This window comes from Acinonyx jubatus, chromosome A3 (genome assembly GCF_027475565.1).
Source record: "Acinonyx jubatus isolate Ajub_Pintada_27869175 chromosome A3, VMU_Ajub_asm_v1.0, whole genome shotgun sequence".
NCBI lineage: Eukaryota > Metazoa > Chordata > Mammalia > Carnivora > Felidae > Acinonyx > Acinonyx jubatus.
Genome location: NC_069388.1, coordinates 23530890 through 24030444, shown reverse-complemented (window position 1 = coordinate 24030444; position 499555 = coordinate 23530890). Strand labels below are relative to the sequence as shown.

At 42.7% G+C, this 499555-nt stretch overlaps 10 protein-coding genes, 1 long non-coding RNA gene and 4 pseudogenes across 33 annotated transcripts; 9 read left to right on the top strand and 6 right to left on the bottom strand.

Annotated features, from left to right (window-relative positions):
- Positions 1 to 17536: 17536 nt before the first annotated feature.
- PIGU (phosphatidylinositol glycan anchor biosynthesis class U) lies at positions 17537 to 101535 on the bottom strand. Of its 3 annotated transcripts, XM_027069906.2 has the most exons (12): positions 101362 to 101532; positions 90432 to 90496; positions 79061 to 79120; positions 78160 to 78222; positions 71282 to 71391; positions 68979 to 69079; positions 52130 to 52227; positions 45282 to 45436; positions 43507 to 43650; positions 40697 to 40821; positions 33496 to 33638; positions 19433 to 19868 (listed from the first exon to the last, which is right to left on the bottom strand). In XM_027069906.2, exons 1-12 carry the CDS (start codon positions 101489 to 101491, stop codon positions 19755 to 19757), a joined length of 1308 nt encoding a protein of 435 aa, XP_026925707.1. In that variant the 5' UTR covers positions 101492 to 101532; the 3' UTR covers positions 19433 to 19754. The 3 variants fall into 3 exon arrangements, with proteins under 3 accessions (XP_053056022.1, XP_053056023.1, XP_026925707.1); XM_053200047.1 differs by lacking the exon at positions 33496 to 33638 and having other exon boundaries at positions 17537 to 19868; positions 101362 to 101535; XM_053200048.1 differs by lacking the exons at positions 33496 to 33638; positions 90432 to 90496 and having other exon boundaries at positions 17537 to 19868; positions 101362 to 101494.
- Positions 17654 to 19212, top strand: MAP1LC3A (microtubule associated protein 1 light chain 3 alpha). Its single transcript, XM_027069908.2, has 5 exons — positions 17654 to 17796; positions 18095 to 18150; positions 18227 to 18333; positions 18597 to 18766; positions 19052 to 19212. Exons 1-4 carry the CDS (start codon positions 17757 to 17759, stop codon positions 18757 to 18759), a joined length of 366 nt encoding a protein of 121 aa, XP_026925709.1. The 5' UTR covers positions 17654 to 17756; the 3' UTR covers positions 18760 to 18766; positions 19052 to 19212.
- Positions 84855 to 85372, top strand: LOC128311127 (ATP synthase subunit d, mitochondrial-like; annotated as a pseudogene).
- Positions 101536 to 119136: 17601 nt separating the features above from the next.
- LOC106974335 (PRELI domain-containing protein 1, mitochondrial-like) lies at positions 119137 to 120097 on the top strand (annotated as a pseudogene).
- A 6610-nt stretch (positions 120098 to 126707) lies between these two features.
- Positions 126708 to 135472, top strand: TP53INP2 (tumor protein p53 inducible nuclear protein 2). Of its 4 annotated transcripts, none has more exons than XM_015071218.3 (5): positions 126708 to 126939; positions 127760 to 127867; positions 130659 to 130833; positions 131357 to 131525; positions 132111 to 135472. In XM_015071218.3, exons 3-5 carry the CDS (start codon positions 130710 to 130712, stop codon positions 132361 to 132363), a joined length of 546 nt encoding a protein of 181 aa, XP_014926704.2. In that variant the 5' UTR covers positions 126708 to 126939; positions 127760 to 127867; positions 130659 to 130709; the 3' UTR covers positions 132364 to 135472. The 4 variants fall into 4 exon arrangements, with proteins under 4 accessions (XP_014926704.2, XP_014926686.2, XP_014926696.2 ...); XM_015071200.3 differs by having other exon boundaries at positions 126710 to 126939; positions 131237 to 131525; XM_027069909.2 differs by lacking the exon at positions 126708 to 126939 and adding an exon at positions 126987 to 127165 and having other exon boundaries at positions 131237 to 131525.
- A 1129-nt stretch (positions 135473 to 136601) lies between these two features.
- Positions 136602 to 243621, bottom strand: NCOA6 (nuclear receptor coactivator 6). 8 transcript variants are annotated; one of them, XM_053200042.1, is made up of 17 exons: positions 243394 to 243620; positions 224696 to 224772; positions 200849 to 200954; positions 199766 to 199837; positions 193637 to 193918; positions 186607 to 186762; positions 180220 to 180342; positions 171202 to 171330; positions 169594 to 170499; positions 167401 to 167547; positions 163692 to 164808; positions 160907 to 161028; positions 154249 to 157245; positions 151407 to 151475; positions 148596 to 148632; positions 145015 to 145163; positions 136602 to 137342 (listed from the first exon to the last, which is right to left on the bottom strand). In XM_053200042.1, exons 5-17 carry the CDS (start codon positions 193869 to 193871, stop codon positions 137299 to 137301), a joined length of 6231 nt encoding a protein of 2076 aa, XP_053056017.1. In that variant the 5' UTR covers positions 193872 to 193918; positions 199766 to 199837; positions 200849 to 200954; positions 224696 to 224772; positions 243394 to 243620; the 3' UTR covers positions 136602 to 137298. The 8 variants fall into 8 exon arrangements, with proteins under 8 accessions (XP_053056017.1, XP_053056020.1, XP_026925712.2 ...); XM_053200045.1 differs by lacking the exon at positions 199766 to 199837 and having other exon boundaries at positions 169594 to 169726; positions 170027 to 170499; XM_027069911.2 differs by lacking the exon at positions 199766 to 199837.
- LOC113602417 (proline-rich protein HaeIII subfamily 1-like) lies at positions 226525 to 249420 on the top strand. Its single transcript, XM_027069278.2, has 4 exons — positions 226525 to 226532; positions 241945 to 242056; positions 242929 to 243540; positions 249403 to 249420. The coding sequence occupies exons 1-4, from the start codon at positions 226525 to 226527 to the stop codon at positions 249418 to 249420; spliced, it is 750 nt and encodes a 249-aa protein (XP_026925079.2).
- Positions 249421 to 250425: 1005 nt separating this feature from the next.
- On the bottom strand, positions 250426 to 273973 carry GGT7 (gamma-glutamyltransferase 7). Of its 5 annotated transcripts, none has more exons than XM_027069920.2 (15): positions 273747 to 273970; positions 267268 to 267503; positions 266751 to 266902; positions 264713 to 264830; positions 263795 to 263862; positions 263465 to 263538; positions 262957 to 263153; positions 260863 to 260950; positions 259243 to 259370; positions 258982 to 259070; positions 257169 to 257318; positions 256934 to 257051; positions 256103 to 256240; positions 254855 to 254954; positions 250426 to 251172 (listed from the first exon to the last, which is right to left on the bottom strand). In XM_027069920.2, the coding sequence occupies exons 1-15, from the start codon at positions 273913 to 273915 to the stop codon at positions 251009 to 251011; spliced, it is 1989 nt and encodes a 662-aa protein (XP_026925721.1). In that variant the 5' UTR covers positions 273916 to 273970; the 3' UTR covers positions 250426 to 251008. The 5 variants fall into 5 exon arrangements, 4 of the variants coding, with proteins under 4 accessions (XP_026925721.1, XP_026925720.1, XP_026925722.1 ...); XM_027069919.2 differs by having other exon boundaries at positions 250495 to 251172; positions 264701 to 264830; positions 273747 to 273971; XM_027069923.2 differs by having other exon boundaries at positions 251110 to 251172; positions 254862 to 254954; positions 273747 to 273972.
- Positions 273974 to 276829: 2856 nt separating this feature from the next.
- On the top strand, positions 276830 to 327259 carry ACSS2 (acyl-CoA synthetase short chain family member 2). 2 transcript variants are annotated; one of them, XM_015071158.3, is made up of 19 exons: positions 276830 to 277101; positions 282742 to 282937; positions 311644 to 311735; positions 311939 to 312042; positions 312287 to 312359; positions 312641 to 312716; positions 312871 to 312985; positions 313900 to 313938; positions 318829 to 318966; positions 320388 to 320558; positions 320868 to 321001; positions 321195 to 321327; positions 321409 to 321465; positions 321661 to 321741; positions 323122 to 323230; positions 324794 to 324862; positions 325199 to 325375; positions 326116 to 326190; positions 326334 to 327259. In XM_015071158.3, exons 1-19 carry the CDS (start codon positions 276918 to 276920, stop codon positions 326459 to 326461), a joined length of 2151 nt encoding a protein of 716 aa, XP_014926644.1. In that variant the 5' UTR covers positions 276830 to 276917; the 3' UTR covers positions 326462 to 327259. The 2 variants fall into 2 exon arrangements, with proteins under 2 accessions (XP_014926644.1, XP_014926652.1); XM_015071166.3 differs by lacking the exon at positions 313900 to 313938 and having other exon boundaries at positions 276832 to 277101.
- Positions 277289 to 280981, top strand: LOC113602570 (40S ribosomal protein S29-like; annotated as a pseudogene).
- A 410-nt stretch (positions 327260 to 327669) lies between the features above and the next one.
- On the bottom strand, positions 327670 to 355007 carry GSS (glutathione synthetase). 2 transcript variants are annotated; one of them, XM_027069925.2, is made up of 13 exons: positions 354885 to 355007; positions 352035 to 352169; positions 346315 to 346460; positions 343142 to 343217; positions 342712 to 342851; positions 341915 to 342031; positions 337282 to 337362; positions 337102 to 337179; positions 334714 to 334780; positions 331324 to 331518; positions 330838 to 330919; positions 329197 to 329386; positions 327670 to 328628 (listed from the first exon to the last, which is right to left on the bottom strand). In XM_027069925.2, the coding sequence occupies exons 2-13, from the start codon at positions 352161 to 352163 to the stop codon at positions 328529 to 328531; spliced, it is 1401 nt and encodes a 466-aa protein (XP_026925726.1). In that variant the 5' UTR covers positions 352164 to 352169; positions 354885 to 355007; the 3' UTR covers positions 327670 to 328528. The 2 variants fall into 2 exon arrangements, with proteins under 2 accessions (XP_026925726.1, XP_026925725.1); XM_027069924.2 differs by having other exon boundaries at positions 327670 to 328219.
- A 1207-nt stretch (positions 355008 to 356214) lies between these two features.
- Positions 356215 to 398552, top strand: MYH7B (myosin heavy chain 7B). Of its 4 annotated transcripts, XM_027069927.2 has the most exons (43): positions 356221 to 356962; positions 373608 to 373702; positions 374592 to 374692; positions 376194 to 376300; positions 376487 to 376630; positions 377063 to 377219; positions 377530 to 377557; positions 378637 to 378733; positions 380975 to 380998; positions 381174 to 381266; positions 381352 to 381415; positions 382614 to 382712; positions 383217 to 383320; positions 383474 to 383612; positions 383919 to 384037; positions 384129 to 384278; positions 384453 to 384623; positions 385835 to 386014; positions 386106 to 386238; positions 386325 to 386401; positions 386843 to 386930; positions 387131 to 387248; positions 389050 to 389173; positions 389281 to 389417; positions 390164 to 390419; positions 391354 to 391596; positions 392233 to 392409; positions 392512 to 392657; positions 393000 to 393090; positions 393175 to 393564; positions 394395 to 394521; positions 394609 to 394727; positions 394819 to 395015; positions 395160 to 395509; positions 395596 to 395720; positions 395823 to 395938; positions 396418 to 396814; positions 396889 to 397014; positions 397110 to 397280; positions 397372 to 397476; positions 397570 to 397665; positions 398122 to 398259; positions 398351 to 398552. In XM_027069927.2, exons 2-43 carry the CDS (start codon positions 373629 to 373631, stop codon positions 398360 to 398362), a joined length of 5910 nt encoding a protein of 1969 aa, XP_026925728.1. In that variant the 5' UTR covers positions 356221 to 356962; positions 373608 to 373628; the 3' UTR covers positions 398363 to 398552. The 4 variants fall into 4 exon arrangements, with proteins under 4 accessions (XP_026925729.1, XP_026925728.1, XP_026925730.1 ...); XM_027069928.2 differs by lacking the exon at positions 398351 to 398552 and having other exon boundaries at positions 356215 to 356962; positions 397995 to 398259; XM_027069929.2 differs by lacking the exons at positions 356221 to 356962; positions 373608 to 373702; positions 376194 to 376300 and having other exon boundaries at positions 374265 to 374692.
- Positions 398524 to 467930, bottom strand: TRPC4AP (transient receptor potential cation channel subfamily C member 4 associated protein). Of its 2 annotated transcripts, none has more exons than XM_027069932.2 (19): positions 467707 to 467930; positions 453702 to 453830; positions 450786 to 450902; positions 444530 to 444587; positions 442099 to 442154; positions 439469 to 439597; positions 433288 to 433495; positions 425113 to 425298; positions 414461 to 414603; positions 409714 to 409845; positions 407973 to 408031; positions 405616 to 405717; positions 404418 to 404501; positions 403250 to 403340; positions 402079 to 402219; positions 401372 to 401480; positions 400650 to 400762; positions 399617 to 399823; positions 398524 to 399436 (listed from the first exon to the last, which is right to left on the bottom strand). In XM_027069932.2, the coding sequence occupies exons 1-19, from the start codon at positions 467872 to 467874 to the stop codon at positions 399299 to 399301; spliced, it is 2370 nt and encodes a 789-aa protein (XP_026925733.1). In that variant the 5' UTR covers positions 467875 to 467930; the 3' UTR covers positions 398524 to 399298. The 2 variants fall into 2 exon arrangements, with proteins under 2 accessions (XP_026925733.1, XP_026925732.1); XM_027069931.2 differs by having other exon boundaries at positions 414461 to 414627; positions 467707 to 467929.
- On the bottom strand, positions 422200 to 424406 carry LOC128311129 (uncharacterized). Its single transcript, XR_008289130.1, has 2 exons — positions 422603 to 424406; positions 422200 to 422371 (listed from the first exon to the last, which is right to left on the bottom strand). It is a non-coding gene; the product is annotated as an uncharacterized LOC128311129 (long non-coding RNA).
- On the top strand, positions 443432 to 443828 carry LOC128311128 (40S ribosomal protein S29-like; annotated as a pseudogene).
- Positions 467931 to 499555: the final 31625 nt, after the last annotated feature.

The window sequence follows — 499555 nt, the reverse complement described above, 5'->3', positions numbered from 1 at the left end:
TCCCTCTCAACATTTCCCACTGCCACCAATGTTTTAAAAGGTTATTTTTTTCTACTACACTGGGGATAGGAAAGGAGTGATATTTGTTGAGTACCCAGAATGCACCAGGTATGTTACATACCTTGGCTTATATCATCCTCACAAAACGCTACAGACAGTGTGAAAGCCATATTAAAGATGAGGAAATTGGGGTCTAGAGAATGACTTGCCTTAGGTCTCACAACTGTGACAGAGTCTCAGACTCCAGAAACTGTTTTTTCTGCACCTTCTTCCGAGAAATCCCCGCTGGTCCTGTTTACCTGAGTGACCACATCCTGGGTAAATGTGTGCCTTCCCTCAGACTCGTGTGTGGGTCCCAGAACATGCCTGCTACTCTGTGAGGCTCTGGGCCCCATCACCCGGTAGCACTCTGGGATTTTTCCCCCCAGAAACCACATGTATTTATTTTTTATTAGGTTTTTCTTTTTGTCTTTTTTGTTACCTTGGAAACAAGAGGGAAAAGATTGATAACTGTGTAGTATAAACTTTGAAATCCCCCTTCATTGTCCTTCATTCGCCAAAAGTAACCTTTGTCTACAGTGGGTTCTTCCATCTAGCAAAAATATCTCTCTGAATTTTCCAGTGAAGTTTCCTTAATGGTGTCAGGGGAGTAAAAGATGTACCCTTGGGAGCCCAGGGGTGTAGTTCATAAGGGTTCAGCAAAATTTCTTCAAACACTCCCTTTTTAGTGAAAGATGATAGGGATTTTCCACTGCATAATATATCCATGTTTGTCTTAATATGGCAGTAATCCTTTCAGATAGTTTTCCCCAAATCTCCAAGGAAAACCGATTTTCTAGGAAACCACAGCATGTTTGCCCTGTCCCTGTGGACTCAGGAAGAACACCTGAGGAGAGGGTGATTATAGGACCAGAGCAAAATGACCTTGGATCAGTATTGATTGATTTAAAGAAAGTGATGTATAGTCACTGGTATCTTCTCTTTGTTCTCAGGCTTTTTTAGGCTGGAATCTAAGTCTAAGTTTCCTGTGTCCTGGCTTGAGTTTCTCCAAAAAGGATAATGGGGAAGACGGTCTGGTCAACTTAGATTATCCGGTGGCACAGTCTGATTTCTAGAAGAGGGAAGGGGCCCTGTCCCTGGGGAAGGAGGTGGTCTGGCTCCAGAGCAGGTCTTGAAGACCTCCCCCTCCTTTCTTCCCTTAGTCCTTCTCACACACCCTCTTGTTTGCCTTAAAGGATCCCCCAAGATCCTAAGGAAGGTTTAGGCTCAGTCTGGCTTTAGGGAAAACAAGACGACTCATGAACATCTGCCTCTGAGTCTCCTCAGCAATGGGATTTCTTTACACATGGGAAGCCTGCATTGGATGCACTCCAGTTTGTGATAACAATGTGTAGAACTCCCTGAACTCATCTTAAGATGTAAAAACTCTGATTTTTAATTAAAAATTTAAATGATGGTGGGGGCACCTGGGTGGCTCAGTCGGTTAAGCATCTGACTCGGTTTCAGCTCAGGTCATGATCTCATGGTTCATGGTTTTGAGCCCCTCGTCAGGCTCTGCACTGATGGTATGGAGCCTGCTTGGGATTCTCTCTCCCTCTCTCCCTCCCCCTCCCCCACCCATGCTAAATAAATAAACTTAAGAAAAAAAGATTTTTTTTAAGTTTAAATGATGATAGAACATATGTAAATAGCCTGGAGTTTCTGTACTTAAAGTAGCAAGTGTATGGGAATATAATACCTACTAAGGTTGGAAACTGACAACTACCCTGGGTGTGAAGGGAAGAACATCACTTCTGGGTTTCAGAAGTACATTTGCCGGTATAATATATGGATGTGCCCACTGCTAGCATTATGATTTTCAAAGATACAGAGAAGTTGAAATAATTATATACCTCCATTTAATTCTACAATTAACATTCTGCTACATTTCTATTATAACTACCCATTCCTTTATCCATCCTGTTTTTTGATGCATTTCAAAGGACAGCGGCAGACAGTGCACACTCCTAAACACTTCAACATGTGTGCCAGTAACCAGTTTACCTTTTCTGGAGGGCGGGTAAGATTTACTTACAGTAAATGGCATATGACAAGGGCTTACACCAGCCAGCTGAGCCCCCTATTCAAGATCACCTCACCCTGAATGCTGTCCTGCTTCCCAGCCAGTCTCCACCCCTACTCCCCAGAGGCAACCCCTGTTCAGACTCCTTCAGGTATGATCTTCACGCTCCAAGGTGCAGCTCCATCCATCATTCAACCATCCACCTCAGCACTTGGCACTGTGCCTGGAAATTCTGATGTTCCTCTGTGAGCCGGTATTGCCTTTCTCCAAAAATGTGTTTTTAAAGCACTGCAGGAATTACAGGCTTTCTCCTGTTAACATATGTTGGACTCAAACCAACTACTTCTGTACATTTTTTCACTGAGAATCCCAAACCATCTTTCCACACCAAATTCAGCTTCTGGTGAATTACCAGGGGGTGAAAAGAGAAATGCAGATCTCCTAAATTCAATCATTACGGCAGGTAGAAATCATGAAGTTGCCAAACATGTCAGATCAGTAGAGCTACAATCCAGTGTCCATGAACTTAAACTGATCAATCATATTCAACTGAGAAGGAAAGTAACACCAAACACAAAGTGCTAGTTTGTTCAACTGTTGTGTTAAACAAGCTCAGTTGGATCAAAAGGCAACTTTATTATGGTCGCCCACTGTCTTTACATTGATTCTCTGGGGCTCGTGCTTCCCTTGCCCCTGGATGGGATGTCAGGCAAGTCTCGAGGCTTCTCTCCTCATTCCCAGGGCCTTGAAGGCCCACTGGAGATGATGTGCCCAGTCCAGTGTGACGACAGAATTTTGAACCAAATATGGAGATGGAGATTGCCCCTCACCTACCAGGTGCTTGACCCTGTTTCCCCACTTGGTGCTGTCCCCTCTTTGGCTCCATGTTGCCATAAGGAGAATGAGATGGAAAGTGTGTACTTTACCAGGACTGTTGTGAACGAGTTCTGGCTCTCTAAGCCTGGCGTGTGTTTAAAGCTGAAATTCGTCCTTCTGGCTCATCTGTCGTGAGTTTTCAAGACCTGTCTTGTCCTACCTGCCACTCCCTTAACTTTGGACGATGCGCTCTCCCTGGCTGGCCCCTCATAACTGTGCTTTTGGCCTCTGGTTCTCAGGGTCCCCTCTACACACTTTCCGTCTGTCGACTCAAGGTGAAACAGAAGCTTCCACCTCTTTTACAGGCAGAAGTCTGGACTCACTTTGGGGCCCCTTGTTTTGCAGTCCTGCACTGGTCCTGCTCCTCTCCTCAGCATAGGCCACTATTGCCTTGGGGCTTCAGCAGAAACAGATGAAAATTATTAGACTTTAACTTCCTAGTTCACAAGAAGTATGTTATTAAAAACTTGTCTAAAAGGCAAGAAGAAATAGGAATTTCATGATTTTTTAAAACCTCTGGATTTCAAATACTTTTTTTGTCCTACAAGACTTGTTTGGTTTTCATGTATTATTAGGTTTTCAAATATATTTAGAGAAAACATTATAGACAAAGTAGCATATTGCCTGGAATTTGTTCTTATTTTACAATCTTCCTTTACAAAGCAGTGCTTTGTTCATTCATTCAGCAGTTATTTAGTGGTGCCTACTATGCGCCAGGCCCGTCTAGACGTAAAGGAATAGTAACAGCTTATGTCTAGTGGAGATGAGACAACAGTTAAAAAAAAACAAAACAAAATTGTGTTTGGGATCCATCTTTGGATCAATTAAAGCATAATCCCTGAACATCATTAGTTTGTAAAAGCTTCCCAGGTTTTTTGACATGCACCTAGAGTGGAAAAACACTGACCTATACAGCCTTACACACACATACCAGGGTTGTGAGTTCAAGAGGCTATAACAATATCCAGAGACAAGGAAAAACTCTTGAAAGATTAAAAATATGAGGGGAATAATTTCAACAGAAGAGTTGCAAGATAAAGTTGAGAAAATCTCCCTAAAAGTGGAAAAAAGGAAGAAAAAATGGAAAAGTTAAGAAAATTAAGGGATTGGTCTGGGATATTCAACATCTGATTAACAGAAGTTCCAGAAAGAGAAAACAGAAGGTTGAAAATACCAGCAAGAGACTGTAAGAAAAGTTTCCAAGACTAAGGACCTAAGTTTCCAGATCAAAAGATCTGAATGTCCAGAGTAGTTAATTTTATTTTTTTTAATTAATTTATTTTTTTATAGTGATTTTATTTTTAAAATTTTTTTTAACGTTTATTTATTTTTGAGACAGAGAGAGACAGAGCATGAACGGGGGAGGGGCAGAGAGAGGGAGACACAGAATCGGAAGCAGGCTTCAGGCTCTGAGCCATCAGCACAGAGCCCGACGCGGGGCTCCAACTCACGGACCGTGAGATCGTGACCTGAGCTGAAGTTGGACGCTTAACCGACTGAGCCACCCAGGCGCCCCCAGAGTAATTACTTTTAAAAAGACCCACGCCAGGCCCCATCATCATGAGATCTCAGAACATTTTGGACAGACACAATCCAGAGAGAGAAGAAACCATGTACGAAGGATTAGAAATTACAACAGCATTGGACCCATAGCATCACTAGAAACAAAGAGAGTGCAGCAATGCCTTTAAAATTCTGCTTAAAAAAATTGTTTACAACCTAAAGTCCTATTCCAGCCAAACTATTAGTTAAGTGTGAGAGTAAGGTAAATATTTTCAGACATATAAGGTCACATATTTTTCCACCATGCAAGCTCAGGTGGCTATGGAAGCTATGGAAGAATATACATCAAAGCAAGGGCATGGAGCAAAGAAAGTAAGACATGGGGTTCGGGCAACTTGAGACTCCAACACAAGAAAGACAAAAGGGATATCTCAGGATAATGGTGAAGGGCCTGGGGCAGTAAACCTAGAGAGAAGTCCTAAACAGGAGAAGGATGTTTCCAAAAGGAAAAAAACTGCTAGAGTATTATATGTATTTGAATGGATTCAGAGAGATTTTTAGTTGTGCAAAAAATTTAGGGATAATTTAATATTGGGGCACGAAAAACAAAATGAAAACTTAAGCCCAAACCCCAGAAAATAAAAAAATTGTACAATAAAAAGCAAATCTAGGACATATCGTGTGGCTCAGCTGTGCATAGTTTTGTAGGTAAAATACAATACACCCTAAATGGTGCTATAGCTGCTGGACGATGGGAAGGGTGAGGGAGGCAAGAGTCAAATCCCCTTCTGTGGTAAGAACTACAGAAATAACAGGACAACTATAGTGTTTAGAAACATGAAGGCAGGGGCACCCGGGTGGCTCAGTCGGCCCAACATCCAACTTTGGCTCAGATCATGATTTCATGGTTCATGAGTTCATGTGGTCCAGGGATGGAATGGTGGCTCCACAAAGTCATCAGGGACCCAGGCTCTTTAAACTTTCTGCCCCACCATTCCCAGGGTGTAGCCCTTGTCCTTATGATCCAAGATTAGCTACTAGAGCCCCAGCCGTCACAAGTTTCAGGCACCTGATGGAGGGCGGGGCTGCAGAAGGATGTCCTCTTTCCCTTTAAGGAGATTTCCCACAAGTCCCATCGAGCACTTTCCACTTTTTTTTCCCCCCTCAGAGCAGCCTGTGCCTTTATAACAGCTAAGCAGGCTACCTGAGGGGGATGAACGCGCCCAGGTGGTGACTGAGCATCTCAGACTTGATTTCCACCCAGTTGAAGGTCTTGCTGTTTTAGACACCCACCGTGTCCTGTAGGATGATCTTGTCCCATAACACTTATGTTTTACTGACAAAAGTTTCGTCGTCTTGCCACTTTTAACTGGAGTGGAAGCTGGGAAATCAAGCTGGGTGCATGGCTGCCCTAAGAGACATTCAGGGTTCTGTTCCAAGGGGGGAGAGCACAATTGTTGCTGGAAGTAACAATTGGTTACCACCACAGAAGCCAAGAGAAGAAAGAATTTCAAGGAGAAAGTGGTCATGGCAGGTGGGCTGTGAACGGAGAAGTTGGGTGGGAGATGGAGGGGGGTGCGAGTTATCAGAATGTGACTGTTTGCTGGTGAGAGACAAGGGGCCTCCTGGTGGAGCAAACGAGGGGAAGGGTGGCCCGGGGCACAGAGTTGAAGGGCTGGCTGAGGCTAGAGCAGGGCCGGCTGGTCCACTGCACCTGAGGGGAGGCAGGGTGAGGGCCCAGAGGACGACGAGGGAAGGCGAGCCGGAGCTGCCCGGAGAGGAGGACTGGAGCTTGCCAGGTAAGTGACTCGGGATGGGTGGGCAGGGCCCAGCTGAGCTGTGTTGCAATCAGCAATGTTGCATCATATTTGCAGCCAGGGGCGCAGCTGCGTAACAAGCTGTCAGCTGGCTTTAACCAGGACTGGGATGTTCCCAGGTTAATTCAGCAGAATGAGGGAGTTCTGCACTTTGGGAAGAATTGTGGTGGGCTGTGGAATGTGTGCTGGGCAAAAGGAAGTGGAGGCAGGTAGGGACTGTCAACCGAAGAGGGTGAAGCAGAAACCTTGTCTTGTTAGAAGGGTGGTGGTGAAGTGTGGTCTAAGCTGAGACCTGGGAAGTGGGAGGCAAAGCTGGCCTGGTGGAGTGACAGAGGGAGGGTTGGGAGAGGACAGATGGGTCTGAGAGCGACTTGGGGTGGACCTGAGAGGACTCAGACAGTGACTGGATCGGTAGCAAAGGGGAGAGCCCAGCTGAAGCCTGGGTCAGGCTGGAGTGATGCGACGTGAGGGGAGAAGCTGGAGCTGCAGGTATTAGGGAAGATGGGGCTTCGCTTGCACGTGTTGAGTTTGAGAAGCCTAAACATTCTGAGGCAAACTGTTCAGGAGACAGGACTCAGACCTGAGGCTTATGTTGAAGGCACTGATGGATGTGAACGGGCTGAGCAGGCTGAAGAGAGCTGGGGCCCATGGCAGGATGAGATCTTTTAGGCACAGCCAGAGGCTGGAAAGGCCAAGGGGAGGCAGCCTCACCAGGTGACTGGCCAGCTCTGAGGGCCAGGGTCTAGGAGGGCAGGGACTGTGAGGACATAGGAGGGAGGGTAAGAGGGTAGCAACCTGGGCCTTATCATTCAGGGAGGCGGGTGAGCATGCCCCTGGTTAGAGGGAAAGGAGGGAACAGAGGGAGTGAGGCCCCATATGGGCAGTGGGTTTGATGGTCATGGCCTATACTTCCCAGTGAAGCCAGAGAGACTTTGAAGAGTGAGGGTGGGGTGCCCCAGCCAGAGGCTAGGGGACCCCTGGGAAGATTTCAGTCCTTCCAGTCTTTGGGAAAATTCCAATTGGAGTCTATAAACAGGAACAACCAATCCTTACTCAGAGATAATGACCCTGACTCAGACCGCATTCCTCCTGGGTCCTCCCAAAGTGAGGCCCATTTTACAAGTGAGCTCATTGCCTTAAATAAGATGGGTGCTGAATGAAGTTCCAGGCCCTGTTCCCCCAGAACTCCATGCCCTCCTGGTCATTCACTGGTGCTGATCCTTGACCTCAGAGGTAGGTTCTGTTACTGGCTCCAGGGGGAAAGAATTTGTTCAAAGTTATCCAGTAAGTAGTAAAGCTACTTTAAAATTTTTTATAATATTTACTTATTTTTGAGAGAGAGACAGACTGCGAGCCAGGGGAGGGGCAGAGAGAGAGGAAGACACAGAATCCGAAGCAGCCCCAGGCTCTGAGCTGTCAGCACAGAGCCCGATGCGGGGCTCGAACTTGGGATCAGCGGGATCATGACCTGAGCCGAAGTCGGACATTTAACCAACTGAGCCACCCAGGAACCCCATTAGTAAAGCTACTTTAGACCCAACATCTGTCTGCCACTGTGTAAGGGAGCAGACAGAGGCTCCGAGAAGGAACCTGCCATGGTCACACAGTAATTGGTGGCCATTCAGGCAGGGTTGCTCCACTTTGATGTGATGGGCCAGTCAAGGCCAGTTCTCTGCCTTTTCTGAGGCCTATGAATCCTAGTCAGAAGAGGGGAGACAGACCCTCAGATGGGCAGTCCACACATTCCAGAGAAATGACACTGTGAAGGTCCAGAGGACAGGTCCTCATCCAGCAAATATTTACTGAGCACCTGCCATGTGCTACACTCTATCTAGGTGCTGGGATAGAGAAATAAAATAATTTTTATAACAATTATATATCATATTAAATTTAAACCCACAATTAGATCCCACTGCATACCCACCAGAGTGGCTAAAATTAAAATTTGGCATCACCAAATACTGGCAAGGATACAGAGCTACAGGAGCTCCCACACACAGATGTGTGTACAGCATTGACAGGAATCTAAAATGGAACCACTACTTTAGAAAAAGATCCAGGGTGTCTGGGTGGCTCAGTCAGTTAAGCACCTGACCTAATTTCAGCTCCAGTCATGATCTCACAGTTTGTGTGTTCAAGCCCCACATCAGGCTCCTCACACTGACAGTGCGGAGCCTGCTTGGGATTCTTGCTCTCTGCCTCTCTCTTTGCCCCTCCTGCACACACACTCTCTCTCAAAATAACTAAACTTAAAGGAGAAAAAAAATTAGTAATTTCTTCTAAAACCAAACACACATCTACTCTATAAGCCAGCAATTCCACTCCTAGGTATTTGTCCAAGTGAAATAAAATGAGTGTGTCCACACAAAGACCGTTACAGGAATGTTCATGGCATCTTTATTTACAATCGCCAAAACCTGGACCACCCAGGTGTCCATCAGTAGAAGAATGGATAACCAAACTGTGGTTCACCCATCCAATGGAAGCTCTCTGCAATATAAAGAAATGGTCTACTGATATCTGCAAGAACATGAACTTCAAAATGCTTATATTGAAGTAAAGACGCCAGAAACAAAAGCACGTACTGTGTGTGGTTCTATTTATATGACGTTCTAGATGAGCTCATATTAATCTACAGTGAAAATCTCAGAATGGTGGTTGCCTCTGGAGGTGAGGGTGGATATGGACTGAGAAGGGGCAAGAGGGAACTTTCTAAAGAGGTGATGGTAGTGTTCTGTATCTTGGTAGGAGTTTGGATTACACAGGTGTGTGTACTTGTGAAAATTCATCAGACACACGCTTAACATCTATGCTTAGTTATATGTAAATTTTATCCCTGTAAAAAAATTAAAAACAAATATTGATATGGATATAAAGGGTTTGAGGATAAAGTGAATTGATGTCTGCAACTTACTGGTTTTTTTCCTCTTTTTATTGAGACATAATTGACATATAACATGTTAGTTTTGGGTGTACAACATAATGATTCAATATTTGTATATATTGTGAAATGATCGCCGCAATAAGTCTGATTAAAAACCATCAGCATACATAGTTACAAAATTTTTTTTCTTTTAAGATCCACTCTTTAGCAACATTTAAATATACACTACAGCATTACTAATCGTAGTCACCATGCTGTACATTACATCCCCTGGACTTATTTATAACTGAAACTTTGTGATTTTTAACCCCTTTCACTCATTTTGCCCCACCCCACTCTCTAGCCTATGGCAACCATCAATCTGTTCTCTGTATCTCTGAGCTTGTTTGTTTTTTAGATTCCACATATCAGTGAGATCATGGCCCATCCATGTTGTCACAAATGGCAAGATTCCATTCTTTATGGATTAATAATATTCCATATCGTGTGTGTGTGCATGCACATGTGTGTGTGTGACATTTTCTTTATCCATTCATCTACCAGTGGTCACTTAGATTGTTTCCATATCTTGGCTATTGTAAATAATGCTGCAATAAACATAGGGGTACATATATCTTTTCTAGAGATTTCGTTTCCTTCAGATAAATATTCAGAGGTGGAATTGCTAGATTTCTATCTTTAATTTTTGGAGGAACCTCCATACTGTTTTCCACAGCAGCAGAACAAATTCACATTACCACTGTTAGTGGGTTCCCTTTTCTCCACATCCTTGTCAATACTTGTTATTTCTTGTCATGCTGGTGATAGATAGCCAGGTGTGAGGTGATATCTCATTGTGGTTTTGATTTATATTTCCCTGATGATTAGTAATGTCGAGCATCTTTTCATTTGTCTGTTGGCCATCTGTACATCTTCTATGGAAAAATGTCTGTTCAGGTCTTCTAACGATTTTTTAACCAGATTGGTTGGGTTTTTTTGTTTGTTTTGTTTGCTATTGAGTTGTAGGAGTTCTTTATATACTTTGGATATTAACCCCTTATCAAATATATGACTTGCAAATATTTTAATTCATTGTCTTTTCATCGTGCCAGTGGTTTCCTTTGCTGTGCAGAAGCTTTTTAGTTCAATGTGGTCCCACTTGTTTGTTTTTACTGTTGTTGCCTTTGCTTTTGGTATCAAATCCCCAAATCATTACCAACACCAATGTCAAGGAGCTTACCACATATGCTTTCTTGTAGGAGTATTATGGTTTTGGGTCTTGCATTCAGTCTTCAATCCATTTTGAATTAGTTTTCATTATGGTATAAGTCATGGTCCAGTTTCCCCAAAATCATTTACTGGAGAGACTGTCCTTTCTGCCACTGTGTATTCTTGGCTTCTTGGTTATAAATTAATTGATCATATATGCATGGGTTTATTTCTGGGATCTCTATTCTCCACTGATTTTTTTTTAAGTTTATTTATTCTGAGAGAGCAAGCACGTGCATGGGAGGGCAGAGAGAGAGAGTGGGAGAGAGAGTCTCAAGTAGGCTCCACACTGGCAGTGCGGAGCCCAATGCAGGGCTTGAGCTCACTGAGCCACCCAGGCACCCATGATCTATGTGTTTTTATGCTAATGCCATACTATTCTGATTACTATAACTTTGTGATATAGTTTGCCTCCAGCTTTGTTCTTTCTCAAGGCTGCTTTGGCTTTTCCAGATAATTTGTGGTTCCATACAAATTTTAGGATCATTTGTTCTATTTCTGTGAAAAATGCCATCGGAATTTTAATAGGGATTGCATTGAATCTGTAGATTGCTTTGGGTATAGAGACATTTTAACAATATTAATTCTTCCAGTTCATGAGTACAGAATATCCATTTATTCATGTCTTCGATTTCTTTCATCAATGTCTTACGGTTTTAGTATACAAGACTTTCCCCTCCTTTGTTAAATGTATTCCTAGGTATCTTATTCATTTTGATGCAATTTTTTTTTCTTTTAGACAGTAGGGCAGGGGCAGAGGGAGAGAGAGAATCTCAAGCAGGCTCCATGATATCAGGGCACAGCCTAATTTGGGGCTCGATCCCATGACCTCGATCATGACCTGAGCCGAAATCAAGAGTCAGATTCAACCAACTAAGCCACACAGGTGCCCCTTATTTTTTATTTATTTTTATTTATTTTTTTAGAGAGTGCAGGGGAGTGATGCAATTTTAAATGGTATTTTAATTGCTTTTTTAAAATAATTTTTTAAGCTCATTTATTTATTTTTGAGAGAGACAGAGACAGAGTGAGTGGGGGAGCAGCAGAGAGAGAGAATCCCCATTGTCAGCACAGAGCCCAATGTGGGGCTCAAGCCCACAAAACTGAGATCATGACCTGAGCTGAAACCGAGTGAGACACTTAACCAACTGAGCCACCCAGGCGTCCCTTAATTTCTCTTTCTGATAGTTCATTATTAGCATATAGAAACACAACAGATTTGGGGCACCTGGGTGCCTCAGTCAGTTTAGTGTGCCACTATCTTGATCTCAGTTCAGGTCTTAATCTCAGCTCAGGTCTTGATCTCAAGGTCATGAATTCAAGCCCTGTGTTGGGCCCCACACTGAGCATGGAGCCTACTTAAAAAAAAAAAACAAAAAACAAAAAACAGGGTGCTCAGGTGGCTCAGTCAGTTAAGCATCAGACCCTTGACTTTGGCTCACGTCATGATCTCAAAGTTCGTGAGATTGAGCCCTGCATCAGAATCTGCGCTGTGTGTGGAGCCTGCTTGGGATTCTCCCTCTCTCTGTCCCTCCCCTGCTTGCTCGCTCACTCTCAAAAATAAATTAATTGAAAAAAAAAAAAACCCAGACTTTTGTATATTGATTTTGTATCTTGCAACTTTACCGAATTTATGAGTTCTAACAGTTTTTTGGTGGAGTCTTTACGGTTTTCTATATATAACATCCTGTCGTCTGCAAACAGCGACAGTTTTACTTCTTCCTTTCCAATTAAAAATTTTTTTAACGTTTATTTATTATTGAGAGACAGAAACAGAGATGAGCATGGGAGGGGCAGAGAGAGGAGGAGACACAGAATCTGAAGGAGGCTCCAGGCTCTGAGCTGTTAGCACAGAGCCCAATGCGGGGCTCGAACTCACAAACCCAGCGAGATCCTGACCTGAGTGGAAGTCGGACGCTTAACCGACTGAGCCACCTTCATCTTCCTTTCCAATTTAGATGCCTTTTATTTCTTGCCTAATTGCTCTGGCTAGAATTTCCAAGATGGTGTTGAATAAAAATGGCAAGAGGGGGCATCTTTGTCTTGTTCCTGATCTTAAAGGAAAAGCTTTCAACTTTTTATTATTGAGTATGTTAGCTGTCGGCTTGTCATACATGTGGCCTTTATTATGTTGGGATAGGTTTCCTCTATACCCACTTTGTTGAGAGTTTTTATCACAAATGGATATTGGAGGGGCTACTGGGTGGCTCAGTTGGTTGAGCATCTCTGACTTCTCCTCACATCATGATCTTGTGGTTTGTGAGTTCAAGCCCCACATGGGGGCTCACTGCTGTCAGCCTGTCAGCGCAAAGCCTACTTCAGATCTTCTGTTCCCCTCTCTCTGCCCAAACCCTGCTTGCACTCTCCCAAAATAAATATTTTTTAAGTTAATAAAAATAAATGCATATTGGATTGCAATTGAAATGTATAAAAAAGATTGGGTGGGTGGATGTACAGATGATAAAGCAAATAGGGCAAGCATTAAGTATAGAATGTAACTGGTGTGTATATTGGTGATTGCTGAACAATCATTTCAAGTGTTCTGTATGCCTGAAGATTTTTGTAATGCTTAGAAAAATTATATAGTATATTAGAAGTTGCTAACTATTCTGTCAAAAAAATAAGGCATTGGAGGGAGGATAGGGAGTAACCGGGGTGGGGACTGCAACATTAAATAAGATCATTCAGGAAAGCCTCCCTGAGGAGACCTGAGAGCCAGAGATCTTGAGGAAGAACGCTCCAGGCAAAAGGAAGAGTAAGTACTGAAAGGCCCTGGGGCACAAGAGTGTCTGATTCTGGAAGAGTGAGAAGATCAGTGTAGCTGAAGCCTAGGGGGCAAGGAGTAGATGAGGCCAGGAGAGAGTAGGAGAGAGTAAGAAGCAAGATCTCACAAGCCTCTTGGGCCACTGTTCAGCCTTTGACTTTTGCTCTAAACGTGTGGGGTACAGAATCAGCTGACCCGACTTCCGTGCACAGGAAAGCTGCTGTCAGCGTAGTGGTACCCAAATGAGGCGGGCAAAGCCAAAGCGAGGAGACCAGATGGGAGATGCTGACAGTAGTCAGGCAAGAGATGATGGCAGCTCTGGCCCGAGGGCAGTGGTGGAAGTGGTAAGAATTGGTTAGATTGTCGAGATATTTTGAAATGTGAACCAGCAGGATTTGGGCATGGACTGGATATGTGGGTGGTGAAGGAAAGAAAGGGGTCCAAGATGACACGGATGGAGACAGGGAAGATTACAACTGGTGCACATTTTAGGGGAAGAGCATGGGTTGATTTGGGGGAAGCTAAATTTCAAATGTCTGCTAGGCTTTCAAGTGGAGACACGGAGTAGACCGGGCCTTGGATTCTGTGGAGATGAGGGAGAGGAGGAACAGTGGGAGAGAAACCAGAGCTGGAGGTGGAGTGTCAGTCCTGCTGACTGGTCAGGTGAGAGCAAGAGTGAGCACAGACCTTGGGATTTGGGGGATGGGCCCTCCCCCACTATAGCCTCAGCCTAGGGCTTAGTGGAGCAAGGAGAGGTGTAACAACTTCCCCCAAGGCCTTGGTGGACCTAGTTCTTTCAGCTGCACTTAATGGCTCTGATTATACTCTGCTGCAACTTTGTGAGATTTGTCCATTTTGACACAGCTCTAGATCAAGAGTCAGCAAATTAAAGCCTCAGGCCAAATCTGTTTTAGCAAATAAAGTTTTATTGGGATACAACCATGCCCTTTCGGGGTAAAGGCTGCTTCCACAAGCCAACAGCAACAAAGGAGTAGTTGCAGAGGGCCATATGGCCTGGAAAGCCAAACCTATTTACTGTCTGGCCTTTTAAAGGGAAAGTTTGCTGAGAGCCCTTCTCTCACCATGTGTTGCTATGTTATAGGAATACCCAACATCTTCAGTAGGACATATAGGTGGTCCCAATTTTTTGCTGTTAGGAAAATGCTCCAATGAACATACTTAACTGTGTTCCCTTGAGCTCACATGGGACACAGCAAGTGGGATTCCTGGTTTGTAGGATATGGGCATCTTCAGTTTGGGTAGATTCTGCCAAATCACTCTTCAGTATGGCTGAAAGGCTTTACACTCCCTTCAGCAGTGTAGAGAGTTCCCATTTCCCATCTTCCTCTAAAACATGGTATGCTGTGTTGTCAGACTTCATGTTAGTTAGCAGTCTTCTATTGTTTGTGGATTCCTCTGCATCTTCTTGCTGTGAGTGGTAGTTATGCTCCTGCTGCTTCTTGGCCTGGTGTTCTGGCTGGGACCTCAGTACAATGTTGCATTATATTCAGTGAATTCATTTCACTGAAATGAATATACCATAGAATTCACCATACCATAGAGTATGGTGTTTTACCATTAAGTACGATGTTTGTCGCAGGTTTGTTTTCATTTGTTTGGTTGGTCTTGGGGTGGCAGGGAGAACTCCCCTCAAAAACCATCTGGATCAGTTTTTTGAGGTATATTGCTACTCACTTTGTCTATTTCTTTTTGAAATAGTTTTGGCAAATTTCTTTTTCTAGAAAATTGTCCATCTTATCTAAGTTTTAAATTTACTGGCATAAAGTTTATAACATTCTTATTTTTATCATGTCTGCTAGAAATGATAGCAGTTCTATTTGGCACATTAATGTTTATTCTGTGTGTCTTTTCAAAGATCCAGCTTTGCTTTGTGGTCTTAGTATTTTTGTTTTCTATTTCATCAATTTCTGCTCTTCTTTCCACTTTCTTTGGGTTGACACTGTTACTTTTTTATAATTCTTTAATACTCTGCTTGTAGATTTTCTGTACTTCTTACCTACTATAATTAATAAGGCTATAAATCTTCTACAGGCTGCTTTAGTTGTATTCCCCCAACCCTGAGTTTTTAAGTGTATTCTCATTTTTTTGATCTAAAGTTTTCATTTCAATAGGATTTCATCTTTGAGTAAAATGTTTTTTAGATGTTTATGTGTCCAAACATTTAGAATTCATTTGGGTCTGGTCTGTGGTCACAGAATATGGTCTTTATGAAACTGTTCGATACCTGTTGAGATTCAAGTTGGGGCCATTTTTTATGTCATTTTTTGGTAAATGTTTCTTGTGTGCTTGAAAGTAGCAATACTGGGTTCAGGGTTCCATCAGGGTTCATTGATCAGGATTATTAATATCTTTCTGTATCTTTTTTTGGCTGTTGGGTCTATCAGTTACTGAAAGAAGTCTTAAATCTCTCACTATGATGGAAGATCTGGCAATTTCTCCTTGTATCCTATCACTTTTGTTTTATACATTCAGCCTTTTAGACCTCTAACTTGTATGTTTTATAAGAATTGTTGTCTTCCTACAAGTTGTACTTTTCATCATTTATTGGTCATCCTCTGGATCTCTAATAATGTTTTTTACCTTAAGGACTTTTCTGTCTGATTTTGCTATAGCTATACCTTCTGGTTAGCTTTTCTCTAGTATACCTTTTCCCATCATTTTACTTTTGGTGCCCTTAAGTTTTAAATGTCCTCTTGTAAACAACATATAGAGCTGCATTTATTTTTCTTGGCCACTCTGATCATGTTTTATTTATTTATTTTTAATTTTTTTAATGTTATTTATTTTTTAAATGTTTTTATTTATTTTTGAGACAGAGACAGAGCATGAGCAGGGGAGCGGCAGAGAGAGAGGGAGACACAGAATCCAAAGCAGGCTCCAGGTTCTGAGCTGTCAGCACAGAGCCTGACGCAGGGCTCAAACTCACGGACTGAGATCATGACCTGAGCTGAAGCTGGACACTTAACCAACTGAGCCTGCCACCCAGGCGCCCCAATGTTATTTATTTTTGAGACAGAGCATGAGCCAGGAGACAGGCAGAGAGAGGGGAAGACACAGAATCTGAAGCGGGCTCCAGGCTCTGAGCTGTCAGCACAGAGCCCAAGGTGGGGCTCGAACTCAGGGAGTATGAGATCATGACCTGAGCTAAAGTCAGACGCTCAACCGACTGAGCCACCCAGGCGCCCCTGATCATGTTTTTAATAAGTGAATGTAAAACATTTACTCATGTTTTACATTTACTCTGGTTTTGCATCATTCATATACCATTCTTTTTACTTTTTTTTCTCCTTTTCTCTATTGGCAGTTACACTTGCTATTCTTTTAGTGATTCCCTTGTAAGTGTCTGAAATACACACTTCCTGAATTCACAAAGCTTTGTAAATTATCAGTATCTTTATCCTGCCCCCCTCAAATATATCAAGCCTCTTAGAACACTTGAACTGATTACTCTCTCCAGTCTTCCGGTTGTGTCCTGTGCTCCTTTTGTAACTCCCCAGATTAATCATCACTGTTCATGTTCCACTGTTTATTTACCTACATGTTTACCAGCTTAGTTGCTCACCATTTTTCTTCTTCTCTTTAGAGTTCTGCAAACTCATTACAAAGTGCCACGATGCTACTTTTATTTATCCTGCTCTGGATTTTATGTAAGGATCCTGGTCTTTAATCAAGTCTGGAAGCTCTTCAAGAACTGCCTCTCCCACTTCTTTTCTCTCCTTTTGGAATTCTGATTGGACCTGCGGGTCTTCTCACTTCCCTATTCCTATCACTTCCCCTTTTAGAAGGTCTATCACCTTGTTTCTCTGGTTGCTTCCTTTCAATCCTCCAGTTGCATGACTTATCTTCTGCTGTGTCCCATCTACTTTCTTGCCTGATCCTTTCAGACTTGAATTTCAAATAGCTTTTTCAATTCTGGAAATTCCTTTGAAAAGCTGTGTGTTCCTTTTTAGCATCTTGTTTTCAAGTTGTAATCCCCCCGACCCTAGCTTTCTTTCCCTAACCATGAGCTCCATGGAGGCGAGGTTTTTGGGTTTACTGCCATCGTCACCTCCAGCGCCTCACACCATCGCTTGAAGGGAACGGCCTCCCAGTGTGCTGTGGGATGACTTAGCCCCAGGGGGAACGGAAAATGCTGAGCCCCGGACTGGCCCGCGCGCTTTCCCGCTGTCGGAGCTGCGAGTCAGCTCTCTCAACTCCCGGCAGGCTTGCCAGTCTCTCAGCCCCAGCCTCAGGGAGATGGGCCGGCAGCTCATGACGTCACAGGACTGTGACGCGACCTGGGAGCCCCGCCCCACCCCTCCGCGGTGCTGGCTTGGAGTCCAGCTCTCTGCGCCATGACGTCACAGGCCCAGGCGGGCGGGTTTTGCGTCGGCCCAATGGGAGCAGTGCGCCGGCCTCCCCTTTAAGGAATGTTGTGACCTGACGTCACCCGGGCGAGTTACCTCCCCGAGCCACCGCCGCCAGGCTCAGCTCGAGAACCCGAGCCCTTGAGCGCGAGGCGCGGAGCCCCCGAATCTCAGCCAGAGCCCCCAAGCCACGCGTCCCGGAGCCCCGGCCTGCGCGCCCCGCCGGGCCCGCGCGATGCCCTCAGACCGGCCTTTCAAGCAGCGGCGGACCTTCGGTGAGGCCCGGCGGGCAGTCTGCGGGTGCGGAGCGGGGACACGGGGTGGGGGGGGAGGTGGGAACCACGACTGACCCTGACTGCCGCAGGCGACGTCAGCCCCGTGACGTCAGACTCAGGTTGGACCCCCCCGGGGCCGGGAGGCAGGTTCTGGCCTGGGCCGGGCCTCGCCTCCCAGTCCAGCCGGTGCCAGGCCCTGGGGCCTGACGGCCCCGGGGGCGGGAGCCCGGGGGGCGGGGCCGGCGACGGGCGGGGCAAGCGGGACCTCTTGGCCTTACTGCCTGTCTCCTGTCCGCAGCCGACCGCTGTAAGGAGGTGCAGCAGATCCGCGACCAGCACCCCAGCAAGATCCCGGTGAGTCTCACCGCCCCCTCCCATCCCTGTGGCTCCAGGCCCCGCCCATCTCACGCATCCCCTGCCCCACCCCTAGGTGATCATCGAGCGCTACAAGGGTGAGAAGCAGCTGCCAGTCCTGGACAAGACCAAGTTCCTGGTGCCAGACCATGTCAACATGAGCGAGTTGGTCAAGATCATCCGGTGCGTGGGCAGCAGCAGTCAGAAGGGGCTTGGGGCCTTCTGGGGGAGGGTGGGACTTGGGCCCGGGCTTTGGATCCCAGTCCTAGGTAGGTTGGGAAAGGTCAGGGCTGGGGTCTGTGTCAGGTCAGAGGTGAGTGCCTCCAGAAAGGGCTGGGATGGGGGTGGTCTCAGAATCATTGGGGATGGGGCGGGGGGTGTGGTCAGGGCACCACCCACCCAGGAGCCTGGCCCCTCACAGTTGACATGCCCTTCTGCCACCCCAGGCGCCGCCTGCAGCTGAACCCCACGCAGGCCTTCTTCCTGCTGGTGAACCAGCACAGCATGGTGAGCGTGTCTACGCCCATCGCCGACATCTACGAGCAGGAGAAGGATGACGATGGCTTCCTCTACATGGTCTACGCCTCCCAAGAAACCTTCGGCTTCTGAAGCAGCAGTAGGGGGGGGAGGGGTTGGCCTGGGAATGGGGGGGGGGGGTGCCCTGTCAGGCTCTACCCAGGGAGCTCCTGGCTCCTGAACTTAACGGTCTCTGCCCTGGGTGGGCTGGGCAGGGATGCCGCCTCCTAGCCAGGGCACACCAACCACACCTACTCTGCCCCTGGGTGGGTCCTGGGCCAGTCATTGTTAGGGTTACCCCTCTGGGTGCTGGCTGGGATGCGGGAGGATAAGGAAGAGCTCCCAGCACCCCTGCTCCGTGTGGTTTGTCTTTTTCTTTTTTTAGGCCCCTGCCCATCTGCCCCTCCCTCACCTGAGGCGCTGCCCCCCTGCCTGGACCTGCCCACCCCTGAAAGACTGGCCCCTGGCTCACCTGGTCTTGACAAGGTGTACGGATCTGTGGTCATTGTCCCTCTGCAGAATAAAGATTGCTCAGGCCCGCCTGGCCCTTTGCCTCCAGCTGCTTGGGGAATGGGGGGGGTGGGAGCTGCTGGGGGGTGGGGTGGGAGTAGGCTGCCCTACACCAGTCTCAGCTGGCCAGGGCACAAACTTGCGTGTTGTGGACTTGGGGCTCATTCTAGAAACCCACACCAGTGTGTAGTATACCACGGTGGTGGTAGCGGCCAAGCCCACCCCTTCCAGGAGTGCAGTGTGGGCCCAGGATCGATTTCTTTGTAACAAAAAACCATTTATTAAGTAGTCACAACCTAACAAACCCTGCTCACCTGCTTCTTCCCCTTTCAAGCCTCGGAGGGGGCTCCCCGGTGTGCAGAACCACAAAGTGGGGGTCCAAGTGGAGGAGCTCCTGGCTATTCCCCATTGGCCTTGCTGCCAGCCATGGCTCCTCTCTGGTGCCAGAGATTTGTAACCCTGGACTCGAACCTCATCTGCCGGAGGCCTCCTCTGCTGGCAACTCTGGCTAGGGGGCTTGGCCCAGCTTCTGGCCCTTCCACCCCCTGAGGTCCATGCAGCCCTGTGCCCAGCCAGGCCTACTTGAGCACAAGCATGGCCTCCGTGCCGTCCTTGGCAGTCAAGTAGAGACCATGTGTGAGGTAGTACTCCCGCCGCAGGAAGGCATAGAAGTAATCGGAGATGAGCAGGATCTGGGGGGAGAGAGAAGGTGTGAGAAGCTCTGAGGAACCTACCCCTGAACCTTGGGTCTCTGAGAGGGTAGGCGGGTGTTGGGGTGACCCTGCCCAGGGACTCCTACCTCAGGGCCTACAACTGACCCCACAAGGTCTTGCATTGCCCCTCTCCACCCCTGTGCCCCTGTATTGCCCCTCTCCACCCCTGTGGGGTTCACGCCACCTTCCCAGGCCCTGGCCTCTGCACTCCAGAATGTACCTCTGCAGCCAGTGGCCCTTCCAACCTCACCTCTTGGGTGCCCACAGGCTCCTCCATGGTACAGCTGAGCCCCCGGTCAAAGCTGCTGCTCCCATGGTGAACCCATGCCCCCATCTTCCCTCCAGGTTCTTAGGCCACAGAATAACCTGATACTTCTCCTGGACACAAGGCCACTAAGTCCTGGCAGTTTTATCTCCCAAACTCAGATCCACCCATTTCTACCTGTTCTTACAGCTAACACCCTGGACAAAGCCACTGTCATCGAAACAACATCAATCTCTGCTCTGGGCTCCTTGGTCTCAGGCCTCCCGCACCCCTGACCCCACCAGTCCATTCTCTCTCGCAGCCAGAGGTTGCTTCTCAAAATAAATCTAGGCCTATTACTTCCCAGCTAAAAGTCCTCCAAAGGCTTCCTAGGGCTCCTAGGATGAAGATCAGACTCTTTTGGGGCTCTGAGGCCTTGTACCTGGTCCCTGCCCCATGTGCATGCCTCACCCTCTCACCTGCTCCACCTCACTCAGCTCCAGCCACACTGGCTTCTTTCCTTTTGCTGCAGGATCTCTGCTGTTTCCTCTGCCTGCAATGTTCTCTTCCCTTTCATCCAGCCAACATCTGCTTACCCTTCAGGTCTCAGGAAAGGTCACTTCCTTAGAGAAGCCCTCCCACACTCCCAGATTGGGTCTTGGCCCCATTAACCTCTACTTGGTAACACAAACTCATCCAAATTGCAGTTTTTCTTTCATCTGTTTGACTTCCTGATGATTGTGCCTCCTCCCCTGGACTGGGCAGGGTCCCCGAGGCGTTCTGCCACCATGGTATCCGTGACCAGCTCAGTCGGCCTTTCCTGGATAGGCCACAGAATCCAAAGGGCCCCAGAAGCTCAGTACTATCCCCCTCACAGAAGCCCAGAGAGGAATAAGGACTTGTGCTGTTTTACAATCCCATTCATCCCAAGACTCCCAGTGCCTGGGGCAGGAGGGGCAGAGCCCTGCTGCATGGCAGGATGTGGGGAGAGGGGCTCACAGCCCAATTTCTCAGCCACGTAGAGGCCTCTTAGACCATTAGTATCAACCACCTTGTTGGCATAGATGGGAAGATGGAAGCCCAGTGGAGGAGTGGAGGGGGAACACCCAGCTAGGGTCTTAGAGCAGGTCAGAGGTTGAGCTGAGCCTGGGATCTTGGCCTCTGACCTCCGGAGACACCTGTCCTGGACAGCTTCATACTGTGGGCAGGAAGGAGAACACAGAGGGGCCTGAAGGAAAAGCTGAGGACCTACACCAGAGGAAACTGAGGCACAAAAGGTTCAATAGTTGGCCTGAGACTACACATGAGAGCTGGCCTAGTGGCCGTGACCCTGCAGCAAGGTGATATACCTGGGGCCCAGTCTGCCACAGGGCAGAGAACTAGCAGCTGAGGGTATCCGTGGAGCTGACAGTCCAGGGAGCCCCCAAGGCTTTGCCCCACAGCTGCCCGTGCCGGGCAGTTACCACAGCAAAGGCTGACCTCACATCCTGCAGCCCCTTTCTCACCTAGGCCCAAGGTGTCTGGTCTGGAGCTGTGGCTAAGCTGGGAGCCAGATGTGATGAGGATCATATGCAAAGTCACAATTCACAATAAAACAAATGAACCAACTCCAGTGTCACACACAATCAGCAGCACGAGGATTAGAAAGTCAAAATACAAGGTATTAGGTTGAACCATATGAAATGGCCATTTTGCAGATCAAAAATGGTTGCATATTGGAAAGTTCATATAGTTCAATTTAATATAAAATGGAAAAAACCACAGTATGTATGTTATTTACAAGTAACAAAACAAATAACTAAGCCCTTAGGGAACCATTCTTTTTCCTTATAATCCTTAACATTGTAAATTATGTATATGTATTATATTGATTAAAGAAATAAATTAAAAGCAACCAGCTCATACATGACTGAATAAATAAATGAGAGAGAATTGCTTTTGGAACCGTTACAGAAGAATTCCAAATAACATACCTCACCCAGGAGGTGGAGCTTAGTTCTTCCTACTCCCCACCCTCTGCCCCCAAGGGTGGGCTAGGAGAGGTAACTTACTTCCAAAGAACAGAGCAGGGAAAGAGAAAATAGTAATTCTATCCTGAAGAAGCCCCGCAAACACTGTCTTGAACAAATGAAGGGTAACATCATCATGAAATCAGGTGGCTAGCATGTACCGACTGAGCATTCCAAAAATCCAAACCCCCAACTTACAAAAAGAAAAGCGCAAGAAGTCCAAAATGGGGACACTGTATAAGATACTTGGCCAGTGCTCCTCAAGACTGTCCAGGTCATGAGAAATTAGGAAAGACTGAGAAAGCAGGCAGAGGACATGGGGGAGACAGGACACTTAAATGTAATGTAGTTCCCTGGCTTAGATCATGGGTGTGGAGCATATGGGAACTTTCTATATCTAAAGTTATTCTGGAATTTAAAAGTTTATTTTAAAAAAGCAATGTGTTATTATCTGCAGCTATATAAATGAATCTCAAAAATATTTTGCTGCTGGGGTACCTGGGTGGCTGAATCAGTTAAGTGTCCAACTCTTGATTTCAGCTCAGGTCATGATCTCACAGTTCATGGGACTGAGCCCCACGTTGGGCTCTGAGCTGACAGCATGGAACCTGCTTAGGATTTTCTCTCTCCCTCTCTCTCTTTCCTTTCCCTAATCACGCTTGTGTGTGCATGTTCTCTCTCAAAATAAATAAATTTAAAATTTTTGCTGAATGAAAGGCAGCTTCAGAAAATGTACATGTTATGGGTATTGAGGAGGGCACCTTTTGGGATGAGCACTGGGTGTTGTATGGAAACCAATTTGACAATAAACTTCATATATTGAAAAAATAAAAAAATGATAAAAAAAGAAAAAAAAGAAAATGTACATGTTAAGATTTGTGTTTTTCACCTTATATAAATTTCATATAAGAAAAATGTAAGTAAGTATTGAGCTCTGGTTAATAATATACATGCTAAGATATTTAGCAGGCAATATAGTGATATCTATACTTTGTGGGTTTTTTTTAAATTTTATTTAAATCCAAATTAGTTAACATATAGTGTAATAATGATTAAAATAAGGGATTGAGGGATGGATAATTTGTGATCACAAAAGTATAGTAAAATGTTAACGGTAGAGTCTAGGTGGTAGGTATATGGGCGTTTAATGTTAAATCTTTCAACTTTGCTGTGTCTGTGAAAATTTTCATGATAAAGTGTAAGGGGAGGGTGGTATGGAGGGAAGAGTCCTGTGTGCCAGCTTGATCTGTCTGGAACCAAAGGTCAGTGTTCCCGATTGGGTGACCTGACCCTGGCCTATGGGGAAGGCATCTTGGGGACACCAGGCTGGCCTGGAGGCTTGGCTCTTTGAGACACCCCTAGCTAGTAACAGGCTGGCCAAGACAACCTCCCTCTTCTGACCTTGGGGCTTTCCATTTGGGCTAAGGAGCAGGGATTTCAGGCCCTGGGATTCAAGCAACACAGCAGCTACAGATCCAGAGCCCCTCTGCCCAGTCTAGGTGGGGGAAGTTGGGCAAGGAGCAATGGAAAGAGCATGGACAAGTTAGTGGTTGTGTGACCCTATGTAAGTCACTTTCCCAAATCTAAGCTGCATTTTCCTCATCTGTAAAGTGAGTGATAAAACTAGTTTACTCACAATGGTGGCTCCCCCAGTCTTTGCTCTGTCCCTGTGTGTTTTCAGAGACCCGAAGAACAGCCCATTCTTTATTTTTATTTATTTTTTATTTTAAGAAGACTCCATGCCCAATGTGGGGCTCGAACACATGACCCTGAGATCTAGGGTCACATGCTGTACTGACTAAGCTGGCCAGGCACCTGAGAAGCCCATTCTTTAAAGTGGCCCTTAAGAGCTGTGGCTGGACTCCTTAGCTTCTCTCTTGCCATCAACCAAGTCCTGCCAATCCCCTTCCTCAGACTTCCAACTCAGCCTCCTTTTATCCCTCCCACTGCCACCTCTTTCTGGAAGGCCTCCTGCATCCTCCTGGCCCCTGAGGGATCTCTCTCAGGTTCTCAGTGTCTGTCTGTCTGTCTCTCTCCCTCTCACTCACACACACACACACACACACACACACACACACACGAAACCTTCACTTGTCTGCTCAGAAGCCCCCAGTGCCCCACTCTGCCCCGCACCACACCCACATGGCCAAGGAGCCCTGAACACAGCCTGGTCCTGAAAACACTTTGTGGCCACACCTCACTGCCTCAGCTGGAATGGCTCTTCCCACAAAGGGCTCCTGCTTATCCCTAGAAAGGAATCATCTGCATCTCCTGCCCCAGATTCTTCCCTAACCCCATGCTCAGTTATGTGATCCCTGGGATGAAGTCACTTCCTGTTGGCCTCCCAACCAGATGGGATGGCATCTGCTCCAGCTCTGTGACCCCAGACCCAGGAAAGGGCTGGCACTCTGGGAGTGCTTTGCTGGTCCCCTCCCCCTTGTGAGGGCTCAGTCAGACCACATTTCTCTCACTGGCAGCCATGACGGTTCCAGCACTATCTTTTGGGCCACGATGAAGATTTAATGAGGTAGCTGATAAAAGGATGGCCAGTGACAGGGAGAGGCACTTCACAAGTGGAATAAAATGGTTAGAACATGCTCTATTACAGGGTGGGGAAGTGGAGAGACAGGGAAACCAACAACTTCTGGGTAGCTGCTCCAGACCAGGCTCTTTAATTAAAAAAATCATTAGAGGGTTGGGGGATGGGCAAAATGGGTGAAGGGGAGTGGGAAGTACAGGCTTCCCATCATGGAATGAAAAGTCACAGGAATGAAAGGTACAGCACAGGGACCAGTCAATAGCACTGTAATAGCGCTGTATGGGGACAGATGGCAGTTACACTTCTAGGCACAGCATAAGTGAGCTGTCCAATCACTAGGCTGTACACCTGAAACCAATGTAACATTGTGTGTCAACTGGACTTGAATTTAAAAAAAGCACATCACTGAATTTTCACAACATTCCGGGGTAGGGTTTATAAGCCCCACTCAGAGATGAGCAAACTCCAAGCTCAAGGGTCTTGCCCAGGGTCACATGGGAGTAAGGGAAGCATTTGGGCTGCAATGCCAGTCCTGCCTGAGGCCCAAGCCCTACTTCTTCCCATCCTCCCCACAGCCCCTCCCAGTTAAGGATTCTGGGGAGCAAAAGGTCTGTACCTGGGTCCTGTTATGGGCTCATGCTGGCCCTTGGTCTACACTAACACCCCTGATGAGGCTGTGCTCCCAGGCCCCAGTCCTGACACTTAGCCAGGAAGAGAGTTTTTTGGGAAAAGGCAAAATAAGTATCAGAGACATCCGAGGCAGTGAAGGCTGTTACCTCGGTGCGTCTAGAAGCTGTGGGGCTCACAAGAGCAGCCTCGGCCAACACTGGCACCTAGGCTGCCACTTCCCAGAGAAGCAGCTGCTGTCACCCCAGGCATGTCGCAGTTCCCCAGGTCTACTGCTTGGGCTGGAGATGCTGACACTGGACAGCTAACCTGCACCTGCGGGAGCTCACGTGGTTGTTTCCATCAACAATCAAAGCACAGCATCCTCTGCCCACACTGCCTGGGGTCCAGGAACGTGGGAGCCAGAGGGGCCGACGGCTGACTCGTGGAGCTGGACGGGGCTTTGGCGTGACCCAACCCAGGCCTGAGTGGACACATGTGGGAGATGATGGCGGAGAACCGAGCTCCACCCTCTATCTCTAAAGATGCAAAGTAACAGGAAAGTCACTATACCTCCGTCTTGGGGTCTGGAAGGCCACAGTGTAAGACCAAAGCCGGTATGATGGCAATTATCATCCAGGTGGCTCTTTTCAATTCACAAAAGCTTTCCCCACCCAACTCTGTACTGAGTCCTCACAGCCACCCTTCTTGTAGGCAGAGAAACAGAGGCCGCTATCACCTCTCACCAGATTTAAACAGCCTCCCTGGGCTCCAGATTCCAGCTCACACCCCTCACCTCTCCCCCTCCTGGCATGGTGAGGTTTTCCAAGCAAAGATGGGATCACAGTTATCCTCAGCCTAAAACCACAGACTCAGCCCAGTACTCAGCATGCTAGGGCTCCCACCCTCTGGCAGGGCATGCCAGCCCCGCAGAACTGCCTTCCACACTCCCTCACTCATGCTCTCTTCCTCCCAGGTCTCACCACCCAGAGCCAGGTTTGCATCTACCTGCCCCGGGGATGCCACGTACAGGCTGCCTCCCCACAGAAGCTTCCTTACCCGCCTCAGCTCTGAGCTCCCCAGCCTCTTTAACCCATCCACAGCACCACCCAGCTGCCCTGACCCTGACCGGTTCCTTTTCTTTCTCTCCCACAGACCTTGGGCTCCGAGGAGGCAGGGCTGTGTGTCATTCACACTGTGCTAGCAGAGTGCCTGGCACATAACAAATGCCCAATATATACAAATAAATTAATTAGGCCCAAGAACTTATGTGACTTGCCTAAGGCCAGCAAGCCATGACAGAGGGGCTGGGAGTCACCATCAAGGCTAGACCTCCAAACCCAGGCTTTCTGCTGGCCTTGCCCCCCTATATTTAGCTCAGGCTTTTCCTGTCACTCTGGCTGTAGGAGGAGAGAAGGCAGGGAAGGGCCTGTGAGAGCCACGCTTGGGATGCTGAGCACAGAGTTTGAAGACAGGAGGGATGAAGGAATGAATGAAGACCTGGCAAAATGCCACCTGGAAGGAAAGCAAAGTAAACACACACACTGAGCTGGACGACAGCAAGGGCTCCAGCCTGGGCCACAGGCCCCTCGTGTCAGGAGGAAGACCTCTTCCCCCACCGCCCCACACACATACCCTGGATCTTGCAGTCAGGACCACACACAAAGCACGGATTAAATCTGAAATGGGCCCTGGCTGTCCACAAATGGGGGCTATGCACCACCCAAACACCGATGATCTGCCCAACATGTCCCCAGACATTTATTTCCTCATTGTCCCATTACCCAGAATGACACACCAGACCAACTGAAAGGTAATTCCAGGAGACAGGACTGTGGTTTCATTTGTGCTGGAGCAAATAAGCCAGTCCTGAGCAGGACCCAACATGTCAGAAGGCTTGTGGCAGGACCCCAGGGCTCCAGGCTTCCTTGAAGACAGCAGAATGGCCAAGGCAGGGCCAGCCTAGGATCTACAGGTTCTGTACTACAAGGAGAAGGGATCAGAGCTGGCAGCCTATGGTGAGGAGGCAGCAGTTCATGGACCTGCTGGGACACTCTCTGGACACTGGGGATCCATTTTGGACGCGGACACAGAACAGGAGCGGGGCTTTCAGGGTCAGCCACGTGGGGTCTGGCTCTGACCCCCTAGGAATCCAGCAGGACCTGCCACAGGCCCAGCTTTGTCCTAAACAGATACTAGGACTGGGAGGTTAGGGTACACAGGATTATACGGGATCACTGGTCATAAAATGTGGTTTCGGATTCCAGCTCATTCCATTTATTTATCAATAAACAGTCACTGAATAGTCCTGGTGCTGGTGATACACTTGTGAAGAAGACAGACCTAGAGCTGCCCTCATGGAACCTCCAGTGTAACAAGAGGACACGACAAATGAACATAAATAAACACACCCCTCAGAGCTTGGGGACTTCCAGGCCTCCATTTGGTCATTTGTACTGGTGCCTCCCTCAAAAGGCAGTTATAAGGGGACTAAGTGTATTCCTTATTATACAAGAACAAAGAAAAACAGCTTAAGAAGCTATCAGGAGGGGAGCAGCTCCATCAACTGTGGTGAGGCACTTCCCTCTTATACAAACAAGAAAAGATCACCAAGATGTTTTATTGAAAGGAAAAGAGTCATACTTCATCATGTTGCCAATAATAAAACACACACACACAAATAAAGCTCTTCTCCAGGAGCACACAAGTACATGGGAACGTACAGGGAAAGGTCCAGAAGGCCACACAAGCACATGATCCAGAAGATTAAAGGGATCATACGGGCCTGGCTCCTAGTAGGCACTCTTTAAACATGAGCCACTATTAATTATAATTTTAGGGGGAGATTTCCTTATGTTTCCTGTTTTTAAGATGAATTAGGGTGAGTCGGATGTTTTATCTTACTCCTTTAAAAAAGCTAAATTTAAACACGTTACTTTTTGTTTATATATAATCTTTGATGACTATTTTTCTTCTGCTGGTTGCTGACCTGCAGAAGAAAAGAGTTTTGTTTTTTTGTTTAAAAAAAAAAAGGGAAGAAGTTTGTTTTGTTCGAATGTTTCCCTGGGAATTTGCTCTGGGTATCTGAATAGCAGGTCACTGGTGCTACTTCTCATGTTAACATATGATAATAGCAACAGGACCTACACATGCCCAAATCCAGGGAGGCTGGGTTGTCATCCCTGGTTTTAAGAACACTACAACCCAATAAGTCAGTCAGAGAAAGACAAATATCATAATTATGACTTCACTCATATGTGGAATTTAAGACACAAAACAGATGAACATAAGGGAAGGGAAGCAAAAATAATATAAAAACAGAGAGGGAGACAAATCCTAAGAGATTCTTAAATACAGAGAACAAACTGAGGGTTGCTGGCGGGGTGGGGGGGATAGGCTAAATGGGCGAGGGGCATTAAGGAGGGCACTTGTTGGGATAAGCACTGGGTGTTACATGTAAGTGATGAATCACTAAATTCTACTCCTGAGACCATTACTACACTATATATTAACTAACTTGGATTTAAATTTAAAAAATAGTAAGTTTAAAAAAATTTTTTTTTAAATCAAAAAGTTTTCTGCCCATAAAAAAAAAGAACACTGCAAATCAAAGAAGTCAAGTTACTTGCTGAAGGTCACACAGTGAGGAAGTAGAAGAGGACCTCAACCAACCAATCTACCTCAATCTCTCCTCCTCCCCCACCTTTCTTACACATGTGCATGAGCGTGCATGCACTCACACCCTATGGATGTTTTACTGTTGTCATTTCCTGGTTACTGACTCTGAGGCACAATTATAATTAACAAATGATCCATGCCACATGCTGAAAAATACTTAATGGCCCCAAGGGGAAAGGATGGAGCCTAAGTCACTGGTTTATCTGCCAGTGTAACTAAGAATTTACCAACACAGATTGTTTTTAACAAAGTGTGGCACTGACCAACTCAAACAGAGCAGGACTTAAAATCTGTGAGTCAAGGTGGTCTCTGCATTCAGCAATGATGGACTGGGCTCCTGATGCCTGCTGAAAATCCAGCTCTTCCCAGGACAGCTTGATCAGTCTTGCCCAGGGAGGGGAGAGGGAGGACCAAGAACTCTAAGACATCATTCCAGCTAGAAGAGCTGAAAACAGCCAGCTGTGGGATTGAAGGTATGTCCCCAAATGCCATACATCTCAATGGCAGCACTGACTATAGGTCAGATGGAAGTGGACCTGGCTTGAGCTGTGGAGGACATGTAGGGGCTTCATCAGCCACAGAGACCAGGTTCTGGCAGAAGCTGGAGAAGGGTTAAGGACAGAGCTGCTAGCCACTAGCCTCTGCCAGAAGGGTGCCCTGGCCCCCAACCTGCCCACTTCCCAGACCTTTCACTCTCCAAGTGTAAAAGGCCCAGCTGCTACTCCTTGCTCCCCAGGGCATTCCCTGACCACTCACAACAGGAAAGGTTCCCTCTAGATTCCTCCAGCGGTTACTCTCCCCACTTGGCCATTAATCACACAATGTTCTCCCTGGCTATCTTTGTTTCATTCATTCATTCAACAAGTGTTTGCTAAACACCTGCCCTCTGCCAAACCCAAAGCTGCCTGCAGTGGGAAGGACAGGCAGATCTCTGCTGGCAAGAAGCTTACAAGCAGGTCTGGTCTGGGAGGCAGAGAGAGAAGCAAGTAATGTAAAGTTACAAACTGGGATAAGTGCTTGGAAGAAACAAGCAGGGGGCTAAGAAGAGACAGTGAGGCAGGGGAACCTTGTGGAAGGTCTTTTTAAGGAGCAGATACTCAACAGTTTACTAAAATTCTAAATGTCTCATATTTGTCCTCTGTTGCTCCCAAACAGCCTGAAGGCAGGTGTGTATAACCCTCATGAGGGGCACTCTTCTACCTCAGTCAATCCTCCAGGACAGGGACAGGACTTGAGTGACTGCCTTGGTGAATAAGTGCCCCATGTGATATGTCCCTTTAGTGATCTGGCAGCAGCAGCCACAAAGCCCAAACAAAGCCAGCAGTCCCAGAAAACACTCGACCTGACAAAGTTGTCTGACTCAGAGCCACAGAGTCCAGACCCAAGGTGGCCAATGACAAAGGTGTGCCAATGTCTGCACAAACTGCCAGTTTATAAGCACTACAGACCACAGCTAAGAGCCAAAGAGGTTGGTATGACCTGTCTGAAGGGCAACATGGCAATATCTGCCAAAAATGCACAATGCACATGTCCTCTGACCCAGTAAATCCCACCACCTGGAGTTTATCTTAAGAAAATGGTATATGAGGGGCACCTGGGTGGGTCTGTTGGTTAAGCATCCGACTTTGGCTGAGGCCATGATCTCACGGTTCATGAGTTTGAGTCCCACATCGGGCTCTGTGGAGACAGTGCCGAGCCTGTTTGGGATTTTTGCTCATGCCTCTCTCTCTGCCCCTCCCCTGCTGGAGCTTTCTCACTCTCTCTCAAAATAAATAAATAAAAATCTTAGAAAAGAAAAAGGAAAAGAGGAGAGGAGAGGAAACGAGGAGAGGAGAGGAAACGAGGAGAGGAGAGGAAACGAGGAGAGGAGAGGAAACGAGGAGAGGAGAGGAAACGAGGAGAGGAGAGGAAACGAGGAGAGGAGAGGAAACGAGGAGAGGAGAGGAAACGAGGAGAGGAGAGGAAACGAGGAGAGGAGAGGAAACGAGGAGAGGAGAGGAAACGAGGAGAGGAGAGGAAACGAGGAGAGGAGAGGAAACGAGGAGAGGAGAGGAAACGAGGAGAGGAGAGGAAACGAGGAGAGGAGAGGAAACGAGGAGAGGAGAGGAAACGAGGAGAGGAGAGGAAACGAGGAGAGGAGAGGAAACGAGGAGAGGAGAGGAGAGGAAACGAGGAGAGGAGAGGAGAGGAAACGAGGAGAGGAGAGGAGAGGAAACGAGGAGAGGAGAGGAAATGAGGAGAGGAGAGGAGAGGAAACGAAGAAAAGAAAAAAGAAAGAAAAAGAAAACACTATATGAGATTCAATGGAGGGATGCCCAAGGCATTTATAGCATTTATTCTGTTTATAGCAGAACTACCAGAAGCAACCTCAATGTCCATCAGTAGGGGCCTACCTAGTCAAATAAATCAAGCTCCTCCTACCCACAGGCTCTGAGAACCATTATCAAGAGGAGATCACCAAGTGAAAAACTGCAAGCCAACTAGCAGCACCTAGAGTAGGAGGCCATTTCTTTATATAAACAAGAAAGCTCTGTATGTGTGCATATGTACTGAGAGCTGTCTGTAAAAGCACAGAGAATGTCTGCAAAGATGCATCAAACTGATCCTGATCATGATATATGCCCTGGGGTGGGAAGACATGGACCTTTACTTTTTGTTCCATATGCTTCTATTTTGTTTGCTTTCTCATCCCAGCAGTGAATTCATGTATTACTTGTGTGACTAAAAGTACATTTTAAAAAGAGATTAAAAGAAAAAGGTAAAAGACAATGCCAAGAGCTCAGCCTGAATTTTCTCCATAGCTCAGCCACTAGCACACTCCTTTTGTTCCCAACCCCAGCCCTATTTTCCAACAATTCAGTCTCTCCTGCCTTAGAAGTCACCTGAGCACTTGCAAACACCTCCCATGCCATTTACAGAGACCCTCCTCCTAATGGCAACCACAGGGGGAAAAAGCTGTTATCTGGCAAGTTCCACAAATACTTCATAATCACTGCAACTGTATTTCTGACCCACACCTGACACTTATGACCTGATGACAAGCTGTGGACTATTTCAGTGGCGATTGCCAAGCCCCACAGAGGCCCAGGGCAGGTCCAATGCCCTCACATGCCAGCCATCACTTTCAAAGGATAATTAAGGGATTTCAGCAAGACACAAGGGCCAGAACAACCTTTTGGATTTTCTTGAGGTGTTAAGTTGAATCCTGCAGATTTCTGTCGGCACAGGACACAGGAGGTGCCAAGCATCTACCATGAACAGCCTGTGTGCGACAGGCCGAGCAGACCCTCCGGCACAGTCCCACCCGGGCTACAGGGCCCTCTGTCTCTCTTCCTGCTGTTCACAAACCAAGATAAATAGCTGGGCTGGACGTTAATTGTCCAGAAATGTCCGTGCAGGAAATACCAGACCTATCACTCACTGCAAAAGCCCAAACTCCTCCCTCCTTCTTTCCCAGCAGCTAACCTTGGAGGGAAGGATCTCCTCCGGGGACTCTTCACTGGCATCATTAGTCTCTCCAGCTAGCCTGGCTTCCCATCCAGCCCATAATGCACAGGAAATGCCTGGCTGCACCAACAGCCATTGAAATGGTAAATGGTACAACTGATTCTCATAAGACCGCACAAGGAGGACAGAGCTGACCTAAGGGAACTTCAGAAAAGTTTGCTAGACCACCTGCAACAGAGTCTCTGAGAAAGCTTATTAAAAATACAAACTCCTGACGCTGTTTTCCACATCTATTGACTCAACATTCTTGGGAGTAGGGTCAGAGAATGTTTTGTGTTTGTTTTTTTAACAATCAAAGCCATGTAATTGTGACAGTCATAACGTAACCATAGGATTTAAAACACTAACAGGGAATCTGCATTCTTAACAACCACCCTCTCGCTCTAAGAACCACTGCTCTATGGCACCAAGGGAGGGGCTTCCCCTGGGTCAGGGGGAGATCAGAGTTCCTAGCTGGTACCTCTGACCCCTACAGCCTCCTCACCCACTATTCCCAGCCCCACCATCTGTGCTCCAGACTTACCCAACAGCTAGACCGAACTATTTTCTCATCTTGCTGCCTTTGCCCCTGCTCTCCCAGAGTCTGAAAAGTCTCTCCTCCTCCTGCCTCTGCCCTCCGCCCACCACACACACTGCACTCAGTACAGTGACACACAGCCCAGGCACTGTTATAGAAAGAGGGTGGCCTCAGAAATGGAGCCTTCCCTGAATTTGGTTCTTGGCTCCTCCAATGACCTTGGGCAAGAGACAACCTATGTGAGGCTCCGTTACTATTTGTAAACTAGTGATAACACTATCTCACAGACTTGCTGTGAGAATCAATGGGGTGATAGCTCAGCATGGTGCCCAGTAAATGCTGGCTGAATTCACCTTTCCTTTGCTCTCTTTAATCCTCTCTACTGGACCATGAGCTACTTCAGGCAAACTGTCCCTTCACTCACACCCAAACCCCTAGTTTGCAGAACCCAGGGCCTCTGCTGAATGTCTGAGGCTACAAAATGAATCCCCGTGCAGTGCTCTTACCTGACCAACGTTGAAGGTCAATGTGATGGCATAAAAGAAATTAGAGTTGGCACTTCCTGCATAAATCCAGAGGTGCCACAGGACAGGGAAGAGCAGGGAGCAGACGATAATGATGCAGGCGAGGACAAAGATGTTTCTCAGGACTGCAAAGACAGACACTCACAGTTAACCAAATGCTGATTCTCCTTGGAACCCTTTCTTATGGGCATGGCTCCACAGGACGAAGAAGCCCAGGGAGAGCCTGGGTAGCTCAAAGGCAGAAACCCTCCCCCAGATTCAGAGACTCTGGGGTGCCAAGAGGCAAGCCTCAAACCCTTGAGTCAATGGCTCCCCATGCCCAAAGCTGGTGTGAAGTCCTACGTTTGGACTCTGCACCTCCCACTGTGGGCCTGGCTAGTTACAGGTGGCAATGCTGTGAATGCCTCTGGGCACCACAAAGGGGGCGTTTTAGCAAGACAATGCCCTCTGCCCCACAATCTAGGGGTGTCCAAGGGTAATTTCTCCCATCCCCAAGCAGGGTGCTGTCTGTCCACATGGGATCATGGACAGGAAGGGCAGTGTGAACCTATGGAGATTAGAGCCCCACGGTGAGTCTCTGTGGTGCCACAGCCCTGGGTCTTAGGAAATGCTTTCCATTTTCCTTAACTCACGTCTTAGGTTGTCTGCCTTGCTCTTCAAATGTCCTTCACTCTTCCTTGGAGGATTTGAAGAGCTCTTCTGACACCCTCCCTCTAACATCACCGCCCCACACTCCCAGAAGGATTGAAGAATCCCACCAGGGAGAGGCTCTCCCCAAAGCCCCAGGGAGGACCTGCTACACACGGTGGTATGGGTAGGCAGGCAGGCAGAGTGCAGCTGGAGGGAAGGAGCAGGACAGTGCAGCCCAAACTTGGCCTCAGAAAGACAAAGACCTTGGTTAAAATCCCTGCTCTGCCAGCAAGTTTCTCTGTCTCAGCTCTCCTATCTCTAAAACAGGGCTAGAATAGGGTCTACTTCATAGGAGGGTTACATGAATTAAACAAGATATGTGAAAAACCCGGCACAGATATATTACTATTTTCTAAGGCTGCTGTAACAAATCACCACAAACTTGGTGGTTTAAACAATACAGTTTACATTACAGTTCTGGGTCTCACAGGCTAAAATCAAGGTACCTGCGTGCCCGCTGGAAACTCTAGGGCAGAAGCCATCCGTTTGCCTTTGCAGCGAGGCAGCCTGAGTTCACCTCACAACCCCCTTCCTACTCCACCCAGCAACGCCAAATAAGTCCTTGCTACCCTGCATCACTCAGACCTCCTCTTTTGCTTCCCTCTTCCACTTTTTTTTTTAGAAAAATAGACTTTAGTTTTTAGAGCAGCTTCAGGTTCACAGCAAAACCATATGGAAGAGATTTCCCTCCTCCAGCTCTTCCACTTTCTAAGGGCCCTTGCAGATTACACTGGGCTCACCTGGATAATCCAGGCTAATTTCCCCATCTGAAAAGCCTTAACTTTAAGTCCTTTTGCCACATAAAGTAATATATTCACAGGTTCTAGGGATTATGTGGACATCTTTGTGGGAGGGAGCATTTTCTGCCTATCACACTGTGCTCCTCCTACCTTTTAACTCAATTAGGGGTATGTGACAGTAGGATTATGTGCTATTTTTATTTCTTTCTTTACACTTTATTGTATTTTAAAGAAAGTAATAAGTATTACTTAAAATAAACTAAGAGAGCACCTTTAAAAAATTTTTTTTAACGTTTATTTATTTTTGAGACACAGAGAGACAGAGCATGAACGGGGGAGGGGCAGAGAGAGAGGGAGACACAGAATCGGAAGCAGGCTCCAGGCTCTGAGCCATCAGCCCAGAGCCTGACACGGGGCTCGAACTCACGGGCTGTGAGATCGTGACCTGAGCCGAAGTCGGACGCTTAGCCAACTGAGCCACCCAGGCGCCCCAAGAGCACCTTTAAAAAAAAACAACTTACCACTGGGTCTGGGTCCCAGCAGGCACTTAATGAACAGAAGTTCCCTTCCCCTCTCTGATCCTGACCTTTAGGAAATCCCTTCCTCCAAATCAGAGTCTGGGGAGACTTAAGAGATGGGAGCCTCCCAAACATTGAGGTTGTTTGTCCTGGCTGTACGGACACTTGGTAGAACTGCTATACCAGGGTTTCATGCATCAGAAGGGGGACTGGATTACACATGTGATTCTCAATTCTGGCTGCAAAATAAAATCACCGGGGGAGCCCTACCTGGACTAAGTATATCAGAGTGTCTCGGGGTGGGGCCTAGATACACGTATTAGTTTGTAACTGCTTCTCTGGTGAGTCCAATATGCAGCCAGCACTTCCAACCAAAGGATGACAGCTACAGACCCCTGGCGAATAAGACATCCAGACCAGTCTGCGACAGATTTCACTGGTCTGTGTCACAGTCACAATAATCAGAACAAGGTAGTTCAGAGTTCTTGTTAAAGGCGAATGTTTTGAATTTAAGATTCATGAGAAGTGACAGGTGTCTCTTTGTTCCTGATTGTTGTTAAAAAGTCCTTTCTCAGGGTGCTTGGGTGGCTCAGTCCGTTAAGCATCTGACTTTGGATTTCGGCTCAGGTCATAATTTCATTGTTCGTGAGATCAAGCCTGGAGCCTGTTTGAGATTCTCTCTCTCTCTCTCTCTCTCTCTCTCTCTCTCTCTCTCTCTCTCTCTCTCTCCCTCCCTCCCTCCCTCCCTCCTCTCTCTCTCTGCCCCTTCCCCACTCTCACTCTATGTCTCTCTCTCTCAAAATAAACATTTTTTTAAAAAGTCCTTTTATGGGGGCACCTGGGTGGCTCAGTCAGTTAGGCGTCCGACTTCGGCTCAGGTCATGATCTCACGTTCTGTGAGTTCGATCCCCGCATCGGGCTCTGTGCTGACAGCTCAGAACCTGGAGCCTACTTTGGATTCTGTGTCTCCCTCTCTCTCTGCCTCTCCCCCACTCATGCTCTTTCTCATTCTTAAAAAATAAATAAACATTAAAAAAATTTTTTTAAAAAGTCCTTTTATGAAATGGTGATGAATGGCTGGCAGTTGACTGTTTTAATGTTGTCAGCAAAATAAGTTGGCAACTCTGTCACCAGAGTTTAAAAAAAAATGTTAGTGGTCTGTGAACTCCCATACTTTAGAAACACTGGCACGGAGAGCTTGCGGGGTCCTTTTTTCCTGACCTGAAAGTTCCATGATTCTGGATTTTCAAAGCTGGGAGGGTAAAGCCCTGACTCAAGCCTTCCCGAGACTGTAGGGAAAGCCTCCTCCTTGCTCCCAGAACAAGAAGTATGGGAAAGGGTTATGTGCAGGGAGAATTACTATTATTAAACAATGTTACAACCTCAAGAAAGGAGAACAAACCTTTTCCATTCCTCCACTCCCACATCACTATTTACATTTCTCAGTGGTTCTTTCTGATCCCCTGGGCTGAAAAAAATCTATGCTATTCCTAAAACAAATCCTGTGGCCTGAGAGCCCAGGTAGGCCTTTGTTCCCTGCCTCTAGCCACTCTGGATTTCAGACAGGGTGACAAGAAGGTAACAAAGTGCACAGAGACTGGGAAGGCTCCCATGAGGCTCCTGGCTGCAATTACAAACAGCTGCAAAGATACATTCCCATGTGCCTGGAGGAACTGTCACCAGCATCCAATTGGCTTCTGGCCTGTGGTGACCTTTGCAAGAACCGGGAGCTGCTACTCTCTTGCTGGCTAACAGGCCAGAGGATTAAAGCTATACGCCAGAACACACAGAGCTGGGACCTGGGGCACAGGACAGCTTGTTCCAGGCACCAGGTGTCAGAGATGACCAGGACCTAATGAGACGAAAGGCTCACCCTTCCTTAGACTTACTGGGTCAGATGGAATCAGATTCCCTACTACACCCACGGTGGCTTATCCAGTCTCTGCCTCGGTTGCTGACAAGCTGAAACTTCAGGCAAGTCACCTTCCCTCTCTGAGCCTCAGTCACTCAGAAATAAAATTACACTTGAAGAATCCAGTCCAACTGGCAGGAGTGCGGGGGGGGGGGGGGGGGGGGGGCGGAGACTGGGAGCTTCAAAGGTGCTTATTATGTTATTATTCTCTTTAATTTGTCTGGTTTTTTAATCCATAGTCTCTTATATTTATACAATAGTTAATAAAAACAACACACACACACACACACACACACACACACACACACACACACACACACAAATACAGCCTTTGGTAACTGGATCTTTCAGCTGGACCACTGTAGGCTAGCACCAGCTCTGCCAGCAGGCTGTTCCCTAACACCACAATTGTGTGTCTGTATGACTCATCCTGATCCCAAGCACCACAGAGTCCCAGCGTCTGGGGCCTATACTTGGGGCAGGGCCGACATACCTCGTCTCCTCCCCACTGGCCAGGACAGGAAAACAAAAAGGTGAATGTGTGAGCAGGCATGTTAGCACTGGCAACTAATGTTTAAACTGAATTCTTAGCCACATTACAAGTCTGAGTACCTTCACCCTAGACTCACAGACTTCTCAGTCTCTACTCATGGGTCCAAAGGACTAGGCTGGAGATGCTCTTGGCTGAATGTAATGACTCACAGCTGTCATGACCCAAACAGATACCCTGAGCATGAATATTCTCTGCCACAGTTGCTGGCCACTGGGGGCAGGGGGCTGTGGGGGGGCGGGGGTGGTGGCAGAGGGCAGCCCACATTCTGTGCAGAGTCTTCAGTCAAGCTCAACTGTAAACTATTCGCCCAGACAGCCAGCAACAGCATCTATTAGATCATCTAGGTTTCTGGGAACCCCATCCTTAATTTCTCTGCGTCAACCCTGGAGGGCATAAAATAGCTTATTTCAAGCTTTGAAAAGTATGTTCATTCCAATGACCCTGAATGACTCTACCAATCCTGAAGCTTTGATCACGGAATTATGTAGGAAACCCCCCCTGCATGATTCTTACTAATGGTAACTGCAGTGCTATTTATATACATTATTTCTCAAACTTAAAACACCCCTGGAAGATATTCTCCCCATTTTACAGATTAAAAACCGAGTGACTCAGAAAGGTTAGATGAATTTCCTAAAAAGAGAGAGCTGGTAATGGGAAAGCCAGGATCCAGATTCAAGTCTTTCTGGCTCCAGACTGTGTTCAGCAATATGGGATGAAATATTTTTTTTTAATTTTTTTTGAATGTTTATTTTTGAGAGAGAGAGAGAGAGAGCATGAGCAGGGGAGGGGCAGAGAGAGAGGGAGACACAGAATCCAAACCACGCTCCAGGCTCTGAGCTGTCAGCACAGAGCCCGATGTGGGGCTCGAACTCACGAGCCTTGAGAACATGACCTGAACCAAAGTCGGACGGATGCTCAACCAACTGAGCCACACAGGCACCCCGGGATGAAAGATTATTAAGGGCAAGAGACAGCTAAGAAAAAAATGACTCTACTTCTGAGGAAAGAGGATCAATGTCCCCAAGACCCACACTGTCACAAACTGGGGCATGTCCACATGTTTGGTGGCCTCATGATTTGTCACTGGCTACTCTGCTGGGGGGCGGGGGCACCAGACTGACTCTGAGCCTGCTGGACTGGGTGATTCTTATCTGTGCAATGAGGATGTCATAGGCAGAAAACGCCACTTACTCCTCCCAATCAGGCAGGACTGGTCACTGCCCCACAGGCCACCACCTGCAAGAGCAGTGTGCCTTGCCCGCCCACTCTGCTGTTTACCTTAGCTCAGAGGCCCAGTCTTACAGGTAGGTTTCCTTCTGGCAGCTGGTCAGTTTCACTTCCTGGTTGACACCCAGGCATCCCCAAACAATAACAAAGATTTCCTTCCTCTGAAGCCTGTCCTCCCCAAGTTCACTCTTGATACCTGGCTGTGCACTCACTGCAGGCAAGGAAAATTCCATAGCTCCCTTCCCATTTTAGATTAGAGAATCGAGTATTGGGCACTGACACTGCCTGTTTATTACAGGGCTTAAAAACTCATCCAAAAACATGTGCTGAGTTGTGTGGGTCAGGTCTGATCCTGGGTGCTGGGGACACAGAGGTGAGTGAATCATAAGTCTGCCCCCAGGGAGCCCACAAACACTGAAGAGAACCCATGCAGAGGGCTAAAAGCCCAACTGAGGAAAATACTGGCAGCCTCGGAAGCATAACTAGCCCACTGTATGCCATCTTCTGAGGGGGGACATGGTTAGAGCTGCAGGGGTCTTCAGAGCAGACAGATGTCCAGTGTTCTATAAACATTTAGGTGCAATGCTGGGAAATGGTTCAAAGACCAAGGTCTAGTGTTCCACTGTCCAATGCAGTAGCTACCAGCCATGTGTGACTTTTTAAATGTAAATACATTTCAGTTAAAAATTCAGTTTCTCTACAAGCTCCTGGCTGGCTCAGTCATTAGAGCTTGAAACTCTTGATCTCAGAGCTGTGAGTTTGAGCTCTACACACTGAGATTATTTAAAAAATAATAATAAAATAAAATCTTCAGGGGCACCTGGGTAGCTCAGTTCGTTAAGCGTCTGACTTTGGCTCAGGTCATGATCTCATGGTTCGTGAGTTTGAGCCCCACGTCAGGCTCTGTGCTGACACCTCAGAGCCTGGAGCATTCTTCAGATTCTGTGTCTCCCTCTCTCTCTGCTCCTCCCTTGCTCACACTTGCTCTCTCTCTCCCTCTCTCTCAAAAATGAACATTAATTTTTTTTAAATAAAGTCTTCAAAAAAATTCAGTTTCTTAGTCATACTAGTGGCTATCCTATTGTACTGTGCAGATATAGAACATTTCCATCACCACAGAAAATCCTACTGGATAGCACTAGCTACAGGCTCACAGCAAGCCCTTCCACTTACCTGTCATATAATCTTGAACAAGTGGCTCTACCTTTCTGTACCTCAGTTTTTTAATCTGCAAAATGGTGTTATTTTTCCCTCCAAGACTGGTGTGAAGATAAAATGACCTAATGCATGTAACACTCCTAAAACCACAGTGGCCAGGTAGGTACTAAGTGACCAAAATATGGTAGTTATTTTTATTACCATCACTAGTCTGTAGTACCCAGCAGGCAGACACTGCCTCGTGTCATTCCCTCTCTCCCGGTGCTGCCAGCACACCAGATGCCAGGCAAATGCCTATCAATCTCTTTTTCCGTGTCTGTCTTATCCAGGGACCAGGCTGACACAAATCTGCCACCACAGGGTTAGAGGTGGGAGTACTCACATCTGTAGAGATGGTTCCACACAGGGAAGAAGGCCATGTAGAGGGCCACGTCCCCCACTGTTGGGTAGGACTTGAAGATGGAGATGATGGCAATCTGAATGAACATGAAGAAGACAGGGTGCTCCCTGGGGTGGGGTGGGGCAGGCAGAGAGGGAGAGATCAGTCAGGGACCAGGCACACCCAAGACTCCTGACCCCATCCCTCAAACCCCAAAATACTCTCAAGTGGACTTCAGGTAGGGGCTGGCTCTGCTACCCAGAAGACATGGGACCAGACCAAGCAGCAAAGCAGAAAATTGCAAGGACACAGAGTTGCCCAGAGGTGGTGAGGAGGGCCCAGCAAACACTAGAGCAACAGCCCATTGCCCCCCACACCCCAGTTCTGAGCCTTCCCCGGCAAGAGTCACTGAGGAAGAAAACAAATGAAGTCAGCTTCATTACTGGGCTTTCATAGCTGCTGTCAGAGTAATCAGGCAGCCTCCCTTGCCAGAGGCCCCTCTGACACCCAGACCCCAGGGCAGGAAGTGCCTCCTTGCTGATGCTCTTTTTCTCTGACAGTAAGGCCAGTGGAGTCTACACACACTTAGCTATGATGAGCTCCTTTCCAGAAAGAGAAGTGAGAGCTGCAGGCAGGTTTTCAGCGCTTTTGGGCTGGAACTGGAGTTTTGTTACCTTAAACAACAATAACAGCTAGCATTTCCTAAACCCTCATGCTGTGACAAGTTCCGTCCTAGGCCCTCTCCTTGTGCTGTCACATGGGATCCTCACTATACCTCCCCTACTCCTTGAGGTAGGCAATATCATCACCCATACTTTGCAGATGAGGAAAGAGGTTCAGATAAGGTAGGTGAGTTAGTAAGCGGTGGAACTGTTTATCTCCAGAACTCCTGAGCAGCACCAAGACTGTTCTCCTGAGTGCCTAGCGTGATCACAGCTCTGGTCAGGAAGGGTGGGGACAGAGCTCAATCTCCAGTGGTCCTCCGAGGGCTGACCAAGTGCTACAAGGAAGCCAACAGAGAGGCCAGATTTACACCCTCCCCAGCTGTACCTAAACAACATGCATGTGGCCTACTTCTGCACACTACCTGGATGCCCAGCTCATAAAGGCTTTCTTCAGAGATTAATGGCAGTTATGTCTTGCAGGTCAAAGGTCAGGGTGACTCAATGGGTGTAAGTCTGAGATGTGGAGACAAACATGTACACGCCCCAAACACTCCAGCAGTTTTACACAACAAATGCTTCAGACTCGGCCTGGCAAGTTTCAGTGCTATAGGCTCTCGAAGGGTCCAGCTAGCCCAGTGAGCATCTTCCTAAAAACAATCCAAATCACTGGCTGTGGGCGTTTTAGGTAGCTGGTAAGAGCTGCATGAAGAGCTTAATGGCCTATGAAAAGGCCAGTGAAAATCCAGTGACAAGAAACATGGAGACTAGAATCCCCTGCAATACTGTCTGGGGAGAGTTGGTCAGAAGGGCCCTGTTCCCACAAAGCTAGCACTGGAAGCAAACACTGCAGGGGCTGGAGAGTCAGTGGAGCTTCAGATCCAGCCACAGGAAGGCAGCAGTGGAGAAAGTCACTTCATATAGTCTGTCCCCACAACCCTGAGGCCCTGGCCTGGGGTGGGTGGAGGTAGGGGTGGGGGGGTCACGTGACGGTGCTGCTGTAGTCTACCCAGAAGCACCTGTGGACTTTCACATGCAGACAATGAAAGGTGCTACAGAGTGAGGAAAGGTGTTCCAGGCTCCCAGCTTCTCTCAGCCCAGTGGCTAGGCCTGACCAGATCAAGGGCAGAGACTGGGTGTGACAGATAGCTGGAGAGCTTGGCTGGGCAAGGCTGCCAGAGTTCCAGAGACTGCCAGGCCAAGGAAAGCTTTCTGTCAGATGCCAGGCCAAGGCTGTCATGGGAAGGAGGCATGAGCTCTGAGCTTTTACAGAATGGGAACCATGTGCATTGGTACACTGGCCATGAAGACTGGCAGGAAGGTTAGAACAGAGAACTCAGGCTCTTGAAATTTAAACCAAACTCTCTTCTAGGTTCCCTGGACTATCAATGCATATCTGTATGCTTCAGTGCCTCTTTTCCCTGCTCTGGTAATAGAACATTTTCCAGGGACTACTACAAGTGATCTCTCTCAGGAGTTTGGCATGGTGCCAGGGGATGAGTATAGATGTTGGAGACAAACTTTGGTCTGAATCTCAGCTCCACTACTTACTAGCTGTGTGACTCTGGGAAAATCACTCCACTTCTCTGAATGTCCATTTCCTCAACTATAAAATGGGCGTAATGATAATAAAATGATGCCTACTTCCAAGAGATGCCAGAAGGGTTAGGTATAAATACATTTCAGAAAACCTAAAAAGGGCTGGGATGGAGCCAGGCTCAATACATGTTAGTTTTCTTATGCTGCAGAAGAGACAAGTCTTAAAGGAAATTGATCAGAAGATTAAACAGAGCTGCAGGTGGCCAACCTCCCAACTAACACATCCTGAGTATCCATTGTCACTGGGCTAGATGCACTTTTTCTAAAGACCCTTTATAACTCCAAACCCTTCCTCTATCCAAAATAGCAAGTGGGCTCAGTAGCACTGTGGGCTCAAAGTGAAGCTAGGGGAAATATCAGGGTGCTCCCTGCAGCCTGCACTCATGTGTGACTCAATTGCTGGCTATGGCTACTGGCACCTGAGGCCATTAAAGGTAGGGTTCCCTGGAGAAAGATGGCATAAACGTGAGAGAGGATACTCCTAGTTTGAAAGGTGCCTGTAAGACTACAAATGGCTCTGCAGACAAAGAAACAGCAGGTCCAACCACTTACTTTAGCTTTATGGCTAAGGGAATGGTGTAGAAGAAGACGTTGATCTGAAACACACATACAAAGAAGAGGCTGAAGTGCTCAAACATCTCTGCGAAGAAGTACCAAAAAAGACCGATGTTTGGAGTGAGATCTGGAACAGAAAGTCTGGAATGAAGAAAACAAAGAGGGAGAAAAAAAGAGAGCCAAATTTTAAATGGTCTGCCTTGACCTGGTTTTCTCCTAAAGAATTTGGTCACTACTGGGCAGCCAAAGATGACTTTGTCCCCACAGTTATCAGGATGTGAGGGGCCCTACAGGCACCCTGGATATAGGTAATTAATAAAAACAAGAGGCAGAGAAACAGAGAATGATAACCCATAACAAATATCAACTAAACCAAATTCTGGCATGCATCAAAGATCTGAAATGAGGCAGGATTTGGGCTAGAAGTCAAAAGACCAGCCCCTCTTTTACTGCCTAAAATATATATATTTAAATTTAGGAGATACCCAGGATATACAAGAGAGGAATGGGTTTTAAACAGACAGTATCTATTTGGGGCATTCCAAAGACTTGCCCAGAGGAGCGAGCTCAAAGATCCTGCTGCTCCCCATTCTTGCTCCACATCCTGACAACAGGAGCCAGAGACTGAGTGCCTGACACTGCAGTGACTTCTGGAGTCTTGAGGAAGCACTGGCAGGTTCCAGCTAGGATCCCAGATCTCATTTGAGAAATAAGGGTTTCACTGGAAAACTTTTATGTAGTTCTATTAGATAAAGATTGGTTGCAAATCTGGCTCTTCTAAAAATTTACATTATATGTCTTATTTTCAAAAACACAGAATTGGAACTGATGTCAATTCACGATTTTAAAAGGGCAGTAAGTGGAGCATGAAGAAGGAAGAAATAGGCAATGGCTCATGGTCAGAGTGCACTGACCAAGGCCTCCACCCAGAGCAATTCTTTGCCTCCTGCTGTGACTACATTTCCTTTTCTGTGAAATGAGGTAAAGAACACAATCCTGTGGGCCAGCAAAAACCAGGAAAAGCTTTTCACTGGCATTACAAACTCTTACTTAAAGCTCAGCATGAAGAGCTACAAGTTATGCATAGCCAGGATTTAACACAAATTAGCAGTCCAGAATTCCAAAGGGGAGTCTGCCCCTCCAGATCCCCTCCCCACCCTGACAGATTTAACTGTCTATCACCTCAACGGGCTGTGAGGTCCCTGAGGCTTGAGCAGCGACCTTCCTGTCCTCCTCAGCATACCACACAAAGAGTACTGGGAAACATCTGCAGAATTCATACTCCATTTTTATTTTCTCTAAAAGTTTGACACGTGGGAGGTGGCTTTATTTTAAAACTGTCAGAGACCCTCTTGCAGTAGAGGAATGTATCCATTCCTGTTTAGGACTGAGCCAAACCCTTCCAGGCAGAGGCTGGTAGTTGCTTCAGATGTTCCTAGAGAGTGCTCTTTAATCTCACAGGATCAAAGGTACGCACTAGACCTGTGGTTCTCAAAGTCTGCTCTTCCCTGGACCAGCAGCATCAGCATCACCTGAAAACTTTTTAGAAATGTAAATTCTTGGTTCCTATCCCAAATTTACTTAATCAAAACCTCTAGGGTTGGGGCCCAGAAATCTGGGTGTTAATAAGCCCTGCAGGTGTTTCTGGTGCACACTGAAGTTTAAGGACCCCTGTATCTTGATGCTCCCTGTGGTTGCGCACCCTCTGATTCCGCCTGGAGTTGTGAAAAACAAATTAGCTTCCAGAGTTTTCTAATGAAGTCATTACTTACATGAAGCCATATACTGCAGGGATGAAGTCCCAGGAGCTGAGAAGGAAGAAGGAGAGGCAAATGATTACCACTAGGCTTCCCACGTACATCATGGCATACTCCCAAGAGAAGATCCAGAAAGCTTTGCTCTTCACTTTCACAGGTATATACTGCCGCTAGGAGAGAGGGCAAAATGGTACATTTAGGGATGTCAAGGACAGAAAGAAGTTATCAGCTTAAACTTCAAGATCCCTTCTGCAAAGCACAGGACACAGAAAAATGGAAAATCAAAGGACTGAAAAGGATTTCCTTGTGTTAAACCCTAACCAAAAGAAAACAAGTTTAATTATACTATTACCAGATAAAATAAACTTTGATGTAAAAAGTATTACAGAAATTAAGATGTTTCATAATGATAAAAGGTGCAATTCATCAGAAAGATGTAACAGCTTTAAACCTGTATGTACCTAATAACACAGTCTCAAATATATAAAACAAACATGGACAGGGCTACAAAGGAAAAATGGACATAACCATCATCAGTAGATAACTGATAGATCACACAGACAACAATCAGGAACCAAGTAGGAAATATGAATAACACATTTTCTTTTTAAAGGTTTAAAAAAGTTTATTTATTTATTGGGCTGGGGGGGGGGAGGGAAGGTGCAGAGAGAAAGAGAATCCCAAGTAGGCTTCACTGCAGCACTGAGCCTGACACAGGGCTCAATCCCACAAACCATGAGATCATGACCTGAGCCAATTCAAGGGTTGGACACTTAACCAACTGAGCCACCCAGGTGCCCCTGAAGAGCACAATTTTAATAAATTTGTAACTTCTTTGAGAATGAGTCAGGGAAAAAAAAAAAATCTGTATATCCAGATAGATACAGAAAATGTGGCAAAATGGTAACTGGGTAATCTAAATAAAAGGTACTTATTATACTAGTCTTTCAACTTTTCTAAAGCATGAAAAAATTAGGGAAAAACTAATTCAAGAAGAAACAAAATTTGAATGGTCCTATAAGCATTTAAGAAACTGAATTAGTAATGAAAAATTTTCCCATAAAGAGTAGGCCCTAAGCAAAATAAGTCAGGCAGAGAAAGACAAATACCATATGATTTTACTCATATGTGGAATTTAAGAAACAAAACAGATGAACACAGGGAAAGGGAAGGAAAAATAAAACAAGGTAAAAACAGAGGGAGGCAAACCATGAGAGACCCTCAACTATAGAGAACAAACTGAGGGTTGCTGGAGGGAAACTGGGTGAGGTGATGGGCTAAATGGGTGATGGGCATTAAGGAGGGCACTTGTGATGAACACTGAGTGTTATATGTAAGTGATGAATCACTAAATTCTACTCCTGAAACCAATACTGCACTATATGATAATTAACTTGAATTTAAATAAAAACTTGGAAGGAAAAAAAAAAAAAAAAGAGCAGGCCCAGCCAGTTTTACAGGAAAGTTCTACCAACATTCAAAGTGATTCTAATCTTACATTAATTCTTTCACAGCAAATATCATAAACTTGATACCAAAACCATTTACCAACACGAATACAAAAATACTAAATGAAGTATTACCTAATATATTCAGCAATATATGATAAAATTGGGTTATAACTAGGTTGGACATATTCAAAAATCAAGGTTAATGCAACGTAAGAAAAGCTATTAATATATGTATCACAAACAGTTTAAAAGTAAATCATATTACTCAGCCATCAAAAAGAATGAAGTCTTGCCATATGCAATGACGTGAATGGATCTAGAGTGTATTATGCTAAGCAAAATAAGTGAGTCAGAGAAAGACAAATACCATATGATTTCACTCATGTGTGGAATTTAAGAAATAAAACAAGATGAACATAGGGGAAGGAAGAAAAAAGAGGCGGGAGGCAAACCATAAGAGACTCCTTTTTTTTTTTTAATGTTTATTTATTTTTGAGAGAGAGAGACAGAGCATGAGCGAGGGAGAGGCAGAGAGAGGAGACAGAATCTGAAGCAGGCTCCAGATGTCAGCACAGAGCCCGATATGAGGCTCTAACTCACGAGCCATGAGATCATGACCTGAGCCAAAGTTGGATGCTTAAATGAGCCACCGAGGCGCCCCAAGAGACTCTTAACTACAGAGAACAAACTAAGGGTTGCTGGAGGAGAGGTGGGTGGGGGATAGGCTAAATGGATGATGGCTATTAAGGAGGGTACTTGTTGTGATGAGCACTGGTGTTTCATGTATGTGATGAATCACTAAATTCTACTCCTGAAATCAGTATTATACTATATGTTAACTAACTAGATTTAAATAAAAATTTGAAACATAAAAAATTCATTAATTCAATCCAATAATGCAATCCCAGTAAAAATGCCAACAAGCTATTTTATGGAATTATACAAGATTAAAGTTTATATGGAAATATAAACATGCAAGGAATGAAGTACTAATACATGCCACAACAGAGATGAACCTTGAAAACATCATGCTAAGTGAAATAAATCAGTCACAAAAGACCACATATTGTATGATTCTATTTATATGAAATGTCCAGGACAGCATATAAAGGCAAAAAGCGGAATACTGGTTGCTTAGAGCTAGAGGGGAAAGGGGAACTGGGGAAAAACAGAGAGTGACTTAATGGGCATAGGGTTTTTTTCTGGGTTATAAAAATGTTGTAGAATTGATTGTGGTAATGGCTGCACAACTCCGTGAATACACTAAAAATCACTGAATTGTATACTTTAAATAGGTCAATTGTTTGCTATGTAAACTATATCTTGATAAACAATAAAAGCTGTTAAAACACCATAAATAAGTCAAAAGACAAATGAAAAACTAGAAGAAAATATTTGCAGACAAAGGGTTAATAATACTTCTAATATATAAAGGATTCTTCAAAATGGAGAGAAAATAGATCAAAATGCAACAGAAAAATGAGCAGAAAAAATGAATAGACAATCCACAAATATGAAAAAATGTTCAAACTCACTCATATTTTAAAAAATGCAAATTAAAACAACACTGAGATACCATTTCTCAGAATCAGACTGGCAAAGATTTTTTAATGTGACAACACATTCTATTAGCAAGGCTGTGGAAAAATAGGCAATGTCATACATTCTTATGTCATACATAAGAATAAAAAATTATACAATCCTTATGGAGGGAAATTTAAAAAGACCTAAAAAAAAAAAACTACATATATACTTACCTTTGGATCCAGTAATTCTATTTCTAGAAATCTACCTTGAAGATATCCCTTCAACAACACGAAAATACATATATGCAAGGTTACTCATTAAAGCATTAACTATGATAGCAAAATACTGGAAACGATCTAAATTCCCATACAAAGGAGAAAAGTTGAAGAAACTATGGTACGTCCATACAATGAAGTCCTATGCTGCTGTAAAAAAGATCTCTATGTATCAATATACAGTGACTTCCAGGAAATAATAGTAAAAAAAGCAAAGCACAAAAGAGTACCTAGAGTATGCTATCCTTCATATGCAAAAGAAGGAAATACACGTGTCTGCTCATTTGTGCAAAAGAAATACAAGAAGGATAAACCAGAAACTAAAACCAGTTACTTGGGGTGACAGAGGAAGAAGGAAAAAGAAAAGAACAAGATAGCAGGGATGAGGGCAGGGTAATACTTCTCTGAATATGTTTTTTGTATAGCTGATTCTTAGAACCACAGCAATATTTTTTAGTCTCTTCACATAACCCCCCAAAAACCAAAAAACTAAAATCGACCAAGGTGTAGGGGAAATCCAAAATTAATTCAAGCAGTAATAAATGAGCCTAACTATATGTCAAATTAATAAGATACCTACATTGAAGGGTTACATGGGAGAAGAAAACTAACCTGAGTGACTTTGAGAAATAGTAACCTGACAGAATTCTGTAATGCTAAAGACAAAAAGAACTACATATACGTGTTATAATCAAGTCAGTAGATATATTTCTTTTTTTAAAAAAGATTTATTTATTTATTTAAGTAATCTCTACATCCAAAGTGGGGCTCGAACTCATCACTCCAAGATCAAGAGTCACATGCTCCACCGACAGAGCCAGCCAGGTGACCCAGTACATATATTTCTGACCTGGGTATTTCTCACAGAAATTATAGAACCACTTTATGTTGATTTTAGAACTGAACATATTAGCAAATATACTGCAGATAATGAAAGTTGGGCTTCCAACCATTAGAGAAAAATTATACACAAGGAAAAGGGACAGACTAAAGTGAACCCTTTGGTGTCAGACTGGACTCACTGGTATCAGTGTAAACAGGTATCAGTATGAAGAGATAAGGAGAAAAAGAATTACAGACGTAGGGGCGGGGTTAGTATACATACATGTATTTCACAGCTGTCTGTTAGAAGCAATGCTGCCCAGATAACAATAAGCAGACCTATAATCCTCGGTTTCTCAATAACTTTCACCAATAAAAGCAACCAAGAATCCTTGAAGAATTGATTCCAGGGCTGGAGCAGGGAAAATACAAGATGAACCCGGAACATCTTGTGGCACCAGAAAGAAAGGAAAGAAAGGCTCAAGAAGACAGGGCTAGTCAAAAAAACACAAAAGCCAATCTAAAAGAGCCCCCAATGGTCAAAGCTAGAAAAATTGTAGCAAAAAGCTAGTATTAGTATTAGATTTTTCTTTTTTGAGGTGAAATTCACACACCACATGTTTAACTATTTTAAAGTACGCAATTCAGGTTCTTCAACAGTTGCCTTGAAAGAAGTCTGAGGTGGATGAAGGCTAGCTCCCACTCTACAATCTTGCTGCAAAGAAAACAAGTTCCAGACCAGATTCTGGCATACTTAACATTTATTAAACAAATATTCACTAGCAAGCAAGCACAGAGCAGTTCACACAAATCATTCTAGAAGGTCCATTAGTTGTTTCAATCACAGATTGTAAAAAAAGATTCACTGGGGCACCTAGGTGGCTCAGTTGGTTGAGTATCCAACTTTTGATTTTGGCTCCAGTCATGATCCCAGGGCTGTGGAATTGAGCCCACATGGTTGTATCCATTTCTCCTAATGCTCAGACTTCCTAAAGAATGAACTGTAAGTATGAAGTAATAAAGGAAACGCAAACAGCATACTATTATGTGGAAAAATTCTTGGATTCAACAAGAATCTAGAAAGAGAATCAAAGCAAAATAACTTCACAGTGCAATGATACATCTATTAGACTAGCAACCATAACTCAAATTTGAAAAGCCAGTGCTGGCAGCCTGGGAGGAAATGTTTCACTACACTTTATTTTATTTTATTGTTTTTAAAGATTTTATTTTAAAGTAATCTCTACATGCAACATGGGGCTCAAACTTCCAACCTCAAGATCAAGAGTTGAATGCTCTACCAACTGAGCCAGCCAGGCGCCCGTGGTTCACTCTAGACACTTTTGGTGGTACTACAAATGGGCTCAAGCTTTTTGGTGAACACTCTGGTCTTGCATAATAAGGACTAAGAAAATTCTCACACCTTTGGGTCCAATGAGTCACCTGGAGTTACATACTTTAAGGAAATAACTTAAAGAAAACTAACTTTCTATACTATTTATATCAATGACAACCAGGGCATATCTCAAATTCCCTAAACAGGATGAAGACCAAGCTAATCGTGAATCACTGTGTACATCAAGACAAAGACATATTATGAAGTCACTTAAAATGACAAGCATATAGCCTATTCCAATAAATGGAGGTATACACTCAGTTTTAGCAACAGTGCTTTTTTTTTTTTAAGTTGACTTATTTATTTTGAGAGAGAGAGGGTGTGGAGCAGAAAGAGAGGAGGAGAGAGAATCCCAAGCAGGCTTTGCACCATCAGCACAGAGCCCAATATGGGGCTCAAACTCATGAACCATAAGATCATCATGACTTGAGCTGAAATCAAGAATAGGACACTTAACTGATTGAGCCACCTAGGCACCCCAGAAACAGTGTTTATAATTGAGAACAAAAGCTCTGAAATCATATATTTCTTGGCTTGAATTGTGGCACTGTCCTCTGTACACTTTCAAGAAATGTTTCTCTTCTAAAAATGGATTTGGACCATGCAGGACCTGAAAATGATTACTTGCTCTTGAGGAAATATGTGTATTCTCATTGGTGTGGAAAAGGCAGACAGTCAGAGGGCAAGTTCTTGCATCAGGATGCTTGAGTTCATATCTCAGCACTGTCACTTGCTGGCCATGTCACCTTAGGCAAGTAACTATGCCGGCCAATATTCCAGCTGCAATTCATGGATGTATTATGGCTAATAATAGACTAATACATGGCTAACACTATGACCTACATCAAAAGTTCTTATGAGGTTGAAATGAAATGATGCCTGCAGAGTGCTCAGTATAGTGTCAGACATAGTAAGTTCTCAGTAAATGTCAGCAATCTGTATTCTTCAATTAATATTTATTGATCACTCACCATGGTCCCAGGATTGCATTACGTACACCCACAACGCTTAATTCCTACAGGAACCTTACATGATGAGTGCTGTTATACAGAAAAGTTTTTTAAAAATGAGCTTAGAGAGGGGTCTATGAATATTAGATGAGAGAAGGAAAATGCAAGATGGTTGGTAGATTCCAACTACACACACATAAAATGAAATACACTTAAACATTTGCAATGTTATGCATAATTAGAACTTAATGGTCACTACGCCCATTTTGTTTAAAGTTAGTCAAGTTTCTTTGTTTGTGTTTTCAACTAGAAGCAAGTACATGTGAGACAGGGACCCGGTCCCATTGCCTTTATTGAGCCATGCCCTTCATTGCCCCAGGCAGTGACTGGGCCATGTATTAAATGTCACTTGAGTGTTGGCTTCTGACCAGCAAGTGCTTACCTGGAGGAGATAGAGGAGTCCTGGAACAAATAAGGTGAGTGGGTACAGAGACTGGTATGTTGCTAAGGCAAGAAAAATAGCACTGAGGAAGGCACTACCTGTAAAAGGAAAAAAAAAAAAAAGAAAGAAATAATCCAGCTTTATCAATCAGGATTAGACTCAGCAAGTCCCAAAAGCAAGAAACTTTCTTAACTGGTCAAATAAGCTCTTGTCAAATATCTCCTGGTGTACAAGGTGCTATGCAAACTCACAGATTGATTTCCCATGAAAGGAAACCTAAGAACTCAAAACCATTTACCTTTAGCAACCTGAGACCCCTCAAGTATGATTCCTGTAAAATTTTCAGACTGAATAAAGGGATCAAGTCTATTAATATCTATGTCCAATTTAACTTATCAACTAAGTCCACAATTATTGCTTAAGCAATTCAGAGCTATGAAACCTATCCCTATTTTACAATACCCTTTCCTTATGGACTATCTTCAGGTCATGTGTTTATCATTAAAGTATATTAATTTTTATTAATAATTTCCCCATTTCCTACATAAAATGGCCCACTATGGAATTATTAAACATGATGTTACAACAAATTTGCAATGACATGGAAAGATATTTATAACATCCTATTAATTGAAAGTTATAAAAGAGATACACACTATGATCTCATTTAAAAGAAAACATGCAGGGTATGCCTGAGTGGCTCAGTCAGTTACATGCCTGACCCTTGATTTTGGCTCAGGTCTGATCTCTCAATTCATGGGTTCAAGCCCTGTGTCAGGCTCTGCATGAATAGCACGGGGCCTGCTTGGAATTCTCTCTCTCCCTCTCTCTCTGCCCCTCCCTTGTATGCACTCTCTCTCTCAAAATAAATAAATAAACTTAAAAAAAAAAAAACACACATGCATAAGTAAATTAAAAAAAAAAAAAAGACTAAAAGACGAGGCCCAAAGTTCACAGTGGTTTTTTTTCTCAGTGGTTGGATTACTAATTTCTTTTTAATTTTTGCTTCTCTGTATTTTCTAAGTGTTCTTTTTTTGAAATTTTTTTAATGTTTCATTTATTTTTGAGAGATAGAGACAGAACATGAGTGGGGGAGGGGCAGAGAGAGAGGGAGACACAGAATCTGTCAGCACAGAGGCCAACGTGGGGCTCAAACCCGTGAACTGTGAGATCATGAGCTGAGCCGTAGTTGGACACTTAACTGACTGAACCACCCAGGCATCCCTCTAAGTTTTCTATAATGAACATTCTTTGTTTATGTCATAAGAAAAAACTGATTTCTTTTTTAAAAAACCAAATAGCTATTCTCTTTCAGATGTTTTAGACAACAGAGTACCCTAAAACCAAAGCTAGAGAACACAAATTAGCAACAGAGGTTTCAGAGTGGCCCAGAAATCAGTAGAGTGATTGACAGTTCAAGGCTGTTATCTTGTGATGATAATGTTTCATAACTGACAGGTCTTGTGGTCACTCTCATTAGTGTGGGTCAACTGTTTACCGGAAATAAGATATCCTCTCAATGGTGTTTCATTAAAGGAGTAACCAGTAACTCCACTCAGGAGTTTTACCCTCTCCCAACCCAGCTCCAGAAACAAACAGAAGGACATGATCCATAGGATTTTTTGCCCACCAAAGTAGTCTATTTCCTTGATCTAAGAGCCACCTTGGAAGAGGAGGGTTACAAATGTGACTACTTTACAGGAGAGTGAGTGGAGAGAAGAGAACTCTGAGGGCTTCATACCTCAAACCAAAGAAACTCATCAGCTAGGAACAATTCCTGGTTGAAAGAAAGTGGAAGGAAGGCAGAAAAAGGAGGAAGCTGGAAATAAAAGACCAAGGACAGAATTCTAAGGGCTGGGCTGTTTTGCATTGCTGATCAGTGCCAGGCATGATGTCCTGTGTCCAGGGTGCTTGTAAACATGACTGAGCAGGGACAGGATCATGCCCAGCCAAGCTGTGCCACCAGCAGAGGCCCCCACATTCCCGCTGAGCCACAGACACCTAGAACCAGAACCAGGTCAATTCTGAGATAGGGAGATGGCAGTGGTGGAGAAGGGGCTGTTCTGGAGTCTGACAGCTAAGCTGGGCTCAAGATTCCCTGACTTGGCCAAAATCTGAATGACATTGTGTGGAAAACCAGCTAAGGGAGGGAAAAAAAATGGAAAGAACTTTTAAATTTAACATGACTTTCTATAGAGACTGGGGTGCAAGAGAAACAGGCTCTTACCAGAGGAGGGAGGCTAATGCTCCAACTCCATCCATTCTTATAAAAGCGGTGAAAACAAACATGTGACTTTCACCCCTCTCTCTCCCAGAAGACACCAGGGAGTGAAATAAACACAGTCACCTCCTGTCCTAATTGCCTGAGCTCAGTAATTACTTGTCTGGAGCAGCTGACTATCTATAAGGGCCAATAGAGAAGAAAGCGCTCATAGCATTATAGAATGGACTCATGAGTTTCAGAGACTTGCTCCCTGGATTGGGAAGAAGCACTCTTCCTTCCTTAGACGAAATCAATAGTCAGGAAAAATCTGTTCCTTCTGCTATTCTCTACCAGTGAGTGGCAGCAACATCTCCTTGCTTACTGCAGTGACCCTTCACCCCTCCACGCCCACACTCCTTCTACCAGTCATGTCCTGTTGATCGACCCCTGGAACATCCACCACTGCAGTTCCTGCTCTCATCATCTGTTGCCACACGTTTTCAGCAGCCTCTTCCTTCTCCCCAGTGGTCTCCCCAATCTCCTCCCATGTAATCCTCCAGAGAAGTACCAGAAGGATCCTTCTAAAACAGATTAGATTGTGACAGGCCTCTCTTTAAACATTTCTGATGATTCTGTTTCATCTACTGGATTAAGTCCAAACTCCAACGGCAAACAAGGCCCTTCACTATCTGGGTCTTATTTTATTTCTCCAGCTTTACCACCTCTCACTGTTCTCCTACACCCACCCCATCCTCCAGCTACTCTGGACCATTCCCTAATTTCTGAAACACCATGCCTTTTCATTCCTGTGTCTGTTCTCAGCCTATTCCTTCTGCCCAAGCTATCCTTCCCTGCCCTCCTTCTAGTGCAGACCCATTCCCAGTGGACAATTAAAATGTCACTTTCTCTAATGAGGCCTAAGCAGAGATGATAACAATAGTGATTACAGCTAACAGTGGTCACTTACTAGGTGTCAGGCACCTCTCCTCTGTATTCAGAACAGTGCTGAACTCAAACAACAACAACAACAACAACAACAACAACATAAAAGCCTTCAGTAAACATCACAATAACCTTGTGAAAGCTCTGTTTTCACAGGTAAAGAAATCAAGATACAGAAACAGAAGGTTAAGTAACATTATCATTTTAAGTAACAAAACCACTCAGATGATTCCAGTGTCCATTCTCTAAATTCATTCAATACCCTCATTCAATACTGATACCGTCTTTATAATAATTTGCTAATGTTGTTCTCTCTCCTCATTTGTCTATGAGTTTCTCAAGGGCAATAAACCCCTCTTCACTTTGAATCTCCAACACCTAGCACAGTGCCTGGCACACCTGATGAATGAATGAATGAGTATCATTCAGTGACACATATGAATCCCTTTGAAAATCCAAGCACATTAAAGAAAACCAATGTTTCTTTTTTATTGAGATATAACTGACATATAACATTGTATAAGTTTCAGGTGTACAGCATAATGATTTGATACTTGTATATATTGCTAAACGGAGCACCCCTATAAGTCTAGTTGAAACCAATGTTCTTGAGGAAGGAGAACTTAGGAAGTGTAAAACACAGGTAATGAAACGTGGGCAAAGCACAAAAGAAATCTGACACTTGAAAACAACAGAGCCTACTGAATAGAAGTTGAGGACTTGGGGAAGGAGGCTGGGCACAGAGAATGCTCTCTGTGGAGTAAACTATTGGATGGTGGAGGCCTGTGGTCCGGGGGCAGAAACATGGCATTACAACAGTCAGGAGCCTGATGTGTGGGATGCTGGGGCAGGTGTGGATGGGGCAAATACATAGTCTGAGCAAAAGTGAGGGGGAGTATGAAGACACACAAGAGACTCAGGGCTGATGTGTTTTGAAAAAAGCTAGAAGGGGCATGGTGGGTGGATTAAGAAAGCAGAAGGATGATGATATGTACTTGGGGCAAGGTCAGGAAAGATAAAGAAAAGTAAAAGGTGGGGTGCCTGGCTGGCTCAGTCAGTAGAGCATACATTTTTTTTTTTAAGCTCATTTATTTATTTTGAGAGAGAGGGAGAGAATGAGCAGGGGAGGGGAAGAAAGAAAAAATCCCAAGCAGGCTCTGAGCTGTCAGCACAGAGCCCAACGTGGGGCTTGGTCCCATGAACCATGAGATCATGACCTGAGTTGAAATCAAAATGGGACGCTTAATGGACTGAACCACCCAGGTGCTCCAGAGCATGCAATTCTTAATCTCAGGGTAGTGAGTTCAAGCTCCATGCTGAGTGTTGAACCTACTAAAAGAGGAAAGAAAGAAAAGAAAAAAATAAAGAAAAGAAGGAAGGAAGGAAGGAAGGAAGGAAGGAAGGAAGGAAGGAAGGAGAAAGAGAAAGAAGAAAGAAAGAAAGAAAGAAAGAAAGAAAGAAAGAAAGAAAGAAAGAAAGAAAGAAAGAAAGAGGTGACTTCAAGTATTTTAGACAAACTATTCAATATGCAAACATTTTGGAGTGCCTGCTCTATGCCAAGCCTGTGCTGGGTGCCAGGGAAACTGGCGACTGAGACAGTCTCTGTCCTTGTGGAGATCCCAGTAACCAGTGGCAAAATATGGAGGGAGAAAAGTATGAAGCTAGCCCATCAGGGGAATGACACCTAAGTTTTGAACAATGTTTAGGTAAGGCCCAGCAGTCCAAGGGAACAGCATGTGCACAGGCAGGAGGGCGACAGATGACAGAAGGGTGCACTGAGCATGGATGGGACTGTCATTAGCCTGATGGGCAAAAACAGGGTGAGAGTTGGGAGGAATGTCTGGAAGAGGGCACAAAAGGGGCTCTTATGGATGTTGGTAATATTGTTTCTTTTTTTTTTTAATGTTTATTTATTTATGAGAGAGAGAGAGAGAGTGACAGAGAAAATTTCAAGGAGGCTCCACCCTGTCAGCGCAGAGCCCAATGTGGAGCTGGAACCCATGAAACCACAAGATCATGACCTGAGCCAAAATCAAGAGTTGGATATTCAACCGACTGAACCAGCCAGGCGCCCCAACATTCTATTTCTTTCTTTTTTCTTTTAATGTTTATTTATTTTTGAGAGAGAGAGACAGACAGAGTGTGAGCGGGGGAGGGGCAGAGAGAGAGGGAGACACAGAATTGGGAGCAGGCTCCAGGCTCTGAGCTGTCAGTACAGAGCCCAATGCAGGGCTCGAACCCATGAACTGCGAGATCATGACCTAAGCCTAAGTTGAATGCTTAACTGAGCCACCCAGGCCCCCCGCAACACTGTTTCTTAAAAAAAAATTTTTTTAATGTTTATTTATTTTTAAGAGTGAGAGAGACAGAGCATGAGTGGGGGAGGGGCAGAGAGAGAGAGAGAGAGAGAGAGAGAGAGAGAGAGAGAGAGAATCTGAAGCAGGCTCCAGGCTCTGAGCTGAAAGCAACAAGCCCAACATGGGGCTCGAACTCACAAACTGTGAGATCATGACCTGAGCCAAAGTCAGACACTTAACCGACTGAGCCACCCAGGCGCCCCCAACATTCTGTTTCTTAATTTGAGTGTGGATTATTCATCATTTTGTGAGAATTCATGGAACTGCACACTAATGATTTATGCACTTTCTGTATTTATGTTATACTTCAATAAACAGTTAATCTACAAAGTCTCAGCAAGCAGGTAGGTAGGGGTCAGATGACAGCAGACTTAGATTGCACAATCACCCCAAAGCATCCAGCTACAGGCCTAGACATGACATTTCACATAACGTCTGAAACTGCAGCCTTATCTGAACAAGACCTAGGGTATCTTGTTCATCTAACCAGGAGGAACTATTCCAAGAAGACTATGAATTTTGCCAAAAAAAAAGATAATCTACTGTTTTTCTGCTGGTACAGCTCAGATACTAGGTTTTCTGTCCCAGCCCTAGTCTCTGGGCTTAGGATGGGAGTATTAAAGTAAATCAGTCAAATGTTCATGTACACTGGCTATAGTATTCAGGGAATTTCATTACCTACCCATCTAGCTTTGAGTATGTTTTCCAACTCTCTACCTGTGTCAGGGTGGGGGACAAGACAAGCCTTGGCAAGACGTGGGGTAACAATGCCTCCAGGGACTGCATCTTGAAGCAATCTGGGCCTGGATAGGTAGCAGAGCTACAGGATAGCACAGGAATGTAGACAGGGTGGGGCTCTGGGGGCTGGTTCAAGATACAGACTACAAGTGGAATGAGCAGAGAGGGGTCATGGACAGTGACCTATACCAGGACAGGCAGTTGGACAGACTGAAATGTGGTGAAAAGGTCCCATGGGACATCTTCCCTCAGAAGAGGAAATTGCACTAGGGCCTAACCAACAAGCAAGATTACTGGGAAGGAGGAGCCAATGCTGGGGCCTGGTCTGCTATACCAAATTCGTTGCCAAGCACTCTTTTAATGGGGCAGGCTGTCTCGGAGTAGTCCATCCACATCAGTGATGATAATAATTTATTGAGCACATTCTCCTGCTATAACTGCAAGCAGTTTACACATATTAAGTTATTTAGTCCCTCCAATAACTCTATGAAGTGGGTGCTACTACTATTCCCATTTTATAGAAAAGGATACTGAAGGACAGAAAGGTTGTTTGCCCAGGGTCACAAAACAAGTGAATAATAATAACAGGATTTGAAACCAGACAGTCTCATTCCAAACCCTACTCGCTTTAACTGCATCACTAGGTTACTTTCTTGATCTCAATCCACACCCGTATCATAAAAATCATAATAAGACAAGCAACTATTTGTTGAATGGGCTCTGCTAAGGCAGTATGCTAAGTGTTTTATATTTCTTGCTTATTCTTCCGCTTATCTATGAGGCAGACATTATCTATATGATCAAACTGAAGCTCTTGAAGCTTTGTGATTTGCCCAAGGCTACAGAACTGGTAACTAGAAACTAGCAGTTTTTGAAACTGGGTTGATCTGACACAAACAAAACAAAACGAAACAAACAAAAAACCCAGACTGCTTTATCCTAGGGTCCTGTCCTCTAGGACTTTCTTCATGGGCAGAGCTTTACCCTAGAGGGACCCCATATGGATGGGTTCAGGACTAAGGATCATCACTCTCCAACTGTTCTTCCAGGGCTGAGCTCCAGGAAGAGAATCTCTCATTTAAACCTCCAAGTTCTCCCCAGAAGGCTCAGGGAGCCCCTGTCAATCCCGAGGGATCTTTTAAAAAAGAGGATATTATAAAGAGTAGCAACCAGCATCATCATTCACTGAGCTCTTAGTACATCCCCCATCCCATGCTATATTTGACATGCACCATTTCATTCATTCTTTACATTTGCTCTACGCCATAGGAACTGTTTCAATTCCCATGCTACAGATAAGAAAATTGAGGCCCAGAACAGTTCACTTGACTTGACTTGGTCAAGGTGGCACAGCCAGGAAGTGGAGGAGCTGGAATTAGCTACCAGATCGGTCTGCCATCAGATCAGCCTGAGCTCTTAATCACCAAGCACTACCTCTGATAGTATTGATCCTTCTTTTTCCTCCAGAAGCGAGTCCTGTCACACACACCTCTTTTGGTGGGACAAGGAGAGCTGGAAGGGTTCTTGGGCTGCAAACCTCAGGAATTCCTATGTTTGAAACATCTCAGGACTACCTATTAACATCTGTTTTTTTTCCTTTTTAAAGCCCAATAAAGACTACTTCACAGGGATGGAATATTTTAATTAGCTCACTGAAACGCAGGGTAGCCCTTGACCAAAAGCCCCAACCTTTGAAATGAAACCCAGACTGCTCCACTAAAATAACATCAACCCTGCCCTTAGGCCTGCTTGCTAGCCAACACCCCAAAAAGGACGTTGTAATACAATGGCTGGGCCCTGTCCTGGCCTGTAGCTCTCGATGTGTCCCAGCTAACCCTGGACTGTCACAAAGGAGGCCAGAGGAGAGCAAGTAGGAGAAGGGGACAGAGCCAATGAGGCCACTCTGTTCTGTGGGACACTAGCTCCATGGAAGTCTGGGAAGAGAGTTGCCAAGTTTTCTTCCACTGTCCCTAACTTCTTTTTTTTTTTTTTAATTCTATTTTTTACAATTTACATCCAAATTAGTTAGCATATAGTGCAACAATGATTTCAGGAGTAGATTCCCTAATGCCCCTTACCCATGTAGCCCATCCCCCCTCCCACACCCCCTCCAGCAACCCTCTGTTCGTTCTCCACATTTATGAGTCTCTTATGCTTTGTCCCCCTCCCTGATTTTATATTATTTTTGTTTCCCTTCACTTATGTTCATCTGTTTTGTCTCTTAAAGTCCTCATATGAGTAAAGTCATATGATTTTTGTTTTTCTCTGACTAATTTCACTTAGCATAATACCCTCCAGTTCCATCCACGTAGTTGCAAATGGCAAGATTTCATTCTTTTTGATTATGTAATTTCATTCTTTTTGATTGCCGAATAATCCTCCATTGTATATATATATATACCATATCTTCTTTATCCATTCATCCATCGATGGACATTTGGGCTCTTTCCATACTTTGGCTATTGTGGATAGTGCTGCTATAAACATGGGGTTGCATGTGTCCCTCGAAACAGCACACCTGTGTCCCTTGGATAAATACCTAGTAGTGCAACTGCTGGGTTGTAGGGTAGTTCTATTTTTAGTCTTTTGAGGAACCTCCATACTGTTTTCCAGAGTGGCTGCATCAGCTTGCATTCCCACACTGTCCCTAACTTCTTATCAGTCAGGTAAAATTAATTTTAATTATGTGCTCACTGAAGAAACTTTGGGGAAAAAAAACAGGTATGAAAAGGAAATAGAAACATGAGCTTACTCTCCAGAAACAAGCATCACTCTTTTGGAAACTATTTTTGTTGTTGTTTTAACATAGTTGAGGTTATATTTTATTAAAATATACAATCTTGTGGGGCGCCTGGGTGGCTCAGTTGGTTAAGCATCCGACTTCGGCTCAGGTCATGATCTCACAGTTTGTGAGCTGGAGCCCCGCATCAGGCTTTGTGCTGACAGCTCACAGCCTGGAGCCTGGTTCAGATTCTGTGTCTCCCTCTCTCTCTCTGCCCCTCCCCAGCTCGCACTCTCTCTCAAAAATAATAAATATTAAAAATTTTTTAAATATACAATTTTGTATTCTGCCTTAAAAAATAAGTATTCTCACACAATCTACAATTATTTTTAAGCACCATGTGCATGGCCAAACTGTATGGGATTGAACTACATGGGTAAACCATGCTTTACGTAGCCATTTCTCTATTTTGAAGTATTTTCCATTTTTTCCAGTCATTATAAATCATCCTGCATTAATGACTTTGTATCATAAAGCTTTACCTGTATTTCTGCATTGCTTTCAGATAGGTTCTCATAAGCAGAATAAATCAAAAGTACAAAAATTTTAAGACTACTGCCAAACTGTTTCCCAAGAGGCCTGTACTAATTTCTAAGTCAACTTGCCATGTGGGAGAATGTCTATTTGATAGCACCTTTGTCAGCACTGAGAATTATCTTCTAAAATCTTTTCCAGTTTGAAAGGGGGAAAAAAAATAAGCCTGTGTTATTTCAATTTGCTTTTATTAATTATCTATGGACTTCAGTATTTTTCCATATTTTTTAGTCATTTATATTCCTTTTTTGTGAATTCTCCTGTTTTCTTCTCTAAATGAAATTCCTTTCCTAATTTCATTAAAATTTAATTACGTGGTGCAAATGTGCAATGTAGAAAAGTGACTTACAGATTTTACAAGTGAACCAACTTTACTGTATATTCTGTTAGTAGATTATTAATACACTCAAAGAGTTAGGATGGGTCAGAGACCCAACTAAAATAGAATTCTTTGAATATTTTAACAGATTTTAACAGACTATTATTTGTGATGGCCTCTGTGTATAGCTGCCAACAATGGAAGAGGTCTGGTACTCCATGACGAACATACTAAGAAATGGAAGAGGAGGTGGGGTGGGCTGATGAAAGACTTTTACATCTCATTTTATACATTTGAATTTCTTTTATTCTTTTTTAAAATCTTTTTAATGTTTATTTATTTTTTAAGGACAGAGAGAAAGAGCATGAGCAGGGGAGGGGCAGAGAGAGAGGGAGACACAGAATCCTAAATGGGCTCCAGGCTCTGAGCTGTCACCACAGAGCCCAACACGGGGCTTGAACTCACAAATCATGAGATCATGACCTGAGCTGAAGTCAGACGCTTAACTGACTGAGCCACCCAGGCACCTCCAATGAATTTCTTTTATTCTTACCAAGTACTTCAACTACTTAGGTGAACTACTAAAATTAAAACAAAACAAAACAAAAAAACCCAAAAACAAACAAACAAACACTAAATTTAGATTTAAAGAAACTGACAAATATGTGACCAACACTACAAAATTCACATGAAATAAGTGATAAAAGTAAAACAAAATTGTGTGTATAACATTATAAAAATGTCTATGAATTCATACAACAGAAATATGGATATAATATAAAGATTTTTGTTCTGTGGAACCAAAAACAATGTGGCTATAAGAGATACATATAACTTTTTCACATGTTTTTCTCCCAAAACCTTTCCATTGATTTAAAAAAACATACAAAAGACATTTTTTAAAACAGCATATTTCACATTTTTGTGTGAGATTCCTATTACATGTAACTTCAGAGGCTATGTCTTCAGTCTTTCCATCGTTGTACTTGGCTATTTTAAAGGTGGCATTTCCAAAGGCTGGTGCTCAGTCCCTTCTGCCAGGCTGCAGCACAGTCTTTATTTATTTATTGGGGGGGGGGGGAGCAGTAGGGGCAGAGGAAGAGGGAGAGAGAGAATCCTAAGCAAGCTCCATGCCCAGCGTGGAGCCTGACACAGGGCTCAATCCCACGACTCTGGGACCGTGACCTGAGCCAAAATCAAGAGTCGGACGTTTAACTGATTGAGCCACCCAGGCGCCCCTAGAGTCCTTATTTTAATGGACACCAGACACCTTGATCAATGAATCTACCTGAGCCCAACACTCTGGAAACAGGGACTGAGGCAGGCAGTATTCACAGATAGCAAAGAGTCTTCACTATTTCAGAGTTATTTCTGACAAAATGACCACAATTTTCATAACAAGAAAATATCTAGTCATGGATAATAAGTTAAACTAAACAGCCTACAGAAAGACTACCCACAACCACTGCAAAGAGAAACAATGTCTTATGACGACCTAAGTCATTCTCATGCCACCCTAGAAAGGGTATGTAAACTCTAAGTAAAAAGTTCTATGTACACCTTTTGATTCTTCATTTCCTGAGTGTGCAAACTAGTCAGCAACAAGGTGGTGAAATAAGGACTCTCATATACTTAAGAGAGTATAAATTGGTGAAACTCTTTGAAGGCACTTTAGCAATAAATTTAAGAAATCCTAAAGAAGATATACATTCAGTGACACAATAATTCTATTTCCAAGACTTCATTATAAGAAAATAACTGTGCATGGTGTGGAAATTACTATACAATAGAAAACCAATTGCAGTGTTATTTAAACAGCTGAAAAGTAAAAAATTACCTACTTAATAGAAGTTGGTTAAAGAATTTCTACACATTGCATCCATAAAATGGAATAGTATGCAGCCATTAAAAATGACAGATGGGGCGGGGTGGCCTGGGTGGCTCAGTCAGTTAAATGTCTGACTTCAGCTGAGGTCATGGGCTCAGGTCGTGATCTCATGATTCATGAGTTCCAGCCCCATATCAGGCTCTGTGCTGATAGCTCAGAACCTGGAGCCTATTTCAAATTATGTCTCCCTCTCTCTCTGCCCCTCCCCAGCTCACACTCTCTTTCTCAAAAATAAATAGTAAAAAAAAAAAAAGTAAAAAAAAAAAAAAGACAGACTAGATGTTTACCGCCATACATAGTAGATTACACTATTGACCTCAATTCTCCACCCCTCTGTGTTCAGGCTCTTTGTCATAGAACTCTGCAGCGCCCTTCCATTGTGGACAAGATGGAAGTCTCCACTCCTAAGCTCAGCCAGGTGTTGTTTTGATCAATGGGATGTTAGCACATGTGGTATAACCAGAAACTTAAAACTGCATGCCTGATTGGGCTTGCTCACAGTTGTGCCTCTGCTCTCACTATGAAAAGAACATGCCTAATTCAGTTCCCTGGTCCAGCAGGATGACAGACATGTGGAGAAGGGTCCGGCCTAGATTAGCAAACTATAGCCAGCCACTGGTACATGAATGAGTCCCAATGAAACCAACAAACTGCCTAGCCAAGTGTAACCTAGATCAACTGACCCCTGACTGACTTACAGATATATGAGTCAAGTAAAAGTTTATTGTTGTTCTAAGCCACTGAGTTTTGGAGTAATTTGTTAAACAACAATTTTTGTAGCAACAGTTGATTGATAACAGTAATATTTAAAAGTCTGAAAGAAAAATGAGGGGAAAAGTCTGGAAATATATACCCTAAATGCTAAAAGAATTCCAATTAAAAGTGGTAGAATGATCACATGCATATCCTCCCTCCAAAAACCTCACTAAAATGACAATAAAGGAATAAAACTAGTCTTAAACAACAAAAGAGAGAGGATTAGAGCAAAATGAAGTTTAATACAATAGCGGAAACAGGTGAAAGAGGGATAAATGACTGAGCCACATGGAAGAAATTATAGTTTAATGGCCTAGGGACAGGAACAGCAATAAAAATCAGGCTAACTCACCCCCTAGAACTTCCAAGAAACTCAGCACCTTGAAGGCATCAGGTACTATGGAAAGTGGGGGTACAGAGATGAAAATCAAGCTGAAACAGACGTCAGAACCCCAGGTCACATCTCATCTATGTGCGGTCCGATAACTACCCCTACATACCCCATCTTTCTACCTTCTACTCCACCCCCAGAAACTACAGTTTCAGAGAACACTAAAGAGACATAGGTCTAGAGGATACTATTCATAGTAATGGGCTGAGAGGAAGTGTGGGCTGAAAAGGAATGAGATTACATAAAGTCTCTATATTGCAGTCAGTTGTGGCCCCTGTTCCTGCTCTTTCAACTCTAGCAATTGGTCACATAAGCCCCCCACCCCACCAAAACTTCATCTTGGTTACCCTTAGGCAGAAAATTGGAAGATTCTTCTTTGGAAAAATTAAAGTATTCCAGAGGAAAAGAAAACCTATTATAAATGAAGACATTTAGGGATACCTCTAAGAAAAAAGGTCAGCCCACTGCCAGATCTCCTTACAGTGAGCCTGATTCCTGCCCATTCACAGAGTCTTGAATGAACGTGTTAGTGCCTCAGTTTTAAATAATAGACAAACAGCCAAGGATCAACAAAAATAAGAGAAAATCCTCCCATGTGAAAGACAAAGACCAAAACAAAAAGGAAAAGAAAAAGGGCAGGTGGGGAGTGGGGGTCCAGGAAGACAAAGCGACTGTGCTTAGAACTGATGTAAACTAAAAAACAAACAAACAAACAAAAAAAAACAACCAAAACTCAAAGGGAGAAGAGAGGATACTGTGGTGATAAAATAATAATAGGATGCTTCAAAGAAACAACTGGAGACAAAGAAAGAACTTTAAAATAAAAAAATAGGGGCATCTGGCTGGCTTAGTCGGTAGAGCATGTGAGTCTTGATCTCAGGGTAATGAGTTTGAGCCCCACATTGGGCATAGAGTTTAACTTAAAAATAGGCATAAAAAAATAAAAACAGATTAAAAAAAATATATATATATGCAATTTAAAAATTCAGGGGCACCTGGGTGGCGCAGTCGGTTAAGCGTCCGACTTCAGCCAGGTCACAATCTCGCGGTTCGTGAGTTCGAGCCCCGCGTCGGGCTCTGAGCTGATGGCTCAGAGCCTGGAGCCTGTTTCCGATTCTGTGTCTCCCTCCCTCTCTGCCCCTCCCCCATTCATGCTCTGTCTCTCTCTGTCCCAAAAATAAATAAACGTTGAAAAAAAAAAATTTAAAAATTCAGACACCTGGGTGGCTCAGTTAGTTAAGCATTCAATTTCTGCTTAGGTCATGACCTCACAATTCATGGGTTCAAGCCCTGCATCTGGCTCTATGCTGACAGTGCAGAGCCTACTTGGGATTCTCTCTCTCTCTCTGCCTCTCTCTCATTCATGCTCTCTCTCTCAAAATAAATAAACTTTAAAAAAATTAAAAATTCAATAGTAGAGTTAGAAGATAAAAACACAGAAGTGGGGTACTTGGGTAGCTCAGTCAGTTGAGCATATGACTCTTGATTTCAGCTCAGGTCATAATCCCAGGATCATGGGATTGAGCCTCACATCAGGCTCTGTGCTGAGCGTGGAGCCTGATTAAGAGTCAGTCTCTGTCTCTCTTTCTCAAATAAAAAATAAAAATAAAAAATAAACAGAAACACAGTAGTATCCCAGCAAAAGTAAGAGGAAGTAAATAAGCAAAAAAAGATGGAAAAGTCCACTGAAAATAATATATGCAAATTAGACCAATCAAGAAAGGCCAATATCCAATACATGTCCCAAACAAGAGGACAGAGAAAACAGAGAGGAAAGAATTTGAAAAATAGTCCAAGAACACCTTCTAGAACTAAAGGACACTGGTGTCCATACTGAAAGAGTCTCCCAAGTACCAAGCATAATAAATTAAAAAAGACCCATGTCAAGACATAGCATCACAAAATTTCAAAACACTGAGGACAAAAAGGAGATCCTAAATCTTTCAGAAAAAAATAGGTTACATATAATGGCATCAAACTGCTGAATAGCAACCAGGATGCAAGAAGACAGTGAAGCAATACCTCCAAATTCTGAAGGAAAAGTTTTTCTGGTCTAGAATTCTATACTTTGCCCCAACTATTAATTTGGTGCTAAACTAGAATAAAGACTGTGTTCAGACGAAGAATGACTCAAAATATGTACCTCTTACACCTTTTCTTAGGAAACTACTAGAGGAAACACTTTAGCAAAACAGAGGGAAAAAATCAATGAAGGTGAGAAGGAATCCAGGAAAGAAGGGAAATGACACAGGAGAATTGTAAAGGGGAGTCCCAGTATGACAGCTTTGCACCAAGCCCAGAAAAAAACAGGGAAGATTGGGGCAGGATGCAGGATGTGTGAGAGAAGTCTTCAGATAAAAAATGGAACTGACAGAATATTTGATGCATTTAAACATTTTTTAGGGGTGCCTAGGTGACTCAGTCCGTTAGGCATCCCATTCTTGATTTCAGCTCAGGTCATGGTCTCACCGTTTGTGAGATCAAGCCCCACATTGGGCTCTGTGCTGACAACAAGGGAGCCTGCTTGGGATTCTCTTTCTCCTCTCTCTCTGCCTGTCCCCCACTCACACACTCTGTCTCTCTCTCAAGCAAATTTTAAAACCCTAAACATAAATAAATAAGCATTTTTTAAAAACTATTGTTAGGCACTTGATAGATCTAGCAGAACAACTGGGGGAAAATAGGGATTGGGACAAAAAGACTAAGCAAAAAAAAATTATTATTATTATTTTTTAATTTTTATTTATTTTGAGAGAGAGAGAGAGAGGGAGACCCTACACATAAGTGGGGGAGGGGCAGAGAGAAAGGGAGAGAGAGGGAATCCCAAGCAGGCTCTGCACTGTCAGCACAGAGCCCAATGTGGGACTTGATCTCATGAACTGAGCCAAAACCAAGAGTTGGATGCTTAACCTTTTGAGCCACCCAGGTGCCCCCCCAAAAGATAATTATTAACCCCAGGAAGAAGAAAAGGTTATACAAGAAAGAAAAAGTAATCATAGTTACTACTTTGCCCAACAATGAATAATACATACTGTGTCATAAAATATAGGTACCAACTACTGATTTAATCAAGACTGTGATATAACTTCTCTTAGGTAAAAGGGAAGTGAAGACATGATACAAAAGAGCTGGATCTTTATCTCCCATACGGGAATGCCATAGATAATGTCTAAAATATATAATTCATGAAATAGCAATATGAGATCTTAGAAATATGGAAGTAGGGCACCTGGGTGGTTCAGTTGGTTAGGCCTCCGACTCTTGGTTTCAGCTCAGGTCATGATCTCACAGTTCGTGGGTTCGAGCCCTGCATCAGGCTCTGTGCTGGCAGCATGGGGCCTGCTTAGTATTCTCTATTTCTCCCTTTCTCTGCCCTTTCCCTGCTTTCTCTTTCTCTCTCAAAATAAATAAGTAAACATTAAAAATTTTTTGAAAAAAAGAAAAGAAAAGAAATATGGAAGTAAATACCAGCAAAAGCCAGAAAGTAGTTCTTTTGAAGTTGAACTAGGGATGGGAAGAGAGGCAAAGGACTGCTCTTCTCATTATAAGCTTTTTCTCAGTTTTTTGTTTGTTTTTTAAAGTTTAATTGCTTATTTTTTAAAGTAATCTCTACGTAGACCCAACATGGGGCTCAAACTCAGGACCCCAAGATCAAGAGTCTCATGCTCTTCCAACTGACCCAGGCAGGTGCCCCATTGTTTGTTTTTTTCCAACTCTATTAACAGTAACTCTCTTGAGTAGTAGAATTTCAGCATCTTCTAATTTTTTTTTCTCTTAGCTTACCTAAATTTCCTATAATAATCCTGTATTATTTGTGTAATTAAAAAATATGTTCTTAAGTGTTGGATTTTTTTTTTTTTAATCCACAGAAGAAGTATTACAAAACCCTACACAAATCAAGTCAGGGACCAAGCTTTGGGCTTTCCTTTGGGGCCTTACCTTTTATCGTGGTCAAAATGAAGAAGGCAATGAGGGTGTTATTGATGGCACAGGTAGACTTGGCAACACAAGACAAGACCGTGTAGGGATTTAAGAGATAGCTGGGGGAAAAAACATACAAAATTGGCATCAGTAATCCCAGTCAAAGGACCAGGGAGTCCTGGCCACCACAGGTAGGCAAGTCAAGGGATTTACTAAAACCATACTCAAGGGAAGGCAATTCTTAGAAATGAGTTCTCTTAAGTAAAGAGAATGAAATGGTGTTGGCACCAATTAATATAAGACACTGAACATTCACTGCCTAGTCTGTGCTGTGTGGTATATCATCACAGAGATCCAGTAAACTAGCGATACCATTATTCCTCTGATGAGGAAACCGAGACTCAGTGGTTAAGTAATTTGCCCAAGGCTTCACAAGTTAATAAATACATTCAAAATCAGTACCTCCTGGCTCTAAAGCCTATGTTCTTTCTAGTACTTCAGATCTCATAAGTGATAAAATTTTACCAACTCCCACAGAGCCATATATTTTAGGAATGGCTACAGTTGTCTTTGAAAACCAGGAGGTAATTTTTCCTCAATTGGGCTCCTAAGCTCTGACACAGGATACCCCCCCCCCCCCACCGCCGTTCCTCTGAGAGGTCAGAGTAGCTTTGGTTTAGCCCTCTTGGTAGTCAAGCTGTATCCACCAAGCTAGATCCCAAGTACAGGGTAAGTATCTACTGAATTCATTGAGCTGGTTGTCATGGAACTTCACAGGACATCTTGAACTTCTACTGGAAGGAATTAAGCTCAAAAACCTAGTCTTGTCTTGAGATGGGAAGGAATGGACTGAGCAATGAATTTAAAATGCTGATTAGGGAAATCTTGTGTAGTCAAAATAGATTATTATTTTATTTCTATCCTCTTCTTCAGAAGATTTGAGGCAGCTCAAATGAGAACAGGTAATAAAAAATAATAGGAAAATAAAAATAGAAACAAAAAAAATCAAGACCAGGAAAAACATAAAAAAAAAAAAAAAAAAAGGCCAGGGAAAAAAGACCAAATGGGTTTTCTACAGCACTGTAATAATCAGCTTCAAATCTGGCTCTGAGTTTCCTGGCAGACAAAGTGAAAAGGGAAACCAGTTACATAATTCTGATTATTAGATAGGAAGAAACATACCAGTGTCTCAGGGAGAGATTATAATTATTATTCACCAGTAAAGACCTTAAATCTAATACCTCCCAAGGCTGTAAGAGTAGCAGTTCTAAAAACCAAAGGCCCAGAAATTGTTGGTGTTTTTTTTCAAGAATTACAGACAGGCTTGTTATACAACCTTTAAAGAAATGGCTGCTGCTATTATAAAAGTATCCCCAGGAGATAAATGAGTCCATAAGGGATTCATAATGTTGCTAAACCTCTGGTTCTAATTAGGTAGTTCTTGCTAGTATTTCTGAAATACATAGAAATGAAAGCTGTTTGGTGGGAGAGGGGAAGAAAGCCATTTCTAAATAGCAGGTGATGTTCAAAAAGCAGCTGCACACCACCTAATACTGAACAGGAGATACACATACAAAGCAGAGGGTTGAATAAGCTGTCCTCACAAGCCCCTTCTAATTCTGAAGTTCTAAGGTCATGTTTTTCCATGAGGAAATTTGCCCATCTTGTTTACAGTATATCCCTAGAAGCTAGTATATTATTCATATTCAATGACTATGAGCTGACTGAATAATTATTCACATTTGCCTATCTCTATATAAACAAGAATAACCTGAAAGAATTAAACTTACAGGCAGCACTGAGTACTCCTAGAGAATTCTTTTAAAGAGCTTCAATAAGTTCCACTCTCCCATACTGGTCACCCAGCTGGGATGGGTCTATATAGCTATAGTTTTCTAAACTACAAATGGGGGACTAACTGTATATGAAACATAGGAGATGCTCAAAATAATGGCCATATAAAGATTGGAATTTTATTCAATCCATATATACAATTAAAGAACTTTCTTTTTTTGTTTTTTTGTTTTTTTTTTAAAGAAACATGGGTTACAAGTAGGCTGGAGCCCAGATCAGCGTGGAGTGAAAAAGCATTTGTGAAGGGCTGATTGTGCATGTCCCTGTGTGAAGCTTTGTCCCAAAAGAGACAGAATGGCTCTGTCTCTTTTGCTGGCCAGAACCCCAGTTGTGCAACAGAACCACAGCAAGTACTTGATGACTAAGACCGCAGATCTCCAAAAATACAACAAACAACATGAGAAAGTCTCATCAGATTTTCCTCGCATTCACTGGCACCGAGCCCTGTTTTGTCAAATAATACTTACAACAGGGCCACTTTCAGAGGGATGTAACGCATTTCCATAGGGGTTCGGATGAGTTCGGCCACATCTGGGGCATACTGGTCTAGTTCTAGGAGGAGTTTCTGCTTTTTAAACTGGAAAAAAAAAATGACAAAACACATTACTTCCCATTGCTTTTAGAATGAAGACAGTAGTCCTTCCATGGCCCACATGGCCCCACCTGGTCTGGCCCTACCTCTCCAGGTTCATCTCATACCCACCTCTCGCCTCACCTCTCATTTTCTGGGTTCTGGCACCATGAACATGCCATACCCCTCCTGCTCCCAGGCCTTTGCATTTGAATTGGAACAACCTCTTCTTCTCTTTCCTTATTAGCTCCCACATAGTCTTTAGATCTGTTAAATCATTTCTTCCTCAGGAAGGCACACTAACCCCCTTCAAGTAGGTAAAATGTCCCTATTAATACACATTCTGTCATAGCGCTGTTCACAGTTATGACTTTTTTATTTATGTGACTAATATCTGTCTCCCTCACTAGACTATGAGTTCCATGAGGACAGGGACCATGTTTTTGCCAATAATTTCCAATACCTGGCACAGTGAGCAAACAATAAATATCTGTTGAATGACAGAATGAATAAATGGCAAAGCAATGTTCCCAGCCCTGTTGAAGAGTTACCATGAGTGGCCTAAGAACTCCAAAGTTCCATCAGCAAAGTGAAATATTTTCATGCAAAGTAAAATGATCCCCTGAATGTCACAGTATCTCAGGTTTTCTTCCATGTTCTCCTGTTTCAAGTTTTTGACTCCCACAGAGGAAGTGGGGAATGGCCATGATGAAGAAAAGGAGGAGGGCTGGGTGTGGCTGGGCAGCTGGAGAGTCAGGAGGGAGTGAGATGGGGGTGGAAAGCTCTTGCCTTCCCCTGGTATGTCCCAACAAGTTCATGGGTGTGCTCCAGAATGAAAAAAAGTTAGACAACCCTATAAGCAAACATGGGTCAGACTATAGATGGGAAAAGCCTCTGAACCCCAAATGGGTAGCCTTGCTGATTTAATAGCCCAAGAATCTTATTTCGACAGGATAAATTCAAGGCTGCAACCAATTATAAAAGAGAGTAGTGCAGAGATGTCAGAGTAGCAAGTGTGCAGGATTAAAGATTTAATGATAAAAAAATGCATGTACAGAACATTGCACTATACCATTTACACAAAGTTAAAAGCATGCAAAATAATACTACGTGTTATTTAGGTATATATGCAAAAGTAGTAGAAGTTAAGGCCCTGTGTGGGGACAATAAACACTAAATTCACAACAGTGGTAACTGGTGAGAGGAAGAATAAGGAGATGAAAGTCTCAGAGGCAACTTTATGTGTAATGTTTTATTTTTTAAGTTGAAGTAAGTTCACAGTACATATTATTCTTTACATATTTTTGTATGTCTTAGGTATTTCAGAATTTTTTTAAATGGAAAATTAAAAAAAAATTTAAAGATCCATTTTTCAATTCAAAAGAAAGTAGAGAAGTTATCACAGGAACACAGGTAAGCCCAGATTTCTTGCACAAATTTAGTAGTAAAGGGTTAATCAGAAAACCAGAACAACCTTCAAAAACCTCCTGTGATCATCTCTGAGAGTTCAGGTTAAACAGTGGGAATTATCATCGGTAAAAGTTAAGCTACCATGCACATCTGGGATTGTTTAATTAAAAAGACAATATATAAACTACAGTGTTTTTATCAGAGAGGAGGGGGCTGGCTCAGCAGACAGAGCACTTAGTGAGGACAGCTGCAGCAGTGGTAGAGGAAGGAGGCCCTGCTAGCTAAGGGTCCCTGAGTTCCTGCAAAAAGAAGGCCACCTGGCTGGGGGGAGATCCTCAAAGAAGCCTGTTGAAGGGAAGCAGGGAGTCAATCCAGGAGCAGCCAGAGATACAGGTGGGAATGCAGACCCAGTCCCCAGGCTGGAAGCCTGCCATCAGGACTATAGGAAGGGATGGGGACAGCTAAACAGGTATGTGCAGATCCTGGGCAGAGGTGACCCTATGGCAACAACTAAAGAAAAGTACTTCCTAATAACTCCAATCTTCCAAAATACTTTGAAACAGAAAGATTTATAAAAGGAGAGCCTGCAGGAGAGAAAGGCAATCAGGTCAGCAGTCCCCAGATTCTCTGCTATCTCTTTTTGTCTCCCCCCAAGTTCACCAGCAAAGCCCCCATGATGCCTGGCCTCATGGTCCCAATTATTGACTCAGCTCCCCCGAAGAACAGCCAAACTCCCTTTTAAAAATCCCCACTGGATCCAGTCAGAGACAGGAAAATGGCTAAAAGTCAAAGGAAAAGCGAATACACACACACTAAGAAAATGTTAAAGTATAAAAATAAGTGAGGTTAAGGAGTACAAGTTAAAATCCAAAGATAAATATTTCTATATATTCAGCAGCCTTGACAATGATGAGATTTAAAACTATCATAAGAGAGATTAAAAGTGGCCTAAAAGGAAATTACCTGAGTGATCATTACCTCTGTGATCATTAATCACCTCATACACAGATGCCTGTGCACTTTTCCATATGTGTGTTGTATTTCAATAGACATTTTTAATTAAAAAATAAATCTCCAGGGTGGAGTTTTCTTTCCCTTCTATCCACTTCTCTATGCAGCCTTTCCTTGTCCTTACAAGATTTGGTTTTACAAGGACATTATTCCCCTGCTTCAAATAAACAGCTTTTTCTAATAATTGAATCTGTGTCTATACCACTTTGCAACCCCCAAAACTAGGGTGTCCAGAGGTGGAGTAGTGAATACTCCTCCCCCACATCTCTGTTAGCCTCACCACATTCCAAGTTCAGGAGTCTATGCTCCAAATTTACAACCCTCTAATCACATTAAGGGAAGACACATTTTTATCACTCTCTCTCAAACTACAAGCAACTTTCTAACACGAATTCTGAGTCCCAAATAGAAAGTACAATCTCAGCAAAGGACAGACTAGATTAACAACAATGCTTTTGTCAAGTAAGGTAGATGTAAAATGTGAGAATCCACTGGTCACAATCAATCAGCATTCATATTCCATAGGCTAACAGCTGGAGAAGGGCTAGGAATGGAACCCACCTTTGCACCATAGTTTTCCAGAACACGTTTGAGTACAGACACAGCTTTGTTACCAGGGATCTGGTCTTAAATCCCAGCAAGACTAAAATTCTTCCATATGCTATGGGCCCATTCTGACAAAGTGGGGAAGATTTGGTGGAAGATATGTGCTGATACTCTATCCACATCATCAAAAATCTGCCATTCAGAATAAGTTAATTTTTGACACAGTGTAAATAAAACTCTTGTTCTGACCAAGAAACCTAATGTTCCAATAGGCTGAATTCTGAGGATGGAGAAACAAAACTACTCCAAGTTTCAATTCAGTCTTGGTGACAACAGAATGTTTTGGTGTGTTAAAAAACAGGGTATCTCACCAGAAAGTCTTCATTCAATGTTCCCAACACTGGTCAAGTTTCCAAGTTTAATTAATACACACCTAAACCAAATGCTCCCCCATAGAAAGTGACCTTAGATGGCCAAGTATCTTTTTGCTTAATATAGAGGGGAAGGAATTTAGAGGTTTCAGAAATGCTTGATGAGAGCATTTATACACATCTTGCCCATTCTCCTCTGGGCCACAACCCAGAATAGGTCCCTGTCATTTCTCCCTTTATCCTTGGTACCAGACAAGAGTTGGTAAATCTCTAAAGAAATCGGTAAGAGTTTTAATTATTAGCTATGACTGTCTTAAAAGCATACAGCTTTTGGATTTAGAAGTCAAAGATTCATATGACTAATTGTAAGCATCTCAATTTGTTGGTCATTCATAGTAACTATAGTAAACATGTGTGTAATTCTCAAAGATTACTTTATCCTCTGTTTGACAGATCTGACAATCAAAAGAAAGAGGACAAAAATAATTGTCTGTGGTTATTTTATGTGACCTTTGTTACTAAGGGAAAGTAATAAATGGGTACAATCACTAAAAAAAAAAAAACAGGGTATCAACAACAGCTCATTTGGTTTTCTCTCAACCTCTTTAAATCACACAAAGAAAAAAATTCTCTGTATGTTTCCATATAAACTCAAATAATAAACAAATGAATTAAAATTATCACTGCTCTGAATTAAAGGGATCTCTTCTACTGACACTGACGTCTAACTTTGTTAGGAAATTAAATGAAACCTAGCTTCATTACTTACCCTTAAGCTTCTCTCACCATTAAAAAATGGTTTTAATTAGGGTGTATGCGTGGTATGTTTATGACAGTTGAACAGCAAAAAAAGGAGTACATATAATGTTGGCATCTCTAATCAACTTTCACTAAAACACATTTCAGTTTTACATTTTGGTTGAAAAGATCTAGCCGTGTTCTTAAATGAAAGCTACCAACCCTCCCTTGGATATTCACATATATCACATCTATACTGTGTATATGTATGTGTATGTGTGTGTGTGTGTGTGTGTGTGCACATGCACGTGTATACACATACACTGGTGGGTACAGACACAGATCTACTTTTTCCCCAGTGTTTTTTATTGAAAATTTATAAACTATAGAAAAGTTTATAAATAAAACACCTAGATCCACTAACTGTTAACATTTTGCCACATTTCCTTTATCTCTACACATACATACGCAAACATGCAAATTCTTTTTCTGAACTATTTGAAAGTAAGCTGTGGATATCATGACATTTCACCCCTAAATATTTTAGCATATAACTTCAAAGAACAAAGACTATGGTCTACATACACAATCTATCTTGGGGAAGAAAATAACCACTGCTAATTTATCTCTGCATTCCTCAGCTTATGAATTTCACACCCAATTATTTCATCTCTAGCCCTCAAAGGAATCCTGTTGAAGCATTTCACCTCAGTCCCTAAAATTTTCTTTTCTTTTCCAATCCTACTGAAATACAACTGACGTATGATATTGTGTAAGTTTAAATGTACAATAAGATTTAATACATGTATATATTGTAAAATGATTACCGCAATAAGGTTAGTTAACACACCCATCACCTCACATAATTCCTGTGTGTGTGTGTGTGTGTGTGTGTGTGTGTGTGTGGTAAGAGCATTTAAGATATACTCCTTTAGCAACTTTCAAGTATATAATATTGTTAACTATAGTCACCATGCTATACATTAGATCTCCAGAACTTACTCATCTTACAACCAAAGTTTGTACCCTTTGACCAATACCCTCCCATTTCCCCTATCTCCAAACCCACCCCCTGTCAACCACCAATCTACTCTGTTTCTAGGAGTTTGACTTTTTATTTATTTGTTTATTTAAAGTAAGCTCTATGCCCAATGTGGAGCTTGAACTCACGACTTTGAGATCAAGAGTCACATGTTCTACTGCCTAAGCCAATCAGGCTTCCCAGTTTTACTTTTTTAGATTCCACATATAAATAAGATCATACAAGATTTGTCTTTGTCGACTTATTTTACTTAGCATAATGCCCTCAGGTTTGTTTATGTCCCAAATGCTCCAGTGGTTTAAGATGTACACTCTCTGGTCTTATAGGACTATTAAGCCTATAAACGGACCCCAATTTAAGAACTCCCAATCCAGATATTTTGTAAATCTCTTTGAGGTCCATAATTGTAGAATTCACTAGCTTTGTTACTAATGACCAGTGCCACAGAAAGGCAGACTGCTACTTCTGGTTCTATTACTTGGTAACAGACATGAAAATAAACCACAGACAACACCAGTGGGATGCAGCCTTCTCTCTCCCCAGTTAATCTCAGTGGCTCCCAGCCAGTCAAGGAGGACTGCAGCCAATTTTTAAAATAACTACATGGATAGTACACATGGTTAATCTGTTAACTCTCTCAGAACCCAGGAAAATGAAAATGGTCACGATATATCACTCCCTTTGGCTATTACATACGGATTAAGACTAAAGTTTACATCAATACTTCATCAATACTTTCTACAGGCGGGACGCCGGGTGGCTCAGTGGGTTAAGTGCCTGGCTCCGGCCCAGGTCATGATCTCACAGTTCATGAATTCAAGCCTCCACATCGGGCTCTCTGCTGTCAGCACAGAGCCCACTTCGGATCCTCTCTCCCTCTCTCTCTCTTTCCCTCCCCCTTCCCTGTTCACGTGCTTTCTCTCTTTCTCTCTCGAAAATAATTTTAAAAAAGGGGGCACCTGGGTGGCTCAGTCAGTTAAATGTCTGACTCTTGATTTCAGCTCAGGTTATGATCTCACAGTTTGTAGATTCGAGCCCCATGTCGGGCTCCGCACCGGCAGCATGGAGCCTGCTTGGAATTCTCTCTCTCTCTCCTTCTCTCTCTGCCACTCCCCTGCTTGCTCACTATCTCTCAAAATAAATAAATAAACTTAAAAAAAAAAAAAGAAAAGATTACACCTGATTTAAAAAAAAAAAAAAAAAAACTTTCTACAGGCATTTACTACATGCCAAATTTTCCAAGTAAGATTGTTCTCTGTAGAGAAACAGAAACTACATTGGGAATCCAATTTTACCTCAGATAGGCATAACACAGTGAGTTAAAAGCTATACTCATGAAAGGAAGATTATTAAGGGTCCTCATTACTATAATTGTAGTTCAACTCTGCTCCAGAAAGTCTAAAGTTGCACAGGTGAATGGATATTAAGCTACAGAGATTAAACTGACCTTTCTGTATCTATTAGTGAAGCTGTCTTGTTGGTTTAAGTTTGGCCATTGCAGAGCTGGCTTAACAGGCCAGAAGCTTCATTCCTATTTCTTAGTATTTTTAAACAGTTGGATCCTTAAGTACATGACCTTTGATTTTTTTGTAATAACAGAGACCAGAAGGCTACCAAAAAATTCCACCAGTTTTGTCTCACCCACTGACTACTTACCACAACTTTATTGAAGTCTTGGATTGCAAAATACAGGGCAATGGCAGTGAGTGCATCAGTTACCTGTCAAAAGAAAGAGAAACAATAGTATAAGAGTGAGGAAATGCTGCCAGGGCCTAGAGGTTTTGGATGGTGGTGGGCTATTTGGTAATGAATTTGTCCAGTCAGGCAGAACCTCAAGCCTCACTTTGACTACCCAAAGATAAAGCCTTTCAGGGAGATTTGACTGGAAAACCTTGAGGATAAGGACCCATCAAGGCTTATGTTAGCCTGGTGTACCACATCTGTTCTTTAATTGCAAGTTACTTAAGTTTTCTATAAAGTAGGAATAATACCCAATACTTTGCAGGCCTGATGTATGTCAAGTGCCCAGCACTAACTAAATAAGTCCTCAATAAACAGCAGCCATTATAATTATTAAGGAAGACCTCAGTGGATCTCCTATTTGACCCAGATTTTCAACTCTACATTAGGCAAGTGTTTCAAATTACTATCTCTCAAAACAGCCCTGTCATCTCAACTTTGAAGGTTATTGCTCCTAAGAGTTTCATCAGGCCTATGTCCACTGCACGGAACCTTTTGGCAGAATGCTTAGGAACTTCAGGATGCCCTCTACACTGGCACTACAATTAAAGCCAATCATAGAATTTTGGCACTAGAAAGTTTGAGACTACATAGTCCAGAAACCAAATTTTAAAAGTATAAGGAATTAGAACTGGTCAGATGTCAGAGACTACTCCCCATACTTCCATAATATATCACAGTTCCTTGAATTCAATTAAGGATAGGTTTTTGCTTTCACACTCTGTGTGCTTTCACACTCTGAGCAACTCCTAAGTTCCTAAAAGATAAAAGACTATAAAGATAGATACGTGTTGATTTCATGTGGAAGGTTACTTACCATAAATACCAATTCAGCATAGTCAATCAGAAAATGAAAGAGGTATATTATTAATGGAGTCTGTAGGAGAAAAACAAACAAATTAACTTAAATCTTACTATTATCAGTTTCAAGAGTAGTAAAGGTATGAGGTAAACTTTAATTCTAAGGCATACAGAATAGCCAAGGGGAACTCCATAGTGGACCAAGATTGCTGAACTCATAAAATAAGCTGGGAAATGTTTTCCCTTCTTCTGTCTTCTGAGATGTTTTATATCTCATAGATCTCTCTTTTTTTTTTCTGTTTTCTATCCTTTTCTCTCCAAGCTTTAGCCTAGATATTTTCTACAGACCTATCTTCCAGATCATGAGTCCTCTCTCTTTTTTTCTCAAAGATTTATTTTTTTATTTTTTTGTTTATTTATTTTTGAGAGAGCAAGAGTAAGCATGCATGCATGGGGGAAGGGCAGAGAGAGAGGGAGACAGAGAATCCCAAGCAGGCCTCGAACTCATGAACAGTGAGATCATGACGTGAGCCGAAATCAAGAGTCGGACACCTAACCGACTGAGCCACCCAAATGTCCCAAGATTTTATTTATTTTTCAAGTAAACTCTACACCCAATGTGGGGCTGGAACACACAACCCTAAGATCAAGAGTCACATGCTTTACTGACTGAGCCAGTCAGGTGCCCCATGAGTCTTCTCTTTAGCTTTGTGTAATTGGCTGTTAACTATGCCTATTGCATTCTTAATTTGCTATTATGTTTTCCAGTTCTAGAATTTCCATTTGATTCATTATTATATATTCCAGTTCCCTGGAGAAATTCTCTGCCTCGTCACTTATTTTTTGTGCATATTAATCACTGACCACAGTTATCTTACAGTCTAAGTTTGACAGCTCCAATATCTGAATCACCTGTGAATCCGTAGTGTCTATTTTTTTTTCTCTTTTATTATGCTTGGTAACTTTTGGTTGAATGATGGACATTATAGATATGAAAAATTTTAGAGGTTCTGGACAAGGCTATTTTCTTCCAGAAAAGATTTCTTTAAATTTCTGGCAAGCAATTAGAATAGCATCACCTTAATCTAATTAGTTTAGCTAATTAAGCTAGATGTGTGTGTGTGTGTGTGTGTGTGTGTGTGTGTGTGTGTCTGTCTGTCTGTGTGAGAGAGTGAGAGAGAGAGAGAAAGAGTGCACAACTGGGAAAAAGGGGCAGAGGGAGGCTCCACTCTCAGCGTGGAACCCTATGCAGGGCTCAATCCCACAACCCTGGGATCATAGCCCAAGCCAAAAACAGGAGTCGGACGCTTAATGGACTGAGCCACCCAGGTGCCCCTTTGATTTATTTTTTTGTAATATCTATATGTCATTTACCCTTATTCCTTCCTTCAGTGTAGTGCTTCGGAGGACCCAATTGGAAGCGAAGATGTTTACCAGAGCCCTGCCACCTTGGTTGGCCATGCATTTGATTTTGTTATTTCTCCAGCACTGTGAGACTTCCAATAGCTCTACTTAGCTCCTTAGCCTCTTAACAGCCAATTTCTGTTCTCTTTCTCTAACCTCAGCCTATGCCACTTACAAATTGATAAATACATCAAAGAGAAAGCAGCTCAGACTGTCAGTCTCACATTTTGTATTTTCCTCTCTGGGATCTCAGCCCCTCAATAATCCTGGCTATCTTGATACTTTCCAATACCATCAAATAGATATTTTTTTTCTATTCATCCTCCTTTCCTAGTTTTTCTTGGCAGGAGGGTTGATCTGCTACTATAAGCCAGTTCACCAATCCGCCAGAACCAGAAAGATAGTGCATGACTTGGTTTTAGTGAGTTTTTGCTGGTGACTCAGGAGCACCTCTTTCCAACTCCCAATCACTTGCAAAAATATATCCTGTAATATTGCAAAGGTCACTAACATGCTTTTTAGCTAGTGTAGTAGAAAGAACAAGGCTTTGGGGTCAAACTCAGGTTTAAATCCAGGTTCCACCTGTGTACTTTTCCCTTCCAAGCCTTAGTTTCCTTAGCTATAAAATAAGAATAGCCACCTATTTTCGGGGTGCCTGGGTGGCTCAGACGGTTAAGTGTCCAACTTTGGCTCAGGTCATGATCTTGCGGTTTGTGGGTTTGGGGCCCACGTCGGGCTCTGTGCTAACAGCTCAGAGCCTGGAGCCTGCTTTGGATTCTGTGTCTCTCTCCCTGCTCACACTCGGTCTTTCTCTCTCAAAAATAAACATAAAAAAAAAAGAAGAAGAATAGTGACCTTTCACAGGGTTCTTGGGAGGAGTAAGTGGTAATGGGCACAAGTGCTTACTTAGCACAGTGCCTAACATACAGTAAACCTCAATATGTTAGCTACCTGAGATCAACTTTTTACCTCCTTTTGAAAACAAGGGCATCAACTTTGCCTTCCAAAGTTCTAAAAGAACTAAATGTTTTACAACTATCTACTAATGGATTCTTTTTTGCATTTATCTTTGTCAGTAAGAAGTAGTAACTTGATATTTATATTACCAATAGCCTGCTTTCAAAGTGCTTTGATGCTTTAGATAGTTTAGAGTGGCACTAAGTAGGTCTCAGAAATGACAGAACAAATAGTTCTCAAAAAGCCTATCAGCAAATGGGCTGGTTTCCATAATGAACTAACATGTCCATGGTAGTTTAACTGTATATCATATTATTATAGAGAAGTATACACTGAATATAATTTGTCTTCATGCTACATTTCCATGTGAGTAACCATTCCCGGTCAGGGTAGGGTAAATTTTGAATGAACTCACAATTTTATGATCATTACTTGGCTAAACACAAAATAAAAACATTTGTTGAAGGTAGTCATAAAATCTAATGTGGTTGCCACAATTCTCTTTTTTCTCTCCTGTGCAGATTTTTCTTCTCCCCTTTAACATATTCTTACTTTTCCCTAAGAACTAGATGGTAAAATCAGCTGAAGATTAAAAAAAATAAAAGGCAAAGGAATGATGAACTTTCTCTTCCTAAGTACTCTTTTCACTTGGCTTGATATAATTTTTTTCTTTTTCTTTTATTTCGGAGAGAGAGAGAGCACAAGTGGGGGAGAAGGGCAGAGGGGCAGAGAGAGAGAGAGAGAGAGAGAGAGAGAGAGAGAGAATCTTAAACAGGCTCCACACTCAGCACAGAGCCCAATGCAGGCTCAACCCCATGACCCTGGGATCATGACCTGAGCCAAAATCAAGTTGGATGCTCAACCAACTAAGCTACCCAGGCACCCTTAATTTTATTTCTTTATGCTTTATTATTTAAAGAAACTATATTGAAACACAGGTAGCTCTTGATTTAAGAACACTGAGCTTACAAGCAAATTAACCCATATTCAGGAAAGAGGAGCAAGGGACTCCAAGTTTGAGGTCATCCCCACTACGTTTGGGGGAAGCAACTGTTCAGTCCCCAAGAAGTTATCTTACACAAGTATAGTGAGTTAACATGGCTTCTAATAGCAGGAAATTACTATCTCATACCATTATCCCCTTTTACTTACACACACACACACACACACACACACACACACACACACTAGTAAGGAGTAAGAATATGTTCTAGACTCCCTCACTGCAGCTAAGAACGCATTTTCCCAGAGAAACATTTTAAATAATGGTTAAATGGCTAGATACAGCTCTTCCATTAATTCATTTGACACATTCTTTCTGACAGGACTATTTCACATCTTCCCCTGTCCTCAACCTCCAACTTCCCTCCCCACTCCTCACTGTCATCTGACAACTTCATTTCTTATTTCACTGAGAAAAGAAACAATTAAATGAGAACCACCTTATTTTCCCACTACCCACTGACCAACATCCTTTATCTATACCTATATTCTCTCTTATTAACAACAGATGAACTTACTTTCTTCTTACCTAAAGTCAAATTCTCCCCTTATGAACTGCATCTCATTCCTTCCTGCCTCCTCAAAGACAATGCTCATTCAATTATTCTCTTCCCTACATCACCAACTTCTCTATCCACAGGATTATTCCCATCAGCAACTATATACACAGATTCTCAATTTTTTTTGCTATTTTATTATTTTATTTTAGTAAGTTTTGAGAGTTTTTACATGTTTTTTTAAAACAGATTCTACACCCAATGTGGGGCTTGAACTCCCAACCCTGCGATTAAGAGTCACATGCTCTACTGACTGAGCCACATGTTCTTTTTTTTTTTTCACTGAAGTATAGTTGACACACAGTGCTACATTAGTTTCAGGTGTACAACATGGTGATTCAACAATTTTATATATTATGTTATGCACCCCACAAGTGTGGCTATCATCTGTCACCATACAATGCTATTATGATACCTCTGACTACATTCCCTATGCTGTCCCTTTTATTCCATAATTGAAAGCCTATATCACTCCTCTTCACCCATTTTGCCCATCTCCCCCACCCCACTCCACTCTACTCCACTCTGGCAACCATCAGTTTGTTCTCTATATTTATGGGTCTGTTTCTGCTTTTTGTTAGTTTATTCATTTGTTTGGGTTTTTTAGACTCCACATGTAAGTGAAATCATATGGTATTTGTCTTTGTCTGACTTATTTCACTTAGCACAATACCCTCTAGGTCCATCATGTTGCTGCAAATGCCAAGATCCCATTCTTTTTTATGGCTAAATAATATTCCAATGTGTGTGTATGTGTGTGTGTGTGTGTGTGTGTGTGTGTGCGCGTGCGTGCGCGCGCGCATGCATGCACGCGTGCTTCCACATCTTGGCCATTGTAAACAGTGCCACAATAAATATAGGGCAGATTCTCATATTTAAAACTTCATGAGATATCTGCCTTCAGCAGATATCTGCCATACCATTTCTCTGCCCTCCTTTAGAGCAAATTCCTTAACAAGATTGCCTATTGTCTATCTTTTCAAGAGAAAGTCCAAGATGTAAGCAACAGTGTCTTTTATAACCTAATTTATGAAGTGACATACCATTATTTCTGCATATTTTTTTTTCAGTCATACAAGCCAACTCTGGTATGATATGGGAGAGGACCACAAGTGTGAATACCAGAGGTAGAAATCTTTGGGGGCCATCATGGAGGCTGGCTATCACACTAGGTGATTACATCAAGTCCCATGTTTGTTTTTTCAGTTGTTAGTTTCTTTTGTAATATGAAATTTATTGTCAAATTGGTTTCCAAGTCCCATGTTTTCAAATATCATCTATAGGCTGACAGATCCCAATTTTAAACCTCCAGTCAGAACCTCTCTTCTTGAGTTTCACATTTGTATAGTCTGTTGCCTTACCATTGTCATTTGGATGTCTTCAAACTTAATATGGTGAAATCTGAACTCTTACTTCTTACCCTCCTAAAAACTGCTCCTCCCTCAGTATGCCTCATCTCATTAAATAACCTCAGTTATTCAGTTGCTCAGGACAAAAAACCTGCTCTTCTTGAATCATATCCTTGAATCTTCTCTTGCCTTCATATCTCATATCTAATCTATTAACAAGTCTACTTCTAAAAGTATAACCAGAATTTAATTACTTTTTTAAAGAATCTAATCACTTTTCACCATCTTCATTGTTACTACACTAGTCCCAAGCCACCATCATCCTGCTTAGACTAATGCATAGGCATCCTTCCTAATCATTTTCCTGCTTCACCTCTTGTCCCTAGAGTCAATTCCCCTTACAGTATCTACAGCAATATTTATCAAATGTAAAATAAATATGATCACTCCTCTCCTGGCTTAAAAGTCTCCATGTCTTCCCAGCATAGTAAAAACAAAATCTAGTGGTGGTGGGCCACCAAGATTAGTGAAGGATCTCAAGATGGCTGGGCAAAAACTTTCTCTAATAGGCATTTACTCAGTAGCCCTTGGAAAGATCATACCCTGAGACCAAAAGACCACTGTTAATTCCCTAAAGTCTTGGAATGAGACCCTTATAACCACACTGGCTACTCTACCTAAGAATCTACCCGCTATCAACTGGGCTTATACAAGGCCAATGTGGTAAAGGCTGACTTGGCAAATGACTTTGAGAAGTTTAATGCCCTGAAGGCTCGTATGCCAGGATGCTATGAAAAAAGATGTAAAAAGTTGTGCTGAGTTTTTACCTCTCTCCAAGGCCAGGATTGAGGAATACAAGAGAGCTAGAGAAGATGAAGAACATAATTCCATTTGAGCAAATGACCACTGAGGACTTGAATGAATTCTTCCTAGAAACCACATTAGATAAGAAGTATCTCAATTTATAAGAATTTATAAATTTGAGTCTAGGAGGAAGCTCTGGTCTTCATATTATAAATTTTGGACATTAAAATAATTACACTAAAAAAAATAATAACACTAAAGATAGATAGGTAGGTAGGTAGAGAGAGAGAGAGAGAGAGAGAGGGAGAGACAGAGAGAGAGAAGAACCAAACTCCTAACCATGTGTATAAAAAGTGCTACATAATCTGACTCCTAACTTTGCATAATTTGTCTTTATTATTCTCCTCTTTGTTCACTCTGCCTTAACACTTGCCTTCTTTTTCCATCACAAATGCCAAGTGCATTCCCAAATCAGGGCCATCATAGATGCTATGATATGCTGGCTTCATTTAGATCTCTTACTCAAATTTCACTTTTTCAGAGTGCCTTCCCTGAACACACTATCTAAAACAGTGACACATACATAACTTTCACTCTCTTTTTTTTAACATTTATTTTTGAGAGACAGAAAGAGACTGAGTGTGAACAGGGGAGGGGCAGAGAGAGAGAGGGAGACACAAAATCCGAAGTAGGCTCCAGGTTCTGAGCTGTCAGCAAAGAGCCCAACGCAGGGCTTGAACCCACAAACCACAAGATGATGACCTAAGCCCAAGTCAGACACTTGACTGACTTAGCCACCCAGGCACCCCAACTGTCACTCTTTTTTTTATTAAGTTTATTTTGAAGGAGTGAGTGAGTGCAGGGGAGGGGCAGAGAGAGAGGGAGAGAGAGAATCCCAAAGAGTTTCTATTGTGTCAGCATGGAGCCTGATGTGGAGCTTGAGCTCATGAACCATGACATCATGAACTGAGCTGAAACCAAGAGTCAGACACTTAACCAACTGAGCCACCCAGGCAGCCCTGACTGTCACTCTTTATCCCTGTACCCAGTTTTATTTTTCTACACGTACTTACTTACCATTTAACTGAAATCTCACTTTTTTTTTAACTTTAGTTTTATGGAAATATAATTAGTATAAAATAAACTATATATATTTAAAGTATACTTTTTTAATGTTTATTTATGTTTTGAGAGACAGAGAATGTGAGCAGGGGAGGAGCAGAGAGAGAGGGAGACAGAGGACATGAAGTGGGCTCTGTGCTGACAGTGCAGAGCCCGACATGGGGCTCAAACTCACAAACCATGAGATCATGACCTGAGCTGAAGTCAGACATTTAACCAACTGAGCCACCCAGGAGCCCCTAAAGTATACAATTTGATAAGTTTTGGCCTAAGTATACACCCATGAAACCATTACCACAACCAAGATATTGAATATATCCCAATTCCCAAAAGTTTATCAATTTGACTGTTCATCCCAAAGAACCAACTTTGTTTCAGTGATTTTCAATATTGTTTTCCTGTTTCATTTGTTTTCACTTAGATCTTATTTCTTTTATTCTGCTTACTTTGAGGTTAATTTATCTTCTTTCCTAATTTATTTTTTTAAGGAACAAGGCAATTTTATTTTTTTATTTTAATGTCATTTTTAAAATTTATATCCAAATTAGTTAGCATATAATGTAACAATGATTTCAGGAGTAGACTCCTTAATGCCCCTTACCCATTTAGTCCATCCCCCCTCCCACACCCCCTCCAGTAACCCTGTTTGTTCTCCATATTTATGAGTCTCTTATGTTTTGTCCCCCTCCCTGTTTTTATATTATTTTTGCTTCCCTTCCCTTGTGTTCATCTGTTCTGTGTCTTAAAGTCATCATATGTGAAGTCATATGATATTTGTCTTTCTCTGACTGACTAATTTCACTTAGCATAATACCCTCTAGTTCCATCCACGCAGTTGTAAATGGCAAGATTTCATTCTGTTTGATTGCTGAGTAATACTCCATTGTATATATACACCACATCTTCTTTATCCATTCATCCATCGATGGACATTTGGGCTCTTTCCATACTTTGGCTATTGTTGATAGTGCTGCTATAAACATCGGGGTGCATGTGCCCCTTCGAAACAGCATACCTATATCCTTTGGATACATACCTAGTAGTGCAATTGCTGGGTCGTAGGGGAGTTCTATTTTTATTCTTTTGAGGAACCTCCATACTATTTTCCAGAGTGGCTGCACCAGTTTGCAGTCCCACCAACAATGCAAAAGAGATCCTCTTTCTCCGCATCCTCGCCAACATCTGTTGTTGCCTGAGTTGTTAATGTTAGCCATTCTAACAGGTGTGAGGTGGTATCTCATGGTGGTTTTGATTTGTATTTCCCTGATGATGAGTGATGTGGAGCATTTTTCCATGTGTCGGTTGGCCATTTGGATGTCTTCTTTGGAGAAGTGTCTATTCATGTCTTTTGCCCATTTCTTCACTGGATTATTTGTTTTTTGGGTGTTGAATTTGATAAGTTCTTTCTAGGTTTTGGATACTAACCTTTTATCTGATATGTCATTTGCAAATATCTTCTCCCATTCCGTCAGTTGCCTTTTAGTTTTGCTGATTGTTTCCTGAGCTGTGCAGAAGCTTTTTATTTTGATGAGGTCCCAGTAGTTCATTTTTGCTTTTGTTTCCCTTGACTCCAGAGACACGTTGAGTAAGAAGTTGCTGTGGCCAAGGTCAAAGAGGTTGTTGCCTGCTTTCTCCTGGAGGATTTTGACGGTTTCTTGTCTTACATTTAGGTCTTTCATCCATTTTGAGTTTATTTTTGTGTATGGTGTAAGAAAGTAGTCCAGGTTCATTCTTCTGCATGTCGCTGTCCAGTTTTCCCAGCACCACTTGCTGAAGAGACTGTCTTTATTCCATTGGATATTCTTTCCTGCTTTGTCAGAGATTAGTTGGCCATACGTTTGTGGGTCCATTTCTGGGTTCTCTATTCTGTTCCATTGATCTGTCTGTTTTTGTGCCCATCTTTTCCTAGTTTCTTAAGGTAAAAACAGAGGTCATCAGTTTGAGACCTTTCTTCTTTTCCAATATAGGCATTTAGCACTATATATTTCCCCCGAGTACTGCTTACTGACATCCCACATATTTCAATAGGTTGTGCTTTCATTTTCATTCAGTTCAAATACTTTCTAATTTCCCTTCTGATTTCTTCTTTGATCCATGGGTTATTGAGGAGAATACTTAGTTTCCAAATATTTGGGGACTTTCCAGACATCTTTCTGGTATTAGTTTTTTATTTAATTCTATTGTGGTCAAAGAATATACTTTCTATGACTTCAATCCTTTTAAATTCATTAAGCCTTGTTTTATGACCCAGAATATGGTCTATCTTGCAGATGTTCCATGTACACTTGAAAAGATTATGTGTTTTGCTGTTGCTGGACAGAATGTTCTACAAATGTCAATGAGGTCAAGTTGGTTGACATGCTATTCAAGGCTTCTACAGCCTTGTTGATTTTGTCTGCTTGTCCTATGAATCCCTGAGAGAAGGATATTGAAACCTCTGACTATAATTGTGGATTTGTCTATTTCTCCTTGCAGTTCTGTCAGTTTCCATGTATTTTGAAACTCTGTTATTAGGTGCATACACATTAGGATTGTTATGGTCTCTTAAGAATTGACCCCCTTATCATTATGCAACAAACTTCTTTACTTCTGGTAATATTCTTTGCTCTGAAATCTGTTTTCTTTTTACTAACTTTTTTTTTCTTTGTGCTCTCAGAAATAAGTACCATGAGGCCAAGGACCGTGTCTTATTTTGTATCCCTAACACCTACCAGGGTAGCTGGCATTTGGTATGTACTTAACAAATCTTTATTAAAAGACAGAAGGAAGGGAGGGATTGGAATACATCTGTAGATACAGGACTAGGGACTAGGAATACTTAATGAAAAGGTGCCAGTACCTGTTCTGAGGAACATATAGCATACTAGGTAAAACAAGTACAGAGGCAATTTCAAGAGTATGATATGAGCCATTAAAAGTATAAGCACAAGATGCTTTGGAAGATGTTCAGGAAGAACGGTTTCTAGAAGGAGGTAAACTCTAAGCTAATACCTAAATAGTAAAGCTAATCACAAAAAGAGGGAAGAATAGCCTTCCATAAGGAGACAAGAGCATGAGCAAAGAAACACAGGTAAGAGAGAATACAGTGCTGGAGCATTATGAATGTATGTGAGAACTCTCTCAGGGAGTTCCTACTCTGTCTAGAAAACATACTGCCCAAGGCCTCCTCCACACTGGGCCCTTGTGGCTAGTGGGCTATGCTTTTATATGCCCACACATATCTGTTCCCAATAACTGAATTGTGTGCTTATTAAGAGTCTTAAATTGTCCCTGTTTCTGCTAGCTGCTCTTATTATTGTGGCTCAATTAGACAGTAATACAAGCTAACTAATATGAATGCAAAAGCCTGTTGTTATTTCCATGAGAACCAAGCTGAATGCTTTCAAAATACTAGACAGAAAAAACAAACAAACAAACAAACAAACAAATTTGTTCTCAAAGTATGTATGAAGGATACAACTGTAAAACTGAGGGGTTAAAATTTCAAATTAGAAGACTTGTACTTTAAAACGATGTAACCAATAATAATGGGGAGGTGAGAGTGGAAAGAAATGTGGTTAATGTGGTAAGCAGGGCCCACAGGGCTTTGTATACTCCCTAAGGTGTTTGGATTTTATCCTGAGTTCAGTGGTGAGCTGACAAAATCAGATTCACATTTCAGAAAGATGACTCTGACTGCAGAATTAAAAGTAAAAGAGCAAGACCGAATGGAGCAAGACTCGTCAGGAAGCTGTTGCAGGAGCCCACGCAAGAGATGATGGTGACCCAACAATGACTTTAGCATTCTTAAGAACTAATTTTATGGGTTAAACAGGCTTTTGTGACTTTCTAAGAAACCAGCATTGCTAACACAGTTTTCATGGAAAAGCATGTTCCAAAGAACCAATTACAGGCCAATTAGCATACAACTTATTTGTGCACTGGGAACTGTTTACGATTTATTTGCCAATAAAAATGGTAACTTCTACAGAAGTCTCATCTGCTTCCGCAAATCACAATCTTGATCTGGATCATTTCCACTGCAATTGTGAAACCTCCTTCTTATGCAGAGGACATCTAAAAAAGGTCTGTTTCTAAATATGATTTTCAAAAATAGATGTTTTCAAATGTTTGTACAAAATGGAGGTTAGGCTTTGGTATTTGTGACTATAAACTACTCTTAATACCCAGAAAAGAAAACAAGAACACTTACTTCATGAAATACTGCTCCAGAATACGGAGACACTCCCAAGTCCAACAGTGAAAGGCCTTCAACCACTGAAAAGTAAGACATCCAAGTTCACTTCACTTCATCCAAGTTCAGAGACATATGCAGATGGCCAGAGAACAATGTATTAGATACTCCCAGGAACAAGGGCCTCACAGTTTGTCCAACCCCCTTTACCTCAATCCCAGCAAGTGGCTTTAAATCTTGATCTGAACATTTCAGATGACATGAAACTTTTTTCCACACAGAGCATCTATTTTCACTGTGGGGCAGCTCTCAGGAGAAAATTTTGTTAAACTATGAGCTTTCTTTGATCTCACTGTAATTTCCACCCACTCTAAAAAGTGTTTCCTTTATGTATATTTTGCCACATTCCCCAAAATAATAAGACAACATATTAGAAGTTGAGAAATGTTGTCCCTAGTGTGGGGAAATGGGCACTTTCATATGTTGCTTGAGTGACATTTGTATTAAATTTTCTACAGGGAAATATGTACTTTTTAAGTACTTTTGACACTGAAATGATTGTTCTTAGGGCAATTTATCTTAGGGAAATAACCGTATGTTCATTATGGTGCTCAGAAAATTAAAAAAATAAAAATAATTCCTTGGGACGCCTGGGTAGCTCAGTCAGTTAAGCGTCCAACTTTGGCTCAGGTCATGACCAGCCCCACATCCAGCTCCGTGCTAACAGTGGAGAGCCTGCTTGGGATCCTCTCTGTTCTCTATCTCTCTCTTTCTCTCAATCTCTCTCTGCCCCTCCCCCACTTGTGCATCAGCTCTCTTTCTCAAAATAAGTAAACTTAAAAAAATAATCCCAGGGGTGCCTGGGTGGCTCAACTGGTTAAGCATCTGACTTTGGCTCAGGTCATGATCTTGCTGTTAGTGAGTTCGAGCCCGGCCCACCTTGGGCCCTGTGCTGACAGCTCAGAGCCTGGAGCCTGCTTCGGATTCTGTGTCTCCCTCTCTCTCTGCCCCTCTCCACTCTCACTCTGTCTGTCTCTCTCTCAAAAATAAATAAATATTAAAATAATAATCATCATCTCAATGTCCATTAATAGAGATTTATCTAAATAAATTATGATATGTATATATGTGGATGTGTGGATAGATACATAGAAATATTTCATAGTTAAAAATCATACTATGATATAAATGAATATAAATAAGTGGATGAGCAAAGAAAGCTCTTCCTTACAGAGAACTATAAGTATCAAATGTAGAAGGAAAGATGGAAATAGAAAATCACCATTTGGGAGACCTCACAGTAATAATTGTGAAAGGCAAGATCATCAAGGGATACTAAAATCAGGGAGAAAAAATATGATGAGAAGCCATATTTGCAAGGGGAGAAATAATTTTATATGGACAAACTTGGCACTCACTACCTTAATCATGTGACCAAAGTTAACATCACCAGTAATAACGTTGGACAGTTCACACTATCAACATCAAGTACCTCCTGAAATGATTCACTGAGATGGGGATAAACACTTCTGTAGTCCTTATGCCAAAAATGTGGTACCCTTGCCAAAAATGTGGTACCCTGGCCAAAAAAGCATAATTTCAATCTAATCATGAGAAAACATCAGGAAAACCCAAATTGAGAGACAAAATAGCCGGCCAGTGCACTTCAAAAATGTTAAGACTGAGGGGTGCCCTGGGGGCGCAGTCAGCTAAGCATCTGACTCTTGATTTCGGCTCAGGTCATGATCTCATGGTTCATGAGATTTGAGCCCCATGTCAGGCTCTGCACTGACAGCTCAGAGCCTGCTTGGGATTCTCTGTCTCCCTCTCTCTCTCAAAATAAATAAATAAACTTAAAAAAAGTTAAGACTGAGGAAGTGTCCCAGATTGGAAGAGACTAAGGATACATAATAACTGAATGCAGTGTGGGATTGTGGACTGAATCTTGGACCATAAAAATGACATTACTGGTATAATTGATAAAATTCTAATAACAGATTAGTTATTAGTATTGTATGAATAATAATTTTCTGGGCTAGGTCAGTGTACTATGGTTATGAAGGATGTTAACATTAGAAGAAGTTGAGTACCGGGTAAACAGGAATTCTGTACCATTTTTGCAACTTTTTGAAATCTAAAATTATTTCAAAATTAAGAGTTAAAATAAAAAAGCACATTACAGATATGCATGTACTAAAAGAAAGATGGCCATGAAATACTCTTAAATGAAAAGCAGGTTGGGGCACCTGGGTGGCTCAGTCGGTTAAGCGTCCGACTTCAGCTCAGGTCACGATCTCACAGTGCGTGAGTTCGAGCCCCGCGTCGGGGCTCTGGGCTGATGGCTCAGAGCCTGGAGCCTGCTTCCGATTCTGTGTCTCCCTCTCTCTCTGCCCCTCCCCCGTTCATGCTCTGTCTCTCTCTGTCTCAAAAATAAAAAAATAAACGTTAAAAAAAAAATTTAAAAAAAAAATGAAAAGCAGGTCATAACACAGTATGTCAGTATGATCAAATTTTATTTTAAATACTTATTTTAAATATTTATTTTAAATAAATATTTTAAATATTTATAAGCCTTGATCCATTTAATTATTTGAGAGAAAATGAATATGTATTCAATGAGAAATGCCTCAAATTAAACATAAACCTTAGGCATTAAACAAAATAAATAAAAATTTAAAATACAGCAACCATCTCTGCTGATAAGATTACAGAAGATGTTTAGTTTCTTTTACCTTTTCTTCATTTTCTGAATCTTTAGCAATGAGCACTATTTCATAATTATTAGAAAGAAACAGGAAATTTAATTTTAAAAAAATGAGTGAAGGATAAGAAAAAACATAAACGGACACACAAAAAACTATAAAAGGTATGAGCTTATATATGCCTAAAATCTCAGAAGTACATGTAAGAAACTGATATACGTAAGAATCTGGTCCCTCCAGGGAACACAAGTGGGTGGTTATAGGAAAGTGGTATGGAAAGGTGCCTTTTAATCATATAGCCTTTTGCACCACTGGTTTTTGAATCCTGTGATAGAATTACCTATTCAAAGATAAATAAAACAAAATCAAAGTTACAAAGCCTATTCCAAAAATATATATTTATAATGAGTGGGCCTTAAATGGACCCACCCTAGAAGGAAACTTAATCAGTTACAGAGTTCATACTGGCTGTTAAAATAAAAAAAGCTATTGCTCAAGACAGCTATAACTGGTCCTTATACTAGGACCAGAAAGAAATTTGCCCCAAGGAGCCACATAAAGAGGTTGCTGTGTAACACAACTATTCAACCCTTCACTAACAGCTTTACTGGAGACCCCAGGAGACGATTCATCAGGCCACTTCACAGGGCAACTCCCCACCTAAGTCAATGGCATCCTACCACAGAGCAGTAAAAGTAATTCAACAGAGGACCAGTAAGATGCTGTCCATAGACATCACTCTCCACTGGTTTAATCCAGAAGGAGATTGCATACTTTTTAGGCAATTGTCTAAAATGTAATTTCTCTCAGATATGCTTTTGCTAGGATATTGTACACCTCAAAATTTGTTAATGTGTTTTCTGGCAAGTGCTTAGAATGTGGCACTGCTATCATGATGATTAAATATGAACTCATATTACTTAGTAAATAATTGATCTAAGGAAAGAGTTAACCTCATGGAAACATTAAAAAACAAACAAACTATCATTTACTCCCACCATCTATAACATTAAAAAGTGTAGGAAGAGCATCAACTCAAAATATTTTTACTTGAATACATTGATATTTATGATAAACTTATAATGTCCTTACTTTGGTGCACATGATTGAAAACTTTGGCATGGTCTGCAGTACATTTGGGAACATCTGAATTACAGAGTAACAAAATCCTCTAGAATGTGATGGTGAATTTACTCCATGTATAAAAGAAAAACCAGGGCCCCAAATTCTAACATATATAACTATGTTCCAATAATATTTTGCTGGGAACATTTTAACATAGGTTTCATAAAATGTCTGTTTGGGGAGAAAAACAAAATACTCAAAACAACAACAATACAAAGAACTCATAGCTTTAAGCCATTCTTTTTCCTAGAGTACCCCCCAAAATAACACCTGTAAAAAGTGCACCAGATAAATTGAATAAAATTTCAGCTTCATGGGATTATTATCCAACAACTAATGCTTCAGAATAGTTGACCATAAAAACTAATTAATTATTGCTGACTATTCTAAAATATGAGGGTTTTTTTATAGGGTCTCAACTCTTTTTTTTTTTAAGATTTTATTTTTAAGTAATGTCTATACCCAACGTGAGACTTGAACTTACAACCCCAAGATCAAGAGACATACTCTACCAACTGAGCCAGCCAGGCACCCCAATAAAGTGTCTCAACTCTCTTTTTTTTTTTAATGTGTATTTATTTTTGAAGGAGAGAGAGACAGAGCATGAGCGGGGGAAGAGCAGAGAGAGAGGGAGAAACAGAATCTGAAGCAGACTCCAGGCTCTGAGCTGTCAGCACAGACCCCAACATTGGGCTTGAACCCACAAACTGCGAGATCATGACCTGAGCTGAAGTAGGACGCTTAACCAAATAAGCCACCCAGGTACCCCGAGTGTCTCAACTCTTAACTGATAAATCCCATGAAGTAAAAATTCTTATTTAGTTACCTTTACATATTTTTCTTATGGGTGATAATAAAAACATATTATGTAGCATAAGACAAACATTGTCTGGGGCGCCTGTCGGTTAAGCTTCTGACTTCAGCTCAGGTCATGATCTCGGGGTTCATGAGTTTGAGCCTTGTGTCAGGCTCTGTGCTGACAGCTCAGTGCCTGAAGTCTGTATCACATTCTGTGTCTCCCTCTCTCTCTATGCCCCTCCCCCACTCACGCTCACTCACTCGCGCTTTCTCTCTCTCAAAAATAATCATTAAAAAAAAAAGGCAAACATGGTCTTTGAGCTTCCCATATCAAGAAGGGCATGCATTAAGCTTGTTCAAAATAAGTAGTATCTGTATTTCTAGCGCAGAAGGCCCAAGAGACAGTGTCATTCCCATAGCAATGAACACACCTAGCATCCAGAACTTGCTTTCTAAATAACTTTTTTCAATAAAAGAAACCAGGATTCCTTGGAGAAGTGGTCAATTCCAGGGCTAGACCAAGAGAAAAATAAGGTAAGACTAAAGCATCTTGTGGTTCCAGAAAGTAATGAAGTATTAAAAACACCAGAACAAAACAAAACAAACAAACAAACAAAATAGTGAGGAAAGTATGTCCAAGGACAAAGGAGTCAACCTGAAAGAGGTCGCAATGGCCAAAGATTTTGAGCATCAAAATAAAGATAATATGGATTATAACCCAGAGAATAAAATAAATACCTATAAGTCCATACAGATGTTAAATAAATAAGGAAGAAGGGACAACTCTTCCTTACAGAAGATTCCAATTCATAATGAAGAAGGAATGAGGGCAATAGAAAAGTCATCATTAGAACACCATAGTAATGACTGCTGCAGGCAAGATCATCAACCCATAAGTGCAAAAAGTAGTGAGTAAAAACTTTAGAGAGAAACAAGATATATACAGAGCCCCTACATATATCCCCCCAAATGCTTATAAATTAAAAAGGGAAAATAGTAACTTTACAGTGGAGAAACCAGGCAGATACTATCATAACCAAGGGATTAAGGTTAACATCATCAGTAATAAGCCATTTCAATATGATGTACCTCGATCCAATACATTGAGAAGATCACATCATTTCAGTGGGACTTTTCCCCAAAATCCACAATCTCAATCTTACTATGAGAAACATTAGACAAACCCAAATTGGGAGACATTGTTTGTACAATACTTGACCAGTATGTTTCAAAAGTGTCACAGTCATAAAAGACAACGCAGAGCTGAGGAACTCTCACCAATAGAAAAAGAATGAGGGCCCACCACTAAATGCAATATATGATCCTAAATCAGATGCTGGAACAGGAAAAGAATAGTGGGAAAATGGTAAACTCTGAGCAACTACAATTTGTTTAATGGTATTATATGGACACTATTGTCTTAGTATTGTCTTAGTTCTGACCAATGTTCTCTAATTATGCAGGATGTAAACATGAAGGGAAGCTGGATGAAGGGTATACATGATATCTCTGTACTATCTTTGCAAATGTTTTATAAATATAAAATTATTTCAAGTAAAAAGCTAAAAAACAAAAAAAGTAGTGGTATCCAGTCTCTGGATCCCACTGCCAATTTGCAGGAAACACAATGAACACGCGAATATGTTAAACTGAACCATGAATATACAATCAGTAAAATCCAAACTATGGGAAACACTAGAGGTCAAATGGTCTGGGTTCTTCAACAGATAAGAAAAGGATGGGATGGATGGGGACCTTAAAGATTAGGAGAGACTTAAACCACATATAAAAACGTTTAAGGGCAACACTAAGCTATAGCAACTAGGGACACTCATCAGAGCAATAAAACAAAGAGGATGTAAAAATGTCATAAGTATAGGGATGCCTGGATGGCTCAGATGGTTAAGCATCCAACTCCTGATTTCAGCTCAGGTCATGATCTCATGGTTCATGAGTTCAAGTCACATGTTGGGGGCTGTGCTGACAGTGTGGAGCCTGCTTGGGATTCTCACACTCTCCTTCTCTCTACCCCTCCCCGGCTTGTTCTCTCTCTCTCTCTAAACAAACAAACAAACAAACAAACTTAAAAAAAAAAAAAAAAGATGTCATGGGGGCACCTGGGTGGCTCAGTCAAACATCTGACTCTTGGTTTCAGCTCAGGTTATGATCTCACAGTTTCATAAGTTCAAGCCCCACGTCAGGCTCCAAGCAGACAGTACAGAGCCTGCTTGGGATTCTCTGTCTCCCTGTCTCTCTGTACCTCCCCAACTTGCACTGTCTCTGTCTCTCTCAAAATAAATAAATTAAAAAAAAAAAAAAGATGTCATGACTATAAAAGTCAGGATAATGGTTATTTAATGAAGGCGCTGAGGGGCTGTGCCTAAAATGGGGCATACATAAGGGCTTCTGGAATAAGTGACAAAGTTCTGATTCTTGATTTGGATGATGCCTACAAATGTGTTTTGCTTACAATAATTCACTGTGCAATACATTGTTGTGTGTGGTTTATTAATTCTCCATTTTGTTTAACAATAAAAGTTCTGGTTTTTTTAAAGTAGTGCTATCAGAAGTGTTCTTCCTGACCCTGACCCTCATAGCTGCATTGGAGGTGGGTTTCTAAATAAGCACTTATAGCTTGGGCTCTACCCTAAACTCAAGAAGCTAAGCCCATATTGATTCCTAATCATTAGAGCAAAGGCTGAGGAATATATATGATTAAAAAATATATATGATATATTTGATAAAAATATATGATTAAAAAAATATATGATTTAAAAAAAAAGTTCCAAAATTATTTCTGACAGATTTCTATGCACGATGGTATAGAGTGCACTCTGGTGGAACAGCAACGCCTAAAGACTCCCAGCTATTCACATAAAACATTATGTATGTGACTTAATCTCTCTGTGCTTCCATTTTCTCATCTATAAAATGGGGTATTTACACATAAAACTATTTACATCTTAGGGCCATTGTGGTGATTAAATTAGTTCTTAGACATATCTAAAATGCTTAGAACAGTGCCTGTCATACAGAAAGCATTATATTAGTGTTAGTTACTGTCTGAGAAGCACATGCTTGCATTTTTGTCAAGTAAAATATTTATATAAATTTTAGTTGAACTACCAAATAAACTGATGGGTCTGTAGAAATGAATGACATAGAAAAAATGTCTTTCCTATTATAATGGGTATCCGTTATTTTCACCTACCCAGCATCAATTTCCCCCTCTTCTGGTAATAGCACTCTGGTCTTCCTATAAGGTGCCCCCTCTTCCATAGTTTGGAAGGTTGTCCCCTCTCCAAAGATGTAGATAGACAGATATTATTTTTAAGGTTTTATTAAGTAATCTCTACACCCAACATGGAGCACAAACCCACAATCCCAAGATCCAGAGTCACATGCTCCACCAACTGAGCCAGCCAGTAGGATACATATAATATGTATATGGATACATGACTTACGCTGACCACAGTAATTGGCTTAAGAATTGGCATATAACCCAAATAAGTTCAATGTGACTCAATTCCAAGGCTTTCGTTATGTTTGTTGAAGAACAGTCACTCTCCTTCCACTGGACCTGACACTGTGAGGATATAAAAGTCAGAGACTATTGGGGCCAATCTTGCCAATACCCAAGAAGAGCCCTCCTGAATGCAGTCAATGCCAAGATAGAGAAAGAATTAGTCATGAAGAGATCATTGAGTCTCTGGATCTAGCTAGATTTGAAGTCACCATCTACCCTGCCTGAATTGTTCTGTTATGTAGGCCAATAAGTTCACTTTTTATTATAATTTGCGCAGTTTGAGTTGGGATTCTGTGATCTGCACATGAAAGAATTGACAACATGCCAAGTTAAAACCCTTCAGATATTTGAAGACGAGAATCATCTCCTCCAAGTTTATTGCCATTCTCATTTATTCCCATTAAAAATCACTCTATGGTTACAGTCAACCAAAATCTATTTGGATTCACAGTCCTTCACCCAAACAACTGGTCACTCAAAAAACTCATGTGGAATGAATGAATGCCATGTGAAACCAGAGGGGCTCCTACTTCAGTATTTTTAAATGCCTGCCTTTTAGGGTTAAATACAATCACTTGCTTTTTAAAATATCCCGTCTTAAAGTATACTCTGAAGACAAGCGATACAGATGTACCAACCCCGCTTAAAACAGGACAAATAATTATTCTGACCCCATCAGATTCAGATAGGTGATTAGCAAATCTCTCTCTAGCTCTGACACTGGCCCCAAGCTCCAGACCTAAACCTCTGAATATCATACTATCACCCTATACATACATCAAACACTTACTGCTATCCTTTCTAACTCACCTATTTTAGCCAATATCACAATTGTTCTCCTGATTATTTAGATTCAAAATCCTAGAATTAGCTGTTTTGGCTTTCATTATTGTGCTAAGAGCTTAAACATGGATTATCTCATTTAATGGGGTACATATTATAACTTCCTATTTTACAGATGAGAAAAATTATGTTGGAGATCATACAGATATATGTAGAGAAGCAAAAGAAGACTCAAACCCTTTTAAAGATCCCAGACCCTGTGCTCTTAATCACCATATTATATTGCCTCATCTTAGGATCCTTCACCCTGCCCTTCCTATATGTAACCAGATCTTATGTTTTCTTTTCTTCAACATTTATTCAATAGTAACAATACAACTAATTACTTTATGCAAGGCACAAAGGATTCAGTAATGAGTAAAACAGTTTTGGCCTGCAAGGAACTCATAGTACAATGGAGAAACCAGATATAAACAAATAATTATAATAAAAAGTGAGACATACTCTTAATAGAAGTTATGTATAAAGTGCTAAGAGAACAGAGGAAGGAGGGCCTAATACTGCCTTGGGGCTTTTGGTAGCCAGAAGAAAGCAGGAACCAAGTGGCTTCAACCCAAACAATTCAGTTGATTCAACAAATAACTATATGCAAATATTATATGCAAGGATTATCAAGTGTAAGCTCTCACCATCACACATAAGAATTACTACTACCTTTATCACCATTTGTCAACTGGGAAACCTGGGCATATTACTTAACTTCTCTAAATTTTGGTTTCCTCATCTGTAAAATGGGGGAAATAACACCATCTAACACACAGAATAACTTGGGGATCAGAGGCTTACCATAGCCTTTCATATATAGTATTTTTAGAAACCTAAGCTTGAATTATTCATAAAACAACCATTCATTATGCCATTCCCCATTCCAGAATGTCTATGGGATAACATCAAAACTCTAGCATTTAAAGTTCAGGGACACAAAGAGAACTTCTGGGGTGCTGTTACTCCTGTAATGTTTTGTTTTTTGATCTGGGTGCTGGCTAGGGGTGCTGGCTACATGTGTATACAGTTTATAAAAATTCACTGAGTTCAACACTTATTATACGTGCATTGATGTACACTGTACTTAAGTAAAGAAAGTTTTTTTTATAAGTCTTAAATTCTGGCCCTAACCTAACCCCTACCCCATTTCTCCTTCACTTTGTACATTTTGCACCCTTCAACATTTTCTTGGTCCTGTTTACCTTCCGCTACCAGGAATTCTTTCTCTAATCTCCCTTTCCAAATTCTACATCCCTCAACAGTTAGCTCGCAGCCCATATCCTTACGAAACTGGAAAAAGAGAGGACACTTCCTTCAGGGTTGAAACTCCAAGAAAGGAACTGGATGTACACGGGAAGAACATTTTCCAAAAAGGATTATAACTATCTGTCTCTCCCACTAGCCTGTGGATCCTTCAGCACAAATTCTGTCTCACTGTAGGCACTGGTATACAATAGTGGATGAAGAATTTAAGAAACAGTAGGAAATGCTGTAGTACAAGTCCCAGACCGAGAACACGCGTCTAAGCACACTCACACACTCTACTGGCTTAGGCAAGATAGGTCCCCTCACTCAGGGAACCCCTCACACACTATCCCATACCCCAGGGAGCACCACCTACAATCCCTCACCAAAACCGAATCACCTCTGCAAATCCCAAGCCACCCAGCACGCCCTTTTCTTATATCTATCCTTTCTCAGGCCACGCCCCTCTGCTCAGGACCCGAGGGGGACACACCCCCTCAGCTCCCCACGCCTCAGGTGAGTAGGCCCCTAGGGCCCAAACCTGGCACCACAGTCCTACGCCCCCTCCCCTCGGCAGCCCCGCCCTCCCACCCTCCCCGAGGGCGCCAGAGCGGGTCAATTCCCTCAGAATCTTGTGCTTGAGGCCACTGCCCCCGCCTCCCATTCACTGAGGCCAGGAGAGCACAGGCGGGGCCTGGCCACCTACTCCAGCCAGTGGCCTCACCTCTCTTCCAAGAACTCAGTGGGGACACCACCTCCACCCGTTCGGAAATGAATTCGGCCAGACTGGAGCGGAACAAGGCCGCCCGCACGGTCACGGCCACTACCAGCACCAGAGCCAAGGGAGCCGCCATGATAGCTGGGGTGGGCGCGCAGGCGGGGAGGGAAACGTGAGGCGGAAAAGCCTCGCGACCTGTGCGCCACCCTCTGTAGTTCCGCGGCCAGGCGCGCCTTGCTGCTGCCACCGGAGCACCCATACTGGGGACTACCACTCCCAGGAAGCTTTGCGGTGAGACGGGGCGGGGCGACGTAGAGTGGGGCTTCTCAAGCTTGTAGTAAAGGGTTGGGCGACGTCTCTTAAGAGAGCAGGTGTTTCGTAAAAGTGCTAGGCGCTGCTAAGTAAGCAAGTGAAGGCGTATCTTACTAGAATAATGAGCAAGTTTTGAGTAGTTGTTAATTTCACTCTTTTGTGTAAGTTTTAAATGTTAGGATATTTCCCTTTTATGTTTTAAAAATAATATTAAATATGTACTCATTTATGTATTCTGCAATTGTTTATTGAACACCAACTATACGCCAGGCACTATATTGTGTTCTGAGGACACGTTTTGGAGTGCTCTGTTTGCTCTGCAGCCTTGAACAAGTTGCTTAATCTTTCTGTGCCTCAAGTACCTCATGTGGAAAATAACGCTGCATGTTAGCCGGTCCTTATGAGCTAGCCAGAAAGGATTGAGGAATGTTTAGAAATTTTGCTGGTCGCTTTTAAAACACAGCCATTATCAAAAATTAAATTATATAAACTTACAATTAAATAAGTTATATTAAAACAAGGTAATAAATACTCAAAACTTATTACTTACTTTTTTACTACACTTTTGTTTTATCTGTGCTTTTTTTTTAGTTTAATTTTTTTTTTTAATTTACATCCAAATTAGTTAGCATATAGTGCAACAATAATTTCAGGGGTAGATTCCTTAGTGCTCCTTACCCATTTAGCCCATCCCTGTTTTTATATTTTTTTTGTTTCCCTTCCCTTATGTTCATCTGTTTTGTCTCTTAAAGTCATCATATGAATGAAGTCATATGATATTTGTCTTTCTCTAACTAATTTCACCTAGCATGATACCCTCCAGTTCCATCTATGTAGTTGCAAATGGCAAGATTTCATTCTGTTTGATTGCTGAGTAATACTCCATTGTATATATATACCACATCTTCTTTATCCATTCATCCATCGATGGACATTTGGGCTCTTTCCATACTTTGGCTATTGTTGATCTTGCTGCTATAAACATGGGGGTGCATGTGTCCTTTCGAAACAGCACACCTGTATCCCGTGGGTAAATGCCTAGTAGTGCAATTTCTGGGTCGTAGGAGAGTTCTATTTTTAGTCTTTTGAGGAACCTCCATACTGTTTTCCAGAGTGGCTGCACCAGCTTGCATTCCCACCAACAATGCAAAAGAGATCCTCTTTCTCCACATCCTCGCCAACATCTGTTGTTGCCTGAGTTGTTAATGTTAGCCATTCTAACAGGTGTGAGGTGGTATCTCATGGTGGTTTTGATTTGTATTTCCCTGATGATGAGTGATGTGGAGCATTTTTCCATGTGTCGGTTGGCCATTTGGATGTCTTCTTTGGAGAAGTGTCTATTCATGTCTTTTGCCCATTTCTTCACTGGATTATTTGTTTTTTGGGTGTTGAATTTGATAAGTTCTTTCTAGGTTTTGGATACTAACCTTTTATCTGATATGTCATTTGCAAATATCTTCTCCCATTCCGTCAGTTGCCTTTTAGTTTTGCTGATTGTTTCCTGAGCTGTGCAGAAGCTTTTTATTTTGATGAGGTCCCAGTAGTTCATTTTTGCTTTTGTTTCTTTCCCTTGACTCCAGAGACACGTTGAGTAAGAAGTTGCTGTGGCCAAGGTCAAAGAGGTTGTTGCCTGCTTTCTCCTGGAGGATTTTGACGGTTTCTTGTCTTACATTTAGGTCTTTCATCCATTTTGAGTTTATTTTTGTGTATGGTGTAAGAAAGTAGTCCAGGTTCATTCTTCTGCATGTCGCTGTCCAGTTTTCCCAGCACCACTTGCTGAAGAGACTGTCTTTATTCCATTGGATATTCTTTCCTGCTTTGTCAGAGATTAGTTGGCCATACGTTTGTGGGTCCATTTCTGGGTTCTCTATTCTGTTCCACTGATCTGAGTGTCTGTCCTTGTTCCAGTACCATACTGTCTTGATGATTACAGCTTTGTAGTATAGCTTGAAGTCCGGGATTGTGGTGCCTCCTGCTTTGGTTTTCTTTTTCAAGATTGCTTTGGCTATTCGGAGTCTTTTCTGGTTCCATACAAATTTTGGGATTATTTGTTCTAGCTCTGTGAAGAATGCTGGTGTTATTTTGACAGGGATTGCATTGAATATGTAGATTGCTTTGGGTAGTATCAACATTTTAACAATATTTGTTCTTCCTATCCAGGAGCATGGAATCTTTTCCCATTTTTTTTTGTGTCTTCTTCAATTTCTTTCATAAGCTTTCTGTAGTTTTCAGTGTATAGATTTATCACTTCTTTGGTTAGATTTATTCCTAGATATTTTATGGGTTTTTGGTGCAATTGTAAATGGAATCGATTCCTTGATTTCTCTTTCTGTTACTTCATTGTTGGTGTATAGGAATGCAACTGATTTCTGTGCATTGATTTTTATATCCTGCAACTTTGCTGAATTCATGAATCAGTTCTAGCAGTTTTTTGGTGGAATCTTTGGAGTTTTCCATATAGAGTATCATGTCATCTGCGAAGAGTGAAAGTTTGACCTCCTCCTGGATGATTTGGATGTCTTTTATTTCTTTGTGCTGTCTGATTTCAGAGGCTAATGTTTCCAATACTATGTTGAATAACAGTGGTGAGAGTGGACATCCCTGTCTTGTTCCTGACCTTAGGGGGAAAGCTCTCAGTTTTTCCCTATTGAGGATGATATTAGCATTGGGTCATTCATATATGGCTTTTATGATCTTGAGGTATGCTCCTTCTATCCCTACTTTCTTGAGGGTTTTTATCAAGAAAGGATGCTGTATTTTGTCAAATGCTTTCTCTGAATCTATTGAGAGGATCATATGGTGTTCTTGTTTTTGAGGTTATTTATCACTACTGTATCACTATGGCAAATATTGTATAATGGCGTGCCACTGCCCATCAATTCCTATACTGGTGTTGTCAGGTTAGTATCTTGAAATCCCTCCCAATGAACGTGTTTACACACAGAAATCAGGCACTACAAATCAGAGTTTTGGACTTTGGAGAACCCATTGATAAGCATTAAGTAGCACACTACTTCATTAATTAATGTATCAAAAGTGCTTATTTGAGTGCTTAAATGTTAGCTACAATAATTAATATTAAATAAATACATAAGAAAATTTCAGGTCTGTAGATAAGATGAAACAGCTGGTATGATCAAGAATAACTTGGTGGGGGGAAAAAAGAATAACTTGGTGGAAGTGTGGTGGTAGCACTGGACAGGGCAGTCAGGGAAGTCTCTGGGAAGAGGTGACATTTGAGCTGACACATAAAGGATGAGAAACTAATCAGAGCTGACAAGTGGAGGAAACAGATTCTGAATCAGGAAACAGTAAATGTGTTTGAGAGAGAAAACAAGTGTGTTCCAAGTGGAGAGAGTAATAGAAGGTATGGGGGAGAGGCAGATCGTGGCCAATTAGGTAGGGACTTGTTTGCCGTAGTTGGGAATTTGGGAATTTATTCAAAGGGTAATCCATGTGCCATTGGAGGATTTTAGACCAAAAAGTGATGTAGTCAGGTGTATATATATTTTTAATTTCTTTCTGTATTTTGAGAGAGAGAGAGAGATTGAGCAGGGGAGGGGCTGAGAGAGAAAGAGAGCAGGCTCCACACTGACAGCATGGAGCCCAATGCAGGGCTCCAACTCACAAACCATGAGATCGTGGTCTGAGCTGAAATCAAGAGTTGGTCTCTTAACCGACTGAGCCACCCAGGTGCCCCAGTCAGCTATATATTTTTAAAAGATCACTGTATCCCCAGGCTCTATACAGGGTATTGGGGAATATTCCAGTGGCAAAATTGCACCTTAGGCCTTTTTGGAAGTTGGAGAGTAGCTGAAGAGATGTGATAATCTTAAGAGTAACACAAAAGTAAAATCACAAATCATAATGAGTAAAGGGAAAAAACGGAGCAGGATGCTAGGAGAATACAAAAATCAGCCCTGGAGCTGATAGCTTTCTTGACCAATGGGAGGGGTAGGTCTTCAGTGGGAGAGGCAATTAGAAAGGAATAGAAAGAGGCATTCTCATCCTGTGAGCCCTGTTCTGCCAAACACTGTGCCATACTTTTAACACAAATGACCTTATTTAGTCTGTATAACCTCCCTTCCTGAAGATACAAGTGTTGGTATCCTCTTTGACATAAAAGGAGGAGATATATGTATTACATCATCATAGAGTGAAGTGTATTACATCATGAAAAGTGGAGGTGATTATAACACAAACCTCTTGGTGAAGATTGAACAAGATTATGTAATGTAAAATGGTTAGTCCATACCATTTGCTTGGTATATATTAGCTGTTTTATTTTTGTTTACATCATCCTACAGATGACTTAAAAGTTCTTCTTAGGGTGAGGATTGTCTTTAGGAAAAACATTTTAGGTAGACCCAAACTAGTGGTTCTTAAACATGAGTTTGCATGGATCATAGACCTAAATATTAGAACTAGAACTGTAAGACACCTAGAAGAAAACATAGGAGTACACCTTCATGACCTTGAGTTAGGCAATGGTTTTTTAGATACCAAAAGCACAGGCAACAAAAGAAGAAATAAATAAATTGAATTTCACAAAATTAAAAACTTGTGCCTCAAAGGAAACTATCAAGAAATAAAAAGACAACTCACAGAATGGAAGAAAATATCTGCAAATCATATATCTTATTAGGGACTTTTATTCAGAATATATGAAGAACTCTTATAACTCAATAATGGAAAATAAATAACCCAATTAAAAATGGGCAAGGATGGGGTGCCCGGCTGGCTCAGTTGGTGGAGCATGTGACTCTTGATCTTGGAATTGTAAATTTGAGCCCCAGGTTGGGTGTAGAGATTACTTAAAATCTGTAAAAAAAAAAAAAAAAAAAAAAAAAGGCAACGGATTGGACTAGACATATCTCCAAAAGAGACACAAATGGCCAATAAGCATGTGAAAAGATGCTCAACATCATTAGTTACTAGGGAAATACAAGTCAAAGCCGCAATGAGATATTACCTCTCACCTATGAAGGTGGCTACAATAAAAGGCAGATAATAACAAGTATTGGCAAGGAAGTGGAGAAATTGGAACCCTCATGTATTGGTGGTGGGAATATAAAATGCTGCCCCCACTTTGGAAAACAGTTTGGCAGTTCATCAAAATGTTAAACATAGAATTGCCATATGAACTAAAAATTAAACTCCTAGCTAATATCCAGGAGAAATGAAACAGATATCCATACAAAAATTGTACATGAATGTTCACAGCTTGTTCATAGTTATTATTCATAATACCCAAAAAGTGGAAACAAGGAAAATATCCATTTTGTTTGTTATGAATGGATGAACAAAATGTGGTATATCTATCCAATGGACTATCATTGAGTAAAAAAAAAAAAAAAGGTACTGATACATGCTACATAGATGAACATAGATGAACCTTGACAACATGCTAAGTAAAATAAGCCAAACACAAAAGACCACATAGTGTATATAATTCCATTTATGTGAAATGTCCAGAATAGGCAAATCTATAGAGATCGAACGCAGATTAGTGGTTGTCTAAAGCCGAGGTGGTTGGCGGGGTAGAGAATAGGAAATGACTGCTAATGAGGACAGGATTTCTTTTGGGAATGATAAAAATGTTCTAAAATCAGATTGTGGTGATGGTTGTACAACTCTGTGAATATACCAAAACCACCGAGCTATATACTTTAAATGGGTGAATTTTAGGGGCACCTGGGTGGCTCAGTCAGTTAAGTGGCCGACTTTAGCTCAGGTCAGGATCTCACGGTAGGTGAGTTCGAGCCCCGCGTCGGGCTCTGTGCTGACAGCTCAGAGCCTGGAGCCTGCTTCAGATTCTGTGTCTCCCTCTCTCTCTGACCCTCCCCCATTCATGCTCTGTCTCTCTCTGTCTCAAAAATAAATAAACATTTAAAAAAAATTTTTTTAAATAAAAAATAAAAAATGAACAATCATTTGGGAGATATATTTTTCAAATGTAAATTTCCTAGCTCTGCCATAGAAACTGTGATTCACTAGGTCTGGGAAGGAACCCAGGAACCTGCACTTTTAATCTCTCCAGTTTATTCTGATATTGGTGGTTCAGGTGCCATATTTTGAAGAACATTACCCTGAAGGTGTAGGTATCCAGTTTCTTATGCAACAAAAAGATGAAAATAGTAATAATAGCTATCATTATTGAGTGCTTACTATGTGTTAAGCATTATTTTAAGTGCTTCACATGTTTTATCTCAGTATATATGTATATAATATATATGTATATATAGTATATACTATTATTTATTATATAGATTATATATTACTATATATTATATATGATATATATGATATATATTATATATTACTCTTATATATCAGCATATGTATTATATACTATTACAACTACTATAATTTCCCTATCGCCACCTGCGTATGAGGAAACTGAAGAACAAAGAAGTTTAGTAATTTGTTTAAGGTCACACAACTTGTACACAGCATAACCAGGATCTGAATGTTAGGTCCAGACATTGCGGTTAAGCTGCTCTTCCTGAGAAAATGAGAGGAATTTGGGTTGAGTTGGGTTAAGTTGTTTTGTAGCTGAGAAGGGAGGGTAGAGAACTGAAAGAAGGGAGATAATAAAGGAACAAGCAAGATGATTTCTGTCCTGAGAAACCAGAGATCCCAGATGGTATGTGGGTTGCCCAGGAGGAAGAAATTGAGGCTCTAAGATATTAAGTAACCAGTTTTAGGCCATACACCTGGGTAGTTGTTCCTTTAGCATTTATTGGACACCTACCTTTGCTGAGTCCTATGCTAGTCTGTAGAGATACAATCTATCCAGTACTTTCTTGTATTCCAAACAGCAAACTGATTCTGGCCACCTTTAACATAAAGGAAGTTGACTAAGAGGTGGCACGGGAGTTCACAGGGCTAAAGGGAAGACTGAGTAAACCAGACTTGGAACGATCAGGGCCCAAATAAACAATACAGGGCCTGGGAAGCAGGAGGCACCTGCCGCATCAACTAGGCACCGCCAGTGGAATGAGTGAACATTAACCAGTTTTTCATGGCCTTGTAACTGTTCTTTCAAGATCCAAAGTTCTTGGAAAGAACATGAGATTGATTGAGATTAGGTCCCATGCCTGCCTCATGGCTGTGTGAAAACAGCAAGAGAAAAGGATTTGTGAGAAGTCAGATGATGAATTTACTATTTGTCTTAGGACAGCACACCCTGAAGGCAGCTGGGTGAAATCATATGAGTGAAGGCAAGGGGTGATTGGACACTGAATGGGAAGAAAAAGGCAAATATCCACTAATAACGGTGGTGAGAAAGATAGACACAGTCCCTCTCATATTGGAGTTTATAGTCTAGCAGGGAGTCATACAAAATGGAAGTAATCAGACAAAATAATTAGAGTTTATGATTAGACCTGTGAGGGCAACAGACCAGGAGCAATGACAATGAATGACAGAGGACCTACTATTGACTAGATTGGGTAGTCAATGGAAGCCTGTTTGAGGAAGTGATATTTAAGCTGATACCTAAAGATTGAGAGGGAACCATGGATATAAAGAATTGGCAATGGTCAATGGGGTGTATGGGGAGGAAGGGATTGAGTTTGCAATGAGGGAGGCCAATGTGGGGTGAAATGAGCAAGAGGTGAGACTAGAGGAATTATCCTTGTCTTCAACTTTGAACCCACTTTAGCAATGGCCAAACAGACTTTGATAAAATTTACAATTCCTTGGATTATGCAAAGAGAAATTAACCCACACATAGACTTGCAAGATATGACCTGGATGAGAAAGAATGAACTCAAGAAAATCAGCAAAAGACACATAAGAATAGAGTGGGGGGAAGAAAACAGGGTTGTTATAAAAACAAAAGAAGAATTAAAGATACAGCATTGGCTTGATCTATGTGTAGCTTTTTCATCAAAAAACAAACTATATAAAAACTTAAAAATTAACAGTAACAACTCAATAAATAGGATGAAAGGAAGGCAATGGCATGTAGGGAAAAATCATTGAAGGCATCCTTAAGACTGATAAGGTAGGAAAGACCTGATCTAGTTCATGGTACAGATTAGGAAACGAAGTCTCAGAGAAACCAGGATTCTCCAGAAACCAGGATTCTCACCGTCTGTCTCCTATACTAGCTCCCTCTTTTTCCTGGGTTGGGTGCCTGGTGAGACCAAGTAGGAGACGCACACTAGCTCCCTCCTCAACCCTTGCACCCAAGTGTTGTAAGGGCCCAAAAGGAACCAAAAACCTGGCCTTACATAATGCCCTGAAGACAGATTTCTGGGACTCTATGCCTCCAGCCCTCTCAATTTTCTTCCTGTCTCCTACCCACAAATGCTCACCATTGCAAAAGCCATTCTGTTAGGAAAACAAGACCAAGATATAAACTAGAACTACAACCTGAAAAGACTGGCTTCCTGTAGCTCAGCCTCCTGTCTCTGAACCCCTCTCCTCAGGAACCATACCCTCCACAAACTATGCATTCAGACCCCTCATGCCCTTCCCCCCAATACACACAGACTTCCCTGCTTTGGAAAAAGAGACAGGTACAGTGGGCTTTGCTTGTTGCTTCCTAGCATCCATTCCACCTCTCCCTTCCCTTTTCCAAATAGGACCCTGAATTCTCAGCTATGTAATTTGAGTGGGATTGACCTCAACCCATTTCCAGGAATGGGCCTAAATAGCTTAAACTAACCAACACACTCCAAATCCCTAGCCACAGTGATTAGTTCAGGAATAAGCATATGACCCAAATCAGGTCAACAGAGCTAAAACCAAACCAAAACAAAACAAAACACCTCAATTCTGGAATTTTGGATTGAGCCATTTGGGGAAATGGGTCTTTTCTTTTCTGCTGGGTTTGAGTTTGGAAGCACCCAGACCTAGAAGCAGCTGGCAATATATATGTACAAGACAAGATAAGGCAAGGCCAAGGCCAAAGCCTAATTCAACTGGTAAAGGTACAATGAGCCATGTTCAATGTAAGCAGTTTATTACTTACATACACAACAAGAATAAGCCAGCTCCCTGTGATCCTTGTACCCCACACCAAAAAGGATGACACTGAAACAAAAAGAGCTGGGCAATTGCAACGTGAGTTGTAGGCACCTTGTTGCTAAGGAGCCAATTCTAGGCTGCAGTTAACAGGTTTTCTATTCTGTAGCTCCATTCTTAGTAGGATGGGGTAGAAAGTCCCATTAGCTCCTCAGAACCTGGGAAGAAGTAAGAAAACTCTCATTACAGCTTCCCAGGGGAGATAGGGAGTCCCGGAGAACATGGCATCAGAGTCTTACAAGCCTCCCATCCTCTCATGTTCTGGGAGGGTCATGAGGCAGTCTGCCAAGACTCAGATTAAGTTTTTCAAACCTTTGCCCATCTGGCTTATATGAATGAATATGTGTAAGGTCACCAGGTGACAAGGCAGAGCCATTCCCCTACACTAGCATGTGGTCACAAAGAGACTCTGTCAAGAATTAAGCCAACTCCTAGGAAGTGTTTTGGAAAAATTAGAAAAGACTGGATCTTAGTTCCATTATTTGAGACACTGGATCAAACCTTGCCTGAGGGCAATTAGTGCTAAACATTTCAACCAAATTTCTTTTCTAGTTTAATCCCGTCTGAGTTGGGTCTTTAGCCACCTGCTACCAAAAGTTCCTAACCAATACAACAGGAGATGGAAATCAGCCTCTGGATTTCTTCCCTGGCTTTAATTACCATTTATATTTTGGTGATTCTCATATCTTTATTTCCAGCCCAGGTTTCACTTATTGATATTCAGACATGTGTATCAAACTAGACATTGACACTTTAAATTCCAAATATCTAAATTTTTTAATGTTTATTTATTTTTGAGGGGGGATGGGGAAGAAGAGAGGGAGACACAGAATCTGAAGCAGGCTGCAGGCTCTGAGCTGTCAGCACAGAGTTGACATGAGGCTCTCAAAGCCATGAACTGTGAAATCATGACCTAAGCCGAAGTTGGACGCTTGACTGAGTCACCCAGACACCCCTAAATTCCAAATATCTAAAACTGAGCTCATGATCTTCCTTTCAACAACTCACTCTTCCTCCTTAATTCCTTATCTCTGTGAATGGCACCACCAGTCTTTCAGTTGTTCAACTAAAAACCTGAGAATTAGCCTTGACCTCTCCCAATGGCCATCCTTGTACATAATCCACCTTCAAGCTTTGGCCTAAAGATTAGTCAAATCAACCTACTCCTCTCCATCTTCACTGCCACTGCCCTGGTCTAAGCCACTAGCATTCCTCCCCTAGATGTCTACTATACTCTCCTAACAGGTCTCCTGTTGCCATTCTCCATCCTACAACCACTTTTTATGTTTGATACCCATTGGTTGAATGAATGAATAAACGAACAAATGAGTATCATTAACCCTTCACCTAAAACCCTTCACTTAAAACTCTTCACTGGCTTTCCTTTGCACTTAGTTTAAGAATTGAAGTCCTTTAGGATGGCTCACAAGGGCCACCATGATCTACCCCCCCTACCTACCTCCCTTGACTCATCCCCCACTTTTGTGCCCTATTTGCACCTGAGAAAATAAACTATGAATTGTCATTTCCTTGGTACATTCTACTGTGTACACCCCACTGGCTATCCAACAGCACTTGTCCCCACTTGGCAAAATCCTACTTATCTTTCAAGGCACATTCTTCAAGTTTCCATCTCTATGAAGACTTTGGTTCCACCTGAGAGTTGGTTCTTTCTCCATACTCCCAAAGAAAGCACTAAGCAGCTGTCTCTAAACAGCACTTGGTAATCACTATCTGATAATTCTAGTATCTGAAGTTTTTGGCAGTCTGATTCCTTGTGTCTACTGAATCTTGCTCATGGTGGATTGTTTCCTTGTGTATTTCATCAATTGTTTCCTTGTGGATTATTAAATAATGTTTGGAAGGGCTTTATACATAGGAATTCTGTATAGCCTGAAACTGGGGTGGAGGACATCCAGAGAAGATTTGCATTTGTTTCTCCTAGGCATCTGAGAGTTGGTTTGGGAGTACATCTCCTTTTGTGTGAATTTCTCAGCCTTGAAGTTTACCAGCCATTCAGGTGATATAAATTTGAACTCCAGACTCATCGAGGACAGGAGTGTGGTTTCAGATTCTCAGATCATTTCTTTCCCGCACCCAAATGCCAGGTCAAGATGGACATATATCCTTTTTGTTTCCTTTGCTAGTAGTCAGAAGTTTGTTTTCTTCTAATCTATCACTGTGGGTATAGCTCTTCAAGGGTCTCAGTTCAAATCCCAAACTTCATGTAAACCCAAGTCTTCATCTCCCCAAACATCTGTTAAAAACCCAAACTGTTGAAGGTTCAGTTGTGCATTTAAAGGATGTTTGAGGGCACCTGGGTGGCTTAGTCGGCTAAGCTTTCAACTCTCTCTTTTCTTTTTTTTTTTTTTAAAGATTGAGAGAGAGAGAGAGAGAGAGAGAGAGAGAGAGAATCTTAAGCAGGCTCCACACTCAGCATTGAGCCCGATGTGGGGTGAGATCCCATGATTATCAAGCTCTGGGAGGGCAGGAAATGGATATGACACATTTCTGAGTCAAGACACCGAGCCCAAGATCTGGCACCGAGCACATACTCAGAACATTTGTTGATACCAAACTTCCATTCAGACACTTCTAGTGATGAGGAGCTCACTCTTTCCCAAAGTAGCCTTGCCTTTTCTTTGGAGAGGGCTATGTTACCTAGGTGACCATCTGCCTAATGGGGGACAGACTATCCCTAGCCTATGCTCCTCCTTCCCAACACTCAGCTTGTCCACTCACATTCTGCAGAGAGAGGCTCAGGGCCTAGATGATCCCAGTGATAACTGGGACTTTGAGCTTTGATTCTGGATGAAACACATAGGCTGCTTCTAGATGTAAACCTAAAGCTTTCATGCACCATTGGTGGAAGTCTAACCTGGCACATTTTGAGAGAGCATTTTTTGAAATTTAAAATATAGGGGCCCCAGGGTGGCTCGGTTGGTTACACGTCCGACTTCGGCTCAGGTCATGACCTCACGGTTGGTGAGTTCGGTCCCCCTGTCAGGCTCTGTGCTGACAGCTCAGAGCCTGGAGCCTGCTTCACATTCTGTGTCTCCCTCTCTCTCTGCCCCTCCCCCACTCACACTCTGTTTCTCTCTCTCAAAAATAAATAAACATTAAAAAAATTAAAAAAAAAAAAGAAATTTAAAATATGTATACCTATCAGTCTTGTAAGTCATTTCTCTGAATCTATTCTACTCACACAAAAATAGTAATTGTAGTGTTGTTTGTGGCAGCAAAAAATTGAAAATTACCCAAATGTCCCTCAATAAACTATCTACAGTTAAATAGGCTATCTACAGCCACACAATGGGAAACTGGAAGGCAGTTTTTTTATGAGGTAGGTAGGTCTATGTGTCTATGTGTATTGACATAGGTAGAACTCAAGTCATATTGCTGAGTGGAAAATGTGAGTGTTCAGGACAGAGTATATAATATGATATATTTATGTAAAAACAAACTTATAAGCAGTAAAAATCGGTACATCCTAAAGCCTATTTGGTAATATCAATCAACATTTAAAATGCTATTTAAACTTTTCAAATAACCTCACCTGACTAATCCCCACTAATAAATGTTCATCTTATGAATAAATATGCAAAGTAATGGATGCAAATATTAATTGCAGCATTATTTGTAATAATAAAATATTGAGAACAACCTTTCTTTCCACAGGGGAATTGACACACATTGTGTATAAATACAATGGGATACTATGCATGTGTAAGAAAAAAGTGAGGCTACTGATAAGGAAAGGTCTGCAAAATACACTGTAAAGTGAAAAAAAAACTAGGTGCAGAACAGTGTCTCTATTTGTGTGAAAAATACATATAAGTATATATGCACTGGATTTTAACTGCCTAGAATACCTCTGGAAGGAATAACAGGAAACTAGAATTAGTGTTTGCCTCCAGGGAGGAGATTGGATGGTGGGAACAGGGGAGGGAGGGGCACCTGGGTTTTACTATATTCCCTATTGAACCTTTGGAATTCTGAACTATGTCGCTGTAATTAAGTAAATGAAAAAATGTAAAGCATAATTCTAAAACTAGAAGCAAAAGCAAAACAAGCCCAATGAAACAAAACACTCCATACACACACACACACACATGTATATATATATATATATAGTAGAAAAAGGGAAGGAGAGGCACATGAGTGGCTCAATTGGTTGAGCATCTGACTCTTGATTTTGGCTCAAGTGAGCCTGGGTGGCTCAGTCAATTAAGCATCTGACTCCTGGTTTCAACTCAGGTTGTGATCTCATGGTTTGTGGGTTCAAGCCCCACATTAAGCCCCACATCAAGCCCCACATTGAGCCCTGCATTGAGCTCCGTGCTGGCAATGTGGAGCCTGCTTGGGATTTTCTCCCTTCCTTACTTGCTTGTGTTCTCTCTCTCTCAAAGTAAATAAATAAACTTAAAAAAAATATTCTCCCTCTCTCGCCCTCCCTCTGCCCCCTCCCTTGCTTGCCTTCTCCCTCTGTCTAAAAAAAAAAAAAAAAAAAAAAAAGGAAAAGATACACTCCCAATCAGGGGCAGTGGTGGAAAGTCTCTTGAATTGGATGATGGATGGTCAAGGGACTTTAACTTTACCTTGATTGTTTGAATTTTATACTTACAATGTTTTTAATTACAAAATCTGTTTGTTTCAATTTACATAAATTGTTGCAGCATTTAAAATACATTTTAATTTTAAAAAGTAGAATTCAAATGGATAGAATTCAACTACCCCAAGGCAAAAGAGCGAGGCTGAAGCTGACTCTCCTTCTTCTGAGAGAAGGATTCATATCATGCCCATTGTCCCACCTGCCCTCCCCCAAGGAATACCTTGGCTCAGAAAGAGGCTGAGCTACTCCCAGCATCATTCTAAAGAGCCTCTCCTGCCACCTCTCATGCACTTGACTCCCTGTTCCCAGAGTTCTGGGCTGAGAACCAGAGCCAATTAGCTATAGGGTCATATTTCCAGAGTCCCCATCGATGTGAGGTTGAACAGGGCCAGCCTAGGAAAATTGGGACATCTGGCTCCCACCTTTTACCTCTCTGTTCATTCCCTTCAATGCCCTGCTGCCCTGTTCCCACCTCCCAGTCTGTGTTTCTCAGTCCATTCAGTGGAGAGTGCAGTGAAAAAATCCAATCAACTAGAAGTGTAGGGATTTAGTGTTCCTAACCTCTTAACTAGTTGTATTTTAGGAGGCATCTAAACAGGGAAATGCTTAACTGTGAGGGAGGAAGCTATAATGGTGGAATTTCCGGTACCAGTGAGGAAGGGATCCTAAGGTAAAAGGGCTTCCCTATCACTCTTGAGTCATGTTGGTTGTCAATGCCATATAGTGCTTAACAGCTAGATGGGCTCTAGAGCCAGGCTAATAAGATTCATATCCCAGTCTATCACTTAGTAGCTGTCAAGCCTTGGGCAGATAATTCAAGCTCTCTGTGCCTCATTTTCCAAGCCTACAAGACGGGGATAATAAGAGTAGCTCCCTTATGTGATTGTTCTGAAGCTGTAATGAAATATTACATGAAAACCATTGAGAATACCTCCTGGAACATAGAAAACAATCAATTAACATTAGCCATGGTTGTTATTACTTGTACAAATAATTTTTCTTTCTTAAGGACAGAACTGAAACACTTTGAAGACCTCTGCAGTAGAAAAATTAAATCTGTCAAGCTAATAAATCACTCTGATATAGAGCAAAGAGGTAGTAGTCAGTAGCTTTTTAATCCAACCTAAGTCAGGAATGATTTTGAGACAGAGGAAATTCTTGAACAAAGGCCTAAGGAAAATGATGTTATGATCAAAATCTGTGACAACTTCATTTCAAAGATGGAAAACATCTTATCTGAGGGTTATGAACTGCTAAACTTCCCCTTCTCAAATGAGTTGGTCAATGTTGGTTTTGTACATGTAGGTCAGTGGTAACATTGTACTTTCTTAAATAAATTGAGTAAGTATATTTCTATGTTGCTTCTTTTCCTTTTTTTCCTTTTTAAGCCAACTTTGCTGAGGTGTAATGAATTTTGACACCATGTAACCACTCCCACAGTCAAAATATAGAGCACTCCATCACTCCAGAAAATTCCTTTGCTCCCCTTTGTACTCAGTCGGTCCTTCCACCCATCACAGGCAGCTATTGACCTGCTCTCTGTCAGTATACATACTCCTTTTGCCTGTTCTAGAAGTTCATACTAATGGTATCATATGATATGTACTCTTTAGCATCTGCTTTCTTCTGTTCAGCATCATATTTTGAGGTTCATCCATATTTTTACAGGTATTATAGTTCATTCCTTTTTATTGCTAAGTAGTCATCCATCATATGAATAATACTGCAATTCTGTTACCTTTATATACTAGAGTTTGAAAATAAAGGTTGACTGAGTTTGAACTCTTGGAGAAGAGAGTGAAGGGGTAAGAACTGGAAATGAAAGCTTCCGGTGTCTTTCCTGTCCCTTTCACTCGCTCATTCTATTATCGTGGGTAAGCCCTTCCCCCTCATCCACACTTCAGTTTCCTCATCTGTAAACTTAGCGTGCTAGATTATCTGTAAATAACCATTCCATGCAATCCCATTACAGGTAGAAGGGTTCCTTCTCCCACAAGAAGGTACATTTTAAAAAATGTTTATTTATTTATTTTGAGAGAGAGAACACGTGCACGAGAGAGTGCGTGCATACACAAGTAGGGGGAGGGGTTGAGGGAGAGGGAGAGAGAATCTTAGGCAGGCTCCAAGCTCAGCTGGGAACCTGACTCAGAGCCTCAACTCAGGATCACGACTTGAGCCGAAATCAAGAGTCAGACACGTGACGGACTGAGCTACCCAGGTACCCCAGGAAGACACATTTTTTTTAAGACCCACAAGTAAGGTCCTACCCCCGACAGAGACCCAGAGAATTCCTCTGGAAGACAGGGAGAATAGAATCCATACAAAACCAGACAAGTAGATGAAGAACAAGCAGGAAGGCCCAGGTAAGTTCAGGAATTGATCAATAAATATTTACAACCTATTCAGGGTCTTTATCCCTAGCTTTTCTACCCAAAGATCCCATTGGTAGACTCAAGGCTTGAATCAAGGGAATCAGGCCAGGAGGGTTTTATGGAGTAGAAGGAGTTCTGAGGACCTCTGAGAGCAGGTCATGGTGAAGGGCTGAGGCTGCCATTCTGGGCCCAGAGGTTGAGTGAGTAGAAAATCAAGGGAAAGGGTGGTAGGAAGAGCTTGGTCAGAGAATGAGTCAGTATATTTCAAAGATCCCATACTCCATAATCCAAATACTCCCATAAGCCAAACAAATCCCAGGGCCCCACATGGCCCAGGCTTAGCCTCCAATGTCACATTCAAGAACTGCTATGTAAAGAATAAATTGTTGAAAACAAAGCAAATGATCAGCTACAGGGAACTGATTGGACAACTTCAGTCTATCCATACTATGATATAATGTAATACTATGTGGTTATTAACAAAGAATGAAGAAGTACTATGTACTATTAGGGACTGATCTCCATGTTATATTGTTAAGTTAAAAAAAGCAAATTTCAGGGCGTCTGGGTGGCTCAGTCGGTTGAGCATCTGACTTCGGCTCAGGTCATGACCTCGCAGTTCGTGAGTTCAAGCCTCACGTCAGGCTCTGTGCTGACAGCTCACAGCCTGGAGCCTGCTTCAGATTCTGCATCTCCCTCTCTCTCTGCCCCTTCCCCGCTCATGCTCTGTCTCTCTCTGTCTCTCAAAAATGAATAAACATTAAACATTTTTTTTTATAAAAAGCAAATTTCAGGGGTGCCTGGGTAGCTCAGTCGGTTAAGTGTCCAGCTTTGGCTCAAGTCATGATCTCACAGTTCATGAGTTTGAGCCTGCATTGGGCTCTGTGCTGACAGCCCAGACCTGGAGCCTGCTTCAGATTCTGTGTCTCCCTCTCTCTCTGCCCCTGCCCCACTCACACTCTGTCTGTCTCTCTCAAAAATAAATAAACATTAAAATAAATTTTAAAAAAAGCCAATTTCAGAACAGTATGCACAGCTCTCGTTTGTGTTCAAAATGGGGTGATCACATATACATATACGTACATACATATCCATATGTATAGGTAAAGAATATTTCCAACACTTCACACAAGAAGCTGGGTAACAGCAGTCACCCCTGAAGAGCAGAAGTTAATTGGAGGGTGCTGGGGTTAGAAATGAGAAGGAAACCTATATCCTTTTATTCTCTAGGCTTTTGAATTACGTACATTTTAATCTATTCAGAAATGAATGAAAATGTATTAAATCCAAGAACAACAGTCCAGCTCCCAAAAGTAATTTTAAAATGGCTCTAGGCTTGTGGCCAGACAACCCCTCATGGCCAGGGCTGCTGCTTGTGCTTGGGCTGGGTGTGGTGCTCCCACCCCACCCCCCACCTCCCAGCACACACCCCCACCCCGGGTCAGGAAGATGGTGAAGTATTTCTGGGCCAGAGCTTGCTTGCTCCACAGTTCCTGGGACCAAGTGTTGGCTGCCTTCCGGCAGCAGCACCCGAATCCCTATAGCAAACATGTCTTGACCAAAGACGGAGTGCACCAGGAGGTGGCCCCTGACCCAGTGTCTCCTGACCAAGACCAACAGGATGCCCTGCTGGGCGGAGCGACTGCTTCCTGCCAGTGTTGCTCCCTCGGTGTACATCCTGGAGGATTCTGTTGTGGACCCACAGAACTAGACCATGACCACCTTCACCTGGAACATCAACCAGGCCCAGCTGCTGGTGGTGGAAGAACTATGTGTTTACTGTGTGAACTCTGATAACAGCGGCTGGACCAAAATCCGCTGGGAAGCCTGGGTCTCCTCCAGCTTATTTGGTGTCTCCCAAGCTGTCCACGAATTTGGCCTTGCCTGATTCAAGAGCAATTGTGACCAAGACTAGGAAGGGCTTTGAATACATCTTGGCCAAGCTGCAAGGTGAGGCCCCTTCCAAACCCCTTGTTGAGACAGCCAAGGAAGCCAAGGAGAAGGCAAGGGGGACAGCACTGGCAGCTACAGAGGAGGCCAAGGACCTTGCCAGCAAGGCCACCACCAAGCAGCAACAGCAGCAGCAGCAGTTTGTGTAGCTAGCCCAGGCCCTGGTGTGGTAGGACACCTGACCACCCTGCTCAAATCCCTCCACCTTTTCCCTCTTGTGCTTTATTATTAAAAGTCAACCTCCAGCCCTTTCTATTGTCTGGGTGGTGGGTTGGAGATGGGAGTCCCGTTTGGCATTTACAGTGCACCAGGCCTGTTACCCATGTCTGAGTAGGGCCTGCTCATTCCCACATGAGGCAGTTGATGACGGGCACAGAGAGATGCAGTGACTTGTCCAGGATCACAGACAGAATGCAGGTGCAATGGTAAAAAATGCTAGACTGTAAGCTCCATGAGGGCAGCGACCTTTGTTGCATTCTCTCATGTGTCCCAAGTACCTGGAACAATACCTAACACAAAACAGGCACTTTTTTGTTGACTTAAAAAAAATTACTCTAATATTTATTTATAATTCTTGAAAGACATCAGAGGGTCTGTAATCCAGGTCAACACTCTTTAGAATCTCCTGTGTTCTCATTAACCCTCTCAAGCCACATTGTTGCCTCTCAGTGCCCCTCACTCACCAAACTTGTCACTTTCCATCAAAACTTGTCCCCCGAGGCCCTTTCCCGCAGCTTTGCTTTTCTTTTTCCTCCCCACCTTACCATTCAGTGTCTGTCATCCTGTTATCCTACTTTTGTGTCACACACACACACACACACACATACAAAGCAGTCAGACAAAATAAAACTCTCCTTAGAAAATCATGGGCAGAAGACAAGAAAGCAGACAAAGGAATTCCCCATTAATGCCCTCATTGTACAGAAACAGAGACCCACAGAGGGACAGAAAGTCACCCCAAATTACATAGCAAGTCAGAAGCAGAGCCAAGACAAAGGTGCAGGGCTCCTGATTTGAAATCATATTCCAGGGCATTCAACCCATTTGTCCTACTCAAGCTTCTACTCATCCTTCAAAGTGTACCTCAGATGCCCTGTCTTCCCTGAAGCCTTCCTTGAATCTCTCTCTCTCTCTTTTTTTTTTTTTTTTTTTGGATTCCCCTAGCATCTTGTCTTACCCACTGTCATAGCCCTTATCTCCCTGTTTTATAATGTCTCTGATTATATTTCTGCTTACACTGGAAGAGATTCTCAAGTATAGAAAAGGCATCTGTCTCCCAGAGAGTAACTAGTCATTACTGAGTGTGATGAATTGAAAGTGTATAATGCTCTAAGGACAGGCAGACAATATGTTTTGGGGGCTGTGAGAAGGGAGAAGTTATTTCTTCCCAAAGAGATCTTGGAAAGCTTCCTGGAAGAAGTGTCTTTTGGCTGATATATACCTAGAGTTGCATCCCACATATTGAAATTACTTAATTTCAAGTATATGACTTTGGCAAAAGAAAAAAAAGATAGAAAAAAATGATGTTTTCCCATTTGTAACACTATTATGAGTTTTACAAAAATATTTGCACGAAGACAAAATGTACTAGTTGGGGGCGCCTGGATGGCTCAGTTGGTTAAGCATCTGACTTCAGTTCAGGTCATGATCTTGCAGTTTGTGAGTCTGAGCCCCACACTGGGCTCTACACTGACAGTGAAGAGCCTGCTTGGTATTCTCTCTCTTTCCCTCTCTCTTTGGCCCTCCCCCACTTGCACTCTCTCTCTCTCTCTCTCTCTGTTTCTCTCTCTCAAAATAATAAATAAATAAACTTTAAAAATACCTTTAAAAAAAAGACAAAATGTACTCGAGTAAGATTAGTAACTCATGCTGCCTCTTGATTTTCATGCAAAAAACTTTTTGAACACATGTGTAGAAGTCTTCTATAGTTGTGTTACAAACTTCCACAAACTTAGGGGCTCAAGACAGCACTTACTTATTAGCTACAGTTTTATTAGTCAGAAGTCCAGGCACAGCTCATTTGGGTTCTCTGCTCAGGGACCCACAGGGTGAAATTGAGGTGTTGACCACCGTGCCCTCATCTGAAGACTCAAATAGGGAAACTTTTTCTTCCAGACTCCCTCAGGTTGTTGGCAGAATTCATTTCCTTGCAGCCATATTATTAAGATCCTTATTTTATTGCTATCTGTTATCTGGGGCCTGCTCTCAGCTTCTAGAGGCCCCTCTTGGGTCCTTGCCATGTGGCCCTCTCCAAAACATGGCAGTTTGCTCCTCCAAGGCCAACATGGGAATGCTGCTTGAGAAAATGATTTTATGTTAGGTAAAGATACTGTAAAATTTTCACACATAGGCTTTATAATTTTTACACTATTTATTATTATATGTGCACAGATGTACATCCAATATTTCTATACACTGCTATATATACAGAAACATGATCTTGGGCCTCAGCAGTCTGAGACTCAATTTCCTCATCTGTAAAATGGGGATAGAAACGCTGTCCATCCTGGAGTGTGACAGGCATACAGTAAATGCTCAATAAATATAAGCTGCCAATTACATTAATAAAGAATTAATAAAGAATAAAGAGGGTCTAGACACATGGAGATTAGGTAGGGGGAGAGGGACGGGCCCCCTAGGAAGAGGAAACTGCGAGAGCAAAATCCTGGAAGCAGAAAAACTGGTGGTAGCTTGGAGTGTGGTCATTTGCATGGTGTGTGTGTGTGTGTGTGTGCGTGTGTGTGTGTGAGTGTTGACGGAGAAGGCCAAATGAGTGGGTGAGGGCAGCTTCACTCACCCCTCGAGTCAGTACTTACTGAATGTTTACTGTGTACCAAGTACCGTGAGAGCATGCCTGGTCTGCCGTGTGAATTGCAGCCTAGAGATGGTAGGGAGCCAAGGAGGAGCTATGAGCAGAAAAGGGCGGTGGTCTGAGCTGCAGGGAGCCCATCTGCTCCTAGAAGAGTGGCTGCCTCAGCAGGGGGGAACCTCATTGTCTACTTTCTCCTTCCCAGCCTCAAAGCTGGAGGGATGCCACCATTTCCTTTCAAAAGTTCTAAATGTGGGAATTCATGCAGGGCATTCACACCAGAGCAGCTCACTTGGGTAATTGTCTACACTCAAACATACCCAAGGAACCCCAAAGTCACCACCCCAACCTCAAATCATGGGCAGGTGGACTAAAACCAAGCCAGGCATTTCACTTCCTGTCACCTGCCTCCTCTTCCTGAAATGAATCCTGTCCTGACTATTCCTTCCTCCAGGGAGGACAAACAGACACAAACAAACTCGGATGCCTGAAGGTTGGGACTGGAGATACCGTTTAGGAAGCATGAGGCCAGCCACTTTGCAGATGAGAAAACTGACAAAGAAAGTGATTTACCCAGGAACCCAGGCAGTGAGCCCAGGATAGAACCAGGACTGAAATTTGGATTTACTGACAATCAGGCCAAGGTGTTCACACACACACACACACACACACACACACACACACACACCCACCATCCTCAATTTAAACACCTCTGAGTTGGACAACAAACCTATCTGAATAGAAATTCTGGATATATGGCTCCTGGTTAAGGTATAGAACATTTGGTTTGGGAGGAGTTTGGGGATTATGTCTGCCCTAGTTGGCTTTACCAATTAAATTTTTTCCCAGTTTCTTGTACCAGTAAAATGGAAAGAAAATTATTATCTACATAGAGGGATGTTGTGAAGATTAAATTAATTATTGACATGGGTAAGGACTTAGAATAGTACCTGGCACATAGAAATCCCAATAGTATCATAATTAATCTTCTCATTTAACTGTAGTTCTGGGACTAGTGGAGGGCAGGGAAGGGCTATGCTTCTGAGTGATCAGGACTCCTGATTTTGACTCAGATTCCAAGCTACCCTGTGGTCTTTGTCTCAGCCTTGCTGTCTATCTGAGAGGGGAAAGCGAGAAGGGATGAATGGTGAGGCAGTTCCCCAGCGGGCTCATATCTTCAAGTACACACAAGGTCTGTGAAAGACACACCCAGGCTGACACATCTGACACATCTCTGTCCTTTGAAGTGGGGGGCCCCAAGCCATTGGTGAGGCCCCAGGGTTTGGTGAGGGCAAGCCTCAGGCCCAGACAGGAATAGAAGGATGGCCTCTTGACCTCCAATCCTGGAGCCCATAAAACTGGGAAGGTGCTTATATCTGAGCAGGGATTGGATGGGTATGGGCATCTGTTAACTCCGTGGGTGTGAGTTCATGTGCACGTGTGTATGTTTGTGCACGGATGCCTCCATGTGTATGTGAAGACATCCATGTCTATCCAGCAATGGCAGTCTCTAATTGGAAATAAGTCTCCAGGATTACCCCCAGCATGGTGCCCACTGCCTCTTTTTACAACCTTCAGGTCCAGACCAGGGTCCCAGAATACTAACCTCCCCACTCCTTTGCCACCAGGTTCAATAGATAGCTCTGCTGGTCTACAATTCTAAGCAGGTAACTTGACCTCTCTGTGCCTGTGTGCCTCAGTTTCTCCACCTGTAAGATGAGGAGTTTGGATGAATTAAGATCTGAGGTGTCCTCCAACCCTGATAATAAATCTACAGTGCAGAGGGATGGGTCCTAGGGGTTTCAGGAGAGGATACCGCTACTTCCATGGGTACCTCTGATTCTACAGAGAAATGGAAGACTGGGATCTGCCCTAGCAGCCTGTACATGGGGTTCAGCCAAAGCTGGGAGCAGAATCTAGCTCATCAGAGTGTATGCCAGAGGTCCCTTCCCTGGGCTTGAGAAATGAAAATCCTGTGCCCAACAGAATGCTCCCTACACCAGGGTCCAGGATCCAGGTGAAGATTCCTATACCAGCCACCCTTCTTGAGCTGTAAATGCTGAGCTTTTGATTGGAGTCTACTCTGCCAGTCCCAGCATAGGCTGGGTGGGGGTAGTATATGGACAGAGATTACGCCCTTGGGATGCCAACCATCCATTTAGGAACACACACACACACACACACACACACACACACACACACACACACACATTTAGTCATCACTACTTCTTGTTTATTGAATAAATGACTGTCCATCAAAGTAGCTCTGGACACATGGGTGGGGAAGGCTACCTGGAGGAAGAAGGTGTGAGTAGAGTCCTGAAGACAGAAAATATATGCATTCACAGAGGCCTGAAGAGGGCATTCCCTCAAGAGGGAAACAGCTTGAGCAATACCACAACTGTGGGAGAGTGTTAAGGAGACAGGAATTTGACATTAGCACAAGCTGCATATAGGAGAAGTGGGGATGAAGTCGGAGAGAGCTAGGACTGGTTCATGGAAGGCTGAACAAATTAACAAATGCTGTGTTAAGGGGTGTGATACGTTGGGAGCCACAGAAGTTTTTAGAAGAGGCAAATGGTGTGATGAGAGAGGAGTATCAGGGATTATTTCGTTTAAGCCAGCAAGGAGGTCAAGAGAGGATATGAAGTTAGCAGGAAGTAGATGCAAAGAGCAGAGGTTCAGGGTTGCACAGAATGACACTTTGGGGACACCACACCAAGGGCCAAAACACTGCTGCTCCTCCCCCCAGAAGCTTCTGGGTTTTATTTCCTGGCTCCTCCTAGTTGCTAGGGCTGAGGAGTCCCTCTGGAGTTTCAGACTAGGCTGGGGCAGGATTTTATCAGCAGAGCATGAAGCTCTGGCCTAGCTCACTCCCTGCCTCCTGTTGGGCCAGATGGGCAGCTCTCAGACCCACCCCCACCAGCCCTGCTCTACTGAGAGAGGACCCAGAACCTCCAGCCCTGGAGATTCAGAGGATGTGTATTTGTGGTCTCACCTCAGGTATTTCCCAGGCCATTGGGAGAGACAGGGTCTAGAACATGGGCTTGGTAGAATCCTGAGGGTAGAGAATTTGAAAGAATCTCTAGATGCTTGGACATGTTAAATTTGACAGAAAAAAAAAATTGAGGACCACAGAGGTAACATGACTTCCTTGAGGCCACACAGCAAGTTTGAGGCAGTCAGGACTAGGCCTAGGTTTCCCTGGGGAGGCTGAAGCACTCTGGGGTTTGGACAATCTGATGCATGTAGAGAGTGAAGAGGGTTGGGGCCAGGAACTATGGTTTCAGATCCTGGTTCTGCTATTTACCATAGCTTCGCAACCTGTAGGAAGTCAGGCTGAGTCTGTGTCCTCAAATGGAAAATGGGGAGAATACTCACCTTTTGGGGTTGTTGTGAAAATCAAAACACATATAAAGTGTTATAGAGTACAATTGGTGCCTGGCACTCAGTGTTTAGTAAATGTCAGTTAGTGGTCTGGCAGTGGCAATACTAGGTACTCAATAAATGTTTGTTGAATGCATAATTGAAAATTAATCCACATACTAACAGTGAGATTTGTGAGCCTGTAAGTTCCCTTGTGTGTAAATCAGACCTAATAATCCTTGTCCTGTCAGCCCTGGTAGCAATGTGGATTAAATAAAGCATAAATGTTCCAGTACAGAGCCATCTCCAGATGGGCTATTCAGTCCAGGGCAATTCCTCTTCAAGTCCCATTCTGAAAAACTTCCCGTCAACCGAGCCAATTCCTCTACATTCCTGGGTGCTCCCCTGGAACCAGGGAAAGGGATGTCCCTTACCTCCCAAGCCTGCCAGCCTGAGGAAAAATAGAGCGGGGAAAGCAGAGAATGTGAAGGGGCGAGGTGAGAGAAGAGGGAAGGTTGATGGGAAGAATGGACGTGCACGGACGTGGAGTTGAGAAAAGAGTACGGATTAGGGGACTTGGAGAGAGGATCCCTGTGGAAGGATATGGGGGACAGTGGGCTAGGTGAGGGCGCTAGGGCATATCCAGGAAATGCAGAAGATGGGGATCTCGTAGGGAGTGGGGACCGTCCTCATTAAGAGGTCTGTAGGTCTCCCTTGGAGCTAGGGGTCAAAGAACTCAGCAGTGGCCTCTCTGGGAGGCCCCCCGAGGCTCGGAGTCTGGAAGGAGCCACTATCCAGCGGATCGTGGAGGGGGTGGGGAGGGGGGATCCGAAGCTTACGATTGGCCACCGCTCCGCCGGCCGGTGACGCTAGGCGGGCGGGCTCCTTTGTGACGTCACAATCAGCTGTTTGAACGTTCCAATTTGTGCGGTGAGCCCAGCAGCGGCTGCACAGTCTCAAAGCCCCGCAGGCGAGCGCAGCAGCCGCGAGCTTCCAAGCCGGAGCCCGGCCGCCTCCCAGTCCAGCCCCGCGATGCAGCCCGGCCTGTGATCAGCGCCGACGCCCGGACGCTCCGCGGCGCAACTACCTCAGAGCCACCCCGCCCGCCGTACCTCCCCCTCCCCAAGGTGAGTCCAGACCGGCTTCGGCCCAGGGGGTCCCGCGTCTCTGGACACGCCCCGAGCTCCCGGGTCTTTGTCTCCAACGGCGGTGGCCGGGCTGCATTTCCATCTCCCGATTGGCTGCCGCACGCTGGTAGACCATGACGTCTCTCTATTTGCATATGACATTGAGACGTCACCAAGGCCGGCACCGCCCCCCCCCGGCTCGGGTCGCCTGTCCTCCGGTGACCCGGTAAGCGCTGGGTCGGGGCTTGGCTCACGGGTGAGGAACGCTGAAAGGCAGCAGGCCCGGAAGGGCCTCGGCAGTTTCCTGGGCTAACCCAGGTGCTGTAGTCAGGCCTCTGATCCCCTACTTAGGTCCGGGCGGCGCTGCTGGCTGTAGGTTGGAGTTCAGAGGCAGCCCAGAGCTCCACTTCTAGGTCGTTGGGGGGCAGCGCCAGATGGCGGAATACCTTCTCTCCAGCTCCAAGCTCAGCACCCCCGGGACTACCAAGCCGGAGCCTGATCTTCCTAATCGCTGTTGTGTGCAGCGCTTTAGAGGATGTCACTCCCAACCCCCAAACAAGGGGTCTTGGACTCCATTTCACTGAAGAGGAAACTGAAGCACAGAGGGGGGAAATTGTTTACTCCAGGTCATGAAGCTAATTAGAGTCATACCTACTGAGTGAATGATAGATGCATTAGCCATGGCACATGCCTAGTAGGAACTCAATACAAGTAACAAGTTACACATCCTCCTAACACTGGGGACTCCTCCACCTTGGGCTCATTGCCATCCAAATTTTATGGAGCTCTTAGGTCCCCTCATTCCTGGATCTTTTTCCAGGAGGCCTCTGGAGACCTGGTCCCCTTTTGTGGCCCTGACCCTCACTCTGAACCTTGGAGACCCAGAGCCCAATAAAATTGCTGCATCAAAATTTCTGACCACAGAAAGGTGAGTCATTGGCTGCCTCAGGGTGTCTCTGGGGCTGATGTTGGGGTACGATGGAGGGTGAGAGTTCCCTGCTTGGCCCTTTATTACCTCCCCAACCCCTAGCATTGTCAGCTGAGAAGGACATGACCTGGCCTAGTGCTGGTGATTACTAGGCTTGTGCTGCCCCCTTCTCTGCTTACAGAGAGGGCCAGGAGAAGGGAGTAGAAGGAGAGTTCTGGCTTTCCAAGTGGATGGGCCCAGAGACTGGGCCAAGAGTCCCATCCCAGCCTGGGCTTTGCTAAAGGATGGGTGGGGTAGAAGTGGCTTGGGGCTCAAGAGCTATTCTGGGCACAGCTGCTGTAGTTATTAAAGGGAATGGTTCTCCCTGGAGCAGAACTGGGAATGTGAGAACCAGGAAGCTGGCAAAGCTGGGAAAGCAAATCTGGGAGGCTCCCCCAGTGGTCATGAGAGGGGGCGGGCACTGGCTGGCTGGTGCTGCTGTCACTCCTGGCTCTGTCACTTATTTGCTGTGTGACTTCAGGCAGGGAGCTTCCTCCCACTGAACCTCTTTTACCTTAATCTGTCTATAATTTGAGGAGACCCCCAATGGGTTCTGGTACACAGTGGGTGCTCTGGTAAATGCATGATGAATCTTGGTGTTAGGAACTCTAAACCCTTTTATAGCTGGGCAGAGGGGTTTTGAGGTGAGCAGTAACTTGAAAAGTTCTGACTCCTCTCTGACCTCCCTATCTCCCCTGCCTCATTATATTTTTGGGTGATTGTTTGCTGAGGCCTTCCTATGTATACTCTGGGCTGGATGTTTAGTGTCCTGGGACTAGACCTGCCTGGCCACCATCTAGTGTGTGTCTTTGGATAGACTGATTTCCTCTGATTCTCAGGTTGTAAAATGGGCCAGGTGAATATGATGGCCCTCACCAAGGCTCCAACCTTCTCTTCCTTCAGGAGGGGCCAAACTTTCAGGATTTTTGGTAACTGAATCACTGACTCCCTATGGCCGACAGACAGGTTGGGATATGTGGCTTGTATCAGGCAGACACTAGTTGGGGGTGCCCAACCTTTTATTATAATCTCTGTAGATTTCCCACCAGAGAAGCCAGCACCCAGGGAATACTTCTGTCTGGAGCCCACTGTGGGTTTGCAAATGTGGAAATACTGTTTATGGAGGTTGGATGATTCTGTGGCAAATGTGAAAACATATCCCAGAAATGGGAGGGATAGCAACAAGCATAGAAATAACTCAGGTGGGTTAGCAGTAAGTGTAGACTGCCTCCAGGGAGTAGAAAAGTAGACATGCCCCCAGGGAGTTCTACAGGAACTGTGGAAACATCCCTAGAGGAAGGTGACAAGTGTCTCAGTAGCAAAATGGTTGACCATCTTCAGGGGATAGGTGAGGAGGCTCAAGCTTTGGGACATCCAGGGGACTCCTAGCCAGGCCTAGTCCTAAGGCAGGCTGAAGTGGGGAGAAGGGCAGGTCTATAGCCACCTCCTTGACATCTCTATTCCTGGAGCAGGGGATCTCCTTTCTTATTTTCATCCAGGGAAGGGCTGATTGAGGGGTTGGGTCCTGGTCCTACCCTCATTGCTCATCCTTAAGGGCTCCTGGGGTTTGATAGGCCCTTCCTTCATCATTACCTCCCACTGACCTGCTGTCTCTCTGAGGCCAGGCAACCTGATCTTCCTCCTAGCCAGGAATGCTGCCCTTGAGCAGGAGCTTAGGTATAGGGGGTGAGAGGGGGGAGGGCCCACGGGAATAGGATCTTAGAACCTCATCTGACAGACACAGATGAGAGCTGTGCAATCACATGGTAGCGGTTCTGTGGGATTTCTGCTAGCCAGTACTTTACAAGCCACACAGGCTCAAGTAGTGGTTCCTAATCTGGGGGGTCAAGGAGTAATGTTAGGAAATCATGATGAAAACTTCTTCCCAGAAAAATACCCAGGTCACCGAGTTAAAACTGTCTAATCCAGAGAGATACCCAGCAAAGGCAACGGAGTATAGTGATTGGGGGTGCTGACTCTGGAATCTGACTGTATGGGTTTAAATCCAACTTCTGTGTCTTATTAGCTGTGAGACTTTGCACAAGTTACATTACCTCTCTGAGCCGCAGTTTCTTTACCTGTAAAAGAGGGATAATAATTACACCCACTTCCTAGAGTTGTTGTGAGAAGTACCTGTGGTAATATAGGTAAGGTGCTTAGCACAGTACCTAGCACATGAATGTTAGCTGTATTATGATAATAAGTAATCACAGTATCAGACAGTTTCTTCCTTGCTTGGAGAACTGCTATTTACCCTTCAAGGTTCAGCGTGGATGTCCAACCCTCTGGAGACCTTTCCTGATAGAGTCTAGTCATATATATCACTCCTTCCATGCCCCTAGAGCATGCAATAATGTTAATAATTAACTAGTTGATTCTTTTACTGGACGCTTACTCTGTGCCCTGGTACGGCTCTAAGCACTTTGTGTTTAGCTCATTTAATTCTCATTAGAGCCCAGAGGAGGATACTATTATTAGCTCGTGTAATTCTTATAAGGGCCCAGAGGAAGGTACTATTATCACTGGCATTTGATAGATGAGAAAACTAAAGCACAGATGAGTTAAATAACTTCCTAAGGTCACGCAGAAAATAGAGAAGCATGAAAGCAGGTGGACTTACCAGGACACGCACACACCGCAGAGCTTCCCCACACATCCCTTAGAGCGTACTCTCACTATGCTCTGAGGGCTGGGGGTGATCTCCCTAGCCGGGAGTCGGGTGGGCGCTGTGACTCCTCTCTGCACCTCCCAGGTATCTGCACTGCCGCTGGGCGCCCCCCTGAGACCGTTTCGCTCTCCCACCATGTTCCAGCGCCTCACCAGCCTCTTCTTCAGTACTCCCCCGCCCCCCGAGGACCCCGGATGCCCCCGAGCCTTCGTCTCCGAGGAGGATGAAGTGGACGGCTGGCTCATCATTGATCTGCCGGGTGAGGCCTGAGTCGGGGGCCAGGACTGATTCCTGGGCCTGTGATGGGCAGGTGGCCGAGCTGCGGAGGGGAAGGGAGCTACTAGGGGATTGGGAAGCTCGCCTGGCCTTCAAGGGCAAACTGGGGCTGAGGCAGTGACTGTGAAGGCAAGGTAACAGGGCCCCATCCCATGCAAAGCCCGGGCCATCTCCTGGCAGCTCAGCGTTGGGGCCCACACCTCATGTGCCCTAGGGCAGCTGGTCGAGACTCCTGGCCCGTGGGTGCCCCGTGGGCGCGGCAGGCGGGGCTGCGGGTCTGACTAACGATGCCCTTTCTCTCTCCGCCCCACTGTGTCCGGTGTGTGTGTGTGTCCCTCCCCGCTGCGCCCCCTCCGCCGCATGGCTACCCCTCCCGCGCCCCGTAGACAGCTACGCGGCTCCACCCAGCCCCGGGGCCGCTCCTGCTCCCGCAGGCCGCCCTCCGCCCGCGCCCTCCTTGATGGACGAGAGCTGGTTTGTTACCCCTCCCGCCTGTTTTACTGCAGAGGGGCCCGGACTCGGGCCCGCCCGCCTCCAGAGCAACCCCCTGGAGGACCTCCTCATCGAGCATCCCAGCATGTCCGTTTACGTCACCGGCAGCACCATAGTGCTGGAGCCTGGGCCCCCTTCCCCGCATCCCGATGCTGCCCTGCCTGACGGCGACCTTAGCGAAGGGTGAGCGGGCCGGGGACGTAGCCTGGAGACCTAGAGAAGCGTGTCTGGGAGGCAAGGGTCCAGGCCGGGAGGCCGGGGGAAGCGCGCCCAGGAGCCCGCCCTGCGTCGAAGGCGGGGCCTTTAGAGGCGTGTCTTCGTGGCAAAGAGCGGGGACAAGGCTAGGGGAGGGCCTGAGGGTAAAGGGGCGGAGCTTTAAGAGAGGGAGAGGCCTGGCTTGTTGGCCCGGACAGAGCTGGGGAGAGACGGAGCTCCGAGGCTTGGGGCGGGTTTGGCGGAGGGGCGAGGCCGGAGCGCCGGAGGGGTGGGGTTTCCAGAGGCTAGCTCGGAAGGTAAGGACCGAATTGGAGGTGTGAGCCGAGCCTTCCCTGGAGTCCGGTTTAATCGTCACAGGGGTTAGAACTGAGGAGGCGTCTCCAGGCTGGCTCGGAGGAAGGGCTGGGGCCCACAAGAAGGGCACCGGGCGCCCTAAGAGCAGAGACAGCATTGCGCTGGAGCGAGGGTGCGGGGACTGGGTGGGCGGTGCCAGCGCGCCTCTCCGCCCCGGGACCTGTCCCGCCCCGACCGAGCCCTGCTCTGTCCCCGCAGGGAGTTGGCGCCCGCCCGTCGCGAGCCCCGGGCCCTGCACCACGCCGCCGCCCCTCTGCCGGCGCGGGCTGCACTGCTAGAGAAGGCGGGCCAGGCGCGGCGGGTACAGCGGGCCCGGCAGCGCGCCGAGCGCCACGCGCTGAGCGCCAAGGTGGTGCAACGGCAGAACCGCGCCCGCGAGAGCCGTTCGCGCCGGCCCAAGCATCAGGGCAGCTTCGTCTATCAGCCATGCCAGCGCCAGTTCAACTACTGAGGATCCGCCGGCCGAACCACAAGCGCCTCGCGGATCCCGGACCCGTGTCGGGCCCCTCTGCCGCGGCCAGTGTGTTGCGCGAGGAGCGCCCTCCGCCCACCTGGGTTGGACACTACAACCTCCCTCCTCCTTGAGAGAGGTGGGGTGCTAGCCCCCTCTCCCACCTCCCTCGATTTTCCCACCACTGATCCTCTAATCCGCTTCTGAAGCCCCTTCTGCCCACCCTCCGACCCCATGCCTGATATCTAATCCTCCATTTCCTCCCCCTCCCTTGACATTCCATCCTTCCTTCCTTCTCTGCTCTGTCCCCATCTCTACCCCGACTTTCTCTTCATCCTTGCCCTCCGTTCCTGTACCTCTGGCCCACTCCTTCCACTAGCCTCTTCTCCCAGACCTAGCTCTTTTCTCTGCCTTCAATTCCCACTTTACAGCCTCACCTATCTCATGTTTGGCACTACACGCACCCCTGCCCTTATTCATTCCCAGTAATTCCCTCCCAAACGGATAGGGGGTGGCGCTGAGACTAAAGGCCTCTGCCTTTAGTCTCCCCCCTCCCTCTCCCCTGGGATTGGACTCCTTGGAGTTGTTTAGGCCTGTAAAGGTAAAGTATGTGGAATAGGACTGTGAGATGTGAGTTAGAAGGAGAAGTGGAGGGAATCAAGGGTAAGAGGCAGCCTACTGGAGATGTAGACAGGACATACAGGTTAAGAACCTGTGGGGAGCAGGGCACCATGGGAGCTGGCCCTGTGCTTGCTCAGTGGCCAAGCCCTCCTCTTGGGCTTGAGCCTGGAGTCTGCCCCCAGTTTTTATAATCCCATTTACCATATCTCTCCTCTGAAATTCACTCCTCTGAACGCCCGAGTCTGAAGGGCTTAGTACCTTGTTGCCCTACCCCCAACATGTTACCCCAGGAATAGAGGCTGGGCAAGGCCCTGCCATCCTGGCCATATGTTCACGTGCCCAAGGTGCTAGAACTAGTTTAGGAGATGCAGGCCAGAGGGCTTCTAGGTAGGGAAAGTGCACACTCCAGAGTAAGAATGCAGGGGAATGATGCTGGGGAGGACAAGCTGTGGGGTGAAGCCATCCCAAGACTGACAGCTCAGCCTTCATGTTTCACCTCTGGCCTTGTATTTCACTCTGCTCAGGATGGCTAATAAACACTCCCGGGTAGGAAGCCAGGAGCCCCACTGTCCCAACCCCCAAACAGTCCCTATCCAGGTTCAGGGCTTCCAGGGGGCCTCTCATTTTCTCCCCCAGGGCTCTCTTCCTTTCTAGTCCAACGGGGAGAAATGGGGGCCCTATGGTTACCCTCCCCCTCTCCAGTAAGCAACTGGAGGAGGGAACTTGAATCCCTGGGTGAGACCAGCGGGGTCACAGGCAGACAGCATTCTCCTTCTTATGGTGGGAGTGAATTTTGGGCTCAGTCACCAGCAACAGCTTCTTGGGATATCCTGAGTTGCTTCCCTTTTCCTCTAATTGTCCTTTTTTAGTGTGTGCTTTCTTCCTTGACACTTTTAAGATTTCCTGTTACATACTTACATAGGTCTTCCCCCTCATTCCAATTCCAGGTTTCTAGGCCTCCCAGCCAAGCTGAGGCTTGGTAGGAAAACTCTATAATCTCATGACGGTAAAGGCAGCTGCCCTCCCTGATCTTATAGCCCCAAGGCTCGTGTTGGGTATATGGATAAGGGAGGGGGTAGCCCCATGGTTGCCAGGATGGGGACAAAGGAAGTTCCTGTTGGGGTCTCCTATCCAAGCCAAATCTACAGTAAAAGGAGATCAAAGTCCCTAAGCCAGTCCACTAGGGCCCCAGTAGTTACAACCTTGCTTCTCTTGCCAAGGTTCTCCTTCAGTTATAAAGAGTTGCTTTTATTCTTTCAGCAACCCCGTGGTCACTTCACAGCCAGCTTAGGGTCTCCCGCACTTCCGAGAGCTTAAGCTCCCTCCAGCTCTTCCTGCCTACTCCTTTGCTGCCAGCTGGGGCATAGGCTCAGTTGTGAGCAGTCCCCATGATCCTTCTGGTGTGGAGGGGGCGAGCAAGTTATAGGACATTTGGCTCAAATTTCAAGAGACTCCTTACACATATTTCTGGAGGCTCCTGTAGTTCTAGAACCCTCCGATGTCATCACCTGGCTGGTTGTAAGGCTCATATATTTTTGTACTTTCCTACAGATTCGGTAGCATTTAAGTGTGGCAATATTTTAATTGTGTATAGATTTCTATGAACCAACACTACTCAGTCTCCTGCTAGTCTGATTCCTGAAGCATCAGACCTCATCATACTGTATTGACTGTGTATGTGCCTTTTACCTTGAGCATGCTTCAGGATTTTTTTTTTTAAACCACAGAACTTGAATACACGAGGGAACTAGAATTCATAAAGTCCTATGCAACCTTAGACAGGAGGGGGTGAGAGAGTCTGTCGTGACTGATTTTTTCAGAGACCCTGGAGAAGTTGTATTAATGTCAATATTACTAGCACTTTGCCAAAACTAAGTATGTCAGAGAGACCCCTGTTTCTACAGTGAGACCCAAGTACATCAAAGGGTGACTTACAGTAATTCCCCAATATGTCTGAGTGCTCTCTTCAAGCTGGTTGTCACTTTCCAGCTTTTGCCAGTTTGGCCCTCGCAGGGTACCATGTGTGTATGAATGCAGTTTGCTGCTGTTTGGGGGTATGCCTACTCCCCACCCCCCACCTGGAACCCTGATCAATTTGTTCTGACCTAGAATGTCTTAGGTGCAACAAGAACCCCACTAGAGCTCTTGGATGCCTCCTCAGATCCATGTGGCTTTATGTGAGGGGACTGAATGCAGACACACCATAGCCCCTAGTATCTTCCCTCTTGCCCTGCCACCTAGTTCCAAATGAAACCAACAAGTTGAATGAATCCCTCTTGGATGTATTTTGAGACTGGCTGAAATGAGGCAACTCTGGTTGACCATGTTGTGACATGCTGACAGACTCAAGGACACAACCACCTCAATCCAGTCATGTGGCATGCCTGTGTACGTGTATAACAGGATTCTGATTGTTAGATTTTAATGTTATTCCTCTATGGGAGAAAATAATATAAAGAAAAATAAATAAAAATCTATTTAAAGCACATTATGCTTTCTGTCTGTATAGACCTAAAGTAGAAGCAGCACTCTGCAATCTCAAGCACAGTATTGGCATAGGGATTATTACTAGGCTGGCTTTGGTTCTGGTTGTGTGTGTCACATACAGGGAAGGAAGAGGGAAGATGAGCTTGCTGGAAATAGAACCAGACAATTGTGGGGTCTGACTCATAAACAACTACTTTCAGAGGATCCTTATAACCCAAGACATCTATAATGACAATTGAAACACAGAGAATAAGCATGACGGAGTCATGGTCTCAGGCATTAGGTTCTGGCAAGGGCAAGGAGAGACTGCAGGGGAAGGGATGAGTCTGTGTCTAGCTGTAGAAGACACAGCAGAAGGCAGAGGCCCAGACCAAGACAAGGACAGAGCCCTAAGCATCAGAGTTCACTGAAGGTTGAGAGTAGGGTGGGGGCAGAAGCAGCAGGTTTGGAGTCTATAATTTTTAGGTAGGAATTAAGCCAGGAAAGGGCAAAACCTGGGCATATTGATGAGAAATCACCCCTAAGCCTAATGTAGATGAGAAACAGGGTACCCAAAGGGCGGAAAAGTCGTGGACATCTTTGAAGTATACCACACAAAATGACCACTTTTATTTGGAAGCTACCTGATCTAACCACAGAACTGAAATGAAGGTGGAAAGCTGACCTAAAGTGGGCTAGATTATTTTTTTTTATTTTTTTTATTTTACTTTTTTTTAATATATGAAATTTATTGTCAAATTGGTTTCCATACAACACCCAGTGCTCATCCCAAAAGGTGCCCTCCTCAATACCCATCACCCACCCTCCCCTCCCTCCCACCCCCCATCAACCCTCAGTTTGTTCTCAGTTTTTAAGAGTCTCTTATGCTTTGGCTCTCTCTAAAGTGGGCTAGATTCTTGATGCTGTTACAAAGAATCTTGCTGGTTAGTCTGGGCTTATCTGTTGAATGGAGGAAATGTTTACAGTTGTTTTGAAGCAATCCATCCTGTCACTGTAGAAACATATGTAAGAGGTGGAGAAAAAGTGCATCTGGGTTACTGATGGCTTCCTGTCCCTAAAAAATTCTGGGTGGCCTTTGATCCTAAGTTGATTCTGTTATTTGCATCCAAAACAAATTTGACCAACATCTATCAAAGTGCCTGGTACAGTGCTGAAACACTGAAACAGGCTAGTTTCTTCAAAGTCAGTATAGTAAGGACAAGGTGGAATTCTAATTTACAAAGAAGGCTGTTCCTATTCATCTATGGTCCAAACAAAGAGTTTGTTCACCCAGTAATCCCTTGCCAATAACGTACATTTATGTTCTAGGACAATGACATTTATTTAACACATTCAATATTTCACATTGTACAAACCCTTAGATTCTCTTTATTCACTGGTCCATTTCTACAACAAATACATCCAAAACACTATATAATAAAATTATTTACAACATTTCCAAATGAGAAGCTTCTTTTTGCTCTCGCTACTGCTATTCACACACATAACTTCCACAGCACAATACATCATTAGAAGATCTAAAAATGCTCACCCTGTACTCTAGGCTGCTTAGGAAATGTGAAAACTAATAACATAATTGCATTAGCTCCTCTCAATACATGGCAACATTTTAGAAACCTTGAACTTCATCTTGCAACACCAAAAAAGGGTTCAACAACTCTGCTTTCCCCATTGCACTTTATGAAACAGGTTGCAGGGACTAGGAAAAGGGCTGCTTTATTAAAATGACTAACTGTACAGAAATGGATTTTAAAAAGTCACAGCTCAAAATTGCTTTTTTGTAAAATTCACACACATTTACAAGGATCAAGTCGCTGTCCAGCTTGTTTACTTGGATTTTCTTCGCTTGGATTGCACCGCACTGGTTATGTCTGTCGGGGGAAAGAAAGGACATGCTCAGCTGAGGCAACTCTTTATGGCAGTGCTGTTTAGGCAGTCCACAGGAAGCAGGGCTGGCCGGAGTGGGGTCCTACTGGACTCTGAATAAATCTAAGGTCCTCAAAAGGAGTGCTCAGTGTGGAGAGGGTGTCAGGCCTAGACCTGTAGAGTAGGGCCTTGGAGACTTGGGACGTAAGGTACAGGTGGTGGGAAATGGAGCACACATAAGCAGTTGGAAAAAGAGGCAGGGGTGGGGAGAGCATCTGGAGCTGGGCAATTAACCCCACAATCTCCATCACCAGTTCTTATCACCCAGTGAAATGACAGAATGAGTGCTTTTGGTAATACATCCATGAGTGTTGCTACAAGCAAGTGAGTAAGCTGTGCCAGAGTGCAAAGAACCAGCCTCTGGATCTCTTTTGGAGCCAAGCCATTATTTTGCAGTAAGCAACTCTTTTTGCTGTACTATAATCAAAGTCTCTAAATAGTATGATCACGATCCCTGGTCAAGTGTCTACACACAGGCATAGAAGCAATTCAGAGCAAGCCACAGCCTGCTCTGAGCCCAGGTGAGCCTGCAGGCTTCATGGAAGAGGTGGGACCTGAGTAACTTAAACACTGAGAACAGTGGCATAAAGGGAATAAATGTGTTCCTTTCATTCCTCTTTTAATGTCTTCAATCAACTCAATCTTATTCCATATTTAAACCATGTTTCTCAAAAACTTCCACATATAAGTCTTCTACAGCAGAGTACAATGAATAGCTTAAAGCTCTCCAAATGTAAACATTTCTTTAAAATTTTATATTGATCTTAGGGGCGCCTGGGGGGCTCAGTCGGTTAAGTGTCTGACTCTTGATTTCAGCTCAGGTCATGATCTCATGCTTCATGAGATCGAGCCTTGTATCAGGCTTTGTGCTGACAGCATGGGGCCTGCTTGGGATTCTCTCTCTCCTCTACCCCTCCCCCTTGCTGTTTCTCTCAAAATAAACATTTAAGAAAAACAAAATCTTATATTAAATGCACTCTCATTCTTCATGTGGTTCCACAGATCTTTTGGTCTTAATATGAAAACAATGTTTTAAAGGTTGATTATCTTTTTAAAGGTTTATTTTAGTTTCATTTTTGAGAGAGAGCACAAGCAGGGGAGGGGCAGAAAGAGAGGGAGATACAGAATCTGAAGCGGGCTGCAGGCTCTGGGCTATCAGCGCAGAGCCCAACGCAGGCTCGAATCCACAAACCGTGAGATCATGACCTGAGCTGAAGTTGGATGCTTAACTGACTGAGCCACCAAGGCGCCCTGAAAACAATGTTTTAAAATTACTTCCCATCAAGGAGAAAAAAATATTTTCTATATAACACAATAATATGTAAGATGAATCAGTTTTATTGATTTCTGGAAATTAGGATAAATAAATTTTCTTTTTTTTTTTTTTTTTTTTTTTTGAGAGAGAGCAAGTGAGCAGGGGAGGGGCAGAGAGAGAGAGGGAGTGAAAGAATCCCAAGCAGGCTCCACACTGTCAGGGCAAAGCCTGATGCAGGGCCTGAACCCACAAACTGTGAGATCATGACCTGAGCTGATATCTAGAGTTTGACACTTAACCGACTAAACCACCCAGGTGCCCCTAGGCTAAAGTTCCTGATGCTACATGTTAGATTCAGTGTTCTAAGAAATTTTTTTTCTCTTTTGTATCATACTTTGAGAGCACAGACTTAAGATGTAGATGCAAAAAGCAAAAATGTTGCTGTTAGCTATAGTAATTGCTAGGAAGTAATAAGGCTCAATGACTTTCTGAGAAGTGGCCTGTGTAATGTTTTAGGGCTTCTGTTGGTGAAAATTCCAGTGTGTATATATCTTCTTGCTAGAAGGTCACTCTGCTTGTGCCATGTGGTACGGTCAGTCTCTCTGATTTACTCCATAGTCTTTTGCTAATCAGAGGACAGTTAATCTGACAGGATGTTGATAATGGTGTTCTTTAATTCCATGAAATAAACTAAGAGTCTCACACCCACCCCAGTTCCCTATAATCAACTCCCAGTCCAGCTTTCAAGTTTCCTTTTCACTGTAGCAAATTTGTCATTTGCAGGAAAAATATACAGGGTTTTGTTTTGATGGGGTGTTCATTCTTAGAAAGGTATCTGTTAATTAGGCCAACTGTGGGAGCCTCTCTTTGTTGTGATATGAAGGACTGAGGGATGTGGCTGGGAAGGGGGTGGGGGGATAAGCACCTCAGCCTCTTCCTCCCCCTCCTCCTTCCTTGTTTGTTCCCATCTGTCACTGCTCCAAAGCACCCAATGATCTGGCAGACTGATTCTGCTTCTGAGGATGAATCAGTGAGTGGGACCATGAATCAACAAGTGATTTGTGCTAGAAACTGCAAAAAAAATAATATTTTAGATGCCAGGGTTAGGTGTGGGAAATGGGTGTAGGGTGCACTTTTATACTTCCATGAGGGAAAAAGCTGTATCAACCTGATTTTGAAGTCCTTTATCACCTTCGCTAGATAAATTTAGGCAATCTCGGTCACAGGACAATGTCACTTTTGAAGTCTTTATAAATCTATCTGAAAAGATGAGTTTTTTGTTTTTGTAGTTCAACTTTATACTTCCTCCAAAATGTTACAACTTTTACTACTCCGCTGAACACAAGAGAATCTGGAGGTTACCTCTTGAAGGTAAAGGAATTCTAGGGAAGTAATGAAGTGGTTGATGGTACATTCAGAGTGTACATCAAGTATGTTCCTAAAGGCTGCCTACCTTAACTGACTGTGCATAATCCCACTCCCAAGTCCCATACTCAATACCATACTAGCAAAATAAATATTACATACATTGTTGGAAAATCCAAGTTTTTTAAACCATCAACGATTTTTACAAATTAATGTCTTGAGAGATATAAAAGTAGTCCAAAGACTAAAAGTAACATCATTTATATTAATATTTTAGAACAAAGTATATGGTAAGTAACTGGGTCAATAACAGTCTTTCAGATGGTTGTATATACATCCTTGGAGAACATTTACATTTATAATTTGACATGGGCATTCCCCACCCCCCCCCCCCGCCCCCGCCACTGGTTGCCTCATTTTGACCTTAAGCAAATTTGGCCAAATCTACAGTACAAGGGTTTATTAAATCTTCTACTATGTGGAGTTTACCTTTACCTTTCAAGCAGTTTTAGAAAATGACCTTGACCTCGCTCACTTCATTATGCTTTTTACTGTACTACTTCTAGCCAAGATTTCTATTTATTTGTAAAGAAAATTCTGGAACTTTCCTTTCAAAATTTTCATGGCTGGTTTCTGAATGATGCTACTACAAGAGTGCAGTTTCAGGCAGTTACAGTTCAGAGTTTTCTCCATATTATGTTCATTTACATTTCCACAATAACATTTTCATTTTAAGAATGTCTGTTTTTTGAGATTGTTGCTTCTCCAGTCACTGGCTGTGGGGAGGGTAGGACTCTCACCCCACTTTGCTATCAGAGGCATCTTAAGGCATTCCAGGAACACCCACAGCTGCTACTGATTATAGGTTGCTCTGAACTTCCTTCATATTAGTATACCTTCCCTGGTTTCAAACTTATGCATTGAACTTTACATTTTTAACTACTAATCTTTTTTCCAATTGAAAGTATAACATAAAAACTATTATTAACAGAAGAGTAAATGAAGAATGACAAGAAAAATGAGAAAAATCATTTCTGTGTTAATAGGCAACACCTCATATCAGGAAGTGGAACTACTCATTTGCATATTTGTAACAACACACCTGATCAAGCGCAATTTTAAAAGGAAGCTCACTAGTTTGTGAGAGCCAATTTTTGTGTCTGTAATTAAAAGTGGGATGGGGAGGGGGAACCCAACAATCAAAAACAAAACAATAGGTTAAAGAGTGACCTATTAACCACGTGTGCCTCTCTAGACTTGCCCAGAAATAATCTGTCCCACCTGCTCCAATCTGGCAGTACAGGAGGCCTTGGCCAGCATGAGATAAGCAAACTCTGTTCTCACAGCAGGAGCATAATTAATGTCACTGGTTCTCTGACAATACAAATGTACCAGTATTTCTCATTATACACTGCTCATATTTCTCACCTGATTTCAAGGTTCTCATGAAAAACACAGACCATTTCTGATTCTGTTTGTGCACATATGACCCACATTGTATGAGTGCAAAAAAGGCAAACCTTTTTCTCCCCTCAAAACTTGAAGGAAACCACCATGATATTTTATGATCATTCCCTGGGTATGGGCTCAAATACATCACAAAAAGTTATTTTATGACTTTGGTTCAGAGTTTTGGATACAACATAGCAGCCCAAATAATATGCATATTTATTCTTTAATTTGGATCCAAGAGCTCTAGCACTTAAAACCCAAAACAGCTATAGCACTCATCTTGGGTACAAAAGGTAACTTACCCTAGGAGTTCAGAACTGGGAGCCTGAGGGCTTGAAGCTGATGTAGAGATCTGTACATGACTGATTCCTGGGGTTTGGCCAGAGCTCTCTTTATCTTCTCAGGAGACATCCAGCACCCCTCCATGCAAACTCACAAAGCTTTCAAGTCATTATGGCCTTTCCTAAGCTAGTTGCTAAGCTTCAGAACACGGATGGGGCAGGCATTCCAACATGAATACCATGTTGGAATACATGAATACCACCTTGGGACAACGTCCTTAAGTGTACACGCCTACTCCCCACCCTCTTCTAAAACAGGTTCCAGCTTTCCATCTTTGCTTGGCTGGCAGTTCTCTACAAACTGGCTCTAATTTGGGCATCTCTTCTTAACTGTCCCAGCTGCTCCTTTGATTAATTCTTTCTGGTACACTATAAATGACATCCTTATTATCTTGAGGGTTTGGACTTAGATGAAGTTTCCAAAAATCTGGTGTGTGACATCTCTAAAGGTCAACACTTATTTCCTGCTTTAAAGGTAATTACACACCATATTCTATAGCCTAGAAAACTTCGATCTTTGGGAAAGTGAGGGGCCAAAAGAATACAAAGAATTGAGGGGCACCTGGGTGGCTCAGCTGGTTAAGTGTCCGACTCTTGATTTCAGCTCAGGTCACGATCTCACAGTTCATGGGTTCAGGCCCCTCAATGGGCTCTGTGCTGGCAGTGCAGAGCCTGCTTGGCATTCTTTCTCTCTCTCCCTCTCTCTTTGACCTCCCCTGCACTCTCTCTGTCTCAACCTCTCTAAATAAATACATAAACAAACATTAAATAAAGAATACAAAGAACTGAGGGGAAGCAGATTTTCCCACGGAACTCTAGGAATCTTCCCTTTAGTGTTCTAAGTTTAGTATTCAATATACTGAAAGGAGTGCTTCCTTCCAAACAAATCTCTGCCTGGGAGATAATTCCCAGGGAGGAGGAAAAAAAGTGGCTGATTCCATTTCGGCATCAAAGTGGGGATACCTAAGAGGACTCTGTTTGTGGTGTACACAGTATGCCTGGAGAAGAAAAAAGGTTCCTCCCTCTCTGATGGGCTGAGGTAAGGTAACTTCTACACCTCTGCTTTACCTGTATGATCTGTAGACCTGTGGCTTACCCAGGGGCTCTCATGAGGAATCGTGAAATTCTTGCCGAGAAACACAACCTGCCAATAACAGCTGAGTTCTCAGGTCAGTGTCTGTGTTGGTGCACCACAACCTGCCCTCATCTTCAGGTTGGTATCCCAATGGTACTGGACTGCGTCTCAGCAGCCCTGCTGGTATCAGGCACTTGGCCAGGATTCCACCTCTTGCCTAAGCTGAGCTACTCAAGCTCAGCACATTCCCAGAGGGGATGACTCTCCCTCAGATCTGGGCCTTTGCACATGCCGTACTTTTGCCTAGAATATTTCATTCAACTCCCACAGCCTGGATAATGCCTCCTCATTCTTCAGGTCTCAACTTAAACATCATTTTTTCAAAGCCTTCTATGACTAGGCAGAGGAGTAAAGCATCCCAGCAATATGCTCCTACAGTACCATGTAAGTTTGTTATCATAGCATTTAACATTTAACACGCTGTATTAGTCTGTCTTTCTGGCTGGTATATAACTGATATGATGAAGACAGAGACTCTCGCTTTTCACTATTATATCCCCAGAGCCTGGCATGTAGTAAGTACTTAATATATATTTGATAGATGGTTATTAATATAATAGTTACTGATTATATACCTCTTTGTATAAGGCACTGTACCAGGTACCAAGGATATAGTGGTGAGCAAAACCAGACAAACTCCTGCCCTAACAGGGCATGTATATTAATTATCACATAAATAAATATAAAATTAAAGCTGTGGTATTATGAAGGAGAACATGGGGCTGTGATTCCTCATAGCAGTGTCAAGTGAGCTAAGTACAAAGAGTAGGTTAATGAGGAGAAGGGAGGAAGGAAGAGGGAGAAACACTCCCTGCAGTGGGTGTACACACACACAGGCTTGTGACAAGAGGGCGGCATGTCTGAGTTGCTGAGGGAAGTCAGATGAGGCCAGGAGAGGCTGACAGTGGCCAGACCACATAGAACCTTTCTAATCCATGTTGGCACTTTCAGACTTTAATCCAAATTACAATGTAAATCACCAAAGGGTTTTAAGCTACAGTAGCAATGAAGATGGGGCAAAGGGGATGAATTTGGGCCACTTGAAATAAAATCAGCAGCCTTTGGTAACGAACATGAGAGATGTGAGGATGAGGGAGAGATGCCAAGGAGGACTTGCCCAATGGACAGATGGTGGTGCTATTCCCTGAGGTGGGGAACACTGGCAGATGACCTGATAGTGGGGGTGAAAATCACAAGTCTGGTTTCAGACATGTTGAATTTGAAGTCCTGGTAAGGAGGTACATGCAGTTGTCTAAGATTTTTAGAGGTCTGTACTAGAAATGCAAATTTAGGAGTCATCTGTGAAAAGTTGTAACTAAAAAAGAAGGGCATGAGTGAGATCAATTAGGGAGAGAAGAGTTGAAGAGAAAGCGTGACTCAGGATCAAAGTGTGAGGAAGGGCAACATCTAATAACTGGCTACAGAGATTGGGCAGGAAAAGCCAGAGAGGTAGAGAGAAAACTATGGAGAGCTCTAGGTCACAGAAACCAAGGACATCATGAATTAAAAAAGGAAACAGCAATCAATACAGGAAAGAAAACTGGTAGTAGTGTATGGTTCTTGACAAGGTCAGAGAAGATGGGATCAAAGAGGCACAAATGGAGGAACTGGCCTTAGACTTGAGGAGGGACAGCTGCTCTATTATAGTAGGAGCAAAGGAGGATCCTAGTAGATTTAGGTCTTGGTAGTGACAGCTGAAGCAGTTCTATTTTCTCTGTGGAGAGGTGAGAGTCTCTGCTGAGAGAGGGGAGAGAAAGTAGGGGCCAGAGGAGTGGAAAAGAGAGTTGATCACAGAAGGATGGCTGGGCCATATTGAGCACCTATCTGAAGTGGTGATCACGAATCAATCTGCCCTGTTATGTTCTTTTTTTTTTTTCCCCCAACAGTGCTTGCTGCTCTGTGCACATACACAGAAAACACACAGGTAAATGAACTAACAAACAAAGGAGGGACAGACAATAGAAGTTAAGGTAACAGAAGCATAGATAAAAGACAAAGTCCTCTGCTGTGGTGATAAAGACCCCATTCTTCTATCTGACCCACAAAAGCACCCACACTGCACTGCTAACCTTTAGTAGAGCTGGAGGCTGAAGCAGGCCGAGAGGATCGCTTGCGATGTCCATTTTCCACGCTTTCAGAAGCCACAGTTGGCTCTTCAGTTCGGGAGTTTCTTCGGCTTGGGGTTTTGGACTTTTCAATGATCTCTTTGGGCTCACTGCTGACAGAGGGAAGCACAAAGTTTCCAAGAAGGAGAGGGAATCAAGTCACACACAAAAAAGGGCTCTTCAGATAGAGCTTCATTTGTGAGGCAGGAGATTAAGAACTATACTGTCATTCTGAAGAGAAAATATTCCACTCTGGGACAATAAACAAAATACCTTCTATATTACTCACAATTTAAAAGTGAGTCTAGCTTGTTACAGTAGTAAAATAAAATACTAAAAAGCATATTGCTGGTGAAATTGTGGAAAAACAGGTAAAAGAAATTAAGAACTTGGAATAAAAATTCTGAAACTTCCTCACCCTTTTCTTAAAATAACAATATTCCTTTTCAAAAGTTAATAGTATCTGAAATTTAGGAAATTACTAATATGTACTGGTATTTTCTATGAGCCTGTATAATCAGATAATGGCCTAAGTCACATTATAGAATACACATGAGAATGTATTCAGAGTATATATACTGCTGGGTATACTGATTACCCCTACCTCAATCCCCTTTTTTTAGTTTGCAAAGATTTAAAATTGGTAATATCCAGTACTACTGAGGGTATGAGGACAGAAACTCCTGATCAGAGTGTAAATTATGTAACCCAACAGTTATCAATAGGGGGCATTTTGGCCTTCCAGGAGACATTTAGCAATTTGAAAATGTCTGGAGACATTTCTGATTGTTAAGATGACTGCCGTGACTGAGTGGGGGATGCTACAGGCATCTTCTGGGCAGAGGCCAGGCATGCCACTAAATATTCTATAATGCATGAGACAGCTCTTCCCCCCCAACCCCAACAAAGAATTATCTGATCCAAGCTGTCAATAACGCTGAGGCTGAGAAACCCTGGTGTAATCCTCTGGCTCAGCAATTCCATTTCTAGGTGCCTAAGGAAACAAATCTTTTTACAGAGCTGTAATTACACACAGGATGTCAAAGCATTATATAAGTACTAATAAAGACAGAAGACCTAAATGCTTTACAACAGATTTTAAAACTAAAACATGGCACATTCACATTCAGTCATGAAAAATCATGTTGTAGAAAGCTATTTAATGATAAAAACTGTTCATGACACATTACTGTGGGAAAAAAGTTACCAATGTTATGAATAGTATAATCCTATTTTCGTCATAATACATGTTGAGCATATATATGTAACTACATACGAATGAATGGGTGTGAAATACACGTGTGTATAATGCTTATATATATATCACTATTTATTATATAAAAATATTATAGTGTTTATATATAAAATATTCCCTATCTGTATACATACTCTGAAGAGAAGTAGAAAATGAACTAAAATATACATAGTGAATATTGTTTGAGTCGTAGGAATACTGGTTTATTGGTAATTTCTTCTTTAAAAAAATTTTAAAGTTTATTATTTATTTTTGAGGGAGACAGAGTGAGAGTGGGAGAGGGGCAGAGAGAGTGGGAGACACAGAATCCAAACAGGCTCCAGGCTCTGAGTTGTCAGCACAGAGCCTGACATAGGGCTTGAACTTTCAAACTGCAAGATCATAACCTGAGCTGAAGTCGGACACTTAACTGACTGAGCCACCCACGCGCTCTGGTAATTTTCTTCTTTTTAATTCTCTGCTCTGAATTTCAAATTTTCTTTAATAAACTTTTTACTACTTGCATGGTTCAAAAAAAATGAATGTCAAAATCAATAGGGAAAAAACGCTGATTAAACTTGCTTGTAAGGCATGGAACTTAAACGTAATGCAACAAAACAAGCTGGTTAAAGGGATGTCTCTTCTGGGAAGTCTTCCTTGACCCTTACTCCCCAAGTAAAGCTGTCTCTTCTTTTTGGGTTCACAGTCTGTATCTGGCATTCAAGAGCACCCATCAGGTTGTACAGCATATTTTATTTTAATATCTTCTGCCTTCCACTAGATCAGGAGCTCCTTAGAGGCATGAACCATGGCCTATGAACTCCCTCTACCCCTCCATTGTTCATTCCTGCCATAGGACCCTTCACTGGTGGTACGATAGCTGGGAATTTGGCCATACTGTTCACCATCTTGCTTTATATCTAACAACTGCCCCATGAACCAAGTCAAGTGAAGAAGAGGCAAGGCCAGAGCTGGGATAGAACTGTAAGTCAGGGGTATTCACACATCCTTTTAGAGATGGTAAAGGATGGCTTTCTGGCTAGGAGCCCCGAAAATGGTCAAAGTCTCTGAGGAAGAAAGATTCCTAACAGAGGTGCCTCTTTCTCCTGGCAAAACAAAAGCCACAGAAGTACTGTCCTGCTGTTCATATGGTCAGTACTCAGATAGCTCTGGAAACAAATACCCTTTTTTGATCTGATTATCTTCTTTGTGTAGCCACACAGCTGGAGTATGCTTGGTAAAGGCAAATGAATTCAAATATTAGCCAATTCAAATAAAAACAGAAATATGTAGTAGGAATGCCAATGAATCTGTGAGGCAGAAGAACAGGGGTCAAGTCTTACCTATATACTTATTGGACATGATATTTAACTTCCTCTATGCTTCAGGTTCTTGATCTATAATCCCCATTTTGTCTGCTACAATACATAAGTGTGAGGGTTCTGGAATCAGGGCACCTGAGTTTGGGTATCAGTTGCACCATTTACTAAATCTGTGGCCTTGGGCAATTTAGTTGACTTCTCTGAGCTTCAGGTTCCTTACCGGTAAGACAGAATTTACTTTCCTAATAGATACTGTGAAAATTCAATGAGATGATACACTTAAGGGGCTTGCAACCCAGTGCATAGCATGAGATGCATTCAGATAGATGTTGGTTATTATGACCACCTCAAAGGGTGGATAGGATTAAATGAGAAAATGATTGTGAAGGTGTTTTATAAACTAAGTTGTACAAATATGATAAATTCTCTAAAATGTTATCCAATGCATTACTAGATTAAAAAAGGAATTACTTTTGGAACTATTCCTCCTCCTTTCCATGGAGTTAGTGAAGCCACAGGTGTATTTCATTTTATTAGGTTATGTGGGGCTTTGTAGTGTAACAGGAAAAGCATGAATTTTGGGGTTCAGACCCTGTCTGGCTTTCTCTCTTATGCCTGGAGGATCAAAGAGCTATGCTTTAGAAGGTGTTGCAAGGACTATTATTAATGACAATATAACAACAGTTCTTACATACTGAACTTACTATTTACTCACTATGGTGAGTGCTGAACATATTATCTCATTCAATTTTCAAAACAACCAAAAAAGGTAGAAACTTGGCCACCAAGCTTTGTTAAGGGAAATGTTACCTCTCAGGGGTTAGGACTCATGACAGCTCCCCTGTTTTAGCAGGGAAAACAGACTGGCACAATGAGTCAAGGAAAAAGGACAAGGTGAAGAGAGGTTTAAAGGATGAGAAAGCCGATACCCTTCCCTTCAAAGAGGCTTATGCCATTTTCACGCTGAGTCTGCAGAATGATCATCTTACCTTTGTCCAGAGACCATGGCAGCATTTGCCTCGAGTTCTGTGAAAAATACAAAGGACAGAAATGAGATGTGGGAGCTTCTGGTGTCTATGTCCATTGGGAGAAGGGAGGTGTCTCAGAATTCTAAATGCCCTATTTAGGCTAACATGTCTTCATGCCCAGCAGGATCCTCACCCTACATGGTATGGAGACAGAGTTGGCAGGGACACAACTCAGTAGTCTGGGGCATAAGACACTTACTTGGTCTATTTTTATTTCTACTCCACACTGTGAAATAATCCTGTTTGGATCAATAGAACTAAATTCACACTACCTGGTTCATATTTCACCCAGCTATAACTAGATTAGTAAAATAAGCCTCTTCCTCTCCTGTAGAAGAGATTGGTTTCTTTCTTAAAATATCCCTAACCTCTTCATACTTGTTTTTAAAGGCAGTAATCTTAAAATATGTCTTAAATATATATTAAGGATGCATTCTCCTCCAAAGGACTTCCTCACTGAGTTACAGAGTGCAGACTGCTTTGCTTTGAGATAATGCCTACAGACTCCATTACATTCCTCTCTTCCTCAAACTCCCCACAATACCCTCTAAGAAAGGAAAATCTCAGTAATTTGTCTAGCAGGGTTTTGCTTAAATGAATATTCTATGGGTTTACCAGGCACTTCTTTCTCAGCATCAGCAGAAAAACATCGCTTTTAGAGTTTCATCTTTCCAGAAGACTTTGCTAATGCACCAGACAGCAGTGATCTCTCCTGCTTCTGGCCTCCCACAGCTCTGTACCTGTTCCTGCCTCCCCTTATAGAGAATTCAGCATAGCAGATTCAGTGTACATGCCTCATCTACCCCAGAGATTACACGTTAACTTCCTTGAAGGCAGTGAAATCAGAGTGCATAGGTTAGAATTCTGACGCCATTGATTAGCCATGTAACCCTGTGCTTGACTCTGTGCTCAATGCCTCATCTGAAAAATGGGGACAACCACTTTACTCACCTCAAAATTAAGATTAAATGGAACAATACATATAAAAACTCAGTACAGCACCTGGCTCTTAGTAAGAACTCAAAATTAGCTGTTGTTATTGTTAGGATACTCATGTCAATGCAGCCTTCATGCTGGAATCCCTTGCATCCCTCTGCCTTCAATACAAGATGAGGGAATCCTTGCTTCTCATTTGCTACTTAGCTCCCAACATCTAACCCATAAAACCTGGAAACCCTCCACTTGAAATAGATACCAGCTCACTGGGTCTCTGTTGCCTGCACACAAACTCAGGTAATGTGTGCTCAAAAATGAAAACAGCTCAAAAGAGGCTGATTACCAAAAAACTTTATTAGATTGCTCATGTGAAACGAAACTCAGTGCTTTTGAGAACTTTAACACTATTACAGCTAATTCACATTAGTAGAGATCAAAGGAATCTGGTGAGGCAATTAGTGACTATGAAGGTATTTTAAGGAGATTCATTTAAGTCAAACTTTTAAAAGCAATAGGATTCTTGGCCAATTATTTTGAGGAAGATGTACAATATAGTAAAGCACATATTTCTGGAGTAAAGAATTGGGGCAGAAAATGTAATTCCCTTCCTCTTTTAGTTGCTCCTTTTCTCGCCAAAAATGAACATTACCATCTAATACCTTCTGTGAATGATTTGCTCCACTCCTATCCTTGTCAGGTGCCTAGCACAATGTCATGCATCATGTGGGTAGTTGGTAGCGAAGGAAGAATCTGAATGGCTGAAATGCTTTTTGCTCAACCATTCTTTTCAGAAGCCTGATTTTACCCAGAGTGTGCAATAGAACATAACATAGCACATAGCACCTGAAGCAGCTTTTAAAATAAACACAAGTTAGGGTGCCTGGTTGGCTCAGTTGGTGGAGCATGTGACTCTTAATCTTGGGGTCATGGGTTCAAACCCCACTGTGGGTGTAACAATTACTTAAAAATAAAATCTTTAAAAAAATCACAAGTTATAGCTTAATTTCACTGATTTAGGCCCACAAAGCTAAACATGGTAATACTGTTTTTTCCTTACAAATTTTTTCAAGTGTGAACTGGACTGTAAATGAGATTCTAACCTCGAGTGAAAAGTGTCATACTTTTTTTTTGGTATCTCTCAATATGTTCAGTGACAAAGGGCCAGGCCAAGATTAAACTGTAACACACTTACACTATTTATCTATGAAGGCAGTACTGTTATTGCCATCAAGATCCTCACGCATTCTGAGCTGACCCAGCATTCCACAGCAATTATCTGTCAGATTACCATGGACTCCACCTTCCAGAAACACCATCCTTCATGCTATTTGCAATTTCTTGGTCATGGGAAACATAATGCCATCCAGAGAGGACTGAAATGACTGACTCCCAGGAAAAGTGGCTACCTCACTGTAGCAGAGGTTCTCAGAACAAGCCTCCACTCCTGTCATGAATATGCAATTACTAACTGAGTGTAGGAACGCTTGCCACCCTAGCAAGTTACCATGGGCCAGTCAGCTGCCAGCTATGAGTGCCAGGGTCATGCAACAGGGCAAACAGTCCAATGGAAACCATCCACAGCTAGGTGGCAGACAATGGGCACCGCAACACCCTTCTTGGGTTCCCTGGCTGACACCAGGAATGCATAAGACAGCAAGCCAGTTGGGGGGAAAAGAACCCTAACAGTCCTGCACAAATCCTGCCACTCATCTGAGGTCTGCTCTGAAGCCAGCAGGTGAGAGAGTTTCAGTCACTTCCTGGCACCCTGAGGACAGCAGCAGTTCCTTCACATATAATCCATTCCACTCAGAGAAGTTTTTCCAAAGCATGCCTTACCTGGTCTGGCACCAGGCCCCTGTGGTGTTGTGGCTGGAGTTTCCTTTGCAACTAAACTCGGTGAAGGGGCTAAGGCAAGGAAAAAAAAATACAGGCCTTTTACTTTCTTTTCTCAACAAAACCGAAGGCATTGACTGACTCAAGGGCTAAGTAACTGCTGAAATACATATACGCTTGGAGGGCAGTACTTGAAACTGGCCTTGGAAGGACATTTCAGAACTTAACCCCCAAAACACACCTTAGTAGGCAAACTGAACCACTTGCAGAGAACAATGATACCATTTACCTCAGCATTTAAAAAATTTCTCATTCCTCTAAAGACTACACCCCTTGAGACTTGAATCTTAAAATTCATTTTGTACTTTTGTATAGCACCTGGCAAGAGTGATGGTCATCGAGCAGATATTCAATTCATACTTGATGAATACATTATTTGATGTTATTTACTTATATAACAAACAGTTACCAAGAACTTCCTAGGGGCAAGGCGCTGTTCCAGGCACCGTTAGAGACTAATTTTTCTTTTTGTTCAGTCCAGTATCAAAGATAAGATACACAAACGTGGTACTCTGGAGTCCACTGGGATGTTATATGAAGAAGATTCATAAGGTAGAAAGTGCTATGGGAATCGAAAGAAAAGGAGATCAATTCTAGACTGAGAAAACTGATGGTACATTAGAGGGAGAAACATCAGAATTAGGCTTCGGAGGACAGAGACTACTTAGGTCCCTGAAGAGGAATGGAACAAGATACACAATGTACTCTAGAATGGAAGCTTATTGGATCATACAATAAAGATTAAGGGCATAGATATGCCACAGTCACTCAAGGATTACGTCCTCCTATCTTGACATTTCAGTCTAACATCCTAGATAAACTTAGTAACAATGTTTTATCCTCTTGTCAAACTGTGAATTTTGTATATTTCTCTCCCTGCTTAGTCAATAATGCCTTTGTGTTAAGAATTTTTTTTGGATGTTTATCTGATAAAGCCTAAAACTGTATCTTAAATCCTACTTTTAACTCCAGTATTGATCTCTCACATTTTCAAGATAAAAACCTAGAAGAATGGAAACAATCTTAAAATTGAGGTTTTTTTAAACTGCAGGTTCATCTTCCCAAAGCTCATATATTACTCTAGTATTATATATGACCCATATAAAAATATTCCCTAATCACTTCATCATTATTCTCTTGGTATGTGTGTGCAGTGGGGGGTGGGTGGGTGGGCAGATCCCTCCAGAAGTACAACAGAAACACTTAATAGCAGAAAATATATTTAACTCACACCAGGTTTCTTTTTCATTCTTAGGAGTCATCTACATTCACAGAATTTGAACCAGAAACTTAGGGCACCCAGCCCTGTGAAGTCTCTGTCTCCTGCAACGGCAATGAACTCCTTAAGGGTCTTTATCTCTCCGTGTCTCTAGCATTGAAGAGGGAGAGGGGGAATTAACCTTTCTAAAGCTCTGTGTGAGGCAGTGTGCTGGCCACATTATGCTGTCTTCTCCTTTTTTCTTCGTATATTTTGGGAGGCAGGAATTACAAACTCTGTTTTACAGGTGAAGTACATGGCTTATAAGAGGTTAAGGAATTTATCCAACTGTGATTGGTAACCAGTGGAACTAGAATTTGAACTCTGATCATAACCTGAAGCTTGTGTTCTTTCTGACCCTCCTCCTAGGTGCTTACCACTCAAAACATTTTAGCTTGCATTCAACGAGAAAAGCACTGTTAGCTGCCCTAGGATATAGCAAAGGTCCTTCTCAGCTTTGGCATTATGTGATTGACTCCACTTGGGGAAAATAGAGCTTCTGCATCACTTAGGTCTCACAGGAGAGACATGTATGTGTGCGTGTGTGGGGGGGGGTGGGGTGTGGCGGGGTGTGAAGGGGGGAGGGGAGGCATAAGGATACCTACGCTCCCATCATTTGCCCATCTTAACAGTACATAGGAAATAATTTGAACTAGATATACATGAATTGGAATGGTCTAATTTATGAAAAACTGTGTCAAAGAGAAATCAGTAATAATTTTTTTCCATTTATTCATTACTATATTCTGTGCTAAGCACATTATATGCATTATCTCAGTGAACTCTTAGAACTACTGTTGTTCCCTTGTTACAAAAGGAAGAAACTCAAGTTTGGAGTAGTTGAGCAACTTACTTAAACCCATAGAGCTGGTAAATGGTGGCACTGTGATACTAACTCAAGCCTATCTGTCTCTCAACCACTTTGCTTCTCCTGTGTCTACTGTCATGAAACTTAGTTTTCTGAAAAGTTCTCCTCTGGAGTAGACAGTCAGAAAGGAATAGTCTCTGGGATAGAGTATAATGAGGAAGGGGCTATGAGAACCCTGCTCTGAAACTGTCAAGAGCAAGTCATTATCATGGTAAGGAGAGCTTGCAGAAACTTCTATTCACCTTTAAGAGACAATGTTAAACTGAAGGTTCACAGTATCAACTTTGAACAAATATTGAACTCTGAGTTTCAATCTTCTCACTCACGGAATCAGACTTGGGTTAAGGGCTCCCTGACATGGTTGGTATGAAGATAATGTGAGATAACAGGTAAAGATGTTTCCTTGTAAAATGAAAAGCTTTATATAAATGAAAGGTCTGCCATTATTTTAGGAGCTGAGAGAGAACCTATTAATGAATGTAAACTTAACATGGGTTTTCAAGTATATTTCCCAATGTACTTCTAATAAATGAAACTACCACTATTGCCATTTAGCCCACTCTTCTTCAACCAAGTAGAAGAGAAGTCATGCTTTCTTTTGTGGGATAGGTCATCAAAAAATTGACACGAGGAGATGATGCCAGGCCCCGAGTACATACCTATGCTGGGTAGAAGCTCTGGATGAGATCCCACCTTCTCCTCCACTAGGCCACCCGCAAGTGGCTCAGATGCTATGCCAACATGATTGTTTTTTGTGGCCGGCGCCGCAGAGATGAGCTCAGAGGGTACCAGAGTGGTTACTATCGAGCGTACACTGGTGGGGAGAGTACCGCCAGGTAAGCTGGGTCCTGCTGAGGTGGAGCCCGGGCCCACGGGGCTAGAGGTCATTTTTATCAGAGTGGGTGCTGGGGGTGTTGGGGTTTTACTGTCCAGCTCTGTGGATAACTGCTCTGTTCCCATGAGCCCTGGAGTTGTGGTCTCTAGCCCTTGGCCTTCAGTCTCTCCATCTGCACCATATTGCTCTTCCCCTTTCTCAAGAGAGCCTGTAACTTTCTTACATGCCTTGGTCAGCAAAATCTGGCCGATTTTGTCCACTTTTCCTTTGCCCTTACTAGATGAGACTGGGCTTCGCCGGTTGACAGAGGAGCCTGGACTATTGGTCAAAAGGGGAGAAACAATTGTGGTTGACTGTGAAGAGGGAAGAGTGCTCTGATCTGCTGAGGTGCTCACCTGAGGACTAGCCTCATCTGGATTCATTTCTTTCACTTGCTGGACAGGGGGATGAGGAGGGACAACTGGAGAAGTTGTACATGGGGGGGAAGGAAGCTGAACAGGGGTGGCTCGTGAGTTAAGGACCAAGGGTCGACCAGTCTGTATATTTGGAGCAGTACTACTGGAGGGGGCACTAGGTGGTACAGGAGCAGAAGAAAATTTTATGTTCTGAGGTATGTGTAAAGGGCCAACAACTGCAACGGAGGGAGGCATCAAGCCAGAGTTGGTTGTCAGTGGGGCTGCAGGAATTGTGCTTGGCTGTGATCCTTTCATAACCTGAATTATTGAGGATGAATTGATAAACACAGGTGTAATGAACTGAGGCCGGGCATTAGACTGAGCAGCTGACTGTCCCTCAGAAACCATAACCTTGCTACCCACATTGGGCATTGTGACGACTGTTGACATCAATGCAGACTGCAGGTGAGTCGGCAGAGCTGCTGATGTATTAGCTGAAGTCGTGATAGGATTGGAAGTAACGAAAACAGTTATCTGATTTGGGGGCAAGGGAGTAGAGATGGAGGAAGAGCTGACAGGTCTTGACATTACTGGAGGGATGCTTGGTGCAACATTAGAACTGACCTCACTCAATTCTGGATGCACAAGGGTTGAACACGGCTCATTAGTGTGAGGTAAATTTAGGGAATTAGAGGGTTCTTTAGAAGAAGACGGATCCTGCAGTGTGGGAATGACAGATGCTTTTTTCAGGTCCTCCCCAGAAACTACTGGAGGCGTTACTTCCAGATCTGTAAGCCCAGGGGGTTTAATGGTCACATTAGGAGCTCCAGAGTTATCAAGAAGTTGACTTAACGATGTGGGTGCTTCCCTCATAGCAGGAGACACCAAATTTTTGTTCTCTTCGACACCGGGAAGTTTGTTAGGATCCAAAGATTGCCCGTCCTTTTTAGACTGATCTTCAGAAACAACCATTTTAACTTCTTGGGCAGGGAGGGCTTTGAGCTCAACGTTTACCTGCTCCTTCCTACCCTGGGAATTCTGGCAATCGCTGTCCTGAGGCACATTCAAGCTCTCCTTGTTATCCTCCAGAACACCTCCCACTGCAGCCACAGGCATAGTAGGATTCTGAGGATTCAGCCCGCTGTTGTTAGGGAAGCTCCCAGGTACAGGGGGATTGGCCAAAGGAGTGGGACTGACCAATACATTTCTTGGCAACTCCACATTCTGCAACAGAGCTGTGTTTGTTTGAGAGGCCAGAGTAAGTTTAGGGGTTTTTGAATTTTGCCTCCCAGGACTTGGGGTAGTTTTCCTACTGGACCCAGGACTAGACCTGCGACTGTTGCTCGGACTAGCCCGTTTTGTTGCTCCAGAATTAGACTGCTTTCCAGAATTCACCACCACAGAATCTAATTTGTGAGTTTGTGGGGCAGCAAAATTGGAAGGATTATTCATGGTAAGATTCGAAGGTGCTTGCCCAATGGCCTTTAAAGTTGTTGGATTTAGGCCCTGCTGATCAAAGCCCCTGTTTAAATTTGGCCTAGGAGGTAAAGGAATATTAATCTGTGGGGGGAAGAGTCCTGCAATGGAGGCATTGAGTCTTTCTGGAGACAGACTGATTTCTGAAGGTTCTGTGCTAGGAGGGCGATTGTTGGGTGTCTGAGGATAGTAGGGTCTGGGGCTGGCTCTGTTCGGTGTTTTAGGCCTAGATGTTTGGGTTGGAGCAGCCACATTTGGAAAATGGTGGCCATGAGAGCTGGGCAGGGAATTTACAGGGGGTTGCTGGGGAGTTGCACCTTGAGTTACAGAAAGGGGTGATGGTCCAGGTTTTGGCCCTGTCATCATTAACTGATTCTGGGAAACTACTAAATGTGAAGGCATGTTATTTGGGCCTCCTGAGACAGATGGTACTTCACTGCCACTTGCTTCAGGGAGCGAGGACATTTCTCCCAGTGGTGAGCTAGAAGGATTCTGGGAGTTCTCCTGGTATACCATTTTCCTTGAATTGCTTCCCAAAGGAGTATTCACAGGTATTGGCATTCTTTGCTTATCAGGTGATGGTGGCACGGAAGCAGGTCCTTGCAAACTGACCATAACAGGCACGCTGCCGCTCTGTTGCATGGGCATTCTCTGGGAGTCTGGGTTCAGGGGGCCCCGTGGGGGGTGGACACTTTGGGAGACCGGAAGCCTAACTGATTTGGGGTCCTGCTGCATCATGAGCATCATCATCATTTGTTGTTGTTGTTGTTGCTGCTGCTGCTGCTGCTGCTGCGACTGTGGCTGACTGGGAGGTGGTGGCTGCTGCTGTGGTGGCGGCAGTTGTGGCTGCGGCTGCTGCTGTGGTGGCTGTGGCGGGGGTGCCACATGCTGCATGAGCTGAGGAGGCATCTGCTGAAGTGGCCTCTGTTCAACTGGTTGAGAAGGATAACCTAAAACAAGCCCCCAAAATCAGGGAAGTTAGATTTTTAGCAGGAAAAGCAACTTTTAGAGTATAGCCAAGCAATACTCATCTAGGTGGCCCAGACAGTGCACAAACAGCTTAGGCATGCCCACTGCCAGGGGGGCAGGAGCAGCTCCTCATTATCCGACATAAGCAAAGGGGCACACAGCTTAAGGAAGCAAAAAGCAAAGCATCAAGAACCTGGAGCTCCTTAGTCTTCAAGGTCTGAATGAGGCACTATTGTACTAAGACTGTAATAGACAGACACTCTGTGCTATGCAATGAAAGTGGCTGAGTCTATCCCAGCCAAACATTCAGGTGAAATGAGAAAAATTCCCATCAATAGCAAGTAGCTGACTACCCAGCACTGGGGTCTCATGTAGGAATAATAAATATTTCACTGTACTTGTGAATGAAGTAAGGCATTTAGGACTCACTTTTTCTGTTATCAAGATTAATTTTTTAAGGTGTGATTTTGTGAAAACAACAGCATCAAAGATAGGCTTTTTATTCTTTCAACAGAAGCAAATATACAATTCTAGGATTCAATGCCTTAAGAGGGATTTAAAATGACGCCAATCCACTGGCTCCATACATCATGCTGCATGCTTCAGGCTCAATCCTTTGGGGAACCCAAATGAACTAAACTGTCCCTCTGATGTAGTTCAATTTAATAAAGAGCAGGAGCTAACAGAAGCTGATATACACATTGAAAATAAATTGAGGATACTGAAGATTTTTTTTATGGATATTAATTTCCATTTACTTTCTTACATGTTAAAACTCAATTTGGAGAAATATTTTCTATGAATCCACAAAGGAAGAATAATAAGCCAGAAACATTGCCCTCAGGAATAAAAAATAATTTTGGGAAAAGAACTGAGGGACAATGCCTTATAGATTTTCAGAAGGCAACAGTTCAAATGATTCCTTCTTTTGTGAAGCTTTTACTTGACATTTTAGAACCAGAGCTTTACACAATCAGCAGAAAGGAAAAATCATTAACCAAGAATAAAGGTAGTTCCATGGGAAAAAGTGGGGATATAGCTGGGATACAATTTCACAAACTAGATTTATTCCATTGTTGCATAAAAATGCATAAGGGAAGTTTTAAGAAGGCGCAGGAATAAAAACAGTTGGCTCTGGCAGTTGGCAGAAATGATGGTTCATGATTTTCACAGAGGAGCTACCAAATGCTGCTGATCCACAGGGTCAGACCCTGTGGTCAACCCTAATTAATGTCTTCTGGCCAAAGATTACCATGGCACCAATGAGTACAATGTACAGAATTCAGTTTTAGAGATTTTTTAAAAAATCCTTTTCTATTTCAGGCCCAAGTCACTTCTTTACAATTATAGAGCCAACAATAATATGGCACTTCTACAGGTTTAACTCAGGTTCCCATATTAAGAAAATTGTCATTTCTGTAGAAGCCCACGGTTGTTGGGCTATGTCACAAATGTCTTTTATCTTTAAATCAGCCCACCAGGTAGCACAATAAATACCAAAGACAGCAGAGCAGATAATACAGCAACTTTTCAAAAGTTACAGCTGAGGGCATGGCTGCTATAAAGGTTCCAGAAGCTGGAGGCAGCAGTCCAAAGGGCACTAACGTTAAGAAGACAGATTAGGGTTGCCGTCACATAATGGTAGAGAACGAAAGCCAAAACACACATAGTGTCTATAACATAACCCAAACCCATATTTATTAATCAAGGGTTGCAACTCATATGCCTTTAGGCACCAGGCCAGTAGTGAAGAACAGAAGTGGTCTGGTATAAGACAGTAGTAGTCCTGTGGACAGAGCCAAACTGCAGAATGAATGTTCTATCTAAAGGCATCTAAATTCCGGTTTTTATCTGGTTTAAGACACTGCATGATAGTTCAAACACATGATAGGCCAAATTCATCCTGTAGGTTCCTACTTTTTAAACTCTAGAAAGGAAGCAATGATGTGTGCAAGGACCTCTGGGATTCATATAGGGATTCACATGTGTTTGAGGGAAGAAGGTATCTTCCTATTCATAATGTCATCTAGATATACCTGCCAAGACTGGTGACCTCCCTGCCTCAATTGCTGCAATTCACTGACTGGAATTGTGGTGTTCCCAAACAATTTGTAATAAATAGCATGTAGTATTGACATCATGGTGTATTTACTTTTTTTTTTTTTTTGTTCACTTTTAAAATACATAAATTAAGGGTGGATTACGGTATATACCCAAAATAACATCACTCTCACACGTCAAAAAGGAGGAATAACTAGTGAGGAAGAAACAAAACATAATCCTTTGTACACACAGGGAAGAGTGACCTAAGTATGACAGGCTTGGGTGTCTTCGACTGGGTCACAGGGGAATAAGGTTACAAATCACTGCTCAGGCCAAGAGTAACAAATATAGAGATATTGTGGCAGCTGGCCTTAGTTCTTCTATAACACCTAGGGTGGAATAAATGAATTTTAGAAAGTTTTTTTCTTTTCAACATTTAGAGGATAATATTATTTTATAGCCAAAAAGGGGTACAACACAGGGGGCTTCACCAATAGTGATCTTATTTATTATTCAGCTGGGTGGTAGGTACATGAGCGTCTCTTTTATTACTCTTATATAGTTTTTATGTTTAAAGATTCATAATAAAAACTCTATTAAAAAATTTTTATTGTAGGGGCGCCTGGGTGGCGCAGTCGGTTGAGCATCCGACTTCAGCCAGGTCACGATCTCGCGGTCCGTGAGTTCGAGCCCCGCGTCAGGCTCTGGGCTGATGGCTCAGAGCCTGGAGCCTGTTTCCGATTCTGTGTCTCCCTCTCTCTCTGCCCCTCCCCCGTTCATGCTCTGTCTCTCTCTGTCCCCAAAAAAATAAATAAACGTTGAAAAAAAAATTAAAAAAAAAAATTTTATTGTAAACCCTATTCATTGTTTCGAGAAAACCCAATAGGAAAGGCTGCAGGAAAGGCAGGCAAGCAGGATTCGAGTGAAAACATCTTTCCATTTAATCTTACTCCATTTGGATGCCAACTAGAATCTTGATACTGACAAGAATAAAGAAGCACTTGACATTTCAGTCTGATTTTATGAGGACTTAATATCAAGAAGGCTAATCTGAGCAGTATCTATACACAGTTGACCCTTGAACAATGTGGGAGTTAGGAGTACCGACCCCCTGTGCAGTTGAGAATCCATGTATGACTTCTGACTCCTCCAAAACTTAAGTACTAATAACCTACCTGTGGACTGGAAGCCTTACATAACATAAACAGTTGATTAACACACATTCTGGGTTATATGTATTATATACTGTATTCTTACAGTAAAGTAAGCTAGAGAAAAGAAAACGCTATTAAGAATCATAAGAGAGCACATTTATACTACTGTATTTACTGAAAAAATTTGCATATAAGTAGATAATGCAGTTCAAACCCATGTTGTTGAAGGGTCAACTGTATACACTACATATACATATGCCTTCAGAAGTCATATTTGAAATTTTTACTTACTTTCAAGGCAAAGTTTCCAAATATTAGACACATTTAATTGCTAAAGAAGCCTAGTTAGGAGACAAAATAAAATACCAATGTTTCCTTGAAGAGAAGCCTTGTACTGCTGTATAAATGATGAAAAGTACACAATCTTTAGCTAACATTTTATCACCTGGTGGTCGGTTTGAAAATTCTGGCAGTTTAGGGCCTGAGTTGTCCAAGTTAATTCCTTGTTCTCCAGGCAATGGCTGCTGATCCGTGTCCTCCAGCCCAGCTGGGCGATTATCTGGGGTACTAAAAAATAAATTATACATTTGGGAGTAAGTTGCTTTGCTTATACATGAAAGTAGCTTAACTTCTCCCCTATTTCTGAAGACATAAAATCTGTTTGCATTATCATCTTTATCGTAACTTCCATATCTCTAGTCCGATAAAATATTCACTGTTTGGCATAAAAATAATCCAGCAATTTCATTAAACAATAAAATCTACTTAATCTAATAATAGTATGGCTATTTACTCAAAGTGCTTTCTACAAATTTCTGACATAATGATTTTCAAGTAATCATCCATCGCTTAAATGTTTTAAGACCTGATCATAGTTTGGACTATCAACATTATAAAGTATTATTCTTGTGAAACCACACTATCTTTGGTATAGTTATCAATTTCAACCATGGAGTCCAGATTGTTTATTTTTTGTGGATATTATAGCGGCAGCTCTCACAATTCATAACACCTTGCAAGAAGTTGTAGGTTGGCTGATGAAAATGGTATCCAGGGAATAAAGAAAAATGGAGAATACTAGAACAAAGCTAATTATTTCTGCTACAGAATGAGTATTTGCAGACATCCCCACTGGTTTTGGGATGCTTTCGTTTTTACCTGGTTGTAGCTTAGAATTTTTAGTGGGGAAAAAGAAATGAAAAAAAATGTTATCTACTAACATCCACATTCCCAAAGAACCAATGTACTCACATCCATTTGGTTTGCAATCTTATTCCTGGCTGTATCTTTCTTCCCTATCTTTAGTTTCCCTTTGCCCTGATATTGGTCACCCAGTTTTAGACAGTATTTGATCTCATTGTATTCTGTGTGGTTTCTAAGCCTTACCTTAAATCCATTTTAAAAAGTCCTAGCACATGGAAATTTAGAGCTTGAAGCAGGTCTTTAGCACATCCAGATGCCTATAGCAATTTGTTCCTTCTATGACTTCTCTCTCACTTCAAATTATAAGGATTCTATATAGGTCTCTTTACTTTCATGGAACTGCACTGCTAAAAAATCTCAAGATATCTGGTCCAGTCACTTCATGTTATGGATGAGAAAACAAAGGCCCAGAGAGGTGTAAGAAACAGGTCCAAGGCTCTACAGTGAGCTAGTGGTAGAGTTAGGAGCAAGTGCTCTTCCTATTATACCTACTCTCTCCCTTTTGTAGGAACCCTGATGCCTATATAAGGTCCTTTCCACAATTTCTAGCCCCAACAAGTAAGCGATCTTCCTCAGAGCTGGTGAAGACAGCAAGAATGCATACTAATGGCAACTGAATAGCCTTACAATTTTAGACTACTGGGAGAAATAAATACCCTCCCAGGACAGTAGGTTGAAAGCAGTAAAGAATTTAACTTAGAGCTACTGGAAAAATTAGATAACTAAAGGTCTTATTAAGTCTGAATTTAGGAAAATAGTTTGTTAATATACAGTCACAGACTTTTAATTTATAATACTGAAGAAGCAGCAAGTGAGTATGGTATAATCAAAGAAATATCGTGGGAAGGCTCAGAGACAGTTGGGTTTTATTTTGAACATTTATGGTTGTTTAACTAAAACTCTCCTATAGTTCTAGCAATTTGTTTCAATGAACCCATTTTACATTCATTAGTCACTATTCCCTATTAACAAATGTCTCTTCCAATTTTACGATTAAAGGCAGAAAATCCAGTTTAATCAATATGCCCTCTGGAAACATTTTATCAAAGTCAAAAAAACATGATTAACACTTAGCTTCAAGACATGACATATAAATTAATCGTCCTTCCTGCTATGATCTTGCAAAAGAACTCACCTAGAGAACCTTTACTTAAGGGGTAATTGATTTAAAAGGTCCAACCATGTTAGAATGAGGCTTTAAGCTTCTAGGGATGATGGAGATGGAGAGCCTTTACTTACTTATTTTTTCACAAAATAGAGAGCCTTTGAAGGAAAGGCATCTGTACAAAAAATTATTTCTTTTTGTAAAAAGATTTTATTTTTATTTCTTTAAGTAATCTCTATATCCAACGTGGGGCTTGAACTCCCAACCCTGAGATCAAGAGTTGCATGCTCTACAGACTGAGACAGACAGGTGTCCCCAAAAAACTATTTCCATTTGAGAGAGTGGGGAGTTTTGATAAACTGTTTTCATTTCCAAAACACATTTGGCCTTTCTGGCTCCCTAGTAGCTGTTATAACCCTGAAGTGCTTTGTGGAGTGTAATGTGGTAGCACTGGCTACTTTTCAGTTTCTATGTGCCACAATCCCTGAGACTATAGATTTAAGAGACGTAGATCAGTCAGTTGCAATGTATGAACCTTGTTTGGCTCCTTATTTGAACAAACGATAAAAAAAAGAATTAATTTAAGATAATTAGAAAACTTTGAACACTGTCTGAGTGTGTGAGACTATGGAGAAAGTGTTCGTTTTCCTACATGTTAATGGTATTATGTGTTCATTAAAATAAAAAAACCCAACCTGTCCTTATCTTTCAGAGGTTCATAGTACTGAAAATATTCACAGTCATTTTGCTTTAAAATAATCAGAAAGGTAATGGGAGATGAAGGCAAGACAGACTATGACTTGGTAATTGTTGAAGCAGAGGGATTTCATACTGTTCTGATTTTATACACGGTTAAAATTTTCCATCAAAAAAAGTTCACACAGAAATAAATACAATTTGAGGCAAAACTATCACAACCTACTTTAGATCTTGCTGACTATTTTTCTTCTTCCGAGGGGGTTTCTTCTTCTTCGGTTTATTTGCGTTGGTATTATTTTGCTTATTGTTTACCCCAAAATGGCCTGCAGAGATGTCACTCTGCAATAAGTTGACCAACAATGGGCTTGTTAGTGTGACATCCTTATTGACTGGGAAGCCAGGATTCTGACCACAGGACATCTGATTTCCATTGGGTGCTCCACTGAAAGGTGCATTGAAAGGCATCCCATGGCCTGAGAAGTGGTTTCCCGAGGCACTGTTTCCCTGCATGGCCTGCACGTGGGGGGGAACCATGTTGGTTTGTTGCATGTTAACATCAGGCATCATCTGAGACAAACTGACATCATTGTTTGCTGTAGTAGCAGGATCACCATGCTGCTGGGCCATGTGTGGGCTGGGCCCTGGCGGTCGCAAGACCTGCCCCTGAATCCCCATAACCTGAGATGGACTGTTGCTCACGGGCCCTTGCTGTGGCAGCATCTGTCCTGATATCTGTCCCGTAAACTGCACCATGTTTCCTTGCATGTTTGGAGTTGGTCCCCTCATTATCTGTGCTGGTCCCGGCATGACATTGGATTGGTTCTGAGTGTTAAACTGTTGCTTATTCCCCTGCATCTGATTGGTCATGATTTGCTCTATCATTGGGTTCTGTTGGAGTAAAACTTGCCCCTGAGGCCCCATCATCTGGTTATGTGGCGCCATCATTTGTGGGCCCTGTTGGGGAAGAATCTGCTTGGGTGGGGTCATCCTTTGAGGCGAGGGCCCAAGATTTTGGCTTTGAGGGTTCACCATCATCTGGCCCTGAGGCATAAGCTGGGCCCTTGAAAGGATCATAGGATTCTGAGGGTTCAAGGTTCCTTGCTGCTGGACCATCTGGCCCTGGGAGGGCACAATCTGCTGGTGCATGCTCATCAGCTGAGATGGTGGGCCCTGCTGGGGCTGGCCTTGCATGTTGCCCAGGTTCACCTGAGGAACCCCAGAACTACCAGCCTGCTGGCTGTTCATGTTGCCATGAATTCCCATGAGGCCGGGCTGCATCATATTTGGTGGCCCGTGGGACACCTGCATCTGGTTTTGAGGAGGACCAGCTCCTTGACCACCTTAAACAAACAAACAAAAAAAGGACAGTTTCAGATAGAAATACTCTTATATTGGTATTAAGATACTCTAATTGGAGAAATACCAATAACCCATATATCCACTGACCAACATAAATAAATATGCTATGTTTGACATATTTTCTGTGGCTTTTTTGAAGTATGGAGACATGACTGTGGAATGATTGGTTACATTCCCAATGACCACACAACAGAGAAGGGGAAATGGATTCTTTACTCCTATTTGGTAACTTAAAGATAACACTTTAAAGATCAACAGTTTAGTTTCTTTCAGATGAAATAAAGAGAAAGGCAGCATCTCATTGTTCAAAAATGACATGTAGCTATTTTAAGGTGAAGAAAATTAATGAAAAGCACTGTAGGCTGGTGAAATAAGCTCTGCTTTAGATGAGTCAGGAAAACAACAAATGTGATGCATTGTCTTAGGAAAACCTTGGCAATGCTAAACATGCTTCCTGGAAAACTAATGACTCTCAAAGTTTACATACTGGATGCTACACGTGAAAGGAAAGAACACCTGATACTTCCTAAGGACAGGTCTCCTCTGCCCCAGTGTGGTAAAAATTCCTTATTCCTTATCTGAAGCTGAGCCTCTGGTGTAAGTCAACTGACAGATAACCCAGAAACTGCAGACAAAGGAACAGTTACCAAGGGATGTTAAAACTTCACTGACCCCTAGGCTCAGAGCTTTGGAGAAATGGTCTCCTCTGAGCCCGCTGGTGTTAAATAAATCTCCGATCCACCAAAACAAACAAACAAACAAACAAACAAAAAACAAAACTTCACTGACCCTTCCCTGTAGCAGTCCCTGGTGGATCATACAGCACATGTCCTATTCTCAGTTATTTCTAATTTAGACAAAGACATTGCCTGGCTTGCTGCAGTGTTTACTTATTGTTGGGTCTTTAGGATTTTCCTATAGTTACTAGCATTATCTCCCCCTTTTTACTGAATACTCTTTTAGATTATTTTATAGCTCTTTGTCACTTTTAAGTAAGGACTAGAAAGTGGCAGCCATAATGAAGTTATGAGGCCAATCCACACTCCAGCCAGGGAGGCAGGGGACAAACTGTCCCTTGTTTACATTATTCAGTTTTTCTGAATCCCAAAAAAGATTTTGGGATCATTAGCCTTATAAACTCTTAACTTAAACTCCATGATCACTGTATATACTGTATAAACTGAATATTCTGTACACACTGAATATACAGTGTATACTCATTCAATCATTAATTACTTCTTGAGTAACTAATATGCACAAGACACTTTTGGTGCTAAGGTAGTATCAATTAACAAGACACACCAAACCCCTGACTCTATGGAGTTGGCAAGAGACTGTAACAGACAAATATTTTTTCAGGAGAACTAAAAGCTAACAAGAGAAATAAAGTAGGGTTAAGAGAACAGAAAATGAGAGACAGGAGTAGAACGATCTTAGGAGAAGTGTGGAAGTCTAAACAGTATGTGCCTGTGGAAGGCACCAGATAGAAATACAAAATAGATGTGCTTGGGTGGAAGAATGATGAATGATTTTATCACTATTCATAACTTCCTACAGAAACCATAAATTCACATAACCAGGAATGCAGTTTTGCATTGGCAGATGGGTAAAGTAAAACAGTTTAATCTGCCCTTCTCTCACGCTTCAAGAGGTAGTTTGAACTTTAAAAAAACAAAAAAACAAAGTTAGAACTTTTCTTGTTCCTTAGTGATTTACCATTAAAAGTTGGAACCACACAACTAAATTAACTCTAAGTGGGGATGGGGAGTTCTCCACAGAAAATGTTTGCACTTACTTCATTCCGAACTGGCTCAATGAGAAAGGATAAGAAGATTAGTCCATGTGGTGCCTAAGCAACCAGAAACATGAAGTCTGGGCATATTACAACACTGTTTTACAAATTTTTTTAGTCATTCTGCTCTATCCTATTTCTCCACAAATACACTGTCGGCATTAAATCTATACTGATTAAAGTCTGTTCTTCAAACACCACATTATAAACCAGAATTTAGACATTCTGCATAAACAAAGCTAACATGTACTATAGAGAGATTTTGAAAGGTGCAGTTGCCCAAAATGCCTGTGTCTCTGTACCTATAGTTTCCTTTGCCAGAAATGCCTTTTGCCCTTTTACTAACTTGGGGGTTGGCAAACTATGGCCCATGAGCCAAATCAAGCCCACTGCCAGCTTCTAAATAAACAGTGTGTGGAACACTGCCATGCTCATTTGTCATATTGTTTATGGCTACTTTTGTGCTGTGATAGCAGAGTTAAGTAGTTGCAACAGAGACCATATAATCTGCAAAGTCTGAAATATTTACTATCTGGAGTCCTTTATAAGAAAAAAAAATTGCTGAAACCTGCTCAAACTCAAGTTTAATTCCCTTTCCTTCGGTTCCCAAGACACTGTACCTACTTTTGATATATTAGTTATTGCCCTGAAAGAATAATTTGGGTTTGAGATTAAGAGAAGGACCAGGATTTATATTTATCTGTATATTCTTATTATCTATCATGGTATCTAGCACACAATGTTCAATAAATGTTGGCTGAATAAATCACAGAAAACAAACCTGCATGCTGGACAGTTTGATTTGCTTGCAGCTGAGGGGCTCCTGAATTCCCAGGGGTGGTTGCTGTGGTCGAAGGCACCTGACCTTGTATAAAGTTCGGATTGGCCTGTCCTGCTGAGAAGCCAGGTGGGAGGCGTTTAGGCATTCCTTAATAGAAAACAATGAGTAAGGCAGTTACCTAGCAAATTTATACTCTTGCTTAGATGTGGAATGAATAAGGAAGGATGAGCTGCATGAAGTCTCCACTGGCTTAGCTCTCTCTGTCACACTGGTAAGATCTTTAATAATAAGGTTGGGAAAGATGGTTAAAAAAATCAACACAATCTCTTACATGAGCATTGTCAAAATGAAAAAGAAATACTAAAAAATTTACACTTAGAACATGCCAAGGAAGAGATGGCAATCTGCTCCCTAAATGTGATCTGAGGCCATGTCACAGCAAGGTTTAGGGCTCACTTTTCTCTGTAATACAACAGACCCCAAAACTTTACATACTTTAACATAGGTACCAAAGTAATATGCTAAATTCTCTCATATTCAAACAAATTGATATGAAATACTATAAAACAAAGAGCTGGGTCCTGATATTAACGATAGGTGATTTTTTTTCCATTGAGGGAAATGGATGACAATCTCCTTTGTGGAAAACTTCCCCCAATATTGTGCTCGTCTCTTGGGAAGAGACAGGAGATTAGCAACAATCCATAGGAGCTTCAAAGTGAGGCTATATTAAATTATCATCATGCCTTCTTCCCCTTATAAGGTTTGCTGCAATTCCGACAGCTATGGTACCAAAAGCCATGCTTTAATGGAATCTTACTAAAGTATTACTTCCTTTTCTAGGAAGGTTTAATTTCAGAAAACAGATCTGTAAGAAGGAGGATCTCAGAACCCACTCATTGTTTATAACATAGGCCTTGATGTGGCCAGATCACCTACGTGAGCACATAATCTGCTCTATGAAAGCATCAAGACCTAAAGCTCACTTAAAAATTTTTGTTTTAGTCCATTTATTTTTAAGGACCAATTTTTCAATGTCCTGAAAAACGCTCTGTAGACAAATATGCATTTGTCCTTTCTTTAGCAGTGACAAGTCCCCATTTGCATGCTTCCACTATAATTAAATCAGGAATCACATTTGCAGGAGGGACTACCCAGCTTCCACTGATCCAGGACTAGATGCCCAGAACAGTGAAGTTTGGAACTGAAACATTCTTGCATTTTCTAAAAACTTCTTAGGATTTAAATATCAGAGCCTGCACGTCAGTAAAATTAATTACAAGAGAGTGAAGAGACTGATGAGCAACTTAATTTCACCAGAAACCATGAGAACATGCCTTTGCTATGTTGCACTAAAGATGCAAGGGTTTTTTTCTGGGTAGGCAATGGGTGTCTTTTGGTGGGGATATGTTCATCAGATGACAGTATTACTGGCACTCTCTATACCTTACTGAAAAGCTCCAAGCACATTCATGTGCACTAGATCAATGATTAATAAGATAAATAATAAACATGGAGATGGATAAGTTTTACTGTAATCGTTTTACCTCTCACACATTAAGCTCCATTGCTTTTTCTTCATACAAGAGGCACCTTACAAAATAAATAAATAAATCTCCTTTAGGTATAACTGGTGGAATTCCCTCTCTAAGGAGCAGGCATTGGCATTATAAACTATAAAAGTCAATGATCTCTGAAATTATTCCCCTTTAACACTTTAATCAAACTTAACAAATACCATGCTTACTACTTTATGAAGATTATCAAACTTGAAAACTCGAAGGGCCTTTTCCCCAAAAGACCCTGTATTTATTTTTTTCACTTTTGCTCTATTGCATAATCTTAATTTTTTTTCAACAGCTGAGCAATTTAAATTAATAAAATGCATGTTTCTTCTGGACATCTTATCAGTCCAAGATCAAGCAAAAGTAATTTAAAAAACAAAATGAAAATCTCTATATTGAGTTTTACCTGCATTTTCATCCAGAGGGCTAGCTTAAATGTAACCAGTAAGATGCTGCATAATGTATCAAGTCAATAATGTATCAAGTTAACTAAGTTACATCAAGTGTCACCACTACATCCACAAAGCCAAATAATTACATCCTCCCTCCATTAACTCTAAAAATTGAAGTTCTACTAAGATCTATCTCCAGTAAATTTATCAACACAAATAGCTTCAGTGCTCCTCACCTCCTAGGCCTGGATGTAAACTCTGTGGCCCCTGGTTTGGTGGCTGCTGCTGCATCACCATGAAGTTAGGTGGCACATTTCCCTGTTGAACCATAGGATTCCGACCGGGAGAGCTGACGGGCTGCTGAAATCCCTGGGGAAGTGGGTTATTTTGAGGTGGCCTTGGTCCCATCTGCTGCTGAGTTTGGTTAACCGTTGGGGAGGATGCAGGGGATCCCTGCTGGAAGGAGGAGGGTGAGGAGGCAGGAGACTTGTTGGTGAGGTGGGGCTGCTGCAGGGGGGTCGGGACCCTGGAGGGCCCTCCCTGCAAGCTCTTCATCTGAGGAGCTGTGAACTGGCCTGGGTTGCTCATCTGAGGAAAGTTTGTATGGGCTTGTGAGGCTTGCTGGCTGCCAAAGGGATATGGAGGGGGCGGGTGGGAAGGTGTCTGTACCGTGGCTAAGGATGGTCTTGCCTGGAGCTGCTGTTGCATTGGGCCAGGCAACGGAGCCTTCTTCCACCCTTGGCTTGCAGTCATTGTGCCCAGAGAACCCTGGGCTGGAGGAGGCTGAAGGGCTCCAGAAGGCAGCTGGTTCCAGCCTGGAGGAACAGGCACCTGAGTTGGGGCAGTAAACTGGGGTCTCATTCCCTGTGGCTGTTGCTGCTGATGCTGCTGTGGGGGTCTTGCCTGCAACTGCTGCTGCTGCTGCTGCTGCTGCTGCTGCTGCTGCTGCTGCTGTTGCTGTTGTTGTTGTTGCTGCTGCTGCTGCTGCTGCTGCTGCTGTTGCTGCAGCTGGGGAAAATTAGCTGGGTTCATTTGTCTGTTCACAGGGACAGGCTGCATTGGGTGGTGCGGGGGAGCTAAAGATCCTGAGGGATGATTTTGCTGCTGTATATGGAGCCCAGAGAGGAGTGGATCCATTGCATCTGTTTAAAGACAGTCAACAAAGCAATAATTAAACTACTGCAACCCTAGATCCTACAGTAGTCCTGGCAATCGTGAAAAATATAGAGTAAAATCCCCTGGTACCTTCAATGAAATGTTTGCGAACACCTTCTATATGCAAAGCAACACACCAAGATGACAGAAAGATGAATATTGTCTAGAAAGAGCTTATGGTTCAAAAGTGGATATAAGAGCCAAACATAAAATGTGGAGAGCAGTATTTTCCAAAGCATATTCTTGGGAACTATGTTCATTAGTGTTATAAGAAAATAAAACAAAATACAGTCAATTTGGTTTGGGAAACAACTGAACCTAACCACCTTAGACAGGTTTCTTCATGGCAGGACTTCCAGTGCCTCCAATACATTAATTCTGAATCTCTAGGAAGGAGGTAACATATGATGCACTTACCAAATTTATTATGGAATTCTCTGCCAAGAAGTATCTTGCAGGACTAAGTAGCCCAAGGAATGCATTGTTAGGAATGTTGGGTAACTGATAAGAGAAAGAGAAATTCTGAGAAGGAAATGGACTTTCAACTTGAAGAAATAGGGCAGATTTTGTGAAGAAGGTGGCATTTAAGTTGGGCAGTTAGGAACGTGGAATCAGAAATAGCTGAATTTTGTAATGATCTCTGCAGAGAGTTCCAGCCTCTTTAAGCCACAAAGATTGGAGGTCATTACCTGACTGAGAAGCAGGGCGAGGAGTCCTGGGCTGCAGCTCTGAATTGGGGCCTGGTGCCATCATGGAAGATGACACATTTCCACTCTGGGGTATCATAACAGTGGCAGGGCTGGTCATCCTTATTAGTCCTAAAGGAAAAAGAAAATCTGTAGAATAGAGTACTGGAATTGGCACAACATTTGTTTTTAAGTAAAATATTTCAAGAAGATAAAAAGGTATGGAAAATTTATGTACCCATCATCTACCTTGTTAATTAACATTTTGCCCCATTTCCTTCAGATACATATGTAGATACAGCAGAAGTCCCCACTCCTTCCCAATCTCTTTCCACTCCCACTCTCTTATAATTGGGATTAATAGTTACATGCATGTTTATCTTTTCTACATATGTGGAACGTATGTATGCTTTTCTGTATGCTTTTAATCTTTGTATAACTGGCAAAGTCTGTCTTCTTCAGTTTCCTTTTTCTCTTAATATTATTTTTTGAGATCCATCCATCCTGACTGCCATTTTATGGAACCCACACATTTATTCTCCTGCTGATGAATAGTAAGATTCTCCCTCCCACTGCCCTGAATTTTCAATCTTATAATTCTGCAATGTCATGTATTCTTGTGGACATGTGTCTTTAGACTATATACCCAGAATTCCTAGGTTTTAAATTATAAGCATCTTCCATCTTACTAGATATTGCCAAACTGCTCTCATAAGTGGTTATGCCAGGGGTGCCTGGCTGGCTCAGTCAAAGGAGCATATGACTCCTGATCTTGGGATCGTGAGTTCAAGCCTCATGTTGGGTAAGAGATTACTTAGGTAAATAAATAAACTTAAAAAAAAAAGTGGCTATTCCAATTTATATTCCAACTAGCAATTTGAGAACTCCTCTTGTTCCGTGTCTTTCCAATTTCTGATACTGCTAAGGCTTTATAGGATTTACCATCTATATTAATAAGTGAAAATATATTATCCTCTCTTCATGTCTTTGCTTTCTGGCATCAAGATTAAAAAGTAACTTCAAAATAGAGCAGAAAAGCATCTTTCCTCTTTTTCTATGCTCTGGAAGAACATGTGTATCTGTTCTTTAAATGCTTAGTAAACTTACCTGGAAACTATCTGGGTCTGTGGGTTATGCTAATTAATTCATAAGGACACAGATTTTTAATTATTTCACAATTTCTTAAATACAGATTTTTCAAGTTTTCTTAAGTCAGTTTTGGTTAAATTATATTTTCAAGAAAACTGTTAATTTGCTGCTGCTTCAAAATTTATTAGGCTAAAGTTATTCACAACTTTTTTCCATTCATTGAGATATAATTCACATAGTATAAAATTCACCCTTTTAATTTTTATTTTATGATTCTACTTCTAAACTTTACTTTTTTAAGTTTTTTAAAAAATATAGTTTATTGTCAAGTGAGCTAATATACAGTATATACAGTGTGCTCTTGGCTTTGGGAGTAGATTCCCATGATCCCAGAGCTTACATACAACACCCAGTGCTCATCCCAACAAGTGCCTTCCTCAATGCCCATCACCTATTTTCCCTTCCTCCTCGCCACCCCTCCCCCGCAATCAACACAGCTTGTTCTCCGTATTTAAGAGTCTCTTATAGTTTGCCTCCCTCTTTGTTTGAGACTATTTTTTCCCCTTCCCTTCCCCCATGGTCTTCTGTTAAGTTTCTCAAATTCCACATATGAGTGAAAACCTATGGTACCTGTCTCTGACTTATTTCACTTAGCACAATACCCTTCAGTCCCATCCATGTTGCTGCAAATGGCATGATTTCATTCTTTCTCATTGCCAAGTAGTATTCCATTGTATATATAAGACACATCTTCTTTACCCATTCATCAATTGATGGACATCTGGGCTCTTTCCATAATTTGGTTATTGTTGATAGCACTGCTCCAAACATTGGTGTACATGTACCCCTATGAATCAGCACTCCTGTATCCCGTGGATAAATGCCTAGTGGTGCTATTGCTGGGTCATAGGGTAATTCTATTTTTAATTTTTTTTTGAGGAAGCTCCATACTGTTTTCCAGAGTGGCTGCACCAGTTTGCATCCCTACCAACAGAGCAAGAGGGTTCCCATTTCTCCCCATCCTGGTCAACATCTGTTGTTTCCTGAGTTGTTAATTTTAGCCACTCTGACTGGTATGAGGAGGTATCTCAATGTGGTTTTGATTTGTATTTCCCGGACATACCATAAAATTCACCCTTAAAAAAATTTTTTTTATTTTTTGAGAGCGAGCAAGCACAAGCTGGGCAGGGGCAGAGGGGGAGGAAGAAGAGAATCTGTGCTGACTACACAGCCCAATATGGGGCTCAATCTCACGGAGTATGAGATCATGACCTGAGCTGAAATCAAGAGTCAGAGGCTTAACCCACTTAACCTACTGAGCCACCCAGGTGCCCCAAAATTCACCCTTTTGAAGTGTACACTTTTTTCTTTCTTAACATTGCTTATGACTTCTTTTTGTTTTACCAGGTTCATCAGTTTTAGTTGTTTTTTTCAAACAAACATCTTTGGTTTTGCTGCTTTGTTCTATTTTTAATTTATACTTTATCTCTGCTCTTATCTTTATTATTTCCTTCCTCCTAAGTTATTATTACTCTGTTCTTTTTCTCAATCTTAGGTCAGAAACTTAGATTCTTAATTTTCAGCTCATGTTCTGCTCTAATATAGTTATCTTAGGGCTTAAATTTTCTTCCAAGCCCTGTATTGGTTACATCTCACAAATTTGGTATGTATTTTTGCTGTCCACCATGATTGCTTTTAAATCATGGATATTCAGAATATATTTTACATTTTCTAAAAATACAGCATATTTTGGTTAGCTATGTTTTGTTTGCCACTGACTTAATTGTACTGTGGTCATAGAACATGATCTGTGTGATACCAATATTTGGTATTTAATGAAACTTGGTTTTAGAAACACACATAGTCAATTTGTATAAATGTTCCATTTGTACTTGAAAAAATTAAAATTCCCGAATTAGTAGCGCATGTTTTCTATATACCTCCATTATGTCAAACTTTTTTCTTATGTTATTCAAGTTTTATCCTTACTAATTTTCAAAATAAGCTTAATACATCAATTACTAACACAGGTGTGTTAACAGGTCTCTGAAGATGTGATATCTCCATGAATCCTGTCCGCTTTTGCCTCACATATTTTAAGGCTAGGTTAGTAAGTACATAAAAGTTTAGCTGTCTTCCTGATGAATATTTCCTCTTATATCATACAGAGACCCTATTTACCCTAATGCTTTTTATCTTAAAGTCTGTTGATATACCCTTTTTCTTGGTTAATATTCACATGTATTATCTTTTTTTTCCATCCTTTTAACTATGAACTGTGTTCTTATGTTTTATGTGCTTCCTGTAAAAGCACATTAGTAAGCCTGAGATTATTATTCAATCTGATTAATCACCATCTTTTTATCAGTGTTCATAATACGTTTACCTGTACTGTTACTATATATTTTGATTCATTTTATCATCTTAGGATACCACTGCTCTTTACTCCTTCTTTCTATGGTGATTTCCTTTTTTTTCTATGCTGTTTTCCTAATTTTCTTGGATTTTACTGGATTTTTTCTAACATGCCCTTCCTTTCTACCCCTCCACTACTAGTTTAGGAGTTATACATTTTAGGAGTGCCTTGGTCAACTTCAGCTTAGGTCATGATCTCACGGTTCATGGGTTTGAGCCCCACATCGGGCTCTGTGCTGACAGCTAAGAGCATGAAGCCTGCTTCAGATTCTGTGTCTCCATCTCTCTCTGCCCCTTGCCCACTTGCACTCTGTCTCTCTCTCTCTCTCTCAAAAATAAACATTAAAAGATTAAAAAAAAAAGTTATACATTTTATTTCTATTATTTTAATGATATCTTTAAAATGTCAACAGACATAATTTAAAGAGTATGCTTTATTTAAAGTATTTATTTCAAGTATTGCTAAATAAGCCAATACTTATGTAGATTTGCCCCATGTTTACCAATTATTTAGCTCACCATTCCTTCTTGGATCTTATTTCTTCCATCTTAGGGTCAATTTTCTTCTTCCTGAAGTAGATTCTTGAGCACTGCAATTAGCAAGAGTCTGGCAATGGTAACTTCTCTTAGTGTCTTTGAAAATGTATTTAAAAAAAATTTTTTTTAATGTTTATTTATTATTGAGAGACAGAGAGACACAGAGCATGAGCAGGTGAAGGGCCAAGAGATGGAGAGACACAGAATCTGAAGCAGGCTCCAGGCTCTGAGCTGTCAGCACAGAGCCAGATGTGGGGCTCGAACTCACAACCATGAGATCATGACCTGAGCCAAAGTCGGACGCTTAACCGACTGAGCCACCCAGGCGCCCCCAAAATGTATTTTATACTACTCTTGACAGTACAGATAGGTTTAAAATTCTAGGCTGTCAATTATTTTCTCATCACTTTGAAAATATTATTTCAATGTTTCCTGGCTTCCAGGGTTGCTACTGAGAAATCAGCTGTGATCTGATAGTTTTCTCTTTGTAAATAATTGATCCTTTATTGTGAGTTGCTTTTAACATTCTCTTTTTGTTTTATAGTTTTTCAAATTTGTGTCAAACATGGATTTATTTTAGTTTATATTGCTCAGTATTTCTGAGGATTCACATCTTTCACCAATGTTGGAAAAAATTTCAGCCATTCTCTCTGTTGTCATCTTCAATTTCTTTATTTTCTTCTTCTGGAACCCTTTTCAGATATATGTTAAATCTCATTTTATCCATCATGTCTCTTGACCTCTTTCATATTCCCATCTCTTTATTTTTAATTTGCTGCATTCTGGGTAATTTCTTCATATTAATCTTCCAATTCAGCTGTGTCTAGTTTGCTGAACAAGTTATTTACTTCAATAATTTTTAAATTTCTAGAAGTTCTGGGTTTTTTCCCCAAAATTCTGGGTTTTTTTTAATTAAAAAAATTTTTTTAATGTTTTACTTTTGAGAGAGACAGAGAGAGAGTGAGTGATCTTGCACAAACCGCAAGATCATGACCTGAGCTGAAGTCGGATGCTTAACCGACTGACCCACCCAGGCACACCTCAAATTTTATTTAATGTTTATTTACTTTTGAGAGGGCCAGAGAGTAGGAGTGTGGAAGAGGCAGAGAGGGAGAGGGAGACACAGAATCAGAAGCAGGCTCCAGGCTCTGAGCTATCAGTACAGAGCCCAATGTGGGGCTCAAACCCACAAATGGGGAGATCATGACCCGAGCCAAAGTTGGATGCTTAACCAACTAGCCACCCAGGTGCCATTCCAAAATTCTGTTTTAATGGTGTCTTGTTCTCTTGTGATTTTCATCATTTTAAACACCCTGATACTTCTACTATTATAAATTATCTAGAATTTTGGAGGGAGGGAGTCTAGTCCTACATTTTATGAATCTGGAGTATAAACTCATTTATACTAGGGCTTTAACTATGAGAAGTCTGCAACGGCTCAGGTTGAGAATGTGTCCCTCCAGAGCATCAACAATTATTACCAATCTAGAACCACTTAATAATTTAGCTTGACTGTTCCAGGGTCATTTCAATAATATATTAAATGTCCAGGGTGCCTGGGTGGCTCAGTAGGTTAAGCGGCTGACTTTGGCTCAGGTCATGATCTCACGGTCCGTGAGTTCGAGCCCCGCGTTGGGCTCTGTGTTGACAGCTCAGAGCCTGGAGCCTGTTTCAGATTCTGTGTCTCCCTCTCTCTCTGCCCCTCCCCTGTTTATGCTCTGTCTCTCTCTGTCTCAAAAATAAATAAATGTTAAAATAATAATAATAATAATATATTAAATGTCCAACATGAATCAGAGTAGAAAAGACAATTCCATAATCACCATTTCCCCACCTCCCAACTAGAGCCCAGGCCAAGACACGTAAGTTTTGCATTTGTCTCCCTCTGTGTCAGAGGGTGAAAATTTTCTAATCTACCTTTCACTGAAAATTCTAGTTTCAAATTGATAACTTCCTTCTTTATGTAGACCCAAGCCAAGGTTTCATATTTTATCCCTTCCTGGCTATTCAAACTCAGAGCCTTTGGTCCCTGCAGAATCTCTTCATTTGTTTACTGCTACTTAAATTTTCATTTTTGACTTCTTTTTCACTCTGGGGATTTCCTTTGAGTTCTTACAAGGTCAGCCATGCATTAAATGTTATATTTTGTCTAGCATTCTTGGGTGTTTTGTAGTTGGGACAGTTAGATAAATGTTTATCTGTCTATAACTGGATTTGTCTCTGAGAAACCCCCCTCCATTTTTCAAAGATGGTAATTAGACAGTAAGAAAGTTCTCTGGAGATAAGAAACAGGTTTTCTCAGTTTACAATGAGCTTTCTATCTCCAGAAATGTTCAAGAGCATGCTGACTACACGTTCAGTAGTGACACTCTAACATATGTTCCAGCACTAGGTAGGAATCTGCACGAGATCCATGGTTCTCAACTGGGGGCAATTTTGTCCCCCAGAGAATGTTTGGCAACATCTGAAGACATTTTTGTTGGCACAACTAGGGGGGAAGGTGTGGTAGTGCTATTGGCATCTGGTAGGTAGAGGCCAAGCAGGCTGCTAAACATCCCACAATGCACAGGACAGCTGCCCACAGCAAAAGATGATCAGCCCAAAATATTAACAGTGACAAGGTCAAGAAACCATGACTAAATGACTATGGCACCCTTACTAATCTTGGCAGTTCTATATGGCTACAAAAAATTTTTTTTAAAAAAGCCTATGGATTAAAAAAGGCTTTTAATTACAAAAGACCTCTGGCTTATCAGTCAACTTCTGTTGCCAGTGCTAAGCAAAGAAAGTAATACTAAGAATAATTGACAATCCAAGACATTCTAGACAGACAATTCCAAAGTCATTTATTATTGTTTTATAGGGTAGTTAAGATCTCTTTCCCTTAAAACTTTCTCTGTTTATAAATGTTCAAACTAATATTAAATTTTATTTGCAACCACTGTCCCAATGGACATCAGAGAAAAATATTCCTAAAGTACGCTTGGCAGTAAAGAAAGATACCTAGGGGTTAAAATGTTGGTATGACTACAGATCATTACTTCAACTTTATTATTCCTTCAACTTTGTATTACATATATTAGCACAATCAGTACCCTTCATTAAATTCCAATCTAACTTGATTTCAACCTTAAGCTTCTAAGTTTCCTATGTTGACAATGAACTATATCACTATAATTTACACTTACATCCTAGAGATGCTTAGTAAATATGCCTGCTACTTGCCAGATACTTGCATTAGTGTGTTGATGTCAGTTTTAATAGAGTCCTAAAAATGTAAGGCTGGAAGGGATCCACAGCATTGTTTCTAGGACATAAATATGTTTCCAGACAATTACGGCCAGTAAATATTAAGTCATTTGTCCAGGAGTTGAGACTAAAACCCAGATTTCTTGTCTCTCATTCTAGATCTATTCTTTTACTAACTATATGCAACTTGGCCAGAGTTTTCCCACTCTGGTTCTTCAGTAGTGGCACTAGCATCACTGATTATCTCTCATTAAGCTACCATAATACCAAATGCTCAGATTTCTGTGGAGAACTATAACTATACTGACTCCCTACTACAGGTACCAGGATAGGTACTGTTTATCTACCATGTGGTATTCCGTAACAGCTCAACAGCACAGGTCCTGATATATAATAGGAACTCTGTAAATGTCAGCTACATGGCTCAGGGCTCATCCACCTTCAAACATGAGCACAAAAGACTGTAGGCATTACTATCTGATTTTTTAGGTGAAGAAACTATTGCTTGGAGAGGTACAGTGACTAGCTTGAGGTAATCAGGAAATGGCACTGCCAGGATAAAAATCTAGTCCCAATTTTATATGGCCAAGTCTTCAGCTACAGTTTGGAATAATGGTTTTATAAATTAAGTTTCTCCATTCTGCTCTATTTCTTCAAGAGCTACTGTGGTAAGTGGGAATGTGAATGACTCAGTATAGTTTCAGGTGGTTACTCTGCTTCAACCACAGCAGCTGTGCTTTTCTGGTTTATTTGAATAAAAGGTCCTAAAGCAGAAAAAGTTTGAAAGCCACTAATGTAGTGATAAGAGCACTGGGCTAGGAGTTAAATCCGTGATATTAGTCTATTTCTACTTGACCCTGTGTAAACTGCTTTCTTTCTGTGAGCTTCAGTTTCTTCAGCTTTAAATGAGAGAGTCCACTCAATTCTAATATTTTGTGATTCACAGAATGTTGAGTTCATTCTCTAAAGAAGAAATCTCAGTTTTACTAGAAAAGTTAACAAATAATTTATAACTCTCTCAAATTCTAAATATCTAAAAACACATATTCTTCCACATATTCTTCAGATTCCACATAAACACAAAGAACTCTCGGCTCAGATTCTCAGCCTCATAGAAAATGGGTGGCAATTGGAAAGCTACATACTCCATTATACTATAAACATTCTGAAGATAAAAAACATTTTATTCATTTCTTTTTTTTTTAATTTTATCTTCTTTATTTTATTTTTTTAAAAACAAAAATTTTTTAATGTTGATTTATTTTTGAGAGACAGAGACAGAGTGTGAGTTGGGGAGGGATAAAGAGAGAGGGAAACACAGAATCTAAAGCAGGCTCGAGGCTCTGAGCTGTCAGCACAGAGCCTGACGAGGGGCTCAAACCCATGAACCGCCAAGATCATGACCTGAGCGATGCTTAACTGACTGAGCCACCCAGGCGCCCCTATTTTATTCACTTCTATCTCCAACACTTTGAGCAGAGTCTGTCCTACAATAAGAACTCAACAAATGTTTGCTGCACAGCTCAGTGCTCATCTATCTACATTTAAGCATGAGGCCATGCTCTGCGATTCTACCTTCCTGAGTGATTTAAATCTTATTTTCTTAAATCAGTAAACAGTAATGTGTCAGGAACCCCCACCTATTTTGCAAAACTCAAATGATCATACATTAGCAGACAAAGGGAAAAAGGAAACCAGTAAAATGTCATATAATTGAGTGGGAGATCTCACCTGGACCACCTGCCATGGGAAATGTCGCCTCCATCCTAACTGAATTTCCGGCTCCCATGGGTCCATTCATTCTCACATCTTGGCTTCGGTTCTGAGCCAAAGCCAGGTTGATAGCACCTTCCCCTGAAAAAATGACAGGTTACAAGAAGGAAACCATCAGAATAAGATGCAAATGTTTTTTAAAAACAAGTACACAAAAACTTTAGTTTTCTGTGTTTTTAAAGAACTATGGTAAGTTTACCAACCACACAAAAGGGAGGTTCAATACTATATAGGTCTTTCTTCAACTTCACTTGAGTAAGTTTACTTACATGAAGCACAAGGAAAACATAATCAATCCTCACAATACAGCAGATGGACAATCATTAATGATGTATGGTGTCAGGAGAGAGTTTGTAACTCTGAGTGACTATTTTCAACTAGCTCATAGTGTGTGCATGTGTGTGTACATGTCCATGTGTGCAAGAAGGAATTAAATGTTCTCAGAAACTCTCAAACTCCTAGATTACCTTTTGGGAATTTATGACCAGAAGGTAGAGAAAAGAGTAAGTTTAACGGAGAAAGAACATATGATGGTATAGGGACACTGTAGTATTTGTGAGCAAAATCCCATTTCCCTTTCAACTAGTGCAGCATAAACAGATATCCATTAGAGATATTTATGCAATGAAGAGTAGATAGATTGCTACTAATCTACTTTTGCAGCATCTAATTATAAGACCAACACTCATATGAAGTTTTTAATGCTTACAAAATTTTATCTCATCTGAACCTCACAATACCCTGGTAGGTAACATCTAGAAGTGTTCCAACTTATTAGACCCTAAACTTAGAGGTAACTTACTTAAATTTTACTTGGTTTAATGATAAAAAGAAACAAATTTCAGGAGACTTCCTGCGCTTAATCTAAAATTTTGACTATTGTTACTGTGGATGATAGCACCACCATGTGGACAGATAGAAGTATAGCTAACCAGTGGCTAAGAAGGTCAAAGGCAGCATTCTTTGGCATCCTTCCTTATGTACTGTAGGGTTCTGGATTACAGAGCCAGATGATAAAGTAGGAAGCTAATGAGGACACAGTAGTTTCCTGTCTTATCACTGATAAGTCACCCTTCTGTATTAAGTATTTCCACCAGGCAGGTAGGCTGGTTGGTCACAGGGAACAAACATCCTACTAATAAGGGACTGATTACCAGGGTTACAAGATGCTCTAAACTGGTTGCCTCTGGGAGTTAGGAATAAAAGAAAAAGAGAATACAGACCTTGAAGGTTTCCAATAAAAGGAAGCAACTATTAATATACCAAACTTAAGACATTCTTTTTTAAAAAAATTTTAATGCGTATTTATTTTTGAGTGAGAGTGAGTGAGAGAGAGAGAGAGAGAGAGACAAAGCACGAGTGGGGGAGGGGCAAAAGAAAGGGAGACACAGAATCCAAAGCAGGCTCCAGGCTCCGAGCTGTCAGCACAGAAACCAATGCGAGGCTCGAACTCACAAACCTGGAGATCATGACCTGAGCCAAAAATGGACGCTTAACCAACTGAGCCACCCAGGCTCCCCACTAAGACATTCTAAACAGAAAGAGTATTTATTCTTGAAATGGACATGAGATTATTTCAGTTCTCTGCTTAAAACTGTTCCAATGCTTCCTACTGTTGTAGAAATAAAAGCCAAACTCCTTAACAGGGTATAAAAGGCCTTAGTAATCTATCTAGTCCAGTGCTGTTCAACAGAAATATGAGTCACACATATAATTTTAATTTTTCTAGAAGCCACAGTGAAAAGATAAACAAAAAAACAAACAAAAAAAACCCCAGGTGAAATTAATTGTAATATACTTTATTTGACTCAATATATCCATGCTATATCAATATAGCACATGTCAGTTTGAACTAGCCACATATGCTAAACAGCCATACGTGGTTTGTGGCTACCATATTTAAGAGCTCAGATGTGGCTCTTGCCTACTGCTCTAACCTCAACTCACACTATATTCTCCTTCAATAATAAGGATTCAGCCTCAGTGGCATTTTAAAAAATTTCTTAAGCACACAAAGCTGCTTCTCACCTCAAGGCCTTTGCACATACAGTATGTGCAAATAGTTGCCTCTAATAGTTCTACTCTCTTCACACGAGCCACCAACTTCTCAGTGTTCATGTAATCTTAAGTGTCACAGGCTCCAAAAGACCTCCTCCAACTGTCTTATCCAAGGGTAGGTCACCCTTATCAGAACATCATGTTCTTCCTTTTTTTAATGTTTATTTATTTGGGGGGGGGAGGGTAGAGAGAGAGGGAGACACAGAATCCAAAGCAGCCTCCAGACTCTGAGCTGTCAGCATGGAGCCCGACGCAGGGCCTGAACTCACAAACCGTGAGACCATGACCTGAGCCAAAGTCGGATGCTTAACTGACTGAGCCTCCCAGGCACCCCAGAATATCATGTTATTTCTTCAGGGCACATCCCATGTAATGACTTACTCATTCACTTGTTTTATTGTCTGCCTCATCCATTACTATACAAGGATAACCATGAATCTGCCCTGGTTCCTTTATATCTTTTGTTCTGGGGTAGTTATTAATAGCACCCCTTTGGGGTGCCTGGGTAGTTCAGTTGGTTGAGCATCCAACTTCAGCTCAGGTCATGATCTCGCGGTCCGTGAATTCGAGCCCGCATCGGGCTCTGTGCTGACAGCTCAGAGCCTGGAGCCTGTTTCAGATTCTGTGTCTCCCTCTCTCTCTGACCCTCCCCCCAGTTCATGCTCTGTCTCTGTCTCAAAAGTAAATAAATGTTAAAAAAAAATTTTAAAAAAAATAGCACCCCTTTTACTCTCAAAAGTGTCCTAATTTAGATGATAAATTATATGGCCACCCTAATTATATCCTTAATACAGAGAACAGTGTCTAATACATGGTAGGTACTCATTAGCTATTTGAGTATATTATGAATTGTTATCTTATAACCTTACAAAGAACTATAGGCATTTTTCCAAATGATGAATGCATTCCTGGGAAACCCCACATTCTATAAAAACTCACACTGAAAATAATAGGTTTTATGGGAAAAACAATGTTGTTAGGACTTACTCAAAATGTATGTGGCTTTGTGATCAGAGTTCTAATGAAAACATTAACTGGTGGAGGCAATATATCCAAGAACATTTACAGTGGAAATGCCCGGTTAAAGATGCTATGATAATGCAGATTCAGTAAAGCTCTGAGCCATTGGGGCTGCCATTAAAGCAGACACAGGAGAAAGTGAACTTGTCACAAGCAAGAGCCATGCAAGTGCACTTGGGGTGCACTTCTGGGGAAGGTGTCTAAATTCTCATCCTTAATTACCTTAAAACAGAGCTGAAAGGACTCCCACCTATGCAGCAGCTGAGTTTCTTTTTTTTTTTTCTTATAATCATCCTTCTATTCTATTTCAGCTTCCCTTGCCTTTTTTATATGAATACACACAATTCTCACATTATAGTGCTATCATTCTCCTATTTGCCAACTGCATATAAGCTAACTGGTGCCAAAGAAACACACATAAAGAACACTACAGGCTCCCAAACTCACTGATTAGGGGTCGGCAAACCACAGCCTATGGGCCCAATCTAGTCTGCTGCCTATATACTTAAGTAACATGTAACTGGAACACATCCATGTTTATTCACTTACATATTGCTTATGGCTGGTTTGCACTGCAAGTAGACTGAAATCGTTGTGACAGAGATCTTAGGGCCCACAAAGTCAAAAGAATTTATTCTCTGGCCCTTTACAGAAAAAGTTTGCAGACTTCTGCTTTAAATCACCATGAATTAATAGAGGGGACACAAAATATACTCAAAAAAGATGTCTTCCCAACTCCCTGGCCAAAATTCAAAAAAGGAAGGGTACAGGGAGTGTTCTTTTATGGAGAATAGGCTGTGCAACCTGACCTTACACCCTTGCAGCAGACACCTCTTACAACTTACAAAGGCATCAGCTTATTACCAGTTTCACAAAAGCAAAGCTGCTGCCACCACTTTCACTCCTGCCCGAATTCTGAGGGAGCACAAAGAGAGAAAAGGAGATCACCTGGGACACATATGCATACCCTAAAAGTTAAAGGACCCTTTTCTGTAATGTGATAATCACTACCATACGTGAATTTCACAATTTCTTGAAATACATGTTATCTACTTTACTTTCTTGATGGTACTTATGCTTTAATTTACAGCTATAAAGGGGAGCCAGCACCTTATCTTTTTAAAAGAACTTAGGGGAAGTAGGTCTGATTAAAAGAAGAGACTGGTGTTTCCTTTCTCCAGTGGAAAACACTACCATGTAAGTTTTCAAAGCCCTTTTAACTCACATAAATAGGTAACAGACTATAAAACGTTTAGAATTTAAGAAACCACTTATGTGTTTTCATAAAATATAAACGGCCTACATAGTGCTATGTAGCCAACAGCTGTTTTACTTCCACTCTTCCCAAAAGTTCATCCTATATCCTATAGATTGCTGTGAATTCATTTTACTTCTCTGGATCCTTTTAGACAATCGACCATTTTTCATAATAGGCTGGTTGTTGTTTAAACCTCTATTCCCTTTTTTATCAAATGATGGGATTTACCCCATTTCTCTACCTATAATCCTCTCTAAATCTTCATTTGTTTGCTGCTATTGCCCCTTTTGGGGCACAGCAACGTACAATCCTACACTGCACAAAATGTGTCTCACTCCTGCATATGAAGTATTAACCTTTTTGGCTGCCAAGGTTTTGTGGCGCATTTAGGCTCTAAGCAAACACGGAGTTAGGAAGGTTTGGCCCACCAGTAGAAGGAAAGGCTGAAATCCCTGGTTGCCACTATGTCTGCATCAATACAGGAGGGGAAGAAAGGTTCTAGTTCACGGGGCCTCCAAAGATAGAACCTCCTCTGTGCTTCCCCCTTCCTGGTACTTCTCTCTCACAGGTTTGTCTCCCTCACCAAGATCAGGAAATTCTTTTGAGCTTATAACAGCAAGGACCATATTATACTTATCACTGTATTCCAAGTGCTAAGGCAAAGTGATGCTATTATGTGTGTGCTTCCCTTGCCTTCATTCAACATATGTTTACTCAGGAAACTAACACGTTCCAGGAAAACAGAACTACAACAGTGAGCAAAACCAGACATGGTCTCTGCCCTACTGGAGCTTGCAATCTAGGAGAGAATAAAACAATAATGAAACAATTGCTCTGATGAAAGTGTGACGTAAATGATCTAAGGACAAAAGCCAGACTTTTGTGACAGCATATAACAAAGGACTCTGAATTAGTCAAGGAGTTCAGAAAATATATCCTCAAGAAGATTTAAGCTAATACGTGAAGGCTGAGTAGGTGTTAACTAAGGAAGGGGGAATTGGTAAGGGACAATATTCCATATAGAGAATACATAAATGCAAAGGGCCCATGGCAGGAGGAAGAAATGCATATTCAAGGAACCAGAAGAAAGCTGGAGAGGCTGGAATAGACAGCAAGGAGGAGGGTTGGATGAGTTAAGATTGGATAAGAAAGGTAGAGTAGAGGTCAGACCACACAAGTTCCATGAGGTTAGAGTAAGAAGTTTGGTCTTTATTCTGTGAATAACAGCAAGCCAAAGCAGGGGTTTTAAGCTGGATACTGTGTGTGTGTGTTTGTGTGTGTGTGTGTGCGTGCGTGTGCGTGTGTGTGTATGTGTGTGTGTATTTTCATTTTGAAAAGACCATTCTGGCAAAATATTTGAAAAATGAATACTGCTACGAAAAGGACTATTTAGGGCCTCCTAATCTCTGTTAGATGACTAAAGAAATAAATACTAAAGCTTATTTGGTAGACAGAAGCAAATGAAATTAGATATTCCTTAAACAACACATAAGTTAAAGGGCACCTTCGTGGCTCAGTTGGTTAAGCACCTGACTCTTTGATTTCAGCTCAGGTCGTGATCTCACACTTTGTGAGTTCAAGCCCCGTGCTGGGCTCCACGCTAACAGTGCAGAGACTGCTTGGGATTCTCTCTCTCTCTCTCTCTCTCTCTCTCTCTCTCTCTCTCTCTCCCTCTCTCTCTGCCTCTCCACTGCTGATGCTCTCTCTCTTCAAATAAATAAATAAACTTAAAAAAAAAAAAAAAAGACAAATCAGTTCCTGGTCAGGGTGCCAATAAAATCCAAATCTGACAGACAGACAAAATGAGCCAAGGGAATGGAGTCTGAAGCTATGGATGTGGAACCATCACCCAGACAGAGCCTCAATCCCTCCTTACCCTAAGGTGTGGCAATAGGAAGTACAGGTTACGTGAGTTACTTGGCATTCTGAAACAGGAGGGGAACAGACAAAGCAGCAAAGAAAATCATGCTACATTCTACTGTTGTTATGATCTGGGTCCAGATAGGTACCTTCAATCTGAACGGAGAGAATCCCCAGATCCCGAAGCTGCTGGTTGTTGCTCTGAGCCAGGATCCGTAGCCGCTCCGCTGCTTCCCGGGGGATGTTGAATGTCACACGCACGCTGTTCCAGGGCTCCACCTTCTGTACCTTTAGCTTGCTGGATTCTTGGTCATGAAAGAAAGTGAATAATATTAGTAATCTTTTAACCACCAGAAGACATGGAACAAACAAAACTAACCAAAAGCAAAAGAACAAGGCAGAGCATTGCCTTGGAGTAGCTGTGAGAACTTAGTCTTTGGCATTAGATAGACTTCAAATCTAATTCCAGTTTTAGCACTTAGCACCTGAGTGGCCATGAACAAATTATTCAACCTTTCTGAAACTTACCTTTCTCTTCTTTAAAACCATGAAAAAACTATTTCATGAGAATGTGAGTACTAAATGAGAAAATATATGCCAAAAACCTAGCACAGGCCCTGATATACACACATGCAGTAAATACATGGAAAGCAGTAAGATGGAGTAAGGATTATAAGAAAGAGAAAGAGAGAGACAAGTTTAAATGAATAGACTAAGGTCTATTTCTGGATTCCATTCAATACATGTGAACTGGCATCATGAGAATATTTAAGTCTCACATTTCATTGAAATTCTATAAATACAAAAATACAGTATGCAGACTATGCCAGTTCATAGTCCTATTTAAATATTAACTAGTATTGGGGCACCTGAGTGGCTCAGTTGGTTAGGCTTCCAACTGATCTCAGCTCAGGTCATGATCTCAGGGTTGTGAGTTTGAGCCCCATGTTGGGCTCCACACCAGGCATGGAGCCTACTTAAAAATAAATAAACAAACAAGCAAATAATGAGTATCTCTGTACAAGATATTCACAAAGACAGGAAGAAGATATTTCTTCCAGTGTCCCATAAATCCTTCAATTTAAGAAGGAGGCTTTTTTTGTCTTTGATTTTAAAGTTTTTCCTGCTTTAAAAAATTTTATTTTTTTTTAACATTTATTTATTAATGAGAGAGAGAGACAGAGCATGAGCAGGGGAGGGGCAGAGAGAGAGGGAGACACAGAATCTGAAGCTGGCTCCAGGCTCCGAGCTGTCAGCACAGAGCCCGACACAGGGCTCGACCTCACAAACCATGAGATCACGACCTGAGCCAAAGTTGGATATTAACCGACTGAGCCACCCAGGCGCCCCAATTTTTTCCTGCTTTAAATAAGAGTATAATTTTCACTGAAGCATACTGCACTGAAGGGAAAAACAATATAATTTGACAACAAAGCTTCAGTTAGGGTATGAAAACCCTGCATTTCAGCAAGTCTGAAAAGTCAATGCAAACTTCAGGACATGTTTTTAAAAGAAGGTACAAAAGTTTAACTGAGGAGGTTAAATGTTGTTTGTAATTGTATTTTACAGATGAAAAACAAATCCCAGACCCAGTTAACTCATAAAAAATTTTTTTCTCAATAACCCCAGGCAAAATAATTTTCCCTTTTGTTATGAACTTGGCTAAATTAAGTCTTTGGTATCCTCTATTTATGCGTTCCAGTATCAAGAAAATGGGTCATATGGGCATATGTGTTGTCAAAATCAGATATATCTATAGATAAAGTGCCTACATGTTGCCTAAAGCCCCTTCCACCTCCAAAACCACTACACATTGAAAGTTAATTTATCCAGACATGGAATTCACTTGTTCTAATGTGGATATAAAAGACCAAGGGCAGTAAGATAATACAATTATAGAACTTAAGAAAAGATTAGGCAATATTTAGTATATTTAGTCCAAGTCTATTTTACATGTGAGGAAGCTGAGGCCAAGAAAGGCTAAGTGATCTGCCTAGAATCCTGTGCTCACCTAGCAGCACCAGAGATGGGACTAACACCCAGCTCTGATTCTCAGGTCAATTTCCTTTCCATGACACTTATGCCTCCAAAAAGCAAAAGGTAGGAAGCGAGGGATCCTAGTTCCAGAGTATATATGCCCAATCTAAAGAGTACCAGAATCTCATTCAAAGTCTAGACATACATCAAAATTGCTTATGGTATTATCTATTTATGATATGGGTGTAGAAAAATCCTGTTTATAACATGGTTATATTTATCAAAAGTTTTTTTAACTTCCACTATACTTGACATTTGACTTAAAATACTTGTGGACCAAGAATACAATCTGATAACACCATAAATCTGGGTTTGGCAATTTATTTGAAAGCCGTAAACAAACTGATTCAGCTATCCATCCATATTTTATTTTTTATTTTATTTTATTTTTTTATTTTAATTTTTTAATGTAAGTTCTACACCCAAAGTAGGGGATTAATTTATGACTTGGAGATTAAGAGTTGCATGCTCTAAGGGCGTCTGAATGGCTCAGTCAGTTAAGTGTCTGACTTTGGCTAAGGTCATGATCTACAGTTTGTGAGTTTGAGCCCCACATGGGGCTCTGTGCTGACCGCTCAGAGCCTAGAGCTGCTTCAGATTCTGTGTCTCCCTCTCTCTCCACCCCTCCCCTGCTTGTGCTCTGTCTCTCTCAAAAATAAATAAACATTTTAAAAAATTTTAAAAAAAGTTGCATGCTCTACCAACTGAGCCAGCCAGGCACCCCTGATTCAGCAATCTCAAACAAGAAAAAATGGGGGTAATTATAAGAGCAATAAACACTTTCGTGCTCATTGACACTCTTATCTCTGTGTAATATGATATATTAGGACTATAAAAATTTAATTTCATGTATGCTGCTCTAACCTGGAAAGGGTCTTGTAATATATTGTGAATAAGACTAGAGTGACAATGATGTTAATAACTGTAAGTTTAACATATAAAATTCTCTAATACTATTCTTTACATGGTATAAAAAAGCCCTTGAGAAAATGACATCAAATCTCAAAAAAAAAAAAAAAAAACAAAAACCCACCAAGCCTAAAAAAATTAGTAAGATCTAGGCTTTGTACTATGTCTGATGAGATTAGATAAGTGTGCTAACCAAAAATGATGTAGAACCTCTAACCAAGTTTCAAAAACACAAATGCCTACAAGACCTAGACAGGTAATCCAAGTGTATGAAGAGGCCAGATGGGAACTATCTGAGATGAGGGCCTGCCCTCAACAGCAGCTGCTCCTCAGCACTGCCTGGGACAAGGAGAGAGTTCAATGTTATCAAATCTTTCCATTTTTAGAGTTAAATCCAAAATCTGGATTTGTATGCAAAATATTTCCATTTTTAAAGCATTGGCGATGAAATTAAAACATCAAAACAAACAAAACTAAAGTAGAGCCATAACACATGGTTGCAGGCTGGATCCAACAGGTTGCCAGTTGGCAGCCTGATCTAAAATTTAGGAAGACAAGGGGCACCTGGGTGGCTCAGTCGGTTAAGCATCTGACTTCAGCTCAGGTCGTGATCTCCCGGTTTATGGGTTCGAGCCCTGCATTTGGGGCTCTGTGTTGACAGCTCAGAGTCTGGAGCCGGCTTCAGATTCTCTGTCTCCCTCTCTCTGCCCCTCCCCATCTTGCCTTCTGTCTCTCTCTCAAAAATGAACATTAAAAAATAAGAAATAAATAAAATTGAGGAAGGCAAATTTCAAGTACATTTTAAGTAGAACCATGAAGTAAGATTTTTCTAAGCTTTTAGGGGCCTTTAAGATCCAGTCTAACCTCTTCATTTTGCAGGTAAGGAAACTAAAGACCAGAGAGTTAAAAACAAGAAATAAAATTGGGTCTTGAGAATTACTCCTACCTACTAGAGCAGATAATTTAAGGATTACTATGTTAAACAATACCTTATTATGTTCAGTTTCTCCATGTACTTAAAAGAAACACAACAGCATTTCTATTAAAAGAAAAAATTCTAGGGGCACGTGGGGGGCTCAGTGGGTTAAAGCATCTGACTCTTGATTTTGGCTCAGGTCATCATCTCATGGTTTGTGAGTTCAAGCCCCACACTGGGTCTCTCTGCTGTCAGCTTGGGATTCTCTCTCTCCCTCTTTCTCTACCCCTCCCCTACTCATGTGCACATACTCTTTCTTTCACAAATAAACATTTAAGGGGCACCGGGATGGCTCAGTCGGTTAAGCATCCGACTTTGGCTCAGGTCATAATCTCATGGTTCGTGGGTTCAAGCCCCGCATCGGGCTCTGTGCAGACAGCTCAGAGCCTGGAGCCTGTTTCAGATTCTGTGTCTCCCTCTCTGTCTGCCCCTCCCCCACTCGCACTTGGTCTCCCTCTGTCTCAAAAATAAACATTAAAAAAAATGTTTAATTCTCTCTTTAAAAAAATAATAAAATAAACATTAAAAAAATTCTAGCTCTCTGATTCCAAGCTGTATTACAAAACTATAAAAAAATTAAAAAAAAAAAGGGGGGCACCTGGGTGGCTCAACTGGTTGAGCATCCAACTTCAGCTCAGGTCATGATCTCACAGCTTCTGAGTTTGAGTGAGTGGGAGAGGAGGGAATAGAAGCAAAAGGTATAGTCTACGGGGCCCCTGGGTGGTTTAGCTGGTTAAGCATCCGACTTCAGTTCGGGTCATGATCTCACAGTCCGTGGGTTCAAGCCCCACATTGGGCTCTGTGCTGGGGTTCAGAGCCTGGAGCCTGCTTTGGATTCTGTGTCTCCCTCTCTCTCTGCCCCTAACCCACTCGCATGGTCTCTGTCTCTCTCAAAAATAAACATTAAAAAAAAAAAATCAGAGCTATAGTAACCATAACAGTATGGTATTGGCATAAAAACACATAGATCAATGGAACAGAACAGAGAGCCCAGAAATAAACCCACACGTATATGGTCAATTAATTTACAACAGAGGAGCCAAGAAAACACAATGGGGAAAGGACAGTCTCTTCAATAAATGATGCTGGGGAAACCAGACAGCCATATGCAAAGGAATGAAACTGGATTACTATCTTACACCATACACAAAAGTTAACTCAAAATGGATTAAAGACTTAATGTAAGACCTGAAACCATAAAACTCCTAGAAGAAAACAGGTGGTAAGCTCCTTAACATTGGTCTTGGCAATGATTTTTTTCAATGTGACACAAAAAGCAAAGGCAACAAAAACAAACAAGTGGAACTATATCAAACTAAAAACCTTCTGCACAGCAAAGGAAACCATCAACAAAATGAAAAGGCAACATATTGAATGTGATAAAATATTTGCAAATCATGTATCTGATAAGGAATATCTAAAGAACTCATACAACTTGATTATAAAATTCCAAACAATCTCAATTAAAAAATGGGCAGAAGATCTAAACAGACTTTTTTCCAAAGAAGACATACAGATGGGTTCACTGTCCCCTAATGTCACTAATCATTAGGGGAATGCAAATCAAAACCACAATGAGATATCACCTCACATCTGTTAGAATGGCTATTACTGGGGTACCTGGGTAGCTCAGTTGGTTAAGCATCCAACTTCAGCTCAGGTCACAATCTCACAGTTCATGAGTTTGACCCTGCATTGGACTCTGTGCTGACAGCTTGGAGCCTGCTTCAGATTCTGTGTCTCCCTCTCTCTCTGCCCTCCCCTGCTTCCATTCTGTGTGTGTGTGTCTCTCTCTCTCAAAAAAAAATAAATATTTAAAAAATTTTACAATGGCTATTATTAACAAAACAAAAAATAACAAGTGTTGGCAAGGACGTAGAGAAAGAGGAACACTTATGCACTGTTAGTGAGAATATAAACTGATGCAGCCACTGTGGAAAACATATGGAGGTTCCTCAAAAATTAAAAATAAAACTACCATATGATCTAGCAATTCCACTTCTGAATGTTTATCTGAAAACAAAAACACTGACTCAAAAAGATTATCTGCACCCCCATGTTCACTGCAGCATTATTTAAAGAACAACGACATGGTAACAACCTAAGTGTCCACAGATGTATGAATGCATGAATGAACAAAAAAATCATGGTATGTATATACATGGTATGTATATACATATAATGGAGCATTATTCAGCCATAAAAAAGAATATTGCCATTTATAAGAAACATGGATGGACCTTGAGGGCATTATGCTAAAGTGAATTAAGTAGCCAGAAGAAGACAAATACTGTATGATCTCACAGACATGTGGAATCTTAAAAAACAAGACAAAACAAAAACAAAAACACCAAGCTCATAGATACAGGGAACAGACTGGTAGCTGACAGGGGACAGGACAGGGAGTGGGGGTGGAGGTGAAATGGGTAAAGGGGGTCAAAAGATACAAAGTTTCAGTTATTGTCACAGGGATATAACATACAGCAAGTAACCATAGTTAGTAATACTCTATGGCATATTTGCAAGTTGCTAAGAGAGTATATCTTAAAAGTTCTCATTGCAGGGGTATCTGGGTGGCTCAGTCGGTTAGGTGTCTGACTTTAGCTCAGGTCATAAACTCATGGTTCGCGAGTTCAAGACCCTCACTGGGCTCTCTGCTGTCAGTGCAGAGCCTGCTTCAGATCCTCTGTCCCCCTCTCTCTCTGCCCCTCCCCTGTTTGCGCGCTTTCAAAAATAAATAAAAACATTAAAAAAAAAAGTTCTCATCACAACAAAACTGTCACTATGTATGGTGACAGATGTTAACTAGATTGTGGTGGGTGATCATTTCAAAATATATACAAATATGGAATGGTAAGTTATACACCTGAAACTAATGTAATAAAAAAAAAATTCTAAAATTCCAATTCTGCACTTAAAATCAGCCTTTCAATCCAGTATGGCAAAGTTTTACTTCGTAAAACTCAAGACAATCACAGAAGAGCAAACATTTTTTTAAAAAAGTAACAAGAAGAGGGGCACCGGGGTGGTTCAGTAGATTAAGCATCCAACTCTTGATTTTGGCCCAGGTCATGACCTCACAGTTTTGAGATTGAGCCCCGCACTAAGCCTGCTTAACATATTCTCTCTCTCTCTTTCTCTTTCCGCCCCTCCCCCACTGGCATGTGCTCACTCTCTCCCCCCCCCAAAAAAAAAGAAAAAGAAAAAATAATTAAACTAAAATAATTTTAAAAATAATTAAATAATAAATAAATTACCCATGTGTAACAAATTGGGCACATTCTCCAATATTGTGTCCAATTTCCATTTGAAGTCTTTATCACCTATATTTCCTTTGAAGGCCACAAATATTGTGGAATCCTCCAAAATACTATCACTTTTTGTGTCATCATCTTCTAGTCCAGAATCAAAATCCATCTCTGAATCTTCCACTGATGATGAACACAAGGAAGTATAGATGTCTTCTAAGTTTGGAAGGTCATCCAAAACCATGGTGAATATTATTCCAGTAGCATATGCCAAACGGAGAATAAGCAAACCTTTGAAAAGAGAAGATACAAAAAGGGTGTTACAATGCATAATTATACAATCAACAATGTATAATCCATTGGTCTGTAAAAACTATAATTTATTTCCCAAGTAATAAGAAAGCACACTATAAACATTAAGAAATTACAGAGAGGATAAACTAAGATAGTCTACAATAATTAGTTCTTAAAAATACTTGAAATAAAAATTCACCAGTTTTAAATAAAGTTCCTTTTATTACATTATAATGTTTATGTCTATTATGTCAGGCTACCTAGAATACAGGGAGGAAGGAACAAGCAATCACAAGAAAATAAAACAAGTTATATTTTGAAAATTAATTTATATAAGCCTTTGACCCCACAGAGCAAAGGGCTCTCCAATACTCCCCTTATTCCTATTCTGACAAAAGTTTCAGAGGAGCCAAGGTTTCTAAAGCCATTCTCTTTTTCTAACCCGCAAAGCAAAGCTTGACCCAACTAAAAACATCTGGAGGACTATCTAAAATCCTAAAGTCTTGAGGACCCTTTAAAATAACTTTAGGGGCACCTTGGTGGCTCAGTCGGTTAAGCGTCTGACTTCAGTTCTGGTCATGATCTCATGGTTCATGGGTTCAAGCCCCACATCAGGTTCTGCGTCTCCCTCTCTCTCTGCCCCTCCCCTGCTTGTGTGCATGCACGCTCTCTCTCAAAAATAAATAAACTTTAAAAAATAAATAAAATAACTTTTAAAGCATTATTAATAGTTATATGGCTAAAAATAATAATTTAGAAAAACAATAAAACATTTTTAAATACTTTTAGGAAAGGAAAATAAGTAGTTAACACATGTTTATAGAAAGAAAGAACTGTGTCCAGGACAGAACTAAATTATTTTTCAACTTTTAGATCTAGAGAAGTCACATTATCTGTTATTTTCAGTTATGCTGTCTATCAAAGAATACATGTATTAACAATCACACCATGTGGCCATTTTCTCCATTAGTGTTGGGACTGAAGATCACTTCTTAACCCAAAAGTGAGTGAACATTCATTTTTTAGCATCTGTGTTAAGCCAGAATGACATGGATACATAAGAACCTCACACAACTCTTCTAATTTAAAAACATTCCTTATAGAATTACAACTATGTGTTTTTTTTAAAGATAGATAAGAAAAAAAGGGCTGAAAATAAATTCACTAAAATGCAAACAGTGATTGTAGTAGGCTGGTAAATTTTCTTTTCCTATTTTCCAAATATGCTACAAGTCATTTAGGGACATGCAAAGCTAAATATGCTGTAATAGGTTATAATACCAGTATAAATGGAAAAAAAATTATCAACTTTTAAAAACTGTTTAACTTTTCTTTTTTTTTAATGTTTAAATATAACATACTTTTATTGAATTACTTCTTCTTTGACATTTCATTTAGGATTTACATGCAATAATCATTTTTTTAAATTTGTTTTTAATGTTTTATTATTTATTTTTGAGAGACAGAGAGAAAGAGAGAGAGAGAGAGAGGCAGAGTGTGAGCCAGGGAGGGGGCAGAGAGAGAGGGAGACACAGAATCCGAAGCAAGCTCCAGGCTCTGAGCTGTCAGCACGGAGCCGGATGCTCGAACCCATGAACTGTGAGATCATGACCTGAGCCGAAGTCAGACACTTAAGCGACTGAGCCACCCAGGTGTCCCATGCAAGAATCGTTTTTTATTCTTTCCTAAATACTAAATATTTTACCTCAAATTCACACTAGCATATCAGTTCTGCAAAGAGATGCCTACAAACTGATCTACTGGCTTAGGTATAGGATAGAGTTGTTGGGTTTTTATAGGGTGATTTCTAAAACTATTTTGGCAGTATATCACTAATTCGATAAGCTATCATGTTGTAAAACTCTGGTAAAAGCAAAATACTATATGGTTTTATTTGCCCATGTTAAAGACGGAAGTCCAGCATATCTACATCAATAATAATAATAATAAAACAGAAAATACACATTAAGCATCTACATACCTTACTTCTCATTCCTAAGATTATGTTGGAGTATATAAAATACCCCCCAACTTTATACATTTTTCTAACAAAGTGGATACTCATATAGCAAATTTAAATCGCAATTTTAATCTTTTGTGTCAGTTGTAGAATAATTTAATTTTAAGGCAAATTTATCTAAAATATTTAAAATATGATCAATTGAATAATCAGGTTATCGGATGATTTAAAAGTGCACAAAAACAAAAAATACTACTACTTTACCATTCCATGAGGCAGAACCGGAACAAAAGTCTTTAAAACTGGACTTTTATAATTGTCAGATTATGGATAATGGATATAATTGTCAGATATTAAAAAAATGGAAAACTTACAGGATAGAATATAGAAAACTTATAGAATATAGCACTTAGATTCAGTTATTCATTCTAATAACTATTATCTAGTTCAGGGAACTTATATTAATATTCATATTCTTTCCACTCATTTCAGCCTTTTAGATATCAAAGTCATGATACATAGATGCAAACAGGTTCCCCTACTCCATTTATTCTGAACAGTTTGTTTTTCTTGTTGGCAGCTTTTACAATGAGGGAAAAAGGAAATTACAAATTAGATCTCTCATTCAGTGAAATTTCTGTTTAGTCTACTACTAAAAATTCTACTCTTTTAGTAAATCTCCTTCCATCTAGTTTCAAATACATGTTTATCCCAAGTTCTGAATTTTGGTTCTTTGTTATTCTAATTAATAGAAGGGTATGTATTTTATTTTAAGACTTTTCTATTTTTTTTTTTTTTAATGTTTATTTATTTTTGAGAGAGACAGAGACAGAATGAGAGTGGGTTAGGGGCAGAGAGAGAGGGAGACACAGAATCCGAAGCAGGCTCCAGGCTCCAAGCTGTCAGCACAGAGCCCGACGCAGAGCTTGAACTCACGAGCTGTGAGATCATGACCTGAGCCAAAGTCAGACGCTCAACCGACTGAGCCACCCAGGCACCGCTATTTTATTTTTTTAATTAATAATTTATTTATTTTTAAATTTACATCCAAGTTAGTTAGCATATGGTTCAACAATGATTTCAGTAGTAGATTCCTTAATGCCCCTTATCCATTTAGCCCATTCCCCCTCCCACAACCCTTCCAGCAACCCTCTGTTCTCCACATTTAAGAGTCTCTTATGTTTTGTCCCCCTCCCTGTTGTTATATTATTTTTGCTTCCTTTCCCTTATGTTCATCTGTTTTGTATCTTAAAGTCCTAATATGAATGAAGTCATATGATATTTGTCTTTCTCCGACTAATTTCATTTAGCATCATAATATGCTCCAGTTCCATCCACTTAGCTGTAATTGGCAAGATTTCATTCTTTTTGATTGCCAAGCAATACCATTGTATGTATATATACAACACCTTTATCCATTCATCCATCGATGGACATTTGGGCTCTTTCCATACTTTGGCAGTTGTTGATAGTACTGCTATAAACATTGGGGTGCATGTATCCCTTCGAAACAGCACACCTGTATCCCTTGGATAAACACCTAGTAGTACAATTGCTGGGTCGTATGGTAGTTCTATTTTTAGTTTCTTGAGGTAACTCCATACTGTTTTCCAGAGTGGCTGCACCAGTTTGTATTCCCTCTTTTTCTTTTTTAAACAGTCAATTAAATTTCAAGAACAAAGAATTTCCAAAAACCAATTTAAGCAATCTTAGGGGGAAAAATTCCTCTGTTGTAAGTAAACATGAAAACAATAAAACAACAACAACAACAACAAAACTTACGTTTGAGCAAAGCACCTTTTCTAGTACTGACTGTTACAAAGGAATAGTGTGACTTGGGTGGTTAAGAAACAACAGCATTCAGAAAATCCCTTATAAATACCATTGCCTTTAGTCAACTGCCATCTGCTCCTTACAGATTTTAAAGAACTTTAGAGGTAAATAAACAAGACTGAAAAAGACTTTAGGGCTTAAAAGCTGTTACTCATCAGGAAAACGACTGATTGCTGAGACTGCCTGAAATACTAGAGCTATTTAATAGCTACTCCCCAGTTGGAACAACTACAAGAAAAGAATTTAAAATTTAAGAAGTGTTTTCCAAAAGAAATCTTTTACTGGAAAGAAAGAGATCAACTAAAAATCTGTCTTCTAAAGGGGTCATCGGTCATGTCATGAAGGCTGGCAAATCTGAATTTGGAAAACCATCTCCTGGCAGATAAAACAAATCAACTAATTCAAATTCAAGAATTACTGGTTTAAAAGTACCATGGCACTACACAGGTGCTTAAAAAATGAAGAAATTAAAAGTAAGTATAAAAAATTGCTGGCCTCCTCTCCAGAAACTTTTTAAAGAAGCTTCTTCCCGATAACATATTCATTGACATAACGTCCACTTAAAATCTAGTCTTTAACAAAGGATTTATAATCAAAACAATTAACTAATTTTGAGTGAAATGCAGTTCAGTGACTGCTCTTGGAGACAGAAATCATTACAGCTGACCAGTCTGAGACTCACTTGCTCATTTATGGTCATCACAAGAAAACATGTGCTATCTCTCTGGGTTTGTTAAGATTAACCACCAGTTAATTTGCTCACCCGCCACATAATAAACTTCCAGATTATCTGTTGGTTTCACTTCTAACAGGGGCTCTTTTGATTTTTTTTTATATGAAATTTATTGTCAAATTGGTTTCCATACAACACCCAGTGCTCATCCCAACAGGTGCCCTCCTCAATACCCATCACCCACCATCACCCCCTCCCACCCCCCATCAACCCTCAGTTTGTTCTCAGTTTTTAAGTGTCTCTTATGTTTTGGCTCACTCCCTAACCTTTTTTTTTTTTTCCCTTCCCCTCCGCCATGGTCTTCTGTTAAGTTTCTCAAGATCCACATAAGAGTGAAAACATATGGTATTTTTCTTTCTCTGTATGACTTATTTCACTTAGCATAACACTCTCCAGTTCCATCCACGTTGCTACAAAAGGCCACATTTCATTCTTTTGATCTTTTGTAAAGAACCTAAGAATAAATGTGACATCCAGGAGAATTTAAAGAGCAAGCATATTATTTATTCTACTTTTGGAAATAGATTTCCAAACTAAATCATTTAAGGGTAATATTTCAGGATAACCAAATAGCTCCAGTTGATAAAGGAAAGCTCTTTTTTAAGAAGAAAGCCAACTTAAATGTAAAAAGAATGATATCATTGGAAAAATCACAATTTTGTGATCGTTGATAAAATAATTCAGAAAAGGATCATTAATAAGGATAAAACATTATGTGAAATGTGCCAAAAATGTTTAACCTGAATATAATAAAATCTTTATACAGGAGACAGAGGTATAACTTAAATAACATCATGAGGAAATATTCAGACAAATCTAGAGTGTAGGATTTCTACAGCATAACTGGCTTGGCCTCTTCAGTAAGTCAGTTGTAATGAAGGAAGAAGGAGATGGGTGAAACTATTCTACATTAAAAGAGCTTTTAAAAATTTTTTTAAAAATCAAATGCAGTGTATGGTCCTTTATTAGGTCTTGATTTGGAAAAAAGATGTAAAGCACATTTTTAGGATAATTAGTGAACTACCACTAATTTTGTTAGGTGTGATAACAATGGTGTTATGGTTATATAGGGCAATGTTCGGTCTAAGAGATGCATATTGAAGCATTCAGGGGTAAAACATCAGGATGCTTGTAATTTACTTTAAAATAATTGAGAGAAAAATAGGCAAATATGACAAAATTTTAATAATGGTTAAATATAGGTGATTAGTATACAGGTGCTTATTATACTTTTGTTTATAGTATAATTTTATAAAATGTTTGAAATTGTTCATAATAAAAAGCTTAAAAAAAAAAAGGAAGAAAAAAGCAAGCATACCAGCAACATAGTGCTGCTCCAAGGTAAAACTCCACAGACATCAGGAAGGCTTAGAAGCTTACTTATGAACATCTTCCAAATCACAGTAGGGTTAAAAATAAATAAATATATTTAAACATATATATTTGTAAATATATAAATTTATATTATTTATGAATATATAAATTTATATACCTTACATATTATATATATATACCCAGCTAATATGCACCAGATTTACATTTACATATGAACAGAAGGGACTGGTGCAGGTAGCTGAAAAATGGGTAGAAGATTGTTACAGGTTATTCAGAGTATCAGCTTGGCTGCCATTTGAAAAGACAAGACACTATGATCTGCATCAGAAACCACAAACTTACATACTCATAGCGGTTGGGCAGATAAAATAAGAGAAGAACACTGGATATTAAGTGTATTTACACACACTGTATGAATGATTTGGGTAACAGGAAACTCACATACCCATCTATGCTAAGCAGCTACTATCCTCTGCTCCAGCTTATTACTTTCTTTTTGGAAGGATGGGAGGAGTTGGGCAGATGTTCTGAATTTTAAGAAAAGGCTAAAATCCATATATTCAGTGAAATCTCCAGATTTTAAAATAGGTTTACATTTTCGGAAAATAAAAATACTCTGTATGCCAAATGAAACACACTATAGCTGCATAAGGCCCAGTCACCAATTTTCAATTTCTACAACTCCCATGATTGACTAGTACAATGCTAGGTGTGAGTGAACTATGCTGGGTTTGGTACAGTGCTGGAATAGACCAGATATTTGAAATGCATTTAAATGTTATGATGTGCCTCCTAAGAGGTATGTGGACTCTCGAAGAGAAAGAAAAAAATAGATCAAGTTCTCAACCCCAGAGGAACAGAAGGCACTCAAACTTAGTGAATTTGGGGCTTCATTAAATATACTGATACCTTCGATAACTGGCTGAAGGACCATCTTCTCCTTTGACAAAACGCTAGATGATAAAGGAAACAGTTTTTTAATTTGCTACGTAACTTTAGTAGAGTCATTCCATTGCTTGGAATTAAGTTGAGCCTTAACCACTCTTTCACAAAAGATTTCACTCACCAAAATGTCTTTATTTTTTTATCATTTATTCAGGTCATCTTCTAAGTCCAAACAAGCTGGCATTTTTAGGGCCTGTATTTCAAAAGGCAGCAGCCAATTAAAAATTCTAAAAAAGAGAGACAAAGAGAAAGTTGCAGTATCATATAGAAATTAGAAATTACAGAGGTGACATCTTTATAACAGAAGCCAATGCAAATACAAGTTACCAAGTCAACTTAGACATCTTTAGAGAATGTTAAAATAGAGTTTTCATTAAGTCTACAAAGAATATCTTTTTTCTGAGATCAAACCACTATTCAACAAGCATTTCAAAGAGTATAGAAGCAAACTCCAGGACATATACTGCCTTCGCTTAAGAATCATGAAACGGCGGGGGGGACCTGGGTGGCTCAGTTGGTTAAGCATCCAACTTCAGCTCAGGTCATGATCTCGTGGTTTGGGGGTTCAAGCCCCGCATTGGGCTCTGTGCTGACAGCACGAGGCCTGGAGTCTGCTTTGGATTCTGTGTCTCCCTCTCTCTCTGCCCCTTCCCCATTCATGCGTGTGCGCGCTCTCTCTCTCCCAAAAATAAAATAAAAAAACATAAAATTTTTAAAAAATTAAAAAAAAAAAAAGGGTCATGAAACTGGGACCCTAAGCCTTAGAGACCTCCTCCCTTTACCTCCATTTTTAAACCTGTCAAATTAAAATGAATTAACATCATCATGCCACACTGTTTGCAGATACTTGGAGCCAAGACCAAAATATTTTCTACACACACTAAATACAAGACCCGCTTGTTCTAACATAATTTCAAAACTCATTTTAAACTTCATAAAGTATATGGGGTGCCTGGGTGGCTCAGCGGGTTAAGTGTCCAACTTCAGCTCGGGTCATGATCTCACCGTTTATAGGTTCGAGCCCTGCATTGGGTTCTGTGCAACAGCTCAGAGCCTGGAGCCTGCTTTGGATTCGGTGTCTCCTTCTCTCTCTGATTCTCCCCCACTTGTGCTCTATCTCTCTCAAAAATGAATAAACATTAAAAAAATTTTTTTAAATAAATAAACTTCATAAAGTATAGATTTAAGCTTTTTTCCTACTTTATATATAATTTTATTTTATTTTTCATTAAATTTTCAGTTTTTCTAAGTATTATTTATGGTACACATAGAAATTTTGCATGGAAAATGTCTAATTTTGGCATGCTTCAGAAAAATATTCCCACTTTAATAAGGTAGTATCAGTCTGGGGCGCTGGGGTGGCTCAGTTGGTTAAGAGTCAGAATTTAGCCCAGGGCATGATCTCACAGTTCGAGGGTTCGAGCTCCGCATTGGGCTCTGTGCTGACAGCTCAGAACCTGGAGCCTGCTTCAAATTCTGTGTCTCCTTCTCTCTCTGCCATTCCCTGGCTTGCTTGCTCTCTCTCTTTCAAAAATAAATAAACAGTAAGAAAATTTTAAAAAGAAAAGATAGTATCAGTCTACAATGTCTTTAACTTGGCTGTTATGGTTTTACATTATTGTCAAATATTGATTTTATAATTTCAAATTTTTAAATGGATATATATACTAGACATTAATAAATAATTCTTAGGGAAAGAACTATGCTCCTTAATTATTTTTTAATTTAAGTCTAAGCTATTTTTTCAAAATTCCATGGAACATTAACAAAAAATGACCTTAAGAAAGGCCATCAAGAGGGATGCCTGGGTGGCTCAATCTGTTAAGCGTCCAATTCTTGATTTTGGCTCAGGTCATGATTTCAGTTTGGTTCGTGGGTTTGAGTCCCGTGCTGGGTTCTGCGCTGACAGTGGCAAGCCCGCTTGGGATTCTTTGTCTCTCTCTCTGCCACTCCCCAGCCTGCACACTCTCTCTCTTAAAAATAAATAAACATTTTTTAAAAAGGCCATAAAGAAAATCTCTATAGTGAATGGGATTAACAGTACACTTACCCTGATGAGCACTGAGCAATACATGGAATTGTTGAACCACTACACTGTACACTTGAAACAAATATAACACTCTATACTGGAATTTAAAAAAGAAAAAAACTCTATAAATCCAAAAAGTAACAGTAGAATAATACTCTGATTCAGTACAATGTACTGAAATTATACATTTAAAATAAAATCAAGAAACAAAGGCCTTTTCACCTTAAAACAACAACAAAACCCTTGGAGTTGGGTTAAAAAAGAAATCAATATTGCAAAATTTCTAGAGAATGACAAAATAACGAAAATGCTACATATTAGAACCTAAAGAATACAGCCAAACCAGTAAAGAAGAAAATTCACAGCGATAAATACCTACATCAGGAAAAAGAAAGAAAAGAAAGAAAGAAGAAAAGAAAGGAAGGAGTTAAATGTCTGACTCAAAAAGTCAGGAAAAAAACCTGTAAGGTGAACTGAAAGAAATCAAAATGAAGGAATTAATACAGATAAAAGGAGAAATTAATAAAAAAAAAAAAAAAAACAGAAAAAGAGGGGCGCCTGGGTGGTTCAGTTGGTTAAGCATCTGACTCTTGACTTGTGCTCAGATCATGATCTCAAGGTCATGAGATCCAGCCCCACGGTGGGCTCTATGCTGGGGGTGGAGTCTGCTTGAGCTTCTCCCTCTCCCTCTGACCCTCCCCTGCTTGCGCTCTCTCTAAAAACAAAACAAAACAAAACCCAGAAAAACAGAATAAATAAATCCAAAAATTGGTACATTGGAAGAAAAACCAATAAAATAAACCACTAGTTAATCTAGTAAAGGGAGAAAGTCCAAATACATAAAATAAGAAATAAGAAGGAAATAGCCACAGAAACAAAGGAAATTAAAAGGACCATAGAGACTATTTTGTTCAAGCTTTTGTTCACTCTACCTATATAAATATGATAATGCCCCCCAAAAGCATCACACACAAATTTAATGGAAACATTAACCCTTTAGAGAACAGATAAGTCTAATGATCTGAAACTGTTCCAGAACATACAAAAAGAAAGCAAACTTTCCAAATCTTTTTATGAAGCAAATATAGCATAAATATCAAAAGCTAATACACACTGCAGGCAGAAAGCTATAATCTCTCTTATGTTGATGCAAGATTCTAAATCAAATTTTAAATAGAATACAACAGTACATTAGATGAAGAATGTATCATAATTAAGTAGAGTTTGGTCTAGGAATACAAGCAAGGCTCACTATGAGGAAACTAAGGGAAGAAGTCATATGATCATCTCCACAGATACTTAAAGTCATTTGACAAAATTTAACACTTCTCAAAAAAAATCAAATATATAAACACTTCCTTAACATGACAAAATATATCTTTTTTTGGCCTAAAGTCAGCAGCTTGCTTAATGGGGAAAAGTTGGGAAGAGGGCAGATATCTACTAAATATTATTAAACATTCTATCATAGGTATATAAAGTCAGTGAAATTAAACAAGACTAATAATAGTAAAAAATTGGGAAGAATGTAAAACTATCACTATCAGCAGATGATATAATTGTATTCTTGCACATCTTGAAAAATCAACCAAGAAAACAGCAAAAATAAGAGATTCAGCAAAGTAGAATGGTATAAAATATACAGAAAACAACAGCTTTATTACATAGGCAATCAATCATCAATATGTGGGGAAATTTTTAATTTATAACAGCCCCAAAAAGGACAAAATATTTAGGACTGAACTAAAAAGAAAATGTAGAGTTACAAGATGAAATTTTAAATACACTAATAAAGGATCCAAATATAAATAAGACTTGAACAAATGGAATGACACACCACATTCTTAGACAAAAAGACTCACAGGGTGCCTGGGTGGCTCAGTCGGTTAAGCATTTGACTCTTGATTTCAGCTCAGGTCAGGATCTCACGGTTGTGAGATCAAACCCCGTGTTGGGTGCCATGCTGAGTATGAAGCCTGTTTAAGATTCTCTCCTTCTCTCTCCGCCCCTCCCCAGCTCGTGGTCTCTCTCTCAAAAAGAGAGAGAGAGAGAGAGAGAGAGAGAGGAAAAAAGACTCATAAACATCAATTCTCCCTAATTTAGAATCTAACAATCCTATTAAAACATGCTAACTTCTTGGGGTGCCTGGGTGGCTCAGTTGGTTAAGTGTCTGACTCCGGCTCAGGTCCTGATCTCAAGGTTTGTGGGTTGGAGACCTTTGTCGGGCTCTGTCAAAGCCTGGAGTCTGCTTGGATTCTGTGTCTCACCGCCCCCGCCCCCCGCCCTTCCCCTGCTTGCACTCTCTCCCTCTCTCAAAAATAAAATAAAACATTAAGAAAAATTCTAACTTTTTTAAAATGGAAAAGCTGACTTTATAGTTCACATGGAAATAAAAAGAGTAAAAAAAAAAAAACCTCTGAAAAATAAGAGTAGGGAAAGGGACAAGTCCTACCAGATATCAAAACATAATGCCTCAGTAATTAAAACTGTGAGTACTGGCATATAAATGGATGGGAGACCAATGGAAGACTAAAATCCCCAAAAGTGATCAAAATGGATGTAGAATTTTAGTATCTCATAAAGGTGGGGGGAAACAGATTTTTCATTAAGTGGGACTAGGTAGCCACCTAGGGAAAAAATAAACTTAGAGCTATACCTCACATCAAGATAAATTCCAAATGGATCCAAAACTTCAATGCAACAAATGAAACCATACAAGTATTAGAAGAAAGTACAGAAGAAATTTTTATACTCTTGGACTGGGTAAAGATTTTTTAACTATGACATAAAATCCAAAGCCATTAAAAAAATGGGTAAATTTGGGGGCGCCTGGGTGGCGCAGTCGGTTAAGCGTCCGACTTCAGCCAGGTCACGATCTCGCGGTCCGTGAGTTCGAGCCCCGCGTCAGGCTCTGGGCTGATGGCTCAGAGCCTGGAGCCTGTTTCCGATTCTGTGTCTCCCTCTCTCTCTGCCCCTCCCCCGTTCATGCTCTGTCTCTCTCTGTCCCAAAAATAAATAAACGTTGAAAAAAAAAATTAAAAAAAAAAATGGGTAAATTTGAATACATAAAAATCAAAGAATTCTGCAAGGCAAAAAATACCATAAGTAAAGCAAAACAAAAACCCAACAAACAAACAACAAACAAAATGACAAAGAAAAAATATTGACAATGAAAGAGCAAATTTCCCATATATAAACATACTATAGAAAAAAACAGGTTTGTGTATGTGTATGTGTATGCATATATAAGTATTATAAAGAGAACAGCAATTTAGACAAAGTATTGTGTCCAAAAATGGGCACAGAATATGATCATAAAATTCAAAGAAAAGGAAATACAAATGAACTTTAAACATATAAAAAATATTAATCTTCACACATAAGAAAACATTTTTTTCACTCATCAGATTAGTGAAAATCCAAAAATATAATAATGCACTCTCTTGGCAAGGCTATAGGAAAACAGACATTCTCACTCATTGCTAGTGGTTGTCTAACATCAGCAAGTAGGCATTATCTATCAAAATTACAATTACATATACCATTAACCCAGCAATCTCACTTCTGGTTGGTGATCCTGTAAGAGGGGGTACAGCTCAGTGGTAGAGCATTTGACTGCACTGATCCTACAGATAAACCTGCTCCCTTACTAGATGACACATATACAAGGTTATTCAATAAAAGCATTTTTGCAAGAGCAAGATAGGAAACTACCAAAATGTCCATCAACAGAGACTGATTAAATTATAGTACATCTAATAAAAAGGAAAGGCAGCAAGAATATGGATGCTCTCTATGCACTGATGTGGAATGATCTCCAAGATATATTGTTGAGAGAAGAAAAAACAAGGAATAAAACATTGACTACAGGATGCTACTTTTAGTGGGGAAAGAGGAGAAAAATATTTTATATATGTTAGTATTAAAAATAAAATACTCTAGGGGTGCCTGAGTGGCTCAGTTGGTTAAGCATCTGACTCTTGATTTGGGCTCATAATCTCACAGTTTATGAGACAGCTCTGCATCAGGCTACACACTGTCAGCGTGGAGCCTACCTACGATTGTCTCTCTGTTTTCTTCTCCCTCTGCCTCTTCCCCACTCGCACTCCCTCTGACAAAAAAAAAAAACAAAACAAAATACAAAACAAAAAAACACAAAAAAAACCTCTAGAAGGAAATACAAAAAAACCCCACAAAACAGTAAAAATTATTAGCTTCAAGGTAAACTAGAAAAAAACAAACAAACAAACAAAAACAAAACCATGTTGTACCAGAGGAGGGCAAGGAAGCACTCACACAAATAGGGAGCAAAGTCACAAGGACCCAGGAGCCAGTTTAAGGGGTTTCTACCGGCAAATTTGAGACAATTTAAGTATTAAAAAGAATTAATGACTAAAATTGATTAAAATACCATGAATAAATAGAAATCCATAAATATATAATAATAGCTCAGAGTAGGGCGCCTGGGTGGCGCAGTTGGTTAAGCGTCCGACTTCAGCCAGGTCACGATCTCGCGGTCCGTGAGTTCGAGCCCCACGTCAGGCTCTGCGCTGATGGCTCAGAGCCTGGAGCCTGTTTCCGATTCTGTGTCTCCCTCTCTCTCTGCCCCTCGCCCGTTCATGCTCTGTCTCTCTCTGTCCCAAAAATAAATAAACGTTGAAAAAAAAATTAAAAAAAAATAATAGCTCAGAGTAAATAATAGCTCAGAGAGTAAAAAAATTACTCAGAAAGTCACTATTAGGTGTAACTATGACATCAATTCCTTACTCTGAAGATTGATAATTAAAGAAAAAAGAATGAAGCAAGAAATTTACTTTGTCTTTTAAGAAGCATTCATCCTTGGTAAAGAGGGAAAGCTCTCCTTTACATCAGAATGCTAGTTAATAAATGCAGAAGGAAAGAATTTTTGAAATCACCATTGTGCAACCTCCAATGAAGTAAGTGATTCAGGCAAGGATGATCAAAGGATGCTAAAAACCATCTGGTGAAAACTGCTGGGGAACAGAAGACTGCCATGGTGCAAACGGGTTATTCCACAGATTGCTTTCTAATTGCAAAGAGAAAACAAGTATCTTTAGAGTGGAAAGATATGACATTCACCAGCTTTACCTGGTGATCAAATCCAGTAACAATTACAGTGAGACCTTTTATTTATGCCTTCTGATGTGATTTTACCTGAAACACCAGTCATCATCTATGATGATTATTAGTAAAAATGCCTAGCCTAGGTCTAAAAAGTCTTTAAAAGTAATTTCTCCTTTATAGAAAATTCAGGAGATAGAGCAAAAAGAACAAATACATGAAGAAGTATTTGACTACATGAAGAAATAATCAGATCTAGAATGTGTGGCTTGCTACAACAAAATTGATCTGGTCTCTTCAAAACCCAAAATCTTAAGACACAGTTCTCAATTAAAAGACTTTACAGGGGCGCCTGGGTGGCGCAGTCGGTTAAGCGTCCGACTTCAGCCAGGTCACGATCTCGCAGTCCGTAAGTTCGAGCCCCGTGTCAGGCTCTGGGCTGATGGCTCAGAGCCTGGAGCCTGTTTCCGATTCTGTGTCTCCCTCTCTCTCTGCCCCTCCCCCGTTCATGCTCTGTCTCTCTCTGTCCCAAAAATAAATAAACGTGGAAAAAAATAAATAAATAAAATAAAAGACTTTACAAATATGACCACCAAATGCAATTCATAAACGTTACTTAGACCTGCTTTGAAGAAAACAGCCATAAAATTATTAAGACAGTTGGGAAAAACTGAATGTGAAGAAACAGAAGATATTAGGGCATTTTTAAAAACATCTTGGGTGTAGTAATGTTATTTGTGATTGTATAGCAAATGCCCTTATTCTTAGGAGATGCATGCCAAAGTATTTAGGGATAAAATGTCATAATGTCTGCAACTTATTTTCAAAGTATTCAGTAAAGATAGGTAGGTAAACAGATGATGCAAATATAGCAAACTATTATCACTGTATTATTCTTTCAACTTTTTTGTATTAAAAACATTTTTTTTCATATTAAAAAGTTATGGGGAGAAGGGTATAAATAAATCCTGGGAGCTGAGGGTGGGATCAAGACTTTTCCCTGTATATCTTTTTTATAATGTTTTTATTTCTGAACCACATGCATGCATTATGTATTAAAAAAAAAAAAAAGCCAGCTATCTACTACCCTCTTAAACACTGAGCAGCAAGTATATTTCTACTCTTACCCCATCTCAGGCATGCAACAACAAAAATAGCCTCTGCTTTCTATCTCCTAGTTCTGAGGAGAGCCCCTCTGACCACATTTTCCTTGAGTCATTTGACAGTAAGTTTAAGAACCTGGAACACATTGTTACCAAGGGCTGAGCCACTGTCATCACCTTCAACAATATTCCCTTCAGCCAGTCTCCTACACTTGCTTCCCAACCCTTTCCCACCCCATTCCCTTATCTCCAGGTTCTGTTGTTCACCCAGTCTGTTCCTCCCCACCCACTCCCATCCCATCCCACAGCTGGCTCCTTCAGCAATGCTTTTATCAGTGTCCTGCCCCCCTTGCTCACTTATTCTTAAGGCATACAAATCCATTAACTGCCTTTCCCCCACCCCCACTAACTCACAAACTTGAAGTTTAAGAGCTAGAAAGGAATTTGCATAATAATCAGTCTAACTCCCCCCAACTCTCAAAGGAAAAACCTGAATCACAGCAGTGGTATTGTGACTTGACTGAAATTATAGACTAGGATTGTGACAGGATAATGACTAAAGCCTGGTCTTTCACCTTCAAATTCAGTGCTTCTCCCACCATATACAAAACTGTCTTCTCACCAGGGTGACTCTACCCTACTCATACATAGTACACAATTAGCAGAAATATCAGAACCAAGTGACCTAGTTTATTTCAGGCCAATACCCACTAATTAGAATTGCCGCAATAACTCCAAAATGACTGAAGTCAGAATATCTGAGATCAAATGAGTATATGCCTTGAAAGAACTTCAGTAGCTCCCAACCTTGGCTACACATTATAATTATTTGAGAAACTTAAAAAAATAATTCCAGAGTCATACTATGTCTGCACTGTGGCCTGAGCTTTGGGCACTGAAACACTACCCAGGTGATTCTAATGTGCAAAGTTTAGAACCACACTTTTCATACATTATTTAATTTACCTTATATGAGGAAACTGAGTCAGGTAGGGAATGTGGTTAAGAATTTGCTCCAATGGGGTGCCTGGGTGGCTCAGTCAGTTAAGCATCTGACTCTTGATTTTGGCTCAGGTCATGCATGGTTCATAGGTTTAAACTCTGCGTTGGACTCTGCACTGATAGCTCGGAGCCTGCTTGGGATTCTCACTCTCCCTCTCTCTCCCTCTCTCTCTCTCTGCCCCACCCACACTCACTTGCATGCACTGCCTCCCTCTCAAAATTAATAAACATTAAAAAAAAAAAAAAAAAAAGAATTTGCTCCAAAAAAGTGATGAAGGAGAAACAAAAGCTTTTTCTTTTATTATCATAAAGTTTGGTTGTTTAATTTTTTTTTAATATAAGTAATACAAACCATATTATTTGTGTGGAAATAAAACAAACGTAACTATATAGAATCTAAAATTGAACTGCAGCACCCTGTGTTCCATCTTGTTTTTTTCTACATCCTTGGAATCACTTAAACCTTTCTTAGCTTCCATGTTGTCATTTAGAAAATGATGGGCTAACATCTTCCAGATCTAGGGACACTATGCCTATTTTAATCCCTGGCTATTTGACTTCAATGTTTTTGTTTTTTTAATTTTTAAATGTATTTTTGAGAGAGAGAGAGAGAGAGAGAGAGAGAGAGAGAAAGCATGAGCAGGGGAGGGGCAAAGAGAAAGGGAGACACAACTTTAAACTCAGTTTAACCAGCTGAGCCACCCAGGTGCCCTAACTTCAATGTTAATCATACTTCCCTGAAGAACTGGAAATTATTTGGTGCAAGATCTCTAACTCTTCCTTTTTCCACTAGCGGCTATTCTCCACACTATTCTATCATCTTCCTCCTTTCAAAAAGTTAATCCAAACTGGAAATTAAAATGGAGGCTACCTCAGGGTACCTGGGTGGCTCACTCAGTTGAGTGCCTGACTCTGGCTCAGGTCATGATCTCATGGTTCGTGGGTTCTGGCCCTGCATCAGGCTCTGCGCTGACAGCTGGGAGCCTGGAGCCTGCTTCATATTCTGTGTCTCGGTCTCTGCCCCTCCCCAACTTGTGTATGCTCGCACCTGGGTGGCTCAGTTGGTTCATGTCCGACTTTAGCTCAGGTCATGATCTCATGATTCGTGAATTCGAGCCTCTCTGACAGTGCGGAGCCTGCTTGGAATTCTCTCTCTCTCTCTCTCTCTCTCTCTCTCACTCTTTTTCTCTCTCCTTCCCTGTAAAAAATAAATTTAAAAAAAAATACATTTTTCCTATTCAGCTTTATAGCCTCCATGGGAAGATAAGCTCTGAGCACAAATGAAGAGTGTGAATTCTGGACCTCTGATACCCAACATTCAGGAAGTGTTTACAAAGGTGCAAGACCAGCCCTACTCCAGTTACATAGTCATCAGAAGTTGGCTACTTACCATGTCTACTCCCTCACAGCCATTTTGCATGACGGCTAACCCTAACCCTATCCTTAACTCATAACCCTAACACTACCCTGATCCTTTAATTTAGGAATGGACTATTATGTTCCTTATCCTTGACATTTAACTATATCAATTATTTGGGATTATGATTGAGAGACTTTTTCTTTCCATATTATTTTTCTATTTATTCAACGCTGCTTATTTATTGAATAAATAGCACTGAATAAACACCATCTTTTTTTGTTTGTTTATTTTTGAGAGACAGCGTATGAGAAGGGGAGGTGCAGATAGAGAGGGGGACAGAGGATCTGAAGTGAGCTCCATGCTGACAGCAGAGAGCCCGAAGTAGGGCTTGAACTCACAAACAGTGAGATCATGACCCGAGCTGAAGACGGATGCTCAACCAACTGAGCCCCCCATGTACCCCATAAATACTATTTATTAAAAAAAATTTTTTTTAATTTAATGTTTATTTTTGACAGAGAGAGAGAGACAGAAAGAGACACAGACAGAATGGGGGAGGGGCAGAGAGAGAGGGAGACACAGAATCCGAAGCAGGCTCCAGGCTCTGACCTGCCAGCACAGAGCCTGACATGGGGCTCGAACTCACAGACTGGGAGATCATGACCGGAGCCGAAGTCGGACACTCAACCGACTGAGCCACCCAGGTGCCTGTAAAAAATTTTTTTTAGTGTTTATTCATTTTTGAGACACAGAGAGACAGAACATGAGTGGGGGAGGTGCAGAGAGAGAGGGAGACACAGAATCAAAAGCAGGCTCCAGGATGAAGCTGTCAGGACAGAGCCCAACACAGGGCTCGAACCCACGAACAGCAAGATCATGACCTGAAGTCGGACGCTTAACTGACTGAGCCACGCAGGTACCCCAAATGCTATTTTTTAAAAAAATAATCATTGAAAAGATCTATAAGGTATGAAATAAAGATGAACTATTACTAGTCACCATCATCTTCATCTGAGTACAATGAACAATTTTGCTAATATGCTGTTTTTAATTTAATGTGTTAATGCCCCCCCCCCATTAAAGGGTAAAGTTGAGACTAGGTCAAGGAGCATTTGTCTTTTCTAGATACCTCATATAGTAGAAACCACATAATAAGTGGTCTTTTGTGACCAGCTTCTTTCACTTAGAATATTTTCAAGATGTTGTAGCAAGTAACAGTATTTTTTAAAATACCAAATAACATCCCTTACCAAAAGAACCACATTTATTTATCCATTTATTCATCAGCTGATAGACATTTGGGTTGTTTCCATTTTTCACTATTATGAATAATGCTGTTATGAATATTTGTATACGAGTTTTTGTATGGATGTATTTTCGTTTTTCTCAGATATATATATATATATATATATATATATACACGATTACATGTACACATACATACATATTTACATATACATATACATACATATACACACACACACACTTAGGAGTAAAATTGCTGGGTCATATATTTTCTATGTTTAATCTTTTGAGGAATTTCCAAACTGTTTTACAAAGCAGTTACACCATTTTATATTCCCACCAGTAGGGCACAAGGGTTCCAATTTCTCTGCATCCCCACCAACTTGTCATTACCTTTCTGAGTACAGCTATCCTGGTGGGTGTAAGGTGGTATCTCATGGTGCTTTTGATTTGCATTTCCCTGATGCCAAATGATGTTAAGCATATTTTCATGTTTATTTTCCATTTGCCACAATTTGGAGAAACATCCATTCAAATCTTTTGTCAATTTTTAAAACTGGGATATTTGACTCTTTATAATTGAATTGTAAATTTTTTTTAAGTTTATTTATTTGAGACAGAGACGAGTGGGGGAGGGGCAGAGAGGGAGAGAGGGAGAATCCCAAGCAGGCTCTGCACTGCTAACTGTGAGATCATGATGTGAGCTGAAACCAAGAGTCAGATGCTAACCAACTGGGCCACCCAGGCACCCACAAGAGTTCTTGGTATATACTTTTTTAATATTTTATCATTCTTTTATTTTTACTGCAGTATAATTAACATACAGTGTTTTATTAGTTTCAGGTGTACAATATAGTGATTCAATAATTCTATACATTATTCAGTGCTCCTCAAAATAAATGTACTCTTAATCTCCTTCACCTATTTCACCCATTCCCCTAACTACCTCCCCTCTGGTAACCACCAGTTTGTTCTCTATAGTTAAGAGTCTGGTGTTTCATTTGTCTTTTTTCTTTGTTCACTTGTTTTGTTTCTTAAATTCCACACGAGTGAAATCATATGGTATGTTTTTTTCTCTGAGTTATTTACTGAGCAGTATACCGTCGAGATCCATCCACGTTGATGCAAATGGCAAAATTTCATTCTTTTTTTATGGCTGAGTAGTAACTATTATACACACACACACACACACACACACACACATCTTTATCCATTCATCTATTTTATGGCTGAGTAGTAACTATTATACACACACACACACACACACACACACACACACACACACACACACACATCTTTATCCATTCATCTATTGGGCTGCTTCCATAATTTGGCTATTGTGAATAATGCTATGATAAACACAGGGGTGCACATATCTTTTAGAATTAGCATTTTCATATTCTTTGGGTAAATACCTAAAAGTGGAATTACTGGATCATACGCGAATTCTATTTTTAATCTTTTGAAGACTACCATTCTGTTTTCCACAATGGCTGCTCCAGCTTGCATTCCTACCAACAGTGCACAAGGGTTCCTTTTTGTCTACATCCTTGCCAATACCTGTTGTTTCTTGTTTTTTATTTTAGCCATTCTGACAGGTGTGAGGTCATATCTCATGGTTTTGATTTGTATTTTCCTGATGATGAGTGATGTTGAGATTCTTTTCATGTGTCTGTTGGACATGTGGCTGTCTTCTTTGGAGAAATGTCTGTTCATGTTTTCTGCCCATTTTTACACTGCATTATTTGGGGTTTTTTTGTGTTGAGCTGTATAAGTTTTTTTTTTTTAATGTTTTTATTTATTTCTGAGACAGAGAGAGACAGAGCATGAGCAGGGGAGGGGCAGAGAGAGAGGGAGACACAGAATCTGAAGCAGGCTCCAGGCTCTGAGCTGTCAGCACAGAGCCTGATGCGGGACTTGAACTCACAGACTGTGAGATCATGACCTGCGCTGAAGCGGACGCTTAACCGACTGAGCCACCCAGGCACCCCTATAAGTTCTTTATATATTTTGGATACTTACCTCTTATCAGATATGTTCTTTGCAATTATCTTCTCCCATTCAGTATGCTTTTTGTTTTGTTGATTGTTTCCTTTGCTGTGCAGAAGCTTTTTATTTTGATGCATTCCTAATAGTTTATTTTTGCTTTTGTTTCCCTTGCCTTAGAAGATATATCTAGAAAGCTGTTGCTACATACAACTGATATCAGAGAAATTACCCCCTGTGCTGTCTTCTAGGATTTTTATGGTTTCAGGTCTCACATTTAGGTCTTTAATTCATTTTACGGTTATTTTTGTGTATGGTGAAAGAAAGTGGTCCAGTTTCATTCTTTTGCATATAGCTGTCCAGTCTTCCCACCATCATTTGTTGAAGAGACTTTTTCCCATTGCATATTCTGGCCTCCTTTGCTTTAATTTAATTAACCATATAATTGTGGGTTTATTTCTGGGCTCTTTATTCTGTACTATTGTTTTATGTGTCTATTTTTGTGCCAAGACCACACTGTTTTAATTACTACAGCTTTATAGTATATCTTGAAATCTGGGATTGTGATACTTCCAGTTTTGTTCTTCTTTTTCAAGACTCTTTGGCAATCCAGGGTCTTTTGTGGTTCTACACAAATTTTAGGATTATTTGTCTAGTTCTGTGAAAAATGGCATTGGTGTTTTGACAGGGATGCATTAAATGTGTAGATTGCTTTGGGCAGTATGGACATTTTAACAATATTTGTTCTCCCAATCCATGAACATGGAATATCTTTCCGTTTGTTTGTGTCATCTTCAATTGCTTTCATCAATGTTGTATAGTTTTCAGAATACTGGTCTTTCACCTTCTTCGTTTATTTTATTCTTTTTGGTGCAGTTATAAATGGCATTGTTTTCTTAATTTCTCTTTCTGCTACTTCATTATTAGTGTATAAAAATGCAATGGATTTCTATATGTTAACTTTGTATCCTATGACCTTACTGAATTCATTTATCAATTCTAGAAGTTTTTCGGTGGAGTCTTGGGTTTTCTACATATAGTATCATGCCATCTTGTAAACACTGAAAGTTCTGCTTCTTCCTTACCAATATGGATGCTTTTTATTTCTTTTTCTTGTCTGATTGCTGTGGCTAGGACTTTCAGTACCATGTTGAATAAAAATGGTGAAAGTAGACATCCTTGCCTTGTTCCTGATCTTAGAGGAAAGCTCTCAGTTTTTTACCATTGAGTGATTTTAGCTGTGTGCTTTTCATACGTGGCCTTTATAATATTGAGGCATGTTCCCTTTAATCCTACTTTGTTGAGAGTTTTTATCAAAAATGGATATTACACTTCATCAAATGCTTCTTCTGCATGTACTGAAATGATCATATGGTTATCCCTTCTCTTGCTGATATGATGTATCACAGTGAGTGATTTACAAATACTGAACCACTCTTGCATCTCAGGAATAAATCCCACTTACTTGTGGTGAATGAATTTTTAAATATATTGTTGGATTTGGTTTGCTAATAATTTTTTTAGGTAATCTCTACACCCAATGTGAGACTTGAACTCACAACCCTGAGATCAAGAGTCATATACTCTTCTAACTGAGCCAGCCAAGCACCCCTGCTAATACTCTGTAAAGGACTTTTGCATCTATGTTCATCAGAGATACTGGCTTGTAATTCTTTTTTTGTACCGTCTTTATCTGGCTTTGGGGTCAGAGTAATGCTAGCCTCATAGAATGAATTTGGAAGTTTTCCTTCCTCTTACATGTTTTGGAATAGTTTGAGAAGAGTATGTATCAACTTTTCTTTAAATGTTTAGTAGAATTCACCTGTGAAGACATCGGATCCCAGAATTTTGTTTGTTGGGAGTTGATTGATTCCTGATTCTATTTCATTGCTGGTAATCAGTCTGTTCAAATTTTCTATTTCTTTCTGATTCAATTTTGGAAAGTTATATGTTTCTAGGAATTTATCCACTTTTTCTAAGTTGCCCAGTTTGTTGGCACATAATTTTTCATAATATTCTCATAATCCTTTGTATTTCTGTGGTGTCAGTTGTTATTGCTCCTCTTTCATCTTTGATTTTGCTTATTTGAGTCCTCTCTCTCTCTCTGCTTTTATTTTTGATGAGTCTGGGTAAAGATTTTTCAATTTTGTTATTTTTTCAAAGAGTCAGCTCCTGGTTTCATTAACCTATTTTACTGGGGTGTTGTTTTTTTTTTTTTTTTAGTTTCTATTTCATTTATTTCTGTTTTAATCTTTATTATTTCCTTCCTTCTACTGGTTTTGGGTGTGTTTGTTCTTTCTCCAGTTCTTTTGGGGATAAGGCTAGGTTGCTTATTTGGGATTTTTCTTGCTTCTTGCAGCAGGCTTGTATTGCTATAAATTTCCTTCTTAGAACAGTTTTTGCTGCATCCCAAAGATTTTGAACCCTTGTATTTTCATTTTCATTTCTCTCCATGTATTATTTTATTTCCTCTTTGATATCTTGGTTGACACATTCATTGTTTGGTAGCATGTTATTTAACTCTATGCACTTGTGTTGTTTCTAGATTTTTTTCTTATGACTCATTTCTAGTTTCACAGCATTGTGGTCAGAAAAGATGCATGGTAAGGTGCCTGGGTGGCTCAGTTGGTTAAGTGTCCAACTTCAGTTCAGGTCATGATCTCGTGTTTCATGGGTTCAAGCCCCATGTTGGGCTCTGTGCTGATAGCTCAGAGCCTGAAGTCTGCTTCAGGTTTTCTATCTGACCCTCTCTCTTTGCCCCTCCCTCACTCACACTCTGTTTCTCTGTCTCTCTCCCAAAAATAAGCATTAAAAATAAATAAATAAATAAATAAATATGAAACTATATAAAGGTGTATTCATTATTTCAATTGTCTTAATTGTCTTTCTTAATATTTAATTTCTTAAATATGTTTATGCACACATAGGGGAAAAGACAAAGGAAACTCAATAATAAGACATAATGCAATGAAAAATGGACAAAAGATTTGAAGAGACACTTTACAACAAGCACATAAAAAGATGCTCAACACTATCAGTCATCAGGAAAATGAAAATTAAAGCGACAAATAACACACCTACACTAATGGCTAAAATTAAAAAGAATAAGTATCAAATGTTGGCAAGGATGCAGAGCAACTGGAACTCCCATAGTGGTGGGACTATAAAAATGTACAAACAATTTGGCAGTTTCTTTTAAAGTTAAGCATTTATTTATCATAAGACCCAGAAATCTAACTCCTAGATATTTATCCTGAATAAAAACATGTCTATACAAAGACTTCCTATGAAGGTTAATAGCAACTCTATCTATAACAGCCCGAAACTGAAAGTAAACTGGACACAGCCCAAATATCCATCAAGCAGTAAATGGATAAATTGTAGTGTAGCCATACAGTGGAATACTGCCCAACAATAAAAAGGATCAACTACTGTAAAGGTTATCTACCAGTCAAGGGAGGGGATTTTGTCCCCTAGTGTATAGGTGGCAATGTCTGGAGACATTTTTGATTGTTACAATCAAAGGAAGGGAGGAGAATGCTATGGGCATCTAGTGGATAGAGGTCAAGGATGCTACTAAATATCCTGCAATACACAGGACAGTCTGCAAAACAAATTATCCAGCCCAAAATGTCCATAGTGCCAAGGCTGAAAAACTCTGAATTACTGAAATATGCAACAGGGATGAATCTCAAAAACATGGTGATCAAAAGAATCCAAACATTTCTATGACATTTTACAACAGGCAAAATGAACCCACAACAATAGAAATCAGATGGGTACTTCCTAGGACTAGGATGGGGACTGATTAAACAGGGGCACAAGGTAACTTTGGAGTGAAAATGTTCTATATCTTCTTGATTGTTAGGATATAGGCATCCGACAGAATACAAACTATACATTTAAAATGAGTGTATTTTATTGTATGTAGAATATACTTGTAAGATTGGTAAAAAATAAATAAATAAATTGTTTAAGGTGGGTGAAAGGTACATACGGTTCATGATAGCATTCTACTTTTGTATCTGTCTCCATTTCCATAATAAAATGTTTTTTTAAATAAGCTATAAACACTAAATGATTCAGGAAGAAGCTTTAATTAAATCTCTTAACAACAATAAAAAATATTCAAGGGGCACCTGGGTGGCTTAGTTGGTAGAGTGTCCAACTCTTGATTTCAGCCCAGGTCATGATCCCAGGGTTGTGGGATCAAGCCCCCATCGTGGGATCAAGCCCCATGTTGGGCTCCGTGTTGGGTGTGGAGTCTGCTTAGGATTCTCTCTTCCTCTCCCACTGCCCCTCCCTAGCTCGAGTGCTTGCTCTCTCTCTCAAAATAAAATAAAATAAAAACAAAAACAACTCAGATAAAAAACTTACTGTGAGAGTGACCTTTATGTCTCTCTTCGTGAAGGGGAGAGAGGCTGATGTGAAAGACAGAAGGAAGAAAGAGATACAGTTTGATACAGGAAAAATGAAGAAAATTTCACAAGCTACTTTTTCCCCTTGGTCCATCTAGACCCAACCTGCCACTAAACCATGCCTTCTGTGGGAGATATACTTCTAAGATGGCCATCAATTATTCCAGCATCTAGTATTCACATCCTTGTGTAATCTCCTCCCCATGAGTGGGCTAGCCTAGTGACTTCTAACCAACAGATGTTGGTGACAGGATGTCACTTCCATGATTATGTTAAAAAGATGTGACTTCTATTTTTCTGGAAGACTCTATTTATTGCCCTCTCAGTGTGCTATATTGGAGCAGCCTCCAGCTAACAGCCAGTGAGAAACCAAGGTCCTTACGGAAGGATAATACCTCAAGATCATAAAGGCCATATATGAAAGATCCACTGCTAATATCATCCTCAATGGGGAAAAACTGAGAGCTTTCCCCCTAAGGTCAGGAACACAATAAGGATGCCCACTCTTACCACTGTTATTCAACATAGTGTTGGAAGTCCTAAACTTAGCAATCAGACAACACAAATAAAAGGGATCTGGGGCACCTGGGTGGCTCAGTCAATTGGGCGTCTGACTTCGGCTCAGGTCATATCTCAGGATTCATGGGTTTGAGCCCTGCATCAGGCTCTGTGCTAATAGCTCAGAGCCTGGAGCCTGCTTCAGATTCTGTGTCTCCCTCTCTCTCTGTCCATTCCCCACTCATGCTATGTCTCTCAAAAATAAATAAACATTAAAAAAAATTTTTTTTAAAAATAAAAGGGATCCAAATTAGCAAGGAGGAAGTCAAACTTTCACTCTTCGCAGACGACATGATAATCTATTATGTGGAAAACCCAAAAGACTCCACCAAAAAACTGCTAGGACTGATACTTGAATTCAGCAAAGTTGCAGGGTATCAAAGCAATGTACAGAAATTGGTTGCATTTCTATACACCAATAATGAAGCAACAGAAGGAGAAATCAAGGAATTGATCCCATTTACAATTGCACTAAAAGCTATAAAATACCTAGGAATAAACCTAACCAAAGAGGTGAAAAATCTATACACTGAAAACTACAGAAAGTTTATGAAAGAAATTGAAGAAGATGCAAGAAAATGGAAAAAGATTCCATGCTCCTGGATAGGAAGAATATTGTTAAAACGTCAATACTACCCAAAATAATCTACATACTCAATGCAATCCCTGCCAAAATTAACACCAGCATTCTTCACAGAGCTAGAACAAACAATCCTAAAATTTGTATGGAACCATAAAAGACCCCGAACAGCCAAAGCAATCCCAAAAAAGAAACCCAAAGCTGGAGGCATCACAATTCCAGACTTCAAGCTGTATTACAAAGCTGTAATCATCAAGACAGTATGGTAGTGGCACAGAAACAGACACATAGATCATTGGAACAGAACAGAGAACCCAGAAACGGACCCACAAATGTACTGCCAACTAATCTTTGACAAATCATCAAAGAATATCCAATGGAAAAAAGACAGTCTCTTCAGCAAATGGTGTTGAGAAAACTGGACAGTGATATGCAGAAGAATGAACCTGGACCACTTTCTTATACCATACACAAAAATAAACTCAAAATGGATGAAAGACCTAAACATAAGACAGGAAGCCATCAAAATCCTAGAGGAGAAAACAGGCAACAACCTCTTTGACCTTGGCCACAGCAACTTTACTTGACATGTCTTCAGAGGCGAGGGAAACAAAAGCATAAATGAACTACTGGGATTTCATCAAGATAAAAAGCTTCTGCACAGAGAAGAAAATAATCAGCAAAACTAAAAGGCAACCAACAGAATGGGAGAAGATATTTGCAAATGACATATCAGATAAAGGGTTAGTATCCAAAATCTATAAAGAACTTATCAAACTCACACCCAAAAACAAATAATCCAGTGAAGAAATGGGCAAAAGACATGAATAGAAACTTTTCCAAACAAGACATCCAGATGGCTAACAGACACATGAAAAAATGCTCAACATCACTCATCATCAGGGAAATACAAATCAAAACCACCATGAGATACCACCCCACATCTGTCAGAATGGCTAACATTAACAACTCAGGCAACAACAAATGCTGGCAAGGATGTGGAGAAAGAGGTACCCTCTTGCACTGCTGGTGGGAATGCAAACTGGTGTAGCCACTCTGGAAAACAGTATGGAGGTTCCCCACAAAATTAAAAATAGAACTATTCTATGACCGAGCAATTGCACTACTAGGTATTTATCCAAAGGATACAGAAGTGCTGGTCTGAAGAGGCACATGCACCCTAATGTTTACAGCAGCACTATCAACAATAGCCAAAGTATGGAAAGAGCCCAAATGTTCATCAACTGATGAATGGATAAAGAAGATGTGGTATATATACACAATGGAATGTTACTTGGGGATTAAAAAGAATGAAATCTTGCCATTTGCAACAATGTGGATGGAACAATGTGTATTATGCCAAGCAAAGTAAGTCAAAGAAAGATAAATATCATATGACTTCACTCATATGTGGAATTTAGGATACAAAACTGATGAACATAAGGGATGGGGAGCAAAAATAATATAAAAACAGAGACAAACCATAAGAGACTCTTAAACACAGAGAACAAACTAAGGTTTGCTGGCGGGCTGTTAAGTGGGGGGAAGGGCTAAAAGGGTGAGGGGTATTAAGGAGGAAGGACACTTGGTGGGATGAGCACTGGGTGTTATATGTAAGTCATGAATCACTAAATTCTATTCCTGAAAATAAATAGATACTCTGAGAACACAGGGAAAAAAAAAAGAAAAGAAAAGAAAAAAGAAATCAAGGTCCTTAATTCAACATCCCTTGAAGAAGTGAATTCCACCAACAACCAAGTGAACTTAGAAGCAATTCCTTCTTCAGTCAAGCACTGAGATGAGACTCCAGCCCTGGCTGACACCTTGACTGCTGCCTCTGAGAGACCCTGACACAGAGGACTCACCTAAGCTGTACCCAGATTCCTGACCCATGGAAATTGTGCCACAATAAATATGTGTTGTTTTAAGCTGCTAAATTTGTGGTAATTTATTATGCAACAATAGATAACTAATGGACTCTCCCTGGAAATCCTACTGAATATTCACCTCCTTTAAAACTTTTTGGCAGTTTCTGGGGCACCTGGGTGGCTCAGTTGGTTGGATGACCGACTTTAGCTCAGATCATGATCTCACAGTCTGTGAGTTCAAGCCCCACATCGGGCTCTTGCTGACAGCTCGGAGCTTGGAGCCCGCTTCGGATTCTGTGTGTCCCTCTCTCTCTGCCCCTCCCCCACTCACGCTCTGTCTCTCTCTCTCTCAAAAATAAAAATAAAAACATACAAAAATAAATAAAAATTTTTTAAAAAGTTAAAAAAAAACTTTTTGGCAGTTTCTTTTAAAAGTTAGATATGCCATATATGCCATACAACCCAGCAATCCCATTGCAAGGGATTTACCCAACAATAAATAAAAATATGTCTACACAAAGACTTGCAAAAATGCTTGTAGCAGGGTGCCTGGGTGGTTCAGTGAGTTGAGCCTCCAACTCTTGATTTTGGCTCAGGTCATAATTCCAGGGTTATGGGATCAAGCCCCACATCAGGCTCCTTGCTGAATGTGGAGCCTGCTTAAGATTCTTTCTCTCTCTCTCTCTCCCTCTGCCCCTCTCCCCCTCTCCCCTGGTCACACTCTATCTCTATAAAAAAATAAAATTAAAATTAAAAAACGTTTATAGCAACTTTATTCACAGTCATCAAAACTGGAACTAACCCAAATATCCATCACAAGTGAACAGATAAACATGTTATATCCATATAAGACACTAATCGGCATCAAAAAGGAACAAACTACTGATACATGCAACAACACAGATAAATAATGAAACTATGCTAAGGGAGGGGCGCCTGGATGGCTCGTCCATGAAGCGCCCCACTTCAGTTCAGGTCATGATCTCGCAGTTTGTGAGTTCGAGCCCCATGTCGTCATCGTTGTCGTCAGGCTCTGTGCTGACAGCTCAGATCCTGGAGCCTGCTTCAGATTCCATATCTGCCTCTCTCTCTGCCCCTCCCCCGCTCATGATTGCGCGTGCGCGGGCGCGCTCTCTCATAAACATTTTAAAAAAATTAAAAATGGATGTAGGTAAAAAATAAATAAATAAAACGGATGCAGGTGATTGTATGCAAATTTACCTCATTAAGGTAACTAAAAAAAACAAAATCACCTTCTTTGTCAAGCCTTCTTTAACTACATCTAATGCAGCTGATTCCATTATTCTACCCTAGCTCTCAAACAGTATTCTACAGATAAATTACCCAAACTGCAGAAAATACAGAGTTTTTTTTTTAATTTTACAGTAGCTAAAACTTACAGGACACTATTATATACCAGGCATTGTTCTAAGCACTTTGCATTATCAATTCAATTAGTTCCCCCAACAATCCCATGAAATAGATTCAATTACCCCCGTTTTACAAATGAGGAAACTCAGGCACAGAGAAGTAACTTGCTTAAGGTCATACAGCTAGTAAGTGACAGAGCCATTATTCGAGTCTAGGCAGTCTGATTCTAGAGGCTGGGCTCTTCACAACCACCTCCCTCTCTATCTCAGACCATTGGTGTATTAGGTAAAAGGATACTCTCAGCTCACTAGAGACTGACAGGTTCATTCACTCATTCAACAAATATTTAGGCATGCAATATATGCCAGATATTGTTCTAAATGCTAACGATACAATAATGAAGAAAAATACAGACATGCTACCTACTTTTATGGGGCTTATATTCTAGCAAGAACCTAGATTTAAAGCACTAGATTCCTAAATCAAAATATTTATACTCTTATTTATGTATTTATCCAAACATTTATGCAAAAAAAAGTCACAAGTTACAATAGTGGCCAGGTCTGCTTTAACTGGCTAGAGCTGTGGTTCCCAAACTTGTCAAACTTTAGGATCACCTGGGGATCTTTTAAAAATACCAAAACCTAGGCCAGGTGCCCAAGCCAATTAAATCACAATGGAGTGGGGAGCAGGGAAGGAAGGGAGACACAGGCATCAATAGTTTGCCAAGTTTCATAGGTGATTTCAACGTGAAGACAAGTTTGGGAAATCACTAAGCTATGGTTTTCATCTGTCTAAACGATACAGTTCATTCACGGTTAGAGAGACACAGATGAATAAGAAAAGAATAAACCAAAACTCTATACACTTGCCTTCCTCTGAATCAAAGATTTGCAAGGTACCTTTTATTCTTTTCAATGTTATGAATTCTGAAAACATGAGAAAGAGAACCAAATAAATATTTTCCTTCTTGGATTTACTCATGCCTCCATTCCCCTCCAGAATCATAGACAACTGAGACATTCACCTTTTTACCTTTTCTTAGTACCTTCCATGAAATCAATAAAGAATTCTGCCATATTCCATATTTTCAACATAACTGAAAAAGATAAGACTCACTTGCTTTTCTATTAAGAAAGTGTTTTTCTAATAAGCAGATCTCATTTAATTCTGTTGCTTTGGGTCCAATTCACATGTCAAACACAGCTTATCAAACTAAAATTCCCCACGGACATGGAGATCAAATGCCTTCTTTTTAAAAAAGTAAACTCTATTTCTAAGTCAATCCTTTTCTTATGTTGAAACCAAGTTTTTTTTTTTTTAGTAAATCAAGATTGCATTTGTATTCTATATATAAACAACAGACCTGTTTAAGAACTCTCTGACCACTCTCAGAAAAGATAATAGATGTTCAGTAGGACCCCTCTCCATTCCATCCAGGACCTAGACAGAAAAGGGCAGAGAGGAAGAAGAGAAACATCAGAAGAAAAGACTAAATTGTATAAGCCCAATAAGCCTATTCAAAGTAAAATTTTTGTGACTGGCCAAATTCCTTCTTTCTATCACTGTTTCTGGTAATTTCACTCTAGAAAGTGTTGTTAAAAGACATGAGATTATCTGGGAATGCAAGCTGGTGCAGCCACTCTGGAAAACAGTATGGAGGTTCCTCAAAAAACTAAAAATAGAACTACCCTACGACCCAGCAATTGCACTGCTAGGCATTTATCCACAGCATACAGGTGTGCTGTTTCGAAGGGACACATGCACCCCCGTGTTTATAGCAGCACTATCAACAATAGCCAAAGTATGGAAAGAGCCCAAATGTCCATTGATGGATGAATGGATAAAGAAAATGTGGTACACACACACACACACACACACACACACACACAATGGAGTATTACTTGGCAATCAAAAATGAAATCTTGCCATTTGTAATTACGTGGATGGAACTGGAGGGTATTACGCTAAGTGAAATTAGTCAGAGAAAGACAAAAATCATATGACTTCACTCATATGAGGACTTTAAGAGACAAAACAGATAAACATATGGGAAGGGAAACAAAAATACAAAAACAGGGAGGGGGACAAAACAGAAGAGACTCATAAATATGGAGAACAAACAGGGTTACTGGAGGGGTTGTGGGAGGGGGGATGGGCTAAATGGGTAAGGAGCATTAAGGAATTTACTCCTGAAATCATTGTTTCACTATATGCTAACTAATTTGGATGTAAATTTTAAAAAATAAAAAAATTAATTAAAAAAAACATGAGATTACCTATAGTCTCAAATCCAGTGTTTTTTTTTTTAAAGGAAAGCTTTCATAATAATTAAGAAAGCTTTTTCAAAATACATCAATAGTGGTTATGCAAGCGTGTTCATTTTACAATTCATTATCCTTATGATTTGTGTACTTTGCATTGTGTGTGCTATACTTGAGTTAACAAATATTAAGAACAGATACATCTGTAGTGGGCAGAACCCTTGAAGGATTCTAATGAAGTAAGTAGCAGAAACAGTCCCACAAAGGTTACATGATTTGCCCAAGATCTTGCATGTAGTTAGCTACACACTTAGTCTTTCTTGTCACTTTCCTACTCTTTGTTGTAAAACTGTAAATGTTCTGATAATAATATACTTTTTTATTTAACATTATTCTCTTACTTACACTATGAAAAATTTTTATTACAAATAACAATGCAGGGGTGCCTGGGTGGCTCAGTTGGTCAAGCGTCCAAGCATCCGACTTCAGCTCAGGTCATGATCTTTGTAGTCTGTGAGTTTGGCCCCACAGTCAGGCTTGCTGCTGTCAGTGCAGAGCCTGCTTTGGATCCTCTGTCCCCCTTTCTCTTTGTCCCTCCCCCTCTTCACACTCTCTCTCTCAAAAATAAATATTTTAAAAAAGTGACAATGCAAAACCAAACAAGGAAACAAAAAATGGAAAATACAGACGTCCTGGTTCACAACTTGTGCACCATCACAGGTGCTGCACTATCCACATAAGGAAATTAAATAAAGCCTAATGCCCATGCAATGATTTCCTAACTGCAGAATCCATTTTTAATAATATTTTCAATACAAATGTCAAATGATTACTAGTAAAATTAACTAGGTATAGCTTGAGAAAAGACATTAGCATTATTTTATGATAGTGAAACCCAGGGTGACAGAGTGGAAAGAGGGCTGGGCTAAGCATGGCAGGGTAAGTGTGCCTCAAATTCTAGTAGTAACCTTCCCTTGTATGACTGGCAGGATATAATCTCTCTGGACCTAAGATTTCTAAACTATAAAATGAGAAGATGGATCACTAAGCTAAAGCTGAACAGAATCTTGAGCTCCTTCCAGGTTTAAGAAAACTCAAGGACTATTTACCAAGAAATTTAATTATTATTCTACATGCTTTCACTTTAACCAATGAATATCTCTATTTGAATGTTTTAAATAGCTTTGTAATGGGGGTGGGACGGGTGGGCAAAATGGGTGAAGGGGAGTGGGAGGTACAGGTTTCCAGTTATGGAATGAATAAGTCATGGAGATGAAAGGTACACCATAAGGAATATAGTCAATGGTATTGTAATAGAGTTTTATGGTGACAGATGGCTACTACACTTGTGGTAAACATGGCAGAGCATAGAGAGTTGTCAAATCACTGTGCTGTACACCTGAAACTAATATCACATTGTGTGTCAACTATACTTCAATTAAATAAATAAACAGCTCTGTAAAATAAGAATCCTAGACTTCTTCTGGATTCTGCCTCATAAACACAAGCATATCTTCAGCTTGTGCCAAATACAAATCTTCCAGATTTGTTGTCTAGGTGCAAGACCCTTCCTTCTCAAAGATGGCTAGTAATAACACCCTCAATACTTTACCAAGAGACTCTTTTGCATGAGTTTTTTAACTTAATATTTTGAAATCATTTCATACTTACAGACCATGAGTTATTTCCTTTTTTTTTTTTTCCTTTTTATTTTTAAGTAATCTCTATACCCAACGCAGGGCTCAACCTCACAACCTCGAGATCATGAGTTGCACACTCTACCAAGTGAGCCAGCCAGGTTCCCCCATGAGTTATTTCTTAAATAGAAAATGTGTGTAGAGAAGTCCCTCATAATTTCTAATCTATAATTTGAATACTTTCAATGGATGCATTTATTCAACTATCCTTTAGCAACCGCTTACTATGTACCAGGTAAGGTAGGTATTTTCTTGCTCCCAAAGTTACTATAGAAGAAACAAAAATTCTGTATAATGAGAAATTTAAAGAACATTTTTATGAATGCCTAAATCTGGATATTATACTTATAGTACTTAAAATTAAGTTGGCCTGTTAACCACACAGACCTAAATGTTTCAGGATAATTTATTAGGCACTTAAAAAGTCTCTGAATAAACAGTTAAATGTGAACTGTCAAAAAACATTTGCCTTGGCATAACTAAAGATCCAATCCCATCCTCCCCATACCTCGTGAATCTGTTATAAAACTTTTACATGCTTCCTGTTTCTAAGTCCAGGGCTCCCATGGGAAAATTTATGCAAACCTCCAGTCAAATCATAGAAATTTATGAGACTGACACACTATCTACTGCATAAATGAGGCACCTCAAATCATAAAAACTTAGTATCCTGAAAGGATCCACAAAATGCCTGTCAAAGAGACTGGCATTTCAATACTGTAGCAACAACTGGTTTGCTCCTAGTAGGCATAATAGACAACTTAAGAGATTAGGGAATATTAACATTAATTTTTAAACTTCAATTCTGACAGTGTAATATAAGAATCAAAAGATAAATCTGTGAAATATGAAATTTGAGATTCCTAGAACTCATTCTAACACAAATATAGTTAAGTTAATTGAGCACAATATAAACCAACAAAATAAGTCAGAGGCTCAAAGAGATTCTCCCCATATTGTTAGATGCCATGATAGGTGGATAATGTAAAATTTAGAGAAAAACTACTTTCTATATCATGTTCTAACAATGAATACCACTGTGTCCTTTTAGGCCTAATAAAGCTGTAGGCAAAAAATAACACAGGTTTAGAGTACTAGTCTTTTAATCCATGCTCTAAAATACAAATGACATTGAAAAGTTGATCAAATCCTACAATATAGGAACTACTAAAAAATTCTCTAAAAATTACTTGATGAGAATCTTAGCGTATGAACTAGAGAGCCCTTGGCAATCATCTAGTCCAATATCCTGATGGAAAAATTGAGGCCTGAGTGAATAATTTGAAGCTTCTTAGTCAGAAGTAGGAAAGGCTTTCATTTCATATGTGACACTTCCTTACAAAAAAGTTCATTGTAAAAGCACTAGAAAAGTATGTTGTAATAATAATAACGAATGTAGTCTTGCCATAAGACGGAAGACGACTTTAAAGAACCATGGCTTTTTTTTCCTCTATTAAGTTTCCAATAGAATTAAATCAGAAGATCTGGGCTCTAAGTTACAAAAGTCCTTAAGCAATCAATCTAAGAGTCTACCAGTGTTGGGCCACTGGGGTGGCTCAGTCAGTTAAGCATCCGACTTCGGCTCAGGTCATGATCTCTCAGTTTCTGTGTTTGAGCCCCACGTCGGGCTCTGTGCTGACAGCCTGGAGCTTGCTTTGGATTCTGTGTCTCACCCTCTCTCTGCCCCTCCCATGTTCATGCCGTCTCTCTCTCTCAATAATAAATAAACGTTAAATTTTTTTTTTTTTTTTTTTTTTTTTTTTAAAGAGTCTACCAGTGTTTCTTCTCGTCTATGGTCTTAAATTCATAATGAGAGTGTTGCGTGTTGTCAAACTTTTTTCTTTCTTTTCTTCGTTTTTTTGTTTGTTTTATGCTCTGCAAATTGTCACTTTATTTTTTTTAATGTTTGTTTATTTTTGAGAGAGAGAGAGAGTCAGAGTGCAAGTGGGGGAGAGGTAGAGGCGGGAGGGAGAGATAGAATCTGAAGCAAGCTGGCTCTGAGCTATCAGCACAGAGCCTGATGCAGGGCTCAAACCCACTAATTTTGAGATCATGTCCTGAGCCAAAGCCAGATGCTTAACCAACTGAGCCACCCAGGCACCCCTCAAATTGTTACTTTTATTTATTTATTTATTATTATGTTCATTTATTTTGAGAGAAAGACACACACACACACACACACACACACACACACACACACACAGTGCATGCGGGGAAGAGGCAGAGAGAGAGGGAGACAGAGTATCCAAAGCAGGCTCCAGGATCTGAGCTGTCAGCACAGAGCCCAACACGGGGCTCGAACCCACGAGTGTGAGATCATGACCTGAGTCGAAGCCAGACGCTCAACCGACCAAGCCCCCCAGGTGCCCCAAACTATCACATTTAAAATCAAACACTGAAATCCTAAGATCAGCTTTTAAATTCTGTAGTTACCATTTCCTCATTACTGATGACCCAGATACAATCACTTAGCAAACCTATAGACAGAACTGTAGGTGAATACACTATTAACTAATATTTTCAATCACAGGTATAGCATTCAAAGTAGCCACATTGGGCTCTGTGCTGACAGCATGGAGCCTGCTTGGGATTCTCTCCCTCTCCTTCTCTCTTCCTCCCCCACTTGTGCTCTCTCTCTCTCTCTAAATAAATAAACTTAAAAAAATTTTTTTTAATTAAAAAACATATAGAAATAAAATAAAAGTTCATTAGTGGGGTAGTGATGAGCAAGACATGAATCCAGGAGTAATTAAAGAAAAAGTCTGACAGACATGAACAGGTAAAAATTAAAATAGTCTATGTGTCAAAAGAAACCACAAAGTCAAAAGCCAACAGATAGACTGGGATAATTGTACCATGTGACAAAAAAGGGTTAATATTCTAAATACATAAAAGTGCCAACAAGTTGATTAAAAAGTAAAAAATTAACAACCCAAGAGAAAAATAAGTAAAGAATTGGTAAAGGGAATCTGTAGAATATGGAATACAAATGTCCAATGAATGTATACAATGTACTAATGGTCAGAGAAATGAAAATAAAAATAAGAAAACTCTTTTCACCCAGCTGACTGGCAAAGACTAAAAAGATACCTAATATCCAGTGCCAGTGAGAATAAGAAATGCAACAACCTTTATGGAAAATAACCTGGCAGTTCATAATACTGAAATAAGCTTATCTTTTAGCCCATGTTTGGGATTTATCCTACAGAAGTAAAAGCTCCATTTCTTAAAGATGTATGCATAAGGATGTTCACAGTTTGTGATGGGGAAAATAAAATCAGAAACAACCTGATGACACTTCAGAAACCTGCATAAATGAAATATTATGTAGCTAGAAAAAAGTGAATTTGATATCTGTTTAATTACATAGAATTAAATGTATATCCTAAAAAGTAAAAAAATAAACAATTTGTAGAATAATATGTATGGCATCGCGATAATCTTACTAAGAGAGAAAATGCCATGTTGGGCATTTAAAAAGTTGTGGTTTGAAAGGAAAATCCGATTTGAGTATAATTCATAACAGGAAGGAATTAAGAAAAATATCTGTAATAGGAAAAGGAATAACAATTTAAAATTGATAAAAATGGGTGTATAAAAAAGACCACCAAATGAAACACAGAATAAGAAATAAATTCTGGGCTTTTTGGGTGGGTATGGAAAAACAAATGTAAATCCAACTTTTATAAATTTGAGATTTACCTCCATTTCAAAAAAAAAAGAAAAGAAATTTTTGATTCAAGAGTTTATGTTTTTTAGATTTGTCTGCTTGGAATGTTTTTTTTTTTTAAAAAGGAAACATGACTCATCACAAAATCTTGTCAAACAAATGCCCCCTATTATATATTTGAAATCTGTATCTTTTTTTTTGGTTATATTGGATTTCAGCTATATTTTGAAACTTGAAATTTATCTATCATAACAATGCATTATTTGTTATACTGAATACGATTTTTAAATACACAGTACAAACTTAAAAGGATAATACCAAATCTACATGGAACAAATGGTCAAATGGTAAAGAAAACTAACTCAAAGAAGTTAAAAAAAATACCCATCATTGATAAAAGTAAAAAATATATTCGCTAGTCACAGAAGAAAAAGGGCAATTTCATAATCGAGAGATATGGAAGTCACAACCTTAAACCTCTGATCAAAGTTATCATCAACAATGGGACAGCTAGACATTTGTGTAGCTTGTAATATGATGCCTTGTGAGGAATATTTAGGTATTTTTGCCAAAATGTTCAGCTCAGATCTGGTCTTTAAACCTTACAGTTTAGGGAAATATAAGGAATAAATGTCACAAAGAAAACAATCAGATAAATCCAGAATGTGGAGCATTAAACAAAACTGCTCTGGTGTCAACAAATCAATGCCACGAACAAAACAAAACAAAAAAAACAAAAGGTGAGGAAGCAGACAAGGAATGGCAACTATTCCAGATTTGTAAAATACTACATCTACATAAATAGATGCAAATGTAGTACATGGTCCTTTGAACAAGTCAGCTATAAAAAGTCGTTTTGGAGACAAGGAGGGAAACAAATACAGACTTAATGTTAGATAACATTAAGGAATTATTGATAATTTGTTAGGTGTGATAAAGGTACTGTATGCGAAGAATGTATTTGTAAGAGATGCATGCTAAAATGTTTAAAGGCATAGTTTGATGATGTCTTTATTTTTAAAAGTTTAACATAATAAGTATACCATTGAGCATATGGCTACATGTTGAACATAGGTGGTAGGAATAAGGATGTTTATTCTACTAATTCAGGGGTTTTATCTTCATGTTTGAAATTTTTCATAAGAAAACATTTAAAGTATCTTAAAACCCAACAAACTGTGAGGTACCTCTATTATACTAGAAGAAAAAATTTATAAAATCCAACAACAACTAATGGCTAGTATCAATATAAACTGGTAGTTATTCTAAAGAATAAGCTGACAAAATGGCTAAAAAGTGATGATCCTTAGACCAAACTGAATCATTTTAGAGAACACATTCTAAAATAAAATTGGGGGAAAAAGTTTTATAGTAAGATGTTATAGAAATATAAATGAGAATTACAAACCAAAAATAAAAACAAACTGGAACTCACCCAAATAAACAGAGAGTATTTAAATTTTGGTTATTATGTATCCATTAAAAATAACTATATAGACATGTGAAAAGTACCTCAATATATTGCCAAATAAAAAGACTATTAAAAACTATAAGAATTATGGGGCGCCTGGGTGGCTCAGTAGGTTGAGTGTCTGACTTCAACTCGGGTCATGATCTCGCAGTCTGTGGGTTCAAGCTCCATGTCAGGCTCTGTGCTGACAGCTCAGAGCCTGGGGCCTGCTTTGGATTCTGTGTCTCCCTCTCTCTCTGCCCCTCCCCACTCATTCTCTCTCCCTCTCTCCCCCTCTCTCTCTCTCAAAAATAAATAAACATTAAAAAAATGTTTTTAAAAACTGTAAGAATTAAATTTACAAAGACTGCATATATGCTAATGAGCACAAAGTTATGTGTTTGTAATATTTAAACACAATTTTTAAAACTTCATGGGGACATAGGCTCTTACGAGATTATATGAACAATGCAAATACACAATCAGGAAGAACTACCTAGAGACAAATAAGGAAAAGCACCTGAGCTCTACTGTTGACCACAGCTTGAATGCATTCACAATATGAATAAAGTCCTACTGTGGGCAAAAGTCACCAAAACTATCATTAAAAGGACACAGAAAAAAAGTGTATCATTGTCTTGGACAGTACATAATTTTACTCAATTCTTTCCATTAGTCAGATGTTTAAAAAAGAGGGAAAACCAAAGAGAGTTTTGAGAAAAATCAAAAGATAAAAAAAAAAAAGGACAGAAAAGAGGTGATTTTGAAGAAAAGTTTGAAAGAAAATAGTGACATGATTACTAATACTGAAATCCATGGTCAGGCTTCTGAACAGAGATCCTAAAAAGCTGATGTATCTCAGTGCCCACAGATGGCTGAGCAAGAGGCTAATAAAACCCTCAAAGTTTGTTGTGGTGTTTCTGTTATTGCTGTTTTTTTACAAAAGAGGAATTTCCTGACTGATCTGGGCAAATGAGGAAGGCTGGGTGTGTTAAATCATCGACCATCTGTTTTTCTTCAGGGTGTCTACTTATCCATGATCACTTGATCACAAAATCTCCCTAAAGCTTGAATTACCTATCCAAAGCTTGAATCAGTTACCCACCATTTCAAAATTCTGCAGTTCCATCCTGTTCCCACACACTACCCACTCAACATCTGAATGTCCTTCCTAGATCTGGCAGCTAGGGCTCAACCAACTACTCTGGCTTCATCTCCCCATAGCTCCTCAACACACCAGCAAAACAGACTTCTCACTATTTCATTTTCTAAATATTCCTTATGCTTTCCTATGTCCATCATGCACTTGGTTCTTCTCTCCTTAACTCACTGCAATCTTACCCTTCTATTTATTTAATAAATTTTAATTTAATACCTCTGTATCATCTCTGTATCATGCCACCTGTTACGGGTTGAACTGTGTCCCACAAAAAGATACATTAAAGTTCTAACCCCCAGTATCCCAGAATGTAGATTTGGAAATAGGGTCACTGCAGATGTAACTAGTATACATGAGGTCATATTGGAGTAGGGTGTAGGCCCTTAATCCAATATGACTGGTGTCTTTATAAGAGAGAAATTTGGACACAGAGAGATACACAGGGAGAACACCATGTGGCAACAAAGGCAGAGACTGAAGTGATGTAGCTGCAAATCAAGAAATACTAAGAATTGATGCAAGCCAGAAAAAGGCAAGGAAAGATTCTACTGTAAGCCTCAGAGAGAACATGTCCCTGCTGACACCTTGAATTCAGGTTCTAGAATAAAGAATTTTAAGAGAATAAATTGTTGTTGTTTTAAGTCACCCAGTTTGTGGTAGTCTGTTACAGCAGCCCTAGAAAATTAATATACCACCTTTTCCATGAAGTCTTCCCTGATTCTCCAAGTGGTAGTGGTGCTCTCTCCTGAATTTCCATAGCAGTTATAGTCTCGTTTAAAACATTTATGCTCCCCCCACCTTTTTATTTATGTTCATATCACATTCTCAGATGAATTAGTTTCCTGGAAGGCAGAAACTAATTACTCATTAACTGGATATACTTCTCAACACTGGTAGGCAGTCAACATATACTATCATAATCACATTTTCTTCCACACTTAATTGTTCTGATCATGATGCTTCTGAATGAGTCATCTCCACATGCACTGAACAGTTGAACACAATCTAAAAGAACTCAGTCGAAGGCTCATTTTCTTTTATGAAGCATTACTAGATTTGAATTTATACCAGTTATATCATTATAATTCATACTGATATGTGCTTACGTGTATATGCATATACTGCTGTTAAGTTAATATCTACAATGGGAAAGAATACTTATTTAACAAATCCATTATTTAGGTCTATTGATCTGTCTCTTATTATGTCTAGTCAGATGTTGGTTTACCTAAAACTCTTCTCCCCTGTACCAGCAATTGGTGGTTAACCACAACATCTTTGATTTCTCCAAGTGTTTGAACTTTTTAAGTCTGTATTTTATAGAAGGGACACAGCCTTACTTTCATATAATATTTAAATTTACGGCAAGGGACTTAACCTAATGAACAATTTCCCTCTGTAAAATCCAAAATAAGAATCTGATTCACAAATTTGCAACTATTTCTTCCTGTGAGAAACTGCTGCTGTCTGGTCTTTAGAAAATATACATAAATGGTACTATGGAACTAATATTCAACAGGTTCAATATTGGTAAAGGTAAGAGTTAGCGGGAACTTTTGTTGCCTCTTTGTATGTGTTGGGGAGGCGGTGGTTGTAGCTAGTCAATGGTAAATACAAACCTAAATATTTAAAGTATGAATGCCCTCTGAATTTGGTGATCATTAATATTATTAGCTGACAAAGATCTTTCCCCCCAGCTTTATTGAGACATAATCAACATACAGCATTGTGTTAGTTTAAAATGTACAATGAGGGGCGCCTGGCTGGCTCAGTCGGTCAAGCAGCCTACTTCAGCTCAGGTCATGATCTCACAGCTTGTGAGTTTGAGTCCCAAGTCGGGCTCTGTTCTGACAGCTCACAGCCTGAAGCCTGCTTCAGATTCTGTCTCCGTCTCTCTGCCCCACCCCTGCTCATCCTCTCTCCTTCCCCGCCCCTCTCAAAATATAAACATTAAAAAATAAATAAATAAAATGTACAATGAGATGGATACACATATATACTGCAAAATGATTACCACAATAAGGTTAGTTAATACATCCATCACCTCACACACTTTTTTTTTTTTTTTTTTGGTGTGTGGCAAAAACATTTAAGATCTAATCTACTCTTTCTGCAACTTTCAAGTATATAATACATTATTGTTAACTATAGTCACCATGATGTACTCTAGGTCCTCAGAATTTACTCATCTTACAGCTGGAAGTCTCTATGCTTTGACCAACATATTCCCATTTCCCCTACCCCATCCCTTGGCAACCACCATTCTCTCTGTTTCTATAAGTTTAGCTTTTTAACTGATATAGTTAATATTAACTGAGCATTAATATTCTATCTGACACAGAATATAATCATTCACAAGTTAAAGAAGATGTGGTTCCAGGCTTTTGCTTTATAGGGTTTATACATAAAATATAGCTTATCACCAAATTCTAGAGCTGCATTACTCTGTCCAACAAAGTCATAGTCCCTTTATATACACACCTACCTATACCTCTGGTCATTTATTAATTAACTCAGCAAATGCTTATTGAGTTCCTAGACAGCCACCTCAAGTCCTTTTTAGAATAAGGTGAGGTAGGGAAAGATTACATTTTTAAAAATAAATCTGTGAGACAACACAATAGGTAGGCAGTGGAGCTGAAGGAAGGGGAGGACAGACACAGGGCCAGATATGAAGAAGCACTGAATCTAGTGAGGAGGTGGAGAGTAAACTGGCTGTCAGTATTTCTCCTTTCTCCCCATGCTGTTCCCCTACTTCACTACCAGGCTTACTTTCCTACTGTGCAAGTTTCATTATGTCACCATATAGCTAAAAACTTTTGATGACTCCCTATTACTTAGTTAATCAAGTCCAAACTTCCCAGCCAGAAACTGAAAAGGATTCAAAGCCTTCCCTGATTAAGCTGTATATATACTATACAGGGACTAACACAGGACTGGGAATTAGCCTCAAATTCTTTCTCCATCAATTGTTAGTTCTTTTCCTCAGTTTATTTTTAAAAAGCCATAAAAAATAATGCCTATCTCACAGAGTTGTTGTGAGGATTAAAAGAAATACTACTTATTAAATGCTTGGCAAGTTATCTGGCAAACAGTATGCAAGCAAAAAATGTGACCTACTACTGCTATTATTATTGCTATTGTTGTTCAATCTCCATTTCCAGACTGAACTCCAACAACAGCCCTGTAACAATCCTGTTCTCCAGCCAAACTGGACTCTTTACTAACTCCTAAACACACATCTCCACACTCATGCTTTCATTCAGCCTGGAAAATCGGTCTCGTCTCCAAGTATTAGGATCCTAACCATTCTTGGGGCACCTGGGTGGCTCAGTTGGTTGAGTGCCAGACTTTGGCTCAGGTCACAATCTCATGGTTCAGTTTATGGGTTTCAGCCCCATGTCAGGCTTTGCACTCACAGCAAGGAGCCTGCTTCGGATTCTCTGTCTCGGTCTTTCTCTTTCTCCGCCCCTCCTCTGCTTGTGCACGCGCATACTCTCTCTCTCAAAAATAAACAAACATTGAAAATAAAAAATAAAAAAAACCCAAAAAGATCCTTACTATTCTTGGCAGCTCCACTCAAAGGCTACCTCTTTCAGGTACCATTCTTTGCTATCCCAGCTTCGTAACACATTACCTATACTCCACAGGACACTTTGACTAGAATTATCTTTGTATCTTGCAGAGTTCTAGCCTAATATACAGGGTAGGGCTCAATAAATGTTTGGCAAATGAATAAATTCCTGTTTTTCCTCTCTTTCATCCAACCACTCTCTTGGAAAACAGCTCCACATCACAATTAAAAAGATCTCTTCTGCAATGTTTCATAAAGCTGGCCAGCTAGTTTGCTACCACAAATGTGGTAATTTCTAATATACCCGGTGCACAATAGATGCATAAATATTCAGCAATTTGAAATTAATTTCACCTCATCTTTTAATTTCACTTATCATTTTATTCATTTTGATCAAAAATGACTCATCCTTATAAACAGACTTTGGTTTTTACCTGCCCACAAACTCATCTGTCAATTTCTGGCCACCCCAACCCTCATTCCAACATATCATTTTTTGGTTTAGGAGAGAGAATACTTAAAACCTCAGTGAAGTAAGAACCAGAAAATCAAATGCCTACAGGGCAATAAAAGTAAATGAGCAAAGCAAGAAAGCAGTGAGGACCACAGAGCACAAGGAAACATACATCACACCTAAAAGCTTTAGCTTTCACTGTGTTGCTATGAGAGAATAGGAGTTTGTGTTAACAGATCTTTCAAAATTTCAAGGAAAGTCACAAAGTCAGAAATCTGTGTAAATTTTAGCCAAACAAAACATGTCTGTCTGCAGGTCAAATCCAACCACAGGCTGCTGGTTTGCATCCTCTGTTACAGAAGTTCTCTGCAAAAGAAGTGATGGGCTGAGAGGAGCTCCTTCCCAGCAGATAGTCTGAGGCAGCAGCTAAAACTAAGCAGCAACTGGAAGCATTTCCTGTTGAGATTCAGCCTACCTCTCAACCATTCTGTCTTGACCTGAAAACCAAGTTAAGACAGACAACTCAGTTGAGTACATTAAACCCCTACTCTGTGCCAGGTGCTAGACATCATAAATGAACAAGAATGCTAAGTAACAGCTAACATTATTGAGGATTTTCTAGGTGCCATACTGTTCCACATGTTACATGAACTAACTCACTTAATCTTCACAATCCTATGAGATAAATACTATTATCCTTATTTTACTTTATTTTACTTATTTTTTTAAACATTTTTTTAAATCTTTATTTATTTTTGAGAGAGAGAGACAGAGTGCAAGCGGGGGAGGAACAGAGATAGAGGGAGACACAGAATCCAAAGCAGGCTCCAGGCTCCGAGCTGTCAGCACAGAGCCCAATGCAAGGCTCAAACTCACGAACCGTGAGATCATGACCCGAGCTGAAATCGGCCACTTAACCAACTGAGCCACCCAGGTGCCCCTATTATCCTTATTTTAAAAGCTGAGAAAACGTCGGGTGTCTGGCTGGCTCAGTAGGTACAGCATGAGACTCGGATCTTGCACTGATGAGTTCAAGTCCCACGTTGGGCTAAATAAATAAATAAATAAATAAATAAATAAATAAATAAAAGCTGAGGAAACGGAGGCACAAAGAGGTTACCCAACTTGTCCAACGTCACACAATTAGCAAGCAGCACAGTTGGAATTAGGACCTCAGACAGACTCCACCAAAAGAGCACACAATTTGAAAACAAAGTGCCCTTCAATAAATGGTGGGGTGGGGGACACCTCAGTCAGTAAAGCATCTGACTTTGGCTCACACCATGACTTCACAGTTCGTGAGTTTCAGCCCCATGTTGGGCTCTGTGCTGACAGTTCAGAGCCTAGAGCCTACTCTGGATTCTGTGTCTGCCCCTTCTCACTCACACTCCGTGTCTCTCTCTCTCTCAAAATAAACATTAAAAAAGTTTTTTTTTAAATATGGTGCTGGGGCTGCCTGGGTGGCTCAGTTGGTTAAGTGTCCAACTTTGGCTCAGGTCATGACCTCACAGCTCATAAGTTCGAGCCCTGTGTCGTTGGGCTCTGTGGTGACAGCTCAGAGCCTGGAACCTGCTTGGAATTCTGCGTCTCTGGCTCTCTAGACCCCTCTCCCACTCGTGCTCTCTTTGTCTCAAAAATAAATTAAAACATTAAAAACACTGTTGTTTTTTTTTTTTAATTGATGCTGGGATAATTGGTTATACATAGGAAAACAAAAAAAATGAAACTGGACCCTACCTCACATCACACACAAGAGTCAATTCCAGATAGATTAGAAATCTAAACATCAAAGGAAAAACAGTGAAGATTCAAGAAGATAATATAAAGAATAATTTCAAAATCTTGCAGGAAGATTGATTAATTTGACTTTATTAAAATTCAGAACCTCTTTTAACAAAAGAGAGAGAGATTTATGGGGCATCTGAGTGGCTCAGTCGGTTAAGCATCTGACTTCAGCTCAGGTCATGATCTCGCTGTTTGAGCCCCATGTTGGGCTCTGTGCTGACAGCTCAGAGCCTAGAACCTGTTTCAGATTCCCTCTCTCTCTCTCTCTCTCTCTCTCTCTCTCTCTCTCTCTCTCTGCCTCTCCCCTGCTCACACTCTCTCTCTCAACAGCAAACATTAAAAAAAAAATTTTAAAGATGAGCAACTGGGAAATGATCTCTATGATACACGTAACCAACAAAGGATTACTAATCAGAAAATATAAAGAAATCTTTCTAAAAAGACAACCCAATGAGAATATGCCAAAACAAGCATGGTCTGAGTTGTGAAAACCTGTTACTACCACATTTGCCACACAGCAGACCCCAGAACAGACCTTGGCATCACTGACTGATATAAAATATTCAGGGGTCTATGTCATACTGCAGATATACAGAGCATGGGTGACCCAGCCGGAAGGACAAAGTCAAAATGGTTATTCTCCATTATATAAGAACTAGAAATGACAAACCAGAAGTTGAACATCCAATCTTCAGACACTGATCAGAGATTGGCAAGCATCTTTGGTAAAGAGACAGACAATAAATATTTTCAGCTTTGAAAACTATATATTCTCTGTAAAACTACTCAACTCTGCCTTTGGTAGAGTGAAAGCAGCCAAAGACAATATGTAAATGAGTAACTCTACCAGATTTGACACTGACCATAGTTTGCTGACCCCTGATGTAGACAGTTGTGGTTTTCCTACACTCTAGGAATACTTTCCCTGCTTCTTATGTCTGCTGACACTTACCTTTGATTTCTTTAAACAAAAACTGTACCACACTTGCCAGCTTTGCAATGGTTTCCAGAAGTCTGTTATTCTATCCCCAAAAATCATCTCCCTTATTACCTGTGACAATTCTCACTTCATTTTCCTTTCATCCCTTTTTTAACTTGACAGCCACCATCCCAATCTAAAATATTCCTTCTCTCTTACCATGTGCAATATTATCAACACCTAAAAATTCTAACTTTGCTCAAAGCTGACTGCCTCTGCCTTAACTAGGCCCTCATTACTTCTCTCCAGTCCACTCTCCATCCACTTATCTCCTAAAAATTAATCCTAATCATACATTCTCCTCCTTGGAAATGTTGAATGCCTCCCTATCAGCTAAAGATTCAGTCCTTTAATAAAGTCTTTTACAAGCAGGACAACCAAACATTTCCATCTCATCTTTAACCACTTGATCCACACACATACTGTGCTTCAGCCACATTCAATTGTATTCCCTGAAAGTGCATGCCTTACATAGAAAGCTCTTCTCTCCAACTCTCCATCTGGCAAACTCCTCCACCTTTCAGGACACATCTCAAGTATCTCCCTCCACAAAACCTTCCCTGATTCTTAGAACCGAAATGTGCCCACCTCTTGTGTTTTTACAACTTTTGATACTCCTTTGGCATTCACCATCCTGAAATAGCATTGTTTGTATGTTCATTTCTCTCACGAGACTGAATATCTGAAATGAAAAGATCCTGCTTTAAAGACCTTTCAATCCTCAGAGCCTGGCATAATAACGCTTGACGTGTCTTAGTGCACAGTAATTGTCTGCTGAATGGAAGACATGCTTGGTGGTAGGGGAAGGGTTTCTTAACCTGGAGTTCATAGATGGGATTCACAGGTAGAATTCAGAGGGGTCTGTGAACTTGGATAGGGAGAAAAAGAAAAATTACTTCCTTATTTTCACTAACTTCTAATTGAAAGTTACAATTTTCTTCAAAAATGAATTGTAGGCAACACACTACTCTAGTATTAGCAGTATCTGTCACTCTGTCACAGTTATCACAGATACCTTTACATCATATTACAATTGTTGCTGATATCTTAAAGTATTATTTATGCTCATCGTGTTTAAAATTTGTAATTATCAGACCTGTCACTAGATCTGATTTCTTAATGTATTGATAAAGTATATCCATACTATTTTATAATTTGTATATTTTGGTATTTCAATATAATGGCTTTCTCTATAATCCAGTGTATTTTGTTTAATGCAATTAAAACTATTATTTTGAGAGGGGTTATGATTATTCTGAGTAGCTTCCCTAGATGCCCACTAGTTAGGTCTTCATGCATTAGAAAGACTCAGAATAAATTAATCTTGATACTGTATGTATGTATTGTGTATACTCATTGAACATAGAAAATCTTACCACTATAAACATCTTCATAACCTTTTTGATTTTATGGGAGCCCTGGGTCTACTATCTCATGATAGATGTGCATGAAATTTGCATGACAGAACTCTTCCATAACCCATATGAACTTTGAATTCCTCTCTATCTTGATCAAAGTTTAATTGAAGTTTGATCATGATACAGATCTTGGGTGTACATGATTGTTCACTGTTATCTTTTTAGGCTTTCTATGTCCCTCTCCTATAACAAACACCTAGAACAGAAGGAGCATCTCTTAAAACTCCAAGTTCAAAGTCAAAAGGGTCCTGAAGATAACTTCTTTGCACAAATGGAGGTGGGCTAGAAATTATCAAATAGCTGGTTACCTATCCTTCTTTGTATCCCCTTTCAGTCTTTGTACTGACAAACTATCAAAACAAAACCCATTAACAGTTCTTTGATACATGCTGCTGAGCTTGCCTTAACACTTTTCTCACAGCTAACAAATTCCTTTAAGCCAGTCTGTTGAATAAGGAGGCAGCAGACCTCCTCTTCCAGGAACCTGTAAGATCTGGAGGAGTCAACTTTACCTTTCTAGGTCTCAGCTAAAATCATTACATGACCCGAAATTGTTACATGATCTCTAAGACCCTTGTAGTTTCTACACACCGATTTTTCTTCACCATTCTTACTGGCCTCAAGGCCTTTCTGATGACCTCCCCAGGTGACCCTGCTCTTAAAACAGTGGGCTGTCCTCTTCCTGGGAAGACACCTTGGGTCACCACCCACAAACAGCCTGGTCCCTCCTTTTAAAGACACAAACTCCATTAAGTTGATGGAGGCTCTTTCTTCTTGCCAACCAGCTCCACGCTGGGCACCCCATTTGCTGACCAGCTCCTGCACCCAAACCTCAGTCTCTCTTTTCCCTCTTCCTCATAAAAGTCTTCCTATTTTCTGTTGCTCTCCCCAATTGGGAGTAGAATATGCTAGGAGAACATATGTCCTCAGTCTCTTGGGAGTCATACGGACTTGCAATTCGCACCCGCGACTCTGAGAACTGTCCCAGTCTGATAGTCGCACCGGCCTCCAAAGGGCCCCCATTTCTAATATTCCTAATCAACACTCCACCCCCGCCCTCCACAAAGAACTGTCCCTGCTGTGACAGCCTGAGCTCGGACCCCACGCCCCTCTGGGTCCTACCGGTCCTGGGGTCCTGAACACGAATAGCCTAACCCAACTCCAGTCCTGGCCTCCAGCTCCACGGACCCCGATCCAGTTCCGTTTGGACTCAGTGTCTCTTCTCCTCGACCCCAGCCACGACCCCACGTTCGGCTCCCGCCAGTTCCTCGGGCCTGGAGCGCCACCCTGTGCAGACCCCGGCCGGCCCTGCACTCCCTCAGCGCCCCAGACCCCGCGTCTCGCACCCTCCCCAACCCCGGCCGGCCCCCGCTCCCTCCAGCACCCCCGCCCGCAGGCCCGGGGCCCGCTCCCCAACATGGCGACGGGGACACGAGCGCCGCGGGCGGGGCGGCTCCGGGCCGGGCCCGCACAGGAGCCGTCTTCCACTGCCGGCCGGCGCCATTTTCCCGCGCCGGGCCCGGGCGGCGGCTCCTTCCCGCGGAGCCAGCGGGGCCGGGACCCCAGACGCCCGGCGGGCCCACCCCTTACGGGCCCGCGTCGCCGTCACCTCACCTGAGCGCGGCCCCAGCCCTCCCGGGCGGGCCTCGGAGCACCGGCCCGGGCCGTGCGTGCCCGCCGCCCTCCGTCTGTCCGTCCGTCCGTCCTCGCGTGCGTCCGTCTGTCCGGCCGTCGGCGCCCGGCCGCCCGCAGCCCGACCCGGCAAGGGCCTCAGGGAGCCGGCGGGGAGGGGGATGGGCCGGACCGGGCCGGGGAGGGAGGGGGAGGGAGGGAGAGAGGGTGGGAGCGCGGGAGGGGGCGGGGCGGGCGGGGGCGGGCCCTGATCACGTGGCCAAACGTCCCCGAGAGCGCGAGGCGGAGCGCGCGCCCGCTCACTTGGGTGCAGAGCTTAGTGCATGGGTTGGGTGATTCTCTGTCTCCTGGCGCTGTAATAGCGTCAGTGGCTTTTGCCTCCACTTTGGAGTCAGTGTACAGCCCTATAGGAGCCCTCTGGCCCTAGTGCCCTTGGGCAAGTCAACTTTCCAAGCCTCAGTTTACATATCTGAAATATGGGGATAATAATAGTGCTTGCAAAGAGGAAATGAGAGAAGACATGAAAAGCACTTGGCACAGTGCCTGACACATAGTGTTTAATAACATTAACGGTGATAAAGATAATCTTTAGCCTTAATTATTAATTTGCCTGTAAGCCCCTCTCTACTTTTTTCCCATCACCATCATCCTTGCAAGCTCATTAGGTGCAAGGGAATGTGGCTCCTCCCTCTCCCCAAATGTAGAGAGGCCTCCCAGCACTGGACTCGATGTCTGTCATAAAGGCCTGGATTCAGATCTGTTTTTCACACTTGATAGTTATGTAACTTTCTTTGCCTGTAACCTCAACTTCCTCATCTGTAAAATGGGAGTTAAAGAGTCTGTTGTGAACATCACAGAAGATAGAAGATGATCCAGTGGATTGTAAATTGATTGCATATTGGTCAGACATACTGGTTTCATCTAAGAATAGGAGTCAGGAGTACTTTCATTCCATTGAGCACACACTGTATGCTTGGATTGGTGCAGTAGTCATCTAAGGCCTTTTCACATCCTCCCTGGTTCACCTTCAATAAACCACTCTCCTGTCAGAGTAATGTTTCTAAGTCAAATTTTATCATGTCTCTCCCCTATTTAAAACTATTTGAGGGGCACTTGGGTGGCTCAGTGGGTTGAGTGTCTGACTTCAGCTTGGGTCATGATCTCATGGTTTGTGGGTTCAAGCCCTGCATCTGGCTCACTGCTGTCGGTGCAGAGCCTGCTTTGGATCCTCTGTCCCCCTCTCTCTCTGACCCTAACCTGCTTGTGCTCTCTCTCTCTCTCAAAAATAAATATTTTTTTAAGAAATTAAAAAACAAACAACTATTTGATGGCCCACATTGCTCTTAAGCTAAAGGCCAAATAGGTGTCTTCACTGTGGCCTGCCTTTGCCCCATCTCCAGACTTATCTTAGGGCGTTCTTATTCTCTCTCTGGGCTGTAATTACAGTGATCTTCTTCATACATTGTACTTCCTTCCTACTCAGGACCCTTGAACATGCTGATCCCTCTGCCTGAAATGCTCTAGTTGCTTAGATAATTCATGACTCTTCAGCTCCCATCTCAAACATCAGAACCTCAAGGACTCCTTCCCTGACCACTCCCCAGACAGATTCTCTTATTTGTCCTCAATAAGGATGCACTAGGTTATATATTCCTTGTCTTCACCACTAGACTGTAGACTCCATAAGGAGGGGACTTTATCCATCTTGTTTACCTTAGCATATAGCACAGTGCTAAGCACAGAGGAGGTGCTTAATAAATATCTGTTGTGTTTGTGAATACTGAATACGGCGCTAGGTGTGGGGACCAAGAAGACAAAGAAAAATAAAGAGAACCACAGATGGCCACAAGGAGGCACCTCAGGTCATTGAGCCTATGAAATTAACAGCAGAAGGTCTTATAAGATCCTGGGGAAAATTTTTTTTTTAAAGCTTTTTCTTCTAACTTTTACAAAGTGAGGTATAATTTACATACAGCAAAATGCAAACATCTTAAGTATAATAAATGTTTACCTGAATTCTCATGTTACCACCACCCAGATCAAGTTACAGAACTATCAACCCAGAAAGTTCCCTTTTGTCTCCTCCTCTATGTCCCCTCCCAGTCAATACTTGCTCTTCCAGAGACACCACTATTTTGACATCTAGCAACTTAGAGCCACTTTGACAGTTCTTAAACTTCATACAAACATATATGCATATATTCTTTTATGTTAGCCTAGAAATCTGACACAGCCAAAGAGTGACTCCTTGTATAATACAATTCATTAATTACTTGATTAATGAATTAATCTGAAAGAAACTAGTAAAAGTTCCCACCAGAAGCCAGCCCAGAGGCTGAGATGACATCATCCACAAACCTCCAAGTCTTAGAACAATTTCTAGAGGTAAGAAAGTTCTGAAAGATTCTAGAAACTCAACAACAACATCAACAAAAATCCAATTTAAAAATGTGCAGAGATGCCTGGGTGGCTCAGTTGATTAAATGTCTGACTCTTGATTTGGGTCAGGTCATGATCTTGAGGTTTGTGGGTTCAAGCCCTATATGGGGTCCATGCACTCAGTGTGGAGCCTGCTTGGGATTCCCTCTCTCTGCCCCTCCCCTGTTTGCATGCCCTATCTGTCTCTGTCTCTGTCTCCCTCTCTCAAATTAAACAAACAAACAAACAAACAAACTTAAAAAATTAAGAAAGAAAGTAGAATTGCCCAGGGCTAGCAGAAAAGGGAAATGGAGAGTTACTGTTTAATGGGTACAGAGTTTCAGTTGGGGAAGATGAAAGAGTTCTGGAGATGGATGATGGTGATGGTTGCACAACAATGAATGTACCTAATGCCACAGAGCTGTACACTTAAAAATAATTAAAATGGTGAAAATCGTTATGTATTTTACCACAATCAAAAAAAAAATTCCAGAATCTGAGCCACTATCCTCATTTTTACCTTGTTTTCCATGTCCTTAAACTGAAGGTTCTAAGTTTTCCTGAGGTTAGCAAGTATTCAGGGAGGTAGGATCCAGAGACCCACTTGGGCACCTACCTATCCTGCAGGTGAAAATAGAAGCATGGGCAACATAAGTATTTGTTGCCCACAGGTAGTTAGCAAAGGGACAGAAACAGGCCATGAACTGGCACTAAGTATAGCACAGTGATCACAAGTTTGGGCTCTGAAACCAAAATACCCAATATTTGTTACTACAAAATCAGCTGGCATTTATTAGCTATGTGACCTTGGGAAAATTCAACCTTCTTGTTATACAGATGAGGAAACTGGGACCAAAAGGAGTAAAATGTCTTTTCCAACAGGGTCCACAGTATTTTCTCCTTTGTTTCTTAAGCCTTACATGGCATTTTTATTTTGTTTTGTGTCCCTAATAGACCATAAGCTCCTCAAAGAAGGTATTTTTGTAATATCACAACTTGTAATATAAATTAACTTTTTTGTACTTCAGTTGCCTCATCTGTAAGATGCAGATAATAAGGGCACCTTATAGATGAGGAGTCGATGATTAAATGAATTAGTAGATATAAAATGTTTTGAAGACTACCTAGGACTTATGATAGCTTCAACAAGTTCCAGATTCAGAGGCCTCTGGAGAGGATGCAAGACTGTTTCACAGAATGTTTTGAGCAAGAAAAGCAATCCTATGACATCCAGGATTGTTCTAGATTCAGACTTGGGTAAAGCAAGAGCAAATCAATGGTTCTTTGATATGAACAGATTGATTAGCATTTATTGAACTTTTGCTTTCACATTTTAGTCCAAGTGGCTTAAGCTTTCACAGTGAATACTTCAACCATGTCTTTAAGAACAATATCAAACAGGAATAAAAAGAACAAAACCACCTAGAGAATGTCAACATTCTACTGTCTGCGGGGTTCGTCACAACAGTGCCAAACAACGTTACCACATTCAGTTGAGCAAGTTGTGTCTTGCAAGAGGACATCACATCTAAGTGGGTGTTGGCCACTGGTTAACACTGTAATTTATAACTTTATTGTGATAATTTACCAGTAGATGGCAGTAAAGTGCCTTGTTACTACAAAATCAGCTCAACAATTTCAGACAACCAGAAATAAAGGTCCCTTGAAGAGGAGTCACTTCTACTTTGCATAAAGGCTTGATATGGGCAAGCAATGGCTTGCTATTAGGAAAAAAACATTGAAAATAGAAATAGAGTGATAACTACAAAATTGAAAAAAATCAAAGAGTATCAAGAAGTGACCAAAAAGAGAGAACTATTCTTAGGACTTAAAAACCTATTTTTAAAAGTATTCTGAAATTATTAGAGTATAACATAAAAACATAAAAATACACAAGTCATAAGTGTAAATCCTGATGCATTTTCACAAAATGAACAACACTTGTCTACCCAACACCTAAACCAACAAGTAGAACATTACCAGCTCCACAAAAGCTCCCTTTCTAATCATTACCCATGCCTCTGAGTGTAAACAGTAAACCAATACCTAATTCCACAGATGAGGCACGCCAGGTGTTAAACTTTATATAAATGAAATCATATAGAGTGTACTCTTTTGAGTCTGGTTTCTTATGTTTAATTTTATGTTTTTGAGATTCATCTATATTATTGCCTGTAGTTGGGGTTTGTCCTTTTCATTGCTGTCCCTTTCATTTTATTATTTGAGTATATCATAATTTATCCATTCTACTGGTGGTGAAATTCTACTTCAGGTCAATTTTTTTAAGTACTACTCTGAATATTCTTATACATCTTTGGATGAACATGTGTACAATTTTTTGCTGGATATATACCTAGGACTAGGATTGCTGGGTCATAGAATTTACATGTTCAGCCCTAGTGTATATTGCCAAATCATGTTTTTTAAAAACTGTTTTATTGAGATATAATTCACATAGCAAACAATCCGCTCATTTAAAGCATACAATTCAATGCTTTTTAGTATAGTCACAGATGCAACCATCACCACATTCAATTTTTAGAATATTTATATCACCTCAGAAAGAAAATCTGTACCATTTAGATATTGTCCTCTTCCGAAGGCCCCATTCCCCTATCCTTAAGCAACCCCTAATTTGCCTTCCATCTCTATAGATTTGCCTATTCTGGATATTTCATATAAATATTGGTCACAATATGTGACCTTTTGTGTTTGGCTTCTTTTACTCAGCATGTTTTCAAGGTTCATTCATGTTGTAGCATGTATCAGATTTCATTCCTTTTTATGGCTGAATAATATTCCATCATATGAATATACCACATTTGTCTTACCTATTCATCCATTGCTGGACATTTGGGTTGTTTTCACCTTTTGCCTTTTGTGAATAATGCTGCTATGAACATTCATGCACAAATTTTTGTTTGAACACCTGTTTTCAATTCTTTGGGGCATATATCTGGGAGTGGAATTGCTGGGTCATATGGTAATTCTAATTATTAAAGAAATGCCACACTGTTTTCCACAGCAGCTGCACCTTTACATTCTCACTAGTAAAATATGAAGGTTCCAATTTCTCCATATCCTCACCAACACTTACTTCCTTTTTAAAAAATGATTTTAAAAACATTATAATTATAGCCAACCTAGTGAGCATGAAGTGGTATTTCATTGTGGTTTTGATCTGAATTTCCCTAGTGACTTATATTGAACATCTTATCATGAACTTATTGGCCATTTGAATATCTTCCTTAGAGAAATGTCTGGTCAAGTTCTTTGCCCAACTTTTCACTGGGTTGTTGAACTGGAAGTGTGCTTTATATATTCTGGGGACTAGACCTTTATCAGATCTATGATTGCAAATATTTCTCTCATTTTGGGGGTTGTCTTTTCACTCTCTTGGTACTATCCTTTGATGCTGAAAAGTTCTTAATTTTGATGCATTTAAATGTATCTATTTTTTTCTTTTGTTGCTTGTGCTTTTGGTGTCATATCTAAGAATCATGGCCAAATCCAAGTCATCAGGATTTACTCCTATGTTTCTAAGACTTGTCTGTTTTTTGCTTTTATATTTAGGTCTTTGATCCATTGTGAGTTACTATTTGTATGTGACATGGGGTAAAGGTCAAACTTCATTCTTTTGCATGTGAATATTCAATTGCACTAGCACTCTTTGTTGAAGGTTATTCTTTGTCCATTGAACGATCTTGGCACACTTGTCAAAAATTCAGTTGATCATAGGGCCACCTGGGTGGCTCAGTCAGTTGAGCATCCAATTCTTTTTTTTTCTAATTTTTTAAAATGTTTTTATTTATTTTTGAGACAGAGAGAGACAGAGCATGAGCAGGGCAGGGGCAGAGAGAGAGGGAGACACAGAATCCAAAGCAGGCTCCAGGCTCCGAGCTGTCAGCACAGAGCCCGATGCGGGGCTCAAACTCACAGACCATGCGATCATGACCTGAGCCGAAGTCGGAAGCTCAACCGACTGAGACACCCAGGTGCCCCGAGCATCCAACTCTTGATTTCAGCTCAGGTCATATCCCAGGGTCTTGGGATCAAGCCCCGCATCAGGCTCTACACTGAGCATGGGCCCTATTTAAGATTCTATCTTTCCCTCTGTCCCCTTCCCTGCTCATTCTCTCTTTCTCCAAAAACAAAAAAATAAAAATTAAAAGAATCAATTGATCATAGATATATAGGTTTATTTCTAGACTTTCAATTCTATTCCAATTATGTCCAGCCTCATGTCAGTACCACACTGTTTTGATTACTGTTAACTTTGTAGTATGTTTTTTTCACTTAAAAAAAAAAAACATTTATTTATTTGTTTATTTTTGAGTAGGCTCTAGGCCCATTATGGGGCTCAAACTCATGACCTTGAGATCAAGAGTCACATGCTCTACTGACTGAGCCAGCCAGGCACCCCTGTAGTAAGTTTTTAAATCAGGAAGCTTCATATCTTAACCAAGATATGAAGGAAATACCCAAAATATCTAATTTAGGAAACAAATAGTAAACAAATTGCTGTAGCTGCTTTTGTACTATTTCACTTTCTCCCACTCCCAACATAGCCAAATATAAATCAATCAAGAGCCATGGTTAAGCAATAGTCTTCTTTAATTCCCCTTTGCAAATAGAAGCCCCTGAGCTGGTCCCCACCCCCACCCCTACCCACAACCTGGGAACCCCCAGATGCAAGGCCCCACCTCAACTTGGTGGGAGGAAGAGAGGAGCACCCCCTCCCCAGGATGGTCCATTTAAAAAATCCTAGTCATTTAAGAAATGAGGCTGGGGACAGGAGAAGGGAGCTGGAAGACAAGGTCCAGGTCAGGCCAGATTGGAGATGTTGGGGTTGTGAGGACCCTTGAGAAGGTTTTGCAAGCACATCCCTAAGCTCTGGGCCAGCATGGCTGAAGGAAAGGAGGCAGACAGTCTGACTCCTCAAGGCCCTGTCTGCCTGGTTGTGGACACTGACACTCACCACCACCACCGCCACCACCACCACCACAGGCCTCTGGATAGAGAATTTTCCAGTTACTCTCGGATAGGGTTTGTTAAGCATCCCCTCTGGCCCATGATCTGGGGCATCCCTGGGGTTCTCCTGAGACCAAACCTGGGAGAAGGAGGGACTCTAAGAACATGCAAAGGTGGGGAGCAGAGACCCCCACCCCACCCTGCTGCTCTACAGGATGGTGGCTCCAGCTGCGTCTGGGCTCCGAGGGTCTTTCACACCAATGATGAAGTTGTTGGTTCTCCGGCTGCCATGAACCCAGGATAAGACATCTACCTTCTCCACATGGTGACCCCTGGCTTCCAGGAACTCAATCTCTTCCTCTGTGAACTCACCTGAAAACCACCCCCCAACATATACACATTCAGAGTGTTCAGAGCACTGGCGCAGGAGTCCTGTGGTCAGACCCGAGTCGTGGTCCTGGATGCCCCACTGAGGAGCTGCGTGACCTTGGGCAAATTGCTTTACCTCTCTGAGCCTCAGCCTCCTCATGGATAAAATACGGATTATATGAAAAAAACACACGACGTTGTTATAGGGATTAAAGGAGATAATACACAGAAAGCACAGAGCTCAGAGCCTTGCATATTGTATGTGATCGATAACATACGGTCATTCTTAACATTGCACAAAGGGCTTTGAGCTCTTCATCTCTAGCGGCCTAGGCCAAGCTGCCATCATCACTTGCCAGGATAGCCAGGATGCAGCCATTACTGCATAGCCCACTGACTGGTCTTTCTGGTTCCAGTCCTGCTTTCATACAGGTAAATGGAATCTTTTTAAACCATTAGACCACTCACCTCCCCTTCTCAAAACTTCCAATAGCTTTGATGACTCTTAGAATAAAATCCAAAGTCCTTACCAGGGCCTCTAAGGCACAACATCATCTGGGACCTCACTACCTCTCTAAACTCTTGTCCTCACTTCTTTCTACTCTCTCCCTTGCTTACCTCTGCTTTAGCCTCCTTGCTGCCCTCAGGTAGGCCAAACATGCTCCTACCTCAGGGCTTTGCACTTGCTGTTCTATTTGTCTAGAATGTTCTCCTCCTAGATAGTCATGAGACTGGCTTCCTTACTTCATTCCAATCTTCAAGGAGAACTTACCTGACCGCTATCTAAAGTAGCAGCCCTGTCATCTTTACCTTGCTTTATTTTCTTTCAAAGTGCTTATTGCTACCTGTTTGTTTGTTTGTTTGTTTACTATGCCTCTCTCCATTAGATTATAAGCTTTTTGAAGTCAAGGATGTTGTCTTGTTCACTATTGATCTTCAGTGCCTAGAACTGGGTGAAGACATAGAAAATGTTAAAGTATTTACTGGATAAATGAAGAAATCCCCACCCTCTTACATAAGTTCAGGTCCTCACCATCTCTTGCCTGGCCCATTATCCTAGTTGTTTCTGTTTCTCCAACTTAAATTCTCCCCTCTTCAATCCATTTCCCCTACGTAAAACATATCAGGTCTATGCCACCTCTACTCAAGTGGATGGAAACCATGCTTCTTAACATGGACCTCCATGATAAGCCCTGTAACTTCACCTACTGCGGCTCCTCAACAAAGATATGGTTTTCTTATTTCCTCAAATGGGATAATCTAGGGTAGTTCTTGAGGTAAAGCTACAACACCGAATAGCATTGAATCACTGAGTCAGAAATGTATTTCCTTTATGGGTCCCTTTTAATCCTTTGGATAATGGCAAGGACTAAGTTTTAGTATGGCCTCTAACATTTCTCTTTGTTTTTCAATGTTTATTTATTTTTGAGACAGAGTGCGAGCGGGGGAAGGGCAGAGAGAGAGGGAGACACAGACTTTGAAGCAGGCTCCAGGCTCTGTTGAGCTGTCAGCACAGAGCCTGATGCGGAGCTCGAATCCATGAACCACGAGATCATGACCTGAGCTGAAGTTGGACACTTAGCCGACTGAGCCACTGAGGAGCTCCTGGCCTCTAACACTTTTTTTTTTTTAATTTTATTTTTTTTAATTTACATCCAAATTAGTTAGCATATAGTGCAACAATTTCAGGAGCAGATTCCTTAATGTCCCCTACCCATTTAGCCCATTCCCCCTCCCACAACCCCTCCAGTAACCCTATGTTTGTTCTCCATATTTCAGCCTCTAACATCTCTACAATGCCTTCTGGGGCAACAATATCCACCTAAAATCTAAAAACAGTTGACTTTTTATAGCTATTTACCTTTTATTTGTGGCAAATGATGTTATTTTTTCCAATTGTGATTATGATATGAGATTTACCTTTAAAATACACTTACACTGAAAAAGAAGTACATGCATAGATACGCATATGTAAATAATGGTTTAGATGGTGTACAAATATGGTGAAATTCAAGAAGGTGCTGGATAAATTCTTAAGTTTAGGAAACAATGTCTCTAGTCCAGCAGGCCTCCTGGCTGCTCTCTGAACCATTCTTTCTGGCTTTTGCCCATTTGTCCAGAAGGTTCTTTACCCTTACATGCCAAATTCCTGCTCCTACTCCAATGCCCAGTCAGTTGTCACCTCCTCCATAAAGCCTCCCAGAAACCCCAGTGGATGAACTTTCCTTTGGCCAAGCCTACTCCTCATGTTCCTGTCATAGACCATAAGCCTCTCAAGGGTGGGTAGGATGAACCAACCCCCCCGCCACCTCAAGTAACTTAGTGCACAGCCTCACATTCAATAGACACCAGAAGTTATTAGTTGGGATAGCCTCATTATCATCATTTGGGATCCAGAGTGTCACCAGCCAAACCACAGGCTGTGACTGCTGAGGATTTAGGTCTGTGGCTTCTAATGTGCTTCACTCTAGGAGATAGGCAGTAAAGAACAGAGTCTTTGTTATCAGCCAGGTATATATTCTAATCTCAATTCTGTCACTTACTGCTGATCTTTGACTACTTTATAACCTCTGTGGGCCTCAGTTTCTTTATCTGTAAAATGGGGATGATAATGCAGGCAAGGACCATGTCTCATTCAATACTCTATCCCTTTTGGACTTGTATAATACATTGTCTGTTGTAATAAAAACTCCTCAAACCTGCACATACTTTCCCACTTACAAAATTAAGCTATGTTTGGGTGCCTGGGTAGCTCAGTAGGTTGAGTGTCTGACTTCAGCTCAGGTCATGATCTCATAGCTTGTGGGTTTGAGTCCCGCATCAGGCTCTATGCTGACAGCTCAGAGCTTGGACCCCACTTCGGATTCTGTGTCTCCCTATCTCTCTGCTCCTCCCCCACTCACACTTGGTTTTCTCTCTCTCTCTCTCCTTCAAAAATAAACATTAAAAAAATTAAAAACAAAAACAACAACAAAAAATAAGCTGTGTCTACAATTAAGCCCCAGTCATTCTTAAAGGAAAGTCCATTTTCTCACCGTAACCTATAAGGTCCATGATGTGGCCTCTGCCTGCCTCTCTGACCTCACATCAGTTGCACTTACCCCAGTCTCCTTTCTACTCCTAAGACATGCCGAGCCCACTCCTGCCCTGAATTGCATCTGTTCCCTTGGCCTACAAAACCCGCCCCTGTTCTTTGCATGGTGGGGCTCCTTCTTACTCTTCAGATCTCAGCTGAAATGTCACCCAAGAGAAGCCTTCTCAAGTTATCAAATCAGTCCTATATGTCAGCCCGCAGAGCATTTATTTTGCTTTCTCATATTTCTTTATTTCTTTTCCTGTCTGCCTGTAAATGCTGTATCCTGAGCATAATGCCTGGCACACAGTAGGTATTCAATACAAACTACTGAATGAATGGTTTGCAGACTGAACAACTGTATCTTATTTTACAAATGAGAAAACTGAGGCTCAGAGTGGAGACATGCATTTCCCAAGGCTGCACAGCCCGGAAATGACAGAACTGGTTCCAATCCCCAAATCTTTCACTGTTTCAAAGGAGTTCATTGGAAGAAACCAAACTTTCACTGGCAGGGAGTTATGCTGGTATAGGTGGGGGAACCCTTGGGAGGAGACCCCTTCTCCACCCATCTCCTTGCCCACCCCCTGGGGATCTCTGCTGTGCACTCACTGTCCACCTGCAGAAGGTTAGACTGCAGGTCTGGATGCAGACGGCCATGAGCCAGGCTGTCACTCAGGTTCCGGTTCAAGGTCAGGACATTCAGCAAAACCTGTGGGCAGCCAAGAGATAGAAGTCAGGGCTGCCCCAGAGATGGGGATTCAGGACTCCCCAGGTCTCACTCCTTAGCTGGACTTCTAGTTAGAAACCTTACACTAGGGGTGTCATCCGAACAGCCTCAGAAGAGAGGCAGGGCTGTGATGGCCATCCCCATTTCAAAGAGGGGGAAACTGAGGGCCAGGAAGGGAAAGTAACTCACTCCAGAGTTTAGAGAGAGCCAAGGAAGAGGCACCACTAGCAGTCAGTCTCCTATAATCCAGCCCAGGGCTCTCCTCCCTTTTCCCTGGCCAGGACAGGGTTAATAGCTGGGGATAGTCTAGGGCACAATGTGAGTACTTTTAGCTTAGTGGTTGTGTGGGTACGCTCTCAAACCAAACTGCCTGCCCATTCTTAGTAAACTGGACCTAACTTCTTAACTTCTCTGGGTCTTAGTTTCCTCATATACAAAGTAGAAATAAGGATTCCTTCCAAAGTTGAGAAGGCTAAAAGAATTAACACATGTAACACCATTCCTGGCACTTAGTAAGAATTCCATAAATGTTTTCTCTTGTTATTATCTTCATTTTACATATGAGGGGACTGAGGTTCAGAGAAGTTAAGTGAATTCCCGGAGATCACACAGTTAGAAATTAGCAGCACTTGGACTGGGGCCCAGGGCTGTCTGCTTCCAAAGCTCAGGCTAATTAACTCATTACCTGCCAAAGTATGTGCCTGGCATATATATCAGGTGCTTAAAACATCTGTGTAACTGTTGTGAGACATTTTGGAGAACTTTAGGTCCTTCCTTTCAAAATCAGACCCTAAAGAGAGTTGCTTATCTCTTCAGATGCTGAGTAGAGGCATCATGGGACTTGAGGTTGACAGAACCTAGGCAGCCCAGATGCTATATCACCTTTCAGTTCCACTGGCCCATGATTTTCTATGCAACCTGGAAGACAGGGAGCTTCAGGGCTCCATTTTGGCTAAGTAACTCAGCATAGCCTATGTCCCTAGTATCCAGGATGAACTTGTAACAAAGCAGCCTTGGCCTATGTTTGCTGAGCTAGGGATGAGAACAAGACAGAGACATGAGGCACATCTACAGTCCAGGCCACAGCTTGGCTGCTGGCCACAAAGGGCCTACCATGGAGGAAACCTCACCTGGGTCAGGCCGCTGAGGCCCCGGGCAGCTCCATTGGCCCCCAGTGCGAGGTAGGTCCCACAGAGCCCCTCTGCCGGCCGGACCACAGTGGGCAGCAGGAAAGACAGTGGTCGCTTCCCTGGCTGCACCGAATTCTCCTGTGTCAGAGGACCGAGACCACAGGGGGATAAGAGGTGGGGTAAGTTTTCATGGGGGACTGGTCCCTTCCCAGGCCACAGTTTGCTGTCTGTGAAATGGGCAGGGTTCCTGGATAACTAAGGTGGATCATGGCCCCACTGAATTGCTATGGAGCTACGATGGGTGGCAAGGGAGGGGACCAAGCCAAGAAAGATGGCCAAGAGGAAGAACAGGATAATCTACACCCTGGTCATCTCTATCTGTCTTCATCCTGCCAGGGCCCCAGCTCACAGGATGTAAGAATACTAGCCTCCAACTAGACCATAATTCCTATCTCTTTCCTCTTTTGACCAACAAGAGGGCTGAGCCCCATCAGCTCAGCATCCCACAATTGTAGACCATTGTGCTGAAAAGTGCCAAAGAATCAAATGGGGGCTAATATCCTTATTGTACAGATGAAGAAACTGAGGCCAAGAAAGGGGGCAAGACTTTCCCTAGGTCATATAGTGAGACCAGGACAGAATGGGATGAAGTTTCTTCAGGCCCACCAGGCTCCAAGCCCCAGACTTGGGCTGGGAATGAAGTGGACACCTTGTTTTGGGTTCCTTTATAGTAGAAGTTCCTAGAGGAAGTAGGGAAGGAGGCACAGTCATACTGCTACACTTTCTACCTAGCCTCAAGGTTCTCAGGGGAGGAGGGAAGCAAGGCCCTACCAGGCTGGGAGCAGAGTGGTTAGCAGTCCTGTTGGGCCAGGAGAAGTCTAGCATCTGGCTGTTGAGCAGGATCCCCGAGGGAGTGATGAGGCCACTGCCAAAGGGCCGGTTCAGGGAGCTGGGGGTGGAGGTTGGGCCAGGTGAGCCCTGAGGCCGCCCTCACCCCCATCCAGCCCCCAACCCTTCCTGGTCCAGACGATCCCCAGTGCCAGGTTCTGAGTCTGAGCTGGCATACCTGACCATGGCCACGATAAAGTCATCAGGGCCCATGATCAGCACCTGGGCAGCCGTGGGAGCCCCATCCAGCTCGTAGACAGGCAGGAGTGGAGCAGGAGCCGCCTGGGAGTCATTGATGTGGCCCCGGAGGTACGCAGCTTCCACCTTGCTGAAAAGACAAGGGGCAGGAGATGAATACACAGCAGGCTCTCATTACACCCCACCTACCATATTGTGATGCCTGTTTGTGCAGTTTGATTAATGTCTGCCTCCCCCACTGGACTATTAGGTCTATGAGAGCAGAATCTCTTATTCTGAACATATGGGAAATATCCAGGAAAGTGTTATTGGACTGACTGAATTTATTTAGGTGTCATTCAGATTCCCTCCTAGAGCCAACTTTTATTTAGTGCTTAAACCAAGAGTCTTTTAGTTACTTGACTTCATTTACTCAGTTAATCCTCCTCTTGAAAGTACCTGGGGCATAGTGGATGCTCACATAATATTTGTTTCGAATGAACAAACAATTCATTTAATCTAATGTTTTTAGTTTGGAACTGAAGTTTTATTAAGAGTTTAGTCAGAGGAGAGTTTTATATACAGGGATCTTTAGTTACTATTAGAATTTTGTGGGGGAAGACTTGGTATATAAACCCTTAGTAACTATTTATTGGATGAAATTACTTGAATGAATTTAATATAGGTGTGTGTGTGTGTGTGTGTGTGTGTGTGTGTGTGTGTGTGTGTTAGAGCTAAATTGAAAACAACATGCAATTTTCCAGACTTTTTAAAGTTTGACAGAGGGTTTCTTACTTAATAACTGTTGGTTTGGTTATTGTAGTTGATTAGAGAATGACAAGTTACTAAGGATTATTAAAGATTTTCATTCAGTTTTCAACCATAAAGGCTGGTGGCCACACAGAAGAGGCAGAGAGGGCTTTGTTTCAGGTGGATTGGGTGAGGGGAGAGAGGCTTTGTTTTTAGACTTCACTCTTAGGGCTTTGAACTGCTTATTGATTTTGGTTGCTGCTCTTTTTGCTTTTTAATTATAAGCTATTCATTTAGTTTCATTGTTTCCAACTTAATTCATAGAGTTGTTTGAGTAATAAAACAAATTTATGTTAAGTATATTTTTGGTTTCTGGTTTTTTCCTTAGCTAGCCTTTTGGTCAGGTATAGCAGCAATTAAATAGTAACCGTTCTTACCCACTCATATTGCCGGTTACTACTACTAATATTTGTTGAATACTTATTATGTGCCAGACAATGTGCTCAGTGCTTTGCATGTATGACCTTATTTAATCTGTACCACAACCTCATGAGGTTGGCACCATTATTGTCAGGCCCCCTTGTGGAAACAGACTTACAGAATTTAAATTTGTCCAATCCTGTACAGCTAGTGAATGGTGAAGTTGGGATTTGAACTGAGTCAGTCTGACCAAGACCCACAGTCTTACAATATTATGCTGCTAATATGGATACATTATAGTGTATAATGTATGTATAATGTAAAAATTCCCATCACCTCCAGTAATTGCTTGGAGATTTTTCATTGTTACTAGGCTTTCTTTTTCCACTCCAAAGGGGGCCCAGATGGGCCCCAATAGGTGCCCTGCTAGAGTAAAAAAAGTTTTAAGGGCCAACTCATTGTACAGATGGGGAAACTGAGGTAGGTGCAGGGTGAGGCAACCAGTGTCACACTATGAGTTGGAGCTAAGCTAAAATTGACTTGGGACTCCAGGTCTTCTTGCTTTACCAGCTGCTTTTCATCTGATCCTTTCCTCACATCCACCACCACTTCTGCAGCCCTGAGGGTCCTGCCCTGGGACCCACCTGAGCATGTCATCCATGCTCTCAGTGATGGTAGAATCGTAGACAGGATCTCCCAGTCTGCTGGCCAGGGCTAATGCAATCTTCAGGGTCTGAAAATATAATAGGGGTGTGGAAGAGGCTGCCAGGCTCCTCCCAGGACCCACACTTTTGATCCTCATGTGAGAAAACCTGGAGGTGATTTAGTCCTGCCCCACGGCAGTAACCCATCCCCCCACTCCCAGTGTACCAAGACCCAGGGCAGGGTGGAGGGGTTGGCCTTGCCTCTGCCACCCAGTGAAGAGCCTGTTCCCGGGACACCAGGGTGGTAAGATTGAAGCCTTCAAGGATGTTGAGAGCACTGATGAGGGCAGGCCCTGTATGCGGGGGTGGGGGACTGAGAACCAGGTGGCCTGGAAAAAAAATGGAAATGACCAGATGGCAGGGGAGGGGTCAAGGCATCTCCATATCCCACCATCACGTAGGCTGAGACCCCTGCACTGAACTCCTCATCAGACAGGGAAACTGTGTGAGAGGCAAAGTATTGAGAGGCAAAGGGACCCACACAAGTTCACATGGCAAGTCAAGGGCAGGGCCAGGACTCCAACTCAGAACACTGGTCTTCAGTTTCCTCTTCTGCACAAGGAAACTAAGGCTCAAGAGAACTGTAGTCTGCCCAGAGGCACATTGCAGGCAGAGCAGGGACAGGTGTCCAGATGTCCAGAACTCCTTTTAGCTCCTCCCACAGACCAGGATACTATTCAGGGCCCATCATGGTCCCACCCCTAAAACTTCTTGGGAGCAGCAATCTCCTCTTCCTATTTGAGGCCCCTGTTATTAGATGTTTGGACATCAAAGGAATAATGATAATACCTGACATATAACATTAACTGATTAACTCATTTAACCCCCACAATGGGTAATGTTATCATCCTCATTTTACAGGTGAGGAAACGGAGGCACAGAGAGGCAGCTGGTCCAAGTTTGTAGGAGGCAATCTCAAGGTACTGGCATTGGCAAGAGAACCCAGGCTGGGGAGGGGATTTGTAAAATCAAATAAGAATTCAGCATCCATTCTGATCAGGGCAGCTTCTGATAACACCTCATCAAATCTTCATGGGCACCCCTCAAGGGTACTATCTCCATTTTTAGGAGGGAACCACAGCTCACAGTGGGAAGTGACTTGTTCAAGGTGAATGGGACAGCTAGTACTCAAACCCAGGTCTTCATACACTACCACCTCTGGTAGAAGAATCAGGCTAGAAATTGAGGCCTGGAAACCTGAACTCAGAGGTAACCCCTCCTGGGGTTCAAGGTGATCCAGACCTCCAGGAGGGGAGAGAACCTGAGAACCTTCTGAGGGACCCAGGAAACCACCACTTTGGGTGCAGCAAACATGGATTTCATCCACATCATAGGCTTGGCTTTTGGGATTCCTCTAGTTTTGAGTTTGGCAGGTTAAGTTCCATTCTGTCCCTGGGCCTCAGTTTCCTTTTGACACAATGAGGGGACAGGTTTATAATTGTCTTCAAAGGTTTGTTCAATATGAATTTAGATGGACTCTGGCCTTATGAATTCTTCTTAGGAAGTACACAACAGTGAGAGTGGGGCTGAGGCAACATAGAGCCCAAATCAAGAAAACTTATGGCCAGAACCCCAACTTCCAGGCCTGAACTTTTGGCCAGACCTCCCTCCCCATATCCTAAATACTTGGGGTAACTGACCCCATGACTACTTCAGAAGGTGGGCTGGCTCTGGCTTCCTTCAACAGTTGGCTGGCCAGGCAGCTCACTGCCTCAGTTTCTCTCCTGTAAAATGGGGAGGAATCTCTAGGCCAAAAGGAGGTGGCCATGGACTGGGAGGCTTCTCCTGAGCAGGGACCCTGAGAGCTGGGAGAGAGGTCACCTCTGTAGACGCCACACACAGGATTCTCCACGAGGACACTGTAGTTGCTGAAGTCCTCCTCAGTTATGACACCCCCTGCATGTTGAGCCTAGAGGGGAGAGAATGACCCCATCACAGCTGTGATTCACACTCCACAGTGTAAGCATATGGGCTTGGCCTATGGTATATGCTTGGAATCAAAGACAGATCAGATGTTTCTAACTTTTGTGCCTTCTGCAATTTCCATCATGGCCTTTATGGACCCCATTAGCCCTCGGGACCCTACAGAAAAGAAAGGGGGAAAAGCACTACCACTGAGCACCTGCTATGTACCAGACATTCTATGAACGACCTCCTTAGATTGGCATTCAAGGTCCTTTGTGACCTGGCCCCTGTCCAATGCTCCCACCTCATGTCCTGCTATTCCCCAGTGACCTCTGTACAGCTACCTGAGTGAACTACAGTTCCTGAACTCATGACTCCATGGCCTTGCACATACTACCCTCTCTGCCTATATAAAATGAACATTTTCTGGGGTACTTGGCTGGCTCTGTCAGTAGAGCCTGCAACTTTTGTTGGGGTCCTGAGTTCAAGCCCCACATTGGGTGCAGAGATTTTTTTTTTTAAGGAATATTTTCTACTTAAAGCAGAATTTGCCTACAGATATCAAAACTGAATTCTTCATTTCACTACAATTAACTAAAGCTACTCCAAAACCATGAACTCTGGATGATTCTGGTAGGAATGACCCTCATTGGATGTAACCAAGCATCTATTGACCAATGAACCAACAAACCTATGGGCTCATTCCATCCTTTCCAGCATGGTAATTTTCATTCCTAAATTAGCATAACCACTAGGAATCCTCAATCTCTCTCTCTCTCTCTTTGTAGTTTTAGTACTTGAAACCCCTGACTTTTAATCCACCCTTGGTGAACTACACACTGAAGTTCTACACATTGAATGACACACACATCATATGTGTTCCTTTGTTGGTCAAATTTTTAAACTGAACTTTGGTGTTTTTTTCTTTTAAAGCTCTGATGGTCTTTGTTAGAGTCTCCTTCATCCCCTCTCCAGTATATCCAGGTCTGGCTAATCAGAGCATTCCTTTTCCATGCCAGTGACTGGTTTGGGAATAATCATGAGACCTATGATAGGCCAATGAGATACAAGCTGGAGGTTTTTGCTTTAACTGTTGGAATGAGAAATGCTCTTTCTCTGGGATGGTTTGCTGGAAGGATGGCTGGTGAGGAGTAGATATGGAAAGGATCTGACAGAGAGTGAATTCAAACAGAAGTAGAGTCATGACAGAGAGACAGACAGACCAAGGCCTGACAATGTAGATGGAGCTGTGGACCCAGCAGACCTAAAGCCAGTATTCTGCTGGACTTCCCAGTTAAGTCCATTTGAGATGGGCGTCTATCATATAACCATACCTTCAGTGCCCAGCACAGGGTCTGACGCAGAACAGGCACTCTATGAATGTAGAATGAATGACACATCTATTCAATTCCCATAACTATATGGCAGAGATACATATAATCACTACAACGGTACAGATGACAGAATCACAGAGTTGGTGTGTATCCTCATCTTGAACATAATTTTCCATTAGGAGTTTTTAACTACTGACAATAGTTCTCAGAACCCATTACTGCCTCAGACTAAGAGTCTCTGTTGGTTGGTAAGTCCTGATAGTCACCAGTGAAGGAGGGGTTTCCCTCAGTCCCTAGAAAACCCAAGAGCAGGGTGAGCTTGAGGGCTCAGGGAAGCTGAGGCTGATCCTGAGTCTCCACCAGGCCTGGGAGGGACAGGACAAGACTCTGCACAGGTTGGCACCAGCCCTGGGGGGCCCAAAGGTACCTCTTTCAATCAAGACAGAACAGTTCTCTCATCCCAGGGGGTTCTTTGTGCTGCATCCCAGTTAACTGCTCTCACCCCAAACAACCACTAATCTGATTTCTACCACCAGAGATTGGTTTTGTCTATTCTACAATCTCAAGTAAATGGAATCCTCAGTAAATATATGTAGAAAGAAAGACCGAGAAGGAAGGGGAAGAATACTCCTGCAGTAGGGTCCTTCAGGGGAAGGGGAGCTCCCCACATGCTCACCTCAGCCACCATCTCCAGTGTAAGATTGCCTCCTGCGTAGAAGGCGGTGGGGCCAGAGGTGCCCAGCACATCCAGCACTGCAGCCAGGTCAGGCCGACGCAGCAGTGAGCCAGGTAGTGGCGGGTGGCCCAATGGCAGGAATGTCTCACGGAAACGCTCAGATGCATTGGGCGGCGGCTGTTCGGCCAGGGCTCGGGCTGCAAGCAGGGACAGGAGGCTGGGCTAGGGGCTGAGATGCACCATAGATGAAGTGCTGACTGGCTGGCCCTAATAGTTCTGGCCCCCAGAAGCCTGTTATGGGGAAGGTGTGGGGGGGGCGTGTATATGGGCCCTTCCCAGATCCCCTCATTTGAGGCTGCATCCCTGTGAGAGTAGGATGGGTGGGGAGGGAGCCAAAGGAGCAAACTGGAAGAGAGGTGCTTTTTGGCTTGGGCCCCAAATCTCAGAGGTTCCTTCTCCCCTTCCCATCAACCTCATGCCTTCCCCCCAACCCCCAGGCCCCACTGACCTAGATCATGGGTCACGTTGAAGCCATCTTGGGCCACAGCTGCTGCGAAGGCCAGGACTTGGGACCATGGCAGCCTGGGGGGGCCGGAGAGCAGGGGGTGGAGAAGGTCCTGGGGGGAGGAGGAGGGGTCCTGGGGGAAACTTAAATCCCTGATTAGGGAAAACCCAGAGACTGGAAGAGCAAGGGGGTTCCTGGGAAGGAGAGTCCTGGCAAGGGAAGGGGATATTAGGAGGTGGAGTTGGGAAGGAAAGAATCCAAGGAAGGTAGGAGACGGCCACCCAAGGAGAGATGCAGGCAGGGGCCCCTGGTCCCCAGAGGGAGGGTCTTTACCTGCCATAGAGCTGGTGAGCTTCATGTAGCCCCTTCACCATTCCGGGGACCCCCACCAAGAGCCCAGGCTGGGCGAGGCGGGCAGGTGAGGGAGAGAGGAGACCAGGTCACTGGAAGCGGGGGGCTGGGCTGAACTCCGCAGAGCCCCAAGCCAGGGATGGGGGCTGGCACAGGGGAAAGACACAGGCCAAGTATCCCAGAGGAGGGACAAGCTCTCCCCGGCAGGCATCCCTCCCATTTCCCTGACTTATTATCAGCAAATGCAGAAAGGCGTCCTTTATCTAGCATAGTTGGGGGATTTATAAATTAAGCAAACCCTTTTAAGAGCCAAGACATAACCAATTTAGACAGAAACCTGTCTGTTGGATTATATCTACTCCTGCCTTTTAAAGTAATGGACAAGGGACTTTCATTTAACCTTTTCGTTATCACACTACCATTACTCAGCTGTGATAACTCAGGCATGTGTTTGGCTTTTGTCACTGCACCAAATAACTATTTTTCCAAATTTTTCTATTTTTTCCTTTGCTCTCAGTGGATAGTGGGTTTGCCTTTAGCAGTTCCTCTTTAATTTTCCAATAGGTTGTGGGCTGGGAAAGTTATAGTCAACAAGCTTAGAATGGGAAGTATGAGATATAGTGCAGGAACTTTGCGATGTCTCAGGCTGCTCAGGTTTCCAGATAGGTGAGGTCGCCAGAGAAGTGAGGTGTTGCTGTATTGCCTATTATCAACCATCCAGATCTTTTGGTTCATTATTTTATTTTGGGAGCTGCCTCTCTTCCTCATAGCCTTAAGAGCACCCTGCTTAACTCTTTTTCTCATTTCCACTGTAATTACTCAGCAAAGTAATGTTTTGGTTAGCAGAAGGGCAGTGAAGGGAGACGCCCCCGGACTCTCTCTTCTCACCAGCATCCCCACCTTGGTTTCCCAGGATCTCTGCAGGGCCTCTTCCCTGAGGGCCCCTGGTGCAGACTCCCGGAAGTCAATTAGGTGGCTCTCATTTCGTCGGATGTCATGTACCAGCATCACGCCGCCACTGGGAGAGGCACAGAAGGGGGAGGTTGATAAGATGCTACCCCTCTAAACAATTAACCTGCCACCCTTCAACCCCCAGTGGTGATGGCTAAATCTGTAGGCTAAATCTGTCATCTGGAGTCAGATGTCTGAGCCCTCTCCCCAGCAGGGATTCAGAGACTCAGCTTCTGTAAGAGGGTGGGGGAGTGAAATCAAGGGGATTGGGGACCCAGAAACCATGGACCTCGTCTAGCCTGTTACTGGAGACTTTAATCCCTGATTAGGGAAACCCTAGAGACTGGAAGAGCAAGATGTTCTACCCCCTGCCCCCACCCTAGACCATAGCTGGACCCCTGCCAGCTTCCTGCACCTGCCTCCATGGTATGCCTCTGCTCCCTCTTCCAGGACTGAATTATGTAAGGATAGACTGTATACAACCAAAAGGGGAATTTCTTTGGTAGGGCCTGCAGGGCTGGTCTTGCAGGAGCCAAGATATGGACTTTGTCAGCTTGTCCCTTTTCTGTGACTTGTTTCCATCTGAGATGGAAGTTGCATCTGAGATGGTTGGCCTGCAGCCAAGTAACATAATAAAGAAAGCAGGAGAGATAAACAATAGGGAGTGGCAGGAATTATGGCCAAGTAGAAAGCACAAGCCCCGTCATGCTATTTAGCTCCAGACAATTGTAGCCATGTGGGAATGCGGGCCCAGTGTTACCGAGGCTCCTGATTGTTAAAGAGATGTTGGAAATATGGGTTTTTATGACAATTCTCAACTTTTTAACAATAGCAAGCAAATAAAAATAATTTTTTTCAATGTTTATTTTTGAGAGAGAGAGAGAGAGACGGAGACTGAGCGTGAGTGGCGGAGGGGCAGAGACAAAGGGAGATGCAAAACCAGAAGCAGGCTTCAGGCTCTGAGCTGTCAGCACAGAGCCTGACATGGGGCTCAAACTCATGAACTGTAAGATCATGACCGGAGCTGAAGTTGGATGCTTAACCAACTGAGCCACCCAGGTGCCCTGAACAATAGCAAACAAATTTTAAAAACTTTAAGTGTGGGAGATGCTTGGGTAGCTCAGTCAGTTGAGTATCCGACCCTCAATTTTGGCTTAGGTCATAATCTCTTAGTTTGTGGGTTCCATCCCTGTGTTGGGCTCTGTGCCTGCTTGGGATTCTCTCTCTCCGTCTCTCTGCCCCCTCCCCCACTCTCTCTCTCAAAATAAATAAATAAACATTAAAAAAAAATAAAAATTTAAGTGTGGGAAACAAACTAGTCTGTGTGTTGGTATGGCCCATAGGTGGCCAGTTTGTAATCTTTGTTTTAAGAATTCTTAGCCTGGGGACACTTGGGTTGCTCAGGTGATTAAGCTTCATACTCTTAATTTCTGGTCAGATCATGACCTCATGGTTTGGTTTGTAGATTCCAGCCCCACATGGGTTTGTCCTGACAGAGGGGGAGCCAGCTTGGGATTCTCTCACTCTCCCTCTCTCTCTGCCCCTCCCTGCTCTCTCTCTTTCTCTCTCTCAAAATAAATAAACTTTAAGAGTTCTCCGCCTGGGGTATATTTTTGGAAGATAGAGGTTCCATAGCTTAACCATGCTCACAGGGATTTGTTTTAAGGATTTGTAAACCCGAAAATTAAAGTATCCCTGTGTTAACTAGTGACAGTATACCCCCACCAGAGTAGTTTACAAAAGTCTAGTTACAACAAAGTAAAACACAACAAAACAAAACAAAAACAAAACAAAACTCTTCTGAAAATGCCTCCTCTGACTCAGGTAAGGAGAAAGGGGTAAAATTGGATGTAGAAAGGCAAAATGCAAGGAGTTGGGGCCTAGCTGCCCCTCTAGTGAAACCCAAAGACCCCCTAGTGAGGCCTACAGACCAGGACACAGAAGGAGGCCTGGGGGAACCCAACCTCCACAGCTGGGAGCTCCTTACCCGCCCAGGCCAGAACTGTGTGGAGCCACGATCCCCAAGCACAGGGCTGCTGCCACAGCGGCATCCACGGAAGATCCCTGTTTACTGAGCACCTCGATGCCCAGCGATGTGCAATGGGCAGCATCAGTCACCACGGCACCCTGGTGAAAGATCTGGGAAGGGAAAGGGTTCTAGGTGGGGGCAGTAGGAGACCCCTGCCCCCTTAAGGCACCTCCACCAACCCCAGAATCTCCGCAGGGGCTGGGGGTGCGAGGCCTGCCTTCTTGTCCCCTAGGACTCTTTCCATTATGGCCTCCAGTGTCTCTCACCTGATCAGGTGCCTTCCTGGCTCTGTCCTCCTCATACCTTGAGCCCCTCCCTTTGGGACCTTCCTCTCCCATGTCACTGTCCTCTCCCCTTTCCATTTGCTGACCTCCTCCTTCACTCAGCCATTCCGCAATCCCCACGGTCTCCTCAAGAACTTCCTCACTCCCTCCTCTTCGGTTCCCTCCCTCTGGCCCTCACGCAACCCCCTCACCTGAGGGTCCCCGAAGTAAATCTGCATGACAAGCGCCACAGTGACACCCGTGGCAAAAGTGAGGCAAGCCGTGACGATGACTGTGAGCCCGTCCTGGCGGCAGGAGCACTCGGCCGCTGCCGCAGAGAACGGGTCCTTGCGTGTCTCCCGCAGCGGCGACCCGTCCTGGCTGCCCATCTCCGACGACGTCGAAGGCAGCCGCTGCAGCCGCGCAGACTTCAGGAAGGAGTCCGGGTCTGTGGGGTGGCAGCCGGGTAGGTCTGGGCACCTCTTACCTGGCCCTGCCCGCCTGGAGGGCGGGGCTATTCTGCATGACCCTCTCCCCGCCCCTGTCAAGCAAACCCCACTAGACGGCACTGCTCGCCCTTTTTAGCATCTCCCCAATGCACCCCAAAAGGGGGAAGCGGCAGTCCCGGCTGGAAAGACAGGGACCCCCATCTAGGCAGCAGGAAACTGGATGTCTGGCCCCTAGGCGAAACTTCCTGGGAACCGAGAGCCACCCGGGTACCGGGGACCCAGGACCCAGGGCCTAGGGCAAAGAATACTTCCTGGAGTGCAAGGGGTTTGAGCCCTCCCTGGAAACTAGATCCTGCCCCACCTGGGGCCAGCTTTCTGTGCAAGGAGGTAGCTATATAAACTGAATGAACAGGCCCTGGCTTCCAACCTTGCTTGGCTTACCCATTCACTCACTCAACAAATTTGGAGGGCCTGCCATGGGTCTGGCCCTCTGCTCAATACAGGGGAAAAGAATAAACAGTTTCTGCCCTCATGGAGTTCACAGACCAGTGAAAGAAAAGAAAATAAACAAACAAAGGAGTATATCATCACAACTTGTGGCAAGTGCTATGAAGGATGAAATGATAGAGAATAATGGTGCACGTTGAAGGTTGCTTAGCTGGGGAAATCAGGCAAGGCTTCTCAGGGGAGGTGACTTTTAAGCTGAGAACTAAGGGATGAGAAGGAGCTAGCCATCATATGTAGAGCAAGGGGTGAGTGTGTGGAGTGTTCTAGAAAGGAGCAGCAGGCACAAAGGCCCTAAGGTAGGAATAAGCTTGGTACATTAGAAAAAAGTAACCAAGGCCTGAGTGGCTCTGATGTAACGAGCAAGGGGAAAGAGTGGTATGGTGGAGGCTAGGCCAGGTGCACTGGGTCTTGTGGGCCTAGTGAGAAGCTTCGATTTAATCCTAAGAACCATGGGAGGCCATTGCAGAGTTTTAAGCAAGAACTGAAGACATCTGTTTTGTGTTTTAAAAAGATTCCTCTGGCTATCTGGAGAATGAATCTGAGGACTGACTATAAGAGTGGAGCAAGCTACTACTTGCTGGCTTACTATGAGTAAGTCCCTTCAAGCCACAAGCCTCACTTTCCTCACCTAATAATGGAGCTAACCCCTAACTGGCCAAAATGGGCATAAGGATTCCATGAGATGATTCTACCAGGCACCCTCTAGTTACTTCTATCCCCCTTCCACGTTGGCCAGGGCTGAGGCCCTCTTCCATCCCATAGTTTTCCTCCTTTGGGTCATATTAGCCTTGAAACCAGTTCTCTAAATGGCCTATAGGTCCTGGGTGTTTGTGAACAGTAAAAAAATAACCTGGTACCTTGGCCTTAATACCCTTGCTGTATGTACAATGTGTTTTAAAAAGTTCATTCATTCAATAAATATTTTGTGAGCACCTCCTACTATGCACTAGGAGGATAACCACTTTAAAAGTCTGTGGGATAATATTGAAAACTAAGTGTTATACTTTCCTGTTTAAAATACTATCATGGTTCATTGATGTCAACATGATGAAAATCCAAGCTCCTTGACCAGGCATTCAAGGCCCTTCAGAATCCATACTTCCCTCCTCTGTGTAAATAAGAAACCACATACATATATAGATAATTTTTAGAAAACGTTTATGGTGGTTACTTCTGGGGAAAGATACTGAAGGTAGGAATGAGATGGGGTGGGAGAATTTCTTGTTTGAAATTTTTATTACATATATGTATTTTTTTAGTCAATACATATAAATCATATAAATATATTTTTAAGATTTTATTTTTTAAGTAATCTCCACACCCAACATGGGGCTCACACAACCCCGAGATCAAGAGTCTCATGCTCCACTGACTAAGCCAGCCAGGCACCCCTAAATCAATACATATATTTTTATTTTTATTTTATTTTTTAATTAAAAATCTTTTTCTTTTAAAGTTTATTTTTATTTATTTTGAGAGAGGGATAGAGAGCAAGCGGGGGAGGGGCCAAGAGAGAGAATCTCTATGCTGTGAGCACAGAGCCTGAAAATTGTTTTCTTGTAGACAGAGAGAAAGAGTGTGTACACACATGAGCTGGGGAGAGGGGCAGAGGGAGGGGGAGAGAGAGAGACAGAGAGAGAGAGAGAGAGAGGGAGAGAGATAAGCAGGCTCCATGCTCAGCAAGAAGCCCAATGTGGGGCTTGACCTCAAGACCCTGGGATCATGACCTGAGCCAAAATCAAGGGTTGGATGCTCAACCAACTGAGCCACCCAGGAACGCCCATATATTTTTAAATAAAAAGGAAAAATTGTGGGCAGATAGGAATGGAGAAGAGAACTTTTACTTTTCTTCACTTTTTTTTTTTTTTTTTTTACTATACACATGTAATTTGTTTTACATTTTTTATTCAAAAAAAGAAACTTGTCTTCTGGAAGCCTCCCTCAGCTGATCATGCTTGCCTCTACTCCACAGCACCAGCACCACATAGTCTTTAAATAAAACTGGAATTCATTCAACAAACATGTTAAATACCTACTGTGGGCACAGAACTCTCCTTGGTCCCTGGAGGTTTCAAAAGAAGTGCAGGAAATGGTTTTGAACTTATATTTATTGATGCTGACTATATTCCAAGCTCTTTATACACATTCCCTCACTGAAGCATTCCCATAACTTTATGAGATAGGCCTATTCTCTCCATTTTGCAGATGAGGAAACTTGGGACTGGGAAAGATGACGCTGCCCACTTAAGGTCATAAAATGAATAAATGACAGAAGCAAGAGTAACTCAAAACCTCCTTTCCATTGCTCCACAAGGCAGGAGCCATTTCCACACTCAAAAGCCAACCTTATAAGCTAATTCTAGTTGATGCTTGTCCTTAAATATGTTTTCTCCAATCAGCTATGAGGGACCAGGAGGTGAAGGTGATATGGTTTCATTAGAGTTAGATTCATGCAAGACTTTTTATTCCACCAGTCAATCATTAAGTTATTCATTTATTCAACAAAAATATTTACTGAATACTTTACTGTGTAAGCACTAGGGCAATAAAACCATTGATTTTACTGATATGTAAGAGCAACAGCAGGACACTGGGAAAAGGTTAGTTTGGAATCAGAAGACATAAGTCTTTTGGGAGAAAGATGATGAGTTTAATTTTGGTGATTCTGAATTTGTGGGACATTAGCAGTTGTCTGGAGGCAACTGGCCTAGTAGGCATTTGATTTTTATCTGCTTAGATGCCATTTCCATTCAATTTTCTTTTAGAAAATACCATCTCCCTTCTCTCATTCCTCATTTTCTCATTCCTGACCAGAGTGAGTATATGACCTAGGTCTAGCCCATCAGAACAGGTACCTCTATACAGTAACTGGTTCAGGGACAGGCATGTGACCAGCACCAGTTCAATGAGACTAAAACTTAGTTCTATTGCTGGAACCATTGGGAAAGAGGAAAGCTTTCTTTCTGCCTAGATTGCTAAGATAGTACGGGGTAAACCTGTTGCTGCTGGGAACATGTTGACCCACAAGATGAAAGCCAATTCCTTTTTAGGTGCCTTGATCCAGCTATACTTGAGGCCCCATATCCCTGGATTTTTCAGTTATGCTATCAAATAAAATTCTCTTTTAAGATTAGCTCAGTTTTAGCTGAGTTTCTGACAAAAGAATACTGAACAGAGTTGACTTGCTAAGTCTAGAGCTCAGGAAAGATATCTTGGCTAGAAACTGAGTTCATCTCTGGCTTGCTTATTCCTTAAGGGCAGAATCATTAAAGATTTTTGAACCAAGGAATGACATGACAGAAGTTCAAGGTAGTGGATGGATTGGGGTTGGGGAGGCAGAGGGGAGGAAGAGGCAGGTAGTAGCTAGAAGCCTATGGGTAATACAAGTAAGAGAGGATGGTGGCTTAGTCTACAGTAGTGGTAGCAGGATGATGAGATGGAATCTGCAAGATACTTGGAAGGACAGAGAGCATCTGATCACCATTTGGAAATAAAAGGAAGGAAGGAAATCATGGGTAGCTCCTGGGCTTCTACCTTGGAGACTGGACGAATGGCAGTGTCACTAATTGAGAATGACATTGGGGGAAGGGCAGGTATGGGGAAGAGATGATAAATTCAACATAGATCATGCTGACAGTCAGGCACTTGCAGGACATCTAGAGGCAGATGCCTGCGACAAAGAGGAACACATGGGCCTGAAGCTCAGGAGAGAGTCAAGAATTTCCCCAACCTTGGAGCGGTCACCATTTAGCTCTACTTTTTCCAGGGTCAGTTGTAGGGTACCTGGCACTTGGTTCTGGGGAGTGGCAGGCTAGAGGCTAGTTGGGCACAACCAAGGTCCTGGTTAAGAGGATGGGGCAGTGCCAGTAAGTGGCACCACCAGGTTAATAACATAGGAGATCATGTTAGCCAACAGGCTAGTCCAGCTGGCCAAAGAAGCCTTGGGGCCTAGAAGTTGTGCTCTGAGACAAAGCATTGAAATGACTACATAGGTATGATGGTAAGAGTCCTTGGAATTTTAGTGTACAAGTGTGGCATAAGGTGCAGGTTCCAAGAAACTCAGGTGACAAGGGTCTCTGTTGCAGTTTTGTATAGATGATGGCAGAATCTATATTAACTCCCCAAGGTACTCCCTCCCCTGCTAGTCTTTCATCCTGAGATCTCTCTCATTCATTTATTCATACAACAATTTTTATTAGTGCTTAGCACTGTGCTGGATGGTAGAGAAAGGATGGTGAACAAAACAGTCACGATCCCATCCTCATAGGGCTTACAAATATGGAGTAATCACATGACTGCTCAAATAATCACAGGTTTGATAAATGCTAAGACATTTATAGGGAGCTAGGAGAAAACATGTCAGGGGTTTTCCAATCTCTAGGTTAAGAGAGATAGACATCCCCAGTTGAGCTAGAAGAGGAAACTAAGGCCCAGGTCGGGATAGGACTGCCCACTGTCATACAGAGTCAAGCCAGTGCTGAGATCAGGAGTGGCACTCCTGACCCCTGAATAAAGGACATAGTTTCAGGCTGTTATCCACCAGGACACATCTTCCCATTACTCTTCCTGTTACCTCCTGATTCCAGGGTTACTCCCTCTGGAAAAGAAGTTTTGATCTGCAGCTTGGACATGTGATGTCCATAAGCCTCCCCCTCCAGGTAGGGTACAGTCTAGTTAGGTTGGCAGGGGCTGTGAGTAAAGGCCAGATGACTGGGAAGTTGTGGAGGGGGAAGAGTTTGGAGCTTTCAGCCTGGGAATAGCTACAGAAGGGTCAGGCTGGAGAAGGCTGGGTCAGAGAAGCAGGATCTGCCTGCCAGGCTGGTAAGGGAGAGGGCTCAAGTGCAGGCACTGGGAGGAAGACAGAGTTAAGCAGAAGGATGCTCTAATGCCAGGAAGTGACGTTGAGGGAAAGAAGGATGGGGGATGGAGGATGAAGAATGGAGAGGAAGATAGAGCTGGGCCACATGGATAGGAGGCAGAGCCCTAGGGAAGAAATGCTCAGAGACCTCTTGGCCCTCAGGTCTCCCCCCTCCCTACTCTTGCCCCTTGCAGTCCCTGCAGAGGGCCAAGAACACAGTAAAATTCTGGAGCCTGCTTCCTAGGGGGCGGGGTACCTTACTAACATCCTGGCCTGATCCATGGCTCCGGGAGGGGTGAGGTAATCCACAAGGCAGAGAAGGCACTCTGGTCTCCAAGGACTCTGAGAGGTCATGCAGTCCATCCCCCTGTCTCCCAATACCTAGCCCTCACAAACAGACGGGAATCATGCCCTCTGTACCCCTCTGGGGACATGAAGAGATCCTCAGCTGCTCCCTAAGGTCTCTCCTTCCCACAATCCTTGGCTGTGGGAAGTTCTTCCCAAGACCTAGCCTCTACCCATCCTGCTGCAGTCTGTTCTCTGTGACTAAAGAACGGCCTCTTCTGGGTGATCACAGCTGTTTCTTAGCATCCTCCCTCCAAAACTCCTTCCTTTTTAGTTGGTTCTTCCCAAGAGGTAACCCCAATCCCTGCTACTGCAATCCCTGGCATCATTCTTCCCTGTCGCATCCTAAGCCTCCAAAGCAGAAATGCATCTCCAACCTCACTAGATAATTAACAGAGACAAGGGAGAAGAAGGGAGGGGTCCAGGAGGAAGGGGATCAATTAGGGAGATGGAGACTGGAGGTGATGCTCCGCGCAGATGAAGGAGGACCGGGGACTTCCCAGGGGGCAGGGACTGGGCCAGCGGGCCTCACCGGTATCGGGGTCTCCCAGGAAGGCGTCCTCGTCCTTGCGGCCCCTCAGAGGGGCCGCGGGCGCCGGCTCGTCCTCCGGCAGCCTCGGGAAGCTGGTGATGCTCATGTAATCCACGGGCGAGTAAGCGCCCAGGGCGCTCTCCTGACTGGCCTCGTTCTCCGCCGCCATCCTCGCCCGCGCCCCCCAGCAGCGCAGCGCCTGCCGGAAGTGGTGCGGCGGGGGCGAGGGGGGTGGGGGAGGGCGGGGCCTGAGCTCTAGGGCAGCCAGGAGGGGGCGCCTCACCACAACCCCCGCGGGCGTAGGGTCTGACTGCACACCCCTCCTCCACCTAGCGCTGTCAGCCTGCAGTCGACCTGCAGGTGGGCAGTGTGAGTGTGGGATCATAGACTGGGATGGGGTCTCTGCAATCTGAATATTTACCATCATTTTAAGAGTTTTTGATGTGGTTCTGAAAGGATACTTGGAGAGAGAAATAATGGTGGTGATGGTATGGCAGGAGTTGAGAGGGAGGGATAAATGGGAGAGGAATGGGTCTCTGTAGTCTAGTTGTCTGGGTTCTATTCCCTGTGCTACCACTTATAAACCATGTCATCTTAGGCAAGACATTTACTCTTCTTGAGTATCAGTTTCCTCATCTGTAAAATAGAATAACAGTATTCATCTCAGATGGCTGTGAAGATTAAATAACATGTCAGAAAATGCTTAGTATAGGACGTGGCACTTAATAAATGTCATAACTATGATTATTGTTATTATTTCCTTAATTTCTTGAATTCTCATCCCATCCAACCCAATCCATCCTCTTCCTACCCTGAAGAGTTCTGACTACACTATAGTTTGCATTACTACCCCATCTCTAAGGATGGGGGAGGGAAGTTCTCTCTCTTATGAGGCCTCTTTTCTAAACTTCCATTACACAGCCCACAAACAAGAGGGAGGGGGGTGCTGGTGAAGCCCCTGGGGACACACCCTCTCCTTCCTCAACCCCAGGATCCAGGCTCAGAGATAAAAACCAGGACTATTTGAAAAACTGCTGTGGGACCAGCAGCTGCAGTGCCATATTTAGACAGCAGAGGACATCAGTGTATTGAGAACAGCTTTAGGACTTAGGAGAAGGGCTTGGAGAGAAAAGAGAACTGGGGGCTGAGGAGGGAGGGAGGGGAAGAGATGACTGTCTATACTAGGAATGTGTGCCCATTGCGTGTGCCTTCCTTCCTACAGAGAGGTTCGTATCTCCTCAGTGAGGTCTGTAGGGCTTGTGATGCTTCAGGGAAGTCTGATCCCCCTTGTAGTCTCCACTAAGTGAGGTCTGTGATCCCTTAGTGGTGTCCATTTCCTCAGTGTTGTGAGAGGCCCCTTAGCGGGGTTTGAGTCCTCTCAGTGGAGTCTATGTCTCCTTAGTAAAACCTATATCTTCTCTATCTCCTAGGAGGAAGTCCATGTCCCCTCAATAGAATCAGAGAACTTCAATGCATTTTATGTCCTATTTGCAGGGTCCACAGCCCTTCAGTGAGATCTGAGATCCCTCAGCAAATCTGTGCTCCCTTAATGGAGTACCTTCAGTAAAGTGTGTGTGCCTTTTTAAGTGCAGTCAATGCCTTCTTGATGAATTATCTGTCTCCTCAGTGGGGTCCATGTCCATTCCATGAGGTTTGTACCCTTTCAGGGAGCCCTGAGACTCTCACTTTAGGATTGAATAGGCTCTGGATCATAGGTCTGGTGGTGGGGAGTTTTTGTTTTTTCAATTTAGGGTGTTCTGGGCTTGTGGTTAGCTGGACAAAGAACAAAGGAGAAGATGGGAAGATAGCCTGGGCCAAGTGGGGTCACAAGCCCTGTGTAGGCTTCAGGGGGCGGGGGCTGCCCATTTTGACCCTCAGAATCACCCTTGGAGTTAGATATCTAAGGATCCTTCCTACCTTGACAGCCATTCTGTGAACTGATGGGTGGGGAGGGCCCTTCTTGGTGGTGAGTGCAGGTGGGAGATAGAGGGTCTTGTCTGGCCTCTCCTTTCTGTAGTAGAAGGGATGGAGGGAAGTCAGAGGTAATTGAGCCCAGTTGTGACAAGTAGGTTTCTTGGTGAAGTAAAAAGATTAGGAAGGAAAGAAGGGTGAGTTTTCCTATTTTGCATAGACTTTAGTGTTTTACAAGCATTACCTTCAGCCTGATGAAGGGGAGTCAGGAGACCTAGGTTTGGTCCTAACCTGGTTGTTGTTTTCTCTGTGACCTTGCACAAATTATTTCCTTTCCCTGAGTTCATTATTTGCATAATGAGGAGATGTGTTTATTAGCAAAGACCTAAAAGCACCTCCTAGTCTTCACTTGCGTCTTGTACTTGAGATCTATATGGGAATTTGTGGAGGCAGGGAGAGTGAAGACTTATCTTCAGAGGTGGGAGAAAATTCTGAGCTGGCCCCAAGGTTAGCAGAGAGGGCATCCTGTCCCCAGGCCGAGCCCTCAACGTTGTGGGAGGAGTTTTTCCTGGGGACAGAGGGGAGTGGTTTACTCAGAATTGGGGGATAGTTCTCAGAGGAGAACAGTGCCACCCGGAAAGGACCCTATTCCACCTGGCTTTCCAAATCGGTGGAGTGACTGGCTTGTGCAATCAGATCACGGGGCGTCTCCATTATGGGCCAGATCCAACTCCTTTCGGTTGCCCAGCTCTTTCCCGCTCGAGCCCCGCCCTAACCCAACTTCTCATCTGTCACTCCAAGACCCCACCCCACTGTGGTCACTCCATGATTCAGTCTCCTCTCTTGTCACCTCCAGGCTCGCCACTCCCTGTCACTCCATGACAAGAGAGGGCCTACCTCCTCTACTGTCACGTCTGGCCCCTCCCCTCCTCTGTCACTCCAAGATGCCAACCTCTCTTGTCACGCGCCCCGCCCCTTCAGCTCCTCCCCTGTGGCTCCACCCCTTCCGCAGTCGGCTCCGCCCCTACCCCCAAGCAATACTCGACTTTTCCCAATCCGTGTCACTGCTAACATTCGTTTTGACCCCATCGAGCATGGCTCCGCCCCTCCGGGCCGCCATCCGCCGAGGCTGCTTAAGCCACGCCTCCGCCGGCCGGGCCTCTCCTCCCGTAAGGCACCGCCCCCGGGCCAGCCTGTTTTCCTCTCCTGGGCGCGAGAAACTACCCGCAAAGGCTGCTACAGCGCTCGGAACTTGACGCTATGGGGCTTCCGGAGGAGCGGGGCCGGAGCGGGAGCGGGAGTGGGAGCGGGGAGCGGGAGGAGTCTGGACCCCGGAGCCGGGTGCGGAGTTGGTCTCCGCCGCCCGAGGTCAGCCGTTCAGCGCACGTCTCTTCGCTGCAGCGCTACCGCGAGCTGCACCGGCGCTCTGTGGAGGAGCCGCGAGGTGAGGCCAGGCCCGGGCGGCCCTGGGTGGGGTCAGTGAGGAGAGAAGTGGGGGGTTGCAGAAGAGTGAGAAATTGGGCACGAGGCGTGGGGGACGGGGATTACGTGAGGAGATCGGGGTCCCTGGCGGAGTTGGGTTTTCTCTTGGGAGGTTGAAAGATTCATGAAGAGGCAGGTTCTTTGAGGAGATGGAAAAGAAGTTCCGGGAGGATATGGGAGTTCTGTAGGGAGAAGGGTTCTGTGATGAGGAGGGTTCTGTGATGAGGTGGGTTCTGTGATGAGGTGGGTTCTGTGATGAGGTTCCCTAGGAACCAGGGAGTTCCTTGGCGACTTGGGGATTTCGTGAGGAGTTGGGGCTTCCTTGAGGCGAGTGAAGGTCTGAGTTCCTGAGGTTCGCAGAGGCGAAGGGGGGGAGCCTCGAGGGGAGGAGAGCTACAGAACTTTCTTTGCTCCCTTTCACGCCAACTCAGCTTTTGCCTCCTGACACCTTTACCCTGTGACTTAGTCTCCACAGTTGGTTAGTAAAGGGTCTCGTTCCCGTCCTGGGGGTCCCCCACATTAGTAACGGAGTCCCAGATCTGTTTTTCATATTTCATAAATTCCAGCGGCAATTACGCAATGTAAGACCAAACAAGTCACTAAGATTCAGTTTAAAAAAAAAATCGGGCTGGGATTGTAATAACTCAGAAATTCTGATAGAAAGTCCCATGTCTTTTAGAATGTGTATGGAAAATTCTTTGCCCTTGCCCTCAGTCTGGGTAAGGGGTCAAAACTGTACCAACATTGGGAGGCAGCATTATGTTTGGCAGTGGGATAAGCCTGGGCAATGAATCAGACCACCCCCAAAATCTACCATTCATTCACTGTGAGGTCTTAAGCAGAGTTTTAAACCTAAGATTCCTTTTCTTCGTCCGTAGGATGCTGATAATAATACTTGCCTCCTACGTTTGTTTGAGGTCTAAAGCAGGTGATAAGTGCATGATAGAGTGCCTGAAGCACTTGGCATTCAGTAAATGGTGGTTAGTCTGATAATAAGAACAACGTGGGCCAAGGGATTACTGAGTAATGCAAGACAAGATTGAATCGAGTGTAGGGTGGTTGACTGCTACACAGGCAGTGTTCAAGTTTGAATCCTCAGACCTCTTTTCACTTCTCTTTCTTCTATTTTTTCCCCCATCATGAGTTCATCTGTTTTCTATCTATTTCCACAATAATAACTTCTATATATTTAGCCTTGTGCCCAGGATCCCACTTACGCTCTGGTCCCAGATTTCATAGGTCTGTAGACCATTTTATTCTCATACCTTGATGTTACACCATATTTAACACGACTGTGTCTGGGATTTACCAATTTTCCCTCCTAAAACTGCTCTCCCCTTAATTTTCTAATTCCTGTCAGTACCACTATCCCAAACTAAATCTCTTTCATCATCTTCTTCTATAATAAGATCTATCTATCAACTATAGATGGATCTTTTCTATCTCTTTATCTCATTAAAGATTGCTTACTGCTTACTGAACACAAATCCTGTTTGATTTGATGTAGACTGTTATCCCCATTATGCAGAGAAGAAAACTGAAGTGTAGAGAGATTAACTAACTTGCATGAGGCCATAAAGCTGCATAGCAGTGGATCTGGGATTTGATCTAAGATAGTCTTGACTACAGAACCTATACTCCTGATAGCTATAGTCTTCCTCTTCCCTGACCCCGCAGTCTGCCTTTCACCAAATTCTGTTAAATACTCTTCAAAATATTTCTGCTTACCTTTTCTTCCATTCCCACAGTACCTTTTAGTTCAAGGAAGCAGCCTCCTAATTGGTTCTCCCGTCCCCTGGTCTCACCCACCAATCTCTCTGGTAGATTATCTAAAATAAACACTATTAGATTGAGATTCTGGAAACATTGCTTTCATATGTCACTTCAAAAACTTTCAGTAGTTCCCTATTTCCTCCAATTTCAAATAAAAATTTGAAATTGCCGTTTACTCAAGGTCTGGATAACTAGCTACACCTTACCTCTCTATTCTTATTTCCCGCTATTCCTTACCACACCCCTTATTCTAGACCAGTCATTCTCACTGATATACTGATTACACAAAGGTTTATTTCCCATCTCCTTGCCTTTGCCCATTTCCTTCTGCTCTTCTCTATCTAGTCAAACCCACCAGTTCCACACAACATTCCCTGATCATCTAGTCCATGCTCATCTTTTCCTCTTCTGAACTTTCATATTTAGAATGCATGCTAATGGTGGGGTGCCTGGGTGGCTCAGTCAGTTAAGCATCTGACTCTTGATTTCAGTTCAGGTCGTGATCTCACAGTTCGTGAGTTCGAACTCCGCGATGTATTGTCAGCACAGAGCCTACTTGGGATTCTCTGTCTCCCCCTCTCTCTCTGTCACCCCAAATAAATAAATAAACTTAAAAAAAAAAGAATGCATGCCAATGAAGCATCCAGATTTCAATACTTCCACCAAATAAAAACAAACCCCTCCCAAAACAAAACTAAGTGATCATAAAACTCAAGTTTTCTTTTTATTTTTTTAAAGTTTATTTATTAATTTTAAGGCGGGGGAAGAGAGAGAGTGCATGTGGGTGAGCGAGTGCAAGGGGGGAGGGGCACAGAGAGAGAGAATCTCAAGCAGGCTCCACACTATCAGCACAGGGCTTGAACCCACAAACCGTGAGATCATGACTTGAGCCAAAATCAAAAGTCGAACGCTTAACTGACTGAGCCACCCAAGTGTCCCAAAACTCAGTTTTCCTCATCCTTATTGATATACATAAATGGGGGTCATAAATAGTTTTATATAACCTGTGCCTACTATTATCACTTAAAAATATTTTCGAGTATATACATGTATTCAATGTAGTTGTAACAACAGATGTGATTGTGTATACTGGTTTCTAGCTGTGTGTTTCCTTGGGAGAGTTCCTATGTTTTCTGAGCTTTGTTTTTCTCATCTATAAAATTAGGGTAGTTAATATATACTTAATAGGGCTGTATAAACATTCAGTGAAGCCTTTTGTCTCATTTTGCTGCATTGGAGAGAGAAGATAGATCACCAGTAGCTCTACTGGGCCATTTGAGGAAGTTTGGCCAGGGTTTTTATTCTTGCCATGTCTGCTCAAATCGCCACAGTCTGATCAGGGAAACACAGCCTCAGTATGTGCCGCCAGTGTTTCCATCAGTATGCAGAGGATACAGGCTGTATTAAATTGGATTGAGTAAACTACCGTGAGTGGGTCATCCAAGATACCTACCTTAACCGCAGATATCCAGGACACCTACCTTAATGCTCACTCATTGTACACAAAATAAAAATACTTCAATTATGAGTGTTTTAATATGAAAAAAAAATTCAGTGAGGGGCACCGAGTGAGTCTTGATCTGAGGGTTGTGAGTTCAAGCTCCACATTGGATACAGAGATTTCTTAAAAATAAAATCTTAAAAACACACACACATACACACACACACACACAAATAGATTCAATAAGATTGGTCCAGTGCCTGGTACAGGAATGGCCATTTGCTAAAGTGCCAGTTCCCATTTGCCCTCTGTTTAGTGGCCATGTAGTATTCTGTTGTATTACTACTAGTATTACTAGTTTTCATCAGCTTTTTTTTTTTTTTTTTTTTTAATTATTAGGCTCTTGGGTTGTTTCCAGTTTCACTGTTATAAATAGTGTTACTACAAACATCTCTTTAGCAATCACTTTTTTTTTTCCTTTGGAATTTTTTCTTGTAGTGTGCTTCCCAAAATTAAGTTAGCAGATGTTTAAAGGTACAAAAAATTTTATGGCTCTCGTCAGTCATTTTCCTGTTATCCAGTAAGATTGTGACAATTTCTTATAATGCTATTATCATATAAGAGTATCTCTTTTGGGGCGCCTGGGTGGCGCAGTCGGTTGAGCGTCCGACTTCAGCCAGGTCACGATCTCGCGGTCCGGGAGTTCGAGCCCCGCGTCACGCTCTGGGCTGATGGCTCAGAGCCTGGAGCCTGTTTCCGATTCTGTGTCTCCCTCTCTCTCTGTCCCTCCCCCGTTCATGCTCTGTCCTCTCTGTCCCAAAAATAAATAAAAACGTTGAAAAAAAAATTAAAAAAAAAAAAAGTATCTCTTTTACAGAGCCATCTGACATTGGATTTATCTTTTTTAAAAATTATTTGGATTTCTTAAATTGTTTGCAAGTTGTACACCATATGATTTAGCTTTCAACTGTATCGTTTTGCATGTTCAACAGTATTTCATGTGTTAGTCTTATCTTTCCACCTAGATTGTGTAAACTGAATCACATAACCTTGAGCAAATCACTTTACCTCTATGAATTTGGTTTGTTATTGGTGAAATGGGGATAATAATCTCTAAATTTCCTTTCACTGTTATATTTCTAAGTGTGTCTCTTCCTTCTAGCTCCTGACCCTGTACTGACAATATCCTAAGTGCTCTGACATTACATGTTTTACCTGTTGAATACATTTTCTATGGAGTAGCAGGCAAATATTTTAAGATTATTAATCTGTTCATGTCCCTCTCCTTAAAATCTTACAATGGCTTTCCATTCTTCTTTAGGATAATATCAAATTCCTTATCATGCCCAGAAGGATCGCATGATCTGCCCAGTTATGAATTAATTTCTGCTACTCTTTCTCTTACTCTCAGTGCTTCAGCCCCAGGGAGTTCCTCTTAACATATACCCTTGGTTCCTTTCTATCTCATGGCCCTGTTTCCTGGTAGGGAAGTGGAGAAAAACTCCTGTTCTCTTTTAGATTTTAGCAAAAATGTCTTCCTCTGGGCAGTTCACATCTTGACTTAGTAACTATATAACCTAGGGTAAGTTATTTAACTTCTCTGAGCCTTGATTTTCATTTTTTTTTCTTTTCAAATTTTTATTTAAATTCTAGTTAGTTAACATACAGTGCAATATTGGTTCCAGGAGTAGAATTCAGTGATTCATTAGTTACATACAAAATCCAATGCTTATCATAACAAGTGCCCTCCTTCATACCCAGCACCCATTATATGTTATGTATATATACCACGTCTTTTTTATCCATCATCAGTCAATGGACATTTGGTAAGCCTTGATTTTTCAAATCAATAAAATGAGAATGAAAACAAGGCCTACCTCTTATGGTTGTGGTAGAGACTAAATAAGATAATACATATAAAGAGCTTAAAGCAACATCTGACTCATAGCAAGTAACACTTGGTCAAGATGTAATAGGAGGAGATGCTCATTAAATAATTGCTGAAAGTGAATGAATGAACAAATTAGGAGAAAGATATTATGGAAGGCTCTGTGGGTAAAGGATTTCTTCCTTTCACTACTTAATTTGTTAAATTACTGATTGTGCTAGGCATTGTGTGGCTATGATTTGAATAGATGGTAAAAAACGGAGTGGCAGTTTTGAGAGAAGGAAGAAATTTGAGTCAAGATTCAGCTCATGGGAATAGAAGGTAGGTTAGGAAAGTAGTAGGTGATAAAAATTAGACAGGTAAAGGAAGGACCTCCGTTGTGGGTCCTAGAGTATAGGGCAGAGAAGTTGTGACTTGTTCGTGTCATAGACTGGTAAGCCATCTGAGGATAAATATGTCTGAGAAATTTGGTGACGTCTTGGTTTCCCTTTCTGCTGCAGAGTTTTGGGGAGACATTGCCAAGGAATTTTACTGGAAGACCTCATGTCCTGGCCCATTCCTCCAGTACAATTTTGATGTGACTAAAGGAAAAATCTTCATCGAGTGGATGAAAGGAGCAACTACCAACATCTGCTACAACGTACTGGATCGAATTGTCCATGAGAAAAAACTTGGCGATAAAGTTGCTTTTTACTGGTAAAAACATCTATCTTGAAGCCTGTGACAGATAAAAAGTCACCACTCAAATTTTATAGTGTTTCATAGTTCGCAAAGTACTTTAAAATCTATTAATTCATTTGATCCTTGCAACAACCTAGGAGAGTAAGTAAAGTATTGCTAATTTAATCTCAGATGAGGAAAAATACCTCAAGTAAGTTAAGTGACTTCACTGAAATCACGTAACTAGTATGTGACAGAATTGACATTCAGAGCCAGGTGTCCTGACTTCTAGTCTGGCACTCTTGGCTTGTAGTTGGAGAGGAAAGAGAGGGGAGGGTAAATGGAAGTGAATAGGACTGAGTAGCAATCTTTCTCATTTTGCTTTGGGAGGAAAGTATGGATATTGGGATTTTCACTACCATTGTTATTATCATCTTTGGGTGAACTATAATACCTGTTGGTTTGCAGTCCTTCCCAGAGTTTCCCAGGTATAATCTGAAACCGCCCCCCTCCTCCCCCCCATAAGCAGAGGGTAAGGAGAGACTGAAGAAAAAGGCAGCCATTCCAGGTTTATAGGTGGCAGTTTTAATAAACAAAGAGAACTTACATACAAAGCTTGTCTTGGACAGCAGCAAGACAAACGGAACACTGTACTCACCCTCCAAATCTTAAAAGTGTGTAGAGGTCCTAAATAGGCTTAGTAACATGCAGGTGTTTTCAGTACTACATCATCACATCTCAAGGCTATGTCCTTGAGCAGGAAAGGCAAGTGGAACCCACATTCCAAGGACATGGGAAGGGGTAAGAAGCCTCCCACTGCTGGAAGAGTCAATCAGGTAGATTGGAGGTCACATCTTTTTGATGACATTCCCCAAAAGTATCAGACGCTATGCTCAAGTGCTTAACAAATATTATCTCATTTGATGCTGACAACCAAGAATGCACTGTTTTCCTCATTTTACATATGTGAAAACTGAAATTCTGAGATGTTAAGTGACTTATCTGAAGTCATACAGCTAGTAAGAAGTAGGACTGAGATTCAAACCCAGTTAGGACAGTTATAGAGTTTATACTCATAACCATGGCACCATGCTATCCTTCTAACTCTTAACATTAGCTTTTTAGCAGCTGTGCGATATAGGTGAAGAAGTGAAGCACAAAGGGTTATATAGTGAATAAAATCATAGGGCTTATTAGTAAGTGGTAGAGCCAGGACTCAAACTCAAGTCTGTTTGACTCCTTGCTGGTAACACTAGATGATGTTGCCTTCTTAGTGGGAACTTTTTAAGACCCCTTCCTTCTAGCAACATAGCTTATAGGTGGTATTACTACACTGAACCCAAATAGGACCTTGAAGTTCCAATAATTGGGGTGTTGATTCTGCCATCACCATGAGCATTTTGAGAATTGATCTATTCTTTTTAAGTGAGCCAATAGGAGTAGTTTGGATGTTTCATGGAAGAGTTAATGGGTATTCAGTCAAAATTTGCCCAGTTTGTGATGTATTAATAAGAGCCCTAATGCCCTAAAATGAGCCCAACTCTGCCATTCACTTGCTATATGACCACAGACAAGGCATTTAACTCTGTGAGAGTCCCTTTCCTCTTCCATAAAATGAGGATCGTAATTCTACCCCGTCTTTCTCATCTCAAGTGAGATGATGTTGTGAAAGCATTTATTTACTTATTGGAAAAAAAACTGTACAAATGTGAGTGGTCTATTCACATTGCTATTGCTCAATTTAGGGTTACTTTGCCACTGAAACTCAGTCTTTTATTGAGACTTCCTTTAGCTTCTGCCCTTGGACTTTATGGCTTGAGCTCCATTTGACACTTGGGTTCACTTCCTGGGTTCCTTAGGGATCAGAAAATCTTTAAAGATCTGTAAAGGAGAGGCTTGTGTCTGATGTTGTTCACTGTTTGAAATAATTCAAGTGCATGATGAAAGACTGAGAGAACTTAGGCCAGAGTTGTTCAATCACTGGAGACTGCTCCAGAATCCTGAAGCCCTTCTTTCTAGTTCCCCTGCCATCCAGACCTGAACAGACTCTAGAGAGTCTCTTTTCCTACTTGTAAAATGAGAGGAGTTGACTAGATCAGTGTTTTCCAAAGAATGCTCCAGAAACCACTCATTACTAGAGATAGTAGCAGGGGCTTAATTCATGAAACAAATGTATCTGAGAAACACTACATAATAAATTACCTTTCTGGGATTCCCAATGTGTATTAACATAGTAAAGCCTCCAAGAACTATAGTAAAGACACCTGATTAATTTTTTTGCACAGGATTACCCAAATTTATTTGAGCCCCACTTTCTGCAGCATGCTATTAACATTACAAGAAGCAGTATTTCATGGAACACCAATTTGAGAGGCATTGGATTATATAATTTCTAAATTTGCTTCTAGTGCAAAATTCTATAATTCCATAACAAGATATTTTCATCCCATTTTTTTAAAAAATTTTTTTTCAACGTTTTTTATTTATTTTTGGGACAGAGAGAGACAGAGCATGAACGGGGGAGGGGCAGAGAGAGGGAGACACAGAATCGGAAACAGGCTCCAGGCTCTGAGCCATCAGCCCAGAGCCTGACGCGGGGCTCGAACTCCCGGACCGCGAGATCGTGACCTGGCTGAAGTTGGACGCTTAACCGACTGCGCCACCCAGGCGCCCCTCCCATTTTTTTTTTTAACGTTTATTTTTGAGACAGAGAGAGACAAAGCATGAATGGGGGAGGGTCAGAGAGAGGGAGACACAGAATCTGAAACAGGCTCCAGGCTCTGAGCTGTCAGCACAGAGCCCAACGCGGGGCTCAAACGCACGGACCGCAAGATCATGACCTGAGCCGAAGTCGGCCGCTTAACCGACTGATCCACCCAGGCGCCTCTCTTCATCCCATTTTTACATTGGTCGCTCAATCAACAAGAATTTTTAAAGATGTTGGATAGTCGTATGTTAAGTATTATGGATATAGGGATAGAGGAGTGGGAGACAAGTACCATGTGGGCCATTATTATTCAATTATTTTATGTTAACAATAAAGTAAAACCAAGCTACAAATAAGTCACATTTGTTATAAAAAAGTAAAGTGCAAATATGCCAGATGTGGTTACTTCTCTTAAAACCTCCTTATTTATTTATTTATTTATTTATTTATTTATTTATTTGAGAGTACAAGTAGGGGAGAAGGATAGAGGGAGAGAGAGAATTTCAAGCAGGCTCCATAAGTGGAGCTCAATCTCACGATCCTGGGATCTTGACCTCAGCCAAAGTCAAGAGTCAGATGCTCAGGGGAGCCTGGGTGGCTCAATCATTTAAGCATCCAACTCTCAATTTTGGCTCAGGTCATGAGCTCACAGTTGATGGGATTGAGCCCCGGTTTGGGCTGTGCACTGGCAGCATGGAGCCTGCTTGGGATTCTCTCTCTCCCCCCTCTCTCTGTGCCCCTCCCTTGCCTGTGCACTCGCACTCTCTCAAAAAAAAAAAAAAAAAAAAGTCAGGTGCTTAATCAACTGAGCCACCCAGGTGCTCTACCTCCATAGTTTTAAGTAGTATGCTTATACAACATACTTTAGGAATTGTGACTTCCTATTATGATAGATGAGAATTGTGTTCTTGTATATTCCTCCAACTTCATTCTCTCATCTATCTAGCTCTGTTTTTTAGTTAATTTAAACACAATGTTTACATAAGAGTAATATTTTATGATTGCATTTCCTTTTTTTTCTTTTGAAGTTTATTTGTTTATTTTGAGAGAGAGAGAAAGCAGAAGTGGAGGAGGGGCAGAAAGAGGTTGGGGGGGGAGAGAGAGAGAGAGAGAGAAAGAGAGAGAAAGAGAATCCCAAGCAGGCTCTGTGCTACCAGCCCAGAGCTAGATGCAGAGCTCAATCTCAGGAACCATGAGGTCATGACTTGAGCTGAAACCAAGAGTCTAATGTTTAACCAACTGAGCCATACAGGTGCCCCTGCATTTCCTTTTATATTCAGATTTTTGTTTTCTCTGAAGTTAAAAATTGCCTGCCATTTTTCTTGCATTATTTGTCTTTATCTTATACTCAGTATTTTTCAAACTCTCTATCATATCATTTATTCTATGAAGTCCTCTTTTTTCCCCCAAAGTGTTTTGTTTTGGAGTCCACCTTCTTCCTGCTCTAATTTTTATTCATGCTGTGTGTGTGTGTGTGTGTGTGTGTGTGTGTGTGTGTGTGTGTGAGAGAGAGAGAGAGAGAGAGAGAGAGAAAGAGAAAAAGAAAGAAAGAAAACGTGCTTGGGGGGAGGGGAGGGGCAGAGGGAAAGGGAGAGTCTTTTTTTTTTTTTTTTTTTTAGAGAGAGTGTGTGCATGCATGCATGCACATGAGCAGGGCAGGGGCAGAGGGAGAGGAATAGAGAGCATCTTAAGCAGACTCTGTGCCCAGTGCAGAGCCTGACATGGGGTTTGATTTCACAACTGTTGAGATTATGACCTAAGCTGAAATCAAGAGTCCGATGCTTAACTGAGTGAACCACCCAGGCCCCCCAATAATGCTTTTTAAAATGACATCTTTTCCACGGTTTTCTCTAATTGATATACTTCTTATGGAGTCACAGTATGACTTTCTTTTCAACCTAAACAATGTCATTTATATAGCTCTAGTGGCATTTAGCAAACCACGTTTATAGCTCATTCCTTGTTTTAGGGCATGTTCTGAAATAATGCACAGAGGAAATAGTGCTCATAGAACCAAAGTAGAACCATATTAATTAAGGAAGAATTTGGCCTTTTACTTTTGGATTGACACATTGTAAATTTTCATGGAATAATAGTATTTTTAGAATTTGAAGTGGCCAATTATTTATTTTTTAAGTTTATTTTTTTATTTTGAGAGAGAGAGAGAGAGGGCATGGGCACGCGGAGGAGGGGCAGAGAGAGAGAGGGAGAGAGAGAATCCCAAGCAGGCTTTGCACTGTCAGTGCAGAGCCAACATGGGACTTGAACTCATGACTGTGAGATCATGACCTGAGCCTAAATCAAGAGTCAGGTGCTTAACCAACTGAACCACCCAGGTGCTCCTGAAATGATCATTTAGATTCATCTAGGCCAATTTCTTTACAGATTAGTAGATTAAAGATCAGTGAGGCTACAGCTGACACAGAGCTTGGAGACAGAGCTGAGACTAATCTCTAGGTATCCTTACTCCTAGTCAGTTACTCTTTTCACCATATGATCCTGCTTCATTATTCTAGTTGTCTAACACCAGATTGTGACAGCTGAAAAGAGAAATTTGTCATATTAGTTAAAGTTAATTTGTCAAATTAACTTTAAGGTTAATTTGCTTACAAATATAAGATAAAATGTGGTACCACATTTCAAATACCCAGATCTTGGTCTTATGGAATTGACATTCTATTTGGAAAACCAAATAGACCTATATAAAACAGCTGGAAAGCAATTATGGGCCAACTGCAAAGAGCCACTTACACAAATAGTTTACAGAAGGGAGAAGGCATGTAGGGAGGCAGTATGAAAAAATTAGGAGAATGGGCTTTGGTATCAGACTAACCTAACTTGAGTCCTGTTTCTGCTGCAAAAATAGCTATATGATTTTATACAAATTATTTAATATCTTTGAGCCTCAACTGTAAAATGGATAAAAGTAGTTTCCATCTCATGTAGTTACTGACTGAATAGTGTAACAAAGTGATGTATCCAATTCCTGGCACATTGAAAGCACTCAAAAGACATTAGCTATAATTACTATTGGGACAGTGAGAAGGCCAAATTTGTCTGGAGTAAAGGGTTTATACAGGGAACAATTTATTCATTCAATAAATACTTATTGTGCACTTGCTATGTACCAGGAACTATTCTGAACAATATCCATGCCTTCATGGAAGTTATATTTCAGCTTGAGGAGACAGACAGTAAACAAACAGGCCAATGAATATATGGCAGGTGGTGATAAATGCTATAGAAAAATACAGAGTGGCATAAGCAAAAAGGGAATGACAACAAAGAATGGGCGTTGATAAGGGAAGAACTGTCTGATAAAAGTGACATTTGAGCAGACATTTAAGAAGGAAATGGAGTGTGCCATGCAGATAATTGTATTGGGAAGGAGAAATATTCCAAGTACATGGAAGAGCAAGTACAAAAGCCCTGAGGTAGGAGTGTGCTGCTGCTTGGTTTAAGACTAGCTGAGAAGTTGGTGTAGCTGAAGCAGTGTGAGCTAGAGAGTTTTCAGAATGAGGTCAGCAAGACACTAGATCATGTAGAACCTTGAAAGTCAATATAAGCTTTTGGGTTTTATTTATAGTGAAGTAGGGAACCACTGGACAATCCTGAGCACAAAAGTGACAGCAATTTGATGTATATTTAGAATCTTTCTGTCTTTTGTGTTGAGAATAGACAGAAGGCAAGAGTAGAATCAGGGAGACCAATTAGGAGGCTATTATAGAAATCAGATGAGCAGTGTTGGTGATTTAGAACATAATAGTATCTTGAAAGTGGCTAGAAGTAGTCCAAATCTGGATCTATTTTGAGTGAAGAGGCCCATGGAATTTGCTGACTTAGATTGGATGTGGGGAGTGAGACAAAGAGGAGTCAAGGTTGTCGTCAACAGTGGATGGGGTCCGGGAATGGGAGACCTTGACTATTTTTTGGAGACCTATGAAAGGATTATATGCAAGGGAATGATGTCACACCTGGGTTTAAAAAAATTAATCTGGATACATATGGAAATGGGAGCGTGAAGCCAGATTGCTGGGAGTTTGTTATTCAGAGTAGAGGTGCCTGGACTGGGATCCGGCTGGTGGGAATGGAATGGAAAGATGAAATTTTAAAGTAATTTGGAGGGAAAAAAAAGCAACATAGGTAACTGCATGTGTAGATGGTGGAGAAACAGAAAGTTGAGAGAGAAGAGTCAATGGTTTCTTTAGTCTATATAACATTTTACTTTTCTCAAAGGTGCACACTCATCTGATCCAAGGGCTAATCTTGCCTTCCACACAAAACTGGTTTCAACCTCTCTTGCAATTTCTTCCTCCTAGTGTGGTAGGAGGAGATGTTAGTGGGGATTTATGTGTACATATGTGAGAAGGTGATCAGTGACAAAGTTATTGGAATAGACATTCAGGGAGAGAGAGCAAAGGATATTAGGGGTAGTGCAAAGGTAGAGAGGCTGGCAAGTTGAAGAGACACTGGGGACAGAAGATTTGGAGGATTAATTAAAGGATTTATGGGGAAAGGGAGGAAACAGTAGTTGATGGCTGTTATTCTGGCAATTTATACTAACTGCTCAATCTGTAGGCTATTCCAGGAGAGGACCCCAGTCTCCAAACCCAAGTGATTTGGTATAGTCCATTCCTTCCACTATTTGCTTTGGGTTGCCTCTGGCTTTCATTATCTCTGTGCCATCTTGGTGCTTATCTTCCGCAGAATCATTGCTGTCTCTCCATAGGCTCTGGCTGTTATTAATCCTTCCTTAGAAACCAGAACTTTTGAGAGGCAGGTGACTTTAGGAGTGACCTTTGGACAGAAACTCGGCTCTCAGAATCCCTCTGTGCTCCCAAGTATGAATTCCAGAGTGTGATATTTAGAATTCTCCAGGGTGCCTGAGTGGCTCGGTCAGTTGAACATCTGACTTTGGCTCAGGTCATGGTCTTGCAGTTCGTGGGTTTGAGCCCTGTGTCAGGCTCTGTGCTGGCAGCTTGGTGCCTGGAGCCTGCTTCAGATTCTGTGTCTTCTTCTCTCTCTGCCTTTCCCCTGCTCACACACTCTCTCTCTGTCTCTCAAAAATGAATAAACGTTAAAAAAAAAAACCCAGAATTCTCCAGATACCTGTGGGGCATTTGTATGTGTATTTGAGAAGGTAGGAAGGTGAGACAAGCCCATGTTCTGACAGGGAGAAGATTGTGAAGGTGATATGGAAAGCCAGAGCCCTAGAGTGTTCTGTCCTAGCATTCATATCCAAGGACTCTGTTAATTATCTAGGTCCATGTCCTGGAGTTCCTTTCAGTGATATGGGAAGGGAGGGACTTTTTTGTCTTCCGTCTATGTCTTCACTGGTTTCACAATAGTGTATTTACTGATTAAAATACATGTGGTAAGGAAAAACACTCATTTGAGAAAGAAGATGGTCTCAGACCATCTCTTCCCTTTGTGGGAGTGGTGGAGGCTTAGTGGTCATAGATACTCTGCAAAGTCCTTCTTGCTCTTCTAGTTCAGGATTCTAGATTGTGTCTCAAGAGGAAGTGGGTTTTTAGAAGTTTTGATGCAACCTATAGTGATTCAGTAGGTGGGCTGGGCTTCTGTTGCCATGGTGAAATAAAGGAGGATTTTAGAAGGTTTGGAGTTAAGGGGCTGAGGTTGAGAGTCTGCTCCCTTTGCTTGGGGCAGTCCTGGTCCTGGTAGTGTGTACTTTATGCTAATGGAGGTATGTGGGGAAATAACTTGCTGGAAACAGTCTTTCTCCATTTGAATCTGGTGGGCAAATTGCAGAAGAAGGCTGGAGGATTTCATGTTTAAGGTGGATCTCTAATCTGTTTCACTTCTTCCTGAGTTTTATGACCCTTGACACCTTAAAGAATTCTTCCCTAAAGTACTGAAAATGAGACAGGTAGGCTGTGTTGTCCAATTCACTAGTCACTTTTTAGAAGTAGGTGGAATGTTAATAGTAAATGTGTAATAATATGTGTTATAGGTTAATATATTATTATATATGTTAACATATGTAATAATAAGTACATAATAAATGGAGACTGTCTTGAAGCCAGATTCAGTATCCTGAGCTCCATGTCAACTTCATGAATTTGTGTCTGGGCTGACTTCTTATACCAGTGTATTTAGTGAATAATGAGGAGAATGGTTTTAGATAATGCCCTTTTCTGAGCTTTCTTTTTCCCACCTGTAAACTGTAGAGAATGAACAGGGTACTTGTTAAAGTTAACTTCTGGCACTGACCTTTAGAATTGCTGAAATAAATGTAGGGGACTGCAGTGACAGGACAGCTGGGAGAGGTTGGAAGCAGGGGAGGAACCCAATAGTGGGTTCCTGTCCCTTGAAGGTATCAGGTGGTCAGGTGGGAGCATGGGTTCTTGCTTTAGGGCAGTTTTACATTTACAACAGTAAGTACAGAAGGCATGGAGCTGAGGATGGGCCTTTCTCCTTTTCCTGGATTTGGTATGAGAGAAATTGGGCAATAGTAATGATTCCCAGTGTCTGGTACCTTGAACCTCTATCTGAAAATTTGAGACTCTCAGTTATAATCCTTTGAGGTCATTTAGTCTACTTCCTATACAAAGCAGGAATTGTAGCTCCAATATCTCCATCCCCAACAATCCCCATGTGATCAGTCTGATTATGGAACACTACCAAGAGCACACAGTTCACTTACTATCTGTCCCATTGTTGGACAGCTCTGCTACAAAGTTCTTAGATATAGTCCCTCCCTGTAAGTTTCTTTCACTCTATCTTTTTCCTTTGCTTTAGTTCTATTTTCTGAGGCTACATAGAATAATCCTATTCTTTTTTTCCATAGAACATCTCTTCTGATATAGGAGGGCAGTTATTTTTTTTAAGTTTATTTATTCATTTTGAGGGAGACAGAGCAAGTGGGGCAGGGGTAGAGAGAGAGGGAGACAGAGAGTCCCAAGCAGGCTCCGTACTGCCTGTGCAGAGCCCGATGTGGGGCTTGAATCCTCGAAACCTTGAGATCATGACCTGAGCTGAACCAAGAGTCAGACGCTCAACCCACTGAGCTACCCGGGTGTCTGGAGGACAGTTATTATATCCCTTTGCAGGCTGAATGTGGAATTATAGAAATTTAAATATAGAAGATGCCTTGAAGATCATCTAGTTCAGTAATTTTCAATTTTTTAAAGTCATTAGAATCTTTTTGCTCAAATAAAATATTATATGTATAGTGATTAACAGAAGTAGGCTATAGTGGCCCCTGGGTGACTCAGTTAAGCATCTGACTCTTGATTTTGGCATGGGTCATGATCTCATGATTCGTGGGATTGAGCCCCGTGCTGGGCTCTGTGCTAACAGCATGGAGCTTGCTTGGGATTCTCTCCCTACCCCTCCCTTGCACGGTCTCTCTCCCCCAACCCTCAAAAATAAATAAATAAATAAACTTTTTTTTTTTTTTTTTTTTTTTTTTTAAAGAGTAGGCTGAAGGACGCCTGGGTGGCTCAGTCAGTTAAGCATCCGACTTTGGCTCAGGTCATGATCTCATGGTCTGTGGGTTTGAGCCCTGTGTTGGGCTATGTGCTGACAGCTCAGATCCTGGAACCTGCTTCGATTCTGTGTCTCCCTCTCTGCCCCTCTCTGCCCCTCTGCTACTTCACTCTGTCTCTCTCTGTCTCTCAAAAATAAACATTTAAAAAAATTTTTTTAAAAAGTAGGCTATAGACTCTGCTTAGATTTCAGTCCCTACTCTAATACTTATTAGCTAGGGTAGTTGCCTCACTTCTTTAAACCTTAGTTTTCCTGTCTGTAAAATGTGAATAATAACAATTCCTATGACATAGATTGTTGTGAAGAATAATTGGAATAATCTGTGTAAAGGGTTTAGTGCTTGGCAAACAGTGTGTTAGCTGTTTTTATCATTATTACCCAAAGCCCCATACCCAAAACAGGCAAGAGCAGAGCTGATCTGGTTGAAACATAGACAGGAGGACCAGAGCTGCATTCTTTTGGCTTCACTTTGTCACTGAGGTCCTTGTGAGGTATGTGCGTAGAACATCTAGGGATTTGCAAAGTTCAGTTTGAAAATCCCTGATCTAGTCCAGTGTCCTTTTTTAAAAAAATATTTATTTATTTTTGAGAAAGACAACATGAGCAGGGGAGGGGCAGAAAGCGAAGGAGAGAGAGAATCATAAGTAGGCTTGAGCACAGAGCCTGACAAGGGGCTTGAACCCATGAACCATGAGATTTTGACCTGACCTGAAATCAAGAATCAGATGCTTAACTGACTGAGCCACCCAGGCGCCCCTAGTCCGGTGTTCTTATTTTATGAATGAGGTAATACTGAGTCCATACTTCCAGTTTCCTTACATGATGTAGTTTCCTGAACAACTTCTTTATCATCCGTGTCAGTCTCCTCTAGTCTACTCTAGTTTGTCAGTATCTCTAATGAAGTATTCTAGCTATGGTCTCCATCAGGCAGGGAACTATTACCATTCTTTGTTCTAACTTTACATATTTAAGATTACATTAACCCCATCGACAGCTAACTCTACCTGAATTACTGTCAGTGCCTGCCACCCAACTTATAATCTCCTATAATACCTAAGACTTTTCTATTTATTCTAATAATAAACTGTGTCTCCTCTGTACTGTACTTGTATGTTTGTTCCCTTGTTTTTTTGAACCTGGATATGGTTTACAACAATGCTTAATAGATGAGGAACTTGAGGCTCAGAGAGTGGAAGTGACTTGGCCAGTCACGTAGCAGTTGTAACTTGTTCTGGACAGAACACTTACATTCTCTTATTGTAGACACTATGCTTGTTTGTACAGCCTTTGCGTCTTTGACAATTTGCCACTTGTCTAACCAGTAGTTTATTTCAGGGGTTTAGAGCTAGCTTTAGAAATGTTAACCATAGGGGTGCCTGGCTCGCTCAGTCAGCGGAGCAGGCGACTCTTGATCTTGGGGTCATGAGTTCAAGCTCCAAGTTGTGTGTGGAGCCTACTTAAGGTTGAGGCTCCGACTTTGGCTCGGGTCATGGTCTCATCATTTGTGAGTTCGAGCCCCACATCAGGCTCTGTACTGACAGCTCAGAGCCTGGAGTCTGCTTCGGATTCTGTGTCTCCCCCTCTCTCTCTGCCTGCCTCCCCCCGCCCCCACTTGCGTTCTCTCTCTCTCTCTCTCTCTCTCTCTGTCTCTCTTGCTCTCTCTCAAAAATAAAAAAAACATTTTAAAAAAAGTATTGTTGACTACAATTTATAACATATAAAGCTAAATACATTAGAGGGCAGGGGCGCCTGGGTGGCTCAGTCGATTAAGCATCCAACTTCAGCTTAGACCATGATCTCACCATTTGTAAGTTCAAGCCCTGCATCAGGCTCTGAGCCTGGAGGCTGCTTCAGATTCTGTATCTCCCTCTCTTTCCTCCCCTTGCCCGCTCACGCTCTCTCTCTCATAAATAAACATTAAAAACATTTTTAAAAATACATTAAAGGGCAAACCTCAAAGAAATAACATCCTTTCCTTAGCTGAGATGTGCTCATTTATCCACTCATTAAACAGTTTTTTACTGAATATCTACTATATGTAGTCTGCATACTACCTTGAGAATAGTGGATGAGGGGCATGGTACAATAGCAAAGGGATAGTAATAGCACTGACAGTTCAGGCAAAATATGAAAATGTAAATAAAGGTAGAGGTCGTGAAAAGTGGTCACATTTTGGAATGTTTTGAAGGCAGAGCCAATAGGATTTGCTGATGAACTTGATATGGGGTAGAAGAGAATGGAGTCAAGAATATGTCAAAGGTTTTTTGTCTGAAAACTGGGAGGAGAAGCTTTGAGGAGAATCAGGAATTTATGTTTCATACACAGAGATGTAAAATTGCAGCTTTGACAATTTCTAAGGAACCAATGAAGAATTTTAATTAGGCGTATGACATATCAGTTACATTTTGAAAAGATCAATCTTTTGGTTATATATACTAAAAAAAAAAAAAAAAAAGCCTAGCCTGAGGATCTGCAGGCAGAGGTCCTAACCATTACTTTGTGACCTTTGGCAAGTTATGACATCCTTCTGAGCCTCAGTTTCCTGACCTTACAAATGGGATAGCAAATCTTGTCCTACCTATCTCAAAAAATTGCTATGAGGATTAGTTGAGATGAAAGATGAGAAAACATACTGAAAATATTTATTACTTTGCAGTGATGCTAATATTCATACATATCACACATGTCCAAGGGCATTGTTAGGCAGAGAGATTCAAGACTGGCAGCCACATATGACTTTTCTATCCTTTTCAAAATGCCATTCTTTCCTCTTATGAACACTTAGCCTCTTTTCTCAAACTTGGCTCAAAATGTACTATTTCTAGGAAATGTTTGATGATTGACCACACTTTTGTTTTGCATTCCTTTGGTGTTTTCCTACTCTTGAATTTTTCATGCTTTTCTTGATCTCTGTCCTCCTAAGATTGGCCTTAAGTAATGGGTGGTTTGGATCTCTCCAATTAAAGATTTTAAGCTTATGAAAATAAGGACTGGCCTCTCATTCTCTTCCTTTTATGATGTGGCAAGCAGTAGGCACTGATTGTCAGGTGACCACTCTGTCAAAGATCACTTTCATTCCTCCATGGCTTGGGATTTAGTAGGTAAAAAGTTTTGAGGTGGTGGAGGGGCTTTTAATCTAGGGACCTTTCTTGCTTTTCTTTATCTACAGAATAAAACTTAAATTAAGCATTTGGGATTCTTTGTATGATATCTCCCTCATCTATATTATCAGTCTTTAATTTAAAAATTTGAAACATACCTAAATTTATAGAAAAGTTACAAGTACAGATCTTTCTCAGTCACTGGGGCCTGTGCCTAGGTACAGATGGGCAAGTAGAGCCAACACAACAGTGGCCAGGAGGTGGTTTTGTCACAAAACCTATGTGACTCCACAGAGACCCTTCAGGAAATTCCGTCAACTAAGAGCTGAAGCTGATTAGCAATATGGGCTCTGGAACACATGTGAGGTCTAGAGGGTTAACTTGACTCTGGCCAAAATCCATAAGGCTGCCCGGGAGCTGCTCATGCACATGTCTGTTTGAAGGTAATACCTTGCTGCAGTGACTCATCTGTATCCAGGTGCACCTGGAGAGCAAAATAAAGCTTCAATCCAGAATAGTCTTTACTTGACTTTCAGGACCTTGACATTCTAATCTTTTCTGTCTTATAGCCAACAAAATATACCTAAAGGTCTAAACTAAATTGGTTGCTATTTAATTTTATATCAAATGATTGAGATTTTTAAAAATTCCACAAATATTTCAGCAGGGACCTCCTAAAGAGTTTGCAATTAAAGATTTTATGAATTAGGAATATTTTTGAAACTGCAAATACCAGCTTATATTATTATCACTCAATTGAGAATAAAGATAATTTAACTGCATGAGAATAGGCAGAACATACAACACAAAGTATCCTTTATATCAAATAAATTTAGCTTTATGAAAAAACACCACTGGTAGATGAAAATGTTATTTAGGATTGGTATTTGTAAACTGGCCTGTGCTTTTCCACTTCTATATCTAAGCTAATTAATGTTGTTCTCCTCTTCCTGAATTGGTCTGTTCCTTATCTGAGCCAGTCTAAATCCTGCTTATTGTTTCATAACCATCCGTAATGCCATCTTCTTTGTGACGCTTTTCCCACTTCTCACTTTTCAACCCTCTTTCTTGCTCTCAGCCAGAATGAATAATAAAACCTATATCTAGAGAGGTACCTGGATGTCTCAGTTGGTAAAGTGTCCCACTTCAGCTCAGGTCATGATCTCACTGTTTGTGGGTTTGAACCCCACATTGGGCTCTGCACTGACAGCTTAGAGCCTGGAGCTATTTTGGATTCTGTGTCTCCCTCTCTCTATGTCCCTCCCCTGCTTGTGCTCTCTCTCTCTCTCTCTTTTAAATAAACATAAAAAAAATAGTTTTTTAAAAAAAATCTATCTAGAAAGCACATTTAATGAAATATTTCCCTCATTTACAGTTGAAGTACCTAAGGCCCAGAGAAGTGAAATCATTTGTAAAAGGATTAATGTTGCCAGAAGTAGCAAAGCTTGACTTGAAACCAGTTATCCTGACTTCCAGTCCAGAGCAGTTGCCCTGTCTGTTCATTTCCCTGTCATTGCAGCATTCCTGCCCAGGGGCTGAGAGAGCTTCAGATGGAGCAAAAGATGGTCCTAGAAGAACAGCATGGCTGAAGTTGATCAGTTAAGGTTGAGCCAGACCCTGGAAGAACCCAGGACAAGGCTGAACAGTGTGAACTTTATTAGGCATCAGGGAGCTTTTGATAATAAAGGATCAGAGAGCACTGTCCTCATTCACTTTTTAATACTGCTATCTCATTGTAGTTTTGACTGGCATTTTTCTAATGACTAGTAATGTTTCATGTGCTATTGGCCATTTGTATATGTTGTTTCAGGAAATGTCTATTCAAGTCCTTTGCCCATTTTTGAATTGTGTTGATTGGTTTTGTGTTGATCTTTAGGAGTTATCTGTATCTTTTGGATATTAATCCCTTATGAGATACATAATTTGCCAATATTTTCTCCCATGCTGTGGGTTGCCTTTTCACTATGGGGATAGTCTTTTGATGCATAAAATTTTTAATTTTTTATAAGTCCAATGTCTATTTTTTGTTTGTTTGTTTCCTATGTTTCTGGGTATAATATCTGAGAAATTATTGCCAAATCCATTGTCATGAAATTTTTATCATATGTTTTCTTCTAAGAATTTTATTATTTTAGGGGTGGCTGGGTGGCTCAGTCAGTTGAACATCTCACTTCAGCTCAGGTCATGATCTCATAGTTCAGTTGGAGGCTTTGAGCCCTACATCAGGCTCTCTGCTGTCAGCATAGAGCCCACTTCCTGTCCCTCTCTCTCTCTGCCCCTACCCCGTTTGTGCACTCTCTCTCTCAAAAATAAGTCATAATTAAAAAAAAAAAGAATTTTATTATTTTAGGTCTTACATTTAGATCCTAAATGACATGTGCCAGGCAGTACTAGGTGCTGAGACATAGCAATAGACAAGAGAAATCTGGTTCTTGTCCTCATGGAGCTTACATGCTGGGTGGGTGGAACAAGATTTTTACCTATGAACTGAAATTTTATTTAGGAAGGAAATGTGGAGACAATGTATTTTGCCTTGTTTCAGGGAATGGGGCCATGTCTCTAGAAGCAAATGGATATACAAATGCTTCTGTGACACTTGAGCACTGTCAAGGACTATGAAGGTAGACATATGCAGGCTTCCCTGCCAGAGGTTTTGGGTCTTTCAATTAAGTTCTCAGGATATTAAAGAGATTGTGATGCGCATGATCTTGACCATGGGCTAAAGCTTAAAATGGACAAGAGTCTCCTCCTTCTCACAGTGTTGCTAGAGATTCTTAGGAGAGAGGCTTCTCTGATATTCATTTAGGTGCAGTCCAAATTGGTGTTGTTGAATAGACAGTAGCCCGAAAGTCAGAAACCTGGGACCTAGTTACAGATTTTCCTTAACCTGCTGTGTAGTCTTGGCAAGCCACTTCCTTTGGATTTCTTGGATTTTTAAAATGGGGATAATTAGGGGCGCCTGGGTGGCTCAGTTGGCTAAGTGTCTGGCTTTGGCTCAGGTCATGATCTCACGGCCCGTGAGTTCAAGCCCCACGTCGGGCTGTGTGCTGACAGCTCAGAGCCTGGAGCCTGCTTGGGATTCTGTGTCTCCCTCTCTTTCTGCCCCTCCACCACTCATGCTGTGTGTGTCTCTCTCTCTCAAAAAATGAATAAACATTAAAAAAATAAATAAATAAAATGGGGATAATTATACCTGCTCAACCTATTGCTAAAGTAGCTGTGAAGATCAGGTGAAAGAATATCCTCTAAAATGGTTTTATTCTATACTTGTGTAAGGAATTAGCTAGATTCCTATTTGATCTATGCAAACACCATGTGAGTCAGGCATGACAGGTTTTATTACTTTTATTACTTTCATTTTATTTACTTCTATTTGGACTCTATCTCAGCCAAATTTGTTTTCTCCCCTGTGCCCCATCCCCTGTGTATGTAAAACCTCTTTTCTTTTAGGGCCCATTCTCCTGCCTCTGAAAGGAAGAAATGAGAATCAAGGAGTCTAAGATACATTAGAAATTATCCAGTCTAATACCAATCTTCTCCATGCTCTTGACTCCCTCATTCCCTCTAATACTTTACAGAGAAGGAAACTGAGGCTCAGAGAGACGAGAAAATTTGTGCAATTCATACATTGAATTAGGGGTAAACAATAAATCTAGCGACTCCAAATAATTACTTGAGAATTTTATTAATAATCCAGATTCCTGGACCCTGCCAGCCTATCAATTCAGAATCTCCAAAGGATAAGACTTCTGACTTGTATTTTTATAACTACCTCAGATGATTCTGATGTAGTGGACAGTGGCAGGATACCTTTGAAAAATAATTATTTAGATTGGTGGTCTTAAGTAGTGCCTGGCTGGCTCAGTCAGTAGAGCATATGATTTTTGATCTCAGGGTCGTGAGTTTGAGCCCCTCATTGGGCATAGAGCTTGCTTAAAAAATAATAATAAATGAATGGTCTTAAACTTTTAAAATTGTATAACTAAAAGAATTTTGAAAAATTACATAACTGTTTATACATTTTTTTAATGTTTATTTATTTTTGAGTGAGCACAAGTGGGGGAGGGGTAGAGAGAGCGGGGAAGCAGGCTCCATGCTGACTGCAGTGAGCCTAAAGTAGGGCTCAAACTCACAAACCTCAAGATTGTGACCTGAGCCACAGTCGGATGCCCAACTGACTGAGTCACTCAGGCAACCCAACTGTTTACACATTTTAAAGTTCACATTTAAACATTTTATCATAAGATTAAATAATTGCAAAAAATCTAATTTCCAATGCGTTTTACATTGTATACATGTATATATTTTATATATCTTTTTTGAAATCTTGGAACTCCAAATTTAGATCATATAATTTATAGAAAATGTCCACCATACAACCTAGTTTACACAGCCGGTTCTCACTGTCAACAAATCAGCCAAATGAGATTACTTTCTATTGGAAAATGCCTAACTTTTTTTTTCTAATTAAAATAAATATGTTAAATATTCAACTTATGAATCATAATTCTAAGAGAAATAAGGCAAGTAGTTTTGCCATGAGTTTGTCACTTGCTTGAATTAAGATGTTACTCCTTTCTGGGCTGCATAGCTCAGGTGTTAGAGCACTGGTCTTGTAAGATGTTACTCCTTTCTGTTTTTATTTCTTTTTTAACTTTTAAAAATGTTATTTTTGAGAGAGAGACAGAGTGTGAGTAGGAGAGGGATAGAGAGAGAGGGAGACACAGAATCAGAAGCAGGTTCCAGGCTCTGCACTGTCAGCACAGAGCCTGATGAGAGACTCGAATTCATGAACTGTCAGATCATGACCTGAACTGAAGTCAGATGCTTAACTGACTGAGTCACCCAGATACCCCTATACTGATTTCTTAAGAAAGCTCTCTGATTTGCTGCCTTGGGCCTTTCCCTCTGAGGTTACAGATTCTCAAATTGTCCCTTTGGCACTCTGGATAAGAGAGAGAGATGGTAATTTTTTTTTTTTTTTTTTTAATAAAGTAGGAGAAGTGTATTTGTGAAGAAGAAAGTGGGAAAGGAGAACCAAGTCAGGCAGAGCAATGTTAGGAAAGATTACATATGGAAGTTGAGAATCTGGACACTTTCTTAAAACTTTTCCCTGCTCAGGTACCACAGGAATAGAGAAAACCCTTCAAACTAATGCTTTCAACCATCCTATGTACCTAAATAACAAAGAACCATTGTAATGAATATTTTTGCATGCATCAAACTTGAGACCTGATATACATATAAAATGGTGCCCTTGGCTGTTCTTTCCACTTTGTTTTTCTGCTATAGGCATATGTCTGTTTTAGGCAACATGCCTAATGCTGTGATAGCAAAGGATCTGAGAGGTCTGCCCTCATTCACTTGTTCTGGGTAAGGCTAGCATGGGGCACAGTATCATAGGAATGAATGTATATGATTTCCCTCCTGTAAGGAGGAATTAAGCAATGGGAAAAGGGTTACTTCTGTACTGGCCCAGGTCTGCCTTGTCAACAGAAGAGGTGCAGAATCCAACTGGCACCAAAGCCACTTTGGCCAAGGGGAACAGGCACAAGGTTCCTGGATCAAGGCCTGAAAATAGCTGGCATGAGGACAGGATGCAATAATAGCCTCGATTGCAAAGCACAAGTCCCATAACCTGAACCTCAGCTCCAGGGGCTTATTGCAGTCTCTCCCATGGCAGAGTCCAGAATTGAGCCCATTGTAGGTGCTTAAGAACTCTTCTTGATATGTCTCCAAATCCCATTCCACAAGTTTCACACTCTTCTCCATGTCTACCATTTCTTCCTGCCTGTCTAGCATCTATCTTCTTTGTTTATATCCTCTAGAATTCCCTCTTTCTTTCCATGTTTCCTCACTCTCATATGGCTGGCCATATAGACAGAGAACTTTGTTCATTCATTCATTTTTTTGCCCATTCATTTCACAATTATGTATTGAGTACCCACCGTGTCAGATTTTGTGCTAAGCACTGAGGAGGAAAAAGATAAAAATGTCTTGTCTGCTTTTAAGGAACTTACAGTCCAGTGAAGGAAACAGATGTATACCTATGACTATAATGCTAAAATAAATAACTGCTGGGCCTGGATGGCTCAGTCAGTTGAGCGTCCGACTTTGGCTCAGGTCATGATCTCACAGTTCATGGGTTCAAGCCCCATGTTGGGCTTTGTGTTGACAGCTCAGAGCCTGGAGCCTGCTTCAGATTTTGTGTCTCCCTCTCTCTCTGCTCCTTCCCTGCTCATACTCTGTCTCTGTCTCAAAAATAAATTAAAAAAAAACATTAAAATAAATAACTGCCAAGTCGTTGAAAGAGACAGTATGAATGAATGAACACTGTGAATGAATGGTGTGCTAAGAGGCAAACTTTCTGGAAAGGAAGATTTGCAAAGATGTCTGCTTTTCCAAGTTAATCTGTATATTATTGCAGTTCCAATCAAAGTCACAGAATTTTTAAATTTGAGATATAATTCATACCATGCAGTTTACCCATTTAAAGTGTACAAGTCAATGATTTTTGTTCAATTTTTTTTAAATTTTTTTAATGTTTATTTATTTTTGAAAGAAAGAGAGACAGAACATGAGCAGGGGAGGGGCAGAGAGAGAGGGAGACACAGAATCCAAAGCAGGCTCCAGGCCCTGAGCTGTCAGCACAGAGCCCGACGCGGGGCTCGAACTCACAGACCGCGAGATCATGACCTGAGCCGAAGTCGGACGTTCAACTGACTGAGCCACCCAGGTGCCCCAATGATTTTTGTTCTATTGACAGAGTTGTGCAGTCATCATCACAACCAATTTTAGGACATTTTCATCACCCCAAAAAGGAACCCCATATTCGTCAGCAGTCACTCCTCATTTTCCTCCAACTTTCCCTACTGTAGCCCTAGGCAACCATTAATCTATTTTCTGTCTCTATAGCTCTGACAGTTCTGGACATTTCATATAAATGGAATCATACAACATGTGGCCTTTTTTCTAGCTTCTTTCACTTAGTGTAATCTTTTAAATGTTCACCAATGTTGTAGCATGTATCAGTATTTCATTCCTTTTTATGCTGGATGATATTCCACTGGATAGATATACCATGTTTTATTTATCCATTCTTCAGTTGATGGCTGGGTTGTTTTCACTTTTTGGTATCGTAAATCATGCTGCTATGAACATTTGTGTACAAGCCTTTGCATGAGCGTATGTTTTAAGTTCTCTTGGCTGATTACAGCTACGCTAAAATCCATCCTTGGTGGACTTCAATTCTGCAGTTCTGAGGACTCCTGCACTTTGATTTTCTTCATTGTGCTATTTCTGGCTTTGGAAAAAATACCCCCCTTTTGGAGACCATGTCATTTAGGAGAATGCCCTGAACTACATATTTAGATACTAGAACCAGCCATAGGTGACTATTAATATTTAAAATAATTAAAATTAAATAAAATTAGAAATTTAGTTCTTCTGCCACATTGCAAGTGTTCAATAGCTGTATGTGGCTTGTGGCTACTATGTTGGATAGCACTGCTTTATTTTTTCTAATTAATTATTTATTTTTTAAAAAAATTTACATCCGAGTTAGTTAGCATATGGTGCAATAATAATTTCAGGAGTAGAATCCAATAATTCATCCCCTACATATAACCCCCAATGCTCATCCCAACAAGTGTCTTCCTTAATGCCCCTTGCCCATTTAGCCCATCCCCTTACCCACAACCCCTCCAGCAACCCTCAGTTTGTTCTCTGTATTTAAGAGTCTCTTATGTTTTGTCCCCTCCCTGTTTTTATATTATTTTTGCTTCCCTTCCCTTATGTTCATCTGTTTTGTATCTTAAATTTCACATATGAGTGAGGTCATATGATATTTGTCTTTCTCTGACTAATTTCACTTAGCATAATACATTCTAGTTCCATCCACGTTGTTGCAATGGCACAATTTCATTCTTTTTGATTGCTGAATAATACTCCATTGTATATATATACCACATCTTCTTAATCCATTTATCAGTCGGTGGACATTTAGGCTCTTTCCATACCTTGACTATTGTTGATAGTGCTGCTATTAACATTGGGGTGCATGTGCCCCTTTGAAACAGCACACCTGCATCCTTTGGATAAATACCTAGTAGTACAATTGCTGGATTGTAGGCTAGTTCTATTTTTTAATTTTTTGAGGAATCTCCATACTGTTTTCCAGAATGGCTGTCTCAGTTTGCATTCCCACCAATAGTGGATAGCACTGTTTTAGAATAATGGGACTACTAATGTGATAAGTAACCTTGAAGCCATCACTTCCCATCTGTGCATTAGATTTCTCATCTGTAAATAAGGGTAGTGGACATCGAAAGCCTTTCCCTCCTCTGGCATTCTAAGTGATTTATGATTCAGTCTTTGGAGTGTGCCTCCTCCCCCCTCCTCCTCCATCCTTTCTCCCTCTTCACCGTGGCTAGGACAGGAGTGCCCAGGGGGAACATTAGGCTGCTAATTGGTCAAGTTATATTACTCCCACTCCCTGCTCCTTGGTGAAAGGGAAAGTGACTTGAGGGTATACCTACATCTGAGTGCCTCCCATTTGTGCAGTCTTTATGGACCATAGAAAACATTTTATATGATTTCTTAATTTTATATAATCAAAGAATCTCAAAGTTGGAAGAGCCTTAAAGGTCATCTCAAACTTCAGAAAATATGAATCACATGAGTTGCATATAAAATGAGAATTCTAAGGCCCCCACTCCCTGGAGAATGATCTAGTAGGTGTCGGGGTTTCCCTGGCCCAATCTGTACCATCCTACACTGCAGCTCTGTGGGGGCAGGGCCTTGGAATTTGCATTACTAACACTGTGTGACCATGCTTTGAGACACACTGGCCTTGCTTGGTTCCAACCATGTTTTGGAGTCTGCTCTTTAATATCCCGGCAGATCCCAGATATTACATATCTCCAGAGTTAGGAAGCTCCTGAAGGAGTACCTTCTATCATTGGATAGCTCTGACAGTTTGAAAGGCTCTCCTTATGTTGAACTCTCCCAATTGCCCCACCTCTACCATTTATAGTTACGTAACACTAGTCTGCTTCTTTCCCATAATAATCCTTCAAGTTTGTTTATTTATTCAGCAAATATTTATTGAACGTTGGCTATATATAAGTTTCTCTGCAAGGCACTGGGGATTCAGCAGTGAATAAGACCAACTTGGTCTGTGCCTTCAGGAAACTTACAGTCTAGTAGGGGAGACAGACAATTAAAAAAAATAATAATAATACAATTATAGCTTGAGAAAAATGCTATGAAAATAAATAGTGTTGTGATGAAGAATAACAGGAAAGGCTGATGCTACTTAGGGTGATCTGAAACATGACATAGAGCAAACCATTTGAAGAGCTGGGGGAAGAACATGGCATATTCTATCAGTCAGAACTCTCATAATGTGTTTGGAGTCTTTTGAGTAGAATGTCCCATTCTGATGGGACAAGATGAGTTGGAGAAGATACAAGGCATAGTAGAAGTTTGGATTTTCTTCTACATTCAATGGAAGCCACCCTAGGTTTTTATTTTTTATTATTTTTAAAGTTTATTTATTTTGAAAGCAAGAGCAAGAGTGTGGGGAGGGGTAGAGAGAGGGAGAGAGGGAGAATCCCAAACAGGCTCCATGCTCAGTGGGGAACTCAAACTCACAGAACTGTGAGATCATGACCTGAGCCGAAATCTAAAGTCAGATGCCTGACAGGCTGAGCCACCCAGGTGCCCCGCCACTTAAGGATTTTAAACAGGAGGTGATGTAATCAGTCTATGTCCTTAATAGATTATTCTGGATGATGTATGGATTAGAAGAGGGTAAGAGTGAAGTGGGAGACCAGTTCGGGGGCATTGTGGTCATCTAGGCAATAAATGAAGGTTGCCTGAGCCAGAGTGGAGGCAGCAGAGGTACAGATATTGAGACTTACTCTTGTGTCTCAATATCTTCTCTTCTCCAGGATAAATATCTCAGTCCAGATTGTCCTCTCATAGTAGGTGTGATTCCTTTTCTCATCTGGTTATTTCTCCTCTGGAAGGCCTAACCCACCAGGTTAGATCCTGCGCTCTGTTTCTGTGAGGAGCCTAGTTTTTGCCACCTATTTTTTCTTCCACCTCTTTCCTCCTATCCTGTGCCTTACTTTTCTGCTAGTTTAGGGAACTAAAATCTCCAATCCAATGACTGTCATATAGAGGGGAACCCCAGTCTTCCCTGTCATTAATCAGTTATCAGGTTTTCTATGATTAATCCATGAACCTTAAGTACCTATTGTACCAACTGAATTTGGAGGAGACTGAGAGGAAAAAGACATGATCCCTGCCCTCTAAGAGCCCAAGGTGTAATGGGAACTCTGAAGCCCCAATAAATGGGGCTTTAGTAATGCAAGGTAGTACCAATAGACACAAGGAAAGTGAGATCTACTCTGCCACAACCCACCATGTGACCTTGAGCACATTAAATGGCTTCTTTGGATCTCTTTGGAGGTAGGAGACTAAACTGAATGTTCTTTTAAAAACTCAACATCTGGGTCACCTGAGTGGCTCAGTTGGTTAAGTGTCTGGCTCTTGATTTCGATTCAGGTCAGGATCTCACGGTTTGTGAGATTGAGCCCACAGTTGGGCTCTGCACTGACAGCATGGAGCCTACCTGGGACTCTCTCTCTCTCCCCCTCTCTCTTTGCTCCTCCCCTGCCCATGCACTAGCTCTTTCTGTCTCTCAAAATAAGTAAATAAACACTAAAAGAAAAAAACAACTAAACTCTTAATACCCTAGAGAGCTTGGGAGCTTGTAGTAAGCCAGTATTCTGCAGTCAAATGCTCTACTCCTGAGCTATACCCCTGTAAGCCAGTATTCTGTTCACCTCCTCCTCCTAAAGAGCCAGGGGCCCCAATCTGGTGTGTATGTCAGAGAAAGAAGACACTGAAAGGAGTAAGGTGCCTATATCAATAATGCGTAACTTGAGCCTAGAGTCTGAGAGAGGAATGTACACTGTGTGTGTGTGTGTGTGTGTGTGTGTGTGTGTGTGTGTGTGTAAGTAACTAGAAGTGGGCTCAGGTAAGCAGTTCTTGTATAGGTTTGTGCTTATCTGTTCCTGTGTACTTTCTTAACTTTTTTTTTTAAAGTTTATTTATTTATTTTGAGAGAGAGAGAGAGAGTGTGTGTGCACGGGTGAATGCACAGGCAGGGGAGGGTCAGAGAAAGAGGAAGAGAGAGAATCCCAAGCAGTCTCCATACTGACAGCACAAAGCCTGACATGGGGCTCAAACCCACAAACTGTGAGGTCATGACTTGAGCCAAAATCAAGAGTCGATGCTCAACTGACTGAGTCACCCAGGTGCCTCTGTTCCTGTGCACTTTCTATGTACCAGGCTCTATTCTAGGTTCTAGGGATATAGTAATAAACAAGATGACAAATTCTGTTACCATTGAGTTTGTATTCTAATAAAAGACACAGATAATATACAAGTAAATAAAATACATGAGATAATTTCAAATAATGGAAAGTTATATGAAGAAAATAAAACAATGATGTGATAGAATTTTGGGAAGGACAAGCTTTGTACATAAGTGTGGTACATGTACTTGCAGATGGGCCCATGTTTCAGTCCTGGGTCCCTGTATTTCTCCTTGTTTGTGCCTCTGTGTACAAATGTGCATCTCTTGTGACTACAACATTTTGTATTATTAGTATATAAGGTTTTATGCATGTGAGTGTACACAAACGAGCTGGTATATGGTACATATGTGGGGACATGTGTGCATGAGTGTGTGGAATGTGTTGGCATTTAGCCATAACTGGAGATGTTCTGAAGTTTCTGTGGTACTCATCGGTAGGCCAGTTAAGAAAATGGCTTTTTGCCTCTGGCATTCAGGGCTGTTTGCCAGCTTCTCTCTCTGTGTTCCTTCCCATTTTAGAGCGCTCTCTGTGCTTGGCTCCTCTCAGCCCTAGGAGGGCTAAGCCAAGGAAAGGATAGTAACTGACGCATCAAGCCAGGAGCTGGAAAGAGGCTGATAATCTGTGTAACCTCCAAGGCTTGGTTTCCCTGCTAGTCCCTGTCCTTCACACGATGAGGCAAAAAGGTCATGCCTTGAAATGAGAAAACCTGAGGATCTATTCTTGACTCTGCCAGTTATTATTGTTTGACCTTGGCCTAGCTATTACATCTCTGGGTTTTAGTTACCTCCCTCTTAGGTACTCCGTGTTGTAAGGAAAGGGAAGTAGCACAATGGCCTGCAGTATTTAGGGAGGGCTATTTCAGTCTTCTTAACCATTGCCTACAAGGCCCTATGTGATCTGACTGCTGCCTAACTCTCATTCTTACCTTTCTTCTTGTTCGCTATGCTCCAGCCATACTGGCTTCATTACTATTCTTTGACTAGGTCGAGCTTTTTACTGCCTCAGTGCCTTTCCAAATTTCAATGTTCTCTCTGCCCAGGATACTTTTCTTAAGAATTCATATAATTGACTACTTCTCATTACTCAGATCCCAGGGGGAGGCCTTCTCTGACCATCTTAAAGTAGTTGTCCTCTAATGTTTATCAATATTTAAAATGCACATATCTTTTGAATCCACAGTTTCACTTCTAGTAATTCATCCTACTGTTATATTTATTTGCAAGTGAGTAAAATGAGATTTGAATAAAGATATTTATTTATTTTATTTTTTATTAAAAACATTTTTTTTAATGTTTTTATTTATTTTTGAAGGAGAGAGAGAGAGACAGAGCGTGAGCAGGGGAGGAGCAGAGAGAGAGGGAGACACAGAATCCGAAGCAGGCTCCAGGCTCTGAGCTGTCAGCACAGAGCCTGACACAGGGCTTGAACTCACGAATTGTGAGATCATGACCTGAGCTGAAGTCGGATGCTTAACCGACTGAGCCACCAGTCTGAGCCAGGCTCCCCATGAATAAAGATATTTATTGAAGCATTTATTTGTTAAATAAACTATGGCACATATAAACTGGAACTTTATGCAGATGACAAAGAAAATAGAATAGCATTATAAGTCTTGATGGAGAATATCAAGGTATATTGTTAAATTTTTAAAAAAGAAAGATAATTGATCTCTATACTTAAGATTTGTGTCATTTATTGGATGTATATTATATTCAATAAAAAACATTATATAGAGGGGTGCCCAGGTGGCTCAGTTGGTTGAGCATCTGACTCTTGATTTCAGCTCAGGTCATGATCTGATGGTTTGTGGGTTTGAGCCCCATGTCAGGCTCTTTGCTGACAGCAGTGAGCCTGCTTGAGATTCTCTCTCTCTTCCTCTCTTTCTTCCCCTGCCCCCCCTTAAAATAAATAAATAAACATTAAGGAAAAAAAAAACCCACGATACAGGGGCACCTGGCTGGCTCAGTCAGTTAAGCGTCCAACTTTAGCTCAGGTCCTGAGTTCAGGCCCCATGTCGAGCTCTGTGCTGACACCTCAGAGCTTGGAGCCTGCTTTGGATTCTGTGTCTCCCTCTCTGTCCCTCCCCAACTCATGCCCTGTCTCTCTCTCTCTCTCTCTTAAAGATAAATAAACATTAAAAAAATTTTTAAAATCACGATACAGAACAGTATGTATTGTATGCCATCATTTATGTAGAAAAAACAAGAATATGTAAACATAAATGCATGTATATGTGTTTCCATAACAGCCTGTCCCATGGTTAAAACAGCTCTTTCCCACCTCTTCCCACCTAAGGTGCTTTGTTGGGGACTGTGAGGTGCTTACCTCTTTTCTGAACAGCATTAAAATTCAATTTTTTAATTCAGTTTTTAAATTTCCATCTTCAGTGATATCCCAAGGACCTTATGAAAGATGGTAACAGTGTAATCTTCTAAAGTGATTATCTTGGTCATTCCACATTAGTTCAGTTGCCCTATGCCCTCCAACCTATTAGGAATGGTCCTATCTACATATTGGCTATTTCTGGAAAGTTACACAACATAGTACTAACAGTGGTTGCCAGTTGGCAGTGATTGAGGAGTAGGGGTGGATGGACACTTTTCATTTCGTATCTTTTTATGTGGTACCATTAGTATGTATGTATTATTCAAAAAATCATAAAATTGAAAACAAAAACACCAGAGGAATATTCTTATTGTTAAATCTTCACGTATAATTATGAAAGTTCATTAAGATATCTTTTTAAAAATGTATTTCTCATCAGTCACTCGTTATTATATCATTCTTTTTTTTAATATTTATTTTTGAGAGAGTGTGTGCATGTGCACATGTGTGTGAGCGGGGGAGGGGCAGAGAGAGAGGGAGACAGATTTAGAAGCAGACTCCGGGCTCTGAGCTGTCAGCACAGAGCCTGATGTGGGGCTTGAACCCATGAATGTCAAGATCATGACCTGAACCGAAGTCAGACTCTTAACCCACTGAGCCACCCAGGCACCCCATTATATCATTCTTTATATCCCTCATAATGCTTATTATCTGAAATGATCTTGGCTGTATTTGTTACTTGTATACTTTTGCACTGTCATTGGAATATAAGCTCCATGTTGTCAGGGATCTTGTTCATCAGTGCCTTATTTCTATACATGTATATAGCATATAGTATTTGTTGAATAAGCAAATGAACAAATGAAGGAATAACTGAAGGAAACCAAGCTGAGAGGAGTAGGAGGCAAGGCTGAGGAGGTAGACAGAAATCAGCTGATAGAAGGTGGTGATTCTGAAACTTTAAATATGTATCAGAATCACCAAGTGAACCTTTATACCAGCTTGTAATAAAGTGGCAGATTCTTGGACCCTGAGATTCTGATTTAGTATATCTGTGGTAGAGCTCAGGAATCTGTAGTTTAATAAGTTCCCTTGGGTGCAGGTGATCTGGAGATCCCACTTTGAATAACACCAACGCAGTCTTGACACAGTGTTCAGGAGGAATCACATCTATGATACCATTTCTGCTTAATACATCCCTAGGATGGAAGAGAAGTGATCATCATCCCATTTTACCAACCTAAGTGAGGCTTGCAAATGGAAGTACATTATCCAATGATACACATCTTGTGTATAAAGTATATTTTAATTTTTTTTAAGTTTATTTATCTTGGAAGAGAGAGAGCAAGCAAGAGCCAGCACGTGCACAAGCAGGGGAAGGGCAGAGAGAGAGAGAAGGAGAGGAAGAGAATCCCAAGCAGGCTCTGTGCTGTCAGCACGAAGCCTGATGCAGGGCTTGAACTCACGAACTGAGAGATCCTGACCTGAGCCGAGACCAAGAGTCAGATGTTTAACTGACTGAGCCACCCAGGTGCCCCTAAAATGCTAAAGTATCTGACCAGTCAGAATAAGGTGTGATGGCAGATAGCTTACCCTCACAGAACATTCACAAGGAGCCTTGGTGTTACCAAATGGATATATGACTGCTCCTGTTTTTTGTTTGAATATATATATTTTCCCTAATGACTGATTCTTTCTGATGTATCTCAGGGAGGGCAATGAACCAGAGGAGACCACCCAGATCACGTATCGTGAGCTTCTGATCCAAGTGTGTCGATTCAGCAATGTTCTCCAAAAACAGGGTGAGTGCAGGGGTATGAGAAGGGGACTGGAGGGGACTGCCTAGGGATATCTGAGGACTTAGGGGAAGTAGACAAGGAATGGAAGGAATGTGGTACTAGGAGAACAGAAAAGGTCAGCTGTGCAGTGAGCAGTAGCTGAATGAGAAGGAGCAAGTAGCAACAGGAAGGGTACATGGTGCATGATCTGTGTCTTTTATTTGCAGGTATTCGGAAGGGCGACCGGGTGGCCATCTACATGCCCATGATACCAGAGCTCGTGGTTGCCATGCTGGCGTGTGCCCGCCTTGGGGCTCTGCACTCCATTGTGGTAGGAATTTGGGCTGGAAAAAGGGACCTAGTGGGGGATGGGGCTCTGGGGAGTTAGGGTGGGCCTGGATGATGAAGGAGCTTAAGAACCAAACTAAGGAGTTTAGAATGTTTGTTCCATATCAGTTACCTAGTTTCTTCTAGAACCGTGGCTTAGAAACCCTGAAGGTTTTAAAAGTGTCTCTTTTCCTTGTTTACTCAGTTTCTAGGTCCTCCTCTCCCTTAGTCTTCCTTCTTTTCCCTAGTTTGCAGGCTTCTCTGCAGAGTCTCTATGTGAACGGATCCTGGATTCCAGTTGCAGCCTTCTTATCACTACAGGTGACTAATTCTCTCACCCCTTTTCCAGAACCTCCACACCTGAAGTTTTGGTCTCTAATTAGCTAGTTGGTATTTGTGACTGCTCAGCATAGAGGGTAGGCACTGCCTACCCTTACCTCCCGATTCCACCTCACATGACCCTCTCAGCTCAAATCAATTGGAAGAGCCAGAATCAAGAGGCCTACCTCAGGAAGGGCTCCATGAACATTGTGCTCACTAGGGATAAGGGGCTAGGAGTGTGGTGCCTTTCTAAGTCCTGGAATGTCTATTGCTCCCCAAAGATGCCTTCTACAGGGGGGAAAAGCTTGTGAACCTGAAGGAACTGGCTGACGAGGCCCTGGAGAAGTGTCGGGAGAAGTAAGTGTGTTTGGTTGGCTACTGCTCTTGGTCAGCTGGGCCTTTCGCCAGTACCAGACTCCCTTTGTCCCTTCTATCCTAGATGGACAGGGGTGGGTCCTGCCAAATTCTCTTTTGAGCAAGGCAGCCTACTACTTCAGGTTTTTCCTTCTAGGGGCTTCCCTGTGAGATGCTGCATTGTGGTCAAGCACCTGGGGCGGGCAGAGCTGGGCACAGGTGACTCTCCCAGCCAGTCTCCCCCCATTAAGAGGCCATGCCCGGATGTGCAGGTGAGTCTGGTACTGCTCTGCTCTCATCTAGGCTCAAATTGGCTCCCTCTTCCTGTCCAGGAAGTTCTTAATGTCCTTTGCTTCCTCATCATAATGCTGAGAGGATCTGGGAACAGTCCTAGGAATGCCTCCTCCTCTGGGGGATTTTGACCTTGAATGTCAGTAGGGAGTCTCTCGTACTGTGGGAACTTAGCAGGAGAGATTATAAGGGAGACTCTATGCTGGTTGGGGTATCCTGGTGGGTATAAGGGACCTTCAGGGCTTGGGTTTAGGTTAAAAATGGGCTTAGTCAACCATAATTTAAAAAAAAAAGAAAGAAAGAAATGGGCTATTTGGGTAACCGTATACTGGACTATGTCTTGGAATGGGCTACCTATGTGGTCCCACGATGGAAGGACCAGAATTTGGCCCTCAAGATATGGCCCTTGTTAGCTTTGGATCCAGCACTTTTAGTGGAAATGATGGAAAAGTTCAAAGGTCTAAGGGCATGAAGGATGAAAGCTCCAGGGTCCAGAAGGACAAAGCATTCCTGAGATTCTGTGACTTGAGGGGCCTTGCATGGTCATAGGGCTATAGTCCACTCTGGGGAGATTGGAGACCCCATTCAGCATTAGGGATTATGAGTGTATAGATGCTGGGAACAAGATCAGGAAAATATAGGTTGGGGAGCCTAAAGGAAAGGAGGCTCTGGGGAGATTGGAGACCCCAATCTGGGTCTCCACTCTGGGGAGATTGGAGACCCCATTCAGCATTAGGGATTATGAGTGTATAGATGCTGGGAACAAGATCAGGAAAATATAGGTTGGGGAGCCTAAAGGAAAGGAGGCAGTAAAGGCTTGGAACACATTGACCCTTCCCTTCCACTTCCCTATACACAGACCCTGCTCACCACCCTTTCCATGGGCTCTTAACAGGGTAAGCTGAAAGAGAAACCCAAACGCATCTGGCCCCAGGTATCCACCTCTGCACTGCCTTGGGTACTGCTTCTCTGCGTGTTTGTCTGTGTTTCCATCTGCTCTTTGCCTGTTTTCCCCATGGAGGTGGCTGCCAGTCCTAACCCCTTTCTGTCTGCCCCCTGGGGTCCTTTGCCATCTAAGTCACTCTGAAGAGTCGTGAAACAAAATGCCTGTTGCTACCTCTCTGAACTGGCATAGAGCATGAATCTCAGAAAGGTAGCAACAGGCATCCCATTTCACTCCTGTTGCTTAGGACCTCTGTGGGAGAGATAACCAAGTAACTTGTCAGAAAGTTTTTACTATATACTTAGCTGGGGCAGAGCCCTGGGAGATAGGAGGAGAGCAAGTAGAGGAGGCACAGAACTTGACCTTAGGAATTCACCATCAAGTTGGGGATGAAAACCTCAGTTTTATATAGGACAACAGGGAAGAAAATTCCTAAATACCTTTATATAGTACTTTAGGATTTATAAACTGCACATAAACTCTCTGATATAATTAAGTGCTAGATTGACTAAAAATTACATTGTAGGCGATTCTGAGAAGGGAGATTCCTAAATGGGGGCTCAAAGCAGATTAGAATAGAGGGAAGACTAGACTTAGAGTCCAGAGACCAATTTAAAAAAAAAAATTTTTTTTTTTAATGTTTTTATTTATTTTTGAAGGAGAGGGAGAGACAGAGCATGAGCGGGGAAGGAGCAGAGAGAGAAGGAAACAGAATTTGAAGCAGGCTCCAGTCTCTAAGCTGTCAGCAGAGCCCAATGCGGGGCTCGAACCCACAAACTGTGAGATCATGACCTGAGCTGAAGCCGGACGCTCAACCAACTGAGCCAGCCAGGCGCCCCTAGAGACCAATTTTTTAAAAATAAAGTTTATTTATTTATTTTGAGAGAGAGTAAGAAAGTGCAAGTGGGGGAGGCGTAGAGAGAGAGGAAGAGGGAAGGAGAGAAATCCAAGCGTACTCCACACTGACAGTGTAGAGCCTGATGTGCGGCTTAAACCCATGAACCATCAGGTCATGACCTGAGCCGAAGTCCAATGCTTAACCGACTGAGCCACACAGGCGGCCCCAGAGACTGATTTTTAGCTGTATGACCTTGAATAAGTTGCTTCTCCTCTCTGGGTTTCAGTTCCCTTATCAATAATGGAGAGATGATAATACATGCTTGAAAGGAAACAACTTCCTCTATTAAAACAAAACATAAAATTCATTATTCCTCTGAATTTTACCTTCCTTATAGGGTCTCTTACTCTAAGTCTTCTATTATTAACCCCTTTGGCTAAGGTTAAATATAATCTTTTTTTCTCTGTTCTCATAGCATGGTGGAGACAGATCTGATTCCCAGGGTATATTACTTTCCTTTTAAAAGTCAGGCAGAGACCTAAGACATTTCTCTTGAAAGAGGGTAACAAACTCAGTGGTTAGAGTATAGACTCTGGAGCCACACTACTTGGGTTCAAATCCTAGTGCTGTCACTTGCTACTGTGGAAACTTGGACAAAGTACTTAAGCTCTTTTGCCTCGGTTTCCCCATCTGTTGAATAATGATAATAATTGTTCCTACCTGATAGGGTTTTGTCAGTATATATAACGTTTTTGACACATAGTAACTATAAATGTTAGTTTTTATTGCTTTTTTTTTTAATGTTTATTTATTTTTGAGAGAGAGAGTGTATGAACAGAGGAGGGGCAGAGAGAGAGGAAGACACAGAATCTGAAGCAGCCTCCAGGTTCTGAGCTGTCCACACAGAGCCCGACGTGGGGCTTGAACCCACAGACTGTGAGATCATAAACCTGAGCCAAAATCGGCCACTTAACCGGCTGGGCCACCCAGGCACCCCGTAGCTTTTATTGCTTTTAACTTAGCAGACAGCCTGGCATTTCTAAAAGGGAAACCAGAAAAGAAATAAGCTCCTATAATTCTTAATACCAGAGACCTTTAGGCCATAGGCTCTGAACTTTTGGTTCTTGGAAGTGAAAATAGTCAGTTACCCAAAACCAAAGACCATAAGAATAGGCTTACGAAGTCCAGGTTTATTGGTCTGATAATGGCAGTCAAAGCTGCAGAAATCTCGGGAGAGCTCTATACCCCATCATCCTTAAGCATTTTTCAAGGGAGCACTTGGCACAATTTGGAGGTACTCTTCTCAATCATGTCACCTATGAGCTTCCTCACGTTCCTCTCTCATACCTGGCAGTTGCCTTCCCTGAGGCTATCCTGGTCCAAGGACAAAGGCCAACTCCATTCTTACTTCAGAAAAATGAGATCTTTTCCTGGTTCAAAGCTCTGGGCCGTCATAGGCACACACCCAATTCACAACCAACGAGTTTGCACCACTAATTGAGCTCACCCTGCTTCCTGGTGCTGTTTATCGGTTCCACACCTGGAATACTGGCCCTTTTCACCCACATACCCACAAAGGAAACCATTTTGCAAGATTACAAGAATCTCCTCATTGCCACAGTGTAACTCTGCTTTGCCCTTACATGTACCTAGTGCCTTTTCTATGACAATTCAAACCAGTACTGTAGACAAGTACCATTTGCCCAAAGCAATACTGACACTCTTCTGCTTAAATACATTAATGCCCTCATCTCAAGTAGATCATTTGGCAGAAACAAAGTGCCCATGTGATAATGTATGTGTAGGCCCCTGTGGCTATTCCATTAAAAAATAAGGTGTGTTTTAGTGTTTTCTAGCTTGTGGGCAGTGTCTTTCTCTTCTTTCTTTTTCTTCTTCTTCTCCTTCTTCTCCTCCTTCTTCTCCTTCTTCTCCTTCTTCTTCTTCTTCCCCTCCTCCTCCTCCTCCTCCTCCTCCTCCTCCTCCTCCTCCTCCTCCTTCTTCTTCTTCTTCTTCTTCTTCTTTTTAATGGTGCCTTATTCAGCCTGGGCTTGTCATTCTTGTGATGTTTATGTGCCAGAAACTTCAAATTCTCTAAAGTAAGGGGCAGATTATACAGAAAGAGATGAGTGGCTGGAGAATCATTTTATAATTTATCAAGGTATGTGTTTAACACTTGGGGGTTTTTAAACCAAATATGTACACAGTAAATTAGCATATAGCTATACATTGGGAATAGGGAGTAGGGTGTTTCTCTTACATGATCATGTCTACCTGCAAGCCAGGGCCATTGAACATACAAGAAGCTAATTAATATGAAAGGACTTTGTGATAGCTAAAGCAAACCCAAAACAGTTCCCATTATCACACCCTTAAATTTATGTCCTAGAGGAGTTCAGTGGAACTGAACTAACTTCTATCCTTCCTGACATTCATCAGTCTTTCCCACTCCAAAGGACAATTCAAGGTTTGATGTTTACCAGATAATGCCTTTTTCTTTTGATGTTCCCCAAATCCTGTGAGACCGTTAGGGAAAGAAGAATTATCCTCATTTTATTTATTTAAAAAAATCTTTTTAAATGTTTATTTTTGAGAGAGAGCCGGCAAGGGGCAGAGAGAGAAGAGGACACAGAATCCGAAACAGGCTCCAGGCTCTGAGCTGTCATGTCAGCACAGAGCCCAATGCGGTGCTTGAACCCACAAACCATGAGATCATGACCTGAGCTGAAGTTGGATGCTTAACCGACTAAGCCACCCGGGTGCCCAGAACTGTCCTCATTTTAAAATGAACCGACTTTAGGTAAAGTGACTTGCCCAAGGTCATATGTAGTTAGGAAGTGGCAGAACCAGGATTGAGATCCAGTGTAATATTTGGACAAATTCAGGGAATCTCAACTTCCCTTAGCACAGGGTAGACTCAGAAAGGTGGCTGTTTAGAGAGCTGATATAACTAGGAAAGTAAAATAGTTTCAAGGAGAGGCTAGAAAAATTTCAGGATAACAGATTCAGAAGTAGTTATCAAAGACCCTGCAGTAGAGGGGGACACCCCTCTCCTGGGAGAAGTCCATGTTGGTCCTTTTCCACCAACGTAAAGCAGGTTTTGTGCTGAATGGAACCTCAAACAAATATGTCTGTGGGAAACCCATTGGTACCAGTGGTGTAAAGGCAGGGGTGGAGCTAGGGTACAAACCTGCAGATGTGGATAAGGTCTAGACATTCAGGAAAAGGCGCTTGGACCAAAAGCTGTTGACTTTTTTCAATACTAACAGGGCCAGGTGCCCGCTTCACCTGCAGGCTCTGACTAATTTTGCATTTCTGAATTGGGTGGTGTCTGCATCCCTGCTGATAAGCCACTAGTCCCATAAGTACATATGTTTGTATGTAGGCCTGTGTGTGTATATTCATTCATCCAAAAAAAAAAAAGTGTAGAGTATGTATTGAGTGCCAGGCATTTTGCTCACTGTTGGGGAGAAAGAAAGGAAGAAACAAAGAAAGAAAGAAAGAAAGAAAGAAAGAAAGAAAGAAAGAAAGAAAGAAAGAAAGAAAGAAAGAAAGAAAGAAAGAAGTCAAACATGCCACTGCACTCATAGAGTTCACTATTTGGTTGGGAAGACAGTAATCAAGCAAATAACTAAATAAAATAACTGGAAATATGTACTGTATAGGAAGGAAACATGGTGTTGTGATCAAGAAAAATAACAAGGGTGAGGATGGGGTTGGGAATCTACCAGATACTGTTTAGGGAAAACCCTTCCATGAAGGTGACATTTAAGCTACGAACTGAAGGATGAGAAGAGACCAACCAAGGTGCCCTCCTCAACCTGATACCACATAAGAGGAGTTCTGGAGTAGGTGTTAGGAGTACCCAAGAAGCCTGCTGTTCTGCTCCTGTTCTCTGTTGCATTCCACCCTCACAGTTCCCTCCCTCCCAGCACCCCCACCTGGGGTTACTACCCCAATCCCAGGTGCCAGGTAGGTGGGTCTCTACTCCTATCTTGAGCTGTTACAGTTCTTCCCTGCCCATTCCTGTCTTCCTACCCCTGCAGATCCCCTGGAACCAAGGGATTGACTTGTGGTGGCATGAACTCATGCAAGAGGCAGAGGATGAGTGTGAGCCTGAGTGGTGTGATGCTGAGGACCCACTCTTCATCCTGTACACCAGTGGCTCCACAGGCAAACCCAAGGCAAGTATGTGCGTGTGTGCATGCGTGCGTACGTGTGTGTGTGTGTGTGTACTGTGTAGTGGTGAGAAATGAGTTTCTGAGGAAGAATGATGATACAGATTTTACTCTCTAATCCTGAGTTTGGGAACTGTCACATTACCTTTTCTAAATCAAATTAAGACATAAATCCTCGGGGAGACTGGGTGCTGCAGTCAGTTGAGCATCTAAATTTTTTTTTAAAAATTTTAATGCTTTATTTATTTTTGAGAGAGAGACAGAGTGTGAGCAGGGAAGGGGCCACGAGAGAGGGAGACACAGACTCTGAAGATGGCTCCAGGTTCTGAGCTGCCCACACAGAGTCTGATGTAGGGATTGAATCATGAACCGCGAGAGCACGACCTGAGCCAAGTCTGGCGCTTAACCAACTGAGCCACCCAGGCGCCTGAAGCATCCAACTCTTGATTTTGCCTCAGGTCATGATCCTGGGGTCGTGGGATTGAGCCCTATATCAGACTCTGTGCTGAACATGAGACTACTTAAGATTCTCTCTCTCTTTCTCTCCCTCTGCCCCTCTCCCCTACTTGCATTCTCTCTATTTAAAAAAAAAAAGAATTTGAAAAAGACATAAATCCTCAATCATTAAATGTTGACGCCCAGGGTGAGATAGTTTAGGTGGGGGCTTTCATGAGTGCCCAGAAAAGGAGAAAAGGATCAGTTCATGTATCTGACTGTTCCTTGTCTGTGCCCTGTGGTTTGATTGAAGGAGAGCTGTGCTGTGAACTCAAGGCCAATGGAGATTGGCCACAGGGATTCTTACTGGACTCCTAGACTATGTCTCTTAGAGTTCAGTTCCTTCCACAAGTCACACTGTTAACATCTAGTCCTTCCCAGGGCACAGTGTGTGAGCCAGAAACAAAACTGATTTTTCCATCAACTTAAAAGATTTATCATCCTACCTTCCACTCACCTCATCCCTAAATTCTTCTCTCTATATGCTTGAATATCTCTTAGTGGGGCTTTAGAAGCACAGTTTTGGCCTCTTTTTCCTAGGGATGGGGTACTGGTAGAGTAAGCAAAGAAGATTATCTTCTTTTCCCACTCTCACTCTGTCAATGTGTAATTGACTGTGTGTGCATAAATATAAAACAGAGACACTGTTAGATGTGAGTGTTCTAGAAGTGCTCATGTGTGTGAAAGTGGTGGCTCAGAAATACCATTTTAGGGTATGGATATGAATGACAGACTGACTATGCATGTGTATGGGTGTGAGATGGGAACATGGAGAAAAAGGGATAGAAGAGAGATGGATGCTATGAAAGGGGTGCTGGCAGGGCTAGAATCCCTGAGGAGGATCTTCCTCTAGCTCTGTCCAGCCTATGTATGTTTGGTGGTCTGTGGGGGTGAGCCCAAGGCCCCAACCTGAGGCCCTATTCTTCCTCCAGGGTGTAGTACACACTGTTGGGGGCTACATGCTCTATGTGGCCACAACCTTCAAGTATGTGTTTGACTTCCACGCAGAGGATGTGTTCTGGTGCACAGCAGACATCGGCTGGATCACCGGCCATTCCTACGTCACCTATGGGCCATTGGCCAATGGTGCCACCAGTGTTTTGGTGAGAAGGGAGCTGGGACTCAAGGATACTTGACTTACTTAGGGGATGGACAAGATGATCATAGATGACAATCTCCCAAGGCCACTTGGTTTATGGACAGGGGTACTTACACAATGACCTGTTTCCTGGAGAAAGGGGAGTCCTGAGGGGGTTATATATACTGACTGGGAAGTTCTCTTGGTTTATCTGGTAAGGGAGTGAAGACATGGGTTTGTTAGAAGGGGCAAAATACTGAGCCTGAGGGTATGGTAGAGGAACTGAGGGACTGTTGGGAAGGGACTGGGAATGACCAGCCTTCACTGGGGTTAGTTTGAGGGGATTCCCACATACCCGGATGTGAGCCGCCTGTGGAGCATCGTGGATAAGTACAAGGTGACCAAGTTCTATACAGCACCCACGGCCATCCGCCTGCTCATGAAGTTTGGAGATGAGCCTGTCACCAGGTGAGACCCCCTTCCTGGCTGCTGCCCCATGAGTGTTCCTCAGAGCTAGGTGCTGACCTTTGTGTAGTCTTTTCCATTCCATTGTTCCAACTCCTTGGCCTAGAATAGGGGAGGGGGCAGAAGAGCCTAGGCATGTTTTCCTGGTTCCCAATGGTACTCAGAGCCTTCCTCTTTCTCCACTCCCCTGCCCAAGGCATAGCCGGGCATCCTTACAGGTGCTAGGCACAGTGGGTGAACCCATTAACCCTGAGGCCTGGCTGTGGTACCACCGGGTGGTCGGTGCCCAGCGCTGTTCCATCGTGGACACCTTCTGGCAGACAGAGACAGTGAGTAAAGGATTCAGAAGGCTGGGGCTCAGGGACAGTGTGGGAAAACTGACTCAAACTCCTGATGTCTGACTTCCACAGGGTGGCCATATGCTGACCCCCCTCCCTGGTGCCACACCAATGAAGCCTGGTTCTGCTGTGAGTGTGGCTCCCTTGCCTAGTCCTAGGCTAAGCAGGAATAGAATCTCGGGACATTTGGCCTAGGCAGAGGGTGGGGAACTAGATTGATATGTGTGAGGAATCTGGGGCTCTGGGGATCCTTGGGAGAGGTAGAGAATTGAGTCAGAGTTGCCACATTCCTGTTCTTGAGTCCTGTCTCCTGCTTGCTTCTAGACCTTCCCGTTCTTTGGTGTAGCTCCTGCAATCTTGAATGAGTCTGGGGAAGAGTTGGAAGGTGAAGCTGAAGGTTACCTGGTAAGGCCCTAACCCTTGGATGTCTTTTAGGAGTTGGGGGGAAAGAGTACTGCAACGAATGTTGTACTTTGCTTCAGAGTTTAGAACCTAATCTCTGTTGGTGGGTGCTTGTGGGTAAAGCTCCATGATTGAGAGTTTATCCTCTGCAGAGAGACCCTGGAGGAAATCCTTCTGGATACTTTGCCTGCCTCTCTGCCTTTTGGCCCACTTTGGCTCTTGAGGCCTCTGCTCAAAGATTCCTGATGATGCCTTTTTGGGTCCAGAAAACTTAGGCCCAACTCTTCCTTTGACAAATAATCTAGTGTGAAAGGAGTCTTTAAAACATAGTGGAAAATCATATAGGCTCCAGAGTCAACCTGCTTGGGTTCAAATCCTGGCTCTGCCCCTTCTGGGACCTCAGATAGGTGGCCTAGTACCTCTGAACCTTAAATTTCCTCATCTGTAATATAGGGTTATATAGTACCTTTGTCTCCTAAAGTTGCTGGATTGGTTAGATAACCCATATGAAGGATTTAGCACAGAATCTAAGTTAGTGTTTAACAAATGTTAGATGTTGTGATTTTTGTATTAGTACTTGTAGGAAGATAACCTACCCCGCCCCCCTTCCATCCTACTTTACTAAGAGCAAGTTAGTTACAAGGGCAGGACATAAATCCAGACCTTTTGACTCTTAGCCTGGAAATTTCATGTATCTCATCAGTCTACTGCCACAGGATATTATTAATTGGGGCAATAATTATTTATTCATTTTTATGTGACTATCTTCACTTATATCAAACTGGACCTGATTTCCTGAGGAGACTCAAATTTACTAAATGCTTATCACTAATAGAACATTGTACTAGACAGGGGTGCCTGGATGGCTCAGTCGGTTAAGTCCAACTTCAGCTCAGGTCATGATCTCACAGTTTGTGAGTTCAAGCCCCGCATCGGGCTCTGTGCTGGCAGCTCGGAGCCTGGAGCCTGCTTTGGAATTTGACTCCCTCTTTGTCTGCCCCTCTCCTGCTCACACTATGTCTCTCAAAAAATAAAAATGTTAAAAAAAATTTTTTTAAATAAAAAAAACATTGTACTAGACAGCTTCCACATATCATTAATTCAATCCTCCCAACAACTTTGGGAGGTTGAGATTATTTTCTCTGATTTGCAGAAGAGGATCCTGAAGCTCAGAGAGGTAAAGTTACTAACCTGAGGTCACACAGTTAGTAAATGGTAGATCTGGGATTCTAAACCTGGATTGTCTATCTCTGAAGCCTGTACTTTGTTCTACTTCTCAGAAAGGGCATTCAAGCCATTTCTTCTCAGGTTTGGCAAGACTGTGATTGTCTTCCAGTGAGGCAGTGTAGCAGATGTGACCACTGTGCCTTTCTCACTCCCTAGGTGTTCAAGCAGCCCTGGCCAGGAATCATGCGCACAGTCTATGGGAACCATGAACGCTTTGAGGCCACCTACTTTAAGAAGTTCCCTGGGTACTATGTGACAGGAGATGGTGAGCCTTAGCTATCCCTTTCCCACACCTCCCACCAAGACATGTATCTTCCCCTTCCTTTTTCAGGAAGAGTTGGTTAGGGGTGAAGAGTAACAGAGAGAGGAACGTATTCTATGTGTCAGTGCCTAATATCCAGGCAGAGCTATACAGAAGACTGTAACAGCAGGTATGAGTGTTGTATGGAAAGTCTCAGCATGGAACCATCTGATTTGATATATGAGGAAAGAGGTTCTTGTTTCCATTGTTCCTGTGCTAAAAGAGATGGGGCATGCAGCAGTATGTATTACTATGTCATGTGCATCCTCATGTCTAGAGCCTGTGTTTGGCCATGACTCTATCCACCAATCCATTCATCCATAACGATTTATTACCTACTATGTCTAGGCACTGATCTAAGCACAGGGGATATTACCATGAATAAGGTAGACAAGGCCTCTGTTCACACAGGGCTTATATTCTAGCAAAGGGAGATAGACAATAAATACAGCAAACAAGTAGATAAGCTTATCTTAGTGACAAGTGCTATGAAGAAAAATAAACAGTGTTACAGGATAAAGGATGTCTGCAGGAATGGCCACCATACATGGGCTGGTGAGAGAAGGCTTCGTGGAAGTGATATTTGACCAGAGACCTGTAGAGTGAGAAGGCAGCCAGGCATGGGAAAATTTTGGAGTAAGAGTGAGTGTTCTGTGCAGAGACATAAGCTTGAAATGTCTGAGGAGCAGACCAAAACCTGTGTGGCTGAAGTATAGTGAGCAAAGGGAAGGGAAGAATATTACATGAAGTTGGAGAGGTAGATAATGTAGGACCTTGTGGGTCATGGTGAAGACTTTGGATTTTATCCAAAATCCAAATGTGTACAATGGGGGGGACCTTTATGGGTTGTTAAGCAGACAAGTGACAAGAACTGGTTTATTGTTTAGAAAATAACTGATTTATGGAGAACAGACTTTAGGTGAGTATATTAGTTATCTGTTGCCATGGAACAAATTACCTCCAAACTTGGCGGCTTAAAATGACAGATATCTCATAATTTCTGAGGATCAGGAATTTGTTAGTGGCTTTGTCAGAAATTCTCATTGAGAGTCTCTCATGGGTTGCAGTGAAGCTGTTGGTTGGGGCTGCAGTCATTTGAAGGTTTAATTGAGCCTGGAGGACCTATTGCCAAGCTCACTCATGTGGCTGTTGGCAGCAGCCCTCAGTTCCTCACCTCTCCACAGGGCTACTGATGACATGGCAGCTGACTTCCCCCAGAGCATATAATCTGAGAAAATGCCACCAACATAGAAGCCACGGCATCTTCTATAATCTAATGTCAGAAACGACATCCCATTACTTCTGCCAAATTCTGTTGATCATGCAGACTAACCCAAGTACAATGAGGAAGAGGACTACACAGAAGTCTGAATATCATCAGAAAGTGGAAATCAGTGGCTGGCTACCATGGTATAGAAGCAGGAAGATTGTTAGGAGACTACTGCAGTGGGTGTAGCAGTTTGATAATATGGATCGTGTACCCTACTGTGAGGTATTTATCATGTTGTGTATTTCTTCTCTTTCCAGGCTGCCGACGGGACCAGGATGGCTATTATTGGATCACTGGAAGGATTGATGACATGCTGAATGTATCTGGTGAGGGCCAGGGACTGTTTTCCCTTCTCATTAGCACTACTTCCCTAGCAAGTCCCAGCCAAAGCCTTCCAAGAGAACCAGGATGTCCTTGGCCAAACCATACTTACAGTGCAGCATTCAGTTTTGGGTAGAGGTTTGAAGGAAGAGTTATAAACACTGGAGTGTGCTTAGAGGAGGGGAACCAGGATGGTGGGACAACCAGAGCAGATCATGTGAGGAATGAATGAAGGGGCTTCCCCATTTGACCAGACCAGGACAGCCCTCTAGGCACAGATGGAACAGGGGCTGGGGTAGAGCATGGGATCTCTCTCATGGCACTTTCTTTCCCTTGACAAGGACATCTGCTGAGCACAGCAGAGGTGGAGTCAGCACTTGTGGAACATGAGGCTATTGCAGAGGCAGCTGTGGTCGGCCATCCTCATCCTGTGAAGGGCGAATGCCTCTACTGCTTTGTCACCCTGTGTGATGGCTACACCTTCAGCCCCACCCTCATCGAGGAACTCAAGAAGCAGAGTGAGAAGCCTCCCTAAGCAGGGACTGTAGGGACTGTCCTGATGGCCAAGTTACCACAGCAAATTGTTGGGAAGAGGCTAGAGCAAGCTGCCCCCCAAACTATAAACCAGATCCTAGGGGGCCTTCGGGGCTGATTGCCACCTTCCTGTTCAGTCTCCTCTAGTCTCTCCACTAGGATAATAATGGCTGACATTTATAGAATTCTCTTTGCCACCACTGGGCTAAGTGCTTTAAATGCATTAATCCATTTTATACCTATAATCACCACTGTGAAATAGATCCTATTGTTACCTCATCCTAAAGATGAAGAAATTGGAGCTCAGAGAAGTTAAATCACTTGCCCAAGGCCACACTGCTAATAAAGTGGGATTTAAACTCTAGAAGGTGGATTCTTAGAGTTGGAGTTCCATGAAGGAAGACTGATACGAAATGAGATAGAAGTGTGTTGAAAAGAAAGACCAGGGTGCCTGGGTGGCTTAGCCGGTTAAGTGTGTGACTCTTGATCTCAGCTTAGGTCTTGATCTCAAGGTTGTGAGTTCAGGCCCCATGTTGGTTGGGCCCTGCACTGGGCTCCACACTGGGCATGGAGCCTACTTAAAAAAAAGAGAGAGAAAGGCAGTGACTCTAAGAATGATTCTGTGGGCAGAGCCTTGAAGAGAAAATAGGTGGGGAACAAAGCCATGGTTTTGGGAGCCTGGCTAATGATACTGAAGAAATGCTTAATGATTTGTTGGTTACAGTTAGAGAAAAAATTGGCCCCATTGCCACACCGGATTATATCCAGAATGCACCTGGCTTGCCTAAAACCCGCTCAGGTATGTTCAAAGGCCTCAAGTGATTGGGTTTGGGATTGGCCAAGGCCTAGTGGTGGCAGAATGTGTGTGGATGGAAGCCATTTTGGCAGGGCTGGAGTGGGTCAGTGCTATCACCACATAACCAGAAGGCTGTGGTCCCCTAGGGAAAATTATGAGGCGGGTGCTTCGGAAGATTGCTCAGAATGACCACGACCTGGGGGACACGTCTACTGTGGCTGACCCAACTGTCATCTGCCAGCTCTTCAACCACCGCTGCCTGACCATCCAGTAAACAAGACCCTGCCCTTCACCCAGGCTTGCCCCTGCTTGGCTTTGCAAAGTTTTCCCATCCTCCCTGCCCCCATCCAGGAGTGCTGAGGGCCAGTGCAGACCCACACCACCTCTCTTGACCAGCTGTCTGGGACTGAGGACCAGCTTTGCCCCTGTGTGGAGGCAACTTCCTGTGGTTGCCAGATAGATAGGACATGGCCCAGGTTAGCATCAGCTTGCTGAGCCCCTAGACTTTAAGAGCCCTTGGAGCCCAGAACAGGACCTGAAGGTCATGTCCCTTACTCAAGTTAAGAATGTAGAGGGCAAGTGAGGGCCTAGACTGAAGCAGGTAAGCAGCTCTGTAATCCTGTCAGCTCTCTCAGGAAGCACCACTACTTATCTTGGGTATGCATTTTCCCTTAGAAATGCCTGTTTGTGAGTCCCAGAACAATTGATTATTATTTTTTTAAATACTTTGCTGGTTCTGTTCTGGATCTGAATTCCCTTTTGTGCCAGATGGCAGTGCTTTTCTGCCCATTTGCTTCAGGGGCTGTGTAGGCAGGCTCAGTTTCCAGAGGGTTTTCAGATTATCTGCTGCTTTGCTGGAGTAAATGTGTTTTGTTCTTAGGGCCAGAAGAGCTTATCTTCCTTGTCCTCTGTTCCCATCCTTCCATGAACAGTCCTTCCCATAAGAGACACTCTCAGATGAAATTCTTCTTGCTTCAGTCATTCTCAGGCCCTATGGTTATAGGAATAAAGTCTGTGACCTTAAGAAGGCAGTGACTTGTTCTCTTAGGTGTCTTACAGACTGTGTACTTGCTAGCTGTTCTGATTTGTGTGGGGAATGGGAAAGGGAGTGGTTTTCCTCAGGCATACCCCAATATCCTATTTCCAGAACTTTTGGTTTGGGCAGATCTAGGCAGGGCTTCATTTATAGGCCCTTTGGCAAGCTCCTGAATTAAGCAGGAAAGCAACTAAAGCCAGTTCACACCTGTGATGTCCCATCATGGCTGCATTATTTCCTGAGCTCCTGCCAAGGGACCCTCTTCTCCATATGATCCTACGGGAGCATTACTGAGTGACTAAGGATTGGAACTTCAAGGTTCTATCCTAGAGTCTGGGGCTAGGGAGACTGATTATAGCCAAGTCATTTCCCCTGTTCTAATCCACTTTTAAGTGTGCTGACCCAGATTATAGCTCCTCCCCCTCTCAAATGTATAAACCAAGGAATCACAGAATCAACAACATAGTTTTATTTAAGGCAGAGGCAGGGAAAGGCTGTGCCCCTTCACTGTCCCTCTCCTACCTCTCAGTCCTATCCTAGGTCAGACACTGGAACCTGCTGAAAAGGCTGATGAGGAGCTGACAGGCGGTTGACAGGGTTATGGACCCTTACCTCAAATCAGCTTCCTTTCAGCTATACCCACACTCTGAGGATTTAGGGGCCTGTAGATCTCACCTAAGGGAAACAGCTTTTCTGGTCCTCAGATGGGAGAGCTGGAGAAAAGGACCCAGCATTCACCCTTCCCTGAACAGAAGAGACCAGCCTTCCCAAGGTGCAGGGAGGGAAGACCCTCAGAGGGGCTAGGTGAGGAATGACAAGTATGAGGGATAGAAGGTCTCTTGAGCAAAATCTGGGCAGGCTTGGCTGTGCCCTCACACAGGGTACGGGTTGTCCAGGACTGCCACTCCTGCTGCCACTCCACCATCTGCATGCTCAATGGCTTTGGTTCGAAGCAGATGTCCCACATGCTTGTTCATCACAAGTGTCTTTCCCTGCCTATAGAAAGGGGGACAGAAGACACACCACTCCATTACCAAGACTCAGCCCCCACAGCCAAATCCTTCCCTGGTCCCACGTGAGCAGTATATGAGTGACCGACTACACCCAAGAAAGTGCTAGGATTTTATAATCAGATCTGGGTTTGCATTGTTTTGGGGAAATTATTAGCTCTGTGTCTTTGAGCAAGTTACTCAGCCTTTCTCAATATCAATTTCCTCAATTTAAAATAGAGATAATACCTCTCACTTTGCAAGATGGTCACGAGGATTAAATAAAGCAGGAAAAGCACTTAGCATGATGCCAGGCTCACATTTCATGTTCTGTAGCTGTAAGTTTCCTTCTCTCCCTCTCTGTCAAGATGGCTATGGTGGTAGTTGGGTTTGGGGGAACATGGCAGGCAGAGATGCTGTTAAGTGGTTAGAGGGAAGGCTCAGGTCAGGAGCATGGTAGGATCTGATATTCCTACTTGCTTGATCTTAGATTGCATATTTTGCAGGAAGCGGTTTAAGGGACCAGGAACTATTCCTTAAAAATTCCCAAGTGGTCTTCTCTTCCTGTTTCTTTAGTGCTCACATCCAAACCAGGGGCCACTCAGTCTTTCAGAGCCAACTGATTATCCTCTAGCTGGCCCATCCCACCTTTCTCCAGAACCCCTGGTGGCCTGGAAACTGGACCCAAATTCTCTTCTTCCCTGGGGTCTCCTTATAATCTAGGGTTACTTTCTCATCCTTCTTGATACTACTTGGAACTTCCTTTATAGCTGCAAAGCACTTGTCATCTGGGCTTCATTTGATAGCCCTGTGGGTGGGCAGGTTTTGGGTCCTTGGCCTCATTTACTAGATAAGGAAACAGGTAACATGGCTCGGGACTCGCAGAGCTGGGACTGAAGCCCAGGATTTTTGCTCCCTGTCCAGTTCTCCTCCCCAGGCTCACTTGGCTGACTGGCAAGGAGGAGACCCTCTTGACTGGCTCACCTGACATAGACTCCAAAGATGCCCAGCTCTGAGATGCACTGGACCACTCGGACAGGGCTGCCAGGCCGTAGCAGACAATTTCCAAAAGGCTCAGGTTCTATCTTCTCCATGAGGATGTAGGACGCCCTCTCCTCGCTGTCTTTCAGGTGCTCCAGGGCCTGCACCATCTCCTCCCCATATAGGTTATTACCTGCAATAACACTGGCCAGTCACCCTCGACCCTCTGCCTACCTTCTCCACTCTGTGCCCCCATTTCTGTGGTCAAGGCAGCAGCCTCAGTTTCTAACACCAGCTCAGTGAAGCCAGGGCAGGCCTGGCTCCCAAGAAGGGAATGTCACTTTAATAGGAGAGCCCTTTCTCACATAAGCAAACACACCTCACCACAGCATCCTGCCTTGGTTCTCCTACTTGTCTATGGTTTTCCTTCTCAGCCTCCCTAACTGGTTCCTGCTCCTCTTCAATGTTGGAATTACCAAGGAATCCACCTGCCACCCTGTTCTCTCCTCCATGAACACACTCCCCCCCCCCCCCCCCCCCCCCCCGCCAGGGAGATTTCTAAGGCTCCATCTATATTCTATGACTTGTTAACTCCCAAATCTTCAACTTAAGCTCCCTGTTCTTGACATTGCAGGGGTACCCCATGGGCTCCCAAAACAAACTCAGCATGTCCAAAGAGAACTCATTGCTTCTGTCTTGAACCTGCTCTTCCTGGATCTTCCTGCTCCCAATAGGTGAAAGGCATCCTGACTCATATTTAACTCCTCCCTCTCCATTACCTGTCAATAACTCAGACGTGTCTCTTCAGTCTGTACTCTTACAATGTCATAGCCCTAGCCCAGGCCTCTACATTGCTCTTCTGGACAATTATACCAGCCTCCTCTATGATGTCTGTTGCCAGTGTCTCCCCTCATCCAGGACATACTTTACCATGACTGAAACATGGATCCTGGATCAGATGTGTATCCCTTTCCTCCTTAAATCTCTCTAATGGATTCCCACTACCTTAGGATAAAATCCAACTTCCTACATATTTTTAATGGTCTCTATAATCATGTCCCAAACCATCTTTTCCAGCCCAAATCCCTGCCTCCTCCCATTTCTCATGCTGTACTTCAGTCTTACCAGTATTCATTAATCTCCAAATGTACCACACGTCCATGGACCAGTGCCTCTCCTTGAGGCTACTCCTTCTGTATGGAATACTCTCCCTCCTTTTCCACCTAGTAAACTCCTACCTATCCCTTAAGACCAAGATCAAAACTCATTTCTTCTGGGTCTGTGGACAGACATGATCCCTGCCCTCAAGGAGTTCAAACCAGGCAGCAAGATATCCAACCTCCTGATATGCCCTATCCAACCTCCTGATATGCCCTATCCCACTTCCCCACAATCTGGTCACAGGCACCTCAGACTAAACTTGTACGAACCCTCCAGTTACAGTTAATCAGGTCCCTCTGTGCTCAATATCACTTGATCACAGGGTCTTCTGGGACATTGTCCAAGGTGAAGGCCTGTGTCAGTTCATCCTATGTCGCCTAGAGCCTGGGACTGTGCCCATAGCAAGTGTGAGTCAGCAATGGTAACAGCCTTCTTGCTCACTTCCCTTCCACTGAGCAGCCCTACCAAGGGGGAACCACCTACCTCCACCCTCTCTCTGGGGCTTTAGCACGAACTGGCTAGGGGCAGCAAGGGCCTCAGTAATGGCCTGGTCCCCTTCTTCACCCTGGCAGGAGGCAAGAAAGCAGTTACCAGCAGTCTTAAACCAGGGGCAGGAGCTGCGGTCCTGCTGGTTGTGCAGAGCAGCATCAGAGGAATAACAGGAGTGAGGCTAGATGCTACTATCTGGATGTCACCCCCAACAAACCCCTTAAGGCAGCAAGTACAATGAAAACAAGCTTTCTCTGGCAACAGTTCAGGGCTCCACAGTAGGAGGCATGGAAAACACATATAGATATTCCCCAATTCTTGCTGTCCTCCTCAGCTCCTTCCTCTTTCCACCTCTTATTTGGATCTCTACCTTTGTTGAGGGAGCTTACAATGGACTCCAGCCCACTACCAGCTCCAGCCTCCCCAATACATTGAATTCTGGGTTCCTGCTGTGGTGGAAGAAAGAGGCAGCCCACACACCATGTCCAGTGAGTAGAGGCCAGCAAATGTGGCACGGAGGCGGGCCACAGTCTCAGGCTGGCCAGGGAGCAACATCTCCAGCACACCCATTCTGCTCAGCTCCTGCTGCACCTTCTTTGTCCCAGCCAGCTGGGTGGCAATATCTGGGCACTTGATAGCACATGACCTCTCCAGCAGCAGGCGTGCTTCCCAGTTCTGCAGAGGGAAGAAAACAAAAGTAATTCTACTTCATTTCACTTTGGCTGGCTTTTACTGAGCATCCATCAGATGCCAGGTATCATGCTTTCTTTCTTCACATTCATCATCTCCCAGGGTCATTGCATCTCTTTGTAAGGCAGATGTGGATTCTTCCAATATGTAGGATTCTTGCCCTCAGGGAGCTCACAGTTTAGCACAATGGTACATGACTATAATTAAAAGGGAAATAACAAGGGCATAGAAAAGTAGATGAAGAGGTTTGAAAGAGGTGAGACACTTGTGTATGAGCTCAGCTTCCTACTGTACTTCAAATAAAATCCAAACTCCTTACCAAAGCTCACAAGACCCTGCAGGATCTGCCTCCTGTCCCTCTTTCAACCATGTCAATTTCATGACCTCCCTGCATCCCACTCTCATAGTCCAGCCATACAGGCCGGTCAGTCCTCAAACATACAGATGTCACTCCACCTCAGGGCCTTAGCATTTGCTGCTTTCCCCTCTGCCTGAAAGTCTTTTCCTTTTGGCTTTTCCAGTGGATGATTAGATCCTTCTCATTCTTAGGTCTCAGCTCAAACCACCCTATTTAATGTGGGTTTTTCATAATTCTCTTATCTTTTCAATTATTTTTTTAATTACTATTATTTTTTTTAGTATTTATTTATTTCTTGGGAGAGAGAGAGACAGAGTGCAAGCAGGGGAGGGGCAGAGAGAGAGGGAGACACAGAATCCAAAGCAGGCTCCAGTCTCTGAGCTGTCAGCACAGAGCCTGACAAGGGGCTTGAACCCACGAGTGCGGGATCATGACTTGGGCTGAAGTCGGACGCCTAACTGACTGAGCCACCCAGATGCCCCTTCACTCTATTATTTTATTCAAAGAGTTTCCCTCAACTAGAAAAAAAAATTTTTTTTCTGTTTTTTCTTACTTTCTGATGACCATCTCCCTGACCAAAATGTGAGCTCCAGTACTTGTCTTGTTTCTTTTGTATCCCCACTGTCTGACACAGTGCTCGGTAATTATTTGTTATTGTTGTTTAGTGAAGTGAAATTTGAGTAGTCAAGTAGGGTCTGACAGGTCAATAGGGAAGACACTCAGCAGAATAATTAGCAAAAGCCTGCAAGTGGGTAATCATAGGATGAATGGTCTGATGTGCTAAGAGTTTAGTGTGTGAGAGGCAGGTAAACAGCAGAGGTCCCCATTCTCAGACACTGGGGGATAACCTGTCCTTGAACTCCAGACCACATCAAACTGACCACAGCAGGATAAAGGCTAAGGCCTAAGGAGCAACATCCACAACCACCCATGCTGTCCTCCCTTTGATACACAGTCCACCTGCAGCATATTTGCCTGGTCTTTACCAAGAATCTCAACCACCTTTGATGTTCCAGGCAGTTACTGATGCCCAGAACATCAGAGATAAACCCAGAGAAGTACTCCATTTTGTTAAAAGCAGGGAAGCAAAATTCAGAGATGAGCAGGGGCATTCCCAACATCAACTAACAAGTCACTAAGCTTTGCAGATTTATCTTCAAATTCTAAACCTTGTGTGAGTTTCTCAATTCCCTAAATATGTCCTCCTCCTTATGCACAGACTTATTTCCCTGTTAGCTCAATCTCTTTTTAAAGGTTTGTTTTTTTTTTTTTTTTTTGGCCCCTTCCTGGAGCCTAGATCCCCCAAATCCCCTGTCCTGGAGCCTGGATCCATTTTCCCCATGGACAGTTTTATCTTTTTCTAGTCAGCAAGTTTCCACCACTCCTACCCACTTTCTAGAGGAAAGGACCTTCTACAGAGCTTCCACCTCTATGGAACTGTTGGGTTCCTTATTCAGCTGGGTCTTAGGGAAAATCCTATATTCAAAAAATTAAAGATCTGGAAGGAGCTCCCTCATGTTTTGAGTATAGTTTCCTCAGCTTACAGAAATTGAGCCCATAAAGGGTCAGAAACCTGTCCATGGTCACACACAGGCAGAGCCAAAGGCTCATGACCCCAGGCATACTGATCATGGTATTTTCTAACTTATTTCTCCCAAGTGAAAGCAGGGCTTCTTAGCTTCTGCATACTATGGATTAGGGGCAGGCAGAGAACAATATGTTGGATATGCTAGTGGACCAAGAATCAGAAAGCCTGGGAACTCCCTGTGAGATCTTAGACCAAGCCCCTGAATCTCTCCAAATCTTAGTCTCTCCGTCTGTATAATGGCGATAATTATATACCTCACACAGTGGTTGTAAGGATAAAATGAAATAATGGATGTGGAAAGTAATTTTGAAACTACATGGTAGGATAGCAAGATAAGGTGGTATCATCATTACTGTCATTAACATGAATGGACAGAAAAACTTTCTAACACAGATAAAAGAGAAGTAAGAGTTGGCAGGAAGGAGCTGGTCAGTGGTATGGTGGAACTGGTTTGCATTAGCTACCCAGAGCTGATTGTACCCATCTCTGGGTTCAGAAATGTTAAGTAGGTCGGGGGCACCTGGCTGGCTCAGTCCATAGAACCTAAGACTATTGATCTCAGGGTTGTAGGTTTGAGCCTCATGTTGGGTATAGAGATTACTTAAAAATAAAAACTTTAAGGAAAAAACAAATGTTCTTGCTGAAGCAGTGAAAAAAAGAAAAGTTGGGTAACTTGAAATGGGCCATGATGGGAGTATACCATAGAAATCAGCAAATGCCACAAACTGGGGCTTTCCCCCTTAAAAAGATGACTGTTTAACATTTGCCAGGGAGCTCCTGGGTGGGTCAGTCAGTTGAGCATCCAACATTGGCTCAGGTCATGATCTCACAGTTCCTGGGTTCAAGTCTCACGTAGGCCCTGTGCTAACAGCTCAGAGGCTGGAGCCTGCTTTGGATTCTGAGTCTCCCTCTCTTTCTGCCCCTCCGCCGCTCACTGTCTCTCTCAAAAATAAACAAACGTTAAAAAAACATTTGCCAGTATATCCCTAGAAACAATGTGAATGGCTGAAGCAACATAGATACCTGAGGATTCAGAGTCTAGAAGACAGTGTGTAGAGAGTGACAGATAGTAAAAAGCTTGTGGGAGAATAAGAGGTTCCTGCAGTAAGTTCCCTGAGGAAGAACTGAGGGCAGGGCCCAGGGAAAAACCCAGGTTATTGTGATACCTGAGCTGGGTCTCCAAGGAATGATTTTGGGTCCTAGGAGGCAGAGAATAGTCTAACAGAATACCAACCTGTACACTGTACTGACTCGGCATGTAGCCATCCCGGAAATAAACCACAGCAACTTCCTGGCCATCCCTAGAACACAGAATGGAGAATGCGGCTATGTTAAATTATAACTAATAGAGTGATTCAGTATATTTCACAGTGCATCCAAATGAGTTTGTCCTCTTTGAAAGCCAGACCACACAGGCTGCCTAGTCAGGGGTTCACTGGAAGCAATGAAAGTAGATATACCCATACCACTACTTCTTCCACTAAAAACATGAAGGTATGCAGTGAAGAATGCTTTAGAATATTCTAGATCTAGAGTCATTGTAGGAAGCCCACAGGGAAGCAAGAAAGCAACCAGAATCAAATCAGATAAATAAATTAAAAAAAACATTTTTTCTTAATGTTTATTTTCAAGAGAGGCAGAGAGAGCAGAAGTGGGGGAGGGGCAGACAGAGAGGGAGACACAGAATCCAAAGCAGGCTCCAGGCTCTGAGCTGTCAGCACAGAGCCCGATGTGGGGCTTGAACCCATAAGCTGAGCCACCTGGACACCCCAAGATAAATTTTTTTTTAAGTGGGCTAAAAATTACTGAGCCTCAAAATCATATTGCCATGCCTACCAAAACACCTTGCATTATACTACTTAAGGGCAGCCTGGGTGGCTCAGTTAAGCATCCAACTTCGGCTCAGGTCATGATCTCATGGTTCATGAGGTCGAGCCTCTTGTCAGGCTCTGTGCTGACAGCTCAGAGCCTGGAGCCTGCTTCAGATTCTGTGTCTCCCTCTCTCTCTGCCCCTCCCCCACTCGTGCTCTGTCTCTCTCTCTCTCTCTCTCTCAAAAATAAACATTAAAAAAAAAAAGTAGCTGAAACCAGGCTGAGATTTTTTGAAATGGTAGGCATAAGGGTGCAGAGATGCAAAATTATGAGTCTAGTTAAGACACAGACTTTTTATTTATTTTTAATTTATTTTTTTTAATATGAAATTTATTGTCAAATTGGTTTCCATACAACACCCAGTGCTCATCCCAACAGGTGTCCGAGACTGTCTTTTTAAAGACCTTCCCCTTTCTTTGGCTTATTTGATACTGTCTGGAAAGTAAATTAATGACTTTGTTATGATAAAAGCACATTTTGAGAAAAGTGGTACTATGAAATTTCATGGAGGTTCTTTTTTTTTTTTTTTTAATGTTTATTCATTTAACATCTTTGAGAGAGAGAGAGACGGAATGTGAGTGGGTAAGGGGCACAGAGAGAGGGAGACACAGAATCCAAAGCAGACTCCAGGCTCTGAGCTGTCAGCACAGAGCCTGATGCGGGGCTCGAATCCACGAACTGTGAGATCATGACCTGAGCTGAAGTTGGATGCTTAAGTGACTGAGCCACCTAGGGGCCTTTCAATGGAGGTCCTTAATTTTAAGAATCACAGATTAGGGGCATGTGGGTGGCTCAATCAGTTAAGCATCTGACTCTTGATTTCGGCTCATGTCATGATCTCAGTTTGTGAACTTGAGCCCTGCATCAGTCTCTGTGCTGACAGCACAGAGCCTGCTTGGGCTTCTCTGTCTCCCTCTCCCTCTGCCCCTCCCCTGCTCACACTCTCTCTCAAAAATAAATAAAACATTTAAAAAAAGAAGAAGAAGAAGAAGAAGAATCACAAATTAAAAAAAAAAAAAAAAAAAAAAACCTATAAAATTCCAGGTCTAAATATGTGTGTTGCAAACATGCTACCCAACTAAGTGGTACTAAAGTCACTTGGTGGAAGCCCCCTGCAGGGGGAGCACAAGGCCTGGCGTGGAACACAAATCCAGGCCCCATAATGTCTTGCCTAAGCTCAGAGAGCAGCTCCCAGATCAATCACAGAATGAGCAAGCTATTCCTCTTCCTCCCTGACTGCTCAGCCCAACTGTCCAGGCCTGATAGCTACCAAGAGGGGCAAGAAAGCTTTTAGGAGTCCAGGGACATATGAAAACCAGGGTTATTTTAAGAAGGCCCTTATCAAGAATGTTGGTAGCTCTGGGGTGCCTGGGTGGCTTAATCAGCTAAGGATCCGACTCTTGGTTTCAGCTCAGGTCATGATGCCAGGGGTCATGGGATTGAGCCCTGTGTTGGGCTCTGTGCTGAGTGTGGAATCTGCTTAGGATTCTCTCTCTCCTTCTGTCCCTTTCCCCCATTTGCACTTTCTGTCTAAAAAAAAGAAAGAAAAAGGTCAATAGCTCTGATACAACCTTTTAGAAGCAGAATATGACCAAGCCTTCTCCAGACTTTCCTGAGATGATGGGGTATTTTGCCCCTAAAATTCAGAGAGAAGGAAGCAAGCCATCACATCTCCTAGAAGAAAGGATTACTGGGGGAAATGGGTAGCAGAATAAGTTTCCTAAAGTAGTAATGCTCCCTGAACACTTACATAAACAGCCTTCGGTCTTGGTCTAGAGACCCCTTTTCAGAGACATCTTCAAACCTTCGACGGATTACGTGGATATTCCTGGGAAAGATGGGCAAAGGTTAGAGGTAATGGATGCTCTGTTCTGAGTAGTTCTTCACAAGCCTAGGGCCATTATCTGGAGGTCTCCCCTCCTTTACTTACCGGGCTAGTAGCTCATTCTCTATAGCACGCTGGTCAAATATGTTCCTTTCCTTCTCTTGAGCAATCAGTAGCACCAGAGCGCTGGGGAGAGAGTGAGCACAGTTGGCTGAAGTGACTACAAAGCTTGTCCTCCCTCCATCCAACAACCTTCAGGAGAACACACCTTCCCTGAAAGAGCAGATATTCTCTCAAATCAGAAAGGTCTCAGGCGATACCTGAGGCTCTAACACATTATTTCCTGAAATTAGGAAACTTGAAAAAATGGAGATGTCTCTGTTCCTTCTCAAGTAGGTAGATGAAATATTGTAATGATGTTAATTTTCTATGCAAATTAAAACTTAGATTTAAAATCTCAAAAACCCAAGACGACCTTTTCTTAAAACTTAATGATTTTAAAATCTTTCTGGAAGAATAAACAGATGAAAGTACTGAAGAATATTTTATAGAATATGTGTGGGGTTGGAGGCTAATGACCCTATTACTAGACTGTAAAGCATATAATAAAGGAGTGTGTGGTTCTTGCATGATACATTATAATAGTCAATGGAAATCCTACAGAACCCTATAGAGCCATCCATAAATAAGGAATTATCTCTTGGGGCCTCCCAACATTACTGTGATCTACACAGGGACACATTTGGTCCCACAGTATTAATGGTATCATTGAGGCTTACCTGACCTCTTTCTTTCTGCTATCAACATAATTCTTAAAGAAGGAGGAGCTCAAGGACAAAGGAAAAAGTTAATGCCAGGAACTGTCTGTTTGGTTACCTGAGGGACAAGGCTTTAGATTCAGACATGAATTCTAAACTTACTAGCTATGTGACTTTTGGCAAGTTATTCCACCTCTCTGAGCCCTCAGTTTGGAGTACCAAACTCCATTTTTGCTGTAGCCGTATTGCTCTTCGCCCATAGCTTCTTGCTAAGACTCTTGGGTGGCCAGATTTGGGCTTAGGAATCTAAGTGTGGATTCCTTCCTCCTGTAACTGGCCTCTGGTCTGTTTGTCTCTGCTTTTCTCTGCCTCAGCTGAACCTCTTGGACTACATTCTGCCTGACTCCTTTCCACTTAGCTGAAATACAGGTCCTAGTATGCCTCCTCTCCTGGCTTGCCTGAAATCTCTTGAGGGTCAGACATGACATTAAGCTGAGTCTTAGCTTTGAGTTGGGTTTCTGAGAGACAAGCTAGAAATGGTGCTTTCGTAAGCCATCTTGCCCTGAGACACCCAAGGGCCAATGGCCTTGCTTTTCATATTGCAGCCTGATTTGCTCTCCTCATGGGTGGGAAGGTGGCACCTAGCCCAGGCTGGCCTACCTCCAAAAAGAGGCGGAGGAGGGAGGCTGGAAGCTGTAGGTTAAAGTGGAACCGCATTCCCTGGTTAAGTCAGCCTGCCCTCTGCCAAATAATCACAGCCAGACTCAGAAAACATATTCTACCTCCTCCTGCCTTCAGTTCTGAACAGTATTTTGGGAACAGGACTAGGAAAGTGTCAGCTAAGGAAGGTGAAGTGGCAGTAATGTGCTGGCTGGGAGTGAGGACTCCGGATAATAGCTCCCAACATTTTATACCAAGAATCCTTCTTTCTTATCCCTACTCATTCTAATGGGACCATTCCTCTTGGAGGCAGAACAGTATGGTAGAAAGAATGCAGGCTTTAAAGGCAGATAGACGTGAATTCTAAACTTACTAGCTGTGTGACTTTTGGCAAGTTATTCCTCCTCTCTGACCCCTCAGTCTTCCCTTCAGTAAAATGAAATTAGTACTCCTTAAATGGTAGCTGCTATTATTACTATTATTATTATTACCACTACTACTACTATTGGAAGTACCACATAATGATCCTGAGGGGTGTTGTTGTTGTTTTTAGTCTTTCAAGTTTTTAAATTCCGGTTAGTTAACATTAGTTTCAGGTGTAGAATCTAGTGATTCATCACTTACACACAACACCCAATGCTCATCACGTTAAGTTCTCTGCTTAATGTCCTTCCCCCATTCAGCCCATCCTCCCACTCTCCCACCCCCACTTCTCCTCCAGTAATCCTCAGTTTGTTCTCTGTAGTTAAGAGTCTGGTTTGCCTCTCTTCCCAACCCACCCCACCCCCACCATGTTCATCTGTTTTATTTCTTAAATATGAGTGAAATCATATGGTATTTGTATTTCTCTGACTTATTTCCTTAGCATAATACTCTCTAGCTCCATCCACATTGTTACAAATGGCAAGATTTCATTCCTTTTGATGACTGAGTAATATTACATTTTATATATATATATATATATATATATATATATATATGTGTATATATATATATATACACACATACCACACACACACACACACACACACACACACACACACACATATACATACACACACACCACATCTTTATCCATTCATCAGTCAATGAACATTAGGGCTCTTTCAATAATTTGGCTATTATTGATAATGCTGCTATAAGCATCAGGGGCATTTATCCCTTCAAATCATTATTTTTATATCCTTTGGGTAAATACCTAGTAGTGCAACTTTTTGAGGAACCTCCATACTGTTTTCCAGAGTGGCTGCACCAGTTTGCATTCCTACCAACAACGTAAGAGGGTTCCCTTTTCTTCACATCCTCGCCAACATCTGTTGTTTCCTGTGTTGTAAATTTTAGCCATTCTGACAGGTGTGAGGTGATATATCATTGTAGTTTTGATTTATATTTCCCTGATGATTGATATTAAGCATCTCTTCATGTGTCTGTTAGCCATCTGGATGTCTTCTTTGGAAAAATGTGTATTCATGTCTTCTCATTTTTAAACTGGATTATTTATTTTTTGGGTGTTGAGTTTTATTAAGTTCTTTATATATTTTGGATACTAACCCTTTATCAGATATGTCATTTGCAAATATCTTCTCCCATACCAAAGGTTGCCTTTTAGTTTTGCTGATTTTTTCCTTCACTGTGCAGAAGATTTTTATTTTGATGAGGTCCCAATAGTTTATTTTTGCTTTTGTTTCCCTTGCCTCTGGAGACATAGCTAGTAAGACTTGCTATGGCCATTGTCAATGAGGTTACTGCCTATATTATCCTCTATATTTTGATGGTTTCCTGTCCCACATTTAGGTCTTTCATCCATTTTGAATTTATTTGTGTGTGTGGTGTAAGAAAGTGGTCCAGTTTCATTCTTTTGCATGTTGCTGTCTAGTTTTCCCAATGCCATTTGTTAAAGAGACTGTCTTTTTTCCATTCCTCACCAGATTTTTTAAAGCATTTTTCAAAGCCATGAGATTTCATTTAATTCTCACTACCACCCTTTTAGGTTTTATTATTATCATCCCCCTTTTACAAACTGCTGCTCAGAGAAAAGAACCGTCAGAGAAAAGAAAGGTCATATGCTAGGTCAGCAGAAATGCCTATTTGACTTTCAAAATGAGAAGCCAGTCCCAGCTCAGGCACCCCATAGTTCCTACCCACCAGTGCCTAGTTCTAGGCACATGAGTCTTCCCATGTTATTCACAGCCTGGTTGGAGAAACCCTCTGCAGCATTTTTTTCATCAGTAGTTCCCCAGCTGACCCTTTCCTGGCTTCAGTCTCTTAAAAAACACTTAACCAAGAGTTAACTATTCATCTTATGCCTTCTAAATATTCAGAGTCCGAAGTTTCTTGAGTCTTAGTGAAGCTTAGCAAGCCCAGAGAGGCTCTCTTAGAGGCAATAAAGTGATTAAGGTTGCAGATTCTAGAGGGAGTGGACAATGGGCTCTACCACCAACCATTTGACCTTGAGCCATTCACTTCTCTGTAAAATGGGGGGAGTTGGGTGGTATTTACCTTGAAATATTTCATATGAGGATCTAATAAGATCCTACGTGTAGAGCGCTTAGCACAAAGTGTGGCACCAGTCAGTGCTCATTAACGGTTAACTATTAAAGCTAAGTAAACATTGCAGTAACTATTGGTACAGTGCCGCCCCCTATATATACAGAAGTCACTTACCTGGCATCTTTACACATCTGGAACATGGTTGAAAATAGGAAGGGAGCAAAAAATGCCTCTAGGCAGTTACAACAGACACCACAAAATCACTAAGTCAAAGCTTATGCATTTACTTATCAAAGAGGCCCTCACACTCATTAGATGGTACATGACAACCCAGACCACTTGCTTTCCCAAACCATAGCAAATCAGAAAGGAGGTACAGGGATGGGAATGGAGGATTCCAAATTAAAGCACACTGACAGCAGTAGGAAGTAAGAACCGATAGTAGGGAGACAGGGAAACTGGAAAGAAAAGGAATAAGAACTTAAAGCCTAACAGTTGGGGCCATTAGTGCAGGCAGACAGCCTCACATGCCTCTCTAAGTCTAGATAGCACCTCTGTATTACATCAAGATACAATCACTAACAGTAATGCAATCATTAACAGATAATTGTGACCTCTAGCCAACAACAAGATTAAATTATAGTCTGTGTCTCTTATTTAAGAAGGAAGCCCAGAAACCCCTTAAAGTCTGGTACTTGAAAGTGTAAGCTTCTATTTCCAGGAAAAAAAATCCCTCATTTCCTAAAGATGTCAGGCGAAGAAGTTGCTTTGCAGTGCACCCACGAATGCTGAATCTAAAGCAGGATTCTACCATTCTTTCTCCCCCTTACTTGGCTGAGCCGTAGAGCTCCCAGGCCTTGGTGATCCCCTGGGCCAGTCCCTTGCTGGGATTATTGGAGAGGATCTTGGCAGCTTCTTTGGTCTTACTCAGGACATTGAGAACATGTCTGTTGGAAGAGATGTCTTATTCAGTAACTGGATGGATCTAGAAGACCCCTCTCTGCCTGTGACTCACAGATCCTTACAGGAACATCACTTGGAGAATTAGCTGAACACTAAAAAGCATCTTATCATCATGCTTCTCAGGCCTGAATATACGGGGCCACCCAAACCCTGGCTCCGTGTATATGTCCAGAGCCCCAAGACCCTGTGTTTCTACTCTATACCAGCCTCCCTATGATCTGGAACGCCTTTCCCTGAGCACCAGTGCTTGCTATCTGGAATCCTGCTGCCAACCATCTGTAATCACAGCAACCTGGAGCGTCACTGCTGGCTGGAAATGGTTGCTACTAGGGTCAAGCCTTCCAATGGGAAGCTACTGATCCCTCTCTGCCATGGATTCTGACCTCTCTTCAGGCCTTCCAAGCTCTTTCTCACTCAGGTACTATTTCTTCAAGCTGGAATACTACTTTATACAATGAGGGAGCAAGACTAGATGAACAGTGAGGTCCCTTCTCTCCTTGACATACTAAGACCTAATTACAAGTGGAAACTGCTACAGGAGAAACACATGACCCAGGGCCTGGGAAGAAATACTTGGAATTGGAGATCCCTGTTCCTGCCTGTGACTGTAGGCCTATTAGGCTTTCACCCCACCAGTGTGCCCAGTGTTGCCCAGGGGACCCACCGGTGCACAGCTGGGGTACGGGAGGCCAGGCCCCCAAAGCTGGCAGAGATGGTGTTGATTTCAATCTGTTTCAGGACTGGGGAGCCATCTGCATTGCGCTGGAACATGTAGTCTGAGCGGTTCAGGCCCAGGAACACAGTCTGTGGGGAAAACTGAAGGCTGAATACATTTGCCCAGGGCTGATTGAGGGCCTAGCCAGAGAACAGACAGGTAACATGAATTCTACATAGAGATCAGAGTTGCAGGCTAATGCTCCAAAACCTAGTGTAATCATTCTTTTGGTCATCCCAGGATTGGTCACTGATGTACAAACCTAGTGGAGACCAACAAGAGGCAGATTTCCATGAGCTCAGGGCCTGGGCCAATTTCTTCTGGTAAAAAAAAAAGGGAGGGACAGGTCCTAGATTGGGGTGGAGTGGGGACTGGTTACCTGAGCAATGCCTTCTTTCAGGACTTGCTTGTAGATGTTAAAGAGGTGAGCAGTGAAGTTGTCCCTTTTGATGGTGCTGGAGGAGGAAATAGAGCATTTTCTAGGCTAAATGGGATCTTTTTTTTTTTTTAATTTTTTTTTCAACGTTTATTTATTTTTGGGACAGAGAGAGACAGAGCATGAACGGGGGAGGGGCAGAGAGAGAGGGAGACACAGAATCGGAAACAGGCTCCAGGCTCTGAGCCATCAGCCCAGAGCCCGACGCGGGGCTCGAACTCACGGACCGCGAGATCGTGACCTGGCTGAAGTCGGACGCTTAACCGACTGCGCCACCCAGGCGCCCCGCTAAATGGGATCTTAAAGATCAAATAGTTCTACCCTCATCCATTGCCTCCTGAATCTCAGTCTGCTGACCCAAACTTGAACAGCCACATCAACCTGATAGACAATAGTGGTTTAGAACTCAGGTCTAGAGCCAGATAACCTGGGTTCAAATCCCGGCTCTACCACTCACCACTAGGCAACCTTAGAGAATTATTTCACTGTGTGTCTCAGTTTGCTCATCTGTAAAAGATAAAAATGAAAGATGAAGAGGAAAATAATTTTACTTCTATCATAGAGTCGTGGTGAAGGGTAAATGAGATATGTACAGAACTGAGCATAGTGTCTGGTCCTGAGAGAAACTAAGAAATGTCATGTGATAAAACCATTCCATCTTTGAATATCTCTGATGGTTGGTAAACCTTCTGGTCGACATAACATTAACTCTCCATAGCTTCTCCTACACTCTGGGACTTCCAAGGACAAGTCTTTTCCACCTCTTATACAGCAACTCTCAGAGATTAAAAGACAGCAGTTATGCTCTGTGCACCAAAGCATTCTTCTGACTCAAGCTAAATATCCTTTTTGTTTTTCTTCAGCCAGTCCTCATATGATATGATTTCCTCAGGGCAACCTTCCCTATCTGGATCAGATCCTCCTGCCATGTGCTCTCAGAACACTGTGGACCTCTCCTTTATAGTACAGATTAGTTTTAAGTTTCTGTTTTATTTCTGTGATAATTAATGTCACCTCTCCTATTTGCCTATAAACCACATGAGGGTAGAGACTTTATCTGTGGTAGCTCATCATCATGGCCCAGTGTGCTGCTGTGACATGTTATATGAAGTAGGAGTCCATCCAGTGTGGAAGAGGCACCCACAGGTAACTAACACCACACTTGTTGTCTGTCAAGATTCAGGGCAGTCTCTACATCCCTGCTCAAGCCTAACTCACTTTCCTCACTTGTTACAGGGACCCCACTGAGCTCATGTAGCTCAGGCCTGCCCTGCAGTTCCTCTGTTCCCCAGCCAGCTCTTTCATGAGGCCTTTCCCAGCCCTTGGTGAGGAGAGTCCCCAGCTGGGCTTCAGCCTCCAAGAAAGTTGAGACACATTTTTGCTTTACTGAAGAGGTGTGCCCTTCAACCTAGGTCCCAGGCTGTTATTCTAGCACATGTGATACTAGGGCTCTATTCCCGTACAAGCTAGGGTTTGTGTGTATTTCAGAGGACAGAGAAACAGGGAAGGCAAGGTTGCAGACATGGACTGCAGGAAAGGTCTCCACATAATTGCATCTTTAGGGCAAAGGTCATAAATCAGGTTGCTCATATATTCTGCAATCCAGAATCCGAGGTACAAAAGCCACGCCCACCCCGAAAAAGACCTGGGGGGAAGGTGGTGGTAGGGTTTGTACATTCATAACTCATTGCATTTTTAGTTTCAAGTCAATGGTTTCCAAATTTCTTACCATTATGATCCCTTCCCATATTCACCTTCACACCAATGTGCACATTTTTAAAAGATTGTATCTCTGGGGTGGCTGGCTGGCTCAGTCAGTGGAGCATGCGACTCTTGGTCTCGGGGTTTTGAGTTCAAGCCCCATGTTGGGTGTAAAGATTACTTAAAGATAAAATCTTAAAAAAATTTTTTTGTCTCTAACAAAATAATTGTTTTCTTTTGAAAAATTAATCAGACATGCAAGTATATATGTCTAGTCTGTTTATGTATACACACACACACACACACACACACACATTTATTTATTTAATTCTAAAATAAAGAATTTGGGGCGCCTGCGTGGCTCAGTCGGTTGAGCGTCCGACTTCAGCTCAGGTCATGATCTCGTGGTCTGTGAGTCTGAGCCCCGCGTCGGGCTCTGTGCTGGCAGCTCAGAGCCTGGAGCCTGCTTCGGAATCTGTGTCTCCCTCTCTCTCTGCCCCTCCCTCACTCATGCTCTCTCTCTGTCAAAAACAAACATTAAAATTTTTTTAAAAAATAAAGAATTTAATTCTAAAGTAAAGAGAGGGGCCTGGGTGGCTCAGTCAGTTGAGTGTCCAACTTTGGCTCATGTCATGAGTTCGAGCTCTGTCATGAGTTCATGTCATGGCTCATGTCATGAGTTCGAGCTGACAGCTTAGAGCCTGAAACCTGCTTCGAGTTCTGTGTGTGTCTCTCTGTGCTCCTCCCCCACTCAGACTCTCTCTCTCTCTCTCTCTCTCTTTCTCTCTCTCTCTCAAAAATGAATAAACATTAGAAAAGAAATTGAAAGTAAAGAAATTTCCCTTGTCCCAGGGCCTGAAGATCAAAAAAGTATTAAGGGAGAAGAGAGAGGGGTAGATGGGGTGAACCATTTCAGGAGTTCTGTATCCTCATGCCCTGGGTGGGGCCCAGTCTACCCCCCCATCTCACCCAGAGATAAGAGGGTTGAGGAAAAGAAGTTAGAAATCTGACTTTAACCCCAGTAATCTCCTTTGCCCTTTGTTTTCCCTAAAACAATGCTGACATTCCCTAATTCCAAATAGAAATCTCAGTCATCAAAGCAAGGGGCCATGGATCAGAGAATCACAGAATGTGATTGGAAGAGATCTTAGATTTACGCCAACATCCCTACATTACAGATGAAATTGAGGCACAGAGAAAGAAAGGAATTTGCTTGCAGCCATATAAATGAGGATTAGAGCCAGGATTAAAAGCCAGCCCTCTTGACTTCTGTTCTACTACTTTTGTTTCTTCTGGGGGGTACCTGTCCCCAACCCCACCAAGTCAGCTGCCAGAGCAACATCTCATGGCTCCTCAGTCTTCCAGTCCCTTGGGTTCCAGCAACTCCCGGCCCCTATTGCCCCATCACCCAGTACCTGGAGAGAGTCTGCTCCAGAAAGGCTGCATTCTGGCTGACAGCATCCACCAGCATGTTAAAGTCCATCTGCACAGCATAGGCCTGCTCCAGCAGGGCACTGGGGACCAGTGAAGGGAAGAGCGTGAATGGGGCATAGCTTACCACCTGATCAAGGAGAAAGAGCGGGCAGGGGTAGAACACCTGTGAATGGGCTGTTTTCTTGTAAACATAACCCCATGAAAAGTGTAACCTACATTTATTGACACACAAACTGCCGAATAGTGGTTACCTCTGTGAAGGGAGGGAGAAAACAGGATGATGAAGGGGTATAAAGGGAACTTTCAGACTCTAATATTTTATCTCTTTACATTAAAAAAAAAAAAAAGCAAAACAGCCAAAACAAATAAACAAAACCACAAAAAATTGAGCACTTACTGTGTACAAGGCACTGTTTTAAATACCTTACATGGATGCGTCATTTAACTCTGTGAGGCAGATACTATTATTATCTGTTCTTTTTTTTAATGTTTTATTTATTTTTGAGAGACAGAGCACGAGCAGAGGAAGGGCGGAGAGAAAGGGAGACAGAATCAGAAGCGGGCTCCAGCTGAGCTATCAGCACAGAACCTGATGCAGGGCTTGAACCCACAAAGAGTGAGATCATGACCTGAGCCGTAGTTGGACACAACCAAGTGAGCCACCCAGGCGCCCCTATTATTATCTATTCTTAATAAATAGATAAAGGGAATTGAGTCTCAGATTAAGTAACATGTCCAAAATTATATAAAGCTGTTACATGGCACTGGGGTTTGAACCAAGGTGGTTAGTAAACAACACACACACACACACACACACACACACACAGCTCCTAGCCAGGGTCCTAAACCCAGGACCCTCGTGCCAGGATCTCCCACCCCAGCCCCCTTGCCTTCTGGTTGGGGCAGAGGGAAGAGTCCTGCTGATAGGGCTGTATCAGAAGTGATCTCTGACCCCCAGAGTAGAAGTTAGGAGTGGTTTCTCCCCAGTGTTGGAGACAGTGACTCAGGTTGCCAGACCTGGAGTTAGGCTGCATTCTGAGTTCTTTGGACTTTGGCAGAACCAGGAAACCCAAATACCCATCTGGAACACTATTTCTAGAAGGGGATAATGCATTTGGAGATTCACAACAACAAATGAACTAGAATTTGGGTAGGAGATGATAAAATGACCTTGTGACTTATATTATGATGTATTCCTGAGTTTAACCTCTGAGTTAATATCAATTTGCCATTATCATAGTATGAGTTTATGACATTAGAACTTGGCATTTATATATTTAAAAATATTTTTTGAACAGATAATACAAACAAATGATACAAAATTCAAGAGACAGAAGGATACATAGTGAAAAGTATGTCTCATTCCCTGATGACCCAATTCTCCTCCCCAGAAGCAAATTGTATACTAGTGTCTCACATGTTCTTTAGACTATATGTATATATACATTTTTCTTTTTTTACACACACAGAAGCACATGGCACATATATTGTTCTGTCCTTTGCCTTATAAATATTTCAGAGACATTTCCATATATGTTCAAATAGATCTCATTCTTTTTAATGCCTGTAGAGTATTCCATTCTTTGGATATAAAATTATTAATTCAAGTTTTCTTTTTTTTTTTTTAAGTTTATTTGTTTATTTTGAGAGAGAGAGAGAAAGAGTACAAGTGGGGGAAGGCCAGAGAGAGGGAATCCCAAGTAGGCTCCACACTAACAGCACAGAGCCCAATGTGGGACTTGAGCTCATGAACCATTAAATTGTGACCTGAGCCAAAACCAAGAGTTGGACACTTAACTGATTGAGCCACCCAGGCACCCCTGAATCTAGCTTTCTGTTATGAACATATAGGTGGTTTGCTCCCCCCACCTCATTACAATCAATGCTTCAATCAATATCCTAGAGTATATATTCTAGGTATTTTGTGTGTGAAAAAGTCCATAAATTATAAATTTATAAAAATGGAAATGTCAGATAGAGTAAATCCACTTAAAATTTTCATAGATAGTTCCCAAATTACCTTCCTCAAAATCTCAGAAGACAAAAGTGAGGAAGGATATTTGTGAGAATAAGGTTTTTTCAGCTTGAAGCTTTTCTGTGTTAGGCTGGGAATTACTGCAGATTATATAGGGGGTGACCTAATACCCTGAGTGCATGTGTGATGACAATAAGGGCATTCCTTGGCTTTAAAACTTAGAACTCTGCTTCTTCCAACAAGTCTCATTTGGCCTGAAAAACTCCCAGAGGCTTTTCCTAGTAAGACTTCCCTCTGCCTCTGTCCCCATGACTCATTATGCCCACTTGAATTTGGGATCCATAGTATACAGCTGTTCTCCACTGTGTATAGGCCAACGGCTGAAACACAGTCTTTTAACTTTTTATGGAGACACAGGCACAGAGTAATAGTCTTCTACTCTGAGAAAAACGGTAGCATGTGCATGACAATAAAAGATCTCCTTCATAGTCAAAGAAACAAAGAGTGATGGGAAGAAGAGCTCCTATTTCACCTGAGGGGCCAGATTTTTTTTATTTCATGAAAAAAAACCCAAACAAACATTGGGCCTCACATTTTAAAGACACTGGTGAAAAAACTGTTAACAATGCTTGTCTCTGGGGAAGGAAACAGTGGCTAGAGGGAGGAGACTTATTCTACACTGAATTCCCTTTAAATTGTGTAGCCTGTTCATGTTTGTTTGTTTGTTTAAATTAACTCCCTAAATCTGCAGGAACCAGCTATTAATTCTGCACTTGGTTTGTCACCCCTACCTACAGGATAAAGTTCATGTTCCTCTTCCTCCCAGTATTCAAAGCCTCTTGATTATCTGACTTCGACCTGTCTTCTGTCCCATATTCAGCTGCATTCTCTTGAACATTTTGTGCCTTTTCCTATTTTAGACCCTCTGTTATGCTGTTCTTTTCTATTTATTTTTTAAGATCTAGTTCAAATACAACTGATGAGTTGCTCCTTCATCTACGTGTCCCATACAGTTTCCTGAGAGAGGCAGTAAAGAATGGAAGTTCAGAGCATGAAGTCAGGTGGCAAACTCTTTGGGTTTGAATTCTGGCTTTGCCAATTACACAACCATTTGAATGACCTCAGGCAAGTTACTTTACCTTTCTGGGCCTTGGTTTCCTCATCTCTGTTGTGAAATTTAAACAAGTTAGTGATTTCAAGCTGTTAGAATAGTGCCTGGCACATAGTCAATAATAAACAGTAGCTAATATTGTGCAGCAGACTATCTATGTTTCCTCATAGAACTGACATTTAATTTTGTCTTGTGGCACATTCTCCAACCAGACCATGTGCTTTAGTGGCCAGAGTCTCTGGCTGACTCACCTGTGTCCTCAGTGCCTAGAATGGCCTGGCATAAAACAGGCACCTGACAAAGATTTGGACTGAAATCTCTCTTTCTCACATCCATACACATACACATATTTCCTGTCTTTTTTCTTTTTGATATTTATTTATTTATTTATTGAGACAGAGAGAGAGCAAGCATGAGTGGTGGAAGGGCAGAGAGAGATAGAGACAGAGAATTCCAAGCAGGCTCTACACTGTCAGCGCAGAGCCTGACATGGACCTTCAATCCACAAACCCAACAGTGAAATCATAAGCTGAGCCAAAATCAAGAGTCGGACGCCTAACTGAGCCACCCAGGTGCCCCATTTCCTGTCTTTTTTCTCTGAATTGGGAATCTCACTGAGGACTATGCCTTTTCTAGGCTCCATTAACTTCCAGAAAGACCAAGTGTTGGACCTTCACACAATACCTATTGATTAATAGAACAAAAAAGTCTTGGAGGGGAAAATGCTTAATCCTGGGTTCAGACAAACAGTTCACATAATGTAAAGTTCACAAAGCAAGCAATTATATTCCCAAAGCCAGAGGCAGACCTTCCACAATGTCAGCCTACCTTAGGTAACAGCCATTCTCATTCACTCAGGCCTCAGCAAATATTTATGAGTCTGGACTCTCCACCAGGCCCTTAACTTAGTAAAAAAAAAAAAAGATGGTGGCAGCTCTTTAGTTACTCATATGGATTGTCACAAGGTATACTAGTAAGTAAAAAGAAAAAAGCAAGGCACAAAAGAGTTTGTCTAGGATGCTTCTTTGTGTAAACAGTGGGAAAAAGGAATATATACTTTTTTTGTTATGAGTAAACTATAGTAAACTATATGAAAGAATAAACAAAAACACTAAAACACAGCTTGTCTTCAGGTCAGGAGAACCGGATGGCTAGGGAATATAGAAGAGAGGGTTAAACTCTAAACTCTTTGTCCTTTGAATTTTGAACTATGACAATGTCTTACCAGTCACAAAATAAAAACTTTTTTTTTTTTTTTTTTTTAGGATGAGACTTTTAAAAAACGTGGTTTGGACTTAGCATTTCTACTTTTAAAAGCATCAACCCTATAGAAGTACCCAAACAGGCGTGTATGTAGCTGTTCCCTATAATGCTGTTTATAATCATAAAACATTAGAAATCAGGGGTACCTGGGTGGCTCAGTCAGTTAAGTGTCCAAGTCTTGATTTCGACTGAGGTCATGATCTGACCGTTCATGGGTTGAAGCCCCTCATCAGGTTCTGCGCTGACAATGCAGAGCCTGCCTGGGATTCTCTCTCTCCCCCTCTCTCTGCCCCACCCCTGCTCAAGCTCTCTCTCTCTCTCAAATAAATAAACTTAAAAAAAAAAAGGGCATTAAAAAAACACGTTAAAAATCACCTAAATAGAGGAAAGTTAAAATGTGATTCATTTATATATGGAACACTGTATCAGAATGAAGCTAATCCTAATGGAGGGAGTTGTAAAGAGTTCAACCGCAGATTGTTAAATGAAAAACAAAAACACAATCACAAAATAATCTGCATGATCTGTGTGATCCAATTTGTGTTTTAGAAAACCATATATTTTGGGGCACCTGGCTGGCTCAGTTGGAAGAGCATGTGACTCTTGATCTGAGGGTCATGGGTTTGAGCCCCACATTAGATGTGGAGGTTACTTTAAAAAAAAAACTTAAAAGGGGCACCTGGGTGGCTCAGTCGGTAAGCGTCCAACTTCAGCTCAGGTCATGATCTCACAGTTCGTGAGTTCGAGTCCCCCGTCGGGCTCTGTGCTGACGGCTTGGAGCCTGGAGCCTGCTTCAGATTCTGGGTCGCCCTCTCTTTCTGCTCCTCCCCCACTCACACTCTCTCAAAAATAAAAACATTAAAAAAAAAACTTAAAAGAAAATCATATATTTCTTTATATACACATATATGTATATAAATGCACAGAGAAGGATGTACACAGACCAGTTGTACAGATATACTCCCCCTCTGCAGTGTGATTAGGTAGTCTTAAAAAATAATAGCTCACTGGACAAAGTGTTTCACATGAATTATCTTCTCATTCTCTTACCAACTTGAAGAGGCAGGTCCCATTATTATCCCTTTTTTATTCTATGAAGAAACTGCAGCTGAGAGAGGTTATGTAACTTACCTAAGTCATACTAGAAACCCCAGACTTAAATTTTATGATTACTCTCAGCAGGCTTTTTACATATATCTAGAGATCAATTTTAGTTATTGACAAAGATAAAATAAAGCAAAAAAGATGTCTCGACCTAAAGGAGCTGCTTTTAGCCTGGCAGGGACCAGAAAGTGAGCATTAGGATCCAGAGCAGTGTCGTCAGTGCTTGTGAGGAGGGGTCAGGGGCTTACATCGGAGGAACTGGGCTCCTGCAAGGTCCTCAGCAGCACTCCCTCAGCCAGGGCCCGGTCCACAGCCTGCCGTGCCAGCTCCTCCAGCTGCTGCTCATCTTGCAAGAGGCTCCCCCAGCCGGTGGCCATCCCAACCTGCAACAGGAGAGGGGAATGATTGGTGATGGGTTGCCTGGGGCCCACCCAGAAACCAATGAAACTGGCAGTGTGGTACAGGGGAGTGAACACTGGATGGCAGCTCTCAACTTCCATGAGTGCAAAATGGAAAGCCTGACAAAGCATTTCCACTGCCACTCTCTTGGTTCCTAATACAATGATGGCATTATTCTTACAGTAAGGAAGTGGAATCTCAGACTGGTAAAACCTGGATTTGAACCCAGGTCTCAGGACTCCCAGCCCAGGCCTTTTACATTGGAGAAAGAGGCACTAATGTCATATGTGATTGGGGCAAGTTCCTTCCCCTCACAGAGTTGCAGATTCTCTACCTGTGAAACAAGGGGTATGAGGTAGACCAGTGGTTTCCAAATCTGGCTAAATATTCTGGGGAGCCTGGTAAAGAATACATATTCCTGGGCTCCACTCAGAGATTCTCATGCAAGAGGTCTGATGAGTGGAGGGAAGGGCTAAAGCTCTGTATTTTTAACAAATTTAAAATCACTGCAAGAGAGTATTAATTCCCCTTCTAGCTCCAACAACCCAGGTCAGCAAATCTCAAATTATGTGGGGGGTGGGGGTAGGAGGATCCCTTTGTAGAATACTATGAAATGCAGATAAGGTGAACTCCTCCCTCACACTAAGCAGAAGCAAGCTCATTAGCAGGACATGATTACATTCCCTATATGGACATCTATCATCACAGCAGCAAGACAAAATATTTTTGAGAAGTCACATTAGCAGAATAGAAATAACTGAAACCCAAGTGCCCAATGTAATAGGATGAGGAGTCCAACTGGCTGCCCAGAGACACACAGATATGAACCAATTAACACCTTGATACTAATTTTGCAGCAGGCCTCAGGGATTTAAGAAGATCTGAATAAAAATCTGGAAACACCAGTTATTAATTTTGGTTTGCCCTACTGTCATTTGATTTTAGGAAAAGAACATGGCTACCCAGCTCAGTTGTCCCCAGAAAGGGAGCTAGAGAACAAGTAACAAACTAGAGAACAACATTCAGTTCCATCTCCTTCCCCTTATAACAAAATTGGTGCGAAACCAATTATGAAAATCTGTTGGCCTCAGCACAACGTTTTCAAAGAATGACCATGTAATTTCAAGAGGATCCTAACAACATTTCTGTCCAATGAGACACAGATAAGGGCTCTACGACTATAGAGTCATAGTAGAGCCCTGGGGTCAGTCAGATATGGGTTTGAGCCCATAATATTACTTCCTTCATAAATAAGGTCCCCATGTGAATTAAATGAGAAAAATCTGTGTGTAGTTCCTCAGCAGGGTTTGTAGCTCTATACATGGGAGCTTCTTTTTGGCTATACCCACTTTACAGGTGGAAGACTTGTCAGGAGGTCACACAGCAGGCTGGTGGCAGAGCCAGGACAAGAACCTATGACTGACATTAGAGCAATGGAACCCTCCATTAGCCCCCATCTCTTAACATCTCTGGGATTCCAGCATCTCTGCCTGCGGTTGGGCTTTTGTCTACTTGGTAAACACTGAATGGCATCTACTGCCACACCCTTGACTAGGTACTGAGGATACAAAGAGATAAAACATAAAGATAATCACTATGTAAAGTGCTGATTGGGCCCTTTGTTTTTCTCATTCTATAGTCTCAACCCTGTGGCTTTGTTTGTTTTGCTGAGGACATTCAAATCTATACTTTCACAGTGGTGCTTTCCTGACTTCCAAACTGTAATAACCAACTGCTTACTGGGAGTCTCCACAGAACCAGAATAGAATTTGTCGTCTCCCCACAAATCTGCTCCTCCTCTGATGAACCCCACTTAGGCACTCAAGCCTTGTACACACTTCTCTCCAACACCCCAGTCTCCCCAAATCCTGTAGTTTTTATTAAATATAGATTGCTTTGAATTCCTCTATTTGTCTCCACCTCCACTGTCAGATGCCTGTTCCAGCTACCATCATCTCCCTGGGCGCTAAACAGACTCAAGAGTGAGGTTATCCCCAGTAACCAAGATACACAAGCCTCTCTCCAGCTCCCAGGCTTGGCACGTGCTGTAGTCTCTTTTTGGAACACTCCCCACCACTCCTGACCAGCGTTCACTGTGTGTTTCAGAAGCTGTCCCTGTTCTCCGCCCAGGGCTTCTACAGCCCATTAGTTGCCCCTGTACCATAGGAATTGTTGTGTATCTTGGTCACTTCTCTACCTCCAGCACCTACTACTGTATTCAATGAATGTTAAATGAATGGATGATGAATGAAAGACTGGGGCCAGATCTTAAAATGCCCACAAGAAAACCCAGTCGGACTTTATCCTGAGGGCGAGGCCAGTGTCTGCATGAGGCTCGGAGTATAAACACCCGTCTCCTGTCCAGGCTTGCCCAACTTCATGGGCCCGTTCACTCCCATTCTAGACAAAGTTTGGTTCTAATCGCTCCCAGTTTCTTTCTTTTTTTAATTGCGGCTCTGGCTCACTGGCACGGTGTCCCCGACACCGGCCCGATCTGGAATCAGGAGATCTGGGAGATCTGGGATCCACAATCACCAGCCCAACCCCCTCAATGGTCACCAGTTTCCCCTTCCCTGCAAAGGGCATGAGCTGCAACATCTCCTAGCCTTCAGGATTCCAATAGCTGGCCAGAACCCTCCCTCACATCCTCCCGAAGAAGCTTGGCCCTTGCCGGCCGCCGTTGCCTTTCCCCAACCTACTGGTTCGTCGTCCTGCCGCGCACGGTACTCAAGCCCCTCGCGCTGTAACCCAAGGTCTAGGGGGCGGGGCCTCGATGCGACCCAACGCGTTTGCGCAGACTGCGCCAGTGGGGGTATAAAGGGCAGGGCGGGGGCGGAGACGTGCCTGTGGAGCTGGACGGCGACCGGGAAGGGTCAGTCCGTACGTGAGCAGCCTTGGCGTTAAGGGTTCCTCGGTTGGATCCAGACAGAGGACTTGGGAAGGAGGGGAGGAGTTAGGCTGGGTCAGCGAGGAGTTACGGGTTTGCAGAGCTAGTGGGATGTCAGATCTGATGACGTCCAATGTAAGATGAGGAAACTGATACCCAGAATGGGGCAGTCACTGCCTCAGGGACACATGGTGGGGGTAGGTGTGATAAGGGAGGCCCAGAAAAGGGACAGAGACCCCAGCGCAGGGTACCTTAGCACGTTAGGGGTCGAGCCAGTGTTGGAACCCAGGGTTCTGTTTTACACCCAGCTGAGTCCCATAAAAGCCCACCTGATTTCTCTAACCTCGGGACAGCTGCCGAAAAGCTGTAGAGGTAAAGGAAAGTATTTCCATTTTTCCAGCAATTTTTAACTTGGGAACGTTGGCGGGTGACGCATTGTATATCAAAATGCCCAATATCATTTGCATCAGGATCTGGGGCACTTTTTGAGAATGCAGATTCTTGATCCCTATTCTTATCTTACCTTTTGGCAGCCCTCCAATTCTTTAACTGTTCCTTCTTTCCGGATTGTGATAGGATCTTCTCAATGTGAAGCACCTGATATGAATTTTTAAGTTAAAGTAACCTGAACTGATCAGTCCAAGCTCTGGGAAGTTAACAGTAACTAAGAGAGAACCCCAGCTTTCACATCTGATTAAGAAGGTAGACCGGTACACAGTGCTTTTCTGGGGAATCAGGGAGGGCTTTGGAGTCTGGAGGGCTAGGTAGGAATGTGTAAGCAGTGAAAGAAGTAAGGGTGGAGTTAAGAGGCAGGAATGGGGACAGTGTTCCAAGTTGCAGGAACAGAAACCGCAAAGGCAAATAATTCAAAGTGTGGGTAGGCTCATTTTAGAGACATTGAGGAGTTTGATATAGATACTGAGGAGGGCCTGGGAGTTGATCAGGCTGTTAGGAGCTCATTCTTGGCGAGGGAGCCTTGGATGCCAGGTTAAGAAATTTGGCATTTTTCCAGTGAATGATGGGGAGGTAAGGATTTAAAAAAATTTTTTTGTAATGTTAATTTATTTTTGAGAGAGACAGAGCGTGAGCAGGGGAGGGGGCAGAGAGAGAGGGAAACACAATCTGAAGCAGGCTCCAGGCTCTGAGCTGTCAGCACAGAGCCCGATGTGGGGCTTGAACTTACAGACCGTGAGATCATGACCTGAGCCGAAGTCAGACGCTTAACTGACTGTGCCACCCAGGCACCCCAAGCTGCCTAAGGATTTTAAGCAGGGGAAAGACCTGGTCGATTTTTTGTTAGGTGCTGGCTACAGTGTGGCAAATGGTTTGGAAGTGGGGAGACTAAGGCCAGAAAGCACGCTCAGAGGGAGTTAAGGTGCGCGGCAATGAGGAGATGGAGAGAAGGGGACAGGTTAAAGAGACATTTAGGAGGGAGAACTACAACTAATTATAAATCGGTGGCCCAACCCAGGGGCCAGGATGTTTCCACCTCCTTAAATAAAGCTTGTACACCCTCTGTCTGCAGGACAGGCTGAGTCCTCCAATCTTCTTGGGGGGAGGGAAGGGATAGGTGGTCTGGTTATGGGCAGGACAGTGTTTCCATGATGTCCTTCCTTTGTCTGCTTTTATACCTGAGGAAGAGCCCGAAGCAGCAGTTACTATAAAAGGCCCTGGGTGTCAGGAAAAGTCCATCATGTTCACCAGGAACAAAGGAAACTATTTCTAGTGCAGCATGAAATTAAAATAAAAAATCATCACCCAGGGTTCTCTGCAGGTTCCCCTCCTCCAAGATGGGTGCCAAATGACGTGTATCAGGTGTCTATTGGTGAGACTTGGGGAAGATCCCAGACCTTAACAGCCCTCTGACTGAGTCCCCTCACATTGTGGCAGGTAAGGTGTCTTTCTTCCCATTTTGTAGATGTGGCAGCTGAGTCTTAGAAGTTATGTGACTTGTTCAAGGGGACCTAGTTTGTGGTGCAGGGAGTAAGGTGTGGGAGTGTGAGGGGCTCTTGGCCAAGCATCTTACAAGTGAGGCTTTGTCTTTGTGCTCCCTTTGCCCTGAGGCTTTGCCCCTAAATCTTGGCATAACTGACTTCTTGTCATTCACATGTTTCCTCCTCAGATACCATTCCCACCCCATCAGTATATATATTTTTTTCACAGCTCTTACTAGTATCTGAAATTACTAATTTTGTCTGTTTCTCTCCACCATGTGAGTTCCATAAGAACAGGGACAATATCTGTCCTGTTCACCACTTTACCACCAGCACCTGGAGTGATATCTGCTCCATAGTAGATCATCAATATCGTTTGCTAAATGATAGAAATAAGCTGGGGAGGGAGAAAGGCAGGGAAACCAACATAGGTGGAAGCTTAGGATGTTTTGGGTACTTTTCATAAACTACTTCATTTAATGCCCTCACAGCTTTTCAACGTAGGTACTGTATCTCCTTTGGGTAGGTAAGAAAACATGCCAAGTGAGGCCAAGTCAGTGGCTTGTTACTTTTGAGGTAACAAGCCTTTGAGAATTCTCCTTGGAGAATCTCCATTAGACACAATCTTTTGGCACACCGTGTGGAGGAATTCACAAACCTCCCTAAGCCCACTCAGGGGTCCCAGATCAAGGAACCCAGGATTGGGGAACTTGCCTGAGGTCTCTCTGGCCCCAAACCTTTGTTAGTTCCCCTCTCCACAGCAAGGTTAGATTCCATTTAGTGGACTACAGAGAGCCTCCTGAAGATTCTGTAACAGAGGGAGATTATGAGGCACTGAGCCTTTGATGTGTCAGACCTGAGTTCAAATCCTGCCTCCAAAGCTAGCAGTATAACTATGGGCAAGCCTTCTCACTTCTCTGAATCCCACAACCCTCACTTTGAAAATGGAATCTATTTTTTTTCCCTAACTATAATTAATCTTTATTAATCTGTTCACCAAGTGCCAGGTATTTGGTTAATGGCTTTACAGTTATATCACTTTTTATGTGCCCTGACTTGCCAGAGATCATGCAGCCTCCCACGGTTAGCCACTGTGCTCCCACATGTGCACAGGCTTCCTAAAGCTGACTTTTGAATCTATTGCAGTCTCTGCTCTTGGGATTTGTGGGAACAGTTGAGTCTGAATTCACTGAAAAGACACTAGGAAGGCTGCACTGCAGTGTGAATGGAGGCCAGTGCCTTCAGTTGGTATGTGTCTTTCCCACGGTGAGGGCCTCTCTCCAAGCCCGTACTAGGCCTCTCGATTAGGACATCTCTGCCCGTCCTGGGGTCTGCGTTGCACATGGTCTGCTCTGTGCGTGCGTGGCTGCTGTCTCTTTTTAGCAATGACATCACCCTGCCTGGTATTGTTGTTTATGGGGCTGTCTCCCCACCTGGCGGGGGGCCATTGCTTGGCCATTCGGTGGAATTCCTCTGTCTTTTAGCCCTAGTACAGACCTGGCCCAGCAGTGCTGCTCAGGAAATGCCTGTGGAATCAAAGTGAGGACTCTCCCATGTGTTGAGGATTTACTGTGTGCCAGGCCTGTCCTGGACACGTTATATGTGTTATCTCATTTACACCCCATGGTAATCCCGAGAGGGAGAAGTTATTGTCCCTCTTTTACCAAGAAGAAATAGAGACTCAGCTGGGCTTTGCATTAGGCCCACTTGCAGTGATTGATGACACCAGGGCTGACTCCAGGCCTGTGCTCTCATCGTGCATAAGCAGTTCTTGAAACTGTGGTCTGATAAAGGGGAGAGACACTCCTCAGCCCCCAGGACCCTCAGAGACTTTCTACTAACAAGATTCTAGTCCAGCTGTCATTTCATCCATGAGGAGGGGTGCCCTGGTGGCTCAGTCAGTAGAGCACGTGACTCGGGATCTCAGGGTTGTAAGTTCAAGCCCCAAGTTGGGTGTAGAGATTACTTAAAAAAAATTTTTTTAACGTTTATTTATTTTGGGGAGACAGAGACAGAGAACGAGCAGGGGAGGAACAGGGAGATGGGGGAGACACAGACTCCGAAGCAGGCTCCAGGCTCTGAGCTGTCAGCACAGAGCCTGACATGGGGCTCAAACCCACGAACTGTGAGATCATGACCTGAGCTGAAGCAGTCGCTCAACCAACTGAGCCACCCAGGCCCCCAGAGATTACTTTAAAAATAAAATAAAATAGGGGCTCCTGGGTGGTTCAGTCTATTGAGTGGCCAACTTCAGCTGATACCATGATCTCGTGGTTTGTAATTTCGAGTCCTGAATCAGGCTGTCTGCTGTCAACTCAGAGCCTGCTTCGGATACTTTATCCCCACCTCTCTCTGCCCCTCCTCAGCTCATTCTCTCTCTCTCTCTCTCTTTCTCAAATAAACATTTAAAATAAAATAATCCATGAGAAAACAGAAGCCCAGAAAGGAGAGATGACTTACTTACAGCCCTTCTTTTCCACTTACTGCTTATCCTTACCCACTTACTTTTGGGCAGGATGGGATCTGATTTTACCCACCATTAAACCACCCAGGTAGCCCTGGTCCAGGTCGACACTCAGTAAATACTTCTAAATTTTATTTATGATGAAACATTAAGAAGGATATACAGATTAGTATAACAAACACCCGTATTCCCACCCCCCAGCTTATGAAGTAAAACATTGCTAATATAGCTGAAGGCCTCGTGTTCCTCCACAACTGTAATCCCTCAGGAATAAAGGCTCCCCTAAATTTGTTGTTTATTCTATGTCATTTTTTATTGAGCTATAATTCATATGCCATAAAATCCAACATTTTTAAGTATACAATTCAGTGGTTATTAGTATGTTCACAAGATTGCACAACCAATACCACTCTCTAAGTCCAGAACTTTTCCATCACACCAAAAGAAACCCCATACCCATTAGCAGTCACCTCCCCATTTCTCCACTCCAACCCCTGGCAGTCACTAATTTGTGTCATGTGTCTATGGGCTTGCCTATTCTGGACATTTCATATAAACAGACACCTGTAGGTGGCCTTTTGCGTTTGGCTTGCGTCACTTACCATTATGTCTTTAAGGCTCATCCGTGTTGTAGCGTGTACCAGTATTCCGTTGTGTGGATACACCACATTGTGCACCTCCGCCAGTTGGCGGACGTTTGGGTTGTCTCTACTTTTTGGCTATTATGAATGAAGGTGCTGTGAACATTCATGTACAGGTTTTTGTGGGGCTGTATTTAATTATCTTGGGAATAGACCGGGGAGTGGACTTGCTGGCTCGCAGGGTAATTCTATGTTGACCTTTTTTTTTCCCCCAAGTTGTTTTTTGTTTGTTTGTTTTTTTAATTTAGGTAATCTTTATACCCCATGTGGGACTCCCAACTCACGACCCTGAGATCAAGAGCCACATGCTTTTCTGACTGAGCCAGCGAGGCGCCCCTCTCTATTGAACTTTTTGAGGAACTGCCAGACTGTTTTCCGGAGTGGCTGCACTATTTTACATTCCCACCAGCAATGTCTGAGAGTTCCAATTTTTACATTCTTACCACATGTTCCTGCCTGGCTGTTTGATTCTGACCATCCCAGTGGGTGTGAGGTAGTATCACTTGTTTCAATTTGCATTTCCCTAATGACTGATGATACTGAGCATGTTTTCATGTGCTTATCGGCTATTTGTTTATCTCCTTTGTCTATTCACATCTTTTGCCTAATTTTGTTTTACTTAAAAAATTTATTATAGCTAAATATATGTAAAATTTGCCATTTTAGCCACTTAAGTGTACAGTTCAGTGGCATTCGCATTGTTGTGCAGATATCGCCACCATCTGCTTCAGCAACTTTTTCAGCTTCCCCAACTGAAGTTCTGTACCCATTGAACAATAATTCCCCGTTCCCCTCTCCCAAGCAGTCATAGGCAACCACCATTCTACTCCTAAATTACTTTTTTTTTAAGTTTATTTATTTATTTTGAGAGAGAGAGAGAGACCATGAGCAGAGGAGGGGCAGAGAGAGAGAGAGAGGGAGAGAGAGAATCCCAAGCAGGCTCTTTGCTGAGAGCATGGAGCCCGATGTGGGGCTCGAACCCACAAACTGCAAGATCATGACCTGAGCTGAAATCAAGATGCTTAACCACCTGAGCTACACAAGTACCCCTCCTAGACTGCTTTTTGACTCAGTTTCTCTTTCGCTTAATAAAAGAGAGGGTGCATTTTTAATTTCAGTTATTTGTCTTTTTATTGTTGAGTTATAAGAATTCTTCATATATTCTGGATCTTAGACCCTGATCAGATACATGATTTGCAAGTAGTTTCTCCCATTCTCTGGATTGTCTTTTTGATTTGTTGATAGTGTCCCCCTTTTTTTTTTTCTTTTTTAATTTGAGAGAGTGCACAAGCGGGGGAGAGGGACAGGTGGGGGAGATAGAGAATCCCAAGAAGGCTCCACACTCAGCATGGAGCCCAACGCCGGGCTTAATTCCACAACCCTCGGATCATGACCTGAGCTGAAATTAAGAGTCAGACTGAGCCACCCAGATGCCCCTTGACGGTGTCCTTTGAAGTACACTGTTTTTCATTTTGAGGAAGTCCAGTTTATCTGTTTTTCCTTTGGTGCTTGTGCTTTGAGTATCATATCTAAGAAACCATTGACTAATCCAAAATCGTGAAGATTTGTACCTATATCTTCTTAGAGTTTCATAGTTTTCACTCTTACATGTAGGTCATTGATTCATTTTTAGTTTGTTTTTGTATATGGTGTGAGGTAGGTCCTGTGCATTTTTAATCCTTTTACTAGGTGTGTGTTTCTAAACATTATTTGATACAATTTTTTCTGTTTTTTGGACTTTAAATGGTAACATTGTTTACATTCTTGTGCAGCTTGCTGTCACTTCAGCCTTATGTTGGGAGAGTCATCCTTTTGATCAGGGTAACTAGTTCATTTGTTTTCACTGCTGTATAGGTTCGCTGCATAAAAACCACACTTTATTTACCTTTCCTCCTGTGAATGGTCTCTTGGGTTGTCTCTAGTATTTTGCTGTTACAAATGATAAACCATCTAAAATGTGCCTCCTTGTGCAGTGTGTTGAAGGTCATGAGCATATTCAGATTTCCTAGATAATGCCAAATATCTCTTTTAAGTGGTTTTATAAATTTGCACTCTTGCCAGCGATGTATTAGAATTGCCCTTGTTGTATTAGAATTGTATCCTCAGTAAGACTCAGTATTGTCAGGCTTTTTTGTTTTTGCCAGTCTAGTGGGTGTGAAATGACACTTTGTTGGAGTTTCCCAGATTAATAGCAAAGTTTCTTTTTCAGTAAATATTTGCATGGTTGGATAGGCAGGTGCACACAAAAGCAGAATAGAGGCAGCTCTTTGAGGAGATGACCCTGTGACCCTGCTTGTGGCTAGATGATGGCAGGGCTCTGGGCCTACACTGTGCTGGCTGTTATAGGGAGACTCTGGAGCTAGGAAGTGTTGGGTGAGACTGACAACCCTATAAATGGGAGAAGGCAATTGTCACCTTGACACCAGTAATGGGAGCCTCTCTCCAGGGGGAGGGTGTAGTCCTGCCCTTCCATTTCACCAAGAAGGGAAGGAGCTGGAGAGAGAGAAGGATCAGAATGGGGTCCCATAGTCTAGGAATGACCATTTTTTTTTTTTTAACCTTCTCATAGTCTTGATATTGGTGGTATGTATTTCTCTTGTTTATTCTACTGGGTTTGGGAATGATGAAAAGGATAATAAGAAAAAGAAGAGCAATGATCATTTATTAAACACTTATGTGTGAGGCATTGTGCCTTTTTTATGAGTATTATCTCACTTAATTCCAATGGAGTAAGTGCTATTAGTATTCCTGCTTTACAGATGACAAACAGGGTAACTCAAAGAGGGTTTTCATTCAGTCTGACTCCAGAACTTGTAAGCACTGTGCTATATCATTCGCCTGGCTCAGCTAAACCCAAGAGATCAAAGAAAGGAGAGGCTTGTCCAGGCCTGGGTGGGTGAGAAACATGAGTTATGAAATCCACTGGGCCTGGTGTGGAAAGGGCAACAGGGAGCAGAGTGAGAGGCCCCCTGGAAAAGATGGTTCTTGAGAGGCAGGTGCCCCCAGCCTAGTGGACATGGCCCATTTAGCAGGCACTCATGGGCACCTCTTCTGTGCCAAGTCCTGAGCTGGCTGCTGGGGTGCAGAGTGGGATCTGCCCATTTCCAGGTCTCAAGAAGTCCCTGGACAGGTGGAACAAGAATTTGGAGGATGTGGGTGACCCTGGCCTCCTAGGATGCAGGTGATAAGATAACACCTCAGACTGAGGGCTGTCCAGGTATCCTTCAACAGGTAAAATTTTAACAAACTGTGGCACATCCATAATATGGAATACTACTCAGTAACAGAAAGGAACACATCATTGATGTAGGCAACAACTTGGATTAATCTCCAGGGAATTATGCTGAGTGAACAAAGTGAATCTTAAAAAGTTACATACTGTATGATTTCATTTATGTAACATTTTTTAATTGACAAGTAAAAAAATTTTTTTTAATATTCATTTATTTTTGAGAGAAAGAGAGAGAGCATGAATGAAGGAAGGGCAGAGAGAGAGAGAGGGAGACACAGAATCTGAAACAGACTCCAGGCTCTGAGCTGTCAGCACAGAGCCTGACTCAGGGCTTGAACTCGGTAACCGCGAGATCATGACCTAGGCCAAAGTCGGACTCTTAACCAACTGAGCCACCCAGGCGCCCCTGAATTGACAATTTTAGAAATGGAGAACAGATTGGAGATTAATTTTGGATGGGTTAAGGATGGGAGGGAGGAGGGTGTCTTGTTGTTGGAACTCTTCAGAATATTAACTGTAGTGGTGGATCTGTGAACATATACAGGTGATAAAATTGTATAGAACTTAATACACACACATACACACATGTATATGTAAAACTGGGAAAACTTGAATGAACTTGGGGGATAGTATCAATGTCAATACAGGTGATCTCTCTGTATTGTTTCTTATAATTGTGAATATGTAATTACCTAAAAGAAATTTCAATTAAAAAATGAAATTTAAGGCCCAAAGTATTGGTAGGACAATAGAGATATTTGTAAGACAGCATTCTCAACCCACATAAAAAATCCTGAGGGCTAGGGCGCCTGGGCGGCTCAGTTGGTTAAGCATCTGATTCTTTATCTCGGCTCAGGTCAGTGCAGAGCTTGCTTGGGATTCTTTCTCTCTGCCTCTCCCCCACTTGCATGTGCATATGCCCCTCCCTCCAAAGAAATAAATAAACTTAAAAAAAAATCCCAAGGGCTACGTGCAAGGAAGCTTTTTGCCCTTAAGTTAGCAAAGTCCAGCTCCACAGAGAGGTGGGCAGTATTCCCTGAGATGTGGAGGAGTGCAGGGTCACCCTAAACACTTCAAGAGACCCAGAGTAGACCCATTGGGTTGGTTTCTGAGCTTAATTCTTTGAGCCTCTCTGTCCTTCACCTCCTGAGCTGACACCACTATCATAAGGGCAAGGGCAGAGCCACAACCCACTCCCACTCCTCCCACTCCACCTCTGTTTGGTCTTCTGAGAAGGACAGATGTTCCTCCTTCATTCTCTACTCCACCAGGTTGCCCCTCCCCTGGGATGTTCTGTATCAATTGTTACAAACTCTCTGTGCCTCCTCCATGACTGTCTCCTCTACTAGACAGACCCCTGGACCTTGGGAACAAGACCAGACCCAGTCCCAATCTGGGGGGCATCAGAGAGTGTTTGTTATACTCAACTAAATGGGATGTTGACCCTGGCTGAGATAAACCTGTTCTGATCCTGAGATCCTAGGGAGGGCCTGGACTGTGGCATAGGATTTGGGGGGTAGTATGGCTGTGGTCTTACAAGATTCTGGGACTTTGTTTCCACCTGGTAGGCCCACTAGGATATCTCTTCCAGAATGTTGGCTGCCCTGAACACTGCTTCAAATTCTGTCCCCAGAATGGGAGACCCAAGGCTCCTCCACCAGACTACCCCAACATACATGTACTCACAGGGATCATGTGTTCACATTGCTGACCTCTTACTCTGGGATAAGCACTTTGGTTTCTTTATTTATCTCAGCAACATTTATAAGGGAGGTATTTTTTATATATCCATTTTGCAGAGAAGGAACCCAAGGCTCAGAGAGGTTAAGTAACTTGCTCAAGGTCACTTAGCTTGTAAATAGCAGAGCAAGGACTTGAAGAGGCATTCCTAATGTGTGCCAGTCTAGTGCCTGCAGGTGCAAAGCTGAAAAAAAGAAACATCACTGCCCTTATGGAGCTAATGATAAAATCACCAAACATTTATATGTGCTTATGTATGGCAGTCAGAGGCTAAGCTCTTTATATACATTATATAATTGACTCTGCTTTACAACCAAATGAAATAAGGTTATGCCCATTTTACAATGGAAATTGAAGCTCCAGGAGGAAAAGAGACCTGCTCAAGGTCACATAGCAAGTAGAATACAGACCTGGACAGTCTGCTCTAGAGCCAGTGCTATCAGACCCTCTTCTGCCATCTCTTCCCTAGACCTATTTTTGGCTTTTTCCCTCCTCTGTACACAGGCCCCCTCCATGCTATTATTTCTGCCCTCCCTTCACCCCAGCTCTTCTGTCTAGCCTGTGCCCATAGACCCATTCATATTCTAAGCATAGTTTGGAACCTGTGGTTGGGCCAGAATATCTATCAGCACGATGATACCCCTCACTCTGACCCTTTCTGTTCCACCCAGCTACCTGGCAAGGGGAGTCTTGCAGGAGACTACTACCCAGTCCCCTCACCTACCTGTGGTGGCCGGAATATGTGTGTCCTCTGCAGTGCAGAGGATAGAGCAGCAGGATGCCCACACCTGGCAGAGAGGCCAGCACACCAGGGGGTGCAGGTAGCACTGGGCCTGTCAGTGCTAGTGGCTCTGGAGGCTAATATGAGCAGCAGCAACTGCTGGCATTATCTAGCCTCTAAGAATAGCTTGGGCTGAAGAGTTGGGGTCTGGGGCCAGGGAAGAGGGCAGGAGCCTGTTTCCACCGCCCCTGCCACCTCTGCTGCTGCTTGGCCTAGAAACTGGAAAGCCTCCCTTCTGGCTTACCATTTGCTCTGGGATGGTTTTGCATGGATGTGTCTTGCCTGCTATTGGGCTGGAGGAAAGAGGGTGACCCATAGACTCAGACCCAGGGCTGAGGTCAATGAGCCCATACCCTGAGGACTGGCCCTCACCAGGCCTTCCCCATTGGCACAGAATAGGAGCTTGCTTTTTCAAGGATCATGTTGGAAGTGAACCTTATTCGTTTAGCGAATCCTTAAGAACTAGATAATATATACCCATGATTCAAAATTCAAAAGTATAAAAGGGTAACCAAGAAAAAAATCAGTCTCCCTCCCTTCCCTAGCCCTCAGCCGCCTATTCCCCTCTCCAGAGGCCACCGCTCTTACCAGCAAAGGTGGTCCCTCCATAGGTAGGCACGTAAATACGTGACTCTTCTATCCCCCCATTTTTGCATGAGCGATGGCACATCCCATCCATTCTTCTGCCCCTTGCTTTTTTCACTTAATGATATATGTTGTAAAGAACAGTAATTTACTGAGTCTTTACCCTGGCATGCACTATTGTAACTAAGCACTTCAGATGTTATAACTCATATAGTGTTCATCAGAATCCTGTGTTGTGGTAGGTCTTTTTTACGATTTTCCATTGTTCAGAGGTTAAATAATTTCCCAAGATTTCAGAGCTGGTAATTGGCAGAGCCAGGATTCAATCCCGGGAAGTCTGACTTTAAGGTGTTCTTCATCACTACCCTATACTGCCTCTCATGCTTGAGCCCTGTCACTACATAGCACCCCCTTACTCTCCCTAAGGGCCAAGGTAAGAAATGTATATTGAGAGACGCCTGGGTGGCTCAGTCCGTTAAGTGTCCAACTTTTGATTTTGGTTCAGGTCATGATCTCACAGTTTTGAGATCTGGCTATGCCTTGGGCGTGCAGCCTATTTAGGATTCTCTTTCTCCCTCTCTCCCTCCCCTGCTCTCATGTGTGCGCACGTGCTCTCTCTTTCTCTCAAAAAAATATTAAAAAAAAATAAGAAATGTACATTGAACACTCACCATGGCCAGGTTCAGACTGGGATACAGCAGAGAATAAAAAAGATTAGGTCTTTGCCCTCACGGAACTGGCACCCCAGTGTCCACATGTGTCTGTCAACCAAAGCAGGAGGAGGGAAACACACGTCACACACACCCACATGTCCAAGTACAGGCCTGCCGTTTGCACACACTTTTCTCCCTTATCCATTGATCATTTACTCACACAGCCTCTGATCTGAAAGGCCTTCTAGCCCAGAGCTATAAGTGGAACATGGAGGTCCACGCAGAGATAGATACTTACAAGAGATCACGATGTGGGCCTCGTGATTCTCATCCCCTGCCCCCTAGGATCCATTTCAGCAAGTCTGGTGGGGGTGTCTATAATCCAGGGCCCAGCCATTGTTTGAAGTTGGGAACAATTGAAGGGCAAGGGAGCTATAGATAGATCCACAGCTGCTGTCACCTGTTCCAGCCTGGGCATTGGGCCCGAGCGTTGTCTACATGGGGGCACTCTACCAGTGAGGGCCCACTGGGGGTGGGAGGTTGGCCCAGTCCAGCCCAGCTCTAGAGAGACTGAGTCAGAGGTCAAGACAAAGAAATACAGAGTCTCAGAGGGCAGAGAACGACAGGGTGACAAAGAAGGACCAAGACCCATGAGAGATACAAGAGACTCCTACCTCATGCTAAAAACACAGAGACTGGTTGGGAGTGTGGGCAGAGGCAGAGAGAGAGCTATCTAGACAGTGAGGGCCTAAGGCAAAGATTGAACTCCAGGATACAACAAATCAGAGCCCCAGACCAGAACCTATGCTAGGGTCCAGACCACTTCAGTCCAGCATCGAGGTCTTTCTGTCCATCTGTTTATCTCCAGGAGGGTGACACATGCACATTTCTCTCTGGGGCAGCCACACCCCAGATTCTTCTAGGGCAGTCTGAAGTAGGGCAGTCAGGAGTGATCCAGGGGGCCCCTGGGGTCTCTGAAAGGGAGAGTTTGTGCTGCTGAGTCTAGTCGTAGATCTAATTCACTATGTGACCTTGGGCAAGGATCCGCTTCTTCTGTGCCTCAGTTTCCTTAGCTGTTCAATGAGAGAGTTGGTTTGCATGATCACTAAAGGTCCTTTTAGCCTCTGATGCCCCTCAGGACGTCCCCCCCCCCCCGCCCCAACCGTGTGTCTAACTTCCCTCCCTCTTGATGCAGCTGAAGCCACAGTCCCCTCCTTTGTCCTTTGTGAGGATGGGGGACAGCTGGTCCCCCCCCACCTCCCCCCCACCAAGTAACCTTTTACCACGTTGAGGCATCTCTCCTCCGGATAAACACCCCTGATGCCTTTTGGCAGCCCTCATCCTATTTTCTGCTCAGGCATCAGAGCCGGGGCCCACTCGGGCTCTCTGCAGCTGCCCAGGGCCCCAGGAGGGGGACAAGCCTTGGATGAGCAGGGCCCCCCCCACCCACAGGGTGCCAAGGGGAGGGCCCCCCTCTAGGGCCTCACTGCTTTGCTTTTGGACTGTTATGGCAGCCACCTCCTAAGTAAGTCTTCCTGCCACCGGTCTCGCCCCTTCAGTCCATCCTCCACACCAGCTGCCACCGGGATCTTGTGAACACATAAATCTGACCATGCTGTCAAATGTCCTTGCTCAGAGCTCTTTGATGAGAAACATAAAATACAAATGCCTTTGATGGCTCCCCAACTCCTGCAGGAGAACGCTAAACCCTAATCTGGCTTCTGAGGCCATTCACAGTCTAGTCCCAGCTGCTCCACCTGGCCTCCCTTCCCTGTGTGCCTCCCGTGGCCAAGCCTCCACCTGTGTGACTGCTCTGGCCTTGGAGTTAGGGCTCATGCTCTGTGTCCCCTCTCCTCTGCCTTTGGTGCCCTTCTCTCACCTGGACGACCACTGCCTCCTTGCTGCTCTGCCTGCAGCATTCCAGTCCGTTCTCTGTATGGCAGCCAGGGTGGTCATCATTAAACCTCAGACCACTTACTCTCTTGCCCTGACAGCTTCCCGCTGTACTTTATATAATAGAGTCCAGAGTCCCTTTCAAATCCTACAAGACTCAGTGATCCAGCTCATGCCTACCTATGTAACCCTACCTTAAAAAACTCTCCCCCTAGGCGTGCCTGGGTGGTTCAGTCAGTTAAGCATCCACCTCTTGGTTTTGACTCAGGTCATGATCTCAGTACTCGTAAGTTCAAGCACCAGATCCGGCTCTGTGCTGACAGCATGGAGCCTGCTTGGGATTTTCTGTCTCCCTCTCTGTCTGCCCCTTCCCCGCTCACACACTCTCTCTGTGTCTGTCTCAAAAATAAATAAACATTAAAAATAAAATAAAACTCTCCCCCTGTTCCCGCTCCAGCGGCACTAGCATTGTGATGGCATCAAACTCACCATGCTATTTTCTGCCTCACAGCTTTTGTATTTACTACTACTTTTGCTCAGAATGTTCTTCCTCTGGCTCTTTGTGTGGCTCCTTCTCATCCCTCAGGTCTCACCTTGAATGTCACCTCTTCAGAGAGCCCCACCTCCTTGACCAACTTGAGTACTGTATACCCCACCCCCATGACCCTCCACCGCGTTACCGTAGTGCCTTTATATCCTGTGCCACGATCTTGAATTACCTTAGAAACTGTATTTGCTTGTTCATTGACTGCCGCTCTATGAGGGAAGGGACCTTGTTGTCATGCCCCTCTCCTTGTCCGTCTGGGTGTCAGACTTGCTCTTGTCCTTCACATCCCTCCATTCTGACATTTCCTGTGGGTGTCTTTCTTTTCCTGGACAGAGAGTATTGGGTTCCCATCCTGGACACAGAATAGAAGGCACCAGATGCATGTTCACCTGAATCTGTGTGATCCTCCCAGCTGAGGTAGCATTTTAACAGAGTCCTTCAATGTCTTTATCAAGGATATCCAGGGACTGAGGAGCATTGGTGACAGATACATTTCCGGTTGGGGCTGGCTCCCAAATCCTATCTTCTCTGTCTCCCTACCTGCCCTAGCTTTCTCCAATATTCAGCTCCTCCAGTGGCATTTTGGGCTAGAAGAAGAGAAACCAGAGGTGGTATGTCCCTTTTGGGCTTTGCCCCATCAGCTCATTGCTCATGGGAATCTCCCCCAACAGCCCCAGCTTAGCAGCTGCCTCCAGTTCTGGCTGCTACTAAGCTGTGAGCTCCAGGACCCCACAAAACTGCTTATCTGAGGCCTTTGATGGAGAGAAATAGGGGACGCGGAGGCCATGGTGTCTGGCTTGGCTCCAGCTCCCCATATCCTAAGACTGCCTATCTCTATTTTTCACCGCTTTACTCTCTACCCTGGATCCTGCTCCTCCTTCCCAACTCTGTTCCTAGTCAGGCCCAAGGTTCCTTGGCTTTTCTGTGGGGGATGCAAATAAGGGATTTACAGCATTGCTGTCTTTGAGGGTGGCAACAGGCCGGTCTGGGGCCTGGGAGCACTGAGGCCGGAATGCCTGAGGCTGAGCCCTTCCTGACAGTCCTTCCTAGCACTATCAGCATCTTATTTAAGTCCCTTGAAGATCGTGGTTCTTAGAGCGATTTCTGGAGAGAGTCTCTGAAGCCCAGGAGGGTGGACACCCCACACCGCAGGCCAGGCTGCAGGTGACCCAGCTGCCTTCATGCCAGTCCTCACCATAGCTGCCTTCTCCTTTGCTGGTTTCCGTGTGCTTGGGTCGAGAGCTAACCTCAGGAGTGGGATCCTGGAGTCTGGCCCAGGCTCCCTCTGTCCCCATCAGGGCCTCTGTGTCCTCAGCTAAGCAGAGGGTCTGGACGAGATGATTTCCCTTCCAGCCCTGATGCTCCTGATTCCCAATGCCCTGCTGTCTTTAACTGGAATTGGGGAAAAGGGTGGCAGGCAGGGAGAAATAGAAAAGGTACAGGAAAGTACAGAGAACAATTAAGAAACCATTGTACACATTTTGTTATATTTGCCTCAAGTCTTTTGCCCCTGGATTGTAGCACTTCAGGGTTCTAGTGATACCGATTCTAACATGCCAGGATTTGAAACTGAGGTACATATAGTCCTGGCTCTGTACTCATAATGTTGGGAAGAGAAGGGAGGAAGAAAGACTTTGGAGTGTCTACACTGGCTACTCAGTGGGTGGGTTGGTTGGGATGAGAGGGCGGTGGTGAAGAAACGAAGCTTCCGGAGGTTCTAAAATCCTAGAATCCTAGAATCCTAAAGTTGGAGCAGATCTCAGAGGTTGCCCAGTCCAAAGCTTCAAGCCCTGTGCAACCTCTGCTTGATTCCTCCTTGCTGTTAGCAGGCTCATTTTCTTCTACGACGCCTTTTCCATGGCTGACAGGCTCTGAGTATGAAAAGACCCTTTTCTGTGTATGTATCCAAACTCTGCTTCCTTGTAACCACCCCACTGGCCTGCTCTTGAGGACACACAAGTCACACAGGTTTTGTATGCTACAGGACAGCTCTTCATATATTTAAGGTTGGTGCCTTAAGTCCTTGCAGATTGTGGCATTTCGTGCCTCTCTTAGGTGCCTCTTGGGTTTCCCCATCGCTTTGTCATTTTTGTCTGTGTGTTCATCTCAGCAGGAAGGTGTGCCCTGTGTAGTAGAAGTGAACTTACAGTTCTAGACCCACTTCTTTTGGTTGGTTTCTCAGCCCCAGGTTTATACACTGAACAGATAATTCTAGAATTCAGACCCACATTATATTTGGTATAGGCTAGACTCATTAGAGGTTCTAATTCTCCAGGCTAATTCTATTGCTCAGGCCCTAAGAAAGAAGGCCCTGCTTTCTGAGCATCTTCAAACAGCAAGCAGAGTTTTTCCCACCCTCTGGGCTTTCTCTAAATAAGGAGATGAAAACCCTATAATCTTTTTCTTTAATGTTTGTTTGTTTGTTTGTTTGTTTTTGAGAGAGAGACAGAGTGAGCAGGGGAGGGGCAGAGATGGGGAAGAGCTGTCAGCACAGAGCCTGATGTGGGGCTCGAACCCATCAACTGTGAGATCATGACCTGAGCCAAAAGCAAGTCAGATGCTTAGCCGATTGAGCTATCCAGTTGCCCCAAAACCCTGTAATCTTTAAAAAAAATTTTTTTTTTGGAGAGAGAAAGGGGGCGCAAATGAGCAAGGGGCAGAGAGAGAGAGAATATCAGGAGGAGGGGCAGAGGGAGAGAGAGGGGGAGAGAGAGAGAAATAGGGTTCATCCGAAGTGGTGCTTGTGTTTTACCTGAAGCGGGGCTTGTGCTCACCCAATGTGGGACTTGAACTCATGAACCGTGAGATTGCGACCTGAGCTGAAGTCAGATACTTAAGGACTGAGCCACCCAGGTGCCTAACAAAACCCTATAATCTTAAACTATCTATCAAGTTGGGTTCATGCTCTTACTCAGCACACACTTATTGACTTTCTGCTGTGTGCAGGCATTCTGTAAGGTGCTGGGGATATAGACCAAGCTCTTGCCCGTTAGTTGGTGGGGAGGCAGGCCAGAAACAACCTACGTTCTATGAAGAGAATCAAAACAGAACGATGTCCTCACAAATATAATGTGGAGAAAAAGAAGAAAGGAATACATAATGTAGGATTCCATTCATAGAAATTTTGGAAACTAATCTGTGACATTAGAAGTCAGGATGGTAGGTGAGGGAGTGGTGAATGAAAGAGGGGGGTTGCTGGTAATTTGTTTCTTGAATAGGGTGTGTTTAGTTTGCAGAAACTCAGACTGTATGGCAATATTCACTATATCCCTGATTATAATGGCAAAAAGACTGGGGACAATCTAAATGTTACCCAAAGGAGAGCTGTATCATTTCATAACTTGGAGAGTATCTATAGGATTAATTCCTAAAAAGGTCTGGGCATTTGTAATTTTAATAGATATTGCCAAATTTGGCCATGCATTTCTAACAAAGTTTTTGTGTAACATACATGCAGTGAAGTGGGTACATCTTGAACGTACAGCTCAGTTAGTTTTACAGAGTGAACACACTGCTCTTTGCTCAGTATATAGTGTTTCCTGCATTCCAGAGGCTGCTCTTGTGCCTCGTCCATTCATTACTCTCCCTCAGAGGACCACTCTTCTGCTTTTATCAGCTTACCTGGTTCTGAACTATGTATGGTTGAAAATGGGTCTTTGAAGTTATTTCTATATATTTTATAGAATATAGGTATATGCATATTTGGAATTGGTAGCCAGATGGTACAGAGAATTTCTCTGTGTGGGCACAGCCTGACATCTGGCTGGAATCCTGGCTCTGGACCTGTGTAGTTCTATGTGTCCACTGTCTCGAGTTCCAGGATCCTTTGATTCTCTGACCATAAATTTCTGTGGTGTCACCAGGGCCTGAATGGGGTGATGGACAGGACAGCCTGGAAGTGCCCTGATGTATTCCAAAGCCCATATCAGGCAGACTGAGTGCCAGCACACTGAACCCCTGTTGAGAGTGGGGTGCAGGAGGGGGCTAAGAGTGGGAAGTTGATTTCCTGGGAATCTTGAATGTCTTCTAATTGTTCTAAATTTCCTCCTTTTGCTTTCTTTTCAGCCAAATCATTTCTTTACGTGTATGGTCACAGGTCTAGTTTTCTTCATGTACAATTTCCCCAGGGGACCCCAAGGAGATGGGGATAGAGGTAGGAGGTAAGAACATGCAGGTACTGGAGAGGGATATCTTACTCTCTCTGCTTCTCTTTTTGATCTGGTCTCTGCCACTACTTATCTGTGAGATTTGCCAGTGCTTTCTTTTCTCTGGGCCTCAGTTTCCCTGGGTGTATAAAGAGGATTGTGCCAAATAGTCCCAGAAGGCAGTCTGTTGTTTCCTCTCACTCAGTCTCCTTGCTCTTTGTTTCTGGGGGTGTGAGCCTTTTTCTGGGTGGACCAGACTCCTTGTGACTCAGTTTCTCTCTCTCTGGGCTCCTCAGTCTTGCCGGATCTCTCACGGCTTTGTCCCTGCCCCATCAGTCTCTGAATCCCAACCTCCCTCTCTCTTAGTAAGAGTGTCTCTCTCCGCCTTTGTGATCCCATGACAATGGGAGGTAAAAATAGCCCAGGGGCCGTGCTGGTGGAGATAAAAGGGAATTTGCCTTTTGTGTCCTGTGGCCAGGCTGGGGGGGCTGTGACACGTGGAGATTGCTGACATAGCTCTCCTCTGCTGACCTTGACAGTGGCAATAAAAGGGGTAGCCCAACTCCCAGCCCTCACCGTGTGCTGAGGTGGGTGATCAGGGCTGAGGTTGGAACCACAGGGTGAGGGTACCCATGGGTGGGCACAAGTCTCTCTCTATCTCTGGGAAAGGATGCTCTGGTGTTTGAGTGTGTGTGTGTATGTGTGTTGGGGGCTCACCAGGGAGGCTGAGATGGGGACCCCCGAGGAATCACTGAGTATTAGGCCTTGTGGGTTTTGAATCACACCCCTGTGTTTGGGGTCCCTGGGTCCCTTAGTTCCTCCGTCACGGCCATCTTCCAGTGCCTGATGCCTTGGATTGCCTTGAACCTCCAAGATTTTTAGTCCCTCATCTTCCACCTCTCAGTGCCACCGCCATGATGGATGTGAGTGAACTTGGGGAGTCTGCCCGCTACCTCCGCCAGGGCTACCAGGATCTGATGAAGGTGCACACTGTCCCGTGGGATGGTAAGTGAAGGCAGAAGGGCACGGCCATGGTATTGCCCTTATGGACTCAGACCAGGAGTGGGGAGGGGTGAAACTGAGCTTGCGGCTGAAGGGGAACTCTGGCTTCAAAGCTTTAGCCCTGGCCCTTTCCCTCAGAGTCTGGGGTCCTTAAGGGTACATTCCCTGAGACTCTGTGTACATCACTGCATGTTTGTGAGCAAGCCTCGGTTTGCTCCTCTGTAAAATGGGACAATATTCTCTGTCTCCCGGAGCGGCAGTCTGTGGCTGGAGCCCGAGGCCTCTGAGATGGGAGTGATTAGTATGCAGGCTGGTGTCCGTAAAACCTGTGCTGGAGTTATTTTTAGTGTTTTCCATAGAGCTAAAGCCAAAGACAGGAATAAAGACTACTATTTATGACCTAGTTTGCTCATAGGACAATAATAACAATAGGCAATGTGTATCAAGTGCTTATTTTGTGCCAGGCCCAGAGTGAATGACTTTCCATGCATCATCTCAATAACCTGGGAGCTGGGGACCAGGGCCAAGGCCAGTTTCATGGGTGTGCAACCTCTGCAGTTGCACAGAGCATCACACTCAGAAGGGCCTTTGTGTTTAACACTCAGCTCTCACCATATTGAAATGTTTAATGATTTAAAAACTTGTTTTTAATGTTTGCTTTTGAGAAAGCATGTGTAGGTGGGGGAGGGGCAGAGAGCAAGGGAGACACAGAATCAGAAGCAGGCGCCAGGCTCTGAGCTGTCAGCACAGAGCCTGGTGCAGGGTTTTGAGCCCATGGAACAGTGAGATCATGACCTGAGCCAAAGTTGGATGCTTAACCGACTGAGCCACCCAGGGGCCCCAGTGTTTAATGATATTTTAACAGGGGTGCTGCATTGTAATACTGGGGACTGAGAGTTATGTAGCTGGTCCTGAGTAAGGCACTTGGCTAGTAGTGGCAGGACAGGAAACAGAACCTGGTGGTCTGCTATCTGAGTCCATGCCTTTAACCACCAAGAGATATGGGCTCCCTGAAGTTGTGGGACCAGCTGACCAGGCAAGAAGGAACACAAGCCACAGAATTAGGAGAAGTGAGTTTGGGTCTTCAGCGAAATGGGAGAGGCAGAGCTCCCCTGAGAATTATGTGCCTGATTTTGAGGCCGTCTCCATATGGGACCTCAGGAGATGTCCGTAACATTTTGCCTTTGAGGGAACAGGCCCAGAGGGAATGAGAGTTTTCCCCGAGCTTGCAGGGTAGATATGGCAAAAGCAGGAATCTGAACCCAAGTATGTAATCCAGGGTGGTGAGGGCCTATTACCTCAGTCAGGGAATCCTCTGACAAGGTCCCTACGGACCCTCCCAGCTTTGCCCTTCCAGGATCCTGGGTCTGGAAGGATCTTTGTGTACTCCTGCATCCTGACAGAGGGGCTCATGGGAGGGGCAGAGGTTTACGGACAAGGCTTGGGAACCCCAGTTCGATGTGCCTCAGCCTTTCTCAAAGCCCCACTCCTCTCCCCCAACCAGGGAGGAAGAGGGTCTGGGTACCTGATGAACAGGATGCCTACGTGGAGGCCGAGATCAAGTCGGAGGCAACTGGGGGCAGAGTCAATGTGGAGACCAAAGACCAGAAGGTTTGGCTCCCCTCTTCCGGGATTATCTCCTCTGCCCCCTCGGATGCAGCTCGCAGGCGCACTGGATGAAAAAAGGGGTCTGGGAGGGCACCGGCATAAGAGACTGAGGTCAGAGGTCAGTCAACTGCTGCCCGCCTACCACCTCACCCCACGTTAAGGTCTCCTATGATACGGTCTCCCGGACAGATGCTGCTAGTGCGCGAAGCAGAGCTGCAGCCCATGAACCCGCCTCGCTTCGACTTGCTGGAGGACATGGCCATGATGACGCACCTCAACGAGGCAGCGGTGCTACACAACCTGCGCCAGCGTTATGCTCGCTGGATGATCTATGTGAGCCACGGGCCAGGCTGGGTTCGGTGGGGGTGGGGCCAAAGAGGCAGGGGCGGGGCTAGGGGAAGCGCTACTGCGCGGTGGGGAGTGGGGGGGGAGGGGAGGAGCAAGGAGCAGGGCTAGAGGTGGGACAGGGTGAGGTCTTGTCGCTGTGAAGGCGGGGCCCCGGGCTGGGACGGGGCTAGAGGAGGTTCGGCTACCAGAGTGTAGGGGCGGAGCTGCAGCTAGACGCTTGGGCTTGGCAATGTGGAGGTGGGGCTACGGGCTGCGGGCCGGAGTAAGGGCTGGGGCGGGTAGGACAGCCACAGAGCGTATGGCAGGGCACTTTAAGTGATTCCTTGGGGAATATTGCAAGGGTCACGGTTTCGTGAGGGCTGGGGATTGAGGATGGGAACTTGGCCTTCAATAACCCATTTTATAATCTCTCCTCAGACATACTCGGGCCTCTTCTGTGTCACCATCAACCCCTACAAATGGCTCCCGGTCTACACGGCCTCCGTGGTAGCTGCTTACAAGGGAAAGCGCCGCTCGGAGGCCCCACCCCACATATATGCAGTGGCAGATAATGCCTACAATGACATGCTGCGCAGTAAGAGCCGCCTTGACTCCTCTCCCTCACCTAAGACCTCCACCCCTGCTCCAGGGAGGCCTCTGTAAAGGACCCCTTTCCCTCCACTTGCACTGCTTTCCTTTTGATGCTGCTGGACACTCCAGCGTAGCATTCTGTCTCTCGAAGTGGGAGCCTACCACTGTCTGGATGATCCCACCTCGTCCTTCCCATTTCTGGCCCTGGGTGGTGGAGGGGTTGCCCCAGTGCCACAGATACCCAAAGTGTTCTACTCCTGACTGACTGGTTTCTCACCTTGGCTAACTTACCTATCTCTTCCCCTTTCCTCCAGACCGAGAGAACCAGTCCATGCTGATCACGTGAGTGTGGGGCTCTGGGGGTGTGGTGGGAAATGCTGGCCACCTGGAAGGAGGGGAGTGGAACTAAAATCATTTCCCAAGTCCAAAGTGCTTAGGGTAGGGCTTTTACCACCTGGATCTGGTATCCTTCTGAAGCTAAATTAGAGCATTTTCTCTGCCCCTATTCTGGGCAGATGCATTATGGGGTGGTGGACAGGGAAGGGATACCCAAACACCAGAGTGATCACCAGCCCTGATACTCCCTCTCCCCAGGGCCTGGAATCTTCTCCCACCTTAATCTTTGGGGAATTATGATTCTGGCTCAAGGGGAGGGAGGAGATTACTTTCCCTTTCTTTCTTACAGTCTCCTTATTTCTGAATCTTATTTTGATGTTTCATTTGCCCCCCCTGGGAAAGTGGTAGAGTTCATGTCCAAGTTCATGTCCAGCCAAGCCAATATGGACATTGTGTATGAGAGTGTGTGTGTGTGTGTGTGTGTGTGTGTGTGTGTGTGTGTGTGTGCAGCCTGGTGGTTAAAAGCAAGACCTTTAAAACCAGAAGGACCTGGGTTCAAGTTCTTACATATCCACTTTCTGCTGGTACCCTTGGGCCCCTGAGTCTCATCAACAAAGGCAGAACAATCCTACTTACTTATCATACAGAGCTTTAAGGAGTTAGTGAGTTAATGTATGTGCCTGGCACACACCAGGGACATTTATGTGACTTCCCTGAGTCCCATTTCCTTACCCCTAAAATGGGGGTGATAGTAGTGCTTGCTTTACAGGGTTTCTAAGGCTTAAATGAGCCAATATAGGTAAAGCACTTGGCCTGGTATCTGGCATGAAATTAGTGCTCAGTAGACAGTGACATCATCATATGTGTCTCATCTCACAGGGATGTTTTATGCTGGCTTGCTTTTACACAACCCAGCACCTCTGAGGGTTGATCTCTTCTGAAGAGTGTTGGGTTGGGGGTCCTGAGTTGGGAGCTGGGTGCGGGGGGGAGACAGAGTAGCCTTGCTTGAGGGGTGGGGTGTTGGGGGATGGGAGGAATTAGGGTGACCAGATGGGCTTTGGTGACTCATGTTTGTATCATCTAAGCGGAGAGTCGGGGGCCGGTAAGACGGTTAACACCAAGAGGGTCATTCAGTACTTTGCCATCGTCGCTGCCCTGGGAGATGGGCCGGGCAAGAAGGCCGTAAGACTCGCCCATGCGGGCTCTGCTCCCCACTGCTTCTCACTGTTTTTCTTTTCTTTCTCTTCTTCTTCTTCTTCTTCTTCTTCTTCTTCTTCTTCTTCTTCTTCTTCTTCTTCTTCTTTTTTTTTTAAATTCCTTTTAAAAAACTTGATTCCCCAGAGCCTCTAGCCCTGCCTGAGCCTCCCACCCTGGTGGCGGACTCTGGCCTGAGCAAGGCTTGACCAAGAGAAAGGCTGTGACTGCCCTTCCACATCGTGTGACCCAATTCTGGGCCTGCCTCAGCGTTCCTATCTGTAACACACAGGGGTGGGACCACAGCTATTCCTAAACGCTTTATATAATTTCCCTTTCCATCATGACCTTCATATCTTGAAAAAGTTTACCAAACAGGCTTTTACTATGAAGTGATTTTTTTTCTTGGTTTTTGTGCAGCAAAGACATCGTTACCTGCTGTCAATCAAAAAGCAGGCTTATATGGAGTTTAACCAGAGCCAACAGCATTTGGCATTCCTAACACCCAGGGTTAGGGGGCAATTTCTCACCCTGTGATTTCTGTATGGATTTTTGAAATTTCTGAAACAGTGGGGGACCAATGTTTTGTTTTGTTTTTGTTCTCCAAGTATTACATCCATTCCTAGCCCCCAAGACCAGCTGTTCAGAGCTCTATGTGTGTCCCTCCACCCCAAAATGGACGTCTTTTCTTTCCAGAAGCCCTAAGTCACCTTCTACACAGCCCCCACTCCTGGTCCTGTTAAGCCTTGCTTTATTCTGGGGCATTTTTCTTTCTTCTTTTTCTTTTCTTTTTTTCCATTTAAAGTTGTATTTTTTCTTTTTCTCCCATTTGATTTTCTTGTGTGGTTTTTTCTTTCTTTTTTTTCCCTTGCAGTTTTGTTTTTTGTTGTTGTGGTAGTTGTTTTGTTTTTGCTGTTGACTTTTTGGTGCTTTTTGCTCCCTCTCTTCCCTACCCCATTTTTGAACCCCCACAGTGTCTCTGAGGATGCTGCAGAAAGTTGGGGCTTGGTCCAGTAACAGGAATGGAGGGCAGGGAGAGGGCCAGAGCTGGCAGGGGTGCAGCTAAGAAGGGCGGGGCAGGAAGGAGCCCTGAGTGGTGGAGTGTATGTGGGGTGTCAGGCAAGACAGGTAGAAAGAAAGGCTGGCTCATCCAAGGGTCTATGGATGCTGGAACTTCAAAGCCTTAGCCCCCCTCCCCTTGGCCCCAAATTTGACCACATCTGCCGGAGAGAGCCCTGTTCAAAAGGCCTGGACCTGAGTGTGTGGGGTGGAGCTTAGTGGGAGGGGCTCTTGCCATTTCCCTCCTGCTTGCATCCCTCTAACAGTGTCTCTGGGGGGATTTTTAAGTCTTGGGCTCCCTGAAGGTGAGCGAATAACCAAAGTCCCCTGGTGGCCTGGCACCTGTAACTCTAGAATCCATTCCTTCCTTTCTCTCCCTTTCTTCCCAGGCTGTAGGGAGCCAGGGTGGGGAAGGGAAGGAAAAGGAACAGAGGAGAGACAAGGATGAGGCTAGAAGAGTAAGAGAGGGAAACCTCCTCCATTCAGCAAGTCCCTCTAGATGAGACATATGGTGTCTGTGGTGTCATGGGAGGCAGGGTGCCTGGGCTCAGTTCCTGCTCTGCCCCTCACCATGTGGTCTGGAGATCATTTCCCTGCTCTTAGTTTCCTCATTTGCAAATTAAGGCTAATAATATGCGCCTGACAGGGCTATTTTGTCTATCAGCTGTATAGTCAAGGTGCAGCCCATCACAGTACAATGGAGAAGTGTAAAGAAGGGCTCTCACAGTGGGAGGTGAGGGGTAAAAAGGGTCGATCAGAAAGAGGGCTCTTCTAGCCTCAGAGCATCAGGGACACCTTCCTGAGGAGGGGTCTGAAGAGGAGTAGACTTTAGTCAGGAAGCTCCAGGGTTTAGGGGGAGGGGCCACCGGATATGGGAGATATGGGAGGGGGAGGCACATGGAAGAGGCCAGAGACAGCTGGAGGAGGGGAAGGGCTGCCAGTAGGAGACCCTGAGACATAGCCCCTTGCCTCAGGTGCCTGATTAGGGCCAGGCTTGCTCCCACTTTCTAGCATTTCTCCTTCTAACAGTGCTGACAGGGTTGGGCATGGGGAGTGGGGTTGGGGGCTACATGTTTGGGTGTCTAACAGTCTGTCCTGCTAACCACTGCCACCCTCCCCTAGCTTGGTGAGACCTCATAGTTTCTAATGGCATCTTCCTTCTCTCTCCAGCAATTTCTGGCCACAAAGACTGGGGTAAGTGTGGGGCCAGTGCTAGTGGGGGCAGGCAATAATAATGAGCCCTGGGAGGCCCCTTCCCTTTCCCCACCAGAGGTGGTCCAGGATTCGCTGATACGCAGGACCATCAGGTACCCTGGTCTCCCAGTTGGTAGCACCAGGACTGACAGACCCGTCATCCTGTTGTCACCAGGGCACCCTCGAGGATCAAATCATCGAGGCCAATCCTGCCATGGAGGCTTTTGGCAATGCCAAGACCCTGCGGAATGACAACTCATCCCGCTTTGTGAGTGGCCATGGTGGGAGAGGTGGGTGGGGATGGGCAGCAGGGAGGTAAACGGCCCTGACTGACGCTGTTCCTCTGCCCACAGGGCAAATTCATCCGCATTCACTTTGGTCCCTCTGGGAAGCTGGCATCTGCAGATATTGACAGCTGTGAGTCGAGGGGAGGGTGGGGAACAGAGGCTTGGGCCTTTCTGCTCTGACTGAGCATCCATCCTCAAATATTTGGGGCTACCACCTGTTCCAGGCACTTCTCTCCATCCCCTGGCCACTGCCCAGCCCCTACCACCTTACTCTCCCCTGCAACATTCCATCCACTATGGTCTCTGAGCCTCCATTCCTCTGCTTGATCTTCCCAGCCAGAGTGGTATTTTCTCAGATACGAATTTGACCACATTATGTTTCTGTTTAAAAACGTTTTGTAGATCCCATCACCTGATCTTTATTTTTTATTTTTTAAACTATTTATTTATCTTGAGAGAGGGAGGGAGAGAGAAAGAGAGGGAATGGGAGCAGGGGAGGAGCAGAGAGAGAGGGAGAGAAAGAGAATCCCAAGCAGGTTCTGCCGCCAGCACAGAGCCCAATGTGGGGCTCAAACTCACGAACCGTGAGATCATGACCTGAGCCAAAATCAAGAGTCGGACACTTAACCGCCACCCAGGTGCCCCCTGTTACCTTAGGATGGAGACCCGAATCCTTGTTGGGCCAGTCAGGCTCCTTGTGATTGGATCCTTACCCCACCTCAGTTCTTTCTCTGGCCTCCAAAAGGGCAGGCCTGTGACCACCCCCCACACCACTCCATCCTCCCTGGAAGCCTGCCCTCCCACTTTTTGCCCATCCCACCTGGCCCAGCCCCACTGCACAGACACCAGGGCCCAGGCTGCATGCACAGAGAGGCCCCTACACTGACCATTCCCCACCTTGGGATGCATCACCAGATCCCGATGGATAAGCACAGTCATGTGATGACCAGAGAATGTTGTAATTCACTCCTTGACTCATTCCTTTGCAAACACATGGAAACTCCGCTTCACGCACACACTGACATGCTAGCTCTGCTCTGGAGGGAAGCAGTGTGGTCTGTGGATGAAGGGATGAAAGCATAGATGAAAGAAGGACATATGAAGACCCCTGCCCATAGACACGCAGACCTGCAGACACACACACACATCCCCACCCTGTGACACCTGCGTGATAGAGAGACACTTTTCAGTACGTGTTGGCATGTGTGTGGATACAGTGCCTCTCTACACACCCCTGAGACAACTTCCCCACCCCCTCAGCTCTATTGGGGTGACCCACTCTGGGGAGGTACAGGGAGAAGGTAGGCTAGTGCCCCTCTTTTCCCCAGATCTCCTGGAGAAGTCGCGAGTGATCTTCCAGCTGCCTGGTGAGCGTGGTTACCATGTCTACTACCAGATCCTCTCAGGGAAGAAGCCAGAGCTGCAGGGTGAGGGCCAGGGGTGGATGAAGGGGGAGTCAGAGCCCATGGGGCTGGGTGGGACTGCCCCTCCACTCCTTAGCTGGGACTCCTAGTTACTGCTGAGCTCTCTCCTTGTACTGGAGAATAGGCCCCTAGTGTCATGGCCCTGGCAAGGTTGTCCCTCATTCTGTCCTGAGACTGGAGAGGCCCCATCCAGCACCAAAGGGGAAGCAGTGGCTCTGTCTAGGCCCAGCTATGCACTCTTACAAGCCCCTCAAGGACACAGTGTGGTTTTCCCTGTGCCCTAGCACCCTGCATAGTGACTGGGCTCATTCCTCAGAGAACCATAAAGAAGGAAAAGCCACAGGCCTGGGGGAGGGGGTGAGAAACTGAGCTACACAGAAGTCCTGGGAGGGCCCTAGAGTCCCCTGCCTGGGTGGCCCCCAGAACCTTCCATGCTGGGATGGGAGGGAAGGAGAAGCACTGGGTGAATGCAGCCAAACCCACCGTGCTTCTCCGCATGTCTCCCAGATATGCTGCTTCTGTCGATGAACCCCTATGACTACCACTTCTGCAGCCAGGGTGTCATCACTGTGGACAACATGAATGACGGCGAGGAGCTCATGGCCACTGATGTAGGTCTCTGGTGGGAGAGAGGCAGGTCGGGGTGCCTGCAGTGTGCGGATGTGTGAGGCTGGGGGGAGGTCAGGGAGCAATTCCAGTGCCCTTAGCTCAGCTGGCCCCTAGAGAAGCCCAGACTTCTCTGATCCTTCTGTCCCCTGCCACAGCATGCCATGGACATCCTGGGCTTCAGCGTGGATGAGAAGTGTGCCTGCTATAAGATCGTGGGGGCCCTCCTGCACTTCGGCAACATGAAGTTCAAGCAGAAGCAGCGGGAGGAACAGGCTGAGGCTGACGGCACTGAAAGTGAGGGGGCCTGACCCTGGCCTGACCTGGTCATCATCTTGACCCTGATTCTAGTGTCCTGTCCATGACCGTTAACCTTAACCCTTGTCCACAGCCTTTGACTTAAGTCTTACCTGGCCTTGATTGTAACCCCTGATTTCTCAATCCCGGACCCTCACCCTTCTGAGCCGTACAGTTTGCCTGCCCTGAACTCAACCTGTCCCTGCCTCCCTCTTCTAACTCCAGGCAGAGGCCAGTAGCACCCCCAGGTGCCCATATTCTTGCCCTCCTCCTCCTTCACCACCCCCCTGCTGTGTGCCCTGCCAGGTGCTGACAAGGCTGCCTACCTGATGGGGGTCAGCAGTGGGGACCTCCTTAAAGGCCTTCTGCACCCCCGAGTGCGTGTGGGGAACGAGTACGTGACCAAGGGCCAGAGTGTGGAGCAGGTGAGCTGTTTGCAGGCCAGGGCTCACCTGGAGACAGTGGAGCAGGGTACCCTCCTTGCCAGGTCCCAGCCCAGCCTCTCCACACCTCCAGGTGGTGTTTGCCGTGGGGGCTCTGGCCAAGGCCACCTATGACCGGCTGTTCCGGTGGCTGGTGTCACGGATCAACCAGACCCTGGACACCAAGCTGCCCCGTCAGTTCTTCATTGGGGTCCTGGACATCGCTGGTTTTGAGATCTTTGAGGTGAGAGTGGGCCCACACCCCTGGGCTCTGTTCTCTCCAAGGCAGAGGACCATGGGTGGGTGGGGGCCAGAGCCCTGGGACTCTGCCTGGAGGTGGCGGTGAAGTCGCGCACATCCCCGTTCCTCCATGGGTCTCCCCGTGTGTATCTGATGAGCCTGGCACCTCCCTCTATAGTTCAACAGCTTTGAGCAGCTGTGCATCAACTTCACCAATGAGAAGCTCCAGCAGTTCTTCAACCAGCACATGTTCGTGCTGGAGCAGGAGGAGTACAAACGGGAGGGCATCGACTGGGTCTTCATCGACTTCGGCCTGGACCTGCAACCCTGCATTGACCTCATTGAGAAGGTGGGGCCTAGGGCAAGGCCACTGCAAGGGGAGGGGGATGAGGGTGTGGCGAGTGAGCAAGAATGAGCGTGTGCCGGCTTGTGAGCGAGCGTGTGCAAGCACTCATGTATGTGTGCAGTGGTGCATGGATGTGAGCTTGCGTATGTGAGTGTGGCTCTGTGTCTCTGTTCGTGTGTGTGAATGGCAGCGCGTGCATGGGTGTGAATAGATTTGTTGGAGGTTGTGTGAATGTGTGCTGGTGGGTACGTGAGTGTGCACCCAGCACTGTGGCCAACAGCCTGTCATGGGCACACACAATTTTGCAGTTCACGAGGGCCTACTGCAGCCACAATCTCACCGGACCTGCCTGGGGGTAGGCAGGGGAGAGTATGTCTGCTAATTTATTTGATTGATTGTATCTATTTCCCTGTTGTACAAAGACTGCAAGAAAGAAAAATCAAAGAAAATCTGAAAACTCAGGAGTAAAGGGAAAAAAAAATATATATTTGCCCCCTAACCCTACTACAGCCTGTGTCTTGGCACTTTGGTTAAGTTGCCTCCAAATCCTTTATCCTGGACGTGCATTTTCTTTTATAGACTCAGACTCATATCCCATCTTTTTCTCTGAAAATGTATTTTGAACATTGAACATTGCTGAAGAAGCCACAAGAGTTCATGCAGCAGGCGATTTTTATGCATTTCTGTGTCCTGCTTTTGCATAGTTGGGTGGTCAACAGTTTTTGCTGTGAGATCAGCACTGAAAGTATTCATTTCAACACTTAGTAGGTTAGGAAATTGAGGTCTAAGGGCCTCCCTGCTAGTAAGTGAGGAAGCCAAAATTTGAACTCAACTGCCTTTTTCCCCCTTTTATTGTGTGTGTGTGTGTGTGTGTGAGAGAGAGAGAGAGAGAGAGAGAGAGAGACAGACAGACAGACCACAGACATCAGGAGGTGGGTGGGTACAGAGATTCCAGTTTGAGTTTGTGCACCTGTGAGCAAAGAGGACGACCCAGAGCTGCAAATCATGCGAAGGGAGTTCAAAGCCAAGAATCAAACTTCTCTTTTGGAAGACAGGACTCCTGGGTACCCATCTGGTTTCTGTCCCTCCCAGCAATGGCTGAAGTTGGGGGTCTGGGAAGGCTTCCAGAAGGAGGGGTTCTGGGATATGGGATCTGGCCCAGCCAGGATGGGCTGGCTTGATGATGGCCCTTCAAACTTATTCCCTGTCCCCAGCCACTGGGCATCCTGTCCATCCTGGAGGAGGAGTGCATGTTCCCCAAGGCCTCAGACGCCAGCTTCCGGGCCAAGCTCTATGATAACCATGCAGGAAAGTCACCCAATTTCCAGCAGCCACGGCCTGACAAGAAGCGCAAATACCAGGCCCACTTTGAGGTGGTCCACTATGCGGGCGTGGTAGGTGCCTGTTGGAATCCCAACCCTTGACCCCCTTCTTCCCTTCTCCTGGTTCCCCAACCTTGCTCAGCACCTGTCTGGTCTCTGCCAGGTGCCTTACAGCATTGTGGGCTGGCTGGAGAAAAACAAAGATCCGCTGAATGAGACGGTGGTCCCTATCTTCCAAAAGTCGCAGAACAAGCTCTTAGCCACCCTCTATGAGAACTATGCAGGGTCCTGCTCCAGTGAGTACAGAGGGACAAGGTCACCATTCTATAGGGCACTCACAGAGTGACGTCCCCCGGAGTGACTGGTCCCATGTCTCTCCTAGCCGAGCCCCCCAAGTCTGGGGTGAAAGAGAAGCGTAAGAAGGCAGCATCTTTCCAGACGGTGTCCCAGCTGCACAAGGTGAGGCCCAGTCGGGGCCCCATGCAGGCCCTCACCTGCCAGTCTCCAGCCCCGTCCCTGGTCCCTGCTCTGTCCCCTGCACCCTGGGCGGGCGGCTGTTAAGACTTGCAGTGATGTTTAACTCCTCTCTTGTGAACATCACAGCAAGTCTGTGCTGCTTCCCGTCCGCACGCTGCCTGGGCAGGGTTTGGGGGGGATGGGGTGGGAGCCATGGGGCCTGTGGGAGGCATGGTGATTGGATGGGGGGAGTGAAGACTTAGGCGACTGACAGGGCCCCAGTCAAACAGAAGAGGGAAGAGGGTCCCAAGGAACAGTGGAAGGACAGATGTGCAGAGGCATGCTTAGACGCCTGGCTCACCAGTCCTCAGCAGGCTGATCCACTATGGTTTCCAATTCTGCTTCTTGCCCCTCTTGTGCTTTCTCCCCTCTCCTCACCCCCAGGAGAACCTCAACAAGCTGATGACCAACCTACGGGCCACACAGCCCCACTTTGTCCGTTGCATTGTTCCCAACGAGAACAAGACCCCAGGTAGTCACCCCAGGGCTGGGTTGGTGGGGTGAGGACATTGGAGGGAGGGGATAAGGCAGACTTAGAAGCTGGGTCTTCCCTCTCCTCAGGGCCTGCGTGGTCTCAAAGAAAGCCCCTATGTGGGCTGTTGGTCTTTCTCTGGGGCATGAAGGTGTGTCCATTGACTTCAAAGCTTTCCCTTTGACCTCCACCACAACCAGGGGTCATGGATGCCTTCTTAGTGTTACACCAGCTTCGCTGCAATGGGGTTCTGGAGGGGATCCGGATCTGTCGCCAAGGATTCCCCAACAGGCTGCTCTATGCTGACTTCCGGCAGCGGTGGGTGTCTGCCTGCCCAGCCCTGGCTTCCCACCAACCCCTTTCCTGCTCCTATACAGCCACCTTCCCCCTTGCCCTCCCCCGGGTGTAGGCAGCAGCCTGAGGGAATGGGAAAGGCACACACTTAGAGCCAAAGGGATCAAGGTTCCAAGGACTGAGATTCCAAACACTGAACATGGAGACTGGGCTGGCACCCCGATGGGAGATGGTGGTAACTGAGACAGGGGTAGGCTAGGGGAGTAGCCATCAGGCTTCGGGTATTTGAGGTGTAGCCAGTAGGCCATGTTAATGGATTGGATAGGGAATAAGAAAAAGACAAGGGTGATACCAGGTTTGGGGCCTGAGCAACTGGGGAGTAGATGTGCTGAGATACCAAGATGGGGCTTTTCCATATTATGGAGTGGGGAGGGATAGTGGATTGAGTTCCACTTTGACCAAGTTAGGTTTGAAATGTCTTCAGCAGAGGTTCGAGAAGAGAAGTCGAAGTGGGGCAGGCAGGAGCTGGATATGGATTTGGGAGTTGAGTGAGGGGCCCCATAGACTAGACTTTGCGTAACGCCAGTCAGTGCTGTTAGCTCCTTCCCCCTTCCCTTTATATGTTTGATTTTATCAGCTACACATGTCCATAGCCCCCCTCCCCTGAAGTACCTGTAGTCATGCACACTGACGTACGCATGTTGGCACAAATATAGTTGGCGTGCTTCCACGCATGTGCATGCTCGCTCGCTCTCCCTCCTTCCTCCCTGCCCACCCTTGTTTTGTGAGTTTGTTTTTTCATGTAAGAGAGATTCTCCTTATCAGCAGACATAAGTCTGCACCATCCCCCCTTTTTTTCTTTTAATTAAGACTTCTTTAAAGAGCAGTTTTAGGTTCACAGCAAAATGGAGGGGAAGGTACAAAGAGATTTCCCATATGCCTTTGCTCCCCCCCCCCAACCTCCTCCATGATCAGCATCCCTCACCAGAGTGGGACATTTGTTATAGTGGCTGGGGACAGGAGAATCACCCAAAGTCCATAGTTTACGTTAGGGTTTGCTCATGGCAGTGTACGTCCTGTGAGTTTGGACAGATGTATTAACGACGTGCAGCATCATTCCTTTTGTTCTGGCTATAGTATCCCAGAGTCTAGTGAACCGTGCTTTGTTTATCAGCCCCTGGTGAGGGGTCTTTCACGTTTCTCTGACCTTAATGCTATGGCCACAGCCACCTGGACCCACAGAAGTGGATGTGCTGGGTACCCTTGCTCTTGTTTAGAATTCTCTCTCTCAAATGTTCTTTCGGCTTTGATACACCATACCATAATTCTTTATAATTTTTGCCTTCTAAAAAAATAAGATGAATTACAAAAAATTATAAGTTAAAAAATTATAAAAGTGTTGCGTGCCTGTTGTAAATACTACAATCTCTCCCTTTTTTAAGTTTATTTATTGAGAGAGAGTGCAAGCAGGGGAGGGGCAGAGAGAGAAAGAGAGAGAGGATCCCAAGCAGGCTCCGCACTATCAGTGGAGGGCCTGACCTGGTGCTCGAACCCAGGAACCATGAGTTCATGACCTGAGCCAAAATCGAGAGTCAGATGCTCAACCGACTGAGCCACCCAGGCACCCAATACTACAATCTCTTAAAGAACTTAATTAATGAATGCATTTAAATGCAACCCAAGGTTTGTAAGCAGACTGTGCTCAATCCCCAGTGTCACCATGCTCCCCCATTGGAGCCTCTGCTGTGGCATCTGGGAGGCCTTCGAATATTCCCTTGCTCCCCTGCCCAGCCCCCTCCTCAGCAGCCCTCCCCTGCTCTCCCAGGTACCGCATCCTGAACCCCAGTGCTATCCCAGATGACACCTTCGTGGACAGCAGGAAGGCCACAGAAAAGCTCCTGGGCTCATTGGACATTGACCACACCCAGTACCAGTTTGGCCACACCAAGGTTGGGGCACATCGGACTTAGGGCTGACCCGGGGGTGGGCAGTCACACTGGACAGGACACATGCAGGTGGCTGGGGGTTACACCTGGTGCATCCTCCCCCACCCCAGGTGTTCTTCAAGGCTGGGCTTCTAGGCATCCTGGAAGAGCTTCGTGACCAGCGTCTGGCCAAGGTTCTGACGCTGCTACAGGCACGGAGCCGGGGCCGCCTCATGCGCCTTGAGTATCAGCGCCTGCTTGGAGGCAGGTGTGTGTGGGGAGGGAGCAGCAGACAGGGGTAGGGGTGTGACCACGGTATCCTGGCTGCCGGGACCACCAGGCTCTCCAACCCTGCGATATTGTCTCTCATGTGGGTCAGACTATCCCTGTGGCTGGTTAGGTGTCTCTGAAGGAGCAGGTCCTGTCTTGTCCCCCTCAACTGCAAGTTTCCATTTCCTCACCTCAAAAATCAGGATAAGATCACCTTTCTCTTCACTCCAGGCCACTCAGAGTGGTAATAATGACAACCAGTGTTTCCTGAGACTCTTAAGTGCCAGGCCCCAGGCAAGAGGCTTTATTTGCATGATCTTGCTTAAAGTGCCAAACAGTCCTCAGGAGGCGGGCACTGTGATTATACTTCATCTGCAGAGCAGCCCTCTGAGTCTGAGAACCAGTCAGATGGCTAGTGGTGGGGAAGCTGGGGTGTGAGCCCAGGCATGTGACCCCAGAGCTCCGAGTATATCAGGGTACATTCCTGGTTTCTTCAGGACACTGCAAGGGCCACCAGGACATTTAGGGCTTCTGAGCCCTTACCCTGGAGGCAGACCCATTTGATCTTGGGCTTCTCTCTCCACCTCACAATAAAGCAGAGGCATTAGATGCACTTGAGATCACATGCTGAAGCGTTCACCATGTGCAGAGCCCAGCCCAGGGCAGATGCCCAGGAACATCGGGGCTGTTACCGTGGAGGGGCAGCACTGAGCCTCCTGGCCACCCGTGTCTTCCCCTCCCCAGGGATGCCCTGTTCACCATCCAGTGGAATATCCGTGCCTTCAATGCCGTCAAGAATTGGTCATGGATGAAGCTCTTTTTCAAGATGAAGCCATTGCTGCGCTCAGCGCAGGCCGAGGAAGAGCTGGCGGCCCTTCGGGCGGAGCTTCGGGGGCTGCGAGGGGCACTGGCTACTGCGGAGGCCAAGCGCCAGGAGCTGGAGGAGACACACGTCAGTGTCACCCAGGAGAAGAATGACCTGGCCCTGCAGCTCCAGGCAGTGAGTAGGGGAGGGGAAGGGAGATGGAGGGTTTCCATTGGTGACCTATGCCCCTGACACTCCAGAAAACCCCAGGCCGCTTTGAGGAAACACAGCCAGACCCCTGGTCAGGGTGGACGTGGTGCGCCATACGGGTGCTCAGGATCTGGATCTTTCTTCTGACTCCCAAACATGCCATGAGATGAGAAACTGTGGGCTCACGTCCCCCATCAGAGTCAGTCTGTCCCCGTGTCCTGATGCTCCCGCCCCATGCTACCTTGGCCTCCTGCTAAAGCTGCAGTGGAGCCCCATCTCCTTGGCCCTCCTTCATTCCTGTCCCTGACACAGACCCATGCTCCCTTCTCTGGTTAAGGGCCATGGAAACCCAGGTGGCACATAACAGTAATGGCCAGAGGGCAGGGATCAAGGGTCTGGAAACTTCCCAAGTCCACTGAGTCATTCCTTCCTTCAGCAAACACTATGAGTATCACCTGTGTGCCAGGCCCCACAGTCACTCTGGGGACATGTTGGTGGGAAGTCAGGCCTGTGGTCACAGAACTCACCTGCTAGTGGGCAAGCAGGGGTGAGGAAATGGTGAGGCGGGAGAGAATACCCAAGCCAGTCATGGCACAGCTGCCTGTCCCCTTGGAAGGCCATAGCCCAGAGCTCTCTGAGAGCCCTTGTTTGGGCTTCTCACTCTGGGTTGCCCCAGCCTGTCTGACATTCCCCTCTTGATGGTGCTGCTTCTACCCCTGCCCATCCCTTTCCCTGAGCCCCCAGCCCAGCACACCTGAGCCCCTTTGGGGCCAAGAGCAGGTCATAGGCATTCCTTGGTCCCCAGCTGAGCGTGGGTGTCACACGTTTGCATGGCACTTTTTTTCCGGGGCCTGGCCTCGTGTCCCTCGGCTGGTTTGCCTGGCCGTGGCTCTGTCCCATTCTCCATGTCCCTCTCCAGGAGCAGGAAAACTTGGCAGATGCTGAGGAGCGCTGCCACTTGCTGATCAAGTCCAAGGTACAGCTCGAGGCAAAGGTGAAGGAGCTGAGTGAGCGGCTGGAAGATGAGGAGGAGGTGAATGCTGACCTGGCCGCCCGCCGGCGCAAGCTGGAGGATGAGTGCACAGAGCTCAAGAAGGACATCGACGACCTGGAGCTGACACTGGCCAAGGCCGAGAAGGAGAAGCAAGCCACGGAGAACAAGGTATGGTCTGGGCCGGGTGGGGGGAAAGGCTCCAAGCCAGGGGGCTGGCCGTGGGGCCAGGCAGTTGCTGCTCTCCCTGCGGGCTCTGTGACGCCCCTGCTGGGTGGCCCCTCTCTGTGGGCTCCCATTTCCTCCTGTCAGGTGGGGTTAATAGCAGCACTTCCCTCATTAGGTTGAGGATTCAGTGTGTGACCACCTTTTGCTTGCACTCAGCACAGGGCTTAGCGCACAGCAGGTGCTCAGCAAATGCCAGTATTTTGTCATCCATCCTGGCTGGTAAGGCCCGTGAGGGCAGGAAGCCCCTTTCCCGGCTCTGCATCCCCTGGGTGCCTCTGGATCCCTTCTGCCCCTGACCCCCTAGCACAACCCCACGTGGTTCACAGGGCCGGGAATACTGACTCATTATATAGGAGGGAAAGAGGGGCTCACTCAGGTGCTCACAGGGGAAACCAGGACTGTCTGGAACACCCATTGTACCGAAAGTAGCTGGCATCTACTACTAATTGAGGCTCAGAGTGAAACGACTTGCCCAAGTCCCCCCTAGTTGGAAGGGGCGGTTGCTGTGACCTGGCATGGTGGCTCCTTGCACCAGAGTGTGGGAGGGGCATCCTCACGGTGACCCTGGCCCTGGCACAGGTGAAGAACCTGACAGAGGAGATGGCAGCACTGGACGAGTCGGTGGCCCGGCTGACCAAGGAAAAGAAGGCATTGCAGGAGGCCCACCAGCAGGCCCTGGGTGACCTACAGGCGGAGGAGGACCGCGTGAGCGCACTGGCCAAGGCCAAGCTCCGGCTGGAGCAGCAAGTGGAAGATGTGAGTCCTGGTCACAGCAGGGGCCTGTGTGGTGGCGCTGGGACAGCGGGGCCGGTGGCTCACGCCTGGGGGCTGATCATGCCTACCCCTCCTGTGCCATAGCTGGAGTGCTCCCTGGAGCAAGAGAAGAAGCTGCGCATGGACACGGAGCGCGCAAAGCGCAAGCTCGAGGGTGACCTGAAGCTGACGCAGGAGTCGGTGACGGATGCTGCCCAGGACAAGCAGGAGTTGGAGGAGAAGCTCAAGAAGTAGGCATGGGCTGGGTCGTGGCAGACCGGCAGGCGGCCTCCTGAGCCTATACCCCGGTTCTCCCTCTGGACCCTCCAGTCAGTTCTGCTTCACTGCAGGCGTTGAATGTGTAGGGTTGAGATGGGAGTCACTCAGGTGCAGGTGGTCGTGTCCTGCCTTCCTTGCCGCCAATGGTCCCAGCCAGGCTCTGGTGGGGGGTGGTTTGAGAGGGAACACAGGGATGAGGTCGCTGAGGGCTTGGTGCCTCAGGTGGGGAAGAAGGAGACTGGAGGACCAAGGGACTCCAGGCAGGTTGATGGAAGTGAGGACTTGAGCTGGCTCACGGCCCCCTCCACCTCCAGGAAGGACTCTGAGTTGAGTCAGCTGACCCTGCGGGTGGAGGATGAGCAGCTCCTTGGGGCACAGCTACAGAAGAAGATCAAGGAACTGCAGGTGTGTGGGGCACGGGTGGAGAGTGCAGGAAGGGCCAGGGCCAGAGGCACGCAGAGGTGACTGCTGCCGTCTGCCTGTCCCCAGGCTCGGGCGGAGGAGCTGGAAGAGGAGCTGGAAGCGGAGCGGGCAGCCCGGGCCCGCGTGGAGAAGCAGCGAGCCGAGGCAGCCCGGGAGCTGGAGGAGCTGAGCGAGCGGCTGGAGGAGGCTGGCGGGGCGTCTGCAGGGCAGCGTGAGGGCTGCCGCAAGCGCGAGGCCGAGCTGGGCCGGTTGCGGCGGGAGCTGGAAGAGGCGGCACTGCGGCACGAGGCCACGGTGGCTGCCCTGCGACGCAAGCAGGCTGAGAGCGCGGCCGAACTGGGCGAGCAAGTGGACAGTCTGCAGCGGGTGCGGCAGAAGCTAGAAAAGGAGAAAAGCGAGCTCCGCATGGAGGTGGATGATCTGGGCGCCAATGTTGAGACTCTGGCCCGTGGCAAGGTGTCTGCCTCCTTCCTGAGTCTAGCATTCTGACTGAGCTCTGATCCCGTACCCATCTAGACTCTAAACTGATCCTGACTCCAGCACTGACCCTACCCCTGACCCTGTACCTGATCCTGACCCCTGACCTATTTATCAGTCATCCATCCCCAACCCCACACTGGTCCTGACCTCAAACCCTGATTCCTAACTCTGGGCCCTGACTCCAGGTCATTTTTGACCCAGCATCTAATTCTAACCTCTCAGTCCTTGACCTCTGTCCTGACTGGTCCTGTCTCGAATCCCAGCACCCAGCCTTGACCCCTGACCTTTGTACCACCTAATCCTGACAGCTGACTTATGAGCACTGTCTGCAACTGACTTCAGACTCTAGTATCCTAACCTCATCCTGGTCCTCTCACTTCTGACACCCATCTTTAAAAAAAAAAAATTTTTTTTTAACGTTTATTTTTGAGACAGAGACAGAGCATGAATGGGGGAGGGCCAGAGAGAGAGGGAGACACAGAATCTGAAACAGGCTCCAGGCTCTGAGCTGTCAGCACAGAGCCCGATGCAGGGCTTGAATTCACAGACCGCAAGATCATGACCTGAGCCGAAGTCAGACGCTTAACCGACTGAGCCACCCAGGTTCCCCCAGACACCCATCTTTTAAAGCCAAGGTCCAGCAGTAGAATCTCTGACCCTGAACTTGGGGCTCTGCTTTCCCTTTGATTCCCGGACCCATGTCTAGCCTTCTAGTTCCCAGTCCAGGGGTCCTGGCCCTGATTGGCAGCTCCAGACACTGCCTTGTGATTCACAAACTTGTTCTGACTCCTGACCCTGGATCCCAGGCCAGTGCCGAGAAGCTGTGCCGGACCTATGAGGATCAGCTGAGTGAGGCCAAGATCAAGGTGGAAGAGCTGCAGCGGCAGCTAGCAGATGCGAGCAATCAGCGTGGGCGGCTGCAGACTGAGAGTGGTGAGGCCGGGGGCTTGGCTGGGCCACCCTGGGGCCTTGGCGCTGCCCCTCACCCGCCTGACCTGCCACTCACCCTCGGCCCCGCAGGGGAGCTGAGCCGCCTGCTAGAGGAGAAGGAGTCTCTGATTAGCCAGCTAAGCCGGGGGAAGGCCTCGGCCACCCAGAGCCTGGAAGAACTGCGGAGGCAGCTGGAAGAGGAGAGCAAGGTGGGCCGGCCACCTGCTCCCACAGAGTGGGCAGGGTGGGCCCTGGGGCCACCAGCCCGGCCCAATACTGAGGTCACTGAGGTCCTTGCAGGCCAAGAGTGCGCTGGCCCATGCTGTGCAGGCTTTGCGGCATGATTGTGACCTCTTGCGGGAGCAGCACGAGGAGGAGGCGGAGGCCCAGGCTGAGCTACAGCGGCTGCTGTCCAAAGCCAATGCTGAGGTGGCCCAGTGGCGGAGCAAGTATGAGGCAGATGCCATCCAGAGGACGGAGGAGCTGGAGGAGGCCAAGTGAGCGCCTTAGCAGCCTGGCCATCACCATATAGGGGTGATGCCTGAGCCTCTGGGCTTTCAGGGGGTGAGGGGGGAATACGGGGACCTTACTGCCAGATTCCCTTGACTATGCGGTCCATACTATCCGCTCCCTTGGCCTAGAAAGAAGCTGGCCTTGCGGCTGCAGGAGGCAGAGGAGGGAGTGGAGGCTGCTCATGCCAAGTGCTCATCACTGGAGAAGGCCAAGCTACGACTGCAGACAGAGTCAGAGGACGTGACCCTGGAGCTGGAGCGGGCCACCTCGGCGGCTGCAGCACTGGACAAGAAGCAGCGGCACTTGGAGCGGGCGCTGGAGGAACGGAGGCGGCAGGAGGAGGAGACACAGCGTGAGCTGGAGACTGCCCAGAGGGAGGCCCGTGGCCTGGGCACTGAGCTCTTCCGGCTGCGCCACAGCCACGAGGAGGCGCTCGAGGCTCTGGAGACGCTCAAGCGGGAGAATAAGAACCTGCAGGGTATGATCTGCTGTGGGGTCACTGAGGGTGCCCTGCTCTGGCCACCTGGGATCAGGGGTGAATGAGGTGCCCTGTTCATTCTGCAGAGGAAATCAGTGACCTCACAGACCAGGTCAGCCTCAGCGGGAAGAGCATCCAGGAGCTGGAGAAAGCCAAAAAGGCTCTGGAAGGGGAGAAGAGTGAGCTTCAGGCCGCACTGGAGGAGGCTGAGGTCAGGGACTGGCCACAGGGGCAGGGCGGGCACTGACCTGCTGCTTCCCTGGCCTCCCCTCTCCTGCAATGCACGCTCACAGCCCCCATGCCCATGCTCCAGGGAGCCCTGGAGCTGGAGGAGACCAAGACTCTGAGGATCCAGCTGGAACTCTCCCAGGTCAAGGCTGAGGTGGACCGGAAAGTGGCCGAGAAGGATGAAGAGTGCACTAACTTGAGGTAGGGCGGCCAGAGCCAACCCTGTCCTCTGCCACCCCAGGATCCACTCCTCTTGAGGCTAACACCCCTCCTGTCCCCACTGAGGGCAGGAGAAAATCAGGCAGGCAGTGTGGGCTGGGCCCCTCTGTGTGCACAGGCACCTCGTTTGCCCCTCCCCTGGGCCTCTCTCAAGGTCAGGACTATTGGCCCCAGTCTAGAGGCCAACTTTGGAGGCTAAAGGACGTGTTCAGGGTTATACAGTGCAGGCAAGAGCCAGGGTTCAGCCATGTCTGTCTGCTGTGGAGCCTCACTCTTGTCCGTGAACTTGTTCTGAGGGTGACAGGCAGTCCCAAGGGGCTAGAGATCAGGGAAGGACAAGTCGCTTATTCCCACAATGGATTCACGTCTACAGCATTCCTTGGCATAAGAGCAGGTCTAGTGCCTGTGCCCACCCCTTTCTCCTAGGCCACAACCCCCACTCTCCTCCCTCCTCCCCACAGGCGCAACCACCAGCGGGCAGTGGAGTCCCTGCAGGCCTCCCTAGATGCAGAGACTCGGGCCCGCAACGAGGCACTGCGGCTCAAGAAGAAGATGGAAGGTGACCTCAACGACCTGGAGCTGCAGCTGGGCCACGCCACCCGCCAGGCCATGGAGGCGCAGGCAGCCACACGGCTCCTGCAGGCCCAGCTCAAGGAGGAGCAGGCTGGGCGGGACGAGGAACAGCGGCTGGTGGCCGAGCTCCGGGAACAGGCCCAGGCCCTGGAGCGGCGGGCCGCGCTGCTGGCCGCAGAGCTGGAAGAGCTGCGGGCCGCGCTGGAGCAGGGTGAACGCAGCCGACGTCTGGCGGAACAGGAGCTGCTGGAGGCTACTGAGCGCCTTAACCTCCTGCACTCGCAGGTGGGGCCGGGAGGGCGCGGGGATGCTGGCGGCGTGGGCCTGCCGGCCAGCTCTGAGACTCCACGTCCCCACAGAACACGGGCCTCCTGAACCAGAAGAAGAAGCTAGAGGTGGACCTGACCCAGCTGAGTGGCGAGGTGGAGGAGGCTGCCCAGGAGAGGCGGGAAGCCGAAGAGAAGGCCAAAAAGGCCATCACCGATGTGAGGCTGGGCTGTGGCCGTGGGGGCGCCTGGAGCTGAGACCGAAGGGACTTTCCCCTCCTGACCAGGCTCCCCCCCACCCTATCCACTAACAGGCGGCCATGATGGCCGAGGAGCTGAAGAAGGAGCAGGACACGAGTGCACACCTGGAACGGATGAAGAAGACGCTGGAGCAGACAGTGCGGGAGCTGCAGGCCCGGCTTGAGGAGGCTGAGCAAGCTGCCCTCCGCGGCGGGAAGAAGCAGGTGCAGAAGCTGGAGGCCAAGGTGCGTGTGGCCCTCCCAGGCCAGGGCAGGGGACGAGGGGGCAGCCTGAGGATGGGCTCTGGGCAGCAGGCCCATCCCTGGCTACTCGCAGGTGCGGGAGCTGGAGGCTGAGCTCGACGCGGAGCAGAAGAAGCACGCTGAGGCCCTCAAAGGGGTGCGGAAGCACGAGCGCCGGGTCAAGGAGCTCGTGTACCAGGTGTGTGACTAGGTCCGCCACGAGGCAGGTGGGGGTGGGGTGGCCGGAACTGGCCCAGTCTGGGCAAGATCTAAATCGCCTTTGCCTGCCCAGGCTGAGGAGGACAGGAAGAACCTGGCTCGCATGCAGGACCTGGTGGACAAGCTGCAGAGCAAGGTCAAGAGCTACAAACGCCAGTGTGAGGAGGCGGTGAGTGCACTGGGGTCTGGGCAGCTGGGACTTGGAAGTTGGGAACAACTTCAGCGCCAGTTCCAGGCTCCTCAGCCGGAGATGATGACAGTGAGCAGTCTACTCCCTCTCTTGGCCCTGGATTGCCCATGTTGGCTTTGTGTACAGGCAAGCTGCCCTGAAAGGGCAGTGATCTAGCTCAGTGACCCCACTGTCCCAGTGGGAAGAGCAATCATTTCCTACCAGCTTTAGCTAGAGACAGGACCCAGCTGTCCCTGAAGGGACCCCAAGTGCTTTCCCTTCTGCGTGCCTCTGGAAGGACTGCCTTACCCCCCGCTTCTTCCTGCCAGGGGCACTGGTGATGGAGAAGGTAGAGGAGCAGTTGACCGGAAGCCAGGCCCCTCTGGGGAATGGGATGGGACCAGACTACATATCTCAGTTACAAAGGGTGACCAGGAAGGCCCTTTGTGTCCCCAGGAACAGCAGGCTAGTACTAACCTGGCCAAGTACCGCAAGGCCCAGCATGAGTTGGATGATGCGGAGGAACGGGCAGACATGGCAGAAACCCAGGCTAACAAGCTGCGGGCACGGACCCGAGATGCCCTGGGACCCAAGGTGAGAGACTGCCATGGGGCACCCCTTGCCCTCTGCATGGGGGAGGGAGGATGGGAGGGTGAAGCTCACTCAGCTACTCCTGTCCCCTTAGCACAAGGAGTGACGCCTGAGCTCTGAAGACGATGCCTGCTGTGTGCCGTCTCCTGCTGCACCCTGAATAAATGCCATGTCTGCAGCTCCAGCTACTTGCCTTCTCCTTTTTTGAGGTTCAGGAGAGCAAAGGAACACACAGTCCCTGGACAAAAGTCAGGTCCACAACAGTCATTTAAAATAAAGTTCTTTAATAGTCTCCATTTAATTGGTTTATTTGTTGTTAATAAATTGGCAACACAAGGAGGGGCCAAGGGTGTGCTCCTAGCCAGGCTCCTGTGTGTGTGGGCTCAGGCAGGAGACGCTGCCTTGGGGCAGGGCACAGCCACCCCGTGCCCCAAGGGATGGAAGAAAAGGGTCCCCACTTCTAGGGAAACCCCCTGGGATGAACACAGCGGCCAGTGAGCAAACAGAACCAGAGTCGCTAAAGGAAAACAAGGGAGGGAGGGACAGATAGGCAAGGGTGGGGGAAGGCAGCGTCCTCTGGTAGCCCCCACCCCTGCCCGCGGGGGCTCAGAAGCCTTTGCCTGGGTCCAAAGGCCAGAGCAAGCTTGGCTCACAGATTGGAGGAGGGTGCCCGTATCTCCCTCCCCACCCCGGGACTGACAGCCAAGAGACAGGGCAAGAGCTCAGACAGAGCTATTTTTTAAAGTTCCTTTACCTCTCTCTGGGTGGGCTGGGGCCCCAGGGTTCTGAAGGAAGGGTGGGCATAGTATCCCTGTCCTTATCATGGGGGTCTTGAGGGAACTGAGGTTCCCCAGTGACCTGGGGCCCTCAGACCCAAGGGCTTCTAGATGCTCCCCCCCACCACAAGCTTGTACCTGAAGACCTGGGGCAGAGTTATCGGGGAGGCAGGGGAGGGGAGTGACCAGGCAGGGTGTGTGGCACACGTACCCACGCTCACCCACACTGGCCCTGGCCCAGCAGCCTCCCGAGGCCTGGCCCAAGGTCACTCCTCGGTGAAGTCCCTGTCTATGTCCATGTAGGGCTCCTCAATGTAGCTGACGAGGGCAGAGGGTGACTGGCGGTCTGGGTTCAACAGGATGGACACGGTCTCTTTCCAGTATGAGAAGCTGATGCAGGAGCTCTGGGCAAAGAGAGAGGGGCTAGGCTAGGACGCCTGGAGGACCCAGGCCGAACCACGCACCCCATGGGGAGGGCTGGCAAGGCGACAGAGAGCTACCACACAGCCCAGGCAGAGACCACACCCCCAAGACAGCCCATGGCCTGCCCACTGGGAGGTTGGGGTGGGGGTCGGGGCACTCACATTCTCCAGGCAGGTGCTGTCCTTGTCCTTGTGCAGGTAATGCTGCTGCCAGAAGCGCAGCAGGTTGTGGAAGTTGTTGAGTAGGAAGCCGGGGTACTTCTTGCTGTGTTCCATTCGCTGCAGCAGCCGCAGGTACAGGGGCAGCCGCTCTTTCCGCCGGGCCAGCATCAGGATCACCAGACTGGTATTGAGGCAGCTGACGTTCTCCTGCGAGGCGCCAGGCGTGCCACGTTAGGTGCATGCAAGTAGCCCCAGTGGCCCCTGGTGGATCTGGGGTGCCACTGGGCAGGGAGGAGGGTGTCTCATGCCATGCACTGAGCTGCCCCTGCACAACCCTGAGAGGATAGGGCATGGTGGGCGGGGGTGGGGGGGGTCATCGTCAGTGGTCTAGAGTCCACTCCTCCTCCAGAATCAGTTCAGGCATCACTTCTTCCTGGGAGCTCTGGTTCCCGGAGCTTCCATCCCCAGGGTGGGGCAGGGTGCCCGCATTAGGTACAGCTACCTCACTTTCTAACTTCTGCTCAGCACCGAGCTGGGAGGGTCTCGGGCTGGTTCACTGTGCAGCCCCAGCCCAGTGCCCTGCCTCGGTAAATGTGTGCTAACTGAAGAAACAAAGAACCACCTCTGAGGGGTTGAGCATTAACCCCATTTTAGAAAAGAGGAGTGTGAAGCTTAGGGAAGGGGCAGCTGCAGTTACTTAGAGAGTGGGAAGTCACATCAAGTCCAATCCCAAAGCCTGCACAGCAGGAGGAGCTCGGAGAGCACTGAACAGGGAGTCAAGAACTCCATGCCAATCCTGACCCATCTGTGACTTCAGAGACCTCTTCCCTCCTCAGGCCCCATCTGTAAAATGGCACACCGGTCCCTGATTGAAAAAGTCCTCAGAATAGCTGGCGGGGTTTCCTAGGAACCAACAGACGGATCAAGACACATGTCTAGGGAAAAGATGGGACAGATCAACCCCTGGGCTCTGGGATGAGGGAAACTATTTCCAATCTCCCTTCCTCTCCTGCATGTCTGCAGGACCTCTCACCTGGGTCAGTGTCTGCACGTGGATGATGTTGATGAGGCGGAAGAGGAAGGACATCTGTGTGGGCACCTGGGATATGTAGGCAAGCAGGCGGCACTCGGACAGGACCTCAGCAACTGGGGACAGAGAGGCAGAGGTATGATAGCAGGCTCGGAAGTTGGTCTGTGGCTCAGGCCCAGGGACCTGCCCCTCAGGCTTGTAGCCAGGCCCCACTGGGGTCCTGACTTTGGAGATGGGAGCCCCCACCATGAAAGCAACACAGGAAAGGCCGGATGCAGCAGGAACAAATGTCCAGTTGTGCTGCCACCCAGGCTGAGCCTGCATTCTCATTACACCCCCCCACGAGTTCACCACCACCTTTCCCTCAGTCCCTTGCGGGGTCCTCCTCTCTGAGGCCTCCCTCCCTCAGGCTTCACCGTCTCGGTCCCTCTATTCCCAGGCGATTCCAGGCAAGAGAGGAAGGGTGTTCAGTTTTCTGCATTCCATTTGCACAATAGTTTCTTTACTTTTATTAAAATCTACATGTTCACTAAAGGAAGCACGGACGATAGAGAAAAGTCAAAGTGCCAAGAAAATCTCCCAGAGAGCCATAACCTGGACCCCAGCCATGTGGGCATTTGGTGCAGCTACTTCTGGCCGTTTTGTCTCCTTGCTAGATGCTGGGTGTCTGACACCACTGTGGCCACACTGGGCTGATTCACCCTGGCACTGTGGCTTTTCCTTACCTTTCATGTCCACCTGATTTTCGAACCGGTCCAGCGACAGCGTGACGCAGCGCACCAGCATGTTGGAGTCCACCAGAGAGCTGTTGATCTGCTTCAGGAACACCTGGAACTGCAGCAGAGGCCCAGCTTAGGCGGGTGGTGGTAGGCTCCCACTGAAGGTGGCCACGGTCCAGGGTGGGCACTGGCCGCACAGGGCTCCCATCCACCCAGGCCCAGCTGTGTCTCATAAGACTGAGGCCCAGACAAGCCGGGTGGCCAGCTCCCCAACAGGAGCTCGAGCCAGGGCCGACGGCAAGCCCAGTGTTTTCTACACTGATGATGGGCGCTGGACTCCCCTCATGTTCACTTCAACTAGTTTGCACTGGGTTTCTATCAAACACACACCGTGAGGCTCACATACCGGGCCCGATCCTGCCCTTCTGGGGCTAATCGTGTCACCCACCACCTGCATCAGAGCCATTTTCACAGCCCACCTGCTCCCACCCTCACGCCTGCCCACGAGTAGCTGAGACGGTCACCCCCGTATACCCAGGGTCCAACACAGAACCAGCACAGTGCAGAGGTGAATGGCCATTCGCTGAAGCCGGCCCACTGACTCCCCAGTATTCTCCAATTTCAAACCAGCACCCAAAGACTGGGAAGGACCGGGGCTCCAAGATAACTTCTGAATGATGTAGCAAACCCCATGGAGCCTGGGTTAGTCTTACCTTTGCATCAGTGTTGATATATTTATTAAATCTCTTGAATGCATCAACATTGAACTTCATCAACTCCCCCAGAAGGTCAAAGTAACTCTGGAGCACATCCCTCGACTTGCACTCGCTGTCCACGATGCAGTACAGGATGTGCTGGGGTGGGAGAGGACAGGATGAAGGCAGGAAGGTGGCTGAGCCCTGGGGCCAAGAAGCAGATGTGGCTGCCGCCCCCAGGCTGTGCTCAACCAAGCTGCCCACTGTCTGCCTCCCACCAGGGCCTGGCATGTAGCTCAGACCACATGACATTTGCTTTGAGTTAAGCATCCACATCAGTTGATGGAACTCGTTTCCCTGTCTAGATTCTCATCTGAGGATGCTGGGCACTCCAAGGGCAGGGCCAGGCATGACACACCTCACCAGGAGGCTGGGGGTGGGTTGAGGTGTGCAGTCATGACCTCTTGCTTGCCCAGGGCTCTCCAGCCGGCAGGCGAGGGGAGCCGTCTCCAGAAGTAACAATGGCCACTGCCTGAGCACTGAGGCCATTCAAGTAAATGAAGCACAGGATTTAAGGGCACAGGACACATTTTGACCCCATGGTTTGTCTTTATATTTATGAATAAAGTTTATACCAAAATCGATGAATTTTCATCAGGAACAAAAGCCAGTTTAACTCTTACAATAGAGTTTTCTACAACAGTTAAACTGTTCCCATTTTTCATTTGCATTTTCCTGAAGTTATGCTGATTTAGATCAATTCCTTATGGATTTTACAACAATTCATGGGTCAGTTTCTTGTTTGTATCCCTTTTTTTTTTTTAAACCAATGATATCTCTGGCCACTTTGTTCCCTGCCTTTTGTAAATTTTGCTTTTTCTGCAGACCACTTTACAATAAAGGGGAATTGACTTTTGGTCAACAGCAAAATATCCTCAGGGTCAAAAGGCCTTGCTGGGTAACTACAGACTCTTACACGGCCACCCCCCAGATCCCTCAATCATCTGTTAAGCACCTAAGGAACCCACACTTGGAAACTCAGGGGAAGTCCCAGGACAACTGCACTGGCATTTCAAAATAGAGATTTGGTCTGCTCCTGACCAGCTGTCTAAGTCTCAGGAAGGAGAGCAATGCATGGGGCTAGGGGGAGAACGGGACACCCAACACCCTGGCTCCTCCAGGCTATTACCTCCAGAAGGCCTCGCTTCAGCAGGAACATCTGGTCTGCATAGGAGGTGGTCCCTCGGAGGAAACTCTCCACAGCCCGGGCTTGCCAAAACCTGCGACCCAAATGTTGACCCCTGGCCCAGGTGGCTAAGGCTGCCCTCTTCTGGCCCATATTCCGTTCACCAAGGGGGCTGGGAGATGTTTGCTGTCTTGCTTTATTCGACATTCACTGAACATCTACTAGGCGTCAGGCCTCATACTAGGCACTGGGGACATGGCAATCAATAGTCCTTATCCTCATGGAGCTGACAGCTCAGTGGGGAACTGTCATCTATTTGGTTCTGTCTGGAAGAAGCTGTGTCTCAGAGAAGATGGATCCAGGATTAGAGGGCTGGCTACAGTAAGTCACATACGAAAATACACTCTAGCTTTGCCCCTTCAGAAGAATAGAAGGACAATGGAAAGTGGTGCTGAGAGTGCATGAGGGAACCTGACAGATCTGTACAGATGGGCCACTGAGCTCACTTCTGATGGGCTGTCGTAGAGATGAAGTGGCCCTGAGGGTGGGGGGTAGAGCTGGGATCAATGAGGGGAAGACTGGACAAGGCAGACTGAGTTGACAGGGGGCACATGTGGACACGAACCTATTGGTAGATCACACCCAGCCCTGACCAATGCCTCCCTTACCCACTACTTCTGTCCACAGCCTTCACAACTCATCTTAGGTGAGCCGGAGGAGCTCTGGGGAGCCCTCCCTGTCCACACCCACCCCCCTCTTAGCCCCCAGCTGGATAAGGAGCTTTCCTTTGTTCCCAAGCCCCTGGGGCAGGTCCTGGCTCTATTTCTTTCCACACTGCACTCCAACAGGTTTCTTTACACACCTGTTTCCCACAACCCAGGGAACTCCACGGGCAGGGGCTGCAGCTATTTCCTACCATCTGTCCAGCGCCAGCACAGAGTAGGTGCTTGGTGAATGCTTGGTTAGTCCCTAAAATATACTGCTGGGATGCAGCAGAAGCTCATGCACACCTGTGGAGTCCTCTCTCCACAGAGGGAGACCCCCTCCCCCCCAGACTAGTCGGATATCCACAGCAGAAGCTGGTAGCCACATGAGGTGTTTCTAACCACTCGAGAGAAACACTTGGCTCCTGGACCCTTCAGGAGTGGCAGGTGCCTGTCCCCAGACCTACCTGAATGATGATTCGGCTGGCTCCTTCTTCATGACCTGCAGCAGACGAGTTAATAAGCCCCTCTTCCCATCACACACCAAACTCCTGAAACAAAACAGGTACATCAGTGGCAGACCTGAGGCTGACAGGGCCAAGTTCTACTTGGCCAAGGGACTGCTATCTTGGGGCCCTGGGGTTGGGTCTCTCTGCCGGTTTATGTGGGTGAAAAAACCTGGGACATTTCCAAACCTGCAGAATGCCCCCCAGCTCCATCTGTGTCCAGAGGACTCCAAGGACTCCTGCAGTCTTAGAACTGAACTCACACCACATCTCAGGCCAGCTTTCCCTTCCCAGACTCACTGGCAAGTGATCAGAGGCCAGAAAAACCCAGAGTCAGTGCTCAGAACCGCTGGAGGGCTGTTTACACCAAAGCGAGTTTGAAATGCCAGGACAGAGTCTACCAGATGGGGCAAAGTCTGTGCCAATAGGGTGAGAGAGGGAGTACCCTGGCCCCCACGTTCAGCTCCGCTGGCTTTGGACAAGTCCCTGTGCCTCTGGGCCTCAGCTTGCTGGTCTAGGAAGCAAGATGCTCGATGAGGAAATGACTTGGGCTGCATCATGGGGAACAGATGGCCAAGCAGGCAGGGATTCTGAGCCCTTAAACCTCCTCTTCAAATAGAACAGCTCTACTTTTATCCCCTCCAGACATTACGGACTATGCATGATTTTATTTGAACAGATTTCTCTTGCTTTAAAAAAAAAAAAAATAGAGCCTGGGCATTATGACTTCTGTTGCTGGTTATAGTCCTCCCTGCCCTGACCCTCAGGAACCTGTGAGCTCCCTGCTGGTCAGAAGGTGGCACGAGCATAATCCAGCTAATGGGACTTATCACAGGGAAAGAAGCATGTCAGCAAAGGTGAGTGACAAAGGAGTGGGTAGAACACATGTAACTTTTGGCAGATGACCTCTCCAAACCCCTGCTCCCCACTCTGTAAAGTGGAGATGATGATGGCACCTCCCTCCCATGGCTGCTGTGCGGCCCCAGTGAGGTAATGCAGGTGACATGAGGACAGTGCGTGACACCCAGGAGCCCTCAAGACATCGGAGCTACATGTGAAAGAGAAAGGATAAGTACCAGACCCGTGGGCACTCATCTGTGAACCCGGGGGCACGCAGGCAGCCAGGGCGGGCTGTGGGCCAGAGCTGCATGCCACCCACCTGTCAGTGTTGAGGACGGCTTCCACCTCAGGGATGTTGGCCTTGAGAGAGATGGCACTGAGTTCGTTCAGCTCCTGGTTATTGAGCAGCAGGTACTTGTTCCTGCAACAAATGGATTGCAAGGGGTAAAGGACAGGCACCAGGCTAGTTCCCTTCTTGCCCAGTTCCTGTGGTGAGAGCCAGAGAATCTCCCAGGTGCCCTCCCCTGCCATCACTTGCTCCTGAGGCGGCAGAAGGGCACAGGCAAAGGGAGTCTCCCTGGCTCCCTCCCCTGCCCCTTTGCCTGCCACAGTCACTAACAAGGCCCATTCTCTCAGCATTTCCAGGCCTTTTGTTTGCCACTGAACATTTTTCTTTTTTAATGTCTCTTTGAGAAAGAGAGAACAAGCATGCCTGCACACAAGTGGGGGATGGGGAGAGAGAGAGGGAGAAAGAGGATCCCAGGCAGGCTCTGCACTATCAGCGGAGAGCCCGATATGGGGTTCGAACTCACAAACTTCAAGATCATGATCTGAGCTGAAGTCGGACTGAGCTGCCCAGGTGCCCCACCACTGAACATCTCCTTTTGCTTTCTCAAAGGCACATCCAACTTGGTGATGTCCAAATCAAACTCAGCATTTTGCTTCTCAAACCTGGCTCTATTCTAGCATTCCCACAGGGGCCTGAGGCAGCTGAGACACTCCCTCCTGCGCCCTTCATCTTTAGGCCTGGCATCACCCAAGCCACGTGAACAGAAGCAGCTTCCTAAATGGTCTCCCCCAGGAACTGATTCAACACACAGCACCCAGAGAGATCTTTAGAAAATGGGACTCTGACCAGGTTACTCTACTGTCAAAAACACCCCCACAATTTCACAAGCTTTAGACTATATAAAATCTAAGCCCAAGAATTTGACTGACAAGGTCCTGTGCCTGAGCCACCAACCACTTTCACAGCCTATGGGCCAAGCCCCTCTTCTTTACATCGTTCGCCACACTGGCCTTCTTGAACACACGGTGCTCCACTCTGCAGGAGATTCTGCACACACCATTACTTCTGGAACAGACCCTCACTCTTCCTTTTCACCCAATTTACCACTACCGACCCTTCAGGTTTCAGCTGACAAGTTGCTTCTGCAGGGAAGAGCTCCCGACTACCCTCTGGCCAGTTCAGGGCCCCTATCAAATGTTCTCTTACAGAAGCATGCTCCCTCCCTCTGAATACCATCTCCATCCGTCACTGTGCACCGGGTGGTGTGACTCTGATTAATGTCCCTCCTCCCTTCCGGGACCGTACCCTTCACGAGACCAGGGGTCACGGCTAATTTCACTCATCACTGTCTCCCCAGAGCCTAACAGTGCCTAACACATACAAGTGCTCAGATTTAATAAAAGTCTGATGAATGTTAGGGACCCACTTCCTCAGAAAAAAAGTACACATTCAGAACATACTGGTGCCATTTTTTAGAGTGTTCACATACTTTCTGGAGCTTAAGTCCTTCAGACAAAGAGCCTCTGAAAGAGGATGGTCAACATGATCCAGGCAAAAGTAGCCAAGTGGAGGCCCTTGGCCACATTTGTCCTCAGGTACTTTCTGGTAGCTTACACAATGTTTCAAAAGAATTTAAGTCAATGTTTAAAACCAGGATCTTCCACATAAATCTTAATTTCTAGCTTCCCTTGGGGGAAAAAAACTCAGAAGCTATGTAACAGCAGGCCCAGTTTCCTGTATACCAGCGGTAGGCAAGAGCTAAGCAGTAACTGCCTGTGTGTTCCAGCTCACTAAAGTCCTTCCATCCCACCCCTTACCCTCGCCATAATGTCTCCCCAGTGCCAAGGTCAAGGGGTCAGCTGCTATTCATCCCTCCCCCGGCACTGTTTACCTTAGAGCAGAGAATCACTCTCTTGTGAATTCTCCACTGAAGGTAGAAAAATGAAAAATGAGAGGGCAGAATGCGGCTTCGAAAAAATGGAAGAGGGTACATCTCCTTGTGCAGGTGAAGAATATTCCACCTGTTCAATTAGCAAATACTCAGCCCACTTTGCCCACCTGAGGTCCCTGTGAAGGGCCACGCTGTCCATTCCTGGTTCGGAGGGACAGTTGAGGGATGTATTGACTCCAAGGGTAACAAGGAGCCAGCAACTCTGTACTCCCTTCCTGAGGTGGCAGTGAGGGCTCAGGGGAAGATTGGCACAGGGCCTGGCACAAAGGAAGGGCCGCATGAACGGCAGCTCTTATTACAGTATTGTCAAAGTGCAACCACACGTGGTAACCATGTGACAGCTGCCCTCACAGCTGCCAGGTCCTCCGGAGCTGAGGTCTGAGACAGGGGAGAAGCCCTTGCAACAACTGTCCTTCCAAGGACAGCTTGTACTTACTCGTGGTGGTCGCTGAAACTCTGGAGAAGCCTCAAGAACTGTATCTTCAAGGTGATGTCCTAAAACACATATGCATCCTTGATGTTAAAACCATCACCACAACGTTCCCAATGAAAATAAAACATTCTGGTGAGAGCCTGGATGTGTCGCTTTGCTTCTCTGAGCCTCTGTCCTCACACAAAATGAGGACTTTTCTATAGTCAGAAACTCTTTGCTGACTTCCACAACTGGCCAATAAGAGATTAAGCTGCTGAGGACCCTTCCTGCTATCCCCCGCTTCCACCTACATGTTGAATAAAAAATAACTAAAATTCTTTTAAACGTGAGGCTAACTTCATAAGAAAGGAAAATCCATAGGATTCAGAAATGAAGAAAGGACTGCGTTCAGAGCAGTGAGCACAAGAGCAGATGGTCAGCAGCTCTGGGTGGGATGGAGAAGTGGGAATGACATTTACTCATGCCAGGGCTTGGGTTTAATGCCCTGCAGGGACTAGACAGAACCCTGTGCCCATGTAAAGCCTGGTAAGCAAGTACACTTGGTGAAACAAGGGTGAGAAAAACCCCACTTATCAGCCCAGGGAGCTGGCAAAGATGCCTGTTTCTGCCTGGGTGCTACTGGTGGTGAAGGAGAGCCCCCCGAAGAGAAATCTGGCACTCAACATGAAAACTTGCCCTGTGGCACTTACTCATAAAGAACCTGGCAGACAAAAGCAAGTGTTCTGAAGAAATACTTCCAGAGGCAAGGCTACATTCCAGAACACGAGGTCACATTCCACCCTGAGGGGAATATGAAGATTCAAATGCAAGTATTAGCATCCCATGAGCAATCCAAGACCATAAAAAAAGTATGTTACAAGTAATGAACATTAACATAACAAATAAAGACCAAGTCGTTTTTGACAAAGAACCAGATGTCTCAAAATGCAGAATACATTCAACTTGAAATTAAAAATTCGGATGATGGGCTGAGAGGCAAATTGGACAAGGCCAGAGAAGAACAGTAAGCTGGAAGGTCAAGCACTGTGGGAAGTCCCCAGAACATGGCACAGAGACCAGGGAGAGCCTATGGCACTGATGGCCGTGTGTGGCACTTCAAAGTCCCAGAGCACTGTCCTCCTGATGCTGGTGATCAAGCCTCCACGTGGCCCACAAGGACAGTGGGCAAGGGAGTGTGACCTTCCTCCTGCAAAAAACAGGCTCAGAGATTCAGCGACTCGTTCAAGCTCTCCCAGCAAACTGAGTGGCATAGAGGCCTCCTGACTCCCAGTTCAGTGCTCTCTCCAGTGCACCATAAGAGAGACCAGGTAGAGGTGAGCCTCTGACTCCTTTAAAAAAGAAAGCACCCTAAAGCCCTTTCTGGCCACAGACCATTGGTGGTGCATGCTCTCAAGAGGGCAAAACCTACCACCAGTAGATGTGCAACAGTGTGGGGCTGCATACAGATCAAGGGGAAGCCTGCCACTAGGTAACAGAGAGGCTTTCTGGAGGGAAAGCCTCCTGGGAGCGCCCTGTCCTAGAGGTGTGCACGAGGAAGCTGACAGAGGGCCTCAGAAGGGATTTCTGCACAGGTGGAGGGGTGGGGTCAGACCCTTCTCAAGGCAGCTTCCACTTAAGGGATCATATAGACTAGGACTTTATTTCTACTCTTTCAAAAAATGAGATTTCAAAGGGTCAACAGCAGTCCTGGAAACAAGTACTCCTGGCAAATAAAGCCCATATGTTGCCACGTTCCCCAGCTCACCGGGCTACAGTCACAGTTCTGGTTGTGACCATGGAGGACAAGGGCAGATGCTGAGTGCTTCCTCCAAATCAGCTTGTCGAACAAATTATTGAGCCCGGGGATCAGCTTGAACTCTGCGATCATTCTGTGAACCTGGATGGGGTAGGAAGGCAAAAAAGCATTACAACAAACGTGCTGTGAAGATCCATCAAAATCTCCTGCTCGGCACGTTCTAAACAATCTTTGAGGATGAAGAAAGCAACAGTCAGTAGGGACTGTGGAGGTTTAAATGAAATACCTCACTTAGCCACCCCTCTCCACACTCCCACTATGCACACTTTTGCACTCTACTCACAGATCCCCACAATACTCCTGGAGTCACACTGTATGGTGGGTCCTCTTTTAAGAACACAAGTTTTGGATTCAGGGAGTCCTGAGTTTGACAAGCAGCTCCAACACATACGAACTTAATAACCTTAATCAAATTTCTTAATTTGTTTGTTCTTAGTTTGTTTCCTACTCATATCATTAAAGTATAAATACCCCTCATGCTTCAGAGTAGGAATAGATTTCAACTAGAGACAAGATAAACATATTTAAAAGATGTAAACTCTAAGTATCCTAGAAAAATCTATGCAAAGATTTAAAAAAAATTTTTTTTAAACGTTTATTTATTATTGAGAGACAGAGTGAGACAGCATGACCATGGGACGGGCAGAGAGAGGAGGAGACACAGAATCCGAAGCGGGCTCCAGGCTCTGAGCTGTCAGCACAGAGCCCGACGCGGGGCTCGAACGCACAAACTGCGAGATCATGACCTGACCCGAAGTCGGACGCTCAACCGACTGAGCCACCCAGGTGCCCCTGCAAAGATTTTTGTAAACGACCATACGAGAAAGATTTTCTAAAATATTAAGTATACCTAGAAGCCAAAAGAGAAGACCGTTCAATTCAATCATATAAACCTTTAAAAATTCTCTGTGGCAAAATTCACAATAAGCAAAGTCGTTAAGTCAAATAGGAAAATGGAGAACATAGTGGCAATCTCACATCATAGGCAAAAAGCTAATTTCCTCTGTAAGGAATCCTACAAATCTCTTAAACAAAAAGACCAACCTTACAGAAAAAATGGGCAAAGGTTACAGACAGGAAAATACAAGACATTCTTCAATATATGAAAGTATTCAGCCTCACTTATAATACTAAAAGAAATTCAAATCACAATGAATGTTTCGCTTTCTCAGGTTAGCAGAGAACAAAGCTTAATAATACTGTGCTGGAGAGCTGGGCCTCAGGCACGCTCACTCACTACTGGTAAGAGGGCATTTGCTGAACTGCCTGCAGAAGAAGGTCATTTCGGTGAGATCTCTAAAATCTGCAAATGCATATTCCCTTTGACCAGCAATTCTACTTTCAGGAATTTATTCTCAGATCCACATACTAAATGACATATGTGTAAAGTTACTCACTAAAGAACAGCAGCACTATTTGCAATACCAAAAAAATAGATATAACCTATACTTCCCGTCAGTGGGTATTAGTTGTGTAAACCTTGGCATATCCATTCAGTGGGGTATAAGGTACCAGAAAAAAGATTGAGGTCTTTCACACATAGTGAATTAAACATTTACCAAGATACAATATCAAAAAAGCAAATATGTACATGCTATATTAATCACTGTGTTAAAAAAATGAGAGGAATATATTTGCTTTTATAAGCATAAAATGTCTCTAGAAGGATACATGAATAACTGGTAAAAATTAGATGCTTCATGGAAGAACCAGAATATCCAGGATCAGAGGAGAGAAAGGCTTCATTCATGCTTGTTTACATTTTTTTTTTTTTTTTTTAACATTTATTTACTTTTGAGAGACAGAGCATGAGCAGGGAAGGGGCAGAGAGAGAAGGAGACATAGAATCTGAAGCAGGCTCCAAGCTGTCAGCACAGAGCCTGATGCAGGGCTTGAACTCACAAACCACGAGTTCATGACCTGAGCCAAAGTCGGACACTTAATGAGCCACCCAGGCGCCCAGCTTATTTACACATTTTAATAAAGAACTATGTGAATTATTTACCTATCAAAAAATATGTTATTAAACAAAGTTATTACTACTTCTTCTCAGGGCTCTTATAAGGACAAAGCTAGAAAATGTATGTAAAGTCCTGAGCACAGGATCAGTGCTTACTGATTCCCATTCTACAAGGGGAAGGGGAAGTTTAGCAGGACAGATGGCCAAGGCAGTGGTGGAAATGTCGGCCTAACTCAAGGGTTCTGATCCTAAAGCCTGTCATTCAGGCCTACCACAGGTGTGCATTTATTTATTTAAATTTTTAAAAAAATGTTTATTTTTGAGAGAGAGACAGAGCGCGGGAGGGGCAGAGAGGGAGACAGAATCCAAAGCAGGCTCCGGGCTCCGAGCTGTCAGCATAGAGCCCAACACGGGGCTCAACCCCACGAAGAGTGAGATCATGACGTGAGGCAAGGTCAGATGCTTAACCGACTGAGCCACCCAGGTGCCCGGGTGTGCATTTATCTCAGGAGGCCAAAACTGGACAAAGCTGTGACTCTGGACAATGTTCTTTGAACCTGAGTCCCCTGATGGAAAATGAGAGCTAGTGAAGACGATGAAAGGATTCAATGAGGTAATGTGGCCCAAATGCAGGGCCTGACTTTACAGGAAGTGCTGTATTGACTGTTTACATGAGCACTGGAGAAATGGAACTTAGGACATCTGGGAAGAGTGACCTCAATTTAACCAAGACTGGTCAGAGAACTTGGCCTGAATGTACAACAAAAAGGCCACTCTAAGGAGGAACCTTCTGGGAGGCCTGGCCGGGGAATCCCTTTTCCTTGCTGACCCAGCCTCGATGAGGCCTGTGGATCCATGTCCCCACAGTGCCGGCATACGGCAGAATGCAGTCAATGCTGACTGTGCTCTTGAGGACATGCCAGCAGAACACTGGTTCTCAGGTGGGCAGCATCCTGAGGCCAGCCTGTGGTCCCTCCAAGGCAGCAGCAGCAGTAATCATACAGGTTAACCAGAGAAACCAATGACTGATTCATAAAGACTTGGGAACAGGAAGGCTGCTCAGGGAGCAGGGAACGGTCATGAGGGACAGAAAGTAGATGGCTCTACTGATGCCTGGAACCTGAGAGCACAGCCCTTTTTGTACCCTGGTTTCCTCAAGTATCAAGTGAGGGGAGAGGTGGTCACCACTTTTTTTTATAACTTACCAAATACCCCCAAATTCAAATGTGAATAACCGTGAAAAAAGATAAAAGCACTGAACACATGTAGGGCACAGCGACGTAATCATTTCGTAACAAATGTATTCCATATTGGAGTAAGGAGCTTCAATGCCGTGGAGGTCAGGGTGGGGCTTCATCCAGGGTCCTGGTTTTAAATACCAACTGCATGCTGACAACCTCCATGGTTCTAGCCCCGGGCCTGACCTCTGCCCTAACTCCAGGTGCAGGTAATCCGGGTGCCGATTCTGAGAGACGCCTCAAACCTAACTTGTTCAAACTGAGTTCCCTGCCCTTCTCTCTACGCCTCCACTCCTCTCCCCTAACTCCTAACCCACAGTCTTAACCATCTCAATAAATGGCCAATCCATCCTCCCACCTGCTTGGGCCAAAAACCTTAGAAGTTGTCAAAGAGGTCACCCTTAATCCCTCTCTCGTGCCCACATCCAAACTATCAGCAAATTCTACCTGTTCTACCTTCAGAATATATCCAGACTGTAAGCACTTCTTGAGACTCCCCTCCACCAATATGCTTAGTCCTGGCTACTACCATCTCTTTCACAAGGCTGCCAGAGGGGTGGCTTCCCAGTCACTCAGAGTAAACACCCACGTCCTTAAAATGGCCTGTGAAACCCAGATGGGATCCTCATCCCTCCCCTCACTGATCATTCCAGTCCATGCCCCTGCTTCCCTACTATTCTACCAACGCACTGGGCATGTTCGCACCTCAGGACTCGCTCCCTCTACCTGGTAGGCTGCCTCAGGGATCAGCGTGCATGGCCCTCTCACTTTCTTCATGACACTGCTATGCTGGATGTCATCTTTGCAGTGAGTCTTCTCCCTGGCTACGCTATCCAAAACTGCTCCTCACTTGTAAGATGGGGATAACTTCACCTATCTTGCACGGAGCTGCTATGATGGTCCAGGGTCTGACTCAAAAAGGAGCTTAAGGACTGTTGAGTGCCCCCCGCCAACTGCCCACCTTTTTTTCATCCACAGGGCAATGATTAGTCAGCAGGAGAGGACTAGTTCTCATCTATCCTGAAGAGGAATGCTACTTCCAGAGCTCTCTTTCTCCCCCTGTAGGTTATAGGCCCTTGCTCCTTCAACCCCAGCACATGCGGAGCCCCAATAGCTGTCTAGTTTTTGTAACTGATACAGCTCCCAGCTCTGGCCCACCACCCTGAGCCCCCATCGGACTGGCAACTCTTCTAGTGCATCTACCGGGCAGTCGTCCTGTCACAAAAACCCTTTCTTCTTCATATTAACAAGGTCAGGTAACATGGCCAAGCAACCAGCTATGCCCTGGGCACCAATGCTCTGCCCAGAAATGCTGCCCACAGCAAGGTATGGTAGAAAGACTATGGACTCTGGAATGAGACTGGCTTCCTGATATGTAAACAGAGATGAGGAGAACGACCCCTGCACTTTGCTGGGCTGGAGTGACAGCCTAATGGAGTACTTGATGCCCCACAAGTGCCCGGGACATGTTCTGAGACGTGTGGGAGGGGGGGCCCACCTGGTTTCGCTGACGCCCCATCAGAAGCACGCAGAGAACATAGAGCACTTCCAGTTTGTACATGATCTCATGCATGATCTTCATTGACTGAGGCAGCTGGGTCCTGGTGGAAGTGTGAGGCAGGCCATTCTCCTCAGAAGCCCCTGGAGGAGGGAACACAATGGAGGCTGAGACAGCCACCAGGAGAGAGGGTTGAAACACTGCTTGTAAGGAAACATGTTTCTGCTCCTCAAACCAGCTCTGGACAGACTTGAGGTAACAGAGCCATTAGACTGGCCCCTGAGCCCATGACAGAGACTTTGAAAGCCACAAAACCCCCTCTGTGCACATAGGGGCCAGGCAAGCTTAAAAACAGAAAAACCGACTCTGCACATCATAAGAAAAGAAGTTCTGTATGTATGGTGACAGATGTGAGCTAGACTTACTGTAGCGATTATTCTGCACTATGTACGAGTATCAAATCATCATGGTGTACACCTGAAAATAATACGTCGGTATCAATTATACTCAATAAAAAACCAAATCGACTCTGCAGTTGCATTCTATCTCACTGACTTTAACACAGTGAAAATGCTCTGACACAGCCAATGCAACAAGATCCATCTCTTCCTGATATTCTTTTCTCCCGTCATCATCAGAGAGTATCCCCCACCCAAGTGCCCAGTGAGCTAGCAACGAATTGTGCCAAACTCTCTTCAGGTCACAATTGACTCTAAGTACTTGGTACCTCTACCTAGATTCTACAAGGAAGCACTGCCGAAAGACTGAGAGGGATTCTTTTCCGAGATTTCTTTTCTCCTGTTTTGCAAAGAACCATCTAAAGTTTTCTAAGGTTCAGCTTTCCAAGGCAGACTGGGCACCACAACTGCTGTTAATGATACAGATGAACATAGTGTCTACTAGCAGACTTCCATTTTACCCAGTTTCATTGTTAGTAACAATGGCAGCAGCTAAGTAATATTTCTGGGACATGGTATATGCCAGCTATCATATTTTGGGCTGCAGGTAAACCATCACATTTATTCTACTACCCAGTTAACAAGAAAGTCTCAATGAATCATGCAGGTTACAATCAAGAATACTCATGGGAAGGTGCTAGAACAAAGAGCTGAAGGCTGAGGGCTCTGGGATTATAACTTGCTGGCTGTGTGACACTGGTCAAGTTACCTCCACACTAGGCCTCAGACTGCTTCATAGAAGGGAAGTAACAGCAATGCTACTGTGGACGGCTGGGTGGCTATTTGGAGTCAATGAGAACACAAGAAAAGCCCAGCACCTGGTTCTTGGGGAGCCTTCCTCTTAGGTCCCTGTTATTTTAAAAGAGTACTGGTCAGGGTCAAGACACCTTAGGGATTACTTCCCCTCAACTTTTCTCATGTTTAACGTGAAAAGAAGAATGAGTAACTACTAAGGTCCTTCCAAGCTCCCACTGGAACTGCTGCAAGACCTTTTGCAAAGGGCCAGAAAAACTATATGGGATAGAACAGTGGTTATCAAGTAATATTTGGGTAAGGTGCATGCAAAAGTCTGGTGACTTCTACAAGGTGATACCAATGTACAAGAACCCAAGTTATTCTGCCCTACTGGCACGGAACTATGTTTTTACAGCCATGTCATGTCACTAATATAAAATCACAACCCTGGGAGATGACGGGTTGTTGAGTGAAGCAAGACTGAAAGGCAGCATGGCACAGATGTTAAGAGCACAGCCCCCGAGCTAGCCTGCCACATCTGACCCAGCTCTACTACTGTTCACCAGCTGAGTGGCCTTGGGTAAGCTGGTAGATGTCACTATGCTTCAGTATCCATCCTCACCTATAAAACTGGGGTAACAGCAACAGTACCTATCTCTTACCAACATTGCAAAAATCAAAGGATTTCATATATTCAAAGTGCTGAAAACAATGCCTGGCACATGAATAAGTAACATGTAAGTATATGGTAAATAAAAAGAAAATGAGTTTTTCTGCTAATGCTTGCTTGCTACTAGTTTTTTTTCTTTTTAATCTACAAGGTTTTTTTTTTCAATTAAATTTTTAAAAATGTTTATTTATTGGGGTGACTGGGTGGCTCAACTGGTTAAGTGTCCCAACTTCAGTTTAGGTCATGATCTCGTGGTTTGTGAGTTCGAGCCCCATGTCGGGCTCTGTGCTAAGGGGGCTGGAGAGCCACTGGGGGACAGGATGCTTAAGGGAAGGACAGGCACAGCGAATGGCAAACAAGCCCTCCTCAGTAATAAACGTCTGTGGAGAAAGAGAAACACAGGCAGCTCAGATGCTTCCCTGAGCAATGCCGATCTTTGGTGCCTGGTTTTCACGGGTTTGACAAGAAAGTCTCTGGGGTAAGTATTTTCAAGAAAGGCAGTTCTTAAACCAATGGCCAGAGCTCAGCAACAAGATTAATTCCCAAGGATGAGGATGGGCAAACTAGTTTGAGAGGTTTCTGCTTCCCTCCAATCTCTTCAGCTGCATAAAACTGATTCAAGGGGTCACCACCCTCCATAGGTCTACACTGCACTCTGGGGCATACTCTTTTTTTTTTTCCTAAAACAGCTTTGAGCTATAATTCAGCATACAATTCACCCACTTGAAGTGTATAATCCAGTGGTTTTTAACATACTCACAGTTGTGCAGCCATCATAACTGATTTTAGAGCATTTTCATCACCCCAAAAAGAAGTCTTATTCTCATTTGCCACCAAACCCCTCATCTCTAGGCATCCACTAAAGTACTTTGTTTCAAAGGAATTGCCTTTTTAAGACATTTCATATAAATGGAATCATAAAATATGTGACCTTTTATGCCTGGCTTCTTCTACTCTGCACAATGTTTTCAAGATTCATTCAGGTTGTAGCATGTATCAGTATTTCATTTTTTACACTGCTGAATAATATTCTGCTATATGAATATACCACATTCTGTTATCCACTTACCAGCTGATGGACATCTGGGTTATTTCCATATTTTGGCTATTATAAATCTGCAGCTGTAAATATTCACGTGTAAGTTTTTACATAAACATGTTTTCATTTCCCCTGGATATATAAGTAGGACTAGAATTTCTGGGTCATATGGTAACCCTGTTTAGCCTTTTGAGGAACTGTGAAAAGTGCCAGACTGTTTTCCAAAGTGACTGCACCATTTTATATACTCACCAACAGAGAATGAGGGTTCTGATTTCTCCACATCCTTGCCAACACTTGCTATCATGTCTTTTTGATGATAAACATCCTAACAAGTATGAAGTAGTATCTAATTGTGGTTTGGATTTGCATTTCCCTGATGGTAATGATGTTAAACATCTTTTCATGTGTTTATTGGCTATCTGTATCTCTGCTTTGGAGAAATGGGTATTCAAATCCTTAGCCCACATTTCAAAATGTGTTGTGTTTTTATCACTGACCTGTATGAGTTCTTTACAAATTCTAGATTCAAGTCCCTCATTAGATACATGGTTTGTAGCTAATCCATTTCTGCAAAGAAGCCAGTTGAGATTTTGACAGACACAGAGCTCGACACGTGGAGTACTGCTACCTTAATCATACCGAGTCTTCCGGTCCATGAACACGAGATTGCTTTATATTTAGGTCCTCTTTCATAATAATAAAAATGTTTTATAATTTTCAGAGTAGGAGTTTTGCATTTCTTTGTTAAGTTTATCCCTAAGTATTGCACTCTTTTTGATGCTCTTATAAATGAAATTTCTTAATTTTGGTTTGGTCATTGCTACTGTATAGAAACAACTGAATTTTGTATATTGACCTTATAATCTGAAACGCTGTTGAACCCACTTATTAGTTTAGTGGGTTTTTGTTTTTACTGGATTCCTTGGTTTTTCTATATATAAAATCTGTGAAGAGAGACAGCTTAACTTCCTCCTAATCTGAATGCCTTCTATTTCTCTTTCTCACCTATAACCCCCAAAGCAATGTTGAGTTGAAGCAGCAAAGGCAGGGGTCCTTGTCTTGTGCCTGATCTTAGTGGGGGAGCAGCTTTCAGTCTGTGGGCATGAAGTATGCTGGCTGGGGGTTTAAGATGCCCTTTAATTGGTTGGGACTGCTCCTTTCTCTTCCCAGTTTGAGTGTTTTTATCATGAAGGGGTGTTGGATTTTGTCTGATGCTTTTCTGCATCTACTGAAATGATCGTATTTTTGTTCTTTCTTCTACTGATACAGTGTATACATCAATTGATTTTCATATACTGAATCAACTATGCATTAATCCTACCTAGTCACGTATATACTTACTTGGTCAGGTGTATAATTCTCGTATGTTGCTAAATTTGGTTTGCTAGTATTTTCTTGAGGATTTTTACATTTATATTCATGAGAGATACTGGTCTGTAATTTCCTTATAGTGTCTTTGGTTTGGATATCAGATTAATTATGACTCATATGTTAGGAAGTGTTTCTTCCTCCTCTATTTTGTGGAAGTCTGTGACATACTGGTGTTAATTCTTATTTAAATGGCTTCTTACTTAAGAGGCCAGGGCTTCTTTGCGGCGGGGGGGCGTAGTTTTTCTGTTATTAATTTGATCCCTTTACTTTCATAGGTCTGTTCAGATTTTCTATTTCTCGAGTCAGCTACAGGAGTTTTTGTCTTTCTTATCATCTGTCCATTTCATCTAGGCTGTCTAATCTGTTGGCATACAGTTGTGTACAGTATTTCCTTAGAGTCATTTTTATCTTTGTACATGTTGTCATGTACCCTCTTTCATTCCTGGTTTTAGTAGTTTGAATATTGTCTTTTTTTTTTTTTTCCTTGATCTGTGAAGCTAAGTTTGTTAATTTTGTTAACCTTTTCAAAGAACCAACTTCTGGTTTTGTAGATTTTTTCTATTATTTTTCAATTCTCTATTTCATTAATTTCTATTCCAATCCTATTATTTCTTTCCATCTGCCTGCTTTGAGAAAATAGCTTGCCTCTTCCTTTTTCAATGACTTAAGGAGAAAAATTAGGTTACCGATTGGGGAATTTGAGTTTTTATTTGTTTTTTTTTTTAATGTAGGGATTTATAGCTACACATTTCTCCCTTAGCATGCTTTAGCTGCATTCCTTAAGGTCAGTATGTTGTGTCATTTTCATTCGTCTCAAAATATCTTTGAATTTTTTTAATGTTTTGAGAGAGAGAGAGAGAGAGAGCGAGAGAGCGAGCAGGGAAGTGGCAGAGAGAGAGAGAGAGAGAAACACAGAATTTGAAGCTCCAGGTTCTGAGCTGTCAGCACAGAGCCCAACACGGGGCTCAAACCCACGAACTGTGAGATCGTGACCTGAGCTGAAGTCGGATGCTTAACTGACTGAGCCACTTGGGTGTCCCTCAAAATATCTTTTAATTTTCTTTGTGATTCTGTCTCTGAACCATTGGTTATTTAGAATTATATCACTTAATTTCCATGTTTCTAATATCTAATTTCTAATACTACTTCTCTGTGACTGAAATACTTGGTTTGTACAATCTTAATCCTTTCAACTTTACTGAGGCTTTTTAGGTAACCTAGCATATGGTCTATCCTGGAGAATGTTCCATGTGCCATGTGAGAAGAACGTATATCCTGCAGTTGTTTGGTGGTGTTCTATATATATCTAGTAAGTTTAGTTTAAAAAAAATTTTTTTTAACGTTTATTATTTTTGAGAGCGAGCAAGTGCACGAGCAGGGGAGGGGCAGAGAGAGGGAGACATAGAATCCAAAGCAAGCTCCAGGCTCTGTCTGAGCTGTCAGCACAGAGCCTGATGCAGGGCTCAAACTCACCAACCACGAGATCATGACCTGAGCTGAAGTTGGATGCTTAACCAACTTAGCCACCCACATACCCTGTTTGTTTTTTAAGTTGGCGCCATGCTCAGTGTGGAGCCCAACATGGGGCTTGAACTCATAACCCTGAGATAAAGAGTCATTCAACCAGCTGAGCCACCTAGCCGCCCCAAGTCTAGTTGGTTTAGAGTGTTGTTCAAGTCTTCTATTTCCTTCTTGATCTTCTAGTTGTTTTCTCCATTATTGAAAGTGGGGTGTTCAAGTCTCCAACTATTACTGCTGCTTATTTCTCTCTTCAAATCTATTAGTTTTTGTTTCATTTATTATTTTTTTGGCTCTGTTGTTAGATATGTTTATAACTGTTCTATCTTCTTAATAGATTCACCCTCTTATTATAAAATGTCCTTTTTTTTCTTTTATCTCTGATAACATTTTTTGTTTTCAAGTCTCTTCTACTATAGCCACTCCAGCTTTCTTATGGTTGCTCTTTGAAGTATGCATCTTTTTCTATCCTTTACTTTTAACCTATTTCTACCTTTGAATAGAAAGTATACCTCCTGTAGGTTGCATACAATTGGATCTTTTCTAAAAACTCCACTATGACTATTTTTTGGATAAATTGTTTTAATCTATTCATATTTAAGGTTATTAATGACACAGTTGGGATTACTTCTGCCTTTTTACTTTTTGTTTTCTGCATAGCTTATGTGTTTTTAAATTCCTTTATTTCTCCTATAATACTTTCTTTTGTAGTAAGTGAACACTTTCTGGTATAACATCATAATTCCTTTAACGATTTTCTCTATTTTTAAAGTTACTTTCTTTGCAGTTGCTATCGGGTTTGCCATATACATCTTAACCTGACAGAATCTTTTCAGATTTATACTAATTCCAGAGCTCCTATATAGCTCTATTCCCCCTCCTCTTTTTGTGCTATTAGTTTTATGCATACTACATCTATGTACACTAACCAACAATATATTGTACAACACACTGCACACACTGTTACACAATACACTGTTGTAATTATTAATTTATATAATTTCATGTTCATTAAAGAAGCTGAGGAAAGAAAGGAGAGCAAGTAAATATTAATAGAGTTTGTTATACTGATCCTCTTATTTACCACTTTGGTTGTCTTCATTGATTCCTGTTGATTCAAGTTACTATCTGGTATAATTTCCTCACTGCAATACAACTTTCGTCCCATCCAAGTTCCCACAAAGTTTCTTTGTGCTGTTACTGTCAAATATATCACACTTCTGTATGTTACAGATTCAACAATATAATTATAAATATATGGTTTTATTTACACAACTGTTTTTAAATTAATTAAGAAAAGGAGAAGAAATATGCATTTATACTGTCTTTTATGATTCTCTAATTACCTTTACTACTGCTCTTTGTTGTTTTGCATAGATTCACATTACTGCCTGAGGTCACCTGCTTTCCGCCTGAAGAACTTCCTTTGGTATTTCTCATAAGGCAGATCTTTTAGTAATGAATTCTCTAAGTATTTGTTCATCTAGCAAGGTCTTTATTTCACATCTGTTTCTGAAAGAAAGTTTTGCTGCTGACTTTTTTCCTTTCAGCCCTTAGTCATCCCACTGCTTATGACCTCTATTATTTCCAAGAAGTCAGCTATCAAGCTTAAAGAAATATTCTTGAACATGAGGGTTTGTTTTTCTCTTTCAACTTTCAAGATTTTCTCTTTGTCTTTTAGCATTTCTCTTATGATGCATGTGGGTGTGAATCTCTTTGAATTTATGCTACTTGCAGTTCTTTGAGCCTTTCAAATGTATATATTAATGCTTTTCAAATTTGTGAAGTTTTCAGCCACTATTTCTTTGAATATTCTTCTTGCTCCTTTCAGTGAATTCTTCCTTCCAGTTATTTATAATTTTAAACTGCAGAACTTCCGTTTGGCTCCTTTTTCTATCTCCTCTTTACGGATACCCTCTATTTGATGACATACTGTCGTCATAGCTTCTTTAGTTCCTTCTACTTCTTTAGGCACAGCATCCTTTAGCTCTTTGACCTCCTTATGACAAGTCTCCATTAAATCCAATATCTGGGCTCTCTCACAGGCAATTTCTGTTGCCTGCTCTCTCCTGTATATGGGCCATACTTGCTCTGCATATCTCATACATTTTATTAAACTGACATTAGGGGCGCCTGGGTGGCGCAGTCGGTTAAGCGTTCGACTTCAGCCAGGTCACGATCTCGCGGTCCGTGAGTTCGAGCCCCGCGTCAGGCTCTGGGCTGATGGCTCGGAGCCTGGAGCCTGTTTCCGATTCTGTCTCCCTCTCTCTCTGCCCCTCCCCCGTTCATGCTCTGTCTCTCTCTGTCCCCAAAATAAATAAAAAACGTTGAAAAAAAAATTTTTAAACTGACATTAAAAAAATTTTTTTTAATGTTTATTTTTGAGACAGAGAGAGACAGAGCATGAACGGGGGAGGGTCAGAGAGAGAGGGAGACACAATCTGAAGCAGGCTCCAGGCTCTGAGCTGTCAGCACAAAGCCCGACGCGGGGCTCGAACTCACGGACTGTGAGTTCATGACCTGAGCCGAAGTCGGCCGCTTAACCGACTGAGCCACCCAGGCGCTCCTTAAACTGACATTTTAGATAAATAATACAGCAACTGTGGATACTGGTTCCCCTTCTTCCCTTTTGGGGCTTGTTATTTTCTTGTTCATTTGTTCAGTGACCTCCCTAGACTATTTCAGCAAAGTCTATTTCTCCACAGACTAGCGAGGTCCTTGGTGTTTTGCTTCAGAGGAGTGAAGTTGTGGGGGTGTTTACAGTCTCCCTGGATGACGATTTCTGCCTCATCTGGTATGAAACCCAGCTGTCAGACTCCACTAATTGCTGGCTGAATGCTCCACTGTTTTTGACAATGCCTTGGGGGGTAATAAAGTGCTCCAAAATCTAATCCAATTAAAACTGGGCCAACGTAGTTTCTGAGACTGAGGTTGGTTTTGACCTCAGAAGAGCTCTGCTTAGCTGTTTTCCTGGTTCTTACTGGTAAACTACCCAGCCTATGGTTTAACTTTTTTTTTTATGTTTATTTTTGAAGAGAGAGAAAGAGGGGGGGGGTGCGCCCTCAAGTGAGAGAGGGGCAGAGAGAGAGAGAGAGACACCCCCCAAGCACAAACGAACCCTGAGATCAAGTCCTGAGACAAAATCAATGAGTCGGACACTTAACAGACTGAGCTACCCAGGAGCCCCTATGGTTTAGCTTCTTGTTCTCACTTAAGAGCTAACATCCTCCTTTTATTTGCTTACCACCAAAATCAACATTGTTTTCCAGAACACCCTTAGGTCTGAACTTCCCTACCTTCTGCTCTTATGCATTACCTCTCGTCCTGGCAAAATCTTGGTGCCGCTACTCTGAGCAGGGTCAGCCGACTTTTAAGTCCTTTTGGCTTGCCTCTCCCTACACGGAAGCTCTGTCCTACACCTGAGTTGGGGCAAGGACAGCAGGGTCACAGAATTCTTGCTTGCCAGGCCTAGGGCACAGCTTCTGTACTGAGTGTAGTACAAAGGTAGTCAGAAGAAAGGAGCCCCTGGCATTATGTGCAATAAGTGAATTAAATGAAGTCAGAAAGAGAAAAATACTATATAATATCACTTCTATGTGGAATCTAAAAAAAGTCAAACTCAGAGAAATAGAATGCTGGTTACCTGAGGTTGGGAGAATTAGGAAGATAGTGGTCAAAAGGTACAAACTTCCAGTTATAAGATTAATAAGTTCTGGGGATCCAACGTACTGCATGGGGATTATAGCTAATAATATTTGAATGACATTAATAAAGGAGATCTTAAAAGTTCTCACCACAAAAAAGAAATAAGTATGTGATGAGGTGTTAGTTAATGCTATGATGGTATCATTTTGCAATACATAAATGCATCAAATCAACATGCTATATACATAGTATTATAAATCAATTATATCTCAGTAGTGTTGGGGCAGGGAGCCTCCGACCTGTAAGGGTACACTCATCAAGAATTTAGCCTCTTCAACTTGGAGTTGGAGGGAATGAGAAAAGCTGGTGGTCTGCCCTCCTCCCCTTCAACGGTGAGATACCATATTCCTTGTTTGGGAATTGTGTCCTCTGTTGAGGGTTGTGTCTTTTTGGCCACGCCAGCCCAGAGTAGAATTCCCAACAAGCAAAAGTTCAAATGTCAAAGACACTCACTGTTCTGAGTTTTAGCAGATTTCCTTGAAGAAATGTTTCCTCATTTGCTGTATGCTCTCAGAACAACTTCCACATATACATGGATGGCTTTTGTTGTTTTTTATAGGTTTTGTTTACAGTTGCAATGGGGAGCAGGTCCACAGAGCTCCATACACTGCCATCCTGGAACTAGAACTCCTCCTTTCACTTTTACCTGCATGATTACAGTGAGAATTCCTGGGTTTGTACAATCTGACCCCATCTTGCTGGCCAGAGTCAAACGCTTCACCGTTAAGCATATGACCCAAGATAGGCCAGAGTTCTTCACCAGGAAGCTACTGCTGAAACTAGGAGTCTACTCATCGGAACAGAGAGAACACTAAAGAACCATGGAGAATGAAGAAGAGACATGGAAAGGACTCTTTGAGTTCCCAAGAATGCTTTGGTTATTGGATCCAGACAGTCCCTTCTCCCTGCAATCAGGTCTACACTGAGGGAGTTTAAAGAGGTTTCTGTCACTAGCTTTCAAAAGTGTCTTAACAGTTCTGATCTAGGACTTCCCTGAGGAAAACTCTACTGAGCAAATTTCAATTAATGCTTCTCAGAAAAGAGGTCAAGAATGGCTTCAGAAGCCTAAGGGAAAGCTCCCCACATCATAGAAGACCCTCCCTGCCACTGCCACCCCCCCACCCCCCGCCGCCAGCCCCCAGCCCAGAAGTACCTTGATTGTGCTCAGACTCCTCATTAGCCACTCGCATCAGGGCATCCAGCACCAAAGCATTGTCTAGCCATGTGTACCACTCCTCCAACTCCTGAAGGAAGCTAGCTGTGCCCGTTGACTCTGACACCTTTCGAGTCGCAAGCTTGCAAAGCCGCTCAACAAAGCCAGGGATGCTGAGAAGGGCCGCTGCCAAGGAGAGGGAATTTTCAAAACAGAGACCAACCAGCTCTAAAGCCCTCAACAAGGAGCCTGTCTCCTACCTGTGGTAGGAATGATTTTTAATCTGACAGTAGCTAGTCAGAGAGCTTCCCTTTAAAATGAAATGCCAAGCCAAAATAAAATAGTAAATTACAGAAACAAGTTCAAGTGTAGCAGGTATAGAGAAACAGGCTCTTATATCTACTAGTGGGAATGTAAATTGGAATAACTTTAGTGTCTTAAATCTGTGTGTCTTTGAGCCAGGAGCTTCATTTCTGGGAACTTCCCATAAGGAAATAACCAATTATATGTACAAAGATATTCACTGATGTGGTTTCTACAATAGCAAAATAATAAAGACAACTACATGGTCATCAACAGCATATTGATTAAAACTATATCCAATACAATAGAATACAATAGACACTAAGAACAATGACACATATACCTTTATACGGTGACTCAGTAAAGATAATTAAACTTGTTAGAGAAAAAAATTATTACACAGTATTGGCTTAAGCCCATTTTCTTTAAAAATTTGCTTCTTTAAAATATGCACATAATATACACATAAAGAATGAAGGCTATACAGCAAGGTTGTTTTTTTTTTTAACGTTTATTCATTTTTGAGAGACAGAGCATGAGAGGGAAAGGGGCAGAGAGAAAGGGAGACACAAAATCCAAAGCAGGCTCCAGGCTCTGAGCTGTCAGCACAGAGCCCGATGCAGGGCTCGAAATCATGAACTGCGAGATCATGATCTGAGCTGAGGTCGGATGCTCAACCGACCGAGCCACCAAGGTGCCCCTATACAACAAGGTATTTACTCTGGCCATTCCTGAGTAGGAAAGGATATAAATGTTTTTTTTTGTTTGTTTTTTTTTTTGAGACAGAGAGAGAGGAGGAGAGAGGCAGAGGTAAGGGGAGGGGGCAGGAGAGAGAACAGGAGAGAGGGAGAGGATCTTAAGCAGGTTTCACACTCAGCATGGAGCCCGATACAGAGCTCAATCCCATGACCCTGGGATCACGACCTGAGCTGAAATCAAGAGTTTTATTTTTATGCTCAACCAACTAGCCACCCAGGTGTTCCCATTTAAATGCTTCTTCTAAAACCACTTCTCTCTAGGGGTGCCTGGATGGCTCAGTCAGTTAAGTGTCCAGACTCCTCTGATTTTGGCTCAGGTCCTGATTTCAAGGGATCGAGCCCTGCATTCAAGCCCTGCTTGGGATTCTCTCCCTCCCTCTTTCTCTGCCCCTTCCCTGCTCTCTCTCTCTCACTCAAAATAAACTTAAAAAAAAACACAAAAAACAAAAACCCTACTTCTTTCTAGTTTCATTTTCCTGTAACAAACATGTACTCACAGTAAGAAAGAAGTTTTTTTTTTGTTTTGTTTTTTAGGTAAAGAAAGAAACTGAATAATCACCCAACTCCTATTTCCACTAATCCCATTTTGCTCACAATAATAAGATGGAAATTGTGATCAGCATCAGAGAACATAATACACTTTGGAGGCAGGGAAATCCAGGTTGTAGATCTTCAATTTATCATTTAACCTTCTTTAAAAATAAGGACTAACATCTCTACGTATTTGCTTATACATATATTAATTAAATCTTCCTGGAAGGACAGAAAACACCAATGGTTGCCAAAGGCAAAGAGAATTAGGTGACCAGAAACACGAGTGTGAGGGGGTAGTTTTTCGATGAACACCTTTTTGAGCCTGTAGATTCTTTAGAACCGTGTGAAGGTATCATCTAATTGAAAAAAAGTAGGTATTTCATAATACCAAGATACTACTATTAATTTGGGGGTATAATATGATATTGGAGTTATTTTTAAAATTGTGGAAATACTGCAATATATGCAAGTTGAATTTTATTGTATCTAGGATTTGCTTCAAAATAATTCAAAACAAGGGGCTCCTGGGGGTTCTGTCAGTTAAGCATCCAACTTTGGCTCAGGTCGTGATCTCATGGTTCAGGGGTCTGACACCACGTTGGGTTCTGTGCTGACAGCTCAGAGCCTGAAACCTGCTCTGCCCCTCTCCCACTTACCTCTGTCTCTCTCAAAAATAAATAAACTTTAGAAAAAAGTTCAAAATAAGAGAGGAGCGAATGGGGATAAAGAGAGGCCATCAGTTGACAACTGCTGAATCGAGCTGATGGGTAAATAGGTATCATTATAATGTTATATGTGTCATATACATGTCTCTGTGTGAAGAATCTAAATGAAAAAAATTTTTAAATAATTTTAAAATGTCTATTTATTTATTTTCAGGGGGGAGGGGCAGAAAGAGAGGGATAGCAAATCCCAACTGGGCTCCGAACTAAGAGTGCAGAACCCGACAAGGGACTCGATACCAAAAACCATGAGATCATGATCTGAGTCAAAACCAAGAGTCAGATGTTTAACCAACTGAGGAACCCAGGTATCCCTAAATGAAAAATTTTAACATAAAATTCAAAAGAACACAGTATTAAAGAAAATTCTTCAAAACTAAAATAAGTTACAACAAAGTACAGCTAGGATTGTACAAACGCATATTAAATTAAGTTCTAGCACAGAGCTCAGCAAATACTCTTAGCCCCCTTTCCATCCTCTATAAATTAGTGACTATAATGTCCGAACTCATTTAAAAAAAAAAAAAAAAAGCAAGGGCGCCTGGGTGGCTCAGTCAGTTAAGCATCCAACTTCGGCTCAGGTCATGATTTCATGGCTTGTGAGTTTGGGCCCTGCGTCAGGCTCTGTGCTGACAGCTCAGAGCCTGGAGCCTATTTCAGATTCTGTGTCTCCCTTTCTCTCTGCCCTCCCCTACTCATGCTTGGTGTCTCTCTCTCTCTCTCAAAAATAAACATTAAAAAAAAAATGTTTTTTTAAAGCTGTAATTATATTAAAATTAACTTTTCTTTAAAAAGTTGAACACAGAATTACCATATGACCCAGCCACTCCACACCTAAGTATAGACCCAAAACAACTGAAAAGAGGCGCTCACATAAATATGTACAAACACATCCTCATGACATTCACAGCAGCCAAAAAGGGGAAAACAATCCAAATGTCCATCAAGAGATGAATGAACTGTGGTATATACAAATATTATTCAGCCATAAAAAAAAAGATGAAACACTGATATGCTACAGAATGGATGAACCTCAAAGTCATAATGCTAAGTGAAAAAAGCAGGATACAAAAAGTTAACGTATTATATGATTCCATTTAAAAAATATCTAGCATAGGTATAAGAAAGCAGGTAGTTGCCAGGCTTGGGAAGAATGGGAACAGCTGCTTAACATGTACACAGTTTCACTTTGGGGTGATGAAAATGTTTTGAAAATAGATGGAAGTGTGGTTGCACAAACTGTAAATGCACTAAATGCTACTGAATTGTTCATTTTAAATAGTTTATTTGGTTATGTGACACTCACCTTAAAAAAAAAATACATGGAGGTAGCTTTTTTGCTTTGGGATACCATTTTTTACTTATTGGCTTGGCAGACATCAAGAAGTTTAAAAAGGCCCTGCAATGGGAAGCATGTACAGGGAGGATGGGCAGAAAAGATGTACCATAATTTCTTTAGAGGGTTAACTTGTCAATATCTATCAAAGTTTAAAAGGCAAATATCCAGCACATCATACTCCATACACAAGGCTGTTATTTGTAAGAACAAAGGTTTAAAAATAAACCAAATTTCCACCAATAGGGGACTAGTTAAATAAATTGTGGTATGCCCATATATTAGAATACCATGTAGCTATAAAAAGGAATCACATAATTCTGTATGTACTGGAATCGAATGCTTTGCAAGATAAAGTTAAGCGAAAAAAACAAGGAGCAGAATGGAGGCTATTTTATACTACCACCTGTACAGACAGGGAGCAGCCAATCTCTTTCCCCCTCCATCCCCCTGACTGGGCAGGTACAGAATTTCTCTGCAGAGTCATATGAGAAAATGAAACAGGTTGCTATGGGGAGGGGGAACAAACTTTCTATTGTATATACCTGCTCTTCTTATTATTTAAGAAACCTTAGACATGTATTACTTTTTCCAAAAATAAAAGAGTTTGGATTCTACAGGAAAACCTTCCCAGAGCTGGATTTTTCTCTTAATCTCTTTTCTGGAGGGTGAATGGCTGCAGTTTCTCTGTTCCTCACAGGACAGTTCCTCACAGGACAGTTCCTTCCTGCCCTACACTCTCCACACAGCACTTAGACGCAGCACTTAGAACGTGACCTGCCCAGCATTCAGAGTTCCGAGACTCCGGCCCCCACCTTGGGAGATTCTAGAGCCTCTGTGAGTCACTCATCTCTTGAAAACATGATGAAAAGCTATGGGCTCTCACCCTGAAAAAAAAATCATTGGCCTAATTATGCTCATCAAATGATATACAATCTCTGGGAACTGGCACCCAGCACCACAGTGTGCTAGTAATTCTCACAGCTTTACCAGCAGCTATCACACACTACTGGTTAATGTTAAAATGTCAAACTGGTTGACAACGGAAACACAATTTCTGAATTTCTGCAAAAGCAGACCTTTTCTCTCATATTTGTTAAAACATCAGTATTTTGAAATATTCCCGCAAACCTTTCTCCTCAGCTTAGGCCCTGCTTTCCAGCTGAGAGGATTCTGAATTCTCTCCTAGCTCCTGTGTTGCAGAAATCAGCCCTTGTTAGCTCAGTGTGACCTATAAATTGATAATTATCTGGCCTGTGGCTTCATCTACATCTCTGACTAAAATCTTGATTTTTTTTTCCCCCAGATGAAACCATCTGTTCCCACATGAACGGATAGAAGAACAACTGGTAGTTCTGAGAAATCCAAAGAGGACTCTAACATTTTTATTATCTGAGCTCCAGAAAGACAGTATAAATCACTATTTTGCTGGGTAAGAAAACAGCCACAATTTATTAAAAACAAAACAAAAACACATCAGCTTTATATGCGGTTATGGACTGAATTGGGTCCCCTTCCAAATTCATATGTTGAAGCCCAAATACATAATGTAGCTGTATTTGGAGACCAGGCCTTTAGGGAGGTAATTAAATGGGGTCATGAGAGTGGGGCCCTAATCCAATAGGACAGATGTCCTTATATAAGAGGAAGAGACATCAGAGATCTCTTTCTCCCTTTGTACATACACAGAGGAAAGACAACGTTAGGACACAGTGAGAAGGCAGCCGTCTGCAAACCAGAAACCAATGCTGAGGGCACCTTGATCTCAAACCTCTAGCCTCCAGAACTGTGAGAAAATGAACTTCTGTTGTTTAAGCCACCCAGTCTACGGTATGTTATTATGGCAGCCTGAGATGACTGTTACACACACCTTTATTTAAAAATATCCGGTACCGGAGTTCAATTAAAGCATGACAATATTGAGAACTAAGATCTTTCTCATTGCACTTGTGATTTGGCCTTCCCAGGGCATGTGACTGGAGTTCACCTTGGCCTTCCCAGGGCATGTGACTGGAGAAAAATGTGTGTGGGGGCAGGAGGCAGGGAAAGAGGAACTGTATGGTCAGAGAGCTGGGAAACATCATGTGCTAAAATACAACTTTTAATAAACCTTCAACCCAAAAGCTACAAGCAGACATCACATGTAGAGTATCTCATGGGTTAGCCACACAGGTATACAAGTGAACCTAGACATTTTATAAAGACTTCCTTTAAAAAAATAATTTTTTTTAATGTTTATTCTTGAGACAGAGAGCATGAACAGGGGAGGGGCAGAGAGAGAGAGAGAGAGAGAGAGAGAGACACACAGATCCTGAAACAGGCTCCAGGCTCTGAGCTGTCAGCACAGAGCCCAATGTGGGGCTTGAACCCACGAACTGTGAGATCATGACCTGAGCTGAAGTCAGACGCTTAACCAACTGAGCCGCCCAGGCACCCCAAGACTTCCTTTTTTTAATGCCTCATATAAAGGAAACTAGGTTTGGGGTTAACTCTCAGTTAATTAAAAAATCAACTGACTAAAATACCTTGTCCTCCAAGAATGATGGGCAGTGCTGGTTTCACTTAAGGTAGCTTATAGACAGGTGGGTGAAGGTAACTGATAATAACAGGATAAAAATGATCTGTAGAACAGATTCCTTAAATGTAAAACTAAAAGATGAAAGTTTATGACCCTCAGTTTCCTAAGCTGTGCAATGAATGGGGCTGCTTGGAGAAGTAAATAAAATCACTGTTCGGTTATGCAGTTAGCTCAATGTTTGCTACACAGCAGTTTAACAAATGTGAACTTTTGTCAGTATACATGTATGTGTGTTTAAATCAGCTTTAAGGTATAATTTAATTATAATAGAACTCATGTTTTTAAGAATGAGTATTTTATGATTTGCTAAAATGAGTACTCCTTAAAAGTCCTAAGAAAGGAGAAGGGAGGGGAATAAAAGCCTACACAGACCAGGGTAGGCCTTGGATCTATGGACTCAGGAAGAAAAACAAGCCTAGAGGGGGAACCACCAACCTGGGGTCCATAGGGTTCATATACTTCTGTTTTTATTATGACTAAAACACGTATAATTATATTCCCTAACAACCTAGAAATACAGTCATGACTATGGGGTGTTCATAACTAAAACTAGAATGCTAACAGAGTTAATGAAGGACTCATATTTAGTACTTAGAAGGGAGACTGCTATGTAGCACTTAGCAATTCTGCAGAGCTAGGCCTGGGAACCCACACATCCAGTCAACTGGACTTCAGAAACAAAGTACTGTTTTCAAAGCATCCTCAGGGCTACTGTGGGATGATCATGGCTTTCTACTACTGTTTTGTTTTTTTTTTTAATGTTTATTTATTTTTTAGAGAGACAGACAGACAGAGTGTGAGTGCGGGAAGGGCAGAGAGAGAGGGAGACACAGAATCTGAAGCAGGCTCCAGGCTCTGAGCTGTCAGCACAGAGCCCGATGTGGGACTCGAACCCACAAACCATGAGATCATGACCTGAGCCAAAGTCGGACACTTAACCGACTGAGCCACCCAGGCGCCCTCTTTACTACTGCTTTTTAATTGGTTATTCGGTTAACACTAAGGCAGACTGATTTTTCAGTCTGTTAGTGTTCAAGAACTAGCTTTTAAGACACATAAATAATTTAGTTCAAATATGGATCATCTATACTCTTATAACCAAAACAGATATATGCCCAATTTCTCCAAATCTGCTTAGACCAGGATAGAAACAGAAAAAAGTTCTCTTGCTAACAAAAAGCAACAGGTGGGGAAATCATTAGCATATTCATGTGGTTCTAAAATCAAATAATACATAAAATAATACATTCAGAAGTCCTACTTCCACTGCTGTCATCTACCTTGTTTCCAGCCACCCCCAACAGGTAACCATTTTTAGTTTCTTGTGTGTGCTTTCAGTTTATGCATACTGTATATGAGCAAACAAATACATCTGATCTTATTCTCCCCATCTCTGCTTTACTACAAAAAGTATCATACTATACACATAGCTCTGCGTTTTCCTCTTTAACAGTAATACATCTTGGAGATGTTATCCTGTATTAGTACATACTAAATCTTCTTCATTGTTTTTTCTTAAAAGCTATACAATTTTCCATTATAGAAATGTTCTGGAAATTTAGTTTCTTATCAATAAAACATTTAAGTTGTTCTGGTCTTTTGTTATTACAATGTTGCAATGAATGACCTTGAATATACATCATTGCCTATATACCTACAGGATAAAGGCCCAGATGAGGCTTAGTGGATCAAAAGGTACGTGTATTTGTAATTCTGATAAACAATGAATCTTACTTTTTTGATGTTCTGAATCCATTAAAAAATCTAATAAAGGTTACAAACTTGGCCCCTATAATAATGAACACATACAAAATTTACATACTCTAAGTGGACCCTATGAACCCTCACATGGATCAATCTCTGGAGACATTGAAAGAGCAGATAATTTACAAAGGGGTCTCAGAGCCATAATTTCAAAACTCCGAAAACTTTGAGAGATTTTACCTTGGTTGATTTCAGCTGCGGATGGTCCTAAGCTCAAGCTCTTCTTCTGCTGAGCATTTTTGGCAAGTAGTGTATGCTTGTCATCATTCCCTGTATCCATCTCTGAAATGGTGACAGCCAGAATCCGGCAGAAATTAGCAAGCTGCTGCTGATCAAAATTGGATACTAAAGAACTCAGATTGGGGACTTCATCTAGTCGGATCATTTCCTACAGGAAACACAAATAAAACAATCCCCATGCTCAGTTCATTTGACACTGGATGTGCCCCTTGTTTGCATTCCCCAAAGAATGGGGCTTGGCAGCTAGACCACTTAGGTTAAATCCCAGCTCTGCAAACTGCAGCTGTGCAATACAGGTAAGTTATGGAACCTCTCTAAGTCTCTGTGTGCTCAACTGTCAAATGGGACTAACATACCTTATAGGATTGGTCTGAGGATTAAACCCTTTGAAAACCATTGTTCTTATTCTTTGTTCATGTGGCTCATTTTGTCTATTTAGAAAAGCAAAGCAAAGCAAATGCCTACTGCTCAAGTTTTATCATTCATAAATTGCCATTCTTGCTACAGATGTTTTCTTTTTAAGAAATAAGAAATAAAATATTCCTAACCAGTTGTGTTCCCATTTCTCCTGCCAGAGGGAACCTTTATTTTGAACTGTTTATTATTCCCACACGTGTTCTTATACTTGTATTTCCATAAAAATATATGGTATTAAAGTGAAGGAAACCACCAACAAAAGAAACAGCAACCTACTGTTGAAGATATTTGTAAATGATGTATCTGATGAGGGGTTAATATCCAAAAAATAAAGAACTTACACAATGCAACATAAGAAATGATCTGATTAAAAAAATGGGCAGAGAATCTAAATAGACATTTTTCCAAAGAAGACATACAGAAGGTCAACAGACACATGAAAAGATTTCAGGAGGGAAATGAAAATCAAAACCACAATGAGATATCACCTCGTATCTGTCAGAATGGCTAATATTAAAAAGGCAGGAAATAACAAGTGTTAGAGAGGATGTGGAAAAAAAGGAGGATGGTACGCTGTTGGTAGGAATGTAAACTGGTACAGCCACTACGGAAAACAGTATGGAGTTTCCTCAAAAAAAAAAAAAAAAAAATCAAAAACAGAAATATCAATGATCCAGTAATTTCACCACTGGGTATTTACCCAAAGAAAACAAAAACAGTAATTTGAAAAAAATATATGCACCCCTATAGTTATTGAAGCATTATTTACAATAGTCAAGATAGAGAAGCAACCCATGTGTTCATCAACAGATGAATGGATAAAGAAGACATGGTATACGTGGACAATGGAGTATTATTCAGCCATAAAGAAGGATGAGATCTTGCCATTTACAACAACACGGAGAGACCAAAAGGATATAATGCTAAGTGAAATAAGTCAGAGAAAGACAAATACCATTTGATTTCACTTGTATAGGAGTCTACAAAACAAAACAAATGAATAAACAAAACAGAAAAAGACTCATAAATACAGAGAACAAACTGGTGGTTGCCAGAAGAGAGGCGATTATTGGGGGGGGGATGGGCAAAATAGGTCAAGGGGATTAAGAGGTACAAACTTCCAGTTATAAAAGAAATAAGCTGTAGGGATGAAAAGTACAGCATGGGGAATATAGTCAATAATATTACAGTAACATTGTATGGTGACAGATGGTGACTATACACAGTGGCGAGTATAGCTTAATGTATAAAATCACCGAATCACTAGGTTGTATACCTGAAACTAGTATTATATTGCATGTCAACTATACTTCAATAAAAAATAAATCAAAAAATTTAAAGACATTGTTTTGTTTTTATTTTTATTTGTTTTTTTAATTTTTTTTTTCTCAACGTTTATTTATTTTTGGGACAGAGAGAGACAGAGCATGAACGGGGGAGGGGCAGAGAGAGAGGGAGACACAGAATCGGAAACAGGCTCCAAGCTCTGAGCCATCATCAGCCCAGAGCCTGATGCAGGGCTGGAACTCACAGACCGCGAGAGCGTGACCTGGCTGAAGTCGGACACTTAACCGACTGCGCCACCCAGGCGCCCCATAAACATTGTTTTGTTTTTAAAACCAACAATGTATTGTTTTGCATGTACAGTGTGAATTATATATGACACCTTACTGTTAGTTAACACTGGGATTTTTTTTTAATTTATGCCACTTCTGACAACAGAAAGTTAGTACTTTTTCAACTTTTATTTATTTTTAAGTAGGCTCTGGCCCAATATGGGGCTTGAACTCACAATCCCAAGATCAAGAGTCGCATGCTCTACTGATTGGACCAGCCAGGTGCCTCTCAACACTAGGATTAAATTACACAGATACAAGTAGCTCTAATTCATTCATTTTTTCACTCTTTTACTCCAGTGTATTTAACCAGTGTGTGTGTGTGTGTGTGTGTGTGTGTGTGTGCATACACACACACACACACACACTCATACTATACACATAGCTCTGCATTTTCCTCTTTAACAGTAATACATCTTGGAGATGTTATCCCGTATTAGTACATACCAAATCTTCTATATACACATATATGTGTGTGTGTGTGTGTGTGTGTGTGTGTGTGTGTGTGTGTGTGTGTGTGTGTGTTTAGGTAGGCTATAATTTTTCACTATTAAACAATGCTGCCATGAATATTCCTATAGGTGTCTCCTTGTGTGCTTGCACAAGTAACCAATTATCTAGAGTAAGCAATAGCAGGCATTCTTGTCTTTTTGACTTTAACAGGAATATTTCCAAAGTTTCAACATTAAGTTTTATGTTTGCTGTAAGTTAACTGATATCCTGTATCAAGTTAAGGAATTTTCCTTCTATTCCTAACTTCTATCATAAATGAATACTGAATTTTATGAAATGCTTTGTTATTTTAGTTTCTTTTTTTTTTATTCTTCTCTACAATCTGCAAATGTTGCATGTTGTATGAGCTTCTCTTCTTCTGAAACATCCGTATATTCCTCAGAAAATACCTACTGCCCTTCATCTCACTGATTCACTTCCACTGAACTGGATATTTCTCAATCACTGCACATATCCTATGATCTTGTAATTATCTATTTTCCACATAAACTTACGCTGCCTTGAGGCTGTCCAGAGCCTCAACACATAAGACTTGGTGGTGAGGGTCTCAGTAAATGTGTACTGAACAGGTGAATGATTCCTAGAAGCCCTCATGAGTTCCACTCTTACTTCTGGGAATGAAGGCCTGGAGTTCGCTGTGGAGGAGCTACCTGGGGGCAGCCTCTTCCACCTTTGCCTTCTCCTTCCCCAGTACACAACAAATGGGAGCCATTGTTATTATTGGTAACTGTAACTTTCAGCCCTGTTCCTCTAGCTCTGTGATGGGTCATAAACTAGGTCCTACCACCCTCCAAGCCCACTTCCTTGTGTTATATTTTAATTTTAAATTTTATACATACAACATATGTTACGAAGCATAATCAAGTGAATAGCTGTGTGTGCCTTTCCTATCACATCTTCCTGCTTCTCTGCCAGAGGTAACCACAAACCTGAATTTTATTTTTGCTTTGCTGTTAAGATAAAAAAAGCTTTGTGTATGAGTTGAGTTTGCTTATTTCAGAGCTTTATAAAAATGATACACTACATACAGTCTTCTGTAACTGACTTCTATCAGTACTTTCTATGAGTTAGCTATGTTGTTGCCTATATCAACAATTTATTCACTTCCACTACTTTATAATATTCCATTGTGTGGATAGAGAAAATTTATCCATTCTACTGCTGATGGACCACAGACTTGGTTTCAGTTTTTTGACCCTGAAACAATGCTGTAAACATTCTTATGTGTTTCTTGATGCACATGTACAGAAGTATTTCTGGCTTCCAAACCATTCTGATAATGTCCAAGAATAAGAAAAAGTTTCCATCACAACCCAATAAAACATACATAGGTGAATGTATAAATATGTGACAAAAACTTAAATAATAACCCTTACATGATATACTTTAATCTTTTCTATTTAGCTGACAGACCCAGTGGATTGATTTCACAATCTCTTGGCTTTGATGTAGTGTTTTCATTTCTAAGAATTACTGGTCTGTCTGGGATGGAGTTTATCCACAAGCATGCCTGGGAATAGGTTACAGGTGACCCAGGCACAAGAATGATGCCTCGGCCCTCAGGGTAGTGCTTCCCTAGGTGCTAGATCACGAGGTATGCACATGTTCAACTAGAAAAGAAGATAAATATATTCTGCAGGAACAAAAAGATATCAGCAGTATAGAAGTATTTCCAATGATATACATTCTCACCAACATTTGTGCTCTCATGGTGGCCTTAATTTGCATTTCCCTCATCATTAATGAAGCATCTTCTTTTATTTATAGATTCTCTTCTGTGAAATGCTTGCTTACATCACTGCCTCCCCCGGCCCCTTTTTTTAACTAGGTTGTCTTTTTCTTGCTGATTTGTAAGAATTCTTGATAAATTCTGAATACCAATTTGTTAGTTACATGAGTTACATATATCTTTTCCCAGTCTGTGGCTTGGGTTCCCACTTTCTTTACGGTGCCTATCCCCCTTTCAGACTGCACCAAGGTAACAATGTCTAGCAGAACTCATCACTATTTTTAGCAACACACAAAAATATGAGTGTGACAGGGCATGACAGGCAAGCAGGAAAAGTTATGAAGGAGCAATCCTAGACTCCCATGCTGAAACTGCGAAGAAGTCTAGTGTTTCCACCCTTGAAGCCCCCTTTCACACACTGGCTGGAGCATACAATTATTGGAAAAATGACAAAGACTTTTTATCAAAGAACACAAAGGGTCTGGGACCTGCACACATCTCCAGTGTGTTCCTACAGACAATGGGCCACTTGTGCATCTTCTGCCTGCACGATGACAAGCAAGGCCTGAGGAAAATGCAGCAGAAAGACAGAAACGAAAGCTAGGGTAACCGCAATGCACGCGGGTAGCCTTTTCTCTGCAAGAGCAACTCTAAGAGGCAATTCCTGCCTCCTCAGTAGTAAGAGGAAGAAATCTTCCCACTGCAACCAACATGGAGGCATGGAATAAGGACTAGGGAAGTAAGCTCCATGTCTTCACAAGCATTACACAAATATCTAATACACTGACTATCTAACAGATATCTAACAGATGGTGTGTTTTTTGGGTTCTAAGTTTTTTATGATATTTTTTAATTTAGTGTTTCATTTTCATCACAGCTCCTCTTTAAAAAACATTTTTTTAAGTAGGCTCTACATCCAACATGGGGCTTATACTCATGACCCAGAGATCAAGAGTTGTATGTTCCACCAACTGAGCCAGTCAGGTGCCCCTTTGTGTGTTTTTAAAAAAAAAAAATAAAAAAAATTTTAATGTTTATTTGAGAGAGAGAGAGAGAGAATGAACATGAGTGGGGGAGGGGCAGAGAGCTAGAGAGACAGAATCTGAAGCAGGCTCTAGGCTCTGAGCTTGTCAGCACGACAGCTCACTAACTGTGAGATCATGACCTGAGCTGAATCAGACGCTTAACCAACCAACCCAGGCGCCCCTGTGTGTGGGATTTCTTTCTTTTTTTTTTTTTTAAGTATATTCAGGATCTTTTGAATGTCCATCTTATGACCAAGTGGCAGGCTTTCAGTGCTCACATTTGTGTCTCCTATGTTGGTATCAAATTTTAACTGTTTAAGACTAATGAGATTAAACAGAAGTGAACTTAGTAAGTCTAAGCCAAACATCACCATCCAGGGAAACATATCCTGATGAATGAAGGTTTCACAGCATTCAAATATAGAAAAGTGGTAGGAAAATGGAGTTATCCCATAGCATACAGCAGTGTAAGTATGCCAAAAAGATCCTGCATCATAATAATTAGCAAAGGGCAATTTGATTTCAGCAAAGTAACATTAGCCATCACATTAAAGGCAATCTGAACTTTTGAGTTTTATCATTAGTTTGATTTCAATTTATATACTGACTTAGGTTTTACTGTCACTTAAAACCCATTAGAAGAAGAAATATAACCTACTTTTGTACCTAAATATATTTAAGTAAAAAAAAAAAAAAAGTTAACACGAGGAATATGGATGAATTTTTCTTTTAAAAGAGCTCTGTACATCAGTCTTGAGAATCCAATTATCGAAGACACCCTCCACCATCTGGTCATCCACCTGCTGGAGAACATAGCTCACCTTTTTAACACCCAAAATATCTTCAATGAGGGTTGCTGTTTGTAAGAATGTTTTCTTACTCGTCATCAACGTAAACAGGAAGATCACAAAGTCATTCTTTTCTGCCAAACGCTTTGTAACTCCTTCCGTCTATCACAAGGGAGAAGGAGAGAAAAGGCAGGATAGGTTATAATCTTAAAACCTGAAAAGCAAGGTACCCCCTTCTGGAAACTGGAAAGCAACTTCAAGCTCCCTGAGGAATTCTTGGCAGAGGACTTAAATCCCTATAACCATATACAAAACGTGTGCAAATGCTTTTTGAGAGGATGGGTCTCTCCATGGTAGGTTCACCATATGTTCTGACCTAATACCTGCCTAGTAACTCAATGAGGAGCTACACACTAGCACCCAGTAGCCCAAGTTTTATTTGGCCAGCAGTACATTTTAAGGAGTGAATGTCAATGTCTTCAGGCATGACGTCCTTACTCCAGATTAGCCAAAATCTGCACCGTCTCCACCCCAAAACAGGCACCTCCAGACATTTCTTCATTTCTGCCTAATCCCTGGAATTAAGCCAGATCAGCAGAGTTGGACCATATCATACTATGTTCTTCACATTTTTGTTTCCTCCTTTCCCCCCCCCCTTTTTTTTTTTAAACTGAACTGTGTTTTGCTGGAGTATCACTGATTAACATTAGGTGTCATTAACAAAAGCCTCATAAAACTAATGACCACATGGAAGTTGCCCAAGAGGGGGTCATCATACATACATCATCTTTTAAAATAAGGACAACTTCTTACTGACCTCAGTTGCAAGAATAGTTGTATGTTAGCTGAACAATTAGTTTCCTTTTATCTTCTAGGTCTGTCTGTGCCTCTCTGTCCACTAGCTACATGTGGCTACTGAGCACTTGAAACATGGTGCTCCAAGTGTAAAACACACTGAGTTTTGAAAGCTTAGTACGAAAAAAGAAAGTAAATATCTTATTAATAATTACTTACAATTGTTTACATGTTGGAATAATCTTATTATTTTTTTTTTTTAGGGAGAGCACGCAAGCAGGGAAAAGGGGCAGAGGGAGATGGGAGGAGGAGACAGGGAGAAAGGAGAGAGAGAGAGAGAGAGAGAGAGAGAGAGAGAGAGGGAGGGAGGGAGGGAGGAGGGAGGGGGGAGAGGGGGAGAGAGGGAGAGAGGGAGGGAGGGAGGGGGGGAGACAGGGAGAGAGGGAGAGAGGGAGGGAGGGAGGGAGGGAGAGAGGGAGGGAGAGAATCTCAAACAACTCTACATTCATCACTGAGCCCGAAATGGGGTTCGATCCCTTGACCCCAGGGTTATGACCTGAGCTGAAATCAAGAATCAGATGCTCAACTGACTGAGACACCCAGGCGCCCTGACATATTGGAATAATCTTGATATACTATGCTAAATAAAATATATTATTAAAATTAACTTCACGATTTCTTCCTACTTCTTTTCTTACTTTCTGAAAAAATGTGGCTATAAGGAAATTTAAAATAATCTAAGTGGTTCACGCTATATTTCTGTTGCATGGCACAGTTACAGATGCTGAACTGCATAAGTGTTGAAACTTATTTCTCTATTTGTGTTGGTTGATAAGAAGCTTAAACCCAAATTTATGTCCCATCCACAACACCACTGATTTTATAGTCAGCCCAATTCCTGGATACATGTTACACCCTCACCGTGTTCCACCCTTTTCCTTACCTACTTCTAAATTTATGATTTATGATCTTGGGAAATTTTATACAAGATGCCTGAAACCTCTTTTGGAATGAGGCAAGAAATGAAATGTAATTAAATGCTCTGCTGTATTTTCATAGCACACAGATTTCACTTCTACAGGGGCATTGGTTTCATTTCTGCCATGTATTATGCTGCTTACAGTTTACCACAGAAGTTCCTAAAAGATGGATACTGCATTTTACAAAAACTACCACATGTATGTTACTTTACAAGGTGCTTTCACATCTATCATCCCACTTAGTCCTCATAACAAGCCTACAATGTTGGTAAGATTACTGACTGCACTCTCCTGATAAGAAACTAAAAGCTCAGGGAGGTAAATTAATAAGCACTGAGCCATGAGCCAGAACTCCAAATCATGTTCTAGCACTAAGTGCTAGGCTTTTTCCTTTCTACCAAAATGCTTCTTTTATCCACCTTTCTTTCTTGCTCAGGGTCGACCAAACAGAGTGTCCTGCTCAATATATTGGTGAGGCTTCTGGTTCCTGTTTTGTTTTCTAACAAGGAAAATGAAGAAACAGAAATAAAGGGATTAAAAGGAATCTTAAAAGGAATACATTCTCCCAGTGCATGTATCCACTTGGTAAGTGATTGTTCAGTCTCTGCTTGGACAGAGTCTGTCTCTGGAGAGATTGTTTAGTCTCTCCAGGGCTAAAGGAGATCACCACCTGCTGCAGTAGCCCTGGCTCTTAACACTTTCTACGAAATTCTGCCTCCCCGTAATTCCCACCTGTTGGTCCTGGTTCTCAGGCCCATGTAAGTCAGTCCAATTGCCCCATGTCTGAGGATAGCTCTCATGTCCACCCCCCGCACTCGAACTTTCCTTTCTCAAACACTGCAGATGTGGTGGGGAGATAAATGGGGCCCCAAGGGCAGGCATACTTACACAGACACAGGTATTATACAGGATGCTCAAACAGTCCTTGGACATTTCATCACTTACTGAAAGTGAAAGGGAAATAACTGGTTATTTTCCTCATTGAAAAGATATTGTTACAGAATTAAACTTTTTGAACACAAGAACTGGTCCTCACAATCTCCTCCAAGATGATTACTTTCCTTTTAGCACACCTCTTTCCGGTCCTTGCTTACCAAAGATTTTCATGATACTCATCAGAAACTACAAGCCAATTAGTATATGGATTTTTGGTTGATAGTAGCCCTTTTTTTCCTATGCTCCATAGCCTTCATGTTTTCAATCTACTGTGGTGTCATCACTTAATAGCCATGTTCTCTCTGTAGTTTGCTTAGAGTATATCCAGGGTTTTGGATGGGGGGGGGGGGGATTTTTGTTATTTAAATAGACTAAAAACAAGCAATTTAATATATGTGTGTAACCTTTTTATGCTTGTGTTGCATCGGTTCCTCAAGATACATTTCCGAAAGCAGAACTGCCAGAATCCCAAGTATGAGCTTCCTGACTGAGCGTTACAAGTCTTCATTGAAAGTTCTACTAGCAGCAAACAAAGGTTATCATTTTTACTAAAGACTATAAGTGTGTTTTTGTTTTTTTGTTATTTCTGTTGGGGAAATGGCTTTTATTGCCTGACCTACTAACTCCAACAAAGAACTAGCTACTTCTCTGTGAGTAGGAACAGGGGAATACCATAAAAAGGAAACAATTGTCATGACCCCAAAGCCTGGAGAGAATAAAACTAAGTATGAACTATCAACGAAGTGTTTTCTTTGGCATTAAATTTTTTAAAACTGTTTCCATTCATTCCTATGCTGCCACAAACTCTAAAATGCTAGGTCTCCCTCTGAGATGTCAATGCGTGGCCCTGACAAGCTAGCTTGACCAGAAGAGTTATCTGATACAATCTTGAGACAGTGCAGATGTCTCATATACCTCATCACTACCTTTTAACCTGTTGGGGCTTTTTGGTTTATCTCATGACTTCAGAGCAGGTTGGAATACCAGATCAGTGTATCTCAATATTTCTAGACCTTTCATTTTCAAAAGGAACTGGAATTCACTCATTCATCAAATATTTATTCGGCACCTACTCTAGAGCAGATAAAGAATACACAGTGTTCAGTGGGGGAAAAAAAAATCCTAGCCCTAGTGGAACTTATAAATCTAGTACAAGAGAGAATGAGTACCCCAAAAAGTAATTACAAGATGCCAATTATCAGTGCATAGAGAACCCAAAGAACCAATTTAGATAGAGTACAAAGCTGAGACATCAAAGATGAATATGAGTCTTCTTAACCACTGCTGCACGCACTAACAAGGCCTTATGTAGTTTGGTTTGTTCCAGTTAAGGAGGGAATTTTTTTTTTTTTTTTATTTAAAAAAGATACTTTTCCTTTCGCCTTGTCACATCAGAGAGAGCAAGATGGGTCAGCAGCAGCTCTACTGGAGCCATCTGAGGAAGTCTGAGCAGGGTTCTCGTTCTTGACGCATCTGCTCAAACCACCACGGTCTGATCAGGAAACACGGCCTCAGTATGTGCCACAGTGTTTCTGTCAGTAGGCGAAGGATATAGGGTTCATTAAGTTGGATTAAGTGAACTTCCTTGAGTGGGTCATCCAAGATACCTACCTTACCCACAGATATCTAGGATACCTACCTTAATGTTCATTGTACATAAAATAAAAGTAATTCAATTAAAAACATGTGTATATGAGGTTTGCAGAAAAGCATTCATCAAATGTTAAAAGTGATCTCTGGCACATATGTATGTATTTATTTTTGTGATTGTTGGCTTTTAATGCCAAAGAAAAGTGCTCTTACTTTTTTCTCCTTATTAAATACTGAATACCTAAAAATAATACTTGTAACATGCAGAAGTTATAAAAAGGAATAAAAGAATAATACCCATAAGACCCATCACCCAGCTTAAGAAATAAGCTACCAAAACCCTTTGACTTTTTAACCCTTACCATTTCTGGTAATGACTGAACTTTTTACCAAGAGCACATATCACCTTTATAACAACAACAACAACAATATAAAACAAATGATCCTACCAGGTTATTCTTTATTCCCTCAATTAACTAGACAGGAGAAATAAGAGTTTTCAGAGAAAACCTAAAAGTTGGGCCTAGAGACTATCAGAATCTACTAAGATGCAATTCTTTTAGCCCAGTGGTTTTCACACTTTTTCGTTTAAAGCCCCAGATCTCTATTTCTACTGAGTATAAAACTGACAAAGAGAGCTGCCTAGTTGGGGGAGGAGAGCACATGCTGCCACTGAATAATAGAAGGCAGACCCTCACTCTTGAGTTAGGAGGTGAAAGAAGAGAAGCTCCTGAAAACCACATCACATCAGCAGGCTGGGAAATGAGGGCCAATGGCTTGCAAGTATACTTACTTTTCAGTTTCTGTCCCCGGATAGAGATTGTAGGCCTCATAAGAATTTCTACAAGGAGCTATAGATAAAAATTTAAAGAGTTAAAAAAAAAAAAAAAAAAAGAAAATTGGGTAAAATCTTCATAATTATTTCCAAGCATAACTTATAAAACAATCTTTGCCATGATAACTGATGGCCCAAACATCTGTTCCCAACACACCCAGAAAGCAGTGAGGCTCATAGGGATGAGCACTGTACCAAGAGTCAGGAAGCCTGGGTTCTAGTCACAGCTCAGCTCAGCCACCTAGTCCCCATGTCAACTTGGGCAAGTAATTCTCTCCATGGCCTCAGCTTTCTCATTTTATTTTTATCTTTAAATTATTTAACTATTTTATGTTTTTGAGAGATAGAGAGGCAGAGAGAGAGGGAGAGAGAGAATCCCAGGCAGGCTCTGCACCATCAGTGCCTAGCCCAGTGCAGGGCTCAAACTCACAGAACCACGAGATCATACCTGAGCCGAAACTAAGAGTTAGAGGCTAAACCAACTGGGCCACCCAGGCACCCCTGAAGACTTGAACATTATAAACCAACAAGCTCTAACAGGTATCTATAGAACATTCTGCCTATCAACAGAATACACATACATTCTACTCAAGCATACATGGAATATTCTCCAGGATAAATCATATATTAGACCATAAAACAAGCCTCAATAAATTGAAAGGACTGAAATTACACAAAGCATATTATCTGATCACAACGAAATAAAATTAAAAATACCAGAAAGAAATTTGGGAAATTCACCAATGTGGAAAATTAAAAAACACATAAATGTGAGTCAAAAAAATTAGAAAATACTTTCAGATAAATGAATACAGTAAAACTTATGATATAGCTAAAGCTGTGTTTAGATGGAAATTTATAGTTGTAAATGCCTATATCTAAAAAAAAGAATTATCTCAAACCAATAGCCTTATCTTTCACATTAAGACACTGGAGAAAGAGGTACAAACCCAAAGTATGCAGAAGAAAGGAAATAATAAGAATTAGAGTAAAAATTAATTTAGTAGAGAAAAGAAAGTAACAGAGAAAATCAATAATATCACCACCAACCTTAGAGAAAACAAAAACTGCCCTCCTGCTGAGGGTATTTTTAACTATTATATGTGATACTACGCTAAGCATCTTTGTATACAAACTTTATTTCATTTTGACTTACATCTTTATGAGAAAGTTACAGAAAGAAATGTAAACAAAGCCAAATGATTAATGATCTTTAAGGATTTAGGCATGCTCCACAAATGGTTTTCTAAAGAGATGCCCCACTTCTCAAAATCATCCAAAGTTATAAGATGCTCAAGTGGAAGATGGATTATGTCAATGAATAAATTAAAAGTCCTTTAATGCCAAGCTATGGATTATGGCCTATAGACATTTCATTTGGTCCACATCTACTGAAAAGCTGGGAGATTTTACATAAGAATCTAGATTTCCCACACACCCCCAGGGCAACAATAGTCAATGGGGGTGAAAGAGTCATTTCCCCATAAAATGGGCACACACTCTCCACTTCTCCACAGTCCCTGCAGGCATTTAATTTACACAGATCATGACTCGGGCTCCTTCAGTCCACTAAGGTACCTACTTGACCCTGTACGCATCTGACTTTACAAACTCTAGGATACACTTTTCACTGCCACGTCAGGGGTTGGGTCAAGTTGATAAAGGAGTGGTCTAACCACCAACGTGCCCAATTATTCCAATTCATACTGAAGAAAGGGTGACTTTGGGGCATAGCTAGTGACTGGCAGAGGAAGAAATAAAGAGCTCTGTCTGAAACAGGAGCAAGATGACAAGGGAGTTCAACAAGAACAAATGCACCCAACTAAAGGTAAGTCGAGAGCAAAAGGACCAGAACAAAATCTCCTATTTATCAACAGACGAAATTCCTGGAGAAGCCAATCTTCCCCAAAGCAGACCAAAACCTCACAAAATCACAAAACTTTGATTCAAACAGACATCAGGCTAGAGACCCCAGAGACCCACATTATTTTTTTTTCCTCCCATAAATACAGTGGTTTTTATTACAATACATTCCTCAATGAACAATTCAGAGGTAAAGGATCCCTCGAGCTGGTCATTAAGTAACTGTTGCAGGACCCCTACAGCTGCTGAGGAGAGGCAATGTTGAGCAACACTTAGGGAATAAAGACTATGACTGATGCTATGGATGCAAATGTGTAACAATCTTTACTTTTGTGGAAAATAGCATCTTTAAGGAAACATTTTTTAAATTGCAGTGTAACAGGGACGCCTGGGTGGTTCAGTTGGTTGGGCGGCCGACTTCAGCTCAGGTCATGATCTTGCAGTCCGTGAGTTCAAGCCCTACATCAGGCTCTGTGGTGACAGCTCAGAGCCTAGAGCCTGCTTCGGATTCTGTGTCCCCCTCCTCTCTCTGCCCCTCCCCCACTCATGCTCTGTCTCGCTCTGTCTCTCAAAAATAAATGTTGAAAAAAAAATTTAAATTGCAGTATAACATGAGCCAGCAGAGTATACACCATAAATGTACAGCTCCCGTTTTTACAAGGTGAACATCCTTCCTGTATCTAAAAAGTAAACCCCTCTCCATTTAAAAGTACCATAAACAAAGTCAAAATTTAATTTTAAAACTTGGGGAAAAAACCCAACACATATAACAAAGGACCCTTATTTTTTTTAACGTTTTTATTTATTTATTTATTTATTTTTGAGAGAGAGAGAGAGAGAGAGAAAGAGGGAGGGAGGGAGAGGGAGAGAGAGAGAGCATGCGAGCACACGTGTACGAGCAGGGGAGGGGCAGAGAATCCGAAGTGGACCCTGCACTGACAGCAGAGGGGCTCCAAGGCTCACTAATAGCCAAAGTTGGATGCTTAACCGACTGAGCCACGCAGGTCTCCCAACAAAGGACCTTTAAAAACTGAGTACTTACAAAGTGTTACAGTCTAAATGTTTGTGTCCTCCCAAAATTTGTATGTTAAATCCTAATGCCAAATGGAATAGCATTAGGAGGTGGGGCCTACGGAAGCTGATTAGGTAAGGAGGGCAGAGCTCTCAGGAATGAGATTATGTCCTTCTAAAAAAGTCTCCTGAGATATCCCTAGCCCCTCCCACTACATGAGGACAAGGAGAGGCTGGCAGTCTACAACGTGGAAGAGGGCCTTCACTAGGCAGCAAATTTGCCAAAGCCATGACCATGGACTTCCCAGCCCCAAGAACTACAAGAAATTGATTTCTTTTGTTTATAAGTTACCCAGTCTGTGACAGTTTGTTATAGCAGCCCAAACTAAAATGGAAAATCAATGAAGAAAGGCCTAATAACCAAATAGAAAAGGATGCAAAGACACTAAGAGACAACTGGCAGAAAAGGAATTACTTATAAATACATGAAAAGATTTTCAATCCCACTCATGGAAAAATGCAAATTTTAAAAACTATGAAGAGAATATATAAAATACTCTTAGAAGGCATAAGACGACAACCCAATTAAAAAATGAGAAAAGGAAATAGAGATTTTCCAAGGAAGACGTACAGATGACCTATAAGCACATAAAAAGATGTTCAACGTCATTAGCCATCTGGAAAATCCACACCAAAACCACAGTGAGATACCACTCTATACCCAGTAGCATGGCTATAATCAAAAGCACAGATAATAACAAATGCTGACAAGGATATGGAAAAATTAGAACCTTCATACACATTGGTGGGCATGTAAAATGGTGCAGCTGCTTTGGGTCTAAAGGGTCCTCAAGACATTAAACTTAAGAGTTACCATACACCTCAGCAAACCCACTTCCAGGTATATACCCTAATAAAAACATATGTCCACACAGAAAATGGACACAAATGTTAAGAGTAGCATTATTCCTAATAGCTAAAAGGTAGAAACCCCAAAATCCATCGATTGACAGATATACAAAATGTGGTATGTGAATACAATAGAATGTTCTTCAGCCATAAAAAGAATGCAGTACTCACATAGGCCACAACATGGATGAACTTGAAAACATTAAGCTGAGTTAAAGAAGTCCATAAAAGAAAACTACATATTACATGATTCCATTAAGATGAAATGTCCAGAATAGGGCTATCTATAGAGATAAAAAGTAGAATAAAAGTTGCCTATGACAGAAGTGTGTAGGGGAGTGATAGCTAAAACATATCATGGAGTTTTTCCAGGGTGATAAAAATGCCCTAAAATTGACTGTGGTGATGGTTGCACAGACCTGTGAATACACTAAAAACCACTGAAGTGTCCCTTTACATAGGTGAATTGGTGCATGAACGATCTCGATAAAGTTTTTTTTTTTAATTTTTTTTTTTAATGTTTATTTTTGAGACAGAGAGAGACAGAGCATGACGGGGGAGGGTCAGAGGGAGGGAGACACAGAATCTGAAACAGGCTCCAGGCTCTGAGCTGTCAGCACAGAGCCCAACGCAGGGCTCAAACTCACGGACCGTGAGATCATGACCTGAGCTGAAGTCGGCCGCTCAACCGACTGAGCCACCCAGGCGCCCCAAACAAAGTTTTTAAAAAACTAAAGAAATACCATTTTTCCCCCATATCTGTTTAGCAAATATATAAAATTTACTTGAAATGTACCATTTGAGGGGCACCTGGGTGGCTCAGTCAGTTGAGCATCTAATACTTGATCTTGGCTCAGGTCATTATCTCACAGTTCATGAGATGGAGCCCCATATTGAGCTCTGTGCTGACAGTGTGGAGCCTGCTTGGATTTCTTTCTCCTTCTCTCTCTGCATCCCCTGGCTTGCGCACATGCACCCTCTAATAAATAACTTAAAAAAAAAAAATGTACCATTTGGTAAAGGAGGTACGGGGGGCCAATAATGTTCCATTTCATGATGTGGTTGGTAGTGACAAGGGTGAACTTATTTTGTGATAATTATTGGTACATTTTCCTATAAGACTTCAATAACACAGTCCATAAAAACACACATCTACACACTGTGTTGGTGACGGTGTAGATAAAGATACTCTTATACTTTGTTACTGCAGATGCAAGCTGATAAAACCTCTTAGGTATATAATTAACAAGTTTATCAACAATGAAACACACACATATTTGGATCCCATAGGTATATACCCCCATGTACAAAAGCATTTATTGCAACCTTGTTATAAAAGGAAAGGTGTGAAAAAACTCTAAAGGCTCATCAATTGAGGCCTGGGTAAATAAAATTATGGTATAATTCTACTAGGAAATACTATATAGCCATTTAAAATAATCAGGCAGATTTACACGTACTGAAACGAACCTATCCCCAAGCTAGAGAATTACGTGGAAAAAAGCAAGGTAAAGAACAGTGTACCTATATATGGGGTATGCAACCTCTACGTGGGAAGAAAATAAACCTAAGATGGGGACAGTGGGAGTTATTCTCTCTCTCTCTCTCTCTCTCTCTCTCTCTCTCACACACACACACACACACACACACACACACACACACACACACAACCACAGAACATCTCTGGAGGGACACAAGAAACTAGAAATCACAGTTGCCTCTGAAGAGGGGACAAGAGGAAGTAGGAGACACACCTTTCACTTTCTGCCTTAAAAAAAGAAAAAGGTGGGGGCGCCTGGGTGGCTCAGTCGGTTGAGCGTTCGACTTCAGCTCAGGTCACGATCTCGTGGTCCGTGAGTTCGAGCCCCGCGTCGGGCTCTGGGCTGATGGCTCAGAGCCTGGAGCCTGTTTCCGATTCTGTGTCTCCCTCTCTCTCTGCCCCTCCCCCGTTCATGCTCTCTCTCTCTCTGTCTCAAAAATAAATAAATGTAAAAAAAAAAAAATTAAAAAAAAAAAAAAGAAAAAGGTGGATATATAATTAACTCAAATTATTCTAACTTAAAGCTATGGTGTTTCAACATAGGTAAGAGCCCCTGAACTTTTTTTTCTTTTTCAAGTTATTTGAGAGAGAGACAGAGAGAATGAGCAGGGAGGGGCAGAGAGGGAGAGAGAATCCCAAGCAGGCTCTGCATTGTCAGCGTGGAGCCTGATGCAGGGCTCAAACTCACGAATCATGAGATGACGACCTGAGCTGAAACCAAGAGTTGGATGCTTAACTGACTAAACCACCCAGGCACCCCAAGAGCCCATGAACTTCTAAAGATTAAAATTCTGAAGTGTTTGCTATGAATTCTGAACTCCTGTCTTTCTTCCATTTCAAGAGTTAAATACTCAAGCCATTAAACAGTAGTAATCACAAACAACTACTTACATCAACGCCTCCAAACAAGTCAAAAATATAAGTATTTGGATAAGTGGTTTCTTGGGTAAGTTTCCTCTCTTCAGTAACAAATGCCATAGCCTCCATGGAGAGAAGAGGAGAAATTTCCTAGTTTAAAAAAAGCATGCAGAGTGACTTTCAGTTTTAGTATTCAACAGGAACCAGACACCAAAACATCAGCTTGAGTCACAACTTGAACTCCCATGAGCCCAAAGATAGCCCCCAACCATAACAGAAAAAAATAATAATCTTACAGAAAAGTTAATATAATGATAAAAGTTTTAACATTAGCAACCACTAATTTATTTCATGCTTAATATGTACCAGGTATGGTTCTAAGTACTTCATGGAAGACCTCTTTTAATCTTCACAAACCTAAGAGATAATAGTAATATATCATCCCAATTTTAAAGATATGCAAACTGAAGTACGAAGTTGTCAACATCACACAACTGGTAGGTGAAGAGCCAGGATTTAAACCTAGGACATCTGGCTCCAGAGTCTGCGCTTACAGAGGAGAAAAGAACCATGTGGGATGAACTAGGAGATAAAGTGTGGCAAGAATCAAGGATCTTACTCATTACGCGCTCTCTTCATGGACCTTGAGGGAAAATGGAACACGATGGGCTAGAGCAGCAGTTCTCACACAGTGGTGAACATCAGAATCACTTGAAGGGCTTGTTAAAACCCATACTGCTGAATCCCACCTGCAGAGTTTCTGATTCAATAGGTCCAGGGTGGGGCCTGAGAATGTGCCCTTATTAACAAGCTCCCAAATGCTGCTGATACTGCTGGTCCAGGTATCACACATCAAGAAAAGGCAGAACTCTAACAGACAACCTGTTACATACTGGGCACTGGGCTTTTGCACTTTAGCCTACCTAATCCTTAAAATAAGTCAATGAACTGAGTACAGTTTTACCCATTTTATAGGTGAAAAGCAAAATTAAGAAGTTGCCCAGGCTCACATAATTAGCGACTGAACTACTTACTAAAGACTGAACCACTTTCTCTGGGTCTCATTTTTCTCAACTATAAAACTAGCATGTAATTCCTCCTGGCAACATGGTACAGTGGAAGCCGGCTTAGGAGGAAGACAAATTTGGACTCATCATGTAACGGCCACAGCCTTTGGGTGTGCTACCGCTGAGGCTGTTCTCTCTACTGAAGAGGGAATGATAAAGACATCTGGGTTTGCCTGCCCACTCACTCTTTTTCTCTTCTTCAAGTAAAAGCCCCATTTCCTTGGGGAAAACGCCCCTCCCTACTTTTCACATGGTTCTGTTGGGGCTGTGCCAGCCCCAGGAGCAGGTGATCAGGCCTAGCCAATAGTCTCTCATCCTCCTCACCTAAGTGGCTGGCCTAAGCTGTAGAAATGTCACCCTAGAGCTGTGATTACATGGAGGAACATGAAGCCACACACAGATGGCAAGATAAGAAATGGACGACTTAACCTTGTTTAGCCCTTGAATTCACACTTGTGCTTTCCAGTTACATGAGACAATAGAGGATCTTTTTTGCTACTGAGTAGGTTACTGTGCCCTGCAATCAAAGTATTCTGGGCTAAAACAAATAAATATACCACCCATCTCATATAATTACCATAAGAATTAAATATGCCTGGTACACCAGTTTCAAATAAGTATCTGCTGGATGAATAAAGTAATGATCACACAGCAAGCACTCACAAATATTTTCTCTCTTCTACCTCATCTCTCAGAGATTTTGCAGGAATCAAGTGCAATAATGTAAAATTCCTTGTGAAGTGTTTTCTTTTTTTTTTAATTAAAAAAAAATTTTTTTAATGTTTTTTATTTATTTTTGAGACAGGGAGAGACAGAGCATGAACAGGGGAGGGTCAGAGAGAGGGAGACACAGAATCTGAAACAGGCTCCAGGCTCTGAACTGTCAGCACAGAGCCCGACGCGGGGCTCGAACTCACAGACTGCGAGATCATGACCTGAGCCGAAGTCGGCCGCTCAACCGACTGAGCCACCCAGACGCCCCAAGTGTTTTCAAATAAGTGTAAGACTGTAATTCTTTTTATCCCATTCAGACTATAAGAAGATCAAAAATACAAAACACTTTCTTTAATTAAACTTTATTTGGAAATGATTTTCAATTTATAGAAAGCTGCACAGACAAAACATGCCTTCTGAATGGTAAAGACTAAGTTTATTTGGTGCCTACTGTATTTTAGAATGACTTATGTGATATGATAACTTTACCTCTGAATAACATTGTATCAAGTGTCATTATGATCAACTGTAACTTACATGAGCCTTAACTGCAGCTAGAGCTGGTCATCTAAATTCAAATTTGGACCCACTCCCCAACTTAAAGGTTGGTGAATGGTAACCCCAGACCTACTGACTCAGAAACTCCAGGCGTGGGGCCCAGCACTCTGTTTTTTCAAGTCTTGCAGGTGATTCTGATACACACTCAAGTTTGAGAACAAGTGCCTTAGCATCCGCCTCCCAACCATCAAGCCCAGTTCCTTCAGCTTCTTATGTTGGTCATAATGTCCAACAACCACAAAACCACTTTCTTGAACCTTTTAGCAATATGGGATCTTTAAAATCCTGCTCCAAAAGAATGTCATCCCAATCCCAGGGCATAGGGTTAGCCTCCCAAATTAAGCAAACCCTGTCACAAGATAAGCGTGAAGAAAGCCCAGAAAGATATATACAGGGAACTTAACGGTGATTATCTCTGGATGATGGGATTATAGGTGATTTTTATTTTCTTCCTTGTACTTTTTCTGAACTTCCCAAATTTTCTACAGTTTACACAATAAAAACAGACTATTTTAAAAAGTAGACTGAAGGAGGAAAACAACATCAATAAAACCAGACATCTGTGTCACCTGGAGGTGAATACAGCCTTTCCAAGGGCCCTAAGAGTTACCTTGAGGATGTTTTGGCACTCAATGAAGTCACTGTGGAGGTGGCTGCTTGCGTACAGCTTCAGGAGCAGCTGAGGAATTCCACTCCATTTGGACTGTTTGTCCCTCTCCGTCAAAAATGTCTCAGTGAACTGTGAGTCAAAAGAAGAAAAGAAAAAGGAACATTTTACTGCTGAGGAAAGAACTACTAGGATACATGGCAAACGAAAGCAGCTGCCTCCTAAAACCCACCCAGGCCAAATTAATTCAAAGCACTCTTTCTAGAAATCTTCAAAAGCTCCCCAACAGTCTACAAGCTAAAAGTGCAACTCCTTCCCTTGTGACACAACAGCCTTTATATTCTCTCAAGTACTCTCCTCTCTAGTTTCATCTCTTTCCCAAAGGGTACTCTCGGCTCCAAATGTACATGTTCTCTAGGTCTCTCTGCACATGCTTTTCCCTGCCCAAAATGTCCTTGCCTGGTTTTTTCTACCTGGGAAGCTCCTTCTCCTTTTCCAAAGAGCAAGCCAAATACCCAGAAATTTTCTTTGCTGGGCTTCCTCTCTCTCTCTCCTTTGTAAGCGAGTAAGTGCCGGCCTCTGGGGCCTTATCTAACATTTATCCTCTGTACCGTAATTACTGATTCATTTGTCCCCTCCTCCTGTAGACCACAAGCTCCTTCAGAGTAGGCACCAGGCTGTGTTTATCGTGTCCACCTTCTCTCTCTCAAAGAATGCCAGGCACAGAGACTCAGTAAATGTTTGAAGGAATGAGCAATAACCTTCTAGACTAATGACAAGTTCATTAACCAATTATGGCACAATTCCACTAACACTCTAAGGACATATCATTAATCAGGGGCCGGATGTGAATTTATTTTCATATATACTTATCCCTCGATCAGATCAAAAGCTCCTTATAACCGTTATTACAGGATATGCAGGCTTTCAATAATGCCTTAGTCTATCCTGACACATATCAGTCCTATGATCTTGGACAAATCCCAGTATCCTTCCTGAGCTTGTTTTCTTAGATTGTAAAAATAAGATAATACAGAAGTAACAGAGAGGTAATGAAACGTTTGTGAGAGTGATTTGCGTTAGGGTGAACCAAAGGTATTACCATTTCTGTGGGTTAAAAAAAAAAAAAAAAGACTGAATATCAGCAATTTCATATCATTCAAGCTAGTTCAAATCAAGGCAAGTCCAAAAACAATGGAAAAGAATTCTTTCCTTTCCTTGAAAGGAAAAAAAAGAAAACAAATATATTTTTATGGGACTCAGCAAAGCACTGCTTACAAATTTATAGGTGTAAACATTTATATTAAAAAAGAGATCTCAGATAAATTATCTAAACTTAAACTTCCACTATGAGAAACTAGAAAAAAGAATAAACCAAACCCAAAACAAGCACAAGGAAATAAATACTATTGCAAAAATAAATGATACAGAGAAAAATAATTTTTTAAAAAATCACCAAAATCAAAAGTTGGTTCTTTGAAAAGAACAACAAAATTAAAACTTTAGTTACAATGACCAACTTAACAATGACTCAAATAACTAAATTAGGGAATGAAAGAGGGGACATTACTACCAACCTTATGGAAATAAAAAGATTTATAAAGAAGTACTAGGAACAATTATATGTCAACAAATACATAACCTAGATGAAATGGACAAATTCCTAGCAAAATACAAACAACTGAAACTGACTCAAGAAGAGTCAAAAGTGATTTAATAAGAAAAAAGGAAAGAAAACTACCCACAAAGAAAAGCCCAAGTCCAGATGCTTCACTGGTAAATTCTACCAAACATTTAAAGACAAACTAAAAATACTTAAGATTCTTCCATAAAATAGAAGATAGAAGACTTCCAAACTCATTCTACTACCCTAATACCAAAACCAGACAAAGGTGTCACAAGAAAACTACAGATCAAGATCTCTGACAGATATAGACAAAAATCCCCAGCAAAATACTAGCAAACCAAATCCAGCAACATGTAAAAAGGATTATATACCATGACCAAGTGAGGTGTATTCCAGGAATGCAAGGTTGGTTCAACATATGAAAATTAATCAATATAATCAATCTGATAAAGGGTATTTACCAAAAACCCACAGCTATCATCATAATTAACAGTGAAAGCCTGAATGCTTTTCCACTAAGATCAGGAAAAAGACAAGGATGTTGATCCTCACCACTTCTATTTAACACTGTACTAGTGACTCGAGCCACAGTAAGTAGGCAAGAAAAAGAAATAAAGGCATCCAGATGAAAAATTACAACTATTATATTTGCAATCCTATGATCTTATACATAGAATACATTAAGGAACCCACATAAAAAACTATTAAAGGTAATAAATGAGTTCAACAAGATTGCAGGATAAAAATCGATATACAAAAATTAGCTAAATTTCTATACACTTACAATGAACAATCCAAAAATGAAATTAAGAAAACAGTCCCATTCATAATAAAACCAAAAATAATAAAACTTAGAAATAAATTAAGTAAAAGGAATACAAGATTTGTGCAATGAAACTACAAAACATCACTGAAAGAAATTAAAGGAAGCCTAAATAAATGGAAAGCCATCCATGTTCATAGATTGGAAGACTTATGATTGCTAAAACAGCAATACTCCCTATATTGATTCAATGCAGTTTCTATCACAATCCCAGGTGGCTTCATTGAAGAAATTGACAATCTGATACTAAAAAAATTCATATGGAAATGCAAGGGACCTACAATGGCCAAAATAATCTTGAAACAAGACAGTAAAGTTGGAAGAATCACACTTTCTGACTTCCAAGTTTATTACAAGCCTATAGTACAATCAAGATTCTGGCATAAAGATAGACACCTAGATCAATGGAATAGTACTGAGATTCCAAATTAAATCCTTACATTTACAGTCAACTGATTTTTTTTACAACAGTGTCCACATAACTCAATGAGGAAAAAGATTAAGTCTTTTCAATAAATGTTGCTGGGACAACTGGTATCCATAAGCAAAAGAATGAAGATGGACTTCTTTCCACATACCACATACAGAAATTAACTCAAAATGGATCAAAGATCTAAATGTAAGAGCTAAAATGTAAAACATTTAGAGGAAAACATAGGCATAAGTTTCATAACCTTAGCTTAGGCAATGGTTTCTTGGATATGACATCTAAAGCACAACAAAGGAAAAAACAGATCACTCATGACACGGATAACATAAAGAACAATTCTATGAACACCTCAATTGGTGCAGAAAAAGCATTTTGTAAAATTCAACATTATAAACTGAGAAAAGAAGCAAACAAACAATAGTATCTACAGAAAACCTTCAGCAGGGACACCTGGGTGGCTCAGTCGGTTGTGTCCAATGCTTGACTTTGGCTCAGGTCATGATCTCATGGTTCATGAGTTCAAGCCCCCATGTCAGGTTCTGAGATGACAGCACTGAGCCTGCTTGGGATTCTCTCTCCCTCCCCCTCTCTCTGCCCCTTCCCCTCACGTGCACTCTCTTTCACAAAATAAACTTAAAAAATTTTATTGGAAAAAGAAACCTTCAGCAAACGTCGTATTTAATGGTGAAATGTTTAAGGCTTTCCCTCTTAGATCAGGAATGTGCCCCTTCAACTCGGGCAGCACAGTCAGGCAAGAAAAAGAAAAGATAGAAAACTGGAAAGTATAAAACCTTCATTCGCAGACATGATATTTGCAAACAACTGTACACATATACAATCCGAAAGGATCTAAAGTACTAAAATATAAAGTCCATATAAGTACAAAAACAATATAAAAATCAATCTTGAATGAAATCATGCCATTTGCAGCAATGTGGATGGAAGTGGAAGGTATTATGCTGAATGAAATAAATCAGAGAAAGACAGGTATCATATGTTTTCACTCATATGTGGATCTTGAGAAACTTAACAGAAGACCATGGGGGAAAGGTAGGGGGAAAACAGTTACAAACAGAGAAGGAGGGAGGCAAAGTATAAGAGACTCTTAAATACAGAGAACAAACTGAGGGTTAATAGGGGGGTAGGGGGCAGGGGAAAATGGGTGATGGACATTGAGGAGGGCACTTGTTGGGATGAGCACTGGGTATTGTATGTAAGCAATGAACCACGGGAATCTACCCCAAAAACCAAGAGCATTCTTTACACACTGTATGTTAGCCAATTTGACAATAAATTATATTTTTAAAAATCAATCTTGGGTTTTTTTTTAATGGATTAGTGAGAACATGAAACAACAGGAACTTTCATACATTGCTGGTGAGAAAGTAAACTACTACCGTCACTTGGGAAAGTGGTAATAGCTACTGATGCTCAACTTATGCATACCCCATAACCCAGCGATTCTACTTCTAAGTATATATCCAAAAGAAATTACACACACATGCATCAGGAGACATGTACAAGAATATCCGTATAAGCAGTACTCATAATAGTCCCAAACTGGAAAGATCTCATATACTCAACAGAAGTAGAATGAATCGTGGTTTGTTACTACAATACTATGCAGCAATAAAAATTAATGAACTACAGCTTCACCATTATCACGAATCAGTCTAACAAATATTGATTGAAAGAAAGCAGACTCGGTATATACTGCTTTATTCTACTTATATAAAGCATAAAAACTAGTACCCCTAAATACAATGTTAGAAGTCAGGCTGTGGGGCGCCTGGATGGCTCAGTTGGTTAAGCGTCCAACTTCGGCTGAGGTCATGATTTCACCGTTTGTGGGTTTGAGCCCCACGTCGGGCTCTGTGCTAACAGCTTAGAGCCTGGAGCCTGCTTAGGATTCTGTGTCTCCCTCTCTCTCTGTCCCTCACCCCCTCGTGCTCTCTCCCTCAAAATAAAAATAAACATTAAAAAGAAAAACAGAAGTCAGGCTAGTAATTTCATTTGGAAAAGAGGAAAACTAGAGCTGTAGACTAGAGGTACAGAACCAACCAACTGGTTGGTTGCTATGTAGATGACAGCTTTATTACTATTCATTGGGCTGTGCACGCATTTCTTGTTCATTTTTATTTGCACATTATATTTCAACACAAGAAGTTTTTGAAATGCTTAAAATAAATCTGTATGCATTGATTACGGAAGGATTTCTAAGACGCATTTTCAAGTGAAAAAAGTTAAATGCACAATATGTACAGTATGATACCACCTGTGCAGGAAAAAAAAAGATATATAGACATATTTGCTTTTCTAAGTTTAATGTATCTCTACATAGATACACAAGAATCAATAACCATAGTTGCCTCTGGGAGTAGAACTGAAGGGTGCTAGCAGAGGTGGTAGTGGGCTACTTACAAGGGAGATTTACTTTTCTCTGCAACTGTATGTGCATATGTTATCTATTCAAAACACACATTACCTCTGGAGGGGAGGGGATGAGATGAAAGAGGTATTAACTATACTGGTACTTTTTTTTTTTTTTTTTTTTTTAAGAGAAGGAGAGCAAGCACAAGTGGGAGAGAGGAGCAGAGGGGAGAGAGAGAGAATCTTAAGCAGTATCCACACTCAGCATGGAGCCCAATGTGGGGCTCGATCCCATGACCCTGGGATCATGACCTGAGCCAAAATAGAGTTGGACACTCAACCAACTGAGCCACCCAGGTGCCCCTACTTTCTTAAGTTTGGTAGTAGGTACATGGATATTGTGGTAATACTTTGGTATTACTATAGGTTTTTGTAGGTCAGATATTTAATAAACAAACGAGTCTCTCCACAATGGAATCTGTAGATGCTCAATAAATATTACCATCCCCACCCCATTCCCAACATATCTAAACTTACCTCCCATTATGTCCCATACAAACATTTCATTGTCTCTTTCCTGTCTTCTAATGGCCAATTAGGAGGATTTTCTCAGGGGTGTTCTTAGTGCCAGAAAGATCTCTGCTACTCTGTTCAAATTCTATTCATTCTTCAGAACCAACTCAACTCTCTGCTATTCCATGAAGCTCTCTAAAGCATTCAAAGCCCAATATAATCATAGGAGAGAAGATGGCTTTTAAAAATAGGAGTACTCTAAAAAAATTGCTTCAAATAAAATAATTAAAACAGGAGGACCCTAAGAGAACATTTAATGCAATCATTTTGCAGAAGAAATTAATGTCAGGTGACAGACATGACTTTTTTATAGTTGTTAATATTTATTTTTTAGTTGTTACATATTTAATGTATATATACACAAAATATCTACACAATGAATAAAAAGAAAGACTTTTTTTTATTAATTTTTTTTTTCAACATTTATTTTTTTGGGACAGAGAGAGACAGAGCATGAACGGGGGAGGGGCAGAGAGAGAGGGAGACACAGAATCGGAAACAGGCTCCAGGCTCTGAGCCATCAGCCCAGAGCCCGACGCGGGGCTCGAACTCACAGACCGCGAGATCGTGACCTGGTTGAAGTCGGACGCTTAACCGACTGCGCCACCCAGGCGCCCCCAAAAAAAAGACTTTTGCCATGATTAAATTTCAGAATGCCAGAGAGAGAGAGAGAGAGAGAGAGGGAGAGAGAGAGAGAGAGATGATCCTAAAAGCTTTCAGGGTGTGAGGGGTGGGAAAACAGGTCATATACAAAGACATGGGAATCAGAACAGAACCTCTCAATGGTTACACCAAATGCTTAAAAACAATGGAATAACACCATTAAAAACTTAAGGGAAAATAACTTCCAACTTAGAATTTTACACCCAGCTTAACTTAATATACAAGAATAAAAGACATTTTCAAACATGTAAGCTTAAAAAAAAAGCTATCTCCCATGTACTCTTTCTCAGGAGAGTACTAGAGAATGCACTCGCCCAAGACAGAATTCATGAAACAGAGGATCTAAATCATGAGAAAAATAAAATGCTTTGAATTTGGTGAAGTTAAAAACCAAAAATTCAGATGTATAGCTGTCCTAGCAAGGAACTAGTCCAAACTGGAGGAAGATGGAGTTCCAAGAAGGATTTTGTCTTTAACAACAAAGTTTTAGAATTCAGGACTAAATTGTAAGCACACGAAAAGCAAATTTTAAAAGAATGAGATTATTCTAGTGAAAGAAGCCAGACTCAAAGGCTACATATGGTACAGTTGCATTGCAATGACAGTCTGTAAAAGGGCACAGGAATAGGGCAGTAAACAGATGAGCAGTTGCTAGAGGACAGGGGTGGGGAAAGGGCTGACGACTACAAGAGAATTTTCTATATCCTAACTGTAGTGGTGGTCACACAGCTGTATTTGTCAAGATTCGTAGAACTACAGGCATACCTCGGAAACACTGTGGGTTTGGTTCCAGACCACTGCAATAAAGTGAGTCAAATGAATTCTTCAGTTTTCCAGTGCATATAAAAGTTACATTTACGTTATACTGTATAGTTAAGTATGAGATAGCATTATGTCCAAAAACAGGTACATGCCTTTGTTAAATATTGCGTAAATATGCTAACCATCATTTCATCTTCCAGGAAATCTTAATCACTGATCACAGATCACTATAATAGTAACTAAAAAGTTGGAAATATTGTGAGTATTACCAAAATGTGACAGAGACACCAAGTGAGCAAATGCTGTTGGAGAAGGGCACCAACAGACCTGTTCAATGCAAGGTGGCCACAAACCTTCAATTTTGTAAAAAACACAGAGGCTGTAAAGCACAACAAAATAAAGCACAACAAAACAAGGAATTCCTATAAATACTAAAAAGGGTGAATTCTGGGCCACCTGGGTGGCTCAGTCGGCTGGGCATCTGACTTCAGCTCAGGTCATGATCTCAGAGCTTGTGAGTTTGAGCCCCGCGTCGGGCTCTGTGCTGACAGCTCAGAGCCTGGAGCCTGCTTCAGATTCTGTGTCTCCTTCTCTCTCTGCCCCTCCCCTGCTCACACTGTCTCTCTCTCAAAAATAAATAAACATTAAAAAAAAATTTAAAAAATAATAAGGGTGAATTCGACTACATTTATAACTCAATTCAAAAAATGGGGAGAGGGGTGCCTGGGTTGGTTCAGTTGGCTGAGCAGCTGGCTTTTGATTTCAGCTCCGGTCATGAGATCAAGCCCCATTTCCAGCTCCACACTAAGGGCTGAGCCTGCTTAAGATTCTCTCTCACTCTCTCTGCCCCTCTCCCCCACTCACTGTAAAATAAATAGTAATAATAATAATTTTTTAGTGGAGGAAAATGGTGGCTTTTAACTCTAAGGGAAACAAAAAATATACAAAATACTGTTGTATAATCTATGGCTCTATTGTAAATAATTACATCGTGATCATCATCACATAAATTCTTTTTTTTAATTTATTTTTTAATGTTTGTTTATTTTTGAGACAGAGAGAGACAGAGCATGAACAGGGGAGGGTCAGAGAGAGAGGGAGACAGAATCTGAAGCAGGCTCCAGACTCTGAGCTGTCAGCACAGAGCCCGACGCGGGACTCGAACTCACGGACCATGAGATCATGACCTGAGCCGAAGTCGGATGCTTAACTGACTGAGCCACCCAGGCGCCCCTCTTTTTTTTTTTTTTTTTTAATATTTACTTATTTTTGAGAAAGGGGGAGAGGCAGCGAGAGGGGGAGACAGAATCCAAAGCAGGCTCCAAGCTGTCAGCACAGAGCCCACTACCTGAGGCAAAGTTGGACGCTTAACCGACTGGGCCACCCAGGCGCCCCATCATCAGGTAAATTCTTAACATCAATGGCCCAAAACGTGATAGAACTACATTAGGAGACTGAAAAAGACATATGTGGTGTTGTGAATTAAATCCTAGTTTACAGGGGAAGAAAACAGACAATGTCTAAAATTGAAAAGTTAAGAAATAGCATGTTACTTAGAAATACTGGCTGTCCTCTTTCCTGGAGGACCCTTCCCCTGCAAAACATACATAGCGTGGGCAGTGGTTGCCTGGGAAGGGTGCAATTTGGGGGTAAAAAATGGGGCAGAGCATTGCTGTTTTCAGTTACAAGGCTCACAATACCCAGAGAGCTTCCCAACAGTCCTCCAAATATCCAACTTCACAAGGGATTTATTTTACCACCTTTATGTTGTCTTACAAGGCATTTACTTCCATTTAAAAATAATCATTTGGATTTTGTTTTCCTTGTGAACAGCTGAGTACTGTGATGAAAGAGCCACCAACCCAGGCATCTTCAAAGCTGAATTACTGGCAGGTGTTGTATGGGTTTCTCCCCTTGGAGTACTTGTGGTTTGACAGTTTATAGCAGCGATAATCTCTTACATCATGTTGCCTAAGCTGTCAACCTGTTCAGTGGATATGACATTTCCAGGCACTTAGCTTTCATTGATTTTGTCTTTACTGCTTTTCTTTTTAAATAATTAAAGGCTAAATTCCATAAACATAAATGTGCATCTTATCTGTTTAGTCCTAAGTGTAAGTTATCTAATGCCTTACAATATCATATTAAGTGCAAGTAAATAGTCTTAAAAACGAATTCATGAAGATTGAATACCTTCTTAGGTTATTCTGATAACAAATGTTAACCAATGAATACTTGTGTCCACTGTAGTGGGATCTGTTTTGTTTCAATATAATTAGGAGTGAATTTTATGGTTTGTGAATACAAAAACTTCCTGTTAAAATGAATAGTATTTATATTTTTAGTTTATGAGAATGTATCCTATCCAGGATATCAAATTACCCTTGACAGGCAAGGGAAGACTGTAGTTGACTTAAACCCCTAGGTTTCACAAATACTAATGCTTAGAATGGGGATAAAACAAATTTATTGAAATTTAAAAAAACGGGGGGGTCAATCTCAAGAAAAAAATATGAAGTAATACTCAGGTAGAATTTAGATATGCAAGTAATCATGAAGGAAGCAATGACTGGCATTTGGGAAACAGAATGAGGATGCCATAACCTAACTGATCACCAGACTGCCAAACTGAAGGACTAGTTCTAGGGGTGGTGGGTCATGACCTGTAAGAGTTACTCTGCCCTGAGTCTAAGATTTGCCTAGTCTATCCCTTTCCCTCAACTCCTACTGATCATGCAGGTCTTGTGCGCCCAAGGTAAGGAATCTGGATTTGATTCTAACTGCAGTGAGATGCCACTGGAGGGTTTTAAGCAAAGGAATTGTAAGATCTGATTTGCTATAAGGATCACATGTGCTGATAAGTGTATACTGGCTCTGTAAACGCTACAGCATCGTACCAGCACTACTTTATTACCTAGATAGAGGGCAAATTCAATAGGAGAAGAGAAAATAAGGCACACTAAAATCCACATAGGACAGGCCCATTCTAAATAAAACGTGGTTCAGAGTCTTCTCCCAGACTTCTCTTAAATCCCATTTAGGGAAATAGACCTGGGGACAATCAGGTTTGGTGAAAGAGGAATCAGGAATTTCATTTAACATACTGAGTTTGAGATGCCCATGAGACATTTAAGTGGAGGTATTGAGATGATATTTGGATATACTCATCTGGAGCTAAATGGAGAGATCTTGATGGAAATATATATTTAGGATCCATCAGAGTATAGACTATTTGTTAGACAATACTTACTAACCTTTATAGCATGCTTACTATGTTTTAAAATACCATTTTAAGTGCTTTAAATGTATAAATTCATTTGGTCCTTACCACAAAACCTTACAGGCTAGGTCTCATGATTATCCCTCTTTTACAAATGAAGAAACTGAGGCATAAAGAGATTAAGTAACTTGCCCAAACACACACAGTAAGTATGTACCAGAGCTGTGGTTCAAACCTAGGATACCTGACTCCAGAACTCTTTAAAGCCATGAGACTGTTTAGAAGTAGAGACAGGACTCAGGAGGAGGAAGACTGAGCCCTTACAAACAGTATTTCTTTTTTTTTTTAAGTTTATTTATTTTTGAGAGAGAGAGAGAAAGAGAGAGAGAGAGAAAGAGAGAGAGAGAGAGGGAGGGAGGGAGGGAATACGAGTGGGGGAGGAGCAAAGAGAGAGGGGGACACAGAATCTGAAGCTGGCTCCAGGCTCTGAGCTGTCAGCACAGAGCCTGACGCAGGGCTTCAACTCACTAACCCAAAGTCAGACACTTAACTGACTGAGCCACCCAGGCATCCCCAAACAGTATTTTAATTCAAACAATTTTCAAGGGCCTGACACTGTTTTAGGCTCTGTTTCAAAGAAAAATAAGACAAATTCCCTTGAGAAGCCCAGTCTAATAGCTACAAGCTGACAGCAACTAGTAACTGAACATCTATCTGCCTCACACTGGCCAAACTTTTTAGACATATTATTTCACTTAATCCTAAGAGTCCTATGAGACAGATATCAGTGACATTTTAGAAATAAGGAAAACTAAGGTTCAGGAAGGTTAAGTAATGTCACCTGGATCACTCAGCTAGTAAGTGATGGAACATGGGTCAATTGAGGTCCACCTTCCTTTAAAATCTGGTCTTTTCCGGGGCGCCTGGGTGGCTCAGTCGGTTAAACGGCCGACTTCGGCTCAGGTCATGATCTCGCGGTCTGCGGGTTCGAGCCCTGCGTCGGACTCTGTGCTGACAGCTCAGAGCCTGGAGCCTGTTTCAGATTCTGTGTCTCCCTCTCTCTGACCCTCCCCTGTTCATGCTCTGTCTCTCCCTGTCTCAAAAATAAATAAAACATTAAAAAAAAAAATTAAAAAAAGAAAAAAATCTGGTCCTTTCCAAGGAAATCCTGTTATATGCTGCAACATGGATGAACTTTGAGGACATTAAGCTAACTGGAATAAGCCAGTCACAAAAAGACAAATAGTGTTTGACTCCACTTCTGTCAAGTATGAAAGGTAGTCAAATTCATAGAAACAAAGTAGAATGATGGTTTCCAGGGGCTGGGGGCAAGGGAGTAGGAGGTATGTTGTTGTTTAATAGGTACAGAGTTTCAGACTGGCAAGATGGAAAAATCCTCTTGATCTGATTCACAACAATGTGAATATATTTAACACAACTGTACACTTAAAAATGGTTAAGATGGGAAACTTTATGTGTTTACCACAACTAAAAAAATTTTTTTAAATCTGGTCTTTTTCCCAGTTTACCACATGCCACATTGGACATGCTTACTGTGCTATGGAAATGCCTGTGAGGAAATAATTACCTGTAATGTGGGGAAAGGTGGTGTGTGGGGGCAAGGAAGAGATCAAGGAAAGTTACCAAGAAAGGATACATTTGAAAGATGAAATTCCCCTCATTATAGTTTTAGGAAGGTAGCTCCATCTCAACCCCCGAAATAGCTCCCACACCTGCATACAACTAACTACTCATTACAATAACTAGCCTAAACCAGGCTCAAGAATATTCTAATACCCTACTATCTGGTGAGCTTCTCCAATCTCCTCCCATTCCAGGTCCTCCAGCACTGGAAACAAATTAAGTGTCCTAAATTGCCTCATTTATTATGCTGAATGACTTCTGTGGCTCCTGACTGCCCTCAGAATGTAAAGGATTAGCAAAATGAGTGTTTAGGAGATTACCTAAATTTTCTGAGCCTCAGTTTCCTCATCTGTGATAAGAGAGGAGTCCCAACATCTAATTCAAAAGACTGAAAATTAAATGAAGACATCGTATGCATACCTTGCTCAATGTCTGCTCCAAAGTATGCACTCAGTGAGTTGTTCCTTTTCTGCCTGCCCCCACAACCCAGCGAAGTGAGGCGTTTTGGTTTAAAGAACAAGAGAGCAAGTATTTCCAGGATGTTAAGGCAGATAAAGAAGAATGCAAAGGGGAAAAAGTTGCTCAACTATGCTTATCTGATGTTCAGGAAAATACTGCTCACCCAGAACTGTTTCTTCATCTGTAACCTGCTAGAACAGAGACCACCTGGTTTTTTTTTTTTTTATCTTTATTCTGTCCTTTTAATCATCTGAGTATTACTGAAATGGTTCAAATATACTATATGCAGTACACCGTGAAAATCTAACTCCTTTTCTCTCCCCCATCTACCCAACTGCCACCCAATCCCACCAACCACTTTATTAGTTTGTGTATCCTTCAAAACGTTTCTATATGCAAAAGCTGTCTTTAAATTAAGTAATGTTTTACAATTGCCTTTGCAACCTAAGTTTTGGGAATGAGGGGGTGGGGTGGTCAGCGCCATGAGTCTAGGTCTTTTCTCATCCTGCCTCACCTCAAAGCAGTGTCCTCCATTCATTCAAAAAATACTAATCGTATATTGGGCGCCAATTATAAGCTAGATACCAAGTACAGCATTAACTGATTATCCTTCAACCTTTACTAAGCAACAAAAATGCACTTAACGCTTTACACAATTATCTCCATTGATCCTCACGACAACTTAAGAAGCAGATTACGAATCGTCACCTTCATTTTACATATGTGGAAACTGAGGCACCGAAAGGTAACTTGCTCAAACAAGGGTTTGAATCCAGGCCTGACTCCAAAGTCCTCGCTCTTAACCATGACGCTCCACAATGGCAAAACAGAGTCCCTGCACCCTTTGGAGCTCAGCCTAATGTTGGATACAGGCAAGAAAAGGGGCAGACAATAAAGAAATATGTAATTACAGACCAAGAAAGTAATGTGAGCGAAACGAATTCAGGGCTGTGACCGAATAACAATGGGGACCTACTTTAGAAGTGGGGGGGGGGGGGAAGTGTCAAGGAAAGGCCTGAGAGAATGACATTTATGATAGGCTTGGGAACCGTTTTAGGGCTGCATTAATAACCCACCGCCCAATTCACGGTGGAAAACTCGAGGCCCTTAGAAGCTAAAGCAAACTCGCCCAGGGTCCCCCAGACGTGTAGACGTGGCGCAGGGTTGGGAGGATCCAGGAGCTGGGCCCAGGGCTCGTACACGCCACCGATGCCCGATGAAGCCCAGTCCGGCTCGGCCCCTAACCAGGGCCTCTAGCCCGCTGCTGCCCACCGCCCCGCGGCGGCTGACAGCATCCACACAGCCTGCAGGGAGGCCCCGCGGCCGGCCAAGAGGGGTCGGGCCCGTACTGCGGCGGCCCGGAAAGGCCTCTTCTCCGGTCCCCCGCCAGCTCCCGCCCGGTCCGCCCCGCCCCGCCCCTCCGGGCCGGCTTCGTACCTGCACGGCCCGGACCAGGCCCCGGCCGGTCAGCTGGCCCTGCCGCAGCTGCAGCAGAATGTTACCGGGCCGCGGCCGGCCGCCGCAACCGCCCCAAGCCGCCACCGTTGCCGCTGCCCGTCGCCCTCGGCCGGCCCCAGACCCAGCAGCCGCCGGCGCCGCCGCCATGTCTCCTCGTCCGACAAACAGGAAGCAAGCGGCCCCGGGGCCGCGGAGATTTCTACGGGGCGGCGGAGGGGTCGTCGCAGCGCCCCCAGCGGGACGACGGCGGAGGCGCAAGCCGCGTGGCAGCGGCCGTGCGCGCCGCGGTCCCTACTGGGAAATGTAGTCTTGCTCTCAAGCGGGGCAGGTGCGAAAGAGAGATGTGGCGTTTCCTGCGCTACTTGTTTTTGGGGCCCCTCGGCCTTGCATTTCGGCGAGGACCTCTGAGGTCGAAGACGCAGTACCTGCGTGAGCACTTTCCCATTTGTTGCCTGTTTGGGGAGGTTACAGCCAACTAGCTAGGAAAAATCCTGGGTTCCAGTCCAGGAATCAAACCGCCCAGACTGATTCCTGCCTGAATTCCTTCTCTCTACTCCTGACTCGGTGCGGACGGACCTCGGCTCTCTGCCCCTTAATTTCCTTGTTAGTTCTTTCAGTTAGTGGTTCCTGGGAGTCTGTTCAGCCAATAAATAGTTCCTAGGGGCCTGCTCTGTGCCCGCTCCGAACTTCTCACTGGGAATACTGTGGTGAGCAGAACAGACCTACTAGGATCCTGTTTTGGAATGCAGGTTACAGAAGAAGAGACCAAATCCGTACACAAATAAATGCACAACAATCAGCTGTGTAAGTGGTTAGGTTGTTGTGAAGTTAAATGAAATAATGGAAGGGAAAGGAATGAGTAAATTATGACATTATATCCTCTGTCAGAGGAACCTTGTCCTAATTTCTCCCCACCAGATAGTATTTTCTCTCTGCTCTGAGCCCATGTTAATCATTCTTTCGGGAAGCTTCTGTGTCGGGATTGCATGGTCGCCTCCCCTTTTCCTTTCCTGGAAGGGGTCTTGTAGCATAAATGAAATAGGGGTCCTGGGTGTGATGCAATAAGGAATGGTGGAGATTGTGACTCATAATTCATCACCCAAACCAGAACACTTTTAAGAATAAAAAAACGCTATTAATAATCATGCTGGGACAGCAGGCATGGTGACCAATATCCCAGTTTGCTTGGGATAGTCCCCATAGACACCTGTTACAAGACTCCTCCCAAGAAAGAAAAAGGAGAGGCGATGATGTCCATTTTAAAATGAGTAGTTTCTACTGGCTTCCAGCAGATTGTTGCTGGATCTTCTAGTTTTTCCAGAAAAGCCAAAAATCTGGGGTTTTATGTGAAGTTTCCAAACTTTGAAAACTCCATGGACCAAATAAAATCCTGTCCCTTTCTGAACACTGGAACAGGGAGACCAGGAACAGGCCATAGGTACATGGAAGTTGAGCATGTGGTGAGGGAGGTATTTCAAATCATTGGGGAAAGAAAAAAAAAGTTTAGGTCTTTAACTTCACACGAAAAGCTAAAATGCATCTCAGACCTATTAAAAGCTATATGTAACAAAATCAAAGTATACTTCTAAAACTGGATAATGATGATGATTATTCAACTCTAAGTTTACTAAAAATCATTGAATAATAGAAGTGAATATATGAAAATACTTTTATGATTTGGGGGTAGAAAAGCTCTTCTTAATCATAAAACCCAGAAGTCATAAATAGGAAAAGATGGACAAGTTTGACCTCAACAATATAAAAACTTCTGCACAAGACACTACAAACAACTATAAAAGGCAAGACATATTCTGGGAAGGAGTCAATATCCAGAATTTATGAACATACTGTGCCCTCTGCCTTAAGTTCTCATTCCCTGGAAGCTCTCTGAATGGCTTGCTTCCTCATGTTCTCCAGGTTTCTGTTCAAGAGGAGACCTTCCCTGACCATCCATATAAAATAGCATTTCTTACACTCTCCATCTTATTACCTGCTTTGTTTGTTTGCTTGCTTTTATAGCACTACCTCCACCTGACATATAATTGTTTACTCTCCGCACCCCTCCTAGAGTATACTTTTGGTCTATTTTGCTCATTGTTATATTCATCTCTAGCACCTAGAATAGTACTTAGCACATAGCAGGTGATCAAATATTTGTTTATCGGATCAATGAATTATCCAGTAGATGCATGAACTCCTACAAAAATATAAGGAAAAGCCAAACAACCCAATAGAAAAATAGAAATGAACAGGGTGGGGCACCTGGGTGGCTCAGTTGGTTAAGCCTCCAATTCTTGATTTCACCTCAGCTCATGATCTCATGGTTTGCGAGTTCAACCTCCCACATCAGGCTCTGCCCTGACAGTGCAGAGCCTGCTTGGATTTTCTGTCTCCCTCTCACTGCCCCTCCCTCGCGTGGATGTGTTCTCTTATTCTCTCTCTCTCTCTCTCTCTCTCTCTCAAAAATAAATAAACATTAAAAAAAGAGAAATGAACAGGCAATTCACAGAAGAAAAATCAATGGCCAGTAAATGTGTAAAAAGATGCCCAACCTCAATTTCACTAGTAGTAGGATGCTGATAGTGAGTACATAAATTGATATACCTTTCTGGAAAGCAATTTTTAGCAATATGAATTAAGTCATAAGAAATCCAAACTTTTTGGCTCAATAATTACTTCCTTGGGAATCTCTCCTAATGATTTTAGTTGCTATGATGTTGATTTACATACAAAAATGTTTACTATTGTATTATTTGTGATTGCAAAAACAAAAACAATGTCACCATAAAATAGAAGCATGTTTAAATAGATTCTAGTATTTCAATATAATGGAATATTTGAGTCATTGAATACCATTGTTTACAAAATAAAAATAAAATACTAAGATTTCAAATAAAGTTAACCATGTTTATCTTTTGATCTGTTTCTAGGAATTTATGTTTTAATAACAACTAAACAAGTGTACAAAGATGCATCGTTATAATATTTACTGCGGCAGATATATGTCAAAACATTGGAAACAATCTAAATATCCCTTAATAGGGGACTAGATAAACTGTGCTTCATCTATACAGTAGAATACTCCGCAGTCATTAAAAGGAATGGACTACACACATACACACACACACACACACACACACACACTGACATGCAAAGATGTTCAAGACACAGTTTTAAGTGAAAAAAGCTCATGGGAAAAGAAAAAGAAAAAAAGCTCATGGAAGACCAATATGTATCATGTGATCCCATTTGTATCAAAAATTATCTATTTACATATTTTATGAATATATTACAAAATCCGGAAGATTATGCATAAAATGGTTAAAAGCAGCCACCACTACAGAATGGAATGAGGAGGTGGGGAAAGAATGTTCATTTTCCTAACTTTTACACTGTTACTTGCATTTTATTATGGGCATATATAACTTTAAAATTTTAACATTAAAAACTTGTAAAATTATGTATCTATAACTGGATAGGAAAATGCTCACCACACATTGTTGAAAGAAAAATAAAGCAAGTTATATAGGAATAGGCATATCATAAGCCCATTAACATATAATTAGACATTCCTATTCTATGTGGTTGTATGCACAGAATTACCCAAAAGAAACATCATCAAAAATGCCAGTGGTGGTTATCACAATGTAGACAGATTTCAGGTGATTTTTACTTCATTGATATTTTTCATAATTTTTTACGTAAGCCATATATCATTTTTTAAAGTTTTGGAAATTCCAGCTGGTTAATATTCAGTGTAATACTAGTTTTAGGTGTACAATACAGTGAATCAACAGTTCCACACATCACCCTGTGCTCATCACAACAAGTGCACTCCTCAATCCCCATCACTTGTTTCACCCATCCCCCACTCCTCCCCTTTGGTAACCAACAATTTAATATAACTAAGAGTTTGTTTTTTGGGGTGCCTGGGTGGCTCAGTCAGTTAAGTATCCAACTCTTGATTTCGGCTCAGGTCATGATCTCACAGTTTGTGAGTTTGAGCCCCACCCACATCGAGCTTTCTGCTGTCAGCAAGGAGCCCGCTTTGGATCCTCTGTCCAAACCAGAGAGAGAGAGGGTCTCTCTCTGCCCCTCCCTGCTCATTTTTTCTCTCTCTCTCTTTCAAAATAAATAAAGAAAACTTGAAAAATGTCTCTTACTTCTTCCCTTTGCTTGTTTTGTTTCTTAAATTCCACATATGAGTAAAATCATATGGTATTTGTCTTTGTCTTACTCTAATTTCACTTCACGTGATACTCTCTAGCTCCATCCACGTCATTGCAAATGGCAAGATTCTGTTCCTTTTGATGGCTGAGTAATATTCCACTGTGTGTAGATACCACATCTTCTTTACCAGCCATGTATGATTTTTACACCCAGGAAAAACAAAAGATATTTTAATTAGAAATTTTTTAAAAAAGAAAAGAAAAGGCGTTTCCAGGGATACAAGCTGGCATTGATGAGCTCCCCAGGCAGCAGCCAGTCTTCCTTGAGCAATCACAGCCCCAGGATTCCACCCAGTGTTCTTCCTGAGGTAAATGGTGGAATATATTCTCATCCTGTCAGGATGAGCGAGGATACATGATCCTGACAAATTTCACAGTTCAAATGACCCTTCAGGTTTCCCTTGGCACTCATCATGCTGGGGACAAGTCTTTCCATGTAAGCTTTGATTCAAAAGTCATTTTCCATTCCTAAATTTGTACCTTGCTAAGCCCAGCCTCGCTCAGACACTCCCCAAAGCTGGCTATTCATGGAGTCCAAGATGATCACATCAAATTCAGCCTTTAAGGTCACCATGTGTCTAGGAAATAAGGAGATACGTTTTCAGAAATCTCTGGGTAAAGGCATTCTTTCTACTTCATCTCTGCTCTGCAGGCCTTTTCCATTGAAACCAGATGTGTGTCTCTCACCACCAGAGAGCGTAGTACCCCTTTCCTAAGAAACCAGTTGATGTCAACTGGGGTTAGCGTTAGAAAAAATGAAGCTCCTAAACTGACTAATTTCCCCCCCCACAATAATCCCAAATGGTTTAACCAAACATGCTGATGTTACTCAGAGAATATTACTTCTTGTAAGTGAGTTACCAAATTCATCTCAGTTGGCCAGATAGATTTTCTGGGGAAACTTTTTAAAATCATATTTTTAATCATAGAGAAGTAATTTTAATCAAAGCAACTGGCACAGCTAGAGTCAGACAATAGAAACAGCTGTCCCGTGTAGTCATGCACTGTCCTGTGGTGGTATTTCAAATATATGTTTTTTCGTATTCCATTTCTTTTTTTTCCCTATTACATTTCTAAAGTACCATCTCTCAGTGATTTGTTTCAAAAATGTTCATAAAGGGGCACCTGGGTGGCTTGGTTAGTTAAGCGTCTGACTTCAGCTCAGATTATGATTTCGTGGTCCGTGAGTTTGAGCCCTGCATTGGGCTTTGTGGTGACAGCTCAGCCTAGAGCCTGCTTCAGATTCTGTGTCTCCCTCTCTCTCTCTCAAAAATAAACATTAAAAAAAATTGTTTTTATGTTTGTTGAGTACCATCTTAAGTGCCAGGCACTGCTGTAGGTACTAGGGATATAGTACTAAATAAAAGAAACAAAAGTCTCTCTACTCTCATGGAGCTTATACTACTGTGTAAGACCCACCCTTTTTTTGAGCACTTAACATTGGCCAAGTATTTTATTTGCACTGCCTTATTTTTCTGCAGCTTTTTAGGGGAAAACTCTCAAATCTACAGAAAATTAAAAGAGTAATACTATGAACATTCACATACCTTTGCTTAGACTCACCAATTGTTAACATTGTGTTTTATTGTATCTATTCTTTCTCTCTTTTCCTCCCTACTGATCTGCATATATATATATATGCTAATATAGATGTATGCTAATATATATATATATATATATATATATTAGCATACATCTCCCAAGAACAAGGACATGCTCCTAATAACTATGGTACCATCACACCCAAGAAATTTAATGTTGATATAATGTTACCCTATATTCCATACCCTATATTCCATATTCAAACCCTATATTCCATATTGCCCCCAGAATGTCCCTTATATAGTCTTCCCCCCGCCATCCAGGATTCAATCAAGGATCATGCATTTTGTTTTCATTTTTGCTTTTTTTAATTTTAAGAGTTTATTTTTAAGTAATCTCTACACCCACTGTGGGGCTCAAACCCACAACCCTGAGATCAAGAGTTGCATGTTCAACCAACTGAACCAGCCAGTTGCACCAAGGATCATGCGTTTTGAATGTCATGACTCTTTAGTGTCTTTTAATCTAGAAAAGTCCCTCATCTTTTCTGTCTTTCATGGCATTGACAATTTTATTATTTTTAATATAATTTATTGTCAAATTGGTTTCTATACAACACCCAGTGCTCATCCCAACAAGTGCCCTCCTCAATGCCCATCACCCATCTCCCCCACCCCCCATCAACCCTCAATTTGTTCTCTGTATTTAAGAGTCTCTTGGGGCGCCTGGGTGGCTCAGTGGGTTGAGCATCCGACTTCGGCCCAGGTCATGATCTCATGTCCGTGAGTTCGAGCCCCGCGTCGGGCTCTGTGCTGACAGCTCGGAGCCTGGAGCCTGTTTCAGATTCTGTGTCTCCCTCTCTCTCTGACCCTCCCGCATTCATGCTCTGTCTCTCTCTGTCTCAAAAATAAATAAATGTTAAAAAAAATAAAAAAAAAAAAAGAAAAAAGAAAAAAGAGTCTCTTATGGTTTGCCTCCCTCCTTCTCTGTTTGTAACTTTTCCCCCCTTCCCTTCCCCCATGGTCTTCTGTCAAGTTTCTCAAGATCCACATATGAGTGAAAACATACGGTATCTGTCTTTCTCTGACTGACTTATTTCACTCAGCATAATACCCTCCAGTTCCCTCTATGTTGCTGCAAATGGCAGGATTTCATTCCTTCTCATTGCCAAGTAGTATTCCATTGTGTATATAAACCACATCTTCTTTACCGATTCATCAGTTGATGGACATTTAGGCTCTTTCCATAATTGTTGTTGAAAGTGCTGCTATAAACACTGAGGTCCATGTGCTCCTATGCATCAGCACTCCTGTATCTCTTGGGTAAATTCCTAGCAATGTATATCCCTTGGGTCATATGGTAGATCTATTTTTAATTTTTTGAGGAACCTCCACAGTTTTCCAGAGCAGGTATACCAGTTTGCATTCCCACCAACAGTGCAAGAGGGTTCCTGTTTCTCCACATCCTTGCCAGAATCTATAGTTTCCTGATTTGTTCATTTTAGCCACCCTGACCAGTGTGAGGTGGTATCTCAGTGTGGCTTTGATTTGTATTTCCCTGATGATGACATTGAGCATTGTTTCATGTGTCTGTTGGCCATCTGGATGTCTTCTTTGGAAAAGTGTCTATTTATGTCTTCTGCCCATTTCTTCACTGGATTATTTGTTTTTTGGGTATAGAGTTTGGTGAGTTCTTTGTAGATTTTGGATACTAGCCCTTTATCCTATATGTCATTTGCAAATATCTTTTCCCATTCTGGCACTGACAATTTTTAGGAGTCCAACTTTGCTCAATGTTCTATCACCTGGATCTTCTTGACTATTTTCTCATGAATGGATTAGGGCTCAACTTTTTAGCAAGAATACTTCATAGATGATGACAGGTCTTTCCTATTTCTTCACCTCAGGAGAAAATAGCATAAATTTATCCCATTATCAATGATGCCAAGTTTAATCTCTTGGCTAATGTGGTGTCTACCAGATAGATGTCTTATTGGAAAGGTACATTTTCCCCTTTGTACTTAATAAGTAATCTGTGGCCTTCAAGACTGAGAATACGTTGTTCCCCAACTACCTTTCACTCAGTTTTTAGCATCCTTTGGTAATCCTTGCATGGATTACAATGCTGGTGGTTGCAAAATAGTGATTTTCTAATTTTATCATTTCTTCCCTTTTTATTAGAGTGTATTCTGAAAAAAGGAGCTCTTCCATTTTTTATCTGGGTTATCACTAAGGACTCACAGATTCTTTTTTTATGTAATGTGTTTTTTATTTTATGTAAAACATATGCCCCAATGCCCCAATGGATATAGAACATTTCTATCACTCCATTAAGTTTCCTCATGCTCCTTATTGGCCAACTCCTGCCCTCCAGGCAACCACTGTTCTGATTTTCATCATCATAGGTTAGTTGTGGCTGTTCTAGAACTTTATGCCCATAGAAACATACAGTATGTAGTCTTTGTGTTTAGCTTCTTTCACTCAGCATAATGTTTTTGAGATTCATACATATTGTTCTATGCATCAGTGGCCCAATCCTTTTTACTGCTGCAAATATTCCATTGTATGAATACACACAATTTGTTTATCCATTCTCCTGTTGATAGATGTTTGGGTTATTTCTAGTTTGGAGCTATTATAAATAAAGCTAATCTTATACGGGTTTATACAAGCTTGAATATTCTTATACAAGTTCTGGGGATATATGTTTTCATTTCTCTTTCATTATTCTTTTTAATGTTCACCTTGTCTCAAATTTGCCCAATGGTAGTCCTTTCAAGCCAGTTCCTGTGTCCTCTTGATATCTTCTGGGACCATCCTAATTTTAAATAGTCCCTGTGAGACTTGAACTTTTCCAGCTATGTAATCTGATCTGAGCTCATTAAATACAGTCACTCTAGACCTCTCTTTCAATCCCCACAGGTATAGATTTTTCCCTCATTTCCATAGCCAGTCACTCCTTAAACTGCAACAGTGGCTCTAGCCTTTTGGGGGCTTAGGACCTTTCTATGGTAGAAGCTTGAACCCTTTCTCCCCAAAAGATGTATTTATGTACCACACCCACACACACCAACCCACACACACACACACACACACACACACACACACACACACACACATTTTGTCACAGGATTCTTGAATTGGCCTTCAAACTAGCTATCTCAAGTCTGTTTACTGAACACTTACTATGGATCAGAAATTATGCTAGAAATGCAAAGGGAAGAAAGAAAAAAAATAACATTAAGAAAGACCTAGTATGTGTGCTCCAGATACTGTGTCAAAAGTTTGTCAACAAAAAAGGCATAAAATATGGGATTCATAAATGAACAAATTTTCATAGCAAATGAAATATATGCAATTATAAATAAATACATGTGGTCACTAAATGTTATTTATTTACCAAATCTTTACTGCAAACTTACTACATGCAGGCACTGTCCTAGGAACTAGGGATCCATCTGTAAATAAGATAAACATGATTTGTACCTTGTAGGGCCCAGAGTTTCATGGAGAAAAACAGATAAATAAGCAACTACAATCCTGGCTCCAATTCACACAAGCATCATAACCTTGAACAAATTACAGTAGGACACCTTAGCTACGGGGGATATTTTCCAAGACCCCCCAGTGGATGCCTAAAGCCAGGATAGATACCTATACATATTATGTTGTTTTTCCTATACATACACACCTATGATAAAGTTTAGTTTATAAATTAGGCACGGTAAGAGATCAACAACAATAAGTAGTAATAAAATAGAACAATTGCAACAACATACTGTAATAAAAAATATTGTATTATGCTATACTCACCCTTCCTGTGAGAATGTGAGATGATAAAATGCCTATGTGATGAGATGAAATGAAGCACAGTCACATAGCATCAGACCACTATCAACCTTTCGATGACATTCAGGAGATTGATCATCTACTTCATGATCACAGTTGACCACCAATAACTGAACCAGTGAAGAGTGAAACCAGGATAAAAAGGAACTACCATACTTAACTTTCTGTAGCTTCAATTTGCTTGTGTGCAAATGGAGAAAAGACCTCAATGGGTTGTTCTAAGTTGTGTATGAGATAAGAATATAAAGCACTTGGCACTTAGGTGGCTCAGTTGGTTAAGCACCTGACTTCACCTCAGGTCATGATCTCACGGTTTGTGAGTGTGAGCCCCCCATCCTGCTCACTGCTGTCAGCACAGAGCCCGCTTCAGATTCTCTGTCCCCCTCTCTCTCTGCCCTTCCCTGCTTGTGGACTCTCTCTCAAAAATAAATAAATTTTTAAAAAAAGAAAAAAAAAGAAATATAAAGCACTTAACACAGGGCCTGGCACAAAATAAGCACTAAAAATTATTATTATTACATTATTTTTATAAGTTTTCTGTCGAAGAATATGTAAATTTAAACAGCTCTGAACTGACTCTACCCAATCCAGCTCTCCTCCTAAATATTCAACCTTAATCCCTCACAGCTCCTCCACAAGCCCTCCATGTTCCAGGCAGACTGGGATCCTCAGAGGCCCCCTGTCATGCTAAAGATAGGATTCTGCAAATCCCACATTTTCTTTAAGACTAAGTTCCTGCCCTTTTCAGAACTCTGGAAGCATTTCTTGTCAGACTCTCACAGCTTAACCCTTGCTCATGAACCTTTGTAGTATTGTTCTGTTATTAGTCCTGGTTGTTTCTTTCCTTCCTAGGTAGATTGCATCTGATGTAAGGATAAAGCAATCAGGTTACCACCCCCTCCCCAACATAAATATCATTCAAAACACATTCAAAGCCTAGTTTCCTTGAATTGTACAATTATTCCAATAAAGTTGCAAAGGCTCGATCCCTTTTTGAAATATTTCTTTGGAAAATAGCCCAAAAGAATGTCCTTCCAAAAGAGAGAAACACTAGGGCGCCTGAGTGGCTCCGTCAGCTAGGCCTCCAACTTCAGCTCAGGTCATGATTTCATGGTTTATGAGTTCGAGCCCTGCATCGGGCTCTGTGCTGACAGCTCAGAGTCTGGACCCTGCTTTGGATTCCGTCTCCCTCTCTCTCTGCCCCTCCCCTGCTCACACGCTGTCTCTTTCTCTCTCTTTCTCTCAAAAAATGAATAAACATTTAAATAAACATTTAAAAATGATGTACATATTAAAAAAGAAAGAAAGAAACACCTAAGTAAAACCTACTGTCTCAGCCTTTACAACAGTTCTTCAGAACCTCCTCACAGGTGACAAATTCTAACTTTTGGGTGGATTTGAGCCTTATAAACAACCCAAAATCCTTCTGAGTGGAGCTTGATGAATATGTGGATGATTAATACTGTTTTCTGGGTTTTTTTAGCTTTTTATTTGGAATACTTTTAGGTTTAAAGAAGAGTTGCAAAGAGAGTACAGACAGTTCTCTTACACACTTCACCTGGCTTCCCCTAATATTAACATCTTATATAACCATCGTTTTTGTTTTGTTCTTTAAGTTGCAGTACATGAAAAGAAATTTCAGATTGACTATTGCGCCGCAGTCCTAGAAAGCAATCAATCCAATTAGAACAGACCTTATGAAGAAAAAAAAAAAAAAAAGAATAGATTCCAGGGGCACCTGGGTGGCTCAGTCGGCCTTCAGCTCAGGTCATGATCTCACAGTTCGTGGGTTCAGGCCTCGCGTTGGGCTTTGTGCTGACAGCTCAGAGCCTGGAGCCTGCTTCAGATGCTGTGTCTCCCTCTCTCTCTGCCCCTCCCCTGCTCGCACTCTGTCTCTCTCTCTCTCAAAAATAAATAAATATCAAAAAACAAAAACTTAAAATAAAAAAAAGAATAGATTCCAACCAGGAATTAACATCAAAACTATTAAAGGGAACATCATTTCAGATTCTTTACCATTAAGAAGGTGCAGAAGAGGATATAAATAATTTTATGTCTATACATTTGAAAATTTAGATGGAATTGATAAATTTCTAGAAGAAAAAGACACACCTAAAGAAATAATCGAAAATTGGAACAATCGTATATAACTATTAAAGAAATTGAATCTATAATGTTGAAACCATCTCACAAAAGAAAATTCCAGTTGCAAATGGCTGTGAAATCTACCAAACTTTTTTTAAAAATTTAAAGATTTCTTTTTTTTTAATTTTCAAAATGTTTTCACTACTTATTTATTTTGAGAGAGAGAGAGAGTGCACACACACACACACCAGTGGGGGAATGGCAGAGAGAAACGGAGAGAGAGAATCTCAAGCAGGGTCCATGCCATCAGTGCAGGCCCAATGCGGTGCTCGATCCCATGAATCATGAAATCATGATCTGAGCCAAAATCAAGAGTCAGACACTTAACGGACTGAGCCACTCAGGTGCCCCCAAATCTACCAAATTTTTAAGGAAGACATGATACCAACAATACACAATTTCTTCCAAAGACTGGAAAAAGAGGTAACATTCTCCTACTGACACTGAGAGACAAACAGCACACAAATACTGACACAGGGGGTGAGATGCAACAAAAATCTCTAATTTTATTTCATTTAATTCAAACTGCTTTCATTAATAAAGTCTCATCAATTTGTTGCCATGATGTTGGGAACATCTAGTACCCTAATTCCTATATTTGAGTTTATATCTGAGTTACCTAGAAGGCTCTTTTTTTTTTTTTTTTTTTTTTTTTTGACCTGGAAGTCTTTTAAAAACACATATTATGCCTCCCACCCCCAGAGTTTCTGATTCCGAAGGTCTGGGGCGGGGCCCAAGAGTTTGCATTTGTAGCAAGTTCTCTGGCAAATGCTGCAGCTGCTTCTGCTCCAGGGACCACGTTTGAGAACTATGGGGCCAGTGGCATATGTATTGAAACCTTGCTCGCCACAGTAGTAATGTCATTTGGAAAGCTTGGAAAGCCTTCAAATACTGGAACAACTTTCCCACGAGCACTCTACTGAATTTTCTAAGAACGTTTTAAAAAACTCAGTTAAATAAGGCCCACATTGTTACTCAAAAAACAACTTTGGAAAGATTTTCCAAATGAGATCACTTTTCAGCTAGAAAAATAGGGATTTCATTATTGTATTCTTTTAACGTGCTTTCGGCTTTCCTTTAAGACAACCAACTAACTAACTTTTACATGATAAACTTAATGGTGTGGTCAGCTCTAACTCTTGAACAAGTTGTTTTTGTTTTTCAAGGAATTGTCTATTTTTTTTTTCAGCTTCTTTTAGTAAAATTAACAACCTCCACTGTTTTTTTTTAATATGTACGTGAATTTCAGCAGAATCTCTTTGTTGTCCAAAGATTTACAACATATAAGAGTGTGCCAAGTAACACTGATTTTAGATGCTTCTAAACAATATTTTATTTATTTATTTATTTATTTATTTATTTATTTATTTATTTTTTAATGTTTATTTATTTTTGAGAGAGAGACAGACAGAGCATGAGTGGGGAAGGGGCAGAGAGAGAGAGGGAGACACAGAATCCAAAGCAGGCACCAGGCTCTGAGCTGTCAGCACAGAGCCCCAAGCCGGGCTTGAACCCACCACCCATGAGATCAAGACCTGAGCCAAAGTCAGAAGTTTAACCGACTGAGCCGCCCAGGCGCCTCAACTTGTAAACAATTTTTAAATAATTTCGTTACAGTTTCATTTTTGCAAGTTGATTTATAGTGACCAAAACTGCACTTTTCAATTTTGCAAATATTTTTCATCCAGTTTGTGTGAGGAGGTTAACTAAACATAACAAGACCCTCCTTAACATAGCCTTACCCAAAGTCATCTCAGGCACAACTAAGTGTTGTGCAAGTTTCAACTTGTCTTTCTCAAGTTTTTTTGGCTCACAAAATCCATACCACATCATAACAACATAATAAGCATTATTTCTAAAATTCTGCAACAGCACAGATTCAAGGAGAGATTATTTCTAAGACATATTTTTATCGATTGATTTACCATAAAAACTGTACACACCAAAATGCCTGCCAGAAGGATAATTTTTTTTTTTTTCAGGAGCCCTTTGAGCAATTTTCTCCTTTGGCATGAATTACATAACCCAATACAGTGATAATGAGGCTTTCTCATTGACAGTTACATCATGGCTCAGAAAATGTACCCATCACATTGTATGTATTTTTTCTTTTTTTGAAGATATTGAAGGCACTGATTCAGTATGTCATGTTTCCCAGTATCTTTTAAAAAAAAATATTTTTAATGTTTATTTTTTGAGAGAGAGATAGAGCAAGAGTGGGAGAGGGGGAGGAACAGAGAGAGAGGGAGACCCAGAATCTGAAGTACCCAAGTGAGTCCTTTTTTTTTTTCTTTTTTTAAGTAGGCTTCACACCCAGCGTGGAGCCCATCGATTAAACTCATGACCTTGAGATCAAGACTAACTGAGCCCCCAGGCACCACCAACCCTCTCCCCACCCAAGTATCTTTTTTGATTTTGATGGCATTAAGCTTTCATTTTCAAGAATATTATTACAAGGGGTGCCTGGGTGGCTCAGTTGGTTGAGCATCCAACTTTGGCTCAGGTCATGATCTCCCGGTTTGTGGGTTCGAGCCCCCTGTTGGGCTCTGTGCTGACAGCTCAGAGCCTGGAGCCTGCTTCGGATTCTGTGTTTCCCCCTCTCTCTCTGACCTTCCCCTGCTCAGGCTCTGTCTCTCTCTTCCACAAAAATAAATAAACATTAAAAATCATTATGGGAATGCAAGCTGGTGCAGCCATTCTGGAAAACAGTATGGAGGTTCCCCAAAAAACTAAAAATAGAACTACCCTACAACCCAGCAATTGCACTACTAGGCATTTATCCACGGGATACAGTGTGCTGTTTCAAAGGGACATAGGCACCCCCATGTTTATAGCAGCACTATCGTCAATAGCCAAAGTATGGAAAGAGCCCAAATGTCCATCGATGGATGAATGGATAAAGAAGACGTGGTATATATATACAATGGAGTATTACTCAGCAATCAAACAGAATGAAATCTTGCCATTTGTAATTACATGGATGGAAGTGGAGGGTATTATGCTAAGTGAAATTAGTCAGTCAGAGAAAGACAAAAATCATGTGACTTCACTCATATGAGGACTTTAAGAGACAAAACAGATGAACATAAGGGAAGGGAAACAAAAATAATATAAAAACAGGGAGGGGCCAAGACAAAAGAGACTCATAAATATGGAGAACAAACAGGGTTACTGGAGAGATTGTGGGAGGGGGGGATGGGCTAAATGGGTAAGGGGCACTAAAGAATCTACTCCTGAAATCATTGTTGCATTATATGCTAATTTAGATGTAAATTTTTAAAAATAAAAAAATAAAATAAATAAAGTTGCTAAAATAGTAGATATTAAGTGTTCCCATTACAAGGAAAAATATTTGGAACTATAGGAGGTGATGAACATTAACTAAACTTATTATGGTAATAATTGCACAATATATACATGTATCAAATCATTAATTGTAAGCCTTAAACTTATACAACGTTGTAAGTCAATTACATATCAATAAAACTGAACAAAAATAAAAAAATCTTTAAAAAAAGAATATGATTACAAATAATACATTCGTATATGTCATTTTGTTGATCTGCACACTTGACAAAACTGTATTTTTTAAAAGCGGTCTTACATTGACTCTTTTTAAATGATGCGCAAATGCTGCTGATTAACATCAATACTTTCCCTAATATCCTTATTCACTCATCCCATATTTTTCACCTTCTCATTCTCGTTTTTTGCAGCATTAAAACAACCCATTAAAGGGCAATTTGGACTAATTCAATTAAAATGCTGCCTTTGTGACACATTCAACATTTTCCAGATTATGCACTTTCTGAAGAACCACACTGTAAATTCCTAACCAGAATCAGTTGAAAGTCACAACAATGTTGCCAAAAATGAATAAAATTCTCCCACACTTCAGTTCACAACTAATTTTCAAATTATGATGTAAAATTTAAGAAGGCTTAATTCTCCCATTATTGGGTGATGGTCATATTGACAATCATATACCAGAAAATCAAATTAGATGCCAGTGTGTTGAATAAAACAATCTGCTTTGAGCCAGTGTGTATATGTTTCACATCTCCTCTCTGTCTCTCTCCCACAACATGAAGCAATTAGCCTTAGTATTGTGCCAATGTCCTTGGTTCTTGTCAAGGACCAATGTGATGTACTCTAATACTTTCCAATGCTTCCTATTTCATTACTGAAAAAAAAATTTTAATGTTTATTTATTTTTGAGAGAAAGACAAAGAAAGACAGAGTGGGAGCTGGGGAGGGGCAGAGAGGGAGACAGAATCTCAAGCAGGCTCCAGGCTCTGAGCTGTCAGCACAGAGCCCGATGCAGGGCTCGAACCCATGAACCATGAGATCATGACCTGAGTTGAAGTCAGACGCTTAACCAACTGAGCCACCCAGGCGCCACAATTTCATTATTTTAAAAGTTAGTTGACACATTAACATTTATTTCTTGACCTACTAAAGGGTCATAAGCCAAGTCTCAAAAACACTGCTCTAAGGCTCTAGCCTGTTAATGTAGCAAGAAAATTTGTTTTAAATATATATAAACAATGGTTTGCCTTTCTGCATGCAGAATGGTTTTTTGGTGTTTTTTAAAAACATTTTTTTTCCAAGTATGTATTTAGACCACATTGTGTTTGCAAACTGCTGCCGCTTTGTAAGGGGAAGTGTATATGTTCTTTATTTTTTCCTCTTTTTTGTCTTTTTAAAAATTAAGATATTCATTGCATAAAACTCCCCCTATTAAAGTGTACAATTCAATCGCTTCTTGGCCTTTCGGCTAAGATCAAATATAGTAAAGTGTACAACTCAGTGTTTTTTAGTATATTCACAAAGCTCTGTAACAATCATCACTATCTAATTCTATTACCTTTTTATTTCCCACCAAAAAACCCCACCTATCCCACTAGGAGTAAATCCTCATTCCCCTCCCCCTGGTCCCTGGCAACTACCAATTTACTTTCCATTTCTATGGATTGGTCTTTGCTGGAGGCTTCATATAAGAGGAATAATACAATATGTGGCCTTTTGTGTCTGGCTTCTTCCACTTAACATATTTTCAAGGTTTATCTATGTTGCCATATTTATCAGCACTTCATTTCTTTTTGCAGCTGAATAATATTTCATTATATGGACACACCACATTTTGTTTCCTCATGGGTCAGTTGATGGCCATTAGGGTTTTTTTCACCTTTGGTGTACAAGTTTTCTTTCTTTCTTTCTTTCTTTTTTTTTTTTAAAGTTTATTTATTTTGAGAGAGAGAAAGAGAAAGAGAGACAGCACATGTGTGTGCAGCTTGGGGGAGCAGAGAGAAAGAGAAGGAGGGAGGGAGAGAAAGAGAGAGAGAGAGAGAGAGAGAGAGAGAGAGAGAGAGAATCCCAAGCAGGCTCTGCACTGTCAGCATAGAGCCTGATAGGGGGCTTAAACTCATGAACCGTGAGGTCATGACCCAAGCTGAAGTGTGATGATTAACCAACTAGCCACCCAGGTGCCCTGGTGTACAAGCTTTCATGTGGACATATGTTTTTATTTCTCTTGGGCATAATATCTCAAGAGTGAAATTGGTGGGTCATATGGTTAAGCTATGGGTTTAACTTTTTGAGGAACTGCCAAACTGTTTTCCAAACCAGCTGCCCCATTTTACATTCCCACCAATGCATGAAGTTTCCAAATTCTTCACCCTTGAGAACATTTGTTTGTCCATATTGTTTATTATAGCCATCTGTAGTGGACTGATTGTTTATGTCCTCCCAAAATTTGAATGTTGAAATCTTAACCCCCAAGGTGATGGTATTAAGAGGCAGACCCTCTGGGAGATGACTAGGTCATGAGGGCAAAGACCTCATCAATGGGATAAATGCCCTAATAAAAGAGGTGCCAGAGACATCTCTCACTGCTTCTGACATGTGAGGTTGCAGTGAAAAGATGGCCATCTAGGCAGCAGGCTCTTCCCAGACATGAAATCTGTCAACACTTTGATCTTGGACTTTCCAGCCTCCAGAACTGTGAGAAATAAATTTCTGTTGTTTATAAGCCATTCTGTTTATGCTATTTTGTTATAGCAGCCCAAGCAGAATAAGGTGCCATCCTAGTAGGTATGAAGTGGTACCTCATTTGGTCTTGATTTGCATTTCTCTAATGACTAGTTATGTTGAGCATCTTTTCATGTGCTTTTGGGCTATCTGCATACTTCTTTGGAGAACCGTCTATCACCTTTGCTTATTTTTTGATTGGGTTGTCTTTTTATTGTAATTTGTAAGAGCTCTTTACATATTCTGGATACTAGACCCTCATCAGATATTTTTATTTGCAAATATTTTCTCCCACTCTATAGGTTATCTTTTTCACATTATTGATAATGTCTTTTGTTTTCTTTATTATTTTAACATTCTTATTTATTTTTCTTTCCCCTTTCTAACAGCTTTAATTCAGCAAAATAAAACCAGAAGAGAAAATGAAATGCCCTTGTAAAACATTTAACAACGCAAAGCAGAAATTTTAGGTAGGAGTTACCTAATAATTTAGAAATAATGGAGAGTTCAGAAATTCTAGAAAATAATAATCTAGATATTAGATAATCAAAGAAGGCCCTTGTATACCTTTATTTTACAGTATAAATTTATCTAAAAGACACATTTTTTTCTACATGTCAGTACCAAGCTACTGTATTTAGTCTCAAAAATGCATGATTTTACTTAAAAAAAAAACTTAAACCTCCACTAAAAACTGCCTTTGGATTTAAATACCAAGTTATCCAACACAGGAGAAATGTAAATTTTCCTTGGTTCAATGGTTCAAGAAAATAGGTGGATTTAGGGAGTTTATATTGGAAAAGAATAAATGGAGCTATGCATTTTTGAAGGGCAGTCCCATAGAAGAAAAAAATACACTTATGTTTGTCGTTCCAAAAAAGCAGTACTGGCACTAAACTAACAGACACACAGGTTTTGCTTCAACTTAAGGACAGTTGGAACAACTGGAGCAGTAGAAAAATGAGAAGGCCTGACTCTCAGCCAGTGTGAGTGCTTGATGGCTTGAAATACAAACAGATGCTAAATAACTCTAGAGGAGGGTCTGTTGGCAGTAAAATGACCTGATACGCAGAGCCTTCAGAACTGTGAGAAGTACCTTTCTGTTGTTTGTAAGCTATTAGTTGGTGGTAGTTTATTATAGCAGCCCGAATGGACTGAGGCAATATTGTATCCATCTTCCTCAGCTCTGATTAGAGCTCTGAACCGAGCTTGAATTCATGCATCTATCGCTTGCTGAGCCAGTTCCTCCAGTCTGACCAGGTGGGAGCCTTCATGGATCAGCAGGGCCTTTTAGAGCTCCCAGGAAGAGATGCAAACCACTAATTGGAGTGATGGAGCTTTATTTCTCTCAGAATAAATAAACATTAAAAACAAAACAATACTGTGTCTTCTAATCCATGGACATAGAAATATTTTTTCCATTTATTTAGGTTTTTAAAATTTTCTTTTAACAATTCTTCATAGTATTCTATGTATAAATTTTCTCATACTTCTTTTGTTAAATTTATCCCCAAGTAATTTACTCTTTTTTATGCTATTGTAAATGGAACAGTTTTCTTGATTTCATTTCTGGATTGTTAATTGCAATTGTACAGAAATAAACTGATTTTTGTGTATTGATCTTGTGTATCCTGAAACCTTGCTGATCTAATAATGTTTTCTCTCATTTAGGAGAATGTGAAGTTAACGATTAACCTTAGACTTTAAATTAATAACATACACTAGTTATAATGGTCTCCAGGTGTATCAGTCAAGCACCTGAGAGAAAACAGAGAGCTCATTCAAATTAGGAAGTTTAGAGGAGGGTTTAATAAAAAAGACTATGTACAAAGGTATGGGCAGAGTGTAGGAGAACCACAAGGGATAACTCAGTAATCTGGGGCTAGTAATAAATAGCACAGCCATTACCATCCCTAAGCTGAGGGAACAAAGGAATTAGAAAGGTGATCATCACAAGAAAAGAAAGAGTTGAGAGAAAAGATCTTCAACTGAGAAACTAGCCAGTCTGAAGTAACCCTGCCAGAAAGGAGCCAGGGGAATAAATGTCTTGACCACATTCTACTCTCTCCCTCCAATCTCCTGTCTGGACACCCCACTGGCTGAAACTGGTTGGAAGCCAGAGAGCAAGTGAGCCCATTGATGTAATTCATACGGGACTGCAGGAATAGAGAACAATTCACTCTCTTGGGGTGAAGAGGGTGGACAGTTCATCTAGAGGGGCAAATGGAAGATATCCTACACACTAGGTTATGCCAGAGTAACAGCAACTTCATCAGAATCACTCTAAGAAAGTAGAAGGGAGGAAATAATAAAATAAAAGCCCAATGTAGGACAATAGAAAAAAAACATATAACTGACAGCAATAACCAAGTCAAAAGTTCGTTCTTGAAAAAAATAATAATAAGAGTCAGCTGAGAAGATGGTGGAGTAGGAGGTCCCTAAGCTCTCCTTATCCCAGGGATACAACTAGATAACACTCACATCAGCATAAATAACCCAGAAAGTGACCTGATGACTGGCAGAATGAAACCCACAACTAAATGATAAAGAGGAGGCCACAGTGAAGAAGGTGGGAAGGGCAGAGATGCAGTCTGGGAGCAAAATGGACTGGGGCCATCCACAGCGGCATGAAGAAGGGTGGAAAACAGGGAGGACAAATCCCCATAACATTTGCCTTTGAAAGCTTGAGTTCCTACAACCTTTGGACTGAAAGCCTGGAATCTTAAAAATCTACCCATGGCTCTGGGAGAGTCAGGAGGCCTTAGGAAACAGAGTCTTTGCTCTTAAAGAGATAGTAGGACAAACAACCCATGCAGACACAGTGCAGAACCAGCAGTTTGAAAAATGCTAGGATCAGATGGCAGGGAGAGTGATTTGTTCATCTCAGAACGTGCCCCAGAGAGACAGGGGTCACGAGAAGACCTGTCCATGAACAAAGGACCTGGCAGGCACCATTTCCCCTCCCTGCCCCCCAGCACAAACAATAGCCACCTGCGGGAACCAGGCCAACACAGGCACTGGCTACCTAACTTGCTTACACCAAGCCCCGCCTACCAACACTATAGTGGATCTGTCCTTCCCAGTCACACTTGCCTTAGTCTCACACTGTGAGCCCCTCACCCAGAAGACCAGGGCAAACTCTACCAACACCACCTCTCCCAACATGCACATTTTGTGGGATCACAGTTCCTGCAGCAGTCAGGGAAGGTCTCATTTCTCAAGCTGACCACCACACAACTTGTTAAAACATGCTCCTGAGTGCCTGGGTGGCTCAGTAGGTTAAGCATCTGACTCTTGATCTCAGTTCAAGTCTTGATCTCAGGGACATGAGTTCAGCCCCGTCTTGGGCTCTGCACTAGGCATGGAGTCTACTTAAAAAAATATGCCTCGCTTATGCTGGGGACCAAACGCTGCCCACAATAGGTAAAAAGAGCCTCTGCAGACAACTGGACTGAAGGAAAAAGAAGCCAAGACTCAATAGCTAAGCACATGCAACATACATAGGAGACACTCCCTGAAGTGCCAGGCCGTGGGAAACAGGGGAAACTGTGCTATTCTTCATAAGGCTATTATTGTTAAGACCACGATAAATAGCTAACTTTTTTAACATAGAGAAACAGACACAGAAAGACAAAATGAGGAGACAAAGAAATATCTCCCAAATGAAAGAATAGCATCATAACACAGCAAGAGATCAAAGCAAAACAAATATAAGTAATATGTCTGATAGAGAATTTATTTTTTTATTTTTTTTTATAAATTTTTTTTTTTAACGTTTATTTATTTTTGAGACAGAGAGAGACAGAGCATGAATGGGGGAGGGTCAGAGAGAGGGAGACACAGAATCCGAAACAGGCTCCAGGCTCTGAGCTGTCAGCACAGAGCCCGATGCGGGGCTCGAACTCACGGACTGTGAGATCATGATCTGAGCCGAAGTCAGCTGCTTAACCGACTGAGCCACCCAGGCGCCCCATAGAGAATTTAATGATCATAACGATATTTACTGGACTTGAGAAAAGAGTGGCAGACATCAGTGAGACCTTTAACACAGAGATAAAAAGGAACCGATTAGAGATGAAGAACACAATAAATGAAATTTATTATACACTTGATGGAATAATAGCAGACTAGAGGAAGCAGAGAAAAAAAATTAACAACCCGGAAGACAGTAATGGAAGTTATCCAAGCTGAGCAAAGGAAAGAAAATTATGCAAATTGATAACTGTTCTTAAGGAACTCAGTGACTCCATCAAGCATAACATTCACATTATAGGGATCTCAGAAGAAGAGAGAGAAAAGGGGACAGAAAATTTATTTGAAGAATTAATAGCTGAAAATTTCCCTCATCTGGGGAAGGACACAGGTATCCAGATCCAGAAGGCACAGAGAACCCCCTAAAAATTTAACCCAAGGAGGTCTACACCAAGACATAGTAATTAAAATGGCAAAAAGTAGTGACGAAGAAAAAAAAAATATTTTAAAAAAAGTTTTTTAATGTTTATTTTTGAGAGAGAGAGAGAGTATGAGCAGGGAAGGGGCAGAGAGAGAGGGAGACACAGAATCCAAAGCAGGCTGCAGGCCTGTCAGCTGTCAGCACAGAGCCTGATGCAGGGCTCGAACCCATGAACCATGAGATTATGACCTGAGCTGAAGTCAGATGCTTAACCGACTGAGCCACCCAGGCACCTTGAAAAAAATTTTTTAGGCAGCAAGAGAAAAGAAGACAGTTACATACAAAGGAAACCTCATAAAGCTATCAGTGGATTTTTCAGCAGAAACTTTGCAAGTCAAAGGAAGTGGCATGATATAATCAAAGCGTTGAAAGGGAAAAAACCTGCAGCCAAGAATACTCTATCCAGGAAGACTACCATTCAGAATAGAAGAAGAGATAAACAAAACAAACGAAAACTAAAGGAGTTTATGACCACTAAAACAGCCCTACAAAAAAAATATTAAAGGGGACTCTTTGAGTGGAAAGGGAAGACCATAATAAGTGAGAATATGAAAAGTAAAAAATACAAAAGCAGTAAAAATAAATATTTCTGTAAAAATCAGTCAAAGGAATCATAAAATAAAAGGGATATGACACTGTATACCTAACCCGTGGCAGGGAGAGGAGTAAGAATGGGCTTAAACTTAAGCAAACCATCAACTTAATATAGACTGCTAATGCAGAAGATGTCATATACAAACCTAATGGTAACCACAAATCAAAAACATATGCACAGAATAAAAAGAAAGGAATCCCAGTATTCCACTAAAGAAAGCCAACAAACCATGAAAGAGAGCAAGAGAAGAAAGGATCAGAGAAAATCTATAGGAATAACCAGAAAATAAGTAAGAAAATGGCAATAAATACATATCTATCAATAATTACTTTGAATGTAAATGGACTAAACACTCCAATAAAAAAAAATCATAGGGTGACAGAATGAATAAAAAACCAAAACCCATCTATATACTGATTTGAGACTCAAATCAGACCAAAAGACACTGGCAGATTGAAAATGAGGGGATGGAGGGGTGCTTGGGTGGCTCAGTCGGTTAAGTATCTGACTTTGGCTCAGGTCATGATCTCACAGTTCATGAGTTTGAGCCCCTCCTTGGGCTCTGTGCTGACAGCTCAGACAGAGCATGAAGTCTGTTTCAGATTCTGTGTTTCCCTCTCTCTGCCCCTCCCCTGCTTGCGCCCTATATCTCTGTCTCTCAAAAATAAACAAACATTGAAAATGAGGGGATGGAGAAATATTTATTATGCAAATGGATGCCAAAGAAAGCCAGGGTAGCAATATTTATATTAGAAAAAATAGGCTTTAAAACAAAGACTGTAACAAGTGACAAAGAGGGACACTGTATTACAGTAAAAGGGATAATCCAACAAGAATATATAACAATTGTACATATTTATGCACCCAGTGTGAAAGCACCCAAATACACAAAGCAGTTAATAACAAACATAAAGGAAATAATCAATAGTAATACAATAATAGTAGGGGACTTCAATACTCACTTGCATCAATGGACAGATCATCCAAACAGAAAATCAGCAAGAAAGCTGGCTTTGAATGACACACTGGACCAGATATATTTAACAGATATATTCAGAACATTTCATCCTAAAACAGCAGAATACACATTCTTTTCAAGTGCACATGGGACATTCTCCAGAATAGATCACATATTAGGCCACAAAACAAGTCTCAACAAATGTAAAAACATCAAAGTCATACCATGCATCTTTTCTGACCACAATGCTATGAAACTAGAAATCAACCATACGAAAAAATCTGGAAAAAGCACGAACACAAGGAGGTTAAATAACAATCAATGGGTCAACCAAGAAATCAAAGAAAAAACCAAAAAGTACATGGAAACAAATAAAAATTAAAATACAGTGGTCCAAAATTTTGGGGATGTGGCCAAAGTGGTTCTAAGAGGAAAGTTTATAACAATACAGGCCTGCTTCAAGATGCAAGAAAAATTTCAAATAAATGACCTAACCTTACATCTAAAGGAGCTAGAAAAAGAAGAATAAAACACAAACCCAGCAAAAGGAAGGAAATAATAAATATTAGAGCAAAAATAAATAATATATAAACTAAAAAACAATAGAACAGATCTATGAAAACAGGAGCTAGTTCTTTGAAAAGATTAACAAAATTGATAAACCTCTGGCAAGACTCATCAAAAGAAGAAAAGAAAATACTCATCAAAAGAGGGAAGAAGGGAGGGATGGAGGGAGGGAGGAAGGGAGGAAGGTAGAGAGAGAAAGAGAAACCCAAATAAACAAAATCATAAATGGAGAGGAAACAACCAATACCACAGAAATGCAAACAATTGTAACAGCATATTATGAAAACCTATATTGTCAAAAAATTAGACAACAGAAGAAATTGATTAACTCCTAGAAACATACAACCTACTAAAACTAAAGCAGAAAGAAATAGAAATTTGAACATACCAATTACCAGCAATGAAATTTATTCAGTAATCAAAAAACTCTCAACAAACAAAAGTCCAGGACCAGAGAGCTTCACAAGCAAATTCTACCAAACATATAAAGAAGAGTTCATACCTATTCTTCTTGCGCTCCTGGTTGCCACAGTTGGTAGAGCATAAGAATCTTGATCTTGGGATTGTGAGTTCAAGTCCCATGTTGGATGTAGAGATTACTTAAAAATAAAATCTTTAAAAAAAATAACCCATTCTTCTCGAACTATTCCAAAAAATAGAAAATGAAGGAAAACCTCCAAATTCATTCTATGAGGCCAGAATTACTCTGGTACCAAAACCAGATAGACACCACAAAAAGAAAGAACTACAGGCCAATGTCTCTGATGAACATAAATGCAAAAATCGTCAACAAAATACTAGCAAACCAAATCCAATGATACATAAAAAAAAAAGAAAATCATTTACCATGATCAAGTAGGATTTGTTCTTAGGATGCAAGAGTGCTTCAAATTTGTGTATCAACCAACATGATACATCACATCAATAAAAGAAAGGATGAAAACCTTATGATCATTTCAACAGATGCAGAAAAGGCATTTGACAAAGTACAACATCAGTTCATGATAAAAACTCTCAACAAAGTAAGTTTAAGGGAACACACCTCAACATAATAAAGACCTTATATGAAAAACCCAGCTAACATCATACTCAATGGTGAAAAACTGAGAGATCTTCCCCTTAGGTCAGGAACAAGACAAGGATGTTCACTCCCAACGCTTTTATTCAATATGGTACTGGAAGTCCTAGCCACAGCAATTAGGTGACACAGAGAAATAAAAGACATTCAAATTGGTAAGACAGAAGTAGAACTTTCACTATTTGCAGATGACATGATACTATATATAGAAAACCATAAAGACTCCACCAAAAAACTACTAGAACTGATAATAAATTCAGTAAAGTCATAGGATACAAAATCAATGTACAGAAATCTGTTGTGTTTCTGTACACTAATAATGAAACAGCAGGAAGAGAAATTAAGAAAACAATCCCATTTACAACTGCATCAAAAATAATAAAATACCTAGGAATAAACTTAAGAAGTGAAATGCCTATATTGTGAAAACTATAAAATATCTATCAGAATTCCAGATGTTGGTAGATACTGGGATAGAGAAAAAAAGAGAAGAAAAAACAATAAAGTGGGGAGAAAGAAATTAAGAAAGCAATCCCCATTTGCAACTGCATCAAAAAGAATAAAATACCTAGGAATAAACTTAACCAAGGAGATGAAAGAGCTCTACTCTGAAAACTATAAAACACTGATGAAAGAAATTGAAGATGACACAAAGATATGGAAAGACATCACATATTCATGGACTGTTAATATTGTTAAAATGTCTATACTACACAAAGCAATCTACACAGTTAATGCAATCCCTATCAAAACACCAAGATCATTTTTCATGGGCATAGAACAATAATCCTAAAATGTGTATGGAACCACAAAAGACTCCAAATAGCTAAGGCAATCTTGAAAAAGAGAAAAATAAGACTGGAGGCATCACAATTCCTGACTTTTATTACAAAGCTGTAGTAATCAAAACAGTATGGCACTGGCACAAAAACAGACACAAAGGTCAATGGAACAGAATAGAAAACCAAGAAACAAACCCACAATTATATAGTTAATTAATCTTCAACAAAGGAAGAAATAATATGCAATGGGAAAAAGACAGTGTGTTCAACAAATGATGTTGGGGAAACTAGACAGCTACATGCAAAAGAAACTGGATTGATTTCTTATACCATCCACAAAAATGGACTCAAAATGGATTAAGGACCTAAATCTGTGACATGAAACCATAAAAATCCTAGAAGAGAGTACAGTCAGTAATTTCTCTGGCATCAACCATAGCAACATCTTTCTAGATATGTCTACAGAGGCAGGGAAACGGGGCAAAAATAAATTTTTAGGACTACATCAAAATAAAAAGCTTCTGCACAGCAAAGGAAACAATCAACAAAACTTAAAGACGACATACTGAATGGGAGAGAGTATTTGCAAATGACATATCTGACAAAGGGTTAATATCCAAAATACATAAAGAACTTATACAACTCAATGCCAAAACTGCCCAAATAATCCAATTAAAAAATGGCAAAAGACATGAACAGACATCTCTCCAAAGAAAATACACAGATGGCCAACAGACACATGAAAAGATGCTCAACATCATTTGATCCTGATTTGTCATCAGCAAAGTGCAAATCAAAACCACAGTGAGATATCACCTCACACCTGTCAGAATGGCTAAAATCAAAAGTACAAGAAACAACAAATGTTGGCAAAGAGGTGGAGAAAAAGGAAACCTCATGCTCTGTTGGTGGAAACGCAAACTGGTGCAGCCGCTATAGAAAATTGCATGGAGCTTCCTCAGAAACTTAAAAACAAAACTACCCTGCAATCCAATAATTGCACTACTGGGTATTTACCCCCAAAATACAAAAATACTAATTCCCCCCAATGTTTATTGCACCATTATTTACCACAGCCAAATTATGGAAGCAGTCCAAGTTTCCACTGATAGATGAATGTATAAGGAAGGTGTGGTATGTATACACAACAGAATATTATTTGGCTACAAAAAAGTTAGATCTTGCCACGTGCAACAAGATGGACGGAATTAGAGAGTGTAATGCCAAGTGAAGTAAGGCAGAGAAAGATAAATACCATATGATTTCACGCATAAGTGAAATTTAAAAACAAATGAACAAAAAAGACACACACACACACAAAGACAAACCAGGAGATAGACTCTTAAATTATTTATTTATTTATTTATTTATTTATTTATTTATTTATTTATTGAGAGAGAGAGAGAGACAGAGAGAGAGAGAGAGGGAGAATTTTAAGCAGGCTCCATGCTGTCAGCACAGAACCTGATGTGGGGCTCGAACTCATGAACAGTGAGATTATGACCTGAGCAGAAACTAAGAGTTGGACACTCAACCGAATAAGCCACCCAGGTGCCCCCATACTCTTAACTATAGATAACAAACTGATGGTGGGGCGCCTGTGTGGCTCAGTCAGTTAAGCGTCCAACTTCAGCTCAGGTCATGATCTTGCAGTTCGTAAGTTTGAGCCCTGTGTGCTGACAGCTCACAGCCTGGAGCCTGCTTCAGATTCTGTGTCTCCCTCTCTACCCCTTCCCTGCTTGTGCTCTGTCTCTGTCTCTCTCTTTCTCAAAAATAAATAAACATTAAAAAAAAAAAAAAAAGAAGAAGAAGACAAGGGCACCTAGGTGGCTCAGTCAGTTGAGTGTCTGACTTCGGCTCAGGTCATGATCTCACAACTCGTGAGTTCGAGTCCCCTGTCGGACTCTGTGCTGACAGCTCAGAACCTGGAGCCTGCTTTGGATTCTGTGTCTCCCTCTCTCTCTCTGCCTCTAACCCACTCGCATTCTGTCTCTGTCTCTCTCAAAAATAAATAAACATTTAAAAAAATTAAAACAAAAAAAGAAAACTGACGATTATCAGAGGGGAGGTGGGTAGGGGATGGATAAAATAGATGATGGGGATTAAAGAGTAGTACACTTATCGTGATGAGCACTGAGTAATGTATAGAATGGTTGAATTGCTATATTGTGCACCCAAAACTAATATAACATGTATGCTAATCATACTGTAATTAAGATACAAAATTAACAAAAAAATGAGTACACTTATCTTGGACACTGAGAAATGTACAGAATTGTTGAATCATTATATTGTACACCTGAAACTAATGTAACACTGTATGGTAATTATGCTTGAATAAAAAAAGTAAAACAAAAACAAAAAACTAGTGGCTGTTATAAAGACAACTAAACATACATGTCTTCTGACTGAAGCACACAACACCACTTACGAACCATTCTTGGAAAAGAAAAACAAAATTAAAAAATCTGAATCTGATGAAGCCTCTAAATCTTAGTATCAATTTACAAAAAGAAAAAAGCAGATATATATTAAATAATACCACAGGGGTGAAATTAGCAAAACTCGTTATATCAGAAATTCTGTAAGACTAACAATGCAGTTTCTTCAACAAACATATTTCAATGAAAGTAAGAGTTCAAGAGAATGAAAAGACAAGCCACAGACTGGGAGAAAATATATGCAAGACGTATGTGATAAAGAACTTTTATCCAGAATATATAAAGAACACATAAAGCTGAACAACAACAGCAAAACTTGATTATAAAATGCCAAAGACCTTAACAGACACCTCACCAAAGAAGATGCACAGATGGCAAAAAGCATATCAAAAGATGCTCCACATAATATGTCATCAGGGAAATGAAATACCACCACATACCTATCAGAATGGCCAAAATTTAAAACACTAACAATGACAAATGCTGGTGAGAATATGGAGCAACAGGAATGCTGTCATACATTATCAGTGAGAATGAAAAATGGCACAGCCCCTTTGGAAGACAGTCTGGGGGTTTCTTACAAAACTAAACATACTCTTGGGAATGCAAGCTGGTGCAGCCACTCTGGAAAACAGTATGGAGGTTCCTCAAAAAACTAAAAATAGAACTACCCAATGACCAAGCAATTGCACTACTAGGCATTTATCCATGGGATACAGTGTGCTGTTTCAAAGGGACACAGGTACCCCCATGTTTATAGCAGCACTATTAACAATAGCCAAAGTATGGAAAGAGCCCAAATGTCCATCGATGGATGAATGGATAAAGAAGACGTGGTATATCCATACAATGGAGTATTACTCAGCAATCAAAAAGAATGAAATCTTGCCATTTGCAACTACATGGATGGAAGTGGAGGGTATTATGCTAAGTGAAATTAGTCAGAGAAAGACAAAAATCATGTGACTTCACTCATATGAGGACTTTAAGAGACAAAACAGATGAACATAAGGGAAGAGAAACAAAAATAATATAAACACAGGGAGGGGGACAAAACAGAAGAGACTCATAAATATGGAGAACAAACTGAGGGTTACAGGAGGGATTGTGGGAGGGGGGATGAGCTAAATGGGTAAGGAGCACTAAGGAATCTACTCCTGAAATCATTGTTGCACTATATGCTAACTAATTTGGATGTAAATTTAAAAATATAAAAAATAAAACAAGTTAATAAAAAAAAAAAACTAAACATACTCTTACCATATGATGCAGCAATTATGCTCCTTGATAACCACCCACAGGAGTTGAAAACTTATATCCACACAAATACTCACACACAGATGTTTATGGCAGGTTTATTCATAATTCACCAAAACTTAGAAATAACCAAGGGGCACCAGGGTGGCTCAGTCGGTTAAGCGTCCAACTTCGGCCCATGCCATGAACTCACAGTTCGTGAGTTTGAGTCCTGTGTTGGGTTCTGTGCTCACAGCTCGGAGCCTGCTTTGGATTCTGTGTCTCCCTCTGTCTCTGTTCCTCCCCCGCTCGCACTCTGCCTCTCTTTCTCCACCCCCTCCCCTGCTCTCAAATAAATAAAGATTTTAAAAAATTAAAAAAAAAAAAGAAATAACCAAGATGCTTCAGTAGGTGAATGGTTCAATAAACTGGTACATCCAGAGAATCTACTAAAAAGAAAAGAGCTGTCAACAATGAAAAGACATGGAGGAAACCTAAATGCATATTACTAAGTGAAAGAAGCTAATCTGGATATGATATTCTGGAAAAGGCAAAACTATGGAAACAGTAAAAAATCTCTGGTTGCCAGAGTTGTGGGGAGAAAGGGATGAACAGGAGAACACAAAGGAATTTAGGGCAGGGAAACTACTCTGTATGAAACTATAATGGTTAATACATGTCATTACACATTTGTCAAAACCCAGAGAATGTACACCACCAAGAGTGAACTGCAATGTAAACTGTGGACTCGATGATAACAATGTGTCAATGTAGTATCTCAATTGTAACAATGTTCCACTTTGGTAGGGGGTGTTGGTAATGGGGGAAGGCTATAGGGGTGTGGGAGCAGGGGGTATATGGGAAATCTCTGTACATTCTGCTCAAGACTGGTGCGAACCTAAATCTCTTCTAAAATATAAAGTCTACTAAAAATTAATAAATTCAGTTCCTTAGTCACAGAGCCATGTTTTGGGGGGTTAACAGCAGCCACATGTAGTTGCTACTCAGTGCGACACTGCAATCATTTAAATAGTTCTATTAGAACATTCTATCATCCCAGAAAGTTCTATCGGAGAGCACTGTTCTATATCTTGATTGTGGTGGTTACACAGGTGACTAAGTTTGCCAAAACTTATGAAAATGTATGAAGTGGGTACAGTTTATTGTATGTAAGTCATATCTCAACAAAATTGATTAAAAAAAATAAATAAATAAAGAGGCTGGGTGGCTCAGTTGGTTAAATGTCCAACTCTTGGTTTTGGCTCAGGTCACGATCTGATGGTTTGGTGGTGGGTTCGAGCCCCACATGAGGTTCGGTGCTGACAGTGTCTGGAATCTGCTCAGGATTCTCTCTCTCTCTCTCTCTCTCTCTCTCTCTCTCTCTCTCTCTCCCTCTCCCTCTCTGCCCCTCCCCTACTCACACGAGCATATGCTCTGTCTCTCAAAATAAATAAATTTTAGAAAATTAAAAAAATAGAGAACATCTATAGACTAGAAGACTTCAGAGACAGATCAACTAATTGCAAACACATGTACCCTATTTGGATCCTGATTCAAACAAACTATATTTATGAAGCAATAAAAATGTTGAACATAATTAAAGACTTGGAGATTATAATCTCCAAGGAAGAATTATTGATTTTCATAGGTGTGTTTGGAGGTATATTCTGAAATACTTATGAAATGATATTTGGGATTTAGAATGACCACGTCATTCTAAATGATCTAGTGCGGATATAAATGAAATAAAGAGGACTATGAGATGACCATCTTTGAAGCTGGGTTTGCTACAGTTGGGTGATGAGCACATAGGGGGATTATTATCCTGTTCTCCTCACTTCTGTTTATTGTCAATTTTCCATAATTAAATGTTTAAAAACTCACTTCCTTATAGACCTTTCCTGACCACCCTGTCTAAGGTAGA

What these genes read in the sequence shown, in the direction of transcription:
- MAP1LC3A (XM_027069908.2), top strand. Translation starts at nt 17,757, where the DNA reads ATGCCCTCAGACCGGCCTTTCAAGCAGCGGCGGACCTTCG. An exon ending in AGCACCCCAGCAAGATCCCG is followed by an intron (nt 18,151 to 18,226) that starts GTGAGTCTCACC and finishes CCCCACCCCTAG; the next exon opens with GTGATCATCGAGCGCTACAA. An exon ending in GAGTTGGTCAAGATCATCCG is followed by an intron (nt 18,334 to 18,596) that starts GTGCGTGGGCAG and finishes CTGCCACCCCAG; the next exon opens with GCGCCGCCTGCAGCTGAACC.
- PIGU (XM_053200047.1), bottom strand. Translation starts at nt 101,491, where the DNA reads ATGGCGGCTCCCTTGGCTCTGGTGCTGGTAGTGGCCGTGACCGTGCGG. An exon ending in GACTCCTCTATCTCCTCCAG is followed by an intron (nt 45,437 to 52,129) that starts GTAAGCACTTGC and finishes CCTCTCTCCTAG; the next exon opens with CGGCAGTATATACCTGTGAA. An exon ending in CCCTTAGCCATAAAGCTAAA is followed by an intron (nt 40,822 to 43,506) that starts GTAAGTGGTTGG and finishes ACCCCACCCCAG; the next exon opens with GGAGCACCCTGTCTTCTTCA.
- TP53INP2 (XM_015071210.3), top strand. Translation starts at nt 130,710, where the DNA reads ATGTTCCAGCGCCTCACCAGCCTCTTCTTCAGTACTCCCCCGCCCCCC. An exon ending in GCTCATCATTGATCTGCCGG is followed by an intron (nt 130,834 to 131,236) that starts GTGAGGCCTGAG and finishes CGCGCCCCGTAG; the next exon opens with ACAGCTACGCGGCTCCACCC. An exon ending in GACGGCGACCTTAGCGAAGG is followed by an intron (nt 131,526 to 132,110) that starts GTGAGCGGGCCG and finishes CTGTCCCCGCAG; the next exon opens with GGAGTTGGCGCCCGCCCGTC.
- NCOA6 (XM_053200042.1), bottom strand. Translation starts at nt 193,871, where the DNA reads ATGGTTTTGGATGACCTTCCAAACTTAGAAGACATCTATACTTCCTTG. An exon ending in TTTACATCCAGGCCTAGGAG is followed by an intron (nt 167,548 to 169,593) that starts GTGAGGAGCACT and finishes TTTTCTATTAAG; the next exon opens with GAATGCCTAAACGCCTCCCA. An exon ending in TCAAACTGTCCAGCATGCAG is followed by an intron (nt 164,809 to 167,400) that starts GTTTGTTTTCTG and finishes TGTTTGTTTAAG; the next exon opens with GTGGTCAAGGAGCTGGTCCT.
- LOC113602417 (XM_027069278.2), top strand. An exon ending in ACTTCTTTGCACAAATGGAG is followed by an intron (nt 242,057 to 242,928) that starts GTGGGCTAGAAA and finishes GAACACGAATAG; the next exon opens with CCTAACCCAACTCCAGTCCT.
- GGT7 (XM_027069919.2), bottom strand. Translation starts at nt 273,915, where the DNA reads ATGGCGGCGGAGAACGAGGCCAGTCAGGAGAGCGCCCTGGGCGCTTAC. An exon ending in AGCATGGATGACATGCTCAG is followed by an intron (nt 257,319 to 258,981) that starts GTGGGTCCCAGG and finishes TTGTCTTTTCAG; the next exon opens with CAAGGTGGAAGCTGCGTACC. An exon ending in GCCTCAGCGGCCTGACCCAG is followed by an intron (nt 254,955 to 256,102) that starts GTGAGGTTTCCT and finishes GGCTGCCCACAG; the next exon opens with GTTTTGCTGAATGTCCTGAC.
- ACSS2 (XM_015071158.3), top strand. Translation starts at nt 276,918, where the DNA reads ATGGGGCTTCCGGAGGAGCGGGGCCGGAGCGGGAGCGGGAGTGGGAGC. An exon ending in GCTCCACAGGCAAACCCAAG is followed by an intron (nt 318,967 to 320,387) that starts GCAAGTATGTGC and finishes TTCTTCCTCCAG; the next exon opens with GGTGTAGTACACACTGTTGG. An exon ending in CTTGCCTAAAACCCGCTCAG is followed by an intron (nt 326,191 to 326,333) that starts GTATGTTCAAAG and finishes GTGGTCCCCTAG; the next exon opens with GGAAAATTATGAGGCGGGTG.
- GSS (XM_027069924.2), bottom strand. Translation starts at nt 352,163, where the DNA reads ATGGCCACCGGCTGGGGGAGCCTCTTGCAAGATGAGCAGCAGCTGGAG. An exon ending in AGGAGCCCAGTTCCTCCGAT is followed by an intron (nt 346,461 to 352,034) that starts GTAAGCCCCTGA and finishes CTCCTTGATCAG; the next exon opens with GTGGTAAGCTATGCCCCATT. An exon ending in CGAGTCAGTACAGTGTACAG is followed by an intron (nt 331,519 to 334,713) that starts GTTGGTATTCTG and finishes TTCCCTCTGCAG; the next exon opens with AACTGGGAAGCACGCCTGCT.
- MYH7B (XM_027069927.2), top strand. Translation starts at nt 373,629, where the DNA reads ATGGTCACAGGTCTAGTTTTCTTCATGTACAATTTCCCCAGGGGACCC. An exon ending in GAAGAAGCCAGAGCTGCAGG is followed by an intron (nt 382,713 to 383,216) that starts GTGAGGGCCAGG and finishes CATGTCTCCCAG; the next exon opens with ATATGCTGCTTCTGTCGATG. An exon ending in TGCAGAAGCTGGAGGCCAAG is followed by an intron (nt 397,281 to 397,371) that starts GTGCGTGTGGCC and finishes GGCTACTCGCAG; the next exon opens with GTGCGGGAGCTGGAGGCTGA.
- TRPC4AP (XM_027069931.2), bottom strand. Translation starts at nt 467,874, where the DNA reads ATGGCGGCGGCGCCGGCGGCTGCTGGGTCTGGGGCCGGCCGAGGGCGA. An exon ending in GCCGTCCTCAACACTGACAG is followed by an intron (nt 404,502 to 405,615) that starts GTGGGTGGCATG and finishes GTTTTGTTTCAG; the next exon opens with GAGTTTGGTGTGTGATGGGA. An exon ending in ACGTGCAGACACTGACCCAG is followed by an intron (nt 399,824 to 400,649) that starts GTGAGAGGTCCT and finishes GGCGCCTCGCAG; the next exon opens with GAGAACGTCAGCTGCCTCAA.